At 40.4% G+C, this 485,071-nt stretch overlaps 1 protein-coding gene across 2 annotated transcripts; it reads left to right on the forward strand.

Moving 5' to 3' along the window:
* Positions 1-47,022: 47,022 nt before the first annotated feature.
* Positions 47,023-435,779, forward strand: atp2b2 (ATPase plasma membrane Ca2+ transporting 2). Of its 2 annotated transcripts, none has more exons than XM_060835139.1 (23): positions 47,023-47,279; positions 128,433-128,630; positions 188,575-188,832; positions 193,857-193,982; positions 210,214-210,339; positions 233,355-233,387; positions 233,937-234,050; positions 244,197-244,238; positions 246,436-246,600; positions 251,279-251,493; positions 252,722-252,964; positions 339,872-340,113; positions 340,935-341,169; positions 364,320-364,499; positions 379,197-379,284; positions 389,445-389,551; positions 402,908-403,099; positions 412,230-412,443; positions 417,203-417,414; positions 419,942-420,049; positions 421,440-421,622; positions 428,512-428,598; positions 435,205-435,779. In XM_060835139.1, the coding sequence occupies exons 1-23, from the start codon at positions 47,075-47,077 to the stop codon at positions 435,514-435,516; spliced, it is 3,885 nt and encodes a 1,294-aa protein (XP_060691122.1). In that variant the 5' UTR covers positions 47,023-47,074; the 3' UTR covers positions 435,517-435,779. The 2 variants fall into 2 exon arrangements, with proteins under 2 accessions (XP_060691122.1, XP_060691124.1); XM_060835141.1 differs by lacking the exon at positions 435,205-435,779 and adding an exon at positions 428,854-428,884.
* Positions 435,780-485,071: the final 49,292 nt, after the last annotated feature.

Below are 485,071 nucleotides of genomic sequence, written 5' to 3' on the forward strand. Positions count from 1 at the left end.
ACAGTGGCCCCAACACTGATGCTGTGGCACTTCACTAGTTCCAGGTTGCCATCCTGAAAATGCTTCAAACAGATAGTTGACAGAAATAAAAAAGAAGTTAGCAATACGTTCCTATTTGAAGTATAATGCTAATATGGACACATTGACATTACTAACATAACTGTTTTTATCTAAGCTGAGAAGCCTGATAACCTTAAGCAAAGTATTTGAATTTCCAATGACCAACCTGAACATCTGTCATATAATTCCTTTACGTTTTAAACTTTTATTGTAACAGCTAAAAAAAACAGCATCAACTAAACATTATCCAGTCAGTACCTATTATGCTATATCCCCTCTTTAACATTTCCATATGACCAAAACCCCCATTCCACCATTATTATTTATGTTCTCCACAGAGAATTAATTTTTACAAGAATTGGTCTAGATTTGCTCCGAGTTTCCTATGGCTACGCCTTTTCTTGTTTCGTTACATCATTGAGTGACCATCAAAAGATGTCTGCCTCCATTTCCAGAAAAGTTCCAAACAGAATATCAATTGCAAAGCTTACTCTGTTAAATCTTTCCACCTTCGCTACACTAGTATGAATCTTTTGGATTCACTAGGTTACTGTATGATGTATCTCTTAGAGCGGAGATCAACTTTCTCCCTGTTATCTTTTAGAGAACTTGCGACCTTATTCTTTCTGCTGACTAGACCACCTTCAGCTTTCATCTCCCTCTGAGACCTTTTCTTCTTTCCTTTCCTGTGGAGAAACTTGGAGAATGAAAATATGAAAGTCTATCCATATTTAGCACAGGTTTTCAGATGTGAACATTTTGTCCCTTCCTCCAACTTAAACATCCCCGTCCCCATGGCAACTAAGCCATCTACAATTGTTGTGGAGCAGAACTCATAACTAATCAACTGACTCTCTTCACTATAACATTTTCCCTTGAACTAAAGAATGTTTAAATCATAATCTTGTAACCTTTATATTAGCAACAAGCTCCAGCGTGAGTCACTGACAGTTGTCCTTTTTGAGGTTTATAAAATCATGAGCGGCACAGATAAGATAAATAGACAAAGTCTTTTCTCTGGGGTGGGGGAGTCCAGAACTAGGGGACGTAGGTTTAGGGTGAGACAGGAAAGATATAAAAGAAACCTATGGGGCAGCTTTTTCATGCAGAGGATGGTGCATGTATGGAATGGGCTGCCAGAGGAAGTAGTAGAGGCTAGTACAATTGCAAGATTTAAAAGGCATCTGGATAGGCATATAAATAGGAAGGGTTCAGAGGGATATGGGCCGTGTGCTGGCAGGTGGGACTAGATTGGGTTGGGATATCTGGTTGGCATGGATGAGTTGAACCAAAGGGTCTGTTTCCGTGCTGTACATTTCTATGACTCTATGACTCTAATTACAAAGTGAGAAAACAGCGAAAAAAAAGTGTTCATTGAAGTGATATATAAATTAGCTCTGTATTTTCAAAAATATTTAATCATTACATCAAAGGCCTAAGTTTGTTGTATATTGGTATGTGGCTCTGATTTTTTTTTGAACATGGTCTACTTCTTTAAAAAAGCTTGTCTCTATTCTTTAGTGCAAGAGACAGAGAACATAGAACATAGAACAGTACAGCACAGAACAGGCCCTTCAGCCCAAGATGTTGTGCTGACCACTCATGTATACACCCTCAAATTTCTGTGACCATATGCATGTCCAGTAGACTCTTAAATGTCCCCAATGACCTTGCTTCCACAACTGCTGCTGGCAATGCATTCCATGCTCCCACAACTCTCTGTGTAAAGAATCGGCCTCTGACATCCCCTGTATACTTTCCTCCAACCAGCTTAAAACTATGACCTCTCGTGTTAGTCATTTCTGCCCTGCGAAATAGTCTCTGGCTATCGACTCTATCTATGCCTCTCACTATCTTGTATACCTCAATTAGGTCCCCACTCCTCTTCCTTTTCTCCGATGAGAAAAGTCTGAGCTCAGTCAACCTCTCTTCATAAAATAAGCCCTCCAGTCCAAGCAGCATCCTGGTAAACCTCCTCTGAACCCTCTCCAAAGCATCCACATCTTTCCTATAATAGGGCGACCAGAACTGGACACAGTATTCCAAGTGCGGTCTAACCAAAGTTTTATAGAGCTACAACAAGATCTCATGACTCTTAAACTCAATTCCCCCTCTCCATTTTCTTTCAATGGGCATATTAAGGCTGCAATTATATGTAGTATTGGACTGAGTACAACCACTTAGTGTGAAAAGCTGCTATTATACCATGTGGTGCAAATCGCTGCACTTGTTGGGACAGAATTTCAAACAATTATCTTGTTTTTTGGGTGAGTGTCTGCTTTGTCAATAATAAGTTCATAAAGTGTTTAAGAGGTCAAGTGTGAACAATTTTTAAATTACGTGCTCTGTATTCAGTAGGACTAGAGTTTCATTCTAAGACATATTCTTGGGTTCCCTTTATAAATCTTACTGTTCATACTCTTTTTAACCCCATCCCTAAAATAAACTGCCTCTTTGGCTAAACTTTTAGTTACCATCTGAGCAATTTTAGCTCAGGATCAGTATTTGTGTCATTATACATCTATCAGGCAGTTAGGGAGATTTATCTATGCTAAGAGCACTACTTAAAAAAATATATTATTGGGACTGAAATTTCATTCTGTTTTGTTTTACAAAGTACCAATTGTTAGTGAGCATCAACATAATGAATGCCAGGAATTACATATTCCTAATGGAAACAACATATGCCTTTGGTAATTTTGTTTTTAAAAGATATTTGTTCATGGGGTGAGAGCACTACTGGCTGGACCAAAATTTCTTACTGACCCTGGAAAAGATAGTTGCAAGTTTGCTTCTTAAACCATTGTAGTCCTTGTGGTTTAGGGACACCTATTGTGCTGTTTGGAAGGGAGTTTTAGGATTTTGAAGAAGTGACAAATGAGGAGAGGACATATTTCCAAATCAGAATGGTGTGCGGCTTAGAACATAGAACACAAAACATTTCATTGCTGTACAGGGTCTTCAGCCCTCGATGATGTACCGACCTATGAAACCAATCTAAAGCCCATCTAACCTATACTATTCCATTAGCATCCACATATTTATCTAGTGACCATTTAAATGCCCTTAATGTTGGCGAGTTCATGACTGTTGCAGGCAGGGCATTCCACGCCCTTACTACTCTCTGAGTAAAGAACCTACCTCTGACATCTGTCCTATATCTATCACCCCTCAGTTTAAAACTATGTCCCTTCATGCTAGCCATCACCATTCAAGGAGAAAGACTCTCACTGTCCCCCGATCTAATCCCCTGATCACTTTGTATGCCTCTATGAAGTCACATCTTAATCTTCTTCTCTCTAATGAAAACAACCTCAAATCCCTCAGCCTTTCCTCATAAGACCTTCCCTCCATACAAGGAGGTAAATCTCCTCCGAATCCTTTTCAGTGTTTCCACAGTCTTCCTATAATGCGGCGACCAGAACTGTACGCAATACTCCAAGTGAGGCTGCACCAGAGTTTTGTACAGCTGCAACATGACCTCATGGCTCCAAAACTAAATCCCTCTACCAATAAAAGCTAACACACTGGACACATTCTTAACAATCCTATCAACCTGGGTGGCAACTTGCAGGGATCTATGCACATGGATACCGAGATTTCTCTGCTCATCCACATGAACAAGAATCTTACCAATAGTCCAGAACTCTTTATTCCTGTTGCTCCTTCCCAAGTGAATCACTTTTTTGCATTAAACTCCATTTGCCACCTATCAGCCCAGCTCTACAGCTTATCTATGTCCCTTTGCAACCTACAACATCCTTCGGCACTGTCCACAACTCCAACAACTTCAGTATCATCCAGAAATTTAATAACCCATCCTTCTACGTCCTCATCCAGGTCATTTTGGAAAATGACAAACAGCAGTGGACCCAAAACAGATCCTTGTGGTACACCACTAGTAACTGAACTCCAGGATGAACATTTCTCATCAACCACCACCCTCTGTCTTCTTCATCTAGCCAATTTCTGATCCAAACCACTAAATCAGCCTCAATCCCATGCCTCCATATTTTCTGCAATAGCCTACCATGAGGAACCTTATTAAATGTTTTAGTGAATTCCGTATGCACCATATCAACTACTTTACCCTCATCAACCTGTTTGGTCACCTTCTCAAAGAACTCAATGAGGTTTGTGAAGCACGACCAACCCTTCACAAAACTGTGTTGACTATCCATAATCAAATTGTTCCTTACTGGATGATTATAAATCCTACCTCTTATAATCTTTTACTTCTTTTGTGGGCAAAATTTTGTAAGCCCCATGGGATCAATGTGGATTTTACCAATTTTCTCATTTTCCTCCCCCACCTTATCCCAGATCCAACCTTTCAACTTGGCACCTATCTCTTGAACTGTTCTACCTGTCCATTTTCCTTCCCATCTATCTTCACCACCCATCTGTCCGACCCATCACCTTCACCCCCACCTTCATCTACCATATACCAGCAACACAACTCTCCCATTTATCTGTCAGCCCCCATGGGCCACCAGCCCCCATTCCTGATGAAGAGCTTACCCTTTAAACATTAACTCTCCTGCTCCACAGATGCTGCCTGACTGGCTGTGCTTTTCCAGCACCACACTCTTTAACTCTGATCTCAGGCATCTGCAGTCCTCACTTTCCCATTACAGAAGTAAGTCTCACTAGTCTATAATTACCAGGGTTATCTCTATTCGCTTTTTAGAACAAGAGGACAATATTTGCTATCCTCCAATCTTCTGGCACTATTCTTGTAGACAGTGATGACATGAAGATCAAATCCAAAGGCTCTGCAATCCCCTCCCTAGCTTCGTAGAGAATCCGAGGATAAACCGCATCCAGCCTGGACTATCTATTTTTAAACTTTCCAGAATTTGCTTGGAGGCGAACTTGCAAATGATGATGTTCTCTTCCATCTTTTACCTTTGTCCTTCTAGCTGGTAGAGGTTGTGGGTTTGGAAGGTGCTATCAAAAGAATCTTTGTTGTTGCAATGCATCTTGAGGATAGTACACACTTCCATCATTATATATTGGTGGTGAAGGTGGTGGATAGGGTGCCAATAAAGTGCGTTGGTTTGTCCTGAATGCTGTAAAGATTCATAACTGTGGGAGTTACATCCATCCAAGCAAACTTCTGACTTGTGCCTGATGGATAGTGTACAACTGGCACTGGGGTCACAGGAGGTGAATTATATTTTGAGGAATTCCTAGCATCTGTCCTTCTCCTGTAGCAATGTACTTCTACAGCTGGTCCAGTTTGTATTCTGATTAATGTTAACCCTGAGATGTTAGGGATGTTCCAATGATGGTGATGCCATTGAATGTCAAAGTGTGATGGTTAGATTTTTCTGTTAGAGATTGTCACAGCCTGGCCCTGTGAGGTAAAAATGTTACTTGGCACTTCTCAGCCCAAATTAGAGTGGTACTGGAAATGCACAGCAGGTCAGGCAGCATCTGAGGAATAGGAAAATTGACGTTTTGGGCAGGAGCCCTTCATCAGGAATGAGGCCTCATTCCTGATGAAGGGCTTCTGCCCAAAACGTCGATATTCCTGTTCCTCGGATGCTGCCTGACCTGGTGTGCATTTCCAGCACCACTCTAATCTTGATTCTCTAATCTCCAGCATCTGCAGTCTTCACTTTTGCCTACTTGTCAGCCCAACCCTGAATCTTGTCCAGGTCTTGGTGCAGGTGGTCTATTCCTGTTTTTGTACCTGAGGAGTTATGAACGAAGCTGAACATTTGTGCAATTATCACCAAATATTCATACTTCTGACCTTACATTGCCAGGAAGGTAATTGATTTAACAACTGAAGATGTTTGGGCTTAGCACACTACCCTGAAGAACTGATACAGCAATGTCACACTGAGTTATATGCTGCATTGATGGCACACGCAGCACTCATTTCACCTCTGGAATTCAGCAATTTTATGCATGTTTGGAGCAAGGCTATAATGAGGTCAGGAGCTGAGTGGCTTTGGCATAAATTACATAAGTGTCAGTGAACATGTTATGTTGGATTTGTTCTGCTTTGCATATACTGGACAAATCTGAGCCATTCCCATAACGTGAGTTTTACAGCTGTACTGGAACAATCTGGTTCAAGACACAGCTAGTTCTGGAGCACAAGTCATCAGCACTACTGTTGTCAAGGCCCATAGCCTTTAAAGCTTCCAACGCCTTCAGTATTTCTTGATATCACATGGAATTAATCAAATTAGTTGAAGACTTGCATCTGTGATTCTCCGGACCTCTGGAGGTGGCTGATATCTAAGATGGATCATCCCACTTGTTATTTCTGGCAGAAGATGAATTCAATTTATTCAGCTCTCTTTGACACTAATGTGCTGGGCTCCCCTATCATTGAGGCTGGAGATATTTAGAGTCTCTTCCCGTTGGCTGTTTAATTGCCCAGCACCATTTATGGATGTGGCAAGGCTGCAAAGCTTAGGTCTGATCCTTTCATGTAGGATGTTTAGCCCTGTCAATTGCAAGACAACCATGTAGGCCTGGTTTATAGCTTCACACATTTAATGACCAACAATTTTATGATGTACTATGAAACAGTTACAAACATATTTACTGACAAAATCAGTATATGAGAATCATAATCATATTTAATGTCTTACGTTTTAAATAAAAAGCAGAATACCAGTGTGGGGCGTGAAAGAGCAACAGATGATAAAAATTCCTGGAACATCATTGTTACTATTTTAAAAATGGGATGCAACTACCAAATGACCAAACCAAACCACCATTTGTTTGATGTTTAATGCAGTTTTTAATTGTGTCAACTGAAAAATTGCAATCCTGTATAGAAATATAGGACAGAAATAGGCCATTCAGCCCCTTGAGCTTATTCTGGATTCAGTGAGATCCTGGCTGATCTGTGGCCTAATTCTATTTAACTGCCTTTAACCCATGTCACTTAATACTCTTGCTTTACAAAAAATGTATCTATCTTTAGTTTAAATATTTCATATTTAAAATGAGCAATTGATCCAACATCCAGTAAATAGTTTACAATCTTGTGTATGCATCTTATCAAAATGAGACAAAAAATAGCCTGAGTGTCAGATACTGTTTTTATTTTGGGTCACCTCATGCAGAGACTATCTGACATGTGGACATAACTACCAGCTGTCTACTTAGCAACAAGAGCAACCCAATGATAATTTTTGGGTTATCACTTGGGCAGGGATTCCATGACTTACAGACCCTCCCAACCCCTGTGCCTACAACAAAGAGACCAATTTTTAGTTTACCTTTGCTTGCCAAATTGAAATTGGTTATCACAATATATATCAGAGCTCAAAGCTTTGTTTTCCCTGCTCTTGAACATTGGTGCTTTTTTATATGGTGAATTTGCTCTTTGTGTCATGTGGTTTTATCCACACATCTGAAATGATAACCCTGCTTTCTCTCACAGTTGCTGCCAGACCTGCTGCGTCTCTTTAGCAATCTCTGTTGTGTTTATTACTGTTTCAGTTTTTGAAAAAATTGGTCAATTAAATTGGCTATTTTATATGGCTAGAGACTGAGCATGCTATTGACATTCTATTGAGATCAAATCATTCATTGCTTTCTCATCAGTTGGTATTTATAATTCTGTTAACTAAATGCTGTTTATATATTTCCATGTCTATTTTAAACTTAGTAGTTTCTGAACTGAATGCCAAGTTAATTATATAGTCACAGTTAAGGGTTAATGATTGATGAATTGTCTTTGAGTATGTATAGAAAGGGACTACTAGGTCTGTGGGGGTTTAGTAGTTCAGCAGCAGCGATGTATAATACTGCATCCTGTGATGATGATTAATAAAAGTAAAACCTGCCTTGTTTCATACTTCACCATTTGGCTTAAAGTGTCCACATAAGTTTTTCTTCTTAAGTTGTTATCCTCTTGACCATCTACCACTTGCGTATAAACATGCATTTTTTTATCCATTGGAAAAGAACACTCATTTCTGTTTATGTGCCCATATAATTGTGAGACCCTTTCCATGGCAATATAAACATTCTCTACCCATCTCAAGCTATCTCATAGCATGCGGGAGACAAACATATCAGGCCACTTAGGGAAACAAATTTCATTTCCAAACTCTTTAGGCAGTCAAAATTAATCCAGGAGATCTCAATAACCCTGATTTATTTTGCATCTGCCTGTTGTTCAATATCCTTCAATTTGCTCAAGACACATTCCAGTGTATCAATATTATAGAATAGACTCTTGTACGATATCTTTCAAAGCTTTCTGAGCGTCCAAATGGATAAGGACCAGCAGGTCATTCTCATCCACCCCAACTTGCTGCCAGACCTGCTGCATTTCTTCAGCAATCTCCGTTTGTGTTTATTACTGTTCCAGTTTTTGAAAAAATTGGTCAATTAAATTGGCTATTTTATATGGCTAGAGACTGAGCATGCTATTGACATTCTATTGAGATCAAATCATTCATTGCTTTCTCATCAGTTGGTATTTATAATTCTGTTAACTAAATGCTGTTTATATATTTCCATGTCCATTTCAAACTTAGTAGTTTCTGAACTGAATGCCATGTTAATTATATAGTCACAGTTAAGTTTGAACATTTCAGTTACATTAGAGACATGCAACCTTCTGGCACAAATTTACATCTTACCTATTTCTGGTCCAGTTACTGTGCCTCTGGTTATCCAGATCTCCTCTCATATTATTTAACAACTGAAATCAAATTCACCTCCTTCCAGTCTGGGTGTCACAGTGGCTCAGTGGCTAGCACTGTTGTCTCTCTGCGACAGGGAGCCGTGTCTGATTTCAGCCTCAGGTGATTGTCTATGTAAAGTTTGCACATGTCCCGCGTGTGTGTATGGGTTTCTTCCAGGTGCTTCAGTTTCCTCCCAGAATCCAAAGATGCACTGGTTAGGTGAGTTGGCCATGCTAAATTGCCCATAGTGTTCAGGGATGTGTAGGTTAGGTGCATTAGCCAGGGTTAGATATAGGATAGGGGGAATGGGTCTGGGTGGGTTACCGTTTGGAGGGTTAGTGTGGACTTGTTGGGCTGAAGGGCCTGTTTCCACACTGTTAGGATTCTATGATTCTAAAAACGGTTCTCAATTCTAGCCAGTCATCAAAGATGAGGATAAGGACTATGCATCGTATCTATTCTATTTTTTTAAGAATCCTTAGGTTGATGCAATTTGGGCTTGCCACCCAAATTTACTTTAAGGTTTCTTATTCGGTCGAAAGCACCATTTTCACTGAAAATGAATTACGAATTGGTATCGTGCAGAAGGAAGCCATTCAGCCTGTTGTGCTCACAATGACCCATCTTCATTCGCTACATATTTTTTATGTTCAAATAATCACCCAGTGCCTTCTCCAATAATTCCGTTGAACCTCCACCACATGTCCATGCAGTGCATGCCAAACCCAACTACTTGCTGTGTGAAAAAGGTTTTCTCACGTGATGTTTGGTTTTTTTTTTAACAAATTATTATAAATCTGTGCCTTCTCTTCCTTGATCTTTTTACAAATTATTATTTTAAAAGCATCGTTAGCTGCTGCTGTTGTGAATTGTATAAAGGTGCAGGCAAAGATTTTTAAAATATCTTTGCTGTACCCCAAGAGTTTTTTTCTAATCCATCTTTGGAAAATCTTTCGAAGAAGCTGTCTTTGGTGGTGTGACATAGCAAAGAGAGCTTTTCTCATTGCTGACTCAATTGCCCACAATCCTGTTTCCCATTAACCTTTTAACTGATCTAACAGCAATACAGTTTCCTTTAATTTGTGTTCCTGCCTTGTAGTATAAGTGATACATTGACTCTCATTGATTTTCTTGCTGGTGTTTATGACAGAGAATCAAGTGTTTGAAAGCTTTTAGCTGTCTGATAATTTTCTCTGCTATGTTTGAGCAAATAAGAGTATTCCACATGACAGAAGTGAAAGAGTTCTAAAATCAGAAGCAATATAGTGTTGCAGTAGGAACAGAAAGAAGACATCACCATTATTTTTGGTTGATTTCAGCTGCACTTATTCCCTTTCTCATCACCTTCCTCAAGCGCATGGCTCTGCAGGAACACTTCCAGTACCTTATGCTATGTGATTTTACACTCCAGATACCAAGATATTATGAAGCTGCTTGTTGTTCAGACTTTCTGATGGTGAACATTCAGGTTTATAGTGACTGAGCACATTTTTTTCTAGGGTTTGTAAGCAGTTCCATTTGAAATAAATCATTTGAGGGCATATTGATTTAAAAATAAAACCTGCACTTTAAATAACTTGTGTATTTTATGTAATGCTTATTGATTAGAAGTTCAAAGAAAAATGCAAGTGTAGAAATCTGATAGTTAATGTTACGTGTTAGCTACACATTTGAAAACAAATCAAATATAACTGCTCAACAATACATATAAAAATCATAAGTAAAAATACTTTATTTCTCGTTAATTTATTATCCATTTGTGTTTTTCTTCATTCTTTCCATTAAAAAAATGTTCCAGAGACACAGGAGCAATGAGCTAAGCCATCATTTATTGCTGAGGCCGACTTGACTGGGCAAATTGGTGGGCTGCAAATGTGTTGCTGGTCAAAGCACGCTGTCTTCTTCAAACCCTTTCAGCCTTGGGTGTGAGAATTGCTGTTAGGAAGGGAGTTTCAGGCGATACTGAAGGAATTGTGAGGTCGTTCCAAATCAGCTGTTATTGACTCATTCTCAGGGAATGAGACAGACTGGTACAGATTGTCTTGTATTCTTCAAAATGAATATTCTGTTGTTGATTGTTATGAAATTATTAAACGATTGTAAATAGAAGCAGGAGTTACTAATTTATTGATGCTGATTCAGATATCTGGTTTCAATGTCTTTAGATAAAATGGTAATTTCAGGTTTTGTTTATTCCACAAGTAAAAAGTGAGGTCTGCAGATGCTGGAGATCAGAGCTGAAAATGTGTTGCTGGTTAAAGCACAGCAGGTTAGGCAGCATCCAAGGAACAGGAAATTCGACGTTTCGGGCCATTATTCCATGAGTCTCAAGAAGCTTGCCTCAATCTGTGGTCAGGTGACTACAGCAGCCAAAGATTCAAGTCTTTTTCTTTCTTTCCAAAACCATTTTAATTCATGAAAGTCTTACATGGAGTAATCAGATGATGTAAGTTTCAAACTTGAAAGCCAATATGCTCATCTCCATATCTACCTCAGTATATTTGCTGTTGGAACCCTTCCCATGTCTTTCCTATCTTCAGCGTTAACTTTTCCAGCATAATCCTGTCTCCACCTGCCTTTCCACTACTCTCTATAAACTTAATACCAACTAAAAACTGCTCCTTGATTTTTTTTTCCTGAACATCAAGGCCACGTGGAACCCATTTCAGAATCCAAGAAATTCTGGCAGTTCAAAAACAAATGCATCCATTATCTCTACAGTCACCTCTTTTGAAACTCTACGACATAAAATGTCAGATCTAGTGGATTACTCAGATTTTAGCCCCAGTCAATTTCTCCAGTACCTCTTTTTTTGTACTAACAGTATCTTGTCTAAATTCATAACTCTCTCTTGGTTCCTCCTGATTCTCATTATTATTGTATCTTCTACTGTCAAGACACATTCAAAATATTTATTGAATGTCTGTGTTATTTCCTTATTTCCAAGCATAACTTTCTCTTTCTCAGCCTCTAAGGGATCCATATTTGCTTTTGCTAATCTATTTTATTTTATATGCTTAAAGGTTTTTATGATTTTTTTCTAAACTTTTTGTTAGTCTACTCCCATGCTATTTTATTCCATACATATAATTTTTGATCGTTTTAACTGAATTTTGAAAACCTCTGTGTCCCTAGACTTATCACTCTTGTTGGTGACACTGTAAACCTCTTCTTTTAATGTAATGCTATCCTTAATTTTGCTAGTTTAGCTATGATCGTATCAGTATTCTAGTGAATTTACATTTGAGCATAAGGATTGGAGCAGGAATACGTCAATCGGCCCCTCAAGATTTCCCTGCCATTCAGTATGATTATGGCTTATCTTCCAGAAGCCTCAACTCTGCTTTTCTCTAAGCTCATCGTAGTCTTCAATTCCCTGTCATTTCAAAAATCTATCTATCTTTTTCAATACTTTCAATGATCAAGCCTGCCTAACTTTCTTGGGTGAAGAATTTCCAACGTTCACTACCACCCGGGAGGCCAAATTACTTTGTATCGCCATTTTAAGTGAGTGACCCCTTATTCTGTAACTAAGATCCTAGTTTGAGATTCCTGCAGTGGTGAAATATCTTCTCAACATCTACACTGACCATTCAGAACCATGTATGCTTTAATGTGATCACTCCTCATTTCTCTAAATTTTAACAAATCTATCTTCACTATGTACCTCAATCAACTCATCCCTCATTGATTGGCTTGACTGAATTCACGATCCTAATTACATAGTTCAGCATATCATGCTCAAACTTGATATGAAATTCCTTCATAATGTAATACTCTTCCCTAGAAAATTGATTTCTTTGAGGTTGTTAATTAATCCCATCTCACTACAAATACTAGTTCTAAAATAGTCTGTATCCTTTACTGGTTTTTTAACATATCTTTCTGGGAAACTGTCTCACATGTCTGCCGCAAACTTGATCTGCAAACTGTTTTTGCCAATTTTGTTCACCAAGTTTCGAAAGCTCCTCATGGTTATTGTGTTGCCTTTTCTGTGTGGACCTCCACTTATCTTATTTATTCTCTGTTAAACATTATGATTATTATTAGGTGGCCTATAAATGACCTCAGGCTTTTGTTATTTAGTAGCTGCATCCATATTGATTGTGCATCTTGGTTTTCTTGGCTAAGAGCTGCCTACTTACTGATAAGCTCTCTACTTGTTTGCTATTTTACTTATTAATCAAAATAACCAGAACAAGGATAAATGTTACATTTTGCATTACATATTAAATCAGCCATCAAAGTCTCAGATCAGAGTCTAATATTATTTGTAAATGTCTCACTAGGAACTCAAATTTACCCAATTTATTGTTGCATTAGTCTATGATTGAAAACTCAATGTATGAATCCTGAAAAATTGGCATTGACTGCTTTGCATTTGTTGGGTACATGATGAGCTGTGCTTTTGTTTGTTATGATGTAGAGTACCTGCTGTTGAGGGAGGCAGCAGGGCGGATGCTGAATGTTCTGAAGGGACACAATGGATTACATGCATGCTGTGCTGTGCAAAGCTTAAAGCTTTTACATTATTGGATGCAAGATAACTATTTTATCCTTCTGGCCAAACAATTAGTCAGTGTTTATTTTATTAAGTGCTGCTGCAGTCATCCACCTGTCCTTTAACAGCACTGAATCAGCTCAGGGAATACCTTAGACAACAGTCTGTAATTTAATCCTGAGGCTACTGACAGGTTCAGGGAATCTCCTATCTTCGTGCGCCAAATGGTTTCATCTTACACATTCTAATAATGCAATGAGTACAACAGGAAGCATTTTGTTACTGGAATAATCCATCACTACCAAATGAAATACCCAAAGTACAACTTAAGATCAAAAAGATAAAACGTAAAACACTTTGACTTCCCTTTTGGCTTCATTCCCTAGCCCTCTGCTCAAACCATTCATTTTTGAAGTTGGAACAATTCTTTTTTTAAAGGTTAGGGCACCCTGAATGAAACACTTCTAAAGGCTGGTTTAACAGCCAACAAGAAAACCAAATCGTGTAATTTAACAATTGTAATAGCCTTTTTAAAAATATCAGACAAAAAACCTATTACTAATGCATTACATATTTCTGACTAATGTTTGTACAACATAATTTTAGGACCCATCTGTAAAACATCCTTGTGTTTTCATTGACTTGAGAGAAAAACTAATGATGCTGATTTCAGTAAATAAATTAGATTATATTGTTTGCATTAAGATAAGACAGCTGACAGAAAACTGTGTTGCTCACAGAAATATTTAATTTGTAGCAATCTTCAAATTACCATATGAAGGCGATAAGGATAAGCACTTAATTGTGAACCTTTGGAACTCACTACACAGAGAGCTGTAGATGCTCAGTCATTGAGTAATTGAAGACTCAGATCGTCACATTTTTGGACTCTGATGAAATCAAGGAAAATCAGGATTGAAGATGAGAGTTGACTTCAATGATCAGTCGTGAATTTATTGATTGACAGATTTGGGAGGTTTTCCAGTTTAATCCTGTATTGTTCCTTAAAATTCAGAAATAAGAGCTAGAAACCTGAAATACATTTGTGAAAACACACAGCAGCTCTGTCAGCATCTTAAACTAGATTAACGGCCATTGTTTTTTGTAGAAAACCTTCATCCGAACTAAACAAGAGAGAAAATAGCCACCTGATGAAGGAGCAGCGTTTTGAAAGCTAGTGCTTCAAAATAAACCTGTTGGACTGTAACCTGGTGTTATGTGATTTTTAACAAGGGAGAATATGTTGTCTTTTTTTTGAGAATGCAGGTTAGATACATTCAGAATCCGAACATTTTGCAGAGACTCTGTGTGAACTCTCTGAAAGAGAAAGAAGGTGAAAACGTTGCCCTGAACCTTTCAATTTTAAGTTATCAAATGTTTGCTTTTTCAAAAGAATTGTCCTGAGTTCAGCTTTCATCCCTGTTGGAGTATGTTCCGTATCTTAGTGTGTATTTAGATGAAAATAATAACACCAATTCTTTCTTCTGATAATTACTTTAAATGTAATTTTTTTTATTGCTGACTGATCCGCAATAATGAATTTGCCTGATTTTTTTGTGTTTTATATTCCCATTCCGCTTTACTCTCTTTGATTTATTTTGAATCATAGAAACCCTACAATGCAGGAAGAGGCCATTCAGCCCACTGTGTGTCTGTACCAACCCACCTCCTTACCCTATCCCTGAAAGCCTGCATTTCCCGTGACTATTCCACCTAGTTTACACATCCCTGGACACTATGGACAATTTTAGCATAGCCACCATGCTGCTCCTATTCTGGGTACCACAACTCAGGAAGGATATTTTGATCTGGATACTTTGATCTTGGAAGTAGGTACGTATTACCAGAATGATACCAGGGTTTCAAGTGCGGATATATTGTATAAGCTTAGCTTGTATTCTGTTGGGTATGGGAGATTTAACATTGGACATACCAAGGTGATTGTAATTTTAAAATCATAAGGATTCATAGTCTTTAAATTAGAGCTAGGCCAGTCAGGAATAAATAAGCTATCATATATTCTCTTAAAGGACAATAAAGTATTCAAAACTCCAAAAGTCTGTGGATACTGAGTTAGTTAAAATGTTCCAGACTGCTGTTGGTTTGACCTTTATTTTGTAACAGTGACAGGTATACAGAATAAAGATGAGTAAATGAAGATGGGCTACAGTGCAGCCTGATCTGATTGAATAATGTATAGGGTTTGAGGACTTTAATGGCCTATTCCTGTTTCTGTATCCTGCAAGTTGTGCAATGAAATGTCATGTCAGTAGCTATTGTAAAGCCTACTTCCCTTTTCTAATTTCTAGGAAAGTCTTTGCCAAAGTGTTAATGTACCTGCCCTTGAGTCAGATACTGACCGTGCCGATGTGTTTCCAGACGTTTCTGTATTATGGTTTAATTTACCTTGCATATTCTCTGCAGTACTCTGATTAACATGTGGCATTTTAAAAGATGAAGGATTTTCTGTTCCTCATGGTAAACCCTAAATCTCAATGTTGTGTACAAGAACAAACATTATTTCAAACAGCGAACTCAATCACAGTAAATCAGTTTCATTGGTGACTAATCAGTCATTTCTTTCTTTCTTGTATGGTGAAGGTAGTAGGTAGACTGATGTTTGAGAGACTATTGTATGCATAGGACTTCCAGAACATTGTGCATGTTTCTTAATGCGATATTATCAGGTTAAATATTGAACTGTGACAGCTATACTGCAAACTATTAGTGTGTCTTGCTATTAGTAAAAACAGTAATGTATATCCACTCCATCTTTTTGTGATAAAAGAATAACAAATGTGTACTTTCTGTTGTTTGATCAAGAATAGTTAGAATAGTTTTCACCCCCATGAAGGGTCATGGTATATCATGTGATGTCAATATACTAAAATTGTAATAAAACTAGCCATCTGGGAAAAAAACCATAGTGAATTTGATGCACTATAAATGAGTCAAAAAGAAAATGGCTTTGTGAATCCTTTAGGTTCTTACTTAAATTTGTGTTCAACCATTGATGCTGTTAGAATTGAAACCTTTGCTGCATTGAATATAGTATTGGATGGAAATGATGTACACTTTGATATACACCTCAATTTCTTCTGTGCCAAAACTACCTAGCAATGTATGTAGAAATTTAGACTGCACTGCACCCAATGGTTGCAGAAAGGTGTTGGACTAACATTTTTCAATGTCAGCAGGTTACTGCCTCTGACCACATCTCCCATGGAGGTATCTATTATAATGATGGATCAGAACCCTGAAATATTTATAGACATTTCTATTTTTTTAAAAAAAGCACACATTTTTAAAATTAAAAGTAAAAAGGATGCTGCGGGAGAAAAATATTTATAGATTTTCAATCAATGACTATCTGGCAAAGACCTGTGTGAAACCCATTGAATGTCATGTCTATAAAAGGTCAGGAAATGTGCAAACAGGGTGAGACTTAACAAAAAGAAATAAGAAGGGGGTTGACTATATTTCTCCCTCAACACACACAATCTCATTCCTTAGTAGAAAACCACCAGTTAAAGTCATGTCTCTTTTGCCCTCCAGGAATACACAAAACCAGGGTTAAACCCCAACTGGAACATTAGTCTGGATATGCTGTTGGTTGGATGTCACTAGAGTGCAGAGAAGGCTGCGATTTTGTGAACAGCCAAGTTAAACAAAGGGAAAGTTTTTCTTTCAGTCTGAACATTGGAATTTAGCAACTATCTTATTGGGGTCAGAACAACAGAATTTCTGCAAATTTGCAAAATCAAGAATCTCAAAGCCTATTGTTTAACTGTCAAAGTCAGTGCTGCCAGAGTTATGCAATAATTGTTGCAATATCATCTTACCTGCTCTTCATGGGCATTTTAGAGACTGATCTGTATCCCTTTATTTTTCTTTTATCCTTTTGAACTCATCTCTATACGCATGTTGCATTATTATTTCTTCTCACTTTCAGAAATTAATAAACTCACTCCTTTTATGAATTGAAGAAAATCTAATTAAATTGTTTGTTGTAAAGCACTCATTTGAGTCTGGGAGAAAGATATCCACAAGGAAGGGTTCCCTTTTAAATTGTTGCGACTAATAGAAAGGATGGTTGAATAAAGAATGTGAGATGATCCATCTCTCCTTACTCGAGAGTTTAGCCATTTCTAATTTGGAACTGGAACACAATGGAGGAACCTTACCCAGGGTTTAGTCACAACAATATTAGGAGTTTATCTGGTATTTTAATTCACAGAAGAAATCAAGAAATTGGAATGGGTAGGCTGTCATTTTAAAATCAATTTTTAAAAGTTAAAACCGCAAAAAGCTTTCTTGAGTTTACATTGCTATGGTATAAAAATATCTGCAATCAATGCCAGTAAATTCTGAGCAGAATTAGGGGAAATCACCTTTTAAGCTTTTTAAAGTTCTGTCCTTTGAACAGCCAGAGTATTTACTGAGGGCCTTGGGATTACAGTTTCACCAAAAGCCAGAAAACCTGAAATTTTATAAAGGGTGGCCTTGGATTTACAGATGGAAACTGAGGATGGTGCGATAGACTGATTAAAATTGGAGCATTGGAAATGAGAATTTCAAGAAAAAAGAAAAGGAGAGGGAACAAGGAGGGAAAAGAGGGAACTTCAGGAAAAACAGCTTAAGAAAGATTTTGAACTAAGACTGCTGAAGTTGAGGAGATAATAACTGCGGAGTCCTATAAAGATACTCCTAGCTCAGACTTAAAGGTGGCATCAACTTACTTTTTTCATTTAATTCTGACATTTGAGGAGGCAGATATCAAAGCTTTATCTTTCTCAGGTGGATCGCACAGCACTTAAAGTGGCCAGTCCATCTTTGGTGTTTATATTGCAGTATGAACTCTCAGGAAAGCATACAGTTAGTCCCTCTTGCCTGAGGAAAGTGCTGCTCACTATGAGAAAGTTAAAAAAAGGCTATCTTACGTATGCATCAGTTAATACCAGAGGCAAGCTGTCAAAACTTCCATACTCTCAGGAATTAGCCTAACCAGACATACCTGGATTTTGAAAGGCTTAAGCAGCTTATTTTTGACCAGATGCAATTTATGAAAACATTAGTGAATGACCCTTCTGAATACGAATACACCTCCAGCATCAGAAGTTGACTGTGTTCAGGCAGGCTGGCATACTTGATTATGATCATGATTATCAGCTGACCCACAATCCCCTTTTCAAGGAGAAATCTTTGCCTTGTCAAAATCCACCATTCCCCCAGCCAACTGGAAAAAAATAGAGGTGGAGAAATTGATGGAAAATCTTAGGAACACCTACAGAAATGCTTTGAGTCTTCAGGATAAAAAAGTTGATGCTGAGATGTAAACAAAACTCACATCAGTCAACATTCTTAATGACCACAGCCCCACTACAATGTATAGTAAATTCTGTAGAACTTGCCACAGTTGCCAAGTTAATGGGAAACCCCAATCCTGCAATTAAGTCCGTACCTCCAATTCCCATGCAGGCTTTTGGGGAATCATTCAAGTTTTTACTGAACTGTTGGACCCCTGCTCTCAAACAAAACCAGTGTATCGTTACCATCACACACACGGTTACCCATTTCCCAGAGGTTGTTCCTGAGAACCACATCTGCCAAGAGGTGAGGGAATTGACTGAGTTCTTCACCCGGTATGGTCTGCCCATTGTGATCCAATTAGATCAAGGTTCAAATTTCATGTCCAAAATAGTCCAGAAGTTATGGATAACATGGGTGTGATTGGGGAGTCTGCAATGCAAGACTCACAGTCACATGGGATGATAGACTAGTACCCCCAAAACCTAAAACCAATGATCAGGACATACTTCCATGGGTACACCAATGACTGGGCTGAAGGACCAGATTTTGTTCTGTTCACCACCAAGAGCTCACACAGAGAGTCCATTGATTTTGCTCCATTTGAATTAATTTATGAGTACCAAGTGCCTCTATAACTACTCACTACTAAGGAGAGCTTTTCAAATGTTAAGGAGGAAATTTCCATGCTAGTCTACATAGCACTGTTTTGAGAGTAACTCTTAGGAGCCTCGAAGTAGCCCAAGAATGTGTGAAAATGTTCCAAACATCGATGAAACAAAAAGCAGACAAACAAGTCAGAGCCTGAAACTTTCAGGAAGGAATATCGGCTGCTCATATGAATATCGGGTGAACCCTTACAGGCTCAGTTCACTGGCAAAGGAGCATGTGGAAGGGAATTATTTGATTGAGACCCTGGATAAGGGGAAGAAACAAAGGCTGTGTCATGAGAACATTATAAAGCCACCATGCCGCCATAAGACAGAGACTAGTCCAGGAGATCAATTGCAGTACATGCTGGAGCACCAACTGATAAAACCAGGCAGCAGTAGCTGGAGCTTCCCATTGTGTAGGTGACTGAGTGAAGCTCTGCATTGACTACTGAAAGATTAATGCAGTGATCTGCACTGACTCCTATATGATTAGTCAACTAGAAGATTGCATAAGTAAAGCGGCTTAGATTCCCAAGATAGTTTATTCGAGGGTTACTGACAGGTTCCTGTGACTGACTGACTGTGCGAAGGTTATCTCCAACTTTGTGACTCCAGTTGTTGTTTTAGTATCAGGTCATAGAATCCTCACAGTGTGGAAGGAGGCCATTCAGCCCATTGACTCCACACCGACCTTCCAAAGAGAATCCCACCTAGACCCACCCTATCCCTGTACCCTGCATTTCCCATGGCTAATCGATTTAGCTTGCAGCCCTTAGTCTCTATGGTCAATTTAACAAGGCCAATCCATCTAACCTGCAAATCTTTGGACTGTGGGAGGAAACGGGAGCACCTGAAGGAAACATGCAGACATGGCGAGAATGTGCACATTCCATACAGTTGCCTGAGGCTAGAATCAAACCTGGGTCATTGGCACTGTGAGGCAGCGGTGCTAACCACTGAGTCACCATGCCAGTCACTGAGCCACATTTAGACTCCTCATCCATCCAACACTGTAATTCATGAGATATTAAACAGTTTAATTAAAAACAAACTCTGAGTAAATTCACCCGGATCATCTTCAGTTCTATCCAATTATCCTTTCCCTCACCTCCATCCGAAACTCCCGTCCCTGAGCATGCATGCAAGCTCATACCCTCTCTCAACTCTCTGTTCTAATTTTGTATAAAGAAATTATAAAAGAACAGATATGACATCAAATGGTTCTCATGAATTCAGATGTTGACTGGATTTGCAACTTTCACTTAGATATAGCTGCCAAATAATGTCTGATAAACAAACATTGGGAAATGATACAGCTGCTTAACTATTCCCCTCTACCCTGGCTCCCCTTCCTTATCTGACCCTTGGGAAAGTCAACGATCTGTTCCAACCAATTGATCAAAGGAAATTGAACACATGTCCAGCATTCAAGAACCTATTCAGGGTAATATTGTGGAAATTAAACATTTTTATAACCAGAGGTACAGTGTTCATTTCTAAGTTTTATTTATTGGATACATGACTGGAGAACATTTCTTGCAACATACGCTGAAGCAACAACAACCTATATTTGTATTGCACCTTTATTAAAATGAAACATTCCATTGCATATCACAGGAATAATCTGAAACAAAAGTTTGATACTAAGCCACCAAGAAGAAGTTAAGTCAGGTTCATCAAAGAGATGGATTTTACGAAGTGTCTTAAAGGAAGGAGGGTAGAGAGGCAGCGAGGGAATTTCAGAGCTCAGATACAAGTAACTGAAGACATCACCATCAATGGTAGGGCAATTATTTGATTGGGAATGCACAAGAGGCCTGAATTATAGGAATGCAGATAGTTTAGGGTTTTCAGAAGGATGGTGGAGATGATAGAAATAAGGAGGATTGAGGCCATTGTGAATTTAGTGGAAAGGATGAGAATTTAAAAAAAGACCTTGCTTGACCAATAGCCAATGTAGGTCAGTTGGCACAGGGACAGTGGGGGAACCGGAGGCCAGGAGGGCATAGGAATAGTAAGGTCCAGCAATAATGACTGCAAGAATGAGGATTTCATTGGTAGCCAAGCAGAGGTGGGCAAAATTGAGTGAATAAAGGGAAAAAAGCAGTGTTAGAGCAACACGAATGTGAGATCAGAAGCTCATCTCAATTTCCATCCTCTGTATGCTGTAATCACAATAAAGAATGCAGTGAAAAACTCACAAAACAGAAATACTTGATCTTTGCTGCTGTACTCTCTCACTCGATCTCTTCTCTTCCAACATTTGTCTTTGCAATTGTCTGAGATGAATCTCCTTCATTATCGTTCTTCCCACTTGCAAACAAGGTCAGGGTACCTGTGTAATTTCCTGATTGCTTTGGTTGATTCCCTTTTCTTGCCTGGTTTAATATTATGTGCAAATTGACCAACTGGCACTATGCTTGTGTCTGAATCCATTTGAGTGGATTAGTGACAGTAAATGCTCACCATCAATTCCTGGGGCATTGCATTTAGTATATTTCCCTAGTGTAGTACCATTCCTCTAATTAGTATTCACTGGTTTCTCTCGTTTAGTCAATTCTTTGTCAATTCTTTTTCAAACCTATATCAATCTTTTTAAAATCTAAAACATGGAAAGGATGAAAAAGAACCATCTGATTCACCAGAGCCACCCGATTTCGACAAGATGCAGCTGTGTGACTCATTTACTCAGTCCCTCATTCAAAATAAATATTCTTGGAGATCCAAAAGGGAATGGAGAAATGAGTCTGGGAAATTCTTTTCTGATCACTAAGTATTTCAAGAGACGTTTGAAATATGCGAATCCCAGTCTTCCTAGCTACCTTATGGAAACATCTTTTTCGGAAACAGAGCCTAGAATGCGTGATGAAAAGGCAGTCTCTTATGTTTGATACCAACAACAGATTTGCATGGATCAGGAGAAAATGTATCCACCACCCTGTGAGGCAATTCATTCCAAATACAAATACAATTCAAATGTGTTAGCTCTTTAATTCCTCCACTATGTTCTGAGAACAGGGAGAAGAGAGCACTTTGGTTCAGCTTTGTGCTGTACACAAGAATACTGCGTCCAGCTGTGCAGCTAGCGCACTGTAAAATATTCTTTAATGTTGGGGAACCTGATTTCCATCAGAATCTTGAAAGGGTACAGAATGGAATAGGTCCATCTGATCTATCTAGTTTGCAGCAGCGCTTTCACAGAACAGTTTAGTTAAGCCCTGACATTTCTTACTATTGCTGCAGTTATTCTTCTCCATCGACTGTGTATTCAGCTCTTCTTTGAAGGCTTCTGTTGAAAATGCATCACCACCCTATGAGGCAATTCATTCCAAATCCTAACCGATTAATGTCATATGCAGATTGTGATGTTCCAACTGCCATCATCTTTACTATTCTGGGATAGTGTCCTTCAGCCTATAGTGGAATCAGCTGAAGGCTACTTTCAGGGAATTATCATGACATCATACAATGGCATTTAATCTGATGATGCCACTTCATCATGAGGGTGACTGCGTAGATAAGACCTGCAGAGGATTTTCCAAAGCTCATTAGTCACTGATGTATTAAATTGCTGAAATTATTATCCATAATGTTATTTTTGAACATTAAAATTAATGGTTTATATGTTGTAAATATTTTTAAATTTTACTATTTTAAATTAGCCTTTAAATAGTACTTCAGTGCATTTCTGTTGGCTTACAGAGCTCGGATGCTAACAAGTGGTTGTTTTATTGTTGGGTCTTGATATGCCTTGCGAACTATTCAATAAAACAGGTCATCACACTTTGGAGCCTGATCCTGTCATTAACAAATGTCAAGATTGCAGACTCTCCAGCCAGATTGTTGTCTTAACGACAAAGCAGGCTGATTTAAGCCCTACCTAACTCGGGGCCCCAGAGACAAATTTCAGAACCATTTCTTTATTCCAACTCAGATCTGCTAATTTTGCACTGATTTGAGATCAATAACAACAATGTGCACCTATATCTCACCTTTACCAGAACAAAGGGTGCCAAGGTACTTCACATGGAAGTTTCCAGACTAGAGTTGACATAAGGCAAAGGAGGAGACCGTCAAACATGTCACCAGAAACGTGGTCAAAAAGGTAGGTCATAATGAGTATGTTAAAAAGAGGATAGAATGGCCATGAGGTTTAGGGAAGGAGTTCTAGATCCCAAAGCCCAAACAAATCGGAGTACGGCTGTGGGGGGATGCAAAGCAAGTTGGAAGACACTTCCAAAGGGCCAAACTGGAGGAGCATGAGTAAAGTTTGTTGGACTTGAGGTCACAGTGGTTAATGACTTGAGCAAATTGGAAGCATTGTTGGACTGAGAACAGTGTCATTAAGCACAGGGATATAAGTGAATGAAACTTGGTGCAATTGAGGATGAGTGCAGCAGATTTAAATCAAAGGTAAATCTCAGGTTTCATACTGAACCATTGGATCAGCTTGAGATTTTATTCAATGTTTCAAATTTTTCTCAATTTATAATCCATTTCAAGTTTGGTCTTATTTGCTCCCTATTCGGTGTTTAGGGCAATTTTTCAAAATGGATTATTTCTTTGCTTTGTGTTTTCCTTTTAATCATGGAGTATATTAATAGGTTCCAAATTGGAGGTGCAATCTGATATGTGGCTTTGAAGAGTTTTCATAATAATTGTATAATATGGGATCCTACTTCTGTGCTGTTGGGTTTGCCATTACCAACATATCAGTAAATTCCTAAGTTAATTTGTAAAAATCCCCATAAATTATTAATCATAACCAAAATTGTTTACAAGCAAATTATCAACTAATGAGCTGGACTAATAGCAATATGATTTCTCTGTTACGAAAATGTAGAATTCTGCATTATAAAGCCTTTTTTTATAACTGGTATGTACATATGGCTTGAAGGAAGTCTTTTTATCTTGTGGATTGTGTGTTTTAAACTTAATCTAATCTATACCTACTAGAGAAAGTGTAAAACTTGACCTACTCTTGGAAAATTAGGCAAGGCAGGTGACTGAAGTGTCAATGGGGGAGCATTTTGGGGCCAGCGACCATAATTCTATTAGTTTTAAAATTGTTTTGGAAAAGGATAGACCAGGTCTGAAAGTTGAAGTTCTAAATTGGGGGAAGGTCAGTTTTGACGGTATTAAGCAAGAATTTTCAAAAACAGTTTTGGTGCAGATGTTCACAGGTAAAGGGACGGCTGGAAAATGGGAAGCCTTCAGAAATGAGATAATGAGAATCCAGAGAAAGTATATTCCTGTCAGGGTGAAAGGAAAGGCTGGTAGATATAGGGTTTGGTTAAGAAAAAGAAGGAAGCATATGTCAGGTAAAGACAGGATAGATCAAGTGAATCCTTAGAAGAGTATAAAGACAGTAGGAGTATAATTAAGAGAGAAGGGCAAAATGGAGACATGAGAGAACTTCGGCAAATAGAGTTAATAGAATGAAGGAGAATCCAAAGGGTTTTTACAAATATATTAAGGAAAAAAGGATAACTAGGGAGAGAAAAGGGCCCCTCAAAGATCAGCAAGGCGGCCTTTGTTTTGAGCTGCAGGAGATGGGGCAGATACTAACCGAGTATTTTGCATCAGTATTGACTGTGGAAAATGACGTGGACGTAGGGAAATAGATGGCGACATTTTGCAAAATGTCCATATTACAGAGGAGGAAGTGCTGGATGTCTTGAAATGCAAAAAGGTGGATAAATGCCCAAGACCTGATCAGGTGTACCCTAGAACTCTGTGGGAAGCTAGGGAAGTGATTGCTGGGCCTCTTGCAGAGATATTTGTATCATCGATAGTCACAGGTGAGGTGCCGGAAGACTGGAAGTTGGCTAACGTGGTGTCACTGTTTAAGAAAGGTGGTAAGGACAAGCCAGAGAACTATAGACCAGTGAACCTGACATTGGTGGTGGGCAGGTTGTTGGAGGGAATCCTGAGAGACAGGATGTACAATATTTGGAAAGGCAAGGACTGATTAGGAGTAATCAACATGGCTTTATGCGTGAGAAATCATGTCTCACAAACTTGATTGAGGATTTTGAAGAAGTAACAAAGAGATAAAGGAAGAGTGGTTTTTGCGATCTACATGGACTTCAGTAAGGCGTTCGACAAGGGAGACTGATTAGCAAGGTTAGATCTCATGGAATACAGGGGGAAACTTACCATTTGAATACAGAACTGGCTCAAAGGTAGAAGACAGAAGGCGGTGGTGGAAGATTGTTTTTCAGACTGGAGGCCTGTGACCAGTGGAGTGCCACAAAGATTGGTGCTGGGTCCACTACTTTTCATCATTTATATAAATAATTTGGATATGAGCATAAGAGGTATGGTTAGTAAGTTTGCAGATGAGACCAAAATTGGAGGTGTAGTGGACAGCGAAGAATGTTTCCTCAGATTACAAGATTACTTGATCAAATGGGCCAACGAGCTGAGAAGTGGCAGATGGAGTTTAATTTAGATAAATGTGAGGTGCTGCATGTTAGGAATGCAAATCTTAGCAGGACTTATACACTTAATGATAAGGTCTTAGCTAGTGTTGCTGAACAAAGAGACCTTGGAATGCAGGTTCATAGCTCCTTGAAAGTGGAGTCACAGGTAGATAGGTTAATACAGAAGACATTTGGTATGCTTTCCTTTATTGGTCAGAGTATTGAGTACAGGAGTTGGGAGGTCATGTTGCGGCGATACAGGTCCTTGGTTAAGCCACTGTTGGAATATTGCCTGCAATTCTGGTCTCCTTCCTATCAGAAAGATGTTGTGAAACTTGAAAGGGTTCAGAAAAGGTTTACAAGGATTTTGCGAAGGTTGGAGGATTTGAGGTATAGGGGGAGGTTCAATAGGCTAGAGCTGTTTTCTGTGGAGCATTGGAGACTGTGTGGTGACCTTATAGAGATTCATAAAATCATGAGGGGCTTGGATAGGATAACTAGACAAAATCTTTTCCCTGGGGAAGTCATAGGTTTAATCAGAGGGCATAGCTTTTGGGTGAGAGGGGAAAGATATGAACGCGACCTAAGGGTCAACTTTTTCACTCAGAGAGTGGTATGTGTATGGAATGAGCTGCCAGAGGATGTGGTGGAGGCTAGGACAATTGCAACATTTAAATGGCATCTGGATGGGCATATGAATAGAAAGGATTTGGAGGGATATGAGCTGGGTGCTGGCAAGTGGAATTAGATTGGCATGAGATATCTGGTCGGCATGGATGAGTTGGACCGAAGCGTCTGTTTCCGTGCTGTCCATCTCTATGTCTCTACGACTCTATAGTAGGTGATGATTTGAAAGCTGACTAATTAAGTAATATTTGGCATGAAAGGTTAAAGAGACAACAGTCCTTTTCTATTTCAAAAATTCAAATCTAGGGACATGAATCAAATGCTTAGGAGTTTCTTATGGGAAAAAAAAATTTTTGCAGACACTCCTCAGCTGTAGAACATTATATGTTATGGTCACTGAGCTCAACTTTGGCTTTCAGCTCCAGCTTATAGTCTATAGGATGTTGCTCTCTATATATCTCTCTCTAATACATTACATTCCATGACCTTTGCACATGCTCATACCAGTGTTTATGAAGAAGATCCAAGCTCTCAACATTTATTTTCTGTTGTCTCAAGCCGTAGCAGGCTCTGCTTATGTTTCACTTAAGAAAAGCAGAAAATATTGCAGCTGTGACTATGCAACAGACAAATTTATCTGTAAGCATGCATGAGCGAGGATTTACATTTTCTGAAAATGTGAATCAGTTTGTGACCTCTGTTACATTCTGTTTGTTTTTACCTTCAAGGTTAGTACAAAATGCATCGTCCCCATGCTCTTGATCTCTTAACAGATAGTCCAGACAGACATGATGATATTGATTTTGTGCATTATTTCAAGTATAAAATATTATGTAAGTGACTTATAAAAACACTAAATAACATCCATTAGCTATGAAGTATTAGGCTTAATGATGGACCTCATTTTTCATAAATCCAAAGAGATAGGCAGCCCAAAGTGTCACTAAATTTTGAAGGGCTGGATTTAGGTTTGGCCAGGTAAGCAATAAGGCAGCAGTTCAAATAAATCCTCTCTAAACAGTGATGTCATCAAGCACAATAAACAGCCAATCACATCAGAGTATGCCCACAGACTGCAAACCAGGAAGTAAAGATCATTGAATTCCTTAACATTAGTAAGTCAAATGATCGGGATGTACATGTGGGATCAAATTAGAAGTTGAAATACCATAAATTAAAAATAATTTGAAAATGTGTAAATTTCTCTCATAACGAAAGAAAATTCAAAAGAATAATAATAGGAAAGGCTAAAAGTTTTGCTGTCATTACCATAAAATCTGGGTGGAAGTTCATAATGACAGGAGCCAGGGGGGTTGAACATTGTCTTTTTGCCCTCCTACTAAAATGCTGAGTCTTGCACATAAAACATTACAGTCATGTTCCATTTAAGTTTTGTACATCAAAAACTTTACATCCTTAAAGATCTCGGTGCAAAGATGTAGCATTCGACGATACTGATAGGGCAGCAGGACCAAGTACATATTTCTTGGTCTGTCTATTCCTATAGGACAAAACAGCAGTTAAGGTATGTAACTAATAATAAAAATACATTGCTAGACCTCATTGATCGCTTATTGACCACAGCTTGAATTATGTTAAAGTAAATGATAATTTGTTAATCCATCTGATTTCACATTATACATTTGTGGTTTCATCTCTTGTGGTTGAGGCAGGTTCCTTGTGATAGATTTCCTTTTAGTGTTCAGATGATTGTGACAGATGCAAATTTCCAATCTCTTTCAAATTTGAGGATTTTCTATATTTAAAAAATTTTTTACAATATAGAAATTATGTTTTAATTCAAAATTATGTTTTGAATAAAAGATAATTGGTTGAAACTTTTTACCTTGCACTCAAGACTATATGCAAGAATATCAGTTCAAAAGAACCAACATTTATACTGCATGAGAAAGGAGTACCTGCCAGTTAATTGTTGATAAGCATTCCTCTTGATAATGTCTCTATGAATCAGAGTCCACTTGCCAATAATCAGTACTCTCGTCTCGTACAGTATATATGTTGTCTTCCCATTGAATTGGTGTTCTTGCAAATAGTCCTGATGAGTGCAAGTCAAAAAGCTTCCACAACTGTCTTTTTTCAATGTGTCTTAAATTCTGTACTACCAAATGATTATTATATTTTGTCAAATGAATGTTTAGGTAGCTCAATGTATTGTAAGATTTAACTGCAACTCCGTGAACTGCATTACTTTGTCTTAGAATTTAAAAGTAGATAGTGATATCAGGAAATGTCACAGCCAACTTTTACAGAGAAAATAATTAGTATGTCAATTGTGCCAGGAGTTTTCCTCATTTTGAGATGTTGTGTAAATGCAGAATCAGTAATGCAAAAGGAAATATATTGAACAATATTTTCCCATTTTCAATTAAGTTGAGTGAGATTCATAGAATCCAGTCTCCCATGCCTCCGTGTGACTTTTCTCAGGCATTCTCCAAGAAGTAAATTTCATTATTTATGGACCAATTGTGGGGCATCTTTTTTGGCGGACCCAGGCATTTAGAGATGTGGAATGCCTGCAACTGCTGAGACCTTATGATGTTCATGGCTCCCCATTTAATGCCCAGTTATATTCAACTTCAGATGGTGCAAGCTAGAAACTGGCCTTCATACTGTCATGCATGACCATTATCTTGCTGGAGGAAAGAAAAGCTTACTCCCTGCTTTGCAGAAAGGACCCTTGGATGGAGTAATGGTGAGGAGGGAACTTCCTTTTCCTGCCACCCACCACAGGAAACAACACCACCAGACCAAATCAGTCTGGACCCAACTTGGGTGAGTGCCGTGTTCCCTTGAAGCAAAATGTCAAGCAGTGCAGAAAGAAGATCAGTGATCTTCTGTACTCCGCATAAGTGCCACCATTTTCTCTGCTGCCTCACATTCATTGAGTCATTGGTCACTTGTACTCTGCCACTGCAGACAACTCTCATCAACATTCAAAGTCACCAACTCTCAGTATTGCATGCATCATGTCCATTTGAAAGGCTCTTACCTCATCCTTCACAGTACTAATTCTTCTGTGCTTTCAACTCAGTTACTGGGGGCACATTACACTTCTCCTGTCCCTGCAATACCATCAATTGCTCTCCTATCCACATTCCAACATACACAACTTTGTCTCTTTACAAAGGAAATGGACTGGTATCTCCACAGCACCCAACTCTAATCCCCAGATGATTGCACATGTCCTTCAGTGCTGAACCTAGCCATCCCTAGGCTGGACTAGGATGAATCCCTTAACTCACTGTGGCAGTATCTCCTGACTGACAGGATTTCTCCCTTCGCCCCACTAAGGACTGCTCTTCTTTGACTCTCAGACATGACCATTTTCTTGAAGCACATAGGCATCAGCTGCTAGCACACGGTACAGGTCTAACATTGACATGGCACGGGGTCAAGTAATGACATGTCCACCTCCTTGACTGTTCAGAGCTCCATGACAAGCTGTGTATCTCTCCATCTTTGCTAAAAAACAATACAAGTCACAGAGTCTGGCAGCCTATAACTGATCATGTAACACCTTGTATGCTAAGAAAACACAGTCACCCACACAGAGATTGGCAGCCAGTAAGTCAGTGCTGAAGTTAGTTGGAGAACACTAAGAAAGCAATATGAAGTAGACAGAAGCTTGCAGCCTCCAGGTAAAGGAGAGTAAAAACCATGAAATATCTCCTGTGAGATGCATGAGATTTCTAAGGGTCCCTACACACAAAGTGACCTGCACACCATTGGTATTCCTGAGCTCCAAGGTGAAGTGTTGAATAGTTGAAGTGGTTTGTGAGTTGGTTTGAGAGCAAGCATGATGGTGTGGTGAGGCTGATGGTTTGCTGATGCTAACTTGTGTGGATGGGAGGTCGACAGGGATGGCAGCCTTGGGGCATACAGGGATAATGCTGTAAGGAAATAGTTGGATGATGGCTGGGGTAAGTATTCAGTAAGCTGGAGCTGCCAAGTACCTGCTTTGATTTACATGCTGTGTATTTGCACTATCTAGTTTCTCAGGGAAGTGTCATGTAAATAAGATGAGTTTGCGCTTTCATGTGATGCAAACACATGGAAATAAGGTAGTCACTACTCACTGACAAGATTTAAGAAGCCATCATATAAGGTGTGAGGGTAAGATTGTTGAAGTCTTTCCTTGAAGTCAGGAATTTGATGTTTTCATTCTCTCCATATTTTCACACTTTTCTTCCCATTGTTCCACCGCACAAGGAAGGGGACAGGTTTGTGCATGGTCACTTATTCCATCTTGGTATGATATGGAATAAATGTAATTCATGTCTCATAATTAATTCCCAGGATGTTTATTGATGTCTGCATGAGTTATTAGTCGGACAAAAACTTTGTAATAGTGTTAGATGGAGTTCAATCTGGATAAATGCAAAGTATTGCATATTGGGACAACAAACAGGGTTAGGACTTATCCAGTGAATGTAGGGCCTTGAGTAGTGGTGTGGAACAGAGGGACCTCGTGGATCAGGTACATAATTCTTTGAAGTTTGCATCACATGTAGACAGGGTGGTTGGAAAAGGCGTTTAGCATGCTTGCCTTCATTGCTTATTCCTTTGAGTTGAAAAAGCGCAGCAGGTCAGGCAGCATCCAGGGAGCAGGAGAATCGACGTTTCGGGCATGAGCCCTTCTTCAGGAATGAGGAAAGTGTGTCCAGCAGGCTAAGATAAAAGGTAGGGAGGGGGGACTTGGGGGAGGGGCGTTGGAAATGCGATAGATGGAAGGAGGTCAAGGTGAGGGTGATAGGCCGGAGTGGGGGTGTGGGCGGAGAGGTCAGGAAGAAGATTGCAGGTTAGGAAGGTGGTGCTGAGTTGGAGGGATTTGACAGAGACAAGGTGGGGGGAGGGGAAATGAGGAAACTGAGTTTCCAGACTCGTCCCTCCCCTTCCTAGACCTTTCCATTTCTATCTCGGGTGACCAAATCAACACGGACATTTACTATAAACCAACCGACTCCCACAGCTACCTAGATTACACCTCCTCCCACCCTGCCCACTGCAAGAACGCCATCCCATATTCCCAATTCCTTCGTCTCCGTTGCATCTGCTCCCAGGAGGACCAGTTCCAATACTGTACAACCCAGATGGCCTCCTTCTTCAAAGTCCACAATTTCCCCCCAGATGTGATCGACGATGCCCTCCACCGCATCTCTTCCACTTCCCTCTCCTCCGCCCTTGAGCCCCGCCCCTCCAATCGCCATCAGGACAGAACACCACTGATCTACACCTACTACTCCACCAACCTCCATATACATCGTATCATCCGTCGTCATTTCCGCCACCTCCAAACGGACCCCACCACCAGAGATATATTTCCTTCCCCTCCCCTATCAGCGTTCCGAAAAGACCACTCCCTCCATGACTCCCTCATCAGGTCCACCACCGCCCCCCCCACCAACCCAACCTCCACTCCCGGCACCTTCCCCTGCAACCGCAAGAAATACAAAACTTGCGCCCACACCTCCCCCCTTACTTCCCTCCAAGACCCCAAGGGATCCTTCCATATCCACCACAAATTCACCTGCACCTCCACACACATCATTTACTGCATCCGCTGCACCCGATGTGGCCTCCTCTATATTGGGGAGACAGGCCGCCTACTTGCGGAACGTGTCAGAGAACACCTCTGGGACACCCGGACCAACCAACCCAACCACCCCGTGGCTCAACACTTCAACTCCCCCTCCTACTCCACCAAGGACATGCAGGTCCTTGGACTCCTCCATCGCTAGACCATAGCAACACGACTGCTGGAGGAAGAGCGCCTCATCTTTGGCTAGGAACCCTCCAACTACAAGGGATGAACTCAGATTTCTCCAGTTTCCTCATTTCCGCTCCTCCCACCTTGTCTCAGTCAAATCCCTTGAACTCAGCAGCGCCTTCCTAACCTGCAATCTTCTTCCTGACCTCTCCGCCCACACCCCCACCCCCACTCCAGCCTTTCACCCTCACCTTGACCTCCTTCCACCTATCGCATTTCCAACGCCCCTCCCCCAAGTCCCTCCTCTCTACCTTTTATCTTAGCCTGCTGGACACACCTTCCTCATTCCTGAAGAGGGGCTCATGCCCGAAACATCGATTCTCCTGCTCCTTCGATGCTGCCTGACCTGCTGCGCTTTTCCAGCAACACATTTTCAGCTCTGATCTCCAGCATCTGCAGTCCTCACTTTCTCCTTTGAGTTGGAATGTCATGTTGAGGTTGTATAGGAATTGGTGAGGTCTATTCCGGAGTACTGTGTAAAGTCCTGGTCACCCAGTTCTAGGAAGGATATTATTAAGCTGGAGGGGGTTCAGAAGAGATTTGCCAGGATGTTGGTGGGTATGGAAGGTTTGAGTTATACAAAAAGGCTGAATAGGCTGGGACATTTTTCACTGGTGCGTTGTTTGAGACGTGACCTCATGGAAGATTGTAAAATCAGGAAGGGTACTGATAAGGTTTATTGTAAGTGTCAATTTCCTAGGATGGGGGATTTCATGACTATGGGGCACATATTTAAGGTGAGAGAAGAGAGGTTTAAAAAAAGACATGAGGAGCACATTTTTTGCACAGAGGGTGGTTCATGTGTGGAATGAACTTCATGGGGAAGTGGTGGAAGCGGGCACAATTACAACGTTTGAAAGACATTTGGATATGTAAATGAATAAAAACAGGTTGGAGGGACATGGGCCAGAGCAGACTGATTAGGACTAGTTCAGTTTGGGATTATGTTCAATATGGATTGGTTGGACCAAAGGCTCTGTTTCTGTGCTAAAGAGACACAAAACTGGACAGAATGACCAGGAGACACCAGTTAGAAGTATGCAAAGTGGAGCATGCGGTTACAGAGAATTCATTACTCTGCACAATGCGGAAGATGAAAATTAAATTAAATATGCTCTGTGATTAAAACTTGTGTCCTCTGCCCAAAGGCAGTTCCAATCCACAACACCTCATTGGCAAGAAGGCAGGCCCCAAACCACTGCAGCCAGAACTGGGATTGACCCTGTGTTGTTGCCACTGCAGTGGCCAGCAAATCATCTAGTCAACAATCTTGGAAGGAGTCCGAGTTACTGGGCAATGTGTATTTTTGTATACATGTTGGAGCCTGGAGCTGTGGATGGAGATGAGAGGCTCCAATTTCTTTCCATCACAAGGCCAATCAAGAACCTTTCCTGCTCTTACTGTGTTGCACTGTTGTGTATTGGGAAGATTTGTAGGTTGTTTGGCTGTGTTCCAGGCATATTTCTTCCTTGGCCATCTAGGCTTGGAGTGGCTGTTGAACTTGTAGTTCAGGGGCAGGAACAGTACTCTAATTAAAACCTACTCAACTGAAAATAAATCTCAGAATCCTTAAACATTAATGAAATTTGTAGTCTCCTAAACCTATAGCAGGTACCTCTAAACTGTACTGTGAAAGTGACTGATTTGAATACTCAGAAAATGACAGCTTATTAGAATGAGAAGTATTTTCTACAGGTCATGAGTGATAGCCAATTGCAAGACATTATTGGTATGTAAATAATTTATGCCTGATTGTTTGTTTGTTATTGTGTCCCCTGTCATGTCCTCAGATGGACAGATTATAATGGATTAGGATTAAATACAATTGAAAATCCAAGTCTGACTCTCCATTGTGGATTGTTGCAAAAGCCCATCAGGTTCACTTTTGAAAATCTGCTGTTATTACTGCTGTGCCATTTGTGCGCTGAAGACCGAAAGCAATATGATTGATTCTTAACTACTCTGAATTGACTCAGTGAACCACTAAGTTGTATCAAACTGATACAAGTCCTGAACAAAGGGATGTAACCAGCGGACAAAGCAGCATCAACCTAAGCACTGGCACACCCAGCACTGTCAATCCTGCAAAGTCTTCCTTACCAATATCTGAGGGCTTGTGCCAAAATTAAGGGAACTGTCCTGTAAAAACAATAAAGCAACTGCCTGACATAGTCATACTCACCAAATTGAACCTTACAATGTTCCCGACAACATCATCACCATGCCTGGCTATGTTCTGTCCCACCAGAAGAACAGACCCACCAAAGGTGATGGCACAATGGTACATATTCAGAGGAAGTTCCTCTGGAAGGGTTTAACAATGAGACCATGAAGATTCTTATGACTTCAGGTCAATCATTGGCAATGGAACCTCCTGCTGATTACCATCTTCCACCTACCTCCCCTCCCCCACCTTGGCTAATGAATAAGTCCCCTCCCATGTTGAACATCACTTGGAAGATGTACTGAAGGTGGCAAGGGTACAAAATATTCTCTGGATGGGGATTTCAGTACCCATCACCAAAAGCAGTTTGGCAGCACCACTACTGACTAAGCTGGCCAAGCCCTAAAGGACATAGCTCGTAGATGGGAACAGATTACTTTGACAACAAGAACAGAACAGAGGCTATGAGCTCTTATAGCAAGTGATTCAACTTTCATTTCCCCAAAGCCTGTCCACGATTTTACAAGGCACCAGTCAGGAATGTGATGGAACACACTTGCCAAACCCAGGATGGATACAGTTCAATTGACACTCAAGATGCTTGACATAATCCAGGACAAAGCATTCCACTTGATTGGCACTCCATTCACCACTTTCAACATTTACTATCTTCATCATCAATACACACTGGCAGCATGCTGCAGTATCTGCAAAATGCAATGCAGTAGTGCAGGAAGGCTCCTCTGACAACACTTTCTAAACCTGTGGCTTCTACCATCTAGAAGGACAAGGGCAGTGCATACATGGGGACTTGACCGCCTACTGGTTTCCCTCGAAGCCACACATCATCTTGATTTGAAACTATATTGTTACTCCTTCATTTCCACTGTGGTGTACGCCTGGAGCTCTCTTTCTAACACCACTGCTGGTGTCCTACATCTTGAAGACTTCAGCAGTTCAAGAAGGCAAATCACCACCTTGCCCATGGTACTTAAGAGTGGCAATAAATGCTGGACCATCCAGTGACATCAATGTGGATATGGGCCAAAGACTAGGATATAGAATCAGGCCACATATTAGCCATGATCTATTGAATGACAGAACAGGCTTGAGGGGCTGAATGACTTGCTCCTGTTTCTATGTTCCATGAATGAATAATTGGAATAAAATTTCAGAATCCCACATGTGAAGTCAGGCAAACTCCCCATTATTGTTTATTATAATTTTGAAATGCTTACATTTTTCGATTTATAGAACTTCAGTCTGCAAATATCTTAAGGTTCGAGTTCTATGGAGCCTGACCTGTTTATGTTGTGGTTGGATTCCATAGCACCGAGAATAATGGGCAAACAATTGACTGACCTAATCAAGTATCTAATGAAGCACGCCAGTTTCTTGCTACAGGGATAAATGTAATATCTTTTTAGAAAGGGATTTGGAGAGACATGATGAGATGACCTTCGATAAATGCTCCTGCATGCAGAGATGTATTTTTAGTGGAGACCAGTAACTACTTTCTTAAAAAATAAATCTGAAACCTTGTTGAAAAGACAGATATGTGCCTAAATCTTTTCACCTTGTAGTCATCAGGACAAGTGCGAGAATGCCAAATTTCACAAGATCACATCAATGTATACTACAGGTGAAAAGGTGCTGATTGGTTGGCAAGATGATTCCAGTTGACCAAGGAATTTTAATGGAGAAAACAACGGAAACTATATAGGATCAACGAAACCTCTGGTAATTAATTAAAAGGCTGGAGCATATTCTTTTTATTCACAGACAATGGATTCCTCTGTATGTGACTTCTAGCAAGCAATAATGAACCAAATTCTGAATTCAACTGATCATCTTAAATTGTTTATTAATATAGCTATTAGAACAACAGGATTGTGTAGCAGTTCCAAATCTTAGAATTGTATCCAATAGCAGAGGTTTTATTTGGAGCTTTGCAAGCATAAACCAGATCAATGTGGTCTGCACTCAACATGTTACGAACAATTTAAAAAACATGCTCCCAAAAGAGAAAATGCTGGAAAATCTCAGCAGGTCTGGCAGCATCTGTAAGAAGAGAAAAAAGCTAACGTTTTGAGTCTAACTGACACTAATTGACCAGCTTTGACAAAGGGTCAGTTAGACTTGAAATGTCAGCTCTTTTCTCTCCTTACAGATGCTGCCAGACCTGCTGACATTTTCCAGCATTTTCTCTTGTTTTCAGATTCCAGCATCCGCAGTAATTTGCTTTTATTTGAAAAAACATGCTGTTTGATTTGATCAGTCAGTTGTTGAAACGTGCAAGACTTGCCATTGCACTATACTGAAACTCCTGCACACTATTGTTCAAATGTGTATTAGGTAGAATGTCTGTTTGGAATGATAGCAGCATCTTGTTTGTGGAAAATAGCCACTGCATGGAAACACCACAAACCGCTTGCTTAACATGTCGTTCAAATGTTTTGAGATGTTCCCCAAAGCAAGCATGAGGATAATGAGGAAGGCAATTAGAATGCTTGCCTTTATTGATCAGTGCATTGAGCATAGAAGTTGGGAGGTCATGTTGCTGTACAGGACATTGGTTAAGCCACTTTTGGAATATTGCGTGCAATTCTGGTCTCTCTACTGTGGGAAGGATGTTGTGAAACTTAAAAGGGTTCAGAAAAGATTTACAAGGATGTTGCCAGGGTTGGAAGGTTTGAGCTATAGGAAAAATAGGCTAGGGCTATTTTCCCTGGAGCATTGGAAGCTGAGGAGTTACCTTATAGAGGTTTATAAAATCATGAGGGGCACAGATAGGGTAAATAGAAAAAGTCTTTTCCCAGGGGTGGGAGTGTCCAAAATTAGAGGACATAGGTTTAGGGTGAGAGGAGAACGATTTAAAAGAAACCTGAGGGGCAACCTTTTCACGCAGAGGGTGGTGCATGTATGTAATAAGCTGCCAGTGGAAGCGTTGGAGGCTGGTACAAATACAACATTTAAAAAGCATCTGAATGGGTATCTGAATAGGAGGGGTTTAGACCGATATGGGCCAAATGTTGGCAAACGGTATTAGATTAATTTAGGATATCTGGTAGACATGGACGAGTTGGGCCGATGGGTTTGTTTCCATGCTGTACATCTCTATGACTCTGTAACACAATGACACTCAATCCCTGTGGATCTTCTTAAAGTAGATAAGACTGCATGGTGAGCAGCATTTATAAAATAAGAATTTGAAAAAAAAGTACAAATACAACACCATTTCCTCTGGAAGGAGAGTTCAAGGCTTTGGACTGTGACAAGAGGAATTATACAGGAACGTGTTTTATCTCCTGCACTTGTGTGGAATTAGGCAGGTGCTGAGAGTGGGCATAGTGTCATGGAAGGATGTTCCCTTCAGCAGGCTGACAAATTGAGTGAATAAGCTTGGCAATAACATTCAGCTGGAGGTAGCAGAAATGGTAGAGGGTAATCTGTTAAATATGGTGGCTGATGGAGTGATGGGCATGGAACTCTTGTAAGGCCTGCAAGAGAACTCCTAACTTAACAAAAGTAAATACTTTACTGGAAGGTTGTCTACTTCTGTTGATTGCCCTCAAGCAGGCTGGAGCAGCTTTCTTTCTTAACACCAGCATTAAAATGGGACTCATCCTAGTGATATAATCAGATATAATCATTTTGGATGCACTGTGGAAATTCACCAAAGATCCTCCAAAGATCCAAACCCTATGACCACTTCCATCTTGAAGGACAAGGGCAGCAGATGCATGAGAACATCACCAACTGCAAGTTCCTTTCCGAGACACTCACCATCCTGATTTGGAAATAGTCAGGATGGTGAGATCAGAGATTTCTGCTGGAGATCAGAGCTGAAAATGTGTTGCTGGAAAAGCGCAACAGGTCAGGCAGCATCCAAGGAGCAGGAGAATCGACATTTTGGGCATGAGCCCTTCTTCAGGAATAAGTCTAGGCAACTTGCTGAAACTGTTGAATAGTGGTTCTTTCTGCTTGTTATAGTGATCATCAAACCTTACCTTCATCTTAAAATTTTAAAAGTTCCATTGTAAATATTATAATCAGATGATTACTGAAAAAGATCACTCATTCCATATGGCTTGTGGTCATATTCAATCACTCTTGGACTTTTCTATTCTAATCTAATTTCTCTGGCCATTTCATTCTAACTGTCTCTGAATGTTCTAATTGACTCAAGCATCATAGACCTTTGTAATAAATCATTTTATACTTTCATAATCATTTCCATGTAAACAATGACCTCGTATTCTGGCCTTTTCTGTTTCTTCCTCTGATCCTAAATTACCTCCTAGTTCCCATTTCACTGACCGGTTTGCATGATCAACATTACCATGTCAAGATTTTGAACACTTCTGTTGGAAGTTTTCTTAGTTGCTTTATTTCATTCAACAAAGCCTTAATTTTCAAAGTATTGTGATTGTATCTTCCTATTCCTTTTTTATTCTTTGGGATCTACATTGCTCATTTTCTGTAGCTCCATTTATATATTTGTGTGTGGTTGCCTAAAACTGTACCCAATGCTCAAATTTGTCCCAATCACAGCCTAATCAGCATAACTAACCTTATGTTCTGGTTGAAAGCTAGGCAACTAGACACTTCAAACCATCCGAGTTACTTGCCTAGGCTGGACATGGCTCCTGACTTTAAGATGTTCAATTGAATAATTGTAAAGCACGTTTCCTAATGCAGTTAAAAAAATTACACTATACCAAGTTATAGTCCAACAGGTTTATTTGGAAGCACTAGCTTTCAGGTGGTGCTGATGTTCCCTAGCAGTTGATCTTCTTGTTGGTCTGGATGATACAGGTTGTGGATTTGGGAGATGCTGTCAAAGCAGCCTGGGTGAGTTGCTGTGGTACATCTTGTAAAAGGTATGCACGGGGCGGCACGGGGCGGCACGGTGGCACAGTGGTTAGCACTGCTGCCTCACAGCGCCTGTAGACCCGGGTTCAATTCCCGACTCAGGCGACTGACTGTGTGGAGTTTGCACGTTCTCCCCGTGTCTGCGTGGGTTTCCTCCGGGTGCTCCGGTTTCCTCCCACAGTCCAAAAATGTGCGGGCCAGGTGAATTGGCCAAGCTAAATTGCCCGTAGTGTTAGGTAAGGGGTAAATGTAGGGGTATGGGTGGGTTGCGCTTCGGCGGGTCGGTGTGGACTTGTTGGGCCGAAGGGCCTGTTTCCACACTGTAAGTCTAATCTAATCTAATCTATGCTGCTGCCACTGAGCTCAGCAGTAGGTGGACTGAATGTTCATAGAGTGTGGTAGGGAAAGTTTCCTAGGGCAATATGTCATGAAGCTATTCAGGAACAGGCTATGCTGGATTGGAATACACATGCTCCGAGCCTTTCTCTAGAGCACCGGGCTCGCTAATGAGGCTGCTGCAGCTGTTGGCAATGCCCAGCAGAGGAGCCCCTGTGTCGGTGTTGGTCAGCCATGTTGACTCGGTTTCCCTCTTTCATCTCTCATAATATTTGGGCTCGATGGTGTCAGCATGGCTATTGCCACAGCCCATCCCTTCCGCTCCAAGGCGTGGATCCTAGCTGGAAAGCACTATCCGTACAGCCAGTCAGTTTTCTCAGCATCCAGTGGGGGCACATCTACCCGGCCTGCTGCAAAACCAGAGGGAAACATCATCGGTGTGTGTGTGTGTGTGTGTGTGTGTGTGTGTGTGTGTGTGTGTGTGTGTGTGTGTGTGTGTGTGTGTGTGTGAGAGAGACCGGTGTCTCCAAATCATTTCCTAATGCAGGTTGGGTCCATCTTTCAGGCTTGTTTGATTTCACTAATGTCATCAGGATCAAAGGCATCAGGGCCAACTTAGCAGGGAAGTGGATCAAAGCTCAAGCAGCAGTTTTCCTGTGGACTCCAAAAAGGAGAGATGTAGTTCTCTGTGCACTAGGCAGATATCAGGAATGACTGACTGCCTGTCTCTCCCAGCAAGAAAGACCCAATTGTTGACAAGTTCATTGACTAGATTAGACTCTCTCTCCAGTGTGGAAATAAGCCCTTTGGCCCAACAAGTCCACACCACACCTCCGAAGAGAAACCCACCCAAACCCATTCCCCTACCCTATATTTACCCCTGACTAACGCACCTAACACTGTGGGCAATTTAGCATGGCCAATTCACCTGACCTGCACATCTTTGGATTGTGGGAGGAAACCGGAGCACCACGCAGACACAAGGAGAGTGTGCAAACTCCACACAGACAGTCGGGAATCAAACCCAGGACCCTGGTGCTGTGAGGCAGTAGTGCTAACCACTGCAGCCCATTTGTGATGTCTTGAAAGGTTGAAAGAGCAATAAGACAGAGGGATTTTGAGAGGGTGAGGATGGTGTAAAGAGGGTGTTCAAAGAGTTCAAAGATCAGGACAGGGTTTTATCCATCAGTAACCACTCCTAGTCCCCATCCATGCCCCTAGTTGTCCCAACATTAGGGAAAATAGACCCCTTCTACCTAAGCTGGCATGTAAAAAATAAAGTCGCCATAGTCCGGCCAGATATTGGGCAGCTCTTTTATTAGAGAGAGATGTCATGTGATGTTTTAATCTGAGGGTCACTAGGCAGCAGGTACCCTCTCTGTAGGGAAGACAGGTAATCATGCTGGTGGTGAATTGAAGCCCTTAATGGTTGCCAATTGACCATTAAAAGACCTTTACAGGTGGCAACCCAATAGGGTCACCCAAGGACAAAGACTGTCTTTTTCACCTTCATAACATTGACCAACTTCATTTCTGCGTCAGCCCATCTGCTGTTAAACTCTTCATTTATGACATTTTACTTCTAAACTTTTATCCTTTAAAGCACTTCAGGCTGGTCTTCTGCATTCTTCCCTCCATGTATCCAAGGTCATCCAAAACTCTGCTGCTCCTGTCTTAACTCGCTCTCAGCCTAACTGGCCCAACACATCTATTCCTGCTGACCTATGCCAGCTCCCAGTCAAAAATAAGTTAATTTGAAAATTCTGCCCTTGTTTTCAAATCCTTCCCTGACCTTTCCAACCTCTGTCATTGAAACTTCCTCCGGCCTTACCACACTCTTTGATAATGTGCACTCGTCTAATTCTGATTTGGAGATGCCGGTGTTGGACTGAGGTGTACAAAGTTAAAATCACACAACACCAGGTTATAGTCCAACACGTTTAATTGGAAGCACACTAGCTTTCGGAGCGACGCTCCTTTGATCACCTGACTATAACCTGATGTTGTGTGATTTTTAACTTCGTCTACTTCTGGCCTTCTGATTAACCCCTAATTTGAATTGTTTGAGCCATACTCTTAGTGCTTCAGCTTTAACATTTTACTTCCTAAATCTCTCCACCTCTTGTGTAATGTTTCTTCTGGTACTAACTATCTACCAATCTGAGGATCCTGATGAATTGAACCTTCTTAATTCAATACCAAATGTTGGCAATTTTTCTGGTCTTTTCCCACAACTCAGTCTCTTGACATTAAGACCTCTTGGATTAAACTGAGTGTGAACAAGATTAATTCTTAATTATGGCCATAACTTTAGCCATAAATCAAGGTTTGGATGTTAAGATGTTATATATCTCAGACCTGGCCAAATTTACCTTACACCAATCCACTCCTCATTTCGACTGGAAGCTGGCAACCATTCATCACCTGGGAAAATTGGTTGTTTATTAAGTTTTTTAATAAGGATGATTTGTTATGATTGAGGTTGAAGAAGTGCACTGTCTGTTAAGACACTCCTTAAAACCTACCACTCTGTCCAAGCTTCTAGTCATCTGACCAAATATCTGTTTTTGTGCTCATGTCATCATTTGTTTAAACTGCCCTATGAAGTTCTGGGGATGAATATTACTTTGAAGGTACGATACCAATATAAGTTCTTGTTCTTGCTTTTGTGTAGCCATATGGACAGTTTCATTTAGGGAGAGATGCCTTTGCCCCTCACTCAGATTCTCATCAAGCTGAAGAAGTTGATGTAGTCATCCACAAGTGGCTCACGGAAAGCAACAGTCTGATCCACAAATGAGAATGAAGGAGATGTACATTGATGGTGATATCTGATCCGAGTTGAAGAGTGTGGTGCTGGAAATGCTCAGCAGGTCAGACAGCATCCGAGGAGCAGGAGGGTCGATGTTGCGGGCGTAAGCTCTTCATCAGCCCCGATGAAGGGCTTATGCCTGATACGTTGACTCCCCTGCTCCTTGGATGCTGTCTGACCTGCTGAGCTTTTCCAGCACCACACTCTTCGACTCTGATTTCCAGCATCTGCAGTCCTCACTTTCTCCTAGGTGATATTTGATCCACTGGCAAATTTATCAGTGGGAACAGTGAGTGAATGGAGAGGAGATTAACAAGATTAACACCCAATGCAGATGTGTAGTCAGAGAGAGATAGGATTAGATTTGGAGCTCATATAGAGGCAACAACAATTGCCTCAGCAGGCCCTATTGAAGATGCCAAGAAAGATATAGTCGGAAGCTGTCGGTGTACATTGAAAGGACTCAAGCCTGAAATGTAAGGGGAATCAGAAGATCAATGAGTGTTGTAGAATTGGAGTAGATCTTTGGGAGGCTCCAGCATGTGAGAAAGATGGAAGCATAAGAGGCATAATTACAGGACAGAGGCTTAGGAAAGGTATTGAGAAAAAGAAGTAAAATGAAAAGGACTAGAAAAAAATGGAAATAGGAACAATAGGGCCAGATTCATTAAGACAACCAAGACAACCAAAATAACCACATGATTAAACATAGATAAATCTCAACTCTCCTGGTGATAAACAGGGAATGAACAGCAATCAAATTGCAGCTGGAGTTGAAGTCTGAGTCCTGTGCTGAAATTTAGAATAGTTAGATTAGAGTCAACAAGGATCATCAAAGCACAGTTGTCCTATTTCAGAGGCAAGTTCAAGAGTAGAACATTGAAGGATGAACTGACGGAAACGTTATCTTTGGGCCAATGATACAGAGACATAGCGCAGTACAGGCCCTTCAGCCCTCGATGTAGTGCCTCCCTGTGAAACCAATCTGAAGCCCATCTAACCTCTTCCATTCTCAATCATGTGCTAACCAATGACCATTTAAATGCCATTAAAGTTGGCGAATCTACAACTGTTATAGGCAGTGTGTTCCACACCCCCACTATTCTGAGTAAAGAAACTACCCCTGACATCTGTCCTATATTTATCACCCCTCAATTTTAAGCTGTGCCCCTTGCGCTAGCCATCCCCATCCTTGGAAGAAGACTCTCACTGTCCACCCAATCTAACTTCTGATTATCTTATATGTCTCAAGTCACCTCTCAACTTTCTAATGAAAACAGCCTCAAGTCCCTCAACCTTTCCTCGTAAAACCTTCCCTCCAAACCAGGCAACATCCTAGTAAATCTCCTCTGAATCCTTTCCAAAGCTTTCACATCCTTCCTATAATGCGGTGACTAGAATTGCATGCAGTATCCAAGTGCGGCCACACCAGAGTTTTGTACAGCTGCAGCATGACATCATGGCTCCAAAACTCAATCCCTTTACCAATAAGACCTAACACACTGTTTGCCTTATTAACAGCCCTATCAATCTGGATGGCAACTTTGAGGGATCTATGTACATGGACACCGAGATCCCTCTGCTCATTTCCACCACGAAGGATCTTACCATTTGCCCAGTGTCCTGCATTCCTATAACTCCTTCCAGGAGATGTGTAGGATTGTTTGCAGGGTGAAGGAAAGAAAATCTACCTGATTTTATTTGGAATTAAGAATCTAAGGATGACCATGAATCCATTGTGGAATGTCGGAAAAACTCATCTGGTTCACTAATGTCCTTCAGGAAAAGAAACAGTCATTCTTCCCTGGTCTGGTCTACATGTGACTACAGACCCACAACAATGTGGTTGACTCTTAACTGCCCTCTAGGCACTTAGGGATGGGCAATAAATGCTACCTAGCCAGCGGTGCTCTCATCCCATGAAGAAATAAAAGACAAAAAAATTCAGGAACCATTTTCCAGTTGAATGTTCCCTCTCTTGCTTTTAAAAGTTTATCCAGCTGAATCCCTCAATCACTCATTCCTTGGTTCATGTGAGGCTTTTATTGAACAGAACAGATCTCTAGTTTGCTATTTTTGCCAGGACTGGCTACTGCAGATTTATCTGCAATGATCTACATTTGCTGCATACCCATAGCTAATCTGTGTCTATATGCAACCCATTGTATGCATTCTCAGTTTGCCATCCTTCATAATTTGATATTGTCAGTAAGTTTTGATACGTTGATTATAAATCGAAAAGCCTTACAAAGGCTAGCTTGATACCACCTATAATATACTAGAGGGGAACAAATACCAGCTTGTCCGATCTGTGGTAAGTCCTCTGTCTTTTTCTGATAACTGGTCAAGCTGCTTCAGCACAATTACTGCCAGATTTAAATAGTCAGGGGATGTTCAATTCATTTGTGTTTCATGCAGCTGAAACCAAAATAAAAATTATGAACAGTTGCCCTTTTCAGGCACTAGACAATCGTGCAACCTTATGCACTAGATACATCTTTTCTAAATACGGTGTGAAAGTACAATGAAGGAGAGGTATAAGGAGGGACATAAACAAAGCAGAGAGGAGACTGCACACAAACAAAAATAGAACCTGGAGCACAGATCAAAGTCTGGCCAAATAATTAACTTGGACAGGCAGAGAATACAGAAAGAAGGACACAAAATAGTTGACTGAGTCACAGAAAAATCGATGGAGGAAGTAATTGTGTGCAATCTATATTGGGATATTTATATGTGTCTTTTAAAGGAGTCTTGCCATCTGGGTCAGGTGTCTTTTGACTGATGCTCCAAGCTGTCAGTAATGCCTCTGTGCTCCGTAGTGCTTCATATCGCATCTCAAAATTGTTGGTGGGACAAGAACACGTTTCAAAACGCGAACAAAGCATTTAAATCAAAATAAGTGGATTGTATGAATGGATGTTTTGTATAACACTTGCCATTTACCAAAGCGCTTCATGACGCTGGAGATCTGTGGGAGGGCTGTGGAGCAGCTTGCAGAAGCCTTTGCTAAATGACCTCACCTGGAGCAGACAGAATGTTTAGTAGTTGATGCCAAATTGGTGATTAGAATGTGGATATTGCTTTTCAAAGGATGGAACTTACATTTAAAGTGTGAGGAAAATCTGATCCCTGTGGTACCATCTGCTGCTCCTGTGAGGAGTGGGAAGCTGGGTACCCGACTGTTTCTACTTCCTTTAAATGACCTTCTCAAACACTGTGCTGACTTAAAAAGTATATAATGCAACTCTTTCACCATCACTAAATTCTCATACAATGGCATGTTTTTCTTTAAGCTATAATAATATCCTAATCACGGAAGTGTGTATCACATGATATGACAAAGCTAAAATATTACAGTAATGTATTATATTTCCTTAATAGTGGTATATCTGAAAGGCTATTTAAACGAAGAATTGAATCAAAGCTGCCCCTTCCTTGATGACTCTTTCTGTAAGCACAATGTTATATTTCAATTAGAGGGTGTTTATTGAGTCACCCTGATGGAAATTAAATTAACAAGCTGAGTGAATTGCTCCATTTAGTAAAACCTATCAGTACTGATTCTAATGCATTTGGAATCAATTAGAGCTTGAGAAAATACTCCTGGTGAAATAATATCCTCATTAGTTATATTCCTGAAATAATTAATGTCAATTGTAATTGTGCGTGCATGTGTGAATTTCAATAAGAAAATAAATTCTTAAAGTAAAATTGTCCCTTCATGGAGTGTGACAAATTATTCATCTGGCATGACTGGTTGGCATTTCTGAGAGCAACAAGAAGGATTAATTTATTTTAATTCATTGGTGCAGATCCTGCTGCCTGACTCTGGGGTTCAAATTCATATCCTCAAGGAGAACTTCTTTCCAAGAATAGCCTTTGACAGTTTCAGCCATCAGGGCAGCATGCATAATTAAAGAAAGCAACCCCTGCCATCTTACACTGTGTAATAGTCAATGGAATAAGAAGAGGTTTGAACGCCAAAGAGCAGCAGGGAACAGAGGTGAGAATGTTGTCAGGCTTTGAAAATTTCATACACCGAAGATGGGTAGTTATTTGGTGAAAAGTTAATTGTACATGTATTTCTATCCATGAGAAATTATCTCAGTTATAGATTGAGGGATAGGTAATAGCATCCATTTCATTTTTCTGTCTAGAAATTTTTTTTTTTTACCATTTCTCTTTCGATAAAGATTTACAATACCACTTGAACAAACAGCACATACTGGAGACACATCTGAGATCCTGGCATAAAGGCTTACTGTTTAATATTCATGAGCCATCTAATTTGGCTGGTGCACTCGGTACTGATCAAAGTGAAGAATGCCGCTGCAGGAAAGCTCTGTGCCTGTGACAGTCATCAGTGTCATAACCAGTCAAGGCTGCTCAAGCAACAAACTGTATTTTACTGAAGCACTTTTAGCCCATTTACAGGATTGAGCTGTTACTCTCTAATTTTGCAGGGGCAAGGCTATTCAGCCCCTGGATACCTGTAATGAAGGACGTTTGCTAATGCTTTCTTCTGCTTTTTCTCCTCCTAAAGGTTTGTTCAACCAACTGACCATGTAGAATCTGAGAACCTGAGACAACCACGATGGGAAACTCTATATGGAGTGGTGCTGGACTTCAGCCTTGCCTGCAGCCATCAATTTGACTATTAACTGGTTCTTGGTTCCTGTCCTTGATGAGACTAAAGTGCAGCGAGTATACATTAACAACCTGCAGTACAAAAGCAAAATATAAATAGTGGATATTTTGATCATCCTGATTGAACAGAAACTTGATTACAGTCTGCACTGATCTTACCCCTGCCATAAATATCTTCATAAAGCTGTAAGCAATACTGTGGAAACAATGGGAGACATGACAAATAGTGCGGTGGATTTCTATCCAAAGAACCAAAGAGGCGAGTCTAATCATGCAGGTGAATTTGGGTGTTCTCTCAATGAACTCCGCTCTCTTATGGAGCTACGTGGATCAGAGGCAGTGCAAAAGATACAAGATACCTATGGTGATGTGAATGGATTCTGTAGACGTTTGAAAACTTCACCAACAGAAGGTAAGGTTGTTTTATGGTGAAAAGCATAAATGTACGCTGACACTAAAATAGCCAATCCTCAACTTTAATAAAAACGTTGATTATTTTGACTTATTAATACATTGCTTTTGTGTTCAGTGACTTGTATCTGCGCAATGTCACATTAACCTTGAGAACAATAGCTCATTGTGGCAGGTAATTTCTTTGCAGGATTTGGTCAATATAGCACATGAAAATGTGTTGTGCCTATTTTGGCCGGCAGTATATTTAGTTGTGATCTCTGCATTGCTCAGTAATAATGTAAATTATATAAATATATGCACAGCATGCATACATCAAAATACAATTAACAGCTCTTTATCGTTCAGCAGAATCAGCCAGTTTAATTATTTACATGAATTTTTCATTCTCTGTCTTGAACTGCTCTTGTACAGTGCATAGTCACAGATCATTACCGCAACAATTATATATTTTTACAGTAAATGAATATATTCTGAAATATATATGCAAACCAGGTCAGACAAAACTTTGAACTTGGGTTATGTGTAGCTCAAGAGAAAGTTTATTTTGTGAATGTGTATAATATTTGAAATCCTAACCTGTGAACAGTTTTATCTATACAAAGGAGATTTACTTGCACCATTCTATGAATAAAACATTATCTCATACCATCACAGTAGTGCTTAGGCACTGGTTTATAACTACAAGTTTTGAAGTACTTCAACATATTAATTGATATCAGATATTCTCTTAAAGTATAACAGGAGTTGTTGTTCATTGGCATACTAATGAAAGTCCATTGCATGAAATTTGCTTTCCTTTTTCTTTCAAGAATCTTAGCAGGTGGATTTGACAGCCAACAACAAATGAGGCAAAATCGCATAAATATTGAACTGGATGTGTCAAAAGCAAGAGTTTGAAAAAGTACAGATTTCTTTACATTGGATGTGGTCACAAGCGAAAGAAGGATCAAAAGCTCCCAGTTTTGATTGTGTTTGTGCTTGAGCTCTACTCTCCATCCTCAATGTGTAAAGTGCTCTCCTTCAAAAACTGTCCTCAGTTTATAACCCAAGTCATGGTCACTTGTAACACCTAATTGTCTATATCTCCTTGTTAAAATTTTGATTGACGTATTTAAACATCTCTATGGCCTTGCTCTCTCTGTGATCTTTTTCACCCTTATTATTAACTTTTCTCCTGTATTCTACATTCCCTTGAATTTGACCATTCACCCCATCTCTTTGCCCTAGCATTACAGTTGAGCTTTTAGTTATCTGGGCCTAACTCTCAAGAATTCCTTTACTCCTCTGTTTCTCGACCTAAGGACATAAGAAGCAGGAGCAGAAGGCCCATTAAACCTTTGGTCATTCAATAAGATCATGGCTGATCATCAGCTAAAATGTAGCTTTTATGCTCATTCCTCATATCCCTTAATTCCCTGAGCATCCAAACGCCTGCCTGTTTCAACCTTAAATATTCATTAGTGAACATTCCACAATCCTCTATGTTAGTGAATTCCAAAAGATTCCTAACCCTTTGAATGAAGACATTTCTCTTCAACTTAACCCTAAATGATTGGCCCTTTTCCTGAGCCTGTGTCAGCATGTTCTAGATACCCGAGGCAAGGGATACAACCTCTCAGTGTCTATCCTGTCAAGACCCTTCTAAATATCAGCCCCTGCTACTTTGAAAATATCTTGAAGATTTCTCCCTTTGACCAGGTTTCTGGTCACAATTCTGCATTCCTATTTTTTTAACATTGTTGAAGTTCTTTATCATGTTTAACAAAATTGTACTATTTAAACATGCTTAAAACATGCAAGTATTTTTATGCTTAATTAATTTGTTAGCCTAAACTTGTGATGCTACACTGCTTACCCATAAACAGGTATGCCAGTAGCTGAAGGGAATTTCACAGTTGATGAGCTCAGTGGATCATAGAATTCCATGTTCTTCTCTCTCACAAGTGCAATCCCTTGTCTGAGCACATTTTATGAGTCCATGTGTTGCTAACATTGATTGTTTGTTCAACTGTGGAGCAACATTCCCGAGTTTGATGGACTCATTACTTGACTATATGTTTTGTAACAGCAATTGTTTGATAGCCATCAAGAACTAGGTAGCTGACAGATATTTAAAAAGTAGTCCTTCCCCCATCCTCCTTCCCTCTTCTACTAATAGCTCTGTGGGTATTGAAATGAATTGTAGTTCTCCATTACTGCCTGGTCCATCTAGCACAACAACTGATCCATTTCATTTCAGAGGTAGTTTAATTTTCATCGTATTTCCTTGCTGAGAATTTTTGTTCTTTTTTTTCAAAACATTGGACAACCAATCCTATTAATTTCTTTCATGTTTCAAGTAATTTTCTATTAATTTAGATGGTCACTGAATTCAAGTTTGACTAGACTGCATTGTGATAGTCATTCTGTGAGTGTTGATCAGCATTGCATTGTAAACAATGTTGACATTCTCAGTGCTGAATTATGTCAATCACACATTAAATTCTGCTGATCAAACATGCATGTGGAAATTGCCAAGTTTCTGACAGAGATTACCCTCTTCTCCAGAAACTGTACAATGACCGTATCAAGCCAAGAAATCTCTGCATTGAAATATTTTAAATGGTGTGAAGCCGTTGTACTTGTGCACCGGAGCACACTAAACTCACCAGAAAAAAGCTAGGTTTTTCTGTTCCAATGTAAGTACATTTTTAATAGCATTATATTCCATAACTACTGTCAGAAAGCCTTTTAACTAGGAAAGATGGAAAAGAGTTCTGTAGATAGTCAAATCAAGATCAGATTTGATTACAGCTTTTACTCTGTATGGTCACTTGTATGGTCAACAAAGTAAAGTATGTACTCTGTATGGTCAACAAAGTAAAGTTGCCTAATCACCATCTGTAATACATGGTGGAGGTGTGACATTCCGTCAACACTCTGCTGTATGTATTTAAATAGATATATTCAATATCTTTGGGATTTTTGTTTAAAGTCATGAATTGGCCTAGTTTGCAGATTATACATATTCCATCCAAAGTACATTGGTGATAGAGGAGAAGTCCATTGAGTCCAATGTAGGGTTACTGATCACACAGATTCCTCCCTCTTGGATAATGTTAAAATTCAAAACCACATGGGTCTAGGTAAATGTTAGGTATTGCATTGTATTCATGATTTTGGTCTTGTGCATATTAGAAAGTATTTCTATCCTACACCTGTAGACACCCCATTGAGTAGTATGGTCCTGGTTAAGCTTCTCATTTCTGATAACCCCAATGATGTTGAAGAAAGGTAACAATGCTGCATGTGAAGATCACCAAGCAATTGTAGGGATTCCTCCCATTGGAAATATTGGTTACCAAGCTGTAATAGAGCATAAATGTTAAATTCACTTCCTCAGTTTTGTTCTGAATATTGTCCAGCTCTGAATTAAATATTGTTAAAGCAGAATTAAATAAATTCTTATTCGGAAAGGGAGTCAAAGGTTATTGGGGCAAGAGGGATATGTTGAATTTGAAACACAAGTTGATCAGCCAGAGTCTTATGAAATGATGGAGTAGGTTCAAGTGGTGGACTGCTCCCTTTCTACCCTATTTCTTATGTTTATACTGCAGGCCAACGTGAACTGCGGAATTAACTGACGAGTTGTGAATGGGGCCAAGTATTATATAATTGACAACACAGCAAAATATCGATTTTATGAAGGGCCGTTCATTGACTAAGCGGCCAATGATGATGCTGAGAAAGTTGCTCTGAGGAGTACAGACAATATCTTGGGCTCTGATGATGGGCTCTGTTAATCACAAGCTTCTTTCTTTGTGACAGGGCCCATTGTCTTCAGGGTAGTTTTTGTTTTACCCCAGTGAGAGAGCTGACCAAATCAGTTTGACTCTTTGACTTACTTTCTGCTGGTTTTTGATTCTCCAGGTGAATTAAAGGCCCTCATTCTCTCTACATTTTTACTTAGTCACTTCTTAATGTACATTAAGTGAACCAAGTTTATGATACCATTATTAAATAAGGAAGACATGAACAATCAAGAAATTACAGGCCATGGAGTCTAACATCAATTGTACAGAAACTATTAGGGATAAGAATTGAAAGACATAATTAATTTCCATTTGGAGAGGCAAGAATTAATCAAGGATCATCTCCATGGCTTCGTCAAAGGGAAATCATACCTGACAGATTTGTTTGAGATTTTCAAGAAGGTGACTAGATGTGTGCAGTACAATGGATGCAGATTACATGGACTTGGATAATGTAGTGCAGTAGATGCAGATTACATGGACTTGGATAATGTAGTACAGTGGATGCAGATTACATAGACTTTTGACAAGGACCTTGCTCAAGAAGGTAAGAGCCCATGAGATTCAGGGTCATTTGACATATTGAATTCAAAACTGGCTGAGTGGCTAGAGGCAGAAGATGATGATTGAAGGTTATTTTTTGACTGGAAGCCTGTGTTCAGTGGCATGCTGCAATGTTCACTGCTGGGTCTCCTCTGGCTCTTTAGGTGTAAATGAATGATCTAGACATGTATGTGAGAGAAAGTTGATTGGGAAGTTCTCAAATGAACAAAAATTAGTAGAGTGTAAATAGTGAGGCAGACAGCCTTAGACCACAGAATAATATAGAAATGCTGGGCAGATGGGCAAAACAATGATAAATGGAATTTAATCCCAAAAAATTATGGGGTGGTGCCAAGGCAAGGAAGTACATAGTGCATGGTAGGACCCAAGGAAGAGCACCAAAACAATCTTGATGCGCATGTTCACAGATCCTTGAAGGCAAACAGGACAAGTGGATTTGATGGTTAAGAAGACATGTGGAATATATGCCTTTATTAGTGAAGACAGTGAATACAAGAACAGGAAGGTTATGGTGAGTTCGGCATTACTTCGGCTCCAGCTGGAGTATTGTGTGCAGCTTTGGTCACAACACCAAAGGAATGATGTGATTGCATTAGAGAGGTTGCAGAAGAGATTCACCAGGATATTGCCTGGGGTGCAGAAATTCAGCGATGAGGAGAGACTAGATAGCCTGGAGTCATTTCCCATGGAGCAGAGAGGCTGGGGTGTAGAAAATTATGCAGAAATTTAAGGAAGTATTTTTTTCACCCAGAGGGTGGTTGCTATTTGGAACTCACTGCCTGAAGGGGTGGTAGAGGTAGGAATCATCACAACATTGAAGAAATATTTGGATGATCTCTTGAAGTCCCAAGCAAGATGTAGAACTAAATGTCGTTAAATGGGACTAGAGTAGTTAGGTGCTGGATCAGACATGATGAGCCAAAAAGTCTCTTTCTGTGCTGTAAAACTCTATAATATAGAGGTGCTGGTGTTAGGCTAAGATGGACAAGGTCAGAAGTCACACAACGCCAGGTTATAGTCCAACAAGTTTATTTAAAATCACAAGCTTTCAGAGCATTGCCCCTTCATCAGGTGATGAAGCAGCAGCACTCTGAAAGCTTGTGATTTCAAATAAACCTATTGGACTGTAACCTGGTGTCATCTGACTTCAGACCATAAAGCTCTATGGCTCTGTGACTCTGTTGGTTGAGCATTAACTTTGATGATAATGAGCACCTTACCAAAGGCTGAACAGGATTGTCCCCTTGTTAACTTCTGACATTCCACCCTTGCTTTTTATGCTTTCGTGGCTGCTCCACAGCTAAGGATGGGCTTATTTATAAACCACCTTCTTCCCTGAACTGCCCTCTTGTCAACTACATTGTCAACTGAATGCAGTGCTGCTACACAGCTTTGCTTTAGCCTACTGGCTATTGGCCTCAGCTGTATTGCCTCCTGACTTATGTGATTAGCATGCTGGTAACCCTGTGTTGAGGCTTCAATAAATTGTTGCTTCACTGATGGGGCCGCTTCTGGCACACTCTCGTCTCCACTCTGCATTGAACTGGGTGCACACTTTGCCCTGAAACAATCTCGTTGTTATAATAGAGTCTTCATGGGAGACAGCTCAGATTGGGCTGGAAAATAAATCTCTATTTAAAACAGCACCAATGAAATTCCATCCTCTTTTTAATGATTAGTTGGATAATGGTAGTCTGTAATGTACTCCTTCTTTCTAATGGGTGGTGTGAAATCTTTGATAGTCAGGAAGTAACTGAAAGCCTGAGAATTGAGAGTGTGAAGTGAAAATGTTAAAAAGTACATCTAACAGTGATTCCTACCAGAAATAAACAACAGATTCTCCACCCACTCATCTGAAATAACAGAATATGCTTTCTCTTCTTTTTCATGAAAAATGTTTGTTAAATAACACTGTCACCGTTTGGGGAATTGGATGAAGTATCTATAAATTGGATGAGTGAGAACTAGCATCATATTTCAATATTAAATTTATCAATTTCTTATTTACAATTTCATACACATCTGTGAAAGTGCAGAGAAAGTTTTTTCTTCCAATGAAAACTAATCTCTAACTTTCGCAGGATTTAGAACTACTACAATATTCTTTTAAATTAATTGAAGATAAGATTTGAATATAAATATGCAATATATTAAAGCTGATATTAGACAATAGACAATAGGTGCAGGAGTAGGCCATTCTGCCCTTCGAGCCTGCACCACCATTCAATATGATCATGGCTGATCATCCTTAATCAGTATCCTGTTTCTGCCTTATCTCCATAACCCTTGATTCCACTATCCTTGACGGCTCTATCCAACTCTTTCTTAAATGAATCCAGAGATCGGGCCTCCACTGTCCTCTGGGGCAGAGCATTCCACACAGCCACCACTCTCTGGGTGAAGGAGTTTCTCCTCATCTCTGTCCTAAATGGTCTACTCCGTATTTTTAAGCTGTGTCCTCTGGTTTGGCACTCACCCATCAGCGGAAACATGTTTCCTGCCTCCAGAGTGTCCAATCCTTTAATAATCTTATATGTCTCAATCAGATCCCCTCTCAGTCTTCTAAACTCAAGGGTATACAAGCCCAGTCGCTCCAGTCTTTCAGCGTAAGGTAGTCCCACCATTTTAGGAATTGACCTCATGATCCTACGCTGCACTCCCTCAATAGCCAGTATGTCTTTCCTCAAATTTGGAGACCAGAACTGCACACAGTACTCCAGGTGTGGTCTCACCAGGGCCCTGTACAGCTGCAGAAGAACCTCTTTGCTTTTATACTCAATCCCTCTTGTTATGAAGGCCAGCATGCTATGAGCCTTCTTCACTACCTGCTGTACCTGCATGCTTACCTTCATTGACTGGTGTACAAGAACACCCAGATCTCTCTGTACTGCCCCTTTACCTAAATTGATTCCATTTACAGTGCCATATAACATCAGTGAGTATCATATGTACTCAATTTAACAAGTGTGATGCTCTAACTTTTAAATATTAAAAAATACACGTTTAAATAACTTCTTCTTTTAGTGATTGTTAGACCTCCTGACTCCAACAGGAAGTTTATTTAAATGAGGTTGAGGATAAGTTTAGAGGAAAGTAGATTAAACATTAGACTTGGTGTCTGTTTGTATTATTGCTTTTTGCAGATTTTTTTTCATTATAGTCAAAATGATTTCTTCCAGCAAGTTGATGTAATTTCATTCATCAATAACTAATAATTAAAGCACTAAAATTTGACTCCTTGTGTCTATGCCTGTGCTGTGCAAGAACAAATTAGGTAGTCCCATTTCCCCACTCTTTCCTGAGAGCTTTGCAAATATTTTCTCTTTGGATATTGCTCTTTTGAAAGCCATGATTGAAATGACCTTCACCATCCTCCCAGGCACTGAATTCCAGATCTTACATACTTATAACATAAACAGAAGCTTTTCTTCATCTCACTTTTAGTCCATTTGTCATTTAAATTCAATCAGTTTCCCTGGTTCATGCCCTTTCCACCAATGGGAACAATTTTTCCTGACCTGTCCAGATCTCTCATGATTTTGAACACTTTTTTCTAAGCTCCTCTCAAATAATCCCAATTTCTACAAACTATGTAAGTAACTGAAGTCCCTTATTCCTTGAACTACTTTTGTAAATCTTCTGTACTCTTTCAAATACATTCATGTCCCTCTGAAACTGCACTGACTGGCTGCCTTCTGTACTAGAAGCACCATATGATCCTCTGATTCTGTGACATTTAAAAACTGTGAAGTTAGTAACACAGCACCTGCTTGTATATGTCTTTGTTACAAATCCACATTGACAGTTATCGTTCTTGGATTCATCGCCTATGATCTGTCACACAAGTAAATCCCAGCCCTTTCTGATTAAGAGGTTACCTTTGCTGTCCAGGAGTGTGACCTGAAGGGGAATATAAATTACAGTTCTCGTTGGATGAACATGACTATAGAATGTTCCTCCTTGTGTACTTCACCATGACCCATCAATGATAGATCTCACCACCTAAACTTCCTGATATTCTCTGTGTGTTCCTGCTTTTGACTGGTCTGATTACAAGGGAGACGCCAGCATGATGTTTCTGGATGCATCAGAAGAAGGACTAAAGTGCTCCTATTACCTCACTTGGAATGGTTTGGGCAATTTAATATGTTCTTGATATGACTCAGTTTCTCTGTACCCAGTCAGATGGACAATTGGTTGCCATTCTGGATTCAAGTTTATTACCTCTTTTTATTCTCTTCTCTATCTTATCCTTTCTCTTATTACACATGTTCTCCTCATTAGATACTTTACCTTCACAAACCCCATTTCATCATAATAAACATTCATGCAACAATCCAAGCACAACTCTCTTTTAAATGATCCTTGAACTTCTCTTTGTTCCACTCTTGGCATCCTCTGAAAAATCTACTGTGGCAATAACAATCCCAATTGCCTCATCTTATTTTATCGACACACTTACACCCCAAAATAGAGTCATAGAGTCATAGAGATGTAGAGCATGGAAACAGGCCCTTCGACCAGATATCCCAACCCAATCTAGTCCCACCTACCAGAACCCGGCACATATCCCTCCAAACCTTTCCCATTCGTCTACCTATCCAGATGCCCTTCAAATGTTGCAATAGTACCAGCCTCCATCGCTCCCTCTGGCAGCTCATTCCATACACGCACCACCTTGTACGTGAAAATGTTGCCCCTTAGGTCTCTTTTATATCTTTCCCCTCTCACCCTAAACCTATGCCCTCTCGTTCTGGATTCCCTCAACCCAGGAAAAAGACTTTGTCTATTTATCCTATCCATGCCTCTCATGATTTTATAAACCTCTATAAGATCACCCTTCGGTCTCTGATGCTCCAAGGAAAACAGATCTAGCCTATTCAACCTCCCCCTACAGCTCAAACCCTCCAACCGTGACAAGAACTGGAGGTTGAACTACAGACATTGCAATACATTAGAGGGGGAAGTTTCCATGCATTCTTTGCACAAGGAGACAGCCACACCATAATAAGAGCTTCTTATATGGCCATGGTACAAGTGTGTGACTGTGAGTGAGACAGATAGCGGGACCCACAGGAAGGAGTACAGCCTCTGTAATTATTCAAGTGATCTCATGGCCTGTTTGAATGACAGCAGTGACTGTAGGGTGGATGAACAAACTGAACATGGCACCAGCCTTCAAGTTGGAGAACCAACAAGGAATACAGTGATTGGTAATGGCATAGTGTGGGGAATTGACACTGTTCTTTGCAAAAAATAATGAATACTGATGGCTGCATTGTTTACCCGATGTTGGGCAGCCTCGTTACCATCCCAGCTCTGACTCCTGTGGGCTCAGATGACTATTACAATTTCACCGTACATTTCCTTCCAGAACGCACCTTCATGTCAGCATAAAGCCCTTGCCATTCGTGGCATTATTGTAAATTATCTCATTGACATCACTGGCTTGTTGAAAACTTGGCTGAGGAATTACTAACACTTTTTTCTCTTTAGAAAAACTTTCCTGTGAAGTTATACTTTCCATGTCTAACCCTGCTCACACCATTATGATGGTGGTGTATCCCTTATCTCTTGGCCTACATTTGTATTACTTCTAAAACTCCTACTTTTAGTATTGCACCTTCTTCCACTATTCAAATCTTATATTTAATGCCATATTCCATTTGTCAATGCAAGTATCGCTTCCAATTTTTTTCTACTTTTCATGGTTCTGCATCGAATGCTGTCTCATCTTGACGATTTCAATCTCTGTTTCAACTCTTGCAGCATTCTCTCCTCAGATTGCCATCCTTTTCTGTGTAAATCTTTTCCTCCATATAAATTTTCCTCTCAATCTTGTCATCTCAGGTGGCGTTGCTTCTGGCATTGTTATTACTGAGAAGGAAGTCTGTCATCATTTCTTTCTATTGCACTCTACCTATATTCTCATTTCACCTCCTAATGACATTTCATCCTGTGCTCATCCCTGGGAAACAAACTCTGAAGTCCCTTGCCACTTCACTTCAGAAATTTTCAACTACCTTGGCTTTGGCTTATCCTTCATCATGGCATTCCTGCAACTACTGAAACACATTATCTAAACCACTGATAATCTCGCGTCCGGATTAAAATTGTTCATTGGTCTTTTACCCTAATTATATGCCAGTCCTGCACCCTTACGTCGAAGGAATTCAGATTTTAATATCCTTTAAAAATTTGACAAGGCCAGCATTTGTTCCCTGTTCATAGTTGTTCTAGAGCTGATTTGGCAGTATCACATAAACTGTTATCTGGTTATGTTCTCAGTTACAATTTACAGATCATCCAGGAAATTATAACTTCTGAAGAAGAGGCATTCCACACTCAAAGAGTTAACTCTGTTTCTCTATCACATTTTTCAACCACCTCCTCTGCCAACTTCATCCTTAGATCCCAGAATGAATGCGATAAGCTCATGAGACTTCCTTTCACAATGATTGAGACCATTCACTTCACTGCTTCTGCTATTTTGTCTTCCTTCCTCTAATCCCACCAGAATAAACTTATCCAAACATTCCTCACTGACCTGGTTGTGAACTTATTTAATGTTCTGAATTGTTTTAGATAGTGTCCATCCTCCAAACTCGATGCCTTCTCCAATCTTATTTCAGTCATGAACCCCACATTTTGCTCCCTTGATTCTAGCCCAACAAAACCTTTCACCATTCAAGTTCCCTTTCTAGGCCTATGCTGCTATTAATGATGTCCTTTCTTCGCTCTCCACTTCAAATTGGCTTTCCTCAGTCTTCTCCTCAAAAATATTAAACTTTGACTAGATTGTCATTGCAAAATATCTCTCCATTACCAACTTAATTTTCCTCTAATGTCTGTAAAAGTGGTGTTGCCTCCCAAATCCATGTCTGTTTTTCTTGCAATGTGATATCTAGTAAGGTCTCCAACCTGGCAACAGTAATGAAATGACCTTTCCCAAAGTCAAAATTTATCACCTTTGTGACTGAAACATGGAAACTTTCTCTCCTTATCTCTCTTGACCTCTCTGTAGACTTTGTAGCAGACTACACTACATTCCTCCAATGGCTTTGCTTTGTTGTCTAGCTGGAGGGAGCTGCCTCAGTTTGCTTCCATTTTTATCACTGTCTTGGCCATGTCACCCCAAAACACAACTTTGTGTTCCATTTGTATGCTAATGACTCTCAGCTCAATCTCTCAGTACCTCTTTGGACCTCTCCACTCTGTTTGATTTGTCATGTTGCTTGTTCAACATCCAATATTGTCCAATAGATGCTCCCCTGCTCCAAGAAGACCCCCCATTTTACCGGTGCCAAAGAAAAACCAAGTATCGTGCCTCAATGTCTACCACCCGGTGGCTCTGACCTCTGTAATTATGAAGGGTTTGAGAAGTTAGTAATGGCTCACATTAGCTCCAGCCTACAAAATTGTCTTGGTCTTCTGCAATTTGCCTACTGGCACAACAGGTCTATGGCAGATACCTGGCCCAGCACTCATCCCTGGATATCTGGATAACAGGGTTGCCCACATCAGGCTCCTACTTACTAACTACAGTTCTGCCTTCATCACTATAATTCTAAACTCTGAGACCTCAGTCTTAGCCCTGCTCCTGTGTAACATGGATCTTCAACTTCCTAACCCATAGACTGCAATCAGTCAGATCAGTTGACAACCTCCTCCATGATAATGCTTAACACCAGTGCTCCACAAGGCTGTGCATTCAATCCCCCACTATACCCGTTATACACTTATGTGTAGCTAAATTCCCACCTCAGCTCTATATACAAGTTTGTTGATGACCTCAGGGCATCAAGTATCGGAGTTGGGAGGTCATGTTGCAGCTGTACAGGACGTTGGTTAGGCCACTTTTGGAATATTGCATGCAATTCTGGTCTCTTTCCTATTGCAAGAATGTTGCGAAACTTGAAAGGGTTCAGAAGAGATTTACAAGGATGTTGCTAGGGTTGGAGGAGTTGAGCTATAGGGAGAGGCTGAACAGGCTGGGCTGTTTTTCCTGGAGTGTCGGAAGCTGAGGGGTGACCTTTTGGAGGTTTATAAAATCATGAGTGGGATGGATAGGATAAACAGACAAAGTCTTTTCCCTGTGGTGGGGGAGACCAGAACTAGAGGGCATATGTTTAGGGTGAGACAGGAAAAATATTAAAAGGACCTAAGGGGTAAAGTTTTCATGCAGAGATTGGTGCTTGTATGGAATGAGCTGCCAGAGGAAGTGGTAGAGGCTGGTACAATTGCAGCATTTAAAAGGCATTTGGATGGGTATATGAATAGGAAGGGTTTAGAGGGATATAGGCCAAGTGCTGGCAAATGGGATTAGATTAGGTTGGGATATCTGGTTGGCATGACAAGTTGGATTGAAGGGTCTGTTTCCATGCTGTATATCTCTATGACTCTATGACCATCATTGTAGGTCAGATCTCAAACAACAATGAGGCAGAATATAGAATGCCTAGCGGCGTGGCGTAAAGACAACAATGTCTCCATCAATGTCAACAAAAAGAAGGAGCTGGTCATTGACTTCAGGAAGCAGAATGGAGCTGAGGTAGAGATGGTTGAAAGCGTCAAGTTTCTGGTAGTCATGATCACCAACATTCGGTCCTATTCCACCCATGTAGACGTGACGTAACAACACCTTTTTTTCCTCAGGGAGGCTAAGGAAATTTGGCATGTCCACAAAGGCTTTTACCAATTTTCATAGATGAACTATAGAAAGCATCCTATCTGTGTGTGTCACAGCATGATATGGCCACTGCTGTTCCCAAGACCAGAGAGTTGTGAACACAGTCCAGTGCATCACACAAGCCAGCCTTCTATCCACTGATTCCATTTATACTTCCTGCTACTTTGGGAACGCAACCAACATAATCAAAGACCCTTCCCATCCCAGTTATACTCTCTTCCACCCTCTTCCATTAGGCAGAAGATATTAAATTTTCAATACATGTACAGATAGATTCCAGAACAACTTCTTACCCGCTTCTATCAGACTTTTGAACAGAACTCTCAAATGTTAATTCTGACCTCTCTCAGCTGCTTCTCTACAGCTGCATTTTGCACTTTGCTCTGTTCACCTGATGCACCATGCATGATACAATCTGCTTGTATAACAACACTTGCAAAACAACACTTTTTACTGTACTTGGGTACATGTAACAACAACAAATAAATAAATATTGAATAAGCAATATTTATTTCAACTAAGTCTTGGGATAACTGTTTTCACTCAATGCCACAAACTGCATTCCCAGAACATCCCAGGCTACTATCTTTTGCTGGGAAAAGTCATTTGCAAACTTGGTGTTGCCTTTGATCCTGAGATGAGTTTTTGGATCAAATGTGCACTTTGTCACCTGAGTAACATTGTTTGACTCCAAGCCTGCTTTGAGTCTACTAATTCTAAAACTCTCACACATGCCTTTGTTACTTCTAGATTTGACTATTTAAAACTCCTCCTGGCTGGTCTTCCATCTTCTACTCTATGTTAACCTGTATGTATCCCAAGTTTATATCTTATTCCATATTTCATTCAACCTCATTTGTTTGCTCGATGACTGTCATTTCTGGAGCCAGTGAAGATGTTTCAATTTGTCTTCGAATCCCTTTATACCCTCATCTTGTTCCATGTGAATTTATGTTTGATTACATTCAGATGATGGCCATTAACTGGGAATTCACCTGGACTCACATAGTTAGAAACAGGCTGAAGTTTTGTTTATGGTTTGAAGGTGTACTGTATAAAGTGTGTCTCTAAAAATAAACACTTCAAAGTAAGTAAAGAGTAGGCTCCAGTTCTATCCTACACCGCCTAGCTATTTATATGTAGCTGTGACAGCCACCTCCAACTCTACAAGGCTTTGGGATCCCTGTGCACTTCAATTCTAGCCTCTAGCTTTCCTAGTTTTAACTGCTACGTCATTACAATCAGACTGAGTTGCTTTGAACCTATGCTCTGAATTCAATGCCTCTCTGACTATCTGTCCTCTTTTAAGATGCTCCTTAAAATCTACATGTTTGCTCAGGCTTTTGGTTATTTGTTCTTGTACTCTCTGCTGAAGCCTAGTACCAAAAACGTCTTGATAGGTGTTGTTCTTGTTAAGCATCTCGAGCTGTTTTACCACCTTAAAAAATTACATAAACGTATATTGTTCTGGGAGAAGCCCCTTTGCAAAAATATGTTTCTCAGCATAGTGGGAATGCATTAAAGGCTCCTGGGATGGCAGAAAGGTGATCCCATTGAAACTTAGAAAATACTTAAAATGGTAAGCAGGGCATGTGCAGGGAAGGTGGTTCCTCTAGATGAGGAAGTTGAGAACTGGAACCGAGTCACCAATTTAAAAATAACGGAGATGCCGTTTATGATTGAGAGCAGGGGAAAATGTTGCTTTACTCAGAGGGTTGAGAATCTTTAGAATTTTCTACCTCAGTGGGCCCTGAAAGTTCAGTCTTTGAGTATGTTTAGATTCAAAATTGATAGATTTCTGATTTTCAGTGGCTAAAGGGATATTGAGGATAATGTGGAGAAAAGCTTTGAAGTGTTCAAGCAACTATGAGTACTCCAGTTATGGCGATTTTATCTTTGCCACTTTTAAAGCACATTATCGAACTCTTCAATGAAAGGAATTTACACCTCCGAGAACTAAATTTTATTGAATAATAAAGTTTAAGTGTAACTCATTCTGAGAGCCATTCCTGGAAGGTGGTCTGCAATTCTACAGTAATCCAAATTACTATCAAGCCTGATTCAAAAATGACAGCATCCATTTATGCTGATTCAAAGGTTTGTTCTTCATTAAGGGCATTCGGTCCTGAGCTGTCCCATTGGGAGGTTTTACATCATGCACAAGAGCTGTCCATTGAAGTACAATGCTGAACCTCCGATCCACAATTTCTCATTGAATAGCTGGATGCCTCTTTGAAAATGCTTCAGCTAAGTTTTCTTTTATTTTTGTATGGGACTAACAGAAGCATTTATGAATGATCCCTACCTGCTCTTGTGGTTTCTTCAGTGGACTGTTCACTATAAAGATTGGCTAATTCCTGCAGTGATTTTTAAGAATTGTAGTCTCCTCATTGATTTCCATATTTGAAACTCACAATTGTTGTACATAGTACGGAAAGTTGCTCATGTTTCTTCTCTGAGAATATTCTGTGGCTGGGCAGTAATAGACAGAGAGGGAAAGAAACATCAAATGAGGAAAAATGTCTTTTTGTTCAATGCTGCACTAATGACACTAACTTTGCTGTGCAGTTACTGCTCAGTCTCGGTGAATGATTGAATACTGCATTAAAAATGCACAACCAACAATACAAAAATTATTCCAATTCTGATGTCTTTTTGGCCTACAACATTGTCTATGTAAATAGCTGCCATTGATTTCAGGTCTGTAGTTCATTTTTCTTAACAACAATACTTTTTCTCACAAATAGCCAACCATCTGATATAAGTTATACAAAACAAGATCTCTCTTTAAAAAATAGAGTATCAGACCAACTGAATTATTTAGACAAGTTGTAACTGCCATTATATATCAAAAAAACTTTGTTGGTCATTTTCACTTACTCCTTTTTATGAGAAAACTGTAGGAGATTATGCTTTGTTTTATAATCCAATAATTGTAACGTTTCCAGTACTTGACATGTTTCCTAGAAATATATTCAATAAAATGACGTACAGTAAAATGATACAGATATTGAGATTAAACTTCCTTTAAAAAAAACGATTTTCAAAATTGCTCTAATAATCCTAAGCAAACCTACCCTTTTGCTCATTAACTGAAATGCTAAGCATCTTTTTAATATGTTGTATTCCTAAAATCTGATTAAATGGTTGAATTGGGGCATTCTCTTCTTTTGAGCTGTGATTATTTAATAGCATAGACAGATGTTTATCAGAGACTTAACACTCCCCTCTTTAAAATAAAAGGCCATATTTATTCATTATGAAAGTATTTTAATTTTGTTCTCCAAACATAATGAATTCAGTTTCAACATATTACAATGTTTCAGTTTAATTCTGTAGGATTGTTCAATTTAATTTTCTTTTGCTTAAAGACGTTTGAACAAAAATAGTTAGAGACAAAAGAACTACAGATGCTTGAATCCAAGGTAGACAAGCAGAAGGCTGGAAGAACACAGGACTGAAGAAGGGTTACACCCGAAACGTTGACTTTCCCATCTTCCTGATGCTGTCTGGCTTGCTGTGTTCTTCCAGCCTCCTGTTTGAACAAAAGTTCCATTTTATGAATTCCTGCAGCCTCTATTCGAAATGGATGAAGAACAACAAGCGTCAGATATATGATACCACAAATGTGTGCATTTACCATAACATGACAAGCGATCTTTGAATCTGCTTCACCTTTCAAAATGGTCAGGAGTGACATGCTATCTCAAATTCACTTTCTCACTTTCCCCTCCTCCCCATATTCCTTGATAGCCTGAGAAATGGAAAAAGGAGCCTTGAGTAAGTTCAGTGATTGGATAGAGATTTCCAAAGATTTGTGAAACTCTGAGTGAAGAAATTTCTCCTCCCATCAATCCTAAATGTTTTAGCTGAAGTGGTTGGTTTCCTAGTGACAACAAAGTGCCACTCAAGTACATTCCTTCCTTTCACGCTCATTCTTCTAAATCTGGAGAGTGTAGGCCTGATTGTCCCAGGCAGTCATCATAAGACAATACCCTTTATTGTACTGAAAACAAAAACATGCGGGAGATCACAGCGGGTCAGGCAGCATCCATGGAGAGAAAGCAAGCTCATGTTTTGAGTTTGAGGTTGAAATGTTGTGTGTTTTCTCTCCATGGATGTTGTCTGACTCGCTGTGATTTGCAACATTTTTTGTTTTCAGTACAGATTCCAACAACTGTTGTAATTTGTTCCTCCATTTCCTTGAATGTAGAAAGCAAAACTGCATACTTTAGAATTCAGAATCCTTGCAACAAGGTCCAATATGAAGTTTGCTTTCATAACTGCTTTCAGCACCTACTAACTTTGTAGTCCTTGTCTGAGTACTACCAAGTCCCCTGAACACCAAGATTTACAAAGCTTACATTTTAAAAACTTTTTGTTTTATTCTTGCTAACAAAGTGAATAGCCTCCATACATTCTACTGCATATTTTGCTGCCTGCTTATTTGTCTATATCTGTTTGCATCTGTTTTATTCCCTTTTGAACTGAATAGCTTGCTAGGCCATTTCAAACAGCAGCTAAGAATCCTCCTTATTGCAATGGAGTCACACGTCAGCTAGGACTGTAGATTTCTTTTCCTAAAGGGCATTAGTGAGCCGGATGTGTTTTTAATGGTGATCAATGATATTTTTGCAACCACTACTTTCCAATATTCCAGATTTATTAATTTGACCAGCTTCCATGGTGGGCTTTGATTAATGCTCTGGAATTGGAATTCAATGTCTGTGGATTACTAATCCAAAGACTTTACCACTCTGCCACTACCTTCCCTTGTGATGTTAACTCAGTTGAAATTGGAGGTCAATAGATTAGGTGAATTGGCAAAATTGTGGCGAATGGAGTTCAATGTAAGCAAGTAAGAGGTTACCCCTTTTGGACTGAAAAAGGATAGATCTGGGTGCTTTCTGGATAGTATGAAGTTAAATGCAGTGGACATCCAAAAAGACCATAAGACCAAAAGGCATAGGAGCAGAATGAGACCATTTGGCCCGTGCTTCACCATTTGGTCTGGCTGTTCTGTTTCTCAACCTTGTGTGATTAAGTGCATAGATCTTTAAAATGTGACAAACAGGTACAGAAAATAATCAACAAGTTTAATGGAATGCTGGTCTTTCTATCGAGTGGACTGGAGCATAACGATGCAGCTATGCAAAACCCTGGTTAGAGTCCACTTGGTGTACTGTGACAAGACCTGGACACCACACATTTGGAAGGATGTGCTGACCTTGGAGAGAGTACAATGTCCGTTTATAAGCATGATACGTGGACCTCAGGAGTTAAGAGGAGATATTATTCAAATCAGGCTGGATTCTCTAAAACGTAGAAGGGTAAGGGATGATCTGATTGAAGTCTTCAAGACACTAACATGAAAAGACAAGGTAAAGACAAACTATTTCCACAGATTGGGGATTCTTGACCTAGGGGGCATTGCCTGAGAATTAGGACCCACACAAAGGGTGATGGATGTTTGAAATTCTCTTCCACAAATACCAGTGGATACAGAATCAGTTATTAGTTTTAAATCTGAGAGAGTGAAATTGTTGCTAAGCAAAGTGGGCGGCACGGTGGCTCAATGGTTAGCACTGCTGCCTCACAGCGCCAGAGACCCGGGTTCAATTCCCACCTCAGGCGACTGACTGTGTGGAGTTTGCACATTCTCCCCATGTCTGCGTGGGTTTCCTCCGTGTGCTCCGGTTTCCTCCCACAGTCCAAAAATGTGCAGGTTAGGTGAATTGGCCATGCTAAATTGCCCATAGTGTTAGGTTAAGGGGTAAATGTAGGGGAATGGGTCTGGGTGGGTTGCGCTTTGGCAGGTCGGTGTGGACTTGTTGGGTCGAAGGGCCTGTTTCCACACTGTAAGTAACATAATGTAAAGATGGTAAGGATTTAGGTCTCAAGATAGGAGTATGGAGTTAGGGCTCAGATCGACCATGATCTCATTAAATGGTTGAAGCGGGTTAACAGATTGAATGGCCTACTCCTGTTCCAATGAGTAATATAAAATTAAAGTGCCCAGATGGCATTACAAGTACTTTGTGGTGCAGTGGTAGTGGCCTACCTCTCAAAAAGGAAATTCAGGCTCAAATCCCAACTTTTACACTGAAATGTCAGAACATTGCTAAGTAGGTTGATTCAAACTGCAAAGCATATTGTGATAAGGAGAGGAAATATTCTTAGGCATTTCACTTGGTACATGGGTAAAAGGCTGAGGAATAGGGTAGAATGGCTTGCTTTTTCAGAGAGCGGGCTGAAACCAATAAGCCGAATGGCTACTTTCTATCCTGTAGCCAATATATGATTCAAGGAACAGGAAATTCGACGTTTCAGGCAAAAGCCCTTCATCAGATTCCTGATGAAGGGCTTTCGCCCGAAACTTCAAATTTCCTGTTCCTTGGATGCTGCCTGACCTGCTGCGCTTTAACCAGCAACACATTTTCAGCTCTGATCTCCAGCATCTGCAGACCTCACTTTTTACGCCAATATATGATTCTATTCTATGTAAAATTAGATAGCTATTCAAATGTTCATGGCTGATTTAAAAACCAAAAGAACTGTGGATGTTGAAAATCAGAATCAAAAACAGAAATTGCTGGAAAAGCTCAGCAGATCTGGCAGCATCTGTGGAGAGAAATCAGAGTTAATGTTTTGGCTCTAGTGACCCTTCCTCAGAGCTTAGCTGATTTTCTGAAGAGTTAGGGGAAATGCTAATGTTCCATCTGTTCCAAGTTTATCCCTTTTTTCAAGTCCACCACCAACTGCTTCTATATAGTTGATGGGCTGAACCTGGGTTTATGGGCTAAGTTATATTTTGTTCTATACTTTGTGGAACTTTAGTTTGTGTTTATTTGTTCACTGCTACATGGTTACGGATTGATTTTGAAGATGACAAACTGAGTTGATAAAGACATCAGCGAAAGTACCAAATCAATATAAATCTACATTGGAGATCATTAGCCAATATTTATGTGTTATAATTGCATTAGAATTTTTTTCTGAAGTATATAAAAGAGGAAGTTGATGTTAAAATGCATGCTCTTTGATGAGCATTTGAAGTGGTTGTTAATAACTAAGCAACAAGCTTAAGGTAGTTTTGAACAGTCAACGCACTAACCCTTAAAAACGTGCCTTCTACATTGATATTGTGAAATATGGGCCAACATATCCTTTCACATTATACCTTCAAAAGGTATTTTGACTCTTAAAATCAAAAACAATTGCACAAGTACGTTTTAAATTAAATTCACTTTGATCAGAAAGTGAAAGCTGCAATTTATATTTGATTGACCTAAGAGCAAGTTTTGAAGTTATGAAAAAGATGGCAATTCTGTCCCAAGTGATCTTTTTCTTCAAAACAAATGATTGGCAATTGAAGATTTCAAAAATATTTACTTTAGCATTGATGTCCACCTGAGGTATGAAAAAATACCTTTGATTTGATTTACTATCATGTGTATCTAAGTACTTTATGAGAGTACAGGTAGATTTAAAAAACATTTAAAAAGTAAGGACGTACAGATCATAGGGTGGAAAAAAAGAACTTGGACAGAGTAAGGGATACAAGTTATATCCCACAATGCACTACACAACATCAACATTAACAAGAGCATCATTTTTGAAGTTAGACTATCCAATAAAGGCAGGGAAGAAGCTGTTCTTGAACCTGCTGATGCATGTGTTGAAGCTTCTGTATCTTCTGCTGGATGGAAGAGGTTGTAGGAAAGCATTACTGGGGTGGAATGGGTTTGTGATGATGTTAGCAGCCTTTCTGCAGCAAGGGGCCATGTAGATGAAGTGCATAGTTGAAAGATTGGCTTCTGTGATAGATACAGAAGGTGTACACACTACCTTCTGTAGTTTCTTATGGTCCTGGGCAGAGCAGTTGCCATACCAGTCCATTATACACCCAGACAGTATGCTTTCAATGGTGCATCTGTAAAAGTTGGTGAGGGACCTGAGGACATGCCAAATTTCCTGAGCTGCCTGAGGAAGAAGAGGCGTTGATGTGTCTTCTTGACTATCGCATCTCCGTGGGAGGTCCAGGACAGGTGGTCGGTTATTGTCACTCCTAGGAATTTGACGCTTTCCACCCTTTCTGCCTCAACTCCATTTTTTTGTAGATGGGGGAGTGTACTCCTCCTCCTTTCTGAAGTCAATGACCAGTTCTTTAGTTTTGCCAACATTGAGAGAGAAGGTGATTTCATTGCACCACATCAGCAAGCCCTATATCTACTTTCTGTATTGTGACTCGTTGCTGTTTGATATCCATCCTACCACAGTGATGTCATCAGCAAACTTGCAGATGGCGTTTGTTCGGAATTTAGCAATGCAGTCTTGGGTGAACAGGGAGAACAGTAGTGGGCTACGAGCACACCCATGGGGGGCTCTAGTGTTGAGTGCTCTTGTGGAGGAGGTGCACTTATCTATCTTCACTGATTGTGGTCCATGGGTCAGGAAGCTGAGGATCCAATTGGAGAGGGCTAGCCGAGACCAAGGAATTTTGAAATCAGTCTGGGGGGATAATGGTGTTGAAGGTAGAGCTGTTATCAATGAGCAGGAATCTGACATAGGTGTCCTTGTTGTCCAGCTATTTCAGGGATGAGTGCAGTGCTAGGGATATAGTGTCTGTTGCGGCATTTTACATTGGTAGGTAAATTATAGGGGATCGAGGTAGGGTTAGAGGTTGAGAGTTGATGTGGGTCATGACCAGCCTCTCGAAGCACTTCATGACTTCATGATTATAGAGGTCAGAGCCACAGGGCAGTAATTACAAAGACACATTGCATGTGCTTTCTTAGGCATTGGGATGATGGTGGTCTTCTTGAAGCAGATGGGGACTAGGGTTTGTAGGAGGGAGAGGTTGAAGCTGTCGGTGAATACTTCCACCGTTGGTCCACAGAGGGTCGAAATGCACAGCCAGGGATTCAGGTCAATCCTTTTCCTTGGATTGACTCCCAAGAAGATCAATCTGACGTCTGCAGTGGTAACCGAGGGAACAGGTGTGTCCTGGGCTATCACCATGCTGCTGGCGTTCTGCTCGAGCCAAACATAGAAAGCATTGAGCACATCAGGGAGGAATGTGTATCTGTCTGGTATCTTGCTGTGTTTCATTTTGTGTCCTATAAGGTTTTTTAGGCCTTGCTACAGGCGGTTAGAGGCTGTATGATTGATTTGGGCCTAAACTTGGTCTGGTACTGGCTCTTGGCATCCCTGATGGCTTTGCAGAGGTTCTATCTGGATTTTCTGTATAGATCTGTGTCATCCAACTTGAATGCTGCCCGTCTGGTCTTCAGTATGGAGTAGCTTTCCTGTGTCATCCAAGGTTTCCAATTGGAGAACATCCAGATTGACTTCTTTGGTACATAATCGTTCACGCATCTGACTAATAATCTGTCTTCCAGCCTGATGTGCACCTCTAAAAGTATGAGAGATTAAAATGCTGAAAATCTTTTATGATTTTCAGCTGGCCCTAGTGATTGGTCCAAATTCATATCACTGAATTCCTGGTTGTTTCTCAGAAAGACAAAGGGCCTTGTTCCAATAAACTCTGCCTGACTTGGATAAGGTTTATTATTCATTGAGAAAAATTCCATGTAGGATTTTTTTTTAAAGACAGCCGCACAACGTGTTGGAGAAACTTAACCGTCCTGGCAGCATTTGTGGACAGAGAAAAGTCTAATTTGACTCTTCTTTGCAACCAGAGTTCTGAAGCTGTTCATTCATCTCTCTTGGTTGTGCCAAAATATGAAAGTTTTGATTGACTGAGGAATAGTCAAATGACCTCCCCCTTTTCTGTTCCTAGTTTAATCACAATAGTTTTGTTTGAAAAGATGGGCTTGGCAATTCAGGGAATGTTTGACTGCTCACATACAAACATCGATGATAGGAGTAGGACTCGGTGATTCAGCCCTATGCACCTGCTGCACCAGGAATATGTCTGGGTAAGATGCTGTCCAGAGAATTGATGTGGACATGTTGGGCCAAATGACCTAGATCTACACTGTAAGGATTCTCTGATTATTTATTGTATTTAATGCAGCCTAAGAAAATAGTACAAATGTTCCAAGGGTAGCAATTGCTTAGAGGTTTGACACACAGAAAACTACAGAGTGAGAGGATGGGTGGAGCAATTTAAAGTCCAATAAAATAAAAGGGTATAATGCCTTTGAAAGTGGTGACTTGGCTGATATAAGGTTGATGTCAATGGTCCTCCTGAGGTATGCAGCAAGGCAGTTCAAAGGTGTAGATGAATGATTTATCTGTTCTTTTGAAGATAGCAGCTGCTGGAGTGAATTAGTTTCAAAATGTCTGCAGTACATGGAGAGTCAATAAATATCAGACAGGTTTTGAAATTTGCAAGTTGGCTGGAGAGATACAGAAACCTGTAGAGGGTTCTTATTTTTTCGTTGTCACATGCGCTTGTCCTGACCTGCAGAGAAAACAGATACTTCAATAAACATGATTAGTTGACGTGTCCCTGTATCTCCAGCTACTCGGAGACCAAAATATAGCAATGGCTAGTGTGTTCCAGCTATGAATTAATGAGTTTATGGCTGAGGATTTCCTCTCTGAGCCAGAGACCTTTGTCTGATGTGAATATTCTTTATCCATTTGAGCATGGATGGCCTGTAGAGTGGATAGGAGATATGATTTTGTTTTTGCACTGCCTGAAGGTTATTGTGTTTGGTAGGCTCTTGCAGATGGTCAAGCTTCATTTTACTGGCCTTGCAGTGTAGACATCCAGTAATGTCCATGTGTAGTCACCTTTCACATGAATTCACATCATTTGAATGCACATTTTGACATTTATTTTTCAAAAAGCCCATTAGTTGTGTACAGCTAGTGAATTAATCAAGTAATTTTTCATAAAGCAGGGCTTAAGAATATTAGGAATAAAGCATTGATTAGGAAAATAAACTAAGGTTCAGGACATTAGAACAAAAAAATACATGGTGGGGCTCACTCTCACTCATTGGCATTCTCTCTAACTCTCTTTAGTAAAAGATACTGTAGACCTAGCATAATTTTTCCATTTACACAGCATGGATTTGGAGAGGGCAAATGTTGTTATCAGCAGTGAAGAGTGCTCCCATGAAAAGATGCTATGTACAGGAAGTCTTCAGTAGATTAGATTAGACTACTTACAGTGTGGAAACAGGCCGCTCGCTCCACACCGACCCATTCCCCTACATTTACCCCTGCACCTAACACTACTGGCAATTTAGCATGGCCAATTCACCTAACCTGCACATTTTTGGACTGTGGGAGGAAACCGGAGCACCCGGAGGAAACCCACACAGACACAGGGAGAATGTGCAAACTCCACACAGTCAGTCGCCTGAGGCAGGAATTGAACCCGGGTCTCTGGCGCTGTGAGGCAGCAGTGCTAACCACTGAGCCACCATGCCACCCACAGCTATTTAGAGCTACACCTATTGGTGACTCTTCAGAACAAGAAAAGATACTAATGCAAAATACAATGGATGCTAGAAATTGTATAATGTTTCTAAGAACAACTTGCAATTGTAAAGCGCCTTTTAATTTAGTTAAACATCCCAACGTGCTTCACGTCAATGATGTTATGTCATGTAAGGAAGTATCAGTTCAGATGACCAAAGGTTGGCCAAAACAGAATGCAAAGAACTTTATGGGAAGAAAGAGAGGCAAAGACGGAATTCTAAAGCCCTAGGGAGCTGAAGGCACAGCCACGAATATAATGATGAAAATTATGAATAGACAACAGGCAGAATTGAAAGTGCAGAGAGATCTTGAGCGTAAGGGTGAGTGGTTGTAAGGCTGGAGGAGGTTAACACTGAAGAAAGTCTATACGATATTTTAAAAATAGAATCATGAGATTTAATTTCATATATATATATTCCTTTTGAGTGAATTTAGGAAACATTGAGTGAAAAAAACATTAATTTTGAACCCGCCCAATTCTAATTTCGTATAGCTGCTGTATGTGAATGCCAGTTGATCTGCTATCAGAAGTTAGTTGTTTAATGTGACATGACTAAGACATAGAGATGTACAGCATGGAAATTAACCCTTCAGTCCGATTCATCCATGCCAACCAGGTATCCTAAATTAACCTAGTCTCGTTTGGTCCATATCCTTCTAAACCCTTCCCATTCATACACCCATCCAAATGCCTTTTAAAAGTTGTAACTGTACCAGCCTTCACCACTTCCTCTGGCAGCTTGTTCCATACTGCTGTTGGAACACTGAACAAATTGCTTCTCTCCTGAGAGGAACAGCTTGCTAACTGAGGATTTTTTAAATTCTGCACATGATTTTTTTGGCATCCCTCAAAGTTTTCACTTTGAAAGCTGATGACAATGTGGGGAACAGATTAGCAGAATCTCTAACTGTTTAAAATATGATAATCCACTAATATTAGTGTGCAGTTTCAATGCCCAATTAGATTCTTGACCCAAGCTCCAAAAAATCCTAGGATATTGCAGGAAGCTAGGGAAGAAATTTTGGGGCCCCTAGCAGAGATATTGTTGTCATCTACAGCCAAAATTGAGGTGCTGGAAGACTGGAGGGTGGCTAATGTTATGCCCTTATTTAAGAAAAGTCAATGGAACTGGTGAGCCTGAGGTCAGTGATGGATAGCTTATCGAGGGCTTTCTAAGAGGCAAGGATTAATAAGGGATAATCAGCATGGCTTTCTGCATGGAAAGTCATGTTTCACAAACATGATTGAGTTATTTGAGGACATGACCAAGCAGATAGATGAGGGTAGAGCAGTAGATGTTGTCTACATGGACATTTTTAAGGACTTCAACAAGCTTCTGCATGGTAGACTGGTTAGTAAAGTTAGATCACATTGGATCCAGAGAAAGCTGGCCAATTAGACACAAAATTGGCTTGATGGTAGAAGGTGGAGGCTGGTGGGAAAGATTTGTTCGGACTGGAGGCCTGTGACTAGAGGTGTGCTGCAGAATCGGTTCTCGGTCCACTGTTGGTTGTTTGTGTGTGTGTAGGAAGCATGGTTAGTAAGTTTTGGGGTGACACCAAAATTGGTGGGATAGTGGTCAGGGAAGAAAGTCATCTGAGAGTACAATGGGATCTTGATGGAGTGGACCAAGGAATGGCAGATGGAGGTTAATTCAGATAAATGTGAGGTGTTGCATTTTGTGAGTCAAACCAGAGCAGGACTTACACAATTAATGGTAGTGCCCTGGGGAGTGTTGTCGAACAGATGCGTAGTTCCTTGAAAGTGGCAAAACAGGTAGACAGTGTGGTGAAGAAGGCATTTGGCATGCTTGCCTTCATTGGTCAGAGCACTGAGGAAATATAGTCCTGCTGTGGTTGTACAGGACTTTGGTGAGGCTACTTTTGGAAAACCGCATACAGGTCTGGTCGCCCTGTTATAGGAAGGATATCATTAAATTGGAGAGGGTGCAGAAGAGATTTATCAGGATGTTACCATGACTGGGGGGTTTGAGTTATACGGAGAGGCAAGGTAGGCTGAGACTTTTTTCTCTGGAGCATAAGGGGTTGAGGGTTGACCTGAAAGCAGTTTATAACGTCATGAGGACATAAATAAGGTGAATGGCAAAGGTCTTTCCCCTAGGATAGGGGAGTTGAAAACGAGAAGGCACAGTTTTAAGGTGAAGCGGAAAGATTTAATAGGGATCTGAGTGGCAACTTTTTCACGCAGAGGGTGGTGCGTGTATGGAATGAACTTCCAGAGGAAGTGGTAGGTGTAGGTACAGTTACAGCATTTCAAAGACTATTTGGATAGATGCGTGAATAGGTAAATTTTAGAGCGATATAGGCCGAAAACAGTCAAGTGTGACTAGTTTAGTTTGGGAAACCTGGTTGACATGGACGAGTTGAATCGAAGGGTCTGTCTGTGTTCTCTATGACGCTATAAAAGTGACTTGATGTCCTAGTGGATGTATAGTCCTGTTTATAGACTGGAAAACTTGAAAGAGAACATCTCTTCCTGTCTTTGTTTATAATAATCTCTCTCTCTTTTTAAGCCTATTTTATTATATTACTTCCTCAGAGCCAGGTTGCTCACATGTTTTGACCTGTTCCCTGCACAGGCCATAGAATTTCATGCTCAAACAGTGGATTTGTCATATTTTACATGATACTCAAATTATGATGCTTCATTTACTTTTCAGAGAATTTTGTTTGACAAAACAATTATATAACTGAAATTTTTTGCATGTGGCAAATCAGAAAGGCTAAGATCTTGCATTCGTTTGGTCACTTTCATGACCTCAAGCTATCTCAAAAGTGATTCACAGCCGAATGAAGTACTTTGGAAGTATCACTGTATTGTAGGCACCACTGCTGCCAACTTGAGAAGAACAAGATCTAATAGACAGTAGAATAAAATAAATGTAGAATAAATGACCAGGTCATCTATTACTGGTCATCTTTTGAGGGGATACTTATTGACTAAAGTAACAATTCTATTTTTCAGTATCATCTGAATGAATATGCAAGTCCTGGTTTAGCATCAGACATGACGGTGCAGAATGTCTTTACTACTGCACTAAAGTATCAGCTTTTAAAGTGGGCCTTCGATGCATAAGCTTTTGATTCAGTGGCAAGAGAGCTATGACTAAGCCAAAGCTGTCAACAGTTATTTGAGAATTGAAAATAAATTCTGCCAGTATTTCAGTGGAAGAAAACTAAACAAAGAGCATGTTATAATGTATTGAAGAAAGGTAATTGACCTTTCCTCCGAGAGTAATAAGTAATAGTAGGGATTGCACTGTATACAGTAAATTAATAGGTCAGACGCAATACTCTTATATTTGCTACTGGGAAATAGCTTCACTTGATAACCACTTAATTGGATCAAACTTATTTCTATCAATGTGGTAAATATTTTGCAAAATCATGGAATGATATGGCACTCAATAAGGCATAGAATCCCTACAGTGCTGGAAGCACTATTCAGCCCATCAAGTCTGTACTGACCCTCCAAAGGGCATCCCACCCTGACTCATCCATTCCCATAATCCTGCATTGAGTTTTTAACTGTGGCTAACCGCCTGGCCTGTGCATCTTTGGACTGTGGGAGGAAACTGGCTAACTCAGAGGAAACCCACACAGACATTGGGAAAGCTTGCAAACTCTCAAACATTCGCCTGAGGTTGGAATTGAACCCAAGTCCCTGGTGCCGTGAGGCAGCAGTGCTAACTACTGAGCCACTGTACCAGCCATTTAATCAGTCGAGCCTGTATTAGCGATTTGAAAGGACAATTAACTAAGTCCAAAAAAAGTGCTGGAGAAACTCAGCAGATCTGGCAGTGTCTGCAGAGAGAGAAACCAAGTTTACATTTTGAGTCCAGAATGAGACCTATTCAAAATGTTAACTCTGTTGCTGTCTCCACAGATGCTGTTAAACCTGCTGAGTTTCTCCAGCACTTATTGTTTTTAAGTCAGATTTCCAGATTCTGCAGTATTTTGCTTTTACATTAATGAGGTCTATCTTCCCTGTCTTTCCCCATGATCTTTCCAGTATTTATCTGATTCCCTTTTGCAAGATATTACTGAATCTGCTTCCAGTACTTTTTTTTTTATGATGTGGAGGTGCCGGTGTTGGACAGGGTTGGACAAAGTTAAAAATCACACAACACCAGGTTATAGTCCAACTGGTTTATATGGAGCTACCTGATGAAGGAGCAGCGCTCCGAAAACTAGTACTTCCACATAAACCTGTGGACTATAATCTGCTGTTGTATGATTTCTATCTTTGTTTTAAGAAGTGCATTTCAAATCTCATTGCATAAAAATATTTTTCCCAATTTCATCCCTTGTTCTTTTACAAATTATTTAAATCTATGTCATCTGGGAATTGAATCTTCAATTCCCATTATTTATTCTGTTAAAACATGACATGACTCAAAACCCCTCTTTTCAACCACCCTTTAACTTCTTCGCTTTAAAGAAAACAATTTCCCGTCTCTCCATGCAACTGAAATCTGCATGTAGTATAAAATAAATATTTGATAACCAAAGAATAAATGAGCCCTGCTTTTAGATAAGATTAGAGATAATAGCAACAGTTTATGTGATTTTGTAGTAATTTATTTTGGGTAGGAATTTACAATGATAAATACAATAATCATGGCCTGGATTGCAATAATTCCTTTAAAGCTGGCACACACATTACATGAAATATGTTCCGATACTGAGGAAGGACATAATGTACTAAAGTTATGCCAATTCTTTAACAAGCAGCTTTTGAATGTATAACTGAAGTTTTGTTTTCCCTTGTTAGGTTTAAAGATATCATCTGCAATATATTTGACTTGAGTATTACTCTGACCTACGTCCCCCAGAAAACTTACACGCAGAAAGGTTGAAGAAAGTCTGGTGTCTTTTCCTGCATTCACTTGAAAGTAAAAACAACACAATTATTTTGGGAACAGAAGTAGCTGCAAACAGATCTCTTCTAAATTTGACCCTGAAGTACATGCTAGAAGAAAAGGAAGTGTTTAATTATTGAGGGGTCTAATAGGATTTTTGTGATGGAAGTCTACTTACATGTAATGTTCTTTTATATCTAATCAGACTGAGTAGTATTACAAACACAGGCCCTGTTGTCACTCTGTGGTCATTTCAAATGTGCAGGATAATACTTAGTGGAATACTTAATGGAATCCCAGTTTGACACTATGTATCATGGTTACAAATTGTGTTTTCTTTGTAAGCAGAGTTATCAAATTTAAGAACATTTTGTTTCAAATTGTAATGAGAACTGCTGTTACTTGTTTCAATTACGGTTAGTATTCAATAATTTGGACTCACTAAATCAGAGAGAATTGGTTCTAAGTGGTGACACGGATAAAGGGGTAATGGAGTGAATTTAAATTATGATTGCTTTTCCTCTCTTAAGTCTGAAATGGTAAGATATTGTTTGATTTAATCCTTTCTCTTTTTACTGCTGTCTGTTACTGAGGTAGGCCGAAGGATGATCCCCAAACCCTGGTTTTTGGATTCAGAGTTTTGAAGGAGAGCCATGACTGAAATCAAAGATAAGATTTATTAACAAAACACTCAAAATACATGTGAGCTACTTCACTATTCTGTAAAGACACAAGCACTTCGGAAATAAAGGCAGGGAGGACAGCAGAAGGGATATGTCATAAACTACACCTTTTGGTAAATCCAGAAATATTATAAATCAGTTCGCATGAATTATAGCTTTCTGGAGATGAATGTCCCAGAGTTCCTTTGGTGAGCTGCATCCAGTAATTTTCCTTAATGCATTAAAAGTGTAGACCTCTTTCCATCCAGCAACTTGGAAACAGAGATAGAAAGTCTGAGACAACTCAGCTTGGAGTCCTGCTTCCCCTCTGGAGGTCAAAAGCAACTAACTTAGCATCCTAGAAGAGTAAGTATGTTTTGAATCAACCTGTTCAGGCATGTTGAGAAACATTTCCCACTCTGATGGATCTTGAACCTGGCCTTTGAAATAGGGGTACTGCCATTGTATCAGAAGAACCCACTGCCAGCATTGGCTGTTGAAGCAATTCAACAAGCTCAACTTTCAGTCATATGGCAAAAATGGCATTCCGCCACTGAGGGCCCATTTTAGTCAGTAAATTGGAAGGTTGTTAAGCTAACAGTGTCACTTTACCTTCCTCATCCAAGTTTCCTTTGCAAGGTGAAGAGCATATGCCCAAAGCATTAATGCCTATTTTAACACAATGCGGCTTGATTGTTTCCTTTGTTCAGAGCTGGCTGCAGGCAAATGGCCTATCTCCAAGTTCTTTGTGTCAGCTTTAATTCAAAGGTCTATACTCCTTGGTGGGGGTTGGGGGGAGGGGAATGGGTTCAGCAGCTTCTGGAGATGTAATCATGTGACCTACCTCGGCCATTTTGAGTCAAGCAACATTGTTCTTTTTATACTAAAAACACAGGCGTTAAACATGGAAATATGGACCAGTTTTTGTTTGAGATTTCTGTTCATGCCCTTTGATCACAACAGTGGGTTACTTTAATTGGCAGGTTAAGCATGCATTGGTTTGGTCACAACCATGTCAGCTGCAAGTAATGCAGCAATCTTTTTGTTGCCTGCTGATGACTTTCTATTTTAAGTGATTCACATCTGGAAAAGTGGGACCGGTAGAAATCTAATGGGTTGTACCTGAATAGGAATGGGACAGACACTCTTGTGGGGAGGTTTATTAGTGCAGTTCATGCACATTTAAGCTAATTTGGCATGGGTTTGGAATCATGGTGGAGGAATAGTAGGGACAGACTAGTTAGAAGAAGATTCAAATCAGTCTAGCAGGTAGTACAAATATAATCAAGGCACAAAGAAGCACCGCATGCTTGGACAGCATTTATGCTTAATGGAAGGAGTCTTATGAATAAGGCAGATGAGTTGAGAGTATTAATTAATGCAAGAGGATGTGATATCACTGCAGTCATAAAGACCACATTGAAGCAGGCACAAGAGTGGCAGCTCAGTATTCCAGGAGATAGAATCTTTAGATGTAATGGGAAGGCTGGTGAAAAAAAGGTGGTATTGCAATATGGAATCGATTGTTGCAATAAGGAGAAATTATATCATAGGAGGTTCCTCAAATGAGGCTGTATGGATAGAACTTAAAACAGGCTGCTTTGGGAGGCAAGAGAGGATATTTCTGATATTGTCAATTTTAAAATAGTCTCTGGTCACAGGAGGAATGCAGCTAACAAGAAGCTAATATGGTACTGTTATTCAAGAAGTATAATAAGGATAAATTAGGAAACTATAGACCAGAGAGTCTAACATCTATGGTAGAGAAACTATTAGAAAACTGCTGAGAGACAGAATTACTCTCCACTTGGAGAGGCAAGGATTAATCACAGATAGTCAGCATGGCTTTGTAAGTGGGTGATCATGTCTAATAAATCTGACTGATTTTTTTAAGGACATGACTAGATGTGCAAATGAGGCTAGTGCAGTTGTTGTACTCTATATGGCCTTAATTAAGGCTTTTGATAAGGTCTTGTATGGTAGACTCATTAAGAAGCTAAGATCCTGTCAAATTATATCCAAATTTGAATTAGTGACAGGAAGTTGTAAGCCTCTCTCCAGTGGCGTACCCAGCGTTCGATGCTGACTCCCTTGCTGTTTGTTGTGTATATAAATGATTTAGCCATGAATGTAGGAGGTATTATCAGTAAGTTTGTAGATAAGAGGTGGTGGTGTGGCAAATAGTGAGGAGAAAAATCTTAGACTACATGGTGGCTGAACAGTGGCAAATGGAATTTAATCCTGAAAAACATGAAGTCATGCATTTTGGGAGGACTACCGAGGCAAGAGAATACATGGTGAATTATGGGACCTTAGTAAGTGCAAAGGATCAGAGGGATCTTGGTGGACATATCCAAATATCCTTGAGGGCAGTAGACAAGGTGGATAAGATGTTTAAGAAGGCACATGAGTTACTCGTCTTTATGAGCCAAGGTATTGAATACAAGAGCAAGGAGGCTGTCAGAGCTTTATAAGACATAGTTGGAGTACAATGTATAGTTCTGTTTGCTACACTATAGGAAGGATTTGTTTGCACTAGAGAGGGTGAAGAAGAGGTACAGAAACTATTCAAGAGGATGTTGTATAGGCTGGACTGATTTAGCTGTGGATGAAGACTAGATAAGCTGGGGTTGCTTTCCATAGAACAGTCTGCAGGGGATCTGATTGAGGTGTACAAATTTCCGAGGGTAGAACAGGATAAACCTTTTTCTTAGTGGAGGAGTCAATAAACAGGGGCAACTTTTTTAAGGTAACAACAGGAGATTTAGAAGAGATTTGGGGGAAAGGCTTTTCATTCAGAAGGTTGCGGGTATCTGAAAGTTGCTAACTAAAAGGGTGGTGGAGGTGTGAATCCTCAAAACATTTAAGAACTATCCAGATGGACACTCAGAACGCTGTAGCATTCAAGGCTAAAGGCCAAGTGTTAGAAAATGAGATTAGCGTAGATGGATGTTTGATGATCAGCACAGAAACAATGGGCGAAAGGGGTTTCTTTCCTGCTGCAAAACTCCCTGACTCTGTTAATATTTCATAGTAATTTTGGTAAATAATTGAAAGTGGCTGACCGGTGCTGCTTTCAAAGGACAATTGATTTGTTCATTGATAGAAAATAAAATGCTGCTCTGTTGAAATGCCAGCCACTCTATTTATCACTGTACCATAATTAAGAGTTGCTGGTGCCTATGAAAAATGCTGGTTGTTTATTTTTCCTTCCTGTCAATTAAAATAACAATACAAATAGGATGGCCGAGCAGTGTGCCATCATTATCTTACATCACAAGTCTCTCTATAAAAATGCAATCAACATCAACAGTTTGAAAAATCATTTAATTGCAATAGATGCTTATGTTTTTGTTTTAAGCTTTGATGCCAATGTTCTTTTTGATTCATCTCAGGAAGTAACTGATGTGAGGGTGTATTTCCATGGTCTACATGGGAGAAGGAATTTAAGACACGTGCACAGTTTTGCTAGAAGTGTGTATCAGTCTTGTTGTTTTAAATAATGAGGGATCAATGGATTCATTACAAGTCTGGGGAAGAAAGGAGAAAAAAAATTGCAAAATTTTTCAGTTAACAGTACTTCTTTAACATTGGTATGATGGCATTGATTAAAATGGAGGAGTATTTGGACACAATAGAAGATCGAGTAGGAAAGTTCACATAGCTCTCCACGTTAGTGATATCTCAGTACCAAATAATTGTCTTTATGGTATATTTTATGAACTGGGATGAGTAAGAGCACAAAAACAGAATATGCTAGAAAACTGCAGCAGGTCTGACAATATCTGTGGAGAGTAACTGGTCCTGAGGAAAGATCAAGCGACCAGAAATGTTAACTCTGATTTCTCGCCACAGATGTTGCCAGATCTGTTGTGCTTTTCCAGGAATATCTGTTTTGGTTTCCAATTTACAGCATTCCCATTGATTCCTTTCCTGATTAAAAATCTATCTCAACCTTGAACACACTTAATGATCCAACTTTGACATCTCTCTGTGGTAAGGAATTCCACAGATTCACTACCCTCTGAGAGAAGTTTCTCCTTATGTCTGTATTAAGTGTATGACTCTTTAATCTGAAATTATGTCCTGTTAGATGACAGTAAATAGTGTTTTATCCTTCAGTCCAAATGACCTTTGAATGCTAGCATTCAGTAAGCAACAAGAGCATTTATTGAAGGTAGTAATGCCTTACATAATTGTGAAGTAAAGATCCCTGTATGTCACATTGATTAAACAGTAGTGTGGTAATATTGTAGGATAATAGATGCCTGCAATGCTTGAGTAACAGTGTGATATTTATAGACTTAGCACATTTGTACAATAATGTCCATTTTTTAATAAACAACAAGACAACTAAATTTGAACTTGAAAACATAGAGTCATAGAGATGTTCAGCATGGTAACAGGCCCTTCCATGCTGACCAGATATCGTAACCTAATGTAGTCCCAATTGGCAGCACTTGGCCCATATCCTTCTAGACCCTTCCTATTCATATACCCACCCAGATGTCTTTTAAATGTTGTAATTGTACCAGTATCCACCACTTCCTCTGGCAGCTCAGACCATACACGCACCACCCTCTGAGTGAAAAAGTTGCCCCTTTTACATTTTTCCGCACTCACCCTAAACCTATGCTCACTAGTTCTGGACTCCCCCATCCCAGGGAGAAGACTTTGTCTATTTAGAACATAGTACAGTACAGCATGTACAGACCCTTCAGCCCTCAATGTTGTGCTGATCTTTTGTCCTACTCTAAGATCAGACTAACTTACATACTCTTTATTGTTCTATCTTTCATGTGCCTATCAAAGAGCCGCTTAAAGATCCCTAATGTATCTGACTCTAATATCACTGCTGGCAGTGCATTCCATGCACCCACTACTCTCTGAGTAAAGAACTGACCTCTGACATGGGAGGCACAGTGGTTAGCACTGCTGCCTCACAGCGCCAGAGACCCGGGTTTAATTCCTGCCTCAGGCAGGAATGTGGAGTTTGCACATTCTCCCCATGTCTGTGTGGGTTTCCTCCGGGTGCTCTGGTTTCCTCCCACAGGCCAAAAATGTGCAGGTTAAGTGAATTGGCCATGCTAAATTGCCGGTAGTGTTAGGTGAGGGGGTAAATGTAGAGGAATGGGTCTGGGTGGGTTGCTCTTTGGAGGGTCGGTGTGGACTTGTTGGGCCGAAGGGCCTGTTTCCACACTGTAAGTAATTTAATCTAATAAATCTAATCTAATCTAATCTCCCCTAAACCTTCCTCCAATTACTTTAAAATTATGCCCCCTCATGATAGACATTTCCACCATGGAAAAAAGTCTCTGGCTATCCACTCTATCTATTCCTGTCAACACCTTGTACACTGTGGAGAAAGTGAGGTCTGCAGATGCTGGAGATCAGAGCTGAAAATGTGTTGCTGGAAAAGCGCAGCAGGTCAGGCAGCATCCAAGGAACAAGAGATTTGACGTTTCGGGCATAAGCCCTTCTTCAGGAATGGGCTGAAGAAGGGCTTATGCCCGAAACGTCGAATCTCCTGTTCCTTGGATGCTGCCTGACCTGCTACACTTTTCCAGCAACACATTTTCAACATCTTGTACACCTCTATCAAGTCACCTCTCATCCTTCTTTGCTCTGATGAGAAAAACCCTAGCTCCATCAACCTTTCTTCATTAGACATGGCCTCCAGTCTAGGCAGCATCTTGGTAAATCTCCTCTGCGCCCTCTCTAAAGCTTCCACATCCTTCCTGTAATGAGGCGACCAGCACTGACCACAATATTCCAAGCGTGGCCCAACTAGTGCACTGTAGAGCTACAGCATAACCTCACGACTCTTAAACTCAATCTTTCTCTTCTAATGAAAGCCAACATACCGTACACCTTCTTAACAACCATATCAACTTGGGTGGCAGCTTTGAGGGATCTATGGACATGGACCTTAAGATCCCTCTGTTCCTTCACACTGTCAAGAATCCTGTCTTTAACCCTGTATTCTGCATTCAAATTCGACCTCCCAGAGTGAATGACTTCACACTTTTCTAGGCTGAGCTCCATCTGCTACTTACCAGCCCAGATCTGCATCCTGTCAATGTCTCATTGCAACCTACAACAGCCCTCCACACTATTCAGAACTCCACCAACTTTCATATCATTGGCAAACTTAATTCCCCTATCCATGCCCCTCATGATTTTATAAACCTCTAAAAGATCACCACACAGCTGCCGAAGCTCCAGGGAAAACAGTCTCAGCCTAGTCTTTTGATTAAACTTAAAATATAAGCCATAGCTATTAATTTAACCTGGTGCAGTGTTTTGTAGAGGAATAAGTTGGTGTAATTTTCTGGGTTTATAGATTGTGAAGGAGCAAAAATGGCCTTTGCAGTGATATGTGGGAGTTTAAAGAGAGTTTAAGGGTTACTGCGGATTATATCTACCATAGATGCTGTTGGATGCGAATCTTATCAGATCAAGTGGATCGGTTGGAGCGACAGATTGAAGCGATGAGGAATTTGCAACAGTATGTGATGGATGGTAGTTATAGGAAGGGGGGAAAGTCTCAGATAAAGTCACATAGATGGGTTAACTCCAGGAAGGGTGAGAGAGGTAGGCACCTAGGGCAGGAGTCTTTTGTGGATATACTCATTTCAAACAGGTATGCTATTTTGGAAAATGTAGGGGGTGATGTATTCTCAAGGGAATGTAGCATGAACAGCCACGTTTCTGGTATTGTGACTGGCTCTAATGCAATGAGGGGTACGTCAACTTCCAAGAGATCAATTGTGTTAGGGGATTCTGTAGTCAGAGGTACAGACAGATGTTTCTGTGGCCAGTGGAAAAAAAGCAGAATGGTGTGTTGTTTCCCTGGTGCCAGGATCAAGGATGTCTCAGAGACGGTGCAGAATGTTCTCACGGGGGAGAGGGGCCAGCAGGAGGTCATTGTCCACATTGGAATCAACGACATTGGAAAGGAAAAGGTTGAGACTCTGAAGGGAGATTACAGAGAGTTAGGCAGAAATTTGAAAAGGAGGTCCTCAAGGGTAGTAATATCTGGATTACTCCCAGTGCTACAAGCTAGTGAAGGCAGGTATAGAAGGATAGAGCAGATTAATGCATGGCTGAGGAGCTGGTGTATGGGAGAAGGATTCACATTTTTGGATCATTGGAATCTCTTTTGGGGTAGAAGTGACCTGTACAAGAAGGACGGATTGCACCTAAATTGGAAGGGGACCAATAAACTGGCAGGGAAATTTGCTAGAACTGCATGGAAGGGTTAAACTAATAAGGTGAGGGTGGGGGACCCAGGGAGATAGTGAGGAAAGAGATCGATCTGAGATGGGTACAGCTGAAGACAGAAGTGAGTCAAACCGTCAAGGCAGGCAGAGACAAGATAGGACTAATAAATTAAACTGCATTTAAAATCTGATTGAAGATTTGTAGCTCGGGTATCCGTTGTTGTGGTTCTGCTCGCCGAGCTGGAAGTTTTTGCTGCAAACGTTTCGTTCCCTGGCTAGGGAACATCATCAGTGCTGTTGGAGCCTCGTGTGAAGCGCTGCTTTGATGTTTCTTCCGGTATTTATAGTGGTTTGTTCTTGCCGCTTCCGGGTGTCAGTTTCAGCTGCAGTGATTTGTATGTGGGGTCCAGGTCGATGTGTCTGTTGATGGATGTTCTTGCCGTTTCCGGGTGTCAGTTTCAGCTGTAGTGGTTTGTATATGGTGTCCAGGTCAATGTCTGTTGATGGAGTTTGGGGATGAATGCCATTCATCCCCAAACTCCATCAACAGACATTGACCTGGACACCATATACAAACCACTACAGCTGAAACTGACACCCGGAAACGGCAAGAACATCCATCAACAGACACATCGACCTGGACCCCACATACAAATCACTGCAGCTGAAACTGACACCCGGAAGCGGCAAGAACAAACCACTATAAATACCGGAAGAAACATCAAAGCAGCGCTTCACACGAGGCTCCAACAGCACTGATGATGTTCCCTAGCCAGGGAACGAAATGTTTGCAGCAAAAACTTCCAGCTCGGCGAGCAGAACCACAATAAACTGCATTTATTTCAATGCAAGGGGCCTAACAGGGAAGGCAGATGAACTCAGGGCATGTTAGGAACATGGGACTGGGATATCATAGCAATTATGGAAACGTGGCTCAGGGATGGGCAGGACTGGCAGCTTAATGTTCCAGGATACAAATGCTACAGGAAGGATAGAAAGGGAGGCAAGAGAGGAGGGGGAGTGGCATTTTTGATAAGGGATAGTATTACAGCTGTGCTGAGGGAGGATATTCCCAGAAATACATCCAGGGAAGTTATTTTGGTGGAACTGAGAAATAAGAAAGGGATGATCACCTCATTGGGATTGTATTATAGAACCCACAATAGTCAGAGGGAAATTGAAAAACAAACTTGAAAGGAGATCTCGGCAATCTGTAAGAATAATAGGGTAGTTATGGTCGGGGATTTTAACTTTCCAAACATAGACTGGGACTGCCATAATGTTAACGGTTTAGATGGAGAGGAATTTCTTAAATGTGTACAAGACAATTTTCTGATTCAGTATGTGGATATACCTACTCGAGAAGGTGCAAAACTTGACCTACTCTTGGGAAATAAGGCAGGGCAGGTGACTGAGGTGTCAGCAGAGGAGCACTTTGGGGCCAGCGACCATAATTCTATTCATATTCATTTTAAAATAGTGATGGAAAAGGATAGACCAGATCTAAAAGTTGAAGTCCTAAACTGGAGAAAGGCCAATTTTGACGGTATTAGGCAAGAACTTTCGAAAGCTGATTGGAGGCAGATGTTCACAGGTAAAGGGATGGCTGGAAAATGGGAACCCTTCAGAAATGAGATAACAAGAATCCAGAGAAAGTATATTCCTGTCAGGGTGAAGGGGAAGGATGATAGGCATAAGGAATGCTGGATCACTAAGAAATTGAGGGTTTGGTGAAGAAAAAGAAGGAAGCATATGTCAGGTATAGACAGGATAAATCGAGTGAATCCTTAGAAGAGTATAAAGAAAGTAGGAGTATACTTAAGAGGGAAATCAGGAGGACAAAACGGGGACATGCGATAGCTTTGGCAAATAGAATTAAGGAGAATTCAAAGGGTTTTTACAAATATATTAAGGACAAAAGGGTAATGAGGGAGAGAATGGGGTCCCTCGAAGATCAGCAAGGCGGCCTTTGTGTGGAGCCACAGAAAATGGGGGAGATACTAAATGAATATTTTGCATCAGTATTTACTGTGGAAAACGACGTGGAAGATATAGACTGTGGGGAAATAGATGGTGACATCTTGCAAAATGTCCAGATTACAGAGGAGGAAGTGCTGGATGTCTTGAAATGGTTAAAAGTGGATAAATCCCCAGGACCTGATCAGGTGTACCTGAGAGCTCTGTGGGAAGCTAGAGAAGTGATTGCTGTGCCTCTTGCTGAGATATTTGTATCATCGATAGTCACAGGTGAGGTGCCGGAAGACTGGAGGTTGGCAAATGTGGTGTCACTGTTTAAGAAGGGCGGTAAAGACAAGCCAGGGAACTATAGACCGGTGAGCCTGACCTCGGTGGTGGGCAAGTTGTTGGAGGGAATCCTGAGGGACAGGATGCACAAGTATTTGGAAAGGCAAGGACTGATTTGGGATAGTCAGCATGGCTTTGTGCATGGGAAATCATGTCTCACAAACTTGATTGAGTTTTTTGAAGAAGATTGATGAGGGCAGAGCAGTAGACGTGATCTATATGGACTTCAGTAAGGCATTTGACAAGGTTCCACATGGGAGACTGATTAGCAAGGTTAGATCTCATGGAATACAGGGGGAAGTAGCCATTTGGATACAGAACTGGCTCAAAGGTAGAAGACAGAGGGTGGTGGTGGAGGGTTGTTTTTCAGACTGGAGGCCTGTGACCAGTGGAGTGCCACAAGGATCGGTGCTGGGCCCTCTACTTTTTGTCATTTACAAAAATGATTTGGATGCGAGCAAAAGAGGTACAGTTAGTAAGTTTGCAGATGACATCAAAATTGGTAGTGTAGTGGACAGTGAAGAGGGTTACCTCAGATTACAACAGGATCTGGACCAAATGGGCCAATGGGCTGAGAAGTGGCAGATGGAGTTTAATTCCGATAAATGCGAGGTGCTGCATTTTGGAAAAGCAAATCTTAGCAGGACTTATACACTTAATGGTAAGGTCCTAGGGAGTGTTGCTGAACAAAGAGACCTTGGAGTGCAGGTTCATAGCTCCTTGAAAGTGGAGTTGCAGGTAGATAGGATAGTGAAGAAGGCGTTTGGTATGCTTTCCGTTATTGGTCAGAGTATTGAGTACAGGAGTTGGGAGGTCATGTTGTGGCTGTACAGGACATTGGTTAGGCCACTGTTGGAATATTGTGTGCAATTCTGGTCTCCTTCCTATTGAAAAGATGTGGTGAAACTTGAAAGGGTTCAGAAAAGATCTTCGAGGATGTTGCCAGAGTTGGAGGATCTGAGCTACAGGGAGAGGCTGAACAGGCTGGGGCTGTTTTCCCTGGAGCATCGGAGGCTGAGGGGTGACCTTATAGAAGTTTACAAAATTATGAGGGGCATGGATAGGATAAATAGACAAAGTCTTTTCCCTGGTGTCAGGGAGTCCAGAACTGGAGGGCATAGGCTTTGGGTGAGAGGGGAAAGATATAAAAGAGACCTAAGGGGCAACTTTTTCACACAGAGGGTGGTGTGTGTATGGAATGAGCTGCGAGAGGATTGGTGGAGGCTGGTACAACTGCAACATTTAAGAGGCATTTGGATGGGCATATGAATAGGAAGCGTTTGGAGGGATATGGGCTGGGTGCTGGCAGGTGGGACTAGCTTGGGTTGGGATATCTGATCAGCATGAACGGGTTGGACCGAAGGGTCTATTTCCATGCTGTACATCTCTATGACTCTATGACTCTATTCAGCCTCTCTCTATAGCTGAAATCCTCCAACCCTGGCAACATTCTTGTAAGTCTTTTCTAAACCCTTTCAAGTTTTACAATATCCTTCCGATAGGACCTCCCAACACCTGTACTCCATACTCTGACCAATAAAGGAAAACATAACAAACTCTTCCTCACTACTCTAACCACCTGCAATATTCCTTCAGCTCAAATAATTTTTGGATGACCAAATCTAGATAAAGCACCTTGCAGCACAGTAAGTACTTGTAATTTTTATGTTATGTAGGGTGTTAATGAAATGCAGGAAGAGAGAAATATGCCACAATTAAGGCTTAGCAGGCAGATGGTATGTTCTTTGAGAGGATAGTGGTGAATGTAGCTTGTTCCTTCCAAAGTGAAGTTGGTCTTAAAATGGCCTAAGAAGTCCCAATATTGAGAGATAAAGGACCAATTAAATGATTTGGATATTTTAAATAAAAGATTAACCAAACTAAGTACTATTGTTATAACTGTGCCATTGATTTTAAAACAAAAGTAAAATAACTATTTTTTGGGATAATTCCATTGAGAAAAGGTGTGAATTCATCTTTATTGTGTTCTTTCATTTGTAATGTTAATTTTTAAGTTGTGGAGGGATCTATTGATAAATATGTGCTTGCATTTCCTCCTCATTATACGGAGTGTGAAGTATGTGAATAAACTAAGTATGTCTCTGTTAGTACCACTCAGTAAGAGATGAAGGTTGCTTGAAGGTCACTGCTGAAAAATCCGGCAGAAGTACGTGAAAACACTGGTGTTGATCAGAATGAGTAGCAGACAGAAATAGATCTGAAATTCAGTGGAGCTTTTCATCGAAAGATTATATCAGGTACTGCGGGAAAAATATAACCTTTGCAGTCTAGGATAATGAACATCATTACATGCCATACATAAGTTTACAAAACAAAATCCCGGAGAATGAAGCAGCATTTACCTTCTCCCGAGAGACAAATTCATGTCTGCAACTACTGTGGTGGCTATAGGCAGCCTGGTCCTGCATCCAATTCATAAAGTAATTACTGTAATTTTGAGCTGCCACCTTTAATGACCTCTTCTATTCTCATGAATATTGTTGCTGCAGTCTGAATGCTCGGTAAATGAATGGAAAGACCCAGAAATATGCACTGTTATGTTCTGTACTGAATTTTTGGGAGATTGTCTTTTAGCTGGCTTCTAACTTGATCAGCCAGAAAATTGTCAAAACAATTCATGAATGGTGGAATGAGTATCATGACTATTGTTCTGAACACAATAATAACAATAAACCAACAAGACAATAGAGACTTTGGAGAGAATTTATCAGACAAGTGATTTTGGTGCACGCAGCAAGTTAACTCCCCAGAAATTAACACAGATTGGGATTCTGATGATGTCATGGTCTTTGCTTTCTTTCTGAGGTGAGTGGGAACTGGTGGGAAACAAATTGATCTGAATCAAAAGGCAATTACGAGCCTCTTTAGTCATGGATTCATTGCTTATCATAGAATCAGAGAATTCCTGCAGTATGGAAACCCATGAAGTTCACACGGGCCCTTTGAAAAACATCCCACCCAGACTCATCACTCCCCCCCACCACCACCACCACCACCATTGCCACTACAGGTAATCCATCTAGCCTATAGATCCCTGGACATTATGGTAGAATTTAGCATGGTAAAAACAATGACTGCAGACGCTGGAAACCAGATTCTGGATTAGAGTGGTGCTGGAAAAGCACAGCAGTTCAGGCAGCATCCGAGGAGCAGGAAAATCAACATTTCGGGCAAAAGCCCTTCATCAGGAATAGAGGCAGGGTGCCTGCAGGGTGGAGAGATAAATGAGAGGAGGGTGGGGTGAGGCGAAAGTAGCATAGAGTACAATAGGTGAATGGGGGTGGGGATGGAGGTGATAGGTCAGCACCTAACCTATAGATGTTTGAACTGTGGGACAAAACCAGAATAACTGGAAGAAACCCGCACAGACATGGGGAGAACATGCAAGCTTCACATGGACAGTTGCATGAAGGTAGAATTGAACCTGGGTCCCTGGCACTGAGAGGCAACAGTGCTAACCACTGAGCCACTGTACTGCCCTGTTTGAGAGAATATTTGTTCTCTTTCTGTGCACATGCCCACACTATGTTTATGTTTTGGAATGAGTGAGTACACAGCGAGAAGAGCTTCTCCAGTGAAACTGAGCTGCTGGGAAAGCTTTGATCATGGAACGCAAAGAGCTCCAGACAGGGCACTGAGAAAGTCCTGTGTACAGCACTTCCTCCTGTTGAGTGCTGTGACTGCTTGACAGGTGATTTCCGATTCCTTGGAAGGCACTTCATCTGACGGAGACTTCATTCACCATGATCTGCACATTGCTGCTACCAACCTTCAACATGGCATGGGAGCAGCTAATGATTCTGTGAGGAGCAAGAATGAAAGCTGTACTATCAACAACAGCTCGAGCAGCCATGGATGGACCCAGCTGCAGAAGCACCTGACCTTTCTCTCAGCCAACTGTAACTCTTCTGGTCTGAAAGGATGGGTAAAGCTGGAAAGTGGTGAGATCCCTAATGCAGAGAGTCCACATGCCTTTTACCACAGGAAGCTCTGATTCTCATGATCACCATTGCTACCTGCAACAAGACCTACCTCCTAGTGGGCATCCAGTGCCAATTACTGATTAGGCTCTTGTTACTGGACAGTCTAGGCCCCATTCCCCTCCCTTCCCACAGCTTCTCAGTCATTGCATCTTGCAAAGTTGAATGCTTTCTCCTTCTGTAAGGGGGTGGTGTGGGGTGGAGAACAGAGATGTGATTGTTCATATTGGCTCCAATGGATAGGAGAGTAGAACTTCAATGTATGAAGGATGAGGGTGAGACATGGTTGTAATAGGCTGGGATTGACTGTGAAGGATGACTATTGAGAGGGGACCTAAGGAGCTTGTTGTATGTGTGTGTGAGAGAGAGAGAAAGAGAGAGAGAGAGAGAAAGAGAGAGAGAGAGAGGCATGAACGATGTACACACCTGAGAATGCCAAGTGCCACACTGTGGGACTTGGCATCTGGAAGCACCAGGACACCCAGCTGCAATGTTCTCTGGAAGTTCTGGAGGAACTATACCACTGCAGCTGACTTCCTTAGCCACTATCATCTACACTTGCTGGAATAGACAGATTGCCCAATTCTTCCCTTTCTTGGGACAACACAGTTCACTGGAGCCTCTCAGATCCGGTTGGAGGACTTTCAGTTGTGAATGAGTTCCAGAGGGCAACTGTCCCAAACCCCCTTTTCATTCCTTTGGTTGCGATAACCTTAAGAGCCCAGCTTTTGGTGAGTTGTTGGAACTCATTCTATGCTATCTGTCCTCCGAAATCTTCCTTTTAACAGAATGAATGTCACATCTGATTCCATCTCCATAATTGGCTGGAATCCAGAAGTGGAATGTTAATGCAGGTGCTCTGGGAAGGAACCTTGGAAAAGTTCACCCATGAGAAAAATATTCCTGACAAAAGCCTACTATGACAGCAGAGAGTAAACGAATAAGGTTCCAATCATAGTATCAGGCAACACAGAATGTGAACATTTGGCTTACTGTACCTGTGCCTGTACTAGATATTTGAATGTACTTTCCAATTTGTCCCACTCCCATGCTGTTTTGCCACAGCCACCCTATATTTTCTGATCAGCTATTTATCAAATTCTCTATTGAAAGTTATGACTGAATCTGCTTCAGTCACCCTTTCAAGCAGTGCAAACAAGACCATAACAACCTTGTGTGTCTTTGCTTCTTTTGCCAATTACATAAATCTATATCCTTTGTCCAGCAAATCTTTGCACTATCTCAAAGAGCCTTGACATTCGTCCTAAAGTGCAGTGCCCAGAATTGACTGGAGTATTCTAGCTGGGGCCAAACACGAAGTTAGGTTGAGCCTAACTTCCTTGCTTGGTATACCATGTTTCTATTTATAAAACCAAGGATCTGGTGTGCTCTTAAAAGCCTTCTCAACTAACCTAACACAAATAATTCATTATAATGGAACTACCTTTTAAATCTTGAGTGAAGAAGCGCAATGGAAGGAAATGCTTGTATTGCAAAGTAATACAATATTTAAGTATTGAAAGAACCAAAATTAATAAATGAGGGCTTGGGACTGCAGTGGTGCCTTGGGTTAGTATAATTTCTTTACATCTTCTTAAACATGACGCAGATTGGTATGATAAACGCTTTCTGTCTATGCTGACTAAGTTTATTTGTGTGAAAGAGTAGGAATAAATGGGTCTTTTTCCAAGTGGCAGGCAATCACTAGCAGGGTATTGCAGGGATCAATGCTTGGACCCCAGCTATTTACAATATATATTAATTATTTAGAAACTACATATATATATATCTAAGTTTGCAGATGACACAAGGCTGAGTGGGAGTGTATGCTGTTGGGAGGCTGCAGAAATGCTTCATTGAGATTTTAATAAGCAAGTGGGCTGAGAGACTGGATTAGCTAGGACTGTATCCATAGCAGTTTAGAACAATGTCGTCTTCTGAGATCCCACGTGATCTCATAGAAGCCTAGAAAATTCTAACAGATTGGACAGGGTAAATGCAGGAAGGGCATTCTTGATGACTAGGAAGCTAGGGGTTATCAGGAGTTCATGATAAAGTGAAAGCATTTTAGAATAGAGATGTGGAGAAATTTCTTTACTCAGGGAATATTAAGCCTGTGGAATTCTTAGGCACAGGAAGCTGTTGAGGCCATATCATCAGAGTTTCAAGAAAGATGTCGACAGGACTTCAGACTAAAAGCCTCAAAGGAATTGGAAAGCGGGAACAGGTTACTGACTTGGATGATCAGCCATGATCATTTGAATGGCAGAGAAGGATGAATGGCCTACTACTATTTTCTGTTTCTATGACGATTGTTGCAATCATGAGGAGGCTCGGCTCATGTGTAAATGGAAATGCCTCTTCCACTCAAATAAAAACAAAGTATTGCACATGCTAAAAGTATGAAATAAAAGTAGAAAGTGCTGGAGAAACTCAGTAGATCTGGTAGAATCTGTAGAAAGAGCTATTGAGGTAACATTTCAGATCCAATTCTTCTTGGAATCTCTTTTCATCATGTTGGCTTGCTATTGCTTATATACAATGTGCTCTTAGCTTTGACAATGTTTTCAACTGTTCAGAAACATTCTTAATATTTCTCCACACTTTGTGCTCTCTATTTAGTTATTCCCTCTCTTTAGTTATTCTTACGTAATATTCTTCTTTCTAGTGGTATCATCCCAAGGGCCAACAGCGAATATGCCTGAAGTTATGATTTGGTGATGCTGGGATTGGACTGGGATGTACAAAGCTAAAAGTCACACAACACCAGGTTATAGTCCAACAGGTTGAACTGGAAGCACGAGCTTTCAGAGCGACGCTCCTTCATGATGAAGGAGCGGTGCTCCGAAAGCTAGTGCTTCCAATTAATCCTGTTGGACTATAACTTGGTGTTGTGTGATTTTTAGCTTAGCCTAAAGTTATGAGTTATTATCTGAATATGATTAGACACAAAGCTGTTTTTATTTGGTTGCATTTATTGGTGCTGCACCAGTAGGGGGAGCACTCTCTGTACATATGCAGATACTGTGCCAAAACCTGGGATGACACTGACAGTGAGATCCCAGGCACCTGCCTGGATTAAAGATGGGAAACATCGAATGAAGACAGCAAAGGGAAAACACTATTCTGCTTACTTTCTGTTTTCCTGACCCCTTTCTCATTCCCACCTTCCTCTTTTATATTCACTCCCTACTCCATCACCATTCCCCCTCCCTCACTGCTCCCCTGCCTCCAACCCCATTCACCCCCTCTTCCTTATCCCCAATCTCCCTATCACTATTCCACCAGCTTCCATCACTGTTCTCCCTAGCTCTCATCCCCAGTCCACCCCCCCAGCTCCCATCCTCATTCTCCCCCCCCATACCCATTTTTATTCACTCCCCTGCTCCCATCACCATCCCCCCATTCCCAACAGTATTCCTCTTGCTCCAGTCACTGTTCCCCATGGCTCCCGTCACCGTTTCCCCCATGTTCCCCTCACCATTCCCCCTCAGCTCTCAACACAATTCACCCTCACCGTCTGATCACTGTCTCCCCCTTCCCCCAGCTCCCACCACGATCTCCTCCATTCCCATCACTGTTCCCTTTCCTCCCAACATCGTTTCCCCCTTGATCCCATCACCATTCCCCCTTTTTTCCATCATCATCCCCTCTCCAGCTCCCATCACCATTCTCCGCCCTCTCCATCACTGTTCCCCTTACTGTCAACTGCCCAGTTCAGCAAGTCCCTTTTTAGGGTCCTAATTCTAACTCCATTCTAGCAACACTGATTGCTAAAACATGCTCCAGTGTTGTGAGCAAAATAGCATTGACATAAGTAGATTTTTTTTATTTTACAAAGATCCAGCTTGTTTAATTCTGCATTTTAAAAGAATACAAATGAAATGTGAGCACAGGGTTGACTTGTCGGTTTGGTGCCTCTGTAATGCTATAGCTATAATGAGAAAGTGAAGTCCTCAAGATGAGCACTACCGTGATACTCAAGTTTCTATCCTGAATGACTCAGTCTCAAATTATATTGAAGGAAAGAAAAAGTAAATATTTTAAAATGTTTACTTCTGGGAAACAAAAGCACCCATGTTATAACAATAATGGAATTTGTTGTAGAATACTGCTCCAAGACAAATCTCTAACCTTAATTATGGAGAACAATTGAACAGGCTAAGGAGGTATACATTGCATTCTTTTGCAGACATCTGTAAGCTTGTTTCACATATCCTCTAACAAAGGTTCATCTCATGCATTAATGTATAACTTCCTGTTCACCACATGATACAGCTTTCATCTCATTGTCTGCAACTGATGTCAGCTCTACCACTTTCCAATGGCTCCTTGACAACGTAAGATATTGACAGATGACTGCGTGATGTGTTATTTGATTGGTCTTCCCGGTTCACACAGGCCTGAGCAGACGATGCTTTTTTCCACTGCCAAGTGCTCAGTACCTTTTATAATGAAATCCAAAAGCTATTACATGCTGAGCTAATTCTCAGTTTATCTTGCCAACAAATCTTTCTGTGGAATTGTGCTGATTTCTGGTGTATTTATGCTGCAATATAAAAAGAAACATTCAGGAAGTGGATTATTCCGTAGTTTTGGCGAACAATCTGGCAAGTGTACTGCACCTGAAATGTCGATAAGGTAATTGTCCATTGGAAACTTGAATTAAACATAAAGTTGTCCAAATGTTTAAGTGCTACTTTCAGTTTGGCCAGTACTTTCTAACCCTCCCTACAATACAACAGCAAACAAATTATCTTTACAAACTCAAAGGTAATTTTCAGGAATCAACAATGACACTTTACATCAAAGAAGCCCAACTTAATTGTACCATCAATCCTCAATGATCTTCTTTCAGTGTTATTGCTCACATATCCATACCACTTACTGAGACATCACAGAATCCAATTTAAAAAAGCAAATATTTCAGAAAACTAAAAGTCATCCCTTCCAAATACAAAGTATCTTTTTGCACTGTCAAACCATGCAGAAATGTCAGAGATTATGGATGCTGTATTCAATTTTAAAAGGGCATTATATATGTGTGTGTGTTAGAAATACAGAGCTTGAATTTTTTTGAACCCAGATAGTTAAATGTTAACATCCCACGAAAAGGAGGTTTAGAGAGGCAATTAATAATACATGTTTCTATTACACAAACTAACTACAACTAAAATTAGGTCAGACACAGGAAGTCTCTGCTGTTCTGTTTGACATGAATGATTTGAAGCTTGCTGTTAAAAGACAAGTGAATTCTAGTCAATGGTTAAAAATGCAGCTAAGAGGCATGAATTAAATGCGGCAAAAAAGCTCTGGTCATTCGCCCGTTGAATAGTTTTGAATCAAGGTAACCAGACCACGTTTGCTGTGAGGTGTGTTTATGTAATGTGGAGGATTCAGTTGGTCATGATAAATTTGAGCACTGGTAGTAACATGACACTGATGTGTTTGGTCAGTGATCTATAGTTTCCACCTGTTTAGATCAGCTGTCTGTGTAAAAGAGTTCTGTGTGGTGGCATTGATAGCCACAAAAAGAATTAAAGTCCACCTTATTTTTCAAATTGGCTATCTCCATATATTCACTAGAAAAGGTGGCTGGGGTTTACACAAGCACTTGATAAATTAAAATGTTTACTTTGAGAGATCTACAGAGAGATTGCAGGATAGGAGCAGCCTAACAAGTCACCTGGAACAACCTGCATTTATATAGTGCCTTTTGATGAATGAGGTATCTCTCGAGATGTTTCACAGGGGAGTTATGAAGCAAATTGGCTACAAAGCCACTTAGGCAAAATCAGGAAAGCTGGCTAAAAGCCTGGTCCAAATGTTGGGTTTAAAGCAGTGTCTCAGAGGGGCAGGGAGAAGGAGGAGGTTGAGATGTTTGGTGGTAGTGTTTCAGAGCTTAGAATGTATACAGCAGAGTGTGCAGACATGGCCACCTATGGTGTGCCAGTTAAAATTGAAGCTGCACAAAGAGCCAAAATAAGATGAGTGCCGATATCACAAGTTATTGAAGCTATTGCTGGAGATGATTACAGAGATGGGGATGGGTGAAGCTATGGGGGGAGCTGAACAAAAGGATGACTATTTTGGGGGGAAAAAACAAAGAACTTCAGATGCTGGAAATCTCACACAAAAACCAAAGTTGCTGGCAAAACTCAGCAGGTCTGGCAACGTCAGCGTAGAGAAAGCAGAAATAACATTTCGAGTCCAGTGAAGATGGGTCACCTGACCTGAAATGATAACTCTGCTTTCTTTCCACAAATGCTTGCCAGACCTGCTGAGTTTCGCCAGTGATTTCTGTTCTTGTTTACGACCATTTGAAAATTGAGGCATTGCTTGACTGGGAGCTGATATAGATCAGTAAGCCCAGGGGTAATGGATGAATGGGACTTGATAAAAGTAGCTGAGCAAAACAGCAATTTGGACTGAAGTTTATGAAGGGTAAGATGTGGATGGCCAGGTTGGGCTGTCTTGGAATCAACAAATTTGAGGTAACAAAAGCACTAATGAGGGCTTCAACAGTGGATGAGCTGAGGCAGGGACAGAGTCAGGCGATGTCACTAAGGTGGGAATAGGTGATCTGAGCAATGGTGCAGACATGTGGTTGAAATATCATCTTGGCTAACTGTGACACCAGTGTTGCAAACAGCCTCTTCACTCTGAGAATTCAAACAGTTCATTCTGTGTGAAAAAGTTGCCCCTTTTAACTCTTTCCTCTCACCTTAAAATTATGGCCTCTAGTTTTGAACTCCCCAACTCTAGGGAAAAGATCTTTGCTATATATCCTATCTGTGCCCTTCGTGATTTCATAAATATGTATAATGTCACCCCTCAACCTCCTACGCTCTAATTAAAAAAGTCCCAGCTTCTCCAGCCTTTCCTTTATAACTCAAATCCTCCAGGTGGTTACAGCTAGACAATGGAATTTATGACATTGATTGAAGACATTGGTTTTAGTCTTTGTCATGTTCAATTGAAGTCAATTTCTACTGAAACAGTATTGGATCTTAGAGCAATACTGGTAATTTAACAACAGTGGAGGAACCAAGAGACCCAGGTGATGACAGAGAGCTGAGTGGAGGTGGAGGTCCCAGTTACCTCTGTGGTCTCCTGAGTGGAAAGTGCAGCAGGGTCTCTGCATGGATCCTCCTGGCACTGCATTGCCTCCTTGTGAGGGAGTGGTAGTGATCACCTGAACTGGGGTCAAGGTGCCTCATGCCTCTATCGTCATGCCTATGGTCTTAATTATACTAAAACCTATAGTACATTGCTTTTGGGTGAGACCACTGAAAGATGATGTGAATGAGAAATGGGAGCCAACAAGGAAGATTCTAGGAATGGTCAGAAAATATATTACAATTGAAGCTCTGGTTATGACAAGTCTGAGAAGAATGGAGTCAATCAAGTGCAGTATTAAGGTAATAGCTTTGTAGGAGGGTGATAATGTTCAGGATTGTGAAAGATTGCAGATAAGTTGAGAAGGAATAGCTTACCTTTGTCACAGTCACTCACAATGTCATTTGTCACTTTTAAAAATTACACAACACCCGGTTATAATCCAACAGGTTTAATTGGAAGCACACTAGCTTTCGGAGCGTCACTCCTTCATCAGGTGGTAGTTGAGTCCAAATCATTTGTCACTTTGACAGAGTAGTAGCAGGAATGTGTCAAGGAGACCTGATCAGAGAGATCCAAACCATTAGTTATGGAAAAGATGCATTCAGGGATTTTGGAGAGAATGGGAAAGTTACAGGTGGTAGTTTGCACAGTTTGGTGGGATTAAAGGCTTGTTTTGTAGAGGGGGCAATTACAACAGGTTTAAAGGAGAGGGAAAGTACGTGAAAAGAGGGAAGCATTCACAGTGTTAGCTGACATGTGGATCATGATGGGAAACTGGGCGGTTAGAAATATAATAGGATCAGTGGACTAGGAGCTGGGCCTTATTGAAAATTGAGATCGGAGTGAACTTGAAGATGGAACAGAAACCAGAGAAAGATACTACGGTGAGATTTGTCTATGCTCCACATGATCCTGCTGCTATGTTACTTAATTTCATCTAGACAACATAACAACCACTAAAGTTACTTGCATTTTTATATCATCTTTGTTTTAGAAAAACCCCCTGAGACAGTTTGCAGGACCGTCACCAAACAAGACTTGGTGCAAAGGTACACCAAAAGCAACTTGGGAAGATAATCAGAGCTCCATCAAAGTGGTACCATCAATTTGGTATTCCCAATATTTAGTTATGCCCTCACATACATTTCGGGTTTCCACTAGTTATGTGATCTCTAGTTTTAGGCAGATGTCATAATCTTTACTTGGACCTGATCAATTTTTAAGATATTTATCATTTTTCACTTTTAAGCCAGATCAGAAAATTTTAAAATTTAAGAATGTTCTTTTAGAATAGGCCAAAAACAGTATAATTATTAAAATGAGATAAAGCAACTAATCAGTCAGAAGTATTTACTAAAACAAATAGAAAGATAGTCCATGGGGCTTGCATGACCCAGGAGTTTTGGACGTGACTGTCATTCTGATTTCCATAATATCCAAAGTAAACAATACATTTGATATTTGTTAATTAAGATACAGTGGCTTTGATGTTAGAGCACACTGGAGCACTGATACGCTGAAAAATTGGTGTGCTGTACATTTTACATGTGCTCACTTCAACTACAGTTTCAGGCTTTGTTGTAGTGCTGAGGGGAAGTTCAGATCTAAGTTTAATGTAAGAACAGAAACTGAGTTTGAAAATGATCTCTGGGCAACCTGTATTCGTAGACCAAAGAAAGAATTGATAGCGATGATACGTGAAAGTGGAGGTTAGGATTCCTCACTCATATATCTCATGAGTAACTGAACTTGCAGTGAGGTCTTGTTTTAATCTTTAATTCATTGTGAGTTAATGTATTTGAGCGACAGTGGATGTAGGGGTGCTGCAGTTGCCTCCAGCATTTCTATTTTATTTGGGAGAAAGGTTGTTTCACTCAGCAATGCCTGTGTGAACAAAAGATAGTTGGATGAGGAGAGGATTCTGTATGACCAGTCCTCCTGAAATCACGTAACCAGTGGAGGAGCACTTTCTTGGCTCACATGCAGAATGGTCACTCTATTGTATTCGAGCCAGCACATGTTTTATGGGTCAGGTGAATCCTTTTGTGTTGTGACTGCAGAGCTTCTAGAAGTCGTTACGAGGCTATAATTCCAAGGTTCAGGGAAGCTTCATAAAATGGTTATGAAGCATCCATGGTTAAGATCACAATTATGAAATTCACTGCTTACTACTTATTAATTTGCATATTGTAGTATTTAAAGATATTAAACGAGTCATTTTAAAGCACAAGATTTACAAGGATGTTGCCAGGGTTGGAGGATCTGAGCTACAGGGAGAGGCTGAACAGGCTTGGGGCTGTTTTCCCTGGAGCGTCGGAGGCTGAGGGATGACCTTAAAGAGATTTATAAAATTATGAGGGGCATGGATAGGATAAATAGACAAAGTCTTTTCCCTGGGGTCAGGGAATCCAGAACTAGAGGGCATAGGTTTAGGGTGAGAGGGGAAAGATATAAAAGAGACCTAAGAGGCAACATTTTCATGCAGAGGGTGGTACGTGTATGGAATGAGCTGCCAGAGGATGTGGTGGAGGCTGGTACAATTGCAACATGTAAGAGGCATTTAAATGGGTATATGAATAGGAAGGGTTTGGAGGGATATGGGCCAGATTCTGGCAGGTGGGACTAGATTGGGTTGGGATATCTTGTCAGCATGGACAGGTTGGATCGAAGTATCTGTTTCCATGCTGTACATCTCTATGGCTTATACCTAATGTTGCCTGAGAACCATTTAGGATTCTATTTAACCAGGTTGGGAAATTAAAATATAATCCTAACAAAACGATTTTATTCTTTAAAGGTGATTGCTTTGTTTTATTTTATGAACCAATTTCCTTCATTCCCACAGCAAGTGTACGAAAAAAACTTTAAAATCTGTATTGAGGCTTATCATTACCTTAATCATCTGGAGATATTTTTCTATGGATGAGATCTTGTAGTGACTGAGAACGTGGGCAATGGTGAGATGTGTGGCAGAATTGGACAAGAAACTGGCAAGACCCATTTCAATGTTGACTTCCTCTTGCTCCATCTGTTAGGCTTTGTACTAACGGAGTGATGAGATTTGCTAGGCAGTGGCAAGATGCCAATCGATGGGGATTAATGCTTCTTAATGCCACAACTTGCTTCATTATCATTCCAACTCCATCTTACCAAACTCTTCAGATAAGCTTGACAACTTGACAAGGAAACCAGATTGGGGACTTGGTAAATTCAGCTCATCACTTGCTCCGAATGACCTCCACACTGGACACTAAACAACAACATCGCCGAACACAATCCACAGGGACCAGCCATTCTTACATTTCATCTTACAGACATTAGCATTCACCATCTGCCACCTCATTGTGACCATCATGGCACCGATCTGGTACACTTGCAGCCCATATGGAACACAAGTTTGCATTGTAGGTGAACTAGCCACAAGCATTGAGAAAGCTGCAGTAGCTACACCACACTGTGTACAAGGACTGACATCCAGCTAATGTCTAGATGGCTCAGGTATGCTGAGGATCTTCTTACCAGTGGACTCTCCTTGGCATGAACTTTTAAGGTTCAGAATGGAGCAGACAGAGTGGAGGTGGAGGGGCCAGTTTCCCCTCTGGTTTCCTGAGTGGAAAGTACAGCGGGATCGCTGCATGGATCCTCCTGGCACTGCACTACCTCCTTGAGGGGGAGTGGTAGTGATCACCTGAACTGGGGTCAAGTTGCCCATGTCTCTGTTGTCATGCCTACGGTCGTGGGGACCAATGGCTGGGGGATGGGAATGCTGGTATGTGCATATCTCCAGCAGCCTGGAGAGTGCTGGACCTGGCTCTCCAGAGCAGCTGTCCACTAGTCCATTGAGGCAGCCAGACAGTCCTTGGACTTGCTGAACTATTGCAGCTTCTAGGAGGTGAGGGCCATTGTACCCCACATACCTGTCTGCTGCTTCTCCATGTGCATGGGAATGAAATGTCTGATTGCCAGTACCACAGGGTCCTTTCCTGTCTGTGGAAATGCTGGTGCCCAGTCTCCAGCAGAGCCTCGAGTGCCAGTTTCTTCCTCGACCGGCCGCAGAGCCGCCACAGCGAGGTGCTTATCAGATTGTGTTACCATACTTGCCTTTGTCTATGGTTTGCACTGAGGTGTCTGCAGCTGGGCTGCTGGGCGGTAGACAAAGCAGCCTTGCTGATGTTCCTCTGAGGCCCCCGTACTTTGTCCTCAGAGCTTGGTGAGGCTGGACGTTTCTCAGCAGAAGTCAGAGGCGGTTTGGAGGAACCTGCAAGACCAAAGAAAGAAACAGCGATATGGCCAGTCATGAGATGTGTTAGGTAATGATTGAGGGTGACCGCAAAGTTCAAGTGAGAGTGACAATGGAATGAGGAAATGTACTTATTGATTTGGCTAGACATGGATATTTCTTTATCCCCACAAAGTGGTTGTACAAAGTTGGGCCTAGTTTCACTTGAGTTTAGGAGGATAAGAGGGAATCTAATTGAAACATATTAAACTCTAATAAGACTGGATGGCCATACATGTAGGAAGGATGTTCTCCCTGATTGGAGAGACTGGAACCAAAGGTCATAGTCGTAGGATACGGGATAGACCATTAGCAACTGAAATGGGAAAACTTCCTTCACTCAAAGGGTAATGAACCTGTGGAATTCTCTATCACAGAAGACTCTGGCTACCAAGTCACTGAATATATTCAAGAAAGACAGGTTTTAAATGTATCAAAGAATGTAAAGAGAAAGTGGGAAGATGACCTTGAAATAGAGGATTAGCCATGAACATATTTAATAGTGTAGCAGGCTCAAGGGGGAAAATAGCTCACTCCAACTCCTTGTTTCTATATTTGTCCTGGACTTCTCCTGGTAAAAAATGAGGTCTGCAGATGCTGGAGATCACAGCTGCAAATGTGTTGCTGGTCAAAGCCGGAGATGCTGCCTAACCTGCTGTGCTTTGACCAGCAACACATTTGCAGCTGGACTTCTCCTGCACAGGCCAGGATTCTCTCCTTTTAATAGGCGAGAATAAGGATATCATGTACTTCTTCACCCCTATGGACTCTTTCTGCTGTCTTCTCCTGTGACATGTTAAAGGTAGGGAATGATTGAGATTACAGTAAACACAGCTGTTGCTGAGGTGCACCCAAGGGACTGAATAAGCATCTCAAAAAGCAGGTTGGACTTAGCCAAATAATGGACTTAGTCAAATAAATGTAAGTTTCAGCCCTTTGTGATTGCATCGAAGCATATAAACGTGCTGCAAAAAGTGAAGAGAAGAAACTTCCTCTGACAGTTCCATGGTCATTCAGGAGAATGTTAAGTATCAAATCGCTTCTTTCCTTGATATTTTTGGGTAAAAAGTGAGGTCTGCAGATGCTGGAGATCAGAGCTGAAAATGTGTTGCTGGTTAAAGCACAGCAGGTTAGGCAGCATCCAAAGAACAGGAAATTTGACGTTTCGGGCCAGAGCCCTTCATCAGGAATCAGATATCTTTGGGCACAGTTTTTCATTGCAGGAAAATGCGATTATGCACCTTCAGCTGAAGGTGCTAATCAGCTGAACTGGCTTAACTCTAATTATTCAGTTAATTACTAATATTGATGCACATATGAGCTTGAGCAAGGAAGAGACAATACAATCTAAATTGAACCATTTCAAATAGAGTGTAAGAACAGGCAGACCTGGGGCTATATGTTCATAAATCTTTGGTGGCAGGACAGATAAACAAGGCAGTTTACAAATATGTGACCTAGGACTTTTTCAATAGATGCATGGAATACTGAGTGAGGACATGGTGTTAAATCTACATAAAACCACACAAACCCAACTTCTGATGGACTGTGGCATCCAATTCTGAACACCATACTTCAGGAAGGACATGAAAGATTTGGAGAGGAGGCACAAAGAGATCTATTTAAGTGTATGATTGGGGAATTGAAGAAGTTCATTTGGACAATTGGTGTTGTGCTCCTTAGAATAGAAGCTAGGAAGAAATTTAATAGTAGTCCTTAAAATCCTTAAAATTAAGGGCTTGCACAGAGTAAATAAAGAGAAAGTTTCCTATTGCTGAACAGTTGATATTTATTCATGGGATGTTTGCATTACTGCTCGGCTAGCATTTGTTGCACGTGCCTTGAGAAAGTGATGCTGAACTGTCTTCTTGAAATGCTGTAATGCACGTGGGAGGTCATTGATGAAGCAGCTGAAGATGCTTGGGCCTACGACATCACTGTACTGATGTCCTTGGAATGAGATGATTTAATCAGCTATAACCTGACATTGACATTAGCATGGATTCTGCCAGGGCCTCTCAGCTCCTGAACTCATTACAGTGTTACAACATTACAATATTCAGGCAATATAGCTAAAGTCTTGTGCTGCAGAACTTACTACACCCCTAGCTAAGTTAGTGCAGTGCAGCTATAACACTAGTGTCTACCTGGCAATATGGAAAATGACCCAGATATTCCCTTTACACAATAAACAGGACAAATCCAACCCGGCCAATTACCAACCCATCAGTCTATTCTCAGTAAAGTGACCACAGGTGTCATAAATAATGCTATCAAGGAGCACCTGCTCCGCAATAACCTGCTCACTGATGCACAATTTGGGTTCCATCTGACCTACTCCACTCCTGAGCTCATTACACCCGAGGTTCAAACATAGTCAAAAAAGTTGAATGTCAGAGGTGAGGTGAGAGTGATAGCCCTTGACTTCAAGGCTACATTTGACTGAATATAGCATAAAATGGTCTAAGCAAAACTAGAATCAATGGAAATCAGGAGAAAAATCTCTCTGTTGGTTGGAGTCATAGATAGAAGATGTTTGTGGTTGTTGTGGCCAGTTATTGCAGTCTGGAACATCACTGCAGGAGTTTCTCAGGGTTATGACACACTCTTCCCTTCAGAAGGTCAGAAGTAGGGACGTTTGCAGATTGTGCAATAATGTTCTTGTCTCTACATGAAGCAAGACATGGACAACATTTCAGGCAGAAATTGTTGGGTGGGAATTTCATTTGTGCCATACAAGTATCAAACAATGACCATTTCCAAAAAGTGAGATTCTAACTATTTTCACGTTCAATGGAACTGCCATCTCTGAATCCCCTGCTATCAACATCCAGAGGGTTACCATTGACCAGAAACTGAATGGAACGAGTCATATAAACAATGTGGCTGCAAGAACTTATCAGAGGCTGGGATTTCTGCAGTAAGAAATTCATTTCCTGTCTTCTCAAAGCCTGTCCACCATCTCCAAGTGTTTAGATAAGAGTGGTGCTGAAAAAGCACAGCAGGTCAGGCAGCATCCGAGGAGCAGGAAAATCGACGTTTTGGGCAAAAGCCCTTCATCAGGAATCCTGCTCCTCGGATGCTGCCTGACCTGCTGTGCTTTTCCAGCACCACTCTGATCTAAACTCTGGTTTTCAGCATCTGCAGTCCTCACTTTTGCCACCACCCTCAAGTCACAAGTCAGAAGTATGATTGAATACTCCCCACTTGTTTGGATACTCCCCAAAGCTCCAACAATGCTCAAGGAACTTGACACTATCCAAGAAAAGGCAGCCGCCTGATTGGGTCCACATCCAGCACCTTCAGCATTTACACCCTCTACGTCACAATGATAACAGTGTGTACGATATTTAACAGGTTTTGCCATGATTCACCTTCAGCAGAACCTTTCAAATTCATGACTTTCACTGCCTAGAAGGAGAAGAGCCATGAACTATGCCCTTCCTCCAATATCAAAATGCTGGAACTCCCTTCCTAACAGTACTGCAGCTCAACAACACACTTTGCCACTACTGTCTCAATTGACATTAGGGATGGATAACAAATACTGGTCCAACCAATGACATCAACACTACATGAAAGAATTAAAATAATTTTGCAACCTGTGACTTTATTTTACTGTATTGTTAGCAAGCTTAACATAACAATATAGAGACATATAGCACAGAAAAGTCCCTTGGGCCCATCAAGCCAACACTGACATAAGTACCACTAAAAATGCACTAACCCCAATTTTCTGCACTTGTCCCATATTTCAAGTGCTCATCAAAATATTTTTTTCAAGGTTTCTGGCCTCCACTACCTTTCTATGCAATGCATTCCAGATACCCACCACCCTCTGATTGAAAACATTTTTTCTCAAATCCTCTGTCAATCTCCTGCCTCTTACCCTAAAACTATGCCCCCTCATAATTGATCCCTCAACAGAGGGCAACTGTTGCTCTGTATTCACCCTGTCCATAATCTTATGCACCTTAATCATGTCACCCCTCATTTTTTCTGTTCTAAAGAAAACAATCCAAGCCTATCTAGTCACTTGTTTCGCTCAATTTATCCATCCCAGGCAACATCCTAGTGAATCTTCTCTGTAACCTGTCCCGTGCTATCACATCCTTCCTGTAGTGAGGTGACTAGAGCTGCACACACTACTCCAATTGTGGCCTAACCAATGCTCCAACATTCCCTACTTGCTCTTGGACTCTATGCCATGGCTGATGAAAGTAAGTGTCCCATATACCTTCTGAACTATGTTATTCCTGTGTTCTGCTGACTTCAGGGATCTGTGAATAATTACCTTAAGATCCCTCTATTCCTCTAAGCTGCCAGTCATTAAATGTTCCCTCATCTTTGTTGCTTCTTCCAAAGTGCATTACCTTGCACTGATCAGGGTTGAATGCTATCGGCCACTTGTTTGCCCAATCTGACCAACCCACCTTTATCTTCCTGCTGCCTACAACCATTTCCTTCATTATTAACCACCCTTGGTGTCATCTGTAAACTTCCCCCCATTTATGTCATTCATGTATAGAGCAAACTAATAAGGGTTCCAGAATTGATCCTTCTGGTCTACTGCAGGACACCAGCCTCCAGTCCCTCCAACAATCTTCCACCAATACCCTTTGTGTCTTTATTACCAAGCTAGTTTCTGATCCATCTCGTCAAGGAAATGAGGAGGTATTGGGGGCTCTGTCAGGATTAAAAATGGATAAATACGCTGAATGAATTACGTCCCAGGTTGCTTGAAGGTGAGGCAGGAAATTGCAGGCGCTCAAACACAAATCTTTACTTGCTCTCTGACCATGGGGTACATGCCAAAGGATTGGAGGATGGCTAATCCAGTTCCACTTTTCAAGAAGGGTGGTAGAGATGAACCAGGAAATTACAGACTGGTGAGTCTCACATCAGTGGCAGGAAACCTTTGGAAAAACTTCTGAAGGAGAGAATGAGTATTCACGTGGAAAGGCATGGGTTAATCAGGGATAGAAAGCATAGCTTTGTTTGAGGGAGTTGTTCGGATTTTTCAAAAATGTGGTCAAGTGTGTGAATAAGGGAAGTTCTGTTTATTTAGTATATATGGATTTTAGTAAAGTACAGCAAATTGAAACTTCTCCGTTTCATTTAATTCTGATATTTAATTTTTGTCATGCTTCATATTTTCATGACATTCTGATAAATAGCATTATAATTTTTGCAGAAAATACTACTTGTCTGAAACATAGAGATGTATTCCTTACACAGTCGATTACAGCAGAAAGCAAGACTGTTATAAACTGCTGGATGTTATAGAAATAACTTAATTTGCTGGGTTCCTGGAATTGTTCAACAATAAACCTGTCAATCAATCTTACTTTTATGATTCATTTACACCTCCATATAAGACTTAGAAAGCTGAAGAAGTCAGTTGGGTGAGAAAACATTCTGAATTTCAATTATTTGGAACAATTTGAGTAACACTGATCAATGAAAAGAACAACATTAATGCAGACCAGGAATAATATAGGCTCTTATCCAAAGCAGTAGTTGAGTACATGAAGAAAGGATTTATGCTCGTTTGGAAAATAAGCAAATGCTGAATTTTCTGACTGATTTTCAGAATTGAAGCCTAATGATTGATTGCCTCAACAATGGCCTTTGTTCCGTCATAAAGTCTGAAGTTGGGACATTCACTGATTGTACGGCACTCAGTGTCATTTATAACTCCTCAGATACTAAAAGAAGCCAGTATCTATGTGCAGCAAGACCTAATCAATGTTCAAGCTTGGACTGACAAGTATCTGTACCATTTATGTCAAGCAAGTTGCAGGCAATGATCATTTCCAACTGGAAAGAACCTATACATTTCTCTTTCATATTCAATGGCATTGCCATTGCTGAAACCCCACCATCAACATCCTAGAGATTACCATCGATGAGAAACTGAACTGGACCACTTTATAATGTGGCAACAAAAAAGCAGATCAAATTCTGACTTCTCAAAGTGTGTCCACTAACTACAAAGAAACAAGTCAAGAAGGATGAGCAGGTGTGGCATTCTCCAATGCCACACTACTAAACGCTTTGTGATATTTGCCATCTTTGACAGAGGTGGTATAGAATAAGGGTTATTTGAGGTTGTTCACTGCCAACAATCCTCCATTTTCTGTTCTTCTTTCTGCACCTGTCTAATGATCAATTAGAGAGGATTTATTACTGGATGGTCTTTACAGAATAATTTTAGATAACAAGGCAGTTCAGATTTTAGATTTCTAGCATCCACAATATTTTGTTTTTGTTTTTAGTTGGTTTACTGTATGATACTGTATGATGGTTTCTTAGATAAGTCAATGCCTTAGTTAAAGTTAAGATCTCGTTTAGCAGAAGTTTCCCACTAAGCTGTGATCTTGTAGTTTATGTTTAAGGGGCTTTATTCTCAGGTGAACGTGGAGTTTGAGTAGGTTGAGGAGGACCTTTTTTTACACCCAAAAGATATTGGTGTCTATGACCATGGCTGCTTGTTTGAAATGTCCCCAATTCAATGATGGGAAGTTGCTTGCAAACAGCAGTTTTAAAATATGCATTGAAATAGCTTCCTCACGATGTGACTTGTAAATGTTTAAATTCCTTCTTCCAAAAAAAGATGGTGTATTGAAACACATCCTGTGTTGTTGCTTAACACTTGAAAATTCATTTAATTTGGATCAAAAATACAGAAAATGCTAGAGAAGTGCGGCAAGTCTGGCAGCATCAATGGAGAGAGAAAAACAGAGTTGATGTTTCAAGTCATCTTCCAATTAATAAGGGAAGTCACATTGAACTTGAAATATTAGCCATGTTTTTCACTCTATGGATTCTGCTAGATTTACTGAATTTCTCCAACATTAGTATTTCATATCGCCAGCATCTACAGCATATTACTCTTGTTTTAGTTTGGATGAAGTATGCTCATGATGAAATGGAAGGTGAATGAGGAACCATTCTTATTCCTGTTCACGTGTTCATCTAACACACTTTGAGTTTTGATTTTTTTTTGTGGGCAAAGCAAAAAGGATGGGCCAGCTGAAAAACTTTAGTTCTTCTTTTGAGAGTCCATCCTTTAACGGGATGTGTAAATTTCCAGATGGCTGTGAAGGTCCATTAGTTATTTTCTTGAGTCTCAGGATTGTCTGGAGCTCAGAAACGCAATGGTTGTATGATTTCCAATTTTAATAGCCACCTTGTGTTCAAAGTTTTAAAACAAGTTCATCATAAACAGGAAAATGACCAGAGATTATTGCATGGTGTTGGCAGATTTCAACATCTCGAGGAACCTGATGCTTTAATTAAAGATATTGTGCATTTTAAATTGATTAATGGGTAACATTTGGCAGAAATGGCAATATTTCTGATGGAGCAGTGGGATTTAGGGTGAAGTGGAGTAGGCAGAGAGGAGGGGAGGAATGAGGGTAAGTAGCAGTGGAGCAGCAGTGGCTGGTGAGCATCCTGGACTGGGGACCAAAGCACAGGAAATCCGAGTCAGGAACCAGAAGCATCAGACGCCAGTTGCGTATGTGGCAGCAAGCTCCAGATATTGTTTGTCAGAGGAAATTCAGATGAAACGTGGGATGTGCGCATGTCCAGGGAGCTGCGCTAAAGTGAGTTTCTCTCACAGTGAAGGCATTCAAGTTTGGTAGTTGGTGGCAGAGAGAGGGGAGACTGATGTGAGTTCAGGGTTAGCAGTAATGTGAGAGCTGGGAGAAGGAAGGGGAGTTGTAAGAGTGCAAAGAGTGCTTGAATTACAAGTTAATTTAGTTGAATGCTGAGATAGGAATCTTACTGGGGTGGGGTTTAATGTTGAATGGGAAAGAGGGATGAGCCATTACCAACCCATCTGGGCAACGGGCTTCAACACTACCTTCTTCAAGAGGCAGCCAAACCTGAAGAACAACAGGACAGTGGCCAAGACCCTGCTGGACTCATCTTTTAACAGGATCATCAAGAGAGTTACATTTTAAGGGTGTAAACACAACAGGAAGTTTGAAGTACAATCTCATTCTACAGTTGGTGGTATCTTCAAGCAAGTACCACCTACCAATCCCTTGAGCTCCAGATCTGTGGATATTAGCTCAGGATATCAAGAGGGGCTTTCAGATAGTAGGCAGACCTGCAACTCCTAAAACCATACTTAAGTTATGTAGCAAACAGAGAGATCACTCATACTCTTATCAGCAAGGAAATAAACACTGGAGGCGCCAGCTACAAATTTTACATCCAGCTCAACTTGCATAGAGCAAGAGCAGCATGTATTGTCTCTGACAGTAGGATAGATCATCACATCCTGTTGATCGGTCACTGCTACCTCACATGAAGCAGCTTTCTGGCAATAAGGTATTGGCCTATCAGCATCCATCTTTCCTTCCGGGTTTGAAAGATGAGAAATTTTTATCTCTATAAGCAGATGGAAAATGAGTCTCCAACAAATGCAAAGGAGAGATTTTCCATGGGGATGATGAGGATTTTGTGCATTGATAGAAAGAATGACCTATGGTCTACATCACCCATATACAAGGCAATACTGATTTCATTGTGAATTATACAGGTTTGTTGATAATATTGCTGCTCTACAAAAGACCAGAATAGGGCAGATGGTCTGTGCTTGAGGCCTTCTACTGGCATGACAAGAGTGTAGAAGACCATTCTGAATATGATGCAGACTTTGCATTCTATAATAATTTGCCAACAACTATTGAGTCGCTAGTAGCAACAGCTGAAGACCTCCGTTTTATCATCTGATGGAGGCATAATCTCTGATTATGCTGGAGAATTCTTCATATCAACCACAGTGCAAATGAAAAAGACTAACCACAGTCCTGTCAACAGCAGAGTAAGGGTTAACACCAAATGTTTCATAGCTCCAAGCAATGCATGATCCCCAGCAGTTTACATTGGTGCTCAAGCAATTACTACCTTGTATAGTAAAGACCTCAATGGGTCCAGGTCATTCCAGGGAAGAAGATATATACTCAGCCATAAACAATAATGAGAGTAGCTGTGCTGATACTGGGTAACATTTTTGTCTCAAAGTCATCACAGAATAGTGTTCAAAATAATTGGCTTTATGAACAATTATATTTCAAACTGTGTATTCATTTCAGGATGTAATGAAGTTAGAAGTCAAAAGGGTAGCTGATTGGCATTTCTACCTGGATACAAGATCTTTGTGATTCACATTGCTATGAGATGGGTTTTAAGTGAGGAAGACTCCATACCAAGCCATTGTGGGATCAGCTGACAGGTTTTCTAAAATATTCTTGCATTACTCTTAAATAAAGCCATACTGAAAGTTAGAAACTGAGTATAGCTTTTTGTCATTTAAGATAAAATATGGCCATAACAAAGGACTTCGGATTGTTTTAAAAGGCAATTGGGGAAACCGTTTTGTTGTTTAAAGTATAAATGGACTCCCATAGTAGTATTTAGTCAAGATTGCTTTTAGATTGTTACAGGACCTTAAATCTTGAAATCCTGTGTTATCCTTCCAGTAACTAAGCCACCAGGTATCATTTTTCAGAAAGTATCCATCTTTATGAGAATCATGACAAATATTAAAGCAGAACAGTTCTCCTGTTCTCTCCACAACTTTTCAACCTGGAAAATAGAAACCAATTTTTTGTTGTGCATTTTTCCATTAGCTAGCCACACATTTAGCTGGGGAGTATAGGTTCACTGTTATATCTGTCATTGTCTAAGTGCAAGAAAGACCTGAATAAGGTAGGTTAAAGGATCAACTCTTTAATTGTCTTAACTGAGGAATCAAGGTACATTAAAGTGCATTGAAGGGAATTAATAATATAGCTCCTCTACTTTGTTGATTATGATCCATTTATGCCCTTTAATTAGACCTCGTGAGTACAGTAATCTCCCGTGAAACATGGAACTAATTTTCTATGCTTTATCATTTTTTGAGGGTTCACTCTGTTGCAGATCAATAGAAAATTATTTACTGTACAACAAGCAATTTATTTTGGGAATATTATGTTTCATATTTATATTTTAAAATATGGGATAAATTGTTACTTTGAATTCTTTGACCTTATAGAAGTCAAACAATTGACAGATTAGCATTTGCATTAGTGGGAAGCAGTGAGGCATAGCTGTAACACCTTATAGTTTTCAATAACAATGACTCTGAAAATTACAACATGTTTTTGAGTTTAAAAGTATTATATTAATGATGATGGATATAGATTGAATGTCAGCATTCCTGCCTATAAGAACAATATGGATTGAAGAAATAGAATCAGAGAATAGCACAGCACAGAAGAAGTCTATTCAGGTAATGGAGTCTGTGCTGGCTCTTTTGAAAAGTATTTAAATTAGTATTGACTCAGTTTCTAAACTATTGAAAAATACATTCTAAATCCTTGATGGATAAAAGTACCTATGGCTCTTTTACCAAGCTCTTCAAATGTTGTAACACATCAGCCATTGAAAGCTATTTACTGGTTCAATCTGAACCATTCATTTAAATAATTCTGAAGAAAGTTCACTGCAGCTGAAGCTGAATCGTAATGGTGGCACACACGGTGGTTCAGCAGTTAGCACTGCTGCCTCATAGCATCAGGGACCTGGGTTCAATTCCAGCCTTGGGTGACTGTCTGTGTGGAGTTTGCACCGTCTTCCTGTGTCTGCATGTACTCCAGTTTCCTTCCACAATCCAAAGATGTGCAGGTTAGGCAAATTGGTCATGCTGAATTTGCCCATAGTGTTCAGGGATGTTTAGGTTAGGTGTATGAGGGAAAATGTAGAGGAATGGTTCAGGATGGGATACTCTTCAAAGGGTCAGTGTGGAGTTAATGGGCCAAATGACCTGTTTTCACACTGTAGGGATTCTAATTCTTCACTCTGCTTTCTCTCTTCAAATGCTGCCAGACCTGTTGAGTTTCTCCAGCAATTTCTGTTTCTGTTTCAGATTTTGAGCATCTGTAGTTCTTCAAGTTTTTTGTGTTTAAGAGATTGTAATAATCCATGTACAAAATAATACAGTTCTTTGGCTTACCCCTGCATTTCCCCATCATGTGACGGGTTAAAGAGAGGTGTGGTGTTGAAACTTGGTGTTCCAAAGTTAAAACATTTGATCTCACACTTGTATTCAATGGCTTGTGGAATTGAGTCAAAATTCTCCGTGTGGAAAATTGCTGAATGAATGTTCAATGTGATAAAAGTTGATTTTCCACTGGCATACTATTCTAAGCTTCCTTGTGATTGGGTGAAGTGTCGCTCCATTGAAAGCTTAGATCCTGGCCCAGTTTTACCAGTCGTATAAATGTGAGAGTTAAGAGATCAAAGCAAAACACAAAATCAGAAATGTTTTCATTCCTTTTCTTTTTGTATTTTGCTTTTCTCTTATTTTTGCTTTTTATTTGTAAAAACACTGGCTCCAGAAACATCTTTGGTCCTCGATTTCTGTTCCAGCTCTATTTAGTCCTTGTAAAACTAATTAGATTCCCTACAGTACGGAAACAGGCCCTTTGGCCCAACAAGTGCGCACTGACCCTCCGAAGAATAACCCACCCAGACCCATTTTCCTCTTACTAATGTACCTAACATTATGGGCAATTTAGCATTGCCAATTCACCTGAACTGCCCATCTTTGGACCGTGGGAGGAAACTGGAGCACCTGGAGGAAACCCACGCAGACACTGGGAGAACGTGCAAACTCCACACAGACAGTTGCCCGAAGCTGGAATTGAACCTGGGACCCTAGCGCTGTGAGGCAGCAATGCTAACCACTGAGCCACCATGCTGCCCCTAAGAGTAGTTGGAGTGAGAACAGTAAACACTGCATCCCTGGGTGGTTGCAAATTAACAACCTTTCAGCAATTCTTCTGTCATTCAGTCTCTCCTGTCATTCATCTCATCGCAGACCTTGCCTTTGCCTTGTCCCACCCACCCCTTTTTCAAAACTGATTACACCTCTAACTTTTCCCTGTTCCAATTTAAAACAAAACTTCACAGACCTGAACTGTTGATGTTTTTGCTTCTGTAGGTGGTACCTGTCTTGCTGAGTTTTTCCAGCATTTTCTGTTTAGATTTCAGATTTCCACTATTTGCGGTATTTACCTTTTAAAGATCACAATCACCTGTATTCTCGTTTTATAAAATAATTTTCACGAGAATAGCATTTTCGTAAGACCAGTATCACCAGTCAAGTCCTGATGGGTTTTCAGAGCTCATGTCCAGGCTACAATTTTCACTCCTAGGTTAAGTGCTCAGAAGTTGGATAGATCTCAGTTCCACATAACTGACCTGTCAAAATGGCCACCCCACTTCCTATTATGGTCTGCAGAAATGGAGTGGGATGGATTGGGAATTGAGCTGCTGACCTGGGTGGAGGCTGACAGTTCCTAACATGCACTGGGCAGAAAAGGCTGGGCCTCAGGGCTCTCGCACTGTGGTAGAAGTTTAAAAGTAATAAAAGGAAACTAAAATATTCCTTCTGCTCACTGTCCTCAACTCCATACTTTTCCTATGGTCCCAATCCAAGCCATCCTGTAACCCTGTACCCAGCCTCTGGCCAGTCATGACAGCTGTGCCACCCTGTGTCAATCAACCATCACATATGCATTTTTATAGAAGCATAGAATCCCCATAGTGTGGAAGTAGGCCATTTGGCTCATTGAGTCCACATTGACCCTCCAAAGAGCATCCCTAACTACCTACTCCTGTAACCCTGTATTTCCCATGGTAATTCACTTAACCTGCATATCCCTGAACACTATGCGCTACTTAGCATGGCCAATCCATCGAACCTGCACAGCTTTGGATTGTGGGAAGAAACTGGAGCACCCACTCATGGGAGTGTGCAAACTCCACACAAACAGTTTCCTACGTGTGGAATCAAACTTGGTCCCTGGCACTGTGAGTCAGCAGTGCCACCATGCTGGACTTTATAGTGCTTATATCACCCTACATCCAACTCCTTAAGCACTTATTCTCCCTGTGGTCAAGCCATGCTATCAATCATCCCTGTGGCCCTTAATAACCCCATGTGCCAACAGTTAATACATTAATATTTTCAGGCTGAGTGCTATTTGTACTTTGTTACTAATGAATTTGTTAATACGTTTTGCCTGTGATTTTAAATGTATTTAAGAAATATTTGCACCTTGTAGGTTAAAACCTCTTTTCAAATAATAGGCATGTAAGCTTCATCCACATTTATATCATCATTTCAATCCATTGGTTTATAATTTATATGAGCAGAGAAATTATTAACATCTAGGTATCTCATTACAAGCTAAATACATGGTTGAGAACTCTTATTAGGATACGGCATAAGAATTGAAATCTCAACAAAAGTAACCTGCCGATTGTGAATACATGTTTAAATCTGTTGCAACAAAGCAGGACGTTTTCAGGTTTCTGTCATTCAGTGCTGTTCAGTGATAGGAGGTCTAGGACCTTCCCGCTGTCCCTGGAGCAAGGTTTTAATGGTGTGTCAGTCAATTTAATTTTCTGACAGTAAAATAAATGTTGTGGCAGTGCTAGTCACCATTCTATTCAATATACTCAAGGGCAGACCAAGGACATTGTGTGAAGCTGCCTGCTGCATGTGAGATTTGCAGCTCTATTACATGTACTCATTGGTCTTCAAGCTCAATTAACTTATTTTTTTTTATAAAAAGTGATTTTCTGCCCACTCAAAACACTGCAAAAGGAATTTAGTTTGTTACAAAGGTAACTTTGGTGCTATTATTCATTATTCATTATACTAGATGGAATTATCCTTCAGAGCACAACCTGAAATTGGAAGGACAGCAGCAGAGGATAATGCAAATTCTGATGTTGAAACAGACTATTGTATCTCTGCTGCCATCTGGTAACCATCCCTTCGCTCTGCTGGAACTGCTAGCTCAGATCCTCTGATCTCTGGTTAGTTGGAAACTGGATGTATTTATTCCACCCACTGCCAGCACCACCAAGCTATGCGTTGGAACCCAATGTCATAGCTGTGCTGGAACAGCTTGGCTAGGGACACCATTTGCTTTGGAGAACAAGTGTTCAGTGCTCCCACTGGGGTGATGTCAGGCCATTGACTTTTCTTCTTCCAATGCCTTCAGCCATTTTTCACAATTAGGTGAATGAACAGAACTGTCTGAAGATTGTCATCTGTGATGCTAGAGACCTCAGGAGGAGACTGAAATGCACCATTCACTCAGCACGTCTAGCTGAAGATGGATGTAAACTCTTTGCCATTTTCACTTATTTGCCTTGTTCAAAATGGGGATATTTGTCAAGCTTTCACCTCCTGTTAATAGTTAATTTATTAATGAGTGTGGCGAGCCTGTGGAAATTACCTAGAAAATAGAAGCTGGTGTAGACCATTTGGTCCTTTGAACCTGCTCCATCATTTAATATGATCATCCAACTCAATATTCTGCTCTTGCTTTTCCCCCATATCCTTTGATCCTTTTACTGCTAAAAACGATACCAAACTCCTTCTTGAAAACATTCAATGTTTTGGCCTTGATCGCTTTCTGTGTCAGAGAATTCCACTGGCTCACCATTGTATTGGAACATTTCCTGCTTTTACCCTGTCTAGTCCTGGTAGAATCTTATTTTTTTTTATGAAATTCCCTCTCATTCTTCTAAATTCCAGTGGAGGAGATGCACTGGAGGGCATCATTGACCACATGGGAGAGGAAATTGTGATCTTGAACAGTTCACCAACTCCCCAAGCACCTTCCACCCTGACCTCAAGTTCACCTGGACCATCTCAGGCACCTCCCTTCCCTTTCTGGACCTCTTCATCTCCATTCCAGCGCATCTCTTCCACTTCCTGCACCCCCACCCTTGAACCCCACCCCTCCAATTGCAACAAGGATAGAACCACCCTGGTCCTCATCTTGCACCCCACCAACCTCTCAATAAATGCACCACCCTCCGTCATTTCCACCACCTATAAACAGAGCCCACCACCAGAGACTATTCCCTCTGTGACTCCCTTGTTGGGTCCACGCCCCCCACCAACCAATTTCCACTCATGCCATCTTCCTGTGCCATTGCAAGAAGTGCAAAATCTGTGCCCACATCTTCCCCCTCACCTCTGTCCAAGGCCCCAAAGGATCATTTCACATCTGACAGAAATTTTCTTGCACCTCCACACATCATCTACTGTGTCCATTGCGCTCGATGTAGTCTCCTCTACATTGGGGAGACCAGATGCCAACTTGCAGAACGTTTCAGAGAACATCTCTGGGACAGACACACATTCCTGATCAAGAGCTTATGCTCAAAATATCGGCTGTCCTGTTCCTTGGATGCTGCCTGACCGGCTGTGCTTTTCCAGCACCACACACGCTCAACTTGTTCAAATCATCTGTGTCCTCCTGACAGTTCTAATGGGAATACTTAACTTTGTCTGTCTGTTGCATGCTGGTTTCACTGTTTGCTTTGCTAGTGTGATGGTAATGGTGGAGTGGGAGGTGTGCTGGACAAGGATGTTACAGATTGTTATTGAATACACTCCTGTTGCTGCTGTTGGCCACAGAGCTGCATCGATGGCCAATTTTGAGTTGTTAGATTTATTTGAAGTTTGAAAGCAGACCACAACATAGCTTCATCATCCTGTTTTTTTTCGCAACTTCAGTGACCCTTTCTCATTAAAAACATGGTGTTTATGTTGATTCCAGTATCCTGTTGTGATACCCCCTTGAGTGTTTTGAGTCAGTCGATTCCTTTGTTCTTGAATGATGAATATAACCTGATGATAATACCCTTTCAGATTTGTTTCAGAGAATTGATCAATTGCAGACTGGAATATTCCTTTTGGTCCCTTTGAAGTGATGGGATGCACTTTCAATAAATGAAAGAAAGTCAGTTGGCCTTTAGGCACTCATCTTAATCAGCGTTTTGTATACGATATAAGAATATTGACAGGAATGGCAAAAATAAGTGACAGTGTTTGTCATTAAATCTACTGATTGTAGTTGTGTTCTCATTGCCTTTAAAACTTGCTCTTTATCTAATGACATTTCATCATAATGGATTCCTGACATTGCTTTTGACTTGTAAATGTTTTCTGAATGAAGCTAAGAATTCATGGTTTACAATGCCGTTGCGAATACTTCATTCAAAATGCAAGTTATTATTGCCTTGATCTATGGCTGTGATATCTTACAGTAGAACTGTGGTTCAGACCGTGGCAAGTAATACCCACTATTCCAAAAAAACACAGGCAATTTCATACTGTTGTCATTTGGAATCAAATTGACAGAAGCATCACTGGAGTGGCTACATTTGAAAAGAAATGATTGCCCAAGGCATGCTGGTCTATTCAGTAGAAAACTTATACCATCTGACACGAATGCAAAAGAAAAAAAAGGACGTGGTGAGTCATCATTACGAGGAAAGATATAATGGTTTGGTTGAGTTGGACATTATTGCATCCTACCAAGTTGGTTGTGCATTGGATGATCACAGAAATGGTATACAGTACTCAGTGATCAACTCCTTCCAACACTGACAAATGCAAAGCAGAAAATCAGGTCGCAAAATCTTGAGATGATGCCTCTGAAAATCTGATTAATACAAATCCTGCTGCATATCTAACTTTGAATTGGCACGTCTCTATTATATTGGAAAAACTGAAAGCAATGACTTAGAGAGAAAAAATAATTAAAGTCAAGTTGGTCATAAAGGAATCTTATAATCAGCTAGTAAAAAAGTTTACCTTTTGCTAGAAGCACAATGGGAAAGATCCTTGAATGTGTGCACCAGAGATGATCTTGTCATTTTTTTGGAATATTACCATGATTTTTGGTATTAGCAGCTTTAGTTTTCCACTTTTTGAAATCATTAACGAGGCCACTGTGGTTTGTCATTTTTATAAATGACCTAGATGAGGACGTAGAAAGATGGATTAGTAAATTTACGGATGACACAAAAGTCAGTGGAGTTGTGGATAGTGCTGAAGGATGTTGTAGATTACAGAGGGACATAGAAAAGCTGCAGAGCTGGGCTGAGTGGTGGCAAATAGAGTTGAATGTGGAAAAGTGTGAGGTGATTCACTTCGGAAGGAGTAATTGGAATAAAGAGTACTAGGTTAATGATAAGATTCTTGGTAGTGTGAATGAGCAGAAAGATCTCGGTGTCCATTACATAGGTCCCTGACAATTGCCACCCAGGTTGACAGGGTTGTTGAGAAGGCAAAGGTGTGTTAGATTTTATTGGTTTGGGATTGAGTTTTGGAGCCATAAAGTCATGCTGCAGCTGTACAAAACTCTGGTGTGGCCACACTTGGAGTATTGCATACAGTTCTAGTCACTGTGTCATAGGAAGGATGTGGAAGCTTTGGAAAGGTTCAGAGGAGATTTACTAGGATGTTGCCTGGTATGGAGGGAAGGTCTTATGAGGAAAGGCTGAGGAGGCCTGTGACCAGTGGAGCACCGCAAGGATTGATGTCGGGTTCACTACTTTTTGTCAATTTTATATAAATGATTTGGATGTGAGCTAAAGAGGTATAGTTAGTAAGTTTGCAGATGACACCAAAATTGGAGGTGTAGTGGACAGTGCATCAGATCAGATGGGCCAATGGGCTGAAAAGTGGCAGATGGAGCTTAATTCAGATAAATGCAAGGTGTTGCATTTTGGGAAAGCAGATCTTAGCAGGATTTATACACTAAATGGTAAGGTCCTAGGGAATGTTGCTGAACAGAGACCTTGGAGTGCAGATTCATAGCTCCTTAAAAGTGGAGTTGCAGGTAGATAGGATAGTGAAGAAGATGTTTGGTATGCTTTCCTTTATTGGTCAGAGTACTGAGTCCAGGAGTTGGGAGGTCATATTGCGGCTATACAGACCACTGTTGGAATATTGCGTGCAATTCTGGTCTCCTTCCTATCGGAAAGATGCTGTGAAACTTGAAAAGGTTCAGAAAAGATTTACAAGGATGTTGCCAGGGTTGGAGGATTTGAGCTATAGGGAGAACAGTTTGGGGCTGTTTTCCCTGGAGTGTCGGAGACTGAGAGGTGACCTTTATAGAGGTTTACAAAATCATGAGGGGCTTGGATAAGTTAACTAGGCAAAGTCTTTTCCCTGGGGTTGGGGAGTCCAGAACTAGAGGAAATAGGTTTAGGGTGAGAGGGGAAAGATATAAAAGAGATATAAGGGGCAAATTTTTCACTCAGAGGGTGGTTTGTATATGGAATGAGCTGCCAGAGAAAGTGGTGGAAGCTAGTACGATTACAACATTTTAAAAGGCATTTGGATGGGTATATGAATAGGAAGGGTTTGGAGGGATATGGGCCGGGTGCTGGCAGGTGGGACGAGATTGGGTTGGGATATCTAGTCAGCATGGACGGGTTGGACTGAAAGGTCTGTTTCTGTGTTGTACATCTCTTTGTCTGACTCTATGACTTGAGGCTGTTTTCGTTAGAGAGAAGAAAGTTGAGAGGTGACTTAATTGAAACATATAAGATAATAAGAGGGTTAGATAAGGTGGAGAGTGAGAGCCTTTTTCTCTGGTGGTGATGGCTAGCATGAGGGGGCATAGCTTTAAATTGAGGGGTGATAGATATGGACAGATGTCAGAGGTAGTTTCTTTACTCAGAGAGTAGTAGGGATTTGGAATGCACTTCAGCAACAGTAGTGGAATCGCCAACTTTAAGGGCATTTAAATGGTCGTTGGATAAACATATGGATGAAAATGGAATAGTGTAAGATAGATGGGCTTCAGATTGGTTCCACAGGTTGGCGCAACATTGAGGGCCAAAGGACCTGTACTGCGCTGTAATGTTTTATGTCTTTGTGGACTAGGTTTCATATGGGTTTGGAAATAGACCCACATAGAATAAAATAAAAGTCTTCAAATAATCTGAAGTTGTATATCCAAATGTTCACAAGGCCATGTGATCTGTAAAATTGAACCTATTCAAAGAATGATCAGTGTTTTAACGTAGGTAAATAATCTTCCTTTCTACAATACCCAACAAGCAACTTGAGAAGTAAATGACCTTTTTATTTGAGGGAATGTTAATGGTTTGTAACCCTGTGTTCTAATGGTAGTTACCGATAATGAAACAGAAGCTGGCGATACTTGAGGCACAATACATCAAGTCTAATTACGAGACGATGATAACCACATGTCATTGTTATTATACCAGTGCTAACATGCTACTTTAACAAGACATTCTGGAAATAATTTGTAACCCTAGATAATGAATAAAGACAATGTCCTTTTTAATTCACATTCAGTTTTGTGTAGCATTATTTTGCTTAAATGAAATAATCCGTTATAATTCTGAGTGAGCTAAATTCTATATGTTATTCAAAAGAGCATGAATGTAATGGTTAGAATAAGTGATAGACCTTTGTTTAATCAGTAAAACTTTAATGAGGGCTTTATAATTGCTTTTATTTTGTCATTGCTATTGAGCATTGCTGCAAGGCCAGTATTTGCTGCACATCCTTAATTGCCCTTGAGTAGATATTTTCTCAAACCGCTGCAGTCCATGTGGTGTAGGTACCCCCAAAGTGCTTTCAGGGTGTGAATTCCACAATTTTGGCCCAATGACAGTGAAGGACTAGTGATGCAATTTCAAACCAGGATAGTTTGTGGCTTGGATGTAAACCTGCAGATGATGATCTTCCTGTGTGTCAGCTGTCCTTCTCCTCCTAGGCTTTAAAGTGCATATGTGGTGCTGTTGAAAAAGCCCTGCAAAGTTGTTTCAAAATATTTGGTAGACAATGTGCGCTGTTGTCGCTGTGTTTCAGTGGTGGATGAGATAGCAATTCAGCATGCTCCTTTATTAAGATACTATTGCGTTTTTGACTGTTAGTGGACTGAGGGGGTGTCAGTTAGTTCAGTTGGCTGGACAGTGATTTGCAATGCAGAGTAAGACAATGGTGTCTATTTCCACATTGGCTGAGGTTACTATGACGGATTCTCCTCAATCTCTTCCATTGCTTGAGATATGGTGACCATCAGGTTAAATCACCAGCAGTCATCCCTGTCTAATTAGAGAGAGTAGTTCTGTGGTCATTAGGTCTATGTCAGCTTTTAGGCTGAGCATAAAGTATTCCATTATACTCTTGGCTTGTCTCTTATAGGTAATGGGGCAGGTTTGGGAGACTCGAGGGAACTATTATTAATTGTAGTATTCCCAGTCACTGGCTTTCTCATAGCCACAGTATTTAAATAGCTGGCCCTGTTAAGTTTCTTAATGGTAGTCCCCAGGATTATTGTTAATAGGGGATCCTGATGGTAATACTTTTAAATATCAAGGGGAAATGATTAGATTCTCTCTTGTTGAAGATGGCTTTTATCTCACTTTTATGGTATGACTGCTATTTGCCACTCCTCATCTGAGTGTTGTATAGATCTTGTTGTATGTGGGGATGCCATGCTACTATACCTGAGTAGCTTGAAACAATCGTCTATCAATAGGAACCCTATTTCTGACCTATTGCAAACCATTAACATTCCCTAAACTAAAAGGTCATTTATTTCTGAAGTTGCTTGTTTTTGACGGAAGGTTGTTGACTCTGAAGATGCTTTAATTGGCCTGTTTCCACATTGTAGGGATTCTATGATTTTCTGATTCTAAGAATTTAGGGCACGATCCTGAGGAACTCCTGCACCAGTGTCCAAGCGATGAGGATGATTGATCTCCAAACCAGTTGGGGTGATACTCAGGTTAAACTCCCTGCCATTTGTCTCTCTGTCAAAGGAGAGAGAGCAACCTTTGGTCCTCTGGGACTTAAGTGACTTTTCACTGGCCTTTGGAGTGGGATCACCTCTCACTCTCGGTCATGGTAACCTGATTCTTGTTACCTCAACAAAATTCAGCCAAGTATATTTACTATTCATCTCGAAAGATACTTGTAAGATCTTGTTTTATGTTTAACTGAAGGTTAAGTTCCACTGTGTATGTTATTTTTGGTGCAGAAGTGACCTGTTTTAAGCTCCACATTAATGAGACCAGCCTTCAATAAAGTATGAATCCCACAAGCCTGAGCCTTTTACATGATTAATGGGAAATTGCAAAGGACATTGAGTTATTAAGTATGTGCTACCTGTGTTCAGAGAGTTGCTGCATTGCAGTCAGAGAAAAGATGAATCCAGCTGAGAGCCCTTGAGGCTGCAGTGTCCCATTTTTCCAATATGGCCTGAGGAAGTCAGTGAAAACATAATCTCCCTAAATGTATCCACATTTGAAAAGAAAATTGAAAGTGTCCTCTTAGAATCAACCTGTGTGATACAGAGGTTCCTGATGACCTCAATGATTCAGTATCTGTGATTAGCATGAATGGAAGATTAAAGAACAGCAGTGAGAGGCACCTTTTACAAACTGTGTTTCACAGATCTTGATGCCCATGGGAAGGAAGAATACTGAACTAGGTTAAGTTTGAAAAGAATTGCTTTCAAGGTTGTATTTATTATCCCATACTTCGGCACAGCAACTGAAATGCATGCAAGGCACTACTTGGAGGAATAATTCATACCTGGTGATACCAAAAGAGAAAATGCTGGAAAATCTCAGCAGATCTGGCAGCATCTGTGAGGAGAGAAAAGAGCTGACGTTTCAAGTCTAACTGACCCTTTGTCAAAGTTTTGACAAAGGGTCAGTTAGACTCAAAACATCAGCTGTTTTCTCTCCTTACAGATGCTGCCAGACCTGCTGAGATTTTCCAGCATTTTCTCTTTTGGTTTCAGATTCCAGCATCCGCAGTAATTTGCTTTCATGCCTGGTGATAGTTTGCACACCGGTATTGATTGTATGTTTGCAATTACCTGGCTGCCTCTCTGTAGAATGAGGAAAATTAATGTGCAAGTGCATTATTTTTTAAAAATGAGGATAACGGGAAGATCGCATGATTTCAACTTTACGGCATTTCTGGATTGTGGAAATTATTTAGCTGGCGTGCAGAGTTCTTCCGGTACATATTGAGAAAGGGTTGGGAAAAGGTGGCATATCATTTTTACAGCTCATTTAATGGGGTCATCTCCAGTGGACCTAGAGACAGGAGGGCATTGGTAATCTCCACTGATTTAGTGCTTTATGCTTTTGAAGGCGCTTCTTGTAAATGTTCGGTTTTATTTAATTCCTGGACTGTTGCTTCTGTGAGTCTTTAGCCTTAACTCTTGAGTTTGCCAATATTACTATTTTGCCTTAAGATGCCTTTTATGGCTACAAAAGCTTTCTAAAAATTTTGTATCGTGACTGTTCCTTTTTAATTGCTCCTATTAAATTGACTTCCAAAGAAATTTCCCATGCAAATGGTGTCAGCCTGGTCCTCATTTGAAATTATGGATAATTATACAATTTAGCAGACCAGAAAATAGAGTGTACTTTACTTGAGATTCATCAGGTTTTAATGCAGTGTGAATTAAATTAGATCCAAATTCCAGCTGAAGATTTTTCCTGTCCTATTGAGTTTTATGGAGGACTGTAAACTCTACAATGAAAGGAAATCCTGATGGAAAACTCAGAATATGTTCATTATCATGTTAGGACCAATAATATTTGAGCCAATTTCAACAGGAGTGTGGGCAAAATGATTAACACCTCAAATACTGCGTGATGGCAGGCTGACCTTTGATTCATATATCAGCTGGCTATTTTTAATCGTGAACTAAAGCATTACTTCTCACCCCCTGAAACTAAATTTACTGTACATACACCTATTAATGAAGAAGATTTTGCGAACAAAAAGGTCTGGAAGAATATTTTCAATATACTGCTGGAGTCTGCTTTTTAATGAGTGATTTCAAAAGATGGAATAAAGCATAGAAAATTTCAGCCTGAGAGACTGACTGCAACAGCAGCAGCTCTTTGAGTTCTTTATAATTGAAACCGCAATACCTTGGGAGAATGAGGAAAATCTGGAATGTATTATTTGCTGCCAACTTTGTTTTCAGTACTCGCGGTCTCTGGGCTAAACATTTTCCACTGAGATACTCTTTCGTTCCTTTGTCTTGAAAGTGCGTTGGTAAATTTTTTTTTAGAATTAAACTGTATTCAATTCATTCCTGCTGGCTGAATTTGTGTGTCAGCCATTCCCTTCTTAAATCATTGGGGGTTATCTTATTTTATTGTTGCCTAGCCTTGTGGATTTTACCATAGGCTTTAAGATCTCAACAATGGGATTGAATGGAGATCCAAGGCGACCTTTGCTGGAAGTGAGACTGGTGAAGGAATTATTTTTAGATGGCCTCCTGATTAGTCACACCAAAGCTCATCTTATCTGAGACATGGTAGTTCTGGAGGTACAGCTGAACTACTGGGAAAGGCAGGTGCTGTTGTGGCAAGTCAGGGAAACAAACTCCTTACATCAAAATAACATTTTTCTCAATAGTTCTGACGCTATCTCTATTTCTCAGGAGCAGCTGTTTTACATAGCCAGCTTCAGACAAGATTGCTGCAAAATTGCCTAAACTGATGCCTGAGAAGCTTTTGCCAAAATGAATCTATACCCAATGAACACAGTCCGACAGTTTCTCAACAACGGATCCAAACAAGCAGACAAAATGTGTCCAGAAACCCTAGCCACTCTCTCCCGACATCAAAGACATCTCAGAAATGACAGCCAGACCCTTTGGCATCATGGTAGTCCACAAACACACTATACAGACCCTAGACAGACAACAAGCAAAATTAATGTCATTTATGAAATACCTTGCAAGAACTGTAATAAACACTACATTGGACAAACTGGCAGAAAACTATCCACCAGGATATGTGAACATCAACTAGCCACAAAAACAAATGATCTACTCTCACTACTATCCTTACATACAGATGAGGAAGGACCCCACTTCAATTGGGACAAACACATCCATCCTAGGATAAGCCAAACAGAAACACGCATGACAATTCCTAGAAGCATGTCATTCCAACCGGAACTCTTATCAAAAAACACATTGACTTGGATCCCATTTACCACCCCCTGAGAAAAAGAACAGGAAATGATATCCCCTCAGGAAATGGCATCACCACATGAAATGACATCACCAAAAATGGGCCATACCACCAGTACCTCACCAGAGGCTCACTGGTGATGTTACCTGGTATGGTGATGAAACGTCTGAAAACGAATCTTCCAGCTCAGCGAGCAAACTTACATCTAGAACCTCAACCTGAGCTACAAATCTTCTTAAAACTCTCTAATCAATAAAATCCTGTATAAACATAGATCACATGCCATAACACTAGATAAAACTCTAAAAATCAAAAATAAATGATCATAAAATATTTATCAATCATACATTGCACATCTCAGTTGGTTTCCACCAAAGTTGTAGACTTCCATGATTTCCTCTTTGTACCTGGAACATTTGGATGTGATGGTCTCTCACTATATGAAAAAATATCATTGATGCCTCAAAAGTGTCTCTAACTGGGCCATAACTATCATTCCATTTCTTGCTTGCCAACTCCACACTAGGAATATTGCCAGTAGCAAGAATAGATTGGTGAGCCATCTTGTTGCTACTCTTCATTGTTTTTCTGATCTCCACTTCCCATGTTATCTTCACGCCCAACAATCATGGGTCAGGGAAGTTCAACCTAATATACACTGTTACAAGACCATTTAGCTGACTTTTTTTTTGTTCTTTCATGAATAGGTTTCAATATTGCTGAAATAATGAGACACAATGTTAAAGCTTTTCATCTTGCATTTACCAGGATACTGACAAGAATACCAAATTTCAAAGACTGCAACAATTTGTCCTGCTTTACAAAAGCATGCTGATTGGTTGGCAAACCCACAGTGATTACTCAAATCATTGCTACAGGTATGCACCAGGGAAGGGTTGACCCTTTAGAACTGAGATGAGGAGGAACTTCTCCAGCCAGGAGGTGGTTAATCTGTGGAACTCATTACCGCAGATAGCTGTGGAACCAAGTCATTGAGTGTCTTTGAGACAGAAATATCAATTCTTGATTAGAAAGGGATCAAAGGTTATGGGGAGTAGCCAGAATTGGGTTGAAAAACATGTCAGCCATGATTGAATGACAGGATAGACTCCAATTCTGCTCCGATGTCTTACAGTCTTCTGGGGTGAGAAAGTGGAGTTGAGGCAGAAGACCAGCCATGATTGTGCTGAATGGTGGGATTGGCTCAAGTGGGCTGTCCTGTCAATTCCTGCTATATTTCCTGTATTCTTATATTCAAAAAGTCAAGATTGCCTAGCTTAAATGCACATTAAATAGGTAATAGCATCTAAGTTACCAAGAAAAACATATTAACTGGTAATGAATTTCTGAGAGTTACCAAACCACAGGTTTATTTACTCTTTGCTCATGGCAAAATGAGAGCCTGCCAATTCAAATGACATTGGCTTCATTTAAACCCCACCTACTGATTTCTCGACCATTCCAGGTGGGAAGTCTCTGGAAGTGGAGAACAGTGATATGGACTAGAGGCCACTTGCTGATTGTTGATAAGTGGTGAGGACAGCTGCCTGGTCATCCTGCAGTGATTTGGCAATTGATGAAGGTCAAAGAGCAAGCTAAGAGCAAGAAAACTCCAATCTTTTCTAATGGCCGTGGAGAAGCAATTCTAGGGGTGTAGGTTTGCTCGCTGAGCTGTAGTTTTGATATCCAGACATTTCATTACCTGGCTAGGTAACATCATCAGTGGCGACCTCCAAGTGAAGTGAAGCTGTCGTCTCCTGCTTTCTATTTATATCTACCTGGTCGACCCCACCCACCACAGCTCCTGCGCCCATAAGGGAAGTTTAATAATAATGATTAATTTGACCTCTTGCATCTTTTATTGGTTTTCATCCTCATTCCCTCAGAATCATACTGACCGGGAAGTCATCGCCAGTGATTAAGTAACAGAGTAAATTTCGTAGCCAAATTTCAGCGATGGTATCAGGTCCTGATATGTCTGTATTGAAATGGATGGAGAGCAGGTTAAAGTACAAATCTGCCAGCTCTTAGTGGCCCTAGGCAGAATAGCTCATTTGGACTAATTTAATTGCCCATCTGCTGAGTTTCAACAGACAATTGGGGTTAAAATTGCCTCAAAACCTTGGTCAACTGTGTGAAAAATTGATTCCTCAATCTGTTCATTTAGCCCCAGTGGTATTGTTCACAAGTGGAAAGTTAAGCAAACCTTACTGTTAACCTCATAATTCTGACACTATAAGCTCTAATTGTTCATCAATATTTTCACTCCTGCTAAATTACATCTTTTCTTCTCCAGGTTTAGCTGGCAATCCTGCAGATCTTGAAAACAGAAGACAAATTTTTGGTAGAAACTTTATACCTCCAAAAAAGCCAAAAACTTTCTTACAATTAATCTGGGAAGCACTACAAGATGTGACTCTTATCATCCTAGAACTTGCAGCCATTATATCCTTGGGTCTCTCATTTTATCAACCACCAGGAGAGAGAAGTGAAAGTAAGTGCAATATTTTACTTTCTGCTCTTGCATGCTAGCTATAAATGTGTATGCATATGTGGTAGAAATATACAGACGTATATAAATACATTTAATTTATCATTTTCATTGTAGTAGATATATTCAATTAAGAAAGTTGTTAAAACATACAACGGGTTTTGTATTACAGCCTAAATCATGCATGGATGGTATAGAATGAAGTTTTTTTTATTTCAAGAAGTTATTCTGACAATTATGTGTGCATTAATTTTGCAAAAATGACATTATGCAAATTATTCTGGGGTTTTTCAAAGTTTTGTTGATTCCAGACCTGTATTCTGTTATTCTGAAGGTGAATATTCAGAATGATGACAAGCGTAAAATTGAACGCTACTGCTGCTTTTGTCAGGTTGTAGCTTCTGCCATATGTCTGCAGCAGACAGACGCAAGGTGGGGATGTTAGGTGATTATCACATGTTACTGCTCCTTCCTGGAGCTTATTTTTCATCATAAATATGTCAAGGTGTGGGGTGCAGTGTGAGTGTACAGATTTGTTGTCCCTCCCAAGTGATGATGCAACTCTCAGTTGGTGGAGTTTGCAGGGGCACGTTGTCTGGTTACAACTCAACTGAAGGGCAGCAACCTGTGGACCAGCTGATCTTTTCCGATATGTACAAACACATGTAAGACGTATGTCAATAGTAAAAATCTTAAGTCTTAATGCATCTCCTAGGCACAATTTTCAATGTCTGCCGGAGGAAATCTGGACATAATCAGTACGTGAATGACATGAGTTTTGTTATTGAGTCATTGAGAACTCAATGCCAGCAATTACAGAATACGATTGAGAAGTTCAACAATTCAGGATGGAAACAAGACATTTAAGAGCTTGTTAAAGGAAGAAGGTGATTTGTGTTTGCAGACACTGGGAGAACAAATGCTGACAACTATATCTTTGAGTAGGAGGACATATCATGGCAGGAGGCAGTCACAAGTCCATTTAATTGTGGTGTGGTAAAGGGGGTGGCTGACAGAGCTGCTCAGTCAGTGGCACACAATTGCTGTTGGCTCTGCAGATGTCACACAGAGGTAGCTCCGTGGACACTGGAGCACTTAGGCAAGGATCACCCAAGCATCCAAAGCAGTGATGGGTGGGGACACCCAGGTAGCCATGCAATGATTCCAGGAGATGGAAGGTTAAATGTGGAGTTGAAGCTCAGCTAGTCGAGCAGTGATGAAAAGCTGTCACTTTGCAAGCAAGTGCATGCCATTGGTCCAGCCATGCAAAGATGCTAGACACAGAGCTAGGAGCGAATGAAGGCAGCATTGTCCACACAGCAGATACCAACAGAAACTTAGCAGTTTGAGTCAAACTGAATGCCTGTGTTGCAGAAGGATCCATCTTTCAGGGGGCAGTGCAGTTTCTCAGGTAAGGGAAACCTCCATGACCTTCGGACATGTTGGCAGCTTCTGCCAGCAGCTGCCAAAGTGACCATGGCATAATCTTCTTTGTCCTGCAAGTGTTCCAAGGGATTTGAGCTAACATCTCTGGTGACTTCCCATTGCAGCATAAGGGATGGATACTCTTATTTGAGAAGACTTCGATTACATTGAGTTTACATCTGACAGGGCCACACAAGAACTGAGAGCAGCAGAATTTGCCTCCAGTGCTGAGCATCCCTCATGTGCAGCAGCTTGTTGACTGACTACATCCAAGTGCCCAATAAGGCACTGCTAGAGTGGCTAGCTGCATTCATGAGCAAGAAGGGATTTCGCACTTTCAGCACTCATCTGATGGGTGACCAGTACAGGCATTTCCTGATAGAAACAATGCATAGTATCTGGACAGCTGTCATCACTCTTATATCCTTAAGCAGTTGTAGGTGCTTCATGTCATGACAAAATCATTTGGGATAAACAGGACCCTTTGAAATGTGCCATCTCTCAACAAAGGCAGAGTTGTCCAGCAATCGTCTCTATTCCAGTAAAAACACACCATCAAGTAGATCATTGCACATTTCAAGAGATACTTCCAATTCTATGACATGTGAAAGGGTGCCTCCTGAAAATTTGTCAAGTTGGATTGTTGTGACTTAGTGTGTGCTCTCCACATGGTCAATAAGACAACTGTAGACATGAGTGAAAAAATGGAGCACTTCCTTGGAGGAGGAGGAGGAAGAAGTAGTGCAGCAGAGTAATCCAGGCTTGCAAGAATCTCCAAAGGACTGTTTGAAGTCACAAAACATCAATCAGAATGGTAGGTATGCTTGAGCTGCTCTGATTCAGCCACATTTCCCCAAAGGACTCCTCATCCTGGAAGCCAAGTGGCTAATGACCTAATGTTTCTGTTGAAGGAAGGTTGCTAATAAATCACAGAGGAAGTCCCCTTACTACATCCAACTGCATTAACACAACTAACAACAGTGCTGACTCCTTCTTCTTTGGTTTAGGTAGATCAGCAATGCCCCTAGGGCAGGACGGTGGCTCAGTGGTTACGTTGCTGCCTCACAGCACCAGGGCCCCAGGTTCGATTCCAGCATCGGTCGATTGTCTGTGTGGAGCTTGCACATTCTCCCCGTGTCTGTGTGGGTTTCCTCTGGGTGCTCCGGTTTCCTCCCACAGTCCAAAGATGTGCAGGTCAGGTGAATTGGCCATGCTAAATTGCCCATCATGCTAGGTGGATTAATCAGAAGGAAATGGGTCTGGGTGGGTTGCTCTTCGGAGGGTCGGTGTGGACTGGTTGGGTCAAAGGGCCTGTTTCCACACTGTAGGGAATCTAATCTAATTGTGCATTGATTGTTCAGGAGGACAATGTGTCCTCAAGCCAATCAACTCATGTGGAGTTATTTTTGATCAGTTAGTCTGTTCAGACGTGTTATGTCACACCTCCAAAGCAGGTGGGCCTTGAACTTGGCCCAGGGATAGGTACATTGCTACTGACCCACTAGACCCTCATCTCATGTGTATGCTTGTGATTGTAGATGTAGAGATCCGTTGTCATGTGACCTCCACAGCTGCATCCTCAAACCTGTGTACTGTGTCCCTTAACCACCCTAAAATTTCCCATTATGTCAACCAGCACATTCCGTATCTTCATTGGAAGAGTCAGCAAAGATTAGATATACTGTTTCATGAAAATTTGTACCTTAATCAGCGTTTCAATTCTAAACCTCTAGGTATCCATTTTAGTATCTCTAGGTGTGTTTAAATCACAATTTAGCCTCATTTTGTGGATTGAAGCCAGACTTTTAAATGTTTTTAAAGTACAGCACGCATTTAAACCTGTTCTTATCCCTTTCCAAAATAATATCCACATTTTTGCAGCTCACAGCCTATAAACAGATGAATATAAGACCTAACTCCATATTTTCTTCATCATTTTGAACAATAAGAGGGATCCACCTGATATTGCCCTCCAGTACAGCATACATGCCTGGTGACGATGATTAAGGACCAGCACTTTGCTTTGTAAAATGATTGTTGCTATATTTTGTGGCAGATCTGCAGCCAGTAAAGCACAATCTAGACTGGGCTGTAATTTGACAATATGGCATAAAGTCTGAAACTTTAAATCTCATCTTTGGAAACTGTCATTTGCAGTTTCCTCACAGGTATTTCATCATTCTCTGTAATAGTATCTATGCTCCATCAAAATGAAGATTTGTTTGTGATGCAACTTGATGTTTGTTTTACACTAAAATATTCTAGAAGACAAATTGAGTTTATTTGCTTTGAGCACAATGAATGATCCTGGGTATTAGACACCAAAAACATGATTTGCAAGATATTACAAAATATTAATTGGTCAGTCTGTTAGGCAAATTTTTATTAAATTTGGCACTTTTTAAATTGTTGAGCTGTGTTACAAGGGAAATATATCAAATTGAATAAAATTGGAAAACTTTCTCAAAAGATTGAGGAATTTTAACAGTAATTTTTTTTGTCATGGTATATATCTGTATTAATCTACAGCAAATGATTTCTATTGTTTATTAAAATTTAAACATACATTTTTCAATCATTATTACAGCTCTCATTGTCCTATATTTCTGACTACCCAAATGAATCTTCTGACAACAATTACTGGGCTCTTTTGATCCAATGATGTAGTTTCCTTAAAAAGAGGGGAATGTTTCCTGTAAGCTGCTCTTGAGTAACACATTCTATGAAAAGGGAAATGGGCAGTGATCCATCACATCAGATTTCCAGTCCCCCTTTACAGCTCCAGGAATCCATAGGGAACCTGTCTGATGTTTATGTATTTATTTCCAGTTTACAATGTGTTTTTAATTGTTGGATTTCTGTTAGTAATTTTAGTTTTTGATGTTTTTGAGCTTTTTTTGTAAATAGTGCTGAGTCCTTGAACAACAATTCATTCCCTCATTGCCCTTACTGGAAAAAATGCAGGTGGCAGCTAAACTGCATGACTGAGTTGGTAGCACGATTACCCCTCAGTGGAAAGCTTGTGATTTAAAAGCCATTCCAGTGACTTAAGCACAACATCTAGGCTGATGATCCAGTGCAGTTTTGTTAGAGACGGTTTGCTTTGGATGAAACGTTTCAGCCAAAACCCTGTCTTAGATGGACATAAAAGAACTCATCACAATACTGTGAAGAGTTCTCCACGATGCCCTCCAATACTTATTCCTGTATCAACATAATTAAAATAGGTTAACAGGTCATCATCACTTTGCTGTTTGTGGGAGTTTATATTCAGTTAGATGACATGTTTTCCACATTACAGCCAGTGCACTTCAGAAATACTTCCTTAATGTTGTGAAAGGCACTTTATAAATAGAAGCATTTTTCTCTTAATGGTCCTTTGAATTTTTACTGTGCCATGCCCTTCAATGTTTATTTCATGTTTAATTGTGTCCATACCACTGATTTCTTTTAAAGCTATTTCCATCTTGGAATAGCTTTCAGGTAACAGAGCAGAATGCAGGATGTAATGTTACAGCTGCTGAGAAGGTACAGGCAGAGATCAACCTTAACATTTAAGAGATCCATTCAAAGTCTGACAACAGCAAAGAAAAAGTTGTTCTTGAATCTCATTGCGTGTGTCTTCAAACGTTTATATCTTCTACCTGATGGAAGAGGGTGGAAGAGAGAATAACGAGGATTGGAAGAGTCATTGATTATGTTGGTTGCTTTCCTGAGGCAGAGGGAAGTATTGATGGTGTCAATGATGGAAGGCTGGTTTGCGTGATGGACTAGATTGTGTTCATAACTCTCTGTAGTTTATTTTGCATTTGGGAAGAGCAGTTGCCATAACCATGCTGTAACGCATCAGATAGAATGCTCTATATGGTGTATTTATAAAGATTTTTAACAGTTTTTGTGGACATGCTGAATTTCTCTAGCCATCTGACGCAGTAAAAGCATCATTGTGCTTTCTTGACCTAGAGTCATCATGGGTGAACCAGGAACAGAACTTGGAGAAAGTGAGGACTGCAGATGCTGGAGGTCAGAGTTGAAAAGTGTGGCTTTGGAAAAGCATAGCATGTGAGGCAGCGTCCAACGAGCAGAAAAATCGATGTTTTGGGCATAAGGCCTTCATCAGGAATGTTGGCAGGGGGAGGGCGTGGGTAGGGGAAGGGGGCTGAGAGATAAATGGGAGGGGGTGATGGGGCTGGGGGGAAGGTAGCTGATTAGGTGATATATAGGTGCAGATGGGGGGTGATGGTGACAGGTTGCAGTAGAGGCTGGAGCGAATAGGTGGGAAAGAAGATGGACAGGTGGGACAGTTCAAGAGGGCCATGCCGGGTTGGAGGGTTGGATCTGGGATGAGGTGGTGAAATTGAGATTGATGCCACATGGTTGGACGGTTCCAAGATGGAAAATGAGACATTCTTCCTCCAGGCATTGGATGGCTATGATTTGGTGGTGAAAGACAGATTGTTGGTGATTGTCACTCCAAGAAACTTGACGCTCATGATCATCTCCACCTCAGCAGCATTGATGCAGATAGGGACATGCCCTCCATTCTGCTTCCTGAATTCAATGACCAGCTCCTTCGTTTTGCTGACATTGATGGAGAGATTGTTGTCTTTATACCATGCCGCTAAGCACGCAATCTCTTTTTTGAAATCTTGTTGTTGTTTAAGATCCGGCCTACAATGATGGTGTTGTCAGCAAGCTTGTAAATGGAGTTAGGAATAAGGAGTATAGTAGGGGGCTGAGTACATAGCCTTACAAGGGGCCAGAGTAATGGATTATCATGGGGAGGTGTTATTGCCTGTTCTTACTGACTGGTGGTCAGGAATTCCGTATCCAGTTACAGAGGCTAGAGCGGAAACCTAGGATCAGGAGTTCTGAAATGAATTTCTTTGGAATTAAGGTGTTGAAGATGAAGGTACAGTCAATAAGTAGGAGCCTGATGTAGGTATCCTTGTTGTCCAAATGTTGGATGAGGGAGATGTAGGGCCAGGGAGATAGTGTCTGTCATCGAGCTGTTGTGCTGGTAGGTAAATTGCAAGGTATTGAGCTAATCAGAGAGGCTGGAGTTGATGTGAACCATGACAATCCTCTCTTCACATTATGGGCGATCAGAGCCACTGAGTGGTAGTCATTGAGGCATGCTGCATGATTTTCCTTCAACACTGGGATGATGGTGGTCTTTCTAAAGGAGATAGGGACTTCTGATCGTAGTAAGGAGAAGTTGAAGATATCTGTGAATACTCCCGCTAGCTGAGTGCACGGGGACAGACTGCATCCAGGCTGGCCACCTTCTGCAGAAGATGATCTAATATATGTGGTGGTGATCGAGGATGCAGGTATATCTGAGGCTGTTGGGATAGATGATGTTGTTTCACTGACCTTCTGTTCAAAGAGAGCATAAAATGCATTGAGCTTATAAGGTAGGGATGTACTGTCACCCACGATTTGATTTAACTTCACTTTGAAGCCTGTTATGTTGAGCAACCCTTGCCACAAACTACGGATGTCCATGTGGATGGACTGGGTTTCAAGCTTAGTTTGGTATTACCTCTTGGTGTCTGATAGCCTTGTGAAGGTCATACCTGGATTTCCTGTATTGGTCAGGGTTGCCCAACATGAACTGCCTCAGACCCAGATGCAGTAAGGAATGAATCTCCCAATTCATCTCTGGTTTCCGGTTGGGGAACATTTGGATTAACTTCTTCCGTATGCAGTCATCAACATCCTAATGAAATCTGTGATGGCAGTGACATCCTCATTTAGTTTGGTGTGTATTCTTGAACATGGACCAGTGCATTGACTCTACGCAGGTCAAGGTGATCATTGCTGCATGAAAACTGTAAATGAAAGCATGACAGACTTGTGCAGCAAGACCTTGAAGCAATTTCAAGGACAGAGACTATAATCAGTGGTCCCTTCCAAGCAACAGCAGGAGGTATTTGCCGAATCTCACAAACCACAGGACTAATGCAGATGACAGATGCATTGCTTGGCTGGGCCACAGATTTCATTCAGTGTTCCATGGGAACCAGCCAACAATATGAACAAGCCCTGCAATTTTACTGTCTAGCTGGATTCCAAGACATTGTTGATACAGCAATCGAGACAATGTGGCTCTCCCCATATTGCCACCAACTTCACAAAGAGATTCTAATGTATGAAAATACAACAAGTTTGTTAGTATATCATTGATAGAGAACCAAAAGACCATAAGATATAGGAGCATAATTAGGCCATTTGGCCCTTTGAGTCTGCTTTGCCATTTGATCATCGCTGATATGTTTCTTAACTCCATTCTCATGCCTTCTCCCTGTAACCCTTGATCACCTTACGAATCAAGAGCCTACCTATCTCTGTCTAAAAGACACTCAACAACATGACCTCCACAGACTTCTCAGCAATGAGTTCCACAGATTCACCAACCTATGTCTGAAGAAATTCCTGTTCATCTCAGTTCTAAACATCATCCCCTCACGCTGAGGCTGTGCCCTTGGTCATAGTCTCTCTTACTAGTGGAAACATCTTCTCATGTCCACTCTATACAAGTCTCTTTGGTATTCTGTAAGCGTCCTTCGTATCCTTCCATACTCCATCGAGTACAGACCCGGAGTCCTCAACCACTTCTCAAATGACAAGCCCTTCATTTCCAGGATCATAGTTGTGAATCTCCTCTGGACTCCATCCAATGCTAGCACATCCTTCCTGAAATAGGGAACCAAAACTTCTTATAATATTCATAATGCAGTCTGACTAGAGCCTTATACAGTCTCAGCTGTACATCTCCACTGTTGTGTTCTAGCCCTCTCAAAATGAATGCTAACATAGCATTTGTCTTGCTAACCATGAACTGAATCTTCATGCTAACCTTAAGAGAATCCTGAACCAGGACTCCTAAGTCCCTTTGTGCTTCAGATTTCCGAACCCTTTCCTCATTTAGAAAATAGTATATGCCTCCATTCTTCCTACCAAAGTGCAAAACCTCACAGTTTCTCACATTGTACTCCATCTGCCACTTTGCCCACTCTCCTTGGCTATCCAAATCCTTTTGCAGCCTCCCCACTTCCTCAGCACTACCTGTTACACAATGTATCTATGTGTTATCCGCAAGTGTAGCAACAATGCCCTCAGTTCCTATTGCAGATCACTAATGTGTATCATGACTAGTTGCGGTCCCAACGCTGATGGGTACAGAACTCCACTCAACACTCTACTATCCTGAAGAAGACCCCCTTTATCCCCACTCTTTATTTTCTGCCAGTCAGCCAATCCTCTATCCATGCTAGTATCTTGTCACTGACACCTAGCCTCCTGTGCAGCACTTTGCCAAAGGTCTTTCAGAAATCCAAATCAGTCAGGACCATGGGCTCTCCTTTGTGTAAGTTGCTCATTAACTCCTCAAAGAATTCTAACAGACATGTCAGGTATGACCTTCTCTTGACAAAGCTGTGCTGACTCAACCTTTTCTTGCCATGTATTTCCAAGTATTCCACAATCTCCTCCTGAATAATGGACTCTAAAATCCTCCAGCGGCCAAATATTTCCTATATTCTGCCTTCCTCCCTTCTTAAACAGGGCAGTGCATTAGCTATTTTCCAGTCCTCTGGGACCTTCCCTGATTCCAGTGATTGCAAACAAATCACCACCAACACCTCCACAGTCTCCTCAGCTATCTCCTTCCTGGGGTGTAGTCCATCTGGTGATGTATCCAGCTTCAGACCTTTCAGCCAGGCACATGGTGTAATTCCTTTACTTGATATTCATTTAATCAATATTGTCGCCTGTTTATTATTTCTATTGGGAGGTGAATTTGCAGCAGATTATCAAGGCAATCATTTTTATGCCTCCTCAAAAAGATAATATGTTTGGATTTAAAAAAAACATGCTGGAAATGTTCAGCAAGGGAGACAGCAGCAGTGTAGAGAAAGGAACTGTAACATTGTTCCAACATTGACAGGGTGGCATGAAGTAGGGACACAAAGCATTCATCAGACAGAAACAGGCCATCCAGCTGAATGTGTCCAGGTCAGTGTTTGGACTCCACACAAACCTCCTTCCTTTAATCTTCCTGTAAAATTCCTTTCTAACCTTCCACCTCGTGCTATTGCTAATGGCCTCTTAAATGCAGTGATTCTGCTATTTGTCAGAAATCCTAATTGTACATTTATTAACACTTATATTTATGACTTTGGTTTTTGTATTCGTTTTTAAGTGGTACTACCTTCTCTATGTTTACCATATCAAAAACGATTATGATCTTGAAGATCTTGGTCAGGCCACCATATAGTCTTCTCCTTGGAGGAGACTCAAGTTGGTCACTTGAATTGGATGTTCCGGTTCTATGTTGCATACTCTAAATAATTCTGTGGAAGAGCAAGTTCACACAGATGCCTGATTCAGCTAAGACATTAGTATCTGAGTCACCCTGTTTATTTTAACTGCTCATTGAATTTTTGCCCATTGAGCAGGATTAAGATTACTCCATTTAATCTTGCTTGATTCTTTCACCTCATCCCAGATTTGGGGTTTAAATGTAACTAAGTACTAGCACAATAAGTTGTTGCTGGGCCACAGTTATTGATACTTAATGTCAAATTTGTGTCTTATTTTACCCTGACCAGTAAACCTCAATTTCAATGAGGTAGAAATGAATAGAGCTCAGGAGGAATTTCTTCTCTAACAGACTCATTAATCTTTGGAATTCTTTACCCCAAACAGCACTGGGGAATGGGTTATTGAAATCATTCAAGGCTGAGAGAGAGAGAGAAAGTTCTTTAACTACCTTTGACCCACTTGCCAATCAAGTAGGTATCTGTCTCTGTCTCAAATACACTCAATGACTTAGTTTCTGCAGCAATGAGTTCCACAGAATCACCACTCTCTGGCTGACAAAATTCATCCTCATCTCAGTTAGGTGAGGCAGGCAGGAAAATGGAGTTGAGGCCATAACCAGATTGGCCATGGACTTCTTGAATAGTGAATCAGGCTGAACGGAGAGGCTGCCTTTCTGATTACTTTTCTGGTAAAGGTAGACATCAAGGATCTATTTGAAGAACAGTGATGGAAGTGTTTCAACAAATTTCAATCCCTCAGTCAAGATGATCAACAAAAACCTCATTCATTCCATTGCAGCATGGTAATAGGTAGCAGTGTTTGCCTCCCTAAAGCTAACTGCACTTCATACTATTGAGTTATGTGTGATGTGCTTTGGGATGCTCTTAAAACATGTCAGAAGTGCTAGATACAAGGCTTTTGTACCTTAAGTTTAGATGAGATAAGGTAGGCACCAACAATAAATGAGACAGGAATGACCTTAGAAACATGAAAATCAAATATTGATAGCTATTATTATTTGGACCTGTATAGGAATTACAAGGCAAAATAAAAATCATGGGTAGATCTAGTTCTGCCTCCAGCACCTTAACATTGTACTGACTTGGTATAACAATAGTGAAATTGTTTACTGTTCATAGCAATCAGTTTCTCTCCGTTAGTCTACAACAGACTCTGAGATGAAACAAGGAAAACCCCCAGTGGTGGATTGCTTTGGGATACAAAGATGGTTGTTTTTCCCAAGCATGCTCCACTTACCATATGCCATGTCTCAAATTATTCATACTGTATCCCAAAAATATTATTTGCGGAAAAGAAATCTGTTTCATTTGCATTTGAATGAATAAATACTTTTAACCAAGTCCTGAGGGAGCCTGTATCATACATTTACCATACACTCACTGGAATGATGGTTCCACAGATTTGCTTTGAATTAACCTTGTTCTAAAGGCATGGGCTGTACACAGTTTCACTGTTCTGGACCGTGCAAAGGCTTGGCACAGCCCATTATCCAGTTTACTTTATAACCCCAAAAATTGCAAATGTATTGTCCCTTTTGACTTTCTTTTTAAATAAAAACATGCTTAATTTATGCAAAATGGTCATCATAACCTAATTGCCAGTCTCTGTTTAATGCTAGTAATATCCTTTTGATACTGTGATGACCAGAAATTTGCAGAGACTACTTATTGCAGATGCCATTTCTACTAAGAATCGAGTTTTCATTAGGTTCCAACACCGAATTCATTTGACTAAATACAACTGACCATTGGTGTGATTGCTTCAGGACCCTATATCTCTATTTTCAATAATGTTATGGTAATGTATGTTTAAACCCCAAAATACAGTGGGTGTTTTTTGCTGTAAATTCCAAATTCATTTTTTTTAACATGAGAGGACTAATACAGAGACAAACAGACTATAGCTGTAAATTCAGTAACTGATTGGCAAGAATTCTGCATGGGTTTAATAGAATATTACATCTAGAGGTGCATAAGAAACTTCAAACTATCTGGATTGTGATCTCCTGTGGCTACAATAATAACAAGGGCTCGATACAAGGACAGACTTCAACTGTTTGAGTGTTCTAGAGGACTAAAGATTTTGCTTCATTCTAACATTAGTGTGCTGTGAAGGTCACATCTGTGTTGCAGGTAAAGACTTCCTCTCACTCAGTGCTGGATGTTAGCCAGCTAGCAGTCAAACTAAAGGAAAATAGGACAACAGAAGGCCTCTCTTGTATTCTGAATGCTAGAGTTTGATCATGGTCAAAGAAAATCAGATTATGGAGTCTCAACCAATCTGCAAAACTAAGGATCATTAAACTGACTTTTCAACGACCAACATCAGCCTGACGGCTAACCTCCACTGTAACTACCATAACCCCTTCAACTTTCTGCTCTTCATGAATAATTCTGAGACCGATTCTGCTTTTTATACAGCTTTTAGATTTTAGAGCAGGACTTACCTCCTATTTCTAATGTGTTTACACATATTGTGTTATTATTTCGACTTGTGTGCAGTAATTAATAAACTCGCTCTTTTAGTCATTCAAGAAGCCTTGTTAAACTGGCTCATTTTAAAAGATGAATTCATTTAGGTGTGGGAGAAAGCTATCAACAAGGCGAGGGATCTTACAAGTAGCTGAGGGAATAGTGAAGGGGAGCCAGTTCATCCCTATTCAGGGAGCTGATCAGTTTGGGGCATCTTAGCAGAGTGGGGATTATCGCCTGATCTAGACATAACAATATACTTCATTCACTTTCCATTTAAATTATAGTCCTTTTTGGAATTCTTTATCCACCCCCACCCCCTGCCAAATGCAGTACTTTATACCTTTCTTCATTTGAAGTATATTTTCCACCTGTCGGTTAGTGTGTTGCCTCCTGGATGCCAGGGTCCATGATGTCTCTTATTGATGGTGTTTTCAGGATCCTTGAAGGGGAGGGGGAGCAGCCCCAAGTCATGGTCCACGTAGGCACCAATGACTTAGGTAGGAAGAGAGATGGGAATGTGAGGCAGAAATTCAGGGAGCTAGGGTGGAAACTTTGAGCTACAGCAAACAGAGTTGTTAGCTTTGGTTTGCTGCCTCTGCCACATGCTAGTGAAGCACAGAATAGGGAGAGAGAAGAATTAAGCATGTGGCTGCAGGGATGGTGCAGGAGGGAGGGTTTTGGATTCCTGGATAATTGGGGCTCTTTCTGGGGTATGTGGGACCTCTATAAACAGGGCGGTCTTCACCTGAACCAGAGGAGTACCAATAACCTGGGGAAAAATTTGCTAATGCTCTTCGGGTGGGTTTAAACTAATTCAGTAGGGGGATGGGAACCTAAATTGGAGTTTGAGTATACAGGAGGTTGAGAGTAGTGAGGTCAGAAATAGGGATTCAAGATCGCAAGAAGGCACTGGAAAGCAAGAAGTTAGTTTGAAGTGTGTCTACTTCAATGCCAGCAGCATCCAGAATAAGGTGGGTGAACTCTCAGTATGAGTTGGTACCTGGGATTTCGACATTGTGGCCACTTCAGAGACATGGGTAGATCAGGGACAGGAATGGTTATTGCAAGTTCTGGGATTTAGATGTTTCAGTAAGAACAGAGAAGATGGTAAAAGAGGGGGAGGTTGGGCACTGTTAGTCAAGGACAGTATTAGGGTTGCAGAAAGGACGTTTGAGGACTTGTCCAGTGAGGTAGTATGGGCTGAGGTTAGAAACTCCCTGTTGGGAGTTTTCGATAGGCATCTGAATAGTTTCAGAGATTTAGAGGATTGGATAGCAAAGATGATCCTCGATAGGAGTGAGAGTGACAGGATAGTTGTTATGGAGGAATTTAACTTTCCAAATATTGACTGGAATTACTATAGTTCAGTACTATAGTACTTTAAATGGGTCAGTTTTTGTTCAATGTGTGCAGGAAGGTTTCCTGACACATTATGTAGACAGGCCAACAAAGGGCGAGGCCACATTAGATTTGGTACTGGGTAATGAACCTGGCCAGGTGTTAGATTTGGAGGTAGGTGAGCACTTTGGTGATGGTGACCACAATTCAGTTATATTTACTTTAGAGATGGAAACGGATAGGTACATACTGCAGGGCAAGAGTTATAGCGGGGGAAAGGCAATTACGATGCGATGAGACAAAATTTAGGACGCATAGGATGGGGAAGGAAACTGCAGTGGATGGGCACCATTGAAATGTGGAGTTTATTCATGGACCAGCTGCTGCATGTCCTTGATAAGTATGTACCGGTCAGGCAAGGAGGAAGCTGTCGAGTGTGGGAACTGTGATTTACTAAGGAAGTTGAATCTCTTGTCAAGAGGAAAAAAGCGGCTTATGTTAGGATGAGATGTGAAGGCTCATTTACCGCGCTTAAGAGTTAAAAGTTAGTCAGGAAAGACCTAAAGAGAAAGCTAAGAAGACCCTGGAGGGGACATGAGAAGTTGTTGGCCGATAGAATCAAGGAAAACCCTAAAGCTTTCTATAGGTATATCAGGAATAAAAGAATGACTAGAGTAAGTTTAGGGCCAATCAAGGATAGTAGTGGGAAGTTGTACGTGGAGTCAGAGGAAATAGGGGAAGTGCTAAATGAATAATTTTCATCAGTATTCACACTAGAAAAAGACAATGTGGTTGAGGAGGATACTGAGATACAGGCTACTAGACTAGATGAGATTGAAGTTCATAAGGAAGAGGTGTTAGCAATTCTGGAAAGTGTAAAAATAGATGCGTCCCTTGGGTCAGGTAGGATTTATCCTAGGATTGTCTGGGAGGAGATTGCTGAGCCTTTGGCTTTGATCTTTATGTCGTCATTGTCTACAGGAATAGTGCCAGAAAACTGGAGGTTAGGAAATGTCGCTCCCTTCTTCAAGAAGGAGAGTAGAGACAACCCTGGAAATTATAGAGCTGTCAGCCTTACTTCGGTTGTGAAAAGGATGATAACAGATAGGATTTATAATCATCTAGAAAGGAATAAGTTGTTGTGGTTCTGCTCGCCGAGCTGGAAGTTTTTGCTGCAAACGTTTCGTTCCCTGGCTAGGGAACATCATCAGTGCTGTTGGAGCCTCGTGTGAAGCGCTGCTTTGATGTTTCTTCCGGTATTTATATTGGTTTGTTCTTGCCGCTTCCAGGTGTCAGTTTCAGCTGCAGTGATTTGTATGTGGGGTCCAGGTCGATGTGTCTGTTGATGGATATTCTTGCCGTTTCCGGGTGTCAGTTTCAGCTGTAGTGGTTTGTATATGGTGTCCAGGTCAATGTGTCTGTTGATGGAGTTTGGGGATGAATGCCATGCTTCTAGGAATTCTCTGGCTGTTCTCTGTCTGGCTTGTCCTATGATAGTGGTGTTTTCCCAGTCAAATTCATGTTGCTGGTTGTCTGAGTGTATGGCTACTAGGGATAGCTGGTCGTGTTGTTTTGTGGCTAGCTGATGTTCATGGATGCGGATTGTTAGCTGTCTTCCTGTTTGTCCTATATAGTGTTTTGTGCAGTCCTTGCATGGCAAAAAAAAATAAAAAAAAATAAAAAAACCATGCAAGGACTGCACAAAACACTATATAGGACAAACAGGAAGACAGCTAACAATCCGCATCCATGAACATCAGCTAGCCACAAAACGACACGACCAGCTATCTCTAGTAGCCATACACTCAGACAACCAGCAACATGAATTTGACTGGGAAAACACCACTATCATAGGACAAGCCAGACAGCGAACAGCCAGAGAATTCCTAGAAGCATGGCATTCATCCCCAAACTCCATCAACAGACACATTGACCTGGACACCATATACAAACCACTACAGCTGAAACTGACACCCGGAAACGGCAAGAACATCCATCAACAGACACATCGACCTGGACCCCACATACAAATCACTGCAGCTGAAACTGACACCTGGAAGCGGCAAGAACAAACCAACATAAATACCGGAAGAAACATCAAAGCAGCGCTTCACACGAGGCTCCAACAGCACTGATGATGTTCCCTAGCCAGGGAACGAAACGTTTGCAGCAAAAACTTCCAGCTCGGCGAGCAGAACCACAACAACGGATACCCGAGCTACAAATCTTCAATTAGATTTTAGGAATAAGTTGATTAAGGATAGTCAACGCGGTTTTGTAAAGGGTAGGTCATGCCTCACAAACCTTATTGAGTTCTTTAAGAAGTTAGATAAGGCTCCCCTCGGTAGGCTATTGCATAAAATACAGAGACATGGGATTGGGGGTGATTTCGCAGTTTGGATCAGACATTGGCAAGCTGAAAGAAGACAGAGGGTGGTGGTTGATGGGAAGTATTCATCCTGGAGTTCAGTTACTTGTGATGTATTACAAGGATCTGTTTTGGATCCACTGCTATTTATCATTTTTATAAACAACCTGGATGAAGGCATAGAAGGATTGGTTAGTAAATTTGTGGATGACACTACGTTGGTTGGAGTTGTGGATAATGACAAAGGATGTTTTCGATACAGAGAGACATAGATAAGCTGCAGAACTGGGCTGAGATGAGGCAAATGGAGTTTAATGTGGAAAAGTGTGAGGTGATTTACTTTGGAAGGAGTAACAGGAAAGCAGAGTACTGGACTAATGGTAAGATGCTGGGTAGTATAGATGAGCAGAGAGATCTCTGTGTCCAGGTACGTAGATCCCTGAAAGTTGCCACCCAAGTTGATAGGGTTGTTAAGATGGCATATGGTGTGTATGATTTTATTGGTAGAGTTTTGGAACCATGAGTTAATACTGCAGCTGTACAAAACTCTGGTGCAGCCCCGCTTAGGTATTGCATACAGTTCTGGTCACTGCTTTAAAGGAAGGATGTGGATGCTTTGGAAAGGATTCAGAGGAAATTTACTAGGATGTTGCCTGGGATGGAGGCAAGGTCTTAGGAGGAAAGGCTGAGGGACTTGAGGCTGTTTTCGTTAAAGAGAAGAAGGCTGATAGCGATGGCTAGCACAAGGAGACATAGCTTTAAATTAAGTTGTGAGAGATATAGGGCAGATGTCAGAGGTAGTTGCTTTTCTCAGAGAGTAGTAGGGGCATGGAATGCACTGCCTGCAACAGTAGTGGACTCGCCAACTTTAAGGGCATTAAATGGTCATTGGATAGGCATATGGACAAGAATAGAATAGTGTAGGTTGGATGGGTTTCAGGTTGGTTTCACAGGTCGGCGCAAGATCGAGAGCCAAAGGGTCTGTGCTGTGCTGTTATGTTCTATGTCTGGAGCTTTTCTGATTTGACTTTGGAGCCAGCCACCTTCATTAGCATGATATGATTGGCAAATTTCATTGCTGTGCATGCATCTCCGAATCAGTGATCATCTAGGAAAATATTGACCAAAAGGCATCTTTAAACAGACTCCTGTGGCCCCCAGTGACCATCTCTCAAACCGATGACAATCTCTGTACCACCACATCTGGGTTTCTCCATTAACAGATAAATTACAAAACGCCTGGATTGATTCCTTCTTTCCCAATTTCCCAGCTTCTTCAGAAGCATCATATCTAATAGCATGTGTGAATTCATGTCCAGCATATCCATTAGACATCTGGTTAATGAAGAAAGCAGTTATGTTGGCAATTGGTGTTAATAGGTTAATGAGTTCTCTGCATTGATATAAAGGAGGAACATATAGGACTGGTTTGTGAACAGAGCTTCAAGACTGAGTTGTTAATAAATTGATAAAGTGCCTTTTGCATCAGAGACAGTACAAATAACATCTCAGGAGCAGCAATAAATCAGCAAATGGAATGGAGGAAGGAACTCAGGAAAATCACAATCAATAGAGAAGTGGTACTGAATAAATTGTATTGGGGCTGTAGATTGGGAATTCCCAGGTCTTGATGGAATTCTTCCTAGGGCCTTTAAAAATTTATTAATGAGGATAGTTGATGTACTGATTTCACTTTTTCAAAGATTCCTTGATTTTGGAATGCTCATATGAGATTGCAAGATAGAAAATGTTACTTTGTTCAGAAAGGGAGGGAGACAGAAAGCGAGCCATTTCGCTTAACATCACAGAGAACATGTTGGAATCTATTATTAAAGAATTTATAACAAGCCAATGTAATCAGGCAAGATCAACATGGTTTTGTGAAAGGGAATTGTGTTTGACCAATCTGTTGGAGTTATTTGAGGATGTAACGTGCGATGGATAAAGATGAATAAGTAGATGTACTGAGAACTTCAGATGGCATTTGATAAGGTGCCATATTAAAGGTTATTATGGAAAATAACAGCTTATGGTGTATGGGATGGCATATTAGCATAGAAAGAAAAGGTTGGCTGGCTAACAGGAAGTATAGAATAAGTGTAAATGAATCTTTGTCAGGTTGGCAAGATGTAATAAATGGTATACTATGGGATCAATGTTGGGAGCTCAACTGTTCATTATTCATTCAAATGACTTGGATGAAGGGATGAAAGATCTGGAAATTGAATGAACTGGTGAGACAAATATCAGATAAGAAAGAAAATTGTGAAGAGGACACAAAGAGATTACAAAAAAGTATTGATTAAGTGAGTGAACAAATATGTGACAAATGGAATATAATGTGGGAAATTGTGAAATTGAACATTTGGCAGGAAATTTACAAAGTATCCTCTAAACAGTGAGGAATTGCAGAGCTCTAAGATGCAGGGGTATCTGGGTGTCTAGTCCATGAATCGTAAAAGGTTAGAATGCAGGTACAACAAGTAATTAGGAAAGTGAATAGAATGTGATCATTTAGTATGAAGGGAATTGTATACAAAAGGAGGGAGGCAGGTAATTTTTCAATTGTACAGGGACCCATTGAGGCCACATCTAGACACGATATTAGTTACTTTATTTAAAGAAGGATAGAAATGAGTTGGATGTAATTACGAGAATGTTTGCTAGACTAATACTTGGAATGGGTAGGATGTCTAATGAGGAACAGGTTATCCTTCAAGCAATTCTCAATCCAAGCTAATGCAACACACTCAAGCTCACAAGTCTTGACTTTATGTAGTGCCTGATCAAATGCCTTTTGCAAATCAAAATATCCACTAGTTACCCTGATTTGCAACCTCAAAAAACTAATAGATTTTTCAAACATAGTTTCCCATTGCTGCTTAAACATTTTCTGATTTTTTAAAATAAAGTTCTGAGCATTTTCCTACAACCGATGCAAAGCAAACTGGTCTATATTTCTCTGTTCTCCCTTCCCCCCTGCTTTTGTTCAGTGTTCCAGTCTGCAGGGACCATTCTAAAATTCAGGAATTTGAAAGATCAAAAGCAATGCAATATTATCTTTGAAGTCACTTATTTTAAAAGACTCCAAAGTAAGTCATCAGGTCTAGTTGATTTGTTTTTTTGTTGCATTAATTTTTCTTAATTTACTTATTAATTTCTCTATGTTACTCATTCTCACTAGTCACTGTTTCAATTTTGTTTCATTTGTGCATGAACACCGATAATGTGCATGTTTTATACCTTTGCCACCCCTTTATTCCTTGGTATAATTTCTCCCGTCTTTCTAAGTCAGAAACCAATACTTATTTTCACTAATGACTGCATTTTACATCACTGTAGAAGTGTTTAAAATCTGACTTAGGTCTCTTGCTAGTTTGCTTACAGATTCTATTTGTCTCTATCAATTTCTTCATCTTCTTTCACTGAATTCTAATATGCTCCCAGTCCTCAGGTTCACTATTTTTGATGTCGTTCTGAATCTCTGCCTATTATCTAATTTTGTTTTTAATTTCACCTGTTAGTCAGGGTTCTTTCGCATAGGGCTTATTTTGCTTCAGAAAATGTATATTTAGCACAAATGATTAATTATTTCCATACATGTTGTAATTATCTTCCATCATTCCTTTAAATGTATTTTCTTGATCTACAATAACTAATTCATTCCTCATACCTACAGAGGTTATGTTTTCTGACTCAGTTAAGCATGAAGGTAGGAACCTAAGTTACTCTCCAACTCAATATGGGCGGCACGGTGGCACAGTAGTGGGCGGCACGGTGGCACAGTGGTTAGCACTGCTGCCTCACAGCGCCTGTAGACCCGGGTTCAATTCCCGACTCAGGCGACTGACTGTGTGGAGTTTGCACATTCTCCCCGTGTCTGCGTGGGTTTCCTCCGGGTGCTCCGGTTTCCTCCCACAGTCCAAAGATGTGCGGGTTAGGTGAATTGGCCATGCTAAATTGCCCGTAGTGTTAGGTAAGGGGTAAATGTAGGGGTATGGGTGGGTTGCGCTTCGGCGGGTCGGTGTGGACTTGTTGGGCCGAAGGGCCTGTTTCCACACTGTAAGTCTAATCAAATATAAAGTTATACCTGTTTATGATGGTCCTTCCCCAGCAGCTCCTTCACGAGAATGTTATGTATTAACACTGTTTCACCTCACAGCACTGCATCTAAAATAAACTGCTTACTAGGTTCTTCAACATACTGATCTAGACAGTCAGCTTTAGGGGATTTCATAGAACATTACTGCACAGTACAGACCCTTCCGCCCTTAATGTTGCGCTGACCTGTGGAACCAATCTGAAACCTATCTATCCTACACTATTCCATTATCATCAATGTTTATCCAATGACCATTTAAATGCCCTTAAAGTTGGCAAGTCTACTACTGTTGCAGGCAGGGCGTTCCACGCCCTTGCTATCTCTGAGTAAAAAACCTACCTCTGACATCTGTCACATATCTATCACCCTTCAATTTAAAGCTATGCCCCCTTGTGGTAGCCATCACCATCCGTGGAAAAAGGCTCTCACTGTCCACCCTATCTAACGCTCTGATTATTTTATATGTCTCAATTAAGTCACCTCTCTAACTTCTTCTCTCTAATGAAAACAGCCTCAAGTCCCTCAGCCTTTCCTCATGAGACCTTCCCTCCATACCAAGCAAAATGTGGTAAATCTCCTCTGCACCCTTTCCAATGCTTCCACATCCACCCTATGATGCAGCAACCTGAACTGTATGCAATACTCCAAGTGCAGCCGCACCAGAGTTTTGTACAGCTGCAGCATGACCTCATGGGACCTAAACTCTGTCCCTCTACCATAAGAGCTAACACATTGTATGCCTTCTTAACAACCCTATCAATGCGGCTGGCAACTTTCAAGGGTCTATGCACATAGACACCATGATCTCTGTGCTCGACATTACCAATAATCTTAACATTAGCCCAGTACTCTGTATTCCTGTTACTGTTCCAAAGTGAATCACCTCACATTTTTCCACATTAAATTCCATTTGCCACCTCTCAGCCAGCCCTGCAGCTTATCTATGTTCCTCTGTAACCAGCAACATCCTTCGGCACTATCCACAACACCACTATCCTTAGTGTCATCTGTAAATTTACTAATTCATCCTTCTACACACTCATCCAGGTGATTTATAAAAATAACAATCAGCAGTGGCCCCAGAATAGATCCTTGTGGTACACCACTAGTAACTGAACTCCAGGATGAGCATTTCCCATCAACCACAACCCTCTGTCTTCTTTCAGCTCACCAATTTCTGATCCAAACTGCTAAATCACCCTCAGTCTCATGGCTCCATATTTGGTGCAATAGCTTACTGTGGGAAAACCTATCAAACGCTTTACCATATCAATGCTTTACCTCATCCACCTATTTGATTGCCTTCTCAAAGAACTCAATAAGGTTTGTGAGGCATGACCTACTCTTCACAAAATCATGTTGACTATCCCTAATCAAATTGTCCCTTTCTAGATGATTGTAAATCCTATCTCTGATAATCCTTTCCACCACTTTACCCACAACCAAAGTAAGGCTCACTGGTCTATACTTCCCTTCTTGAACAGATACTTAGATACTTAGTCTCTACTTCCCTTCTTGAACAAGGGGACAATATTTGCTCCTGTCTTTTGGCACTATTACTGTAGGCAATGACAACATAAAGATCAAAACCAAAAGGTCTGCAATCTCCTCCTTGCTTCCCAGAGAATCCTAGGATAAATCCCATCCAGCCCAGGGGATTTATCTATTTTCACACTTTCCAGAATTCCTAACACCTCCTCCTTATGAACTTTAATCCCATCTAGTCTAGTAGCCTGTATCTCAGTGTTCTCCTCAACTGTATTATCCTTTTCCAGTGTGAATACTGACAAATGATATTCATTTAGCGCCTCTCCTCTCTCCTCAGACTTCACGCACAACTTCCCACTACTATCCTTGACTGGCCCTAATCTTACTCTTGTCATTCTTTTATTCCTGACATACCTATAGAAAGCTTCCTGGCTAGTCTTAGGTCTCTAGGTCGTTCCTGACTAACTTGTAACTCTGAAGTGCCCTAACTGAGTCTTCATGTCTCATCATTACATAAGCCTCCTTCTTTCCCTTGACAAGAGATTCAACTTCCTTAGTAAAATACGATTTGCTCGCTTGACCACTTCTTCCTTGCCTGACAGGTACATACATATCAAGGACCCACAGTAGTTTCAATTATGCCCATCCCTTGCAGTCTCCTTCCTCATCCTGTGCATCCCAAATCTTGTCTAATCACATCATAATTTCCTTTCCTCCAGCTATAACACCTGCCCTGCGATATATACCTATCCCTTTCCATTGGTAAAGTAAACATAACCGAATTGTGGTCACTATCACCAAAGTGCTCACCTACCTCAAAATCTAACACCTGGCCTGGTTTATTACCCAGTACCAAATCCAATATGACCTCCCCTCTTGTAGGCCTGTCTACATACTGTATCAGGAAACCCTCCTGCACACATTAGACAAAAACTGACCTATCTAAAGTACTCAAACTATGGCATTTCTAGTCAATATTTGGAAAGTTAAAGACCCCATAATAACTAACCTGTTGCTTTTGCTCCTATCTAGAATCATCTTTGCAATCCTTTCCTCTACATCTCTGGAACTTTTCAGAATCCTATAGCAAACTCCCAACAGGGTGGCCTCTCCTTTCCTGTTTCGAACCTCAGTAAACAAATCCTTATCAATCGTCCTTTCTGCCACTGCAATACTATCCTTGACTAACAATGCCACACCTCCCTCTCTTTTACCACCTTTGCTATTTTTACTGAAACATCTAAATCCCGGAACCTGCAACAACCATTCCTGTCCCTGCTCTATCCTTGTTTCCAAAATGGCCACAACATCGAAGTTCCAGGTACCAACCCATGCTGCAAGTTCACCCACCTTATTCCAGATGCTCCTGGCGTTGAAGGAGACACACTTCAAACCACCTTCCTGCCTGCCGGTACATTTTTGCGACCTTGAAACCTTGTTTATGATCTCTCTACTCTCAACCTCCTGTACACTGGAGGTACAATTCAGGTTCCCATCCCCATGCTGGATTAGTTAAAACCTCCCAAAGAGCATGAGCAAATATCCCCCTCGGATTCTTGGTACCCCTCTGGTTCAGGTGGACAGCATCCTGTTTGTAGAGGTCCCACCTACCCTAAATTTCCTCTCAGTAATACCTATATAAAAAACAGTTCCTTATAATATCTGTACTACCTGTGTTACAAATGCATCTAATTCTTTGGTAAAACTGGAACCAATGGGTATCAAGGGAAACTGTCTGATGGTTGGAGTTATACCTGGCACATAGAAAGATGGTTGTTGGAGGTCAATCATCTCAGCTTCAGGACATCGCTGCAGGAGTTCCTAGGCCCAACCATCATCAACTGCTTCATCAATAACATTCCTTTTATCATAAGTGGCTCAATAGTTAGCACTGCTGCTTCACAGTGCCAGCGACCCAGGCTCAATCCCAGCCTTGGGTGACTGTCTGTGTGGAGTTTGCACAATCTGTCTGCATGGGTTTCCTCCGGGTGCTCCGGTTTCCTCACACAGTCCAAAGATGTGCACGTTAAGTGAATTGGCCATGCTAAATTCCCAATAGTATTCAGGGATGTGTAGGTGCATTAATCAAGGGAAATGTAAAATAATAGGGTCAGGGAATTGGTCTGAGTGGGACTCTTTTTGGATGGTTGGTGTGGACATTTTGAGCCAAATGGCCTGTTTGCATATTGTAGGGATTCTATGATGAAAAAAAGACCTGAAGTGGGGATGTTTCCTATTGATTGCACAATTCACCACTTCTCAGATACTGAAGCAGTTCATGTTTAAATGCAACAAGATCTGGACAATATTGAGGCTTGAGATGACAAGTGGCAAGTAATCGTTTGCACCACGCCACTGTCAGGTAATGACCAAAACTAATAAGAGACAATCTAACCACCACCCCTTGACACACAATGAAGTTACCATCACTGAATCCCCCATTATCAATATCCTGGAGGGTACCGTTGACCAGAAACTCAACTGGATTAGCCACAAACACAGTGCCTACAAGAGCAAGTTGGAGGCAAGGAATACTGTGGTGAGTATCTCACCTCCTGACTCGACAATGCCTGTCCACCATCTACAAGCACAAGTCAGGAGTGTGATAGAATACCCTCCACTTGACTGGATGAGTACAGCCTCAACAAGGTACCAGAAGATTGACACCGTCCAGTGCAAAGCAGCCTATTTGATTGGCACCACATCTACAAACATCCACTCCCTCCATCACTGATGCTCCGTAACAGCAGTGTGTACTATCTACAAGATGCAGAAAATCACCAAAGATCCTTGGACAGCACCTTTCAAACTCATAAGCACTTCCATTTAGAAGGGCAAGGGTAACAGAAACATGGGAATACCACCACCTGCAAGTTCCCCTCCTAGACCCTGACTATTCTGGCTTGGAAATATTTACTATTGCTGGGTCAAAATCCTGGAATTCCTTTTCAAATGACATTGCAGCGCATGGACTGCAGCAGCTCAAAAAGGCAGCCTACCACCACCTTCTCAAGGGCAACTGGTGACAGGCAATAAATGCTGGCCAGCCAGAGATAACGACATCAGATGAGTTAATAAAAAATGTCATAATTTGCTTGACACCATTGTATCATCAATTGGTTTATAAACCACTTCTAGCCCTTGTTATTCCTTAGTTTAACCTATATCAATTCTTCATCCTAGAATTTTGCGCGAATACATTTCTTACTACTGGCTTTTCCCATGCTTAATTATTGGGTCTAGCTCTTCACCGTGGGTACCATTTTGGGTACGAGTCATAAAACCTACACTGTTCACTTCCCGCAACCATGTCTCTGTAACAGTTATGGAATAAAAACCAATTTGCTTTCAACTGTGACTAATTCAAAAATTACTGTAAATGCTTCATGCAGTTTATAGAAAGAGTATTTAACAGTTTTCTACTTTTTTTCTGTTATCACCTTAGTTACTAATGCCTCTTTCTTTTGTTAAGTTTTCTTCCTGATCCACCCTGTTTATTTTTACAGAAATTGCTACTTTGCACTTAGCCTTGACAGTTTATTTTCCCTGCATCCTCCCACCAGCCTTGATTTGTTTAGTGGAACCTTTATCTTCTCAAGTTACTTGATTCTCTAGTTACCGGACCCAACCTGGTTCAACTTCAGCCTGATTCCACGGAATATCAGTAGTGATGCCAAAGGCTCATGTACCGTTTTCCACATAACACTCTTAGAGTCAGGCATTACAACCTCTAAACTAATGTATGCAATTTTTCATGAAACTCAAATGACAATCCAGTATTTCTATTTATGAGGTTCTGTTTGATTTTGATCCTACCTTCTCAAAACCTTTCAATGGTAGCTTGTTTGTTGTTCTCCCTATGGTGTTGGTTCTTACATGAATTATAGAATCATAGAGATGAACAGCACAGGAAGAGACCTTTCAGTCCAACTCGACCAGATATCCTAAATTAACCCAGTCCCATTTGCCAGCATTTGGCCTGTATCTCTCTTAAACTTTACTAGACACGAGCCCATCCAGATTCATTTCAAATGTTGTCATTATACCAGCCTCCACCACTTTTTCTTGCAGCTCATTTCATACGTGCCACCATCTGCGTGAAAATGTTGTCCCTCAGGTTCCTTTTAAATCTTTACTCTCTCACCTTAAACCTATGGCCTCTAGTTTTGGACTCCCCAACCCTGGAAAAAAGACTTTGTCTATTCATCATACCATGTCCTTCATGATTTTATAAACCCTTATAAGGTCATTCCTCAACCTTGGACACTCCAGGAAATATAGCTCCAGCCTACTCAGCCTCTCCCTTTAGCTCAAACCACCCAACCTCAGCAACATTCTTGTAAATCTTTTCTGAACCCAATCAACAAGATAATCAGAGGGTTAGATAGGGTGGACAACGAGAGCCTTTTTCCAAGTATGGGGACGACAAACACAAGGGGACACAACTTTAAAGTGAGGGGAGATAGGTATAAGACAGATGTCAGAGGTAGTTTCTTTACTCAGAGTAGTAAGGGTATAGAATGCTTTGCCTGCAACGGTAGTAGATTTGTCAAGTTTAAGTGCATTTAAGTCGTCATTGGACAGATGTATGGACATACATGGAATAGTGTAGATGGAATGGGCTTCAGATTAATATGACAGGTGGCACAACATCGAGGGCCAAAGGGCCTGTACTGTGCTGTTATGTTCTATGTTCTATGTTCTAAGTTTAACAACATCTTTCCTATAGTAGGGAGACTCGAATTGAATGCAGTGTTCCAAAAGTGGCCTAATCAATATCCTGCACAGCCTCAATGTGACATCTCAACTCCTATACTCAAAGCACAACCAAGAAAGACATGTTACCAAACACCTTCTTCACTATTCTGGTTTCCACTTCCAAGCAACTACAAATCCCAATGTCTCCCCAAGGTAACAGTTGGATCCACAGACTCTCACTCAAGGTTACTCTGCAGCCACAAGGAGCTGTCCTTGACCTTGACAAGAGGCAGGTGACAGAATTCCTGTAACTACAGGAATTATGTCAGCTACAGCAGCAGGAAACAGTGGCTGTGGATCTGGCTATACTATTCTCCACCACCATATTCCTTTGCTGTCTCTCAACTTGAATGGCCTCCTGTGCTGAGGTGCCATGATCACTTTGCTCATCTAATCTGTAAGTGTTGCCATCATCCATGCAGGCAGAAGAACCTCGAACTCACTGATTAGGGAAAAAGGCCAGTGCTGTTCTAACACTACATCTTGGCTGCCTTTGCCTGCTTGCTTTGCATTGGTACTCTCGTCTCTGACTAAGAACAAGCCCAGTACCACATCTTAATATAATGGATATATCTGTCTCCTGGAACAAAGGTTGCAAGTAATTTTCCCCATACCCTGCAATGCCTGCACCTCAGTCCCCAGCTCATTGCTGAACTGAAGTTCTTTACGATGCAAACTTACTGCCGGCCATAGTTTTCTGAGATGGAGAAGGAGATGCTCTCCACAATATTGCACATGCAATAGATCATCTGCACTGCCACCCTTCCTTCTTAAGTTCTGTGCTCAAAGACAGATCTGACCTGGAGCACCATGACTTTCATGATGGATAGGGAAAGGAGCCAGTTCCAGACCCACCTCAGCCAGAAGAGGGATCGAACCCTATACTTTCAATACCAATCTGCTCCATATCAGTTGTCCAGCCAGCAGAGCTAACCAGCTCCCCAAAGCAGTTCATGTGCTATTGTGCTTTTAGATATGCTGGAGCATGGAACTGTGACTAGTGATGGACAATAGAGGCTCGGATTCCTTTCCAGCAAATGGCTAACCAGGACTGTTTCCTGCTCTCGCTGCCTCCCATTGGTGTGTGTTGAAAAGATGTGCAAGTGGTTACTCCGCCTGTGTGGCAGATGGATAAATGTGCCTTCCTTGCCCATCAAGTCCAGGAACGGAACTCAACCTGGAGTTCTGTCTCAGAGAGAGGAATACTAGTCACTGCCAGTCTTATTTAATATTTATTTATTAATTAAACAAAGGTTATGTATTCAATTAATTTCTTAATTTTAGTTTTCTTATTAAATATTTGATCTAGTTTAACATACTAAAGCTCCATTCACAACACCTTCTAAACTTGGAGCTTCCACCATTTAGAAGGAAAAAAACAGCAGATGCATGGGAACACCACCACTTACAGATTCCCATCAAAGCCACACCCAATCCTGACTTCGACCAATCTTATCATTCCTTCTCTGTTGTTGAGTCTGTTTAACTTCAGTGGCGGAGAGACTTCTACAAACAATAAATCAGCACAAAATAAATGGTGACGTGGACAAACGTAGGTTTATTAAAGAAAGCCAGTGCTGATTTGTTAAGGGATAGTTCTAGTTAACCAAGTTGCTTCAGACTTCAAGGATTAAAGTTTGGAATTCCCTGTCTGAGAGTGGTGGAGGCAGATTCAGTGGAGAGGTTGCATAGTGGTAATATCGCTGGAATAAAGCAGAGGCAGGCATTATTTTAATTAGATTGAATTCAATTAATCAGACAAATTGGAATTTTAAAGCTAATCTAAGTAATGGTGGCATTAAAAATTATGACATCTGACATGGAAAAAAAACATCTGGTTCGGCAATATCCTTTAGTGAGCCATGCTTACCTCATCTCGCCCATGTGTAACTCCAGGCCCAAGATAGTTTTATTAACTCTTAATTACAGTCTGAAGTAGTCTTCCACTGATATCCACGCCCCAAGAAATAGTAAAGAAAAGAAATTGAAGCACTCAAAAGACAGTCATCTAAAAAAGGATCAATGTTCAGAGGGAAGGCTCGAGTAATTCACTTTGTGCCAGAGTGTTGGTACAGACATGATGGCCAAATGGCCTCCATTTGCACTGGAGCAGTCATGTGATCCTGCATTTGGTATTTCAAAATTTTCAAGCAATTCCCGAAGAGGCGTGAGCTGGAAGTGCCTCTTTTCTGCTATGGGCTCATTACTGGCAATGTGCCAATTTGGTGTCCAACCCAGCAGGTTCTCCTCCGCTCTGGAAGCTGAGAAACTATGCCTCATTACTTAGTCAGCAGTATTGCCTGGGCATTTGGGCAGTTAAATATCAGAGGATTTAACAACTTGGTTAGCTTCAACAAAGTGGGAGAGTTGAGCAGTGTTTGAATATGGTATATTGTCCAGTGAAAATGCACTTGGGATTTTACACACTAGTATTTCAATAACTAAAGCTAGTTTGCATTTCCTGTTAATTGCTCACATTAAGTAAATAGCTGAGAACTGGATCGCAGTCGAGCCATTCTGCATCAAATACAATGCAAGTGTTATTGGCCTAATTAAATCAGGGTCAGTCTTTCCCCGTGTCACTACCTTGCTTGGAATGAACAAGGTGAATATGATAGAAGTTAAAAGTGATGTGATAAGAATAAAACCTTTGCTTGTTAGTGTGCAGTTGTCTCAAACCATGATTGATTTTTAAAGTTCTGTTTTTTGTTTTGTTGATTTCTTAGAAGGCCAGTGTTGACACACTGTGCTGAATGGCCAACTCCTGCATAATAACAAACCTATGATTTTTTACAATCTGGTGCACAAGCTAGTCCTTGTTTTGGAGCTGTCATGTGGGTGTCATGTGCAATGGAAATCTGTCCTGTCCAATGTTAATAGAGTGTAACGGGCTAGTTAACCGAGGAGCCATTGAGTTTGTTTGTGCAGAGTTTATTGACTATCCCAGTTTAATAGTTCTCTCACCCAGTCCTCGCTGTTACTCTTTCTATAGACCTAGACATCAATTAATTAATGAACAGCCAGTTTCCCTTCGAGCTTTAATTATTTACTATTTTAACAGATTCACTTTTCTTCAAACATTCCTTAAATAACTAATGAAAAGCAAAAGAAACAATTATTTTCTGTGGTTTGTATTGTAATACAGCCAACCTTTCATATTCGTCGTCCATCCTTTAAAGAAAAAATACTGTAAATTATGAAACAATCCAAACCATAAGTTAATGTTTACAATTATTATGCAAAATGTTCCTTTTCAATGAAATCTACTCATTTCTCTTTGTCAAGCAATCTGATGGTTGGTGATTTGTATCAAACTATTTTATAAATCCCTTTCCTTCCAACAGTCCCTTCATCCAAGTGGGGTCAATTCTCAGTCATTTCTCTGTGACTCCCTTTGTCGAATGAACATTGGTCCACATTGCATCACATTCTACGGGCAATTTTTCTCAGGCATTCTTTTTGATGGAATTTCCTCCAGATGATTAGTCAAATATACCACAGATCTTTTGCCACCATTTCCAGAGTCATAGATATATATAGTACAGAAATAGACCCTTCGGTCCAACTCATCCATACCGACCAGATATTCTAAATAAATCTAGTCCCATTTTCCAGCATTTGGCCTATATCACTCTAAGCCTTTCCTATTCACATACCCATCCAGATGCTTTTTAACTTTAAACATCACACAATACCAGGTTATAATCCAACAGGTTTGTTTGAAAGCACTAGTTTTCGGAGTGCTCCTCCTTCATCAGGTGGTTGTAGAGTATAAGATTGTAAGACATTGAATTTATAGCAAAAGTTTACAGTGTGATGCAACTGAAATTATATATTGAAAAAGACCTGGATTGTTTGTTAAATCTCTCATCTTTTAAAATGACCATGTTGGTTTCAGTTATTTCATATTTAAATCCCAGAACTTTCCTAAAGTTACATTCTCAAGTGAATTTTAACAATAGGTGCTATGTAGATCCAGATAATGCATTGACGGTGTGAGGTGCCCTGCATGAGGCTGTCTGTGCCCCAATGTTTAGACTGATTCTAATCTAAAAAAGGGATTTACAGTATCTTAATGGATTCATGCTGTTTTTGAGCAAAATAAAACGTAATTCTGCAAGTACAAATTCACTCCACAAACTTATATGTGTGTGTGTGTGTGTGTGTGTGTGTGTGCACGCGCGCACGCGTGCGTGCGGGGGAACGGGGGGGGGGAGGCTATGAGTGTCTGTAAGAACGTATGTGGATGAGTGTAAAGGTGTATAAGTCTGTGAGAGGCTGTGTGTGAGTGTGGGAGTGTATGTGTTTGCATATGTGAGAGAGCTTGTGTATGAGAGAGGGTCTGCGTGTGTGTGTGTGGTTGTATGTATCTGTTGGGGCGTGTATGTGTCTGTAGGAGTGTGTTTAGTTGGGTGTATCTGTTGGAGTGTGTGTCTCTGTAGGAATGTGTGTGTGGTTGGGTATATCTGCTGGAGTGTGTGTCTCTGTAGGAATGTGTGTGTGTGGTTGGGTATATCTGCTGGAGTGTGTCTCTGTAGGAATGTGTGTGTGGTTGGGCATATAAGCTGGAGTGTATGTCTATGTAGGAGTGTGTGTGTGGTTGGGTATATCTGTTGGAATGTGTGTCTCTAGGAGTGTGTGTGTGGTTGGGTGTATATGTAAGGTTGGGTGTATCTGTAAGGTTGGTTGTATCTGTTGGTGTGTGTGTCTCTGTATGTGGTTGTGAGTCTGTAGGAGTGTGTGTGTGTGTGTGTGTGTGTGTGTGTGTGTGTGTGTGTGTGTGTGTGTGTGTGTGTGTGTGTGTGTGTGTGTGTGTGTGTGTGTGTGTTGTGTGTGTGTGTGTTACGTTGACGAGAACGAGCAGAGGCTATGGCAATAGATGAATGGACACTGCACACCAATCAACAAACAGGATGTGTTCCTTCCCAGACAGAGAACACTTCAGCAGTCTGGGACGTTCGACCTTGGATCTTTGGGTGACCATCCCCCAAGATGGACTTTGGGACAGGCAACAATGGAAAGTGACCGAGGAGAGGCTGATAGCCAAGTTCGGTACCCATGGGGATGGCCTCAACTGGGACCTTGTGTTCATGTCACACGACAGGGGACCCCACTGCACTAGACACGCACGCACGCACACACACATTCCTACAGACGCACACAACCACATGCACACACCCACTCCTACACACCCATACACTCATGCAGACCTTCTGTCATACGCAAGCTCTCTCTCATACCCACACACATATACTCCCACACTTACACGCGCACACGCAGACTCTCACAGACCTATACCCCTTTACACACACTCTCACACATACACATACACACTCTCTCTCACAGACACTCATGCCCTCCCAACACACACACCCATTCACATGCGCGCGCACGCTCGCACACATCCACATATAAGTTTGTGGGGTGAATTTGTACTTGTAGAATTGCATTTTATTTTGCTCAAAATCCGCACGACTCCATGTGAGATTCTGTGAATCCCTTTTTTAGATTAGAATCAGTCTGAGCACTGGGGCACAGACAGCCTCACTCAGGGCACCTCACACCTTCAATGCGTTATCTGGGCCTTCGTGGCAACTTTATTGTAGTTCACTTGAGAATGTAACTTTAGGAAAATTCTGGGATTTACATATGAATAAACTGAAACCAACATGATCATTCTCAAAGATGAGAGACTTATCAAGCAATCCAGGTCTTTTCAATATATAATTTCAGATACATTACACTGTAAACTTTTGCTATAAATTCTATGTCTTACAGTTTTATACTCCACAACCGCTTGATGAAGGAGCAGTGCTCTGAAAGCTAGTGCTTCCAAATAAACCTGTTGGACTATAACCTGGCGTTGTGTGGTTTTTAACTTTGCATACCCCAGTCCAACACTGGCACCTGCAAATCATGACTTTTAAATGTTGTATTTGTACTAACCTCCACCACTTCCTCTGGCAGCTCGTCCCTTACACATAACACCCTCTGTGTGAAAAGGTCGCCTCTTAGGTCCCTTTTAAGTCTTTCCCGTCTCACCTTAAACCTATGCCCTCTAGGTTTGGATTCTCCCTAACCCAGGAAAAGGACCTCGTCTATTTATCCTATCCAAGCTCCACATGATTTTATAAATTTCTATAAAGTGGTCCCTCAGCCTCTGATGCTCCAGAGAAAATAGCTTCAGTCTGTTCAGCCTCCAACCCTGGCAACATCCTTGTAAATCATTTCTGAACCCTTACAAATTTCGCAACATCATTACTACAGCAGGGAGACCAGAATTGCACACAGTATCCAATAGCAACCTAACCAATGTCCTACACAACATGACCTCCCAACTCCAATACTCAGTGCACTGGTCAATAAAAGCAAGCATACCAAATGCCTTCTGTTAGAGTATTCTGTCCCACTCTAGACATGCTTTATAGATAGTTGACAGGTTTTGGGGAGTCAGGCAATGAATTGCTCACTTTAGAAATCCCTTTGAGAAAGCTTTTTGGATTTTATGGAGTTTTACATCTTTGGAATAGTTTTCTGATTTTTAAATAGCAATTTACATTGGTTGGCACTATTATGCTTTGAGAACCCTTTTTAATCATTTGTGTATATGGTAAAAATTGGGATCAACTCATGGCATCATTGTGGAGTAACCTGAATTCAGTTTTTAACCCCTCAAGCTTGCTTCTTCATTCAATAGGAATATTTTAATTTCATTGCCCCTCCCGTCTTCTATTATACTTTATACATTTTGCCAAACAAAAATCTGTCTGTTCCTGTTTGTTTCAACCTCAACAGCTTTTTGGTGATAGAGTTCTAGATTTACATTATGCCTTTTGTTAAGAAGTGCTTTTTGACATTGCCCCTGAATGATAAACTCAAATTTGAGAGTTATGTCCTCTTGACAGTGAGAATATCATAAAATAGAAACTTGTTTCCTCCGTTAAATTCATTTATTTTACTTTTAAATTGTTGCATGAAGTTACTGGTTCTAATTAGCATCGCATATTAAATCACTACACCCATCACTAACAATACATTTTATTGTGTACTACAGTTTGTATTGTTTGGTTTTGTATGTGGCATTATTAGAATGCTAATTGATTTCCCATAGTGCATTTTATAGGTGTTTTGGGAATTGAAGCTGTTCTAATGTTTCTGTTAATCTGGCCTGTCCCTTTTAGGTCCCACTCCTTGTGGGGAAATGATCAATTAAAAGTTAATTGCTGCTGATGATAGGTTGTGCAGATTGGTTCCTCTACTTGTTGGCCTGCATTTTACAGTCAGTTGTGAAGTAAGGAAGTTCACTGCTGAGCTTGAAGGAAGCTGTCCACAAAGATGCAGTGATCTGTTTGGTGGCGAAGTTCCCTTTGTTGATGGCAGTTTTAAATCCAGTGCCAGATTAGGGAGGCATCTTGGTGTTCAGCAACAATGATATCAGCGTCCAGGTAGACAATCATTCACCATTCCCAAGCAAAACAATCCATGACATTAAAGTCGTTTAACTATAGTTTAAATTATCAGACACTAAAATAAATTTATGAATCTGTTCCAATAGTAGTTAAAATGAAGATTAACAAACTTAATACAAGCATTTTTTTGAAATATGGTAATGAGAAATCTACTATTTCACACATTTGGAAATTTAGGTTTTCAGACCTGATAAAGATGTTTAGCCAAAATTTGGTAGGCTAATAAAAGCCCATTTAACATCTCAATCGACAAGCTGTAACTTTTACCAGGGTGTTTGTAGATATTTTTAATCAATTTATTTAGGGATGTTTTTACACATTTCTGGTGTAGAGGAAACTGAAACACATGCCTCCTGGCTCAGAGGGGTCACTCTAAAAGTGTCAGAGTGGAAGTTCTCGTCAAGTCTTGATTGCAATGAAGCTTGTAGTCTCTGAGAATCTATACATTGTGGAAGATCATGGACTCCCTAATAGCAAGTTTTCCATTTCTGCCCCATTAAATGCATGCCTGGACTCTGCAATTGGCTACCTTGACTCCACTTTGTCCCACCCACCTCCCACATTTAAAAACGCAATCCCTTCTTCCGCCTCCACCATGTCTGCTCCCAGGAGGAGTAGTTCTACTCCAGGATATCCCAGATGTCCTCCTATTTCAGGGACCACAATTTCCCCTCCCACGTGACCAGCAATGCCCTCCCGCGCATCTCCTCCATTTCCCACACCTCTTCCCTTGAACCCCACCCTTCCAACCGCTACAAGGGTGGAAACCCCCTCCCCTCCCAATCATCATCTTCCACCCCATGAATCTCCAGATACAGTGCATTATCCTCTGCTATTTCTGCCACTTACCAAGGATATATTTCCCTCCTCACTCCAATCTGTGTTCTGCTGAGACCATTCCCTCCGCAACTCCCTCGTTAGGTCCACACCCCATCAACCTACTCTCTGCACCCGGCGCCTTCCCTGTCATTGCACGAGATGTAAAACCTGTGCCCGCATCTCCCACCCCCCCCCCCCCCCGCCAAACTCCGTTCAAGGCTCTAAAGGATCATTTCAAATCCAACAGAGATTTTCTTGCACATCTACCCACTTTATCTACTGTGTCCGTTGCTCTCGATGTGGTCTCGTCTACGTCAGGGAGATAGAACACTAACTCACGGGCAGTTCAGGGAACATCTCTGGGACAAATGCACCAAACAACCCCGACACCCTGTGGCCAACCACTTCAACTCCCTCTCCCACTTCCCCAAGGACATGGAAATTCTGGCCGCCCTCCACCACCAAACCAAACCCAGCCACCCAATGGAGGAAGAAGGCCTCATCTTCTACCTCAGAACCCACCAACCACACGGCATCAACATTGCCTTCACTAGTTTCCAAACCTCCCTTCCTCCCACCACATCCCAGATCCAACCCTCCAACTTGGCACCACCTTCTTGACCTGTCCTACCTATGCGCCTTCTTTCCCACCTATCCGTTCCACCCTCCCCACTGACCTATCACTATTACTCCTCACCTGCATCCACCTATTGCCTTCCCACCTATCTTCCCTCCAGCTCCACTCCCATACATCTATTTATCTCTCAACACTCTTTCCCCTATCTCCCAACCCCACACTCCTGATGAAGGGCTTATACTCGAAACATCGACTCTCCTGCTCCTGACCTGCTGTGCTTTTCCATGACCACCCTTTTAGACTCTGTTAGTTATCAGGGGAACGCTGATGATCATGTTAATGCTAATGATTGCACCATTATTACCAGAGCAAAATCCAGGCCACTACCAACCCAAAGCGACTCGTAGATTATCTCAAACGTCAGAAAATAAGTAGAGGAAACAGCTGGGATTCTTGCATTTGATAAATGTGATTTCTTTTCTTCAGTTCCTGTGATTTATCTTGTTGAGGACGATTGTTGGAATGTGACATTTGTAATTAATCAAAATTTGTATGCAACAACAAAGCTATGTTCGGTTTGTTGTACACATTGTTGAAAAACCCAATATATTATTTCTGTCTTCTTAAATATCAAAGTGCAAGAAGTAAATCGTGGCCGAGACCCATGAAAGAAAGGCAGAGACCTGTTTAATACAGGAAAGTGTCACCGTGATGACATCATGCTGCAACAAAAACTTTATGGCGGATGAGGAGGCAGCTCAACTTAGCTGCTGATCCAAGACACCTGCTGTCAGCTGCCCAGTCGAAGCAACTCTTTCAGCAGTCCATTGTTACTCCAGTGCCTCTCAATGACTCTTTCATGTTGCAGCCTGTTACTCCCTCCCAGTTAGCAGCCCCGCTGTCTCATTGGCCAGTCATATACAGGAGACACCTGTACTATATTTTAATGAGCATTTAGTGGAGGCTGGATATTGAGGAAAAAAAACTTTTTCTGTGAAATGTAATAGAATGAAGCTTATGACTCCAACTTCACTGGAGTGATAATCCAGGTTGTAGGCTAGAATACACAGTGATTCTAATCTCGTGACCACTCAGGCGAAGTGCACCTACTAACTAAACTGACCAGTTCCGCTCTGGTATGACAAGTTGGCACCAATCATAGAGAGGACTCATATAGAGGATGGCAATTTTGGATAAAGTTGCTTATAAGAGCATTTGGGTGTTAAGGGATGGTAAATCTATAGCCTTGTCCCATGGAGTAGGAACATTTAGTTTGAATGGTTTGCTAAGTTTACCCAGATTTGCACAGAATTTACAAAATAGCGACAAGCTTTCCAACCCAATTCGACCTGGAGTGTTAGCTTTGCCAGGGAACCAGGATTAGCGAACACTTCATAGAACAGAGTCGCTCTCTACTGTCTGTGCATAGTTACCCCACAAAATGCAGCATGCATGTTCGAGGAAACACCATAGGGTGAAGCCCACAACGGGAAAGAATCTATTAATTTGCCATCAAGATGTTTACAACCTAGCAGTAGCAATACTGTATTAGTTGATGAGGAATGAGATGGCAGCGGCCTGTGTTAATGGAAGCATTGTGTATTTCTTATATCTGTGGGTGGCAGATATGTGAGACCAGAGGGATGTGAAGCTAGAAACTCAGTTGCAGCACAGTCATATCTTTAATCTATTTTTGCAGCAGATGGTGCACCTAAGTAAGTGGGGGTTCCAACTAAATCCAGGGCAAATAACGCCTTCTCCTAATGGTACCTATAACATAGGTTTCCCTTTGGTGCTATTGGCAATGATTCAGCTGATTATCTCTGACTCACATAGAAAAGAGAAAATGCATTCAACTTTGAATGAATATGTGGAAAAGATTAACTCGAGAAACCTTATCTGAAAATTTTACACTTTAATTCATATTCCAGATGTTACTGGAAAACTAAAGAGGAAAGTCAGAGAACACGTTTTACACGTTTATCCTTTATGGTCCCTTTTAGGTTGAAAATTCAATATGCCAGTGGCAGTTGATCAGGTCCTATAGTGTCGTGAATAGCATCCCTGACTCTGGGGCAGAAGCTCCTGGTTCAAATCTCACTGCAGGACTGGGTGGTCAAAGAAGGTGAGTTCAGAGCCTGGCCAAAATAGATTGAATGTCAACTGGTAAATTCTTTCTAAAAGTGTACCAATAATGGGAGAGATTCCTGGTCAGGTCATGTGATGGAAGAGAATTAGAGATTGTACCTTCAATTTTCATCCTGCAACACAAGTGGGAAGAAAGTGCATGTTTTCATAGGAACTTGACATCCTTTGGGAGGTGACAATTTTGCCCAGTTGGCTGCACTGTTCTCATTGATCAGATTGCTATACTGGCTCAGGGTTCAATCCCCCTCCCGACAGTGGATTTGGGGCCTGCCTCCTTGGCTGACATTTGAAGATTACCCAGTGGTGCAGGTTGGACCTGCTTTTGGGTGTAGAACTCAAGAAGAAAAACAATAAACAGTTGGAACTCTTCCAACCAAGCAACGAAAATGCAAAAGGACCCTGATAAAACTTTATTAGGATTAGTCAAATGTTTAGCTGCAAGGCCTCAAGGGCATCTGGATGTTGTATGAATAGGAAGGATTTAGAGGGATATAGGCCAAAATGCTGGCAAATGGGCTACTTCAGATTGGGATGTATGGTTGGCATGGGCCGAAGATTCTGTTTCCATGCTGTATGACTCTATGACTCTATAAATGGAGTAGGAGCAACTAGCACAGAAAAATTATGGAATGGTCTATCACTTCAGTAGCTTATTCAATGATCTTCCCTCTGATATAAGGTCAGAAAGGGATGTTCATTAATGATTGCACAATTTTCAGAACCATTTGCACTCCCCAAACACAGAAGCAATTCATGTCCATTTGTAGCAAGACCTGATAATCTTCTCTGCACTGTCTGCAGTGCAATCACAATGTGGTGATCAGAACTGCATGCAATACCTCAGCAGTGGCCTAATGACTTTATACACCGATCCAACATAGTCTCCTTGTGTTTGTATACAGTGCCTTGTCCGATGTAGTTAAGGATCGACCACAGAGATATGAGCCAGTGGTGATAGGGAGGTGGAAGCAAAAGGAAGATAAGTAGATTTATCATAGAGAGTCATAGTTTTTACATCCCAAAAAGAGGACCTTCAGCCCTTGATGTCCGTGCTCGTCATCAAACATTGTTTGTGGTTGCATCACTAGAACAGATGCATTGGATACAGAGAAACTGAGAGAATGGGGTGGGGTCCTTACAGGACATGGGATGAAGTGTTGTCAAGGTAGTTGTAGGAGTCAGTGACCTTGTAATGAGTATTAGTAGACAATCTATCCCTCAGAACAAGGCAAGTTGTGGGGGAAAAGAAAATGTAAGAGTGTAAGACCCTGCAAATGTGAGAGAAGGATGGGAATTAGATGTTATATTGATGATATGTTTCAGTTCAGGTTGGCAGCAGAAAGTCTCATTATTAGTAGCGTTAAAATATTGAAAAATGGAGTTGGGGATGGCAAGTCTGAGCTAAACTGGAACAAGGAATGTTTCACATACCTCACAAAAAGGCTGAACAAGGATCCATGTGATGCCCTTGGCAACGTGTTTTATTTAGCAGCAGTGAGATGTGTTAAGGAGAAACATTGTGCAATGAGAGGACATGTTCAGCCAGGCGGAGAAGGATGGGTGGTGGTAGAGGAGTGGTCAGACCTCTGCTCCAGGATGAAACTGAGAGTTCTCTGACCATCCCGGTGACAAGGGTGATGACTTTTCAGGTTACTTACAAGTAAAATAATGTCAGTCCCAATCTGTTCCCCAGAATAATTAAATTCAGAATTTGACCTGAAATCTCTGCTCTGAATACTAAGAATTAACCAATACTACCAACAGAATTGGTGTAAAACAGAGGACTTGATGAAACCTGAATAATGAATTCGACAAATTCTGTTATGAAGTGGCCTGAACATTAAAGTGACAATTTACCTGCTAGAAAAGTGTTGAAGGATCATTATTGGTGCTCTTGGATTCTTTTGTGCTTCTGTTAATGGATTTCTATTCTCAGAAAGTACATGCTTGTAAAATATTTTTCATACCAATCCATAAACTTAGCTTAACAATGAATAGTTTCTCACATTTTCCCCTATTAGATTGAAGTAATGCTTTTTTTTTATTATCGTATCTCTTCCCATTTTGTATTCACTGAATGAGGTCTTTGTATTTCTCAAAGTGGGGCTGAAGCATGTAATAATTCACCTATTCACCAAGCACTGCAAAGAGCATGGTTCATTATGCGACAAAGTGAATTTATTTCCAATTTCAGTTGGATAAACATTGTGCCTGACTATTTTTACTGAATATTAAATTAAAGATTCTTTTTATGACTAAATTAGCATTGGGTTACAGTCTTTCAAGTCCATTGCACTTGGAATGTTTTAGGTACTTCCACATAATGATTGGACTTGAAAGATGTCTGCGACACAATGTACTATAGAACAATGTAAGCATTCTCAAGGACTTAACTATCAATGCAATATCTATTCAAGTTGCAACTAAATGATGGTACATGTGAAAGTTTTCAAACAATAGAGTCTGTTTTTACTGATGAATGTATTTTATGTGCAGCAAATGGAGAGGAGTGGATAAATGCCCTTTCTTGTGGTGGTGAAGTCCTTATCAGACAACAGAGAGATGCTGTACAGCATTGTGTTGTGATTGCATCATACTTAATTTTTGTACACTTGAGTCTAAATCACTCTGAAGATACCTGGATTCTTTTTAAAAAGGTCAACAAAAAGACATGTTGGAATTTTTATTACAAAAGGCATGTCTTGGAAACCATTATGATTCCAGAAAATTTCTCTTTTTACTTGTTTGAATTCACTTCAGGGTAAACACCTGAGTTTCTATAAAAACCGAAAGAACTGCGGGTGCTGCAAATCAGAAAAAAAAACAGAAGTTCCTTGAAAAGCTCAAAAGGTCTGGCAATATCTGTGAAGAGAAATCAAAGTTAACATTTCGGGTTCTGGTTCTGAGGAAGGTTCATTGGACCTGAACTGTCAACTTGAGTTTTTATGACTGTTCTGTTTGAGCAATGTTTTGCAGATTCGGAGATTGTTTTTGGTTTTACAGCTGGGGGGTGGGTGGGGGTGGGGTGGGGGGGGGGGAGGGGTTGGAGAAATTGCTGAAAGAAAGAAGCCTTGCAGCTCAGTTCCCCTGTTTCTAGAAAAGACCCTTTGTTATGGGAGCAGTATAGTATCTGGGACCCTTGTCCAATAGCATTTGCATATGAAGGCTCTGAAAATTCCTGTGGAAGCTACATTTACCAAGATGGTGGATCCAAACATCCAATACCATCCACACGTGCCGAAATGTCAACCCAACAGCCATGTGAACCTCTCAAGCCTTATCCTTTTGCCTTTACGAACTGAGTGCATATGTGTGAAATAAAGCGTATGATTAGTCATACGAGGAATTTGGTAAAACAAATTAGTGCTGTAACCTGTGGAGTGATGGAACTAAAATAAAACAGTGCACTTCTGACATCTTGGTCATGTCACCTGCAACAAGAGTGCTCCTTCAGTTTTCAGGGAAACCAATTCAGCATTTCCAAGACTCAACAGTTCCAGACACTCCTTTTAAGTATCATTGGTCAGGCCACTCAGCACCTGGTGCTCATGTATGGAGCTTGCACAGCACATTCTCTGTCCATTTGTAGCTCAGAATGACAATCAGGGTTACAGCTCACATAACACTGAAATTGGGTTCATAAACCTTTATTTTGGATCTTGTGTGCTTCAGACGGACTCTTGATCAAATTATCTAGTCCCCAGAGAAAGTGGTGGCAGTGGTGGGGAGGTTTGCTAGTGCTCTTTGGGAGGGTTTAAACTAACTCCGCGGGGGCATGGGAACCAGGACTGTAGCTTTAGGGTACAGGACCTTGAGTGTAGGGAGGTTAGGAATAATGCAGCGATCTCTAAGGAGGGTGCCTGTAACCAGAAAGGTGGATTGAAGTGTGTATACTTCAATGCCAGAAGTATAAGGAATAAGGTAGGTGAACTTGCAGCGTGGGTTGGTACCTGGGACTTCGATGTTGTGGCCATTACAGAGACGTGGGTAGAACAGGGACAAGAATGGCTGTTGCACGTTCCAGGGTTCAAATGTTTTAGTAGGATCAGACATGGGGGTAAAAAAGGGGGAGGCGTGGCATTACTTGTCAAAGACAGTATCACAGCAGTGGAATGGACGATGGAAGAGGACTTGCCATCTGAGGTAGTTTGGGCTGAGGTTAGAAATAGGAAAGGTGAGGTCACCCTGTTAGGTGTTTTCTACAGGCCTCCTAATAGTCCTAGAGAAGTAGAGGATAATATTGCGAGGATGATTCAGGAAAAGAGTGAAGGTAGCAGGGTGGTTGTTATGGGGGACTTTAACTTCCCAGATATTGACTGGGAGAGCTATAGCTCGAGTTCATTAGATGGGTCGGTGTTTGTACAGTGTGTGCAGGATGGTTTCCTGACACAATATGTCGACAGGCCAACAAGAGGGGAGGCTATATTGGATTTGGTTCTAGGTAATGAACCAGGCCAGGTGTTAGACTTGGAGGTAGGTGAGCACTTCGGGGACAGTGACCACAACTCGGTGACTTTTACTTTAGTGATGGAGAGGGATAATCGTGCGCCGCAGGGCAAGAGCTATAGCTGGGGGCAGGGAAATTATGATGCTGTGAGGCATGACTTAGGATGTGTGGATTGGAAAAACAGGCTTCAAGAGAAGAACACTAATGAGATGTGGGGATTGTTCAAGGAGCAGCTACTGCGTGTCCTCGATAGGTATGTACCAGTCAGGCATGGTGTAAAGGGCCTTGTGAGGCAGCTGTGGTTTAGTAAGGAATTGGAGTCCCTTGTGAAAGGGAAGAAGGCGGCATATGTAAAGATGAGGCGTGAAGGTTCAGTAGGGGCGATTGAGAGTTATAAGGTAGCCAGGAAGGAGCTAAAGAGGGAGCTAAGAGAAGCGAGAAGGGGACATGAAAAGTCTTTAGCTGGTAGGATTAGGGAAAACCCAAAGGCTTTCTATAGGTATGTCAAGAATAAAAGGATGACTAGTGTAGGTATCGGTCCAGTCAAGGATAGTAGTGGGAAGTTGTGTGTGGAGGCGGAGGAGATTGGAGAGACATTAAATCAGTACTTTTTATCAGTATTCACTCAGGAACAGGACACTGTTGCTGATGTGAATATGGAATCACAAATAATTAGAATGGATGCCCTGGAAATATGCAAGGAAGAGGTTTTGGGAATATTGGAAAGGATGAATATAGATAAGTCTCCTGGGCCTGATGGCATTTACCCCAAGATCCTATGGGAAGCTAAGGAGGAGATAGCAGAGCCATTGGCCTGGATTTTTATGTCGTCATTGTCAACGGGAATAGTACCAGAGGACTGGAGGATAGCGAATGTGGTCCCATTGTTCAAGAAAGGGAGTAGGGATAGCCCTAGTAACTATAGGCCAGTGAGTCTGACTTCAGTGGTGGGCAAAGTCTTAGAGAGAATGGTAAGGGATAAGATTTATGAACATCTGGGTAGGAATAACGTGATCAGGGATAGCCAGCATGGTTTTGTGAAGGGCAGGTCGTGCCTCACAAACCTTATTGAGTTCTTTGAGAAGGTGACTAAGGAAGTGGATGAGGGTAAAGCAGTAGATGTTGTGTATATGGATTTTAGTAAGGCGTTCGATAAGGTTCCCCATGGTAGGCTAATGCTAAAACTTCGGAGGTATGGCATTGAGGATACATTAGAGGTTTGGATTAGGAATTGGCTGGCTGGAAGGAGACAGAGGGTAGTAGTTGATGGATTATGTTCATCTTGGAGCGCAGTTACTAGCGGTGTACCACAAGGATCTGTTTTGGGACCATTGCTTTTTGATATCTTTATAAATGATCTAGAGGAAGGACTTGAAAGCTGGGTAAGCAAGTTTGCGGATGACACAAAAGTCGGTGGAGTTGTGGATAGTGGGGAAGGAAGTGGTAGGTTACAGCGGGATATAGATAAGTTGCAGAGCTGGGCGGAAAGGTGGCAAATGGAATTCAATGTAGCTAAGTGCAAAGTCGTTCACTTTGGTAGGAATAACAAGATGATGGATTACTGGGCTAATGGTAGGCTACTTGGTAGTGTGGATGAGCAGAGGGATCTTGGTGTCCATGTACACAGATCTCTGAAAGTTGCCACCCAGGTAAATAGTGCTGTGAGGAAGGCATATGGTGTACTGGGCTTTATTGGCAGAGGAATTGAGTTCCGGAGTCCTGAGGTCATGTTGCAGTTGTATAAGACTCTGGTGAGGCCTCATCTGGAGTATTGTGTGCAGTTTTGGTCGCCATACTATAGGAAGGATGTGGAAGCTTTAGAACGAGTGCAGAGGAGGTTTACCAGGATGTTGCCTGGAATGGTAGGAAAATCTTATGAGGAAAGGCTGAGGCACTTGGGGCTGTTCTCATTGGAGAAGAGAAGGTTTAGGGGAGATCTGATAGAAGTGTATAAGATGATTAGGGGTTTAGATAGGGTAGATACTAAGAACCTTTTACCGCTAATGGAGTCAGGTGTTACTAGGGGACATAGCTTTAAATTAAGGGGTGGTAGGTATAGGACAGATGTTAGGGGTAGATTCTTCACACAGCGGGTTGTGAGTTCATGGAATGCCCTGCCCGTATCAGTGGTGAACTCTCCTTCTTTATGGTCATTTAAGCGGGCATTGGATAGGCATTTGGAAGTTATTGGGCTAGTATAGGTTAGGTAGGATTCGGTCGGCGCAACATCGAGGGCCGAAGGGCCTGTACTGCGCTGTATCCTTCTATGTTCTATGTTCTATGGTGGTTGAAGCAGAATCAGGGTGATAGGTGTAGCCATTTGGTTGTAGGGATACTTCTGTACAAGGAGAGTAGAGAAGAGTATTTGTCATTTCTACCATATACAACTGATACAGACCCAGTAGAATGATTTAAAATCAACCCTGGTAAGTTTTACCATTCCAAACACCTGTTTGTCACTTTACATTCATAGAAAAGTAGGAGCAGGACTTGGGTAGGGAGTAGGATATTTGGCTGTTTGAACCAACTCCACCATTCAATATGTTGGCATTCATCCCAATGAGTGAGCGTAAAAGGAGCAGACAGTGAACAAATAATTTTAGGTAAGTATTTGCTATTACATTCAAACTTCGCACAGATTTATTTGATGCATTTTTTGGAATACGGTAGATTGTGAAGTATATATCGAATTTACAAGATTTGAGTTCATGATTTTCAAGGGTGGCCTATACAAAACTCAAGGTCCTATTTAACTGTCTAACACACCATTCGTTTGTCCAGCATGCCCTGGGAAACTGCAGTTTTTCTTCTTTGAAGTCCCTTTGTGTGGAGAATTTGCAAAATATCTTTTATAAGTGTCCTGTTAAAGGAAACCCTTCATTTCTCAGTGTCTCTTCGATATGCTCATCATTGATAGCAGTTATATTTTCTGACTGAAACATTTCCATAACTGCCTTGGTGATCCTTTGAAGTTGTGGAAGTCGTATAGTGATGAAGACATTTCCTTGCAACCCCTGTGGTTAGTGTTTTAGATCCCAGCCTTGTCTCAGCTCATGACCTTAACAGGCAGCCTGCTACCTACGTTACAGACACATAAGATTCCATTTCACTGGCATGTATGCTTTGCATTTTTATTTTCTGGAAGCTGAAAGGTTAATGCAGTTATTAGAAATGAAAATCCCAAAGCAACTTTGAATGCAAATAGATGGTTTATTTGCATTATTCGATTTGCAGCAGTAGGCATTTTAAGCAGAAAGCGGGCAGTCTGCCCATTTTCTCTGTGCAATTACTAACAATCTTCCTGATGTCTTTTTAACCTATTATATAGCATGTTATGCCCCTTGAAGCCAGATTTCATACCCAGATCGCTGCAAGGAGTAGAGTCTGGGAAGAAATGAGTTGCCCCAATGTATCACTGATTTTTAACTGGAGGTCTTTGTGGAGACAGTCAGGGTAAGGGGGGAGCTGCTGTTCTGCAGCATCCTCAGGCACATCCACAGAGTGCCACTTTAGCAGGCCTACATACAGAGGATTAGTCCTCTCATTGTCAACCTGAAGACCTGGCTATAATGTGGGAAGAGATTCACTGACATCAATGGAGCAGAAAGAATGGTGCAGCTCTCTACAAAGCCTAATATCATGACTTCCATTGTCCTCTTCCACGCTATGTAACATACGTTTGCAATGGTGTATTGCAACATCTCCTTCTGTTTCTAAACACACTCACCTTTATTCCTCTCTTCGCCACACCAAGTCAGTCTCGCACCCATTGTTCAGTCACCAGTACCTCCCAGGACATCTTCCATATATCTTATTCCAGGAGCCTGTCAGTACATTCACCCTGATCCCATTTTGCTTCTCCAGCTTTCAACATGCACATTGTCTGCACTGAATGGAGAGTGTGGTGCTGGAAAAGCACAGCAAGTCAGGCAGCATCCAAGGAGCAGGAGAATCGACATTTTAGTGAAAAGCACTTCATCATTGTATGCACTGAGCCAATTGTAATTGTGAACTACTTTAATGCCATCCAAAAATATGCAATGAGCTTCACCACTGCATGTGGCATCCTGAGGACTATTGTGTTAATTTATGGCCTCTCAGTGCCATCTTACTCTCTCTCATGTTCTTCTTCCCAAGTCTTTTAGAGCGCCTGGAACAACAGAAGAACACACTTTGATAGAAAAATCTTCCAAAAGATGCATCATCATGTGTTTCATTCCCACTAAGCACCTGCTCGGATGCTGCCCTCCATATAGGCTGCATCATGAGCTAGAGGCAAAACCCAGTTTGAATGGATAACAGCAGATATCAAGAGCACGAACAGTTGAGGAGTGAGTCCTGTTTCATTCCATTACCATACCTTTTCTTGTCTGAAGTTTCTATTCTGTTTGGCCTCTCTCATCTCTCCCATCTCTGTGTGATGAGATGGGTGATCGTAAGATATAGGCCAAAGTGAGTACTGCAGAGAGATCAGAGTTGAGATTAGAGTGGTTTCTGAAAAGCACAGCAGGGCAGGCAGCATCTGAGGAGCAGGAAAATCGACGTTTCGGGCTAAAGCCCTTCCTCAAGAATGAGGAAGGGCTTTTTCCCGAAACGTTGATTTTCCTGCTTCTCGGATGCTGCCTGATCTGCTGTGCTTTTTGCAGCACCACTTTAATCTTGAGCTCTTAAGGTATGCATGGGTCAAAATTTCAGTTTTTGTCATGCTCCACACTTTTCTTTAAAAAAAAGCTTCATCTTATAATTTTCAGTTTTTTAAAAAACTTTTTTTTGGGATCACTTATTTACTATTTCTGAATTTACTTAGTGTCTTGTAAAGATTGGTTTACCAGATTAATTCCTGGGATGGGAGAACTGACAAATAAAAAAGAGGGACCGAATCAGTTAGGACTATATTCACTGGGGTTTAGAAGAATGAAAGGGATGATTTCTTAGACCTCTATAAAATTCTAACAGTACTAGAAAGGGTAAATGTAGGAAGGATCTTCCTAATGATGGACAGTCCAGAATGAAGGATCACAGTTGAAGGATGTGGGGTCGGCCATTTAGAATTGAGACAGAGAGATTTCTTCACCTCAGGAGAGGTGTGCCTGTGGAATTCTCTGCTACAGAAAGCCGTTGAGGCCAAAAAATTGAATGTTTTCAAGGAGTTCAATATAGTTCTCGGGCTAAAGGGATCAAAGGGTATGGGGCAAAAGCAGGAACAGGTGATTGAGTTGGGGTGAATGGTGTTTTCCTGGTCCTATCTTCTATATTTCTGTTCAATTATTTCAACCTTGGCCTCCAAAGCTTTATGTTAGTCTCTGAAATGTAAGAGCATTACACAATGGTGACAACCCTGTGCTCCCCTCTACCATCTCTTCACCCTGTTACTTCTCTCCTCCCCCACCCCCCACACACATTCACACACACACACAATCTATGCAAGTTCATACAATATTGCTAAAAGTAACATGGGTTCGAATCATGTGAAAATCTCCATTTGTTTTTTTTTAGCATTGGCACTTTTGTTTCACATCTTAGCAAGTATCAGCACTGATGTTTAAAATGTGATTGAGTGATCTGTTCAATTTAGAAAACACAAAGAACACATTTTGCTGAGTAGTACAAAGACATGTAAGCATTGATTCCTGCGAGAAATTCTGACTGAGAGTATCAAACTATTAGCAGGAGTCTGAGATATGTTGTACAAACTGTGCTGTTGTTACAAAAATACCTCCTTTATAATGGAAGCATCAACAGGGGTACATAGTGGCAGCTTTATTTCTGGCCAATACAGATCTGATTAGGATAATTCCAGCATTATTATTGTACTGCTCCAGGTGACTAAGGTTGGATTTTTATGCATTGTGAGAACCATCCACTGCTCACTACATTTCGCTGGTGAATTCCCTGTGCTTTTGTTGGGGGAGGTTGCTGCAGTTATGGCGATGGTCTCTGTTTGTTGCAGCTTATATGGGAGAATCTTAAATAGTCTGTGCAAATAAATTTTGTTTGTTTGGCTAAATGCCTTGTTTACTATAAGTCCTAAGTCCTTTGTGCATCTGACTCACTGACTAACACACATGAACTGGTGAATGAGGAGCAAGAATAAGCCATTTTGCCCCTCAATCTTCCTCCACCGTTTAATAAGATCATGGCCTTGATTCCACTTTCTTGCCAACCTTTGATGTCCTTTGAGGCCCTCATTAGTGAAGAATTTATCTCTTCATTAAAAATATTCAGTAACCCTAGGGCTCCCTCTGCAGAAGACTCATAACCCTGTGAGAGCGAAAAAACATCTCATCATCTTATTCTTAAATCCCTTTCTTAAAACTATGTCTTTTAGTTCTAGTTTCTCCCACGAGGGGAATCATCTTTTTAGTATCCCCCCTGTCGAGACCCCTTATGTGTTTCAATAAGTTCACCAAACCTGTCCAACCGCTCCTCATAAGCCCCTCATCCCATAAATGAGTCAAGTAAGCACATTGTGTTGATAGACATTCCACAAAGAATGCACCTGTATGCATTACCAAAAATTAAGGTAAAAGTCACGGCTATGGGGCTTGCTCATTTAAACCAATATAGTTGCACTTAACCCCTGGATTGTAGAGCTTTTTATTGTTGTTTCAGCAGTTTCAAGCTGTACAGTATACTCGAAAAGCAAAAGCATTGATTTTTTTTGCTGAGGACAAGGTATTATTACATTCCATTTCACTTTCTGTATCCATGGGGAGACTATTTTTAACCTGCTAGCTGAAGCAAAAGGAGTAGATTTTTCACAGTGTAATAGTGCTGCCTAATGGGGCGTCAGGAGTGGACGACTAATTATCACCCTGCAACTGGCTTCCAATGCACTTATGAAGCATCAATAAAAAGAGCAAAGATTGCCCTGAATCATTCAAACCATTTAAAATACAGGCTAAAACAAAATGGCTAAACAAAACACATAACAAAACTCGGAATCATTAAAATACATGTTTAAATAAATATTTGACAAACTGCTATGGAAAGAATTTTGCAAACGTATGAATTAAGAGCAGGAGTGAATCAGTCGCCCCTTTGAGTCTGCTCCAGCATTAAATATGATCATGATCGATGTGATTGTCACCACAGTCCCCCCTACCCCTGATAACCTTTCCCTGCTTATGTGTACCAAGAGCCTGAGTTGAGAGTAGTCAAAACCCCTATGAAATAATTCCATAGGGGCTGGTATCCTGTCACCAAGTCACCTTTAATTACACGTGGAGAGTCTTTGGGTGCTGATCCTCTCAGAGTGAACTGAATCTCAAACACTCCTGTTTACATCTGTCAGCTAGGGCTTCCTGATTGGACCTGATTAATGGCCTCATTCAGAGAACTTGCGTTCTGTGGGGAAAAAGTGAGGACTGCAGATGCTGGAGGTCAGAGACAAAAGTGTGGCACTGGAAAAGCACAGCAGGTCAGGCAGCATCCGAGGAGCAGGAGAGTTGACATTTTAGGCATAAGCCCTTCACCAGGAATGTTCTCATTTGCTGTGAGGTTGACTTGGCTGCCCTCATTACAATCACTATAACACTCTCTGCATCCAAGGACATGGGCCGGTTCTCATTTTTTTGTAGCAAATAAAAACCAAAAGAACTATGGATGCTGAAAATTGGAAACAAAAACAGAAATTGCTGGAAAAGCTCAACAGGTCTGGCAACATCTGCGCAGAGAAATCTGTTCTGAGGAAGGGTCACCGGACCCAATGCTAATGTTAGACAGAGTGGTTAAGAAGGGCATTTGGAATGCTTGTCTTCATTGCTTAGACCGTTGGGTTTAGGAGTTGGGACATCATGTTAAGTTTGTACAAGATGTTGGTGCAGCCACTTTTGGAGTACTGTGTACAGTTCTGGTTGCCCTGATATAGGAAGGATGTTATTAAGTTGGAGAGGGTGCAGAAACAATTTACAAGGATGTAACCGGATCTGGAGAGTTTGAGTTGTATGAAGAGGCTGGATAGGGTGGGACCTTTTTCACTGGAGTGTAGGCAGTTGAGGGGTGACCTTGTACAGACTGAGAAAATCATGAGGGACATAGATACTATGAGTAGCAAAGGTCTTTTCCTTTGGGTAGGGGAGTTCAAAATTAGAAGGCATAATTTTAAGGTGAGGTAAGGAAAGGTTTAAAAGGGACCTGAAGGGCAACTTTTTTCACACAGGGAGTGACTGGTATGTATAATGAATTGCCAGAGGAAATGGTAGATGCAGGCACAATCACAATATTTAAAAGACAGTTGGACAGGTACATGAATAGAAAAAGGTTGAAATGATATGAGGGCAAATGGGGCTAGTTTAGTTTGGGAAACTTAGTCGGCATGGACGAGTTGGACCAAAAGGTCTGTTTCCATGCTATGACTCTGTAACCATCCCCAACTTATCAAGGTTGTTCCAGATCTTGTTTTTCAAACAAGTTGCCTCTTAGTTTTCTAAATTCCAGCTTATGTAACTTTTCCCCATAAGATAACACATCCATTCCAGGCTATTAGTCTCGTGAGGTGTCTCTGAACTCAATTTTGAATAGGTTTAAAATTGGTATTAGGTGGTCTGGATTGAGAAGACTGTGACAGTGAAGAAAAGAAACTCTGCTTGTTCCCTTTGTGCTCCATCATGACTGAATGTCAATTCACAACTACCTGGACTCTTTTTGCCACAATATTTCTGTAATTCGCTCAACCACTCCGTTGCTTCTGTATTTGATTCCCTTACACCTTGTATTATATTGAACCTTCCTAGTCACTCCCAATGGTATGGTGGTCCATCTTTGTTTCTTCATGGTTAACAAATATGTGCAACTGATATACAGCTGCTTTACTCATCCATGATCAGATCCTCCATCAAATACCTTCAGGTCTTATTCTCATTGTCAAAATTATTCCAGTATAAAATAATTTTATAAGGAGTCACCTTATAGAGGGTTTTATAAAATCATGAGGGGTACAGATAAAGTGAATAGAAGATCCAGGATGGAAGATTTCAAGACTAGAGGGCATATTTTTAAGGTGAGAGGAGAAAGATTTCAAAAGGATATGAGGGAGCAACTTTTTTACACTGAGATTGGTTCATGTGTGGAATGAACTTCCAGAGAAAATGGTGGATGCAGGTCCAGTTACAATGTTTAAAAGATGTTTAAGTAAGTATATGAATAGGCAAGGATTGGAAGGATATGAACCAGGCACAGGCAGGTGTTACAACATGGGGTAAACACTTCTGCTTAATTTCCAGCCAACTAGCTACCCCAGTAGCTGGAGCACCTATTACATTGTGTCTTATTAAGAACACTTGGTGATGTCACCGCTGGCTTGTATTCTCTGAAAGGTAGAGTACACCCACATCTTCATAAGAAAGGTGTGAGTAGTTTGGGATTATGGTCGTCGTGCAGTCCAGGCAGCTCATAGCCTGGGTCAGGCTGCATTGCTAGGTTCTTCACTTCCAGTCATCAGCGCTGACTCACTGTGAGCCCAATGGGTGCTTATGGCATCTCTGCTTTGCCTTGCCTTTTATCCTACTTTGGCCTCTCACCCACAGATACCAAGCTCTGTCTTGCCTTACCAATCAGTACAGATATAAAGTTGGGAGGCTTTGCCATTCGAGGATCTCTGATGTGTGGTGGATTGCTCTAGGAATAGTGTGCGGTAAGATAGGTGCAAATTGGAGTTATACTTACTTTGGGGTGGGACCAGCAATGCAATGATTCAGAAAAGTAAACATTGGAGCATTAAAAGGAAACAGATAAGAGAGGGTATATCTTAAAAATACTGCAGGATATCAAGGTGCACATTATTGTATCATTGAAGTTATTCAGTGAATTTTTGTTTTCCATTTTATGAAAGAATATTAATGATATCAATCAGTTCACTGCATTGAACTAATCTGAACAGAAGTAAAAGTTTGTTAAACAAAAAGAATATATTTTTACATTAAATCCAATTAAAGAGATCAACCACAGAGTCCTAGAAATTGTAACAGCCTTAATTCTTATTTTTCTGGCAATATCCTAAACTAATTGTTCTCCTTCTCATTGGATATTTATAGGTTTTTATTTGTGTGAATATATTAATATGATTTACTTCACCTCTTTCCATTTAATATTGTGGACAAAGTGAAATCAATAAAATCTATGCTGTACCTTCAGCTTCTGAAGTTTATTCTCCAAAAGCTGACTAGTTACCAGCAGCTTAAATTTGCTTTCAATAGCTTAGGTTGAAATAATTCCAGCAAATGTTATTGTTACAAAGGATGGCTCAAGTTCATTAATTTCATATAGGTCAGCTCATTGAAATTTCCTTGTACTGTTAAATTCAATTATCTGATTTGCTGCATTTCATTACTTAAGTATGGAACAGATTTACCGAAGTCTGACTCATTCTTTAGTACTGTGCATTATTATCTACTTTCTTATCATACTATGTGGTCTATGAATTTTGCCAAAGCCTTAGCACTGATTTGATTAATGGGGAGAAATTTCCCCCAGCATAGTGACAGGAATGGTGAAAGGCAGCTGCATTGTATGTGACTACCTCAGGCAGGACTTGTGGCCATCTGCCTGAATACAGCTATAGTCACAGGTCACCCTGATCCATGGATTGCCCTTTGTGAAGATGACTCAGCAGTTTTGATCATGTTTTAACAAAGACCTTTTGGAGGGGTCTCATGAAACAGCAGGCTCCATGAGCTAAACAGTGACATACCAGCTTAGAAGTTGACCTGAATTGGATGGTGTGCCACTAATTGGCCAATTCAAAATAAATCACTGCCTGCTCTCAGTGTCAGAGTACATAGAACATAGAAAGATAGAGCAGGACAGCACAGGAACTGGCCCTTTGGCCCACAATGTTTTGGCGAACGTGACACCAAATTAAACTAATCCCTTCGGCCTGCCCTTGGTCCATATCCCTCCATTCCTTGAATATTCATGTGCTTATCTAAAAGTCTCTTGAATGCCCCTATCATATCTGCCTCCACCACCACCCCTGGCAGCAGTGTGTTCCAGACTCTTACCGCTCTCTGTGAAAAAGACTTGCCCCTCCCATCTCCTTTGAACTTTCCCTCTCGCTTTAAATGCATGTCCCCTCATATTATACATCTACCCCAGGTCTCCCACCAAATCCAAAGGCCTAACCTTTAGAAAAGCAAAGTCAGTAACTTGGTAAAAGGACCACATGCTCTTTCTACTCATTCATTAACAACAGTGTCTGGTTGTTGCATATGATATGGCGTACTTTGATTCTGTTAATTGGAACGCAAGAATGGCTAAATACTCTATCTGAAAATAAATTGCTCAAACACTTAGTGGGCTCTTTAAGCATTATGGGAAATGAAACATCCACAAATTCAATTAGAAAGTGTGCAAGGGTCTGCTGCCCGTTTTGCCGACAGGACCACAGAGAACTTTGTCAATTGCTTAATGAGGATAAAGGGAATCCCTTGTGGGTGAATGAAATCTCAGTTATTCACTCCATTGATGAATGAACATGTGTGTTGCTGCGGTTTTAGGGTTATACTTCAAATATTTAACCTTTTTGGATAATAGTTACAGTCTATGAGGAAGGGGTGCACAGAGACATTTTAGATGGTCAGCTCATAAACAAGATTGATTCTCATTGATCACTGTGCAGAGAGAGCACAGTGATTGTCATGCAAGTCAGTTGAAGTTCTTTGCAGTCTAATGGCATACCAAAGGTAACTACTGGTACCTTGTCCAAAAGGAATGACAATGTAGGAATCTAACTCTGCACTGATGTATGTCTGAGTTAGCAGAAGATAAAGATAAGAAACAATAATTCCAGTTTTTTTTTGTTTCTAAAAATCTAATGATATTTTGGTAATTCTGAAGTTTGGAGTACAGTAAGCTGACACATACTAAAATCTCCATTTCTGCATCTGCTACTGTGTATATGTGCTGAATGTGCAATTAGATAATAAAGATTTTTCATTGTGGAACCTGTTCCAGATGTCACCGTTTCAGAACTTGAAATTGGATTTGTGCTTTGCTATAATAGGGGCATACATAAATATGGAAGAGCTTTAAGTAATGCTAAATGTGTAGCAGGTGAGCCGGTGAATAGACCGTTCACTTTCTGGCATCACTGTACCAGTTAAAATCTCTTAGTATCTTCAGTAATTGTTGACTGATCGTGAGTAATGGAGACATTTTCAGACTTTTAAAACTGAGGTATTGCGTTTCAGTATCTCTTGTTCTTGTGAATGGAAAATACATATTTGTGCTTTAAACATGTCTTTCTTCATTATTTTTCTTTTTGAAGACAGATTATGAAAACACCACAAAAAAAAGGGATAGATACAAATTATACAGTTTTAATTCGTAGTGGATAATACACAAAGCAACAGCTTATTTGGTTAATATAGTTCAATCAATAAAATATTGACCAGTATATACAGTATACAGTTTTAAATATAAAATTTAGTGTTCTCACTGTTTTTGGAACATTATTGTTTCACTCCCTTGCATTAAGAATCATTCTTTAATACATTTGAAACTGAACATGGTGAAGTTTTATTAAATCAAATGAATTTGTCACCAAAACAAACTTTATTTTAGTAAGGGACTGCATGGTAGCTCAATGGTTAGTACTGCTGCCTCACAGCACCGGGGTCCTGGGTTCAATTTACCCTGGTTTGCACATTCTCCCTGTGCATGGAGTTTGTCTGGGTGCTTCTCCTCCCTCAGTCCAACAATATGCAGGCTAGAAGAATCGGCCATTGTAAATTGTCCAGTGATATGTAGGTTAGGTGGATTAATTATGGGATATGCAGAGTTATGGGATAGGTAGGTATATCTGGGTGGGATATCCTGTGGAGGGCCAGTGTGGACTTGATGAGCCAAATGGCCTGCTTCCACATTGTGGGGATTCGATGATTCTAAGTGTCAATTCTAGTGATTCTCAAACATGTTTGGCTGTGAGCCATGCAGGTGGGGCAAAAGACCCAGTGGACCACCTGCTTCTTTCATGCATTTTCAGTTGGCGCCACTCATTAAAATGAATGGAAAGAATGCTGCTTTAGTGCGACATCATTGAGGTGATACCTGGCTCCTAGGGAGAGAGTGTTGGCCCCATATCAGGCTCTACATTGGACCAGTTCCTCTTCTAGGGTACAAAAAAAAAAGCCAAAGCTCTCTTTGGAAAGAGCAATGAAGTTAACCCCAGTGTATTTCCCCTTCAAACAACCTCACAAAAATAGAATAGATTATCTGATTGCTGTTTGTGGGAATTTGCTGACCTCAAATCAGCTGCCACATTGGTAGCTGTTTTTTAAAAAGTGTTTCATTGGTGGTAAAGTGCTGGTCATGAAAAGTGCTATCCAGTATAAATGTGAGTCTTTGCTTTTTCTTTTTGTTATTACTCCACAATTTTGAAGCTCTGTTGTGTGTTGTAAGTGCAAAATAAATATTGTTTAGAAAACTGCATTGTCATTGCTCATTCCTATGATGGCTAGTGCCACAGACACAGGAGGGATCCAGTCAGGTCGTGTGTCTTCAAGGTGGTAAAAACAATGACTGCAGATGCTGGAAACCAGATTCTGGATTAGAGGTGCTGGAAGTGCACAGCAGTTCAGGCAGCATCCAACGAGCAGCGAAATCGACGTTTCGGGCAAAAGCCCTTCATCAGGAATAAAGGCAGTGAGCTGGAAGCATGGAGAGATAAGCTAGAGGAAGGTGGGGGTGGAGAGAGAGTAGCATAGAGTACAATGGGTGAGTGGGGGAGGAGATGAAGGTGATAGGTCAGGGAGGAGAGGGTGGAGTGGATAGGTGGAAAAGGAACTAGGCAGGTCGGGCAAGTTCGGACAAGTCATGGGGACAGTGCTGAACTGGAAGTTTGAAACTAGGATGAGGTGGGGGAAGGGGAAATGAGGAAGCTATTGAAGTCCACATTGATGCCCTGGGGTTGAAGTGTTCTGAGGCGGAAGATGAGGCGTTCTTCATCCAGGCGTCTGATGGTGAGGGAGCAGCGGTGAAGGAGGCCCAGGACCTCCATGTCCTCGGCAGAGTGGGAGGGGGAGTTGAAATGTTGGGCCACGGGGCAGTGTGGTTGATTGGTGCGGGTGTCTCGGAGATGTTTCCTAAAGTGCTCTGCTAGGAGGCGCCCAGTCTCCCCAATGGAGAGGAGACCGCATCGGGGGCAACGGATACAATAAATGATATTGGTGGATGTGCAGGTAAAACTTTGATGGATGTGGAAGGCTCCTTTAGGGCCTTGGATAGAGGTGAGGGAGGAGGTGTGGGCACAGGTTTTACAGTTCCTGCGGTAGCTGGGGAAAGTGCCAGGATGGGAGGGTGGGTCGTAGGGGGGGCGTGGACCTGACCAGGTAGTCACAGAGGGAATGGTCTTTGCGGAAGTTGGAAAGGGGTGGGGAGGGAAATATATCTCTGGTGGTGGGGTCTTTTTGGAGGTGGTGGAAATATCGGTGGATGATTTGATTTATGCGAAAGTTGGTAGGGTGGAAGGTGAGCACCAGGGGCGTTCTGTCCTTGTTACGGTTGGAGGGGTGTGGTCTGAGGGCAGAGGTGCGGGATGTGGATGAGGTGCGTTGGAGAGCATCTTTAACCACGTGGGAAGGGAAATTGCGGTCTCTAAAGAAGGAGGCCATCTGGTGTGTTCTATGGTGGAACTGGTCCTTTCAAGTGGTGAGGCTTTGAATGTTCCATTGTACATCGATGGCTTATATTTCAGACTCAGGTTTGTGAACCACACCAATAACTACTTGATCTAGTCCATCTCCTATTCATAACTGAAAATAACTTTAAAGTAACTTATACAGTGATTTACCAGTTTTGGTTTGTGGAAACTGATCAGTTGCCTATTGCTTAAATATTTTCTTCCCTGGTGCCACCACTATCTTTGTGCTTTTAAATGCACCCAGTAATTTTCAGTGCCTTCTCAAATGGACAAGTGGACACAGTTAAAAGGAACTTGCAATGCTGATTAATTTAGTCTGAGATGCGGACCAGTTTTCTCAGACTGACTTCCAGAAATGTATTTCTAAGCTAGTGCAATTGATGCTGGATGTAACTTGTGTTTGAGTGGTTTTGTTTTTTTATGCTTAAAATTTAGATGATTTGAGGTGAATTGAACTGAAACATCCAATGGAACCTCACCAAAGCTTTACCCAAGTTGCTTGAATAAGATCTTAAATGCGTATTGCCAAGTTTTGGGTTATTGAACCATCAGTTCCTGACTTATTGACTGCTTCATTCTCTTGAGCTTTGAAATACCATGACCTTGACTTTAGCTAAAATTTACTAATTTGCACAAAAATATTGAAATATACTTATGCAATTTGTGAAAAATTGCTAGTTGGCAATTATCACTGTTTCCTGACTTAAATAAAATTGCCTCAGGCGTTAATCCTTAAAGCACACAACAGGGGATGACATATTGACAGTGATCTGCTTGACATCTGATGTTAATCTAGTACCTGCATGCACTTTCTTGAAAATTAACTCTTTCAATTTTCCCTTTATTGAATGCTGATCTACAAACAGTAATCTGAAGATTAATATCACCTTCAATAAAACTATGGCTGACCTAATGACTCCACTTTCTTCCTACACTAAAATCCTTCACTTCTCTGCTTATCAATAATGTATCCACTTCTGCCTTAAAAATATTCAAAGACTTTGTTTTTATCAACTTTTGAGGAAGAGCGTTTCAAAGATTCATGAGAAAACAAAAATCTCCCAATCTCTGTCTTAATTTGAAAGAGTTCTAGATTCTTCCATGAGAGGAAGTATCCTTTCCACGTACATCCTGTCAAAACTGCTCTTATATGTTTCAATCAAGCTGCGTTTTAATCTTCTAAACTCCAACGAATAAAACCTCAGGCTATCCAATGATATCTCATAAAAGAAACCGCTCTTTCCGGGAATTAGTCTTGTAAATTCTTTTGGAACTGTTTCCAATTCATTTACATCATTCCTTCCAATGACACCTCATTTTCCCTTGGATAAATGGATCCAAGCCTTTCACAGTATTCTAGGTATTGTCTGCTTACTGTATGCTTTGTTAGCAAGACCTTCCTTCTTTTATACCCCATTCCCTTTGAAATAAAGGCCAACGTGCTATTTGCCTTCCAGATTATTCGCTGAACTTGAACGTTAACCTTTTGTGATTCATGTATGGGGACCACCAAATCCCTCTTTGCTTTCTGCAGTCTTTTTCCATTTAAATAATATTCAACTATTCTATTCTTCTTGCTAAAGTGCATAGGTTCACATTACATTCCATCTGCTGAGTTTTTGCCCATTCACTTAACCTGACTGTCCTTCTGTAACCTTTCTGTGTCATTCTCACCACTTGCTTTTCCATAATGTATGTGTCATCTGCAAACTTGACTATTGTACATTTACCTTCCCCATCCAGGTCAGTAGAATAACCTGTAAGTAATTGTGACCACTGATCTGTGGAGTACTGCACTAGTTACAGGTCACCATTCTTGAAAATGTCCTCTTTATCTCAACTCTATCTTCCATGAATAAGCCAATTTTCTATCTATGCTAATATATTGCCCCTAATTTGTCAGGTATGATTTCCCCTTCATTAAGCTGACTGTTCTTAATTATTTCATGTATTTCTAAATACGCTGTGATTATATCCTTTATAATAGATTAACATGTCAGGTGTTGAGCTAACTGGCCTATAGTTCATTGTTTTTCTTTTGTCTCCCTCCCTTTTGAATAAGATGCTACATTAGTGGTTTTCCGAATGCCTGGAATTAAAAATAAAATTATTTTATTCATTCTGCCCAAATGAAAGATTTACCTTTTTTCCCACATTACTCTCCATTTACTAGATCTTTTCTAACTCACAACTTATCTATATCCACTTTGTAACCTCCTTACATCCTCTTCAGAACTTAACTTTCATATCTATTTTTGAAGCTATCTGCAAATTTAGCAACCATCCTGAAAGTTCCTTCATTCCTGTCATTTGAGTGAATTAGTTGAGGCATCAGCACTGATCCCTATGGCATACTACTCAACATATCTTGCCAAACAGAAAATAACCCATTTTTGCCTGTTCTCTGTTTCCTGCTAATCAATCTTGTATTTATGCCAACATGTCATCCTTTATACAATGCGCTTTTATTTTCCAAAATATCCTTTGATGTGGGATATTATTAAGTGCCTTCTGAAAATCTACATCCACTGGTTCCCTTTTAACTATCGCACATGTTACTTCTACAAATTCCAATAAATTGGTTAAACATGATTTTCCTTCCACAAATCTGTGCTGACTCTGTTGATTCCCTTGAATTTTTCTTGGTGTCCTGCTATAACTTCTTAGTTAATAGCTTGTAACATTTTCTCTGTGACATGTTTTAAGCTAACTGACCTATGATTTTCTGCTTTATATTTCATGTACATTCGCTATCTGCTAAGCTAATGGAACCTTCCCTGAATCTAGGGCATTCTGGAAAATTAATACCAATGCCTTAACAGTCTCCCTTGTTGTCACAGAAGGTCAATTAATCTAGAATGTTTTGTTACAAATAATTAGCTGTGGTATTCTCAACTTAAGCAATAGATTCAATTGATTATAGGATAGAATAAAACAGAATCCCTACAGTGTAGAAATAGGCCCTTGGCCCAACAAATTCACACTGACCCTCCGAACAGTATCCCACTCAAACCCATTCCGCATTTCTCTACATTTACCCCTGACTAATGCATCTAACCTGCACTTTCCTGAACTCTGTGGGCAATTTAACATGCCCAATTCACTTAACCTGCACATCTTTAGATTGTGGAAGGAAACCGGAACATCCGAAGGAAACTTACGCAGACACGGGGAGAATGTGCAAACTCCACACAGACAGTCACCCAAGGCTGGAATCAAACCTGGGTTCCTGGTGCTGTGAGGCAGCAGTGCTAACACCTGAGCCGCCACTATTTAGTCTACCAAATACCTATGATACTTGATAACACTTTAATTTTATAAAAAATGTTGCTGTATTAAATTATGGTTAAGTTCTGAAGAATCAAGTTTTGGACAGATAAGTATGAACTGGGTGAAAAAAATGTGAAAATGATGCACTTGCTTTCAATATCATTAAGATATGATGGAATTCAGTAAACAGTTGAGAAGGCAGTTGGCAATAGACAGTCAGGCTCACATTTTAGTGTAACTTGTATTTGAATTAATTCTGTATCTGCTGTCTCCACAGTGTGTGGTAATGCTGCAGGTGGTGTGGAAGATGAGGGTGAAGCTGAAGCAGGGTGGATTGAAGGAGCCGCTATCCTACTCTCCGTTATCTGTGTGGTTTTTGTAACTGCCTTTAATGACTGGAGCAAAGAAAAGCAGTTTCGAGGTTTGCAAAGTCGAATTGAACAAGAACAGAAGTTCGCTGTTGTCAGAGGAGGCCAAGTTGTCCAGATCCCAGTGTCAGAAATTGTTACTGGTGACATTGCACAAGTTAAATATGGTAAGCTTGAGAAATAGTTTCTATTGATTGTAATCAAAACAAATACATTTTATAACGATAAAAGACTGTGTGTACATTTACTTTCTTCATTCAAGTTACTACTGATCTCTATAGTACACCACTTGCTGGAAGTTGCCATCTTGAAAATGCCCCCTTTATCTCAACTCTCTGTCTTCTATTAGTTGGCCAATCTTTGATCTATACTAATACATTGCCCCAGTACTCAGGGCTGTTAGCTTATTAAGAAGCCTTATGTGTGGTATCTTACAAAAGGTATTTACACCTTTTGTAAATCCAAATATATTACATCTACCGGTTTCCCTTTACCTAGCCTGCTTGCTATCTCCTCAAAGAATTCGAATAAATTTGTCAGGTATGATTTCCCCTTCAATAAGCTAACTCATCTTGATTATATATATTTCTAAATACTCTGTGATTATATTCTTCTTAATAAATTAACATAACAGATATTAAGCTAACTGGCCTATGGTTCATTGTTTTTCTTTTGTCTCCCTCCCTTTTGAATCAGGATTCCAAATGTTTTGGAATTAAGTTTTTTTTTAATTTTTCATGTCCTCATAAAGACATTCATGGAGCTTGTTTCATTTTATTTGAGTGACTGTTTTATTGAAAAAAAACCCGTATATTTTGAATTCTCTCATTTTGTTTTACCACTGTGTTTCAGAGCGGACTGTAAGTGTCACAGACTGTACCCCCTCTCCCCCATCCCACCCACCCTCCCTCCCTTTGTGCATTTTGGCCCTGATCGACCATTGGACATCAAATCCTATCCTCTCTGCTCAGATAAGAAGCAGCTAACACAGCTTGTAAAACCTTTGATAGTTGCCAAGGAGAATGCTGATCATCAGTCAGAGAAATTTGGATGGGAAACTAATATTTAATTCACTTTGTTTCTTTCAGTCTTTGTTTCTCAGCTGAAAGAGCCAATGGGCAGACAACCTATCGGTGAACATCGATGGTGTTTCATGATTGTCTGAACAGGGAGCACACAAGAATCACCTTGTTTGAATTTGTCCCATGTTGTTTCCCTCATCCTGTCAATTCTTTGTTTAATTTTTCATAATTACTTTGTGCGTGCCCCTTTAAAAATCAGTCTTTGGGTTTAACTGTGTCTGCATCCTTATTGTTTGTCCAATTACAATTTTTCTTTGCTGCTGCTTTTGCAGATGGGACGAATGAACTTAAAAAACTCAATATGTGTGAATTCTTGTCTTTCTCAGTTGAAACCCCAGTGTTGAATTACCACCGCATTTAGTTTTGATTGCTCATGAATAGGATAAAGCAGCTCTGTATGATTTCATTAGTGTTCTTAATATCTTATTAGTTAGTTCCTTTGATTAACAGCTTCCATTGTTTGTTTTGAGCCATTTGCCACTTTTTCAAGGGATTTCATATTCGCATCTGTCAGTAGTAGAGAATGAACCATTTTTCAATTTTTTGACATCTAGTGCCACCATTGACTATTCCCTTAAGAATGTACTGGCTACGCACAGAGTGAAGCTCCTTCTGCTCTGTCCTGACAGAAAAATATAGATCAGATTTCAAACATCATTAATTACCACAACAGTGCTTACAATTCACAAACTACAACAGCCACGCATGTGGTGCTGTCAATTCTAATTGTTATTTTTAACAATTCGTTCATGGTAATTGAGTTTGCTGGCAAGGTCAACCATTGTTACCCTTCTCTAATTACCCTTGAGGTTACAGGGGAACTGGTGCTATGATGTCCCTTTTGGAAGTTTGAAATGTACTGGTCAAGGAGGGCTTAGTGTGTTGCTGCAGTTCATCTTGTCTGTGGTGTGGACTGCTCCCGGGAAGTGAGTGAAATCTCCATAGCTTTCCCAATCTCTGACCTATTGTTTAAAGCAGAAGATTTATAGGTGAGGGCCGCATGTTCTGACAGTCAGTTAAACATTTTTTCAACAGAGGTGGGAGTTACATGTGGGAACCTCGGTGACTATGTATTATAACAGATTCTGAAGGAAATGCCTAGGAAATCAAAGAGTTGAAGATTACTTGGAATCCTTTGAAAGTATGCATTTAAATCTGAGAATTCAGGGGGTTCTGATAGAATGAAACAGTTAGTTACGTCGGGAAAGTTAAAGTATTGAATTATCTAGCTCTTTATGAGCAGCATGGTGGCACAGTGGTTAGCACTGCTGCCTCACAGCGCCAGAGACCTGGGTTCAATTCTCCACCTCAGGCGACTGACTGTGTGGAGTTTGCACGTTCTCCCCGTGTCTGCGTGGGTTTCCTCCAGGTGCTCCGGTTTCCTCCCACAGTCTAAAGATGTGCAGGTTAGGTGAATTGGCCAGGCTAAATTGCCCGCAGTGTTAGGTGAAGGGGTAAATGTAGGGGAATGGGTCTGGGTAGGTTGCACTTCGGAGGGTCGGTGTGGACTTGTTGGGCCGAAGGGCCTGCTTCCAAACTGTAAGTAATCTAATTGAATGACTATTCAACTGACTTGCCCCTCTACCCCCAACCCCCACACCCCCCCCACCCCAATCCAAACACCAACTTAGCTCACACACTCCCAACTACATCTCACCCAACAAACTCAATATGCCCAGCCAAGGACTAAAAACATAGAACATTACAGCGCAGTACAGACCCTTCAGCACTCGATGTTTTGTTGACCTGCGAAACCAAGCTGAAGCCCTTCTAACCTGATAATTCCACTTTTGACCATATGTCTATCCACTGACCATTTAAGTGCCCTTAAAGTCGGTGAGTCTACTACTGTTGCAAGCAGAGCGTTCCACGGGCCCTTTACTCTCTGAGTAAAGTAACTACCTCTGACACCCCTCAATTTAAAGCTATGTCTCCTCATGTTAACCATCACCATCGGAGGAAACAAGCTCTCACTGTCATCCTATCTAACCCTCTTATTATCTTAACCTTCTTCTCTCCAACAAAAACAGCCTCAAGTCCTAACAGCCAGCTCTTCCCCAGGGCCAACTGCAGTGAGATCCACTGTGGCTTCTACAGAAGCCAGCCCACTTGCCCCACCACAGGACCTCACCACCTCCTTGTTGGGTCTGAACCCATCAGCATTGCAGCTATTATTGCCCCACCAGACCCAACACCCCTTACTCCACCATCAGACTGACCTCCCCACCCAGTGCCCCAACACAGACCCAAAGGCATTCCCAATCCGTGACCCACTATCAGAAATAACACTCCCTCCATCCCGTACCCTACCAACAGACCTGACTGCCCCTTAGCCCCTGTTCAGATTTGACACCTCCCTTTACCCCACTGCCATAAGTGACACTCCACTTTCCCTATCAGAGGACTTGACAACCCTTGCTCCACCTCTGGATCCTCCCTGCTATCCCACCACAAGACCCTCTCCCCATCACTCTCCACTCCAGGTCTTGCCCACTACTGGATCCAGCCAACACCCGTTACCTCAGTGCCAGCTCCCACTCCTCTTGCTTCACTGCCAGACCTGATCTAATCTTTGTCTCACTGCAGGACTTGACCCCCTCTTGCCCCACTGCTGTACCTGACCCTCCTCTTGCCTCACTGCTGTACCTGACCCTCCTCTTGTCTCACTGCTGGACCTGACCCCCTCTTGCCTCACTGCTGGACCTGACCTCCTCTTGCCTCACTGCTGTACCTGACCCTCCTCTTGCCTCACTGCTGTACCTGACCCTCCTCTTGTCTCACTGCTGGACCTGACCCCTTCTTGCCTCACTGCTGTACCTGACCCCCTCTTGCCTCACTGCTGGACCTGTCCCTTTTCTTGGCCCGCTGAAGGACCTGATGCCTTCTTACCCCAATGCTGGCCCTGTCCCTCCTCTTGGCCCACTGCTGGACCTGACCCACTCTTGCCTTGCTGCAGAACCTGATCCCTCTGTTACCCCCACCTGCCCCAGCCCCCTTTGCCTCACTGCCTAACCCCACTCCCCATTACTCTTCTGTGTGACTCTAGCCACCCTTCTTCCAGACCCAAACCTCTCCCATTGTCCCCCTCCAACGGACCTGACCCTATTTTGCCCCACTGCTGGACCCCACCCCTCTTTACATCATCATCAAACCCGAACTTTCTTTGACCCTGTGCCTGACCCGGTACCCTTTTACCAAGCTTCGAAGCCCAGCCTACCCTATGAGAGCCTGGTGAGCTTATCCATACTCTCTACCCACTTCCACGCTAGGGACCAAACCCTTCCTCCTCCACCTCCCCGCCCCACCCCATGTGGGAGCAGTTATCTCACAGCTAGCTTTCGCCTACTTGCACCATTTCCCGAGCACACTTACCACCTTGTACAATGAGACTGTATCTGTTGACACCGTATCCATCGGGAATACTATTTGTCTATCACTCAATCTCCCAATCCATTTGGAACTCTCCCCACCTGGCATTCTACCTCCCTGGCATGTTAATTATCTGTCACGCTATCCTCTGACCTACTCTGGAATCCTATCTCCCAGCATCCTAATGTTACATTTTCCTGATGCACTTCCTGTTTGGCAGCACTGTCAAAGTGGCTGTATGTGATTCTTGATTTTAAATTTCAGAATGTGCGGCTGACTACTTTGACAGAGGGGCAGTGGTTTGCCTTCTACACTATGAGGGACCTGTCAGAATAGTAGTACAGCTCCACATTCCTGAAGGAGCCCTCATCAGAATCTCCTATCAGAAATTTGGAGCTTCTTCATTACGTAAAATATAAGGAATGGATCAGAAACATTGGCTCATACTTATCCTTTTATGTGGCAACAGCTGGGAAAATGTCAATTCAAAATTATTTTGAAGAAGGTCTGGCAGCCTGTAGAATTGTAAAACTTTTAATCCACTATTCTGGGCTGGATGCAGATCCTTTTTGTGGAGATCAAAGCTTTGTTGTTCTATTATATAACCATGTGGTTTGTTTTACATTTAACGCTTTTGTAATGACCAAGTCTAATTGTTCCATAATTGTCTGCAGTAGGAATGCATAATAAATCACTTGGCAGTGTGTTACTAACCCCTTTATTTTGACTTTAATTATCAGGTGATCTGCTCCCTGCAGATGGAATATTAATTCAGGGAAATGACCTTAAAATTGATGAAAGTTCTTTAACTGGAGAATCTGATCATGTCCGTAAGTCAGCTGACAAGGACCCCATGCTACTTTCTGGTGAGTAGACTGTAAATGTTATTACAGAGTACAATGAATGAGTTACATAAAAAGTGATGAGCAATCGTTATGTAAAGAAAAATCCTGGAATAGCATTAAATCCCCTTGTTTTATTCTGTACTTAAAGCCACGACTGCTACCTGCACATTGAGATACTGTTCCAGAGTATCTCTGGGTTGTGGATGTTGGAACATGCACTGCCCCTGAGGCTGGTTACTCTTTATTTCAAAGTAAGATTCTCCAACTCGTTATGCACTATAACACTCCGTTATTTATAAGCTGTACATAGGTTATCAAACACAGCTCTCAAATGTAATGTCTAAGACGTCAGTGTTAAAAGGCTCAGTTCTAGACTGGTGTGATGTTTTACTGATGACAGGCATATGAGCAGCTACATCATCATCATCATGACATACACTAATCTCTTTACACCACGGTACCCACCTCCACCCCCCCCCCCGCCTCCACTCCGTCTCTCACTAAAGTCAAGAGGCCTGGTCGACAATATTCCTGTAGTTTACTTCAACTTCCTTTCAAAGTGTTTGGAATCATTATAATCATAATTGCTGTTATCATTACAGTCACCATTCTCACCACCTTGCTCTACCATGCCCCAATCCGCAAAGCTCTCCACTTGTGATGATCTAGACCACTAAATATCACAATCCGGATCAAAATTCTGGAATTGTTGCAATGTAACTGATCTGATTCAATATAGGTTTGGCTGTCCCTTTATCTGTATAGTGGCTTCTGCCTTCCTGTTCCTGAAGCAGACTTTCTGCATGGACTTTAAAGTTGTCATTATTTTTACCTTGTTTCCAGAGTTGTACTAGTTCTGCTGCTTTTTGCTGTGGTTTTTCTCTGGTTGTTTTATCTCTGCCTGGTAATAAGAGGTTACTTTTGGCCTGAAATTGTGTTTCAAATAATGGTGTGCCCTTTTAACTTCTTCCCCATTCACATTTCTGCTGGCAAGTATCAATTATTCAATGGCTCTGTAACTGAGTAGAGCTCAGACTGGGTTCTTATGCATCAGTGACTTCATAGCCCTGACTGTTGTTTCCGCTTCTCCACTTGACTGAGGATGGTGTGGAGAACTTGTCGCCAGCATGATGCCTGCCTCTGAAATGAATATCCTGAAATCTTCATTCATGAACTGAGATCCATGGTCTGACCCTAATTCTTTCAGAAAAATGTATTACAAAGATCTTTCTCAATGTTGTCTGTCATCACTGAGTCTGCTGTGGTTGAATGAAGTTAATCCATCTTGAGTACTTATTTATTAGGTCCAAATTCCTTTTCCTTCTAAAATCAAATAAGTCAGTTCCTAGCCTTTCCCATGGTCTTTTCAGAAATCTTACAGAAAGGATTGGCTCTATAGGTTGTGAATAGCACTGGTAGGCATGATGAAAGGTCGTCTTTTGGATGTCTTTTGGAATGCCTAACCACCACTCTGATTCTTCTGCTGTTCTTCTATTCTTCCTGGTAGCTGGAGATCCTGCCTAAAGTTTCTGGAGCGTTTTTCTTCTCATTGACTGTAGCATAACCATTCTATGACCGTAAACCAATAAATTTTTTTACTGCTGTTCTGTGCTGTTTCTGCTCATTTTATCTTTTCAGCACTTGGTCCACTGACTATTTTCGACTGCCTTTATAGAGAGTTGTCTTATCTTTGTGTGCTCCTTCTGTGACTTTTGTACTGCACTGATTTGTCTGAGTTTGCCTTCAGTTGCCGTAGAATAAGACTCCACTTCTTTTATAAAAACAAGACCTTCTTCATCCATTGCTGCTTTTGAGACTCTATCTGCCATTACTTGCCTGGCATATGGACTATACCATTGTCATCAGCCTGACCCTGAATCTTTGTAATATTAGAGGCATTTTTGAGATTTCTTTTCAATCCAACACTGTTACAAAAAGCTTGTGGGTATCTCATCCTGGAATTTCAGTTCCATGAAATCAACTTTCCTCTCTCACATGTACCTGATAACTTTTTCTTCTTTGTGCAGCTCTGTTCAGTCTCTGTCAGAACTCTTAACATGGATTGGACTAACTTTTGTGTTCTGTCAGTTTACGTTGAATATGAAATGCTGCTAGTCCTCTGTACAATGCATCTACAGCTACTATAGTGAATTTTTGATGTGCTAAAACATCTGCAGATAGTAACTTCTCTCTAACGTGTTCCAAAGCCGCAGCCTGTTCTTTATTCCAATACCATAGTGCCTTATTTTAAAAGCTTTCTTATGGGTTTAAAAAACTGGCTAAGTGGGGCCAACTTCTTCCACTTGATTTAACATGCCTAAGAAAGGTGCTGGATATCTTTTGTGCACTTATTTGCCAGAATTTCACTGATACCTTTTGTCTGTCTTGGGATCCACTATTGTGCTATGTTCTTGGACAATGCATCCTGCATAACATAATTGTCATTCTGCAGCAATGGATTTTTCATTTAGTGTAAGGCCTGTATTCTGTAACGTTCTTAACAGATCCGTGAGTCTCTGGTCATGTTCCTTCTTCCATGCACTAGGATATCATCCAAATGACAAATAGTCTCTTGTTTCCCCACCAGGAATTTTGGACAGAAGAATTTAAGCATTTTTGTATTTATATATGGCCCAAATGATGTAATAATTAACATCAACAATCTTGCCCCTTGGTTTAACAATATCCAGATTTATGAAAGCTTGCTTGTTGCCGAGTTATCATTAAAACAGGGTGAATTTCCCTCTGCACACCTTTGTTTAATTGGGTGAGATCTAAAGACAATCTTAGTTCTCCATTTATCCTGGGAACAGGTTTTGGACTGGAGTACCGTTGTGCCAATTCTGTCACTGGTGATATACCCCACTTCGATGCTGTCTAACTCAGGTTTCACTTTACTCATTAGAAGATGAGAAATAGATGGGTTTTACATTTTCTGGCAGAGTAATGTGATAATACGTTGTCTTAAAAATTTGAATAACTTCAGAAATTCCTGCTGAAATTCTCTGCTACCTTCATCCTGAACAACAGTAGCACTCTCTCTTTGAGAGACCTAGAGGAATGCCTGCATTACTGCTCAACAGTGTGCTTATGTACAATGTCTCAAAGACATTTCATCCTGCATAACTAAACTTCATGGTAATTTACATATACACTTAAAAACCCATGCTTCTTGGACCTTGGAGTTTTAGGTTAGCTGACCTGACCCTCACAACCTTCAATTAAGGCAAGCTTTCTGCCAGTATTAAAACAACTGTACCAATATTATACTTAAATTTTGTTATAAAGTCTTGACCCTTCAACTTGTTGGTTGAGATGTTTTGGCTCTCTTTGATCTCTCCGAGACATGTTGGCGTTACCTTTTGCCCTGCAGCTTTCAACTTGAACTTCTTCCTTGTTGTAAATAAACCATATCCCTGGAATTTTTCCTTTTGCAAGATCATTTTTGTATTTTTTAGGTGATGAAAGGAATGAATTTACCCTTGTTAGGTATGTCCCAAATGAAGTTATTTACAGTACTTAGCTCCCCCTGCTGGACATTCATTGTGATCGTGATTCAGTTGGAGCCACATCTTGAACAATTTGATGTGGCTGATGGTATTTTGGTAGCATCCTAGAGTGTAACAACAGCACCTTGGTGTCTCACCATCAAAATGTGTCAAAGTAATTGCGTAGATTTGCTTGCAGTGCTGACCAGTTTCTGCCTCCATAGTGAATTGGATTCTCTGTTCTAGCATTAAATCCTCCTTGGATTGACTGAATCGGATAATTTCTTATGCCTCACAACAACTACAATTTAGAATCATAGAATCCGTGCAAACACATAAAGGACATTTAGCCCATCAAGTCTGCACAGACCATTCCAAACTCCACCCACCTTAGCCCCATATCCCTGCATTTCCCATGGCCACTCCGCGTACCTTATGCATTCCTGGACACTACAGAGCAATTTAACATGGTCAATCCACCTAACCTGAACATCTTTGGACTCTGATTTATAATTCCTTCAAAGTGCCTTACTTACCACATCTTGCTAGATAATATAAATTCTTTAAAAAGCTTACTATTGATTCTCAGGATGGAAGATTACTGATTAAATCTCAGCCATTATTTCTAATTTGAGGTTAAAGTACACATCAAATGCTTCAATCAGTTCATCATATTCTGTGGTACTCTTCTCCATGCTTTGCCTTTCCAGCATGTCACCTACTATTGGTCCGACAGCATATAAAAACATATTACCTTCCTACAGTGCTGAAGCTGCCACTTCCAGAGCTCCTGCTCTTGACTTCCTAGGTCTTTCCTGAATTCAATTGGCTGAGATAATGGCAAAGTCTCAGCCAAAGCTGCTGTCCTTTTGGGCTGACTGACCGAGATGGGTACTTATGTTATTTCTTCTTACTGTTGACGTTTCTGATTCTGTTTCTCTCCTCCTGCATAATATTGGTTCATGGCTAGGCTTTGAAGTCTGATTCCCTCCTGTCAGAGTCTCCTTAGCCCTGCAATTGGATGTCTCCAAATTCTTCTTCTCGAGTCTTCTCTTTTTTCAGCTTTTTCTTGAAGTTTTCCAGGGTCTCAACTTGGGAGCTTTCCCATTTCAGCTGTGTCCTTTCGATTCTGATTTAAGTTCAGATCCAAGCTCTGTTGTTTTTTATTCTCTGTTGCTTTATCTTGTGCTCTAGATCAATGCTGCTCCTTCTACATTGAAATACTGGTCTGGTGTATCTCTGGGATGTGGTAGTCTGCACATAACGCTGTTCCTGAGGCAGTATATCATTAGGTCAGGCTCTTCAACTCCTTATTACTGTAATACCCCTTTATTTATGTATTTTCACTTGAGATTTTAAAAAAAACATTAAGTCCATAAGACCACAAGATGCACGAGCAGAAGTAGCTATTCTGCCCATGGAGTCTGCTCCACCATTCTGTGAGATCATGGTTGATCTGATGATTCTCAACTCCACTCTCCAGCTCTTTCCCCATCACCCATGATTCTTCTATTGATTAAAAATCTGTCTATCTCAGCTTGAATATACATTATGATCTAACCTCGACAGCCCTCTGTGGTAAAGAATTCCATAGATTCACTACCCTGTGAGAGGAAAAACATGCTCTCATTTCTGTGTTAAATAGGCAACTCTTTATTCTGAGGTTATGCCCTCTGGTTCTAGACTCTACCATAAAGTGAAACAACCTTTCCTCACCTACCCTGTTGTACTCCGTAAGAACCTTATATGTTTCAATTAGGTCTCCAGTCATTCGGCTAAACGTGAATGAGTACAGATCCAACCTACTCCATGTCTCCCAAGTAGAAAAGCTCTCCACACTCAGAGTCAACCTGGTGAGCCATTTCTGGATTGTCTTCAATGCCAGGAAATCTTCCTTTAGATAAGCAGATCAAAACTGTTCACAATGTGGTCTGGCTCATGTCCTGCAGAGTTTTAGCAAGGCCTCCTCATTTGTATCCTGTATTCATTTTCAAATAAAGGCCAACATTCCATTTACCTTCTCTATTACCTGAAACCTTGGATGCTAGCATTTTGTGATTCATGCAATAGGATGCTCAAATCCTTCAGTGTTGCAGCTTTCTACAATCTTTCTCCATTTAAATAATATTCAGCTCTTCTATTTTTCTTGCCAAAGTGTTTCACTTCATATTTTGCCACATTAAATCGCATTTGCCAAGATTTTGCCCACTCACTTAACCGGTCAATATCCCACTATAACATTCTTCTATCACCCCCACTCACTTACCCGGTCAATGTCCCACTATAACATCCTTCTATCATCTCCCCTCACTTAACCGGTCAATATCTCACTATAATATTGTTATATCACACCCACTCACTTAACTGGTCAACATCCTACTATAATATCCTTCTATCATCCCCACTTACCTAACTGGTCAATATCCTACTATAACATCCTTATATCATCACCACTCACTTAACTGGTCAGTATCCCACTATAACATCCTTATATCATCACCATTCACTTAACTGGGCAATATCGCACTATCATATCCTTATGTCATCCTCACCACTTGCTTTCCGATCTATTTTTATGCAAACTGCAAACTTGGTGATTGCACATTCACTTTCTTCATCTAAATAATAATATATATTTTGAACAATTGTGATCATAGCACTGATCCCTGTGATACTCCACTACTTACAGGTTGCCATCCTGAAAATGTTGCCTTTATGCCAATTCTCTGTCATTTATCAGTTAGCCAATCCTCTATCCTCTATGCTAATATACCACCCTCAGCACTACGGGCTCCTATCTTATTAAGTAGCCTGATTTGCTTTAGCTTTTTAAATGCCTTTTGGAATCCAAACCAAGTCATTGTATTAAAGACGGGTGACAACATGGATAGGAAACTGATTGAAGGGCAGAAACTGGAGCTATGATAAATGGTTATGTTTTATTTGAATTAATATGGACCGTGATGTAGCCTTAATGTCCAGACTAGGGCTATTGTTGTTAATAAAGGAAAATGACATGGACTGTAGTTTCATAATTGATAATGAAGAACACTGTAAGTTATGTAAGGAGGGCATGGACAGATTAATGATTGGGAGATTGACGTCAAAAAATCATCGTAGAAAAGTCTGAATTGAAACAATTTGGGAGAATAATGATGAAAGGACATATATACTAAATAATAAACTTCATTAGAATAGAGGAGCTGATACCCCTAGGGGTTTTACATGCATAAATATTTAAAAGTATGGGAAACATTGATAAATTGTCAAAAAGCATTTTGATCTTAATTTTTATTATTGCATAGAGCATTAGAGCGAAGTCGCAATTGTTGAAAAAATTGAATTCTATTTCTTTATTTTCATGTGGTCACTTGTTTTAATAAATTATAGATTGGAGCTTTAGGTATTTAGAATTGTTCCACAGCTGCAATTTTATTTTTGGATTTCTGGATCTAATGTTCAGTACAGATTTAGTTTTGTTCATGATAATAACATGACTGTAAATGATAAAATGGTTATTTGTTTAATCTTATCTTTCAGTAAAAAATGCACAGTAGTGTGCTCTGAAATATTCGCAAGTTGTGAGAGGAAGCTGCAATAAAATTTTAAAATTTAGTTTTACATTTAAACATCCAAAAAAAGTTCTCATTTGTTGAATACAAGATTTTTAAATGTGCTTGCATATAGCCCATGGGTTCTGTCATATGTGAACAGGAAGGATTTGTCATGTCCAAACAAATGGTCTTTATTGATACTCCTCCAAGGAAATTGTACTTAGAACCATAGAATCTCTACAGTATGGAAGCAGTCCTATCAGCCCATCAATTCCACACTGACCCTCCAAAGAGCATCCCACCCAGACTCATCCTCCCTCTACCCTATCCTTGTAACCACACATTTCCCATGGCTGATGCGTCTAATCTACACATCCCAGGAAATTTTAGCATGGCCAATCCACTTAACCAGCACACCGTTGGACTGTGGGAGGAATCTGGAGCATCCGAAGGAAACCCATGCAGACTCTGGGAGAATGTGCAACTCCACACAGACACCAAGGCCAGAACCGATTTCGGGTGCTTGGAGCTGTGAGGCAGCTGTGCTAACCACTCAGCCAACATGCTGCCATTCTTGGTGTGACTTTGCAGATAGGTGATCCCCATTTCAATGGTGTTGGAATGTAGTTAGAATAGTGATGCTGATGTACAACCACTTCTGATTTTGACATTTCGATTCTGGAATTTGGCATTAGTCTTTTAGAAGTAATTCAGTTTGGGCTTTCCAATTCAAAAATCAATTTTTATACATGATTATTCCTTGACAAGGAGAGCTCCTTAATGTGTACAATGCAACTGGGGTGATAGCTGCAATCTACTGGTCCCTGTGGTTATAGACTGTGGTGATTAAAGGAGTCATGATTTGGAGATGCCGATGTTGGACTAGGGTGTACAAAGTTAAAAATCACACAACTAAACCAGTTGGACTATAACCTAGTGTTGTGTGATTTTTAACTGTGATTAAAGGAGGCCTTGTTAGAAGGCCACCTCTAGACAATATCTGGGCTTCAGCCTCAGCTGAGGTAGGCGTCCATACAGTGAGCTGAAAAATATGTTGCTGGAAAAGCGCAGCAGGTCAGGCAGCATCCAAGGAGCAGGAGAATCGACGTTTCGGGCATAAGCCGTTCTTCAGGCTGATGCCCAAAACGTCGATTCTCCTGCTCCTTGGATGCTGCCTGACCTGCTGCGCTTTTCCAGCAACACATTTTTCAGCTCTGATCTCCAGCATCTGCAGTCCTCACTTTCTCCTAGTCCATATAGTGAGGGGATGACCCTGACACAAGATTCACAGATTTTGTTTCCTGTCACGCCTCCAAATCCATGTGTGTGGGACTGGAAAAATTCAATTCAGTGCCATCAGTAAGTATGGATTTTGGTCTTTCGAAGATTGATTTGAATTCTTGGCTGCATGGGTGAAAGCAAATGAATATTACATTTTCTCATAATGCTACATCACCCAAAAAACAAATTGGGAATCAGAAATAGGAAACATCCAGACACAAAGTAATTGGGGAAATGGAAAATGGAAAAGCTGACGTATTCTCAATGTGGGTTAATATTAACTGCTTTTAGTTTTGAAAGGGATTGTCACAAACATTCATGGCAATCACCTGCTGATGAGTGTTCACTGTTAGGCTTTAAATACTAGCAGAGGGGGAAATGAGTATTCAAAAATACTAACCAATCTACAAAACTGGTTCTTGACATCCTTACCTTCAATAAACATTCCACAATTCTATTTTTAGTTCTGTCAGGAGATGTGTTCTTTAATGACTTCCACTGTACAAGGACTAATTTACTGTGTCAAGGATAATGAAAGACAGCACATGCTGCAGAAATGTGTCACTGCAGTGTGTGTGTGAAACATACTGAACATTTTGAAATATGTCAAGGTTTTGACTAGCAGCCTTGGATGCAGATTTAAAAATCTGCATTTGTCACAAACAAAATTGTAGATTTACAGCTAATTATAAAATGTATTCTTCCCAGCAGCTGTGCTAATTACAGAGACGAACAATTCTTAATAAGCCTGAAATCTGTCTGCTAAACATGTAAAAATGGGAATTTAAAATTCAACCTCATGCATTCTCAAATTAATCTGCATTGAGAGTTTAAGCTCCTAAATTTGGTAACTGTTCTTACTCACCTTTTTGAAGAGTAAACATCTTATATTACATTTATTTGCATGGCATCATTGCATTGTTCCAAGGAGAGAAACCCACCTTGTTGCAGAATTAATCTGGGCTGACAGGCAGTCTGTAAGATGCCTCTGTTAAAATTACAATCAAACACCAAAAAGGACCTTTTGCCAAAGTGATTATTTGGTATACATTGTACGATAATTTTACAATTATTATTTAAAAATGAAATAATAGTTCTGTTTGATTAACGATGTTACTCTAATGTATACCAAAGTCATGCCAAAGCTGGCCACTGAAACAGGACATGATTTGCTTCCAATTTTCTTTCTCTGCCCTGTGAGAAGAATTGGCTATGCTCAACAACTGAAAGCACAAGGTCATGCAGTAAGGAGCAATCTACATTACATGCTTTGCCACCCCCATTATTCTCAAAGTTTTGAAATTTTTAAACCTTGTGTTACTGTGGTTTTCCTGAACTGAATTCCAAATTTTACAAGCTCCTTAAAGAAGGGGAGGATGGAAGTTACAAGTAATAAAGCAGAGAGCCCTGACTGCTCTCTGTCATTGTCCCACCACCAGGCAAGCTCCAAAGAGTTGGGCAATCAATTGGCAATATTGAAAGGACAATTATGGATAATTTAAGGAGACTGCCAGCTATAAGGAGAAAACCTCACTTTGGTAATCACTGGTTCAGGGGAGAGGGATGTGGCCTTTGGAACCAGATACTGTGTGCCTGACAGATGTTATAGACGAGGCCAGAACATTCTTAAGCAGGTAGGCCAGACAATAACTTTGTAATTTGTTTCGGTAAACGTACAGTGAAAATTACACGGAGTAAGTTAGTTAGCTAGCTTGACTACTAGGCTTTAAAACAGACAAAAATTTATTCACAAAATAACACAATGAAACACAAATAACAGAATAAAGAACCCCCACAGAACTCAGTCTATCCAAACTGGACTTCATCATGCTGTTCCGAATATATACAACAGCCCCAATTAGCAAACACCCTTAAAAAAACAGTAAAAATGGAACAAATGCTTACAGGTTGAAGTTAGAAGAGCAGAAGGAGAGAGAGAGAGAGAGCCTGCTTCCACACAGCTCACTGTTGAACTCCTAACTAGCTCTGGATTGTACTGCTCAGCTAGACAGCTGACCGCTCCCCTTTCATTCTATAGGTCACTTCTAAAATGTGACCACTTTGGTGTGAAGTTTCATCAGTTTACATATAAATAAAAAGGCCTCTCAATAGCCTTTAATCTCCGTACCAAACCAGTGTAATCGGAACCGGGGACTGTTTATGACCCTTCTGAGAAAAGCCAAGGCCACAGTATCCTTGAGAAAAAAAAACAGCTTTTGGAAAACAAGGACCAGCTTTGTGACACAGAGGATACCCCTGTTGGAGCAACAATCTCCACAGCCTCAATAATTCAATCTGAAGAGGTTTGTCCTTTGATTGGCACTCCTTCCCACTCAGCCATCTTGGTTTTTAACTTATTCCTCCCTCTATAAGATTACCTTTTTTTTGAGAGTGCCCTGAGGCCCCTAACATGCTTGCACAGCACCGAACTCTCCTGATGTCATTGCTGAGTAGCCAGAGTAGCCATATGTCTAACTGGAGGTGACCTCCTTATGGTGAAATGTGTTCCTGCTATGATCAAGTGCACCTTTTCACATTGTGTGTCTCCTGGTGTCCCCAGGAAAAATTCAATGTGGAAGGCAGGACTTCTATGACTCCGGTAAATGGGATTAGTATACTTTGGTGTGTCTTGGTCAGCATAGAATGGAGGGCTGAAGGGCCTGTTCTATACTGTACGACTCTCTGTGACTCCAGCATGCTAAAACAAATGCAAGCTGCTGCAGTTGCTGGAAATCTGAAATAAAAAGATAATTTGATGAAAATATTTAGCAGATCAGTTTAGAACTGTGCAGAAAACAACAATTAATTCTTCTTTACCTCTGTTCCTCCTTCCACCAAAACTATCTGATCTGCTGAATATTTTTAAATATTTTCTCTTTTGCATCTTTGAGATGAAAATTGCTGTGGGTATCACTGCAACAAGATCACATTTTCAAAAGTTGCCTCTGGGTTTACCAAATGGAGGGTTGTTTTATTTTATATGCATCGGATTGGAAAGTAATAAATATAATCCCTCCCCTCAAGAAAGGAGGGAGGCAGTAAATAGGAAGCTCTGTGCTAGCTAGCTTGGTGTCTGTCATGGAGAAAGTGTTTGAATTGATCATTATGGGGGTTATACACCAGGAAAAATTTAAGTTCATCGAGAAGAGCCAGCATGGTTTAGTGAAAGGGTGTTCGACCAATTTATAAGAATTTCTTGAAGAAATAACATGCACTGTGGATAAAAAGGAGATAGTTGACTTACTGTAGTACAGTTTTTAGAGTAAATTTGACAAAGACCACGTACAGAATTATTAAACAAAAGTAAGAGCTCATGGTTTTAGGGATAACATACAAGCATGAAATGAAGATTGGCTGGTTGGCAGAAAGCAGAGAATCTATAAAAGATTGGTAGGATTTGATGATTGGGATTCAGCAAAAGACTGTGTCAGACACTCAAAATGTTACACTTTATTATCAATGACTTGCATGAGGGCAACAAAATCATGGTAGTTAAATTTGCATGTGATGCAAAGGTACATAGAAGTCCATTGTGTACACAACGTATAAAGTTTGATATGGATGGGTTAAGTGAGTGGGCAAAAATCTGATGGATGGAATATAACATGGGAAATGTGAAGTTGTGCACTTTGAAAAAATAAGAAAAGAGCAGAATATTATTTACATGGAATAGTTATTGCTTACTTCTGAGATGCAGATGGATTGGCATTCTAGTGCATGAATCACAAAAAGCTGGTATGTAGATCCATTGAGTAATTCAGAAAGCCAATTCAGTTGATATCCTTTATTCTCAGATGAAGTATATATAGAATAAGTTTATATTTCAGTTATGCAAGACATTAGGGGACCACATGTTGAATGTTATGTGCAGTTTTGATCGTCTTATTTAAGCAAGGGTACAAAGAAGGATGTTACAGGTAGTTTGGAGCAGGTTCAGTAAGTTAATACTTGGACCGAGCAGGTTGTCTTATGAGGAAAGATTGGACAAGAAGGGCTTGTTTAGAAGAGGGAAGGTGATTTGATTGAAGTTTGTAAGATCTTGAATGGTCTTCATGGGATTAAAGTGGAAAAGATGTTCCCTTTTGTGAATCAGACCAGAACTTGTGATCACTGTTTTAAAATTAGGGTTCACTCTTCTTGGACAGAGACCATGGATTTTTTTCTCTCTGAGGATTGTGTATCTTTGGAATTGTCTGCATCAGAATATGGTGGAGGCAGAGACCTTGAATATATTAAAATGGTGGTAGTTAGATTCCTGTTACACATGGTTATTTGGTGTCGATAGGAATGTGAAATTCCAAATACAAACAGGTCAGCCATGATCTTATTCAATGGTGGAGCAGGCTTGAAGGGCCAAATGGCCTACTTTTGCTCCTAATTTGTATACATATATGTGGGAAAAGATCTGCCACCCTGCCAACCTACAATAGGCACACAAAAGCAAAATTGGCCAATTTGTACCAAAAACACCCAGAATTCCCAAGCAGGCTCATAAGCCAAATCAGACAGCCCACGCAGACAAGGGAATACACTTCAAGCTCACTAACAATGAATGAACACCACAGATATCTCAAAGCCCCAAGGGCAGTTTCACAACCCAGCAATACCAAAGCCACACAAAGAGCAGGTCAGACAGAGAGGAACATGCTCCAGGAACAGGACAATGGAAACACCTCACTACTTCAGAGGAAACATTAACACCAACCTGTGAAGAGGAATGGAACCATCGTTACTGTCAGGATGTTGCAGTGTGTGATTGAACAGGACATTCTTCCGATTACTGTTTTCCAGTTAGCATCCTTGCAACTAGATTACTCCATTTCCAGATACATTGTATTTTTCCCATTTCTTAATCAGCCTTATTGTGCAGCATTATTGTAAAAACTGGTCTCATCCTCAGCTCTGGAAAGAGAATCCTTGTTTCCTCTGAAGTAGTGAGGTGTTTCCATTGTCCTGTTCCTGGAGCATGTTCCTCTCTGTCTGACCTGCTCTTTATGTGGCTTTGGTATTGCTGGGTTGTGAAACTGCCCTTGGGGCTTTGAGATATCTGTGGTGTTCATTCATTGTTAGTGAGCTTGAAGTGTATTCCCTTGTCTGCGTGGGCTGTCTGATTTGGCTTATGAGCCTGCTTGAGAATTTTGGGTGTTTTTGGTACAAATTGGCCCATTTTGCTTTGTGTGCCTATTTTCTGGGCGGACTGTCTGTACTGTTTCAGCTTAGTCAGTTCCTCTTCCGCAATATCACCGTAATAATAAACTGTTTGTCAATTTCACTTCGAACTGTGTTTTGTGATCTCTAACCTATTGAGCAAATTTCTCTGATAATATATGATCAGGAAAACTGAATGCATCAGTTTGCATGTCAAACTGTTAGTTTCATCTGATTTAAAAGAGATATTGCTCAATGTACTTACATTTCAGCACATAGTTCTTACCTAAGCAATTACACTCTGCATATCCTGCCTTTGTTAGGGAATTAAAAATGCAAGCAGCTTCATTGCACATTTTAATTATTAGCTAAGTATTAATGTTCCACATTCTCTATAATATAAACAAGACCTATAAAGGAGCCATTATATTGTCCTCCACATGAGAGGTGGGTGTGAAGGTATGTCTTCTGGAAAAGGATCACCACTCAAAAAGTAATTATACTTGTGTTCATCTCAAATACCATTGTTTTGTGTAAAATAAAACAGATACTTCTTGAATTGTGCAATGTAAAGAGGTATTTGGGTCAAATACACAAATTAGTCCAAAGGAAATGTCAAGCTAAGCCCCAAAACTGCTATAGAGGCAGTCATGTAGGAATTATTCATACACCAAGACTACTTGGTTTGAACGGTTTGGGTGTTTTTTGCAAGATGTAGTCATGAGGGTAACTCCTTTCATGAAACTAGTTGGAAGGTTGTGTGCCATGTGACCTAGAACTTTGATTCATGTTATTCAAATATATTTGAAAATGTCAGCTTTTAATATTTAAGACATGTTAATGAGGCCTGCCAGTCATGTTGAATCTGCTAACAATAGTCACCATGCTGAGAATTAACCTACTAATTGTAAGAATAATTAAATAATTTCTTTAACCAGTTTCTTGTCTCAGCCCAGTAATTAAAGTATCTGGTTTCCAAAAGTACTTTTCTTTTCAAAAATATGTTCTTAAATGAAGAAACAGTTAAATTATTTTGTGGACTGCCAATTTCCATTGCGTCAGTATCCAAAGATCAGGGCAGTGACACAGCAATATGTTCAGTCTTGCTGCCTTTAAAAAGTAAAAAGGGAGCTTACCACCATCTTTTCATGGGCAATAAGGCTATGGGTGACAAATGCTGGCCAGCCAGTGATGCTCATGTTGCACAAATGAATAATAAAAATTAACATGTTCATGTTGAACAGATATTCATGGTGGTAAGGCTCCCATTTTGTACACTCGTCTGTGTATTAGCAGGACCAGAAAACCAAAAATTGGGATTTGAGTACCATCTAATTTCTAACTTAGTTGTTGAATGGTTGATTGTTGTTAGAATGTAGCCAAAAGAAGTTGGGAAGAACATGTTTTACTGTTAAAAATCACACAACACCAGGTTATACTCCAACAGGTTTAATTGGAAGCACTAGCTTTCTGAGTGCTGCTCCTTCATCAGGTGGTTGTGGAGTACAACACAATCACCTGATGAAGGAGCAGCGCTCTGAAAGCTAGTGCTTCCAATTAAACCTGTTGGACTATAACCTAGTGTTATGTGATTTTTAACTTTATAAACCCCAGTCTAACACCGGCATCTCCAAATCATGTTTTACTTTGATCACCTTTTAATGGGAATGTCTCATGTCAGTAATTTTCCCTTTATCCAAGCATTCTTGTTCAACAAACATGGTTAGACATCCATACACTCATCTAAACTAGCAACATATGTTCCTTAAGAGCTCAATAATTAAATTCATTCATCTCTCTCTAATAGCAGGTTACTATTATTTGATGAGAGGCGTGTAAAATAGATGTTCAGGAGAGATTTCATTGTGTATTAACAGGTGGGTATGTTCAGAAAAGGTATTGCCAGGTTTGGAGGGTTTGAACTATAGGAAGAGGCTGAATAGGCTGGACCTGTTTTCCCTGGAGCGTCAGAGGCTGAGGGGTGACCTTATAGAGGTTTATAAAATCATATTTAGGGGCATGGATAGGGTAAACAGACAAGGTCTTTTCCCTGAGGTGGGGAGTCCAGAACTAGAGGGCACAGGTTTAGGGTGAGAGGGGAAAGACTGAAAAGACCTAAGGAGTACCTTTTTCACTCAGAGGGTGATGTGTGTATGGAATGAGCTGCCGGAGAAAATGGTGGAGGCTGATACAATTACAACATTTAAAAGGCATCTGTGTGGGTACATGAATAGGAAGAGTTAAGATGGATATGGGCCAAGTGCTGGCAAATGAGACTAGATCAAATTAGGAGATCTGGTCGGCATGGACGAGTTGGACTGAAGAGTCTATTTCCATGCTGTATGTTTCTCTGACTCTATGACTCCATTCTGGTTGCATAATCAAGCTGGCAGTATGGTTTTATGAAGAAAATGAATCCAAGTCATCATAAAGAATAATAATATGTGTCTAACTGCATGCCAATAAAGCTGTTAGAATTTAAAATAGTGCCTGTACTAATTCAGGAATAGACTTAGTAGCATCCTGGTCAGTAATTTTTCAATTTAAGTTTAACCAGATCCTTTTCTGATCAAAACCTTAATGTTAAATCACAGCTGTGGAGTTATCCACTTTGATAAGTTATTTCCTTCAACCAACGCAATGTGCTTTAATTACAAATTGTGATAGATAATGTAATTTGTCTCACTATTAACCTATACTTTCTTAGATCTAGTAATATGGCAATGACATTCCATTTGGCTTTTGGTTACGATCTTCATTGCCTGCTTTTTCTTTCAACAGGTACCCATGTCATGGAGGGTTCGGGCAAAATGCTTGTCACAGCCGTGGGCGTCAACTCACAGACTGGCATCATATTCACATTGCTGGGTGCAGGTGGTGAGGAAGAGGAAAAGAAAGACAAGAAAGGTAATTTCATTGCAGTTGAAAATGCTTAGATATTGATCAAAACCTTCAAGTTGATCTGTAACATATGACTGGATTTGAAATCGCTAAACCTCAAGCTGTGGTTTGATTCTGATGCGTGTTAAAATGTACTATTGACAAAGTCACTGCTCAAGTGCTTTTCAAAACATTCCTGATTCAGAATTGTGCAGAGATTTGAAATACTGCATCTCCGAAGGTTTTGTCTCTTTGTGATTATCCCAATAAAGTTTTGAAGGGTTACAGAAAACACAAATAGCTTTGTGGGCAGACATAAACAAATGAGTGTATGATGATTTAAAATTACCCTCATGAATTGGTTTATCAGAACAACACAGAGTTTTAAAAAAAACTGTTGGGTCATAATTTGTACTTTTCCCTTTGTTTTCTGTTGTGTTTTTGAAGGGTCTGTTGCTACATTTTTATCTGCTCCTGCTGCCATGTAATGGTTTTCTCTCTGAGAGCTCCTGAATACCTTTGCCTTTTGGAGGGATAAAAGGAACAGGGAAGGCTGGGTAAATGAGACTGCTCCCTCAGATGTACTGCTATTGCAGGAGAAATAGGCCAAGCTGTATATCCCTTCACTGAGAAGCCATGCCTGTGAAAACTTGGTCAGACCTGTTACAAATCACTGCTGATGAATTGCTAAAGTCACAATTGCCCTCAAATTTTATCCAATTCAGAATCATACAGCACAGGACAATTCAATTTAACCCATCATAGCTATGTTTACTCTGAAATCCTAATAGCCCCACCACTGTCTGCTTTCCCTATACCCCTACAAATTTCTCCTTTTCAAGCTTCTATCAGATAAACATTAGTCGATCATATGCGCACAGATCTCTGAAATAAAGAGCAGACTAATGTTTTGACAGGGTATCAAGTTCATTCTGTTTACAATGGATAACAAAGTGTAGTAGGAGAGAACTACAAAGTAGTTGGATTCCTGCTCGTGCAGTGGGATGTTATTAAAAATAGCTCAACATTGTCCATTACAGTTATGCTGCTCCTAGTATAAATTGTAAAGCATTGTAATCTCATTGTGTGGCTTGTCTGTAACTTGGTGCTGTATTTCCCACAGTTGTCATCAAACCATCATTTTAAAGCAGTCCATGTTCCTACTAATATTTGACCTTGTAAACCAAGTCACATGCAACTCCCTGGTCATCAGAGTTATCCTTTTGTCCATATCTGTAGTTTCCTGAACCACCAGCTGAAAATAGATCAAATGGGCTGTAAAGGAGTTGTCAAACACTCTATAATATGGCATGCACTGCTGCAGGAATCTGAATCAGTTTGCCTCCAGTGCAGTCTGGCTAGATTCTCAGCTTCTTACTACTGCTTGCTGTACAACTTCGCTGCAGAAAGTAAAGAGGCCCAGGAACAGCAAGAAGAACCTGGGGAAGAGTTGAAGACCCATTCAATGTCAGCAGCTTTGTCATTAGCTTGATAAATGAATCCAGCTGTACACACAGAGATTTACATCCATGCTGAAAATACGCAAAGCATCAGTTCTAGATCTTCCCCAAGCTCTCTAAGCTTACGCATTGAGTTGAAGTATCTTCCCTTATCAGCATGAATTGGGAAATCTTAGCTTGCTACTACAGTTTAAACCAGGACTCAAACCTCCGCAGAGAAAAAACTTATTGAATTCAATCATATTTTTGCACTGTTTCTGTGTGCCTGTACAGACTACATTTGTGCACCCATTATATCCTGCAACAATGTTTCTCCATGATGATAGCTGTTATGGCCAGTTCCCAAGCGATGGTTCCCAATTCATTATGATACTGGACAAGATTCCACAAATAGTCATGGTCTTAAGTGAGGATGAAAGAACTGGCTTTCCTTCTAAAGTCAACCTTGTTTGGTCACACAAGTTTAGTTTAGTAAGGATCCCTTCCCTTGAGGATATCTATTCCCAATCCGAATACACCTAAACATTAAATCAAGCCAGGTTTTCTTGGGTTAAACTAAATGTGCAAAATTAAATGTGACATAAATGCTCACAATTTAAAATCTTAAGTTGAGTAAAAAGTTAACAGCTAAAAAGACATTTGAAGATGGAATGGCAGAGTGTTGCAGGTGTTATGTTGGGTGATGCTGGTAGCAGAGGCATTGGTGGTGAAGCAGTTGATTTCAAGATTCTTAGCTCTGCAGTTATTTGTTAGACCTTGGTTCTGTTTCCTTCTCAAAGATGACCTTCCTGGTTTGCATTCAGGGTGAGAGAGAGAAAGAGAAAGAGAGAGTCCTTTTATCTGCAGCACAGAATTGTTTAATAGTTTTTCTCAAGCTGTGTGCCCTTCACAGCACACTAAACCGAACTAGCACATTGTCCCAATAATACACACACAGACATGGGGCTGCAGTTGCTTTTTAACTCACTTTTTTCTGTTGTTGCATATTTCTGGAAGGAAAGTCATGTCTGCAGTCAGATGACTTTCTGCAGAGAGGGGCATTAGCCCCTCATTATCTCTTCCTTTTCAAACTTTTTTTTTGATTCTCCCAAGGAATGTGATTGTCATTGATAAGGCTAGCTATTTCTTGTCCAAATTTAATTATCCTTGAACCGAATGACTTGCTCAGCCATTTCAGAAGACTGTTTAAAAAATCAATCACATTGCTGGGGGCCTGGAGTCACATATCAATCAAAGCAAGTAAAGACAACAGGTTTCCCTCCTTCAATGATATTAGTGAACTAGAAACAAACACTGAGAATGCTGGAAAAACTCAGCAGGTCTGGCAGCATCATAAAAATTCAATATGGTCACAATTAGACTATTTTTTAAAAATCCCAGCCATCATATGATTATTGAATTCAAAGTTCACTATCTGCCACGATGGAATTCAAACATATATCGCAAGAATATTAATCTGGAATATTGAATTATTAGTTCAGTGATGTTACTGCAATGCCATTATGTCAAATCTCTGTTTAAAGTGCCCATGGCCCTCTACAGGTGTGACATTCCATGGGTTCACACACAGCTTTAACAGTCACCCACTGAATTTACATCTGCAGTTCATCTTTTGGCTGTATGTCCACTTATAAAAAGCACATATTGTAATCATAAGTAATGTTGTAAGTAATCCAGAGTTATGAGTCATTATTATGTATCCATTTCACACCAATCTAGTTCTTCATTCAGATAAGACTTTTGTAGCGCGTACACAAGGAGTGGTTGCCTTCTGTGTGTTAGTGGCAGCCTTTTGGAGTTGAAACTGTTCTTGTCTCATGGTAGCTGAGTCCTAGCTGAATCTGTTGCAGAATTCCCATAGATGATTCTTGGAACTTACAACTCTAAAGAAGGGCATTTGATCAATCATTTCAATACTATCTCTTTCAGAACGTGATCCAAAATCAAATTCACAAGCTGTTCTCTTCCCACAGTTCCTTTGTTCATGACTACTCTGAAGGGGAAGAGGCTGATGCTCAAATTTTAAACTGATGAAATAAAACCGTCTATTGCACAATGTACCTAGATGTCTAATTACCAAGGAAGTGAAGGGTTGTGGAGTGGAGGGTGAGGTAGAAAGAGTCCTCTGTAATTACACAAGGTTGTTTTGGGCCCTTTGAACCTCTTTGGAAACTGTCTCCATTTCTTAGATCACTTCTCAGAATTGTAACGTTTCCATTCTACTCATCATCCTAGTGAGCTTATGTTCCATACTATCCTGGGCTTTATTATCATTCCTATACTGAAGAGCTCAAAATTGCCCACAGTATTAACACTGTCATTTAACTATTTCCAGTGCATTTTGTCTTCTCTACTTTTACTATAATATTAAAAAGCACACCAAGCTGTTGGCCTTTTTATGCCTTTATCTACTTGCAATTGCACTTTCAGAGAATCATGTGTTTGAATTGCTGCGTCTACAGGCTTTGTACTTACTGCACAGTCAATAACTGAACATATCTCGAGGTTCCAAATATTTCTGAGTGCTTTAACATTAATTGTATTGGCAGTAGACTCAACATTTTATCTACAGTCTATAGCTGTTCACCAAAACAAGGTACTTTTCCGATCCACTTCAAAGTGCAAGGTTTGTGAAGGTTTGTAGTTCAGGTTGAGGTTTAGGGTGTAGGTTTGCTTGCTGAGCTGTAGGTTTGATATCCAGATTGTAGGGTTGATAGATGGTATCTAGATCTATGTGTTTGTTTATGGCATTGTGGTTGGAGTGCCAGGCCTCTAAGAATTCTCTGGCATGTCTTTGCTTAGCCTGTCCCAGAAGTCTCAGAAATGACAGCCAGACTACTAAGACCCCTCGGAATCCTAGTAGCACACAAACCCACCAACACTCTCAAACAAAAGCTAACAAACTTAAAAGACCCAGTACAACCCATGGACAAAACCAACGTCATCTACAAAATTCCATGCAAGGACTGCCACAAACACTGGATAGGACAAACAGGAAGAAAGTTAGCCACCAGGATACGCAAACACCAGCTAGCCACAAAAAGACACGACCCTCTCTCTCTCGTAGCCCTACACATGGACGAAAAAAAAACCCACCATTTCGATTGGGACAACACATCTATCCTGGGACATAGATCTAGATACCATCTATCAACCCCTCAGAAAATGAACAGGAAATGACATCACCACAAACCCCAGGAACCCCATCCAGGACAAACATATAAATAAAAAGCAGGAGACAACAGCTTTGCTTCACTTGGAGGTCGCCACTGATGATGTTACCTAGCCAGGTCATGAAACGTCTGGATATCAAACCTACAGCTCAGCGAGCAAACCTACACCCTAATTCTTGTAGTTGCCATGGATTGAAAAGAACAGTGGTTCAATCATTTCTCATTCTGAAGGACACACCAGCTTTCAGCAACTCTTCAGTATCTATTCACTACCAGTGGTTGTTGAGGTCAATACTTTATGGATTTGCAGGAAGTAGATAGGTATAGCTTCTATGGCTAAAGAGAACAAGGGATATGGGGGAGAGCAGGATTAAGGTATTGAACTTGATGATCAGCCATGGTTATATTGAATGGTGGAGCAAGATCGAGGGGTCAAATTGCCTACTCTAGCTTCTATCTTCTACATTTCTATCTCCATCTATCTTTGCATACCAAACATAGCTTCTTGCTACTGCTTTTATATGGACTATCCCTATATTCTATTGATGAAGTTCCTTTGAGAGTCTCACTCTGTGTCTTGGCAGGATAATAATTCTGAAACCACATTGGAGACAACCTTAATATGCACTCAGTTAATTTCAACAAATACTCCTGCAATTTTTCATCATTATATTTCCCAGGCCAGATGTTCATGCCATGATTGAGCACCTTACCAAGCACCACTTGCTTTAAAGTTTCTTCACTAATTCCCTCGTAGGCCTTGTTGTGCCATTTGTACATTTAAATAAATTCACAGGGAACTCAGTGGTGAGAAATGAACCTGTCATCATAGGAAATCTTGAGACAAGAGACCTAATAGGCCATCAAAATCAAATCAATGCCGGTCTCATAGAGTCATAGAGATGTACAGCATGGAAACAGACCCTTCGGTACAACGTGTCCATGCCGACCAGCTATCCCAACTCAATCTAGTCCCACCTGCCAGCACCCGGCCCTTATCCCTCCGAACCCTTCCTATTCATACACCAATCCAAATGCACCTTAAATGTTACAATTGTGCCAGTCTCCACCATATCCTCTGGCAGCTCATTCCAAACACGTACCACCCTCTGCGTGAAAAAGTTGCCCCTTAGGTCTCTTTTATATCTTTCTCCTCTCACCCTAAACCTATGCCCTCTAGTTCTGGACTCCCCAATCCCAGGGAAAAGACTTTGTTTATTTATCCTATCCATGCTCCTCATAATTTTGTAAACCTCTATCAGGTTACCCCTCAGCCTCCGACACTCCAGGGAAAACAGCCCCAGCCTGTTCAGCCACTCCCTATAGCTCAACTCCTCCAACCCTGGCAACATCTTTGTAAATCTTTTCTGAATCCTTTCAAGTTTCACAACATCTTTCCGATATTCATGCAATATTCCAACAGTGGCCTAACCAATGTCCTGTACAGCACTAACATGACCTCCCAACTTCTGTACCCAAATACATGTACATCCTGTCCCTCAGGATTCCCTCCAACAACCTGCCCACCACTGAGGTCAGGCTCACTGGTCAATAGTTCCCTGGATTGTCTTTATCACCCTTCTTAAACAATGGCACCACGTTTGCCAACCTCCAGTCTTCATCTGAAGCTATGGGGGATAGTATTCTCTTTCTTGAACCAAATATGATCATAAGAGTGTGGTCAGTTCAAAAAGTAAGCTTCCTACCCTATAAGAATTTGTGGAACTTCCAGCTATATATATGACAACACTGGCAGGAAAAATAAAAGAGTAGCATATTATTGATATTTAGAGAGATTGTAGAACATTGAGTTACAAAAGGACTTAGGTGGCCTGGTATATGAATCACAAAAATCTAGTTTGCAGGTTTTGCAAATGTTTAGAAATACAAATGAAATGTTGTTTATCACAGGAGTATGGGAGATTAAAGTTTTTTTAAAAACAGTTATATAAGTTGGTGGAGAGTCTGCATCCCGAGTTGTGCGTGTGGTTTTGGCCTCCTTATTTCAGGCATAGCAGTTCAGATATGACTTATTGGGGTGGAGAGGATTTCATCCTATCATAAATGGTTGGACAATTTAGTCCATATCCATTAAAGTTTAGAAGAATGAGAGGTGATCTTCGTAAAACAGACAAGATCCTGAGGGGGCTTGCCAGTGGGGAGACTGAAAGGATGTTTCTTCTTGGGACAGAGACAAGATTCTGCCATTTAAGTCAGAGATGAGGAGAATAGTTTTCTCTCCAAGAGTTGAGAGTCTGTGGAATTCTCTTCCCTAGAGCACAGTGGATGTAGAGTATAATATTTTTAAGGAAGACATAGCTAGATTTTTGATGAACAAGGGAGTCAAATGGTCTCAGGATAGGCAGGAAAGTGAAGTTGAGGCCACAATCAGAACAGACCTGATTGTTTAAAAGGATTGTGGCTGTGAATTGCATACTTTTGCTCTTAGTTCATATATTTAAATGATCGTAAATATCCTTTTCTCAACTTGGGAATATCTTTGCTTTGATTTTGTTCAAGTACGTGAAGCACTTGCTCCAAACCTCTCCATAACATCTTCCATTATCTGAGATAACACCACATCCAGCCTTGCAATGCATGCTAAAACCAATCTTTTCTTGAGATCACAGTTCAGAATCATTAGTTAGCGTTTTCTTCATCACTTAAGTGTTTTCTAACACTCCAGAAACAACTGCAAATCTATTCCAATTTTGAGCAGTTGATACCTCAGAATGAATGCATTAGCCAATTTGTGAATGAATGTAGAACAAAACACCAACAATTTCAATGAATCTTTCAAATTCTTCGTTGTTCTCAGATCTTGTTGTTTATAAAATCCTCTCAATCTTCTCCTGGATTGAGTGGATACCTTCATCATCCATTTGGTGATACAAGTGTGTTAAATCTAATTACTTGCTATTGACAGGCATTGGATAAGTGTCCTTCTTGATCATCTTATTTATTATTTGCTCATAATCTCCACAAATCTGAATGGCTCGATCTGTTTCATGATCAACCACAATAGGTATGGCCCTCTCAATGCTCTTCACTTCCTTAATTGTTCCTTCACTCAGTAACTTATTCAGCTTTTCATTTACTGCTCCTCACGGAACATAAGACACTCATTTAGCATTGCAAACTGTAAGCTCTGCATTGCTATTTATCTTAATTCAGGCTTGTGATGCCTACTTTTATTATTTGGTTCTCCATACTCAAAGATCACTTTGTCTTAGCACTTCTGCAATGTCAGGTGTATTCTCATTAGTCCCAACTGTAAATCATTCAATCCAGTTTAACTATATCTTCCTCAATCAATTTCTTCTCAACAGGGACACGTCTTTCCCTTTGTTATCAACAGCAAGTAATTAGATTACCAGCATATTCCACCCTACCACTGATTTGACAAAGCACCGGAATGCTGTTATTTATACCTTCCCAACAGAGCTTGGATCTTGAAATGTACTACACCTTTCATAACAAGTTCAATCTAAATAACAGAAAGAAATTCCATTGAGGGAAGTATACAGTAGATTGAGAAGAGTACAACTGTCTTTATAATCAAATATAGGCTAAAGATGCTGCTTACTAGTTCAATTCTTCTTGAAATGCTTACACACTTAAAATATTCAAATGCAAACAATGACCAAGACAACCATTAACATTAGTGTTTTCAGAATGTTTGTGAAAGAACATCTGTTCTCTTGCAGTTTAAACTTTCACAGAATGTTTGCAAAACATGTCACTTCTCATGTTTGTAAACTGTTTTGTTATATTTCATTTCAAATTAAGTGTTCAAATCATTTCTCAGCCTTGCTTTTTTCAAATGTTGTTCTCCTCACAAGCCATCCTGATAAGGCAGTGAGAACTACATGAGCAGTCAGCACAAGCCACCATTTCAATTGTTCAAACTTTGTGATCTTGTGCTAAGTCCAGTTTATGTTGCAGGTTAATACAGCAAACACAACCATATTTTTAAACTTCAGGGCTGGACATTTAAACCTGTAAAAACTGCAAGCCACAGGGTGTCATTCCTCTGGTGACATAGTTATTTGCCATTTATTAAGTTTGATGAGCAGTTTCTGGTTAATTATCTTCCCTAAGTCAGCTTTCAATCATCAGCAAAATGATAGAAGGTGCTATTAAAGACAAATTCCTCACCAACAATCTATTCAGAGACTTGCAGTTTGGTTTCTATCAGGACCATTTGGAGTCCAAACATGGACAAGAGAGCTGAATTCCAGATGTTGAGACAGGAATGACTGATTGCCTTTGACATTAAAGCAAGTATGGATTAAGGAGCTTGGGAAGATGGCAGTCAGTGGGAATTGGGGAAAATCTCTTCAAAAGGGTGGCATGATCCCTAATAAAAAGTATTGCTTGTTGGATAGCCATCATCTCAACACCAGGACGTCACTGCAGGAGCCCCTCAAAGTCGTGTCTACTGCTCAGCAACTTCAGCTATTTCATCAATGAACTACCTTCAGCAAATGCTCAGTTGTGGGCCTATTCACTGATATATAAGCATCATCCTGTCAACCATTTGAAGATCACCTAGGGAAACCGAAAACAGGCATCTAGTTTGTGATGATGTCCAATGGAAATTCAATTTGTTCTTAGCTTTCCTCTTTAGGGGCAAAAAAGCTGCTGTCATTGAACAGGAATTAAGCCAGCTCAGTGCCTGCACTTTATACCAAAATGAAAATGCACTAACTGCATTTGAATGATCATCATTGAAGGTCAGACCATCAGAGAGTAAATAAATTAATATATTTTGTCATTGTTTGAATGGAATTTATTAATTGCATATTTGTTAGTCCAGCATGATGCTTGCACAACAGGAATTTTGCAGTAATAATGAAACATGTGCTTGAAACTACCAAAGGATGCCCTTTGCAATGTATTTAATGTTTTGAAGTTGAGACAGTGTCCTCTTCAATGTCCCGTGGCTCTGCTCTTCATTTTGCTAATGTTAAGATGTCTGGATTCAACATTATATACAATTTTTACCTTCATTGGATCTTTCAGGGTAATCTGTATCCAAACATTAAATCTATATTCCATTAATTTCTATATATCTTAAGTGTAAGTGAACACATCGTGGTGTTTTGATTAGGATTTACCAATCAGCGTCAAGGTTCTTGAAATAATGTGAGGTATTTGAGACTTAGAAACAGCTCCAACACACCAGAATACAATAATATCTCCTATTACACAGCATCCACCTTGTTTTCTCCTGTTTCTTCTTACAGCTCCATCAATTGGTGGTATTCTGTACGGCAACTACAAGTAAACACCATCTATTAATTACTGTTTCAAAATCGTCCAATCCTGCATTCCTCCCTTTGTTAAATGAGAGAGATCGCATGTTTCAGTGATTTGTCTCCAAAGCTTATGTAGTAAAGTAAGGTATGACTTGACCATTCAAATTATTATATGTTTTAAATTTCCCTTCACTTATTTACAATGGGATGAGAGATTTGTTTAACAATTAAAAACAGTTTACTTTGTCACATTGTCATTTGTGTATGGTGGATGTTAAGAATCCTGTCCTTAATCCTTTTTTCAGCATTCAAGTTCAACCTTCCAAAATGCATCACTTCACATTTATTCCAGGTTGAATTCCATCTGCCATTTCTCAGCACAGCTCTGCATCCTGTCTGTCGTGCTGCAGCCTGCAATAGCCCTCGATACGATCAACATCACCTCCAACCTTTGTGTCATCTGCAAATTTACTAACCCACCCCTCAACCTCCTCGTTGAAGTCATTTATAAAAACTACAAAGAACATAGGCCCAAGAACAGAGCCCTGTGGGACCCCAATCAATACTGACTTCCAGGCAGAATACTTTCCATCTGCAACCACTCTCTGCCTTCTGTCAGCCAACCAATTCTGAATCCAGATAGCCAAATCTCACTGTATCCCATACCTCTTAACTTTATGAATGAGCCTACCATGAGGAACCTTATAAAATGCCTTGCTGAAGTCCATAAGCACCACGGGGTAAAAACGATGACTGCAGATGCTGGAAACCAGATTCTGGATTAGTGGTGCTGGAAGAGCACAGCAGTTCAGGCAGCATCCAAGGAGCAACGAAATCGACGTTTCGGGCAAAAGCCCTTTATCAGGAATAAGGCTGTGATGAAGGCTTTAGCCCAAAACATCGATTTTGCTGCTCCTTGGATGCTGCCTGAACTGCTGTGCTCTGCCAACACCACTGATCCAGAATCCATATACATCACATCCACTGCTCGACCTTCATCGACCTGTCTTGTCACCTCCTCAAAGAACTCAATAAGATTTGAGGCGTGACCTACCCCTCACAAAGCCATGCTGACTGCCTTTCATCACACTATGTTTTTCCAAATAGTCATAAATCCTATCACTCATAATTCTTTCCAAAACCTAGCTGACCACAGACGTAAGACTGACCAATCTGTAATTGTCCTATTCCATTTCTTGAAAAGAGGAACAAAATTCGCCTCCTTCCAATCCTCCGGTACGAATCCCGTGGAGAGTGAGGAAGCAAAGATCTTCACCAGTGGCTTCCCAGAGCAGCCTCGTATCAATCTGGTCTGGCCCTGGGGACTTATCTATCTTAATGTTGCCAAAATTTCCAGCACATCAACGTCTTCAATCTTGATCTGTTCAAGCTCCTCAAAGTTATCATTCACAACAAGGTCCCTTTCCTTAGTGAAAACCAAAGCAAAAAACTCATTTAGGACTTCCCCTAAGTGCTCAGACTCCACGCACAAGTTCCCTACGCTATCTCCAACCGGCCCTACCTTCTCTCTGATCATTCTCTTATTCCTCACGTATGAGTAAAATGCTTTTGGGTTCTCCCTAATCCTTCTTGCCAAGCCTTTTTCGTGCCCCCTCCTGGCTCTCCTCAGTCCATTTCTGAGCTCCTTTCTAGCAAGTCTGTAATCCTGTAAAGCTGTGCTAGATCCATGCTTCCTCCACCTCACGTAAACTGCCTTCTTCCTTTTGATGAGAAGCTCCTCTGTTCTCGTCATCCAAGGTTCCTTAATCTTACCCCTTCTTACCTGTCTCAGAGGAACAAATTTGTGCATCACTCGCAACAACTGCTCCTTAAACGGTATCCACACGTCTGCTGTGCCCCTTCTGTGGAACAATTGCTCCCAGTCTGTACTTCCCAACCCCTGTCAGATAGCATCATAATTTCCTTTTCCCCAATTGAATATCTTCCCTTGGTAATTGCTCCTTTCCCTCTCCAAGGCTATGGTAAATATTAAGGGATGAGTGTAGCTGGAAGCTTTCCAACAGTCAAATGTCGAGTTGTTCTGTGATTGCGAACAAACCAGTACAGCTTTTGCTTCCATGACTTGCTCTCTTCTGTAGCATCTGTCATTGTCATGTATTTGACATTCTTTCCAAGGTTTGCAGCAATCTCTTGATTTCCCTTATACCTCTGGGCCAATGGGGCGTGATCACTGAATGAATTAAATCTAGATAGTTTGCAAATTTACTGAGTTATTACTGTTAAACGCGAGCCCATTGTCACATCTTACTGTTTGAAGTATTCCATGAAAAATGTGGTCAAACTTTAGGCTAACTGTTTTCATGGAGGTATTTTCACGACTGGAAATGTGCTGCAGTCATCAGTGATAGCAAGTTAGTACTTACCAGTATGTAAGTCTGCAAAGTCCACATTAACATTAGTCTGTAGTCCTGGACATAGATCAGACATCTTGAGGGGGTCATAAAGACTTGACAATGTGCATGCTTTACTTGGGACTGCTACTTCAGGATTTGCTTAAGGTTAAAATGCAGATTCAGTTAGAAGTTAGGAAGGCGGATGCGGTATTAGCATTCATTTACAGAGGGCTAGGATACAAGTGTAGAGATGTACTGCTGAGGTCAGTTCACGTTTGGAATATTCTGAGCAGTTTTGGGCCCCGTTTCTAAGGATGGATATATTAGCTTTGAAGGGGGTCCAAAGGAGGTTAACAAGAATGATCTTGGGGATGAAAGGCTTGTCATATGAGGAGCGATTGAGCACTCTGGAATTTAGAAGGACGAGAGTGGATCTCATTGAAATTTACGGAATATTGAGAATCCTGGACAGAGTGGATGTGGAGAAGATGTTTCCACTAATAGGAGAAACTGGGAACTCGAGGGCAAAGCTTCAGAGTGAAGAGTTGACCATTTAGAACTGAGATGAAGAAGAGTTTTTTTTCACATAGAGGATGGTTAATCTGTGCAACTCATTGTCCTAGTAGGCTGTAGAGGCCAAGTCATTGAGTGTATTTAAGACAGAGACAGATAGGTTCTTGATTAGTGATTAGTGATCAATAGTTATGGGGAGAAAGGAGGAGAAAGGTTTCTCAAACCCACTCAGCTGGGATCGAAAGGCCAAGCAGACTTGATGAACTGAATGGCCTAATTCTGCTCCTATATCTTATGTGCGATGTATTCCCTTCCCATTTGATATTCCTTTTGTCAGATTACATATGGGAACAGATAGCATAGTGAGATCAGGAATGAAGTAACCACAGTACATGGTGAGTGCAGGCTGACTCCAGACTTCCTGCATGGCATTTGCAATTGCTTCAAATTTCCATCAGTTTGGTGATTCTTCTTCACTATTGAATACATGACCAAAGAATTTGATTCTACTTTTACTGCACAAGCACTTGTCATTGATCAACATCAGGTTGCATCCTCTGAGATATGTAGGCATGCATACAGTTGTCTCTCCAGTTCGCTGTCAGTGTGACAGTAGATGAGAATGTCATCACTGAAGTTTAGCCTTGCAGTCTTTGCAGTACAGACTGAATCGAGTGTTAAATGCCTCAGCTGCTAAATTATTGGCAAAGTTGAGCCTGTTCTGTGAAAGAAGTCCAACATGAGATAATAAGATACTCTCATTCTTCGTCAAACTTGACTTTTTGGTACCCTACAGTGGAGTCAGGCTTAACAAAATGTTTAATTATTGCACTTTCTGCATGGCACAATCATTTGCCAGTGCCAAGTGACTGTATTGTTGTGTCACACCATTTTCTAAGTGTATGCCAGTGCAGATTCTAATCTGGTTCTTACTTATTGGTGTTCTTGATGATTTAAATGGATGTCACCCAACAGCCACACTCACCCCATCATTTTCTTTGAAGTCAGGATCAAGTGAGAACTAAAGTTCCATCTTAATCTGGTTCCTGACACTGAAATGTTATTCACTTTTTTTTTAATCATAACCGGAAGCAAATTGGGATCAATGTGCTGTTTACATGAAACATCTTCAATGCCAATGAAGTGGTCAGCATACCATTTAAGAATGTTGTTTGCATCAGAATGGTGTTTGTGATGGTAATCACCTGTAAATCTGTTGCTGTGTGAAAACTGCAGGATATGTCTCAATCTCTACATACAATGTTAAATATTGCTTTCACCTGATGTCTTTGAATGGGATTAGATTTTCAAAAGTTCTGAATACTTTCAGTGTTTTGTCAGTGTACTCACTCCTTGGTTTATAATGAATAGAGACTCCTGACGTTTCTTGTCTTCTGTGACTAATCATGGTGCAGTAGCAATAGGAGTATTTATATTGGAGCAGCCAATGATCACTGTCATACAGTGCTGCTTTCTGTGGTTGAAAGAGAGCACCAAAGTCTGTTCGGGGTCATTTGCCTCTATCTTGGTTGCATTCCCTTTCCCTTTTTCATGGTATGCAAATGTGTGCCCTTGGTAGTCAGTTGAGCTGATGAGTGATAAATATGCGTAATGCAATTAGTTTTTTTGTGGATTTTTCCCTGCTTACTGGTTAGGCCAGTGTCCACTATGGATAAGCAATGCCATGGTGGATCATTCTTTGGACTCAGCGTGACCACCGTTGCTTTGGTTTCCTGTCAGATGAGCTATGAACATCATTAATAGGTATTGAACTTGGCATGTAGTTTCACATAGCCTTAACTTTAATAGCTGTGGATTCAGACAGTGATCATTACCTTGCAGAGCTCAGTCGCTCTAATCACATTTTAGATTTCTCCAGGGCTGACTGGCATACTTGGCTGGAGACCCGTCCTGTGGTGGTCAGTGTTCTTATTTTCTGTATACCTTTCCAACTTTACAACAGTCACAGAATGCTCACAGTGCAGAAGCTATTCAGCCTCTCATTTGCACCAGCTCTGCACGTAAACATTTCATTTAATGTTGTTCTTCTGTTTTCTCACAATATCTGTGAAAATTAATTAATTCCATTTTGAGTACCTTCATTGAAACTGCCTCCACTACAATCTCTGGCAGTACATTTTAGACTTTAACAATCCACTGCATGAAAACCGTTTTTCTTGTATTGCTTTTGCTTCCTTTGCCGGTAGTTTAAATCTGCGCCCGTTCACTCTCGATCCTTTTACAAGAGAGAACAGTTTCTTTTTATCGACTTCTCCAAAGTTACATTTGTCTGCCAACAATTTCAATTCTGTGCAGTACTGGTTCATCAACACATTGGCTTGTTACTTCTTGCATCGGAAAATGTTTGTCTCGTCTATTGTATTTTGCTTCACCTGAAATAAGTTGTCAATGCCTTTGTAGATAACTCAGTCATCTTCCTCAGGTAAAAGTGTTTCAGAAGTGCCATCTAATTCTTCACCAGTGCAGTGGAAAAGTAAGGCATTTTCTGTTTTCCCCTGTAATGGCAAAATCTGTCTTCGTTCCTTCAAATTGTCAGACCCACTTCTGTCGGCATAGATTTATAAAAGCCGGCTTCAGATGCACTTCAAAAGAGGGGTAAATTAGGCATAGAAAATACTATTGTTAGCAGCAGTGATGAAAGTACTCTGTAAAAGCTTTCCTGCTTGTAAATCTGGCCATCTTGTATGCACTGATCACAGCCTGACAGTTTTTCTCAGCAGCTTGAAATTCTGCCTTAATTAGCAACATAAAATTGGATTTTTACTGCAGAAAGGATTCATCCATCCGAGTTTACATCATCCTGATTGTCAGTGAAAGTTCTTGGTTGAGCTCGAGGCTCTTGAGTCTTATAGACAATTCCGAATACACATTTTCTTTTGGTTCTTCTTACAGCTTCATCTAATGCTGTTGTTCTGTACAGCAGCTACACCTGAACACTATATACAAATTTCTAATTCAAAGTTCTAGAACACTATAGAAGACTAGAGGTCGGCGACACTTACATCCCACAAATGAATAAAAAAAACTCAGTAAAGCTGAGCATTAACACCAATTGTTTCCTAAACATGAAACCTATGAATTGCAAAAAGAGTGGGGTAAAGACTGGTGTACATCAAACTGTATTGTCTGCGCTTGTGGGATTGGATTGATCTGGCTTCAAGGCACATATGAATCATAGGACACATCATTTTGACAGTCAAGATTAATGTGGCATTTTTAACAAAGTAATATATATTGAAGGAGATGGTAACTGTAAAAGACCAGCCAACCATTTTGATGAAGTCAATCCACTTCAAATTATTTATTAGTTATGTTTTTATGTTTCGAAATGTGCACTGTCTCAAGCCATTCTGAATTTTAACCTATTAGAAATAGATTGTCATATGGTATCTTCAAGCAAGCAGTTGTGCACAGTATTATGGGAACATTCTTCATATTAGCACAACATGTTTCAATCTGATTGTACAAATTGTAAGATGAAGAAAATACTATCCTTTACAATAAATTCTTCTAAATATTTTCACATTGGTTGTGATTTATCTTTAATATTTTTACATTATCTGATCTATTTAATGCTTTTGATAAAAAACATTTTTGTGGTAACAGATCTCACTTCACTTCAGTACATAACTTACTCAGTGGTTTAGATTTGTCAACAGCTGAAAATGTGTTGCTGGTTAAAGTGCAGCAGGTCAGGCAGCATCCAAGGAACAGAAATAGAAGGGCTTGTGCCTGAAACGTCGAATAGAAGGGCTTGTACCCGAAACGTCGAATAGAAGGGCTTGTGCCCGAAACGTCGAATACTTCCTTACCTCTCCGCCCCCACCCCACTCCGGCCTATCACCCTCACCTTGACCTCCTTCCACCTATCACATCTCCATCGCCCCCCTCCCCCAAGTCCCTCCTCCCTATCTTTTATCTTAGCCTGCTGGACACACTTTCCTCATTCCTGATGAAGGGCTTGTGCCCGAAATGTCGAATACTTCCTGACCTCTCCGCCCCCACCCCACTCCGGCCTATCACCCTCACCTTGACCTCCTTCCACCTATCACATCTCCATCGCCCCCCTCCCCCAAGTCCCTCCTCCCTATCTTTTATCTTAGCCTGCTGGACACACTTTCCTCATTCCTGATGAAGGGCTTGTGCCCGAAACGTCGAATACTCCACATAGATTTGTCAACAGCATTGTTCAGCTGTAGTAAATGCATTTCATCTTATATTCAAGATATGCTGTTGCAAAAGATTTCTTTCTGCAGAGTTCCTTTATTATGGGTAAGGTCAGTGCAAATTTGATTAAACAAGCATGATAACAGAGTTGATCATTGGTTGTGAACTGTGTTCTTTTACTTCCTTCTTTATTTACATGTTAAGAAGGTGCCTTATTCCAATGTCGATTGATCAATCATCATGACTGTGGTAGGCCAGTACACGCACTGATGTTTGATTTCTCAGTAGTGGAGAAAAACAAAAAGGAAGATTTGTTTCAGTAAGGATTATATTTGGTTACCCTAACCTTGAACTTTGAGTAAAATAGACTTACATACTTAAAAGAACAAAGAACAAAGAAAATTTACAGCCCAGGAACATGCCCTTTGGCCTTCCAAGCCTGAGTCGATCCAAATGTGCTGTCTAAACCTGTCGGTCAATTCCTAAGCATTTGTATCCCTCTGCTCCACGCCTACTCATGCATCTGTCCAGATGCTTCTTAACTGAATCTACCATGCCTACCTCTATCACCTCTGCTGGCAACGCATTCCAAACACCCACCACCCTCTGTGTGAAGTACTTGCCGCGTGTATCCCCCTTGAACTTTCCAACTCTCACCTTGAAAGCACGACCTCTTGTTATTGAATCTTTCAACCTGTGAAAAAGCTTGTCCCTGTCCACCCTGTCTATACCCTTCATGATTTTGTAAACTTCAATCAAGTCCCCCCTCAATCTCCTTTTTTCTCGTGAAAATAAACCTAACCTACTCAAAGTCTCTTCATAGCTAGCACTTTCCATATCAGGCAACATCCTCGTATTGCATCTCTGCACCTTCTCTAAAGCATCAACGTCCCTTTGGTAATGTGGCGCCCAGAACTGTACACAGTATTCTAAATGTGACTGAACCAATGTCTTGTACAATTTTAACAGGACTTGCCAGCTCTTATACTCAATACCCCGTCCAATGAAGGCAAGCATACTATATGCCTTCTTGACCACTCTGTCTTCCTGTGCAGCAACCTTCAGGGGACAATGGACCTGCACTCCCAGATTTCTGCCCATCAATGTTTCCCAAGGCTCTTCCATTCATTGTATAATTCGCTCTAGAATTAGACTTGCCTAAATGCATCACCTCACATTTGTCTGGATTGAAAGCCATCTGCCACTTTTCTGCCCAACTCTCCAGTCTATGTATATCCTCCTGTATTCTCTGACAGTCCCTTATGCTTTCTGCTACTCCACCAATCTTTGTGTCATCTGCAAACTTGCTGATCATACCAACAGTGCCCTCTTCCAGATCATTTATGTATATTACAAACAACAGTGGCCCCAACACTGACCCCTGTGGAACACCACTGGTCACCTTTCTCCATTTTGAGAAACTCCCTTCAACTACTACCCTCTGTCTCCTGTTGCTCAACCAGTTCTTTATCCACCTAGCTACAACATCCTGCACACCATGTGACTTTGCCTTCTCTATTAGTCTACAATGGGGAACATTATCAAACGCCTTACTAAAGTCCATATATCTGACATCAACAGCCCTTCCTTCATCTAACAACTTAGTCACTTCCTCGAAGAACTCTATTAAGTCAGTAAGGCACCATCTCCCCCGCACAAAACCATGTTGCCTATCACTGACAAGCTCATTCTTTTCTAAATATAAATGGATTCTATCTCTCATTACCCTCTCCAGCAACTTTCCCACCATTGACATCAGGCTCACTGGTCTGTAGTTACCCGGAATATCCCTACTACCCTTCTTGTACAGGGGGACAACATCAGCAACCTCCCAGTCCTCCGGCACCTCACCTATATTTAAGGATGTCACAAATGTATCTGTCAGGGCCCCAGCTATTTCCTCTCTCGCCTCCCTCAGCAACCTGGGATAGATTCCATCCGGTCCTGGGGATTTTTCCACCTTAATAATCTCTAGCATACCCAACACATCTTCCTACTTATGCCAAAGTGATCCAGACTAATCAAACTTCAGTCTCTAATCTCAAGATTCATTATGTTCCTCTCCTCAGTGAACACTGATGCAAAGTAATCATTCAGAATCTCACCCATTCTCTCAGGTTCGGCACACAACCTTCCTTCCTTATCTTTTAGTGGACCAATCCTTTCTCTCTAGTTACCTGCTTGCTTCTTATATAAGAATAAAATGCTTTGGGATTTTCTTTAATTCTGCTCAGTAAAGCTATTTCATGACCCCTTTTAGCCCGCTTGATTCCTCGTTTAAGACTTGTCCTACTCTTCCAGTATTCCTCCAGGGCCCGTTCTGTTCTTAGCTGCCTAGACCTTATGTATTCTAAAACTTACAGATTTGTGGTCACTGTTCCCAAAGAAATCCCCCCACCGCAACTTATACCATTTGTCCTGGCTTGTTCCCCAGTACCAGGTCCCATACGGCTCCTTCCCTCGTCAGAGTATTGATATACTGCTCTAGAAAACTCTCCTGGATGCTTCGTACAAATTCTACTCCATTCAGACTTCTGACGCTATGTGTATCCCAGTCAATGTTGGGAATATTAAAATCTCCCATCACCACTACCCTATTGCCTCTACCTCTATTTATAATCTGTTTACCTATTTGTTCTTCTATCTCACACTCACTGTTGGGAGGTCTGTAATACAGCCCCAACAATGTAACTGCACCTTTCTTATTTCTCAGCTCCACCCATAATGTCTCACTACCCAAGGCCGCCATAGTGTCCTCCTTTAGCACAGCCATGATATCGTCCCTGACCAGCAATGCAACTCCACCCCCTCCACTTCCCTCCCTGTCCTGTCTGAAGTGTCTATATCCTGGAACATTTAATTGCCAATCATCATGCCCTTCCTTCAACCAAGTCTCTGTGATGGCAATAATGTCATAATCCAAGCCCTAAGTCTATCTGCCTTACACACTTTACGCCTATACTCCTTGCATTAAAGTAGATGCAATTCAGGCCATCAGTTCTTTTGCGCTCACTTGCTGTCTGCCTATTCTACCCCTTATTAATGTTATCTTCATAATTCTTACAGTCTCCACCTTGCTGCCTACTTGTTTTCTCTTCTGGTTCCCAACCCCCTGCCACATTAGTTATAAACCTCCCCAACAGCAGAAGCAAAAACTCCCCCAAGGACATTGGTTCTGGTCTGGTTCAGATGTGGACTGTCCATTTCTAATAGTGCCGCCTTCCCTAGAACCGGTCCCAATGTCCAACAAATCTGAATCCCTCCCTCCTACACCATCTCTCAATTACTTTTGAAAGCCAAGACTAGACAACTAAAACACATTTTTCTTGACTAAGATATTTTTCACAGCCTTCCAAATGGCAAGAGATATATTGAGAACAGTGCAGAATTGTGGTTTTCTTAAAATGCTGAGAATATTGACAGTGTTGCAAATATGTCTGCTGGAAGAGGATGGAAACACAATGCAGACAGCAACTATTGCCTGCCTTTCCAAATTAATTAATAAAAAAACACCCTTTTTTTCCAGAGGCAGTATGAAACATCTTAATAACGTCAGAAAAAAGATGTATTTGATGGCAGGTTAAGCCAAGAAAATTATATTATCTATTCCATTTGTATTTATCCATTAAGTACATGGCATTGTATGAATTTAAATCTCCTAGCCCATTTGTAGTGAACTTGTCCTGTTCATTGTTCAGCAGGTAGGCACTGTGTATTTACATTACTGTTCTTCGGTTAGTGTAAAATGCTGCATTGTGTTGTTCAATTTTCACCTATACAAAGGTTACTTTTTTCATTACTTTTCAATGATATAAACTATTTACTTGCATCAGGCGGGGTGAAATTTTAATTGAATTACATTCTGATATTGCTGAAAGAATGATTAGTTTTAAGTAAACAGTTTCATTTTCCTCCTGATTTTGCCTAGATCATACAGCAACAGCAAGCTTTGAAGACAGGCAGATAACCTGCCTTTGTTTCATAACTCCAATCTAGCATTGCTGACTCATTGGTCACCTGTTGGGGTAGAATGGATCCAAGCTTATTTGCTCACACATTCTTGTTTCCTCTCTTGATGAGAATATACCTAGCTTCCACTTCTCTCTATTAGCATAACTGAAATCAGCTATTTTCACTTGGGCTCCTGTAATCTTGAGGTATTTCATTGTTAGCAGGTTCAGCACATTGGTGGCTATACAGTGGATCTCCCATTATATATATCTTAGGGTGTACAACTTGGGTAATGGCTGAAAACAATCATTACTATTTGTGTGACTTCTGTTGTTTGATGGTTCTTATTGAATAGCCAATATTGGTGGTAAACTGTATTATTGCATGATAAATGATATAAATTAGCATTCCTGAATAGTCTTAAGCAATTGTTTTAACAGAACACTTTCACTCATCTATAACAACTTTTAGTTTTTGCTGTCACCATGTTAACCCTACGCTTTCCAGGCATATGAACGGTGAACACTTGAGTTAAATTAAATTCCAGAAATAAATTTAATTAAAGTGCAGGAAGGATCGACTGAAAAAGTAGTTACATTTAATTTAATCAAATATACTTCTGCAATAATCCTGAGTTTAGAAAATATAAATCATTTTTCCTTCTTTATGGGCATTCCTTGTCCCCACACAAAGCCTTCTCCCCTTAAGATAAACAAGGATAATGTGAATTACCTGTATCACATGTCCTTCAAGTGTGAAGGAGGCAGTGAGCTGGAGATTTTGGAGTGTAGATATCTCATTGAGAAATTTGAAAGGCCAAATTATGTCTATTCTGAAAAATGGGAGTGAGGGTATGTCAGAAATGTAGTGAGATTTATGTTTGTGCTTAATTTGGTTCTGAACCATCTTGCATACACCAGCTCTAAATAAAAAAATCTAATAATGTTTGACTATCATGAGGAGTTGAAGTATCCTTTAACTCTTTGGCAACTGAGCTTGTTCCTAACCATTATATTGTGTTCCTTCTATTCTGTCACTGTAGCACAGAAAAAAAATACAATTAGCAATGTAATCACAAAATATTGAACTTGATTCTAGAATTAAAACTTCATAGCTCGATCTCAGTTTAACTTGAAATATCCAAAACTGAAATATCACAGCTTTAACATTTGCAATATACATAGTACTGTAACAGATTGCAGTCATACAGTTCCTGTTGAAATTTACAAAGTTAGTCTAAATTTATACACATTTTCATTTAGGTGCCAGTATAGTTGCTATATTGCAATCTTTAGTTTTCCTGTGTAGTTCTTCTGAACCTATTTCTAGGGTAGTACTTTGCTGAGTTGCCGTTGTGTTTCTTCTTTCCTGACTGATTCAGTTCTTTGCAGTGATTTCCTCTAAACACCTTCCACAATACACTACCTTTTCTTAGACTCTTAGAATCTAGCTTACTGAGCCAACCACTTGATGGAGATTTTGTATTATGTAACCTTACCCCTGGGTAAGGTTAAACATTACTAAACATTATTCTTTCTCAAATAAAAAGTCTTTTCCTTAAGTAAGGGCTAATAGAAACCCGTGAAAATTTTGGAAGGTCTGAAGGTGTTCCATTTTTTTCCTGCTACATTTCTCCTAGCAGGCATTGTAAGCTACATCACAACTTAACATGTTCTAGCTCAATTGACCATTCATTATGTAGGGATGAATGCTGGTCATGAGGCCTTCTCATATTATCAAGTCCTTTGTTCACAAATGGAAACTTACCAGCCGGTATCTCAGCAGCAATGGTCCTAGGTGTTGCAGTGTTCCCATGTCAAATGTTTATTTCCTCAGCCACTCTCAGAATCTGGGGTTTCCAAAATGGGTGACTCAAGTGGCTTCCCTCTGGTGAACCATTGAGGTGGGAGGGAGTGAAGGACAGGGAAGGGAGAGGAGGTGGAGCTAAATGAGTTCCATTATATTCTGTGAAGTACTGCTGTTTTGTTCAATCTAACACAACCTTTTACTGTTATAAGGATTTTAGAAGTTAAAAGAGATTTATCTGAATAATTTTTACGTTTAAGCGACTGTACCTTTTTTATGAGTGCACGTTTAGGGATTACCTTTCCACTTGCTTACCGTTTTCAAATTACAATACAGGTAAAACAAAGGAAGATGAACGCCACATACCAGGTATTGTACATATTAAGTAGCTGTAGAAATGAAGAAGTGGCAGTAGCTTGTACTGATTTTGAATCCATTACAATAGGGCTGCTGCAAGGGGCTTTGGCTTCCTGTCTCCCTGTCTAACTAGCTCAATTCTAGCTATTGCACACTCATTTCAAAACTTTTTCTTCAAACTGAGCTTAGGCCCTGCTGCTTTGCGCTTACAGACAAAATTCTGATGATAACGCAATGTCTGGTCTTGCTATGCCATCACATCTTTGCGTGTTTTGTGATGATAACCACGTTGACTAACAAGTTAATTCTGCATATTTCATATTATTTCTTTAATCCATTTGAGAGAGAAATTTCTTTAAATCTATCCTTTCTAACGGAACAATTCGCCTTTGAAATTGTTTGCTTTTCATGTATTATGGGATATTTTGATGCTTGTTGTGTTTTTGTTTTGCTTTTACAAAGTTAAAGATGTGTTTTGAGCAAAAGTCATATTAATCCATTTCATTTTTCTTTCCCCATTAAATCTGTTTGTTTTTCCTTTGATCCATTGCTACCAAGTAGAAGCTCCCCAGCCTCCTTCCCATGCTGTTCCCTCCCAGCCCTTGTCTACTTCAGGTACAGAAGGTGGAGCAGGTGCAAATGCCACTGATAGTACAAATGCCAGCTTAGTCAATGGTACGTTAAGAAAACCTGGCTTTTTCCTGTTTGTTTTTATGAATTTCTCATGTTCCACCTGTCCTAAGCCTTCTCAGCAAACTGCACAGATGTTTTTATATGCATGTGATTGGTATATATTTTGGGGAAACATATTAAACAATGAGATTGCCACGATAATCCAATTATCAACAACAGTACTCCAGGCATTTTTCAGTATTTCAGAATGGAATGCCATGTAAAGTTGAGGGCGCAGCTTGTAGTAAGTCTGTTGGACAAAAGCAATGGACAAGGCCAAAGATTTGGATCAACAGCTCTCCTTGTCCCAGTAGTATTGAAAAGTGCTTCTCTAAGGCTTGAAGGATTATTGTATTGTCAGTGACTGGCTCCTTTTGAGGAGTTTCATTTGACACAGCAGCTCTGAAACACTGCTGAAGTAATTTCATCTGCTCATTCACACTAAGTGATCCCCAGAGATAGCATGTTTTAGTGACAATAAAAGAGTTTCAAAAGGTCATACATTTGATCAGCCTCTCTCCATTTCTTTTTGACTGCTAAGCAATCACCCCACAAGGTTTTTCTATTAATGCATGAAGGTGAATTTTGCAAATGTGTGTAATTAGCAGGGAACCTTGCCTGCAGCATCTAGAGAAAATCACCCTCATACAGTACAAAATCTGAAGAAAATTTCGTAGACTTGCAGGAGGCCATTGATGATTATCCTTCTCACATAATGCAGTAATCACCAAAAAGGAGTGATGCATTTTGACATTCAGTTTTAAAATGGTAGAGTGCTTATATTGTTGCAAATCTTTTTGTCCATGGGCTATGAGATTCTTTTGAGTACCCTGGATTCATAGTCTCACACAACAACATTTGAAGGGAATTATAAACAGTCATGTACAAAATTGCAATTTAAAGATGAGATTAGCACTTTGTCCAATATTTTCTCATTTTTACTGCAATGTGTGGTCCTCAGGTGTGGAATCAGAGGCCACTGTTGCAAGAATCCTGAAGAATAAGTGAAACACTTCTGTCATATCTTTACATCCCTCAGCAATGAGGGGAACAAAAGTGGAAACTTGTGTCCCATCTTGCTATGGTGTCATACCATGTCGCAGTGTGTTGTGATAAAATGCCACAATGATAGTTTTTCAAAGCATTTCTGCAAAACTCATTGTTGTGAAGGAAGTTTAACCGGGACCAGTGCGAGCTGAAATCAATAATAGGCACAGAAAACAAAAGTAGGAATAGGCTATTCAACACATGGAATCCACTTTGCCATTCAACTTAGAGCATAGAACATTACTGCACAGTACAGGCACTTCGACCCTCAATGTTGCGCCGACCTGTGAAACCAATCTGAAGCCCATCTAACCTACACTGTTCCATTATCATCCATATGTTTATCCAATGACCATTTAAATGCCCTTAAAGGTGGTGAGTCCACTACTGTTGCAGGCAGTGCATTCCACACCCTTACTACTCTCTGAGTAAAGAACCTACCTCTGACATCTGTCCTATATCTATCACCCCTCAATTTAAAGCTATGTCCCCTCATGCCAGCCATTTGAGGAAAAAGGCTCTCATTGTCCACCTGATCTAACCCTTTGATTATCTTATATGTCTCAATTAAGTCACCTGTCAACCTTCTCCTCGCTGACGAAAATAGTCTCAAATCTCTCAGCCTTTTCTGATAAGACTTTTCCTCCATACAAAGCAACATCCTGGTAAATCTCTTCTGAACCCTTTTCAATGCTTCCACTTCCTTCCTAAAAGTGGTGACCAGAACTGCATGCAATACTTAAAGTGTGGGTGCACTAGAGTTTTGTACAGCTGCAACATGACCTCATGGCTCCAAAACTAATCCCTCTACCGTTAAAAGCTAACACATCGTATGCTTTCTTAACAGTGCTATCAACCTGGGTGGCAACATTCAGGGATCTATGCCAAATGGACACCGAGATCTCTCTGCTCATCCACACTACCAAGAATCTTACCGTTGGCCCAGGACTCTGTATCCTGTTACTCCTTCCAAAATGAATCACCTCACACTTTTGTGCATTAACTCCATTTTCTCCCTCTCAGTCCTGCTCTGCAGCTTATCTGTCTCCCTCTGTAACCTGCAACATCCTCCGGCACTATCCACAACACAACCAAACTTAGTATCATCCCCAAATTTATGAACTCATCCTTCAACCAGGTCATTTATAAAAATGACAAACAGCGATGGGACCAAAACACATCCTTGTGGTATACCACTAGTAACTGAACTCCAGGATGAACATTTCCCATCAACCACCATCCTCTGTCTTCTTACAGTGAACCAATTTCTGATCCAAACCAATTTCTGATGAATCCCATGCCTCCGTATTTTGTACAATAGCCTACTGAGGGGAATCTTACCAAACACTTTACTGAAATCCATATCCACCACATCAATTGCTTTACCGTCATCCACCTGTTTGGTCACCTTCTCAAAGAACTCAATAAGGTTTGTGAGGCATGATCTATCCTTCACAAAACCATGTTGACCATCCCTAATCAAATTATTCCTTTTTAGATGATTATAAATCCTATCACTTATAATCCTTCCTCAAACTTTGCCCACAACATAAGTAAGGCTCACTGGTCTGTAATTACGGGGGTTGTTTCTACTCCCCTTCTTGAACAAGGGGACAACATTTGCTATCTTCTAGTCTTCTGGCAGTATTCCTAAAGACAATGACTACATAAAGATCAAAGCCAAAGGTTCTGCAATCTCCTCTCCAGCTTGCCAGAGAATCTTAGGATAAATCCCATCCAGCCCAGGGGACTTACTTATTTTTACACTTGCCAGAATTTCTAACACCTCCTTATGAACCTAAATCCTGTCTAATCTAATCGCATGTATCTCAGTATTCTCCTCAAAGTACATTGTCTTTTTCCTGCATGAACAGTGATGAAAAATATTCATTTAGCACCTCTCATACATCTTCAGACTCCATGCGCAACTTCCCACTACTGTCCTTGACTGGCCCTAATTGTACCCTAGTCATTCTTTTATTCATAGAAAATAGAAAGGTACAGCACAGAACAAGCCCTTTGTCCCACGATGTTGTGCCGAGGTTTAATCCTAATGTTAAAAATAATAACTTAACCTACGCACCCCTCAACTTACTGCTCTCCATGTGCCTCTCTAGCAGTTGCTTAAATGTCCCTAATGACTCTGCTTCCACCACCACCGCTGGCAACACATTCCATGTAAGTCTCTACACAACTCTCTGCCTAAAGAACCTATCTCTGATGTCTCCTCTATACCTTTCCCCTAATATCTTAAAACTATGACCCCTCGTACCCATCAATCCTGCCCTGGGAAAAAGTCTCTGGCTATTGACTCTGTCCATGCCACTCATTATTTTGTATACCTTGATCAGGTATCCTCTTGTCCTCCTTCTTTCTAGAGAGAAACGTCCAAGCTTATTCAACCTTTCTTCATTAGGCAAGCTCTCCAGTCCAGGCAGCATCCTGGTAAACCTTCTTTGCACCCTCTCTATCTTTCCTATAGTAGGGCGACCACAATTGGACACAATATTCCAAGTGTGGTCTCACCAGGGACTTGTGGAGCTGTAACAAAACCTTGTGTCTCTTAAACTCGATCCCTCTGTTAATGAACGCCAAAACACCATAAGCTTTCTTAACAACCTTATCCACTTGGGTGGCAACTTTGAGGGATCTATTTACTTGCACACCCAGATCCCTGTGTTCCTCCACACTGCCAAGAATCCTGTCTTTAATCTTATATTCAACATTCGAGTTCGTCCTTCCAAAATAATCACTTTACATTTATCCAGGTTGAATTCCATCTGCCATTTCTCAGTCCAGCTCTGCATCCTGTCTGTGTTGTGCTGCAGCCTGCAATAGCCCTCGATACTATCGATGACACCTCCAATCTTTGTGTCATCTGCAAATTTACTAACCCTCCCCTCAACCTCCTCGTTGAAGTCATTTATAAAAACTACAAAGAGCAGTGGCCCAAGAACAGAGCCCTGCGGTATCCCACTCAACACTGACTTCCAGGCAGAATACTTTCCATCTACAACCACTCTCTGCCTTCGGTCAGCCAACCAATTCTGAATCCAGATAGCCAAATCACCCTGTATTCTATACTTTCTGACTTTATGAATGAGCCTACTCTGGGGAATCTTATAAAATTCCTTGCTGAAGTCCATATACACCACATCCACTGCTTGACCTTCGTCGACCTCCTCGAAGAACTCAATAAGATTTGTGAGATGTTACCTGCCCCTCACAAAGCCATGCTGACTGCCTTTAATCACGCTATGCTTTGCCAAATAGTCATAGATCCGATCCCTCAGAATTCTTTCCAAAACCTTGCTGACCACCGAAGTAAGATTGATTGGTCTGTAATTGCCAGGGATTTCCCCATTCCCCTTCTTGAAAAGAGAAACAACATTCACCTCCTTCCAATTCCTGACATTCCTATAGAAAGCTTGAGAGTTTTCTTTGTTTCTTCCTGCCAAAGACTTCTTATGTCCCCTCCTAGCTCTTTGTAGCTCTCTCAAGGTCATTCCTGACTAACTCGTAATTCTCAAATGCCCCAGCTGAGCCTTCACGTCTCATCTTTAGATAAGCTTCCTTCTTCCTCTTGACAAAAGATTCAACTTCTACAGTATATCACGGTTCCCTTGCTCGACCACTTCCTCCCTGCCTGACAGGTATATACTTATCAAGGACAGGCAGTAGCTGTTCCTTGAACAAGCTCCACATTTCAATTGTGCCCATCCCCTGCTGTCTCCTTCCCCACCCTATGCATCCTAAATCTTGCCTAATTGCTTTCCCCCAAGCTGTAACTCTTCCTCTTCCACTCCATCCCTAAAATAAATGAAACTGAATTGTGGTCACTATCACCAAAGTGCTCACCTACCTCCAAATCTAACACCTGGCCTGGTTCATTACCCAGTGCCAAATCCAATGTAGCCTCACTTCTTATTGGCCTATCTACATACTGTGTCAGGAAACCCTCCTGCACACATTGGACAAAAACTTAACCATCTAAGTACTCAAACTATAGCATTTCCAGTCAATATTTGGAAAGTTAAAGTCTCCCAAAGCAATTACCCTGTTGCTATCACACCTATCCAGAATCATCTTTGCAATCCTTTCCTCTACATCTCTGGAACATTTTGGAGGCCAATAGAAAGCTCCCAACAATGTGACCTCTCTCTTGTTTCTAACAATGCCGCATCTTTCCCTCTTTTACCATCTTCACTGATCTTACTGACTAACACTATCATGGCTGATCCTGTACTCAACAAAATACTTCTGCTGTCTCCCCATACCCCTCAACTCCTTTAGCATCTAGAGATCTACCTATAATTTTGTTAAATGTGTTCAGTAACTTGGCCAACATAGCCTTCAGTGTTAGAGATTTCAATAAGTTTGCCACACTCAGTATGGAAACATTTCTTTTCATCTCAGTCTGAATGGCCTAAAATGCAACAGTAGACTGTGATCCCTTGTTGTAGGCCCCTGGCCAAGGAAGCATCATTTCTCCATCTAATCTGTTCAGTCCTGCCAGAATTGTAGATATTTCACTGAGATCATATCTTATTTTAAATTCCAGTGAATACAGCCAAGCCAACCTAATCTTCCCTCACACGATACACCATTTATCCTCAGAATCAGTCTAGTGAGCTTTCTCTGCACTCCCTCTTTGACAAGTATACCTTTCCCTGGGTAAGAAAACCAAAACTGCACATAATCATCTAGTTGAGATCTCACCAATGCCCTGCACTAGGACCTTGCTCTGGCACTCAGATCCTCTTGCAATGAAAGACCACATATGATTGTTCTTCCTAACTGCTTACTGCACCTGTACACTTGCCTTCCTAGACCTGGGTCCAAGGACATCTATATCTCTTTGTACATCAACATTTCCTGTTTTCACTTAAATAATACTGTGCCATTGTTTTTCCTGCCAAAGTGGACAGCTTCACATTTACAGATATTATGTTGCTTTGGCATGCATTTGCACACACATTTAGCTTATCTGAATCACTTTGAAGGCTCCTTACATCTTCCTCACCAATCACAATCCTAATTAGTTTTGTATTGGGTTGAAACTATTACATTCGATACCCTCATCCTAATCGTTGATGTATATGTTGAATATCTGTATCCCGAGCACAGATCCCTGCAGTATTCCACTTGTCAGTGCCTCTTACACAAAAAAAATCAATCTATTCCTACTCTTTGTTTCCTGTCTACTAACCAGTTCTCAATCTATGCTGGTGTGCGAACACTAATCCCTTGTGCTTTGGTTTTGCTCACTAATGTTTTATGTGGAACTTTATCAAAAGCTTTCTGAAAATCCAAGTGCATCACATTCACTTGCTCTCCGTCATCTATTCTACATGTTATGCCCTCAAAATAAAATTAAATAGGGTTGTCAAACATGATTTCCCTTTTATAAATCCACGCTGACTTTGTATAATTCCTTCAATATTTTCCAAATGTCCCATTAGCACATCCTTTTTAAAAGACTCAGCATTTTTCCTCCTGCTGATGTTAGGCTAACTGGTCTATAACTGCCCATTTCCTCCTTCCCTTCATTTTTAAATAACTGGGTTACAATTACTCCTCGCCAAACTGACAGGACTTTTCCAGAAGGATTTTGGAAGATGATAACTAACTCATGTACTATCTCCATGGCCACCCTCTTTTACCACTCTGAGATGCCAATGATCAACTCCTGGGGATTTAGTTGCTGTCAGTAACATTCATTTCTTCAACTCTGTTTTGTCACTGATACTAATCTCATTCAATTCTGCGAAATTATTTTTTTCTTTGTCTTTGAAGGCAGAAATAAACTAGTTGGATAATTACCTTGCCATTTCCTAGTTTTCCCATTTCAGCCTTTAAGGGGTACTGTATTTGTGTTTACTGATTTTTAAAAATATTTACAGAAGCTCTTATAGTCCATTATTAAGTTGCTTGCAATTTTACTCTCATACTCTATTTATCTCTTAATTAAATTTTTGTCCTTCTTTTGCTGAATTTAAACTGCTTCCAGGTTGCATGCTTGTTATTTCTTTCCTCAAAAATCTATATGACTCACCTTTGCATCAAATATTATACCAAAAATAACAAAATAACAAAAACTGTAATAAAATAGATTAATTTGCTAGCAATGGTATGGTCACTTTTCCTGTTGTGTTCTTTCACTGATAAGGAATGTATAATTGTTGAAATGCATGCAATCATTCCTTATTTATTAGCCATTGCCTCTCTACTTCTGTGTCTTTAATGAAGTTACCTATTTGTTAATAGACTCCCATGAAGTTAATAATTAACTATACTCAGCCCCTTTCCCAAAAGAGATATACATAATCAGATCACATGCCAGTATAGTTATTAAAGTCATTCACTTATTCAAAGCTCTTCTTTCAAAGCATAAGATAATGCACTAGAGACATCTTTGTACACTCATGGTTCTTGCTTCTCCTCTGAAGTAGATCGATTGATTGGGTAACCTGGTTCTGTGGTTTCATCAACAATGTTTTATTGTAATATGTTTTTCCATCAACATTTTATGATGTAGCACAATGACATTGATTTAGCTTCACTTGGGGCAACGTGGAATTCTATGCGCTACTAAAGTGATGAAGTATTTTCAACAAGGTTTTTTACAGGAGGGTCGATAGATCCTGGATCTCATGGCTGCTGCGTTGTACTGTCAATACATTTGCTTCCAACAGGATCTCCATTGACTGATTTATTTGACTGTTCCATTTTGTTTAACTCCATTAACTTCAATCCAGATCCTCTGAAATGAAAGCTATCCTATTTACAACAAAACAAATGGGAGGGTTGTTTAACTGAAAACTGAGAAATTATGGGAGACTGTTTCTGTGGGTTTATTGTGGATGTGCATGACAATAATGCTAATCTGAAACTTTATTTTTATAGAGACTGTCCAGTCATAACACTAACCACACATGACTGTGCACACAATTTGTCTGAGTGCTTTGTTTTATTCCAGATATTTTGAATCCATCTAAAAATTTAGATCTAACGTGTAAAATCCATCATTGTAAAACATCTGACAGTTTTATTTAAGCTTGTTTATTGTTGGGTTAGATTTCTGTTGTGTAGCATGTTTGTCTTGTAGAGTGCATGCATCTTACATGATATTTCTGTTTCATGCGTTTCTTTTATCTGATAGTGTGATGTATCAGCTGAGATAATGTTGAGATCTGCACCGTTACTGTTCAGATTATTAAAAGTTTCACAAATAACACAGTTTCCTTTATAAAATGAAGCAGACTTACTTCAAATGATTTTCTTTATATAACTGAAATTTCAGAGTTTTTTTGGAAGGAAATATAATCTCCAGTTATAGTAACAGGATGAGTAGTTCTTAGTATTCATTATGACATAGATCTATTGAGTTGTACATGTCTGAGTGTATTTGAAATCTGATGTACATCGGTGCATACATGGACATTAAGAAGTGCAAGCATTTTAATGATAGAGTAGGAGGACAGTGACTCAGCATTGACGTCATTAGTGCATTACGGATGTGTGTCAGGAACGGTACATAACCATGTTGCACATTATTCCCACGTTCATGTAGAAAACTAAAAAGCCATTGATCATAACTACTTGCCTGCAGAATTCATTTTCAGAACATACATTGAATGTTGTATACTGGGTTTAGGTAATTCAATGAAATGCAAATGACAGATGTGAGACTAAATTAAAATTACACTCTTGATACCTGCTACTGAAGGTAGCATAAGCTGAGCATTTCATACAAGGGACGTGCATGATTTCCTGTTGACTGTTTGTTCACCCAACTGTTATCAGCTCAGTGCCGTTTTTAAGTCCTCACTTTGCTTTTTGTATCAATGCAATTGATACAATCAATGAGCTTTTAAAAAAAATTTAATTGCTTTCTAATAAGAGGGCGATCATGCAAAGAAGAAAAATGACAATTTGCCACCAGGCCAGCAATATATTCTCCTTTGATGTGTTTCCCTGCAAACACAGGCATTGACACCACATACATAATTATAATAAAATGCCTTTTCATACACTCTACATTAGTATTTTAATTAGTAGTTCTTGAAACATATTTCCTATAATTTGTATTAGATACCAGGTTAGTGCAAAATGGTATTGTTTCGTGGAGGTTATAGAAATGGACTACATCTTGGAAAATGAAACAAGGATGTAACGAATGCAGTTGGTTTAAAATACCCGACAAAGGAATGGCGGCTCTTGTAGACACAGGTTCAATTCAAGCTTAGAATTGCTTTTCCACCCAGTAATGAAATTGAGGTCAAAACATTTGAAGTTCATTTTAGTAATATAGATGAAAATAACTGCATCTTCCTGACAGCAATAACTGCAGTTAACCTTGAGATTATTTACAACTGACCAAATTTTTAAAATTAGGAAGAAGTGATTTATTCTCAGTCATTTCCAGGATGGTTCTGAACAGATTATGAAGATACCGGAGTTAAGTTGTTGGAGCATGTGACTCTGATGGGTGAAGTTTTCAAATTACATCAGATAAAATAAGACTAAAGTAAAACTGAATGAATGAAACTGGCTAACAAGAATATACTCTGCACAAGAAAAAATATAATTTCCTTTCCGAATGATGATCACCAATTTTCATTTTATTCAACAATTCTTCTTCACAAAATGTCAGAATAACAGTCCAAATATTTGTTTCAGTATCTATACCATCCAATCTCAACATTATCACTTTATTTGTAGATATAGAGTAGTTCTATTTACTGACAACCACCTTTCTTTAATAAGTAATGAACCTTTTCACCTGTGTGCATGAAATGGTAATTAAACACTTGAACTATGTTTTCATTATATCAACTTTATGGTATATTGTAACCAATCACTCCTGAGAAAAAGCTGATTGATATTTTTGCAAATATGATCTTTGAACTTGTGAATCAATGTGTAGCTAAGTTGCCTGCTCGTCAATCAATTGTAGATTTTTGGTTTAATTGTTTAAAATTTGTCTATTGTGTCCATCAGTTTTGTTTTGTTTTTGTCTGCAATGTAACTCTGTCTTGTCTCTGTTGTGACTGTTCACTGTTTGTTTCTGTTCTGTTTGTTGTACTTCTCTCATCATAGGCAAAATGCAGGATGGGAATATGGAGAACAGCCAGAATAAAGGTAACCAATCTTCTCGACAGTCAATCATTCTTTCACTGTTTTATACCGACATTGATGCCATTTCAATTAAGATGTTCCTTTTCCCTAGTTTTCTGAAGTGCTGACCGAGCATTTACTAACTCCTTCCGATTCTTTTCATACAGGAGTCTTTTTCATCGATGTTGAAAATAAATATGGTAATGCAGTTTCACACATCTCTGATGACTATGTAGAGGATCTTCTAGCTATTTAAAATTCTAAAATGCTTTCTCGTTCTACTGCCTATTATTTAATTTGTGTCTAGCCTTCCTGTCTTGACAGATGTTTTAATGTTGTAATATTTTTAAAATTTTCTTAAAACTAATCAAGCGTTTTGCTTTGAAGCATTTTTAGCATTGTGTGTTAGTATGGAACAATGCTGTTTGCTTAATTAATGAAGGAGGAACGCTATATGATACAGTAATGTTAACAAACAGCACGGCACTTGCTTAATCATCCTTTAATGATTTGCAATTATCAATATTGTCAATATTAGAATAGTGATTTAAAACATGTGAAAGGAGAGTATAAAAATCAAATCTAAGAATGCTAATTGTCAATGAATCTTAACTGCCCTGGGTTTCATAATGAAATGTGTTTATATCTGTCGGCTACTTTGCAAATGATGGTTGCTGATCTTGTCAGAATGAAATGCAGAGTGGAGGTCAAGTGCATCCCACAGACAGAGAGAGAGAGAGAGATTAGAAATAAGAAGAGTGAGTCAACCCCCGCCCTCCTCCTGCTTCCTCTTACTCATGACTCATACAATAAACAAAGGACCAACGTAGGCTCTTTACCTGTCCCCTTGGGAAGAGGGTGCAAGTGCAAGAGGGAAGAAAGACAGAAATCTGTAAATACGTTTTGCAAGAAAAAAAATCTATATATTTATGTAAGAAAGGCTTCACCTGGGCTTTTGTTGAATATAGCTGAAGGCCAAAGCTTGTTGCAAAAACTGTGCCAAATGGTGTTGGATATTAAGTGCACTGTAAACTCATGCTGTTTGGTAAAGTCTTTGCTTTAGTTAGCAATGTGACTTAAATGAGCATGTTAAGTGCGAGACTGCATAGAATAATTGGTTGCTATTTTCTACATGTTTAAGGTGTTAACAGTGCCCTGTAAAATAGAAGTAAACCACCAGTTTAATTTAGGATACAACTCCAGATTTGATAGCAGCATGCCTTTTCCTTTTAAGCACTGATGAAGGAAATCAGAAAGGAAATAAAAGTAAAAGGTTGCAGCAATAGATATAGACAACTTATTGCTCTGCTCGGGTACCACTCCGTTTCTCCTGCCCACTTCTGTAGGATAACAGAAGCTGCCCAACCAGTTTAGGTGGCCTCATTAATCTATGGAAGTCAGAGGAAATGACATATATAGGATCCTGAGTCAGTCTTAATAGTTTATTGGATGGCACCTATACTGCACAGAGATTAAAAAGAAGAACCCAAAATTTTAAGTGAAATAACCCCACAGAGGCCATCACCAAGTCACCTTGTATTTACACATGTATTTGACACTACATATTTACTTGACATTGGTCTGACTTCCTCAGAGCCAGCTCACAGTTGACGCTCCTGTTTATATCTGTCAGCCTGGGCTCCCTGATTGGAGAGGATAAACAGTTCCAATCAGGGAACTCATATTCTATGAATTGACCTCATTACAATCACTACCGGAAGTTTAAGATCATTATTGTAAAGCCAGGATTCAAATTGTTGTTTTACTCGGGGCCAGAACAATTGAGTGGCCTACTGCCACCACTTTCCCTTTCAGCCCATCACTTGTCCCAACTGAGGACCTTATCTCCTGAATGGACACCTAATCAATGGTTGAAGCTCACTTGCAGCTTGCTAAGAAGACTCATTCATTCCTCAAAGCAGACCAGGCCTCTGTCAGCTGGATTTGCTGTTTTGCCAGTAACTCCGTAGATCAGTCATCTAATTATTAATGTTTTTACCTCATTAGTTGAGCAAATATTGCACTGTAAGGTGTGTTGTAGCTCTGCACGAGTCCGCAGTTATATTTCCAAAAGTAACTGCTGGAGAAAAATTGTGTTTTGCATGAAAAATAAATCAACGATGGAAGTTTTTGTACATTTACAGCAAGTGATTATGAAAACATACTAGATCCTTGTGTTCAAGGTATTTTTGACTGGCTTTCTTTAATTTGTTTGCATTAGCCAAGAAACAAGATGGCGCAGCTGCCATGGAAATGCAACCTCTCAAGAGTGCAGAAGGCGGTGATGGAGACGACAAGGAGAAGAGGAAGGGAGGTGCACCAAAGAAAGAAAAGTCCGTCCTGCAGGGCAAACTGACCAAACTGGCAGTGCAGATAGGGAAAGCAGGTGAGCTGGTTGCTTATTCAGTGAACTAATAATTGTGAACACAAACATGTTGTGATCAGGCTTCAGTCGCTGCTAATGTGATTCTTCAGAGAATCTTCAGGCTTTGTCAAATCAACATTTCTAAATTAAAGTCAAAATGCTGCAGATGCTATAAATTTGAAGCAAAACATAAAATGCTAGATGTCATCAGAAATCTGGTAGCATCTGTGCATCAAGAGACAGAATTGACACTTCAAATGGGTAAGCATTCTGCTAAACCATTAATGGTAGTACCCTCAATTGGAAATACTCACTTTGTTGCCAGCTCCACAAACATTCTCAGATCTGCTGATTATTGCCAGCATTTGCAGTTTAAAATAGATCACAAAAACTGTGTTAAGTACTAAGTAAATTCACCCTGCTGCTGGCACAATCATATAGGCTGTATGAAGTGCTGTGTTCAAATTTTTGCGAAGCTACATTGTGAGAGTGATAATTTTATAAAAATGCTTACAATCATATATGAACCATTAGCAATCATATCATCCAACTTCATATGAACTCTTAAAACCACACCTCAAATAATTTGTCGTGTGTTAGTCTAAAATGTGAGTAGTTCTAAGACAAAAGGAACATTTTTTTTCAAAACTGTTTGTCTTGCGTTCATCAGGGATGGCATGGTGCCTCAGTGGTTAGGTAAAAACAAGGACTGCAGATGCTGGAAACCAGAGTCTAGATGAGAGTGGTGCTGGAAAAGCACAGCAGGTTAGGCAGATTCCGAGGAGCACGAAAATCAATGTTTTGAGCAAAAGCCCTTCATCAGGAGTAGAGGCAGGGTGCTTGCAGAGTGGAGAGATAAATGAGAGGGGGGTGGGGTGGGGAGAAAGTAGCATAGAGTACAATAGGTGAATGGGGGTGGGGATGGAGGTGATAGGTCAGAGAGGAGGGTGGAGTGGATAGTTGGAAAAGAAGATAGGCAGGTAGGACAGGTCATGGTGATGGTGCTGAGCTGGAAGGTTGGTGCTGGTGTGAGGTGGGGGAAGGGGAAATGAGGAAACTGTTGAAGTCCACATTGATGCCCTCGGGTTGAAGTGTTCCGAGGCAGAAGATGAGGCGTTCTTCCTCCAGGCGTCGGGTGGTGAGGGAGCGGTGGTGGAGGAGGCCCAGGATCTGCATGTCCTCAGCAGAGTGAGAGGGGGAATTGAAATGTTGGGCCACAGAGCGGGGGGTTGATTGGTGCAGGTGTCCCAGAGATGTTCCCTAAAGCGATCTGCTAGGAGGCGTCCAGTCTCCCCAATGTAGAGGAGACCGCATTGGGAGCAATGGATACAATAAATGATATTAGTGGATGTGCAGGTAAAACTTTGATGGATGTGGAAGGCTCCTTTGGGGCCTTGGATGGAGGAGGTGTGGGCACAGGTTTTGCAATTCCTGCGGTAGCAGGGGAGGGTGCCAGAAAGGGAGGGTGGGTAGTTGGGGGGAATGGACCTGACCAGGTAGTGACGGAGGGAACAGTCTTTGCGGAACATGGAAAGGGATGGGGAGGAAAATATATCCCTGGTGGTGGGGTCTGTTTGGAGGTGGTGGAAATGTCGACTGATGATGTGGTTTATGCGAAGGTTGGAAGGATGGAACCCAGGGGGGTTCTGTCCTTGTTACGGATGGTGGGGCGGGGGCACGGGATGTGGACGAGATATGTTGGAGGGTATCTTCCACTACATGGGAAGGGAAATTGCGGTCTCTAAAGAAGGAGGCCATCTGGTGTGTTCTGTGGTGGAACTGGTCCTCCTGGGAGCAGATACGGTGGAGGCAGAGGAATTGGGAATAGGGGATGGCATTTTTGCAGGAGGTAGGGTGGGAAGAGGTGTAATCCAGGTAGCTGTGGGAATCAGTGGGCTTGTAAAAAATGGCAGTGTCAAGTCAGTCATCATTAATAGAGATGGAGAGGTCCAGGAAGGGGAGGGAGATGTCAGAGATGGTCCAGGTAAATTTAAGGTCAGGGTGGAATGTGTTGGTGAAGTTGATGAATTGCTCAACCTCCTCGCGGGAGCATGAGGTGGCACCAATGCAGTCATCAATGTAGTGGAGGAAGAGGTGGAGAGTGATGCCAGTGTAACTATTGAAGATGGACTGTTCTACGTAGCCAACAAAGAGACAGGCATAGCTGGGGCCCATACGTGTGCCCATGGCTACCCCTTTGGTCCGGAGGAAGTGGGAGGATTCGAAGGAGAAATTGTTAAGGGTGAGGACCAGTTCAGCCAAACAAATAAGAGTGTCGGTGGAAGGATACTGTTGGGGACATCGGGAGAGGAAGAAATGGAGGGCTTGGAGGCCCTGGTCATGGCGGATGGAGGTGTAGAGGGATTGGATATCCATGTTGAAGATGAGGTGTTAGGGGGCCGAAAAACGGAAGTCTTGGAGGAGGTGGAGGATATGGGTGGTGTCTTGAACATATGTGGGGAGTTCCTGAACTAGGGGGGATAGGACAGTGTCAAGGTAGGTGGTGATGAGTTCAGAGGGGCAGGAGCATGCTGACCTATCACCTCCATCCCCACCCCCATTCACCCATTATACTCTTTGCTACATTCCCCCACCCTCCTCTCTGACCTATCACCTCCATCCCCATCCCCATTCACCCATTGTACTCTTTGCTACCTTCCCCCACCCTCCTCTCTGACCTATCACCTCCATCCCCACCCCCTTTCTCCTATTGTATTCTATTCTACTTTCTCCCCACCCCCACTCCCCTCTCATTTATCTCTCCACTCTGCAGGCACCCTGCCTCTATTCCTGATGAAGGGCTTTTGCTTGAAACATCGGTTTTCCTGCTCCTCGGATGCTGCCAGACCTGCTGTGCTTTTCCAGCACCACTCTAATATAGGCTCAGTGGTTAGCACTGCTGCCTCACATCACCAAGGACCCAGGTTCAATCCCATCCTTGGGTGACTGTCTGTGTGGAGTTTACATATTTTCCCCGTGTCTGCGTGTATTTTCTCCAGTGCTTCAGTTTTCTCCCATAGTCCAAAGATGTGCAGGTTAGGTATATTGGTTGCACTAAATTGTCCATAATGTCTGGAAATGTGCAGGATAGTTGGGTTAGCCATGGTGAGTGCAGAGATATGGTAGGGAGGTTGGTCTGGGTGGGATGCTCTTTGGAGGGTCAGTGTGGCCTCAATGGGCTGAATGCCTTCTTCCACACTGTAGAGATTGTATGATCAGGACAATTCTCAATAATGCCAAAGTAAAGGGAAAGCAACATTTATATGTTTCGTTGGAAAAAGGAATTTGATCAGTAGAGGCATTGTCATGGAGAATACATAGTTAATAATGATTGACTGTCACCCGTCAAACATTGTTTACATTTTAAACAAAGCAGGTTGATACCCATTGGTGGGTCATTGCCTTCAGAAATAAACCAGTGAATGACTGTTATCTACTTTGGTGCATTTGAAATGTAACTATTTGAATTCAATCAGAAGCAAAGACGATAGCATTTAAGCATTTCCATAGGTATGCCCCGATTACAAGTTGTAACTTCGACAGAAGTTCAATAGCAACTTCTTGACAAACAGTGTAAACGGGATTTTCACAACACGTCCAAGGTTTCTGCTCTGCCAAAATTATACATTTCATTAACTTGTGTCCTAACCAATATTCTGTTTAAATTCATCATGTGCCGTACTCCAACATTTATAAAAGCTAAACTTCTCTTGGGTTTGTTATTATTGTATTGACACCTTTGGGGAATTCTGGATCAGTGGTGCTGGAAGAGCACAGCAGTTCAGGCAGCATCCAAGGAGCAGTGAAATCGACGTTTCGGGCCAAAGCCCTTCATCAGGAATAAAGGGAGTGAGCCTGAAGCGTGGAGAGATAAGCTAGAGGAGGGTGGGGGTGGGGAGAAAGTAACATAGAGTACAATGGGTGAGTGGGGGAGGGGATGAAGGGGATAGGTCAGGGAGGAGAGGGTGGAGTGGATAGGTGGAAAAGGAGATAGGCAGGTAGGACAAGTCCGGACAAGTCATGAGGACAGTGCTGAGCTGGAAGTTTGGAACTAGGGTGAGGTGGGGGAAAGGGAAATGAGGAAACTGTTGAAGTCCACATTGATGCCCTGGGGTTGAAGTGTTCCGAGGCGGAAGATGAGGCGTTCTTCCTCCAGGCGTCTGGTGGTGAGGAAACGGCGGTGAAGGAGGCCCAGGACCTCCATGTCCTCAGCAGAGTGGGAGGGGGAGTTGAAATGTTGGGCCACGGGGCATTGTGGTTGATTGGTGCGGGTGTCCTGGAGATGTTCCCTAAAGCGCTCTGCTAGGAGGCGTCCAGTCTCCCCAATGTAGAGGAGACCGCATCGGGAGTAACGGATACAATTTGGGGAATTGTTTATTTAACCCATGAGTCATCTGTTCTCACATTGTTCAGGGTCTTTACATGAAGTGAATAACTTTACAGAAAGTGAATAACTGCCAAGCCTTGTTTTTACTGTCACAGAATATATTACCTCACACTTACCTACATTAATAGCATTTACCACCTGCCTGCACATTCTGTGAACCTGTCTGTCTTCCTGAAGTCATTTGCAGTCCTTCTCACTATTTGGTAAATCTCCTACATTGTGTATCTAAACTTCTCAGCTGAAATGTTAAACATGAAGCAAATGGCTGCTATAACACTTATGACTGAGTATATTCTAATTGAATTTTTCTAGGGTTGGTGATGTCGGCAATCACGGTTATTATTCTTGTGTTGTACTTTGCCATCGATACTTTTGTGATTCAAAAACTACAGTGGCTGCCTGAATGCACACCGGTCTACATCCAATTCTTCGTTAAATTCTTTATTATTGGTGTCACTGTACTTGTTGTGGCTGTCCCAGAGGGTCTTCCACTTGCAGTCACCATCTCACTTGCCTATTCTGTGAAGGTATGGAAATGCTCACTTACACTATACTATAAATTTCAGAGGTAAACTTCACAGACTACTTTCCTCCATAATATGTTTTCAAAGATGTAATCATTTCTGGTGGCATCAAGTTGCGTAATAGAGATTTTGTAAGTCCAGTGATTGAGATATAGACTGAAGGATGCTTGAAGTAAACTGGAGAAGAAGCAAGCTGATGTCAATGATCCCATTGAGGCAGTGAATGAATAATAAACAAAGCCTATCCAAGTGTTATGCTTCAACTATATAATTTATATTATCAATGAAGTACTTGTAGTGTTAACACAGCCTTGATTGGATTAGCTTCGGGATGCACACATGAGGCTTTCTTTATGTTGTCTACATTGAGATACATAAATGCCATGATTGAATCAAAGATCCTGAGAACGATTTGAGGCATGTTATAAACTTTTTAAATAAATCAAGTTCTAAATTTGGAAAGGTTTGACTTGTGATAATGTAAAGCTGAACGGGTAAGTAGGTTCTGCACTTGGTGATTGTTCCAGAAAAGAACAATAGACTTGATTATTGAGAGTGCTATGTTTCCTTAATTACAAAATGACAGTCAACATTGGGCAAATAAGTACACATTTATCTGTATCGTTGAGTGTATATGAAAATTTTCTCACCAGAATAAGTGCATGTGCCTAAAGCAGTGTCACTCTTCTCACTCACTGATAGGTTAAATAAATTTGTCCCCAAACTTTGTGATATGTTTTGAGGGTATTAACTTCACATTGAGAAGAATATGAAGAATATCAAATGATTAAAACACATAACACTGTTAAAATTGACGGACCCTTCTATTGCAAGAGTTTGATTCAAATCTCTGATTTGATCCATATTTATACTCTGAATTCCATCAGAAAGGATATGATTTATTCTGCATAGGTTATCAGCCAAAGTAATGAGAAATCAAGATGTCAAGCTAAGAGGATGAAGGGAAGGTCACAGATTTCTCCGAGGCTATGCTTTAGCCTTCACTTTCTCTCAGCAACAGAGTGTGGTTTTATGTAGGCTTTTGAGATATCCCTGTTCATTCTCTTGGCCAAGGATTCAGGGGATTTATCAAAGGAAGCAAACTGAAACAAAATATATAAATTGAAATTATTCAGTGTTGAAAATCATTAGCATTTCTGTGTTATAAAAGATCTCTTCAGAATATTGATCTGTAATTACTTGTTATTGTATTGTCCCTCCTTTTGACTAGAAAATGATGAAGGATAACAATCTAGTGAGACATTTGGATGCCTGTGAGACCATGGGTAATGCTACAGCAATCTGCTCTGACAAAACAGGCACTTTGACAACAAATCGAATGACTGTTGTGCAGGCATATGTTGGTGACGTCCATTATAAAGAAGTCCCAGATCCTGATGCCCTTCCATCAAAAACACTGGACATGCTTGTTAATGCAATATCTCTCAACAGTGCTTACACTTCCAAAATACTGGTAAGTTTTTCTTTCTTATTAGTGTCTTAAATACTGTTCTTGAGTGACTTGTTTTTTCACGAGCAAAGTTGTTTCCGGGTTGCCATTTGATTATTGGACACAATGGCTTAATGGGGCAGGTAATGTCAGCAGCTTCAAGAGGGTAGGAGATTTTGCAGAGGAAATTATTGATGAGCATAAGAGGTGCTGAATGGTATTTTGTGAATTTTTGTATTTACCAGAAGGGCTGCGGTAGTCTCTTCTGGACTGCGTTTTTCCAACAGCTTTCAAGCTAAATGGCTCATTAGTTCTATTCTCAGTAATAATTTGAATGCTGTTTGTTAATGTAAAATAATCTTTGCTGGATGTTATTTCTGACAAATAAAATTGGTCGTATCACATATTTCTGCATCAGAATCATTTTCATTGAGATTTTCAAGGGATCCATGTTTTGTGGCTCATTGGGATCTTGTTCATGATTATGTTCCTTTTCCTTTGTGTTCAGGGTTTCATGATTAGACTTGTCCTTTAGTTGGTAATATTCCTAAGTTCTTTCTGGCTAAACCATCCAGTAATAATTGGCCAGAGCTACAGGTCTCACAAACACCCTTTTGAGCTTACAGCATCCTACATTGTGCAAGAGGTTATATCAAGAACTATCATACTTTCTAAAATTTTTGCCATAAAGTTACACTGTATGTAGATAACTCATAGGTAGTGGATAATCTTTTCACATCACAGTGTCATTTTGGTAGCTTCCATTGTTATTAGCAAGATCAAGAAACTGCATATTTTCTTATTCTGTAATGGTAATATGATCAAATGAATTCTTCAAACCCAGGCGAGGTCAAGAAGATTTGTTCAGATTGGATTAATCAATTCAGCTGTGTGTGCCATCAAAATACATAGAAAGTAAATCAGAGAAGTGGGCTATTCTACTTAAATGGTTCATATTGTGCTGATCCAGATGAAAGAAAATACCTAAGATTTAACTACTCTATCCCCATAATAATTCAACCCCTTTTCCACGATTGATCTACGCAATCTAATTTTGAATGTCCCCACTGTATTTGACACAATCTCTAATCTGAAAATAAAGTTTGTTGTGCAAATTGCTATGTGAAGAAAAGCTTCCTGTTGTCTTTTTTCTTTTCCCTACTTGTCCTCATCTTTATCTCTCTTTCCCTACCTGAAGTATACATGCATATACCATGCCATCTGAGCACACAGCAGGCAATTCTATTCTCCGAAGCACCAATCCATTCTTGGACCTGTTGTCAATTTCTTCATAAGCCTAGGATTCTAAAGCACTGTTTTCTTACTAAGATACTGAGGTCATTATCCAAATTGAATTGTATTACACTTTCCATAATTAGACTCTCTCTCTCTCTCTCTCTCTCACTCCTGCACTTTCTGTTATTCTTTCTGAATACTCTTCTGCTCTTTTCCCATTTATTTTCTCCTCAGCCAACACTATCACCCACTTTATTGCTGGATGTATTATGTTCAACTTCCTCTTATTTTCCCATTTAATGTGATATTTTTTAAGATGAAGGGTTAAGTTGTACTTGAGAAATATTTCTTATACTGTACTCTAGGGAAACACTGAGTGTTGTAATATCAAGGGCCATTCCAAGCCTCAACCTTGGTATCACTACCGTAATGAAGAGTTCAGTCTCTTTCAATGCTACCATGGATTTATCATTTATTTATAATGTGCTGAATGATAAATGCTGTTTATTTTAGATGAAAGGGGCAAATCAAATGCACTCTTGTTAAAATTCGTCTGTTTTTGTAACCGTGCAAATTAAAAGCTTGAATACTCAAATTAGAATGGATTCAAGTTGGTCATTTATGACTCTTCTACACCAATCATTATCAACTGGTTGGAAAACAAATTGAAGGAACTGATTACACTGATGCCAACAGAGGCTCATATCTGTCAGGAATACGCCAGTGATTTTTGACAGAAATGTAACAGAAGGAGGTTTGTTGCCATTATAAATGTTCTGCAGCATCAAATCCATCTCACCTCAAATAACATGGCAAAATATGCCTCCAGTGCAAATGCAAGTGAGAAAGCATCAAAGGTGTAGCTGACAAAGGAAGATGGCAGCTGACAGGGCAACTGCCTGTCTAGATCTTCCCTGTGGGCAATAGCAATGGCATGATAATTATGAAAGGTTTTTGTGGAAATTGTTCCAACTACCTTGCAGAATAGGGTATGTATGACCCTGTTTATGTAACAGGCAATCTTTAAATCACTTTGTATGAAACAGAGGATTGTGTTAACCAATGGTTTACACTCCACCTGACTAGATTTTCTGTTGTCTTGGATAAGCCAACCTCCTTTGTATTGGTGTACTATTCCACTAGGAGTTCTACAATATAAAGGTGATATGAGATTTTCATGCTTGAAATGCCAATAGTCATTTGAGTGCATGAATCTAAATACTCGGGATAAACTTGGAACAATGAGCTCTAAAGTTTTATTGCAGAAGACAATTCTGAATTAGGATTGAAATAGAACGTATATGTTACAGAGTGTGAAAGGCTGATATTCAGTGTCACATTTAATGAAAGGAAGAGATGTAAAATATTGAAACAATTTCCTTACATTCAAAACTGTGGCTTCTTCTCTGAGCAACATAATTTTAGATCAAAAACTTCAGATGGAACTGTAGAGTGGATGGTTGATATTGATTTTGTGATGGTCCCCAAAGAACTACTAATTTTCAAAAATACATTCAAATTCCTGGTGTCCAATGTAAAGGAACCATACAAGAAAATGTAAGGTTTTAAGATTTTTACTGCAACAAGCAAAGTACAAGCAATATTGACTAAACATTATTTGATTGGTGACTACAAAAAAATACTGTTTTTTCATATCTTGATGCAACAATAACCACACCCTACCGACATATATTAAACATATAAAAGCAATCTCACCACAGGACTACAGTCTTTGCAGGAGACAGTCCACATTCTCTTCCAATGTGGGAGGTTTAGAAAGTAGGATTAGCAAGAAGAATCTGCAAAGCCAGAAATAAAATTCTGTTGATTTATGAGTGGGTAAGGATGGAATTGATCAATGTCAGTAACACAAAGCTTCTACCTAATCAGCAGCCTGTTTAATGATGCACTGCACTGTATTCCCATTGACTTACATTTTATGGTAGTCACGTGTTGTTTAGATTGAATATTTATTGCATAGTTATCTACAGGATAGAAAGCCTTTTAGTTCAATTAACATCAGTAATAAATTACTTATTTTAATATTCTATCAATTGATGGCCATAGTATAAAATTTTGCATGAGTATAAATGATAAATTAAACCGGGTCACATTATATTCAGGAACACGAGCACAGACTTGTTGTAATGCTATTATCTAAATGTTCCGATTATGTGCAGCCACCCATCAGTTTGAACATCATGCCCCTCTGTGGCTGTAAGTTAATCAGAATGCACTCTTCCAGTGCAATCATGAGAGCTGGCCTGCATTTACAGGACACAATTGAAGGGTAGAACAAAAACAGCCTGCAAAAGCACAAATGCCAGAGCTAGGTAGAAACCATTTTATTCCATCTGTCTGGCAAATTAGGAAAGGGAATTACTCTGCTGGAACCCAGATATCATTAATGCAGTCCTTTGTGATATCTTTCAAGGACAAACAATGAGATCTGTCTTCCTGGCTGAAATAGCACTTCACAAACCATGCTAATGTGCCAGTTTCCCTGCACCGAGCCACCAGCTGTAAGCTTTATCTTATACAAAATATTTGATAAAGAAACTAGGCTATTATTCTTAAGACACGGTCATACTTAGCAAATTGACAGTTTGAACTTGAATAAATCATAGAACTAAAAGGACATCTCACTGTGTAGTGAACAGAAGGAAGTGAAAAGCCAGGGGACCAAAACAGTGTTAGTGCCAGAATTGCAATTTAACACCTTTCTCATTAGGATCACCAAAGTAAAGTGTTTTCAAAACACTTTGTGTAGCTGCTTCATTTCTCATTTTTATTTCAAAGTGATTTTGCTTGTGGTTGATGTGGATACTGTTCAACTGTACGGTTGTATTGAGCAGCATATGATCGTCTACAAAATGTTTTAGTCAAGCTGTGCTGGCCCTGGTGATGTAGTTGTGACCTGTGCAGAAGTGAAATGAAGGCTGAGCATGTGTTGGCTATGAAGGATTGTGGTGCACCATATGCTATTTTGGAATGGTTTTTGTTTCTCCTGATGGCCAAATAGTTGAGTTCTGACAAGATTACTGTTTACTTCCACTTGATGTATAAATGTTTTAGAGCAGGAGAGTCAGTGAGTCATACAGATGTACAGCATGAAAACAGACCCTTCGGTCCAACTCGTCTCTGCCGACCAGTATCCCAATCCAATCTAGTCCCACCTGCCAGCACCCAGCCCATATCCCTCCAAACCCTTCCTATTCATATGCCATCCAAATGCCTCTTAAATGTTGCAATTGTACCAGCCTCCACCACATCCTCTGGCAGCTCATTCCATACATGTAACGCCTTCTGCATGAAAACATTGCCCCTTCGGTCTCTTTTATACCTTTCCCCTCTCACCCTAAACCTACGCCTTCTAGTTCTGAACTCCCCCACCTCAGGGAAGAGACTTTGTCTATTTATCCTATCCATGCTCCTCATGCTTTTATAAACCTCTCTAAGGTCACCCCTCAGCCTTTGATGTTCTAGGGGAAACAGCCCCACCCTTTTCAACCTCTTCCCTCTTGCTCAAATCCTCCAACCCTGGCAACATCCTTGTAAATCTTTTCTGAACCCTTTCAAGTTTCACAACATCTTTCCGACAGGAAGGAGACCAGAATTGCACGCAATATTCCAAAAGTGGCTGAACCAATGTCCTGTACAACCGCAACATGACCTCCCAACTCCTGTACTCAATACTCTGCTCAATAAAGGAAAGCATACCAAACGCCTTCTTCACTATCCTCTCTACTTGCGACTCTACTTTTAAGGAGCTGTGAACCTGCACTCCAACGTTTTTGTTCAGTAATACTCGCGAAGACCTTGCCATTAAGTGTATAAGTCCTGCTAAGATTTGCTTTCCCAAAATGCAACACCTTGCATTTATCTAAATTAAACTCTACCTGCCACTTCTCAGCCCATTGGCCCATCTGGTCACGATCCTGTTGTAATCTGAAGTAACCTTCTTCACTGTCCACTACACCTCCAATTTTGGTGTCATCTGCAAACTTGCTAACTATACGTCTTATGGTCACATCCAAATCATTTATATAAATGACAAATGGTGGTGGACCCAGCACTGATCCTTGTGGCACTCCACTGGTCACAGGCCTCCAGTCTGAAAAATAACCCTCCACCACCAGTCTCTAATTTCTACCTTTGAGCCAGTTCTGTGTCCAAATGGCTAGTTCTCCCTGTACCCCATGAGATCTAACCTTGTTAACCTGTCTCCCATGGGGAACCTTGTCAAATGCCTTACTGAAACCCATATAGATCACATCTACCGCTCTGCCCTCATCAACCCTCTTTGTGACTTCTTCAAAAACCTCAGTCAAATTTGTGAGACATGATTTCCCACACACAAAGCCATGTTGACTATCCCTAATCAGTTCTTGCCTTTCCAAATACATGTCCATCCTGTCCCTCAGGAATCCCTCCAACAACTTAGCCACCACAGAAATTAGGCTCACTGGTCTATAGTTCCCTGGCTTGTCCTTATCACCTTGTGCTAAACAGTGGCACCGTGTTAGCCAATCTCAGTCTTCCAGCACCTCACCTGTGACTATTGATGATACAAATATCTCAGCAAGAGGCCCAGCAATCACTTCTCTAGCTTCCCACAGAGTTCTAGGGTACACCTGATCAGGTCCTGAGGATTTATCCATTTTTTATGTGTTTCAAGACATCCAGCACTTCCTCCTCTGTAATTGGGCAAGATGTCACCATCTATTTCCCTACACTCTATATCTTCTATTTCCTTTCCCATAGTAAACAATGGTGCAATATACTCATTTAGTATCTGCCCCATCTCCTGCAGCTCCATACAAAGGCTGCCTTGCTGATCTTTGAGGGGTCCTATTCTCTCCCTAGTTACCCTTTTGTCCTTAATGCATTTGTAAAAACCCTCTGGATTCTCCATAACCCTATTTGCCAGAGCTATCTCATGACCCCTTTTTGCCCTCCTGATTTCCCACTTAAGTATACTCCTACTGCCTTAAAACTCTTCTAAGGATTCACCTGATATATCCTGTCTATATCTAACATTGGCTTTCTTCTTTTTCTTAATCAAACCTTCAATTTCTTTAAGTGAGGACTGCAGATGCTAGAGATCAGAGCTGAAAATGTGTTGCTGGAAAAGCGCAGCAGGTCAGGCAGCATCCAAGGAGCAGGAGATTCAACGTTTCAGGCATAAGCCCTTCTTCAGGAGAAGGGCTCCTGAAGAAGGGCTTATGCCCAAAACGTCGATTCTCCTGCTCCTTGGATGCTGCCTGACCTGCTGCGCTTTTCCAGCAACACATTTTCAGCACTGATCTCCAGCATCTGCAGTCCTCACTTTCTCCTCAAAGATTTTAACCTACTGCGAATCCTCTTGCAAGGATGCCTTCCTTGAAGAAGCTCTCTTCCTCCCTCTACGATTCTTGAAGAAGGGCTTATGCCCGAAACGTTGATTCTCCTGCTCCTTTGATGCTGCCTGACCTGCTGTGCTTTTCCAGCAACACATTTTCACCTCAATGTATTTAGTCATCCAGCATTCCCTATACCTACCAGCCTTTCCTTTCACCCTGACAGGAACATACCGATGATGTCACTTGAAAGTATAAGAAGTCAAAACCAAAAGTTTAAGCTTGCATTTTTAGCATGTAATTTAGTTAATTAATTAAGAAAGTGAATTGAATCTTATGAGAATTTTTTTAAATTAGCAAGATCCACTGATGGCCCTTGACGCCATAGCATCATTTGGCCATGTCTGGCATCACCAATCCCTGGCAAAGTTTGAGTTTAGGGAAATCAGGGGCATAGCTCCACTGGTTAGATCATGCCTGGCACAAAGGTTATGGTTATTGGAGGCAATCATCGCTGCCCTAGGATATTGCTACTTACATTACTGAAGCAAATGTATTAGACCCAATCATCTTCTGCAGATTTATTTTCCATTGATTCCTATGGTTCTTGTGGACTGCTGGGGAGAGTGGGATGGCATGGGGCTGAGTTCTAATTTGCACATTCATGGAAGCAATGTATGTCTAATGTGCAGCTGCTTCAGTCAAATTTGATTTCCAGTAGTGAAATGTCTACAACATGACTTATACACTCTGCTCTGAGTAGGAGAAGGTCTGCATTTACCAAACGTTTTTAGAGAAGTAGAGCATCGATTTTGGAAAGATAAGATATATTTTTAGAGAGGCGAGGTAGCTTTTGGACCTTTGGGAGAGTTAAGGTGCTTTTTGAGAGAAAAGAACAACGATTGTGCATAAAATGTGCATAAACTCTTTGGAACTGTCAAGAGAACTGGCAAGTGTGAAGGTAGTTGAATCCCTGTCCTTTAGATATTTGAAACGAGTTGCAATGTTAAAAAAATCAGTGCATGTTTTCACTCTACCTGTTGATTTAAGCTTGAGGTTTGTCACAATAGACTTTTGCTACATGATTAATTTCACAACCTTTCATTATCACAATGGGATGCCAGTCATTTTCCAATTTGTTTGACAAATCCAAGTGAGGTTAAGCTCTTTGAATGGTATGATCACAATATTTTGTTTTATGATGACATTAAAAGGTATTAATGATTTTTGAGAAGATTTGTAGCTCAGGTTGATGATAGTGATAAAATACATTAAATGAAATGATTTTTAAAGCAAAATCAATTGAATTGTTATTTTAAATAATGAAATAATGAGTAGACACTTAGCAATGCATTTAATTGTGGCATGAGTTCGGAGATCTGCCAGTGGTGGATACTGAATATGCATAGTGTCAAGGCAAACGGTGATGGGTGGAGGATGTATGTTGGCACGAGTAGGCATGAAGATGGCATAGTGCCTATACAGTAGTATAAGTTTGAGTAAAGGTGCAGCAATTGGCATGGAAAGCATGAGAATCAAAGAGAGCAGGTGGGATGCATTGCTTGGCATGGATGGTATGAGGAAACATGGGTGTGAGTGAATGCATGAGTTGGTATGAGTGTGAGCAAAGGCATGTGTGTTTTCAGAGGTATGAATGTTTGAGGAATGAGTGTCAGAGTGCTCTTTGTTTTTCGTCATTGCTTCAATTCAGGGAGAGTGAAGTGTACAACATTTGCTGGTGAATATGTGAACAATTATACTGGCAACTTATTTAGAATTGGCAGTTGAACTCACAGGGTGGTGTATTTGCAAGTAGAGGAAGCTACATAAGTTAGTACACAGAACCCTGATTTAGCAGACAAGAAGAACATATGCTGACACTGGGCTTGTTTCAACTCAACAAACTAGGTGGCAGTCATTGGCTGGTTCATTTCCCAGGGCAATGCATTGGCCAATCAGAGTCAACCTGCATGATCTAAAATTTAAACAAATCCTGATCAAATTGTCAATCAAAATTGGTGCCTGCATTCTCCAAGGCAATGCCTTTACCGATCAGAGTCCACTTGATATATCAGCATTCTATTCTTACACAGATTAAATGGTGGTTTCCCCTTGACTTGGTGTTCTTGTAAATTGTCCTGATGAGTGTAAGATGAGTAGCTTTGATCAACTCTGTTTTAAAACAATTTAATAAAAAATTAAAAGATTCAAAAATAATAAAATAAGTTATTTTGTGTCATACAATGTGACATTTGACCCATTTAACTTTGGCAGGACCCAATACAACATTATCGATGGTAGAAACAGGTACTGCTTTCAATTAATAGTGCACTTCCAACCAAGTAGGGGCATGAGGGGAGAGCATCGACTTTAAGGAGAATAATAGTGTGAGTTTTAGGAACAAATACACAGAGCCAGATTTAAAACACATTCAGTTGTAATTGCACATCTCCCAGTGCACAAACTCTGTACTGTGGGATGAACGGTGAATTCTGCCAGTGTGGAAATCTATGTGACTAGACATGTCTCTGAGTTTACAATATTTCAGTACAGAAATAGGCAAATATGCTATCAATTACAGCATAATTGCTGGCACATTATTGTAGATTTAGTACTTATAAATGCTTTGATGTTTCCCAAGGTCAGAATACACATTCTAGAAACAATTGACTCCATTTCTCTTTAAGTCTTATGATTAACAGGATTAACATCTGAAGTATATTGTTACATTAGGTCAAAAGTCTATTTAATTTTTTTTAAAGTGACATGCATTTAAATTGGCTACTATAGAGTCATTGTCATAGAGATGTATAGCACGGAAACAGATCCTTCTATCCAACTTGTTCATGCAGACCAGATATCCTAACTTAAGATATTTCCATTTGCCAGCATTTGGCCCATAGCCCTCTAAACCCTTTATATAACCCATCCAAATGCCTTTTAAATGCTGTAATTGTACTGGCCTCCACCACGTCCTCTGGCAGCTCATTTTGTACATGCACCATCCACTGCATGAAAAAGGTGGCCCATAGGTCCCTTTTAAATCTTTCCCCTCGCACCTTAAACCTATGCCCTCTCATTTCGGACTCCCCAACCCTCTGAAAAAGATCAGTTACCCTGTCTATGCCCCTCATGATTTTACAAATCTCTGTACATTCCCCCTTCAGCCTCTGACGTTCCAGGGAAAATAGCCCCTTCCTATTCAGCCTCTTTCCATTGCTGAGTGTGTGCTTTCAAAAGAACTGAAATTGCTGCATTTGACAGTTTCATTGTCAGCAACCTGGAATTCTCAGTCATTGCTCAATAAGGAGCATTCTTACTTCTGGGTTTGAAAAATATATGCTCAAGTCTCACTGCACTACAGCACTGTGATGATGTTGCACTGTTGTGTGTGCTAACCTTTGAATGAGTTTTTAAACCAAGGATCTGTCTCTCGGCTGGTCTCATGATTTAAAAGAAGAGCAGAGGTATTCTCCTGGGGCCGTGGACAACAGTAATCCTTCAGCCATCTCCTAAAACTGACAATCTTCTCATTTATTTTCCTTTGTTACCTGTGGAAGCTTGCTGTGCAAAAATGGACTCTTATTGCAACAGTGGCCACACTTCAAAAGGGCTTAATTTGCTTTCAGTCACGTGGGTCATCCTGAACTCATAAGCGACAATATAATAGCAAATTTTTCTTTGGTTTAAATCACTTATCTCAGGAAAGTGGTGAAGAGGGTTTCTTTTTCGGAGGCTTCCTAAATCATCATCATTGGTGGTGCCTTGCAGATGTGAATGACTCTCTTCTACTCTCAGGGTGAGTCTGTAGGTAGCTATACAGACCGATGTGACTCCTGCAGGCACTGTTACACTTGAGGTGGAAGGTGTTCATGGGAAGTGGGTGGCTGAGGCATTGATGTGGTAGTGCGCTCCTTTCAATGCTTTCACCCTGCTTCCACTTTTTCCCGATGGCAAATGCAGGACACCTTCCTGGATACCCTCCTCCACTTTGGACAGTCTTGGGCCAGTGATTCCCAGGTGTCAGTGGGAATGCCGCACTGAGGCCTCCAGGGTATTGCTGAAGTGCTTCCTCTCTCCACCACACAAACTGACATGACAGTATAGAATTATCTGATAAACTGCAACTGTCACATTATTATTTAGGTTAACTCTCATAACATGAGGATGAGACATGGGTCACACAGTATTGAAGCAATGCATGAACTTTCATTTCAGCTTCTGGTATATCTGAATGTACGCTACAATCACAGTCACTTGCTTGTCTTGCTCAAACTGAGCAAACTGGATCAACTGTAGTACGGTCCCCAAATGTTGTGCTGCAAGAGGACTCAGTAGGATTGAGACTAAGAGTTGTACAACATAAGGGCAAATGCCATGATGTAGTGATGGCACCATGAACATGCCCTTCTCCAAGGAATAACACAACAGAAACTGACCCTGGAATATCCCTGTGTTGCAGACATGTTACCTCAGAACTGTGCAGCGATCATTCTAGTTTCTGTATGTGACAGGTTTTAATTACAATGTTTTAAAACATCTCTGCATCAAAGATCGCCAAACATCTACACTGTGCTTATCTCAGTTGTAGCTTCTGTGGTGTCTGTTGACTTATTTCTGAGTCAATACCTAAGCTTAACCAATCAAGCACAATCAGTTCTTAGAGTCTCATAATCAAACCTTGGAAGTTTAAATACTACACCTCGCATCATTTGAGCCTGTTGCAGAAATGTGAGATGTCAGCAAAAATGTAATCACCTCTAATTATTAACCTCTACCTTCTGTCACCCTATCCAATCCTCTCAAAGGTGGAACCCGTTTGTGTTAATGGGAAATGGGCTTTGCTGTGAATTAACTGGGAGGTGATCAATTCAGTGGGTTCAACTTGTAAAACAGAAAACTATGGACAGGATTTTCATTCCAGGTTTCTGAACCCAGCTATCAGGCTCCAGTTGGGAGCAGAGAACTATCACAGTTTAGGACAGTGGGTGAAAGTGGAGGGACAACCAGAAATCTATTTTTAAAGCACCAACAGGCTATGGGAGAAAGCACATCAAAATGAAGGTTCCTTCTTTCTCATTTTTTATGAGTTGAATTTTAAAAAATGGATTTTGCGGTCAGGCCACTGCCATTGCCTGATATGGGGAGGCGATGGTCTAGTGGTATTAACTCTAGACTTTTAATTCTGCCATGGCAGATGATGGAATTTGATTTCAATTTTTAAAAATCTCTATTTAAGAATATACTGATGACCATGAAACCATTGTCGATTGTCAGAACATCCCATCACTTGAATCACCCACTATCAATATCCTGGGGATTACCATTGATCAGAAACTCAACTGGATTTGTTATATAATCACAGTGGCTACAAGAGCAGGTCAGAGGCTAGAAATACTGCAGAGAACAATTCCATTCCTGACTTCCCAAAGCCTGTCCATCATCTACAAGACATAAGTCAGGAGTGTGATGGAATACTCCCCACTTGCCTAGAGGGGTGCATCTCCAATAACATTCAGGAAGCTTGACACCATCCAGGACAAAGCAGCCCACTTGATTGGCACCACATCCACAAACATCCATTCCCTCCAGCATTGATGCTCAGTGGCAGCAGTGTGTACTATCTACAAGATGCACTGCAGAAATTCATCAAAGATCCTCAAACAGCATCTTCCACACTCATGATCACTTCTGTCTAGAAGGATAAGGGCACCAGATATATGGGAACACCACCATCTGCCGGTTCTGTTCCAAGCCACTCACCTGACTTGGAAATGTATCACCATTCTTTCATTGTCGTTGGGTCAGATTCCTGGAATTCCCTCCCTAAGGACATTGTAGGTCAAGCCACAGCAGATGGACTGCAGCAGTTCAGTTGGCAGCTCACCACCACCTTCTCATGGGGAACTAAGGATGGGCAATAAATGCTGGCCAGCCACTAAATAAATAGTAAAAGGGAACGGGAGATTGGGAGGTGCTGTAATGCTTCAACTGGTGGCTTGTGGTTACTGCAGTGTCCAGCAGGAAGGAAGGCCCCTGAGCTTGCCTGGAGATCCAGGCCCCAGGTTTACTACCAGGAACCTACTTCAGGCAGGTTTACCACCTTTAGGAAGTTGGGGGCTGATGGGAAAATCCTCCCTCTGGTCCTGGGCCAAGTGGGAGCTTAATATCAAGATTTCAATGACATATTGCTGATGGGTCTGTCAGTTTCCTATAACATATTCTGACTGGTGGTGCCAAAGGATAAACCTGTTAGACTGACTATTGATAACTCATGTTGTCAGTGAGAAAAAGCTTCTTGGAACTATCTCTCACCAGCTTAAAATGAATTGTATGTTACCTTGCTGTATAGCCACACACTATGCAGGATTCTGTGGGATAACTGGTGCTGTTAAAATTTTAGTTTTTTTTAGTTCAGTTAACAGTCTACGAGAATGCTTTTTAATTCTCAGGATGTGAGTGCAAAGCCTCTCATTGGGTGGCACAGTGGCACAGTGACTTCACAGTGCCACGAACCTGGGTTTGATTATAGCCTAGGGCTACTGAGTGGAGTTTGCACATTCTCTCTGTGTCTGCATGGGTTTCCACCAGATGCTCCGGTTTCCTCCTTCAGTCCAAAGATATACAAGTTAGGTGGATTTGCCATGCTAAATGTCTGTAGTGTGCAGGCTAGATGGGTTAACTTTGGGATTATGTGGATAGGGTAGGATGTTGCAGACTTGATGAACTGAATGGCCTCTATCTGCACTGTTGGGATTCTATGCTCTTCTATGATTTATTGCTATCCGCAATTGCCTTAGAGAAGATGGTGCTGTTTCCTTTTTGAACAGTTGCTGTTCATGTGCTGTTTGATAGTGAGTTCAAGAACTTTAACCCAATGACTGCAATAAATTTCCAAGTTGGGAATATGCATAACTTGAAGTGTTGATGGTACAGGTATTTGTTGCCTTGTCCTTCTAGATGATAAAGATTGGGGACTTGGGAGGTGCAATTTAAGATAGCTTGGTGAGCTGCCGCAAGGTATCTTGTATATGGTATACACTGCAGTTGCAATTAGCGAACTGAAGTGGAAAGCTGATCAAGTCATGTGCTCTGTCTTGGATGATATCAACTTCTTTATTGTTGTCAAAAATGGAGCCATTCAGGTGAGTGAAGAGTATTCTGTCAAACACCTCATAGATGGTAGAGAAGTTCTGTGCAGAGCACAATCTTACAATTCTATTTAGATAGCTGTCAGCCTGCCTGAGAATACTAAGAAATGCATCATCTAATTTAATTCTCATGATATCAAATAAGTCTGCTGCAGGTAGGATAAGTTTGATATGAGACATTAATCTGTTTGAAGAAGACATCTGGCTTCTTCAAGTTAATATTCATGAGAGGCTGAATTACACTCAAGGAGAGTAATTTAAATTTCAGCTTGCTCAACATTCTGGAATATTTCTTTGAGTGCTGACTTCTGATTGAAGTCCCATTGGAGTGGAATTGTCTTGCAGTTTTATGAAATGAATACAGGCTGAAGTTTATGTTTCAGTACTAAGACTGTAACAATGAGCAATTAATCTAAGGTTGACCAAAATAATCCAAAGGAAGTTATTATACTGATACAATACAATACAACTGAGGGTCGTGTTGTATATCCAAGACAGGATGTACCTCTGCAATCTACCAATCTGTAAGCTGAATGTTATTGCCAGTCTTTTTATCGGATTTATTGCGTTTAAAACTGGAAGTGTTCCAGCTGTTTTGACTACATCAACTGCATGTTAACAAAATACAAAACATGTCGGAGCACAGTAGGTACACTGCTCTCTGGGAAGGGAGAGTCTAGGTTTACAGTTTAGAATTGATGGAGAACATTAGCGCAACTACTTTATAGGTCTGAGCAAAACTACATGGAAGAAAAAAACAGCAGGTAAAGTATATGAGCCAGTCAAATAACTTAACCAGGACAAAGAGGCAGTCAGTGCATTTAAAAGTGTTAGATACTAAATAAAGATTACTGGGTGAAGCTACAAAAAGGCATTGGAAAGAGAGAATAAAACAACATTAAACTAGAGGTGAACAGAGTCAATGGAAATACCTGCCAGGACAATGGAAGAGGACAGCTAAAGACTGCAATTGCTGGAAGGCTCGAGCTTCAAAAAGTAAGAGGAAATGTTCTTGAAGTAAGAACTGAAATTGATTAGTGCACTGCACTTGAGTGTAAATGAAAAGATCAGAATGTGATTGAGGTTTGCTGATGTGGCCATTCTCTGTGGATGTTTGATAAGGAACCTAGTCAATCTGTATTTGAAATGAAACTCAGTTTGCTTGAGAAACTCAACAGATCAGGCAGCATCTGGAGAAGAAAACAGAGTTAACATATGGGTACAGTAACATATGAATTAAAACTTCTTTCAGTATTTAAACATTCTATCCCAGAGGAAGCTGCACGTGGCACTCGACAGACGGTAGCTGTAAGAGTGCTTGGAAATATGTCATATTTCTGAGTGTAAAAATTCATATCATTGTATAATTTTGCTCAGAACTTGTAACTTGCTGATATTATAACTCATTTAACAATTTCTCCTGTCATATTCTTCTGTACTTGACGGAGGTTCTGAAACCAAACTTGTCCATAGATATATTTTCCCAAGTAGCTTAGTTATAGTTGCCAATGACATTGACATGATAGAAATAACTAATTTTGATTACAGTCAGATGCTGAAGCCTTAGGTCATGATGGCAATAGTAATGAAGGTAGGCAGCCCTGTAAATTCTCAATGCTGATTTGCTGTGCTGTTTCACTGGCTCTGTCCCACCCTTGGCTTTTTGGCCACAGGGAGCATTGCCAGAACTACCTGCTGACAAATGGCAGGAATCAATTCATCTTGATGAAGGCCTATTGGGAGAGGTCACCATGAGCTTTCCAGTTTGCTGAGTGTCCCTGACAGCTTCAGGTGGCAACCAGGCTTGGGGAGGATGGAGAAGCAAGGCTCCAAGCAGGCTTAATGTCTTTCAACTGCAGCTGCAGGCCACCATGCTGTGGAGAGTTTTTCATATTAAAGTTAAACAAAACTGAGGAGACTTGAGCCTCCATCTTGAGGTATATTCTTCATTGTTTAGTTGAAAAGACAATATGCTTTTACTTCAGTGTCAGAGGGCCACCTATTGACCAGTTCAGGGAAATCACAACTGGGTGATCGCTCCCATGAGTTCTGACCCATATTTGTCAATCAGCATGGGGGCTTTGAGACCTGCAGGGAAAATACCTGTTTGAAAAAGGCAAGTTATTATCCATATTGACCATTTGGACAATGTTGCATAATATGCTTTTGTTGAGTTCTTTCTTAATTGACTAATTGAAAAATTGTTGCATTTGTATCACCATGACATTCAAAGGCTCTAAACCAGTCATGTATCCTTTGATGCTTCTTGCTATACAGGAATATCACAGGCTGAAGGTATTGGTTCACCAAATCACATCAAAGCTCTTCATCGAGGTCCCAATGCCCAGCTTGTAAAAATGCTGAAACAAACTGTTCAAGAATTATTTTGAGGTGAAGACATTCTACTTGTTAACTGAAGTATTGCAACCAAGATATATCTGCAGGCTTTTCAAACTCACTTCTGTTCAATGTTATTTAGCAGATAGTTAACCTGACTAGTTTGGGTGATGGATTTTTGAATGGCAGTAGGAGGTGGGTTGAGTGAGAAAAATAGCCATCCAGTTACACCAGATGGGGGCTAATTTTCTAGGCTCCCTGTCATTTTTGCAAAACTCAGACAAGTTACCAACATGGAGTGGACTTAGGAGAGGTACTTTATATAATCAAGTAACAGTTGATCCAGCACAAAACTACAGAATTTTGGCACAATTTTATTTTTATGTCGTGTTTGTTTCGGGAGCAGTGTTATCAGGAACAGGCAAGTAGTAATTTTCACAATTTTAAAAATCTTTTAAGCCATCTGAAATTGGAAGTCTGGAACAGCAGTGCCCAGCTGAATTCAGAACCATGGTTAGCAACCATTGAGACACCATAATTAATGTTAATTCCCAAGAGTTGGATTAAACTTCCATTCCTCCAAAGTGTGACTCATTTAGAGTCAACCTCCTAATTTTAGCCTATAAGCTTTGATCTCACAAACTTGACTATAATACAAGTATATGTGGAGGCTCCCTGATTTGGTGGTTGGAACATTAGGTGAAATCTCCTTAATTCCTACAGCTTTTAATGTATTACAAATGTACGAAAAAAAGCTGACTGAACTGATGGAATGCTTTGCAGATGTGCAGAGTACTAATTGTCATGGAATCATACAGTGTAGAAACAGGCCCTTTCAGCCTACCGTGTCTATATCAACAAATGAACCCCAAACTACATCGATCCTATTTACTTATACATAGTCCATAGTCTACGGTGCCCTGGTATTTTGAGTGCTCATCTATATTTTTATTAAATGTTGCAGGACTATCTGCCTTCATCACCCTCTCAGACATCATGTTCCTTATATCTATCACCCTCTAGGTAAAAACATTTTTTCTCAGATCTCCTGTAAATCACTTGCTCCTCACCTTAAACTTATGTCCTCTGCTCTTAAATACATCTGTCAAATGGAAAAGATTCTCATGATCTACCCTGTCTGTGCCTCTTTTATAATTTTGTAAATCTCAATTGGATCCCTCCTCCGCCTCCTCTGAGCCAAAGAAACCAAGCCCAGCCTATCCAGTGTCTCCCCATAACTGTGTCTTTTCATTCCAGGCAGCATGCTGGTGAATCTTCTCTGCACCCTCTCCAATGCAATCACATCCTTCCAAGAGTGTGGCAAACAGAACTGCACTTCTGTGGCCTGCTCAATGTTTTATAAAGTTGTAACAAGACTTCCTTGCTGCTATATTCTCTGCCCTAACTAGAGAAGGCAAGACCCTGTCTGCCTGTGCTGACACCTTCAGGGAACTCTGGATATCAAAATCCCTTTATTCCTCAGAACTTAAATTCATCATTTCTATCCTTCCCTTATTAGACTTGCCAAAATTCTTCACCTCACACTTCTTGGGATTTAATTGCAACTGCTGTTGCACTGCTCTGTTGTGTATCCAGGTTTTCTTAATTAGCCAAACAAAGCTAGTGGGTCAGTGTCTGCCATTCTCTCACCCACCAGATAGAAACAACATTTTATATGAAAGTCAGAGTGAGTACCCGGTGTCTCTAGTTCACCTCTTGTCCCTCTGGACGTCCACATTGGATGCCAACCACGAATATCTCAGGGCACATGTTTGGTGACTACATGCAGTCCCCTGTTCTTGAGATTTAGTATCTACATATACCAGCCTTACCATAACCTCATTTCCGATTCATTTACAATGCAGTTCTGCACCTTATTCCTGCAATTTCGAGTAGACCAGCATTTTTCATTGGCATGATGCTACAAGGACACTTTGCACATAATTCATCTTTGACCAAGGTGCATTGTTGGGATCTGTGCTTTCCCTCTGTGTTCACCCACTTAGTGACTACATCAATGCTTGTAAAACCCTAGCTTTTTCTTGCCTTTTAGTGCAGACACAAAGCCAGGCAGCACATTATGGTTGTCAGCAGTAATCAGTCAAGGGGGTGGACATATTATATGCATCATGCTTTGCTAGTGTCATAACTGCACCATGTACTAGCAGCACAAATGGGAAACACTGTGCGTGCATCAACTAAATAAACATGTCCCAAAATTTAGGCAGGGTAATTATTATTTTATGCAAATGGATGCTTCCAGTGAGCCACTGGGGATCTGTGTGGGATCTGCCAAACGCTGACCCACAAATGTATCAAGGCTTTCACTGCTGCAATTTGTGCCAAATCACATCACTTCACTTCACTTCCCTGTGACATGGTCAATGCGGCAGCCTGGCCAATAGGCTTTGGAAACATAGCTGGCTCCCCCCAGGTGCAGGGTACAAACATTGCATTGAGAGGGCCATACATACCACAATGCAGTTGACTTCAATCAGTTGAAAAGGTATCCATTTCTTCATTGTGCAAGTCATTCCTGTGATCGTCAGTACCATACCTTAGAATTCTGTGGCTGCACCTGCAAACTTCCACATTGCCTCTACCCTTGAAACTCACATTCCTGGATTGTGCAAAAGACTGAATGCCTTAAAACCATGGTTTCTGGAAACCAAGGAAAACATTGTATGTAACCACAGCTGTTGATTCAGTTATACAAACCACTGACTGAGGCAGATATTGATACAGTGCAACCCATTCTTCATCCAGTTCCATCATTGAGCAAATTGATAAACCTGCTGAAGATGAAGTTTCAATGCTAGGGCCAGTAAGGGATGGTCTTGCAGTCCATTCCAGATGAAGTGTGCCACATAATCCTACCAGGCTGTGCTCCACACAACTGGATCAGACAAAATGAGATGTGATCGACTCCGAGAATCTGGAGAAGCAGCAACAGTCTTCTGAGGAGGAGGATGAGGACGTGGAGCAGGAGGTACATCACTTTCTGGACTAGGGCACTGCAGCATTGGATGCAGCAAGTCAGGCAGGACTTAATTAGCACACAGTTTCAGTAGTTGTGAAATGGGTGCATTGATCATTGATGTTAAATCTATTGGTGCTTGAAATGCAAGAGTCCTTGTCTGTTCTCAGAGGAAAATGTAATTTGCATCTGTGTTTAAATTTCGTTTTGGTATTGTTAAATAAAAGTTAACTGTTTTGAATAATTTGAAGGTCCCACATTGAGTGATGAGAAGATCTGGGGAATGAGTAATGCTCAGAGAAGGTTATAAGATCTGCTAAGGCTAAGGAGCTATGTTGCTGGCTTCTCAAATAGCAACAGATATACAAATGTGGATATGCATGGGCAATGAAGTGTCAGTCAGGCCACCCATGTGACTGGAAAAGCATTTAGTTGGTGTTGTTCCCTTACTTCCTAGATAGTGAACAGTAAGTCCAGTTATGACTGGGTACATGGCTTGGATTTAAAAATGGCATTATTGCCTGGAATCCTGGGTGTAGTGACAATTTCAATGATAGCGAGTGGGAGATAAAAACAAGCAAGGCTCCATAGGAACGTAGAACATGGGTAGTGACATGAGTTTGGGAAGATAGCATGAGAAAACTTAATAAGCCTCGCAGAGACAAACCCTCCATTGAAACTTCCCACAATTCACATAGAGGTGATTTCTGGCAAAGTATTATATTGTATCAATATTTTACCAGACTGATTCCTGGGATGGCAGAGCTGTCATATGAAGAAAGACTGATTGACTGGGCATGTACCCACTAGAATTTAGAAGAATGAGTGGAAACCTCATAAAAACATACAAAATCCTAATGGGACTGGACAGGCTAGATGGGGGAAGAATGTTTCCAATGTTGAGTAAGTCCAGAACTAGGAGTCACAGTGTAAGAATAAGAGATAATCATTCAGGACTGAGTTGAGGAAGAATTTCTTCACTCAGAAAGATGTGAACCTGTGGAATTCTTTACCACAGAAAGCAGTTGGGGCCAGTTTATTAAATATGTTAAAGAGGGAGCTGGTCATGACCATTGCAGCTGAAGGGATTAAGGGGTATGGAGCGAAAGTAGAAATGGGATACTGAAACTGAATGATCAACCATGATCCAATTGAATGGTGGTGAAGGTTCAAAGGGCCAAATGGCCTACTCCTGCACCTATTTTCTATATTTCTATCATTGGCTATTATACCACCCAGGGTTAACACTTCCTGCAAATTGTTACCTGTTGATGTTAATAGGCAATTGTGAATCTACTTCTTGTATTGTAGTTCTTCAAACAATCTCATTAACCATTTCAGCTGAAGTCGATATTTAATGGATTAGTTTCATCTCTTCATTTAGCTCATGGAAGTAATCTATTTATTCTGCAATATTTATTTTTGAATCTTATCCCTTCCTTGTATTATGACTTACATCTTCATGGAATGTCTATTTAAATATTCTGAAGGGAAAGAACTTGTTCGTTTATTGATGGTGCAGAAACAAGCACCCTAATTCTGACTAATCTTCCTCATTGCTCCTGGGTTAGAGGACATAAGGCAAGAAATAAAGCCAGGCTTCTGGACCTGCTTGCTATTCTGAGGGTCCTGTTAGACATCAGAGAACCTGGCTGAAGGATGATGGTGCATTCCTGTTATCAGTCTTCATTACTGACCTCACCCACATTGAAAAGCACTTAAATGAAACACAAGAGGCCTGGTTGGTTAACATGAGGCTTTATTCAGCCTCAGTTAGCCTCTTGTGGTGGGTGGGGTGGGTTTGTTTTGTGGAGAAAGGAAATGAATTGGAGAAGAAAAAGCATAGAAAAAGAGAAGTGATAGTGAACACATCTTTACTTAATTTCAACGTGGTGTGAAGCATGTGTAAATAAACAGATTCTTTATAATGATATCTTTGTCATCCTATATTGCATATGCAAAGGTCATAAGACTTGTTTCAGGTATGTATATACAAATATATCTTCTGCTATGTAAAGAACATTGTTCAGCATATTTGACACTCGATGCCAGTTCATTACCAGTAGGAATGAAGTCTTGATAACAAATCCTGCAATTATATTGCTTCATTATAATCGCATTATATCTCCAGCAAAGCTCTGCATAAGCTAAAAAAACAACACCTCATTTTCTGCTTGGGGACCTTGCAGCCGTCGGGCCTTGACATCGAGTTCAATAGTTTTAGAGCCTAAATTCCCCCATATCCTAGCTCCCCACCATACACCAGGCCTTGATTTCACCTAATCTACCATTATACAGTACCTATTGTTATATACTGACTGTCCCCATTAACAGTTATTCACCCTCCCAGCCAGATTGTTATCGACTCCTTTGTCTGTCCTACTATTCTTCTCCCTGTTTGAGCTCTATCCCTACTTATTGTTTCCTCCTTACCCCCTCCCCAACCATCTTCCTACATATAAACCAACCATTTTCTGAGCTACCATCACTTCTGAGGAAGGGGCACCAGACCCCAAACATTAGCTTTGATTTCTGAACACAGTTGCTGCCAGATCTGCTGAGCTTTTCCAGCAACTTTTGTTTTTGTTTCTGATTATTTTAATGGTTTTGTTCCAAGTGAAAGAACCAATAATTTCCTTCAAAATTGATGTGAAGTTAAACTTAGAACTTGATGTGTAGCAGAAAACAAAATTGTAATTGTCACTCTCCTTGCTGATATTATTTCATTGAATGTAATTTTACAGTTTCAATATGTTGCGGTAAAAATTGACAGGCTTCCGAAACTTTTATGATTTACTCTATCATGTCTGCATTTGCTGTGTCTAATGCATATGAACATTAATTAAGTGGTTTTGAAACATTATTCCTTGTTTTGCTATGAAAATTATTGTATTTACTGTCACATTTATTAGCATATTCCTTTGGACCTGATTTAGAGTCATAGAGATGTACAGCACGGAAACAGACCCTTCAGTCCTACTCATTCACGCTGACCAGACACCCTAACATAATCGAGTCACATTTGGCAACACTTGGCCCATATCCCTCTAGACCCTTCCTACTCGTATACCCATCTAGATCCTTTTAAATGTTGTGAATGTACAAGCCTCCACCACTTCCTCTGGAAGCTCTTTCCATACATGTACCACCCTCTGCGTGAAAAAGTTGCCCCTTAGGTCCCTTTTAAATTTTCCCCTTCTCACCCTAAACCTATGCCCTCTTGTTCTGGACTCCCTGACCCCAGGGTCCTATCCTATCACTATCCTATCTACCTGTGACTCCACTTTCAAGGAGCTATGAGTCTGGACTCCAAGGTCTCTTTGTTCAGCAACACTCCTTAGGACCTTACCATTAAATGTATAAGTCCTCCTCTGATTTGCTTTTCCAAAATGCAGCACCTTGCATTTATCTAAATTAAACTCAATCTGTCCACTACACCTCCAATTTTGGTGTCATCTGCAAACTTACTAACTATACCTCTTATGTTCACATCCAAATCATTTATATAAATAATGAAAAGAAAGGACGCAGCCCCGATCCCTGTGGCACACCACTGGTCACAGGCCTCCAGTCTGAAAAACAACCCTCCACCACCACCATCTGTCTTCTACCTTTTGTGCCAGTTCTGTATCCAAATGGCTAGTTCTCCCTGTATTCCATGAGATCTGATCTTGCTAATCAGTTTCCCATGAGGAACCTTGTCAAACGGCTTACTGAGATCCGTATCGAACATGTCCGTCACTTTGCCCTCATCAATCCTCATTGTTACTTCTTCAAAAAACTCAATCAAGTTTGTGAGACATGATTTCTCATGCACAAAGCCATGTTGACTCTCCCTAATCAGCCCTTACCTTTCCAAATGCATGTAAATCCTGTCATAGAGTCATAGAGCCATAGAGATGTACAGCATGGAAACAGACCCTGCGGTCCAACCCATTCATGCCAATCGGATATCCCAACCCAATCTAGTCCCACCTGCCAGCACCCGGCCCATATCCCTCCAAATCCTTCCTATTCATATACCCATCCAAATGTCTCTTAAATGTTGTCCTTCAGGATTCCCTTCAACAACTTGCTCACTACCAATGTCAAGCTCATTTGTTTAAAGTTCCCTGGCTTTTCCTTACCAGTTTTCTGAAATAGTGTCTCCATATTAGCCAACCTCCAGTCTTCTGGCACCTCACCTGTAATTATCGATGATCTCAGCAGCGGGTCCGGCAATCACTTCCCTGGCTTCCCACAGAGTTCTAGCGTACTCCTGATCAGGTCCTGGGGATTTATCCATTTTATGCACTTCCTCCCCTATAATATGGACATTTTTCAAGATGTCACTATCTATTTCCCTACATTCTGTATCTTCCATGTTCTTCTCCATAGTTAGCACTGATGCAAAATATTCATTTAGTATCTCCCCAATCTCCTCTGGTTCCACACATAGAGTACCTTGCTGATCTTTGAGGGGCCTATTCTCCTCCTAGTTACCCTTTTGTCCTTAACATATTTATAAAATCCCTTTGGATTCTCCTTAACTCTATTTGTCAAAGCTATCTCGTGTCCCCTTTTTGCCCCCCTGATTTCCTTCTTAAGTATACTCCTGGGTCCTTTATACTTTTCTAAGGAATCGCTTGATCTATCCTGTCTCTACCTGACATATGGTTCCTTCTTTTTCATATCCAGTAGCTCAATTCGTAACCAAAACCTCTAGTCATCCAGCATTCCCTTGCCTTTCATCCTAACAGGAACATATTGTCTCTGGACTCCTGTTATCTCATTTTTGAAGGCTTCCCGTTTTCCAGCTGTCCCTTTACCTGCGAATATCTGCCCCCAATCGACTTTTGAAAGTTCTTGCCTCATACCGTCAAAATTGGCCTTTCCCCAATTTACAACTTCAACTTTTAGATCTGGTCTAACCTTTTCCATCACTATTTTGAAACTAATAGAATTATGGTCGCTGGCCCCAAAGTGCTCCCCAACTAACACCTGTCACCTGCCCTGCCTTATTTCCCAAGAGTAGATCAAGTTTTGCAGCTTCTCTACTAGGTACATCCACATACTGAATCAGAAAATTTTCTTGTACATATTTAACAAGTTCTTCTCCATATAATCCTTTTACACAATGGCAGTCCCAGTCCATGTTTGGAAAGTTAAAATGCCTGACCATAACCACCCTTTTATTCTTATACATAACTGAAATCTCCTGACAAATTTGTTTCTCAATTTTCCACTGATGATTAGGGAGTCTATAATACAATCCCAATAAATGATCATCCTGCTCTTATTTCTCAGTTCCACCCAAATATCGTCCCTGGAGGTATTCCCAGGAATATCCTTCCTAAGTATAGCCATAATGCTATCCTTATCAAAAATGCCACTCACCCTCTTCTCTTGCCTCCTTTTTTGTCCTTCCTGTAGCATTTATATCCTGGAACATTAAGCTGCCAGGCCTGGGCATCCCTGAGCCATGTCTCTGTAATTGCTATGATATCCCAGTCTCATGTTCCTAACCATGTATTCATCTGCCTTCCCTGTTAGGCCTTTTGAAATAAATGCAGTTAAATTTGACAGTTCTACCTTATTCTCTGCTTTGTTTGTACCTGCCCTAACGGTTTAACTTATTCCTTTTCCCAACTGTATCAGTCTCAAATTGATCTCTTTCCTCACTATTTCTCTTGGTCCCACTCCCCCAGCTGACTAGTTTAAATCTTCCCGAGCAGCTTTAGCAAATTTCTCTGCCAGTACATTGGTCCCCTTCCAATTCAGGTGCAATCCATCCTTCTTGTACAGGTCACTTCTACCCCAGAAGAGGTTCCAACAATCCAAAAATGTGAACCCTTCTCTCCTGCACCAGCTCCTCAGCCGCACATTCAGCTGCTCAATCTTCCTATTCCTACTCCCACTAGCTTGTAGCACCATGAGTAATTGAGATATTACTACCCTTGAGGAACTCCTTTTCAAATTCCTGCCTAACTATCTATATTCTCCCTTCAGAATATCATCCTTTTCCCTCCCTATATTATTAGTTCCAACGTGTATGACTACCTCTGCTGGTTCCTCTCCCCCTTGAGAATATTCTGCACCCTCTCCGAGATATCCTTGATCCTGGCACCAGGGAGGCAATGCACCATTCTGATTTCTCACTGCCCGCTGCAGAAATGTCTGTTCGTACCTCTGGCTAGAGAGTCCCCTATCACAATCAATCACTTGGATCTTGACATACCACTCGTTACATTAGAACCATTCACGGTACCAGAAACTTGTCTGTTCATGCTACATTCCCCTGAGAGTTCATCGCCCCCTACATTGTTTGAGATGGGGATAGCCACAGGAGACTCCTGCACTACCAATGTACCCCTCCTAACTTTCCTGGAGTTAATCCAGGGCGGCACGGTGGCACAGTGGTTAGCACTGCTGCCTCACAGCGCCAGGGACCTGGGTTCAATTCCCGCCTCAGGCGACTGACTGTGTGGAGTTTGCACATTCTCCCCGTGTCTGCGTGGGTTTTCTCCGGGTGCTCCGGTTTCCTCCCACAGTCACAAAGATGTGCGGGTCAGGTGAATTGGCCGTGCTAAATTGCCCGTAGTGTTAGGTAAGGGTTATATGTAGGGGTATGGGTGGGTTGCGCTTCGGCGGGTCGGTGTGGACTTGTTGGGCCGAAGGGCCTGTTTCCACACTGTAAGTAATCTAATCTAATCTAATCCATCTATGTGATTGTATCTGCGGCTTTTCTCCCTTTCTATAACTGCCATCCATCACACCCCAGATCCTGTAAATTTCTTGTTGCCTCTAACTGCCGTTCCAACTGATAGGATTCACAACCAAAGATACTTCCTGCAGACATAATCATTAATAACATGGAAACTCCTCCTAAGCTCCCACATCCAACAAGAAGAGCATGTCAGTCTACTGAAGGCCATCATTGCTCTTTCACAATCTACAGACCCAGAAAATAGCACAATCTTATTGCTCTAAAAAAACACTGCTCCAGGCTAACTTAATATTTATAACTTAATATTTCTAGCTTATATTTTAAAAATATGTAATCAAGAGATAGATCCCAATAAAACATATAATCAAGAAAGAAGCCACTCTACTCATTATTGCAGATTTACAGCAAGGTTGCACTAAAAACTATGTACTTTTCTGTTCCTGTCCCTATGATTGCTTCCACTGATTTTTGTTTTTATTTTCCTGTTGTATGCTCATTTTTATGTTAGTCAGATTGACAGACAGAATTTTATTGAGCAAGGCAAGGGAATCAAGGCTTATGGGGAAAAGGCGGCCAAGGGGAGTTAGGGTTATCAAATCAGCCATGATCTCATTGATGGGCTGAATGACCTGCTTCTGCTCTGACATCATACGGTCATATGGTCTTGTAGTAGGAAAGGTGTGTGTGAATCGGCTGTTGTTCAACTGGTGCATGAATAGATGGAGTTTCAGGTATAACTTCATGATTATGCCATCACAGAAAATCCACCTCACTGAAACCCAGGTGACAAGAGTCAGGAACAGAGGGCAAAGGTTTGGTGAACTATGCATGTGCCCTTATTAGGTTGCCTGGGATTTCCGGTACCTTCCTGGTGGACACAGGCTAATTTGAATTGGATTCGGTGAAGTAGAACTGAAGTAAGGATTCCTGATCTCTAATCTCATTTTCATTGACTTTTGCCCAGAGAAAACCCTGCCAGAATAAAATCTTGTGTTGACATTCCCCTGTGTCATATCTCTGACCAAGAACATGACTGTGCACTTCATTGTCTAGCATCAGTGGGTTTCGGGTGGGAGTTGGGGTAGACGCAGGACAGTTTAATTTACTGTCTTGCTATGCTCCTTAGAAAGAAATTAGTTTTCTCTCTGTACAAATTCACAAAGTGCTTAATGCACCAAACCTCCCAAAATCACTCAGGATATCTGAAAAATGATGCATGTATGCAACAATTGTACTGTTAAGCTTGAAGAATTCTTCTCATGTAATCCTTTCCTTAGTATCAAACCACTCCAGGCTTTCTCTTAACTAGGTCAGCTGGGAGTTGAGGTGATGTCTCCATTTTCATTGCTTCCATTCTCTTTTTAACTTCAATCCAGTTGCCAAGATCCTTAATAAATTCAACATGTGTTAAATTTGCTTTTATGAACTTTTGCTTTGGGTGCATAAATGATCTCCTGTAGCTATCATTTTCAGGTGAATCTGAATTGGTAAGTTAGGGCAGTGCTAATCACTTTACTTTATTTGAGACTTATTATAGTGATTCCTGGTTGCCTCATTTCTATCAGAGCTTTTTTTAAAAAAAATCCTTTTTCTGTTTTTGTTTCAGCATTTGAATTCGAAATTGTTTTACCATGTTTTATTTATGAATATTTTCTGCATTGGCAATATATACAGTTGGGATTTTGTGTGTGCAAAGTTACTCTGTAAAATTTCTATAAATATTAATTGTCTTTTATAAATTATTCATTTGTGGAATATACATTGCTGGCTAAGCCAGAATTTTTTGCCCAAGCTTGAAATGGTGGAGAAAGTTACCATCAATAAGTTCAAAAGGTGAGCTCTAGGATTTTAACCTCAGAGAGGTGTGTGATTTGGAAAGGGATTACACTACTTTGTGGAGTTTGCACATTCTCCCCATGTTTGCATGGGTTTTCTCCGGGTGCTCCGGTTTCCTCCCACAGTCCAAAGATGTGCAGGTCAGGTGAATTGGCCATGCTAAATTGTCCGTAGTGTTAGGTAAAGGAGTAAATGTAGGGGAATGGGTGGGTTGCGCTTCGGCGGGTCGGTGTGGACTTGTTGAGCCAAAGAGCCTGTTTCCACGCTGTAAATAATCTAATCTAATCATGATGTTCCCATGCATCTACTACCCTTGTCCTTTCAGAGGTCATTACGGGACAGCATGGTGGCTCAGTAGTTAGCACTGTTGCCTCACAGCGCCAGGGACCTGTGTTCAATTCCACCCTAAGATGACTGTCTGTGTGAAGTTTGCATATTCTCCCCCTGGGTTTCCTCCGGTAGCTCTGGTTTCCTCCCACAGTCCAAAGATGTGCAGATTGGATGGATTGGCCATGCTAAATTACCCATAGTGTCTTGGGATATTCAGATTAGGCGGATTAGCCATGAGAAATGCAGGGTTATATGCATAAGATATGGACATGGGACAGGGTAGGATGCTCTTTGGAAGGTTGGTGTGGACTCAATGGGCTGAATGGCCTACTTCCACACTGTAGGGACTCTTTGACTTTGGAATGTACTGTCAAAGGAGCCATGATGGACTACTGGAAGCCATCATACATGTGATACACACTTGTGACTACTGTACATCAGTTGTGGAGGGGCTGAATGTTGAAGGTGGCAGATAGGTTGCTCATCAATGTGCAGCTTTGTCCTGGATGGTTTTAAGAATATTGTTGGAGCTGCCCTCATCCTGGCAATTTCTTGCGCTTTGGAGATGCAGGACAGCTTTTAAGGAACCAGGAACTTGTTCTCTGCCAAACCTGCTAATCTCTGATCTATTTTTGTAGCCATAGTCCAGTTAAGGCTCCAGTTAATGGTAACCCCCCAGAATATTGATGATATCAGCGAAAGTAAAGTCACTGAATATCAAGGGGTTGTCTTGTTGGAGATAATCATTTCCTGGAATTTGTGCACTGCAAGTTATTTTCAACATATCAGCCCCAGCCTGGATGTTACCCAGCTCTTTCTGCATATGGACATGGACTGCTCCAGTATCTGAAGAGTTGTGAATGATGCTGAACATTGTGTAATAGTTAAATAACATCCCAATTCCGACCTTATGATTGAAGGAAGATGATTGATGAAGCAGCTAAAGATGGTTGGGCCGAGGACACTAACCTGAGGAACTCCTGCAGAGATGAGCTGGGACTCAGGTAGTTGATCTCCAACAATCACAATTATCATCTTTGTGCTGGGTATGACTCAAACATTGGAGAGTTTTCCCCCAATTCTATTGAATCCAGTTTTGCAAGGGCTACTTGTTGCCACACTCAGTCAAATGCTGTATTGATGTCAAAGGAAGTTGCTCTCACCACACCTCTTGAGTTCAGCTCTTTTCCTGTGCTTGGGCAAAGGTTGTAATGAGGTTAGGAGTTGAGTGGCCCCAGCAGGATCCAATTGAGCATCAATGTGCAGTCTCTGAAGAAGGGTCACTGGACCTGAAACATGAGCTCTCCTTTCTCTTTCCAGAGATGTTGCCAGCAATTTCTGTTTTTGTTTCTGATTTCCAGCATCGGCAGTTCTTTCTGTGTGCTTGATCAGTGAGCAGGTTATTGCTGAGCAATTGCCTCTTGATTGCAGTGTAAATGCAGCAGATTCAGGGAGTTGACGGGGCACCTACTGTCATCCTCACATCTGAATAAATATCCTGCTGGCACCTAACACACCATAAGAGAAAGAGAAAGCATTAGATTCGAGCTAACAGTTCTGTAATGGGCAATGTGGGTAGTTTTGGCAAATGACCAGTCTATAAACCTTAATGGTGTCAGGAAAGTGGCACCTTTATGAGATCATTTGTTGTTATTGAAAACAACTAGAAAGCATGTTTGCCTATGGGAGTGTTAAATGCCTTTGTTTTGATTTGTGATTTTGACCGTATTGTGTATATTGTAAATTGTGTTTGTATAAACACAATGTTGTAACTTTAAAGTAACAGTGGAGGTAGGAACATAAAGCTGTAGCAGTTAGTTGGTTTGACAATATTTGATTGCAGAGTTTCTTAAAAATGTTTCACCATAAATTAACATGGAAATGTTCCACAGAAACTGCCAATGAGATGTTTGAACAAGACTCTAGCTCTGGCGCTACAAATAGACTGTGTCACTTTCAACTATTTTACAAGGCCAGGTTAGATCAAGCTTAAAGCATGTAGGCTTCAATTTCCTCTTCTGGATGCAGTATTATTTTGTGAACTTCCTTAATATTTTTATGATACCAAGCACTGCTGCACAATTGAACACACATATACTTTGAACTAACATTAGAATGAAGGCCAAAGCAAAGGTGGTCTAATAATTCCAAATGTATTTTCAGGTTTAATGAGGTGTTACAAACTATGTATTTTGGAAATGATCTGAAGTCTGCCTCACAAATGAAAATATCTCTCATTTTGTCCAGGAAGAAAAATATGAATCTAAACTTAAATTAATCCAAATGAATAAAAAGTTCATTCAGGGTGTGGTAGAAGAGATTGTGTTTGAGAATATTTTCTGATGATTTTGGCTATAACAAAAATGCTGGAAACACTAATTTCATTTGTGACATTTCATCTGATGAAAAGCTACACTATCTTTCTCTACACAAGTGCTGCCTGACCTGCTGAGTAGAGTCACAGTCATGGAGATGGAAACAGACCCTTCCGTCCAACTTGTCCATGCTGACCAACTATCCCAATCTGTTTAGTCCCATTTGCCAGCACCTGGCCCATATCCCTCCAAACCTTTCCTATTCGTGTACCCATCCAGATGCCTTTTAAATGTTGCAATTGTACCAGACTCCACCACTTCCTCTGGCAGCACACCATCCTCTGCATGAAAAAGTTGCCCCTTAGGTCCCTTTTAAATCTTTCCCCTCTCAAAAAAAGCCTATGCCTTCTAGTTCTGGACTCCCCCACTCAAGAGAAAATACTTTGTCTATTTACCCTATTTTGTGCTCCTCATGATTTTATAAACCACTATAAGGTAACTCTCAGCCTCTGAAGCTCTCAGGAAAACAGTCCCAGCCTGTTCAGCCTCTCCCTATAGCTCAAACCCTCCAACCCTGGCAACATCCAGACGTTTCTGGTATTATGTCAGATTTCCAGGATCCTAATATTTTACTGAAGCACTGCTGTATTTGATTATCAGCATCATGATGCCAGTGGCTGCTGAATATATTTATCTGAAAAAAAAAAGATTTCCATTTGCTTTAAAAGTTATTCCCTTCAACAGTTAGAAACCAACTTTTCTAGACGTGCCATCTCTGAAATTCAAAGTTTGATTGCATTTTCCGCTGACTGATTGATAAGTGCTGAGCTTAGACTGCGCCAAACATAATTCTTTCTCTCATCAGTTAGCTGTCTGAGCCTTATACCTTTTCTCAAGAGATCTAGAAGAGGCACCAAGGCTCCAAGGTCGAAAAGAGCATAAGAAAACACGCAATAATTTAGTAGGTCCCGCTTATTTAATGTTATGGTTGTGTTTTAAAAGTCTACGATTAGAGAAAGGGAAATCTTTTGTGGGTTGACAGCTAGCTAGTGATAGTAAGTGCAAACTAAAGGCTGACAAGGAGACAGCAATGTGATAGTTGTCAGAAGTCTTTTTGTTTCTAACAGTCATCCATCAATCTGTTGGAGTCCAGAACTGAAAAGTTTCAACTACAACCAAGACCAAAATACCAGAACCAAAACTAAAAGCTACAAATCTGTACTGAAGTACAGTGAGTACTATACCATTCACTCTATTCTTTTAAAAAAAGCAGCTGTTGACCAGATGTCCAGGACACTAATTTTTAGAAAATGGCTCTTGGCCTGCTTGCAAACGCCACTCGGAGCAAAGCGTCTTAGACTTAGAAGTGAATTAAATTGAATCTGAACTGCAAGATAGTCTCAATTTCAATCTTGCACAGTTTCACCAAGCAAAGCAAACTGTGTCAAATGATGACTCAACTCAAGAAGATCATCATTAGCGGGTGGCCTGAACATATCTAACAGGTCTCTGAGTTCATACATACACTTTGGCATTTCAGAGATGAACGAGGATACTCAAATATTATCCTCAAGGGCAAACAAGTTATAATTCTGCAGTTTCGACATCAAGACATTCTAGACCAAATATGTTTGATCTCATGGGTGTGGGGAAAAAAAAGAGATTGGCTCGTGAATCCATATTTTGGCCCAGAAAAATAAGGAGATCAATCAACTAACCAAGTAATGTGAGATATATCAATTTCAAAAGAACCACTCCTTCAAACACAATCCTTTTGAGGTGTGGTTCATGATTATGACTGATATTTTCCAAGTCTGTGGGCATGATTACATTCTGTTGACTGAACATGTCAACTAATTCCCTTCTGTGTGACAAGGCAAGGGTAAAACTAATGTGACAGTTGCTGACACATTGACTGTCATATTCACTGAGACTGGTGTACGTTGACGTATTGTGTCTAACAATGGTCCCCACTACACTAAAGCAAGCACCCAAGAAATGTGCAGGAAATAGGGTGTTCAACGTATCGACTCATATTTCCTACTTTCAGCCCAACTGTCTCACAGAGTGCAGTTTCTGCTGTAAATGACGATCCATCCACAATTGCAGACAACATATTGAATGAGGAAGCTATACAGCCAGGTCATAAAAACTGTGTAGAATGGTATCTAGTTGTGAACACCAAAGTGTTATCTCAATATATAGACAATATGCATTCTTTAACACTGAAGGAAAAATGAGCGAATGTTGTATTGTGGCAGAGATTCCATACCAGACAGGCCTGTATCTTTGAGACAGTTAAATGACATCACAATATGTTACATTTTTGGTTCTAAAGAGACCCATCTCATCTTCAGTCACTTCCGCTCGATGTTAGAGTCAATGTAGTGTCATCAGCCAGTTGGCTATGTGTGTGCAATGTATTAAAACATCAGAAAGGTCAAAACCCAGACTAATGCATATCTGCAAATATTATGGTTGTATAAATGATTGTTAATAAACTTCAAGACAACTGTCTCAAGAGGAGGTCACCGTAGTTTAATTCTGTAGACTAACATGTAGAAAACCATTATAGATTTCAATTTTGCATTAAGTTTAAAGTTCAATTTTCCAAGATGTTACCAATTAAGAACCTGCTTCTTGAATCAACAGTCTCACTAATGGTGGGTGAGACGTGTGAGGGGGAAATTTGGATATGTCATGAGTTAAACCTGTAAATCCACAATGAGTTTCTTGCTGGGATTAATTGTTTAAGATCCATTTTCCATTTATTCTTATTCAAGAAAGTAGTCAGGTTAAAAAGAAAATGATTTATGCTCTACAAATACTGATGAAGCAGTTTCTGTGTAAGTGCACTGTGGCTGAACCAGCATTAACCCTGAGGCCTTATTTGGAAATAGAATATGAGGATGACCCCATACCACACTGAGAAAGATGAAGCATAAGAGTTTAGTTAAGGCTGGGACCGATGCACAGGCTTTGGAAAGGAGATAGGGTGGTAAGTGGAAGGATAGGGAATGGAGAGACCAGGGCGAGAGACCGGGGGTTACAGGCATCTTCCCATTTTTGGAATATATGCAAATCAAGGTATTTGTCTAAAATGGACCATTTCGGAATTTGACTAACACACTGGCTACTGGACTTGCAACGTATAAATATCTTTTGAGTCTTTGTTAAGTTAAAGTGTAACATCAGAATCTTTTCTTCTGGAGTTGACTCTCCCAACATTGGCTCAATAAATGATCATTGACCTGTATCTCAAGGCTTCTGAGATTGTTTTGTAAATTGATACTACTCATGATGCACAAAAGATTAAATGCTATCTTCACTCACATTTAAAAAAAACACCCTGTTGGTTAGTTTTCGCGAGTTAATTGGAAACATTGGGTTGAATTTTTTTTTTGGCTAAATCTGTCTTGTATAGAGTTTTTAAGAGAGCTTTTCCAAAAAGGCTCAGAATGACAAGCGAGTGAAGATGCCGCCTGATCCAGTCCATTTGCTGAATGTGTTGCATATACAGAATGACCTTGATTATCCAAACGAGACGGGTGGGGAGTGTTTTGTTCAGATAATTGATTGTTCAGATGTCTGATCTGATTGTAAATAAAGAAAACACTTCCAGGACCTTGAGATCTTGTTCGAATAATCCAAAATTTGGATAATTGATGTTCGGATAATCGAGGTTGTTCTGTATACTCCCATAGAACTGTTAAGGAAGGGTTTCCAAGACTTTTCCCCTACAACAGTGACGTAATGGCATTATCAGGATGATTAACAAGTGATGTTTTTCACACATGTCTTCTGCCACTGTCGTTCTAAGTGATGGAGGTCGTGGCTTTGAAAGGTGCTGTTGAAGGAGCCTTGAAAAGTTGTTATAATGTATCTTTCGATTTGCAGCCGAGAATGTTTTGCTGGTGGTCAAGCAAGCTGGTTTTCCCTGGATGGTATTGTGCTTCTTGTGTTGTTGGGACTGTGCGTGCCTAAACAAGTGGAGGGTCCTGATTTGTGCTTTATAGATGATAGACAAGGTTTCGGGAGTTGAGAGTTGGGAGGAGCAATTTTTATCTGCAGCATTCCAAATCTCTGATCTGCTCTTGCAGCTACAGATCTAATGTGGCTGGTCTAGTTTGGCTTTTGGTCAATGATAATCCCCATGATGTTGACAATGGTTGATTTCATAATAATGATGCCATCGAATATCAAGAGAAGATGGTTAGATTATTGTTTGCCACTGGTTAATACAAACTCAAAAACTATTAGCCCAGCCTGAAGGATATCTACGTCTTTCTGCATGTGTGGGCACAGAAGGCTTCAGTATCTGAGTGATTGTGTACGGTATTGCACATTATGCGATCATCAATGAATATCCACACTTCTGACCTTAGTTTAAAGGAGATATCATTAGTGAAGCAGCCGGAGATGGTTGGGCCAACTGAAGGGGAACTTCTCAACAATGTCCTGAGGCTGAGATGATTGATTTCTAACTATCTAACCATCTTCCTCTGTGTCAGTTATGGCTTCAATCAGTGGCAAGTGCTTTGCATGATTCTCATTGACTTCAATTTTACTATGCTGAAAATGTGTTGCTGGAAAAGCGCAGCAGGTCAGGCAGCATCCAAGGAACAGGAGATTCAACGTTTCGGGCATTATGCCCGAAATGGAATGGAGATTTCAGCTTGAGTGTTGAGTTATTAAGTGTCAATATCTTATTTTAACTGGGCTAAGAGTTAAAAGTAAAGTAAGAAAGTAAAGTAAGTTTCTTCAACCTTGGACAGGATAAACAAGGCCTAACGGAGAGTAACTGATTAGTTAATTCGGTAAACCAGTTTTATCTAGTTCCTGTACTCTAGTTAAAAAGAGTATAAATATAGAAATAGCCATGCAGATTGAACACATGACTGGAAAATTGGTACAGAAAGGAATTCAAGAGGCTTTGCAAGGCTTTGGGACCAATTCTGAGGCAGTTGGGACCTGTTTGATAAAAAAAAAGAACTGCAGACGCTGGAGATCTAAAACTGAAATGGAAATTGTTGGTGAAACTCAGTAAGTCCAGCAGCACCGTAGGAAGAAAGCAAAGTTAACGTTTCCAGTCCAGATTGAAAAGATCAGCAAGAGAGATAGTGGATGCATTGGTGGTTACTTTTTGTAATTTTAGAGATTCTGGAAAGACTCTGCTGCCTGAAGAATAACAAATGTGATTTCATCCTTTAAGAAAGGAGCAAGAGGGAGAGTGGAGAACTATAAACCTGTCAGACAGATGTCTGCAGTAAGGAATATTTTAGAATCTATTATCAAAACAACATGATAACTGTACGTTTAGAAAATAATTGCAAAATTGGGTAGAGTCACTGTGGATTTATGAAAGGAAACTGATGCATGGCAAACTTGTTAGAGCTTTTTGGGGATGCTACGTGGAACATAGCCAAGTAGTATCAATGGCTGTGGTGTATTCGGATTTTCTGAAGGCTTTTCATAAGGAAGTTTATAAATAAAATTGCAGTGTATGGGATTGTGGTAATATAGGAGTTTGGATTGAAAATTCTTTAATAGACAGAAAGCAAAGAGTAGAAATAAGCATATCATTATCTGGATAGCAGGCGGTTAGTAGTGGAGTATCATAACTGTCAGTGCTTGGTCAATAACTGTTCACAATCTATGCGGAGATCAATTGTAATATTTCAAAATTTGCTGATGAGACCAAATTGGGTGGAACCTAAATTGTGGAGACAGTACAAGGAGGCTTCAAAAGGACTTGGGTGGACTATAATGTGAAGTGCTTCACTTCTGTGGGAGAAACAGAAAGACAGAATATTTCTGAAGTAGTGAGAGGTTGAGAAGTTGAGAGGTTAGAGAGGGAACTGGGTGTCCTTGTATGCCAGTCAGCTCACGTGTAGATGCAGCAAGCAATTAGAGAGGTAAATGGAATGATGGCATTCATTTCAAAGGGGATTTGAGTAAAGAAGTCAAGAGTGTTAAAGGTTTAGATGGAGAGGAATTTCTTAAGTGTGTACAAGACAATTTTCTGATTCAGTATGTGGATGTACCTACTAGAGAAGGTGCAAAACTTCTACTCTTGGGAAATAAGGCAGGGCAGGTGACTGAAGTGTCAGTGGGGGGGCACTTTGGGGCCAGTGACCATAATTCTATTCGTTTTAAAATAGTGATGGAAAAGGATATACCAGATCTAAAAGTTGAAGTTCTAAATTGGAGAAAGGCCAATTTTGACGGTATTAGATTACCTACAGTGTGGAAACAGGCCCTTCGGCCCAACAAGTCCACACCGACCCGCCGAAGTGCAACCTACCCATACCCCTACACTTACCCCTTCACCTAACACTACGGGCAATTTAGCATGGCCAATTCACCTAACCTGCATATCTTTGGACTGTGGGAGGAAACCGGAGTACCCGGAGGAAACCCATGCAGACACGGGGAGAACGTGCAAACTCCACACAGTCAGTCGCCCGAGGCTGGAATTGAACCTGGGATTCTGGTGCTGTGAGGCAGCAGTGCTAACCACTGAGCCACTGTGCTGAACTTTCAAAAGGTGATTGGAGGCAGATGTTCACAGGTAAAGGGACGGCTGGAAAATGGGACGCCTTCAGAAATGAGATAACAAGAATCCAGAGAAAGTATATTCCTGTCAGGGTGAAAGGGAAGGCTGATAGGTATAGGAAATGCTGGATGACTGAAGAAATTGAGGATTTGGTTAAGAAAAGGAAGCATATGTCAGGTACAGACAGGATAGATCAAGTGAATCCTTAGAAGAGGAGGAAGTGCTGGATGTCTTGAAATGCTTAAGAGTGGATAAATCCCCAGGACCTGATCAGGTGTACCCGAAAACTCTGTGGGAAACTAGAGAAGTGATTGCTGGGCCTCTTGCTGAGATATTTGTATCATCGATAGTCACAGTTGTCTTTTGTAGAACTTTGGTGAGATATCATTTGGAGTATTGTATACAGGCTTATTTAAGAAAGGATATGCTTTCTTTGGAGGGAATACAATGGAGATTCATTAGATTAATTCTTGGAATGGTGGAATTGTCCTACAGGGAGAGATTGAGGAGACTGGATCTGTAATCAGAGTTTCGAAGAATGACGGGTGATCTTATTGAAACCTGCAAATTTCTTACAGGGCGTGACTGGGTAGGTAAAGATAGTAAACCTCCCTTGGCCTGAACTTCAGAACTAGTGAACATAATTTCTTCAGTGAGAGGAAGATGAATTGATGGAATGTGGAATTTAAATAATTGAGCAGGTCCAAGACAGAAATAGAGAGGAATAACATGAAGGGATATGGAGGTAATGCAGGAAAGTAGTATTGATCTGCTGTGTTCTAAAATGGTGAGGCAGACTTAATAAGGTTAATGGCTTAATCCTGTGCCTTTTGTACTGATATACTATGCTGTACCCTATCTCCAAGGTAGGGGTGTTTTTGGAAACCCTTCTTCTATGTTTAATTTTCCATCATCGTTCAAAAGTGGATGTGGCAGCACTGCAGAATTTTAATCTGACTAAATCATTTAAGGAACAAGAACCTGGAGCTCACCAATATTAAAACTCAGAGTATAAATAACACTCCCGTTGTAGATTTGCGACTCACAAATCCATGTAGCCACCTAGTCAACAGTGGTACAAATACAGTTTCATAAGATTAAAGTATTGCTTAGTTCTATTAAGCCATGCTGATTCTTTTCTTTAACATGAATATAGTCCTGTGTTGCAATTTCACCAAGATGACATCTCACATTTTTGAATGTCTAGTGTTGCTCCTGACATGCTGTTTTGCATACCTCACTCTACAGAGTTTGATCCCTCACTTGATGTGAATGTTGGAGAGAAGGATGTGCCAGAGGTTGTATCTTGTCATAAAAGACAGTGTAATCATTCACTGAATAATAAGGTAATGGTACCCCAAAAAGATCATGTTGAAATTTCATTGGCTGCACTCAACCTAGAGATGTCACAGAATCTTTGAGTGGAGGCACTTGCCTTCCTTGGTAGCCTTCAGAGAGAGATATTTTCCCAAGAGTCTGAGAAATCATGTCTGATTAGTAATTTTTCTTATTGTTATCATGAAATAAAACATCTGGTTACATGAGACAAGTGTCTTTTCTGTTTAGATTCCCCAGTGATCTATCCTTTGCCATAGATTAGATTGGTCCTGGATACAGTATAAACGAAGGAGGATTGGTGGCAGTGGACAATCTTAACCACCCCTCACCCAGTATTGCATACTGGCCTTTAGTGGCAAATACCACAGCCACCATGTCAGACTATGATTGATTTTACAGTTTATGTAATTGTGGTGACTATTCGTTACTTTTTATTTTAGGAGATGGCTGAGATAGGCATTGTTGTAAAACACAGTCTGTCACTGTTACTGATCATTCATTCTTTATCATTAGTGACTTCAATTAAAAAAGAATTTTAAAAGCATGAAATGATATGCTAATTTGGTGTTAGAGGATATCCTATGATGACTAAAATTCATTCTTGTAAGGGGCGATATTGCCTTTCTATATTCTGAATGACTAAATTATAAATCTGTTCAGAAAGAACAGCTTTACAGTTTTGTCATATATAACATGTCAGGAAATATGCCGTTATGATTTATATTGGCTGTGTCATGAGGGCCTAGTAATCACTGTCAGGTGCTCACAAAACTTCATATAACCATCTGCAGATAAACCGGTGTTTGCAATAATATAGAATACACTGTTTTGGCTAAAGTAACACTTATTGTACCATTTGCTAGGGCTTACTAGATTGTTAATTATACTGGTAATTGCTATATTTGAGACTATTTTTGTATTTCTGGGAAATAATAAAATGTTTATTTTCAAAAATATGTCTGCACCATTTCTTTATAATGGTCTTGTTAAAATTTGGGGTAAAACAACATTTGCAGTTCAATATTTATTTGAGCAATGTTGACTAGTTTGCATTGTTCTTAATAAGTGCTGCAGTAAACTGAAGAACTTATAATCAGTCCATCACCTCTGAGTACCAAGTCTGCTCTTCATGCTTGGCTGCACCTACTGTCGTAATCACTCTCCAGGGGCTCAGAGAACAGTCCTGATTTCCATATCATTTTCATTTTCTTTTCCATTATGTGGGCTGAAGTTGGCATGAGTTAAATTAAATGAACTGCATCATTGCGAGTTTTCTACTTATCTGTGTTGATAAAAATGTCAGAAAGCCACATTATATAATTGGAACTGACAGTTTATCTTAAAATAATTGAGCTGTTGTGTCCTCATCAGTTAATGGATGTTGTTAAATTTTTATTTTATAATTTAATGACAAGGACAATTGGAATATAGTTGCTTTTTTTAACATCACCTCAATCTTTGTATTCTGCCTTTTGAGGAAAATATTGGTGTGACGTTTCTGCATATGTGAGCAAATTAGTCAATCTTGATTACATAATTGAATTAAATGTAGTTATGAAAGTTTTTTTTTATCTTGCCTCATGCTTGAGTCAAGGTCTTGAATGTTTGTGCATTGATCCAGCACAGATATCAACACATTATACATATAGATGAGTCCTTTGATATATTGCTGATTGCTTTCATATGGTTGGAAATATGTTGGCTCCACAAAATATTCTTGCTGTCAGTCTAAAAATAATTCAGGTTCATTGTCATGATTGTGATGCAGTATTTTCAGTAACAGCACCTCGTCTGGGTGGTAAGAGCAGCCTGACATGCTGTTTGTGAAATAAGATTCACCAATATTGAATTGCACCGTTGCAAATGTTTTTTTTAAAATTACAGCTAAGAAACATGTTGATTTCCTATTCAAACTATGGGACAAATCACAAGACCAATCAAATTTATATCACACAACAGCCTCGTCTTAAGATGAAACATTCACATCCCTCAATGGAAACTCAATTAATGGCATTCTGGTAGCACTATATGGTAGGGTCATTACATAATTACATTTTCACACTATTACCACAGAAGAATTCTCAAACTTAGATTAACTACCTTGGGATGACACATAGCTGGGAAATAGTAAATGAAGGTCAATTAATGTCGGCACACACAGTATCTTCATAATTCCTGTAATATGACTCAGATCAGCAGGAGCCTGGGGGTACACTGTGGCTAGTGTGATTGGAAGGCCAGAGAACTGCAGACAAAATAAAAAGATTTTAGTGCCCCAAAAAATTGCATGTTTACAAGCAATGATATAAAAAAGAAAAGATGAAGAAGCTTAAAAATATTTGAGAAATTTGGATGAATTAACATACAAATAGGAGTAAACCACTTAGTCCCTTCAAGCCTGTTTCATCACTCAATTGATTTAGGGCTGAACTAAATACAGCTGAAGAAATAATTCCCCAGTTTTGGTTTCCATACCCCTCTGAGGTATAGATTAATATTCCATTGGCCTTTTTGATTATATATCTCAGCCAATGCTTACATCATGATGTGTATATGTGGGGAACTAAGTTTCTTCATTGCTCCACAACCTTCCTTTCTTTCAACATTTAGCAAAGAATATTTGATTGGTCTTTCTCATGTCCAAAATGGATGATCTCACATCTCCTCACATTGAACAAGGTCGGTCACCTTTTCTCTTCAACTTATTTGTTGCTCTTTCTTCATTTTTCTTCCCATTCATACATTCATTAGTGTGTTCTGTAAGCTTGAATAGACAACTTTCAACCAAGTCATGAACATACAATGAAAGCCTGAGTACTTATCTTTAAAGAACACCTCTTGTTTGAATTCCACCAGTCAGAAAATGAGCCATAATCTGGCCAAATTTAGACCAGGATTTACTGTTTTCACACTAAGTCCAGAAGTTGGAGAACTTTCTGGAGAGAAACGCCCAGCCTACATTGGCCATGAAGTCTACAGATCTTCCAATTGTTAGCTAACTAGTTGCTGATGGGCGTTTTGTTGGAATTACAATCTTGTAGCTATCTGAAGCTGCCAGCCAATCAGAGGTCAGTATCTCGAGAACTTAGCACTGCCTTCGATGGAGGATTATTGCTGAGAAAGGTAGATGGAGTGATTGTAATGAGGTCAGCCATAAAATATGAGTACCCTGGTTGGGGCTGTAAACCTGGTCCAATCAGGGACCCCAGGCTGACAGATAAGAACAGGAGTGTCTGATCACACAGCGTTGCTCTTTGATGTGAAGGCACTGCTTGCCACTGGCCACTCGGGTGTTTCCTTTCTTCCTGGTGGTGGAAACTGAATAAAGATTTGTGCATCTTGTGTCTTTCACTGTGTCTCACACCTGCACACACACAACATGGATGCTGGGGAAAAAATAAGCACTACCGCAGTTAGGTGGTAGTGTGGGGGTGAAAAAATGGAAGAAAAAAGAAAAAAAAAGAAAAAAAATTTCAAAATTAGAAAAAACATCCTTTTTGCTCTGAGAGCTGGCTCTGAGGGAGCTAGATCAGTGTCCGGGAATGTGAATAAAGGATGACTTGGTGACGGGATATCAGCCTCTAAAGATATTTCATTGGCAACAAGAGCAAAGCACCCTCCTGAAGAGATTTGAGCACAACAATCATCTTTGAGTTGGACTAAAAATTTCTGACATAATGCCGCTATTTGGGAAGCTTGACTCATTCAGTCCTGCCATTGAAGACTGAGCCCAGGATGTCGAAAAAATGTGTTTTTTTTTCCAGGCAAATGACATTGGGGCAGATGAAAAGCAACAAGTAATTCTCCTGACAGCTGGTGGGCTTGCAGCTTTTTCGGGTATTAGGAGCATAACTTTCCCTGAGGCAGCAAATACTAAAACCTTTCAAGAGTTGACGGATTTAGTTAAGGAATATTACAACCTCCAGCCTCCTGTAATTCTGAGATACTACTGGTTTTACTCGGCAATTGAGAACCAGGTGAATCTGTTTTGGGATTTTTGACTAGGTTAAGATGGCTGGTAGAGGCATGTGACTTTGGTTTAGCCTTTAATGAGACGCTGAAAGATTGTTTGGTAGATGGGATTAACTGTGTAACCATGCAAAAGTGCCTACTAGTCAATGCTCAACTGAATTTCAAATAGGCTCTACAACTGGCTTTATCATTGGAAAATGCGGCAAGTGGAGCATATAAATTACATGTTATTCCAATGAAAGTGGACCCCCTCATCAGACCGACTGAGCTTGGTGAACATTATTTGAGTGAAGGCAATTGTGAAGCCTCACTCTGGACATGTCTTGGACAGAGAGATTCTATGTTACCCCAAATCTTTATTTCCTGTTTAACTTTGCAATACCTCATATGAGTAATCACTTTAAAAATTAAATTTTTGACAACAGTTGGACATTTTAACCTTAAAACGACATGTCAGGTCTACTTCAGCAACAGGATTACGCATGAGTTGCTTCACAGCACTGCTTGAACAGTATCCCATTGACCATACAATGGTAGGTCCACTAGGATCTTATTGGAATTTTTAACAGTACAAATACTAAAGGAATGAAAATTAGAGGAAAAATGTCAAAAATTACTTTTTTTAATCAATTTAATCTTTTTCTGTATTTGGGCTGTGGAAGTAATGGTTTGATATACTTGTAATTTTTTGCAGGCCACGATTCTTTAACATGAGTTTTTATGTCTTGAGCTGTACAGGTGATTTTATTTGAAACATATTTATGAAAGACAACACTTCATGAAATAGACTCATTACATGACTCATAAAGAACTCATTACATTCTTCATGCTGTAATAAGTACATTTGGTTAAATGAGGTGATGAACCAGAAAATGTTGTTAAATTCCTACAAATGAGGAAAATAGAAATTCAAATAACACGACCAGTTTTACAAGTTTACAATGTTCTAGTGGAAAGTTTTATTTGGTACTTTTCCATGTTACTATGGTAAATGTAGCTATAACTAACATACTAGACTATAACCACGATATGGGGGTCGGGAGTGTGTGTTGGAAAAACACAGCAGGTCAAGCAGGGTCCAAGAAGCAGAAGAATCGACATTTCGGGCAAAAGCCTGTCATCAATGCCCGAAACGTCAATTCTCCTGCTTCTCGGATGCTGGCTGACCTGCTGTGCCTTTCCAGCACCACACTCTCAACTTTAATCTCCAACATCTGCAGTCCTCACTTTCTCCTCCAGAACCAGTTGAGTAAATTTTGGAAAAGAGTATGTAATGGACTGTTCCAGTGGTGCTTGCCGATCACTCCACTACAGATGGAAATGGCACGAGGTAGTCAATAATGTTTAATCAACAGAATTGCCATGTACAGTTGTAAGATTCAGTCATTTTGCTGTTTCTTCTACATTACAGCAATGTTTGATTTAGACCCATTGGCTCTCCTGTGAACTTTATGCCAAATTTTAAACAGTGTGGCGCAACCTCCTGTTTCTGTACATTCCCTGTTTGAGCATGATCTGCCAAGTATAGAGAAACAATACATTGATTCAAAGCAGGCTGTTGGCCTTACGTTTTGGTCAAAATTTATTTTCCTGTATCAATGGATTAAGAGTAATGTCTAATAGGAGTGTAAAGAGTTATTTGGCTGATTAAATTAAATACTGTGAAATGAACATCAGCTCTAGAATGGCAATTAGTTTAGTGAATCAAATCATACTATTATGATTGGCAATAATGAGAATAACTGAAAAAAATGACTCAAATAGCTGAGGAACATACATTGAACAGTGAAAGTTAACATTGCTAAAACAAAATGTAGTCACACTTTACAGTTCTTCACAAGCCAGCATACTATTAAACACTGAAAAGCAAAACAGTAAACTGCTCCAACTGTTAACAATTATACCACATTGCAAAAATTTTTTTTTTGTCAGAGAGCAGCTTTTATTTATCAAAGCACAAGTGTATCACTGTGTTCCCAAGCTGGTAAGATGTTTATCGATGAGAAAGGCAGTCGGGTCCATCTTAGATCATCCATCCAGGGAGTGATGGCTCCCCCCACTCCTCTCCCTGCAAACCGTGTTTTTTTTCTGCCTCCAGAGCCTTTGCCCAATTTCAAAGTCTGATTTCTGTCTTAACTGCATGAAAAGAAAAATATCTTCCATATATTACTTTGAAATCAGATTTTTATTAGTTTTAGCTGGTTCCACTTTCCTGCTTGAAGTCTTTTTCCAGGATAACCTACTTCATGTTGGTGTAAGTGGTCATGTAGTACTAATATCACTGGACTAGTAATCCAGAGCCCTTGGAAAAATGTTTTGGAGACAGGGGATCGAATCCCACCATGGTGGATGGTTCATTCAGTCAAAAAACATCTGCCATTCAAAACTCATGTGATGACCTTACCTAGCCTGGCCCGCACATGACTCCAGATTCCACAACAATGCAGTTTACTCTGATCTTCTCTCTGAAATCACTTACTTTGCTGGCGAGACCTGTGTTTGTTGCCTGTTATGTCCACATTCCATTCAAGAAGTGAACAAATATTGCTGATAGTTTTATTTCCCTCAATAATATTCATTATTACAGTTGTATCCTTTCAAGAAGGAAATGCCCAAGTTTTTGCCAGCTTTTGTGAGAAATAAAACTCCAACAGCGGTTATCAGTCCTGTTCTGTTCTCACTAATCCTCAGGGTTTAAGCATTTCTCCAGAGCTTCAGGTAAGCAAAACGATACTAAATGTGTTCTGATCCAAGTAATATGCAGTTTTCTCATGACTTTCTCTGAATTGATATATATACTTTATAACTATATACAGCTGGGTTCACAAGTCGCTTTATTGATTTTTACTGTGCATTAGTTGAACAGATTGAACATTGAATCTAATAAGACTCTTGGGGCCACTTTTGTCTCTGATTGACAGATTAACAATAGTCTGAATTTCCACAGCAACTATATAGATGCATCATTAAGCTACACAGGGTGGCTGGACTGGCATGTGTTATTTAAACAATACAATTCTCATTGGTTATTGATTTATGTATTGGTTTATCAGCAAGAGGAAGGTAATTGAGTGATGCTGAGTCAAAAAAAAACACATCTGAATAAAATGACTACTTTTGACTTTCTTGAAGTGAGTGTTAGAATGGGGAAGGACCAACTTTTGAAAGATCAGCTTTAGGAAGAGCTCCCAGATTTACTAATGTTTCATGTATATCTTTCCAGCAGAAATAAGATTCAGAAGGACTGGGAGTTTCCTCTGCCATCCCATGAAAATGATCTCTTCACTGCACAGTCCCCTTCCTCTAAACCACCTGTCCATGCTTGGAATGCTAGTGGCCAGTCTGCCAGGGGTTAATAGTAATAGGGGAAAGACCCAGATGTCCAATAGATTTTCCTCTCATCCAGCTGAATGCTGCTTCATAGGGAACAGTTTATCTTTAGGTGAAATGATAACTCTTCATAGCTTACAAAAAAAATCAAAGAACTGTGGATTCTGGAAGATGGAAACATAAACAAAAATTGCTGGGTAAACTCAGCAAGTCTAGCAGCATCTGTGCAGAGAAAGCAAATTTAACATTTCAGGTCCAGTGACCTTTCTTCAGAACTGCATTTATTCCCTATCCCTAATTGCCCTTGAGATCAATGCTATTAGGGAGGGATTTCCAGGATTTTGACCCAATAACATTGAAGGATCAGTGATATGTGTTCAAATCGAGATGGTGAGTGGCTCAGACGGTAACTTGCAGGTGGTAATGTTCCCATAAATCTGGTGCCCTTGACAGTTGAGAAGATAGGGTGGTTTTGGAAGGTACTGTCGAAGGGTCTTTGAATTTCTGCAGTGCTTCTTGTGATGCTGCTACCAAGTGTCGAGGGAGGAGGGAGTGGATGTTTGTAGATGTGGTGCCAATCAAGTGGGTTGCTATGTCCTGAATGATGTCAAGTTTTTTGAGTATTGAAGCATTCATCTCTTGAGTGTTGTCTCCTGTTACCTTTGGTACACCCCTCAACTTTTCCATCCACTTGTTATATAGTGCTGAGTTAGCAACAGAATTACCTCCTTATTTATGACAGGCTTCCTTACCATGCATTGGAAATTTAACATGATCCTATCTTTGAGTTCTGCTCCACTTTCCTGCTTCATCCCCATATCACTTGATATTTTGAGTCCAAACGTCTATATGTCAGCCTTCAATGTATTTAACAATCATAGCCCTATGGAGTAGAGAATTCCAAAGATTTACAACTCTCCGAGCAAAGAAAATTCACCTTCTTTCACACTGGAATGTTCATTCCCTAACCTTAAACCTTAAGCTTAGTTCTGACTCTCTAGACAGGAGGAACTCCCTTCAGTAGCTAACCTGCCAAACCCTTTCACAATCCTGTACACTTCACTGAAATCATCTCTCATCTTCTGATTATGTATCAAAAAACCCTGTCAAAGGGATCTATCTTTGGAATCAATGTAAACGTATCAAGATTCTGTCAAATTGACCTGGCAAAAGTATCAAGATGACCTGCTAAATGGAGCCTTCAAGTTGACTTGTCAAAAGTGTTGAGGACCTGTGAAAGGAGCTGTCAAACTATTACACCATTTAAAAGTCCAGATCTATTTGCAAAAAAAAGTCTCTGGAGTCTTAAAACAAAATTGCTTGCCATTTTACTGGCTCTGTTGACATAAACTCAGGGTTTTCATGATTTGACTCGATCTACATGACTGATTTCACAATTATCTATTATCAAAGCAGGGTGATTGCCATTTCACAGTTTGTTTGACAGTGATAAGTAGGTATGGACACTTTGATGTGGCATTATGAGCTCCAGTGCTTGTTATAATGGACAGTGCACTTGAATTAAATGTCTATTATAAGGGTTTATTTATTTTAAGAAATGCAAATAAAGTATATGGGCTTTTATGAATGAGTTTTTTTTGTGATCATAACGTCTGCAGCTTTTTATTAAGACTTAAAAATTATTTAGAATTTTATTTCATCCCTGCTCTGTGTGGGTCCTGAGGTTTGCCCATGGTGGATACTAGCTTAATTAATATGGTGGGTGTAAGGAAAACCACTGTGGATTGGGCATGGATTAACATAAGGTGACACTGTTGGCATGGGGGCTATAAAGAGCAAGAGGGGAGGATAGAGGGACATCATTTTGGTGTGAAGCATATTAGAGGCCATGGCAAGGGGAATGTTGTATATGTTATCATGGAGGTTATGATGGAGCATGAGGGGGATGGTAGATGGGCATGAGTTGGCACTATTTATTCCTCTAATGACCAATCTCTTTAATTCCAACACTTTTTTTGTGTGTAAACAAAAGCCAAAAGTATTTAATAAGAATCATGCCTACCTTCCCCATTTTAGTCTGTAATTGGCCCAATTTAGATGCTCTGCTCTTTTTCTCACACTCTTTTTATTCTTCCTCTCCAGAAGTTGCATTGATGTGTCTCGTCTCCTATTCTCTTTAGCTTTGTAAATTTGCCTTTCTGTGAATCTTCTCCCAATATCTCAGTTCCCCTGGTGCATCTTTTTTTAGTTCAACTCAATCTAAAACCCTAATAATATGTTTTGCCAGGAATCTATATTACTGTCTATTACCTTTAGCAATGGAACGCTGTTACATTGCTTGCTGGAGTTTAACTAGCTTTTTCTGTTTTTAATTTTACTGGCACCAGCTGCTTCGGTGCGCTGTAAATATTAATGTATTTTTAAATCTAATTCCACAGTCAATCTCATTTTCATGTTTCATTTCTTTTTGTAAAGCAGTTTGACATCATTCAATACTAGGAGGTTAGATGCATAAGTATTTATCATTTTTCCTGCACAGTGCTGCCTGGAAAGTTAATCAGAGTACAGAGCTCAGTTGGAGGTCTACCTGATAGATGATCTCCCTGCCCTTCTTCTGTTCTATTCCTCCCTCTCTCTCTGCTTTTAGTCTCATTTCCAAATGATAAAGCTAGAGCGATGTCATGACTGTAACTACTACTTGTACATTTGCCTTGTGCTCTGTTCCCTGACAATTTAATTCAAACTCTAACTCTAAAGAGTGTCGGCGGTTTGAACACTTGCTAACTTTAGGGCTAGCTGTCACTGTAAACAAATGCAAGCTTTACTTAACCTTTCTCCTCACTCAGCATCTCGTGTTCTCTGCCACACAGCGTCTCCTTCTGTCACACATGCTGTCAGTCTGTCTTTCTGTGATTCTCTTTCTCTCTCTAGTATTGCAGTCTATTAAGATAACAACAGAAATATATTCTTGTCAAAATACAAAAGTTCGAAAGTTCATGCTTTATCCTGTTTTGGAGTATTTAGGAAAAACAAGCTCATAATTATTGTTTTAACCAGTCTTTCCCTTTGCTTTGAGTGCTACATTGATTACAGTGAACTACACTGATGCATTTTTCACAATACTTATAAGGACTTAGACTGATGCGTGCTGAGAGTTGTTGGCGCAGGTTAGCTTGCTTGGATTTGTAGTCATTAAATCTCATGACCTGAGTTTGGAAAGACCATTTTCTCAATGCCATGGCTTCTTGGAGAAGCACAGATTTCCAAACAAAAGGATTTGAAAAGCAAAAAATGATATCCCATGAAATTTAATAATTTTGGAGTGATTTACATCTTAATTGTGTACCAAGCCTTATTTCCAGCTACTAAGATTACAAGATAAAGACAAACTGATTTTTCCAAAATACTACTATCAATCTGTTGGATTTGTCATCTTTTTATGTGTTTATAGGGACAGTATTACTTGTTGAAAATGTGTTGCTGGAAAAGTGCAGCAGTTCAGGCAGCATCCAAGGAACAGGAGATTCGACGTTTCGGGCATAAGCCCTTCTTCTATCAGGCTTATGCCCAAAACGTCGAATCTCCTGTTCCTTGGGTGCTGCCTGACCAGCTGCGCTTTTCCAGCAACACATTTTCAGCTCTGATCTCCAGCATCTGCAGTCCTCACATTCACTTCACAGTATTACTTGTTAGCCAGTTTTGATTTGTTGCTTGTTGACTTTCTTGCTGTGTATTATTGATTGATATGTTCCCTACTAATTGCTGTTCTGTGCCTGTGAGATTTGACAAATTGGGTGCAATTGTGCCATGAACATTTGCCAAAGAAAATCAGTATCATGTTAAATTTTAATGGACAGTGCTTGAAACTGCAGTGATCTGATATAAGAACGCAAGAACTTGAGCAGGAGTAGGCCGCCCAGCCCTTCGAGCCTGCTCTGCCACTCAATAAGATCATGGCTAATCTTTTCGTAGACTCAGCTCCACTTACTCCACTTTCACCATATCCCTTAATTCCTTTATTTTTCAAAAATGCTTTTTCAAATCTACCTTAGCTTTAAAAACAATTACTGTAGTAGCATCAACTATTTCCCTGCGCAAGGAATTCCATAGATTAACAACCCTCTGGGTGAAGAAGTTCCTCCTCAGTTCAGTTCTAAACCAGCTTCCACTAATCTGGAGGCCATGCCTCCTTGTCCTAGTCTCGCCTACCAGTGGAAACATCCTACCTATTTCTATTTTATCGATTCCCTTCATAATTTTATATGTTTCTATAAGATCCCCCTTATTCTTCTGAATTCCAATTAATATAATCCCAGTCTACTCAGCCTCTCCTCATAAGCCAAATCCCTCAACTCTGGAATCAACTAGTAGGTGCCAGTACATCCTTTTTTGAGTAAGAGATCAAAGCTGCACACAGTACTCCAGATGTGGCCTTGTACGGCTGTAACATTACCTTTCTGCTCTTCAAGTCAACCCCTTTAGCAATGAAGGCCAAAATTCCATTTGCCTTCATAATTAATTGTTGTACCTAAAGACCAACCTTCTGCGATTCATGCACAAGGACACCCTATTAGCATTGCAAAAAGTGAAGCTAATGAATGTATGGCTGATTTGCACAGGTCTTGGTTGGGTAACAGTTATGATATTGGGTGAGAAAATCAGTAATCATATGTTTAAATATCGTTCAAATTGGTTGGCAGTACATAGGTGCTAGATTGTTGTTAAAAACCCAAATAATTGATTGATAAACCTTGACGGGGATGCTCGCATTCTTGTGTAGCCTGTCACAATCATTACTAAGTCACAAAGAATAGCCAGTTATAAGCATGTTACTGTGTCCTAAAGTCTTGGGGCTGAGTATATGATGGCCAGTGCAAATCACGTTAAAGAAAGGTGAGATCTATGGTTTAGTGTTGAGGCCTGCTACATAACCATGTTTACTGGATGATTTTACAGTGGGATTGCACCAAGGTGCTGATGTAATTCTCAATGTGCTAAACTTAATAAGGCCTTGGGGGAAGGAAAATACAAATGACATTCTTAGGCAACAGTGCAGTTTGAGCTTCAGATTGGTGCTGGGGAAACTCTGCACATATACAAAAAAGACAATAGTGTTGGTCTATTTATTCAACAATATCCTTTTTCTCTGAAATGCAGTTTGCTTGATAGCTCCATCAAATATTTACACATCGACTTGGTGATGTCATTGTTTATTTCAAAGCATTCTTGGAGTTTCCCCGTCAGACCACAGACTGGGAGTTGATTCATGACCTGCTAACAAAGAGCCAAGAGAACCTCAAATGAATCAAGCTGACCCTTATAGATCCACCCTGGAGAATTCCTCCGGGTTAGCTTCCAGGAGAACTCTCTATCTAGAAGCTGTCACCGTGATGCTAATTGAAAGTGTTTTCTTTGACGATCCCAGGAAGACATTATTGATTATAGCCTTGCAAATGGAAGCATTGAAACTTAAGGCTAATTTGATGCGAACTTGAGACGCACTTATTTGAAAGTACAATGGGTGGATCAATCCTTGTTGATCGGAGATGTCATGTTTGGAATTTGTGTTAATGTCATTATTGGGGGAGTGTAGATTCCATGAACATCACTGGTATGGCTACGGAGAGTCTTGTAATGCGTACTAAAAATGTTTCAACTGGATTAACATGAGGTTAAATTTGCAAGAGAGCAAGTTGAAAAGTATGATTCAGATGTGGATATTAATCAAATGAGCTTGCTGTGACAGTGGAAGATAGTTTAATATTCCAGTAATCATTCACATTCATTGTTCTGACATGTCTGTTCATTTACATTTAGATGTTGCCAAGCTAGCCTGTGAAAATCTGCAGCTCTTGCCCCCAAAAAACCTGTCAATGCTGGATCAGATGCTTGTGAGAACTTAGTGAAGTCAGAGTGCCCGGGGATGTGGCTACGTAAAGTTCTGGTATTGATCAAAAGTCACATGGCACCAATAAGTATATTTGAAATCGCAGTTTTTCAGAACGCTGCCCCTTTGTCAGGGGAAATGAAGAGAGTACCCAGGCACAGACTTTATAATCAAAGGGATCAAAAGATCATAGAAATGGTGTGAGTAGAGTGTTGAGAGGCCAAATAATAGGTCTGTGCAGGTGATCAAGAGTGGCAGTGTCAACAGCTGAACAACAATAACAATGGATGACCTATAATCTGATTAATTGAAGCAGAGAGATAATAGCAAAAAGTTAAAGTAGAGACAAACCAAATGACTGGAATAAAATGCTAGATAAAAGAATCGTGTGCTGAGGGTCTAACCAAAGTAATAAGTAATCCAAAACTCTGCAAACTAATTGAGGTAGAGAGATCATAATAAATTTTCAAGGTGATCATGTCAATATGGGACAGTAAGAAAGATTTTATAGAACAGTATCATGAGGTCACATGTAGCACGACATGAATTAAAAATCATGTTTGAGGCCATCTTCATGGGTATGGAACTTAGCTCTCAGATTCTGTTTGCTGATTCTACATTGTTGTATATCTCAAAGGCCATCTTGAAGGATGCTTACCTCAAGATCGGAGGCTGTGTGTCCTTGACCACTGAAGTGTTCCCCAACTGGGAGGGAACATTCCTGTCTGGCAACTGTTGTGCAGTGACCATTCATCAGTTGTCATAGCGTCTGCATGGTCTTGCCAATGTAACGTGCCTTGGGGCATCCTTGCCTGCAATGTATGAGGGAGACAACATTGGCTGAGTCACATGAGCACCTGCAGCTTTGTGGTGGGTGCTGTTCCCACATGTGATAGTATTGTCCATGTCGATGATCTGACATGTCCTGCAGGTGTTGTGATTGATGTTGTCCTGAAGGTGGGCAGCTTGCTTTGAACAATGATACTACCAAATACATAATTCTTTGAAGTTTACTTCATGTGTAGACAGGGTGTTTAAGAAAGCATTTAGCTTAGAGTCATAGAGATGTACAGCATGGAAATAGACCCTTCGGTCCAACCCGTCCATGCCAACCAGATATCCCAACCCAATATAGTCCCACCTGCCAGCACCTGACCCATATCCCACCAAACCCTTCCTATTCATATACTCATCCAAATGCCTCTTAAATCTTGCAATTGTACCAGCCTCCTCCACTTCCTCTGGCAGCTCATTTCATTCATGTACCACCATTTGTGTGAAAAAGCTGCCCCTTCGGTCTCTTTTATGTCTTTCCCCTTTCACCCTAAACCTATGCCCTCTAGCTCTGGACTCCCCGACCCAAGGGAAAATATTTTGTTTATTTATCCTATCCATGCCCCTCTTAATTTTGTAAACCTCTATAAGGTCACCCCTCAGCCTCCGACACTCCAGGGGAAACAGCCCCAGTCTGTTCAGTCTCTCCTTACAGCTCAAATCCTCCAACCCTGGCAACATCCTTGTAAATCTTTTCTGAACCCTTTCAAATTTCACAACATCTTTCCAATAGGAAGGAGACCAGAATTGCATGCAATTTTCCAACAGTGGCCTAACCAATAACCTGTAAAGCTGCAACATGACCTCCCAATTCCTGTACTCAACACTCTGACCAATAAAGGAAAGCATACCAAACGCCTTCTTCACTATCCTACCTACCTGTGACTCCACTTTCAGGGAGCTACCAACCTGCACTCCAAGGTCTCTTTGTTCAGCAACACTCCCCAGGACCTTACCATTAAATATGTAAGTCCTGCTAAGATTTGCTTTCCCAAAATTCAGTACATCGCATTTATCTGAATTAAACTCCATCTGCGACTACTCAGCCCATTGGCCCATCTGATCAAGATCATGTTGTAATCTGAGATAACCCTCTTCGCTGTCCACTACGTCTCTAATTTTGGTGTCATCTGCAAACTTTCTAACTGTGACTCTTATGCTCGCATTCAAATCATTTATGTAAATGACAAAAAGTAGAGGACCCAGCACCGATCCTTGTGGCACTCCACTGGTCACAGGCGTCCAGACTAAAGACAACCCTCCATCACCACCCTCTGTCTTCTACCTTTGAGCCAGTTCTTGCTTGTCTTTGTTGTTTGGATCATTGAATATAGGAGTTGTGAGGTCATGTTGAGATTTTACTGGACATTAATGAAGCCTCTTCTGGTGTATGCACCTTTGCACCTATTCCCTACAGTGTGGAAACAGGCCCAACAAGGCCACGCCAACCCTCCGAAGAGTAGTTCACTCAGACCCATCCCCCTACATTCACCCCTGACCCCAGTACTGTGTTCAGTTCTGCTCATCCTGTGATAGGAAGATATTATTAAACAGCAAAGATTTACCAGGATGTTGCCGGGAATGGAGGATTTGAGTTATAAGGAGAAGCTGGATAAGCTTTTTACTGGAGTGTAGGAGGTTGAGGGGTGACCATATAGAGATGTAAAAAATCAAAAATGGTGCAGATAAAGTGAGTGAGAAGGTTTTTTTCCCCCTGAGGTGTGGGATTTCAAGACTAGAGGAGTATTTTTAAGGTGAGAGGAGAAAGATTTTAAAGAGGCATGGAGGTGATTTTCTTTACACAGAGCAGTTCATGTGTGGATGAACTTCCAGAGGAAGTGGTGGATGCAGGTACAGTTACAATGTTTAAAAGGCATTTGGATAAGTACGTGAATAAGAAATGTTTAGAGGGATATGTGGCAAACGCAGGCATGTAGATCTAGTTTAGTTTGGGATTAGAGTCATGGCATCATAGAGTCATAAAGCATGGAAACTGACCCTTTGCTCCAACCAGTCCATGCTGAACAAAATCCCAAATTAAACTAGTCCCACCTGCCTGCTCCTCACTCATATCCCTCCAAACCTTTCCTATTCCTTTATCTGTCCAAATGTCTTTTAAATGCTGTAATTGTACCCACATCCACTGCTTTCTCAAGAAGTTCATTACACACACAAATCATCCTCTGTGTAAAACATTTGCCTCCTACATCTTTTTTAAATCTCCTTTCACCTTAAGAAAGTGCCCCCATCCAGCCATCAAATCCCTCAACCTAGGGAAAAGATAACTACTATTAACTCTATCCATACATTTCATTATTTTATAAATTTCTTTCAGATCACCTCTCAAACTCCTATGCTCCAGTTAAAAAACTCCCGGTTATGGTCGGCATGGACAGTTTGGATAAAAGGGTGTGTTTCCATGCTGTATGACCTTCTGGACCAGAGAGTCATTCAGCACAGAAACACATTCTTTGCTCCAGAGGGTCACACAGCATGGAAACACACCCTTTGCTTCTGAGGGTCATTCAGCACAGAAACACACTTTGGTCCAGAGAGTCATGCAACATAGAAACGGACCCTTTGGTCCAAAGTATGAATCTGTGCTGAATGAACCTCTGGACCAAAGGGTATGTTTCCGTGCTGTATGTCTCTATGAACCAAAGGGTGTGTATCTGTGCTATATGACCCTCTGGGCCAAAGGGGGTATTTCTGTGCTGTATGACTCCATGACTTTCTGACTCTATAACTCAAAAGACTCAAAATGACCATCTGGAAAAGAGGCCTGTGTTCCATTTAGGTAATAGGATGTTACTGCTATTCTGTGTATGATTATGTTATCATACAAGCAGAAAATAAAAGGAGTATTTTGAGTTCAGTCCCACAGAAATTGGACACTGTCACTAATTAAAAGAATGACTGACATCACAGTGCTTCAAAAAACAGCCCCTACCTACGTTTGGAACAGAAGGTGTATGCCAAAGTGTGTGTCAGTTGCCATTGCACCATATGTGGCCTCTTGTTATTAATCCACATTTTAAAATTTGCATTGTTAATGGTAGGATAATTGCAATCTAAAGATTGAGGGAACAAGATAAAGGGCATTGATTGAACCTTCAGCTCATATAAAGACGTCTGTGTGTTGGTTAGGGAGGAGGCAGAAATATTGTGACTAGGTGAGAAGGGGTCAATTGCTTCCCCTATTTTCAACCTGTTCAATTGATCACAATAAAATATTAAAGATGTTTTAAGCAGACAGCTTTACATCATTTCCATAAAAAAAGATGGTTGACTATTCACCAGCAATAATTAAGGAGCCAATTACAAGGTTTTCTAGAGTAAAAGAAGCAGCAATTTTATTCCATACTCACCCAAGAGGAATAATTAAGATGTGGTGTCAAACATACAGGAACTCAGAAATATAACGTTTAAAAGAAAGTAGTGACCTGTATAAAAAGGACAAGAAATGTACCTTGAAGTCCACAAGGTGTTTTCGACTATTTGTGTTTAATGTGAGGCTATGGTTGGTTAGTGGAGTCATGGATCAATAGCAGCCATGAATACTGCAGATACATTAGATTTGTCAGTGATTGGACAGTTTCTTCAGTTTATTTTATCATCAAATGCTTAGTCTGACAAAACTTGAAGAAAACCAGTTCTGGTTACAAATCCATCTGCCAAAAAAACAATCCCAGAAATGAGTTCAACATCCTGAGTTCCTTATATTCAAGCTCATTAAATATGGGCAAATTTTTAAAATCTCCAACACATGAATTTTCTGTAAAGGTGTAAATTACACTGGAGGTAATGATCTGACTGACTAGTTTCAGTTTCTTTGAAAACTTGTTAATTTCAGTTGAGGCTGGTACTTGTTTAGTGATAACTTTGTGAAGCTTTGCTCAACCTCTCATCAAGTAATCACAGTGATCATTTTTAAATCGATGATATTTTCTTTTTGAAACTAGTTTGGTCTGTGCAAGTTCCAGGTATTAAAATCAAATGAAGAAAGTTGAAAATTGATCATCAATATTTTGTCAGTATAATGGACAATATACACTTTTGTATTCTGTCAATAAACCTGGTATCAGATAACACCTGATTTCCTCCTTTACCATCTGGCTTTGCAATGCATTGACATGCGTATTTCTGGTACTCAAAATAATGCCGTAATTCTGCAGTTCTAAAGATTTTCTGTGGTACACTGAGGATTATGAACATATGAACTGGGAACAGAAATGGGCCATTTAGCTACTCACGCTTATCCTGCCATTCAATAAGGCCCTGTTTGATTTGTTTCTGTTTTAAATTCCACAAACTTCTGATTTCTTGTTTAACAGGAAAATATTCTTTGCTTTAAGAACATTCAATGACTCGACACCTTCAGAGATTCCCTATGACCAGTACATTCCTTCTTACTGCCCCTATTGATAAACTTCCTGTATTGCAATGTACCGGTCAGTTATCTCATCCTCTCGAGCAGGTTTCATTCTGATCCAGACAAGCTAAAAGAACCTCAGACCTGTTGAACAATTACAAAGGCTGAGGCTCCTGTGCTGCTTCCATCTGAGTCCCGTTATGCACCTCACTCATGCTTTCCTGCCCCAAAAACTGACCAATCAGATGATCCAACTTTAAGAGGTGAGGCTGCCTATTGGTAGCTTACCCATACCTGATGCATAGTGGTGTGTGACGTTCACCCTCTAGTTCTCAAAGTCTGAATCCAAGCTGCTTGAACCTTTTGTATTTGCTGCAGATATTTTTGCTCTGGACCAACCTGATAAACAGGAGCTCCCTTGTGCTGTAATAGTGACCTGTCCTACCATCTTTAATGTGTTGGACTTAATTATTTTATTCAACATTATGTTTGGTTGTATTTAATATAGTTTAAAATTTCTACAAACTGTGAAACTCTTGAAATTTTAAAATAGAACAAACCTTAATCCTTCAACCAGCGAGTGATTTAAATCATAAATAACTAGCAGCAAAACTTCATTAAAAGAAATACAGGTTAGATTATTATCAAACACAACTATCACTGACTTAAATAAAAGTCGTAAAGTTATTAACTAAATACAAGGATAAAATACAGATAAAAATAAAAGAAACTTAATCCTTTTTTAGGATTTAATAACAGTTCCTAGCTTGCAGTTGAAGTGTTTGCTGTCAGGAGTGATGAATTAAAGTTGAAGAACAGTGTTTATTAGCTGTAAGGGCTGTTGTAGTCAAAAGTCAGAATTGGCCTTTGTCGGTGGACACAATAGATGGGGCAGGGAGTGAGTGAATGTCCTTTTTCCTACTCGTTCTGCTTGCATGACACTTGTCAACTGCTGGGATTCCTTTACAACAAAAAGGAAGGAGTTCTGGGCAGGGAGGAGTTCCTCTGTACCTCCAGGTGACAGTGAGAAAACCAACTTCTCACTTGCTGTTCATGGTGAGTTCAGCTGAGAAGTGGTAAGGAGCTGCCTTCACTGCACCTCCTGAGATCTCTGCATAAAATAGCTGCTCCTATTCCAGGCGTTATAAATTCAAAACTCAGAATGGCTGAAATGTTCATTTAAATGACTCATTGCTCCAAAAAGACAAATATGTTCATTATATTGAGGTGCTTTTAAAGTCCCATCCTGTTTCCTGTCATCTCACTAATAATTGTGTTTTTGTAGCACTTGTAGCTTCAGTTCTGAAGCTAATGGATTTTCAAATGCCTTTTGTGACTGTTTTTCAGATAAATACAGTGAGCTTCCTCTATCTGACTAGATGCAGTTGAATCCACAAAAGAAGTCAGATGGCTATAGGCAGCCATTTTTTAAAGTCTCTTGCTGGCCATTCAAAAGAAAATTAAAAGTTTTCAACAAAATGTATAGATCACAATATCTCAACTACTGCATTCATCACCCTGACAGCCTTCCAAAATTAATGCATTTATCTCCAGGGAGGGTTGATTGTAGTGTAGTGGTAGTGTGACTAGAATAATGACCCAGAGGCCCATGCAAATGCTTTAAGAATATGGCTTCAAATCACACCAAAGTATTTGATGGATTTTGAATTCAATTAATAGAAGCTGTAATTGATAGCTAGTCATTCATTCATTGTTTGTAAAAACCTATCTGGTTCACTAATGTCATTTAGGAAAGGGAATCTGCTCATCCTTACATGGTCAGACCTACTGCAATGTGGTTAAGCTCTGAACCGTTCACAGAAATAGTCCAGCAAGCTACTTAGCTCAAGGGTAATGAGGGATGAACAACAGATTCTGGCCTTATTGGTGATGTCACATCCCATGAATGATTAAAGGATGCACTCCATCATTGGCTGCTATGCTTTCAGCTGCCTGGTCTTCAAGCTTGGTAAATCCCTCCCTAAGCTGGTTTGCCTATGCTTCTTCCTTTAAGACACTCCTTCAAATCTATGTCTTTGACAAAATTTGTGGTTATTGCCCTAACTGGTGTCAATGTGGATGGAAGGAGGAAGTGAAGACTGGAGATCAGACTCAAAAAGGGTGGTGCTGGTAAAGCACAGCAGGTCAGACAGCATCCAAGGAGCAGGAGAATCCATATTTCAGGCATAAGCCCTTCATCAGGAGTATGACTGATGAAGGGCTTATGCCTGGAATATCGACTGTCCTGATCCTCGAAAACTGTCTGACCTGCTGTGCTTTTCCAGCACCACGCTTTTCAACTCTTATGTGGATGGAAGTCAAATTTTGGTGACCTTTCCATAAAGTGCCTGGAGACATTTTACAGCATTGAGTACACTTTTATCAATGCAAGTTGTCACTATCAAGCCGATTACGCCTTATACTTTATTCTACTATTCTTCATTCTAGTACAGGTCTCCATGAAAGTGGGGTGAGTGAAGATTTCATGGTCAGGATTCAGTATTGTAGCTGCTGTTTCAAATGTTGGCTTATTATAATGTATAAATGTGTTGGCTTGTATTTTAGAAGAAGCCATAAAAACAGTAGAATGAACTGAATAAATTAAAGTCTTATCAAAATGAAGCATTAACCCTTTGACAGCATCATCAATATGTTTGCAAAGTATAGCCAGATGGAGGGCAATGAACACTATGGAATTTACTGATTTTAGTGAAAAATCAGATAGATGCAGAAAATGGTACACTGTTGGCAGTGAGAAAAGATTATCACAGTACTTTGAGCAGCCCCCATATAATTAATTGATATTCAAAAAAGCAATAAAAATAAAACATTTATTTAACTGGATTAGTGAAACATAGAGAAATGTGTGAAGATCTCCTTGTTAAAGATGATCCCCTCTGGTCAGGGAGTTGGTGCTGAGTTGTTGCATCATTGATTTTAAATTGTGATGATAAAAGTTAGAAATAATTTTTATTCAGAGTTGGTTGTCAGAGCAGGAGATGCTTTTGTCATTGGGTATAGTTAAGGTACAGACATTATATCTTTTAGGGAAATGCAGATAAATATATGATGCGGAAAAAGATACAGGGCTATGAGAAAATAGCAGAACAGTTCAATTCTTCAGTGTTTCTGAAAAGAAACCCCACATTTTGTCAAAGCTTTTCATCTTGCACTCATCAGGGCAATTTGCAAGAAATGCTAAACAAAAGGAAAAATAACATTAATACTGTTGGAGAAGTGAGTGTTGAGTGGATGGCAAGTGGACCCTGATTGCTGGAGGCATTGCCAGGAAGAATGCATAAGTTGATGACAACTGACAGTTAACTGCCAAGCTTTGCTTACATTTTTAGCAGGACAGCTTGACACTAGTTAACACAATGATGGTTAGTTGGAACTTCCCTTAACCAAGGAGAAAGTGAGGACTGCAGATGCTGGAGATGAAAATGTGTTGCTGGAAAAGCGCAGCAGGTCAGGCAGCATCCAAGGAACAAGAGAGTCGACGTTTCGGGCATGAGCCCTTCTTCAGGAATCCTTGACCAAGCCATTTTGCTCCAATCCCTACTGCTATCCTGTTGAAATGTAAGATTCAGCTGTAATTAAGAGCTTCACATGGAACAGATAATGGACTCCCAGACTGTAAAGTATAAATCTGCAATTACAGCACTGCAGCCTACCATTGGGCAAGTGGTAATTCCAGTAGAAGCTGGAAAACCTCGATCCATATGCAACAATGCTAGGAAAAGCAGTTTGCTTTTCTGGTCGAGATTGCAAAGTGCATTTCTTGTGGTCTCGAGTGCTAACTGGCAACCCAGAAGGGGAAATTTAAAAACATTGTAAATGCATTATCTTTGCTGCTCATGCAGTATCGTGATAAGATGCTTTCAAAGTGTAGGGAATTACTAAAACAAATGAATACCAGTAGACATTTGGTAGCACAGAACCTGAGTATAGCGGAAAAGGTACATATTTTGTCAAAACTTCATTTTGTTCTCATCAGGGCAACTTGCAAAAATTTCTGAAGTAAAGGGAAAACAAGGTTTATCTTCTATGAGAGGAGAGAGCTGAGTAGTTGGCAAGTGCAATCTGACTGTTAAAGGTGTTGCCATCCTGCAAGATAATGGCTCCTCTGATTGGGTCATTTCTTGTTTTTCTTATTCATTCATGGGATACGGCATCACTGGTTCGGCAGCATTTATTGTCAGAATATTATCTGGGTCGCTGGATTAACAGTCCAGCGACATTACCACTAGGCCATTGCCTCCCCTCACACGAAATAATGGAATCTGCCTCAGGCTGGCAGTTTTCACCTTGAAAATTGTCCAGACTTCCATTAATCTTGGGTGTATTTACACTGCAAATTCAGTTTGGGTACAAAGTGACATGGGCTTCATATTGATGCTTATACAGCAATATTATACTTATTGATCGGTGGACGTCTGGACTCTGGGCACCACTGGAGCTCAGGAGCAAAGCATTGTTCAGCTTCTACACTGTAGTCCTACACTGCATCGATTTGAGTCCAAATCAGTGCCAAACTAAATTCAGAATCGCACTCGAACAATAATGTTGGAGAGTACAGGCTTGATTTGATTTGTTTGAGATGATTTGGGGCCGGCCCATCAGCCGGAGGACTGGCACGACACTAGTGTGGCCCCTTGAAGAAAGGCTGGCCGAATGAAGTGACACACAAGCACATAACTGACAGTGCCAGTCATTGCCTGAATCCAAGGGCCTTGGTGGCAGCTGTCTGCCTTTCTTCCGACCACTCCTTGCACCACCCTAAAGCTGCCAGCCAATCAGAGGTCAGAAAAGTCAGACTACTTTGAAAGGCCATTCCAAGAAACAGGTGACTCCAGCTGCAAATAAACCCTGAGGCTCAGAATCATCGCTGGTCACAAGTGAGTAACCTTGGAGCAGAAGTAGTTTGGTACCAAGGACAGGGATACAGCTCTCCCCTTGAAAGCTTTTGAATGAGGGACTTACGCTAGATCTGGTTTGTGTGTCTTGGTAGCCCACATATGTGCAACAAAATAAGCCATAAGAATGCATTACACCAGGAACCAGGTTAAAGTGATCAGTTGGGCTTACAGTGTGTGTCACTTGCCAGGTGCTGGAATTTACACATGTTCACCGACAGTTTTCTGTTTTATGTAACCAAAAGGACTTTGTGCACTTTTTTCATTAAGAAAGAGTTATGGAGAGTCCAAATCCATGCTGCATTCCCTTTGGCAATGTCCTGGCCAATCAGGATCTACCTGTCTGGTCTAAGGTCAATCCCTCAGCTTAAAGTGACAACAGATCCTGCTGAATCTCCATGCAAACAAAAGTCCAACCAATCAGCACACTCATCTTGTGCTGTTCAAAAGTAAGTTCCCTTACAAAGTTGGATTTCTTGTGTCCCAGTCCCAATAACGACAAGATAAAAAGCTTTGAAATTGTGTTTTTTTATTTTCAACAAGCTACTTAATGGTTTGTTCATTTCCACAGAAAAAAAAACATTTCAACGTTTTCCAATAAACTAGAAATATGAGTTTCTTCATATCATTTCAATAGTTTCCAAGGACATTATGAATATAGCAATCTTGTGGGGATTATATATTTCAATAATTCAGTTTTATCAATACTATACAGAAGTAACTGCTATAATTACCATATATTGCCTTGCAATAATCTCTTCTAGGACAGTCACTCACACCAACAATCTTGGAGTTAATTTGAGAATATTAAAATGACAATCCAAAATAATTTGATTGTATTTTCAAGCTACCAAATTGTTTGAACAGTATTGAAGATGAAATCTATGTCATATATTTGAAACTCCTCAGAAATGTTGTGATTACAGGAACTATGAATTAGGAACGTATTGGGGACATTTCTCTTAAATGTTGGAAAGTATCTACATGTAGTCCATGGTTCGAGGTCCAAGTCTGAGTAATTGCATTGCAGTTATTTTAATAGTGAGCTCAAAGTCTACTTAAAATTCATTGGTATATTGCTGAGACTTTGTAATTATATAACTGACTGTGATACTCCCTGTGGATCATGTCCACAATGTACCTGTAGAGAAAAGACAGGCTCTGACATCTTGTATTACAAGATGTATGAGCAGTTATTGGTCCAGCCATAAATATTCACAACCAGCACTATTGTGGTCTTAGACTTGCTTCAGACAGGGTGTGCAAATGATAGACATGGATCTAAGTTACAACTCAGATATATTTCTTAATTTATTTTAGCATTAATTTTATCAAAGTGAGAGTTGTTAAATCTGAGTTACAGAAAGGAATGTCTCTTTTGTGTTCATAAATACACAAAGAAAATTTGATTAATTGTTCAATCTTTCTGTCTAAATTCTCACTCACTAGAAGTATATGGGGGAACGCAGTTACCATGAGGAGCTCACTCCATGTGCCATTGAGTGACTGGAAAGCAGGGAACCCACAGGGACAACAAGATTCAGACTAATATGAATTATATTGTCACTCTTTTTGTCCAGTGTAATTTTGTTCTGTGCCCTATATTCCATTGAAGAAACTTCCTGTTAGATAAGCAGGTGTCTAGCCTAGTGAAATCCAACTATACATAACTGGACCTTTTCCTGAAGCAATCCATTTAAACCCAATTTGATAGATGATTGAAACCCACATGAGTGGTGAGTCCTCCCAATACCAGTAAAATGCCAGAAACAGCAAGAAGTAGTCCACAATCAGTCACTAAATTGTTTTAATTTGCCCACTAGCAGACAAAATTTCTGCTGAGGGTAGAAGTGCTGCCATTTTACAAGGCTTCTTGTCACCCGCCCTCTGTCCAGGGTGCTGGTAAAATATAGATGATTTGTTTCGCATGTTCTAATGATTCCTTCCCTTATGAGATGTCCCAACTGCCTGACATACGTTGTTCCATTATATTTACAAAACATTTATTTTAAATTTCATCAATTTATTTATTTCATCCAAATCAATGCAGTTGGAGGTATTGACTGGGACTTTATGGCCCAAGGTGAAAAAAAGATACAGTTATCACTGTCCTCAAAGTAAATTATTCACAAAGATCCCCAAGTCCCTGTGGTGTGGATTTCACCTTTCCCGACTCTAATTTAAATTCACTACCAAGTCTGGACATCTCAAGGTGTGTGCTAATAGTGATGTCAGCAAACAGGGTGAGCAGCATTGGAGAATTCTCACAAACCAGGAAACCAAACATAAAAAAATTATCATTCATTTTTCATAAATTCTCCTGAAAGTAAGATCAGGATATACAACTCACTCTCATCAACAACTTTTTAAGGAATAATTAGATTTGGAAACTGGAATTTTCAATATAATAAAACAAATTGCACAGATATAAATTAGTTTTCCAGAAATCAAAGTTATTCATCAAGTTATGACTTTGTGCACTGTTAAAACCTCACTGATGCCTCATTATCATGGTACCTTGCAGGTTTTTAGCATCAATACTGCAGGGCAAAGGGTGAAGTTCTCATTGGTTCAGTGATTTCAAAAGGGAAGGAGAGAAACGGGGAATCATTATTAGCAACTTCTGGATTTACACACATCACTGTTCATGTGCACACAGCATACGTTTCTGTCGGTTTCACATGGTAATGACAGTAAATGCTTATAGCTTCATCATCATTACAACCATAAAATCTGGACTAATGTGAATTTGTACTAATTTGTTTGTCTGTTTAATACATTACACTGACAGAACTTGTTAGTTGAGTACTGCTCCAATAGACTTCAGACATCCTAGTAGCTCAGTGGAATCCAGCAAGAAATAATTGAATCCTTGCCCAAAGCAATCCACTTGAAGCAGATTTCATAGAACCACAATGCCATTGAAATTTACAGCACAGATGATCTTTCAGCCCTCCTCACTAGAGTAATTCAGTACTTGCTTTGCTACATTGCTCTCTCCCTAAAGCTGTATTTATTTCCTCCACATCAAATATGTATCCAATTTTTACAGAAGCAACAGTCTTTGCCTCAACTATTCCCTGTGGCAAAGTTGGCAATGCTCCAACAACCTTTTTTCTATAAAGTTATCTCATAACCTCTCCCTTAATAATAATTTTAAATTGAAGATCTTTGTTACTGACTCCCCAACCCATAGAAGCAATCTTTCCCTGTTCACCCTACGATAAATCCCCTACCCCAAAATGTTCCTATTAATATGTCTTCTGAAGCTTCTCAGAAATGGTTCTGGTATTTAAAGCCTGACCTCTAAACTCTAGCCTTTTATCATTGGAATCTTTCCTGTATGCTATTGATGGTCTTAATAATTTCTTTTGTAATGGGAAGCCTGAACTACATGCAATGATTTTACAGTGATTTAACCAAAAATGGAAGTTTTTCCAACTACTTCACCTCTGTTTATTTATAAACCCCAAATACTATTTGCCTTTTCTATGTCTTTACCTATCGACATTCACCTATCCACACATCCCAGTGTCTTTCTATTGCATTGATTCAATTGCTTTTCCTCTCATAATGGAACTCATGTTGTTTACATTCATTGAAATGATTTTCATATCAGAAGTAAAAGTGAATCCAGGTTTGAGAGGCAGCCGATTTGAAAGAAAAAATACTTATAAATGAGAGAAAACTGTTTATAAAATCAGCTAGTGTGGAGTCAGGATTGGAAGGTCAGTACTTTAAAATAGGATTGAGAGGAGGAGGAGGAGGTTGGTCCTGAATAAAACGAGCTCAGGAAGGACATGAGGAGAGATATGTAAAAAACCAAAGAAAAAAAATTGCAGGGCCTCACTTGGAAGAAGCACGGATTGGCGGACACAGGAAAAGGAGGCTGATAAAGCTGAGCAGATAATCCCCAATGAGATGAGGTGTTTGAGGAAATGTTTGATAGAAGGAGAGAAGGAGAATAACCTGGGGATTATTTATGCATCAAACACAAACCTGGAATCGTAAGCAGTTCTGACAAAGGACAAGAGGAATGATAGGATTTGATTCTGTCAAACCAGATATGGTGATCACTTAGGTGTCATAAATGTTTAAATCTCATCCTTAAGGCTTAAGGGAGTGTGCTGGCAAGGTTAAGAAAACTGTCTTCAGTGTGGGTTTTGGAAATTTATATCACAAGGGTAGTCAATGAAAAAGAGTGAATTAGAAGTCAGAGAGGGCGCGATTAAATTACTGAGGATGAAAAATCACTTTTTATGCAAAGGACAAGGTAGGAAAACAATGGGGATATTTTGGGAAACCTGGTTTGGAATCTGCCTAAAGAGTAATTAACAAGGATTTAAAGATAAAGTGATCAAAGGAGGAGAAAGTATTTTAGAGTAGAGGGAGAAATCAAGGTACAACTTAGCAATGGGCATCACCCTGCCATTTATGTAATGTTTGGATGGGCGAGATGATGAAAAGCCTACCTGGAAAGGGAGGCTTTAGTGAGGATTACAATGACATCAACCTGTGCCACCATAGATAGCACGGTGCCACAGTGGTTAGTATTGCTGGGCTTCTATTCCAGCCTTGGATGATTGTCTGTCTGGAATTTGCACATTCTCCCTGTGCCTGCATGGGTTTCCTCTGAGTGCTCTGGTTTCCTCCCACAGTCCACAGATGTGCAGATTGGCTATGCTAAATTGCCCATAGTGTCCAGGGATGTGTAGGTTAGGTGGATTAGTCATGGGAAATACTGGGTTACAGAGATAAGATGGTGGACTGGGTCTGGATGGGATGCTGTTCACAGGAGCGACGTGGATTCAATGGGCCAAATCGCCTCCTTTCACTCTGTAGGCATTCTATGTGGTATCTGATTTAATTTATCATTTGAGTTTTAATTAATTGTTATACCAACAAATTATCTTAGTTCCTTTTAGTATTTTCTTCATATTTCTTAATTGTAGAGGATTTTGGGCTGAACAAAATGATGCATGATCAACTAAATCTCAGCAGAAAAGCTGTAGTTAAAGTGAACAGTTGCAACCCTTGTTAGTTACATGCAACTCTGTGCAAATAATGATATTTGTGGAATATTTGTGAGGCTTTTTATTCAAATTACTGTCAATTCTAAACATATGATTATAAAGGTGCAGCTGGCCACACAATGTACCTCTTGTAACTTCCACAATTGAATTTGCCAGATGATTAGTGGACAAAATTCAAAATTTCACACAATGGATTGCAGATGCGAAACAAAATGAACTTAAGGTTCAACATCACTTGTGGTTTGAGATTAGGTTTTTACAAGCACTCTAATTGTGATCTAATGTTAAATTACTTTTTACTTCTCCATTATTTTCCCCCTTTTCAGCTGATTCTGAAGTATGTAGGCGGCACGGTGGCACAGTGGTTAGCACTGCTGCCTCACAGCGCCAGAGACCCAGTTCAATTCCTGCCTCAGGCAACTGTGTGGAGTTTGCACATTCTCCCCATTTCCTCCGGGTGCTCCGGTTTCCTTCCACAGTCCAAAGATGTGCAGGTCAGGTGAATTGGCCATGCTAAATTGCCTGTAGTGTTAGGTGAAGGGGTAAATGTATGGGTGGGTTGTGCTTCGGCGTGTCGGTGTGGACTTGTTGGGCCGAAGGGCCTGTTTCCACACTGTAAGTAATCTAATCTAATCTATAGTTCCAGGAAATAGTATGTTCTCTGAAATCTGACTCAAGTGTCATGCTTGTCTGAACAATGGACACCTCGGCTCTAGGTGTCACAAGGCTCTTTGACACTCATTGGCTTTGCCCCTCCTGTGTAATCCCCTCTTCATTGACATTCCCACAGATGAAATTCCAGTAGAAGATGATGGATAATGAGCAAGTGGGAATGCTGACTAATTTTCCACTTGGTGATAATAGAGGACACTTGCAGTGCCTCAAACCCCACTTGTAGCAGAAGTACAGTGGGGTTTACGAGACCTTGACTGAATCAAGTAATAACATTACAGTGTGAGCCAATTTGATTTTGTTCATGCTACCTGCTGCAGATGGAGCCTGCATTGAACCTGATACCCAATTAAGGACTTAATGCCATTGTCCAATAAAATATAGTGGGCCCCATCTGAACTATCGCATATTCACCTTCCCTGTTATCAGCAAGGCCCTGACATTCCGACCTGAGGTCAACAAATTTTGTCTAGAGCTGGGGGTTTCTTATTTATTGCATTGAGTTGTACATTATTTGGACTCACAAAGTCTTGAGCAGGAGCTTAAAAGTGGCTAATTTGTTCAAAGTGTTTATTCTAATTCCACACCAAACATAGTTCAGGGATCAAAACTGGGTTCATTTTTAATGTACCTACAATAGACATGCCAGTCTACTTATGTACTTTGAAGTCATAAAAATATATTGATATAATTTTAGCCATTTTGACATTAAACCTGTGTGTGAAACTCTGCAAGCCCATGAATGTGAAATAGCTTAGAAATGTTCAAGTGCTTTCTTTAATCCCACAAACTTGGCAAGGCAGACTACCAAGTAAACGTCTGCCCTGGCCATAATCTGAAGTTGGAATCATTTTCATAATAGGGACAGCCATTGACAATGCTGTTCAGATTCTGACCCTCTGAGGATAACATGTGATCCTTTGCAATTCTGTTGGAGGACTGGGATGTCTGACCAGTGTCACTGGTGATAGTAATCTTTGTCGCACTCCTCCGAAACGCTCAGTGTGATTGCTAATCATCTATGTGTAATGCTTCATTCACATATGCAGGTACAGTTTGTGAAATTAAAACAGAAATTGCTGGAGAATCTCAGCCGGTCTGGCAGCCTCTGGTCATTGGAGCGGAAATGTTAACTCTACTTTCTCTCCACAGATGCTGCCAGACCTGCTGAGTTCCTCTGGCAATTTCTGTTTTTGTTTTAAATTTCCAGCATCCGCAGTTCTTAAGGTTCAATTTTTATTGGTCATACACTGGCAAAATATTTGGGAGCAGTCCAGGAACCTGCCCTCCCAATCTCCAAACGCAGAATTATGGGTGGGAAGAAGCAGGAGGAATGGTGACTATTCATCTGAATTTAATTTGATCGTTTGGCATGCTTTCTTTAACTGAGTTACAGAACTATTCTCAAAATGAGTACATTGTACCTATTCTCTTTGATAACTCTCACTGCTACATGGAGTATAGGGTTGAAGAATTTAGGGATTACGTATGCAATGACTGAAAATTGATTAAGTACGTCTGCCAGAATTGCTGGAACGGCAGCTGAAAATCTCCACAGGATCAATAGTGCAAGAAAATTCATTTCAAGCTTCTGAATATGTTACATTTTGTGAGTTCACTTTTCACTGACATTACAGGTGTGAAACTTCAGTAATTTCTGTCAGAAAAGAAAAATTGATTGCTTGAGATGTTGCATAACCATTGAAAATATGGTGAGCCTTGCCTGACTGAGTATGATAGATTGCTACTTACTACATATAGCAGACACAATTTGTTTTCTTCCCCCCAGTACAATTGCAGCTCATGAACAGAAAGATGGGTATTGTGTCTCCTATTTTACAAATGCTTTGTTAGCATAATTAGTTACAGTTATACTTTGATATTCTGATGAGATCCAAAACATATCTCTGTATTTTCAGCATCTTGTTTAAACATTCACAACATAGATGCTACATGAACGTTGATAGTTTGAGAAATGGTTGCGATTGGGAATAAAAATTGTCATTCTAGTCATGGATTTAGCAATTTCCTATGTTTGCATGGGATTTCTCTCACACTCCTTGGTGTGTCTTATGATTTGGAGTCCACTCTTCATGACCAATAATCAGGTAAACACCTCATAACTAAGTGATCATAACATAGACACCTTATATCTCGTATTGGATGGTATGATCTTGCCATGGACACTAAAAATGAATAGCAAATTAAGGTGTGATTGTTGACTTTTTTTCTTAAACAAACTGATTTCATTTACATAAAATGCAGGAATTAACACAATGCAGATTTCATAATGAGATTTTTGTACTTTCACTATTCTTCATATCGAAAAAATATTAAAATATATGATGCTCTTATATTGTAGAGTAATTTGACTTTGGAGCGATAGTCCCTCAGCCAAACTGTCACGATATTTTCTGTTAAATGTATATACATGTCTGCATCAGACTGCAGTCTCTCTTGTATCTGACTAACCCTCACAGATTCCTGTTAAGAGAAAATTAAAAACAGTCATCTGACTCTTTTTAAATCACACTTTTTTGGCTAACTGCAAGTTGCAGCATGTTGTTAGGAGGGATTCTCCAAAAAATGGTATCTCGTCTGCATCTTTACAAGGATAGTTTCTGTTGCAGCCTGGGGTTTAGCATTGAAGTGGATTGGAGATGTGCCCTGAGGGTTCTCAGAGTTGCCAGTGACTGTGGACAAGGGCTGTTGGTGGGTTGGTTCCCATGGATACTTTCCTGAGTCTTCACCTTCTCAATGGCAACTAAGGATGGGCAATAAATGCTGGTCCAATCAGTGATGCCAACATCCCGTGAATGAACAAAAAAGTTAATTGCTACTTTGATTGTGTAGCTTAGTGTGGGGATTAATCAAAACTGTATGTTTTATTCAGTCAACATCCACTACCAAGCATAATGAGTAAAAGCCATCCAATTGCCAAGGTAGGAAGACCCAATCTAATAAATGTACTTATCTGAAACCTAATAAAACCATCAAAAGTAAGCAATTTGATGTTTAGCCTGTGTGGTGACCCTATCTGGAAACCATTTGAATCAATGCTGTAAATGGTTTCAAATTTTAAGTTAACAATTGTATTCCTGGGACTATCACTTTGTAATCTTAATTGTAGGTAGATCAACAGTAAAATTAAAATAAAAGCCAAGACAGGCCTTACAGTTAAAAGTATTGCAGTTGAAAATGAAATATTTAATTAGATAAACTGAAATTTTGGTGCAATTTGTTGTTGATTTTATTTTCTCCCATATTTTGCTGAAAATGTTGAAGGATGTTGTAGGTTTAGTGAGCCTTGAGTACCTAGCCCAAATGTGATCCCAGATGGTGGACGTTGAAAGGCAATTTAACTTGAAGAAAGATTACTGCTGAAAGCAATCTGATCTTATTCACTGAAGTTGACTCTGGGGGCCTTTAATTCTATTGTGGTTGAGATTTACTGACACTGGTCAGGCTACAGTTTGAATCTAGAATCTTCCTTGTTTGGCTTAATACCAATTACTATTGTACATTTACGCACTACACTATTAAGGACCTATCACCACCAAACCTTACAATTACCTACTGATACAATCAGGTAAGGAGGGGTGAATCTGCTCGATTCACTTTCACCCTCTCAGTCAGCCACAATGAACAGTTTTGATCTTTTTTAGCACATTGCTATATCACACCCCAATTGAAAATAGTCTACAAGTTGATTAGAATCAAACTGTTTGCATTGGTAAATCCATAGTTTCCTTGGGTGAAGCAAAGAACAATTTTATTCAGTGATTCATCACAAGAAAATAACAGTAATGTGACATCAAACATACACAAGTATAAAATTTTAAAAAGGGGAAGAGTGTCTAGTACAGAAAAGAAAGATCAAAAATGGGTAATTTAAAACAAATGTTCTTTCGAGTCCTTGAGGTGTTAAATTCTAACGTGAGACCCCAATTGTTTACTTAATGTGCTACCTCAGTAGTGAAAAAAATTGGAGATAACTTTGAGTTCTTGGTGAGTGGATGTTTCTCCAATTTGTTGTATTTATGGGTGCTATTTTTTGAGACACTGAGGGATCGGGGCTGAATCCAATCAACATCAGCTAAATGTCATTTTTGCCAAGTTTTTTTTAGATTAGATTACTTACAGTGTGGAAACAGGCCCTACGGCCCAACAAGTCCACACCGACCCGCCAAAGCGCAACCCACCCATACCCCTACATATACCCCTTACCTAACACTACGGGCAATTTAGCATGGCCAATTCACCTGACCCACACATCTTTGGATTGTGGGGGGAAACCGGAGCACCCGGAGGAAACCCACGCAGACACGGGGAGAACGTGCAAACTCCACACAGTCAGTCGCCTGAGGCGGGAATTGAACCCAGGTCCCTGGCGCTGTGAGGCAGCAGTGCTAACCACTGTGCCACCGTGCGATGGGATTCTCTCCAAAAGACGTAGTTTTCTAATGCTATCTTCTCAAGCTTGTCTCATTAACTATGGCATCCCATTCACTCTATTCTCCCACTTGTTGTAGGTGGAAGTACTTGCCATTCTCAGCAAATCGCAGAATTCGTGTCACCAGTGCTATGTTTGAAGTCCACCAATGCATCCAGTCAAGCATTGGCAGGGTGAAGTTGCCCTTCACTATGCAGTGAGGAAGCAACCTTAATCCAATGTTCCTCAGGGCACAGAGGTGACACAGCTGACTCTTTATTCATACATATTATTTAAAAACCAAGCCATGCAGCTTATCCATCCTTCATCACATCGCATTTTGCAATCCTAAATCAGGGTTTCCCTTCCTCCAATGTCCAGTAGACCCCAACTTCTTATAATTCCATCACATACAGAAAGCTTTCAAAAGCTTCAGACCATTCACTTTTATTCAGTACCGGCAAAAATGACCAAAAAAAAAGACAGAATCTGCATTTGTCTTTCAGGCACCAACAAATTCACAGTCAATGGTCGCAGCTCACGTCTATTAGAAGTAGGTGTCAACTGAATCCTGTTTGGCTTAGAGTGCCTGACACTGCGATGCTTTATCATGCAAATGGTGATGTTCTTCCTGATGTTCTCAGCTTCCTCCTCAGAATTCTGTTCCAGTGCTCTCAGCTCTGTAGATTAGATTATCTGCAGTGTGGAAACAGGCCCTTCGGACCAACAAGTCCACACCGACCCTCTGAAGAGTAACCCACCCAAACCTATTTCCCTCTGACTAATGCACCTAACTTTATGGACAATTTAGCATGGCCAATTCACCTGACCTGCACATCTTTGGACTATAGGAGGAAATCGGAGCACCCAGAGGAAACCCACACAGGCACAGGGAGAATGTGCAAACTCCACACAATGAAATGGCTGGAATCAAACCTGGGGCCTTGCTGCTGTGAGGCAGCAGTGCTAACCACTGAGCCACTGTACTGCCCATAGCATCCATCACATTCTCTCTTTGGCTGTTCCATTTGTACACTTACAGTGAGGTGCACCCAGGCTGATCCAAGTACAGGAATCTCAATTTTAGCAAGTGGCTGTTTGCCCCACTGTGGTCCTGAGTGAAGCAAGAAATGCATTGTATCTACATGTCACCTCAGTGAGTGGGTTGCAAAACGGAGTCATCAGCTGTGGTTGCAGAGGGTAGACCTTGTCTCCTTAGTAACCATCCTTGTAAGGCATCTGACCCTTAAAACACAACAGAAAAATGAGAATTCTCGAAGATATGACCATTGTGACAGCTCCCAGGGTACCTGGAAAAATTACACACTGTTGGGAATCCATTTCTATTAATGAACTCAGCCATATTATGATATAGCCCTCCCAATTCAACTTCTGTGAAGTCCATTGTGCCCTTCACCTGGAGAAGCCAGCTGCTTTATAAAGTTAACTGCCCTTGATGGGGACCTTTTGATGGGGAAATGGCACAAACTGCATCGATAAGAAAATTGAGAAATTTGTGGGCTGAGGACCGAGAGATCCCATAAAGATTTCCTTTGGAAGGAACCAGTCATATCAAAGTTCAATGTAGCTATCACCTTGATGGCCACTCCCTCCTTCGTGTCATGGGTACCACTTCAACACACTTGTGTAGTTTTATAATAAAGCCCAGGAACATCCTCCAGGTGCATCTCACTCATCTGGAAGAAGTAGCAGACTCTCAGGATGATGAAATCACACCTTACTGCATCTCTTCCACACTCTGAGGAGACCTTCAATTACAATGTCCTTGTGTAAAGGCTGTGAAACAACTGCAGGAGGTTTCCGCTAATCCTGTACTTGCTGGGACTTCTGTTCCTCCTCAATTTCTCCACACTTTTGTTTCATCACAGTAACAGTGATGATAACTCCTGCCATCACTAGATCCATAAATTATGATTACAATGAACATGCACGGGGAAATTAAGAACAGAACAGGTTCTTTGTCATTTGGGCAGTTATTATTTACACCACTTGCAAATTACAGTTTTGCAAATTCTACTATATAACAGGAAGGCCTCTACATGCAAACTTGATGTTGGACCTTGTTTCAATGAATGCAGCAGCAGTTATGTAGCAAAGCGACAGTAGAAGATTAAGTGCTGCACGAGGACTGAGACTTGTCCTCCCAGCCCCATGTATAAGAGTGAACCAGCGGCTCAGTGGTTAGCACTGTTGCCTCACAGTGCCAGGCTCCTGGGTTTGATTCCACCCTCAGATGACTGACTGTATGGAGTTTGCACATTCTTATCATGTCTGTGTGGGTTTCCACCAGATGTTCTGGTTTCCTTCCACCGTCTAAAGGTGTGCAGATTAGGTGGATTGGCCATATGAAATTGTCCATAGTTCAAGGATGTGCTGGCTAGGTGGATTAGCCATGGGAAATGCAGGCTTGCAGGGAGATGGTAAGGGGCTGGTTTGGGTGGGATGTTCTTTGAAGGGTCAGTACTGACTTGATGGGCTGAACAGCCTTTTTCAGCTCTCTTGATGTTCTATAATTCTAAGAGTAGCCTGTGTCCATAGACAGTAAGACCTGAATAACATCCAGACTTAGGCTGACAATTGACAAGTAACATTAATGTCACATAAGTACTGGGCAACAACCAAGAGAGAATCTAACCATCTCCCTTTCACAGTTAGTGGCATCACTATCACTGAATCCCCCACTATCAAAATCCTGTTGGTTAGCAGTGACCAGAAACTGAACTGAACTATCTAAATCAATGCAAAAATAAGCCACAAGCTCCAACTTCCACAGTGATTAGTTCGCCTCCTGACTTCATAAAGTCCACTCACCACCAATAAGGCACAAGTCAGGAGTGAGAAGGAGTATGGTCCATTTGGCTGGCTCATTGCAGTTTCAAAAACAGGGAAGCAGCTGAGCACTACCCACATCAAAGCAGCCTATTTGCCTCACTACGCTTCCATCCCTGACACAATGTCAGACATTTAACAATATGTCCTGTAGCAACTCACTCAAGTTCTTTTGTCAATATCTTTCAAACTCACAACCACTACCACCACAAGGACAGCGTATGCATGGGAACACCACAACCTGTAAGCTTCCCTCCAAATCGTACATCACCTTCAGTTTGAACTATATTTCCATTCCTTCAGTGTTGATGGGTAAAAATCCTGAAACTCCCTTCACAATAGCACATATGGACATATTGACTGCAGCAGTTTAAGAAGGTGGCTCATCATCACCATCTCAAAAGCAATTATGGACAGATGCACAAATTCCATAAAAAAATAAAATCGTTAGTTGAAGAAGTTCTGGTGTAGGCTTCAATGAGTATCATTTTAACTGGTGTACTGAAACAAACTACCTTTCCTTTTTGATTGTAACATCCATACTTACTTATACTAGTCACTTGCCAGTATTTCTGTGACATGTGATTATTTTCCACAAGAGTGCATAGCCATAACTGAAATTGTTCAACCTGCAAACAGGTTGTAACCAGACGCCATTTTTCACCTGTGTAACAATGTGGGACCAATCAGGTTGGAAGGTGTTATATAACTTGGTGTTTGTAAATTAACTATCAGATTTCCCCAGAGGAAATTGATAAAACTAACTCTGGTTAGTGTCAATATTCTAACACCATAAATTTGAGATGATTTGCTCAATTCCTTCTCACAACATCTTGTTAATGTGATCTGTTCAGCTTCATATTGAAATTGAAGTCTTTTCAACTGAATCCTACTGATTATCAAAGGCTAATCAAGTGCTGTGGTTTACTTGCATTTGTCTCGCAAAATTTAACAGTGGCATGTTACGCAAATATGTATTTTTTTAATACAGTCAAGCATTAATTAATAATTCAGATGAGGGGCAACAGCTGCCTTGTAAAATAGTTGTATACCAGATATGCTGGATAACCACTCCATAGCCTAGACTTAAGGGAATAAAGATGGAGGTCACCTCAGATGTGTAGATGGAGAAGGGAGCGATGCAAACTGAATAACTTAACAGCTTCCTGTAACTATTGACACATGAGGCCAATAAAGCATGTGCTTTGGATTTCTGTACCTAGTTTCTTCCTGGCACAGTTCGCCAGTCTGTCTCCAGAGTCTATGAATTAAGGATACCACTCCATATTAAATATGGATTCTCCTACTCTTTTGTCTGCCATTGCAATACTGAAAGGATTTAGTTCTTTGGCTGTGTTATGAGCAAATCTTCCATTGCTATTATGTCCTGGAGTAGAACTCAAATGCAGGGACACTATCCACAGCACCAAAAGATTTTCTCAGGACTCCAAATTGTGGCACTGTAAAGGTTTAGCTGAGGCGAGTAGTGAAGGTGAGTCAGGGATTGTTAACTATTGAGGACCAAAGGCTAAGACATTAGTAGTTATGAAATGCAGTGACTTGGAAATCGTTTTGTTTTACCAGATCATTTACAGGAGAAGTGAAATTGTAAGGGAGTAGGAATATGATGAATGAATAAAAATGAAACTAATTAAATTAGATTCTCTACAGTGTGGAAGCAGGCCCTTCGGCCCAACAAGTCCACACTGACCCTCTGAAGAGCAACCCACCCAGACTCATTCTCCTACACCTAACACTGCAGACAATTTAGCATGGCCAATTCACCTAATCTGCATGTCTTTGGACTGTGGGAGGAAACCGGAGCAAACACACGTAAACATGGAGAGAATGTGCAAATTCCACACAGACAGTCACCCAAGGCTGGAATTGAACCTGGGTCCCCAGCACTGTGAGGCAGCAGTGCTAACCACTGAGTCACTATGCTGCCCAGATGAAGGAAATGGATTTATTTGACTGTGTGTGACAGCTTCATTTTGTACTGGAATGATAAACTCATTATCCATTCATTTCAGAAAAGTAATTAAAGTTGTTATTTTAGATCATTTGAATGCAATAGATTTTGAATTTTTGTCATCAGTTCATAAATGAGGTGTCCAGGATGTATATGTATGTATTAACAGTTTTCCTGATGTTTCACTGCATCCAATTTGCTTTCTACTGAGGTTCACAGTACGATGGTTCAAACTTGTTTCCTCATCTCACTGCAATTTTTACTCGCTTTGAAATTACTTGGAAATTTCACCCCAGGCCATTTAGATAGTTACGTATTGCAACATGTTTAAGGCATATTGTCAATTTCATACATTTTTCCGAAGGTTATTCTATTTCTAGGAACATAATACAACAACATTGCAAAACTACACCAGCTACAGTAATCCACCCTTTCTCTTCCATATTCCCACCCTGACCCAACTTTTGATAAGTGGAACCTTTCATATGAAAAACACCATGGAATCCATTTTCAGTAACTGCTTCCACTGGTAGGGACAGAAATGGCTAAATCCCCATCCTGCCAACTAGACAAAATGTGGATTAAGCAGCCACAAGTGCCAACCCTAGGTTTATGGATAAGACGATCAATAAATTGGTTGCCTCTGCCAGTGCAACCCAGTGAAGGATTGCTAGATAGCCACTCTGAAACTCTCTAGCACAACATGGTTGGCAGATTTTCTCTTGGCGAAACGAGTGACCAATGTCAAAAAGTGAGCGAGAGGGCACCTCCATCTTGAGCTGACCTCTGAAGAGCTTTTCAAAGATGAAAAATAAAAAGTGATCACAGACTGCCAGCTGGCAGCTGTGGCCCTCCTGGATGTTAGGGAAATTTGGGGCACGGTGTTTAAAATCAGGACCTACCATTAAGACACCACTCTCAGTTCATCGCTGGCCTTTGTGTGTAGTGACAGCACTACCTGTTCTATAGCTTCTGAAAAGTGCCCTCAATGGGTAGTTTAATTGACCTAATTGGCTAGCCATTGCTGGTGGGCAGGTTGTGTTAATGCCACCTTTCTGCCAATCCAGCCGCAATGAAAATTGCCCACTGTCAGCAGTTTGGTGTTAAACTACCATTTCGGTCTGGTAATAGGGAATGCGAGGCTTAAATGGTCTCCTGTAATTGTGAGGAAAATTCACCTCAGACTGTGTTGAACTACCCCTCAAGAAGGATGAAAACTTTCAGAGTTCGAACCCATTCTCATGACCGGACTTCATTCACACATCACCTTAGCAACGTGTAGATTGGGGGAGTTCAACACTCGAAGTTGGGGTCGGGGGGGGAGGGTAAGAAAGGTACTCCTTCAATTGTAGAATCCAGCCAATTAGGGTCAGTGAAATGAGCAGGGGGTATGTAAAGCTTTAGATATTGATGTGAGCATTTTCACCAAGGTTTTAATTTTCCTCTTGGCGCTGCTTTTTCTTCCCCTAACCTTATTTTGATTGACTAAAGTGGCCATTTTACATCAAATACCAACTGGTAAAGCACACAAAGCATATGGCATCCCTCCTCGTACTTCAAAGTTGTAGCAGGTTCCAGGTGGCATTATATAAATATAAGTGAAATGGACTGATGAAGCTCCTAGTTGTTGCTGACCATGGTCCACCCATTCCATGCAGAAAGTGACAGTGAGCTCAATGCTGGTGGGAATGGGACAGTTGACTCATTGGGTTACCTGCTTGCCACTGTCCTATTTTGGGGTGATGAGATAGTAAAGGGAGAGGGGAATAAAAATAATCTTCCCCACATTCATTACCTCACTCAGCTTCATCTGTTCTTTTGGCGTATGTGATGGACTCCTTGTCGAAGAACTGATCAAAGTTTGTGAAATTTTAGTCATCAGCCATGATCCAAAAGCTTTGCCAAAGATACGCATTAAACGAACACAGCATTTGTAAGTGATTAAATTTCAAAAGTCCAGCTCCCCTTGGGATCCACATCATGCCATGTATTAATGATTAAAGCGGTTCTCAGTCTGTAGGCCACTGCACATAACCCATCAGACAGAATATTCAGAATATAAATGACACAGCTGGCTTGAAATCTCACTGTGCTTCAAAGCTCAAAGTAATCCAATGTAATTTGTATAAAAAATAAAGATGATTTCACTTAAGTCTTCTACAGTACTGTAGTGATTTGGTATCGCATCTCTATTATTGAGCATGTTTTACAATTTAAATGGCAATATTTGACTGAGAGACTTAAACATGAACAGGTTTATAAACCTTCGATTTAAATTTCAACTTTGAACCTTTTTTGGAGTTATACTTCTTCTTTCATTATGAAAATACTCTGATATTCTTCATGAAATCTTATTATAGATTGTAATAAACCAATATTATTTAAATGAGGTAAAACTGCAGAAAGCTGCATCACAGAGAGATTTGAATGCCCTCACGTAGGTATCACAAACACTGGTATGCAGGTTCCAACAGTAATATACAATGCAAGTGAAATATTGGCATTTATCACAAAGAGAATGGGGTTTTAATAAAGAAGGAAAATTTTGCTAAAACAGTATAAGATGTGAGTCAGACCACAGCGAATGGTTTTGGGCCCTTGATCTAAAGAAATATATACTGACATTGGAAGCATCTAGACAGGGTTCATGAGATTGATTAGATTAGATTACTTACAGTGTGGAAACAGGCCCTTCGGCCCAACAAGTCCACACCAACCCGCCAAAGCGCAACCCACCATACCCCTACCCTAACACTACGGGCAATTTAGCATGGCCAATTCACCTGACCCGCACATCTTTGTGACTGTGGGAGGAAACCGGAGCACCCGGAGGAAACCCACGCAGACACGGGGAGAATGTGCAAACTCCATACAGTCAGTCGCCTGAGTCAGGAATTGAACCCAGGTCTCAGGTGCTGTGAGGCAGCAGTGCTAACCACCATGCCGCCCACATTGATCTCGGTATAGAGAAATTCTCCTATGAAGAATGGTTGAATAGGTTGGCCTTGGAATTAGTGCAGTTTAGAAGAATGAAGAAAAACCTTAGTGAAACACCTAAGATTTTTATTTTTTGTTTTCAAAGGGTAGTGAATCTGAGAAATTCTTTACCACAAAGAGTTGTCGATGCTGCATTGTTAAGTATATTCAAGACCTAGATTTTTCATCAGTAAGGGTAGCAAGGGTTATGAGGATAAAGTGGAAAGGTGGGATTGAGGATGATCAGCTCGGCCTTGATCTCATTGACCCCGAATGGCCTACTTCTGCTTTTGCGTCTAATGGTCTTATTGTCCATGGCAAGCATTCCATGCCTGGTAAGTAGAATCGGCACCATTGTAAATATATAGAAGTTCAGGTGAATTAATGGAAAACAATCTCAGTTAAAGGTCCTTCAGAAGTTAAACACGTTTCTGAAAAATTGCAAGAACAAACTAAGAGAAAGTGTTTCCACAAGATATTAAAACCCCCAGGCCCATGGACTGTGTGCTATAATCCTAACTGTCAATTGGAAACGAGAATGTTCTTTTTACTATTTCGTTTGGAATACATACAAAAAGGACAGTCTCACGTGCCATAGGAAACATGGGAATGGGGGCAGCAAGAAATAAGAGGAGGTTTAGGGTGAGCAGGAAAAAGGTGAGACCAGTGCAGTTGATGCAGGGGGGAATGACTGTAATATGATGGTAGGAATGAAATAGTCCAAAAAAAAAATCAGTATCTTCCATATTGGAGAAGATGGATCTGAATGAGAGGGAAGCAGCTGATTAAATCATTGGTACTGAAGAATATTAACTAGCTGAAGTAGGATATCAGTGAGACAGCCTTACAACATGAAGTGGAGCCACCAGTGACTGGACCAGAATAGTAGCACTCCAGAAGATGATACAGCAGAATAAAGACATGGCAGGAATAATGGGCCTGAAGATTAAAAGGAACAGAGCAGGAAAACTGCAGAAGCAACAGAGGAATTCCCAATTCATGAATTGCACCATCTTGAAGGACAATGTCAAAAATTATATGGGCAGACCACGACCTGCTGGTTTTCCTCCAAGCTGCACACCATCCTGACTTGGAGCTATACTCCTGTTCCTTCAGTATCCCTGGTTAAAAATCCTTTTAATCCCTTATTAACAGCACTGGGGATGTAACTGCATTCCATAGACTGAATGGTTCAAGAAGACAGCTCACCACCACCTACTCAAGGGCAAATAGGGATGGGCAATAAATGCTGATCTCCTTGGCGATGCCCATATGCAAGAATTAATCATTCTTTTAAAAAGTTCAGATCTGGGCTTGCAAATGGGGAAAATAAAATAAGCCAAGGGAGAAAATGGCACAAGTCAAGTGGGGCTTAATGTAAGCCAGAGTCAGTATTATAAAGAATGGAAGCCTGAAACTGAGGAGTGTGTGCCTTGGAAATAGCAGAAGCAAAGTAAGTGGAAGCTATGGGGAAAATGTATGGGGCAAACTAGGGTTGTCAAATAGTAGGGAAAATTTGCTGGGGGAGGAAATTCAATGATTCAATTCAAAACCTCAAGTCTGTACTGACCTGTCAACCAGGACATATTGATAAAGAGGACATGCAGCAAAATCTGCTCCACAGAGCCACCAGGTGGCCATAGGATGAAAGTATAACAGGAGCTAGCAAGTTCCAGATTAAATTAGGAAGGAGGGGATAGGTGGCTCAGTGGTCTAGCACTGCTGCCTCACAGTACCAGGATCCCAGGTTCAATTCCAGCTTTAGTGACTGTCTGCGTGGAGTTTGTACGTTTGCTGTGGGTTTCCTCCCCCAGTCCAAAGATGTGCAGGTCAGGTGAATTGGCTATGCTAAATTGCCCATAGCGCTGGGTGAGTGTGCTCTGGTTTCCACATTGTAGGGAATCCAAGTGATATAGTGTTGTAAGGTGTAGAATGTGTGTGGGTATAGTTGAGGAATTGCATAGAAAGATAAGACCCTGATGGGAGTAATCAGGATAGGGGGCAGAATATAAAATCTGGAAATAAGAAAGGCACTGTTACAAAAATCATGGGGATTTCAATATGCAGGTGGACTGGGAAAATTAAATTTGTAGCAGATCCCAAGGAAAGGAATTTGTGGAATGTCTATGAGATGGATTTTTGATCAGCTTGTGGTAGAGCCCATGAGGGAACAGGCAATCCTGGATTTGGTGATATGTAATGAGGTCGACTTGATCAGGAAGCTGAAGGAATTCATAGAGGGCGGTGACGATAACATGATAGATTTCACCCTGCAGTTTGAGTGGGAGATGCTGAAATCAGATAGAACGATATTATAATTGAATGAAGGTAACTACAGAGACATGAAGGAGGAGTTGGCTTGAGTTGATTGGAAGGGAAACCTAGCAGGGAAAATAGCCAGAGTTTCACTGGGTAATTTGGGAGGCGGAGAGGAAATACACCCCAGAGGAAATACATACTCAGTGGAAGATGAGGCAACCATGGCTGATAAGGGAAGTCAGGGACAGCATATAAACAAAAGAAAAAGCATACAGTGGGAAGCTAGAAAGCCTTTAAACCAGCAGTGGTTAGTTGAACAAAGCAATAAAGGGGAAGAAGATGAAATATGAGGATAAGCTAGCCAGTAGTTTAAAGAAGAAAAATCTATATGGAAAGCAAGAGTGAATGTTCGACTGCTAGGAAATAAGAAGTAATGGGAACCAAAGAAATGGCAGAGGACCTGAATGGGTACTTTGTCAGTCTTCATGGTGGAAGACAGCAGCAGCATACCAGAACTTCGAGAGTCAGGGGCAGAGGTAAATGTAGTCTAAAAAGAAGGTGCTGGGGTAGCTGAAGGTCTGAAGATTGATAAATCACCTGGACCATATGGACAATAACCCAGAATTCTGAAGGAGATAGCTGAGGAAATTGTGGAGGTATAAATAGAGATCTTTGAGGAATCACTGGAATCAGGGAGGTCCCAGGGGGCTGGAAAATGGCTAATGAAACATCCCTGTTTCAGGAAGGAGGGCAGCAGGAGTCAGAAAACTGTAGGTTGGTTAGCCTGACCTTGATCATTGGTAAGATTTTAGAGTCCATTATTAAGGATGAGATTACAGAATATTTGGAAGAACATGTTAAAATAGGGCTGAGTCAGCACGGCTTCATCAAGGGGAGGTCGTGTCTGACAAATATGTTTGAATTCTTTGAGGAGGTAACAAGCAAGTTATACAAAGAAGAGCCAGTGGAACTAATCTGATTGGATTTCCAGAAGGCCTTTGACAAGGTGTCATGCAGACAGCTGCAAGTAAGATAAGAGTCCATGGTGTTAGGAGCAACGTATTGGCACAGATAGAGGATTGGCTGACTGGCAGCAGGCAAAGAGTAGGGATAAAGGGGACTTTTTTGGATTGTGGATGATAATGAGTGGAGTACTGTATGGATCAGTGTTGGGACCTCAACTATTCATGATATGCATTAGTGATCTGGAAAAGGAATTGAGGGCACGTTGTTACGTTTGCAGATGACACAGGTGGAGGGATAGGTAAAGTTGAGGAAGCAGGGAGGTTACAGAAGGACTTGGACAGGGTAGGCGAGTGGGCAAAGAAGTGGCAGATAAAATACAATGCAGGAAAGTGTGGAGTATTGCTCTTTGGTAGGAAGAATAGAGGCATAAGACTATTTTCAAAATGGTGAAAAGCAAAGAGTCTTAATTCAGGATTTTCTTAAGTTTAACATGCAGGTTCAGTAGGCTGTTAGGAAGGCATATGCAATATTAGAATTAATTTCAAGAGAACTAGAAATACAAGAGCAGGGATATACTGCTGAGACTATATAATGCTCTGGTCAGAATGCATTTGGAATATTATGAGCAGTTTTGGGCCCAGTATCTAAGGAAGGATGTGCTGGTATTGGAGGGATCCAGAAGGGATTTACAAGAGTAATCCCAGGGATGAAGGACTTGTCATATGAGGAGGGGTTGAGGACTCTACTTCCATAACCAATGGCGTTTAGAAGGATGAGGGACTATCTCATTGAAACTTATAGAACACTGAGAGGTTTGGATAGGACCGATACACAGAGATGTTTTAACTAGCAGGAGAGACTAGGACGCAAGGCCACAGTCACCGAGTGAAGGGACAACCCTTTAAAACTGACATGAGGAGGAATTTCTTCAGCCAGAAAGTGGTTAATCTGAGGAACTCATTGACATAGATGGTCATTGAGTGTATTTATGAAAGAGACAGATAGGTTATTTATTAGAAAGGTGATCAAGGGCTACAGGGAGAATGCAGGAGAATAGGTTGAGAAATATATAAGCCATGATCTAATGGCACAGCAGACTCGACGGGCTGAATGGTCCTTTATCTTATGGTCTTATGGAAAGTGTCATGAACTGTCATATAGTATTAAAAAGTCATGGACCAGCATTACCTAAAGGTTCCACAAGAGTAAGGTTGCATTGGACATGTCAATGGATCCTTGAAGGACATTTCTAATTGAGTAATTATATAGGTAGCCCACGGAAACTCATGGTCTGAAGGCAGTTAGTTTGAATCCCCTCTCTTGCCTCCACTCTTCACCACATGAGGCTACTTTTGTTCTTGTTCCAACAGCAGTTACAATGAATTGATGCCCAGAGCAAGTTACCTGCCCACGCTCTCAGCTGGTAATGGACTATGAAATAAAGAGACTAAAGATGCAAAGAAATTATAACATAACTTGTGGGAAACCATGTCATTAAACAGGCACTCAGCAGATTGACCTGACCTCCAATATAGAATTTAGTATGGGATTACTAATTCTTTCAAGAAAAAAGATGCCTGCATTTATATAACACTTTTTCAAAGAATTCTTTGATATGACGATGTTTTTTACATGCTGAATTGCATTTGGAGTGCTGTGGCTACATAAGAGATGGCAGAATGCATGCAGAATATCTGATAATCATCAATAAGGTCATATTCATCTCGATGTTTTTGTGTTACCGGTTAATAGTGGATTATTGCCCAGAACAATTTGCACTTTTCTGAATTGTGCTGTGGAATCTTTAATATCCATCTGCTCAGAGAAATGGGACATTGGTTTAACATTTAATTTGAAAGGATGACACCACAGACAATCCAGCATTGCCTTTGTACAAGAGTGACATTTTGAAACTTTGAGTGCTGACATTATGAATGCCAGCTCAAATAAATTTCATTTAAAAGTATCTCTAGAGCTTTAATCTATGGGATAAATGTCCTTGCCTCTTCAGTGGACTAGTGGCGCCTCATGTGTTCAAGAAAGTCAGGCTTATGCCATTTCTAACATTATGTTTCTTTGGAAGTGTCTTTGCTCTTCCTTATGCAAATTCTCACGACTGGCCTCCAAGTCCCAATCGATCCCACTTGTTATAAGGAGAGCAAATGTTGCAGCAGCTCCTGGATTCCTTGTGTCATACCCCTGGTGATCTCTAGATAGTTATGTGCAGTCTGTCAGCTTTGCAGAAATCAGAAACATCTGAGCCTGGAGTTTATTAGGGGTAATGTCTTTGGTTGTCTTTATTTTTAAAAGGAAATGTTTCGCCATCCTATCAATTAAAAGAGCTAGACCATTGGCTCACCCCAGCCTCCTTTTCCTTTGTGCACTGTGAAGTTCTGTCAAAAGGAAGGATGGCCCTAGCAATGGGTACTTCCTTGTACAGTCATAGGGGAAAAGGAGGAGGAACAATGGTGCGAAGGAGAGTCAGCTGTTATTTAAGAATGATGTAGCTCATTATCTTCTTATACAACACACAAGCTAGGATGGGTCAAGAGCGAGCCTTACCTCGGAATTGGGCATGAAAAGTCTGTACATTATGTAGGAGGTAATTGGACAGCCTATCAGCTACTTCATGGAACACAATCACCTGCCCACATTCCTTTGTGAATATCACAGAATCCATACAGTGTGGAACAGGCCCTAAGGCCCAACAAGTCCATACTGATCCTCCAAAGAGTAACCCACCCAAACCCATTCCCCTACCTGATATTTAAACTCGACCAATGCACCTAACCTACACATCCCTGAATACTATGGGCAATTTAGTGTGGCCAATTCACCAAACCTGCGTATCTTTGGACTGTGGGAGGAAATCAAAGCTCCCGGAGGAAACCCATGCAAACACGGGGAGAATGTGCAAACTCCACACGCGCACAGTCACCCAAGGTTGGAATTGAACTCAGGTCTCTGGCGCTGTGAGGCAGCGGTGCTAACCACTGGGCCATCATGTCGCCCCATGGAAGACAGACAAGTGGGTGAAAGTGCAACCACACAGGAAGGCCAGGTGTTAAGTGTACAGTCTATAATCTGGCAGCATGCTGCCAGACGTCCTGTAAGTGATGATTACAGAAAAAGCACGAAGGTATGGTACATGGAGAAAAGTCTAGGACTCAATTATTTACTTGCAGTATTAATTAGGGTAATACATTTGAAGTCTTATCAACTATAGTTATTCCAACATTGTTACAAAAAGCCAGACGTTACTTTCTTTTGCTTCCCGAATATGCCTTTTCTGGACATGCACAATTACATGCAAAAAGAATTAATGAAATGCCAATGGCATTGTATTGGAAATGAGACATTCCTGTCAGATTTAGTGCAATTAATTTAATTATGCTACCCAGCATTCAGATGCTGTTCTAATGTATAATGTATAACAATGCTGAATTTCAAGTTGCTTGTTTAAATTGCCAAGAGAGTGACACTGAATGTTAATAAGAAAGCAAAATACTACAGATGCAGGAAACCTGAAATGAAACCAGAAAATCTGATAATACTCACCTGTGAAGACAAGAACAGAATTAACATGTTTGTAGAACATGTACTTTCACAGGATGTAGACCTCTTTAGTTGCCCTTGAATGGATTGGCTTGCTAGTTCATTTAGAGGGAAATTAGGTGTCAATGATATTGTTATAGATCTGGAGCTACACATAGGCCAGATTAGATAAAGATCGCAGATTTCCTTTCCTAAACGATATCAGTGAAGCAGATGGACTCTTGTGAAAATTAGTGATTGTTTCATGGTCACTATATCTGAGACTAGCTTTATATTCCAGACTTTATTACTTGAATTCTAATTTCACCAATTGCCGCAGTGTAAGTTGAATCCATATACTCGGAACATTAACCTGGGCCTCTGGATTACTGGTGCACTGACTTTATCCTACTGGATCTCTCATAACGTTTTCAGGTCATGAACTTTTGTTAGAATTGGCACAAATTAGAATTGAAGAGGTTTTCAGGAAATAAAGAGATATGGGCAAAAAGGAAAAGGAAGCTCTGCAATAGGGTGGGAGGAGGGGTTGCAGGAGAGTCTAAAGGATAAGAGGAAGAATGGTGCAAGACGCATTTGGAAGATAATGGGACAAGTAAGCAAAGAAAAGGTAGATGCAGAATTATAAATTACAGCAAGAGAACTGTGATCATTGAAGTTGTCTGACAAATTGAGTGTTGTGATAGTGGTCCAAGATGTTGAACTCACTATTCAGCCCTGAAGGCTGAATTGTCTGAAGTAAAAGTTAAATGCTGTTCCTTCAACTAGGTTCTACTTCTGTTTATTGACATCTTATGGTTAGTTTATAAATTTTTCTCTCTTGCAGCCTCCGGAGAAGGAAGTTGCTCTACCCCGTCAAGTTGGGAACAAGACCGAGTGTGGACTGTTGGGACTCGTCTTGGACTTGAAGCGAGATTACCAAACTGTTCGAGATCAGACTCCAGAAGAGAAGCTGTACAAAGTCTATACTTTCAACTCTGAAAGAAAGTCCATGAGTACTGTGATCAAAATGCAAGATGGAAGCTTTCGGATGTATAGCAAAGGAGCCTCAGAAATTGTCTTGAAAAAGTAAATATACTGAAATAATACAATACGAACACTTTAATATGAAATACATGTTTTTAATTATATTTTGTGTATAATGTCATAATTAAGGCTGCCCTGATACTACAGTTCTATAAATAGTGGTACAGAACATGAGTATTGTTGTAAAGGACACTTTGCTGAAGCTTTTCATACAGAATTCATCAGGTCAATTCTCCAATTCAAGGGGAGAATAGACAATCGTTTATTCTGCACGGGAAAAGAGTACTGATTGGTTGACAAGCGGACTGTGATTAGAAAAGGCATTGCCATTCAGTCCTTTTCCTGTTATGCAACATAAATGTTGCTTCTCCCCTTGAATTAGTATACTTGTGATTTGTTCTAAAGAGTACAAGAAAAAAAGCATTGAAAAAAAAATGCCAGTTTTCAGCAATATGCAACTCGATAAGGTCCTTTACATTAATACTAAAACTGTATTGTAAATACAATCAGTTTCTATAATGTACCATAGCAAATTATTTAAAAATAGATTAGAAGTGGATTGTTTTGTGATCAAATATGTCTATAAAAGAAAAATACAATAATTGGTTGTTGGCACAAGCTTTCAGAGCTCGGTCCTTTCATCATGTCAGCATGTGTTAAAACCCTGCCACTGATCGATCGAAATTCTATTTTCGATGCATTGAGGTCAAAGTCCACCAACACAACTTGACTGCGCTCCTCTTGAGTAGTGTGTTTCAATTACTAGCAGGGACTATTTCCTTCAAATTGACTTGTTTAGAATTCTGGTATTTTCAAAAGGCTGTACATAATTAACACAGAAACACTTCTATTTTCTATTATAGATGCTCAAACATCCTCAATGCTGCAGGAGAGGCACGAGTCTTCAGGCCTCGAGATCGTGACGAGATGGTAAAGAAAGTAATTGAACCCATGGCTTGTGATGGATTGAGGACCATTTGTATTGCCTTCCGTGATTTTCCAGGTAGTCCAGAACCTGACTGGGACAACGAAAATGACATTTTAATGGACTTGACCTGTATAGCCGTAGTTGGCATTGAGGACCCAGTGAGACCAGAGGTAAGTACGTCATGAATGAATGCCTAGTTTTGGGTCCTGATATCCTACAATTTACACCTTAGAAGCAGTCAACAGAAAATAACAGACAATGAGAAAGTACAATGTTGTCAATGCTAGCATGGTAAAATAAAACTCAAAAATGCTGTAAATTCTTAGTGGGCCAAGTAGCATTGTGAGGAGAGAAAGCGATTTAAAGTTTCAGGTTGCTGATCTCTTGCCAGAGCACAAAATTAATTAATTCCACAGTACCAAGCAATGGGTTCTGAAATATTATTTAAATTGTTATTTTTTTCATTCGGTCTACAATAAATGAAAGACATTTATCTGTTAGATTCAAATGAAGAACTGTCATTCAGTTTGTATATAATTTAAGACATCAGGAACTCAGAAATAGCTTGATTATTTAGCAGATTTGACAGTGTTGAGATGGAAGTTCCAGTCTTCTGAATTTGTTGCATAGACTTTTTTCCTTTTGAATGAATACATAATAGATCCAGAAAATGTTGGAAATTCTCAACAGGTCTGACAGCATCTATGGAGAAGAACTGAGTTAATATTTCCAGTCAAAAACGAGGAGGACTCTTGACCTATAATTGCTGCGCATTTCCAGATTTTTCTTTTATTTCAGATTTTGAGCATCTGCAACATTTTTAATTTTGTTGCAGAATAGATCAAACTAGTTTTCTCTGTCTTTTTTAAAAAAATGATAAATATGTAGAATATAATTCTGTAACATTATTATGAAGAACATAGTGCTTTTATGACTGTTAGAAAATCATATCAAAATATTAATACAGTTAAATAGTATTGCAGGGAAAAGAATAAAATCCACATAAACATCCTCATTAAGGTGGTTGGTAGCTCATAGGGATGACAGGCCAACAGGTCTCTCTTCCCATCATGTATTCACTTGCTGAACACTGCATCCTAGTATGATATCAATCATATCAATATGCAATCAGCTCAATGATATTTATAATCATAGATGCTCTTTGACTAACCCATATACTCAGATTTGCAGTCCTAAGGAATATTGCACCCTTCCCTTGTCCCCCATCTCCCTAAACTCCTCACTTTGACCTCCCAGTGACAATGGTTCTTTTTAAACTATTTCCAATTAATTAAGGCCTCTGTGCTGCCACCAAAAGTCAGTGGGATTGCTCAGATCATCTAAGCCACAGCTGTGGTGCAGTGTGAAATACAATTCCCATTGTTGAAGCCTCCAGTGACTAAACAAGAAGCTGGTCTTAAACATTGCGCTGAAAGCAAACAATAGCTTGAGAAATAAATACTGGCTTAAAGGATAGAGAGGAAAAGTTAAAAGAAATTTCATTTCTTTTTGTCAATCTCCAACACATATATACTTCTGAAGGGATGAGCTTGTTAATTCAATTTTACAGGGTCATAGAGGCTGTTCAGTACTAATAGACACTTGCCAAAAAAAATCAAACATCAGTTCTTGCTGAATGCATCAGTCCTAACCTTTTTAGCCTTTTTTCTAGTGTTGAACAGTACTCCAAGTTCTCAAATGTGACAGTCATTTCAATTTCAAATCTATTATTGAAGACAACCACCTCTCACACTCTGCAGAGGAATAGGTCATCCCTAACAGTGACGTCTGGATTTTTGTCCTTAACTGTTTGTGACTCCGCCAGAAGCTGCTATCAGACGTCTTCCTCTGTAAGTGTTATTTGCAATGCAAATTCTGGGTCAATTTATATAAAAACATGAGGTACAGGTTAGCTTATGGCTGTGAAATGGAATCGTCAATTTCTCTACCGGCAATCAAATGACACCCAAAGGGTCTTAATAAGACCACTTGATTAAGATTCATCCAGGAAAGAACCAAACCAAATAATTATTTAAGGTCATTTCTTTGTTCATTATTTCAGATATTTTCTCAGTAAATACTTTTGTGCCATTCTACATTTCATTAGACTAACCCAAGGGATCTTCCTGCAGTAATTTCTCACATGTTTTCAAGCCTCGTAATGATTAATATAGCTTGACTGTCCATTTTATTATTTAAATAGGGAATAAGTTATGCAAGTAAAATGACAGAACTTAACCTTTGATTTGGCTTTCATTATTTCTTGGCTAGTTGATATTCATGAGAATGATGTGCAATGATCTCAACTATTGCTAATAATTTCAGGCAATTCTATGCTGAAGTAAATTAATGGCTAAATTGAAATCTAACAGTGTTAAGGGTATCTAAAAAGCAAAAGTCTTTGAACTTTTATATGCTGTCTTTCAACATGTAAAGTTAATTAATGGTTATGAAAAAGCAACAATAAGATGTAGCTTTATTTTACATAACGAAGTGGAATGTACACATATTTCAACGAGAAATATCAGGTGGAAGCTGTTCTATCATGGCATAGATTCTAGACAAGGCAAGACTGTATCTTTCAGACAGTAACATGAAATCATAACATGTGACATTCCACTATAAAGGTATCTAGCTTGCCTTCAGTCATTCTCTTGATGTAAGGAGTCAGTGTAGTGTGTTCAGTCAGTGAGCTATGTGCATCTAATGTACAATAACATCAGTAAGCACAGTTCCCAGACTATAAGTGTTAACCTGTGATATAGTAGCTATAAAAGTAGTTAGTGTTATTAATAAATTTCAAGACATCTGTCTCAACAGGAACTGAACTCTGTGGTATACCTTACACGTGCTAAGATATAGAAAAACATAAAATACATCACAGTGCCTGTAAGTGTCACTAAAAGCTGGCTGTGACAACTAGACATTGGAATTAAGTGGAATGTGAAGACTCAAAAGATGCCAGCAAAGTGGCATTTTGTGAAATGTCTTTGTCTACAAAGTCGTCATCAACATTCTGAGATCAGGGCTGAAGTTATAAATGCAGCCCAGACCACAACTAAAGTTATAACTTTACTGAAGTGACTCCAGTTATGACGAGTAAATCTAAAGGCTACAAACATGCTAAAGCATAGTGAGTGCTCTGTCGTTCTTAAATGAACAGACAGTTTAAAAGGACTGAAGTCACAATCTAAAAAAGTGATCCTAGAAAAAACTAAGTAAAATAAACAGAAAAAAATGTTTTTGATGCCAAAATGCCTTACCTGTATACCGGTGATGTTGCTAGACTAGTAATCTAGAATTCATTGGTGATGTTCTGGTGAAATGGGTTTCAATCTGACAATGGCGGGTGGTGAAAATTGAATTCAGTAAATATCTGAAATAAAATATAGCCTAATGACGATTGCAACCTATGTTGATTGCTGTAAATACCCACCTAATTCAACAATGCCCTTTCGGGAAGGAAATCAGCTGTCCTTATCTGGTCTGGCCTGTGTGTGACTCTAGATCCACTGCAATGTGGCTGACTCTTCACTATTCTGTGAAATGTCCGTGCAAGTCAAAAAATAAAAAAGTCTAAACAAAGGGATGAAACCAAACAGACCACCCAGTATTGACATTGAAAGTGCACTAGAAATAAAACAGCAAACACACTCCAGGTGACGATGCTAAACAATATCGGGGAGCTTGTGTGAAATTGCAAGATTAGTTAAGCAAAAGCCTGGCATATTCATTCTCACAGAATCATACTTTACAGATAAAGTCCCTGCATCTGCCTTCTGCCACCAGCAGGACAGACCCAGTCGAGGTGGTGGCATTGTTCCCTTGGGAGTCCTCAATATTGTCTGTAGACCCCATGAAGTCTCATAGTATCAAGTCAAATATGAGTATGGAAATCTCCTGCTTTGTACCACTGACCTACCCTTTGGTTGAAGACTCCTTCATGTTGAGCACCATATAGATGAAACACTAAGTGTGGCAAGGGAACAGAATATGCCCTAGATAGAGATTGTGGTTTGGTATCATTACTACTGACTGAGCTTGTTGAGTAAAGGGCATTTCTACTGAATTTGGTCTATAGTCAGTGATGAGGGAACCAACAACAAGGAAAGCTCATCAGTCTAACTGTCACAGATGCCATTACCGTACCATTAGAGTTGGCCACTGCACAATTCTTGTGGATATTCTTCATTGTAGTGTCACCGCGCTCGGACTTTGAACAGAGATGGCAACTCAAAATTGGACATCTATTAGACTCTGTGGGCCATCAGCAAGAGCAGAATTATATTCAACCACATCTATAAATTTTGAGTCAATTTCAGGACAATCTGGCTTGAGTTCATGCCATTCTGACAATAGCCAGGTGAAATGATTGAAAAATTCACAGGCAAGTGTTGATACAAAGGCATAGAATGTGAGTCAATTGAAATTAATTTAATAGGATGCTGGCCATTGCTCTGCATCCATCATATCCTTCAGAAAAGCACTTCTGGACAAACCCAAAGAAGGTACTATTGACACTTTTCTGGAGGAAGAATGCAAGTCCATTGCAATTACAGCAGCACCTGAAGGTGTTTTGTCTCTGAAACAACCATTCCAGCTGTCAACAGGTTCTGTGGAACATCTAAATCTTGTACAAGATGTAATTTGTCTTCCCCACCAAGATGGTGGCCAGCACTTCGTGACATGCATAAGTTGGGTTCCAGAAAAGATCATGAGGCTCAAATATGTAAGTAATGTGGTCATCCTGAGAAACACAATGCTCCACAGCAGCACATGAGGAAGAGTCAACCAAGGCACAATGCCAAAGAAGTTTTCAAACTTCTGTCCATGTCATGTAGACAAAGTCTAACAGGAATCTGCAATGTTACAGCTTGAAGAGCCCAGTCAGAAAGTACACATGTACACTTTATTCATCATGAGAAAAGCTGAAGAGTTTATCTACCTTGAAATGACATCTGTAAAAGGAATAGATAACATATGTATATACCAAAATCAACACCAGTGACAATGCAATTATCATCCTTAAATGCATCTCATAGAGATGTAATCAGCAAAGTGATGCAATGTGAAGCAGTCCCCACAAGATAAGCTAATTGCTTACTTTGGTTCTGACATCCTATGCATTGCCATTCATGAAATCATACAGTACACGAGAGGCCCTTCAGCCCATCGCATCTGCATCACCAAAGACTATTCAAAATTAACACTGGTCCCACTTCCTGGCACATGACCCATAGCCTTGAAAGTTATGACATTTCAAGTGCTCATTCAAGTACTTTTTAAAAGATTTTTGCCTTTACCCACAATTATTACCAATATCAGTACAGCACCTCACAATGGACATCTGAAATCTTTTACTTCATAGGAAGAGATGGATTCCCCCTCCCACCCATCCCTACCTGAAATCATTGGTCTAACAGCAGGCACAATTACAATATGATCGATGAGGTGGAAAATCTGTCAGCTGCAACATCAAAGATTCCAGACTTCATCATCAATCTCAAACATTTTCATCATAATCAAGAAGAGCTGATTCAGAGAATGACCAACTGCAACAGCTCAAAACATTCATCATCAATGGGTGGCCTGAACCCATCCAAGCTAGTACTTTCTTTACGGCCTTTCACAGATGAACAAAGAATCGCCAAGAATGGAATCCTCCAAAGCAAACAAGTTGCAATTCCACAAGTTCTGTATCAAGACATGCTAGATGACATTATATATAGATCACATGGGTGCAGAATAAAACTAAGAATCCATACATTGGCATGGCACTTATGAAGACATCACTTAACTAAATGCATTGAGAGAAATGTGTCCATTCCATTGACCTGAACAACCAAAAGAACCTTCCCATCCAAAGAGCATTCCTTTCAAGTCATGGTGCAAGATTGCCTCTGGTATTTTCTATGTTCTCAGACATAGACTCATAGAGTCATAGAGATATATAGCATAGAAACAGACCCTTCAGTCCAACCCATCCATGCCGACCAGATATCCCAACCCAAACTAGTCCCACCTGCCAGCACCTGGCCCATATCCCTCCAAACCCTTCCTATTCATATACCCATCCAAATGCATTTTAATGTTGCAATTGTACCAGCCTCCATCGCTTCCTCTGGCAGCTTCCATACTTCCATACACGTACCACCCTCTGCGTGAAAAAGTTGCCCCTTAGGTCTCTTTTGTATCTTTCTCCTCTCACCCTAAACCTATGCCCTCTAGTTCTGGACTCACCGACTCCAGGGAAAAGACTTTGCCTATTTATCCTATCCATGCCCCTCATAATTTTGTAAACTTCTATAAGTTCACCCCTCAGCCTCCGACGCTCCAGGAAAATCAGCCCCAGCCTATTCAGCCTCTCCCTATAGCTCAAATCCTCCAACTCTGGCAACATCCTTGTCAATCCTTTTTGAAACCTTTCAAGTTTAACACATCTTTCTGACAGGAAGGAGACCAGAATTGCATGCAATATTCCAACAGTGGCCTAACCAATGTCCTGTCCAGCCGCAACTTGACCTCGCAACTCCTGACCAATAAAGGAAAGCATACCAAACACCTTCTTCACTATCCTATCTACCTGCAACTCCACTTTCAAGGAGCAATGAACCTGCACTCCAAGGTCTCTTTGTTCAGCAACACTCCATAGGACCTTACCATTAAGTGTATAAGTCCTGCTAAGATTTGCACCTCGCATTTATCTGAATTAAACTCATCTGCCCATTGGTCTATCTGGTCCAGATCCTGTTGTGATCTGAGATAACCTTCTTTCCTGTCCACTACACCTCCAATTTTGGTGTCATCTGCAAACTTACTAACTGTACCTCTTAGGCTCACATCCAAATCATTTATGTGAATGACAAAAAGTAGAAGGGCCCAGCACCGATCCTTGTGGCACTCCACTGGTTACAGGTCTCCAGTCTGAATACATGATGACATTCTGGTGACTATTTTAGTAAATTCCCTTTTGGGAGACAAATTAGTGTCATGGTTTTTGACATATTGATCACCATGGTACATTGCATCTGACAGTGGGCTGTGATATATATTTGTGAACCTTTCAAGATGCGCAGGAAGTGGAGTATTCAACACATTAGCTATTCTGCTTACTATCCTCAATTGAATGTTCTCATACTCTTTGTGCTATAAAATTTATGATCATTAAATGTAAAGCAACTTACCAAAAATTTTAGATATTTATGTAAATCTACATAAGCAATGGCAGCTTTCCAAGTTTGGAGACAGATCCACACAGTTGTTGCTCCCACAGTCTCACTGCACATGCATTGTTAAAAATAAGGGAGAAAACTGAACAGGAAAGTAATCAATGAGCACGCAGATGGTTATCTCAACATCAAACAGGACAATGTGTACAGGTTTTAGAGTTTCACACAAATGCACAGGTTTGTGAAATGATACCACATTCAAAGAAACAGATGTCATTATCACCCACATATGCATATCTATATGAATCCTGGCAATGTTATCAGTATGGGGATTCCCATCCTTTAAAAGGAGAAGACGGTTTTGTTTCATAGCATAGATTCCAAATCAGATAAGCCTGTACCTTTAAGACTAGTTACATACTTTTATGACATTTGGCATTCTGAAATAAGATAAAGAAATAGACCAAATGAGAGGGAGGAAATAGTGAGCATTAATGTCAAATTGGATAGGAAAAGGACAGCAAATTAAGGAATTGCTTTCTTTTAAACACCAATAATTGTGTTAAATTGCCATTATTAAGTAACTATCAGGAAAAACTGATTGAATTGCATTCAACACGCCTGTCTTGTTTATAATCCTTTTGGTGATACGTAATAAGCCAACGATATTGGAATAGTCTTTTTTATTCTCTCATTAATTTATCATCAAACACATTTCCTGAGGCTGGAAGGTGATTTTAAATTAAAAGGAAGTGTTTAGGTGAGAATAAAACATATGGCCTGCTGTTACTTCAGATGTCACAGTGGCTAGCTATTTACCTACTAGTTTCAAAGCTGTTGCTATCCATTTAGCAAATGCCTGCTTTATGATTGAGGGAAGTAAACATTATCATGGTATTCTGACCAGGAATAATTGCTTTGACAAGTATCAATGGAAAGCTGACTGGTGAATGGTGGATTGTTGGGTGGAATTTAGAGCTGGCTTCAACTGAAATGATCAACCCCACTCAGTCTGGCCTCCCTGGAAGCTAAAGAGAATTATAATCATTTAGCCAAAGCACTCGTGCTAACTTTCAGGATAGCATAACACAACATTTAATAAGTTATACATCAGCAAAAGATTGTCATCTTAAAACCTTCTTTGGAATATTTACCTTTACAATGCCAGTGAAAGACTTCCATTGGTAAACCATTAACACTGCATCGATGTAATAATAACAGCAATTCATGATTGAGTCGTTACATTCTTAAAATTTCACTCTGTGGGAGCCAGTTAAATTCATGAATTACCAGAAGAAAAAACTTACAACTTGATCCCAAATGTGATTTTTATTTCTCTCCATAGAAGGCATTTTCTGGTCTAAAGCTTGGTTTTGAACATCAGAGCACATTTATATATCAGAGCACAATTGTTACTTCAGGCCAGTCATTCCCTACATGGAAGGAACAGGCATAATTAGTAGAGCCACAAGTCAGAAAGGTACACTTAGTAAGTTCACAACGTTGTGGTCGATTCTAATTAAACTTGTATCATCAGTTATAGAAGATGACATCTTTCAAACTTGAGGTAGTCCTTCAGGCAAGTGAACTATTTCAAGCAAGGAAATTTTTCTGAGAGAGATATTTAAACAGCACAATTTCAAACTCATTGTAATTCAACTGTTTGGTATCAAATTAAGTTCATCTTTCATTTTCCCTCATAAACACGAAGGAAATCTTCATTTTAACCAATCAATGCTCTGGGGTCAAAGTTTTTACAGCTATTCCAAACAGATCAAAAAGTATTCCTACAAATTTTGAGAAACATGGTACTTCCATAGTTTCAAGAGTTTCATATTTAGCGAAGAACATTTAACTGATAATCCATTAAATATGTAATGTTTTATGAAGGATTAACATGAAAACAAACATATTCTCATTTTCTTGAGTTAGATTTATGCTTGTGTAGCACACTCATTGAAAATTATTATAAAGTGCCACATTGCTTACCATTTATTAATTATAGGGTGCAAGTGTTATTTTACGCTCAGGGATATAAAAAAGTAGATTAAATGTGGTGATAGAAACTTTACTTCCAGTTAAATCCATCCAATTGTTTGGAGCGCAGAGCTTGCTGATCAAAGCAATTGTTCAGGTCAGAATAATGAGATGATTGGAGCCTATTCACTTGAGCTTTGCAAAATGACATGTGACCAAAAGAAGTGATTGTTAAAAATTGTGTCCACGGAAGTGCTACAAATTGTTTAAGTAACCAATAATACTGTATTCTCAAGCCAGGTGGTTCTTCAAGAACAAATAAAAACGTCAGGTCCTTTCTATCAGATGGTAAATGAGTTCGAGACGTGGGGAGGAAATTTACCTTCAATATGAAGAAAGATTAGCCCAGTATTATACAGGCAGTTCTTCTGTAACACAATGGTTGCATTCTTGTGTAACTCCGCGTTATAGGAAAATCACATTTTAGAAATAGTGCTTAAAGTGTTGGTGATGTAATCGCTTTACAGCCAATACATGTTTGAAATATTCACGCTTTTGAAACAGTGTCCCTAATTTGTCAGTCACATTATAGTGAATTCACGTTAATGAAACTTGCGTTATGGCAGAACGACCTGTAGTTGAATCAGCTCCTTTTACAGGAAGCATCATTCTGTGTGAACAAAATGTAGGCAGTCAGTTGTCTTAGCAGGTAAAGTAACCGTTGATGGGTGCAAACATTTATGAAATAAAGAATATGCACATAAGTAAGATGCAATGGTCCCAGAAAGTGTTGAAAAATACATAAACTGCATTTCTTTATTTAGAGCAAGGAAGATAGAAGGAATGTCGGGTAATGCCTTTGAACAGAAGAACCTAGGAGTGCAGCTACATAATTCTTTGAAGTTTGTGTGACTTGTAGACGTTGTTAAGGCACGCCTTCATTGTTCAGACCTTTGAGTATAGGAGTTTGGAAATGTTGTTGAGTTTGCACAGGACATTGGTGAGGTTTCTTCTAGAATACTGTGTCCAGTTCTGGTCACTCAATTATAGGTGAAATTGATAAATGGAGACGGTTCAGAAGAAATTTACAAGGATGTTGCTGGGTATGGAAGGTTTGAGTTACAGAGAAAGGCTGGATAGGTTGGAATTTTTTTCACTTGATCATAGGAGGTTGAGAGGCAAGTTTATCGAAGTTTATAAAATAATGTGGGGGATAGATAGAGTTGATGGTAATTTTCTTTTCTTTCGGATGGGGGATTTCAAGACCAAGGGGCACATTTTTAAGGTGAGAGGTGAAAGATTTAAAGAAAGACCTGAGGGACAAAGCTTTTACACAGGGTGGGTCATGTGTGGAATGAATTTCCTGAGGATGTGGTGGATGTGGGTACAATTACAATGTTTAAAAGACATTTGGATAAGTTCATCAATAAGAAACGTTTGGAGGGATATGGGTCAGGAGCAGGCAGGTGGGACCAGTTAGTTTTGGATTATGTTTGGCATAGATTAGTTGGACTGAAGAGTCTGTGTCTGTGCTGTATGACTCTACAACTCAAACTTACTTCATTTGCAAATCTTTGCTGTCCGTAGTGGTTGCTTATCAACCTCCTAAGTTTTAAGTTTCTATGGTTTGAATACATTTCCTTAAAAATGTGAATGTACAGGACAAATATACCCATCGTTTAGCTCTGACTGAGATTTAAACAGAAAAATCATTCTTGGAATGGGAGCATCAATGACAATACCCAATGTAATGGTTACTCCAATTTATCATGCAGAAGGTGGTCTTTTTGAACTATAACAATATGTATGGTTTGGTATATACACAGTGCTGTTAAGGAAGGAGTTCCAGGATCCAGACACAGTGAATATAGTTCCAAAGTCAGGTGTGTGACTTTGAGTGTAACTTGTATCTGCTACATTTGATCTTCTAGGCAGTACAGGTCAGGGGTTTGGAAAGTATAGTCATAGAAGTCTTGGCAACATGCAGCAGTACATTTTCTAATGGTACATGCTACTACTGTGCATCAGCGAAGGAGAGAATGAGTGCTTAAGGTGGCAAATTGCAAACCAATAGAAAATGCTGCTTTATCCAGTTTACTACAGGCCCAGAACCAGGCCAACAGAGTCTTCATCTCCATTGGCTCCATATCACTAGGAAAGAGGCCATCACTGCTCTCTTCCCTTTCCTTTGGCCTGTGTAACCCTTTCTGTCAGGCCTCTGATTGTTCATGACTAATTACCCATCCAAGACAAGCACAATACCTATCCTGGAGGCAGCTGAACTGTCTATGGTAGTACCACAGGAATATTTCTTGCATGTAGCAGTGCCTGAGTCAAATCTCTTCACATAGATGCTGCCACTTTTCCAGCTATTGCCAGTGACAGAATTGCTCTGCCCTTTTCAGTGATCTCAAACCCATGCCTAGTCCCATGCGAGGTTGTTCGGGTATGCAATTTGTGATGCTGTCATCTACACATATTGTATGAGCCATTTAGCCGCCTTGCAGTAGAGAAACCAGGTTTGAAGGCTGCCAGCTGCTCGCCTTCTCCCAGTGATCTTCATTCAGGCACTGCTACATGAGTAGCTTTGGCTGCTGCCTGCTGTAAAATCCAGCTCGTGCAGTTGCTGCACAATTCTAGAGATTCACCCTGGCAGTGAAAGTGAAATCTCATGTTGAACATACAAACAAGGAAAAACAGTCAGCCACTTGGCCATTTGAGCCTGCTCGGCAATTCAATAAGATCATGGCTGATCTAGTTTCAACCTCAACTCTGTATTCATCCATACCCCTGAATATCTTTCATCCCATTGATCATCCAGAACCTATCTGCCCTGTCTTCAAAATATTGATATTTCTGCATCCATTGTCTTTTGAGAAGGGGAGTCCCAAAGCCCGATGAGGGGAAAACTGTTTCCTCATCTTTGTATGAAACGTCAAGGTTTGAAGCAGAGAACAATACAAGACAACATCCTCTAACAAATCCCCGTGTGAATTATTAACCACAGAATTTTAAACTCTTCTGCCAACTTAATAGAACTGGGCAAGAAATGACTGAGGCTCCGTTATAAATTGTCCTGGTCATATTTATGGATGCTATTATGCATGGCACTGAACACGATACATGAATATATGACTTTACCCCATCCCCCTCAGAAAATAAAAATCACATTTTCAAGAATGAGTGAGTGCCCCTTTAAAACCTACGTCATTTAAAAGTCAGAACAAGAATTGAATGTGTTAAAGAGAAAAACATTTTAGACAAATCAGTTAGAATTTGCAAGGCCAGCATTTGGTTTTAAGTTAAGTAGTTCAATCTTGATAGGATACTTCCTGTTTTTAAATCTTCATTTTTGGGATCTGGGTATCGCTGGTTAAATTACCCTTGAGAAGATTGTGTTCAATTCCCTTCAGTCCATTAAGGTGAAGGTATCCCAAGAGCACTGTCAGATCAGAGTCTGAAAATTTGGCAGAGTCATAACCTTGGAACAATGATTCGTGTTGAAATCGAGATGGTGAGTTGAAAGTGCTCCAGTGATGCCCTTGACCTCTTGGGTCGTGGAAGTTGTAAATCTGGGAGATGCTACCAAAAGAAATCCTGGTGAATTGCTGCAAGGTGCCTGGTCTGATAGAGCACCGGCAGGAACAGTATTCCAGTGATCGTAAAGATGCTGTTAATGAGTGGAAGGGATGTCAATGAAAGGGGCAGCTTCTCTCTGAGTGGTACTGAACCTCTGGATGCTGCTGTAGTTACATCAATCTAGGAGAATGAAAGTGTTTCATCAAATTGCTGACTCGTGCCTTTTGGGTAAATGTGCAGACAGGGGAAAAAAGAAGCAAATTCTTTATAATATAATCTGTGGAGGATATACAGAGGTGGGTGAAGAATCAGTTTCAATGTTGCATTATTCAACTGTCTCTCTTTTATCTATCTCTCATGGGTTCCATCATATTACATCTGTCAGCTTTTGAAGCTGCTTAAAGGACTGAAAGACATGATATATTTATAAGTGAATGTTAAAACTATTGCCCAGCTCTTGTCTCTACCCACTAACTGCATCCTGCAAATGTCAATAGTAACTTCAAAGAAGTGACGTAAGGATGTGTAAATAATGAAACATTCAAATTATTGAATCCACAGATAGGATTTGTGAACACTTCAGCTGATGCAATGATTACACTTCAGTGCTCTTCAAAACAATGTCTTTCTAGATTTCATTGTTTTTGTTTCTGATTCTGACACTACAGGGGCACTCAATAAACATAATCAGGAGGCCTACAAGTTCTATCGATGAGCTGACCCCACTGAATCTTACCAGATCTGCTTCTCTTTCTCATTGAATAAAAGCAAAATACTGGAGAGGCTGCACATCTGAACCAAACAAAAGAATGCTGGAGAAATTCAGCAGGTCACGCAGCTTTAGTGGAGAGAGAAACAGAGTGAATGTTTTCAGGTCGTTATGACTCTTTGTAAAGTTCTCAAGAAGAATCATACTCTGTTTCTTTCGCCGTAGGTTCAGCCAAATCTGTTGAGTTTCTCCATCAGCATGTCCAATCCAGTAACCCAGTTCACAACTCCATCTAGTTTAAAACCAGGTGAAGCTGCTAAAGGCTGCTTCATTAAAAATAGGTGGCACTCTTATGACACAGTGATAACATCCCTACCCCTGGACCCAGGTGTCTGAGTTCAAATAAAAAATGAGGTCTGCAGATGCTGGAGATCACAGCTGAAAATGTGTTGCTGGTCAAAGCACAGCAGGCCAGGCAGCATCTCAGGAATAGAGAATTCGACGTTTCGAGCATAAGCCCTTCATCAGGAAACCCACCTGCTCCAGAGGTGTGGAATAACATCTCTGAACAGGTTGATCAGAATAAAGGATCGAATAAAAATAATTTTGAAAAAAAAATAGAGGGCCCTCTTTATGGTAATGTCCATATCCTTGAACAAGGAGGCCTGGATTCAAGTCCTACCTGCTCCAGAGGTGTTAAAGAACATCTCTAAACAGGTTGATTAGAATAATTGTTTAAACTTTAAAAAAAATTACCAGGATGCTGCCTGGATTAGAGGGCAGGAGCTATTGGAAGAGGCTAGAAGACCTTAGGTTGTTTTCTCTGGAGCGGTTGAGACTGAGGAGAGACTTGATAGAAATCTATAAAATTATGAGGTGCATAGTTTGGGTTGATGGTGAAAATCTTTTTTTCCCAGAGTTGAAATATCAAATACAAGGGGGCATTTAAGGTGAAAGGAGGGAAATTTCAAAGAAGATGTGAGAGGCAAGTTTTTTACAGAGAGTGTGGTAGGAGCCTGGAACACACTGCCAGGGATGATGGTGGAGGCAGATATGACAGGGGCTTTTAAGGGACTTGTGGACAAGGACAGGAATACGCTAGGGATGGAGGGATATGGACCAAGAGCAGGGATTAGTTTAACTTGGCGTCATGTTCAACAGAACATTATGGGCTGAAGGGCCCATTCCTGTGTTCGATGTTCTATGTTTCACAACTTGTGGGAGCTCTTGTGTGTTCCTATCTCTGAGCTAAAAGGCATGGGTTCAGGTCCTACCTGCTCCAGGATGATTAGAAAATATAAAATATGTCTTGTCCATTTTTCAGATAAATCACTTAATAAGCTTTGATAGTCAATGAAATGTATCATATAGTACCTATTAATCTGATCAGGTGGTAGAGCTGCAGAGCCCAGAACCACCAAATCAACTTCAAGCATTAATCATTAGTTTCTTCATCATTGCCAAAAGTGAACATGGGAAAAAGATTTGCATTTAAAATTATACCTTTCATGATCTCAGGATGTGAGACCAGATACTGAGGGCTGAAAATAACAGAAGCTCGAGAGAGTTACTGACAACACTGGAACTGATGACATTGTTGCTAAGTTTCGAGTTGGATGGAAAGTGTTGTGGAAGCAGAAGGACTTGGACAGGCTTGGAGAATGGGCAAAGAAGTGGCAGATGGAATACAGCGTGGGAAAGTGTGAGATTATGCACTTTGGAATGAAGAATAGAGGCATAGACTATTTTATAATGGGAGAAGGATTGGGAAATCTGAAGCACAAAGGGACTTGGGAGTCCAATTTCAGGATTTTGCTAAAGTTAACATGCAGGTTCAGTTGGCAGTGAGGAAGGTAAAAACAGCCTTAGCATTCATTTCAAGAGGGCTTGACTACAAGAGCAGAAATGTCCTGCTGAGTAGGGGCAAATTACTGCAGATGCTGGAATCTGAACTGAAAACAACAATTGCTGGAGATCACAGCAGGTCAGGCAGCATCCATAGACATCTGATAAAGGGTCATCTAGACTCAAATAATTAGCTTGCACTCTCTCCATGGATACTGCCTGACCTGCTGTGATATACTGCTGAGGCTGTATAAGGTTCCAGTCAGACTGCATTTGGACTATTGTAAGCAGTTTAGGGCCGATATCTAAGGAAGGATGTACTGGCACTGGAGACGATCCAGAGAAGATTTACAAGAAGGATGCCAGGGATGAAGGGTTTGTCAATTGAGAAACGGTTGAGGACTCTGGGTGTGTATTCAGTTGAATTTAGAAGGATGAGAGGGACCTGATTGAAACTTATGGAATTCTGGGAGGCCTGGATAGAGTGATTAGATTAGATTAGATTAGATTACTTACAGTATGGAAACAGGCCCTTCGGCCCAACAAGTCCACACTGACCCGCCGAAGCGCAACCCACCCATACCCCTACATTTACCCCTTACCTAACACTACGGGCAATTTAGCATGGCCAATTCACCTGACCCACACATCTTTGTGACTGTGGGAGGAAACCGGAGCACCCGGAGGAAACCCACGCAGACACGGGGAGAATGTGCAAACTCCACACAGTGAGTCGCCTGAGGCGGGAATTGAACCCAGGTCCCTGGCGCTGTGAGGCAGCAGTGCTAACCACTGTGCCACCGTGCCACCCCAAAGTGGACAGAGAAGAACTGAGTTGAGGGGGAATTTCGTGAGCCAGAGGGTGGTCAATCTGTGGAACTCATTGTGCAAGTGATAGAGACAGAAACCCTCAACATTTCTGAACCGTTTATATGTACACTTGCGATGCCAAGGCATACATGTCCATGAGCCAAATACTGGAAAGTGGGATTAGAATAGACAAGTCGCTGGTTTTGATGAGTGCAAATACAACGAGCCTTCTTCTGTGCTCGAGGTGAAAAGTGTGGTGCTGGAAGGCGTAGCAGCATCCGAGGAGTAGGAGAGTCGATGTTTCAGGCATTAGCCCTTCATCAGGAATTCCTGATGAATGTTGACTCTCCTGTTCCTCGGATGCTGCCTGACCTGCTATGCTTTTCCAGCACCACACTTTTCGACCCTCAAATCTTCAGCATCTGCAGTCCTCGCTTTCTCCTTTTTTTACTGTGCTGTAGACCTCAATGACCTTTATTGGTCAGAGTATTGAGTACAGGAGTTGGGAGGTCATGTTGCGGCTGTACAGCACATTGGTTAGGCCACTGTTGGAATATTATGTGCCATTCTGGTCTCCTTCCTATCGGAAAGATGTCATGAAACTTGAAAGGGCTCAGAAAAAATTTACAAGGATGGACTAGATTGGGCTGGGATATCTGGTCGGCATGGACGGATTGGACTGAAGGGTCTGTTTCCATGCTGTACACCTCTTTGACTTTGTGATTCTAACCCAAAGGGTTTTATAGATAATAAAGTACATTGGAAGTGTAATCTACAAATCTAAAAGAAGTTAGAAGCTTAAAGCTACATAACAATGTGAAACTTGAGGCACGTCAAATGTTTGCAAGGATAACTTTTGATTTAAGCGAACTTTAACTTGCAGCTGTATGTGAGTCCATGCAGTAAATGGCTGCTCCATCAAAACAAAAATCACATAGCAATGTTGTTGCCTTGTGTTAATTAATTATTCATGACATTCACTTGAGCAGACCTTGACACAATCTTGTTCCAGTTGCATTTCAATCTTACACTTCTCTTTACTTTGTATATGTACCCATCATCATCATCACATCAGTAAATCTGACCATTAGGATTCTGCCTGCCAACTGAGAATCAAATTAGGTAAGGCTGTCAAACTCAGTCATATGTAATAGCATTCTGCTGGGAGCTAAGCCTATAGAAAACCCTTGTGATTCTGTTGCTGCATTTTTGACATCATAAAGTTTACCAGAGGATGGCTTAAAGTTATAGCTGTGCCAATACATGGACAAGTTCAGCACAGACTATGTGAACTGCAGATTCTCACATCGTGGCTGGCATGCCCTGAATATGTCATTTCATGAATTATTCTGACTTCTGGAGCATATTTCAGGATCTGAATAATTTTTATCAAATATTTGATTTTTTTTTCAATATGTTGTACTCTGAAGAGATTTCCCGTAGGAGATAGAGGATGGTGGAGGGTTGTTTTTCAGACTGGAGGCCAGTGACCAGCAGGTTCTACAGGGATCCATACTGGGTCCACTGTTATTCATAAATTATATAAATGATTTGGATGAGAATATAGGAGGCATGGTTAGTACATTTGTGGATCACACCAGAACTGATGGTATAGTGGATAGTGAAGAAGGTTATCTAAGAATATAAAGAGATCTTGATCAATTGGTCAATGGGCTAGGGAGTGGCAGATGGAAATTAATTTGGATAAATACAAGGTGTTGCATTTTGGGAAAAGAAGCAATGGCAGGACTTATACAATTAATGGTAGGGCCCTGAGCAGAGACCTAGGGGTTCAAGTACATAATTGTTTGAAATTTCCATCACATGTAGACAAGATGGTTAAGAAGATGTTTAGCAGCTTGCCTTGACTGCTCAGTTCTTTGAGTCTAGGTGTTGGGAAGTCATGTTGCAGTTGTATTGGACATTAGTGAGGCCCTCTTCTAGAGTGCTGTCTTTAGTTCTGATGACCCCCTGTTATAGGAAGGATATTATTAAACTGGAGAGGGTTCAGAAAATATTTACCAGAATGTTACCAGGAAAGGAAGGTTTCAGTTATAAAAATAGGCTGGGGCTTTTTTTCCCTGAAGGAGGTTGAGGGATGACCTCACAGAAGTTTATGAAATCATGAGGAGCAAAGATAAAGTGAATAGCAAAGATCTTTTCCCTAAGGTGGGGGAAGGCAAGAGGAGAAAGATTTAAAAAGGACATCAAGGGCAATGTTTTGATGCAGCAAGTGGTTCGTGTGCGCATTAAACTGCCAGGGGAACTGGTGGATGATGGTACAGTTACAGCTTGTAAAAAACATTTGGATGAGTACATGAATAGGAAAGGTTTGGAGGGATATGGACTGAGAGGCAGGTGGGACTATTTAAATTCGGGAACATGGTCGGCAAAGATTGTTTGGACCAACGGGTCTGTTTCCGTGCTGCATGACTCTATGATTCTATATCCCTAGTACGTTACAGATTTATAAACAAAGATGTCACAAGTCTGTAGACTTCACTGGCTAGTTAAGTATTTATTGCTGCAGTCATGTGTAGTTCAGACCAGGTGAGGATGGCAGTTTCCATGGGGTTTTTCTAACAATGGTTTCATCATTATCATCATCAGTACTCGAGATTTTTATTGAAATCCATGTGCCATGGTTTGATTCGAATCCAAGGCCCCAGACCATTACCTGGTTCTCTAGATTAATAATCTAGCAATAAGACCACACAGCCATTGCTTCCTCTAAATATGTTGAACGCTGTTCAATCTATGATTAGAGTTTAGCTAAAGTAGTTTGAATATATCCCAATTGTAGTTCTATGTTCTAACCAAAGTGACCAAAATCTGTCTGCATGACATAATCCGTTTAGAATCCAAAGGACAGCAATTATTTCACTTCCCAATCTTTTCTTTTCCAGCGAAGCGTATCTAGTTTACATAACTTCTCCTTGCAATGCAATCCCTTCTCAAAAAGCTACGAGTCAAAGAGCCAAAAGCTAGTAAATATAGACTGAAGACCAAAGTCATAATTAAAGAGAAGTTCTTAAAGGGCTTCAAAGAAACAGTGAAGCGAAATGGTTTTCTCAGGCAATTCCTGAATGCAAAGGCATCGTAATTGAACTTTTGACACTCAGTAGCTAGGATGATATGAAAGATGCATGGTCCTGGCTGAGACACATGGTAAAAGTACATTGTTCAGTAAGATGGTAAATTAAGAGACACTGGAGGACTGTGAAAGTGATCATGTGGATTTTGATGATGGCTCACTTGGAGAAGAGTCATGGAGAAGCTGATTTGACTCAACAAAAATTGTGAAGGTCTCAGAGACGTCTCCCCCAGCAATGGTCTGGACTGTAAGGTGAAGGCTCTCTTCCTGCAATCTTATTGTATCCCATTGAAAACTAGAGGTGCTGGAAATGGGAGCAGAAATCCCACACTCAGATTCTGGTTGACATTTTTAAGTGGGTCTGGCATCATTGCTACACAGCTAAAATCCAAGTCTTTTTCTCTTTATGATATCCAGTATCTCAACATTAATTGTAACATAATGGCATCCACTTCTCCTGTGAAGACAGTCAGACACAAAGTATCCATGCAGCATGTACCTGTCTTCACAAGATTTCCATTTTAGTGCCTAATTAGATTTGCTATTCCTTTTATCTTTACTTTTACCTTTTATATACTTTAAAATAATTTGATGTCCCTTTTGTATTACATGCTAACACATCATTGCTTTAAGGATGACTCAAATTAATTGGGAACTATTGGACAGAAACTACAAGACAGCAGGGATAAGGACATGAATTATGAAAGAAAGAAGAAAGAAGCAAATGGACTGGTCAATGGTCTTGGTGACAGAAGTCTGGATAAAGGGGAACAGATTGCAGCTATGTACATGTCAAAAGTCCTTATCTGAGTACTTGAGTTTAATTCATTTATTTATGGCATGAATATTGCTGCTAAGGACAGCATTTAATTCCCATCCTATTTCCCTTGAAAAAGGTAGCGGTGAGCTATTTCTTAACCAGTTGCAGTTCATGTACAGTGCCAGTAAATAAGAGAGTTCTAGGATGTTGACTGAAGAATAGTGAATGGTAATTTGTTTTCAATTTTGGGTGATTCGTGACTTGGAGCAGACATGGAAGTGTTCCCATTGCATCTGCTACCCTTGTGCTCAATGTTTCAGGTTTGGAAAGTATTGTTGAGCTTTTGAATTGCATCTTGTAGGCAGTACACTTTGCAACCAAAATGGTGGATGGATTATTGGATGGTGTCTAGCTTCTTGAGTATTGCTGGGACTGAAGTGAAGAGAATTCCATCGCATTCCTGGTTTTTGCTTTGTATGTGGTGAAAAAGGCTTTGTGGTTTCAGGAGACAAATCACCCATCATAGAATCTTAGCCTCAGATCTGATTTTGTAGCTGCAATATTTATGTGGCTTATCCAGTTCAGTTCTGGTCAGTGCTTACCCTAAGATATTGATGGTAGGGGATTCAGCAATGATAATGCCATAAAATGTCAAGTGAAGATGGCTACATTCTCTCTTTTAAGAGACAGTCATTGTTGTCACTTGTATGTGTGAATGTCACTTGACACTTGGTGCAAATCTAACCTTTATCCAGCATGTGGCAGTGGGAATGGAATGCTTCATTATCAAAAAACTTGGACATTGTGCAATCATTGTGAACTTGTCTACTTCAGAGTTTTGGATGACAGGAAGATCATTGATGAAAGAGCTGAAGGCACTTGGGTCTAGGAAGCTGACAAACTCCTGCAGTGATGTCCCCTGGGCCAAGATGATGGGCCTCCAACAACCATAACTATCTTGTTTTGTGTTATGTACAACTCCATGCAGTGAAGAATTTTCTGCCTGATTCCTACTAGCTTCCATTTTACTAGAGCTATACAGTAAATATAGGCCTCTATACCATATACCAATTATTAACTGTATTGGAGGGAAGTGAGAGTTAGGTGGAGGTGAATTATTAATTATGTATTAATGTTCAGCACAATTCAGGGATAAAATGGAAATTTGCAATGGCGGAGAGCTTAAGAGCACAATATTTAGGAATGAGGTAATTATACAAAGAAGAAAAGAAGATTTGCATTCTGTAGCACCTATCACCACTTCAGAATATCCCTGATTAGATTACTTACAGTGTGGAAACAGGCCCTTCGGCCCAACAAGTCCACATCGACCCGCCAAAGCGCAACCCACCCATAACCCTACATTTACCCCTTACCTAACACTACAGGCAATTTAGCATAGCCAATTCACCTGACCCGCACATCTTTGGACTGTTGGAGGAAACCGGAGCACCCGGAGGAAACCCACGCAGACACGGGGAGAAAGTGCAAACTCCACACAGTGAGTCGCCTGAGTCGGGAATTGAACCCGGGTCTCAGGCACTGTGAGACAGCAGTGCTAACCACTGTGCCACTGTGCCACCCATAATCATAACTATCTCAAATCATGTTATAAACAATAAAGCTCCCAATAGGTACATAACTGTCAATACCCAACCCAGGATCCTGTAAACATACAAATATATGAATTAGGAGTAGGAGTAGGCCATTCAGCCCCTTAGACCTGTTGTGCCATTCAATAAAACCATGACTAACCTGCCTGTGTTTCAAATTCACTTCCCCAATAAACCTTTGATTCTATTGTCTAATGAAAACATATCACCACAGGCTTGAAAACATCCAATGACCACACCACACTTCCTCTAAGGCACCATCGTCCAACCCTCAGTGCAAAATAAAATCTCCCCATATCTATTGGACAAAGAGCAATTTCAAAGTTTTAAACAGTGCCCAATAGTTCTGGATTAAGCAACTAGAGGAAGAATCAATTCCTTCTCCACTTTTGTCAAATCCACTCAGAATCTTATCTCCCTGAATCATGTTCCCTCTCACTCTTCTGAGCTCCAGTGGATCCAAGTCCATCAATGAAAGCTGACCAGATTATCTGTTTTAGGTATTGGTGGAGCAATAACATAAAATTGGCCAGAATGCTGAGAAAAGCTCTGCTCTTCTTGAACAATGTCATCGGATCTTTTGTATTCAACTGAAAAGGCAGGTAGGGCCCTTGATTTAATTTCCTTATCTGAAAGACAATCACTCTAACAGTGCATCAGTCCTTCAGTACTCAGACTTGAGTATATTCTAAAGTGGTACTTAAGCCCACAATCGCTGACTCAGAGGCTAATTTCAAAAGGTGTGAGAACAATACATACAGTACGAGAACAAAAGAGGTTGGCCATGTTAACAGGGATACAATGGAGAAGTGAACACTACCTTCTTGGACTTCTATGGGGAGTGGTCACCTCTCCTGCTTAGCCATTCAAGTGTGATGAACTTCCTGTGCTCCAGGTGGCTGGCACCTCTCTTGACACCATAACAAACTCAGATCTCAGACTGGGGCAGCCACCCTTAACATGGAACCACAGGCAGTTTCACTTGTTATACTGTGTGCCTTCAATGTATAATCCAGCATAGTACTTTAAACCTGGGGGGAAATGAAAACAAATACGTTCTTGAGACAAAATGTGAATTTACAACATTAAATAGGTCACAGTATTATCAATGAAACATAACTTGCTAATTTTGTATTTTGTTAACAAAGTATAGCATTTTATGAAGATGCTTATTCTACATTATAACAAAAAAATAAAACTGTAAGATATTATAGTTTAATCCCACAAAATTATTGAAGACATAAATGTGATAACAATGTAAGGTTACACAGATATACCTCATTATTATGAGGTATAGAGAAAAGAATAAAATCAGCAGTTGCATACCATTTAGTTTGCTGAGCAATTCACCTGCTTGAATAGTAAAGTTGTTACCCAACTATCTGGAGTGAGATAAGGGAGATAGGAACCGTTAGTTGCTCCTATAAGTTAAAACATGCAACCTGAAACTTTAATATTATTTCTCTCTCCACAGATCTTACTGACTGTTTCTGGCATTTTCTGTTCTTATTTAAGATTTCTAACATTCATAGCATTTTGCTTTTATATTAAAATATCTAAAAATATGTAATAAAAAAGGTAGCAATCATCAGGCAAAAGTTCTAGAACACCTTCATTTGATCTATGTGAGCAATTTCATTATTGTTCCAAAGTTATTTCATTTTACCATATTGTGTATTTATATTTGAAATAATACATTGCTTGCTTGTACAGTAGACAAAATTATTAAATAGTCAGTTCCCTGATTTTCTTTTTGTTGTGCAGGTTCCAGAAGCCATTAGAAAGTGCCAACGAGCTGGTATTACTGTACGTATGGTTACAGGAGACAACATCAATACAGCTCGTGCCATTGCCATCAAATGTGGCATCATTAATCCGGGTGAGGACTTCATCTGCTTGGAGGGCAAAGATTTCAACAGAAGAATCCGGAATGAAAAAGGAGAGGTGAGACCTTTTGATGAATCGAATATATTGAAGAAAATCATTGCCGTTCAATCATATTATACAAATGTGCTTTGGTATCACCATTTGTAGGATAATGAGTGATATGAAAAGGGCATAAGGAGGTTACAAGAAGTTCCAAATGACTAATAACTTCTGTCAAATGATCTGTCAAATGGAATATGATGTGGGAAAACATGGAATTGTTCATTTTGATAGTAGGAATGAAAAAAGTGTATTAACTTATGGTGAGATATTGGAGAGAATGTAGGGGGATCTGGGTGTCCTAGCACATAAATTGCAAAACGCCGGAAAATAGGTATAGCAAGTAGCTTGGAGAGCATATAGAATGTTATGATACATTGTGAGAGGAATTTCATACAGAAGTGGGCGATTATCCTTCGGTTATTTTGGGAACTGGTTAGAGCACATCTGGAGTACTGTGCACAGTATTGGTCGCCTTATTAAAAGAAAGGTGTAACCACAGTAGAGGCAGTTCAGTCAAGGCTTACCAGACTAATGCCGAGACTTTGTGGGTTGTTTACTTGTCAAGGTTAGATAGGTTAGGCTATTTGGTGGAGTTGTCGAAGAGGAAGAGACTTAATTGAATCATATGGGAGAATCCAGAACATTATTTAAAAATTGAAAACAGATATGAAGCATTTTTCTTTTCTTGAAGAGGGTCAGAAAACTGGAACTTTCCTCCTGAAAAGGCACTGGAAGGAGAGTCTGACTGTTTCTGAGGCAAGATATGATTAGATTCTTGTTAAACAAAGATTGACAGGTGATTGGGGGTAGATGGGACGGTAAACTTAAGGTTACAATCAGATCAGCCATGATTATATGAAGTAGCAGAGCAGGTTCAAGGGACTGTAAGGACCACTCCTGCTCCTTGTATGTTTGTATGTAATAAGAAGAATAGATTCACAGTACAGAAATTGGTTTTAATATCTTTGTTTTATGAGAACGTGAACTGTCATTAGAAGTCAACATATTGTTCAGATTAAATCATTAGAATTCCCATGAAAAGTGTGGGGTAAATTTTAGGTTAACACTGTGCATTCTTGGTAGAATCTCTCAAAACATGGTGTTGGATTATGATTACTGTGTAGTGAAGGTTTATAGTTTTTCAGAAGACCTTTAAACAGATACTAAACAGGCCGCAGCTGCTTTGCAACTTCCTGTGGCCCTTGTAACATATAAAGGGAAGGTAGTAGAATCTACCACTCATTCTACTGGCTTCTGTAAAGCATTGGCCTCATAGGTTTGTGGTTAAAAGCTAATGCCCTGCTTCCTGGTGCCATGTCCCTGCGTTAAAAAAAAGTTAATAGTGGCATTAGCTTTCATAAATGTCATCTTTGTCTTCATTAGTCTCCAGATTTTGCACTCATGAACAAAGCCCTGAGCCTGACTGCTGCATTTTACCAAGCATGCTCCCTGAATACTCTGGGGCAGGAATAGGTAGTCCTTTGTAATAACTCAGCAATCAGATAACCTCTTCACTGACTATGTGCACTGGTGGTTGTCAATTTATATTTTGGGTTTCCAAATCCCTATATGTTTAGCACGCCTGCTGAAATTAAAAGTTCACTTCCCCTATGGAATTCATATAGTTCTTTATTTTCAAATACCTTTTGCTGCACCTCATAACACAAGGAAGATAGATCTCATGCTTCTATCTCTTACCATGGCCAATTTTCCCTGGACCAGGTTGCTCACTTTTCACCAGAGGCTGTAGCTGTAGGGAGGCCCCTTTGCATCACCAAGGGACACTCCTTCTGTTACCACCTGCCAGTGATTTCTGTAAACTGGAATCAACCCATTAGATCATGTTTTGGCTGCATCTTCCATGGCCAAAATATCTTGGAGTGGGACTTGAATTTGAAGCTTTAGTCTCAAAGACAAGAACACTACCCACTGTGTCACAAGACCCTCTCTCATAACCTCTGTATGGTGGAATACTAGGATATATTGGGAGAGGTATTAGGAACTGAAAAAACTGTACTGTGTTGGCTCAGGCTTGTAGGGCCAAAGGCCCTATTCCTGGGCTGTAAATTTTCTTTGTTCTTTGTTCTTTTGTATATATGAAAGAATCATAGGAAAGTACAGCATCAAAGGAGATCATCCAGCCCAATGTTAAGAACATTGCAATTAGTTCTACTTCTCCATCATCCTTGCAAGCTTTTCTCTTCCAGACATTTACCCAATACTCTTTTAACGACAACGACTGCATCTGTATCCTGTATCCAGTTGGACAGTACATTCAAAATTTTAACCACTCATTACACTTAAAAGAAATCTTTTTCAGCTATTGCTTCTGGATTTTATGCCAATTGCCTCAAGTCTGGAACAAAAACAGTGGCAATACTGTGCAAATCTTTACATTAATATTCTCTGTACAAATATTGCCAGATTTGTGGAATATTTCCAGCACTTTCTGTTCTTATTTCTGATCAGCAACATCTACAGTACTTGTCTCTTTATTTTAAATTTGTCTTCCAGTTACCAATCTTTCAGCCACTCAAAAACATTTCTCCTTATTTGCTCTGTCTAAATTCATCATGATTTTGAAAATGTCAATCAAATCTCGTCGAAGCCCTCTCTGCTTCTAGAAGAATAATTCCTCAGCTTTTCCAGTCCATTGATGAATATATAATCCATCAGCCCAGGTAACATTTTATTAAGTCTCTTTGGTACATTCTCCTCATTTGGTTCCCAATGTTGTTGGCCAGAATTGAACACCAACTGGGGCCAAAATTGTACTTAATGTAGAGGCTTAGGATTACTGTCTGACTTTTTAAACCTCTGCTTCATTTCATTTTTCATTTGTTTTACTGAGCTGCCCTGTTAACCTGTCCTGCCACTGACAAATAACAAAATCTTCTTTATCTTCAAAATTACAATGTTTAGCTACATCCCCTTTCCCACCAAAACACATCACATCTCAGTTTCCTGCATTGAGTGACTTTATGCGTCAGTGCATTTCACCAGCCTGTGTCCCTTTGAAATCCATCACTATCATCCTCACTGTTTACTACATTTCTTAGTTTTTCTTCATCTGCAAATTTAAAAATTGTGCCCTTTAATCCTATTAAAATCAAAAGCAGTGGAACTGAACCCTGGGGTTCCTTCAATCCGAAACAAAAGTACCCATCAGACTCTCTGCCTAGGAGTTTGTGTCCTTTCATGGCACTGGGTGAATAGGCAGCATGTGGTTTAAGATTGGGTGGGATAGTGGGAAGGTGCAGATTTTACCAGCAGTAGGCAAAAAAACTCCACATAGGCCTTTATCCCATCATCTAGTCACGTGCAGAGTCCTTGTCTCTCGTACTGCCTCTTAAGAGTCAGCTCTCAGATTGCCAAATCTCTGACACATTTTTTATTTGTCAGCCAGGGCTCCCTAATTGGATGAGATTAACAGCCCTAATCAGAGAACTCATATTCTATTAGTCAACTGACCTTATTACAATTACTGCAATAGAGTCTGCCAACCCTTAGGCCAAATAAAGGGCTAAATAATGGGCTCTTCTCCCCACCTTGGTATTTTATAAGCTGGTATCTTGTCACATGGAGAGACTGCAGAACTCCCCTCATTGGACACCATGTGATCTATGTTGAATAGACAAGGCCACTCCAATCCTTGGGAAGACCCCCATCCTGCCTTCAAATTCTCCACCACCTCCACGTCTCATTCAGGTCTGACTGATTACCTGGGTGAGAACTGACCCCATCGATCTGTCCTCTGGATTGGCGATAGTACTGTGGGTGGTACTGCTGGAAACGAAGGGTAGCCAACCCGTCTGATTGGCTGACAGCTCTTGGAGGCAGACAATTTAGCTCAGAGATAAAGTCAAGACTCCAAGTAAGTCACTGTCTTCTGTACCTAAAATATACCTGTTGCTCCAAGGCCATGGAAGTCAAGATTGATTCTGACTTTCTGGCCAGTGGGCTATGCTGCTGATGCCCCTGAAAATCCTGATCTCTATTTACTATTTTGCTAATTTTCTTCACATGCTGCTACTTCTACTTTAAAACCCTGGCCAACAACTTTGCTGAGTCTAGATATACTGGCAAATTTTCACATGTTGCAGAAGCATCTGCTCTACCCTCATCCATCATTTTGACTATCTTATCATAAACTTTATTAAATCAGTCAACTACAATTTCCATCACTTACTGCTGATGTAATCAATCAGGTAACATTGCTGCTGATGATACTGTTATCGAATTTGAACGTGCATTTGAAAGGCCTAGTGCTTACAGTCAGATTAATGTGCTGTGTAGAGCAGTTTTTTTTTCAAATAATTTTTACTGATTTGTCATCAGGCAATGACAAATGAGCAGGAAAACAACTTGAGAAATTCAGACGTCAAGTGTTGCCACCTTTGAAAATTGTCATAACACTTGTTGTCCCCTTACTTATTTGATAATGACGCAATACATAAAAAACAGCAAGAACACTGGCTGATTTCCCCCTGATTTCCCCCAGTAGTCCCTGTGCAGATCAATTTCTAACCAGCTGAAATCAGCTGACTCCACAAAGCAATGAGCCTGAGATCTTTGTGACCCATGCGGTTTGAAGATTTTTTTGTTTTAGGCAACTGAACGATTAGAGGGACATAATGTAAACTATTAGTCTGTAGTAAATTATACATAGAATTTGATTTTGTTGTTTTTAATGTACAAAACAAATCTAACGAGCATTTTGTAATCATTCATATTAATAATACTGAAGTTTTGAACTAATTCCATAATCATAAAGAGGAGTCACATCAGAATTGAAACATTAGCTCTGCTTCACACTCCACAGATTCTGCCAGACCTATTAAGTTGCTCTAGCATTCTCTGTGTATGTTTCCGATTTCCAGCAACTGTAGAAATTAGCTTTCAAGTTAATAATTTTTAACTTACTGTGTTTAAAATTTTTATAATAGAAAACATACATAATGACAATAAGCACAATCGCAACACTGTATAACTCCTATTAACTTTGCAATTGAATCCCTTTAACTCATTGCATTCAGTGCTGATCAGCAATGATAGTGATTGGACTTGTCAGGCAATTGGTCTTGTATCATTTAGTCATGTTTATATATCTTTGTGATGTCTTCAGTCATGGCAAAATCAACCATATTTTAACAAACTGGTTTAAATTATTATTAAAAGAGCAGATTATAGCATTACATCACCTATTGACAAATATACTGAGGAAAATACGATCACTTATGGGCTGCACGGTGGCACAGTGGTTAGCACTGCTGCCTCACAGCACCTGAGACCCGGGTTCAATTCCCGACTCAGGTGACTGACTGTGTGGAGTTTGCACGTTCTCCCCGTGTCTGCGTGGGTTTCCTCCGGGTGCTCCGGTTTCCTCCCACAGTCCAAAGATGTGCGGGTCAGGTGAATTGGCCATGCTAAATTGCCCGTAGTGTTAGGTAAGGGGTAAATGTAGGGGTATGGGTGGGTTTCGCTTCGGCGGGTCGGTGTGGACTTGTTGGGCCGAAGGGCCTGTTTCCACACTGTAAGTCTAATCTAAATCTAATCTAATCTTTCTGAAATTGGATTATTTTTCCCTTGAATGTAATTTAAACCTTTTAATTGTTCTACTTCACCATGGATTTTGACTTTTCCATGACCTTTATGGCAAGTATAACTTTCCACTTATCAAAGAAAATATATATTTGCCAGAGAAGGAGTGCAACAGACGTTCATCAGACTAATTCCTGGAATAGCAGAACTGCCCTGTAGCCGAGACTAAGGAGGATGGGCCTGTATTCCCTAGAGTTCAGGAGAACAGAAGGTGATTTCATTGAAACTTGCAAACTTCTTAGAGTTGGACAAAACAGAAGTTGAAGTTTGTCCTTGGTGAGTGGGAGGTGGGTCTAGGACCCGGGGATTTGGAATAAGGAGCAAGCCTTTTAGGAATGGGATACAGGAGAATTTCTTCACCTGAGGTTGGTGATTCTTTTGAGTTGACTACCCCAGAAGGCTGGGAAGTTTCATTGGTGAATAAGTTTAAGATGGAGATTGATAAATTTCGAGATGCTCATGGCATCAAAGAATATGGGGATTGTGCAGGAAGGTGGCATTGATGTTAGTGAACAGCTATTATCTAGAAAGGCAAAGCAGGTTTCAGGAGCTGATTGGCTTGCCCTGCCACAGTGTTTGTACCAATGTTGGCAATTCTTTTTTCCCAGCTTCTCCATCGAGGTGACCCTGCCTCTATCCCCTATGATTTACCATTACTGCTACTCACCCCTAACCAACCCCTATGATCAAATCCCAATCTTGTACTTAGCCCTCTACCAAGAGCAAATCTTCCCCCTAACCTAAACCTCAATATCTGTTCAAGGCATGACTTCCATCCCCAACTTGTCCTCAACCTGATTTTTCTGATGCCTCCCTCATTCTCAGTTGTGCTACCAGACTGGAGCCTTGATCTTCTACAGACTTGTCTGATCTCCACTAGCCTTTCCAGTCTTCTTTCAAATATCTGATTGCTCTCCCTTCCCACTCTCTTTAGACAGTGTGTAGTTAAGGATGGCTACATTCAGTGGTTGGTTAAACAGGGACTGTGGTGAGACTAGGGGTTGAAAATGTGAGGGAATGTCAACTATGCCAACAATGTGCTGTAACCAGTGTGGATTAGTGTGTCATTATGCTACCAGGGAGGGGGCAACGCTAGATTTCCAATATAATAAATAAAACAAAGAACTGCAGGCGCTGGTGGTCTGGAAGAAAAAGAGAAATTGCTGGGGAAACTCAGCAGGTCTGGCAGCATCTGTGGAGAGAAAGCAGAGTTAATGTTTCAAGTTAATGCTGGCCAGCCAGCAATGCCCATGTCCCACGAGTAAATAAAATAAGTCTAATGATTCTTCGTCAGAACTCCAGATTTCCAATACTTGATCAAGTGCAAAGATGGTGGATACAAGTAATGCTGGTCATTCTGTGGATATCTGTTGAATAGTAAGTTGCTTCAGAAATAGTGCATGGTAAGGTGAAGATGGAATTAGATGAAAAGAACACCATAAGGATGGGATAGGTAATAATGAGGTGAGTTTGGTAAGATATATACAGATAATTTACTAGGCCTTGTTGCAAAATCCCTTCAAAAAGACTTGATACAACTTGCACTTAGTCAAAAAAAATCAGTGACGTAAAACAGCATAAGCATTGATGTTTCAGGTAAATATAACCTGTTGCAGGTAATACATACATCATGGTTAATCGAATTATCCACTTAAAAAGAATATTCCAAAGTCTTGTTGGCAGATATTTTGGAAACCTAATTGAAGATCAGCTGGACAGCAGACCTTGACATCAAGGAATTCAGATATTCAGTATTCGGTTTATGTGTACAGAAGACAGCTAATTTCTTTCTGATTGAAATCTAACGTTTCCAATAAAAGGATGCTTACAGCAAAGTTGCAAATACAAGCAAGGCTGAAGGTTACAGTCTTGTGCTGAGAAAGTGAACACTATCCCCTTTGATCCGTTTCTCTCTTTAGCTAAGAACCAAGTGCTTGTGGTTTAAATTTTCTTTCAAAAATGTAGTTTGATGCTCCCTACATCTATAAAGCTTTTCTAAAATAAAATACAGCTGGAAATATACTTTAAAAAGGTTTTGCATGCTTTGAAGGCTGTACCTGTACTTATGCAAAAGTTGGTTAGTTCCACCATTTTCTGTTTCTAATTTGGCGCCAAAGTCGAATCTTTGTGTTTTGTCATTCCCTATTCAGCGTGACCGCCATCTAGTGGCTGAAAGCTGTAATTATAACCTTCAATTTTGATTGTCAGGGCTTTCAATCTCATAATCACACTTGCTATCATAACAACACTCTTAAATGGAAGGCAGCCAGAAAAAGAACAGCAGCAATGAAAAATAAGCAAAACAGCAGCAGAAAATGGAACAAACAGCAGGAAAGAGAAGCAAAAACAATGATGGAAACAAACACTGCACTCAGCTCTACTTCTTTAAAAAATCACAGATCTTCAATTAGACACACAGACAAATAATTAATTGTGGACTGGTCAGACAATGTTCCCTCTCCTCTTATATCTTGGCATCCCAGTTTTTATAGTCATAGTTATACAGCACAGAGACAGACTCATCTGTGCCAACCCCAGGTATCTTAAACTGATGTAGTTCCATTTTTTCCAGCATTTAGCCTATATCCCCCTAATCCCCTCCTCTTAATGTACCTAGCCAGAAGCTTTTTAAATGGTGGAATTGTACCATCCTCCACCATTTCCTGTGACAGCTCATTCCATCCTTTCCGTGAAAAAGTTGCTACTCAGGTCCCTTTTAAATCTTTCGCCTCTCACCATAAACCTCTTCCAAAACTTTATGACACTAGCTTGGTTTTGACATCATAAGTCCCATCTTTTTGTATCTGTCATATGTAAGTTTGCACACATATTCCAGCTGATTTATAATGCAGAGTGATACCAACAGTGTGGGTTCAATTCCTGCACCAGCTGAGGTTTCTCTGAAGAGTCTCCTTCTCAACACCTCCCTTTGACCATTGTGATTCTCATGTTAAACTGCTACCAGCCATCTCTCTCTAATGAGAGTGCAGCCCTATGGTTTGGTAAGACTATGACAACTTTACCTTATCTTTTTGCTGAGTTCCATTATATAATCACAACCACCTGATGAAGGAGCGACACTCCGAAAGCTAGTGCTTCCAAATAAACCTGTTGGACTATAACCTGGTGTTGTGTGATTTTTAACTTTGTCCATCCCAGTCCAACACCGGCATCTCCACATCTTATATAATCTTTGTAGAACTATCTCCACTCCTTCAGAATTTGTCAAAATCTGACTCCATCTCATAAACAGTTGTTAAATCATTGTTTTAGAACATAGAACATTACAGCGCAGTACAGGCCCTTTGGCCTTTGATGTTGCGCCGACATGTCATACCAATCTGAAGCCCATCTAACCTACACTATTCCATGTATGTCCATATGCTTGTCCAATGACGACTTAAATATACTTAAAGTTGGTGAATCAACTACCTTTGCAGGCAAAGCATTCCATACCCTTACTACTCTCTGAGTAAAGAAACTACCTCTGACATCTGTCCTAGATCTATCACTCCTCAATTTAAAGCTATGCCCCCTCGTGCTCGCTGTCACCATACTTGAAAAAAGGCTCTCCCTGTCCACCCTATCTAACCCTCTGATTATCTTATATGTCTCTATTAAGTCACCTCTCAACCTTCTTCTCTCTAATGAAAACAGCCTCAAGACCCTCAGCCTTTCCTCGTAAGGCTTTCCCTCTATGCCAGGCAACATCCTAGTAAATCTCCTCTGCACCCTTTCCAAAGCTTCCACATCTTTCTTGTAATGCAGTGACCAGAACAATACACGATACTCCAAGGGCGGCGGCACCAGAGTTTTGTACAGTTGTAGCATAACCTCATGGTTCCGGAACTCGATCCCTCTATTAATAAAAGCTAAAACACTGTATGCCTTCTTAACAACCCTGTCAACCTGGGTGGCAACTTTCAAAGATCTGTGTATCTGGACACCGAGATTTCTCTGCTCATCTACGCTACCAAGAATCTTACCATTAGTCCAGTACTTTGCATTCCGGTTACTCCGACCAAAGTGAATCACCTCACATTTGTCTGCATTAAACTCCATTTGCCACCTCTCAGCCCAGCTCTGCAGCTTACCTATGTCTCTCTGTAACCTACAACATCCTTCGTCACTATCCACAGCTCCACCGACCTTAGTGTCGTCTGCAAATTTATTAACCCATCCTTCTACCCCCTCATCCAGGTCATTTATAAAAATGAGGAACAGCAGAGGACCCAAAACTGACCCTTGTGGTACACCACTGGTAACTGGACTCCAGGATGAACATTTCCCATCAACCACCACCCTCTATGTCTTCTTTCAGCAAGCCAATTACTGATCAAAACTGCTATATCTCCCACAATCCCATTCTTCCGCATTTTGAACAATAGCCTATTGTGGGGAACCTTATCAAACGCCTTGCTTAAATCCATATACACCACATCAACCAGTTTACCCTCATCTACCTGACTGGTCAATTTCTCAAAGAACTCAATAAGGTTTGTGAGGCATGACTTACCCTTCACAAAACCGTGCTGACTATCCCTAATCAAATTATTCTTTTCTAGATGATTACAAATCCTATCTCTTATAACCTTTTCCAACACTTTAACAACAACTGAAGTAAGGCTACTGGTCTATAATTACCTGGGTTGTTTCTACTCCCCTTCTTGAACCACATTTGCTATCCTCCAGTCTTCTGGCACTATTCCTGTGGACAATGGCGATTTAAAGATCAATGCCAAAGGCTCAGCAATCTCCTCCCTGGCTTCCCAGAGGATCCTAGGATAAATCCCATCCGGCCCAGGGGACTTATCTGTTTTCACACTCTGCAGGATTCTTAATACGTCTTCCTTGTGAACCTCAATCACACCTAGTCTAGTAGCCTGTATCTCAGTATTCTCCTCGACAACATTGTTATTTTCTAGAGTGAATACTGTTGAAAAATATTCATTAAGTGCTTCCCCTATCTCTTCTGACTCCACACACAACTTCCCACTACTGTCCTTGATTGACCCTAATCTTACTCTCGTCATTCTTTTATTCCTTAAATACCGATAGAAAGCCTTAGGGTTTACCCTGATCCTATCCGCCAACAACTTCTCATGCCTCCTCCTAGCTCTTCTGAACTCTCTCTTTAGGTCTTTCCTGGCTACCTTGTAACCCTCAATCGCCCTAATTGAGCCTTCACATCTCATCCTAACATAAGCCTTCTTCTTCCTCTTGACCAGAGATTCCACTTCCTTCATAAACCATGGCTCCTGCACTCTACAGCTTCCTCACTGCCTGACAAGTACATACTTATCTAGGACACAGGAGCTTTTCCTTGAATAAGCTCCATATTTCTAATGTGCCCATCCCCTGCAGTTTCCTTCCCCATCCTATGCTTCCTAAATCTTGCCTAATCGCATTGTAATTGCCTTTCCCCCAGCTGTAACTCTTGCCCAGTGGTATACACCTATCCGTTTCTATCATTAAAGTAAACATAACAGAATTGTGATCGCTATCACCAAAGTGCTCACCTACTTCCAAGTCTTACACCTGGCTGGGCTCACTACCCAGTACCAAATCTAATGTGGCTTCACCCCTTGTTGGCCTGTCTACATACTGTGTCAGGAAGCCCTCCTGCACACACTGGACAAAAACTGACCCAGCTATAGTACTCTTACTACAGTGTTCCCAGTCAACATTTGGAAAGTTGAAATCTCCCATGACAACTACCCTGTCTCTCTCACTCCTACCGAGAATCATCTTTGCTATCCTTTGCTATCCATCTCTGGAACTGTTCGGAGGCCTATAGAAAACTCCCAACAGGGTGACCTCTACTTTCCTGTTTCTAACCTCAGCCCATGCTACCTCAGTTGACAAGTCCTCAAACATCCTTTTTGCAACTGTAATACTGTCCTTGATCAACAATGCCACCCACCCACCCCCCACTCTGTTTTACCATCTTCTCTGTTCTTACTGAAACATCTAAATCCTGGAACCTGCAACAACCATTCCTGTCCCAGTTCTATCCATGTCTCCGAAATAGCCACAACAACGAAGTCCCCGGTACCAACCCAAGCTGCAAGTTCACCCACCTTATTCTGGATGCTCTTGGCGTTGAAGTAGACACACTTCAGGCCAACCCCTTGCTTGCCAGTGCCATCTTGCGTCCCTGAAACTTCAATTTGGACCTCCCTACTCTCAACCTTTTCTATACTCAAACTACAATTTAGGTTCCCATGATCCTGCTGGATTAGTCTAAACCCACCCCAATAGCCTTAGCGAATTCCCCCCCCCCCCTCCCCCAGGATATCGGTACCCCTCTGGTTCAGATGAAGAACATCCTGGTTGTAGAGGTCCCACCTACCCCAGAAAGAGCCTCAATTATCCAAGAATTCAAAACCCTCTCTCCTGCACCATCCCTGTAGCCACATGTTCAACTCCTCTCTCTCCCTATTCCTTGCCTCACTAGCATGTGGCACGGGCAACAAACCAGAAACAACTCTGTTCATCGTAGCTCTAAACTTCCATCCTAGCTCCCTGAATTTCTGCCTTAAATCCCCATCTCTCTTCCTACCTATGTCATTGGTGCCTATGTGGACCATGACTTGGGGCTGCTCCCCTTCACCCTTAAGGATTCCAAAAACACGATCAGAGACATCACGAACCCTGGCACCTGGGAGGCAACACACCAACCATGAGTTTCTCTTGACCCTACAGAACCTCCTATCTGTCCCCCTAACTATAGAGTCCCCAATGACTACTGCTCTGCTCCTCTTCCCTCTTCCCTTCTGAGCAGCAGGGACAGACTCTGTGCCAGAGCCCTGTGCCCCACTGCTTTACACTGGTAAGTCATCTCCCCCAACAGTATCCAAAACGGTATACTTATTGTTGAGGGGAATAGCCACAGGGGATCCTTGCACTGCCAGCCGTTCCTTTTCCGTTCCCTGACTATAACCCATCTGCCTTTTTCTTTTACCTTAGGAGTGACTACTTCCCTGTAACTCCTCTCAATAACTCCCTCTGCCTCCCGAATGATCCGAAGTTCATCCAGCTCCAGCTCCAGTTCCCTAACGCGGTTTTCAAGGAGCTGGAGTTGGGTGCACTTCCCACAGATGTAGTCAGCACGGACACTAGTGGTGACCCTTACCTTCCACATTCTGCAAGAGGAACATTCAACTGCCCTAACCTCCATTCTCACTATTCTAAATTCCCAAAGAGACTTTTGAAAAAATAAGGAATAAAAAATAAACTCGTTACCTTACCAATCTGGCGCACAGAACCTTTTTTTTTGGTTAGAGGAGGAGGATGGGTTGGAGACAGTACCCGAGTAGTGTTTTGGGTAACACAATCACACAAATATATGCCTTCCCAGAAGTCCTTCGCTCCTCCCTCGCACCTCTAGGCAAATGGAGGCCCGACTCCCAAGGTGAGTCCCTTTTAATGCGGGAAAGCTCACCCTGCCCGGCAGCCCTCGCTTCACCACTCGTTCTCTCCTCGCTGCTCTGGTAAAATCAGATAAATTTATTCAGGAAAGGGAGTAATCTGACCATTCTAGTTCTAAATTTTGAAATCTCCAATTCTGATTTTAAAAAAAAGCCTTGCGACTTACCCCTTGCTTTTGTGTGGTTGTGAAAGTACCAAGAACCCATTACTGGTAAGCTAATTGGAAATGTCAAAATTAGCACAAGCACCTGTCAAGAGAACATGCCAAAGGAAACTGTAAAATGGACCAGTCAAAGATTTTAAATTCCTGCCCTTTAAATCTTTGAATAAAAATGTCTGAAATATTCAAAAAAGGTTAATTAACTCTGTGTTTTCTCATAATTTCCTTGCTTCCTCTTTGGTAAAGGAACAACACAATTATCTCATTCTTCATAGGTTTGCATTTAGAAAACAAGGGCAGGTAATTATACCACAATACTTTATATTTAGATTCAACCACCTGATTGAAGTTTTCTCCAAATCACTCTTCAGTTGCAATAATCCTGAAATTTCAATACCCTCTTTTATCAATATTTAATATAGAGAGGAAATGCTGGATAGACGGGATCAAGATATGTACTGTTCAGCCTTAGCTTAGTTGCACTTTCACTCCTCAGTCTCCAAGATCACTGAATTCATACACCCCCCCCCCCCCCCCCCACCCCATATACACAACCTGAATTAACAAATCACCTGCCCCTTAGTTACGCTTGGCCTCCTAGCTGGACTTTACTAGAAATGAGCTCAGCATATCCTCAGAGTGATGCTCATGTATTCAAGGGATTGTATGAAGTGGTACTGCAGTCAGGCTACCAGTGGGATATGCAAAACTCAGCTTTGAGGATGTTCACAGATTTGAAATGGAGTTCCTAAACATTGACTATTGCTGCTGGGTGGTCACTGCCAGATGACAATGGAAAATGGCATGTACTATCACAATGATCGGGGGAATACAGCATATTGTCAACAATCACCAATGCTGAAAACAACAAGCTGCAGTCGTACTTGGAAGCTTCGTGTGTGTCTCTTGAAGAAGGAATTGCTTCGCAAGGATTGGTCTCTTCAGCCATCAGCAAATATATGCCATGTAGAGACCTCCTATCTGAAGTGGATTGTTTGGTGTGTATGTATCATCCTTTATACATTAAATGATGCTGACATGAAGATGGCTAGTATCAATAAATAATTTTACACTGATACACAGAAGATGAAACACTGAGGTAAGGTGAAGGCAAGTTGTTGAGTTGAATTCTATAATCTACATTCTACAATGCTATCTGTCATTTGGAGATGAATGATGTTCTGATAAAAGTTAATTTGACTGGAAATATTCTCTCCGCAGATGTTGCCTGACCTGAGAGTATTTCCAGCCTTTTCTTCTTCTGATTGTGTACAATTAGAATGGTTCTTTCTTGATATCTTTTTTCCCTTGATGAGTAAGAGCACATCAGGCAATATTCAGTAAGATGAGACAACTGGGTGATTTGTTTTCTTCATAAGGACAGCAAAAGTACTTACAGCCTTTATAATTTGTAACAATTTCTTTCAGATTATGGTAAAACCTCATTACATTTGCATAGACATTGTTTGAATGACTCATTTGAGGAAAATTGTTAAAATAATTGTTTATTTAATTTTAAGGTTGAACAAGAACGTATCGACAAGATCTGGCCAAAACTCCGGGTGCTTGCTCGATCATCTCCAACTGACAAACACACCTTAGTGAAAGGTATACAATTCATTTTGATACTGAAAACGGAGATGTTATGAGACCTTTGCCGATGCTGAACTCCCAAATTTTATTTTCTACCCATTGCATTGTGTGTTAAATATAAACTGGTCTTATGGCCACTAATTGGGAAAGAAGGTGCTAAAGGAGATTGACAAAGCAGACATGGCGAGAATGTTTAATCAGGTGGGGTAATACAGAATGAGACGACATAGTTTTTGAATAAGGAGTAACAGATTTAAAACAGAGATGAGGAGAAACGACTTCTCTCAAATGATCATGAGTCTGTAGAATTCATTACCACAGAATATGGTGGATGTCGGGACGTTGAATAAATGTAAGGAGGAGATAGACAGATTTTTAATTAGTAATGGATTGAAGGTTATGGAGAGCAGGCAGAAAAATGGAGTTGAGGCTGAGATGAGATCAGCGATGATTGTATTGAATGGCGGAGCAGGGTTGAGGGGCTGAATTACCTCCTCCTGCTCTTAGTTCTTAAGTTATGTTCTATTTGTTTTATTTGTGTCATACTTTAAATAATATTGTGTTGATGTATTGGAAGTTTATAAAGCCAGGAATGTTTCCTTTTCGGTGCAAAATTGAAAGGGCTTTCTAAAATGAAAAGTTTGCTCAATTTTCAGCAATGTTTTACTCTCGTTGAAACAGTGGTGGACGAATTGCTCCATTGAAATCTTTTTTTATGGTAAACAGCTTTTAGCTATATTAGTAAATCTCCACTAGGTTACCACCAATATGTAAATCAAGGAATTGTTTTGATGCGAATTCTTCCTTAAAAATTAATTGTAGAACTCACTGCTTAGAAGTTGGAGAAGTGGAAATAATCAATAATTTTAAAAGGGAATTGTGCACTTGAAGGAAAAGAATGTATGGGTTATGGAGATTGAATAGGGACGTGGAACGAATTGAACAGCTCCTCCCAGGGCCAGTATGAACTTGATGGGTTGAATAACCTTTTGCGCTGTAAATGTCTCTAACTCACCTTTGGTTTAAGAGTGGGAGTCTGATTATAATTTTAGTATTACTAATAAATATAGCTTTATCATAAAAATAAAATTAGTCACAATATTAAATCCATCACTTTTTAAACTAGAGCAAGTTAAGACAGACTTAATTTGCACTGCACCTAATTTGGAGTGTAGTGATTTCAGGCAGATTTTGCACAACTATTATTTTCATGCTTTTTCTTACGGTTTGGGATATTGATTGCACATAATTCGGAGTCACAGAGGAAAAGATGGAAACAATTAATTAATGTAGCGAGTTTTACCCAAAGTTGTTATATGCAGGAAAATGGCCAACAAATTATAGGAAAGAATACAAAAGGTTGCTGGAATTATATTTTCCTCATTTTCTTGGTTTAGATTTTTCTCACTCACTTGACTGTAATTTCCCAGTCTCTTTGTTTTGACTTTGCACTCCACTTTTATTCAATTTTCATATGGTTCCGCGATAAGTCCATCATGCACTTTGACAAAGACAAATTAAATGTCTACACATATTTAATTATTGCTAAAAAGAGAAATGAAATCGCAGTTTTTCGTCTTGCACTATTGTTTCCCTTCACTCAGTGACCAATCAGTACTAAATTTGTACAGCATGAGAAAAGGGTACTGATTGGTCACAGAATAAATGAAGAATGAGATATCCAACCCCTGCTACATCACCATGGCAACATCCAAACCAATCAGAGTTAACTGCCTTGTTTGAATTTAATCAGTTAACAAAGACAGTTCACACTTACCATTGCCATCTGTGGTCAAACTAATCAGGACCTCTTTCTCATGTTACATAGATTGTTGTTCCCTTTCTAAAATTGGTTTTCTTGTGATTCAGTCCTGGTGAATGCAAGGTTCAAAGTTCCGACTTCATGTCTGTCTCCTTTTAGCAAATGTTTAAATTCTGTACTACCAAGCATCATTAATATATTTACTGTTAAAGAAAGTTCCAATTCACTTATAAGCACTGCAATCAAACAAAAATGGTAACTGAACCTGAAAAGGTACCATTAGGAAGAAGGACTAAAGTCAGAAATCAACGTTCATGAAGGTCTTAACAGAAAAGAAGGATGTTGACACATGGAGAAGGAATTCCAGAAAATAGAGTTGAGATTGCTGAGGGCAGAACAGCTAACTGAATGATAGAGGTGGCTGGAGATTTTACAAAAGAGCTATTTAAAAAGTCAGCTGAGGTTACAGAGATACAGAGGAGAAACTACTAAGGGATCCAAAGACAACTATGCAAATTTTAAATAGACCTGGCTCTTAGCAAGGTGATTGGTCTGTATGTTTTCGCTCGATTTTATGGCTACCTGACTATCGAAAGCTGATATCCTGGAAATCTATTAAATTGTAAATCTGATGTGAGGATATGGACAGCAAAATTCTAGATGAGTTTTTGCGACTATTAGGGCATTTTGACAGCCATTTTCAAATTTAAAATGTTAAAATAGCACAAACAATTTACTTGCTTTATAAGTAGTCTTCCATAGCACTGGATAAGTACAAGAATTTGTTGTTAATCATTGGAATCACTCAAAGTATATCAATTAACTCCTAATTTAAGCACCTCAACTGTCAGAATATTGACATTCACTATGAATTTCAATAAAGATACTGATATCAGAACATGTCAAAAAGTAACCTGATGGTTCAAAGTCCAAATAGATCTGTAACATTTTTTTTTCAATGAGTTCCATTCATTATATTGATGGTTACCTGCTTGCAGCACTTTAATTTAAGATTCTTACAATGAAATCTATGTGTAATCTTGAAAAATTAGATTGGCAACGGTATCCTCAAAAGGGCAAACACAGAATGCTTTTGAAATGGTTTGTTAGAGTAGCACATTCCAGAACTGACCAGAGTGTAGATTATATTAGATTTGATATTGTGTAATGTGACACCTAGCAGTGACCATTTCATTGAATTTTACATCCAGTTTGAAAGGACTGGTTCTAAGACTAGTACTTTAAATTTAAATAAGGGCAACTAAGTGAGCCTAAAGGTGAGCTAGCTGAAGTGAACTGACATACCGGAAAAGGGGATAGATCAATAGAGACACAGTGGCAAATGTTTAAGGGAATATTTCAGATCACTCAAAATAAGTATATTTCTCCTTTGAAGAAAAGTTTTGGCAGAAGGACACATCATCTTCAGTTAACTAAAGGAGTTACAGAAAACATCAAACTTAAGAAAAAGGCATACAACTGCTCAAACATGAGTTCAGGTCAGATAATTGGTCAGAATATAATTAACAGCAGAAGATGACTAAAATATTAATCAGGAGGAAGAAATCAGAGTATGAAAGGAAGCTAGCTAGGAATGTAAAAATGAATAGCAAGTGTCTCTACAGGTACATGAAAAACAGTAAGTAAAGTGACTATTCATCCTTTAGAGAGTGACAATGTGGAGTTAATAATGACAAAGTGGTTGATGAAATGAACAAGTATTTTGTTTCAGCCTTCACTTTACAGAACATAACAAACATTCCAGTCATAACTGTATATCAGGAAGTGGAAGGGAGTGAGGAGCTGAGTGAAATAACAATCATGAGGGAAGTTGTGCTAAGCTTTTGGCTGATAAGTCTCTGGGTGTAGATGAACTTCACCTTAGAGTCTTAATAGAAATGGTGAATAAGATAGTAATTGTGTTGCTGTTAATTCTCCAAAATTCTCTGGCAGGTTTTATCAGACTGGAAAACAGAAAATGTAACTCCTCTAGTCAGGAAGGGGTGAATGCAGAAAACAGGAAACTTTATATTCATTTGTTTGTTGTCTGTTGTGGGGATGGTATTAGAATGAATCAATAAAGAAGTTACAGCTCAACACATAGAAAATCTCAAGCTAATCAGGACAGGTAAGCAGAGTTTCCTGAAGTGGAAATCATGTTTAACCAATTTATTAGCTTTCTTTGAATAACTAACACATGCCAATGGGGAGTCAGTGAACATAACTGTACTTGGATTTCCAGAACGAATTTGGTAAGATGCCACACAAAAGGTTATTATGGAAAATAGAAGCTTATGGTGTGATGGATAACATACTGGGCATGAATAGAAAATCTGGCTGGCTACCAGAAAACAGAGAATGTTCATAAATTGATCTTTGACTGATTGGCAGGATGTGACACATGGAGTCCCACAGAGGTCTGGGCAGGAGTCTCATCCTTTTGTAATTTACAGTAATAGCTGATGGAAGCAAAGACATGGTAGTTAAAATTGCAGATGACACAAAGATAAATAGGAAATTATTTTGTGAAGGGAACATTAGAAGTTTGCGGAAGCATAGGTAGGTTGAGTAAATTGTCAAAAATCTGACAGATGGGGTATAATCTGGTAAAAGGTTAAGGTTTTAACTTTGGCAGGAAGAATGAAAAAGCAGAGTATTAGGCCAAATTCTCTACTTCTGTCCCTGTTTCATTTGCTCATAGGTAAATTGAAGAGTGATTTATATTCAATCACAGCTTTAGTGATTGTAATTAAACTGAAGAGTTGTGTAAATGGTCGCACTTTGAATGTAATCCTCAATTCTTTGTAGCAGATAGATGGTATTTCCTTTCAGATCCACATTTGGTGAGCAACAGATGTCTTGTTCTAGACTAGATTGTCAACAGGTAAATAATGAACGATATGCATTATGAATGATAGAAAAGATATCACCATTATCCCTGAAAGATCACTTTGAAAATCAAGAGCAGATGCACACTTAAAGAAAAATCAGCCTTCCCTCCAATTCCCCTATTAGATCGATCTGATGTGGAACATTTCAATTAAAAGCACACAGGATTATTTATTGCACTGTCAGCAAATAGGAGATCAAGGGGCCAAATGACATGAATAATGCCTTATATTTCAGAATAGAATGAAAGTCAGAAAGTGTGCAACATTATATAAATGTTAACAAAGATCAAAGCTGTTATAATGCCAGGAAATTGATTGCCAAAACCTTTCAGAGAATTAGTATTTCCCAAAGGGATGTTGCTAATCTCATTGCATTTCTAGGCGAACTCTTGTTTTATAACAGTTTTTTTTCTGGGCTATCATAATTAACAAGTAAGTATGATTTGAAGATTCCTATATTACTGTTTGCCTTCAAGATTAATTCTGTGGGGGAATGTTATGAGTTAGTTTTTTTTAAGTATAAGTTCAGAAATACAGAGCTTAGGAGATAAACTCACGTTGTTACAGGAAAGCACATTGACCTGCTTTATCTGCAGGGTCATGGAAACAAGAACTGCATAAACAGTGGCTGCTCCAACACCAACACTGAAGTCAGGAGCCAGTGGATTTTGCACCTTTTAGCCTGTCCTTGGTTCACTTGCAAGGAGAAGTTACCCGCTTGTTTTTTTGAGATTCTTTTGCACAGTATCCAATGTTGCTCATATACAAAGGGAGTATTTAATGGTGTCCTCCATTTCTATCAGCAGGATTATCCTTGTCCATAAATAAAATCAGAAAGTGCATGAGAAACTCAGCGGATCTGGCCACCTAGGTAGAGAGAATTAGAGTTAATGTTTTGAGTCTTCTATAAATCTACTTATCAACTCCTAGCTTTTTTTCTGAATCCTAGGTTTGAAAGAAGAGTCATATCAGACTCAAGACAGTAACTCTGTTTCCCTTTCCACAGATGCTTCCAGACCTGCTGAGCTTTTCCAGCACTTTCAGTTTCTCTTTCAGGTCTCCAGCATCTGCACTATTTTGCTTTTTGTCTGTGATAGGTTTGCCCTGATTTTCAGAGTTACATTGCACTCAGACTTGTAATAGCGCCACAGCATGATATGTCACCACCCTTTGCGGATGGATTGAGAGAAAGGGTGGTGCGTACATGACAGTGGAAGAGAGGGGGAGGGAAACCTGACATCTTTCCACTGCCGCAGGAGTGGGAATGGCAGCAGCGAGATGGGTGTCTATTTAATTCTATAACATGGCAATTGACAGCAAGGTATTTACCCTGGCCAGTGGTTTATTGATATAACAACATCCGGTTTATCGTGTGGTGAAACCATTATAATGACTATCCAGCAGGAGGGGCAATTGGACATAATTTCTGGGCTCCCAAGGATCCAATGCCATTCCTATCACCTGAACTGCTAACCTGGCCAAAGCATATTAAGAACAATCTTTCCTGCCCCTTTGAAAACACTGCAACATTATGTAGCACTCTCTATCTCCCTGCTCCCTCAGCAGCAGCCACCTATATTACCACTAATTCTAATCTCATTCACCTAAATCAGTGTTCCCTGGTTCCCAACCTTTTTGCTAACTGGAACTCAAATAGTCGTGACTTTTAACAATCCCCTCAACTGTTTCTCAAGACCAACCCTGGTTTCATCAGTCTATCCATTTAAATGAAAGCCATCATATCTTGAACCATTCTTGTAAGTCTTTTCTGCATCCTTTCTAAAACTTGCACATCTGTCCTCACATGCTTCACCCAAAATTGCACACTGTACTCTTGGTGATACCAATCCAATGATGTATAATGGTTCATTATAACTTGCTGAGATTTGTACTCTCTGTCTCTGTGCACATTGGTCCATGATCCAGGGTGCTTGTCAGTTAACAACTCAACCTGCCCTCCCATTCTCAATGAAGTTTACAGTTATACTCTCAAGTCTGTCAGTGCCTGGACCTGTTTAGAATTGTACCTTTATATTGCATCTTCTTGTTCTTCAAACCAAATGGCTTCACTTCACAACTCTCTGCATTAAGTCTGCCCATTCCACTATCTTCTCCATGTCCTCTTGATGTTTCCCATTATCCTTCTCACAGTTTACAATACTTCCAAGGTTTGTATCATCTGCAGATTTTGAAATTATGCACTGTACACCCAAATCTAGGTAATTAACATATATTGTGTTATGACTGCTGAGGGGATCTTTAGACCAAAGTAATCAAACTTGCCCACTGATCTTCAAGTGAAGAAATGACCAGACAGGGTTTCATGACTTTTACTTGAAGGAGAAAGTGAGGACTGCAGATGCTGGAAATCAGAGCTGAAAAATGTGTTGCTGGAAAAGTGCAGCAGGTCAGGCAGCTTCCAAGGAGCAGGAGAATCGATGTTTCAGGCATAAGCCCTTCTTCAGGAATGAGGAGGGTGTGCCAAGCAGGCTAAGATAAAAGGTAGGGAGGAGGGACTTGGGGGAGGGGCATTGGGAATGCGATATGTGGTTAAGGTGAGGGTAATAGGCCGGAGAGGGGGTGGGGGCGGAGAGGTCAGAAAGAAGATTGTAGATCAAGAAGGCAGTGATGAGTCCAAGGGTTGGGACTGAGATAAGGTGGGGGGAGGGAAAATGAGGAAGCTGGAGAAATCTGCATTCATCCCTTGTGGTTGGAGGGTTCCTAGGCAGAAGATGAGGCGCTCTTCCTCCAGGCGTCGTGTTGCCATGGTCTGCTGCGCTTTTCCAGCAACACAATTTTCAGCTTTTACTTAAAGGAGAGTCAAAGCGAACATATGTTAAGTGCAAAGTAAGCATGAACCTTAAAAGGAATAGCAAATATAAATCTTAACTAACAGAGTTAGCAGGTTAGCATCTCTGGTTGTGTTCTCCCCCCCGGGGGGCGAATTTAAATTGAACTGTTGGGTTTATTCTTTTTTTGAAAAGGCTCGTTACATTTTCAACCCTGCAGCCTTTTAGAACTGTCCCTGCATCTAAGGAGCACTGGAAGGTTTTGGCCAGTGTTTCTGCAATTTCCAGACTTTCTTCCATCAGTATCCTCAGGTGCATCTCATCTGTTCTTGGGTGACTTACCAACTTTAACTGCAACCTGCCTTTCTAAAACTCCACTTAATCAAGTTTGAGTGCATCCAGTGGCTCAACTATCTCCACAATGACTTTGACAGTAACTTATTCCACAGAAAGACGTGAAATCTAATTTTAATACTTCAGCTATATTTTCAACTTGGTAATAGTCTTATTTGCCTCTTGGTGCACAAATGGAGCATCAACATTGAAATAAAATGGAGCAATTGATTGTTAGTGTCCTGTAACCTTTACAGTATCACACTATTGACCTTCCAACTTCTTCGTCACTCTCTCCTCCCTTTCCCAAGGTGTTGTTTTTTTTCTGGTGCTTTCTTGCACAGATACTGAGTGCCCTTCTGGTACCTCATCCAGGTGGCAGTTTATTAGGAATGAACAGATCTGAAAAGTCTAGTTGAATGGTGAAACAAGTTCACTGGGCTGCAGGCTGCTGCCATTTTGCTGTGGAAAGACAAAAGGGTAGGAAGTAAGATGAGAAGAGGATGAGCAAAGAAAAGTGATCAACATTGCAGGGAATGGGAATGATAATGGGGCGGAAAGATGGAATGACAATAAAAATAAGATCAGTCCAGGGAGAACCAGAAGGAAGGGTGTGGATGGTTAAGTGAGAAAGGCAGGCGGCAGCAAACTCTGTTCGATGATTGAGTGTTCATTTCCCCAGGCTCCAATTATATACTCAGTATTGGAGGCTGGAAAACTAAGCATTGGATTACTTCCCTCAGGCTCAAATTATTTGTTATGTGTGACAGATGAGCTTTTTTTGTCTACATTCCCACAGTCGTACTTAGTTGCTTAAATGGGAGTGGCCGAGAGGGTGGTCATGTGGGTAGACGGGAGACAGGCTCCACTCTCACCTTTGAAAATTTGAAGGCAAAGGGGCTGGCATTGGTTCAGGACATTAATTGGTGACAAAAAGAAGGTGTAACATTGCTGAACCCTTTTCTTAGTCAGCCACTGGTCATTGTCATGGCAGAAACCAAATGCTATTTCTCTGTTTGGTGGATTTGATCACTTCAGGAAGATTAATTAGCATTTGCTAACCAGAAAAATGATAACACTTTTTGTTCTGATGGAATTTATGGAAGGAAATTGCTTTCTGGTCACAATGAGCAATGTGCTGGCATTTTAAGGGTGGAATTGAAATCAAAACAATTAAAGCTTTGGTGAGGAATCGATTGAACTTGGCCTGTAGATCAGGCTTCTGCATTCAACAACACAGTTCCCCAGAAATCTAATGGGTTCTTAAACTATCATGATCTAAATTTCCGCTTGTCTGTGCAGAGATTCTGTGTTAACTCCTCATATGTTCTTAAATGACTGTGATAGACATTTGTCCTGTAAGTGACAATTATCTATCAATTGCAAACAGAATAACAAGTGAAAGTGAATACGGATTTTCAAACTCGGTTTCCAGGTCACCTCAAGATAAAATGTGACAATCCAGTCACCATCTTTAATATTAATAGGTACAAAAATATTTGGAAAAAGGAACAGAGATTAATTATTAAAATAATTGCAGTGTATATTTTTGGTTTGCTAAGATATGTTCAGTCTAGTTCAACTAAATAATGTATATGAATAAACAGTGGTTGAAATGTTGGTCAGCCAGATTAACTCCCTGATGTTTCATTTATCTTTCCTCGTATTATAACCTCCTCATCACTTGAGAATTATTGTGTTTGTCCATGACAATGACCAGAAAATAACCACTAAAGTAAATTTGGGGTTAGGCAAGGCTTCTCTGTCAGGATAAAGTGCAGTGTACCATTAACCGTAATCAGAGTGAATGCAATCCAGTTTATTATTTTCCCTGTGAGTTTCTTCATATATTTAACATTAATTGTTTTGGAATGTGCCCTAAGGATTACAATGAATTTTAATATAATCTGGAAACCAAACGTGATGTTTACAGAGTAATGCAAAACTATTAATGATTACATTATTTATGTTCTTAGCCAGTAACAGCATAGTTATTCTACTGAGAGCCAAATTATTTACTTTTTTTTACTAATTATGTCACATTTTTAGCAATGATTAATTCTGAGACTATTTTGCCAAAGGGTCAGACACCTAATTTAATATTTAATTGCCTTTGCCTCCCCCTATTGTTTCATAGTTTTTTTTGGTCATTAGACTGGTTTTGCTGTTTGAAAGAAATGTTGTCGTTGCTTGAAGGTATTCAGGGACATAGCTGATTGATTTAAAAAAGCCATTATTTTCTGTTGAATTGTTACTTCCAGCATAATTTAACTGACTTTTATAATTGGAGCTGGAAAGGTGGAGGGAGTATACCTATTAATGACAAGTGTGGGAAGCTCATTGTTTCATCAAACCTATTCTTCCTAATGAGCTCCAGTGGGATGGCTTTGTTTGTTGCAGGTATAATTGACAGCCTGCATGGAGAACGGAGACAAGTTGTAGCAGTAACTGGTGATGGAACCAATGATGGGCCAGCGCTGAAGAAAGCGGATGTTGGTTTTGCCATGGTAGGCGACAAAGCATTGACAAATGTGTTAAATTAGAACTTTGCCTAAGATTTAAATCAACAACTTTTGTTAGTTCAGCATTATTCCTGCATCAGCTGCTGAAAGTGGAATCTCTAATATCATGATTTGCTTGGTGCATATGTACATTACTGAGCTGTTAGTTTGTTAAAGTGATAGTTTTCAGCAATGCAGCACATCTGTTACTCTGCCAGAAGTGGACTTTTACATGTGGGTGAACATACTGCATCCATGAGACCCATTACAAAATATTAACAAGATAACTGTCTTAATATCCTAACTTTTCGTCCCCTCTGATCTGGAAGATGACAAGGTTATTAGAGTTACATTAGAGGTGTAACAATTTGGCCGAACCATTTTAAAAATACTCAATGTAACCGATCTGCTATATTAAAAAAATGTTTTTGAAGTGTAATGTTCTTTGTAGAATGTATTATAAAATGAAAACTGATTGTTAACGGATTTTGATTTTGCTCCTGGATATTGTGTTGATCACTCTTTTACATTTGAAAGTTACCAGTCTTTCCTGTGGTAGAAGCTGAAAGCTAGCATGAGAATACATTACATTGTCTCAGTTCAGTCAGTTCACCGTGATGAAGCATGTTGACCTGGAAGTTACAAGCTTGGTCTCCAGTCTGTAGGCTGAGTTAGAGTGATCTGAGCTATGCCCATGGCAGAGTGACTACAACTGGCCCGACTGGTTTAAACAAAAAAATCAGCCTGAGGAAAAATTGAACCACTTTTTGTGACTCCTGTGAGAAATGTGTTTGAGGGCTACTTGATGCCCAGGGGACTCCTGTCCCTGCAAAGAGTCGATCTCTTTAAGAAAAGGGAGAAGTTAGGTTTTAAAGAAACTAAGGATTCATTTATAAAAGTGTAAAACAATAGCGATAAATCATTGTGATAGATTAATTACTCCTACTTATTGTGCACGAATAAACTAGTTGATTGAATGAACCATTCCTATTTGATATCTTCCTATATGATATTTGTACTTTTGTCGGCAGTGTTATAAATGTATTGCAGATTTTAAATTATTTAAGATTAAAACATTGCTTTTTTTGGATAAGTGCAAACTTGCAAATCTTTCTGACTTATCCTCATGTAACTGATCTCAGCTGGAATGACATTAAAAATCCACAAATGTGGTTTGGCTAGAGCGGGGAAGATCAGCCAATGAGTTCCAGTGGAAATGTTTCAATGTTAGAGTGATGGAATGAGGCTTGGCTGTAAAGACCCTTCTTCTAGCCCATGCTTTTTGCAGATAGTCAGCGTTGATCATGGCAGGTGCTTGGATGCTACCGATGCTGTTCAGAAATCAAAATAATATCTTGTTAAACCTGCTGTGCCATGAATTGCACTGGTCACCATTTTGCTAAGATTGATATGGCAAGCACAGCTAATGTCCACCAGACAATTAGCTTACCACACTGATTTGGCACCAGCAGTGCCATTTTGCTCTAGCTATTGCCTTGCTCAGCCTTTCACAGCAGAACATGGATGAAGAATTAGGGCAGATGCCCCAAAGACACACAGACATGGCAATATTTAAAGGTATCCATCCATTACATAACAGGTTGCTTGCAGTTTGATTTCTTTTTTGATGTTTGCTATGGTTATTTGACAGGTTACATGGAGGGTGGAGTAGGTGCTGAAACAATGTTAAAGAGGCCATTTAGACAGACATATGGCAAGCATGGTATAAAGGGATACAGACCATGTGCAGGCAGGTGGGGTTAGTTTGGAGTGGCATCATGGTCAGTGCAGACATGGTAAGCTGAAGGGTCTGTAACTGTGCTGTACTGCTCTATGTTCTATGTTCAAGACCTCTTCACAAACTGTTGCCTCCAGCATTAACAGACATCCCCTTGGAATAAAACCTTTGTGAAAATTAACAGAGACCATGCAGAGCAGGGTGACCTGTTCAAAGAGATAGCAAGAGGACTGGGAGAAGGATCCTCAGTAGGAAGCTGTGTCTGTGCTAGGAGTTTAAACAGCAATACTTGAGATGTCAGGGTCTCAGTAAAAATGTCTTGTTTGAAATCTGCCACTTGCAGGAACCACGAGTGCAAAGCTGGAGAAGGAACAATTATATTGTCAATGTTTGTGAAGTTGAGTATGGCATTATACTTTACTTTAGTTGAATTCTTCCACGATGGAGTTGGAGACATTTTTCATTATTTCAGTTTACTGACAAAGGGAGGTAACTGAGACTCTGTATTCAAAGAGAACTCAGCAATTTTCATTTTTTTCTGGTTCTAGAGACACTCAGTTTTGCATTTCAGGCTTTCCCATAGTGCAGAATATAACTGACTGCATGTCCAACACTTTGTGGATGCTGCATGTCACATACTGGAACTGAAGGGATTCCATTTTCCAAGGTCCACATGGTGTGTGGCCACAGGCAGTGCATCTTGCAGGTCAGTTCACAATATCCTGGCAACAATAATGATGTCTCCATTCTGTGGTAGTTTACTGAGCCCACTGCATTGGATGGTAAAGCAAACTATAGCTCCTGAAAGGTGAGGTGTGTAACCCATGACTCACCCACCACACAAAAACAGTAGCATTCATCATTTGAAAGAATATTTTTGCTTCGGAAGAGCCCTTCAGTTTGAAACTGTTTTTCATCATTTGTGATAGTCTTCTGTCTGCGCCACACAAGCCTCACCATCTGGGGAGAGAGTCGTTACTACCTGAAATATAGGGTAAGCTGAGGAGCATGAGGACGAGGATAAAGAAGAAGGGGAAGACATGAAGTAAGCTAGACAGCCACTTTCTGCATGACCTGTCCGTGAAGAACTAACTGGATTGCAATTCCGTGTAACCACAACCAGTTTCCTCTTCATTGAAAGTTCCAGTCTTCTTCTAGGTCTTCCATCCTTCCTGTTCACGTTCCTACTAACCATCACAGAGGGCACAATGCAAAAATGGAAATGACTAAATAATAAACACACTAAACAAAATTTTAAAATAATACCATATCTTATTGTATGATCGTGCAAATGAATTTGCAGCAAAACAACTTAAGGGTATAAGCATTGCCTTATACTGTCAGGTTAATTTTTTGTGTGTCTTTGCCAGTCCTGGTGTTCCTGTGTAGTTTTTTGCAATGACTGCAGCACGGCAGGTAGAAGACTGGTGACTTTCACTGGAGGACACTGCAGTCTGTCTTCAAAGGACAAGCAGATAGCTCAAGGCTTCGAAGACCCGACTGACGTTCAACATTGGCAGCAGCAGCGTGGCTGGCTGACAGGCAATAGCAAGAGCAGCGGCAGAGTGTGACAGCAGGGAGGCAGAGTGCTGTCATCCTGACAGAGGAGAGCAGATCCCACAGAGTTCTTGTTGTTAAATTGGGCCAGCCTGTCAGTGATTGTAATAATCTACTGGAGGACAGATTGCCATTGTGCTGTGAGACCCTGTGAAGCCCTTTTTGAGCACTATAATCTCCAGCTATGATGACAGCAGGCTGAGCTTTGAAGGCAGCAAGCTGACCTTGTATGACCTCCGTGTGAGCGTGCATTGCAGCTCCTCATTGCTATGCAAGGAGATTATGTTGAACTTGTATTAGACATTTATGAGAGCTCACCTGGAGTACTATGTACAATTCTTTTTCAATTTGTTCATGGGATAAGGTTTTATTGCTGAGGCTGGCATTTATTGCCCATCCTTACTTACCGAGAGGGCAATTGAGAGTCAACCACATTGCTGTGGTTTGGAGTCATGTGTAGGCAAGAGCCAGTGAGGATGACAGTTTCCTTCTCGAAAGGACATTAGTGAAACTAATGAGATTTTCCTAACAATCATTTGACTCTTAATTGTTAAAAAAATTCAGCCTCACCATCTGCCATGGGACTGTTCTCTCAGAGAGAAGATGGCTCAGAGGAAACTTGATGATGGCTTTCGAAATCACGAGTGGGTTGGACAGAGTAGTTAGGGTGAAATTGTTCCTGTTCAAAGAATTATATTTAATAAGGAATGAGATGGCATAGATTTAAAGTGATGTACCCTCAAAGTAAAGATGATGTGACCGCAAATAGTGAAGGAAATGTGCTGGAGACAGGTTCAATGAGTTACGCAAGGGAGTGTTGGATGATTATTGGGTAGAAATGGTATACAGGCATCTGGGGAAAAGGCAGGAGATTGATACCAGCTAATAGAACCTGTGCAGGCATGATGGGGTGAATGGCATCCTTCTGGTCTGTCACAATTCTGTCATTCTGTGATGTGTTTTGCTGCCCAGAAACATTGGGCATCAGATGCTACATCATAGTTATGCTCAAATGTGTGAATCAGGTTGGTAACCACTCACAGGCTGGCATGGATTGGCTCTAAGCTCAGTGCAAAAGACATGTATCAAGTTATTGCTGGGCTGCTTTGTACTGTTTAACATCAACCATAGGTTTTCTGGTAGTTTATACAATGCAACAAACATGTCATTGGTACGGACAATCAGAGTGCTTCTCTAGACTGCCCCATTAAGGTTTCAGCTGTGTCGACTGCAGCCATTGCAAGTTGATATCTATACTAGCCTTGTCGCCTGTCCAGGCTGCAGCACACTCATACACAATGGCTCGAAATGTGCAAATCCTCCTTCTAATCTATCTTTAAGATAAGTGCACTATTTGTATATGAACAGGTAGCAGCGGTTATGAAATCAAGCGATAGTTTAAAAGAACCTGATGCAATGTCATAGACCTGAAAAGTTAGCTCTGCTTCTCTATCCACAGATGCTGCCTGACCTACAGCCAGTTTTTGTTTGTAATCTCTGTTAAGCAGTGCACACTAATTTTAAGTGTTTAGATCAGAGTGGTGGTGGAAAAGCACAGCACAGGTCAGGCAGCATCCGAGAAGCAGGAAAATCGACGTTTTGGACAAAAGCCCTTCATCAGGAATTGGGCTTTTGCCCGAAACGTCGATTTTCCTGCTTCTCGGATGCTGCCTGACCTACTGTGCAATTCCAGCACCACTCTGATCTAAACTCTGGTTTCCAGCATCTGCAGTCCTCACTTTTGCCTAATTTTAAGTGGTGCAAGGGAGTTCAGTTTTGGACCTACAGAAAATAAGCCATACATTCAGTGTTGGCTGTGTGCAGAAACCATTCTGATAAGTTGGCAACACTGAAGGAATGGCGATATACTTCCAAGTCATGATGGTGAGTGGCTTGGAGGGGAATTTGCAAATTAAGGAGTTTCCATATATCTGCTGGCCTTATCCTTCCAGATGGAAGTGGTCGTGGGTCTGGAAGGTGCTTCAGAGGTTTTTCAATGAATTTCTGTAGTGCATCTCGTAAATAGTACACACTGCTTCTACTGAGCATCAGTGGTGGAAGGTGTGGATGTTTTTGGATGTGGTTCCAATCAAGTAGACTGCTTTGACCTGGATGGTGTCAGGTTTCTTGAGGGTTGTTGGAGCTGCACTAATCCAGGCAACTGGAGAGGCAGTCTTTGGAGCGTCAGGAAGTGAGTTACTCGCTGTAGTATTTTTAACCTCTGATCTGCTCTTGCAGGCATTGTGTTCATACGGGAAGTCCAGTTGGGTTTTTGGTCAATGATAACCTCAGGATGTTGATAATGGGGGAATTTGGTAATTGTAACACCACTGAACATCAAAGGGCAGTGGTTGGATTGTCTCTTATTGGAGATGGTTGTAGCCTGGCATTTGTGTGGCATGAACCCTATTTGCCATTTGACACCCAAGCCTGGATATTGCTCCAATAAAGTTATTTTCCAGCATTGGTTTTACCTCTTATTTGAAGCAATGAGAACATTACAGGCACTCTGTCAGCACTGGCCTAAAGGCTTGGTCACAGCCATAGGAAATGTAACACGGGTGACACAGTGGCTCAGTGGGGGGGTGGCACAGTGGCTCAGTGGAAAGCGCTGCTGCCTCACAGTGCCAGGGACCTGGGCTCAATTCCAGGCTCAGGTGACTGTACAAACTCCACATAGACATTCTCCCAGTGTCTACATGAGCACCTTCCAGGTGCTCCAGTTTCCACCTATAGTCCAAAGATGTACAGGTTAGGTGGATTAGCCATGCTAAATAGCCACAGTGCCACAGTGTCTGGAGAAGTACAAGGTTGTATGGATGGGATTGGGTGAGATGCTCCAAGTTGGCAGGTTGGTGTGGACTCGTTGGGCTGAATGGCCTGCTTCCATACTGTAGGGATTCTATGACTTAAGAAATGATCATGAAAATACTGTTGTATTTAAAATTACTTCACTCAACAAGACTTAAGATACACATTTTTTGATGTAACTTTAATAATTAATGTCAGTATTCAAAGTTTTGCTTTGCACATCATTTCTCCAAAACTATTGTCATCATCAGAAAAGCTTCTTCAATTAGTTGAAGCAAGGGGGAAAAAAAGCTTAGTATAAGCTGTGCAGTCAGCAAGATTCATGGCAAACTGTCCATCATCACTTTTTCAATAATATATTGTTCAATGGAATTTCAAAAATTCTGTGATCATTTGGAATGTTCTAAGGAAAGGCATGCTGGTTATAGCCTTGAGACATATCACTGTTGAAAAAGATGCAGAAGGCCTCATTAGATATTATTATAGCTATTCATAGTCAACTTTCAATTCCAAAGTCAAAAAAAGAGCTGCGGATGCTGGAGATCTGAAACAAAAACAAATTGCTGGAGAAACTCAGCAGGTCAGCATATGTGGGGAGAAAGCAGAGTCCAGTGACTCCTCGTCAATTAACTCTGCTTTCTTTGCAAAGACACTGCCAGCCCTGCTGAGTTTCTCCAGCAATTTCTGTTCTTGTCTATTTCTAACTGGGTATAATTACTCCTCTTCACATCCTCCCCAGTCGGATGGCATTTTTAAAAAATATTTGTGCGCAGTGTCACCGTGTAACTGCAAAAAGAGCAATCTTCCAACCTTCTTCTGCCAAACACTTGATAAGATTTGAGCACCCTCTAGTGATTGCAGTGTAGTCATAATGGAACTCTTCTATACAATACTGTACTCAAGCCTCCTTTTTTTGTATTCAGACCATCAAGTGAAACCAATGCAGGACATTTTCCATTTGCTAATCTTTCATCTAATGTATGAGGCCAGTGAGGTAAAGTTTCTAGAGTACCTCATCATCAATATACCTTACCTTTAGTCCTTAAAAAATATCCCTTTTGAACTGTGCCGCAAACCTGATAGAGATTGATAACTTGTAAAGCAGAATTTTGAGTACCTTGTGACCAACTTAAAGGATCACATGACAAGATTTCCCATTTTAAGATGTTACTGTAACAAACACTAAAATGAATATGTGCAGGCAACTAATGTATAAACATTACAGAAGGTATTCTTTAATAACTTCTTAACACAACTGTAAATACCGATGTATACACATTCCATCATGCTCACAGAAGAAAAGTAGCTTGTATACTCAAATGCAGTTCCCTCCTGGATAGTTTCTGCCATGTTGTTGAATATTCCAGTGACGTTTTAGGAATAGGAAACCAACTCTGCCAGGCATCCCGTGTCACAGCTGAATGTTTTCCTGCTGTACACACACAGCCTCTCTTCATTTCTCTCCGTCTTCCAATAGTCAAAGTCTCAAAATCTGGCAACAGGAATACTAGCTGCCTTTATCTTTGTGTCCAGGTGTTACACTTGGTACGTGACTTTCAATGTGCCCTGACCAGTCATCATGGAACCCAGATTGCACTCAGAAGTCTTTGTTCCTCTCATCCAATTCATTTTATTTTGAATTAAAGGAGATGACTTGAACATAACATTTTTAAAGCCTCCTATTCATAACAATCAATAAGAACAGTTCAATTTTGCATATGACAAAAGAAAGTGGCTTTAATTTATATAGCACCTTCAACACAGTAAAATGTTCCAAGGCACTTTACAGGAGCATTGTTTTAAATTAAGTTACAAAACAAAGGGGAGTAATGTGCCAAATGGGTGACGGGATAGATAGTTATCCAGAAGTTAGAGTAGGAACAGAACCTTATAAGGTTCTGAGCAACACGGGCTATGAGGAGATTTGTGGAAGAATCAAATGAGAAATCTGGTGAGGTGTATCTTGACAGCAGGACCATCTTGCTCCAACTTTTATGCTTTGACAAACAGCAGGGCAACTTCTATTCTGAGCAGCAGTAAGTTGCCAATTAGAGGAACCATTGTTCATTTAACACTTTGTTAACAGCCCAACTCACCTCAATAATATTCAGCTTTTGATCATACAAAATATGCCGAAGAAGCTAAACCTTGTGAAATCTCAGCATAGAAACCGGAGCAGGTACCAGGCAATTCCAGCTCACTTCACTGCTTTCTCCAAAGGACGCCCTTGTGGCATATGACCAAACAACATCTAAGAGTATGAACAATGGGCATCAGCTGTCGGCACCCCATGTACACAGATATTGGCATCCAGCATTTTTCAATTCCTCACAACCATCGTGGCACCTTTCCAGTGCACTCGTAGGCTGCTCCCACAGCATGACTTGTATTGGAGGGCACACCACATCTAGCATTGAAGGACTGAAGAAGGGATACTTTGTGCACACAGATGAGGACCTGGCTCAGGCATTGAACTAGATTGTATCTCAGAGTGGCTTGTTGTCTCTCTCAGCACTTGCTCACTTAGTGCCTACCTGTACATTCACAATCACACCTTGCATTTCCTTCCGTACCATGCTGATTGTCGCAGTGACATGACCAGGCAGTTTGCATGCTGATCAGCACTTGTCAGTCAGTGGGGCAAGACCTCCATTGTACAGCGGTGTGCTATGTTAATCTCACACCTACACCTTATGCCAATACCCAACTTGACAAACACACTGCAGATGCAGTCAGCAAGCAGCCATATCACAAAGGCTTTGGAGAATAGTCGTCACTGAAGACCATGTACATACTATCAGTCAATGGGTCTCAGGACAGTAAGTTAATGGTAGGGCCTCCAATATCGCTTCAGGTGATTAGTTGTGATCAGGCTTCCAGTTAGGGTTTTCTTGGTCAGGGGCTCTGTGTCTCTTTAACTCTGAGGTTGTCAATCTACAACTAGAGCTTATCAATCAGAGATTAATAAAAAAAACTCTCACTGTGTTAGGAGGCATTCTGAGTTGGAAGAGAACATCATAGTGGAAATGAAAAAGATATATTTGCAGAAGCGCCAATGGAAAAGTCAAAGCCGGACCACAGGATGTAAATATTGCAAAGGACATCACACATAAAGGAAAGAAAGCACATCCATTGTTGGGAAATCACCACTCTAACTGTAGGTAGCTGAGTCACTTTGCATGCGAGTGCTTAGCTGGAAAGAAGCAAAGGAAGCCTATAACATTCACTGCAAGTAAAATGGCAGCTGATGATCTGATGAATCACTCTACACCATACAAAAGCTGACATTGTCTGGTCTGCAGGTTTGTCACTGTTAGAATGATTGCTACAGAAGGAGACCATTAAGTGAATGTGAAATGTCTGGTAGACATTGATACTTCTTGTAACATCATGAACTTCACAGATCTGTGCAAAGTAGCACAAGATGGTGAGCCAAACTGAAGGCATCAAAGGTAAGATTAAAGGTATGATGGAACAATACTCATCCCAAGAGGTCATGAATGTGAGAGCCTGATACAGTGAGAGAAAAGAAGATCTGGAGTTCCACAAATAGGACAGAAAGCAAATTCCACTCATTTCAAGTGAAACAAATCTAAAGCTTGGATTGGTAACTGTATACATGCCTGAAGAGATTTGTAGTATTTTGTAGATCTCTAGGCCATTGACTGCTAAACAGGTATGAGAAGAATTCTGGCTGTGCTTAATCTCAATCTGAAAGTCATGATAGAGGAGCTGGTGCCCCCACCAACCCAAGAGGTATTGGGAAAAAAAAAAGATTAAAAATAAGCTTGCTCCAATTCCTATTTATCTCCTGGCCCCCTTTCTCCTCCACATTGCTGATGAAGGGCTAATGCTTGAAACGTCACTCGCCTGCTTCTCAGATGTTGCCTGACTGGCTGTGCTTTTCCAACGCCACACTTTTTGTCTTTGACCCTCTAGCATTTGCAGTCCTCTCTTTCCCCTATTTCCTATGATAAGCAAATGAAAGCCAAACTGATAACTATCACAAAGTAGCAGATGAAAAGGCATTATAAGAAAAGCATAAAATTGAAGATGCTTAAAGCCAAGTACATAGATCATGTTATGATAGCCTTTGTCTGTAACAGAGCTGTAACAGAGGTGCAGTGACCAATAGATATGAAAGCAGTGCAATGATTTATTGGATTGTGAACTATACAGTCTATTTTGTCTAATTTGTCATCAGAATATGAGTATCTGCACAAACTCATGGCTAAAAATGTGCAACAAAGGAGCAACAGCCCTTTGCTATCTCTCTCGCTTTCTCTAAAGCTCCTCCAATGAATTAAAAGCCCACTAAATGGCCTCCCCATTACTCACACAGAGTCCCTTAAGAACATTTTGGAATCTACCTCACCTCTTCAGAGAAAACAATTCAGTTAGCCACAACTTATCCTGAAAGACACCCTATGTGCCATCAGCTTCTGTGTACAAATTGATTTTGGCTACAGATAAAAATTTTAATCAGTTCATGGTTAATCAATTTCTCCTGAGTTTAACTGTCACTTGTCAAAGTACTCTTAAGATAGCAGTCTGTGGAGCTGTAGTTTTTATCAGACTTGGGAGCTGTGTGTGTATATATGTGTATCTATGTGTGAGTTTTCAGAAAGGGTATTTATATATTTGCATCATCGAAATTGTTAATAATCTTTGCTTCAGTAAATTTTGGTTGGAATTAGCTAAGTCATTATTAGTTAAGAAACTTGGTCATCTTGTTTCTGATACTGAATTAAATACAGTCTGATATCTATATCTTGAGGCCTTCATTGACCAGAGTGCCAGAAAGACGAGGCTGAATTATCAGCCCCGGGAACTACATTTTATTTTAATTTGTTATGTTTTCAGTGAAGTTTTTGACTGAGTTATAGTGTTTCTTCAAAGGGCTATCAATTCTTAACAATGTTCTTTACTTTTGATTTACTCAAAATAGAATAAATAGGAACTGCTGAGACTTTGGGTAATATCATATGTATAAGGCCAGGATGCATAATGCAAATTAGCACACTATCAAGGAAAGGGTGTCTATGCACTGATTTCACCATTTGGATTTAGGTAAATGTAATGGGGAGAGTTGAAGTTTTGGAGGTAAAAGTAGGTACTGTTGCCATGAAGATAATACTGGAAGAGGAGATTCAATTCCTTGTTAGAAAGGATGCGAGGGTATGAACAAACTTTCAGCTCAGATCATGGTGAGTGATGGAATCAGTAGCTAGAAAATGGAGTTTGTAGCAAAAGCCAAGAAGAATGGCTTTGGTTTTACCAATATTTTAATTCCAGAAATTTCTGCCCACTCACTCCTGGTGTGGGACAAACTTTGGGACAAATTAAAAACAATGGAGATTTCAGGAAAGATGGCATTAAGGTAGACTAGAGTGCTGTCCATACGTGAAATCTTAAGTGTTTTTCTATGATGTTATCAAGAGGCAATCTGTCAGTAAAAGTTAAAAATGGGAAAGCACAGAATCTCGCTCAAACTCCGAAGATTATAGTGAGCAAATGTGAAGAAAAGCCATTGTAGGATCTTGACTGGCTATGACTGAGCAAACAACAATGAAATCAGGTAATGCTAGTCCCTCTCAGCTCAACAGCAGAGGAGAGGCAACAATGGATTCTGGTATGTTCAGCAATGTCAAAGGTTGCAGGCAGATTAAGAAGAATGAATAGAAATAGTGCTCAACTTCAGTAAGAGCTGTTTTAGTTCTGTTGACAATTTTGTATTGGGCCCATTGATACTTATGTCAGACTTTTGGCATTTAAGCTCATTAATTGCATTGAGTTTGTTGGATGAGTATTTTCTTTCTAATGCAGTAGAACTATAAATGAGGATGAGAGAAAAGCCTTTTTTGGATGGTACAGATTCTTTTCATTGTAGAGTTCTATCTGAGAGAAAACCTGTACTCTGAGCAGGAAATAATGCTTAATGTTGAAGAAACTTGACAGTTGTTTGCTGGTTGATTAGATAGGAACTCAAACTTATATAAGAGAGAAGATTCTCAGCAGTAGTTAATTTGGTGTGAGAGAAATTAAGGAAGATGCAAGTTGGTACCAATCTAATGTGTGATATCAAAAGGGCAAAGGTAATCTGTTTAACACAACCAACAGGTGTGATAGTGCATTAACACAACTAACAGGTGTGATAGTGCATTAATGCTTATGGTGTTGACGCCATTTCTGATCCTGCAGGGAACTTGTTAAAAGTGTGTGCGCTGCATTTTATGCTCCCAGATTTCTCTGAACAAATCCAAAGAATTGCTTTAATTTAGCTTTATAACCAAATGCCACCAGAATCTTCAGTGGCTTAGTTGTAAATTATGTTGCTTCAAGACCATTAAATGTTTGGGATTATTTAGCATCTCTCTCATGTACAGCAGTTTGTGTTCATATATCACCAGTTTATATTGGCTACATTACAGCACCAGACATGTTGTGATATTTATATCTTAAGTTGTTAACCAATGGGAAAAAAAAGTGTTATCTATAATGTGTTTTAAGGAGATGGATTTTTTTTAATGCTTCATTTTAGCTTTATAATAAGACTGTTGCCATGGAAATCGTTTTGTGCAAAGGCAGTGGAATATATTCATTTAAGGATGCCCCCGCTCCCCCCTCCCTCCTGAACTCAGTCTTCAAGTACAAATAGCACTTTTAAACTTTAATTTATTGTAGCAATCATAGTTAACTTTTAATACCAATGTTTTGTAAATGCAAAGTTCTGGTTAGTAAGCCAGAAATTCTTCAGCCAAATCCCTCTCGGCTGCACAGCATTAAAATAGGTGCAATTTGTCACATTGTGGTCCTGTTTATTTTTACAATTCAGTGCTGTCACAAGATTGCCTGATACAGGATGTTCAGTATCATTCCAGCACAGTTGGAAATATTTTTCCTGATATTTAAATTAAGACGCATTGTTCTTGCAATCAAGGTGCCCATCAAAACCGTTTTAACATCTGATCTCTCTGACCTGATTATTGAGAAAAAGAGTTCTATTCCTAAATATTTTAGATCTTATTAATAAATGTAAACTAATTGATGGTTCTAATCAGCACTGGTTATTATAACTTACTTAACAACTCATGACTATTAATTATAATAACTCTGGTTAATTTAGTTGAGTGTTTTTAAACAATAATTTCAATCTATTTATGTACGTGTTTTTGTTTTCCTCCCCCCAAATCTGTTAAATGCAGAGATCTCCTGATGCCAGTGGAGTTGGATAACTCTGTTTTGTTGTATTTTAGGGCATTGCTGGCACTGATGTAGCAAAAGAAGCCTCCGACATTATCTTGACTGATGATAATTTCAGCAGCATCGTGAAAGCTGTCATGTGGGGCCGTAATGTTTATGACAGCATCTCCAAGTTTCTACAATTCCAGCTGACAGTGAATGTAGTTGCTGTCATAGTTGCATTTACTGGAGCATGTATCACCCAGGTGAGGGTTTACTGCCTGTTATATGCATCCTAAATTATTGAGTCACAGAATATTGTCAAGTCTTTTTGGCCATGCGTTTTCCTGTCACCAATAGCCAGGCCTTTGTTCAAATACTTTCCATCAGTGTCAATATTTAAATTTTTAATGCCTGTACAAAAGTATTTTGACACATCATGTTTTATGGAAGAGTGATCAGAAAGCCAGAAATATTGATGAAAAATCGAAACACTCCCCCTACCCTTGAGTAAAGAAATGAATTATGAGTGGTGTTAAAACCAATTCAGAGCTATCCTCCGGATTCATGATGGAGATGAAGAGGATTTGCTTTTCTTAGAGGGTCATAAAAATATGGATTACTTCCCACACCCACTTCCCTTTCCCAGACAGTAGTGCAGGCTGGATCACTGAATATATTCAAGGCTGAGGTTGGATAAGGTTTTGAGCTATAAGCAAGTCGAGGGATATGGGGACAGGTGGAATCTCTACAGTGTGGAAGCAGGCCATTCGGCCCATTGAGTCCACACCAGTCCTCTGAAGAGGGTCCCTCCAGGACCCATCCCATCTCTGTACTCCTGCATTTCCCATTGCTACTCCACCTAGCCTGCACACCTCTGGACCCCTGGGTAACCCAATAGGTAATTTAGCTTGGCCAATCCATCTAACCTGCATGTCTTTAGACTGTGGGAGAAAATCAGAGCACCCAGAAGAAACCCATGCAGACGTGGAGAGAACATGCAAAGCCCAAAGCTTGAATCGAACTAGGTACTCTGAGGCAGCAATGCTAACCACTGAGTCACCGTGCCGCCCATAGTTAATGTCATAATCAGATTAGTCACGGCCCTATTAAATGGCAGAGTGGGTCAAGAGCTGAAAGTATCAACCCCTGCTCCTGACTCTTTTGATCTTATGTTTTATCCTAGATTGTAAAAGTGGAACTTGAGTAGAGCAATGAAACAAGTAAACACTATTGTATACTTAGACAGGAAGCCGAAAAAGAAGTACAATGCTTACAAATAAGAAAGGCCAAGTGGAGAGATAGAAGAGGGTTGTTAAGTTATGGAAAAGGCTTGAGAGAATTAAGGGTCAGAACCAGGACCTGGGAAGTTGCAAGTGGTTACAAGTGGAGTGATGGCAGTCAGTTCCTTAACGTGATGTTGTTCCTTGCAATTCCACATTTGATAAATTGGTCACTCTGTTGTTTGGGTTTTCCCAACAGTAAATTAATCTGGGTGGGATGGGTGGCATTCCAAAGGCTTTGGGGCCAATTTTGCCTGGTTTAGGCGTAAGTAAAAGGTTTTGTGTTCTGACCTTGCCCCATTCGGGAGATGGCATACATCAATCTGGAAATGTGAGCACTATTGTTACCTGCTTCACTGGATCTCAGTCGCCAAGTTAAACCAAGTAATACAGCAGCCAATCTCTTTTGCTAATTTAATACAAAAATAGATAGGAATAATAATTAAATGTATTTTGGGAGAAGATGCTAATGGCATATATATCTTTGTCTCTAGATAGAATCTGATGATTTTTCTCAATTCAGCGTTTTAAGTTGGCCTGTGAGGTAGCTAGAAAAAGCTCAATTTCAGTTATAAGACTTTTAATTTAAACTTTCATTAATTTTTCATTATTTTGAAATTACCCCAGGAACTTTCAGTAAAAGTCTCAACCTGCCAAGCTCAAGAGGATGTGTCAAATTCTATACATATCTTTTATATGTATATATATATAAAATCTTGTTCGAACCAGGAGAGGGGGCATTATGGTTCCCCTCTTTTTATTCCCCCTCTGTCAGTCACATCAACTATCTGTGTTTTTCTGTTTTAGCATGTAGCATCACACTTGGCTAACCAGATCAAACCCAAGGGTCGGCCAACTCCCATGTACTTGAGTGAAAGAGGGTGGAATTTTATTAACCAAACTAATGAAATGTGACAATAAAAATGGATATGTTGTCTCTAAATTCATCGTCTCTCATTTTTGCTAATTTTCTTATGCTTTTAATTTCATTTGTCCATGGGATGTCAACATCACTGGCCAGGCATGTACTGATTATCCATCCCTGAGTATTCATGAGATGGCGGTGATGAACTGTCTTCTAGAAGTGTTGCTGTCCTTGGCGTTTGAGATACCTACAGTTAAGGAGCATGTTCCATGGTTTTCACCCAGTGACAGTGAAGGAACGATGATATAATTCCGAGTCAGGATATTGTGTAGTCTGGAGGGGAACTAGCAAGTGGCGGTTCTTCTATACATCTATGCACTTGTCCTTCCACATGGTCAAGGTTGAGAGGTTGGAACGTATTATTGAATGATCCTTATTGAGTCATTGCAGTGCATCTTGGATATGTTACACAATGCTGCAGCCACATGTAGTGGTGGTTGAGGGAGAGAATATGAAAGGTAGTGGATGGGATGACAATGAATTGGGCTGCTTTTGAATTGAATGGTATTAAGCATCTTGAGAGTTATAGAAATTGTAATCATCTAGGCAAGGGGGTGAGTATTCCATTAATTTGTGCCGAGTTTGTGGTTAGTCTTTGGTGTGTCAGGAGGTGAGCTACTCATTGCAGAATTCCTAGTGTCTGACCTGGTTTGTAGCCCCAATATATATGGCTGGTCTAGTTCAGTTTCTGGTTAAAAATAACTCCAACGATGTTGATAGTTGGGGATTCAGTAATGGCAATACCATTAAATGTCAAGGAGAGATGGTTAGATTCTCTCTTGTTGGAGATAGTCATTGTCTGGCTTTGTGTGGCACACATGTTACTTGCCACTTACTATGCTGTCCAGGTCTTGCTGCAAATGGAGATGGACTGTTTCAGTCACTGTCAAGTTCTTCTCAAAGTTATGGCCCTTTGACCTCTTCGAAACATTCACCTGTGTTCACCAGATACCCCTATTCTTCATGATCCAGGCCAACTGTTTCTCTGCTGAAAATGTGTTGCTGGAAAAGTACAGCAAGTCAGGCAGCATCCAAGATGCAGGAGAATCGACGTTTTGGGCATGAGCCCTTCTTCTCCTGCTCCTTGAATGCTGTCTGACCTGCTGCGCTTTTCCAACAACGCATTTTCAGCTCTGATCTCCAGCATCTGCAGTCCTCACTTACTCCCAATTGTTTCTCTGATCAACCCTTACTCATTCAATTGCTTAATCGCTGCTGAGGGAGTGTTTTCCCCCTTCTCCTGCTTCTCCAAAACAGATTTAAATCAAATGGAATTTTAAAAATGTTAAGAATCTGAATCTGATTCCAACTAACTGATTTTCAGTTTTAATGAAGGTGGGCCAGTGACTGTTAACAAACAACCCGTTCATCGGCAGTAGGTTGGTCATTTATGTATTAAAATGATATTGCTTGCCTCAGATTTAAGCAGCAATTTAATCCTATCCTAGGCTGGATAGATTTTCTGGGCCTGAGGGACTGAACAGTGAAAGGGAGGTGTGACAGTTGCTGGATCAGTGATGCTATTCCACTTACATATTAGATTAATTTCTCCAAACCGCCATCCTCAATTCTTCTAATTTCGCTTCCAACTACTCAAAAGCTTGATCTTCCCCCAACCTCCAACCTGGCCTTAACTTTTGATCTTTAGCTCTATTTCTCAACCTCCATAAGCCTCTCGGATCCCTCCCTCCTCTTGTTTCCTCCTGCGGGCTGACTTTGAAACCAACCTTGTAGGTAACTGCTCAGGCCACCACCAGCATATGTTGTCATAAAATGGTAAGTAGGTTCGACCATTAAATTCAACCAACCCTTGAAAGAAACCTAATGTTCTAGGTTTCCTGGCCAAAAGATTGCACCCCCAAGCTAAGATTGGGACCTCTGTTCCTGATGATAGATTCTGGTAACTTTCCCATATCTGACAGGCCTTTAGTTAATGTGTGTCTCCTTCCTCCATTCAATACCCCTGCTCTCCATACCATCACAAGTTTTAAAGAGACATTTACAACTTTTCATCATTTGACAAAATCAGTCGAGGATCCTAGTGATTTTAATAAGTACTAATGATATTTGAGAAAATAGTGGACTTAAGATTGGGTGATCAACAGGACCTAAAACTTCCATCCTCAACCATTAAAAGAAACAAATTACCAAAGCTTCAGGTGCATTTGTCATAACTTTCCAAGGCTTGTTGTTTTTAAGACCATAAGACATAGGAGTGGAAGCAAGGCCATTTGGCCCATTGAGTCCAGTCCGCCATTTAATCATGGCTGATGGGCATTTCAATTGTGGGTAAGTGGAATTGAATGCCAATCAGCCATGATTAAATGGCAGAGTAGACTCGATGGGCCGACTAGCCTTGCTTCCACTCCCATGTCTTATGGTCTTGAAGTCAACAAACCTTGGAAAGTTATGACAAATACACCTGATGCTTTGGTAACTTGTTTCTTTGAATGGTTGAGGATTGAAGCTGTTAGGTCCTGTTGATCACCCAATCTTAAGTCCTATTATTACCTCAAATACCATTCGTACTTAATAAAATCACGAGGATCCTTGACTAATTATTGAGTTCCTTATACAGTGGCATTTTGTCCTCTCCATTCACTTGAACTTGGTTACAATTAACAATTTGGAATCACCTTATTATCTACTGGAGTCTCACAGATATCTGGGGCCATATTCTCCATAGCTACTACTTCTGTTCATATACTTATTAAAACAAAACAATACCATTAGCTTTGATATTGCTGCAAGTTTTACTCTTCCCCCACACAAAATTGACGCACAAAAATGTTTGAATTCTGATGTAAACTGCAACTGATGCCCTATTGAAGTCATCAGACTAGAATGGAGAGATAAGGAAGTACTAACTTTCTGAAATGATTAATTTTCCTCTGCAGTTCTCCAGAATGCTGTCTGGTTTCAATTAAAATTCCACTTCAGCTGGCTATTGAAATTAAATTGTGTCTAATATTGTTGAACCAGCAGGCAGTTGAAGTAAATAATATAGTCACAGTTTGGGGGAAATTGGCAAGCATTTGAGGAATCAAGGAATAGATGGTTAAACGTAGGTGCTACAGGAGGAGGCTTGAGTCAAGCATAGCTACCAGCAAGGTTGGGCTAAATGCCTTCCTTCAACACTATACATCCTGTGAAAAACAGTAACATTCCAATCACAGTAATGCATGAAGACTGAAGTATACCCGATAATGTTTCATTATTAAAGAAGGTTTCTGAGGAGGGACAATCAATTTAACATGGAGATGATTCACAGGAGCTAACAGTAAAGATTGCCAATTAGAAATCAGAATATTTAGAGTGCCCTTCCTGGAACGGCATTGACTTTCCACCATTTATAGACTGTTACTGAGAATTAAGTTGATGGCACATCTCTGCCACTGTTCAACATAGTTCCCGATACTGTTGAATATTTTATGAGCCAGATATTACTTTGCTTGAAGTATAATGATCTTGCACAAAACCAAGAACTATGCAGAATGCCTGGTATGATTTTTACTGAATTTGTTAAAAAGATAGGAATCTTATAATTTGACTCTCCATTCAATAAAATGATTTCAGAAGCTCTGCTGAAATTAGATGCTTCCTTATTCCTTAGATATCAGATGAAACTTAATGTAGATAAATATATTTTAGGAGGAAGTGGAAGATAGGAGATAATTACTAAATGGTAAAGCTTTCAAAGATGTCCAGAAACAAAAAAAAAAGCCTTAGGTGTTTAGATCAATGAATCTTAAAAAGGGGAGGACAAATTAGTTACAAAGGTATAAAACTGTATCGAAAGTCATTAGTTGTATAAATCGTGCACCAAGTAGAAAGGTAAAGAATAAGAATATGCAAATCATTGGTTAGACTACTGTTAAACTTGTGTTTAGACTTGGAAAGCTTCCTTAAGGCAGAACATCAACCATGGAGCAAGTATAAAATATATTCATGAGGAGCTTACAAGAGATGAGAGAGGAAATACCAAAGAAATCTGCTTATTAGAGCTAAGAGGTTTGAGAAAATCTGATACAGGGCTTCACACCGATAAAGAGGAATGATCAAGAAAGCCTGCTTTCAGTTGCTGATGAGTTACTAGAGATTTAACATTGTGAGCAAGATTAGAATAAATCTTAAAAAGTGAAGGCAGATTCATACTAGTTTTACTAAAAATTTAAGTAAAACATATGAAAGAGACGTTGGAAGTCTGTTGAATAAAATGAAGAGTTTTTTTAGTGGGGGAGAAATAGTCTCATAGCAACCAGTGCCCCCACAGGACTCATGTGTGTTTCTTACAAATCCAGACTGTACGAAGTATAAATTCCAGTTCCTGAAACCTAATCCCATTATGTTTTGAAAGGTGTTTCTCATAGAAAGCAATGAAAAAGCATAAACAGATCATACAACAGATATTTGCAACGCAGTATACATTTAAAATGATCTGTTTCCAAAGTTATTTCACTGTACAAAATGGCAGGTGTTGATTTAATTATGACAGTCTAATGATAACCATTATGATTTGTACATGAGTCAAGTTGATTAACAAAGAATCTTTTGTTGATACAGGAACTTTTGCTTCATAAGCTATTAGAGACACTTATTGTCAGCTTTCATTCACTGATAGCAGCCTCACCTCTTCAATCAGAAGGCTGTGGGTTCAAGCCCCATTCCAGAAATTTACCCATATAATTTAGGCTGACACATTTTAGAAGTCATGTTAAAATAGGACATAGAACAATACAGCGCATAACAGGCCCTGCAGCCTTCGATGTTGTGCCGACCTATGAACTAATCCAAGGACTGTTTAAATGCTGCTAATGTGGCTGATTAACTAAATTGGCAGGGCAGGACATTCCACGCTCTTACCACTCTCTGAGTAAAGATCCTACCTCTGACACCTGTCTTAGTTCTATCACCCCTCAATTTGCAGCTGTGCCCCCCTCGTACAAACCGACGTCATCATCCTTGGAAAAAGATTCTCATTGTCCACCCTATCTAGTCCTCTGATCATCTCTATTAAATTCCCTCTTAGCCTTCTTCTCCCCAGTGAGAACAGACCCAAGTCTTTCAGCTTTTCCTCATAAGACCTTCCCTCCAGACCAGCAACATCCTGGTAAATCTCCTCTGCACCTTTTCCAGTGCTTCCACATCCTTCCTGCAATGGGGCGACCAGAACTGTACACAATTTTCCAAATATGGCCGCACTAATATTTTGTACGTTGCAGCATGACGTCACGGCTCCACAACTCAATCCCTCCACCCATGAAAGGTGGCACACCATCTGCCTACTTAACAGCACCATCAACCTGAGTGGCAACTTTCAGGATCTATGTACATGGACACCGAGATCCCTCTATACATCCACACTACCAAGAATCTTTCCATTGACCTAATATTCTGCCTTCCTATTATTCTTCCCAAAGTGAATCACCTCACATTTATCTTCATGGAACTCCATTTGCCACCTCGCAGCTCAATTCTGCAGGTTATCCAAGTCCCCCTCAACCTGCAACATTTTTCCACACTGTCCATCACTCCACCAACTTTAATGTCAATTGCAAACTTACTAACCCATCCACCTTTGCCTGCATCCAAGTCATTTATAAAAATGACAAACAGCAGTGGTCTCAAAACAGATCCTTGAGGCACTAGTAACTGGACTCCAACCGAAATTTTTCCATCAATCACCACTCGCTACCTTCTTACAGAAAGCCAGTTTCTATTTCAAACTGTTAAATCACCTTAAATCCCATGCCTCCGCATTTTCTCCAAAGGCCTACTATGTGGAACCTTATCAAAGGCTTTACTGAAGACCACATGCATCACGTCAACTGCCCTACCCTCATCCAAATGCTTGGTCACCTTCTCAAAAACCTCAATGAGTTTTGTGAGACATGGCCTGCCCTTGACACCACCATGTTGACTATCTCTAGTTGCTTGCTAGATGATTATAAATCCTACCTCATATAAGCCTTTCCAAAACTTTTCCTATAACAAAGTAAGGCTCACTGGTCAATAATTACCTGGGTCATCTCCACTGCCCTTTTTGAACAAGGGCACAACATTTGCAATCCTGCAGTCCTCTGGTACTAAACCTGTAGACCATGACGACTCAAATATCAAGGCCAAAGGCTTCGCCATCTCCTCCCTAGCTTCCCAGAGAATCCTCGGATAAATCCCATCCAGCCCAGGGGACTTATCTACTTTCACACCTCCTAGAATTGATAACATCTCCTCCTTACTAACATCAATCCTTTCTCGTCTAATAGCCCACATCCTAGTCTTCTATTCTACAATATTCCCCTTTTCCTGAGTGTAAATAGATGAAAAATATTCATTTAGCAGCTTATCCAATCTCCACAGGGTTCACACACAACTTCAACTTCTGTCTTTGACGGGCCCTATTCCGACCCTAGTCATCCTTTTATTCCTCACATACCTATAGAAAGCTTTAGGGTTCGCCTTTACTCTACCTGCTAAAGACTGCTCATATCCCCATCTTGTTCTTCTTAACTCTCTCTTTAAATCCTTCCTAGCTAATCTGTAATTCTCTATCACCTCATCTGAACCATCTCATCTCAACGTCACGTAAGCCTCCTTCTTCTGCTTAACAAGTGATACAATTTATTTAGTAAAAATAAGGCATCATCTGTCTGCTGGATGCTAAAATCCCATGGTACTGCTGAAAGAAGGTATGGCTATACACCCTTGTGACCAGACAAGCTTTTATTCCTCATGAATATCATTTAATCAGATCTTTCAGTGATTTTGCTCATTTCGCAGTACCATTTGTGTGGAAATGAGCTGTTACGTGTCCCCATTTCACAACAATAATTGCACTCAAAGTTACTTCATTGGTTGTGCAATACTTGAGGATGTTTTAAGGTCATGAAATGAGCTTGATGAATCTAAATTCTTCCATAATACGATCGACTCAAATTCTGTCCAGACATATTTCAAGCCCCCAAAAATCAAAGCTATACAGAGTGCACACCAATTCCATACGAACTTTAAGATAATTATATACTGTACTATGTTATAGTATTTGATTGTGTGTCATTTTATGAAGTGTTACGTTGCTTCAAGGCATATTGTATAAGTCATAATTTTATAGTTATTTCCATGTTACCTCTTCAGTCTTGAGAGCAATGCAATGAATTTATAATGCAATTTGATCATTGTTTTTTACAGGACTCTCCTCTGAAGGCTGTACAGATGTTGTGGGTGAACCTCATTATGGATACTTTTGCCTCTTTGGCCCTCGCCACAGAGCCACCTACTGAAGCACTTCTGATGAGAAAGCCATATGGCAGGGACAAACCCCTCATCTCACGAACCATGATGAAAAATATTCTGGGTCATGGGATTTACCAGCTTACTGTCATCTTCACTTTACTCTTTGCTGGTATGTTATGCAGCATCTATGCTTCTAGCAAGTAATTTTTTTTTAAATCCTATTTTCACTTTTCTGGAAAAATTGATTAGTTCTGCTCAAATGCACATCTTCCTGATGCAGTCTATCAGGGTTCTCATGAAATATTCGCTTCTTCGTGCATTTATATCATTTTCCTTTTATGGACAATTTTGTGTAAATATATTACTTAAAAAACACAAACTGGAATGCAGTGTTCAAAGCTTGCGAGATGTTAATAATTGCTGACTCTATTTGTGAGGCAACATACCTTAAAGATTCAGGATTTGAAAATAGCTGTTTCTCGTCATGTTTGTGTCTATCATAAATATTTCATGCATTCTGCTCGGTCAAAATAGCACGACTTGCATTTCAGGTGACTGTGATAATACTTATGCTGGAAAATTATTGGATCTTTTAAAGAAAGAAACCGAACATATTAACTTATTAGAAAAGATATTTGGCAGATTCCATTTTCAGTGGAAAAGAAACCTGATTCATGTTTGTCACATTGAGGAAAGATTAACTCGATATACCATGTACAAACTCTTTTGGAATGAATAGCTATTAGATTTTCTGTTAAAATAATGGAGAAGCCATTAATGGTGCTTACTGTTTAATTGTTTTAGAATGGCACTAAAATTTCCAGATGGGGCAGATGTGCAGTTAAAATCAAAAAGCAGCTGTTCAAATTCTTTAGCATGCTATGAAGAGTGTGAATTGTTGTATTTGCTCAGTCGATATGAACTAAACTAGGCACTGAAAGTTGGGACTTTTCCATTTTAGCCTAAGCACTCTTTTAACTGAATAATTCCTGCGAAGCAATCTCTCCGATCCGGCACTGTCTGACTCAAGATGGAATCTCATTCCATCAGATTTTAACTCACACAGCACCAGGTTGGAGTTCAACAGGTTTACTTTAAAGCACAAGCATTTGGAGTGCTGCTCCTGAAGCCTGGTCTCATGTGACTTCTGAATTTGTCTAACACGGTCATCTTCACATCACAGATTTTAACTGTTATTGAATATTTTAACAATGTAAAATTACAGCAAAGTCCATTCTGCTTCTTATTTTTCTATCTCTCAGTACTATCTGACTCTCGTTTTATTTTACTTTCTGTCTCTCATTTGATATTGAATCCACACAATGTAATTTAAAATTCCTTCTCAGTCCCTGTGCTACTAATTTTACAATCTTGGATGCCTTGTTGCTTTCACTGTGATATTATCAGCTGACACTTTAAGCAAATTGCTACCTGTAAAATACAAGTACATAAACATGCAAAATTATCTAAAAGGAGACAATGTTAGATACAACAGCAAATTATGGCCCATTGTGCACAGATGAAACAGTGCACACTGACAAATATGCATGTTTCTTTATTTCCCTGTCCGGAAGCAAGTCTGACACACAGCATTGCAATACTCACCATGTGTTGGGCAAGCAGCCAGGTCCCGAAACCGCTCTAACTGGAATGGGGAGGAAACCCCATGCTGTCAACACCAATCTGATCAACATTGGCTGTTCAGCTGACTGGACTAACTGCCTCTCAATGAATCTGAGTTGCTAGGGAACAGATTATTTTACAGTCATATGAGCTATGGATAGTGTGGTGGAGGCTCTAATGTAATTCTATCGCATGGTACATGGCTTGTCAGTAATCACTCCTGCTCTTACTATCTGGCATTGGCATATGTTGGAAGGAATTGCAAGTTGATGTCCAACCTGTTTGTCAATGCAACGAATATGCTGTCTTCGGCCATCAAGGTCTGAAGTGTGATTATGAACCTGGAAGTTCTGATTCAGAAGTATGGATGCTACTACTGCACACTAAACTTCCATGACATATGTTTGCTAAGATTAATATTTCTTCCACTGAGCAGAGTGAACTTTCTTATTAATTGGTCAAGCACTACAGAACTTAATAAGCTATATTTTGCAAAATGAATGATGTTAAGACTAACTGCACAGTTGGAACAGGAGGGGAGAGGAGTGGTAAATCACACAACAACCTCTGACATTTGCAATGGGCAGTTAAGCATAGTGATATAGTTGCTGTCAGAGTTCCTTTGCTCCTTCACAAAATTGGCTTCTTGTTAATAGGTCAGACCACACTTACAGTATTGTGCACAGTTTTGGGCCCCACATCTCAGGAAGGATATACTGGCCCTGGAACGTGTTCAGAGGAGGTTCACAAGAATGGTCCCAGGAGTGAAAGGCTTAACATATGAGGCATGTTTGAGGACTCTGGGACTGCACTCGATGAAGTTTAGAAGGATGAGAGAGATCTCATAGAAGTGTACAGAATACTGAATGGCTTGGACAGAGTGGATGTTGGGAAGATGTTTCTAATGGTAGGAGAGACTAGGACGCGAGGGCACAGCCTTAGTGTAAAGGGAAGACCTTTTAGAACAGAGATAAGGAGAAACTTCTTCAGCCAGAAAGTGGGGAATCTATAGAACTCATTATTACAGAAGACTGGGGAAACCTGGTCATTGAGTATTTTTAAGATGGAGATAGATAGGTTCTTGATTGTCAAGGAGATCAAGGGTTACAGGGAGAAAGCAGGACAATGGGGTTGAGAAACTTATTGACCATGATTGAATGGCCTAATTTCTGATCCTGTGTCTTGTGGTCTTAAAGGTGTGGCACTGAAATACCTGAATTTGTGGGACTTGGCCAGGAGTTTCCCAATAATGTTGGCTGAAAACATTAGGGCTCTTACATTCAGGAATAAATGAGATTTTAATAGCATGAAAAGTGATCATTACTGTGGAGCAACCTAGCTAGAGCAGAAAAAAGTAATGTTGCTGTGTTGACTCCCATTCTCTCAGATGATAAGTGGCTTCGAGATTTTTTCAAACACACTTTATTTTTAGTTCTTCTGCCTTTTCCTCTCTCCCATTCCCACCTCTGTATTTACAACTCTTTATTTTGCAGTATGTTAACATTTTAAATCTAATTTATGTTTCCTCCTCTTTTTGCTTCCTGCTTTTGGTACTGGATGCCCAAATGTATATTAGTGTAGGTCTCAATTAACTTGAGAGTGGAAGAGAAATTTCTGCAAGTATGAAAACTCTAACCACTGTAAACTTGAAATTATCCAAAATATCGCTGCCATTGTCTTTAATTTCAACAAGTCTTGTTTCCCATCCTGTTGTGCTCAATGTCCTCCCAATTATGTAAAAACCAGAGTCCTCGAACATTCCTCATATGTTAAGCTTTTCATTCCTGGGACCATTCTTGCGAAACTCCTCTGAACCCTTTCCAGGACCAGTACCTCCTTCCTGAGATATGGGGCCCAAAACTGCGCATAATACTGTAAATGTGGTCTGACCTAGTAACAAGGAGCCAATCCTGTGAAGGAGCAAGGGAACTCTGACAGCAACTACTGGATCACTATGCTTAACTGCCCATTGCAAATGTCAGAAGTTGTTGTGTGATTTACCACTCCTTTCAATGCCTGTTCTCACAGTATAGTTAGCCTTGTCATCATTCATTAGTGTTAAAATTCTTATCCTTATTTGCAAATCATCCCAAGACTTGTCCTCTCCCAAACTATGCAATATCTTCCAATCCCACAACATTGGTGGTGGCTGTAGTCAACTAATTCTGGCCTCTTGAGCCTCTTAGATTTTAGTTACTGCAACATTGGTTCCATGACTTCAGGTGCCTTAATGCTATGGTCTGGAGTTCCCTCCCTATTTTTGACCTCTCTACTTAATTTCCCTCATTTAAGATGCTCCAAACTTTGACTATTCCCCTCAATTTCACTTTGCCTGGATCAGTGATAAATTTTGCTTGATATGATTTCTGGGAACATCTTGGGAAGCTTTAAAGAATTAAGGTAGAATGTAAACTAAATTTGTTGTTGTTGAGGTGAAACAATAAGGAGTTGACTTTGATGTCATAAATCTGCTCAGGAGATGCACATTTCTTTTTATTTTCCTATGCCAATGTAAACAAAATATAAATCTATATTTGTGTTATATTTATTTTATACATCACTAATTTCATCCCGAGAAAATAAAAATGACATTGATAGTCAGTAATATGATGTAAATAAGTGAAAATATTTACATCTATTATCTGAAAATATAGTGCTGTATTTCGAGATTTGTAGAGGAAGGTGATGGGTGCACTATTATTGAAAATCTAACTATTTCAACTATTGTTGAAAATCCAACAAAGACCAGCCAGCTTGTTAAATTTGGAAATCAGCCATCACAATGAATGGAGAGATTTCTTTTCATTCCAAGAAAAGGATTGCTAATTTTTTCTCCAATATAAATAGTTTTCTTTTAGCAGTAGGCATCATTGTGGAAGACTTATTCCAAATATATCCATTATGGAGTTATCTGAAGAAATGTGATTGGGTAGCATCTGGAGTGTGTAGAAACAAATTCATTGATAGTGCATTCAGAATGCACAGTTTGACATCAGGAGACTTTGTGCAAGGTTTACTTGTCTTCAGGATGGCAAAAGATTGCTAATTCTTGAGACAGTGGGAAGTATATGAAATATGTGAGCCATCAACCTCTGATTAGTATACAACATCAACACTAACTTCTATTTACGTAGCGCCTCAAACTTTTAAATATTTCCCAAGGCATTCCTCAGGAACACAATCAATCAAAATTGAATGCTGAACATGTTAGTGGAAGTCGTTAAAAACACTGCATCATGCACGTTTACTTACATAAAGCAGGAAGTTGTATCATGACTATTATGCTATTTATTGTTTGTTTTCAGGGGAGACCATTTTTAACATTGACAGTGGCAGAAATGCACCACTGCATGCTCCACCGTCTGAACACTACACTATCATCTTTAACACTTTTGTGTTGATGCAACTCTTCAATGAAATCAACGCTCGCAAGATACATGGGGAGAAAAATGTATTTGATGGCATTTTCAGAAATCCCATCTTCTGCAGTATTGTATTCGGCACTTTTGGAATTCAGGTATTGTGGAAAAGAATATTCTGATAAATTAGTGCTTTTCTTTCATATGTTCTATTACTGCTTATGCTTTAGAAATATACAGATAAAGATTAGCCACAAAGACCATTCTGCTTCTAGTGTTTCACTGAGACATGCTCTACTCCCCAATTTTATACCACAGCTTCAGAAAATTGTTGCTTAAACATTTCTTCCATGAGGAAGGTAGATTACCTCTCAGACCTGTCCTGTAGCCTGGTGAAAATTATATCATTTTGCTCTTCAATTATGCCAGTGGCTTTATCACATGTGTTATGTTGAATTACTAGGTCTTCTCATTTCTGAGTTAACAGATTGTGGGTTAAAACATCGTGCCAGGGTATTGGCTGACATTTCACCTCAAAATTGAGAGATTGCTGCATTCGCACACATTCTCTCCATCAAACTAATATGCTGAGGCAGCTGGATGTGATAAGATGCCAATATATGAAACTAATAAATCAAAAAATATTGTACCAAGTAGCATGAAAAAAAATACAATATTACAATTTCTCCAATAAAGCACAATTTGGTTCTGCAGTATTGTATTTGCCACTTATCAGTGAAAATAATTTTGTGATAAATCAACAGCTTCCCGTTCTTAAGTCCTATTAATAGTGGTGCTTTTGAGTGGTATAAATCAAGATTAGTCACAGATATTGTTTTACTTCATTGTTTTGTTGAGAAGCGCCATATTCTTGAATGTGGTGTTTGGGTATTTAAGGGCCTTGAAAGGCGCTCAGGTGAGTAAACCATTCAATGCTTTCCGTACCATTAGGAAAACTGCAGTGGGTGTGTGCACATGCCAACCAAGGTACAGCTTTCATAATGGGGAAATTATAATTCTTTAGCTTTTCATCCCATGAATGGGTTGGGAAGAGCCATCAACCTCTGGCCCAAGATATGTAGGATAGATGCCAAGTTCATGATAAAGCAAGAAGCAGGTTGAATATTATGAGGGGATGTAAAAAAGGAAAGAAATGAAAAGTGTGGGTATGAGAAGAGACTGGCAGCTAATTGAAGATTTGTAGATGGCAGCTAAGATAAACTATAATGCAAAAAGTCTTCTGATAAATAATAAAAGGATGACGGAGGAAAGCGGGGGGGGGGGGGGAAGAGGGGTTACAGTTGGGATCTGAAAGAATTTCAATGCAAGGATGGAGAAGGCAATGCTGACAGATTGAATATATTGTATTTGTCTTTACCAAAGAAAGTCTAGCAGAGTGATAGAAAAAGAGCAGATGATGGAGATACTCGATAGGCTCCAGTTTGATAAAGAAGAGGAATGAGGAAGGCTGATTATACTTAAAGTTGATCATTCACTTGATGGAATGAGAGAGGTTTTAGAAACGTTAATCTAGGACAAAGAAACAGTCAAACAGACAAAAAAAAACCAAAGAACTGTGGATGCTGGAAATCAGAAACAAAAATGGAAATTACTGGAAAAGTGCAACAGATCTTAGTTAACATGGGTCACTGAACCTAAACTGTTAACTCTATTTCCTCTGCCAGACCTATTGAGTTTTCCCAGCAATTTTTGTTTTTATTTCTGCGGTCAATCAGACAGTTTAGATAAATAAAGAAATACTAAATGGATATGTTACAGGTCATGCAGTGTTAGTCATGTGGAAAAAGTGGGTGAAAATGAGGGAAAATGTTGCATTTGGTAGTGAGATTGGGAGGTAGGTGCAATGGAAGAGATATACTGGAGTGTAAGATAACTGAGGAAACATGGTGGCACTTATCCTAATAGACTGGAGATTGTTATTGATCTTCCTGCAGCTTTGCTGCACACCCCTCTGGACCACTGACACCTCACTGAGACAAGTGGCAACCTTGGACCAGGCAGGCAGGATCCAGAGGACAGACCTCCTCTACACCACCCCATCTAATAGGACATCCAGGTCCTATCCACAAAGTGAGGTGCCAATTTCCCATAATCCGCTATGTCCAGGCCAAATTCCATGAAACATGCAGTGCAGTTCTGGGCTGACAGCAGAGAAGCTGGGTTGTTTTCTTTAGAGAAGTGTAGGTTGAGAGGAGATCTGGTAATGATACTCAGTCATGTGGCATAACCACAGCGGAGAGAAAGAGAGAGGAACTGTTCTTGTGGTAGAAAGTTTGAGAACTTAAGGACACTGTTTAAGTTAAAAAGAACCAAAGGTAACATGATTTTGAAACAAGTAGTTGGGATTTGCTTTGTATCTCTTGAGAGTGTGCTGGAGGAGATTTGATCATGGCTGGCCTGGGAAAAGACCTGAAAAGGGAAAATTTGCAAGGCTATGGGAAAGGGCACTGAAGTAGTACAAACAAATTTATTCTTGCAGAGAGACAACATAAACTCGCTGGGCCAAATGAGCCCTCTCTGTGCTTGAAATATTCTATGATTCAAAATATAGGATTCAACTCATATATACAGTAATATGAGAACAAAAAGCAAAAATTATAACAATGCTATTTTAAATGGAAGGTTCTGAATATTTTTCTCTCTATTTTTCCTTCATTGTTGCAGATTTTAATTATTCAGTTTGGTGGAAAACCGTTCAGTTGTATTCCTCTGCAAATAGACCAGTGGTTGTGGTGCATCGTGCTGGGAGTGGGAGAGTTGCTATGGGGACAGGTAATGATTTATTCTGAATTTAAAAGACAATTTTAAAGCATGTCCATCATTTATGCAACTTCATAATTCTAAATGCCATCCAAATCAATGCAAAGTGGGGGCTATGCATTTGGCCAGTCCCTTGAAATTATTTTGGTACATGATAAGCAGAAGTTAATCAGCTCTGTCGTACTTTGGAGCAGGTGATGTCATGTAAAAAGATACAGTCCTGTAAAATGATCGAAGAATCGTTTGTTTTAGTAGAAATGTGACAATTGCCTGTTTGAAACAAAAAACTGGAAACCCAGCAATTTTTTTTCATTTTTTTCTTGGAATTCAAAAAGACCTTTTTGTAAAAGATGGGTTCTTGATGCTAATGTTTCGAGGACATAGCGTTCATAATGCGCCATCAAAGCCCTGTGTATGAAGTGTATACAGTTATGAATCCTTAAATTACACATTGTTTGCATATTACTGCCAAATCACACTTGAAAATGATTAGTTGAACTGCAGGTCACAGGCAAGAACACTTCAAATTTGTACCATTTTGCAAACTTTTGATCCTATAAATGAAGAGTTGCAGAGGATTATTGTTTTGTGATGTTTAGACCCAGTTAATCTCTACAATGGAGAATTACACACCAAACCTCTATATGTTAAACAACAGCTTTTTTTTTCAATTACTGTACCTGATTATATAAAAATTTACTATTGCCTGATGGAATCAGATATTGTGCTCTCTGTTTGTTTGGTTTAGAAAAAAATGCGCTTCAGTTGTCCAGTAGAATGAGCAACCATTCTGGTGACATTATAAGGAAATGACATTGGCCAAATTTTGAGAGACACATCAAGTCTTTGCCCAACTCCAAAGTCATGTGTGTTGCACATTTTCTTTGGGTAGGTAAAACACAGCAGCTTGAAGACTCATTATTCTGTGAGGACCTAGTTTAAAAAAGGAAGCCACTTACCTCTTCAGATCTTAGAGTTATGGCTGCCACCACAGGTTGGTCATATGCCTAGTGTTTTCTCAGAAGACCTACTGCTTACAACAATCCTATCCAGTTAAACAACCTGGATTCCATGTCAGTAACACATTGATAAGTAATAAAGTGGTCAAAGGAAATGAAGACAATCTTTTTTAGTCCATACAGTTTTTGTATTCAGTTGCTTTGAGCTTGACTGCTCTGCTCCATCAGGAAATTGGGTGATAAAATGAGTGGGTCCCAGTCTAACAAGCCTTATCCCTTGTTTCCTGCACTTCATACTTGGGAACTGGGTGTCCCCCAAATGAAAAAGGGGGGAAATGATGATTCCTTTAGATTGTTTGTCATGGTGCAAATCATTATACTTTCTTCCTAGCACAATGAAGGAAAAGATTTTAATGATGCATATTCATTCACTCTTTTCTCAGGTAATATCCTCCATTCCAACCAACCGATTGAAATTTTTGAAGGAAGCAGGCCATGGAACTCAGAAGGATGACATCCCAGAAGAGGAACTTAATGAAGATGCTGAAGAAATTGATCATGCAGAGAGAGAACTGAGGCGTGGGCAGATTCTTTGGTTCAGAGGTCTGAACAGGATCCAAACTCAGGTATGCTCATCATCATTAGGAGCACAAAAGAAATACGCTCTTGTATTCATCCTCATATTACAATAAACAGGTATTGTAATATATCACATAGGAAGTTATATCAGACAGGCGGCATGATGGGCTGAGTAGCCACCTTATTTACTATATGTTAAATAGCAGCGTTTTTTCATTTTTTTTTAAATGAGGCAGAATTGCACAAAACAAATTAATGTTCCCCTTTCTGTATTTTGTTTGAAATGTCTGTGCAGTGCTGTTCCAGCAGGTAGGAAGAATAGGTTGGTTGTTTCAACTTGTGATTATCCAGTGGGAAGCAGTTGGCTGCCCTCTCATGGATTACCTAAGGTTAAGCAAAAGAAGTAATAAAGATTTGTAAATCACAAAGGGATAAATGACGTGCATTTAGAGTGATTTGTGAGTTGACCATGAGAAATAAATAACAGAGCATTGCTTCATTGGAAACCAACTTCGATATAAATATAACTAAAGGCACAATGACTCACATTTGCAAACATTTGAAACCAATGACCATTGGGATCAATAATTTGTAGGTGTAGAGAATAAACCACCAGATTGTTCAATTAATTGCAAAGCAAAATATGGAATAGACGCTCATTTGTTTGAATGATTTATTAACATTTAAAACTGGTACCAACTGGTTCAGTGAGTTGTTAACAGAGAATAGACCACCATTGCCCAGTTCGAAGACTTGTTTCAGACATAAAATAGACTGTTACCTACTTCACTGGCTTGTGAACAGAAGGAATCCATAACCACCAGTCCAGAGAGTACACATCTGATGGAAGCATTCAAAACTGGATGAAGTCCAGATTACAGAGGAGGAAGTGTTGGATGTCTTGAAACAGTTAAAGGTGGATAAATCCCCAGGACCTGATCAGGTGTATCCGAGAACTCTGTGGGAAGCTAGAGAAGTGATTGCTGGGCCTTTTGCTGAGATATTTATATCAACGATAGTCACAGGTGAGGTGCTGGAAGACTGGAAGTTGGCAAACGTGGTGCCACTGTTTAAGAAGGGTGGTAAGAACAAGCCAGGGAACTATAGACCAGTGAGCCTGACCTCGGTGGTGGGCAAGTTGTTGGAGGAAATCCTGAGGGTCAGGATGTACATGTATTTGGAAAGGCAAGGACTGATTTGGGATAGTCAACATGGCTTTGTGCGTGGGAAATCATGTCTCACAAACTTGATTGAGTTTTTTGATGAAGTAACAAAGAAGATTGATGAGGGCAGAGCTGTAGATGTGATCTATATGGACTTCAGTAAGGCATTCGACAAGGTCCCCCATGGGAGACTGATCAGCAAGGTTAGATCTCATGGAAAGCAGGGAGAACTAGCCATTTGGATACATAACTAGCTCAAAGGTAGAAGACAGAGGGTGGTGGTGGAGGGTTGTTTTTCAGACTGGAGGCCTGTGACCAGTGGAGTATCACAAGGATCGGTGCTGGGCCCTCTACTTTTTGCCACTTACATAAATGATGTGAATGCGAGCATAAGAGGTACAGTTAGTAAGTTTGCAGATTTCACCAAAATTGGAGGTGGAGTGGACAGCGAAGAGGGTGAGCTCAGATTACAACAGGATCTGGACCAGATGGGCCAATGGGCTGAGAAGTGGCAGATGGAGTTTAATTTAGATAAATGCGAGGTGCTGCATTTTGGGAAAGCAAATCTTAGCAAGACTTATACACTTAATGGTAAGGCCCTATGGAGTGTTGCTGAACAAAGAGACCTTGGAGTGCAGGTTCATAGCTCCTTGAAAGTGGAGTTGCAGGTAGATAGGATAGTGAATAAGGCGTTTGGTCTGCTTTCCTTCATTGGTCAGAGTATTGAGTACAGGAGTTGGGAGGTCATGTTGCAGCGTACAGGACATTGGTTAGGCCACTGTTGGAATATTGCATGCAATTCTGGTTTCCTTCCTATCAGAAAGATGTTGTGAAACTTGAAAGGGTTCAGAAAAGATTTACAAGGATGTTGCCAGGGTTGGAGGATTTGAGCTATAGGGAGAGGCTGAACAGGCTGGGCTGTTTTCCCTGGAGCGCTGGAGGCTGAGGGGTGACCTTATAGACATTTACAAAATTATGAGGGGCATGGATAGGATAAATAGACAAAGTCTTTTCTCTGGGATCGGGGAGTCCAGAACTAGAGGCCATAGGTTTAGGGTGAGAGGGGAAAGATATAAAAGGGAGCTAAGGGGCAACTTTTTCACGCAGAGTGTGGTACGTGTACGGAATGAGCTGCCAGAGGATGTGGTGGAGGCTGGTATAATTACAACATTTAAGAGGCATTTGGATGGGTTTATGAATAGGAATAGGAGGGATATGGGCCGGGTGCTGGCAGGTGGGACTAGGTTGGGTTGGGATATCTGGTCGGCGTGTACAGGTTGGACCGAAGGGTCTGTTTCCATGCTGTACATCTCTATGACTCTATGACCTGACCCATGACCATGATGATACAAATATCTCGAGAAAATAACCACAGAGCAACGTTCTCTCGAAACTTAGCTAATGCACAGCCACAGGGAGGGTCTGCACAAAGTGAGTGGTGTCTGGATACATTGACACTGGGTTCCAGAAGTCTCAGATGTCCACGTAAAAGCAAAAAATACTTTGGGAGGATGTAGGCAGTGAGGTGTCAAAATGTGAGTTGGTGGAGGGTGCAGGAGGCAGCCTTTGCTGGTGGCTCCTCTAAGGGATCTGCTCTCTTCCTCAGAGGTGGAGGAGAAGATGCCTCGTGGGGAGGTTCTCTTGACAGGTGGATGTCCCATTAGTACCTGCCAAACACAAAAGAAGGAAAGCACCATGACTGAGGGTTCAAACTTCTGGCAGGTGAACATACATTGACATTGGGGTTAATATGAGAATTGCAGTACAATGAACAATGGTTCTCACTTGGTTGCCAGCAAGGACCAAGAATCTGTCCTCATAGAGGCTGAGGAGCCAAATGTTGGACTCAGCCCCTTCAGCCAGATACTGGGCTATTTGCTGCTGTCATGAGAGGGAGGGCAGGATTGAGTGAGATGACATTTGGTGTTCAGCTGTCAGTGCAGGGAAAGGTGGGTGGGTGTAGCTGGGCATCACAAAGAGCATGCAGCTGCATGATATGGCAGTTCCGCTCTTCCTCTTTTGCCCCCAGATTTCTTCCTACATTAGGATGTTTTGAGTGTCTTAGATTGTGAAAACAAATACTAAAAATATTTTTTCAGTCTTTGAGCTGAACCTTGCAGTTTTTTGGCTGAGTGCCAGTTGCCTCACATTTCGTGGAGAGTGTCTCACTGTGAAGCCAGGCGAGCTGTCTTGCAGTATGTTAACAAACTCATCCATTAGCTACCTACCCCATCTCGAGGGCACTCCACTTGCCTCGTTCTAGTCCCATTTGACCACCTGCCACTGGCTGGGTATCGTAGAACTGACTGGCAACCCTGACACCCTGGCCATCTTTGAAAACCCGTTGTGGAGCCGAGCAAGCCCTGTCAGTTCAGAGTTGCCCTGCTCTAATCTAGACTCTGCATGGTTCATGACCTGCCAGAAACAAGAAAACTGGCGGTTCACTTTGAGGACAAGAACTCTGAGGTTTTGGTGCTCAGGGTTATGCAGAGGCTGGACAAGCCCTTCTCTGTCTCGCAGAGGAGTTCAGAACCATAGGACCATAAAATATAAAATGTAAGAGCAAAATTAGGCCATTTGCCCCACTGAGCCTGCTCGGCCATTCAATCATAGCTTATGTATTTCTCAACCCACATTCTCCTGCCTTTTCCTCTTGACCCCCTTACCAGTCAAGACCTATCTCTCTCTTAAATACACCCAATGTCTTGGCCTCCAGTCTTCTGTGACATTGAGTTCCACAAATTAAGCATTTTTACTCAATTATAATATGGAATTTGATTCCATCTTCTCCTTCTCAAAGTGCAGGATAAATTGTGTCATACCATATGGTCACTGCTGCCTTTCTTAAGGTTTCTTCTCGGCAAGCTGCCTAATCAAGACTACCTTATTACTCATTGCCAAATCCGGAATTGACTGTTCCCTTGTGGGTCTTACCAGAAGCTAAAAATTCATAGACATTCCACGATTTTCTTTTCCTAGTCTACGTGCATATTGAAGTCCCCCATGATTCAGGTGGAGCCCATCCCATCAGAAGAGCTCCCTCCTTCCCTGATACTAATGTCAATATCTCATGAATTTGAGCCAGTTTCTCCCACACCCATCTTTGAACCATGCATTTATCTCTTTAATCTTGTTGACCCTGTGCCAACTTGCTCATGGCTCAGGTAGTAATTCTAAGATTATTACCTTTCTGGTTCTAAATTAGCCCTTAACTGCTTATAGTGCCTCAGCTGCACTTCCTTCTTCTTTGTGACTATATCATTGCTGCATAATGGACCATGACAACTAGATCCTTCCCCTCCCACTTCCTCTGCAGCCCAGATGAGATAGTCTGAACCCGACACCAGGCAGGCAACACATCCTTTGGGAATTTCGATCCTAGCACAGACAGCAATTTCTATTTCCCTGCCTAGGAGACAATGAGGTCTGCAGATGCTGGAGATCAGAGTTGAGAATGTCTTGCTGGAAAAGAACAGCAGGTCAGGCAGCATCGGAGGAGCAGGAAAATTTATGTTTCAGGCTGGAGCCCTTCATCAGTTCTTCATACAATCTCTGTTTACAATTACATTCTCTTTTCTCCCACCTCTTGATTGGCTCCCTGTATGACAGTGCTATAGTCAATTAGTTCAACCACTCTACAAACTTCACTCTCATCCACACAGGGAGCAAGAGACTCAAATCTGTTGGACAAACTCATAGGCAGATGCTCCTTCAGCACTACCTCTTGGATCCCTCTACCTTCCTTCCTCGTAGTCACACCCGCCTGTCCCTGACCACTGAATTCAAGGTAGTTATTTTAAGGGGTGTGACTGCCTCCTGAAACACAGCATCCAGGTAACTCTCCCCCTCCCTGATCTGGCACAGTTACAACACATTACTTAGCCCTGAATCTTGATTTTAATTACTTAGTTCTCGATTTGATTTTTTAAAATTTCATACTGTTTGTAGTCTCCCCTTTCCTGATGAAGGGCTTATGCCCGAAATGTTGATTCTCCTGCTCTTTGGATGCTGCCTGACCTGCCGTGCTTTTCAAGCACCATACTCTTCAACTTTGATCTCCAGCATCTGCAGTCCTCACTTTCTCCTCGTACATTTCATTTATTGTCATATTTATTCCAAAGCTTCACAAGTAATTCCTATTATGTTGCTTTCCAGTGTTTTTAAACATCATGTTGAAGCTTTCAGTTTATCTATATTCCCTCAGTCCCTTCTGCAACCCCTACAGTTTACCAATGTAGCACTAAATAGGAAGCAATGATCCAGTTCAGAAAAAAAGCTTGCTCAACTATTTGTGAAACATAGTTTTTAATTTCCAACACAAGAATATTACTTTGTGTAGAAGGTTTGCATTTCAAAGAAGAATTAGATAGTGAAAGTAACAGATTCGTTGACTATTCTGAAATTCGAAAAGTATTTGTAGTTGGGTTTTGATGGGGTTTCTCCTCATCTTGTTCCATAAGCTTCACTGAAACTCCACTGGAGAACCCCCATTGATGTTGTGGACACTTGTGTTCAAGAAGATCTTTAATCCTTTGTGGATTGCAATAATATTTGTGTGTCAACATGAAGGTTATAATTTACTTGTTGTTTTTAATGTATTCAAAATAAAATAGAATTTCAAACTAATGTGTATATTCTTCTGGAAGGGTTACTACTTTTTCAAAATGGTTTCCAATTTCCTCTCCTCCCTAATTTGGTGACTCATTCTGGATTCTCTGGGCAGTTCAAACCACAGAGAATATAACTCTTCATGTGAGCAGGATATAATGCATTCTACTCAGAAGTGGGAAGATTAATTACTTCAACTCCCTATCTAGTAATGCTAAAGTCTCTATTCCTTCCAACCGAGGTTAGTTAACTGAATTTGCAACAATAACGAGGTCTATTTTTATTAATTTGAATAAACATACTGAGGCACTGTCAAGCCTTTATGGGTTGGGCTACTGTTTGATCCAGCTGAGTTAATGAAGGAATCAATTGCTGTATATTTTAAAATTGATGTTTTGATAATTAATTGTTAAGAAAAATGTGAAACCATAAGGAGACATGCTCTCCGCAATATATACTTGCAAATTCAGTGCAACAATTTGCTCACATTCAATGCTTTCTCTGCTAGCAAATGAGAGTGTACAAAATTGGAAATTTAGCTTTAATAAAGTTACAAGTTTACTTATGCCCTGTGTATTCAAATTTCAGCTTCATTTAATTGAGAAAAACAAAATGAAGGAGGTGTTATTGTTGAAAAATTGTTGGTTTCCATAGTCTGCAATGAATAAATAGTGACACAATACTGAAATTTATTCAACCAAATTGCGCACATAGAGAATTACAGTTTATTCACATTATTTGTCTTTTAATAATATTTAATAATTTTAAGTTGTTAGATTTGAATTATTGCATTGGAAGTGATAATGTGGATTATTCTCGTCTGTTTTGAGTAATTCATGTAATAACCAAAAATATATATTGCTTTAATAATGTACAAGAGAACATGGGCTAATTTTAAACACATCAGTTAATTTATTTAATCTGTATTCTGGTGAAAAACCAGAAGGTGCAAGACATTTCCATGTTGGCTAATTTTGGGTTTTGTTGATTAGTCAGATTGCATTTGTTTAAATTTGCCATTATTTTGCTACAGTATTTTCAAATTATTGGGACCTACATTTTTTTTCTTGCTAATTGAATCCTATTTATGCATTAGAGGTTCCCAGGCACATTAATCTTGTATCTCCACCTTGAACAAACTTTCTCATTCTCTCCTTCATTACAGATCGAAGTAGTGAATACATTCAAGAGTGGCACTTCCTTTCAGGGGGCTCTAAGACGGCAGTCATCCGTTACCAGCCAAAATCAAGATGTAACCAATATTTCTAGCCCTACTCACGTATCGTTATCTACTCCCAATGCTCTTTCCTCTCCTACCAGCGCTTCTGCTGCTTCTGCTGGGCGTGAGTGTGTATTCTTAATGCACAAGATGATCTTTCACATCCCTCCTCTTTGCTTTTTAACTATTTGATACTAATCATCTTGTCAGTCTTTTTGTAGAGTTCAGTATTATTTACCCCTTGGCGACCTGTTATGTGTCTGAAGTGAATGTGTTTGTTTTCTCTAGAGGACTAGACAGCCCTAGGCAAAGGGTCCAGCAGGAGGGAGTGAAATGAACGTTGTGAGTCTGACCTGAGCCTGCAATGAATGTGAACTGCTTGGGCATATGAGTCTAGACATTAGGTTTTAAAAGTGTGTGTAAACTTTCGAGTATAAGCCCTCAGACTGCCAAAAAAAAACACTTTTTTTTTAATTTTACAGTGTTTCATCTGAACAATACACAGCCTCTTTCTTTTTCTCTCCTCTCATGTGGCGACTCAGACCAGGCAAACCAACAGCATGACGATAAACTTGATTTACTTAAACTATTTTTCCTTCCTTGAGAAATCTTAGACAAAGCCAATGTGGTATTCATTGACAAGGACATTCCTGAGCCTCACCTCGCCTCCTTTCTGGGTACTGAGAAGCAGAAGACGAGAAGAATAAAACCACCACATGAGAATGTCATGAAGTCTTGTCCCAAAGTCTTTTGTCAAATTACAGTACATTTTCTTGTTGTTCGTTTTTCTGTTCTGCCACAAAAAAAGTTTTTTACTCATTTTTTTTGTCCTGCCTGTGCATTGTCAGTCCTTTTTCTTATATTCTACGTTCAGGGACATTGCCTAGTTTGAAATGTACCATGACTGCCTAGGCAGTTGCTTCCACATGGTCCCCCTCAGTCATTGTTTAACATATTGGAAATATTTTGAAATGATTAACTCGGCGTTATGTGGCAATGGTTGATTACTAATTCTCAAGTTTTAAATATTATTTTATTTAAAATATTTTTGGCTGTTCCAGTGGGATAAAGAAAAGCATGCATGCGATGTAGTATTGCATGTTTCATATTCATAGCCTGGGACAAGAGTTCCTTCAAAATCTATCAATATATTTATTGTTTAATCAAAAGAGATGTTAAGTTTGGTAACATCTCTATGCCAGTAGATGGCAAAGTTGAACACATGGTCTGGAATCCCAAGTTCAAACTCAGTACTAAAACGCAAGCTAAATAATTACTCAGAATGAAAATGGACCAAAGTGGAAATGTCTATCTATGTTGTTGTTCAAAGGCAAAGCTGCATTCTAGCTATAATAGTTATTATTGCTCCCAGTGTAGGAAAAATAAAGTTGTCAAATTGGAATCAGTGAAAATTTAAAGATATCAAGAGTAGATCTAATTTTTTTTTGACAGCCTGTGAATTATTTTTTCCATCAATAATTCTGAATCTGATAAATTCCTCATTATTTTAGAATAGAAAATATATTTGTTATTCAGCTTAATTTAATGAGTGGCACATACATTTTTATCAGGCAAATTGTTATACATGCTAAAACAATTTAGATTATTTAACGATGATGTTCTTACACTGAAAACTAAACAGATAGAGTAAATATTTTATTCAAAATAATTCCATTCTATTTCTATTTGCACAGTCTTTGGATTGATATTGATGTGTACCACTGTAATTCATCTTGTGTTGCTGTCAATAGAAATAAAACTACAGTGACTTGAACTAGCTATAATTATTTTATAGCAAATTTTAAAAATCTTCAAAGCCAGCATTCAAAATCAATTACAAGATATGATTCAAAATCAAGCAGTTACAAGATATGATTTATCATAATAATTAAAACAAATGTTAAATGCAAAATCATTTTTTGACTCGAACAATTTACAAACACCAAATCATAATTACTTTCATTCCCTTGAACCCTATAAGAATGAATTAAAAAGAATGGACAGAAGTATGTTATAGATTGCTCGAGTCTTTTTCACTATGAAATAAATATGGCTGATCTTTGAGTCTAACTGCATTTTCACTCTTGATCATCATTTCCCTTGATTTATTTAGAGTCTAAAAATCTATGATGTCATCTTAGAACATCTTAATGAATGAGAACCATAGCCCTCTAGGATAGAGAATTACTAAGGTTCCTAAACCTACGTAAATGAAGAAATCTTTTCTCATCTCAGACCTAGCTATCAACTACATTATCATCAGACTATGCCCCCATGATTCTACTCTTCAGACACAAGATATAGCTTCCTAACACTGACCCTGTCAAACCATCTCAGAATCCTACGTCACTTCTCATTGTTCCAAACTCCAATCGGGAAACACCCGTTTTACTCAGTCTTTACTCATAGGGAAACTTAGCCATCCTGGAACCAATCTAATGTTTCTCGTCAATTGTATCATTCCGAAGCTAGAGGTCACAATTATGCACATGTCTAAGTGTTTAAAGATGAGAGGGATGCAAGAGGAGATTTACTGTTTCAGTCAGTCTTCAAAGCAGGGAAGATAACTCTTTTCTAGAAACAATCAGTCTTGATTCAAGTATAGAGGTGTTGCAGAACCATTCTTCTTCTCATGTGAGCAAGAGTTATTTCAGGTGATACCAGATTGAAAAATGCAGGAAAGCCACTGCAACCTCCAAATAGAATCTGGATAAGCTTTACACAAAGTCTATTAATTGAAAACCAGGGAAATCTAAAAGATGTTTAGATGTGTCTTATATCAGATAATCAGATGACATGGAGGTGATGTGGTAACTAAGAGCAGCTAAAAGTAAAAAAGGGATTCCAAATGATCAAAGCATATGAAAGAAGGAAGAAACCTTTCTTTGAAGATGGAGGAAAAATATCCAATTCGGTTAAAGTGAGGACACCAGTCTAAAAATACTGTGTTTTACCAACCATTTTATCTAAAGTTATCATGGACCAAATTTGGTGTGGCATGGTGGTATAGTGATTAGCATTGCTGTCTCACAACACAAGGGTTCGATTCCAGCCTCGGGCGACTGTCTGTGTGAGTTTGCACATTCCCCCAATGTCTGTGTGGGTTTTCTCCAGGTGCTCTGCTTTCCTCCCACATCCCAAAGATATGCATGTTAGGTGGATTGACCAGGCTGAATAGCTCTTAAGGGATGTTGTCCAGGGATGTGTAGGTAGGTGGATTAGCTTTGGTTAATGTGGGGTTATGGAATAGAGTAGGGGTCTGGGTGGGATGCTGTTTGAAGGGTCAGTGTGGACTCAATGGGCTGAATGCTCTGCTTCCACACTGTTGGGATTCTATGATTCTATGAAATTGGGTGATGCATTCAGGTAGTGAGCCTGAAGATGTAAAGGTAGATCTAAAAGGTTTGAGATGCCTCTTGTAGGTTTCCCAAGCCTCCAAAGCACATAGGCTGCTTCTAGATGCCATGGAATATGCAAATGAATTTATTATCCTTGCCATTTCTGCTATCATTGTGGTAGCAAAGAAATGAGTGCTGAAGGAAAGAAATGGAAACTTGATGTCTTTGCTGTAAGGTAAAAGTTGTCTCCATCATTTGTGGAGAACTGAAGAAATCTAAAGGAAGATTGATGAATTTGATCATTGATATTAAGGATGTGAAAGTAGTATTGAGCTTCTTACTGGGAAGGTAAAGCTTAATGAGCTTGAAGGTGCTTCAATATTTATGGAGATCAGCATAAAGGAGAGGGACAAATGTAATAGTGTTAATTGACAATGTAGACTTCTCTATGGTTGTAAATCCTTAAGAAAATGCAGAAACAGAAATTGGAACACACTTTTAGAAGTAACAAGATGTGTGAAATAATAAAGATAAACATTTTTAAGTGCATTAAAGGAATTCCTTAAAATGAAAGAATTGACCACATTGTTGAAACTTGTTAATTGTGTAAATTGCAAAAAGACCTCTTAGAAGATCAAAACTGACCTGGTTGGACTATATAAGAGAAATCCTAACAGAATGACCAACGATGAACACACAGTTATGGAAATTTGCCAAGAAAGATTGAAGGAAATATTTTTGCTGTATTTAGTAAGTCTGCTTCTGATGAATAATTTGAGGAGAAAGTGAGGACTGCAGATGCTGGAGATCAGAGCTGAAAATGTGTTGCTGGAAAAGCGCAGCAGGTCAGGCAGCATCCAAAGAGCAGGAGAATCGATGTTTCGGGTATGAGCCCTTCTTCAGGAATGAGGAAATTGTGTCCAGCAGGCTAAGATAAAAGGTAGGGAGGAAGGACTTGGGAGAGGGGCGTTGGAAATGCGATAGGTGGAAGGAGGTCAAGGTGAGGGTGGGGGTGTGGGTGGGGGCAGAGAGGTCAGGAAGAAGATTGCAGGTTAGGAAGGTGGTGCTGAGTTCGAGGGATTTGACTGAGACAAGGTGAGGAGAGGGGAAATGAGGAAACTGGAGAAATCTGAGTTCATCCCTTGTGGTTGGAGGGTTCCTAGGCGGAAGATGAGGCGGTCTTCCTCCAACCATCGTGTTGCTATGATCTGGCAATGGAGGAGTCCAAGGACCAACATGTCCTTGGTGGAGTGAGAGGGGGAGTTGAAATGTTGAGCCACGGGGTGGTTGGGTTGGTTGGTTCGGGTGTCCCAAAGGTGTTCTCTGAAATGTTCCGCAAGTAGGCGGCCTGTCTCCCCAATATAGAGGAGGCCACATTGGGAGCAACGGATGCAGTAATTGATGTGTGTGGAGGTGCAGGTGAATTTGTGGCGGATATGGGAGGATCCCTTGGGGCCTTGGAGGGAAGTAAGGGGGGAGGTGTGGGCGCAAGCTTTGCATTTCTTGCGGTTGCAGGGGAAGGTGCCGGGAGTGGAGGTTGGGTTGGTGGGGGGTGCGGACCTGATGAGGGAGTCATGGAGGCAGTGGTCTTTCTTCAATTTGGTCAGTCACGAAGCAGGAATTCCCTGAGTTAGTCGGAATATTGGATCTCTGCAGGGATATTTGGAGGATATCCCTGAAGTGCTTCTGTGGTCCTCCATGGAGTCTCCTGCCACAATGTGTTCCAAAAAGAGCAAATTGCTTCAGGAGTCTTTTGTCAGGCAAGCAAATGACATGTCCTGCCCAGTGTAGTGCTTCTGAGTGATTAGCTTGAGAAAGGATATTGCTGTTGGACTGCCTTTTTGGTAATGGATTTGAAGGACTTTGATAAGACACTAATGGTGGTACTTCTGCAGAGTTTTGAGATACCTGTTGTAGGTTTCCCAAGCTTCCAAAGCACATTGGATGCTTCCATATTCCATGGGCACTTCGACAACCCATCAATGAGTGATATATTATCAATAATTCTTTAAAAGCTGATTGATGTAAAGACTATTAAATATGCTTGAGGTTTTATAACAAACCAAGAAAAATTAGGTTGCAAACTATGGGCCACATTTTCATCAAGCAGATTTTTTTTCTAAATAATGTAGGAAGTATTTACATTTTAAATAGTGCTGTAGATTCAAAATTAACCTGATCACCACAATACACGGAAACTTCACATAACTACAGAAACATGACATGAAGCTTTCAAATCATTAATTTTTACAATTCTCCACACACACATCTCACCAAAGTAAAAAAACCCTTTATCATGTGACATGTTAGTTGGACATTATTTGAGTGAATTCTTAAATGAAAATCTTTAGAGAATTATAGTTATTTTGATGCTTCAGTTGGAAGTATCCAACTCTGCAGTCAGGCAGGTTTTTTTTTCCCCAGACTGCTAAATTGACACATTACAAGAGAATCTTTATTGTATTGGAATTGACTGGGATAAAGAAAGAATGTTTTAAGAACCATCACAAATATGAACAAAAGTCCAAAATGGCCTACTGGAGATCCGAGATAGAACACTGGGCCTATACTCGAATGTTTACCCCATTGTGCATGGATTATGCTTGTTAGTGTTTCACATTTAACCAGGCTTTTGAATATGGCTGTCTCTATGTGCCAGATTTTACCACCTACATGTGTCCTTGTTCCGTGGCATGATCTTCTGGTGAGTCTAGCGACATGCTTCCTGGCTGCTACCATCTACATCAGCAAAATGTGATTTCACCTCCCATTTTCCTGTTGTCTGCTCCATTCATTCTGTTCAGTGTTCATCTTCTAATGAGCTGTTACTTTGATTGGGTACCCATATAGTCTATGTATTTATATGTTGGTCATATTGAATATATAAACGCGTATATATCTTCAAAATGAGTTCGAAATAAATCTACTTTTCACTTTTTCTCCTTCTTACCTACTGCAAGACGTTTTTCACCATGCATGGATAAACATTGCATTAATTTTTTAAGTAACAAAATAACATGGCTTTTATTAGGTTACACAGCATTGGATCTTTGCTTATTTAACCAGTGCTTTCCATGAGTTCTACAGTTGCCTTTCTTCCAGTTTTATTGCAGTTCTCACCGACCCCACTATGCACGAAACTGAGTCACATGTGTATGCTTATAAAGTCCTAGCGACTGCGGACTTCAGCTCACCGCACTGCCTTAAACAAATTCTGCCTCTCCATTATTTTTAGAAATCCCGTACTGTAGCCATCACTGGAGTCAACTTTTTACTTTTGACCTTTCTTTTTTTATTTCAGATTCGCGTCGTGAAGGCATTCCGTAGCTCTCTCTATGAAGGATTAGAGAAACCAGAGTCGAAATCCTCCATTCACAACTTCATGACTCATCCCGAGTTTAGGATAGATGACTCACAGCCACACATTCCCCTAATCGATGACACTGACATAGAAGAAGATGCTGCCCTTAAGCAAAACTCCAGTCCTCCCTCATCCCCCAACAAGAACAACAATGCTATTGATAGTGGAATCAATCTTACAACTGACACAAGTAAATCAGCTACCTCTTCTAGTCCAGGAAGTCCTCTACATAGCCTGGAAACTTCACTCTAGCTGACCATTTCTGTGAAAAAAAAACAGAACAAAAAAAAAACTGCTGGCTGATAAACTGTTCTGATTGTGCTCTTCTATGCTCTGTAGCAAGAAGGGAAACTGCTGGAAGGATGATTTCTTGTTTGGCTGACCCTCCTCAAGATAGAGATCCTGCATGAATGTACATTTCCCAAATTTCACTGGAAGGACCACAACTGAGTACATCTGAGGCAATTTATCCAATCCAATCACTGATCTGTGACTTTTGAAGTGCTTGTGCGGCATGGACTTAATTGTATAGTTTAAATTAAGACAAAAAAAACTTTAAAAATTGAAGTTGCAATGCTCAACTTGCACAGTAGAATTGCACCAATTTAACAGAGGAACTTTATAAGCATTTATTAAATACCTACAAAGTTTATCTTCTTTGTTTCTTGGCATGTTGCCTTGTTTCTGCTTAATGGCTCTTACGACTTTACCTTATTTATGTCCTGAAGAGAATGTAATTTGTTTACAAAACCTGTAGATAACTTTGTTTATTTGTAGAGTATAAGTTCTGCTGATGTAGTGCAAGGAGCTCTTCTCATTGAGTACTTCTGTAATATCAAATTCTTGATGTTCCATTACAACTGTGTACTGAATTTGCCTGCTTTTTTGTTCAATATTGTAGATATTGCTAGCAGAAACAAAGAAGCCAAAATATAACAGGGAAATATTGTTTAAGTGGTATCCTAATGTTAATTGATTGTGGACAAAAATGCAGCATGGCTTCCTTTATTTCCTAGAGTATACCTTTAGGTACTAAAGTCCTCTGGATTTTTTTTTCTTTTTTAAATAAATGCTTGAATTTTATTTTGGTCTTTCTTAGACTCGCAAAGGCCAATTTGAAATGTAATTTGATTGAGCTGTCTGCTATATATAAACATCTGCTTGTTAAACTAAGATGTTTCAAAATAACTGTAACTATCCAAGCTTGTGATGGGTTTATTAGAGCTGATTGCAAAATAAGTTATATTTGGCTTTGTCTATATGGGGAAAAGAAAATCAAAGTAGTGTTGAAATCTTGTGATATTGTGTTGATTTTTTTTCCTTTAGTGGCTTATTGGATTTTTTTAAATCACAGCTTGAAGGCTGTCACATTTTAGGGGAAAAATGACAAAACAATCTGGGTTGCTTTGTTTCTCTTTTGTTTTAAACAATCTTCATATTCCACACTCTCCAACTACAAATGGAACTTTCTGTGATCTATTTAGATATGCTTTGTGTGGTTTTATCAAGCTTGTCTTCCTGCAGACACCTATTAATACATTGCAGCATCTCAGCAGTATTCTTTAAATCTAGTTACTGTGCTTTCCTAAGGGGAAGCCATTAAAAGCTTATCACAAGAATGAAACAGAAGTGCTTCAAGGCAGTGCCAGCCCTATGTACTTTTTTTTATCTGGGGTATTGGGGCAATGCCTATGAAGCAGTGAGCATGAAACAATCTTTGCATCATGGACAATGAAGAAACTTTATTTTAAACTTTCATTTTGATTCTGTGACCTGTTGAAGGTCCAGTTGGAAAGATGAAACTTTTAAGAACTGTCTGTGCCCTGCTAAATAGGAACATGCCTGTAGTTCTGAGTTCAGGCATCTCTGAATTTGCCAGTAAATCCTGTGTATATGATTAACTCGCATAAAGTAAGATACATTTAAAGTAAGATAAATCTGGGCTTCTGTGAGCATGTATGTGTGACGTAGCTTTTGTTTAAAATAAAATTAGATGCGATTCCAACCAGTCACAACTACATGTCACACATTTCTTCACGAGCTACAAAGACTTTTGTTTCTTTTGGCATCTGTTTAGTGCAGGACAGCCTAAAATGAGGGAATTTAAAGGATAAATTTATTAAAGTAATTCTACAATGCAAATATGCTTGCTTCTACATAATGTATTTATCAGCATGAGTTTTGTGAAAATAATAGTAATAATAAATTGCAGCAGTATATTTGGCAATTGGCCCTGTCTGGGCAATGATGTGTTCATCCATCTGTTTTTATGAATTTTTTACCCAGACAATAATTGTAAATAAAGAACTAAATGTCTCTGTTCATTTAATACTATGCAAAAAGGTTATGCTTTCTGATTGTTATTCTCATATTCTTACAAATGTGTTGCTGGAATGTTTGTGGTTTAAAAAGTCAGTAAACCATGTGATGTAAATTATTTTATAGTTTGAAAACCATGAACTGGCTCTTGCTGCTGACTGTCAAATGGTTAGATTATCTCGTGGCAGAAGCGCAAGTGAAAACAAACAAAAAAAATTAATAAATTCACAGAGCAGCATGAATCATACATGTCTTCACGTCACCATCCTTGCTTTGTGTCTTCTCTTCAAGCATGGGGTGAGTATCAAGACCGGCTTTAATAACCTGACTGGGGAATCAACTGTTCTAGTGCTACTGGTAAATGTCTCAGATGGCTTGGTAGTATCAGAAACAATGTAAGCTCCATTGACATTTATATATAAAAGGAAGCCATATAAAAGGTATCTTATGGAAAATACTGAGAAGGTAAAATTTGTTCAGATCTAAGATGATGTCAGAATATGTTTTGTTGAAGAAGCAGTTTCATAATGACATACTTTAATTTCTTCATATTTGAATCCTGCGTTTGTCAGGTTTAAACCAGCTAAATAGCAGGAGTTTCACCAGTGAATGCAGACAATAAGAAGAATTTTGAGAGTTTGGACTTCCTGCTGAGTCACTAGCACTTACTTTGTTTTGGGGCAACGGACAATAAAACGTTTAGCCCTAGTATTGGCTAGGACAGGGATTCTGCGAGAGGATAGAAAAGCATTTTTCGGCAAACTAGGAAGATTGACTTTCTTGACAGACTGGCAGGCAGGGGACATTCTGAAGGAGACTGCAGGACCCAGAGCTGATAGGAAACCCTCAGCCAGGTTACCAGAAACAAGTGGGTTGGAAGTCTGGGTCTTGGGAAAGTATCACATAGAGGGTGTAAATAGATTGTGTTTAGGCTGGACCAAATTGTAGGGCAGCTCATCTGTCAGATTTGGGAACAATGGGTCTGGTGGCTGGCGAAGGTTGGCTTGATGGACTGGCTCCCAAGCAGTGCTGCAAAGGCACTTTACCATGAAACTGTCCTTGCCTTGTCTTGGATGCTGGTTTCAATCTGAAACATAGATTGAGGTATACAGCCTGATTAACATATGTTATGAAAGAAGTTTCCCAAGACTGGGTTTGCGTGCTCACTTAAATTAAGCCCCTATTAGAACTGAGAGTGGGCAAGCTGAAGTTGGGTTTGAGATACTTAAAATTTTCAATTTTATCTGACTAAAATCCACTCATCTTTGGAAGTTAAAATTCTTCATTTTTAGTGAACAATGAAAACCCTTTTTCCCAGGTGGTGTAATTTAGTGTAGCAATTTTTGATAACTCAATTGTGGGACTGCCAAAGCTTATCAGATCTGCTTCAGCTGAAAGGATACTATTCAAAAAGGCATGACTTTGGTGGATTGATTTTTCTTTTTCAGTGTAAACATCTGCTTTTCCTTTCAGCAATGTTGGCATGAGGGCAAATTCATCTCCATGGTTGAAGAGCTGATCTAACAGTGCCAACTGCTGCTTGCTGGTCGGCAGGGTGATAAATCTGTAAAAGTGTACCCTAAGGATGAGGGCTGAAAAGAACCAGGAAGATGCTGGTCAATAGAGAGACCTTACTTGGGAGCTGTTGAAACTTGAAATGCATATTCTGCAGCAGGGAAATGGAATTAAGGAAGTTTTACTGCTTACACCCCCAAAACAGCAAAGAGAAAATTTGTGGAAGGAGGACCTTCCTCCAGCTTTCTGTTACTGTAATTAATAATCCCTTGAAGTAACATTGGAAATCACCTCCACCTGACTTGTGACCACATTCAGTAAGTAATGATGGCTGTACTAATTAACATGAAACCCACATTAAGGTCTTAACTACATCATCTGACTCCCACCAAAATTAGTCTTGTCTTTTCACTAGTAGGAGGGTTAGCTGCCTAAATTAGATATCCAGCCTAAAATCAGAAAGCTTTGGCCTTCTGTGATAAGTTGATGTTTTATTTCTTGCAATTTTCTACTCGCTACTGCCCATTTACAGGTGACAAAGTGGTATTTGGGGCATGACAGTCAGCAACATTTTCCATGGGCAACTGACTTAAAGTTCCGATACTGTGCAAACTTCGGTTAAGTGTTCTGAGGCCACACCTGTTATCTTTTTTTCAAACATACTATCAATAAAGGAAGAAACATTTTCACTTCCACTGGTTGCAGTGATCTTATAATTTAGGTAGAAAGACATGCATTTTGCGATTAAACGAACTCATGTATGTATTATTGATACTGCAATTACAACACAGCAATGCAGACACCTTCAATTTTTCAATATTATCTCTAAGGGAATTGATCTGGTAATATTTTGAGTATTCCACATATCTCAGCTTCTCACCTATTCAGGAAATCGACTTTTGCTTCATATAGTGTTCTGTCAGTAATTATTTGAAAATAATTGGTCCTGTAGCTTCACAGGCAATTAGAATGAAAATTGTTCAGAATTAAAAATAAAATTATTATATTGTGAATTTACTGTTAAGAAAATGAACTTTCGGTTTTAATTTTTAAAAATATTTCCATATTTAACTTTAAGCAAACACTTTTAATGACTAGAAGGTGCAGGTTGTCTTATGAGGAATGGTTCAACAAATTCGGCTTGTATCCACTAGAATTTGAAAGAGGAAGAGTCGACCTGGAGTGAAAGCTATAAGTTCTTGACGGGATTTCAGAGGAAAGGGTGTTTCCTCTTGTGGGAGATTCTTGAACTAGGGATTATTTTTAAAAATAAAGGGTTATCCATTTAAGACTGGAGCACATAGTTCCTGAGCCTGTTTGAAAACTTCGGAATTTGTTTCCTCAAAATATTGAGTCCTTCAATATTTTTTAAGTCAAATTCTTGGTAAGTAAGAGTGTGAAAGGCTGCTGGAGTGGTTGGGAAGATGGGGTAATTAAATCAGTCTCAAACTATGGAACAGCTATGCGGGGCAGGGCAGAGTGTCCTACATCTGCTCCGAATTTGTACGTTCACGACAGTATTACTATTCTCACATATTTGATTGCAATAATTTTGTGCTGCTTGCAAAAAGACCAAATTGTTCCACTTGAGTAATTGCATTGTGTTTGAGGAATAAAGACACAAGCAGAAGTCATTTGCAGGATACTGTCATGAGACCAACAAGACTTACAGCAACCTGTGCAATGTTACAAACAAGACAGCACTATTTCTACCATAGTAGCAAATGTATTGACCATCATCATTTTAGGCAGTTCATGAAGAATGAATGTTACAGATGATGTATTTTCAGGTTCCAGAACAAGCAATGATCTACAATCCATTAAAGCATACTTGTACTGATTTTTTTTAGCTCTCTCGAGAGCTATGTTGATCTCATGTGTCAGGAAAGCAACACTACTTTGAACATCATCAAGAAGGCCACAAGCTGCTTGCTTCTTCAACAGCTTAGCACCAATATGAAAATTAAAATGGAACACAAACTGTAGGGAAGTTATTTTAGAAAGCATTTAGAGAGCAGCAGAACTCTCACTTCTAAGTCAGGTGGCCTGGTTTTGAAATTCCTATTTCAAGGTTTACCATTTAGATTAACCCTTCAGTGCAACAATGAGGGAGTGCTACATTGTTGTCTCAATGAAAATAAAGATTCTTTGGCACCATTTGCACAGCAGAGGAGTTCTCTTTCTATTCTGGTCAGTTTTTATCCTTCCAAATAGATTATCTGCTCATTTATCTTATTGCGGATTGTTGGACATTGATATATACAAATTAGTTGTCTACATAAATAACAGTGACCATGCTTTGATGCCACAAAGCTCTTTGGGATAATCTGATAATTTATCTTTAAATATCTTAGATTCAGTTTTCACTGAATAGCTTTTAAGCCCTTTAACATATTTTGACAAACATGCTTCGTTAAGGGTACAAAATATATATACTATTAAAATAAAATACCAAATTATTAAATTTAGAAGTAACTATATGTAAAGCCCTTTATGAATTGCACTTCTTTCCTCTCTGTCTCTACAAATGAATAAGTTGAGAATAACTCCAACTGGGAAGTTATATATTAATAGCTTTCTGTATTGTTGCTGAGAATGTGGTAGAAAATATTCACAGAATCAGTCAAATGTTTTCTGTACTTTAAAATTCTAACTTTATAAAAATTATATAAATGTTAAACATGAGTGCATGCAATTATAAAAACATCCCCCCCCCAATCGTGTAACAATTTTACAATTACGAATTGATTTTGTCTCTTGAAGTGACACAATATTGATTGAGCATCTGCTGTGAATGAGCAGTGAAGCTTTAGCACAGATTCAGTACACTCAGTTTATTTTACTACGACTCTAAATCTTAAGAGATTGAATGCTGGTGATTTTCTATGTTGGATAATTAACAATGTTTTGAACCTCGGTCGCATTTCAGAGCTTACATTAGTATAGAACTAGACTCACCTGCACTGACTTTGGAAGAGTCAAAATCGGCTCTGGAGCCCTGAAATTTGGTCAAGGGATCGAATACCATCAGCATTAGGAACCAGGATGAACTCACATGAGACCACTGCAAATCATCTGCTTATATTTGTCAGATCATTCCCAATAGTATAAAATCCTGTTTGGACTACACAGCAAGTATAGAAGGAGCTGCAGCATAATTTATGAGAACTAGTGTTAATTTATCAGGAAAGATTACATAAACTAGTGTTGTATTGGTGAGAATATGGGTTAAGCAATGATTTAATCAACACCTTGAGAAAAATATTTCTTCTCATTCAATACTCTAGGATAACGAGGTGTTGTTTGAAAATAGGGTCCAAATTTTCAGTGAAATGATGTTGAAGCACAGACAATTAGCAATTGCTGCTGGACCAATTGTTGAGTTTAAATACAGGATTATAAATTAAGAAGGGTTATGGAGCAAAGGCAGGCTTATGGTGTCAGGTTACAGATCAACCATGGCCTTATTGGAAGGTGGAAGAGACTGAGGAGGCTTAATAACTTATTCGCATTCCTGTGTCAAGGCTTCTCCATTGATTACCATATAACAGATGACCACACATCATTGGAGTTGTGCCTCATGCCCATGGTAGGGTATAGTGACCTTCTCAGAACTCAGTACTTAATGGAAACAGAGTTCAGGAGGACGAAGGCAAACTGAAGAAATGGAGACAAATGGCAAACTCAGTTTACTGCAAAGAAATGTAAAATGATTAACTTTGGTCAGAGAATGTGAACAGGAAGTCTAAAAGAATACTATAATTTTTAAGGAGGAAATCAGGGGTTGTGACTGTGCCATGCAGGAAGATGGCAAGGCAATGAGAAGCTGGTTTAAAAAGGTCACTTTGAAAAGTTGTTGGAACACTCAGAATCTTTGGAGATAGAAACAGAGTTAACGTTTCAAATCTTTGATAAAAGGTTACAGACCCGAAGCATTTTAGGATGAATTTAGTGGTTATGGCAGGTGACCCTTCCATTGAAGAGCCATTTGGAACCCCACTATGGATCTTTCAGAAACCCTAATGTAATTAAAAACCAATCAGATACCTCCATGGCCAGGATCAGGGTTTCCAGGTCTGCAGGGCAGATTGGCTGCCTCTGCGAGTTACTGGCCAGTCAGAGGCTGGCAGCTTTTCAGGACTAGCAGTGCCACCAGGAGTAGTGGCTACTACCAGAACTGCAGTAAACTCCACAAAAACAAACTGCCCTGCATTTTGGAAAACAGGTAGGTGGGGAAGTTCACTGGGGCCAGTCAGACAAGCCCAGATGAGATGCAGGGATGTTGTGTTAGTTTAAAGAGGAGTGGGTTCTCCTTAAATCACATAACACCAGGTTATAGTCCAACAGGTTTATTTGAAAGTACTTCAGAGTGCTACTCCTTTGTCAGGAAGCCAGTGGGGCAGGATCATAAGACACAGAATTTATAGTAGAAGATCAAAGTATCATACAACTAATGTATTGAACAAACCTGGATTGCTGTTAAGTTTTTAATCACTTAGAATGGGGATGCAGGTTTCAATTCATCAATATGTAAATCCCAGAATTTCTTTCAAGTCACATTCCTGAGATAACTTAAGGTTTTATTAAAAAATATGACATCTCAGCTCAGACAATGCATTAAAGGTGTGAGGTTAGAGTCTGTCTGTATTTCAACCCTGAGTCAGACTGGTTCTATTTCCAAAATAGGAATTTATAAATGTCACATGGACTGACTGCCTACAGATTGTGTGCTTTTTCAACAAAATAGATTGTATCTACAAATGCAAATTCACCCCATAATCTTATATGAGTGCGTGTGTGTGAGGGAGAGAGACAGTGACACTGTGTGTGTGGGAGAGAGGGAGACAGTGTGTGAGTGTAACAGAGTGTATGCCTGTGAGAAAGTGTCTGAGAGAGCATGTTTATGAGAGAGGGTCTGTGTGAATGTGTTCGTGAGTAAGATTATGTGTGTATAGTGCAGTGGGGTCATCTGTAGTGTGACATAACCCAAGTTCCCGACTGAAGCTATCCTCATGGGTACTGGAGTTGGTTACCAGCCTCTGCTCGGCAACTCTGCATTGTTGCGTATCTCGAAGTCCGACTTGGAGGATGTCACCCGAAGATCCGAGTCCAACTGTCCTTGACCGTTGAAGTGTTCCCCAACTGGGAGGGTAATCCCTGTCTGGCAATTGTTGCACAGTGTTCATTCATCCATTGTTGTAGTGTCTGCATGGTCTTGCCAATGTAGCATGCCTTGGGGCATCCTTACCTGCAGTGTATGAGATAGACAACGTTGGCTGAGTCACATGAGGACCTATTGTGTACATCGTGTGTGGTGTCCCCACATGTAAGGGTAGTATCCATACTGACACTCGGACACATCTTGCAGTGGCTATCAAGACATGATTGTATGGTGTTGTGGTCAATGGGCAATTTTCTACAAACAATGGTTTGTTTAAGGTTTGGAAAGAAGTGGAGGCATTGGGAAAATCTTGGTGAGGTGCTCATCCTTGTCAATAATTTGTTGTAGGCTGTGAAGAACATGGTGTAGTTTCTCCGCTCCCGGGAAGTCCTGGACAATGAAGGGTACCCTATCTGACATAACCAGGTCATTACAGTTTCTCACTGTGGCACACTGGAAGTGGCAATCGATGAGTTTGGCATCATATCCTGTTCTTATTATGGTGGCTTGAGAAGTGCTGCATCGTGAGGTTATCCATGGATTTGTGGTAGAGTGACTTACTGAGGTGCCTGTACTTGATGGAGATGCATGTGTCCAAGAATGAGACTAATTCTAAACAGTAGACCACAGTCAGGGCTGCAAGCTCTAGCTAAAACCTTGCCCACATGCAGAGCTCCTCCTGCCACTGATAGAAATTTCATTGGCCACTTAAAGTCTTCCACTGGCATTAGAGAAGACAGACAATCTGTGATCCTTCCCACTCAAGTTTTAATCTAGAGAATTGTGGAAGGTGGCAGTCCCTCCTGCTCAAACTTCCTTCCTGAACCTCGACCCCACCCCACCCCACCCATTAGGAGAGCCCTCTGCCTCCCAGCTCATTCACAGGGATCATTAGACCTTATACAAATTCTGTTTTTCCCTGTATTTTGTTTCACTTTTCCACGATCCACAATATTTTGTTTTCACAGATAGGAAGGCTCGTTGTCTTCTAAAAAAAGAGGTAGAGAGTACAAAAGCAAGAGGTTGTGCGAAATCTTTGTAAAACAATGCTTTAGAAGCAGGGAAACATGGATCATAGGAGCATGACCCATTCAGCCCTTCGTGCCTGCTTCATTGAGCCTACTGATCAACCAACACAGTACTCCATTCCCACTTTCTTTCCATATTCTTTGATTCCTTTAATCTGAAGAACATCTACATCTTTCTTGAAAGTTTTGGCCTCAGCAGTTTCCCATGCCAGAGAATTCCATCGACTGACCACTCTCCAACTGAAGAAATTTCTCTTCATCTTGTCTTAAAATCTACATTTTTCTGTTACACTGTGACCCCCTAGTTATAGATTCCCACTCAGTGAGAATATCGTCTTTGCATCTACCTTTTGCATCCTAGTTAGAATTTAATAGGTTTCTATAGGACTCCCTCATCCTCCTAAACTGCTGTGAATATAACCCAACAAATCCAATGTCTCTCTCTGTACATCAGTTCCGCCATCCCATGAATCAGTCTGCTAAAACTTCTTTGCAATCCATCAATAACCAGAATATCCTTCCCAGATAAGGAGACCAAAACTGAACACAAAAGTATAAGACCATAAGACATAGGAGTGGAAGTAAGGCCAGTTGACCCAATGAGTCCACTCCACCATTTAATCATGGCTGATAGGCATTTCGACTCCTCCCTCCCCGTAGCCCTTAATTCCTTGCAAGATCAAGAATTTATCAATCTCTGCCTTGAAGACATTTAATGTCTCAGCCTCCACTGCGCTCCATGGCAATGAATTCCACAGGCCCACCACTCTCTGGCTGAGAAAATGTCTCCTCATTTCCATTTTAAATTGACCCCCTCTAATTCTAAGGCTGTGCCCACGGGTCCTAGTCTCCTCACCTAACAGAAACAAATTCCCAGTGTCCACCCTTTCTAAGCCATGCATTATCTTGTAAGTTTCTATTAGATCACCTCTAAACCTTCTAAACTCTAATGAATACAATTCCAGGCCTAACATTCCAGGGATCATCCGTGTGAATCTACACTGGACATGCTCCAGTGCCAGTATGTCCTTCCTGAGGCGTGGGACCCAAAATTGGACACAGTATTCTAAATGGGGCCTAACTAGAGCTTTATAAAGTCTCAGAAGCACATCGCTGCTTGTATATTCCAACCCTCTTGAGATAAATGACATTATATTTGCTTTCTTAACCATGGACTCAATCTGCAAGTCAACCTTTAGGGAATCCTGGACTAGCACTCGCAGATCCCATTGTATTTTGGCTTTAATAATTTTCTCGCGTTTAGAAAATTATCCATGCCTATATTCTTTTTTCCAAAGTGCAAGTCCTCACATTTGTTCACATTGAATTTCATCAGCCATTTCCTGGACCACTCTCCTAAACTGTCTAAATCTTTCTGCAGCCTCCCCACCTCCTCAGTACTACCTGCTTTTCTGCCTAACTTCGTATCATCAGTGAACATCGCCAGAATTCCCCAGTCCTTTCTACCAGATCGTTAATATATAAAGAAAACAGCTGCGGCCCCAACACTGAACCCTGCAGGATACATGTCACCAGCTGCCATTCCAGAAAGGAACCTTTTATCCCAACTCTCTGCTTTCTGTCAGACAGCCAATCCTCAATCCATGCCAGTAACTCACCTCGAACACCATGGGCCCTCACCTTACTCAGTAGCTTCCCGTGAGGCACTTTTTCAAAGGCCTTTTGGAAGTCTGGATAGATAACATCCACCAAGTTTCCCTGGTCTAACCTACTTGTTACCTCTTCAAAGGATTCTAATAGGTTTGTCAGGCATGACCTCCTCTTACTAAATCCATGCTGACTTGTTCTATTCCAACCCTGTACTTCCAAGAACTTAGAAATCTCATCCTTAATGATGGATTCTAGAATTTTACCTCCAATCGAGGTTAGGCTAATCAGCCTATAATTTTCCATCTTTTGGCATGATCCTTTCTTGAACAAGGGGGTTACAACAGATTTTCCAATCATCTGGGACTTTCCCTGGCTCCAGTGATTTTTGAAAGATCACAACCAAAGCGTCCACTATTTCCTTAGCCACCTCCCTCAGAACTCTAGGATGTAGCCCATCAGGGCCAGGAGATCTTACAATTTTTAGAACTTTTAGCTTTTCTAGGACTTTCTCTTTTGTAATGGCTACCATACTTAACTCTGCACCCTTACTCTCCTTAATTGTTGGGATATTACTCATTCCTTCCACTGTGAAGACTGATGCAAAGTACTTATGAAGTTCTTCAGCTATTTCCTTCTCTCCCATCACTAGCCTTTCTGCATCAATTTAGAGCGGTCCAATTTCTACTTTTGCCTCTCGTTTGTTTCTTATGTATTGAAAGAAATTTTTATTATCATTTCTACTATTACTGACTAGCTTACCTTCATATTTGATCCTCTCCTTCCTTATTTCTCTCTTTGTTATCCTGTTTGTTTTTGTAGTCTTTCCAAACTTCTGATTTCCCAGTGCTCTTGGCCACTTCATAGGCTCTCTCTTTACCTTTGACACATTTCCTGACTTCTTTTGTCAGCCATGGCTATCTAATCTTCCCCCCACCCCTGGAAAATGTTTCTTTTATTTGGGATGAATCTCTGTATTGTGTCCTCAATTACACCCAGAAACTCCTGCCATTGTTACTCTACTGTCTTCCCCACTAGGCTCTGCTTCCAGTCGATTTTCATCAGCTCTTCTCTCATGCCCCTGTAATTACCCTTATTTAACTGCCACACCATTACATTTGATTTTGCCTACTGTCTTTCAAGCTACAGACTGAAGTCTACCATACTATGATCTCTGCCTCCTAAGTGTTCCCTTACTTTAAGATCTTTTAAAAAGTCTGCTCATTACATAGCACTAAGTCCAGAATAGCCTGCTCCCTTGTGGACTCCATCACAAGCTGTTTCAAAAAGCCATCCTACAAGCATTCCATGAATTCCCTTTCTTTGGATCCACCGGCAACATTATTCACCCAGTCTATTTGCATATTGAAGTCTCCCATGATCACCATGACTCTGCCTTTCTGGCATGCCTTATCTATTTCCTGGTACATTTTGCATCCCTGGTCCTGACCACTGAGGTCTGCACATAACTCCCATTATGGTTTTTTTTTGCCTTTGTGGTTCCTCAACTCCACCAACACAGACTCCATATCATCTGACCCTGTGTCATTCGATGCCATTGATTTAATTTCATTCTTAACTAACAAGTCAACCACGCCCCTCTGCCCACTTCTCTGTTTCTTCGATGAGTTGTAAATCCTAAGATGTTTAACTGCAAGCCCGGAATCCCCTGCAACCATGTCTCTATGATGCATACCACATCATAATCATTCACGATGATTTGTGCCGTTAAATCATCTATTTTGTTATGAATACTACAAGCATTCAGGTAAAGCACCTTAATGCTAATTTTCTTATTCTCATGATTTCCAATGTCTCTAGTAATATGTCCTAAGTTATCCTTCCTTTTTTGCTTCATTCCTAGTCTACCTTGAACTTAAACCCTGCACACACACTAACCTGTTGCTTATCTTTCGACTTGACTCCATACTCTCTGTTGCTTTCCCTTTCCCTTCCCCCCGCCTCACAATTTTAAAGTCCTAGTGACCATCCTATTTATCCTTTTCATTAGAACACGGGTTTCAGATCGGTTCAGGTGGAGACCGTCCCATTGGTACAGATCGTCCTGGTTCCAAAATTGATGCCAATGTCCCATGAAATGGAATGCCTTCTTCCCACACCAATCTCTTAGGCACGTGTTTACTTCCATAATTTTCTTATCCCTATGCCAATTAGCACGTGGCTTGGGCAGTAATCCAGAAATTATGGCCCTTGAGGACCTGTTCTTCAATTTCCTTCCCAGTGCTTGATACTCCCCAAACAGATCCTCCTTTCTAGCCTTGCCTATGATTTTAGTTCCAATGCGGTACAGACCAATACCACAGCTGTGGTCTCACAAATAACAGTTGTACAGTTACATTAATACATCCCTGCTTCTGTACTCAAATCCTCTCACTACAGATATTAACATACTATTTGCATTCTTCACTGTCTTCTGCACCTGCATGCTTATTTTCAGTGACAGGTGTACCAATGACACCGAGGTCTCAATGCATGTCCCCCTTTCCCAATCTACCACCAGTCAGATAATAATCCACTTGCCTGTTTTGTGATCAAAGTGGATACTCACATTTATTCACATTATTTTCTATCTTCTATTAGTTTGCCCACTTAACTTGTCCAAACCATACTGAAGTTTTTCTGCAGCTTCCTCACAGCATACCCTCCCATCTAAATTTGTGTCATCTGCAAACTTTGAGATATGAAATTCCTCATGAAAATTATTTATATTGTGAATAGCCAGGATCCAAACACTGGAACCTTGTGCGACCCTACTATTGACTCCCTGTCACTCTGGAAAAGACCCATTTATTCTTCTCTTTGTACCTATCTGCCAACCAGGTTTCACTCCATTTCAGGACATAACCTCCAGTGTCAAGCACTTTAATTTTGCATACTAATTTCTTATGTTGTACCTTATCAAAAGTGTCCTGAAAATTTGAGTAAATTGCATTCACTGGCTTCCCCTTATCTAATCTATTAGTTACATCCTCAAAAAATTCCAGCAAATTTGTCAAATACAAATTCTCCTTTGTAAATCCATGTTGGCTTTGTCTGATCCTGTCAGTTATTACAACTTTTATAATGGACTCAATGTTTCTCACTAATGATGTTAGGCGAGCTGGTCTATGATTTGCTGATTTTTCTCTGTTTCTCTTCTTCAATAAGCTCCCTTCCAATTCATAGGAACTGTTCCAGTAGAATTTTGGAAGATGGCCACTAGCACATCTGCTATTTCTAGGACCACTTCCTAAGTATTTGGAGATGAAGGTTATTAGACCTTATAGTTTTATCTGTCTTTAATCCTCTTTGTTTCCTCAATACTATTTCCATGCTAATACTAATTTCTGACAATTTATCCTGCCCATTAGACCCTAATTTTCCTCATAGTTTTGGGATGTTACATCAGAGAGTAGCCTGACAAGGAGAAGATTAGCTACTCTGTAGCTAATTAATGATTGATTGGTTATTAATAGATTTGAGGTGGGATTGCCATCTTGCAGGTGAAGGAATTCCTGCCTCAGAAAATCTATTGGCCAAACAGAGGTCAGAAGCTGTCCTGTACCAACAGCACCACTACATTGAGGTGGTCACTGCCAGTACTGCACTGGTCCTACTGCAATTCAGGTTTGATGAGGCAACCTGCATTGGATCATGTAATGAATGTTTGTGGGTCTTGCCTTGTGCCTAGCTGACAGACCCAGGGTGTAGGATTGAGGTTTGACAGGCCAAAATTCTGATGGTGGCTGAATGAGGTAAATAGTGAGCATTATTATCGGTCTAAGGGCTTGAATTGATGACTGGGCCAACTGACTCCACCATTACCACTATTACCATCATGGCTGTATACCATGCTAGATTTTGTGAGCCTTTTGCCTTCAAACACGCTGGCACAAAAGTGTAACATTCAACGTTTAAAACAAATGGAAAAGGATCACAGGCAAAAGATCCAATTATGTAATGATTTATGATTGAGAATGCACTACCTGGAGGCAGATTCAACAATTATTTTCAAAAGGAAATTGCAGACAAAATGAAATTGTTATTGTCCTATCTGATGCTGAAACAGGACAAGTCAGATCCTGTCCTTGATAGACCACGACAGCGAGAATAGAATCCGTACAGTGTGGAAGCAGGCCATTCAGCCCATTGAGTCCACCCAGATTCACCCCCTTCCCCATCTCTATAATCCTGCATTTCTCATAGCTAATCCACTTAGCATGCACATCCCTGGGCATCATGGCCAATTTAGCATGACCAATCCACCTAAGTTGCATATCTATTGACTGTGGAAGGAAACCAGAGCTCTTGGTAGAAACCCTTACATACATGGGGAGAATGTGCAAACTCCACATAGACAGCCAACCACTGCTGGTTGGCGCTGTGAGGCAGCAGTGCTAATCATTGAGTCATTACGCTGCCCCCTGTTTTCTTGTCTTGGGTGATCATATGCAAAACAGAAGTTTACAAAACAAGAAAAGCTATAAATACTGATAATATATAAAAAACAATTTGGGGAGATTCAAGATGGCAGTAACCCAGTAGGTCCGAGTTTGCTGAGCTCTGCCCAGGACCCAGGCAAAGTGGGGTACCCACCCTCCTCTCACGTTTTAAATCACTTAAAATAGCTTTTTCCCAGTTCCTACGGCCATTGTGCACCAAGCTTCAGCAGTTTGGTACATTTTAAAATAACCAAAGGAAAAGGATCACAGAGTTCACAGCAAGCAAGGACCACCTTCCTCCCTGCAGCAACAGATGCGTCCGCAGCCTCCCTGGAGGACTCGCCTGCATAGGTGAGCCTGATCTCAGAGTTTATCAAGCTTCAAGTGATGATTGATGCCTCAATGGAAGAAACCGGTCCAGGTGGGAGATCGAGAAACTTGGGCAGCATGTTGGAGGGGTGGAGTAATGAGCCATGGCCTCCGAGACCCCTGCTGAATCCTCTCTGGGACGCTGAGTCCGGACCTTGGAGGAACAGACTGATTACTTCAATTTTCGAGATCATCGGAAGAATATTCGGTTGCTGGGCTTTCCCAAACAGGAGGTGGAAGGCCAGCTTGTGGATTTTTTGGAGCAATGGCTCCCAAGGCTATTGAAACTGGAGTCAGAGCTGGGCCGGATGCAGATTGAGTGGGCTCTCTGGGTTGCTGTTCACAGGCCCGGCATCGGACCAGCGTCCCCGCCCGGTTCTAGTGTGATTCCAGGGATAAGCAAATGCTGCTGGAGGCCTCCAGGGCTTTGGGGAAGGATCCTCAAGCTACAATATATAAAGGATCCAAAATAATGCTGTTCCAGGACTTCTCTCCAGTCGTGGTACTTAAGAGGAAGGTGTTTGATGAGGTAAAGAAGCGTTTGAAGGATTTAAATATTCAGTACTCCTTGAAATACCCGGCAACGCTTCCCCTCAGTCAAGAATGGTCTGTGTATAACTTTGGTTCACTGGAAAAAGCAAAATAATTTTTGGATGCTCTTAAATAGACTGAAGGATTTGAATTATATGGATAATTATTATTCTTCTTTATCTCCCTCTTTTGGCTCCTCCTTCCCCCTTTTTTCTTATTATCTTTTCCTGGGGGGCTTGTCTTTTAACTTTTATTAATAATTTGCTTGGCTTATCTGGCTGCTGTGGGGCATATCTTCGAATTTTCTTTTGAGTTTTCCTTGAATATTTTTTGGGATTGTAATTTTATATATATGTTTTCATGATGCTACTTTGTTAAGAATGCCCAGGGTAATAATATGGAGGGCATGGGCTGGATGTCCACTTTTAATTTCCTTGTTATAAGACATTGGTATTTGTTCATTTTATTTTGCGATGTCTGGGGCAAGGGCATAGCTCCAGTTGGAAGCGGTTATGGTGGGATTACTGGACAGTAGGAGTACTCCCTGTGTACAAGGGGGAAAGTCCCCTCTTATCGATGTTTTATGTCATTATTTTTTGAGAGTGATTTTTAGTAGTTTTGTGAAGTCTTTTTAAACTAACGTGAATTGTTTTCTGTTTTTACTCAATGTCTGTTGTGTGGGGTTCTTCCTCCAAGGGGTCTCGGACTTTCTTGAGCGATCATAGCTAATCATTTGTTTAAATGGTGCACCTGGAATGTTAAAGGGAGCTACTCGCCAATAAAAAAAGAAAAAAAATTATCAAGTCTTAAAAAAGAGAAGGTTGATGTAGCCCTTTTTACAGGAGACACACCTAACTGATAAGGAGCACTTGAAGCTACAGCAGGGAGGATTTGGCCAGGTGTTCTTTTAATTCTTCAACTTCAAAAGTAAGGGAGTGCCATTCTTATTCGGAAAAATCTTCCATTCCAAATGTTAGGCCAGATAAAAGATGAGTCTGGGCAGTTTATAATATTTAGAGCTCTAATATTTGGAGAGGAGTACGGGATTTGAATGTATACTGGCCCCCCAGCACATCCTTTTAAATTTGTAACAGGTGCATTCTCCAGGCTGATGTCTCTTGGGGTACGTCACATAATTATAGGGGAAGATTTTAATTGTATTATTGATCCCAAGGTGGACAGGATATCTAGGGAGCTCTACGGGCATATCTCTGTGATCTAGGCAGCTGGTTGATTTGAATAGGGAGCTGGGAGTGGTAGATGTGTGGAGGTGTCTTCAATCTAAGGGTAGAGATTTTACTTATTACTTTAACCACCACAAGTGCCACATCAGAATCAATTTTTTTTTGGCCCCTCAACCTTTCTGAATTTGATATTCTCATGTAAAATAGAGAATATAGCTATTTCTGATCATGCAGCAGTCTGGATGGAGGTCAAGATTAGCGGTGATAAGATAGACTCCCGACACTGGCGTATGGATCCTTTCTATTGAAGGATAGTAAGTTCAGAGAGTACTTCTTGCAGGAGTTTAAAGCTTTCTGGGACATTAACATAGGTACGGCCAGCAACCCATCGGTGATGTGGGAGACTGCTAAGGTATATGCACGCAACCCGGAACAGACAAAAGGGAGAACAACAGCATCTACTCGAGACTTGCCTGAAGGCAGCTGACTCAGTGTATGCTGATGGGCCATCCATAATTAAATTACAGCAGATTACAGCCCTCAGGGCTACCTTGAATGCTACTCTTACTCAAACAGCAAAGAAGGAGATACCATTTACGAAGCAGAGATTATTTGAGTACGGCAATAAGCGGGGCAGGTATTTAGCATACCTTGCCAGAAAGAAGAAAGCGCCCCAATCCATTCCATCTATTAGAGATAGTGCTGGTATTTTGACTTGTGATCCTGAGAAGATCAACTCAGCTTTTAGGAAGTTTTATTTTGAGTTGTACCAATCGGAGGGCTGCACGGATAGAGCAAGGAAAATGGAGTCCTTTTTTAAGAATCTGGATCTTTTGGGGATAACCTCGAAGCAGGTGTCCTCTTTGAATGCCCCCCTGACAATTCAGGAGGTGCAGGAGGTGGTGAGGCAGCTCCAGAGTGGCAAAACGCCCGGGCCAGATGGATTTCAGGCTGAGTTTTACAAAGAGTTTATAGACGAGTTGGCCAGACCACTTACAGACATGTACAACTACTCATTTAGTCAGGGTTGTCTCCCGCCCTCTCTGAGAGAAGCAAATATCTCTCACATCCTCAAGAAAGGGAAAGCCCTAGACGATTGTACCACTTCCAGGCCTATATTCTTACTGAATGTGGACTTTAAAATTCTCTCCAAAGTGCTCGCAATAAGGCTGGAGAAGGTTTTGCCATTTATTATAAAAGAGGATCAGACGGGGTTTGTTAAGGATTGCAGATCTACTAATAATATCAGAAGACTATTAAATATGGTGCAAGTCTGCCAGCAAAAAAGCAATATCGGGATTAGTTGTCTCCCTAGATGCAGAGAAAGCATTTGATCGGGTAGAATGGCCATACCTTTTTTATACTATGGAGCGGTTTGGTATTGGAGAGCTTTTTACTAAATGGGTCACAGTTTTATACAAAGCAGCGACGATTACTAATGGCATAAAATTGGACAGTTTTACTGTTGGCAGAGGTTGCTGTCAAGGATGCTCTCTTTTGCCACTACTATTTACACTAATGATGGAACTGCTGGCAGAAGCTATCCAAACTGACCCCAGTATAACGGCCCCGGAGGTAAGCATCAAATTAACCTTTATGCAGATGATGTTCTTCTCTTCTTAAGTGATCCATTGACATCTGTGCCCTGCTTAATTCAAGTGGTTAATTTATTTGGTGTGTTTTCAGGATCCAAAATTAGTTTCACAAAATCAGAGGCCATGCCAGTAGGGGGTCTTACCAGCATATCTAACTTTGCGGATGGATCTCACTTCCCCTTTCAGTGGTCACTGGGAGGTTTCCTTTATTTAGTATTTTATTATCCCAGTATTCGGTCAGCTATATAAAGCTAATTACATTCATTTATTATAGAAAATAAGGCAGGACCTCCAGCGTTGGGAAGATCTCCCGATATCCTGATTAGGAAGAATAGCTTTGGTTAAGATGAATATCATCCCATGCTTATTATACCCCATGAGAATGCTTCCCTGATGTTGCCGAGACACGTGCTGCGCAAGCTTTATGGTTGGCTTGGTTCCTTTGTTTGGAATCATAGACGGCCCCTTATTAAATTAGATAAATTACAGCTCCAGTAAGGGGAGGTCTGGATTTTAGAAAGTACCAACTGAGCTCTCTGCTATCATATGTGGCTGACTCAGTCTCTTGCAAATCACAATCAACTTGGCTAGATATTAAGGCTTTCCATCAAAATACCCTGTCATCAATCTATTGTTTATGGATAAGATGAGAACTGTCATGGATCATTGTAAAAGCCCGATTGTCCTAAATACAATCAAAGCTTGGAGGATGATACGACAGGGTGAGGGTAATTTACAAAATCCTTTCCCCTATACTCCTATAGTGGGAATGCTGGGATTTCAGCCAGGCCTGGTAGACGCTGGATTTAAAATTTGGGAGTCAAGAATAATCTCCTGTTTGGGAGATTTATTTGATGGGGAGGTCATGATGTCCTTTGAACAGTTACATCAGAGGTTTGGGTTGTCTAGCAAGGATATCTTTCGATATTTTCAAATACGAGATTTCATACAAAAAAAAAGACATTGATAACCAATCCTTACAAATCGGATCTGGAAAGGAGAGTGCTTCAGCCGATGGGCGCACCCTCAGTCAGTACTCTCTCTCACTTGCTAGGTAATAATATTTCGAAGGACATAGAATGGCTATATAAAACCTGGACTCAAGAATTAGGGATGAAAATCCCCTTGGAGATGTGGGAGGACATCTGGGAAAATGCCAGGAAGATCTCTATCTGTAATAGGACTCAAGCTATTCAATTGAAGATACTTCATAGGGCCCATATAGCACCAGAGCAACTTGCAAAATTTAAGACAGGCGCATCTCCAATGTGTCCTAAACATAAAATAGAAGTTCGTACTCTGACTCATTGTTTGTGGACATGTCATACGATTTGTAGATACTGGGACAGTGTAGCGAATGCCTTGGCAAAGATATTGGAAACGGAGATTGGGTTAGACCCGGTGTATCTCCTTTTGGGCTCTTCAAATCTTCCCTCTCTAGATAGATATGGGAAGAAATTATTTTCCATCCTTGCCTTTTGTGCAAGGAAAAACATACTAGCAAGCTGGGTATCCAAAAAGCCTCCTGGACCTTTGAATTGGCATAGGATAGTCATGGAATATATCCCTTTAGACTTCCTTACAAATATGATGCACCAAAAAACAGAATTGTTTCATAGAACGTGGTGGCCCTTCCTGAACAAACCAATGCAGATGTATTGGCCATACTATCCAGTGCCTATGTTTAGCCATGAGGACTATGTCTGTTGGTTTATGGGCCCCTGGAAGGAAGAATCCAGTATAAATACAGATTTTTGTTATGACTTGACATAATTTTACTTTGAATGCTTATTTATTTATCTCCTTTTTTGTTGTTAGTTATTTACTATACTGTGGTGTTTTTCTTTTTGTATTAGATTAGATTACTTACAGTGTGAAAACAGGCCCTTCGGCCCAACAAGTCCACACCGACCCGCAACCCACCCATACCCCTACATATACCCCTTACCTAACACTACGGGCAATTTAGCATGGCCAATTCACCTGACCCGCACATGTTTGGACTGTGGGAGGAAACCGGAGCACCCGGAGGAAACCCGCACAGACACGGGGAGAACACGCAAACTCCACACAGTCAGTCACCTGAGGCGGGAATTGAACCCAGGTCCCTGGCGCTGTGAGGCAGCAGTGCTAACCACTGTGCCACCGTGCCACCCTATTTTGTATTTTGGTAGTCAGTAGAGTAGATTAGTAGTTAGCTTTTTCTATACTGATATTGTTACTACTGTACAGAGATTACACTATTTTGTATTAGTTTTATAATTTTGTAAAAAACCTAAAAACTTTTTCAATAAAAATACTTATTTTTTAAAAATTTGAAAATATTTAATAAAGTTTTAAAAATTCAACCCTTTAACTAGTAATACCCTTCAGTTCTCTTGACCCAGGTGAAATGTAACTCCCATCTTTGCTCTTTAATTTCTTACTCAACTGATGAGGTCACAAGCATCTCCCCTCAGCACTTCCTACACATTAATGATATGTCATTCGCTATATCACTCCCTGAGAGACACACACACAAGCTAACTCATGACTATCTGTAAGGAACTTTTGAAGACCAAAAGAAAAAGGAACAGACATAGCCATTCAGTCCATTGAGTCTGTTCTACCACTCAGTGAGACCATAGCTGACCTGATAATCCTCAATTTCACTTCCCAGGTACTCAGACTACTTTGACATTGCTGAACAATATGTCGGCTTGTCTGAATCTTTTCTTCTCTATTGAACTTGCTTGCGGTTTCTGGCCTCTCCACCCATCATTCCATGGATTATAAACCAAAATAACCATTTCAGCAATTATGTCATCAATTTCTGTACCTACTCAATTAGCTTAAGCTGCACGATTTCTTAGAAATGTAGTTTTTACCAAATGATAAAAAAAATTAGTTTGCACACCATTAAAAGAAACAAGTCACCCTTCACAGAACTAAAAACAATAAACTCATTCACCTCTAGTTTAGAAAGCAAATGGTTTTAGTTTGTATTTTCATATGAAGCCATTCCAAAGTATTTACAATTGTGGCATGAGTCGCAAGACCAGGCATGCTAAGTGATAATTTGCCAGAAAATAAGTTACATTAAAACTAAGGACCATCCAATCACTGAGTAAGATCCAGTTCTGTTTTGGGTGTTTTACTGATATCAGCAAATGCGTTAGCAATTGTACTTTGTGAATTCACCTTTAAGGTCCTCATATGTTGGAATAAACTGATCATTGCTTGCAGGCCAACGGTAATTCTCCCCTACATGAAACAATAACCCAAGGGGGGAAAGGATACATTGTATTGTCTGATTTTCGATTTGTCTCTGTGGGAAATGCTTTAACCTCTGTTCTCCATTTCCTACATCAATTTAGAAGCTTACGTAGGGGGATTGCAAACCAAAACTTGGTATATGACTCTAGTTTACTACTATTTACGTGTTTGTGACTTCATCAACAAACCATTAAATAGCCAGTTCACCATCTTAAAAACCATTAAAACACTGAGACTTTCCTGTAAGATTAGAAGAGTTTTTCAACAGAATCTGAAATAACTTGAAGGATCTCGCAAGAAATAATGCCACAAGCAATACATCATGTTTAATGCACACTGAATCACCTGCCTGAAAATGCTTGGAAGCTGTGATAGTCAGTATGTCTATGGTAACTGTCTCTTAGCAATCTTCAAAAATAGGTTTTCCCTAATACATTATTTATATCTTCTGGGAGAGCAAAGAATGACGTAAATATTCATAAAGCCTATCTTAAAAGCATATAGAGGAAGATTAATATTTTTTCACTATCCAAATACGTGGATGAATATTGATCTATTCAATCCTGCTACCCAAATATTTGAACCAGTTTTGAAAACAGTGGATTAATTCTGCTATTTACATTTTTCTAAATGTCTTATATTTTGTGATATTTTGAAGGCAAGAAATACAATTGAAGAATCTAGCCTGGAACTGATGGAATTACCTACAGTTCTGGCAGTTAAAGGTCTGTTCTTATTAACTATTACAGCTATGGGCCATCAGATGCACTTATCTGTCCTGTGCACAGCACGATGAAAATCAGAAGAAGTTATATTCTTTCTAATATACATGAGCTTTCATATTGTGGGAACCAGCTATTAACACTTTTGCCTTGAAGTCAGGAAGAGTTCAAGTTATATTCCAGGACTTGAATGTAAAACTTCAAGCTGATGCTCCAGTGTAGTCCTGAGGAAGTGCCGCACTGTCAGAAACATTATCTTTCAGGTTAAATCAATGCAGCATCTGCCTTCTCAGGTGCATGCATAAGACCTCAGGGCACTATTTCAAAGCAAAGGAGTTATTTCTGGTGCCTTGGTCAACATTTATCTGTCAATTTATTTCCATAGAATCTCTACAGTGTGGTAACAGGCTATTCAGCCTGACAAATTCATAGTGGCTTAGTGGTTAGCACTGCTATCTCACAGTACCAAAGTCCCAGATTCAATTCCAGCCTTGGGCAAATGACTGTGTGGAGTTTGCACATTTTTTCCATGTCTGCGTTGGTTTCCTCCAGATGCTCTGGTTTCCTCCCACAGTCCAAAGATGTGCAGGTCAGGTGAATTGGCCATACTAAATTGCTCATAGTGTTAGGTGTATTAGTCAGAGGGAAATGGGTCTGGGTGGATTACTCTTCGGAGGGTCTGTGTGAACTGTTTGGGTTAAAGGGCCTGTTTCCACACTGTAGGGAATCTAATCTAAAAAAAAAATCCACACTGACTCTCTGAAGAACATCCCACCCAGACTCAGGCTCCTGCCCTTTAACCCTGCATTCCCATGGCTAACTCACCTAACCTCTACATCCCTGCACAATTCAGCATAGCTAATCCACCTTACTTGCACATCTTTGGATTATGGGAGGAAACCAGAGCACCTGGAGGAAACCCACGCAATCACTGGTAGAATGTGCAAACTCCATACAATGCCTCGAGGCTGGATTTAAACCCAGGTCCCTAGTGGTGTGAGGCAGTAGTGCTAACCACTGAGCCACCATGCTTTTCATTCAAACATACTTTAGTTCGGGTTCTGAATATTTGGATTTTTATCAGAAAGTTATGAAAAGTAATTGTAAACATTGATTCACAAGCACACTAAAGTGATGTAGCATTGAATCCCATCACATTGTATTAGTTTTTTGTTGTTCATTTTGACAGAATGTGAAGACTCTGCTACTTTGAGCTGACCCTGGTGTACACTGCAGTTCAGTGAACATAACTAGCTATCTGAAAAAAGGGTTGTCAAAAGCAGCAGCTGAAAGAATTAATTGATATCATGTTATGAGCTCCACCCATCAGGATGCAAATGAATGATCCTGGGAGAAGCTAATGGTTGCAGTATACCAGTTGTCCTAGTATTATGTCCACTAGCTAACAGTAAGATGTGCTTTTAAATTGATGTCCCACAAGAGACAATTACGTATCTTAGATGTAATGTAAATCTCAACGTCATTTACCCAGCTTGGATAAAACAAACCACGAACAATCTTTTTTGGAATTTACAATCAAGCCAGGTTTGGTTTTGGGGGGAAAGAGAGTTCCAAATTTCTATTGTTCCTTGTGTGAAGAAATGCTTCCTGACACCACCCCTGAACAGTGAAGCTCTATTTTTAAGGTTATGCCCCTTTGTTCTTGGTCTTATCCACCAGAAGGAATATTTTCTCTCTATCTGCCTAGTCAAATCATTCACCAATAACCTCTAATCTCATGGAGCTGCAAGTCCCATCTATATTAACTAGCAACACAGTGCAACTCTGGGTGATCTTAGGCCGTCCTGAGCTTTTAGAAATTCAAGAACAAAATGATATTCAGAATATTCTGGAGGGGATGGTAAGCAGCTAGAAATTATGGTCCACGTTGGGATGAATGATGTCAGAAGAAAGAGAAATGAGGCCCTTCAAACAGATTTTCAGGAGTTGGGTAGGGAATTGTAAAGCAGGGCTTCAAAGTTAGTCATTGCTGAACTGTTTCCAGGGCCACACAGCAATGAATATAAGAACAGATGGAGATAGCAAACAAATGTGTGATCTTTGGCTTCCTCAGGCTTTCGGAGCATTTATGGTGAGGTGGGACTTGTCCATGTTGGATGGGGTACAGTAACAGGACCAATATTCTCGCAAGGATGCTTGCTAATGGTTTAGGACAGATTCAAATTAGATTGGCAGGGGGATGGGAATCCTGACAAGTAGTTCAGAGGATAAAGCAGATGAAATGGAATTGATATTTGATTTGGTTTGAACTGATTGGGAAATATACCTTCACACAGTGAAAAATATTGTTTTGCATGCTAACCGGACATATCATACCTCACGTGAGACATTAGGATAACAGAACAGAATGCAAAATATAGTGCTACAGCTACAGGGAAAGTGTAGAGAAAGATCAACTCCAATGTATGATATATCCATTCAGACATCTGATAACAACAGAGAAACATTAGAAGTTAAAATATGAACAAATTAATCAGAGCTGCCTGCTTTGCATCCTGTCCAGCAAGTGCTCCTTTGCAGTTCTGATCCAATCCAGTTCCCAAGGATGACGGAGTACAAGACATTGTGCAACACCTTATCCCTTTTCTTCAAAGCCAGCCTCTGAAGTGCTCTGCACCAGGGGACTCACACATGTACCAGCACTTTAAGGATTGGACTTCTCTGACCTCAGGCACTTTTTAGTTTTGAAACCAGCATCAGTCACTTCCGACCCTAGACACTGCTCCTCACATGTAGGTTTATCAATTTGAAACATAGGGAAGGAATCTTCAAAGACAATGCAGCTCACTAGGACTCATACTTCTGCAGGTCAACAAAGCGCTCACAGTGAGTCAGATATGTCAGACCTAAGCCCCCAGCATTCAATGGATTAGTTCTTAAAGGCACAAGAGATTTGTGCTGATTTCATTTAATTAATAAGGTTGTGTTAATTTCTGCCAAATTACATTTAATTTGTAATTGGTTAATTTTGAATATTTACGAGGTCATCACTGATAAGAATGAGTTTCCTTCTTGCTTACAATCCTGCTGCAGGCATAATCAGAACCGTTTTCCTGCTGCTGGATTTCTAATGAAGGCCTTCTTGATTCTCCGAGCCTGCTTGTCACCTTGCTCCAGCAGATTCCATAAAATCTAGTCTGCGTACATTTGCGTAAATGAGAAAGCAGATGTCTAATTTCTTCTGGAGTAGCCAATCTATAGTTCAATGTGATTCTACAACAATGGGATGTCTGGTACAGAGTAACAAAGGACAGAATCTTCTCAGTGTCCTCTTCCTAAATCTCTTTTTCGTTTTGTAATATACCAGCAAGAACATTTCTTCTACCTGTCCCTTCCAACATCATCCTCGTCTTCATCATCTGCCCCCATTTAGCTTTGCTCTACTAATGAATCCATGAGAAAGAATTGCATAAGCTAAAAATATAAATGATTTGGATATAAATGTGGGAGGTATGGTTAGTAAGTTTGCAGATGACACGAACACTGGAGGTGTAGTGGACAGCAAAGAAAGTTACCTCAGGTTACAATGGGATCTTGATCAGATGGGCCAATTGGCTGAGCTGTGGTAGTTGGAGATTAATTCAGCTGAATGTGAGGTCCTGCATTTTGGGAAAGCAAATCTTAGCAGGACTTATTCACTTAATGGTAAGGTCCTAGGGAGTTTGCTGAACAAAGAGATCTTGGATTGCAGGTTCATAGCTCCTTGGAAGTGGAGTCAAAGATGGATAGGATAGTGAAGAAGGTATTGGTATGCTTTCCTTGATTGGTCAGAGCATTGAGTATAGGAGTTGGGAGGCCATGTTGCGGCTGTACAGGATGTTGTTTAGGCCACTTTTGGAATATTGCGTGAAATTCTGGTCTCCTGTTTATCAGAACGATGTTGTGAAACTTGGAAGGCTTCAGAAAAGATTTATAAGAATGTTGCCAGGGTTGGAGGATTTGAGCTATCCGGAGAGGCTGAACAGGATGGGCTGTTTTCCCTGGAGCATTGAAGACTGAGGGATGACCTTATAGAGGTTTATAAAATCATGAGGGCCCTGGATAGGATAAATAGACAAAGTCTCTTCCCTGGGGTCAGGGAGTCCAGAACTAGGGGGCACTGGTTTAGGGTGAGAGGGGAAAGATATAAAAGAAAGCTAAGGGGTAACTTTTTCAAGCAGGTGCGTGTATGGAATGAGCTGCCAGAGGAAGTGGTGGAGGCTGGGACAATTGCATATTTAAAAGGCATCTGGATGGATATATGAATAGGAAGGGTTTAGAAGGATATGCACCAAGTGCTGGCAAATGGGACTAGATTAGGTTGGGATAGTTGGTCGCTGCTGAAAATGTGTTGCTGGAAAAGCGCAGCAGGTCAGGCAGCATCCAAGGAACAGGAAATTCGACGTTTCGGGCATAAGCCCTTCATCAGGATTGGGCTTATGCCCGAAACGTCAAATTTCCTGTTCCTTGGGTGCTGCCTGACCTGCTGCGCTTTTCCAGCAACACATTTTCAGCTCTGATCTCCAGCATCTGCAGACCTCACTTTCTCCCTGGGATAGTTGGTCAACATGGACAGGTTGGACTGAAGGGTCTGTTTCCTTGCTGTACATTTCTGTGACTCTATGACTCTAAAAATGATTGAAAAAAATTCCATGGACATAAGGAAAACAATGGTACAGTTGGTCCTGATATAATGTCATAGTTTTGTTCTTGTACCACCTCACATTTTAAGCAAATTGTGCAATAGCCACCACTTAAATTAATGGGGCTGAAATCGCATTATAGTCAATGAAGGTAAGAAAGGTTTGCATTCTACAAATAATGGTCTAAATTCTTCAATCACAGCTAAGCCAACTTACATAGAAGAAACCAATTGTCTGTATGGATGGCAGATCCTGACTGTGCGCAGCTTCACAGTGATGCCATGCTGACTATTTAGGCACGTATTCCTTTACCTACCATGTGCTCTGTTTTATTAATCTTGCCGTCGCTCATGGATAAAGCAGCATGTTTCCCAGGAATTCAATGACCTGCTCCTAAAAGGAGTGAGATCTTCTTTGGGCTTCTGGCTGCCTGATAGACATGGTGAATCATTTCTTTCCATGTAATAATATTGAGGGAATTATTTAAAGAACAACATTTGCAAGATATTTCTCAGGTGACATCAGAGAGTTGGTGTAATAGATTGATTGATTTCCCCTTGAAAGGTAGAGCAGGTCTCCAGGCCAGTTGTTGCTGTTCAGGTAGATGGTAATGTATTTTTAAAATCTTGAATTGACAACTCTTTTGACCACACAGCAATTAGTAGATTATTTGTGCTGCTATTAATTTTAAGGCTAAATGTTGAGTTCTTCTTACAGCGCTGGTCTGCAATCCTGGAGCTAAGAGAGACATTTATTATAGATATTAGACAGCTACATACTGTGTCACACATTATTCCCAGTATTCAGTCTTACCCCATCTTCCTCTGTCACCTTCAGGAGCACAATAGCCATTTAAAAGCTCTGAGTTTCTCCAATTCTGGTATCCTAATTTTATTCACTTCCCTATCGATGATCATGCCCCTCAGTAGTGCCAACAGTTCTTGATAATTCCACATTTAAGTCAATCATGAAAACCTCATGTCCTGTACTATTAACTCTTTATGGGGGTCCAAGTTCAATTTGCCTGTGGACTGTGTTGGGACAGCACACTCTTGTTAATGTTACCATATAATCACAAGACATTGTTGCTCAATTTTCAGCCATTTCTGTGATTTTAAAAATGATTCCACATATGGTCCTCCGTGAACTAATTACTTGTTACACAAACATTGGAATATTGACTAATCAGTGAAATCGGAAAGGATCTGACTTTGTTTTATTTTGGGGTCAGTGCTGGATAATATTGGTTTTGTCCAAATTTAACAGCAGAGACTGGGACAAATGTGCCTTGAAGTCAAGACCTTTTGTGGTGATCGTAACAAGGTCAGCCAGGTTGGCCTCACAGAATATGAGGAGAAAGTGAGGACTGCAGATGTTGGAGATCAGAGTCGAAAGGTGTGGTGCTGGAAAAGCAAAGCCAGTCAGGCAGTATCCATACAGCAGGAGAGTCAATGTTTCGAGTATACGCTCTTCATCCAGAATGTGAGTTCTCTGATTGGTGTTGTTAATCTGGTCCAATGAGGGAGCCCTGCCTGTGAGATATAAACAGGAGAGTCAGAGGTTCTGCTCACTCTGAGAATTGGCTCTGAGGAAGCTGGATCAGTATCAAGGAATCTCCACGTGTAAATTAAGTGTGACTTGGTGACAGGATACTGGCCTCTGCCGAGTTATTTCACCTTTAACCTCAATGATGACCAAATCTAAATGGATATTCAAGGTGCAGTTTCATTAAGTCAGATATAAATTCAAAGGCAGCTCTTTTGAGTTACGCGCATACTCTAAACATGCACTGCAACGATGTATTTACTTTCCATGCTTCTTTTAAACACAAAGCCTCCTGCTTTGTCACCTCAAGTATGTTACCACTTAGTATGCACTCAGTATTTTCATTCCTTTTATCCCGTCTTACTGCTTTACATGCATTTGTGTGGAACTCTGTCACTTCTCTACCCTTTGACCCTAACTGTTCAGTCTCTCTGAATAATTTAATATTGTACTGCATCATTGCCCACTATGTGCACCCTAAGAATTACAGGCCTTAACAAAACAAAAATTTTGTCTCTTGATCCTTCTTTTAATATTTATCATTTCAGGTTAATTTTCAACCCTGCAAAAAATATTTACTGAAGTAGAGTCATAGAGATGTACAGCATGGAAACAGTCCCTTTAGTCCAACCCGTCCATACCGACCAGATATCGCAACCCAATCTAGTCCCACCTGCCAACACCTGGCCCATATCCCTCCAAACCCTTCCTATATGTATACCCATCCAAATGCCTTTTAAATGTTGCAATTGTACCAGTTTCCACCACTTCCTCTGGCAGTTCATTCCATACACGTACGACCCTCTGCGTGAAAGAGTTGCCCCTTAGGTCTCTTTTATATTTTCCCCCTCTCACCCTAAACCTATGCCCTCTAGTTCTGAACTCCCCCACCCCAGGGAAAATACTTTGTCTATTTATCCTATCCATGCCCCTCATAATTTTGTAAACTTCTATAAGGTCACCCCTCAGCCTCTGACGCTCCAGGGAAAACAGCCCCAGCCTGTTCAGCCTCTCTCCATAGCTCAAATCTCCAACCTTAGCAACATTCTTGTAAATCTTTTCTGAACCCTTTCAAGTTTCACAACATTTTTCCGATAGGAAGGAGACCAGAATTGCACGTAATATTCCAACAGTGGCCTAACTAATGTTCTGTACAGCCTCCCAACATGACCTCCCAACTCTGTAAATTAAAATAGCCTACTGTCATCAAGGTCAAATTTGGAGGAAGGATAATTTGTTTGCTTTTTTTTTATAGAAGTCTGGCTGATTCCAATTTCAATAATACCAAAATATTTTTTTTTCTGACTAGTTTGAGCCCATGACAGAACCTATGTTGATGCTGCAAATAAGAAATAGCCTCAGATTAGGAGCAAGTTGCTCAATGCACTTTATTGTATTTGAGTGAATTTCTTTCCGTCTTGGAATTTGAAGAAGATTTCGCAGCAGGGTTTTTTTATATACTGGAAAATGCTTATGAAAAGTCATGGTATGTAGAGAACCCACTGCTAATTCTGAAAACAAAAGAAGAGAAGGCACAATGAATCAAGTTAAGGTGGCCACACCAAATCATTTTTTCTTAATAAATCCAGCAAACAAGACATATCTATGTGAATGCTTCTTCACAGCATTTGCAAAGAAAACTCTGTACATTTGGATAAATTTTCTGTCTGCTATTTAACTTACACTGTCGAGTTACTGCCGTAATTAGTATATCTAGCTCAGCTGAAGGTTAAAACAAAAGTCTTCAGAAGGGGATATCAGAGCTGCAAGATTATACACATAAGGAAATATTATACAGGCCGGGGCTACTATCTCTTGAAGATGAATGGCTGAACTATGATCTCATAGAGCTTGACATAGAATCAATGGTCTTGCTCCTACAATGATTATATATATTTTATTGAGAGCATAAATTGAGAAAATTGAAGTTTGGACACTACTGTGTTGCAGAAAATGAACCAGTTGTTTTTTTTATACAGTTTGAAAGTCAGCAGTGGAATTGAGGAGAAAGTGAGGACTGCAGATGCTGGAGATCAGAGCTAAAAATGTGATGCTGGAAAAGGGCAGCAGGTCAGGCAGCATCCAAAGAGCAGGAGAATCGATGTTTCGGGCATAAGCCCTTCTTCAGGAATTTTAAATTCCTGAAGAAGGGCTTATGCCCGAAACATCGATTCTCCTGCTCTTTGGATGCTGCCTGACCTGCTGCCCTTTTCCAGCATCACATTTTCAGCAGTGGAATTGAGTCAAGTTCTCTCATTGGTTATACAAGGTCAGGTAACTTTTAGAGAAGGTAGATTTGATACATTTGTGAGATGAGCCAGATATCTTTGGGTTAAAAAAAACTGCTGTGCCACAGCCTTGATGTTTGTCACAAAAATGAGAGAGGACAATTACACTTAGACCTCCAGAAAATCTGCAAGAGAAGACAGATCTATCTCCTTCAGCATTGAGTGGAGAAAAATGCATTCAAAGACTCTGCAAAGGACAACTTCTAACTCAAGCAAAGACTGTGGCCTACATGATGGATTATCAAATTGAGGATCTCCCTGCAGTTGACAACAATGTGATAACATCACCAAAAGCCAGAAGAACTGTAAAAATTTCATCACATTTCACCCTTGTAATCTGAACTGTAGAACCACAACATTTGGCCCTTTTTTGTCTCAGTTTGTCACCTAGGATATTTCTGCATTACTGTCTGTATTATCTGTCCTGTTGGTGAATGAATGCATGTAGCATGGTTGCAGCGAATAATCAATTTTGCCATGCATTAAAGGATACATTTTTTAACAATAAATAAATTTCGTTTTTTGATTAGTGATGAAGCCTGGTGTGAATTTACAATATCTTAGCTGATGCTGACAGTGTGTGGGCTCTTGTGATGTAGTGGTAATCTTCCTATCACTGAGCCAGATGGTTGGGATCAAGTCCTATCTCTTCCAAGGTTTGTAATTATATCCATGAACAGATTGATTAAACAAAAATATTTGTACTGAACACAAATGGCAAAGTAACCTTCTAACAGATTCAATTGATGATTTACACATTTGTATCACTCTTGGCATAGTAGGGACTGATTACTCGGAAAACGTTACTGGTCAAAGACCTCCTAGTCAAAAAAAACACCTCTCCACACTTACCCTCTGTCTTCTAATTAGTATAGAAAATTTTGAGAAGATTTGTAACTCAGGTTGAGGTTCTGGATGTAAGTTTGCTCGCTGATCTGGGAGGTTCGTTTTCAGACGTGTCATCAACATACTAGGTAACATCATTGGTGAGCCTCCAGTGAAGCACTGTTATTATGTCTATTTATGTGTTTAGTTTCTTTGGGTTGGTGATGTCATTTCCTGAGTTGGCGATGTAATTTCCTGTTCTTTTTCTCAGAGGGTGGTAGATGGGGTCCAAGTCGATGTGTTTGTTGGTAGAGTTACTCATGGAATGCAAAGCTTCTAGGAATTCTCGTGCATGTCTTTGTTCGGCTTTTATAGGTTAGATGTGTTGTCCCAGTCAAAGTCGTGTTCTTGCTCATCTGTATGTAAGTATACTAGTAATGTCTTTTTGTGACTAGTTGATGTTCATGTATCCTGATGGCTAGTTTTCTGCCTGTTTGTCCAATGTAGTATTTGCTACAGTTCGAGCAAGGTACTTTGTAAATGACATTTGTTTTGCTTGATGTCTGTATAGGGTTATTTAAGTTCATTAGCTGCTGTTTTAGTGTGTTGGTGGGTTTGTGGGCTACAATGATGCCAAAAGGTCAGAATAGTCTGGCAGTCATTTCTGAGATGTCTTTGATGTAGGGGAGATTGGCTAAGGTTTCTGGATGTGTTATGACTGCTTATTTGGGTTTGTTGCTGAGAAACCAGCCTACTGAATTCATTGGCGACCTGTTCTTTTTGAATACACTCTATATGTGATTTTCCTCTGCTCTTCATAGTTCCTCTGTGCTGCAGTGTATGGTGGCTCATTGAAATAATGTTCTAATGCAGCTTCTTTTGCGGGTGTTGGAATGATTGTTTCTGTAGTTAAGTAGTTAGTCCGTATGTGTTGTTTTCCTGTAGAGCTGGTTTGAAGTTCCCCATTGACTGTTCACTCAACTGTGACATCCAGGAATGACAGTTTGTTGTTTTTTCCTCCTCTTTAGTGAATTTTATGCCAGTAAGGCATATTGATGGCCTTGAAGGTTTCCTCTAATTTGTTTCATTTAGTGATGACAAAGGTGTCATCCACGTAGCGGACCCAAAATTTGGATTGGATTGTTGGCAGAGATGTTTGTTCGGGTCTCTACATTACTGCCTCTGCTAAGAACCCTGATCTTTTGGGATCCAATGGGTGTTCTGTTGGTTTGTTTGTAGGTTTTGTTGTTGAAGGTGAATTGGGTGGTAAGGCATAGGTCCACTGGCTTGATGATGTTGTCCTTGATAATGAAGTTGGCAGTGCTTGGTGCATGTGTCTTTAGTTCTTTTAATAATGTAGTCAATGTTTCTTTCACTAGGTTGGTGTTGATAAATGTGAACAGGGATGTTACGTCAAAGCAGATCATGATTTCATCCTCTTCTATATTCGTATCTTTGATGGTGTTTAGGAATTCTTGGGTAGAGTGAATGGAGTGGTGTGAGTCTTCTATTAAATGTTTTAGTCTTTGGTGTAGTTCCTTGGCTAATCTGTACGTTGGTACTTCAGATATTGAGACTATTGGTCTGAGCGGAACTGCTGGTTTGTGAATTTTGGATAATTTGTAGAAGTGTGGTGTGTTGGATCCATCTGCTTTCAATTTTTGGAAGTCAGTCTTGTTTAATTCTCCATATTTCTGAAGTTTTTTGAGTAGGGCTGGGGGGGATTTAGTTCTCTGGTTATCTTGTGTGACCTGAAGAAAAAACTAGAAAAACTCACGAAAAATAACAAGATAAACAACGCACAAGCATAGATTAAAAAAAACTCATGTGACCGACCCTTAACAGACACTGAAAAAGCTGTCTTCGTAAGAAGATTAAATTACAACTTCCACAATGCGGACAAGAAAGATTTCTTAGCAGCATTAAAAACAACACTGAAAGACAATAAACTCACAGAAGAAACCCAGCAAACCATTAGACAGACAGTTGTACCAACATTAAGCAGGAAAATGGAAGGAAACACACTCAATACACAAGAAAGAACAACACAAAATGACTCAAAAAAGATTTTAAAAACATTGTTTATTTGTGGAACATAACATCAGTGCTTTACTGGAGGCTCACTGATGATGTTACCTAGCATGGTGACAAAACGTCTGAAAACGAACCTTCCAGCTCAGTGAGCAAACTTACATCCAGTCGAGAAAATGGACTGGATTTTCATTTTAAGCTAGCAGAAGTGAGTTAAGGCCATTTCTTGACTTCAGAAACCTGAGTCTGTTGCTCCTGAAAACCCACACTGGCAAGGTTTTCTGAATCCTGAGGCAAATTCAGAGAAATACAGGTGTTGAGGTGAGTTGGTTTGTCCCTCTTGTTCACTGGAGCATCAGTGCAATTCACCAATATTAGTTTTTATGCCTCCTAACCCTCTTCCCTCAACCCACTCACCCACCATGTCCCCTCGTCTGCTACCCATTGCCTAGCCACTGCATGCCCCCTCATGGATTCATTGCCCTGCACATGCCTATGTTCCTTCTATGGCTCTTCATACCCCCATACCCTCACCTGACTCTTCATATTCCTCATGCCCCCATATAGTCCCTAAGTAGGTGGCAGAGTCAAGAGTGTGGTGCTGGAAAAGCACAGTCGATCAGGCAGCATCCGAGGAGCAGGAGAGTCGACGTTTCAGGCATAAGCCCTTCATCAGGAATGAGGCTTGTGGGTCAGGGCTGAGAGATAAATGTGAGGGGGCATGGGGCTAAGAAAGCGATAGGTGGATAAAGATGAGGGAGAAGGTGATAGGTCAGAGGGGGCAGTGATGGACAGGTCTGGAGGGCGGTGCTGATTTGGAGGCCTGGGATATGGAAAATGTGAGGGGAGGAGGACTGAGGAAGTAGGTGGCAAGGTGGCTCCGTGGTTAGCACTGCTGCCTCACAACGCCAGAAACCCGGCTTCAATTATAGCATCAGCTGACTATCTGTAAGGAGTTTACATGTTCTCCCTATGTCTGTATAGGTTTCCTCATGATGCTCCAGTTTCCTCCTCCAATCCAAAGGTGTGCAGGTTAGGTGGATTGGCCATACTAAATTGCCCCATTGTGTCCAGGGATGTGTAAGGTTATATGGGTTAGCCATGGAAAATGGGAGGGGTTACATAAATAGGGTAGGGATATGGGCCTGGATGCTCTGCTCTGCAAACTTGATGGGCTGAATAGCCTCTTTCTGCATTGTAGTCATTCTTTTTTTTAGATTAGATTACTTACAGTATGGAAACAGGCCCTTCGGCCCAACAAGTCCACACCGACCCGCCGAAGCGCAACCCACCCATACCCCTACATTTACCCCTTACCTAACACTACGGGCAATTTAGCATGGCCAATTCACCTGACCCGCACATCTTTGTGACTGTGGGAGGAAACCGGAGCACCCGGAGGAAACCCACGCAGACACGGGGAGAATGTGCAAACTCCACACAGTCAGTCGCCTGAGGCGGGAATTGAACCCAGGTCCCTGGCGCTGTGAGGCAGCAGTGCTAACCACTGTGCCACCGTGCCGCCATTCCTCCAGTGTTTAATATTAGTAGGCCTGAAAAACCTTGTCTTTGAAATTGACATTAATAATGAGGTTACTGATAATCTAAAAGAGCTATCATTGAAACACATATGCTGAATAAAATACTTTAGATACTGGAAATCTAAACAAGACAGAAATGCTGGAGAAATTCAGCAAATCTGGCAGTGTCTGTGGACAAAGAAACAGACTTAAGTTTTCAAATTTAGTATGACTCATTGTTTAACTCTTCTATTGTTTTCTTTAGGACCATTTCTAGTTGAAAAAAATGACTAGGAATTGAAGATATAAATTTAACATGCATGATTAATTTTACTGTAATCATTGAAAGTTGTTTATGCTGATTTGCATCATTATGATCCAGAATAAAAGTGTAGTCCCTATGATAATTTGACAAATAATAATTTTAATGTGGGTTTGGGAACAGAGTTCACAGACAAAGCCTTTATTGCAGGACAAATTAACAAACCTGTTAAAATAGCTATTAGATTTTATTAATAGAAACATTGAGTTAAAGAGAAAGGTCCATAATCTTGATAAATCACTAGTTACACTGCACCTGCAACATTACATGCACTTACAAATACCGCATTTTGGAAGGACATCAAATTCTTGGAAATGGGGGGAGGTACCTTAAGAGAATGGTAATCAAGAATGAAGAATTTCAGCTACAACTGAGGAACTGTGATCACTGTCCTTAGAATACAAAACATTAAGGAAAAAATGTATAGATGTACTCACAATCATGAATTGGCTTGATAGCATAAATTGGAAGAAATTGTTTCTACTGGCAGACAAATCACCAAAGAAACAAAACTTAGGTAACTGCCAAAAAAACTAGCAGGTTAAAAGGAGACGTTGGGTGGAATCTTCTCAGGCCAGCATGATCTGGGCTATGGTGAGAAATTTGGGAGAGTTGTGTGAGATGTTGAACAGGGTCTTTCTTGACATCAGGAGCAATAAGCCACATTTTCCAATGAGATATCCAAATATAGTGATGAGATTCTCAACAGTATGTAGTGAATGGCCTATTAACTGGAATTTTCACTTATTACCAGCCTTACCTAGACCTTATCTTATCTGTTTAATATGAAGGTTCCTGTCCGACCATCCACTGGACTGAAACAAGGTACCGAAAATTCCCAACATAAAATTCAGAGCAAGTACTTGGTGACTCGAGCTCACACTTATTCCTCTGGATCTTCATCTTGGACACCCAGCACCACCATCACAGGGCACACTCCAGTCCAGCTGCTGCATGCAGACCACATCAACAGATATTGACATTCTACATATGCCAGCCTCTTTGCACCATCATGACACATCTCTACACTTCTGCATATCAATGCTTCATTTTGGAACGCACTGCAATCTCCCGTTGCAATGGCATTAAGAGGACATTTAATCTCCACAGGGGAAATACACTGAGTTCCAGGATTAGTATAGGCTGCATGCTAGAGTGGCTTGTTTGCTTTCTTAGTGCTCACCAACTCGATGCTCACAGCATTCCTGCCTTGCTTTGCCTTTTGCACTTTTCCCCCTCAGGCAGAGCTCACAGTATTTCTAGGCGTAAGTGAGGACTGCAGATGCTGAGAGTCAAGAGTGTGGCGCGGGAAAAGCACAGCAGGTCAGGAATTCATTTTGCCCGAATTGTCGATTTTCCTGCTCCTTGGATGCAGCCTGACCTGCTGTGCTTTTCCAGCAACGCACTCTTGACTCACAGCATTCTGTCTTGACTTGCTTTTTAGTGTAGACAAAGAGCCAGGCAGCTGGTTATGGTGGTCAGCGATTCTCAGTCAACAAAATGGTCATGTTGCTGCACGGTACCATGGTATGTTGTTCTCACACCGGCACCATGTGTCAGCTGTGAATGTACCAATTGCACAATGTGATTCAGCCATATTTCAAAGTCCAACAGGCAGAAACGGAAAACAGAAACACGAAGGAAATGTGTTTGCAAACGGACAGCAAACCTCGACAAATATCGCGGCTGTCCACGGAGAAACTAATTCCGACAGATTTCGAAGTACCAACTAACCCGACTGACAGTACAAGTCCTCAGGCACAACTGAGGTGAAGACTAAAGTTGACAAACCACCAGAACTAAAGAAAAACAAAGTACTCAACTGATAGATCCAATCGGCGCCTAACGGCGTCAACTGAGTGGTTACCCCGCAAGAAGTCCCTTACCATGTTCGGGAAACGGCGATGAGTGGTTAGCATAATCCCGAGACTCCAGAGTTCCAATTTAGCCAATAGTGGGAGATGGGTGGTATCAGCGCATTGTAAAGTCTTCTGCATAATAGTGTATTGTTCTGTTACCTTTCTTATATTGCTGTGCTACTTTTCTTCATGTCAATTAAATCAGAGATTATTTTGTCCTTAAACGTCTGTCTGCTTCCTTTTGTTGCATCCTGATAAATAAGTCCAGCGTCCAGAACAAGAGGCTGGGAGCAATTCAAACTGCTGAGAAGTCGTGATGGATGGCAGTTTAAGGAAGGGGAGAAAGTCTCAGATACAGTCACATAGATGGGTTAACTCCAGGAAGGGTGAGAGAGGTCGGCACCGAGGGCTGCTGTTTTGCTGTTTTGGAAAATGTAGGAGGTGATGGATTCTCAGGGGAACATAGCACGAACAGCCAAGTTTCTGGTATTGAGACTGGCTCTAATGCAATGAGGGGTACGTCAGCTTCCAAGAGATCAATTGTGTTAGGGGATTCTGTAGTCAGAGGTACAGACAGACGTTTCTGTGGCCAACAGAGAAAAAGAAGAATGGTGTGTTTTTTCGCTGGTGCCAGGATCAAGGATGTCTCCAAGAGGGTGCAGAATGTTCTCACGGGGGAGAGGGGCCAGCAGGAGGTCATTGTCCACATTGGAACCAACGACATTGGAAGGGAAAAAGTTGAGACTCTGAAGGGAGATTATAGAGAGTTAGGCAGAAATTTAAAAAGGAGGTCCTCAAGGGTAGTAATATCTGGATTACTCCCAGTGCTACGAGCTAGTGAGGGCAGGAATATGAAGATAGAGCAGATGAATGCATGGCTGAGGAGCTGGTGTATGGGAGAAGGATTCGCATTTTTGGATTATTGGAATCTCTTTTGGGGTAGAAGTGACCTGTACAAGAGGGACAGATTGCACCTAAATTGGAAGGGGACTAATATACTGGCAGAGACATTTGCTAGAACTGTTTGGGAGGATTTAAACTAGTAAGGTGGGGGTGTGGGACCCAGGGTGATAGTGAGGAAAGAGATCAATCTGAGACGGGTACAGCTGAGAACAGAAGTGAGTCAAACAGTCAAGGCAGGCAGGGACAAGGTAGGACTAATAAATTAAATTTCAGGGATGGGCAGGACTGGCAGCTTAATGTTCCAGGATACAAATGATCCAGGAAGGATAGAAAGGGAGGCAAGAGAGGAGGGGAAGTGGCATTTTTGATAAGGGATAACATTACAGCTGTGCTGAGGGAGGATATTCCCAGAAATACATCCAGGGAAGTTATTTGGGTGGAACTGAGAAATAAGAAAGGGATGATCACCTTATTGGGATTGTATTATAGACTCCCCAATAGTCAGAGGGAAATTGAAAAACAAACTTGTAAGGAGATCTCAGCTATCTGTAAGAATAATAGGGTAGTTATGGTAGGGATTTTAACTTTCCAAACATTGACTGGGACTGCTATAGTGTTAAAGGTTGAGATGGAAAGGAATTTCTTAAGTGTGTACAAAACAATTTTCTGATTCAGTATGTGGGTGTACCTACTAGAGAAGGTGCAAAACTTGACCTACTCTTGGGAAATAAGGCAGGGCAGGTGACTGAGGTGTCAGTGGGGGAGCACTTTGGGACCAGCGACCATAATTCAATCCGTTTTAAAATAGTGATGGAAAAGGATAGACCAGATCTAAAAGTTGAAGTCCTAAATTGGAGAAAGGCCAATTTTGATGGTATTAGGCAAGAACTTTCGAAAGCTGATTGGAGGCAGATGTTTGCTGATCAAGGGATGGCTGGAAAATTGGAAGCCTTCAGAAATGAGATAACAAGAATCCAGAGAAAGTATATTCCTGTTACGGTGAAAGGGAAGGCTGGTAGGTATAGGGAATGCTGGATGACTAAAGAAATTGAGGTTCTGGATTAGTGGTGCAGGAAGAGCACAGCAGTTCAGGCAGCATCCAAGGAGCAGCGAAATCGACATTTCGGGCAAAAGCCCTTCATCAAGAATAAAGGCAGAGAGCCTGAAGTGTGGAGAGTTAAGCTAGAGGAGGGTGGGGGTGGGGAGAAATAGCATAGAGTACAATACGTGAGTTGGGGAGGGGATGAAGGTGATAGGTCAGGGAGGAGAGGGTGGAGTGGATAGGTGGAAAAGGAGATAGGCAGGTAGGATAAGTCCGGACAAGTCATGAGGACAGTGCTGAGCTGGAAGTTTGGAACTAAGGTGAGGTGGGGGAAAGGGAAATGAAGAAACTGTTGAAGTCCACATTGATGCCCTGGGGTTGAAGTGTTCCGAGGCGGAAGATGAGGCATTCTTCCTCTAGGCGTCTGGTGGTGAGGGACCGGCGCTGAAGGAGACCCAGGGCCTCCATATCCTCGGCAGGTCCACACCCCCCTACAACCCACCCTCCCATCCTGGCACCTTCCCCTGCCACTGCAGGAACTGTAAAACCTGCGCCCACACCTCCTCCCTCACGTCCATCCAAGGCCCTAAAGGAGCCTTCCACATCCATCAGAGTTTTACCTGCACATCCACTAATATCATTTATTGTATCCGTTGCTCCCGATGCGGTCTCCTCTACATTGGGGAGACTGGGCCCCTCCTAGCAGAACGCTTTAGGGAACATCTCCGGGACACCTGCACCAATCAACCACACCACCCGTGGCCCAACATTTCAACTCCCCTCTCACTTTGCCGAGGACATAGAAGTCCTGGGCCTCCTTCACCGCCGCTCCCTCACCACCAGACGCCTGGAGGAAGAACGCCTCATAGACTGTAGGGATTTAGATGGTGATATCTTGTAAAATGTCCAGATTAGAGAGGAGGAAGTGCTGGATGTCTTGAAACGGTTAAAAGTGGATATATCCCCAGGACCTGAACAGGTGTACTTGAGAACTCTGTGGGAAGCTAGAGAAGTGATTGGTGGGCCTCTTGCTGAGATATTTGTATCATCGATAGTCACAGGTGAGGTGTCGGAAGACTGGAGGTTGGCAAACTTGGTGCCACTGTTTAAGAAGGGCAGTAAAGACCAGCCGGGGAACTATAGACCGGTGAGCCTGACCTTGGTGGTGGGCAAGTTGTTGGAGGGGATCCTGAGGGACCGGATGTACATGTATTTGGAAAGGCAAGGACTGATTCAGGATAGTCAACATGGCTTTGTGTGTGGGAAATCATGTCTCACAAACTTGATTGAGTTTTTTGAAGAAGTAACAAAGAAAATTGATGACAGCAGAGTAGTAGATGTGATCTATGTGGACTTCAGTAAGGCATTCGACAAGGTTCCCCATGGGAGACTGATTAGCAAGGTTAGATCTCATGGAAAGCAGGGAGAACTAGCCATTTGGATACAGAACTGGCTCAAAAGTAGAAGACAGAGGGTGGTGATGGAGGGTTGTTTTTCAGACTGGAGGCCTGTGACCAGTGGAGTGCCATAAGGATCGGTGTTGGGCCCTCTACTTTTTGTCATTTACATAAATGATTTGGATGCGAGCATAAGAGGTACAGTTAGTAAGTTTGCAGATTACACCAAAATTGGAGGTGGAGTGGACAGCAAAGAGGGTTACCTCAGATTACAACAGGATCCGGACCAGATGGGCCAATGGGCTGAGAAGTGGCAGATGAAGTTTAATTCAGATAAATGCGAGGTGCTGCATTTTGGGAAAGCAAATCTTAGCAGGACTTAAACACTTAACGGTAAGGTCCTAGGGAGTGTTGCTGAATAAAGAGACCTTGGAGTGCAGGTTCATAGCTCCTTGAAAGTGGAATCTCAGATAATTAGGATAGTGAAGAAGACGTTTGGTATGCTTTCCTTTATTGGTCAGAGTATTGAATACAGGAGTTGGGAGGTCATGTTGCGACTGTACAGGACATTGGTTGGGCCACTGTTAGAATATTGTGTGCAATTCTGGTCTCCTTCCTATCGGAAAGATGTTGTGAAACTTGAAAGGGTTCAGAAAAGATTTACAAGAATGTTGTCATGGTTGGAGGATCTGAGCTACAGGGAGAGGCTGAACAGGCTCAGGCTGTTTTCCCTGGAATGTTGGAGGCTGAGGGGTGACCTTATAGAGGTTTACAAAATTATGAAGGGCATGGATAGGATAAATAGACACAGTCTTTTCCCTGGGGTCGGTGAGTGCAGAAGTAGAGGGCATAGGTTTAGGGTGAGAGGGGAAAGATATAAAAGCGACCTAAGGGACAACTTTTACATGCAGAGGGTGGTACGTGTATGGAATGAACTGCCAGAGGATGTGGTGGAGGCTGGTACAATTGCAACATTTAAAAGGCATTTGGATGGGTATATGAATAGGAAGGGTTTGGAAGGATATGGGCCCGGTGCTGGCAGGTGGGACTAGATTGGGTTGGGATGTCTGGTCGGCATGGGCAGGTTGGACCAAAGGGTCTGTTTCCATGCTGTACATCTCTATGACTCCGACTCTAAGTCAGAAGTAAACTGTCAGAAAAACAGAATTCCTACAGAGCGGAGAGGTTGTTTTCCATTGTCAGAGAGGCTAGAACCCGAGGGCATAAGTTCAGAATAAGGGATCACCCAGTTAGAACACAGGAGGATTACTTTTTCTGAGGGAGTCATGAATCTGTGGATTTCATTGCTGCAGAAGGTTATTGAGGCCATGCATTTCAATATATTTGAGGCTGAGGTAGACAGATTTCTAATCAGTAAATGAATCAAGTGATACAGGGAAAAGGCAGGTTGATAGAGTTGTGAATTATCAGATCAATCGTGATCTCACTGAATGGCTCACTGAATGGGCCAAATGGCCTTCTGCTCCTAAGCCTATGAGAGACTGGTTTGAGAGACAGCAATATGAGAACAGCATTGATTTTTCTGTGTCTGTCTTCCTCTTGAGACTGCGAATAACAGAAGTTATCCTTTGCTCTATAATGACCTTCTGTCTGAGGATGGGGAATGCAACTATATATTGATTTCTTTCTGCTTGTGTATGTGGCTAAGTGGATAATAACTTGTACATGTGGCATTAATGATTTTGGACTTAGATAGCATGGGTAATGCTCCATAAATTACTAATGAATGTTTAAATAAACCTGAGCATCCATTTCACCATATAGATTTCACTATGCAGCAATTAAATACAATATGTGAACAGGAATAACTGTTTCTAAGATATAATTTGATACTATTGGTAGAAAATAATACATTTTCTGCGCTTAATGTTGTGTTAGTTTCGCTCAAATTTAAACATAGAAATTCCTGATTTCAACAAATTGCTATTTCTGAGATTCTCCAAATAACATAGGAGAGATTTCCTCTAATCATTATTTGAAAGTGAACATGGATTTTCTTTTGTCTATGTCTTTCCAACTGATCTATATCTTGCTTGATCCTTTGAAATCCCTTCTCACTATACACAATGTCTCCAAATGTTTGTGACACCTGCAAACTTACTAATCAGATCACCAGCATTTTCATCCAAATCATTCATATATATTACAAACAACACAAGTTTCAGCACTGTTCCTTTCAGACCACCGCTGATCAGTCAGATCTCCAGTCAGAAAACATCTCAGATTATTGATCAGATGGGCCAATGGGCTGAGGAGTGGCAGATGGAATTTAATTTAGAAAAATGCGAGGTGCTGCATTTTGGAAAAGCAAATCTTCACAAGACTTATACACTTAATGGTAAGGTCCAAGGGTGTGTAGCTGAACAAAGCGACCTTGGAGTGCAGGTTCATAGCTCCTTGAAAGTGGGGTCACAGGTAGATAGGATAGTGAAGAAGGTGTTTGGTATGTTTTCCTTTATTAATCAGATCATTGAGTATAGGACTTGGGAGGTCATGTTGCAGCTGTACAGGACATTGGTTAGGCCACTGTTGGAATATTGCATGCAATTCTGGTCTCCCTTCTATAGGAAGGATGTTGTGAAACTTGAAAGGGTTCAGAAAAGATTTCCCTCCTATCGGAAGGATGTTGTGAAACTTGAAAGGGTTCAGAAAAGATTTACAAGGATGTTGCCAGCGTTGGAGGATTTGAATCATAGAGAGAAGCTGAATAGGCTGAGGCTGTTTTCTCTGGACATCAGAAGCTCAGCGGTTACCTGATAGAGGTTTATAAAATCATGAGGAGCCTGGATAGGATAAATAGACAAAGTCTTTTCCATGGAGTGGGGGAGTCCAGAACTAGAGGGCATAAGTTTAGGGTGAGGGGGGAAAGATATAATAGGGTCCTAAGGGACTTTTTCACGCAGAGGGTGGTGCATGTATGGAATGAGCTGCCAGAGATAGTGGTGGAGGCTAGTACAATTGTAATGTTTAAAAGCATCTGGATGGATATATGAATAAGAAGGGTTTAGAGCGTCGAAGGCTGAGGAGTGACCTCATAGAGGTTTATAAACTCATGAGGGACATGGATAGGATAAGTCGACAAAGTCTTTTCCTGAGGTAGGGGGGGAGGGGGATCCAGAACTAGAGGACATAGGTTTAGGGTGAGAGGGGAAAGATATAAAAGGGACCTAAGGGGCAACCTTTTCATGCAGAGGGTGGTGCCTGTATGGAATGAGCTGCCAGAGGTAGTGATGGAGGCTGTTGAAATTGCAACATTTAAAAGGCATCTGGATAGGTATATGAATAAGAAGAATTTAGATGGATATGGGCCAAGTGTTGGCAAATGGGACTAGATTAGTTTGGGATATCTGGTTGGCATAGATGAGTTGAACTGAAGGGTCTCTTCCCATGCTGTACATCCCTATGATTCTATAACTACTCTCTGCCTCCTATGGCCAAGCTAATTTTGCATCCAATGTGCCAACTCACCAAGGTTTCCATGTGATTCAATTTTCTGGACCAGCCTACCATAAAGGAACCTTGTCAAATGCTTTAAAAAAGTCCAAGTTGACAACATTTACTGGTTTGTTGTCATCAATCATTTTTGTCACTTTCTCAAAAAACTCAATCAAGTTTGAGAGACAAGATCTCTGCTGCAAAAATCCATGCTGATTATTCCCAATAGGTTCATTCTTCTCTAAATGCAGGAAAAGACTGTCCCTAAAAATTTTCTTCATTAATTTCTCTATCACTAATGTGAAGCTCACTGGCCTAATTTTACTGGATTATTCTTGTTATCTGTCGTAAAAAAGGAACAATGTTGGCCATTCTCCAGGATTGTAGAACCTTGTCTATGGCTAAAGACCATGCAAAGATCTCTGTCAAGGCCCCAGCAATCTCCATCCTTGCATTCCAAAATAATTCTCATCAGGCTCAGGGTCTTGTCTACCTTAATGTTTTTCAAGACACCTCCTCCTTCTTAATATCGACATGCCTCAGAGTACCATGAAACCCCCCTCAAATCTACCATCATCCATGCCTTGAATTTTCGTGAATACCATTGTGAGATACTCATTAAGGACCTCACACACTTCCTCTGGCTCTACATATTAATTCCCTCCTTTGTTCTTAGGTGAACCTTTCCTTTCCCTTATGGTCACTATTCCCAAAATGCTCCCCCACTGAAACTTCAATAACCTGGTTAGGCTCATTCTCCAATACTAGGTCTAATATTGCCCCTTCCCTAATTGGACTATCTACATATTGTTTTAAGAATCCCTCCCGAATGCGACTAACAAATTCTACTCCATCCACGCCCGTGGCACAAAGTCCCAGTGAATATTGGCAAGGCTCAACACCTGGCCTATGTCCCACTTTACCATTACCATCAAGCCAGAGGATCAATTTTTCTTGCTGGAATAATATTATTAAGCTGGAGAGGGTCCAGAAGAGATTTACCAAGATGTTTCCATGAGTTATAAGGAGAGGCTGGATAGGCTGGGAGTTTTTTTCACTGGCGTTTGAGAGTTGAACCTTACAGAGGTTGATAAAATCATGAGGGACATAGATAAGGTGAATAGCAGGTGTCTTTTCCCTAGGGTGGAGGATTTCAAGAGTAGGGGGCATAGTTTTAAGGTGAGAGGATAAAGATTTGAAAAAGACATGAGGGACAATTCTTTTTCCACAGAGAGTAGTTCATGTGTGGAATGAGCTTCCAGAGGAAGTGCTGTGTGTAGGCATATGAATAAGTCCATGCATTAGAAATGTTTGGAGGGATATGGGCCAAGTGCAGGCAGGTGGGACAAGTTTAGTTTCGGATTATAGTTGGCACAGACTGGTTGGACCGAAGGGTCTGTTTCAGTGCTGTATGACTTCATGACTCTGTAAATAAAATTACCCACAACAACAACCCTACATCTTCCTATGATCTACCTACATATCTGTTCCTCTATTTCCTGCTGGCTATTGGGAGGGCTATAGTATACTTCCATGATGGTCATTGCATGTTGCTTATTCCTAAGTTTTACCAATATTGCTTTATTGGATGAGCCCTCCAAGATGTCCTCACCTGGAACAATTGTGCCATTCTCCTTAATCAGTAATGTAACTCCCGCACCCCTTATAAATCCCTCTCTGTCATACCTGAAACATCTAAACCGTGGAATGCTGAGCTGTCAGTCCTGCCCCTCCCTCAGCTAAGTTTCTGTAATGGCTACTACTTTGCTGTCCCATGTACTAATCCAGGTTCTAAGCTCATCTGCCTTACCTGTTATACTCGTTGCATTAAAATAAATACACTGCTAGTCTTGTTGCAGTCATTAACCTGGCCCTGCCTGTTCTTCCTCCTAGATTTATTTTGTTTAGCCCCTCTCTCCTCTGCAAACACTCCACGTGCTGACCTAGTGCTCTGGTTCCCACCCATTAGTTTAAACTGTCCCCAGTGGCACGAGCAAATCTCCCCATAAGGATATTGGTGCCCCCTTCAGTTTGGGCACAACCTGTCCTTTTTGTACAGGTCATTCCTTCCCTGGAAGAGATCATAAGACCATAAGACCATATGACACAGGAGTGGAAGTAAGGCCATTCGGCCCACCGAGTCCACTCCGCCATTCAATCATGGCTGATGTGTATTTCAACTCCACTTACCCGCATTCTCCCCGTAGCCCTTAATTCCCTGTGACATCAAGAATCTATCAATCTCTACCTTGAACCCCTTGATCCCAATGATCCAGATATCTGAAGCCTTCCCTCCTATACCAGCTCTTCAGCCATGCATTCAACTGTATTATCTTCTTAGTTCTGGCCTCACTAACATGTGGCACAGTGAATACTCCTATGATTGCATCGCCAGAGGTGCTGATTTTAAACTTCCTACCTTAGATCCTAAATTCTCTTTGCAGGACCTATCTTTCTGCCTATATCTATGATCTATGCACAACGATCTATGGCTACTCACCCTCCTCTTTCAGAATATCCCGTTCCTGCTCAGAGACCTAATTGACCCTGGCATCAGGGCAGCAATACACCATCCTGAAGTCCCGCTTGTGGCCACACAAACGTCTGTGTCTCTGGCTACAGAATCTCTCTCACTACCATTTGTCTACACTTCAACCCTTCCTGCCTTACACCATGCCAGTCATGGTAGCACTGTTCTGGTTGCTGCTGTTGCATTCCTCTGAAAGGCCATTCCTAACCCGCCAGGTATCCAACACGACATATCTGTATGAGAGGGGAATAGCCACTGGGGGACTTCTGCACTCCCTGTCTTGTCTTCCTGCTAGTCACCCAACTCTTTTCTGTCTGTGTAGCTCTTGCTGCTAGTATGACCAGCTTGCTAAATGTGCTATGCATGATATTCTCAGCCTCATTGATGCTCCATAGTGAGTCCTTCTGCAGCCCCAGATGCTTCATGCAGTCAAATAGAAGCTGTAGCTGAACACACTTCCTGCATCTGTTGTTACCATGGATACTGGCAATGTCCCTGATTTCCCACATATTTCAGGAGGAAGACTCTAAAGGGTTGGGTTCTCTCACACAGGCACTATTTCCCTTTACTTTTATGATTTATTTTCACCTAGCTTAAGCTTTTTGTACTGAACTTTCCCTGATTCATCAAGCTTTTAAAAAAAAATTGCTGGTTAACTTTTGCTAGTTTTCTAGGTAGGCAAAAATCACTTTCTTCCTGTCCGTTTACATTCCTATTAAGTATATTTTCTTTTCTCTCTCTTTTAAACTTGACATAACGAGTCACATATTGCATAAAAAGAGAGCATGTCTGATAGCCATTGTATGGTTTGCCAGCTCATTATACAGGCTTAGCTGCTGTTCATGACAAAGGTTGCTGCCACCATCCTCTTTTAGTGTAGAAAACTCCAGGACCTGCTTTGTCTAGGATGGCAGAGCAAAACTCCTTCCTGGTTTAACTCGAAGAATTTACTGACATGTTTTTACATGTGAACAATTAATTACAGGTTACAGTATATTGATATGATTGGCAATGTAGCAGAAATTTTGAGGAGAACCATGTGTTAGATCTCACTCCTTTGAGATCCTAGCCCGTTTACAGTGTTCAAGTTTCATCCTTTGTATTTTGAATACACCTAGGCTCACAGGTATGTCCATGATGTTCAAAGTTCCAAGAGAGCCACATCCTGAGATCCACTATCAGTACCATGTGTTGCCATATACTCACTCACAATCTCCCTCTCTCCAACAGCACTGTTCATGCTGGCTCAGAGCAGCACAGTTCCCCAGTTCCACTTCATCCTCTGGCTGTGAACATGCTAACAAGAAACTTTTTCTTGTTATGAGAGAAAACTTGGAGAAAAATGTAACTTCAAAGTAGCGAGTTGCTCAGATATTTATGACATGCACTATGGACTAGGGATGATGAGCGGTGGAGGGAAGAGGGGTAGAGGGTGATGGAGTGGAGGGAAGAAGGGTAGGAGTGATGGGCAGTGGAAGGAAGAGAGGTGGGGGTGGAGGGAACAGGGGTGGAGTGATGGGGCAGAGGGAAGAGGGGTAGGAGTGTTAGGTGGTGGAGGGAAGTGGGGTAGGGGGTGATGGGGCGTGGAGGGAAGAGTTGAAAGGGATGGTGGAGGGAAGGGGGTTAAGGGGCGATGGGGATACAGGGAAGAGGGTTAGAGATGATGCGGAGGTGGAGGGAAGAGGGGACTTGAAGCTGAACTACCTGGCTCACAGGT

Source organism: Hemiscyllium ocellatum, chromosome 14 (genome assembly GCF_020745735.1).
Source record: "Hemiscyllium ocellatum isolate sHemOce1 chromosome 14, sHemOce1.pat.X.cur, whole genome shotgun sequence".
Lineage (NCBI taxonomy): Eukaryota > Metazoa > Chordata > Chondrichthyes > Orectolobiformes > Hemiscylliidae > Hemiscyllium > Hemiscyllium ocellatum.

What these genes read in the sequence shown, in the direction of transcription:
- atp2b2 (XM_060835139.1), top strand. Translation starts at nt 47,075, where the DNA reads ATGGGAGACATGACAAATAGTGCGGTGGATTTCTATCCAAAGAACCAA. An exon ending in ACCAGGAGAGAGAAGTGAAA is followed by an intron (nt 128,631 to 188,574) that starts GTAAGTGCAATA and finishes CTGTCTCCACAG; the next exon opens with TGTGTGGTAATGCTGCAGGT. An exon ending in GAGAGTTGCTATGGGGACAG is followed by an intron (nt 420,050 to 421,439) that starts GTAATGATTTAT and finishes CTCTTTTCTCAG; the next exon opens with GTAATATCCTCCATTCCAAC.